Raw genomic sequence first — 576,716 nt, forward strand, 5'->3', positions numbered from 1 at the left:
TCGGCTCAGGTCATGATCCTGGAGTCCCGGGATCGAGTCCCGCATCGAGCTCCCTGCTCAGCAGGGAGTCTGCTTCTCCCTCTGACTCTCTTCCCTCTCGTGCTCTCTATCTCTCATTCTCTCAAATAAATAAATAAAATCTTAAAAAAAAAAAAAAGAATATTTGTGACTTTGGTATTTTCCAACTTTATGCTTGTTTAGTTGTTTCCGGGTTTATGCAATAGCACATCATTTATTGATAAGTTAATAAAGCAAACGCATCTCCATGATACTTCATTTACTTTATCTCCGAATCAATAGCAAGCAATGAGTTATTACTATAAGCACGAGCGCTACGCAGAGTATGGAATGAAGAGGTAAGACAAAATAAATAATTATACACCATTCTGCTCTTGAGAAAGATGCACACAACTAAATATAATAACCCAAAGAAAACCAGTGCTATAAGCTATTGTAGAGAGGTATAAAAAAAATCACATAAGAATAAGTAATTATGCCAAAGAGGGTTGAAGCCTTCAGGGCAGTGACAGTATTTGATCTATTTTGAATGCTCGGTAGACCTGGCCTCTCTGGCCCAAGATGTCTTGAATATTGAAGGAGATACTCTCCTCACACCCTTTTGCCGTTTGGCTTGGTGTAATGGTGTGATGTTCAAGAAGGTGGGTTTTAGATGGACTTAGATCTCCGTTCTGATTCAGTCACACTGGCTAAGTTGCCACATTGCCATAGTGGGTAAATCATTCAGTATCTCCAAGCCTCAGTATCTGATCATGTAAAGCAGGGGAAATTTATGAGTTTGAAATGAAATAAATATATGTAAAACAATAAATTGTGTGTGCCTGACACATTATAAGTGCTTCATGCTTGTTATTATGTTGTAAGCTACCAATCAGCAACTTTGAACAAAGAAACACAAAGATCACATTCCTGGAAATGAAGCAAAAAAATTTTTTTAAGGAACGAAAAAAGGCATTCACGACATAAAATCTTTGGGAACAAAACCCTCCCAACACCTAGGTGCATTCTGAAGACACAGCAGACTACATTTGCACATAGAAAGGGATGTAATAGGAGTGCAGTTCAATAGAGAGCAGATGATCACAACGGAGGTTGGTACATCTGCCATTGAATCAGCATCTATATCCTGGAGCTAGCCTGCCTATAAGTTCACAGACTGGTGTGGGACAGAGTGTAATGAATTATATTAATTTGAGTTCTGGCACTCTGGAAGCCCTTTGTATGTTAATTAGGAAGCCCTGTTGATATGAATAACAAAAGTGGCAGCTAACATTTTGCCATTTACTTGCTATGTGCCAGGCACACTACTAATATCTTAAAGGTATGATTGTTTGGATAACTGGGGTAGAAAGTTGAAGAAAGAAGCCTGGTAACAAGGAAGGTAAAAGTTGTCTGGCTGGGCCCTGGTCACCAGCATTGGTTCAGAGGTCAGTCAGGGGATTCTGCTGATCTCATTGAGCAGATGCGTTCCCTTTTCTACCCCTATGCCTCCTGAGGCTTCATATTTGGACAAAGTGACCTTCCTGGGTAGATGAAAATTGTTCTTAAGGTAGGAATAAAGATTTGAGCTCCCCTACTGGATCACCCCTAAAAGACTCAAGGATTTCAATGGTGGTGATAGAGAAGAAGACAATTTTATGATGCTTGCTGGGTGGAATAAACAACAGTGCAGAAGAATAAAGATGTGTGCAGAGTGTATTTGGGGAATTGTGAATGGTTGAGGTGCAAGCATATAAAGTGTCTGGTGTGACTATGGTGGGAGAGCAAACTGGGCAGGTAGATTGGGCTTCGTTGAAGGATCTTGCAGCCTGGATTTTACTGTGTTGGTTGTATAACACCAAGTATGATTTTAAAATAGGGGTGCTCCAAGACTGGACCTGAGTTCCAGTGAGATAATTTTTTGCAGCTGTGTGAAGGATGTTTTGGAGACTGGAAGTCCATATGGAGGCTATTAACAATAGCCCAGACAGTGACAGAGTTTTCACATTTTTTCCCTTGTTTTCAAAGTTATATAAGCTTATTGTAGAAAAAAATAGTGTACGGAAAAAATGAAGAGGGTAAAAGAAGCACACCCCAGAAGCAATAACTGTTAAACATTTTGGTGTATTTCATTCTAATCTGTCCTCTTACCGTTGAGATTTTACTGTAAAGTTAATTAACATTCTGATATTAACATGTATTTCTCATCTCAATTTTTAAAAATCCATCATAAACATAACTTTGATGGCTGCATAATATTCCACTATACAGGGTTCTCATAATTTACTTAAGCATTCCCCTCATTTATTTTTATTTTTATTTTTTGAGAGAGAGAGAGAGAGAGAGCACACATGCTGCACAGGGGTCAGGTGGGGGACAGGCAGAGGGCGAGGGACCGAGAGAATCTTAAGCAGGCTCCCTGCTCAGCATAGAGCTGGACTCGGGCTCGATCTCACGACCCCGAGTTCATGACCTGAGCGAAATCAAGAGTCAGATGCTTAACCAACTGTGGCACCCAGGTGCCCCTCATATTGAGCATTTGACGTGGTTCAGAGTAAACACCTGAGTTGGGGCCCGTAGAGCCTTTCTCTAGGATTTTTTTAAACTAGAATTGGGAAGCTCAAGTCACTCCCCCTCTGGAGGAAGTTGGCATGTTTTCTGCTGAATGAAGAAGCTGTTTTGTTGATAAGTCCTTATCTATCCTGGATATTAACCCCTTTATCAGATACATGACTTGCAATTATTTTCTCCCATTCTACAGGTTGCTTTTTCACTTTGTTTCTTTTGACGTGCGGAAGTTGTGAAGTTTGGAGTTGTCCCATTTTTTTTTTTTTTACTTTGTTGCCTGTGCTTTTGAAGAGTTGTCTGATTTAATAAAGCCACCAGTGTAATCTACCTTCTGAAAGGGATCCCAACCCCCATTCATCCACCCCTCCCATTGATTAGATTATGTTAGCAAAGTGCTGGAAGGAAGGGTACCCTGTATTAAGTGCTGTGGTGACCATCTGAGTCTTGTTCTGGAGTTTAATAGATGGTACCCTAGTAAGTGAGTTTTTCTTTCTTGACCATTACTGGACCTAAAAATACTTATAAAGCATACGGTGAAGATTTCAGATTGACATTGATTATAAATATGCCTCCAGAATCACTGTGACTATGTTTGATATAGGTAAAATTAAGTTCAACAGGTAAAATTATGGTGTAGCGCAAGTGTGTATTTCATTTCCTCACCCCAGCTTCTGTCCAGGTCCATCCATCTCTTCTTTGTAGGAGCCACCTTCCCAGTTAAGTGCCCAAGAGAAGCCTGAGTCTCGGTTCCACTGGGATAAGGATGACTCTTACTTCACGTTAATATCTATGTGTGGACTTTACCTTAATTTGGAGTTCTTTTTTTTTAAGATTTTATTTATTTGAGAGAGAGTGCTCGGGCACGAGTGGGGGGAGGGGCAGAGACTGAGGGAGAAGCAGACTCCCTGATGAGCAGAGAGCCAGACAGGATCCCAGGATCCTGAGATCATGACCTGAGCTGAAGGCAAACGTTTCACCAATTGAGTCACTCAGGCGCCCCTTAATTTGGAGTTTAAAGTTACTCTTGTAGCAGTAAAATTCCTTTCTTCTTTCAGGGAAAAGAGAACAGGGAAAAGTGAGAGGAGATACCATTTCTCCATGAACCCGTTAGCAGAGAAGCTTCTCCGCCCTGTTGTTCCTGCTCCTCACTGCTCTTCCCTCAGTCCCCACATTCCTGGAGCCATTGATCTGCAGGAATCAGTTCAGAGACTCTGCCCTGGGGAAGTCCAAATTCCATGGCAGCTAGGGGGTAGGTGGACAGGGGAAACGTGTTCTTGGCAACCCAGGAACACTTAAAGTCTTTGTCTAGCGAAATATGATTATCTGTGGTGGTTAATTCTTCAGGATTATACTACAGTACAACCGGGTAAGTGCATTGTTCTAGGAACCCGGGCACTATGTATTTTTTTCTTTGGGAAAAATTTCCAATCAATTAATAAGCACATTTTCGAACAAAGACTCTGTAAGTTGTGACTAACTTTTCTTGTAAATTGAGAGTTAAATTCATTTCCAAGCTAGGACACTATTTGACTTTTAAGGACACACGCATAAAAAAAATCCAGAACATTTGAAATAAATATTTAGAACACAGTCCATCAACTCACCTGCATGAAATAAGCTACTTATGGAACCTATATGAAATCATGGGAGAACCCCATGATTCATACATATTGTATATGTGTCAATATGCATACATACATCTTAAAATTACAATTTGCCAAAACGGTTCCCTTTTATATGGATAAAACAAAGCAACACTGAAGACAAAGCATGAATGCAAGAGAAGGAGGTAATAACTACCATTTTCACTAGTAGTACACCTCAGCTTTGACAATGAAAACATTAGGTACTTCCTGAAGATTGTTCAAAAGATAATGCTCAAAATGGGTTTTGTAAATCATTTATTATGATTGAAAGGGAAGAAAATGATAGGAGACAAATATTACAATTAAACATGTAACATTATTCTCTTGTAACCAATCATAATAACATACTTTGAATTTTTTAAATGGCTATATAAGTAATTTCCCAGAAAATAAAATTTTCACATCATGAGTTACAGAAAATTGATTTCTTTCCATCAAAATATTTTATCTCTGTTCTATCAAAAATAAATGCCAAGTATAAGGTACACCGTTTAAGCTAAGCCTTCACTACTTGTTCAAATGAGAAGATTTGGAGGGGGGTGTGCTTACCAGAGGGTGAGCTAACTACTACTTTAGAATAAAGCCCTCACACATATGTAAGTTGTGCCATGCCTCTGGCTCACCAACTAATGAGTATTGGACACTTTTCTGGGAACTAAGAAACTCTGCTGTATCCCAGCCAAAATACTGCTGAGAGTCATCCCAAACTGGTAACCAGTTTATTCTCAAAAACCAACTTGCTTATGCAGTGAGTGGTTGTGGCTCAAAAGATCTAGGGGAAACAGTAAATGGAAATCTACTTCTATGGGGTTTTTTGACCTTCTTTTGGTCATTACCAATAAAGCAAAATCTTAGGTAAGCACTGCATTTCTTGGCTTTGCCCTTTCTAAGGATGCTAATGTGAGATGGAATTATTTTTAAAAGGCTTAGCGTGACAACAGTACATTGCCATAGGGTGAAAGCAGCAAAGAAGAAAATATGAAGGCTCTGCCAACAAATTAATTTAGCAGCTAACTTTTTTTTTCAAATTGCTTAAAAAACGTACCACACACAGAGTGATAAATATATGTGCAAAAAATAAATACAAATATTCTATACATAAATAAAATTAAGTATACTCATGATTACTATTGCAATTAAACGATTTTACAATATAATTTTCATGTCTTATCACAGTTTCATTTTTATCATGAATACTAATTGCTCTGTTTTGTCACATACTGGAATGAACTGACCACTTGTGTAATCTAGCAAAGTAATACATTTCTAGACTCACTCAACTAAAATTTTACCTCCTTTGACAGAAGATTTCTCTTTTCTTTTAAAAAAAATATTTTGAGATTTATGTTAAAACTATAATGAAAAAGGCCTATATGAGGGCAAAATATAAGAATTGTCTTTGCTTTCAAAGATATTATTTAACAAAATAAGGTCAAGATGACCCAGCACCAAATGCAGTGAAATGTGGGCAATATTCCAGTGAACTCGGGCTATCCAGTAATAGCAAGAGATGTGGGGAATCACTGTCTTGTTTTAAACTTTACACTCCAGTGATCTGAAAAGGTGATGGAGTATACTTTCTAATACCACACAGGAGGTTCTGGTGACTTAACTCCCATTTTCTCACCATGATTCATAGTGCCAGATTTACTGCACTTGCTCTAAAAATTTACCCCTCAACAGCATCTTGCGGCTGTTTCTGACACTGTATTCTCTACTTCTTTCCAAACACCATATCATTAATTAAAAGCACATTTAATTACAGTACTCGATTTTTTGGCAGTGAGCATTTCCAAATAATCAACTGGTTTGCCAAATGAGGGTTTGGAATCTCCCTTGGCCAGAATATGTTTTTTAAAAAGACCAAAAAAAAAAAAAAAAGCCATATTGCATGATGTGTCTGCTGGCAAGGGACAAAGGAGGTGGGGGAAAATGATGAATTCGAACCCATTTAGTCTAAAAGAAAGTCAGCATGTGGGCACATTTTGTGCTTATGTTTTATTAGTCGTATTCATTTGAATATTTAAGAATCAAATAAAAGAAAGACACCCCGCATTTTTAAAAGTTTGGAATCCCAGTGTGTGGGATTATGCTGCCTGGGGGTAAATGAACTTATTTGCAGCTGATGCAGCCATCGCCCGGAGGATGGGAGTGAATGCTCAGGCTCCAGAGTTTTCAGAGTAAAGTGGGTCCTTTAGTCGGTCTGCTACTTAACAGAAGGGGCTGGCTTCCCACTGCCCTGGCTTCGAGTCCCCGCGTCTGGGCCGAGAGCAGCGCTGGAGCAGAGAGGTGGTGAAAGGTTGCCTTTTGCTGATGGAAGTTGTTTATGTAACTGGCGATCAAAAGAGTGATTTCAAGAATCTAAAACAAGGAAAACAGAATTGTTAGTGCTCCGGAGAAGTTCTCAGCACTTCCAGACCTGGCCACTGGTGGTCTCCATTTGCAAGTGCCCAGGCTTCCAGAATTCCCTTCTCTCTCCGGATCCGTGAAGTGATTACATGTTCAGCACCATCAAGGCACTGACATATTTTCCAGCTGCTTCAACCAGAAAAAAGAATGGGTCTTAAAAAACAATCAAATTTGGTGGCAAATATTAAAAAAAAAAATGTGACGATAGTGCAAGGCTATCAATTATCTTAAAGCCACATCTGTGTATAAATGAATTAAGAAATTCAGCACATCATATCAACTTTTTATTTAAACTAAACAAAGTCCTGAGTATGTCTCAGTCTTCTGCACTTACTGGTTAACTGCCTTCACTTGAATGTCTGCCATTTAAAAAGAAAGTTTCAGATTCTAAAAAGGTAGTCTTTTTTAGTTGACATTTTTAAGACAAAGTTTTAGGAAACTCAGTTTCTCATTCTTTTTACTAAAACTGGAATTACATTCTAAAATGTAGCCCTTGTATTTATTGTTTTTGCTTACAGACATTAAAACTACAAAGAACAAGTAACGTCTTAATTATAAAACCTTACTCTTCTCACTAATGAGTCCATAACCTGAATTACCCCACGTAAATAAGATAATGTGTATAAAGTACCTGACAACAACTTACACTAAGACCACTTATTTTGAACCTTCTGTATACCAGGCACTGGGCTAAAGCATTTAACAATTCCATCATTTAATTCTTAAGCCAAAAAAAGTAGGTAGCATTATATAATTTTTTAGGTGAAGAAACCAAAGTTTAGCAAGATCAGGTAAGCCAGAATTTGGACCTAGAACGGTTTGATTATAAGTAAATCTGTTTTCCCATCTGCAACTTAGTTTTTGCACAATAAATGTTTTAGCATGAAAAAAACTAGTATAAAAAAGTTAGTAGAAAGGCTTCTACTCACCTTGGGTTTTGCCATGGCAAAAAGTAATTTCTCTGTTGGTTTGTCCTTTGAATGTGTATTGTTAATGACTATCATAAAATCATCTTGATGACCTCCAAAGGTCATTAGACTCTTGTACACATAGCTGACTATTAACCTCTTCAAAAAGAAGAAAAAGTTAATATCTTACATACTTTTTCCTTTCAAAGAAAGATGAGAAATTATTAATAACATATTTCCATTAAAATGCTGATATTAATGAAACTAATGTAACATTACACGTTATCTATACTTCACTAAAAAAGAAAATGCTGTTATTAGTTATGTATAATAAAAAATTATTTTCTAATATAAAATCTTAAGGTTCAAAATAGATAGTAATGTACTAGTTTTATGTAGGCATCATTTACCTTTATAATTAAAGTACAGTTTGATTCTGATACTAATAACTCAATGTGGAAAAAAACAGAAAATACAAAAAGAAAATAAAAAGCACCTATATTCCAGCATCCAGTGGAAAACCACGGTTAATACTTTGTATGTGTCCTTTAAGACCTCTCTCTCTATATGTATCTGTATTAGGTTGAACCATATGAAACTGATCCTTTTTAAGGTAAAAAATGGTCAAATATTGGCAAATCCCTATGCTTCACCTTGCTATACAGATTTTGATATAAACATAAATAGTATCATGCATATTGTTTAGGATTCTGCTTCTTTTTAAATGTAATAACAAATCATGAATATCTTTTCATGATAACAAATGTCCTTGTATAACATCATTTTAAGTGATTTGATAGATAATCCTTTATTTAACCAATCTCCTATTGCTGGAGATTTAAGTCATTTTTTATTTGTTACTATCTTAAACAATACTTCCATGCATATTTTTGACACATTTCACAATACCCATACCTAATTATTTCTTTAGTTATAAATCTCAAATAACCGGAATTGCTACCTCAAAAAAGTAAGGACAATTTTGAGAATGTTTCCAACCTCTCCTCTGGAAAAGTTATACCCAGTTACATTCCCAGCACCGTCTTGCTAACACGAGATATAATCATTCTTTTAAATCTCTGCCAACCTGACTAGTGAAAAGTAGAATCTCACTGTTTTAAATTGAATGTATTTGATTACTAGTGAAATTAACATTTAAAAATACATTTATTGAACATTTGTATTTCTTCTATGAATTGCCTTGGCCCATTTGTCTATTGGTATGTTTATCATTCCCCTATTGTTTCGTAAGGATATCAACCCTTTGCCATACATGCAGCAACTTTCCCCCCTCTGTAACTAAAACAATTTTAAATATTAAAAAATGTACAGCCTATAGGTAAAGGAATCTGCATATCTAATGGTTAGCTTGCGAGACTTTGAGCAGGATTCTAGCACTCAATGCTCCACGAGCGGCAGCCCACCAGTGTCTATCTCCTGACCTCTATGTGCATCTCCCAGGATCTAGGAAACTGGCTTACTTACCTAAGGTGGTAACTCAGTACTGGTTTACAATTTTTTGTTGACTTTAGGTCATCGATTTTATAACCTATCTTCAAGTTACCCATTCAAGAACTTTAGCATTCGAGAACTATAAATCTCTTCAAAAAGGTTTTTTTTTTTTTTTTAGCAATTATAAGGAGAAACTACTGTAACACTAACAATTAGTTTGGTTTCCAAGAAATTCTCAGTGATCCCTGACTAGAGCCGGACATAAGAGAGCCCATTACATCTACCAGGAGAATTTAACAGTTCCTGTCTGCCAGGTTCAAAAACGAAACAAAGAAGAACACATGAAATATGATAGAAAAATAAAGCAAATTTCAGATCGATACATAAACATGTAGAAAGCACAGTTTGACGTTACATTTAATCATGTAAAAAGCTCTAAAATACCACATATGTACAAGTGAACTGGTAAGTAATATTACAGAAAGTTACAGAAATTGTTACAGAAGCCTTAGGGATATCGAACTTAAACTTTCCTAATTAAAGTTTCTACATTAATGTTACCTTAAAGGCTTTCATTTTACACAGGAAGCAATCTTCCTAACACTATAAATGACTATTCATTTTACATTGTTTTTGTTATTGTTATTCATTTTACAAATACAACTGTGGTTGGGGTGCCTGGGTGGCTCAGTTGGTTAAGCGTCCAACTCTTGGTTTTGGCTCAGGTCATGATCTCAGGGTCATGAGATCAAGCCTCGAGCTGGGCTCTACACTCAGCGTGGAGTGTGCTTGAAATTCTCTCTCTCCCTTTCCCTTTGCTCCTCACCCCCCAGCATGCTTTCTCTTTCTAAAACAAACAAATAAATAAATAAATAAAATCTTAAAAAAAAAAAACTCAAAAAAACAAAAACAAATACAACCGCAATTTAGTCATGGTATCTTAATATTTTCTTCATATGCAATATAAAACCTGTCCAATCTTGTTTTAAAAGATTAAATTATAATCACAGTTGTATTTGTAAAATGACTATTTGTTACACAGCATTAGGAAAAATGTTATTTACCTTCTGTGTACAGTACACTGAGCAATGTGAAACTTAATCTTACCATGGAGTTGTATTCTAAGATGCTTAAACCATCCTCATGGATAGCCAGCCACATGAAAGTACTTCCGAGTGCTGATGGAGTTACGGGCTGTGAAGAGGTGCAAATACACTGTATAATAAATGCTAAGCAAAATCACAGAAACATTTTTCCGTCAAAATACAATGCAACATTTACAACAACGACTTCATATTAAAAATCTTCTTGGGGCGGGGAGAAGAAAAGAAGAAAATAAAACTTATGGGGGAATAATCTCTCTTGGGGCAGAGGCAGGATCATGTAATGGAAAGAGCAGTGAATCTGATATCAGGAGATGTGGGTCTGAGTTCCAAATGTGCCATTTATTAGCTGTGCATTTGGACAAGCTACTGAATCTCTCTGAGGCTCAATTTTCTCATCTTTAGCATGGGGACAACAATGTTTAATCTTATTTTTCTTTTGTTTTAAGAGGCTAATAGGTAATAAGTTTGTAGGGTTTCTATGATGACCAAAATCCTAACGGAACAAAATACACTGATGTGTTTTCTAAGGTGTGTGTAGTGCTAGTACAAGGTAAAGGATTAGTATTATAAATGCACACTTTTTCTGAAAGTTTATTAAATCTGATATTCAATGACTAATAACAATAGAATAAAAAGAAAATACGAAACTGTGATGAATGGTAATGAGAAATACCAAAATTTCCACTAAATTCCTTATTGTAAAAAAGCAATGAAATTATATTAATAAACAGAATCTCACCACTAACCTCCAACTAAAACCCATGAATGTTTTCGAGCATTTTACAATGATTGCTTAACAATAACTGAATTTAATGAGAAATGAAATTCTAACAAAAACTTTTTTTTTTTTAAGATTTTATTCATTTGACAGAGAGAGCACCAGCAGAGGGAGAGAGAGGGAGAAGCAGGTTCCCTGCTGAGCAAGGAGCCCGATGTGGGTCTCGATCCCAGGACCCTGGGATCATGACCTGGGCCGAAGGCAGCTGCTTAACCAACTGAGCCACCCAGGCGTCCCTTCTAACAAAAACTTAACTACTTCTCTTAAACCTTATAAAAGAAGTTGAGATTATAGGGGCACCTGGGCAGCTCAGTTGGTTAAATGTCTGCCTTTGGCTTAGGTCCTGATCTCTGGGTCCTGAGATAGCCCCGCATTGGGCTCCCTGCTCAGCGGGGAATCTGCTTCTCCCTCTGCCTCTGTGCCTCCGCCCAGCCCCCCAACCGCTCTGGCTCTCTCATCTCTCTAATAAATAAAATCTTTAAAAAAAAGAGAGAAGTCGAGACTATACATAAGGAACTGGGATGAATCTATAGTATACATGCAAATCTATAGTATTTATACATACAGTATTTTTGTTTATAGTAAAACTTTTCAGAATCTCATGTATAAAAAAACCCCTAGGTTACTGCCTACTGAGGGCTGGTTTGCAAAGGATAGGCAAGCATTACAAAGGATGCCATTCAACCTACCAGCCCTTTGACAAAGCACTGTTTTTGTTGTTCTTCAGTGAAACAAAACATGATATATACATGCAGTGGAATACTATTTAGCTTTTAAAAAAAAAGGAAATTCTGACACATGCTACAACATGGATGAACCCTGCAGACATTGTGCAAAGGCAAATCAGCCAATCACAAAAGGACAAATATTGTACGATCCCTGTTACACGAGGCTTCTAGAGCAGTCAAATTCACAGAACAGGAAGTAGAATGGTGGTTATCTGGGCCTGGGGAGAACAGGGAATAGGAAGTACAGAGGTTTAATCTGGGAAGACGAAAAAGTGCTGGAGGTGGATGGTGGTGAGGGTAGCATAAGAATGTGAATGTACTTCATGTCATAAAAACGTACACTTAAAAATGGTTAAAATGGTATATTTGATGTATTATATATATTTATCCCCCCCAAAAGGATGTCATTAAGCAAAGGAGGTGTCTTCATAGTATAAAGGAAGAAAAGTGAGCAAAGAAAAGATGACACTCATGCAACATGCAGATGCTACATATCATTTAATAATATTTCTGTGCTAAAAGCACAGAACATATGATCAAAGATGGATATTTAATATTTCTTCCAGTGCTGAAATTAGAATTAAAATTCATTGTAAAATGCTGCTCTACGGTTCAAGTCTAGTCCTTATATTTTTAGAAAGCCTATGTTCAACTCCTTGCAAATATATTAATTTTAGAGATGTTTAAGCATACTGACTTTATCCACCCCTCTCTTAGTACACAGCTTCCAGTGCCGGTAGCAAAATAATTTCTTACCTCGCAATGATACAGTCACTCATGGAAGCAGAGTACAATAGCCTAGATTTTACTCTTCTAATCTAAGTTGTCATGTATAGATGGCAAAACTGAGGTCCAAAGAGGTTAGCTGACTTGCACAAAGTGGCACGGTGATTCAGCAAACATTTATTCAGTGATACTTATGTGCAAGGCAAAAACGGTGAGCACGAGAGAAGGATTTCAGGGTCAGTGAGTCTACACCCTCAAGATGTGTACCACTTATTAGTGAGGGCAGACCAAACATGCACACAGATCTAACACAAGACCAGAAGCATTTCAGGAGCCTGAGGGAGTATAAAGTGACACGGTTCAACAGAAAGAAGCAGAATTCAAAAGTACAGTTCTTCCTGGGGGCCTGGGCTGTCCCCTCCCCCGCAGCCCCCTGCCCCACCGTCAGGGTCTGCCTCTCCTTCCTCAATGTTCCCACAGCGCCCTGGCCCTGTCCCTCTTAACCCTGTTCACCCAAAGTGCTTGTTTTCCTGCCCTGTTGCAATACTAGATCAACTGTGAGTTCCTAGAAGTTTGGGTACAACCCGTCTGAAACCATGGGCTTCTGTATCCCTAGGTGCACAATGTTTGGCCAAGAGAAGTCACTAAATACTAAATACATGAGCAAATGAGTGACAGAGTGACTAACAAATGGGTGAGAGGCTGCGTGGCTGAAGAGAAGAAAGCAGAGTCCGGTGGTCGCCCTCAGTCTCCTGGCGAGCCTACGGAGTGCGAGTGACTTATGTGGGGGGCTGGAGGCGGGGCGGGGAGGGGGAAGTGGAGCAGAGGGCACAGATGAAGAAGGTGCTGACTCTCCTGCCCCTTCTTGGGTCCCTTCATTCTTTTCTTTCCATTGTTGGGAATCTCCTTATTTCCTTTTTAAAAGCCGAGTCTACTACACTTGGGGGGACTGTGGTCACTGTTCGACTTCACTGAACTGAAGAGAGAAGGTTTTCATTTGGCATCTCCCTCCCATCCTTTCTTACTTTCGCAAGAAACAACTTGGCACCAAAGAATGGCCACTTCCTGGCTACTGTCAAATAAATGCGCACACAATCAGCAGCGCTGTGTCCCCGGAGGGCCATCCATCTGGTTGACAGTCGCTGGCAGAGCTGCCTAAGAAGAGAACAAAAACGAAAAGGCCAAAGCAAAAGCAGAAACAGTGTACTGGCCTCCCAGGGCAAAGCTCTGCTTGAGCCAATTGCAGGCATGACCGGGACACCCGGGCGTCACCCAGGAGGAGCTGTTATTTTGTGATTCCCATCTCTCCACTGTCCACCCCTTGTCCTTCTAGAACCTTCCTCTCGCCAAATTCTCATACTATTAGTGCTCTCGGCATGACCTAGGTTCCCCACCTCCCACCCCCCCGTCACGCAAAGTTAATAAAAATCTGATAAACTAACATCAAACCTTAGAGTAAATTAGATTACAAAGGTAATTTCTCATGGGAATAACTTTCATTTTAAAAGAAAAGTACAAGATATTGAGACCAAAGAATGAATGCCTAACGGTGGAATTTTAGGTGCTACCTGGCTTGGAGAGATGCTGGCTATGGGGAAGATGCCTTAAATAAAATCACAAGGGCAACCACTTACTCTACATAAACAAAAGACTGACCTTAAATGTTTCCATTTTGGAAAACTCACGGTGAATTGGATTTGCCTCTCTTTTCAATCGAATCAGCCTTTCATTATATGTTCTCTAAAACCAAAATTCTAAACCAGTTGAATTTAATTAAAAATTTATATTAAAAAAATCTTGTGTAAGAAGATAGTTTGCTTTCACGCTAGTTTGTTTATAATGGAATACCCTAAGAGATAAAATGTGTTTGGTACACGAATCATAAAATTAAACACAGTACTGGCCATTTTTTCTCTTTTATTAGCAGGATTAATTTGGACCAGAATGAATAAGATCAAATGAAAAGTAGACCTTCTAAATTAAGGTAAAAAAATTTTCCTTAAAAAAACTGTAAATATAGATTCTCAAAATTCTAGGCCCATCTTAAATAAAAAGATCTATAACCTCTTGGGATTCAACAGTATTAAAAAATCTTAAGAAAATTGTCATGTATAACAATTTTCATCTTTAAAATTTGAACAGAAGAATATCACAAAAGGCCCAGCCTGAATCTACCCTTTGAAGAGTCATAAGTAGGGGTGCCTGGGTGGCTCAGTTGGTTAGGCGTCCGACTCTTGGTTTCGGCTCAGGTCATGATCTCAGGGTCGTGGAATAGGGCCCTGTGTCCAGCTCCCCGCTCAGTGGCGACTCTGCTTCTCTCTCTCTCCCTCTCCCTCTGTCCTTCCCCTGTTCTTGCTCTCTCTCTGAAATAAGTAATTAACCCTTTAAAAAAAATAAAGAGTCACAAGTAGTTCCTTACCTTAACTGCTCTTCAGAAGAGTCATCTCTATACCTTTTAGGATAAAATTTTTCTATGACTTGTTTTAGAGTTTGATTTGCTTTGCACTGATTAGTAACATGCCCTGCTGGAGTTGAAAAGGGTCTTTCAAAATCTCCAATCTCCACCTAATTGCAAATCCAAAGAGAAAATATAGGATATTGAAGAGTTTTTTAAAAATTAGTTTTATTCTTTCTAAACATTCTTTATAATAAATAATATATAAATCTATTTGTCATGATTGAGTGATTATGGAATTTATAATCATATATAAGTATTATTAATAAAATCTAAATTCCACTTGAAAAAAAATCTGTAATTGAAACATTTCCATTCCATTTCTATGCAAAAGACTCTTAGTTAATGTTGTCATCTAGCAGTATTTCCTAAGGGCCACTAATATTATTACCCATAACAGCACAGGATAATTTTTCATTTTCCAGGTACTATTTTAATTGCTAATAATAAGGCAAAATGGAGGCTAAAAATAAAAGACAAAAAAAGTTATAAAGCTATGAAAAGTCTCAAAAAAAGTATTATTTGCATTTCCTAAGGGTCGCTATTGAATATAATGGAACAAGAACTATATTCTCATTACTTTCTTTCTAGATTTTCTCCATAAATGGTTCTGCATCCATCCCCTTATTCTGTTATTCTGGAAACAGAGCCCCTCTATTCTTCTTTCTCTCTGAATGAAAGAATGTTCAATCATTATCTCTATTAACGAGGCTACACAGATGCCTTTCTCTACCTACCCATCCATCTCTCCATCCACTCACCCACCCACTCATTCAACCATACCTATGTTGAGTCTCCATTATATCTCAGGCACTGTACTAAGTGAGGTGAGATAAAAAAAAATAGCTGAGCACAGTTCCTACCCTCATGGAGTTTACTGTCTAGTAGAGGAGACTGAAGTATAAACAACTTGTTTATACTTGTAATGACTTGTGTCAAGTGCCTTATATAGGGTACCAAAGAGGGTGCAAGGAGTGAGATGGAGTGGGGACATTCAGATGAATGTCCTATTGAGCATTCAAATCCTTTTATACAGCATTCCTCAACAAGCAGATGGAGGGACCCATCCATACTGGGTGGGGTCTCCAACTCAAGAGGGCCCTCTGCCTCCAGGTAAGCCGTTAGCAGAACCAGCCTCTGAGATTCTGACCCCTGTGGCTTCTCTTTTCTAGTTCTTAGTCTGACCCACTGCTGTCTAAATTCCTCATCTGAACTTTGCCCTTACAGTGTATTCTACCTCTCTAGGTCTCTGCCCCAGTTTCTTATTGTTGGCTTCTTGGCTTGGCCCTGCTGTTCAGCTCTCATCCCCATCTCCTATCTCCTTCCCTGATTTCCTCACACCAAATACAAGTTGTCCCTACTAAAATCCTTCCCCCAAAGCAAGTTTTTTTTTTAATTTTTAAATTTTTTTATGCAAAGCAAGTTTTTTATTGTCCTCACCGACCACCAGGTCATACTCAGCACAGCTACCTGTGAAATGTAAGAGCAAAATTTTACCCCCAGGGAGATGGCAGTTGGACAAACAATAGTTACAAATACTGGCCATTCTGGGCAACCTTTCCTATTAGGAAACCCTATAGTGGGACCTCCAAGCTCAGGGTCCCCTCTCTGGCACCTGGCATACCGTGTGGCACAGAATGAGCACATACATGTTTGTAGAATAACTGAAAATCAGCTCAGAGGACTCCCAAAATGACTGCCATCTACATGACACCCTACCAGACACTATGTACAATGATGATTCACGGTTAGCTCCAAGAATTTCCTAAGATGGAGATTATCAACAAGGACCTACAGGTATTCACATCTACAACAGAAATAACCTTTCTTCTACAGATCTCAGATTAGTATAATTCACCTGTCTTCACAAAGACTACTCTGAGGAAAAGAGAGCAGAGGTATTATTTAACTTTCATGGATGGAGAAATTATACTTTTTAGTTAGTAACACGTTCAGAATTTTCTAGGTGTATGTATAGTCTTACCTCTCTACTCCTTCCTCGAATTCATCTAAAACATATTAGAAGTATACGTCTCTTTCAAAGTACATTATAATTTTTCTTGGAGAAACGGTCTGACTAAAAGTTGATATAGGAAGACTAACTTAAATTTTAGTAAAAATGAAAGTGATTTTAACAGAGACTCTGTGCCTTTAGAGCAAGAGAGACTAGGATGGCAAGTGATAGGAAATCATACCTAATCCTATCACCAAAAAAAAAAATATGTGATCTATTTGTCTTTTCCTTAGCTTTGTATCACTTGCAAAAAGAGAACCCTCAGTGTAGCATGAATGCTTTAAATTTTGGATGACCATAAAATTGTTATAAAAGTGAACTAAATGATCAATTATTTGTTCATCCAGTGGAGAATGGACTAGATGTAAGGCACTGTGCTAGGTACAAAGATGAACAGGGACAGCCCTTTCCCTCAGGGAGCCTACAGTCAGTGGGGCAGAGCCAAAACAAATCAATAATAATAAACAACTGAGGTAAAGCTAGTACTGTGCAGGACAGGACAAAAACCCCAAGACTTTAGGAAGGTTTCGTGGAATAAGTGACACCCAAGATGAGAATTAAAGGACACACTGAAATTAACAGGTGAAGGAGTTGGGGGTAGAGAGGTTCCAGGGCAGAACGGACAGACAGGTAGACATAAGACATAAGAAAAAGTGAGCCATATGCAAGGCAGGGAATTGTGCAGGGAACCACAGCTTACACTTTGTTGGAGCATAAAGCTCAAGGCAGGGAATATTAACAGATGACGCCGGAGAGATAGGCAGAGTTTAGATCACAGATGTCCTTCTGTGTAAACAAGGGGATGACACAGCTAGCTCAATTCATGTGTTTGCTAGATCTCCACCCCAGTTCCTAGTGCCGCCAAACAAACCACAGCACGGTTTCCAGGCCCAGGCCTTAAGAAAATGGCAGCCTCCACTTCTTGTTTCTCTTTCGGGACGTTGCTCTCCATCCAATCGCCATTCTGTGAGGAAGAACACGCAGCCACATGAAGAAGCCACGTGTAGGTGTTCTTGCTGACAGCCCCAACATAAGTCCCAACTAACAGCCAGCACCAGACACCAGTTGTGTACGTGGACGAGTCTTCAAATGATTCCAGCCTGCAGCCACAGAGTCACAGCCAGCCTTCGAGTGAGGCCAGCTGATGCCATATGCAGCAGAGACAAGCTGTCCTTACTCATCTCTGCCCAAATTATTATTTTCAGTGATAGAGTCTCGGAGTCATTGCTTATGTAGATAACTGAAACGATCACTCTAGTATCTGGGTGGAGGACAAATCTGGGGGGGATCAGACCAGAGAAAGGCTCACGAGTTAGAATTCGGCCGCAGGAGGGTTAGTAGGACATGACGGTGGTCCAAAGCATAGCGATGGTGGCCAACGTGCACACAAGTGAAGAGGAGCATGTATCTAAGAGTTAAAACGGGTGGGACATGGTGACCGGTGGGACCAGGTGAAAAGGAGGGCAGTCAGTGAGGATTCCTAGAAGCTCGCATGGGGGACTGCATGGAGACAGTAGCCGAGCAAAGACACAGAATGTGAAGGAAAAGGAGAGAAGACAATTAGTTCAGTTCTTACTATGTCGAATTTAAGGAGCCCATGAAAGAAGTGAACTGGAGAGAAAAGATATGGGACTCAGTGACAGGTGGTAGATAAAGAGATGTCCTGGGACGGTGTGCAGAGTGCAAGGACCAAAAACCTTGGGGAATCTAAGCCCTTGTCCTGATGACATATCATAAAGTTGCCTTAACATTTTTCTTTACTTAACCTGTGCACAGACTCAGGTGAGTTCTCTAATGACTATTCTCTCCCTCTTTCTGAGTAATAAAAACCTTGAATTTAGCGCTGCTCCTTGCCACCCAGCTAAGACTACATTTGCTAGTCTCCCTTGTAGGCTGGCAAGGCCGTATGACCAAATTTTGACCAAGGAGATATAAATGCAAGCGTTCTATGTAACTTCCAGAAAGTTTCTCAAAGAGGGGAAGGCATGCCCTGCTTCAGCCCTTCCTCCATCATGATGCCTGGAACACTGATGTAATAGCTGGAGCTCTGGCAGCTCTCCAGGACCATGAAGAGGACACGCGAGGGGAAGAAGGATGGAGAGCAAGATAAAGCCCATGCCTCTGATGACTGTAGGGGTGCCAGCATGTCTATCTCTCTAAGTGAGAGACAAACATACTTCTATTTGGATTAAGTCACTATTAATTTCTGAGTGTGTGTTTATAAAAGTCTGAACTTAATCCTACTGATAGAATAGGGAAGCCAAAGAAAGTGCTCTAGCCTTTTCAAAGACCGATTCCTATTAGATTACTGAATGATTTCAGCATGGCGCCCTTAGCCCTGCAGCTCTACACTCAAACTCCTTTATTAAATGCAGAGCCTAGAGGGATACTTTCGAGATAATTAAGAAATTAGGTTCCATGAGGAATACTGTCTCAGTTGACATTACTGTAGTCAGCAATTCTGAGTCAAACTGTAATTACAAAATTACAATGCCCATAAGTTTTAAGGTGTTAATCACAAGAATTACAAGATATACGGTTTTGCTACATTTAAATCAATATAGAAATTAGTATCTTACCTTTACTAAATATGACTCTATATAACACAGAAGTTACCTGAGCTAAAAGAGCTGCCATTTCTAATGCCAGGTCCTTGTTCAGAGGAAAAAGTCCATTTATTATTTGATCATTTGTCTGATACATTAACAGCAACTTTTCTCTATCAGTCTCTCCACGAGCTTGCATTGAGAAATATAGTCTAAAAAAAGACAAAATCTTCCATTAGATGGTATTCTTACAAAGGAAGAAAGTAAAGCGGAATCCAGAGGACTGATATGGGGTTATTCTAACATAGTTCCCCAAGTGATACAAACTTAGACCATTATTATTTGTCAGTGATCTCTGCGTCTGTTTCATATAACATTTTCAGCAGGGGAAAAGCTGTTTTGAGGTTGAGGAATGCTTCTATGCTATTTTTTATGCCCTAAAATACCAAATCCTTAAGTGCGACTGAGGAAGAACCTAAGGCACTGAGTGAAATTAAATATGCCCTCTCTTGGAAGGGATGCTGATGTAATCCTTCATTTCAATGGGCTGTATAAAAGCAATTCTCAAAACACTCATGATCTTTCCTAAATACCTTAGACATACAAGGGAATAGAAAATGAAGGTTTCAATTCTAAATCAACATCAAATGGGTGGGGATAGCAGTTTTCCCTGGGGGTCTAAAAGATCTTATTTATACATTTAAATGTTTTGACTTTTTTTTTTGCCGTATCCGGATAAGCAGCTTTAGGAGTTCAGAAATAGTCTACATGTTGCTATTATTACTTGTTGAAATAGGAGATATCTTTTGTTTGCCTAGGAGGCCTTCAGCAATTCAGTGACCTTCTTTATTTATTCATTTTGCCGCTTCACTATTCGGGAGAAATGGGGGCTCTGGCTTCAGGCTCCAGACCAGGCACGGGGTGCTGTCAATGCTGTAGATGTTACGACAGTGGGGTGGGTTAGCAATACCTTGCCATACTTTAAAGATTTATTTACCGATTTGAGAGAGAGAGTGATTGGGGTGGGGGACAGACAGAGGAAAGAATCCTCAAGCAGACTCTCCCCGTGAGCGCAGAGCCCAACCCATTTTCTATTCTTTCTGGCATGTCCAAAAGATGGAACCTGGAAAGGGGAAATGAAGCTCTATAGGCAGAAAGGGAAAAACAATTCCGGACACGTATATAAGAAGACAACATGGAGAATCGCTGACTCAAGCCCCTAATGAAAGAGTTTGGGCTCCAACAACTATATAGGGACTTGGACAGAATGTGGAGAGGAACCAGAGAGTCACAAAAATGATCAAGAGTCAGAAACTCAAATCCATGGTCTTGAAGAGACAAGGTGTCAGGGGAATGTGGTATGTCTCCAATATGACGAGCTTCTAGGCACTCCCCAGTCCTAAAGAGGCCTGCGGTAGAGGAAGTGGGCGTCTGTCATGCAGGCAGGGCCTGGGTCAGACAGCAGGGGTATTTGCAAATGTCCACCTCCTCACTTGACACCAGGAAGTGGAATGCTGTGGGATGGAAATGTCTTCACTACGAGGACCAGTTCTGCTACCTGGATGTGGCAGGGCTCCCAGCGCTGCTGGGGGACCCTTTGTTTGCCTCAGACTGCCTCCATATTTCATTCCCAGGAGCATTTATTTCCTGCTGTTGTCTTTCTCCTCCTCTCGTTCACTTACTTCCCTTCCCTATTCCTTCCACCATGGTCTACTGATGACACTCCTGAACTGCAGTCGTGACCCCCTTGCCTGCTGTCTCCACCTCAAGTCATCTGCTCAGAAGGCACCACTCTGCAAAGCCTTCTTCCATATTCCCACAACGTCTTGTACATACACATGTTATATTCATAGTGAGAGCCAATATGGCTGGGCATTTACTGTGTGGCTGGCTCCAGTTAGGATTTACATTTGCCAAACTTAGTCCTTCAGAAACCCTAGAAGTAGATACTGTTTGCATTTCCATTTTATGTAGAAGGTATCTGAGGCATAGAGATGGTAAGTGACTTGCTCAAGGCCACACAGTGAGGGGGACAGCCAGGATTATAACCCAGGCGGTGTCTCTCCAGAGCCCCCGTTCTTCGCTACTCTGCTCTACTGTTCCTGTTACAGGATTAATTACATTGCTAGGATTTCCTGTCTTTCTGTCCCTGTAAACTGGAAGATTCTAAAGGGTAGGGGAGGTCTTTTCACCTTTGAATCCCCAGGGCTTCGATGAGGCCTGGCACTGGTGCACACTGAACGGATGTTTACGGCATGAATGGGTAAATGAATGGTAGAATTGCTAAGTACAGGAATTATTCGCCAAAAAAGCCTGAAAAGTCCCCTTCTGTAGCCTTGGGTAAGTGACTTAACACACTAAAGCTTCAGTTTCCTCCTCTGTAAGATGGAGATAATAATAATAATACCCGTCTCACTGGGGTGTTGCTAGGATTATATCAGAAGATGCACACAAGGAGCTCAGCATAGGGCCTGGTGTGTGGTAAGTGGTCAATAAATGTTGGCTATTATTATTACTGTTAGTATTGTTATTAGGGTTCTTCTCTAGTGGTCTTTGGAATCACGAGAGTCTCTTCATTCTGGTTTTTTTTTTTAAGAATTTATTTATTTATTTGACAGAGAGAGACACAGCAAGAGAGGGAACACAAGCAGGGGGAGTGGGAGAGGGAGAAGCAGGCTTCCCGCCGAGCAGGGAGCCCGATGCGGGGCTTGAACCCAGGACCCTGGGACCATGACCTGAGCTGAAGGCAGAAGCCACCCAGGTGCCCCCGGATTTTTTTTAATAACAGTAAACCAATGACCTTTATTGTCTGTAACAGGAAGTGGAAGAAGAGGGGACATGAGAACCCCAGCTCCAGGGGCAGCTCCAAAGACCTACTCTGTCTTCATCCCCCCAGAAGCCAGGCATTCTGGGAACTTTTTTAGGTGAACACAGCTGGAAGAAACGGGGTAACCGAGATGAGCCGCCAAGATGCTTCTTGGCTTAGGAGCCAAAGGGTACAGGTGTTAAAGATGGCAGAGATGGGAATGTCCGTCTATGCCCCAGAAAACTAATAATCACAAAGGACCACTGAAAACAACCTTGTGTTTCACAGGGGGGATAGGAAGAGTTGTCTTCTTCAGGGAAGGACCCTTGCCAGTTTTGTTTTGTTAAAAACATGTCTTGACTTCTGTGGTTTCAAACACACAGTAAGAAACCAAATTGAATAAGCAGCTTAAACATAAACAGAATTTAAACATTAGTTTCCAAATGGTTGCCTACAAAAACAAGTTCAAATGCTATTAATTAGACCTTTAACCTCTAAATCTAAATAATTAAAATTCCATTAACTTACTAAATATAAATACAAATTCCACGATAGAGAGCTGGTGTGCAGTTTCGCTCATTACGGTGCTGCCTGACATGAAGAACCAAGTCCTCGGCCGCATGATAGGTCATGGCCAGTTCCCCTCCTCACTGTGTCACTGGAAATTAGGGCTCACTGTCTAAGCTATTTATACATACATGCAAAGCACGACCGTATATAGAAACATAGTACTTTCTCAGAGTTCTGGCTATCCAGCCATTTCAAACTTCTGTTAAAAATTAAACCTTTTGGTTGAGTTGCTTTTTTTGTCAAAGATATTGTCGTGGGCTTTTTTTTTTTTTTTTTTTGACAAGGCAATCTTTATTATGTGTTATTCACAACTCTCTTTATCCTTCCTAATGGCATTTGCTAGAGTTGGAGTATTATTCTTATTTGTGTTTCAAGACTACCTTTCTCCATTTCATCCAGATTTGACTTGGGTTCCAACCGTAGCCATCACAGACAGAATTAGCATGTATTAAGCATTCGGAAGGTATGCATTATTAGGAATCGTCTTAGACATGGAAATGATTCCATTTAGTTCCAAGAAAACCAAATGAGAATTCCTGAACCTCTCTGCATAAAGATAGATGGCAGGTCAGGTCCAAGAGTTGGCTCTCTTCCACAAAAGGTAAGATTAAGAGACAAGGCAGCAATGGGGACCTCCAGATCAGTGCTTCTCAAAAGTTAGCATGAGTAAGAATCGCCTGGAGAATTGTTAAAACACAGACTCCTTATGCCCAGAGATTCTATTTGACTCAATAGGTCTGAAGTGGGCCTAATAATTTGCATTTCTTTTTTTTTTTAAGATTTATCTATTTATTTATTTTAGAGAGAGAGAGAGAGAGAGAGGGAGAGCAGGGGGAGGAGCAGAGGGAGAGGGACAAGTAGACTCCAGGCTGAGCGCAGAGCCCCACGCCAGGCTTGATCCCACGACTCTGAGATCACGACCTGAGCCAAAATCAAGAGTCAGACACTTAACCCACTGAACCACCCAGGTGCCTCTAATTTGCACTTCTAATGTATTTCCATGGGATCCTGAAGCTGCAGGTCCAGGGCCTGCACCTTGCGAACCACCGCTCTAGCAATCACAGAACTAAAATAAAATCATCCGGAAGGTCCAAGTCTTCCACACTTGATGTTAGCCAAAAGGCCGAGCAAGTCTTCCAACCTGCTGTACTTGCCAGTCACCAAAGGACCACAGATAAAGGCTACCATCAGTGGCAAGAAGTTCCAAGTAATCCTGCTTATCTCCAGGAAGCATGATTTTTAAAACCTTAGATACCAAAGCTTAACAATCACCTTCCTGTTACTCAGAACTCTTGCAAATCACCACAGTTCATGAACCCCTGAATAGAGAAGCTCCTTCCAATGGCTACGATCAATGGCTCATGACTGCCATTTATTCGGATCAGAAGAAATCCGTTCAAACAGTGGGTGGCCTTCTGAGAGGAGATGCCAATATGAATGCACCATATTTATTCAACCATTCCCCTATTAATAAACATGTGAAGTCCCTCCCAACACTTAGTTTTCACTGTTACAAAACATATGGCAAAAGAAGATAAGATGCTGGGAGGTACTGGAATATTCTCATTCACATATGTGGGTATTTCTGTGGGACAGATCATTAGGAACAGAAATCCCTAACTGGATCAAAGGCTATCAAATTCTTTATGTTATATAGTGTCTTTACTTCTTCTTCTTCTTTTTTTTTTTTAAAGATTTTATTTATTCGACAGATAGAGAAAACAGCGAGAGAGGGAACACAAGCAGGGGGAGTGGGAGAGGGAGAAGCAGGCTTCCCACCGAGCGGGGAGCCTGATGCGGGGCTCGATCCCAGGACCCTGGGATCATGACCTGAGCCGAAGACAGATGCTTAACGACTGAGCCACCCAGGCGCCCCACTAGAGTCTTTACTTCTTACACTCCAATTTTAGGCCTACGAACATCTTCCAAAAGTTGGCCTCTGAAAGAAGTAACTATTAAATCAGTAATTCCACCAGTAATTCCCTGGTCTGATATTTTAGATTTCTTATCTTATGGGGTAGAAGATCCACATAAAATCAGCAAAATACCTTTTTATTTTTTTGACAGTTAATGTCACCTGGTCAGTGAACACTGTTTTTACTAAGTACTACCTTCTGCTAATACATGGAAGAAAAGATGTTTGAAAAAACAGAAATAAAGAAAATCTGGTTTCTGAACATATGCCAAAGTATATTAAAAATGTTACCTGTTGGGAAGACATGTGTTCCAGGCCCACTGGCTTTTTCCCAATTCCTGAGACCCTCTGAGCAGCTACCCTCTGAGGCTCTGGAACATCCTTTTCTACCCATTTCCACGGTCTACTTCCAACCCTCTTCTGACCCTGGCATAAACATCATTCCCTCAAAAAAGCCTCCCAATGCCTCAAGTCTAGGTCAGGCTTCTTCTATGTCCTATTACAGAACCAAACTCTTTTCTTTCAGAGAACTTAATATGTAATTATATATTCATTAGAATTATTTTATGATTAACAATGGTCTTCCTCACTAGCCTGTAAATTCAAAAGATCAGGGACTGTGTTTGTGTCTGCTTTTGTTACCATTTTATCCAGAGCATCTCGCTGAGTGCCTGGCTTATAGCTGAAGCTCAATAATTACAGAGAAAAAGAGAGACTATGAAAGAATGAGAATAAATGAATATGAATATGTGACTTCTAAAAGACTTGAATTATTTCTTTTCTTTTTTTAAGTTTTATTTTATTTAAAGTTTGTTTTATTTATTTATTTGACAGAGAGAGCGAGAGAGCACAAGCAGGGGGAACAGTAGAGGGAGAGGGAGAAGCAGGCTTCCTGCCAAGCAGGGAGCCCAATGCGGGGCTTGATCCCAGGACCCTGGGATCATGACCTGAGCTGAAGACAGGCGCTTAACCGACTGAGCCACCCAGGCACCCCATTATTTTATGAGAATTTATTTATTTATTTGACAGAGAGAGCGAGCGAGCACAAGCAGGGGGAGCGGCAGGCAGAGGGAGAGGGAGAAGCACGCTCCCCACGGAGCAGGGACCCTGGGATCACGACCTGAGCATAAGGCAGACACTAAACCGACTGTGCCACCCAGGCGCCCCAGATTTTGTTTATTTAAGTAATCTCTATGCCCAACATGGGGCTCAAACTCAAGACCCCGAGATCAAGAGTCATATGCTCTTCCGACTGAGCCAGCCAGGTAGGTGCCCCCAGAAATATTTCTTCCCACTACAGATCTTCAGTAGAGTATTTGAGTATTTAATCTTTATGAAAAATGTAATGCTAATTGTTGAAAGTGAAAAAAATTCACCCATGTAGCGACCACCTTAAGAAAGCAGCTATTCTTTCTTACAGTTCTTTCTTAATCTTTGTCCAAATGAATATTTTTTATAAAATATACCCATTCATGACTTGAAGAGACTAGAGCGAGAAACAAAATTTTATGTGACAGTTTCTTCCTAGAGAAGCAAAGTTTCCTTTTACAGAAAAACGAACACACAAATAAATGTTGTAACTAGCAAGGCTATTCAATGAGAAAGTGTTGGTGCATGATTTGAGCATAACGGTACACCCATACTTTGACATTTGGATACAGCATTACACACCTGTTTTTATAAGTTAGACGAACAGTTCTCGTACCTTCCCATTTCCCAGGCTGCTGTTCTTTGGAGGCCTGCTCCCACTTAGAAATAATGTCACATATCTAGAAGGGAAGTGGAAAACAGAGGTTTAGAGCAATTCTCAAATCAGCGTTTTTTGAAGACAAGCATGTCTGCAGACTGAAAAATTTCCAATTAACATGATCAAACCAAACGGACTGAAGCCTTTTGTTTTAAGCTTCTGTGCACTCCCGGTTTTAGATTTAATTATAAATTGCTCTTTGGTCCACTTATCCTCTTGGACACCCATTAACTTTGGACTGTGGCCATGAATTTTTTACTCAAAAAGGAATCTTAATGAAAGATTGCATGGGACTGGAAACAAGAAGATTCCAGGAATTTTTTCATAATTTACTCATTGAAGAAGCAACTTTTCCACCTTCTGAGTTTCTAAAGACTGGAATAACTGAAGTTATCTCAAAGAAACTTGAAATGTAATCTTAAGATTTTCTGGTTGGATAGAAAAAAAAAATTCTTCAGGTATCAAATAAATGTTTGCTTGCTTTTTTTAACAGGTCGTCTAGAGAATTATAAATAAAAGTTTTCAAAACTATGTGGTAAGCAGTAATTCAGCAAAGCCCCTAGCGTTTACTCAGCTCAAGTCAACCAAAAAGACCAGCTTATCTTCTTGACTAATTATTAACAACAGTGCTCTAGGAATGTGTCTCAAAAATTTACATTTGAATGTGCTGAACTGGATAGGATATAGCTGGAGCTGAGGAGAAAAAGACATTCCTTTATCTAGATTTCTCAGTATGCAGCCACATATGCAGGGGTGTGGGGAGGCGGGTAGCACATCCAACAAACCAACATTTCTAATGAACTAAGCATGAGTTTCAACAGTGTTCTGTGAAACCCCTTCGAGCCCCAACAGGCTGATCTGCAAGGGAAGTTGGGCTTCGGTAGTTTGAGGAAAAGTACTGACATTTCATGTCCTCTTAACCCGTGGGATCTATTACTTCTGATCCTATTTCTTCTCCTATTCTGCCTCAATTCTTTCATCTTCAAAGCACAGAAATACCTTCACCCTGCAACAAGGCGCTTATTCCCAAGAGCAATCAAGGGCCATATCACGTAAGGAAAGGACACAGACCCGGTTCTAGTTGTGCGATTGGGTGTAAATCGTTTAATGCTCTTGGGCTACAGCTTGCTCATTTGCAAATAAGAGGGCTATTCTTGTAAGGTTCTATGGTCCTGTATTCTATATTTCTGTTACCATTGCTAGATGGAAACTTTATTAAAGTCATTTTACTATGACCTAGAAGAGATCTTTTTAAAAAATCTTCCAGTTTTCCATCTTTGTTCATGATTTTCCTTATGTTTGCAATTCCCTCTTTATTTCCACAGGCCCATTTTCTACCCGTCCTTCAAAGTCCAGTTCAGCTCTTCCTGATTTTCCAGTGCTGAACTTAATCTCTGTGGAACATTCACAGGACTCTTAAATCATTTATCACTTTCAATTCTGACTTAAGTTTATTAGCATATAAGGCTGCTCTTCCCCAAGCAAATTATAAATTCACTGTGGACAGGGACTACTGGTCCTTCTTTGCATTGCCCAGAAGGTCCAGCCCAGCTCCAACAACAGGTAAATATTGCCTAGTGAATGAACACGATAAAAAGCTATTTTATTAGAGTTTCCATACCTCCTCTCTTATTACCCTACTAGTTAGGGTAGTATTGCTATTATTAATCTTTTCCTGTCTCAACAAGGAGCATGTGTGTGTGCAGACTGTGTTTAAGAATTCTACTTCAACAATTTTTTTATTGTGCAGATTAGATTATTTAAAATTTTTGAAACCTTCTGAACTAAATTTTTTGCAAATAGCAAAAAGTAGCGGGGTCTGCCTTCTTTAAAAGGAGTTGGCTTCACCTTTATGTTTCCTTGAAGACAATGCTCTAAATCCCTGCCAGAAGGATCGTCTGTGAATAATGCAAAGCCAGACTGTGTTGGCTTCCTCATTCCTGTATCTTGGTTCAAAGTGTTCAAAAATTCTTCCACTGTGGTAGATGCATCAAATCCAACTACCTAAGCAGAAATAACAAAGTTGTTCTCTTAATTAAAAACTACGTACATTTCAAACTTAAATTTCAAGAGGGATTTCAGGGGGGAGACAGGGCATATTTGATGCATGATTAATGATAACATATATTTATCTAGGTGCTTTAACTCCTCCCAAACCAAATCTCCACTGGAGAAAATTAATGTCATCTTAATTGCTAGGTTGCTGTAAGAATTCAGAAATCTTGGCTTCAGCCAACAGACATGAATTCCAAAATACAAAGATCATCTGACAGCCATAAACATCTTGCAGAGATATCATGCCCACCCATTAAAAGCAAACCAAGAACTACAGTACAATATGCAATCTTTAAGCTAATGGAAAAAAGTAAACAAGAAATGCACTTAAACAGTCACGGGGATGTAAAGTAGAGCATAGGGAATATAGTCAATAATCTTGTAATCACTTTGTATGGTGACAAATGGTAACTAGACTTATCTTTGTGATCATTTTGTAATGTATATAAATGTAGGATCACCACGTTGTACACCTGAAAGTAGTGTAACACTGTGTGCCAACACTTCAATAAAAAATGAATAAATAAAAATAAATAATGTTTGTTTCTTTAATATGCAGTTACATATCTGAACTCTGTGATAAAAAGCTATGGCTGCAAAGATTAGCTGCCGGCTTTGGAACATGTTTGCTTCAGTTAATAAGTAAACATCTAGGGGCACCTGGGTGGCTCAGTCAGTTAAGCGGCTGCCTTCGGCTCAGGTCATGATCTTGGGGTCCTAGGATGGAGCCCCATGTGGGGTTCCCTGCTCAGCGGGGAGCCTGCTACTCCCTCTCCATCTGCCCTTCTCTTCACTTGTGCTCTCTCTTGCTCGCTCTCTCTCATAAATAAATAAATAAATAAATAAATAAATAATAAAATCTATAAGAAAAAATAAGTGAACACCCAGATCTGAATGCTGGAAGGCCTGGAGGAGTTTTCCCAGATAATTCTTGAGATTCGGAGACTGAAAAAACTGTCTATACACACCCACTGTCAGTATTTATTTTCTCACCTAGCAAGTGCACTGGTTGGGAAAAGCCTCAACCAAAGTATTTTTGATTTTCTCTATCAGAATTATAAGAGCAGTAAAACTCCTCCCTTATTTGGCTCAATTTGGATTTCAGTGTGAATCCTTCTTAGCAAAACTGTTTCAAAACTCAGCTGTTCTGATAGAAGATGTAATATATTTGCACTTTTATAATCACTGCCAGCTGATGACAAAGGTAGGTAGACAGTCTCACTCCCCTATTCCACAGAAGCTACACGCAGGATTCACAAGGTTAAACAAGCATGCTTTCATCAGGGCAGAAAGTGTAACCCACCTGATATATCCCATTCATGAAATGCACAGGGATACTGAAGGGCAAAGAATGATGGTAAGGGTTTCGAAGAAGGGTTGAAAGAATTTCCATTCTTGAGGGTCTTGCTTCTCGATCTCCATTTTGTTGTGTTCTTTCTACACATCGCTGACAGTAAATGGCATATTTTCCAAATTCTGTCCTATAATACACAACTTAAGATAAAGCCTAGGAATAAATTTGAGACAACCTAATACATTATGTTGGTGTACATTACCATGTCTTATGCTAACTTTGACAGTAATTCTTCTTTTTGAACGATAATATTAAACTGCTATAACTTTTCTCAAATTCTAGTTTCTTTACTTTTGCAACTGACTGAATCAAACTTCCCCATAAAGCAGTCTTCCTCTTTATTGTATTATTGTAGTCACAAAATGAATTTAAAGTTACCAGTCATTATATGGCCAATAGACAGGAATTATATTAACAAATACAGAGGAAATAATTGTATGAAAATAGGGTAGGCTAACTTAAGAAACATGATGTAGCAGAGTTCTCTTTGGAGGAACATGGAGGTTAGTGCTTGACTGCTAAACTAGGTAAGAAAATACCTTCAAACAAAAAAATACAGGTATGTTCTTTCTTAACCCTATAAAACATGCACTTCTTAAAAAATCTTAAGCATTAAACAAAACCACTCGAGTAAATAATAGCAAAAACTGGATAGAGATCTTATTTGCCCTCATTTGTTATACATAATTTTTATAAAAGCAGACTGATAATACCTCCAAATATGTTTGTATTGTAAAGTGTCTTTTAGGCAGAGTTTAAAATGAAACCCTTTAGGGGTGTGCGACTCTTGATCTCAGGGGTGTGAGTTTGAACCCCACGTTAGCTGTAGAGATTACTTAAAAATGAAATTAAAATGCCTCCCTTTTGGGTGCCTGGGTGGTGCTGAGGGTTAAGCGTCCAACTCTTGGTTTTGGCTCAGGTCGTGATCTTAGGGTTGTGAGATCAAGCCCTGGTCGGGCTCTGCACTCTGCAAGGAGTCTGGTTAAGACTCTCCCTCTGCCGGGGCACCTGGGTGGCTCAGTCATTTAAGCGGCTGCCTTCGGCTCAGGTCATGATTCCAGGGTCCTGGGATCGAGCCCCACATCGGGCTCCCTGCTTGGCGGGAAGCCTGCTTCTCCCTCTCCCACGCCCCCTGCTTGTGTTCCCTCTCTTGCTGTGTCTCTCTCTGTCAAATAAATAAATAAAATATTAAAAAAAAAAAAGACTCTCCCACTCCCTTTACCTCTTCCCTCTCTGCACGTGCACACACTCTCTCTTTCCCTCTCTCTCTCTCAAATAAATAAATCTTAAAATGCCACCCTTTGTCTAGGGCCTCTTCAGTGACTACAACTAAAATCACGCGACCTTGGGGTGCCTGGCTGGCTCCATCAGGAGAGCATGGGACTATTTGATCTTGGGATCATGAGTTCAAGCCCCACATTGGGGTATAGAGATTACTTAAAAATATAAATAAATAAATAAATAAATAAATAAATAAATAAATAAAATCACATGACTTTGATCACAGAGTCCCCCAAATATAATATGAACTGGGGAGTATTTTATTTCTAAGTTGTTTTCTGTTTCATTGTGTTTGTTTTGTTTGTTTTAGAGCCAGAGTCTATTTAAGTCACATAACACGAGACTGTTGTGCAAAATGATCCTGATAACCCCTGGCTGGGTGCCCTGGGTCCCACTGTAAGAAAGCCATACTGATGGCCGGATTTTAAATGTCTTTTTGAAGGGAGTAAAAATTCTGAAGCAATTCAAATACACACAGGTAGAAAAGGAGAGAAGACCCTTAGGGAAGTTTTCCCACCTAAAAGAATTCAACGTAGAGAAAAATAGCTACAGGGAAAACGAAGGAAACAAAACAGTTGCTTTTACGGAATGAGCACCCACTCTTGCTAAGTCATCCACCCCTGAAATGTACAAAGACTTTTCACTTAAAAATATTCTTTGTCAGTTTTTCAAGCCTTTATTGCAGTCTTCTGTAAGAGATTTAGCACAACAAAGGAAATATTTTCCAAGCCTCACATAAAGGAGAACCAAGGGCTTCCTGTACCAACATTCGTTTCACACATTCTTCCGCAAATGTACCTGGCAGGTTACTAAATACTTATGACTTATTGTCGACTTTCAGAGCCACGTAAACCGTTCAGCTGGCTAGTTGTCTGCACACCTGGAATCTGCATTCCTCTTTAGGTGGAGCCTGAGGAGCCACAGGAAAGGATGGTGGGGAAGGAAGAGCCCAACACAGAGAGCCAAGAGCTGCCAGCCCTGGGCAAAGAGAAGCACCACAGGTTAGACACTACCTGGCAGGCAGAGACCCGAGTGAGAGCCAGTGTGACTGGCAGAGGCTGTGAGGAAAGGGATGATGATGATGGACCCTCTCAGCCCCCACAGGTTTTTGCTTCTTCCACATAAACATTATCTGCTTAGAGTACTTATAATACATACAAACATCCCACATTCCATAATCCATCTAATTGTATACCCTATTGTCTACAACTGAGGTACCCAAGGTCCTGTAGATATGGTAGTTCTTTTGACATCACTCTCAAAGAGTAGGGGCATTGTTTTTGTCCATTTATGTATTTACTCATTTGCTGAAATAGAAGTAATGGCTTTGAGGAAAGACAGACTGAAAACAGTAAAAAATCATATATCCCAAACCAAAACCAATCTACCCACACATACACACATATATACATATCTAAATAAGGGGCAAGTATAATAATATTAGCAGATAATATTAGTTATATATATATTAGCAATAGTTATATATATATATATATATTAGCAATAATATTAGTTAATAGGATTACATGTGATTTTTGTTTTTCCTTTGCTCTGTTCTGTATCTTCTATTTTTTTTTATTAAGCGAAAATAACTTCAATCATTTTGTAAATGTTATGTGAAAAAGAAGGAGGGGGAAAAAGGTACTGTCTCTGCTCTTGAGTTACCTACAGTCTAGGAGAGTTATATATTTTAACAGTAATTTACAATATAACATGGTTAATACCATGTCATAATCTTTTTTTTTTTTTTTTTTTAGTACAACCAACGGAGGGAATAATTAAGTGCTCTGGGAGTCAGGGAAGTATTCACAGGAGAGATGTTGCCTGGGTCAACTGTAAAGTCTACAGGTGGGAAGAGAGAAGGGGACCCAGGTAACAGGAAGAGCAGCAGGTGCAAGGTGAAGGATAATGTGAAGGCATGGTGTGCCTGAAGAATGGGGTGTGTTTACTCTTTCAGTGTATGCTGGATGCAGGATGCATAAAATTAAGTGGAGAAAGAGGAGGCTTCGGGAGCTAGATTATGAAGGACCCTCAATACAAACAAAGCTTAAGCTTCCGACATCGCTCATGCATGGGCCCTCCAAGGCCTGGGAACAGCCGTATCTACTGTGTTTCTATGATCCTGTGTTCTTTTAAAGTGTGTGAAAGTAACTTAAAAAAAACCCCACATTATTAGTATAAGCTTAAATTGTGTAAGCTTCAACTCCCATGAAACCTGAATCCCCTGAGAGCACTATTTGCTAGGGTAAGAACTTTCTAGTTTCCTCCTGCACTTAATAGGGAGTTAATAAGCAAAGATTAAAACAGGCATTCATTGAAGAGTAAACATCAGTGACCAAAAGCTACCTGAAAATAAACTCAGCTGCACTAATAAAGAAAGGCATCCTACATCACTAGTGAAATACCACTCTTTACCTGGAGAGAATTTAAAAGCAAAATGACACTGAACATTGTTGAAAATATGCGGAAATTCTAGAAATGGATTCAAAGAAATTCGCTGGACTTGTACTCAGAGTTTAGGTTTTGGAGATGTCTACTGTGGTGGTATTTATTATAAGAATAATGATTGGAAGAACCTAAATGTGTGGTGATTGATATTAATGCACCGTTAATGTTTTTGAAGAACGTTGAAGGATACAGGGGAAATGTTATGTTCTACAGTTTTAAAAAAGTAGTATGCACACTGCAGCTCTAGTGATGTGGAAACTGAGTGTGCATAACTACACACACATACACATTTATACAGAAACATAAATATATAAATAAACTGAAAGAATATACATCAAAATATTAATAGCTATTTTTTCTTTTCATACTTTTTGCACTTTTCAAATGTCTATATTGAGTATGTATCATGCTCACGGTGAGGAAAACAACATCATTTTAAATTGCACATATATGTATCAATACATACCTGCAGCGGTCCCGGTTGATTCTGCGGCTGTCTCCGTCTTGTCTGTTTAATGAGCTGACAGCAAATTTCATTCTGGAGCTCAGGATGTGTCAGACAGATTTGCAAAGCACTCTGGGCTAGAGATATATGATAATCAATCGCAGGGGAGTCAACTGCTGCATTTATAAAAAGCTGGCATGTCTGAATTAAAAAAGAAAAGATATACTCAAAGTGAGAAATGATTAGATTTATTCTGCATGAATTATATTGATTCTCTTCATAGCAATAGTTTTTGTTTAAAAGGATGGAAAAAGATATATTATGATAACACTAACCAAAGATATCTGGAGTGGCTACATTAAAATCAGACAAAGTAGATTTCAGAGCAAGGAATTCTGTGAGAGATAAAGAGGGTCATTTTATAATGACAATGGGGTCAGTTCTGCTAGAGGACATAATAATCCCAAATGTTTATGTACTTAATAACACAGCTTCCAAATATATGGAGCAAAACCTGATAGGATTGCAAGGAGAAACAGACAAATCCTCAATTATAGTTGGAGATTTCAATATCCTTTCGTAATAATTGAGAGAACAAGTAGACAGAAAATCATTAAGGATTTAGAAAACTTCAACAACACTATTAGCCAACTTCACCTAATTGACATTTATAGAACACTCCATCCAAGAGCAGAATATGCATTCATTTAAAAAGTATACAGAACATTAATGATCTGTCATCCACCAGACTATAAACTTCATATGAACAGTGACTACGTCTTATTTATCTTTGTATTCTCTACACAGCATAGAGTGACACAATAAATGTTTAATGAATTAATGCATTTAAAATCTGACTAAATGTAATATATATTAAGAAAGATTAAAGGGAAGTGTTCATAAACACAAATGGCTGGCTTTAACTACCACGTTGTTATATATAGTGGGTAGTCTTTACCTCTTCTGAGAACAGAATATAACCAAATAAATTGACTCTCTAATCTAAAGCACTGTGCCCAAGCATTACATGAAATGCTCAATGAAAAAAGATTTCTACCATTAAATTTCATCACGGTAAGGAAGTACCTATCATTATTTTATGAATGTTGAATTTGTTAAATGCCTTTTCAGCATCCATGGAGATGACTGTCTATGATAATAAATAATAGTAATAGACACCCTAATATTTAGCCATCCTTGGTTTCCTGGAATAATTCTCTTTTAGTCACCATTTGGTATTCTTTTAAAGTGATACTGGTTCCTCTTTACTAAGATTTTATTAGTTTTTGCATGAAATGCTCTGTTTTGTACAATCTTTTCTGGGGTTTGGTATCAAAGTAGTATTTCACAAAAAGAATCAGGTGATATGATGACTGAGAATTGCTTCAGAGTAATCCAATGTTGGGGAGCAATGGGAGTGGGGAGATGAAAACAAAACCGGCCATGTGCTAACAACTGTGAAGCTCGGTGACAAGTGCCTTGGAGCTCATGTTTTCTCAACTCTTACATAGGTTTGAAATTTTCCAAATTAAAAAGTAAAAGTAAAAGACAGAATTGAGGAAATGTCCTTCTTTTTCTATGCTTTGGGACATTTAAAGAGGATTAAAATGATCTATTCTTATAAAGTTTGGCAAATTCCCCTATTTATATTTCATTCTCCATTCAGTTTGGGCCATTTATACTTTATTATAATGTTCATTACTTCATTCAGATTTTCCAACGTAGTTGTATGGAGTCTTCCTTGCTTGGGGTATTTGTATGTTCTACAGGAGGATTTTTTATTTTTTTTTATTTTTATTTATTTTTTAAGATTGTATTTATTTATTTGACATAGAGAAAGAAGGAGAGAGAGAGGCAGGCAGAGGGAGAGGGAGAAGCAGGCTCCCTGCTGAGCAGAGAGCCCGACATGGGACCCTGGGATCATTACCTGAGCCGAAGGCAGACGCTTAACCGACTGAGCCACCCAGGTGCCCCCATTATGGTAATTTTAAAACACGAGCAAAAATAGAGAACGGTATAAGGATCACACATATACCCATTACCCAGTGTTAACAATCATCAGCATTTTGTCAAACTTGTTTCATTCAAACCCCCTTCCACTTTTTTCTGGAATATTTTAATGTACATCATGTTATTTTATCAATAAATAGTTCAGTATGGATCTCCAATTGATAAAGGTTTTAGTCCATAACCACTATATCATATACCGCCAAATTAATAATAATTTATGTTATCTAATAAACAGATGTTTTTTTGAGATGGGAGGAATGTAGGCAAGAAGAAGCCAAAAGAAAGACAAAAATTGAAAACTAGGGCAAAATGAAACACTAAGGTCCTGGTGTGGAGTGAAGACCTGAATCCACAGAAGGTACACAAGATTCTGAGGCTGGAGGAAAGGAAGAGAAAGAAAATAAATGAGAGAATGTCTGTCGGGGAGAGATATTTGAGGTGCTCATGTCTGATGCTCTCTAATTTTCTCGGTGAAGCAGAAGGTAAGTTTGTTGTGAAGAACATTATTGAATAGGGAGTTTGGGGGTGGGGTGTGACCAAAGACAAGCAAAAGAAGAGGCAGTCAGCCCTGAGGAATGAAGACCACGCATTTATATTGGCTCCAGTCCACACATGGTTGCATGATGTTCTCTAGCTATGTGCATTTGATCAACGTGGAAGTGGACAAGGCTGATCTATGTTGGGGCTTGGCTGAAGAATGCATGGAATTATGGGTCCCAAGGAACTGACTATTAATGAAAGCCATCTAGGCTGGCTAAAGAAGGAAGAAAAGCCAAGAAACAGTTACCATGCTCTCTCTTGATCTCAAAGAAAATAAATGACTCAAAACAAGGGTCTTAGGATGAAAAATGGAAGAATAAGAAAAGAAGAGAACTCATAGGCTAAGAGATTATGGTTATAGAAAGAGATACTAGAATTGAAGCTTGCAGAGGTGGTATACTTATAAGGAATGGTGGGGTCAGGAAAATGGGAAGGTGAAGCCGACTACAGGTGAAGCTTACTGGCATTAAGGTCAGGAATCCTAAGAACATGGCACTGGTGAGTGAAGTGAAAATAAAGTCATTCAACATAATGGCAAAATTTGAGGTTGAGGGCGCCTGGGTGGCTCAGTTGGTGAGGCGTCTGCCTTCGGCTCACGTCATGATCCCAGGGTCCTGGGATCGAGCCCTGCATCGGGCTCCCTGCTCAGCAGGGCAGCCTGCTTCTCCCTCTCCCTCTGCCTGCCGCTTCCCCTGCTTGTGCTCCCTCCCTCCCTCTCTGTTAAATGAATAAAAATCTTAAAAAAAAATTTGAGGTTGAAAGAGTGTGAATTGGGAGCCAAAATCCTTGATGAAAGTGGAAGAGTTACCAGAAAGTGACTGATGACAGAGATGAGGGGGAAAAGAGTGATATAGTTGAATGGCAAATGGCAAAACTTTCAAGTGATCAGGGATTTCTAATAGAAGTTGAGCAAGAAGGTTTACAGAATAGCAATGGAGAAGAAGGGTGTTGACCCCTCTCTTCCAACACTGAGGGAGGTGTGATGTGAGAAATCTCTCCTTCTGAGAGGCTGAAGGGAAAATGATTCTTCTGATATTAAGTGTTTTACACTGCCCAAACCATTCATAGTTTATTTAAGTAAATCCCAAGTCCTCACTCAGAAAGCATATTAAATTCACCTAATTTTATCTCAGTAGATTTTCTTAATAATAAAAATGATGATGCTGATCACGTTTTGAATTTTTTCGGAGAGAGCGAAACTTTACAACCTAAATTATTTACTTTTATTTTTTCCAATTAAAATTTTAACAATGTATAAGCCCATATAAAGTTTTACCTTAAATAATTTAATAGCTTCTGTCTGTAGAGCTTCAGAAGGTAGTGTTGTCAATGGGGAAATGATTCCTTCTTTGCTGTGACACAAAGTAGGGTGTCTCCATATCTGAGAAGCTAATACATAATAAAATGTGAACAGAAAACAGAAGAATCACTTATTTTGCCCTCCCATTAATTAGCCCTTTAGAAATTAGCTCATTCAGGCCTAGCTCACAACCTTGAGTCATATAGGTCACGAAAAACCTTTGGCAACATTATCTTATTTGTTTCCAGGCCATTGGGATTCTCATGTTTCTGTTTTGAATAAACTAAATCTAGGAAAGTTTGGTCCTAATATTCTAGGCTAAAACAAGTCTACCAGAGCACTATCACATTGCTGAAATGTGCTAAAGACTGGTGATCCAGGTAGGAGAGATGCCTCTGAGAAGGAACTGGTGAGAGACAGAGGAAGAGAATCCAAAGTAGAGGGAGATAAAAGATAAAGAGAAACTTGAAGTCTTTCCTAAAAATCAATATTTTTTAAATTCCTACGCTAGATACTGCAAATATGATCTCTGTATTATGTAAAGCATAGCATGGAATCTATACTTTCAATAGGGACACCTGAGCCATAAAAAAATAATTGTAATGCAAAGCAACAAATGTTATAAAAGAGTTAAATGCAGAGTGCTTTGGGACATACTTTTAACATTTATTAAGTACGTTCTATGAGCCAGATGCTAATGTGGAGTAGGCTTGCTGATGGGGGAAGCTCCTAAGGTAGGTAGGATTTTATCAGGTTAGTTAGAAATGTGAAGGAAGGGGGTAGTTTCAGGCAGAAGGAGTAGTGTGAGCAAAGGTAGAATGGTTACAGGACATGGCATTCAGGGACTGATGGTGTCCCTAGAGTCTAAGAGCCACAGTAAGAGAGTTGGCCTATGACAAGCAAAGCCAATGAAAAGATGGGTACATTGCAGGGAAACAGGAACTCACAAAGTAAAAACTCAGTTAGGCTAAGGGGGTTGGGTCCATTTCATACAGCCTTACATGCTGTGAACTTACAAGGCTCTCCTTCAATATTCAGCAGTTTGCAAACGAGTTGTTCAAATTCTGATCCAACATTTACAGTGTTACTTCCTGCTGCAACAGTCAGATGATAAAGCCAAGTGTCCTTCAAGTCAAAACACATTAACAGAGATGTTAACCAAGATATAATTTTTGATGACTTAAAGAAAAAACAACTTGTATAAACAGTAGAAAACTTTGACACTGAAAAAATTCTTTAATTTTTAAATAATAACCAAAAGCCACCTAGTCAAATAGTTCCAAAGCAGGTTCACCTGAACTATGCTCATAGTGCCTTTTCCCATTGTTCACATTTTTATTGTTTTCTATAGATGTCTCTTAGAAAACCACGATAAAATTAAGGAAGTTAATATGATGTTGAAAGACTAGAATAAATACAACCAATTCACATTCTTTTAAGAAACATAATAAAGTCTATCAAATTTAAAATCTGACTCCCAATACATATGAATAACACATACAAAATACTTGGGAAATCCAGAAAATATAAAGAAGAAAATAATACCCAGAAAGAACTTACCTCAACACAATAAAGGCCATATAAGAAAAGCCCACAGCTAATATCACACTCAATGGTAAAAAACAAAGCTTTTCCTTCAAGCTCTGGAACAAAGCAAGGATGCCCATTCTTGCTACTTCTATTCAATATAGCACTGGAAGTCCTAGCCAGAGCAATAGGGTAAGAAAAAGAAATAAAAGGCATCCAAATTGGGAAGGAAGAAGTAAAATTACCTCTTTGCAGATGACATGATCTTATACATAGAAAACCCTAAAGATGCCACAAAAACATTGTCAGAATAAATGAATTCAGCAAAGTTGCAGGATGCAAAATCAACATACATAAGTTAGTTGCATTTCTATACACTAACAATGAATTATCCAAAAGGGAAATGAAGAAAATAATCCCATTTACGAGGGAATCAAAAAGAATAAAATACTTAGGAATAGACCTAACAAACCAGGTGAAAGACTTATACACCAAAAACTATAAAATACGGATGAAATAAATTAAAGCAGATACAGATAAATGGAAAGACATTTAGTATTCATGCGTTGGTATAATTAATATTATTAACTACTAAAGCACCTCCAGATTCAGTGCAATTCCTATCAAAATCCCAGTGGAATTTTTAACAGAAATAGAAAAACCAATCCTAAGGAACCACAGAAGATCCTGAATAGCCAAAGCAATCTTGAGCAAGAAGAACAAAGCTGGAGGCATCACACTTCCTGATTCAAAATATATTACAAACTTACAATAATCAAAACAGCTTGGTATGGCATGAAAACACACATACAGGCCAATGGAATAGAACAGAGAGCCTGGAAAGAAACCCATGCATATATGGTCAACTTATCTGTGGCAAGACTGCCAAGAATACATTATGGGGAAAGGATAGTCTCCTTGATAAATGGTTTTGGAAAAACTGGATACCCACATGCAAAAGAATGAAATTGGACCCTTATCTTACACCACACATAAAAATCAACTCAAAAATGGAATAAAGACTTAAACATAAGACCTGAAACCACAAAAGTCCTAGAAGAAAACATAGGGACAAAGCTTCTGGGCAGTGACCTTGGTGATGATTGCTTAGATATGATACCAAAAGCACAGGCAACAAAAGTAAAAATAGACAAGTGTGATTATACTAAACAAAAAAGCTTCTGCACAGCAAAGGAAACAACAAAATGAAAAGGCAACCTATGAAATGGGAGAAAATACTGCAAACCATTTATCTAATAAAGGGTTCATATCCAAAATACATAAGGAACTCCTACAACTCAACAGTAAAAAAACAAATAACCCAATTAAAAAATGAGCAAAGGAAAAAGAAATGGGCAAAGGAACTGAATAGACATTTCTCTAAAGAAGACATACAAATGGCCAACAGACACATGAAAAGGTGTTCAACATCACTAATCATCAAGGAAATACCAATCAAAACCATAATAAGATATCACCTCACACTCACTAGAATGGCTTTTATCAGGGGTACCTGGCTCAGTTGGTTAAGCATCTGCCTTTGGCTCAGGTCATGATCCCAGTGCCCCCCCGCCCCAAATCGGGCTCCCTGCTCAGAGGGGAGGAGTCTGCTTCTCCCTCTGTCCTCTCCTGGCTCATGCTCATGCTCTCTCTCTCAAATAAATAAATAAAATCTTAAAAAAAAAAAAGAATGGCTTTTATAAAAAAAATAAGTAATAACAAATGCTGGCAAGGATGTGGAGAAAAGGGAACACTTATTCACTGCTAGTTGGAATGCAAACTGGTGCTGCGGCTATGGAAAACATGGAGGCTCCTCAAAAAAACTAAAAATAGAACTACCCTATGATCCAGCAATTGTACTTCTGGGTACATATCCAAACAAATTGAAACCAGGATCACAAAGAGATATCTGCACTCACATGTTTATTTGCAGCATTATTCACAATAGCCAACACATGGAAGCAGCCTAAATGTCCACTGACAGATGAATGGCTAAAGTAGATGTGGTATATACATACAATGCAATACTATGCCTTAAAAAGAAGGAATAATTTATAAAAGTTGTTTATATGTTAGAGATATAGTAGCCATCCATGAAATATTTTATTTTTTGTATTATCCTTTTGGTTCTGTTTGAGATTTTATTTGATACAGACAAGTATTTCAATTTTTAAAAAAATTTTTTTTCATTTGAGAGAGAGAGAGCACGAGCAGGGTGGAGGGTCAGAGAGAGAGGGAGAAGCAGGCTCTCTGCTGAGCAGGGAGCCCAATGTAGGGTTTGATCCCAGGACCCCGGGATCCTGACCTGAGCCAAAGGCAGATGTTTAACCAACTGAGCCACCCAGGCACCCCTCAATTTTTTGTAGTCAAATATATAACCCATGTCTTTTTTTTTTTTTTAAAGATTTTATGTATTTATTTGACAGAGAGAGATAGTGAGAGAGGGTACACAAGCAGGGGGGGAGTGGGAGAGGGAGAAGCAGGCTTCCCGCTGAGCAGGGAGCCCGACGCGGGGTTCGATCCCAGGACCCTGGGATCATGACCTGAGCTGAAGGCAGACACTTAACGACTGAACCACCCAGGCGCCCTATCACCCGTTTCTACTGTGATTTCTTACATTGCTTTTTCTTTTTAGAAAGTGCCTTCTATTCAGAGATCAGATAAAGGCTCTTTGAAAAAATAATTTCATTTAACTCTTTACATTCGTTTAGAACTATTTTGCTATATGTGTGAGATGAAAAACTAATGTTTTAATGTTCCTAAATAGCCAATTTCCTCAATATATAAAGAGCATACCATACTATGTATTGAATAATCCATTACCTCCCCCTTGATCTGTGATGCCTCTTTTATCACAAATTAGTTTTTATATATTTATTTTATATTATATTAACTTTAATATTGTTTACTTATTACACATACATATAATACATATAATGATTCATTTTCAACTGTATCTAAACCAAAATTTTGTTGAAAATGAGTCAAAAATATAAGAGGGAGGCCTTAGAGTCACCCAAAAATACTCAGTCTAAGAGATCCACATTTTGAACATAAGGTCCCTTTGTCTTCTGCCTTCATGTGCTCATTTCAGCCTTGAGGTCACTTTTAACGAGAGGATAGAAAAATGACACACGTGGGCGCCTGAGTGGCTCAGTTGGTTGGGCGACTGCCTTCGGCTCCGGTCATGATCCTGGAGTCCCGGGATCGAGTCCCGCATCGGGCTCCCTGCTCGGCGGGGAGTCTGCTTCACCCTCTGACCCTCCTCCCTCTTGTGCTCCTTCTCATTCTCTCTAAAACAAATGAATAAAATCTTTAAAAAAAAAAAGAAAGAAAGAAAAAGGACACATGTGAACAAGGCTAGCTTCCAGGGACATGAAGAATCTCTGAAAATAGAGTTGAAGGTCTTTAACAAAGTTCTTTTCTTCGTGTCCATAAAATTGATTTGATAATTATTACCAGTACTTAATGACCTCAGTGTACACCATTCAAAATCAACCAGTAAGTCCCTAGGTACCTTTTCATGCTTAGATCCAATCAGGAGGTAAGTCGGACCTTGGTCTTTCGGGTGGATCACGATGGTGTAATGTGTGGATAACAGACTTCTCCCACTGGCTTCATAATCTTCATCTGAATCACAGGATCTATCAACCTCTTCAACTTTAGCCTCCCTGAGTTTGATCTGACCTAAAGGAAACTAAAGTAAATGTTAGTGATTGTGAGGAAGGCACTTTCTAGGTCTTTTCCTACTAAAATTTTTCACAGTCCCTTTCATTCTTACCTTTATAAAGCATATCTTTTTTTAAATGAATGCCTAAAGTCAGTTGGGTTATCTACATTGTTACAAAAGTAGTAGCCACAACTGAAATGCCCAACTGTAATATAAAAGGACAGTTTGAATACTAGACAAGAAGCTACTTCTGTGCAGTGGTTCAGATTATTCATTACACTAAAATGATCCATTACCTAGCCAAGCAATTACATAATTCAGTCAAAATATTCATTTGACTTCCTCCTCCCTCCCCCCACCCCCAGAATTTATTTGATTAAGGTACTGGATCAAAAGGACAGTGTAGACAAAGTCTCAATACTATTCATATAAAAAGTGACAAGGTTAGGCAGCTGATACAAAGAAGTGTGATTAACTATCACCCTAAACCCCAGTGAGAAGTGTTTTGAGGGTATTCATTAACACATATATCACAGAACAATGCTATGATTTCTTCCATCTTATGTTGGGAGTAAGAAAAACTTCCTAAAACTGACTTACATTGAATTTTACCTACTTTTATTGACAAAAGCAATCCAATCTGTTGTGTTGAACAGTTAGCATATTTGTTTTAAAACTTTTGCTTTAATTAAGTACATTTATTCCATGGTCTGCTTTGAATTAACAGCTTCTAAAATATTTTATCAGGTTTGCATTTGCATTCTGAAAATGTTTGTTCTAACCTGAAGGATATTTACCATCATCCATTTTCATGCTCAGGCCCAGGGCTCAATGCTTGGATTTTTTTTTTCCCATTACACTCAGTCTCTGGGTGATCTCATCCAAGCTCATAGCTTTAATACTGACATAATTAGCTACTCTCATGTTTGTACCTCCAGACTCACTATCTCTGTTTAGCTGTCTAATAGCCTCTCAAACAACCCGCTCTGCCCAGTCTTCTCTATCCCTCAGTTATTGGCAACTTTATTTCTCGTTTATTCCCAACCTTGGCATCAGTACTAACGTTCTCACTATTCCTCAAACACACCAGGCACACTCCTGCCTCAGAGCCTTTGCACTTGCTGTTCCCTCTGCCTGGCATGCTATTGCCTGAAATATCCACATAGCTGCTCTTTTACTTCCTTCAGAACCTAATAAAAATGTCACCTTCTCAGTGAAGTCTTACCTGGATATCTTATCTAAGTTGAATTATTATCTGCCTAATAGCTGATTAATAGTACAGAATTAATTATTTTAACTAAATGTATTGTCTTGCATGGGAAACATGACTTTTCTCCATTAAATTAATAACCATTTTCTCAGTAGTCACTATGAGCAAAGCACTCTTCTGGGCACTGAAAGAAGAAAATTTACTTCTGAAGGAAAAAACCCACAAAATTACTTACCTACATGCTTTCAGAAAAAGAAAGGCAAGAAAACAAAAGCCAAATAAATAAAGAAAGAATAATATTTTTTACTTATTAAATAAATAAAATTTTATTTATGAATATGTTTATTATATATTTATAGTATTATATTTATAATAATAGATAGCAAGCTTCTAAAAATGGGATAAAGAAAACTAATTCTACTGTGATAATATATGACAATACTATCTTAATTATGTTTAGGCATATCCAATCATGAAAATCAAGAGTCCATCCACCCCAACATTTAAAGATGATATTCATTTTACCAAAGGATTCATCAATTCACTATTCCAAAAAAATAGTAAATAGACCTAGTGTTTTTACATGTTTTGACTGAATTAAAAAAGACACCGCTCCAGATTAAAAACAAATTGTTTCTGAAACAGCTATCGTATGCGATGAAGTAGGTCTACACAGACTCACCTGCATTCTCAATAGTTTTCCAGTGATTATAATGGATCTCTACTCATCCATCTGGATGGATAAAGGATTTGATGGCCTGGGACAGGACTGGATTCTTGTCCCTCCCCAGATTTTTCTTTCCTATCTTGCTGTCCCCTTCCTTCAACCTTACCTAGTCTGTCAGAACCTCGGAAAAATGAGAAATTGCAGTTGGGAGTGGGGAAGGCTTTTCTCTTTTAAGACCAAGATGCATTCCTTAAAAGTTGCTAAGACTTCTAATTAAGAATCAAGAACCCTGTAGGTATGTGATTACCTCAGTAATAAATTTTATGCAAGATTTCAACCTTATCAAAAATTCTAAAGTTTTAGCTAGCATGGAACTGTGAAAGAGAACACTTTAAGCCACAACCAACAAAAATTTCTCAATTAGTTTATTAAAAATATATACATACCTTATCTTCTTGACTACGAAAATAATATAATGTTTTTCCTATAAGAGTACACCAGACTCTCTTGGAGTAGCCATGCTTTACCTGAAATCATATTTCAAAGAATTACAAATGTAGCTCAGAACTCGGACACCCTGAAGTATAGCATATACACTCTACCTGAAACTCTGTATGTATCCAGTTTCTTCAAGGTACAAGTGATATTCCAACTAGATTGTCCAAATGCAGTTTAGGATTGACCTGTTACAGCAGTAGCAGGGCATGTCTGACTTTGATGTTCACCATTTAACACTTAAAAAATGTTTGCTGTATACTATTCCTAGGGTTGAGAATTCAAAGACGGATAAAACAAGATGCCTATTTTACAAGTAAGTGTATTTCATAGTTTCCGTGTTTCACAGATTTTCAATAACCTTGTGGCTCTCTGGGTTAACCCCCTAATAATGTTAGAAATGAGAAGATTAAAATCTAAAAAATTCTAGTGCTCTCCCAAATGTTAAAGATTCACTCATTCAAAACATTTGATGCCTCCTCCAGAAGGATTCATACAAAATAATAAAATAATATTAAATTCTATAATTACATACTGAATTCTGCCTATACATCAGAACTATGTTAAGTGAGTGGGACAGAATTTGAATCTAGCTCCTGAAATTGAATAGTCAGAGATTGCTCTAGGGTCTGGGAATAGGGATATGAATAAGACACAGGCTCCTTCCACAGGGAGCTCACAACCTTGAGAGGAAGACAACAAAACCAGCAGTATGCTATATACTGTCATTAAGAACACAAAAAGTTTACATTTATATCTGCTTCATGTGGAAGACATTTAATCAAAACTTTTACTGAATATTGTAGGTTTTTAATCATCTGGTGGCTTTATGAGGATCCTTGCTGGGAGTTCCTCCCTGCCCCAGTCCTGCCCAGGTACAGGCATCGAAGATCTTTGCCAGACAGTCCCGGCCACACTGTCAAGCCTAGAAAAAAACCAAGAACTCCATTCTCGCCAGTGGGTAAGATTTACAATAAGCCCTAGCGCTCCAGACCAAGAATGTGGCGTGCCTGGTGGCACTTGCCCTATAATCCTACTTCCCTGGCAGCCCTGTCAAGCCTTGAGGCTAGATTCTCTCCCGCAACAGAGTGGGCTTCAACCTGGAGAGGTCCACCTCCTAGAAACCAAGACACTGGCCAGTAAAACTAAAGCCTGACATGCGGCTGTCAGGCTTGCCCATGGTGATAAGAAGTAAGGAGAAAACTAATGCAGAAGACAAGGAAGTGCTTGGGGATAGGGGCGGGGGTGTGTTTTACAGTTTAGAAGAAGGGGCTCAGGAAGGCCTCCCTGACATTGAGTCAGGCCCTGAAGGAGGTGGATGAGCCATGCAGTCATCTGAGGGAAGAACACTCCGGACAAAGGGGGTAAGAGTTAAGGCCCGGAGATGGTGTGTCTGAGACCGAGCAGTGAGGGGAGAGGAGAGGTCATTGGGGAAGGGACATGAGGGGTGAGGGTGGGAGGCACGCATGTTTTGCAGGGCCCTTGGGATGACTTACATTGAAATGGCCTGTTCTGATAGTAATACACTGAGAAGAAGAAAAGTAACTGCCACAGTAGATTTTACTGGAGGCAAGTCACTACAGTAGAAAAAGGCCTGGTTTTTGAGGTCAAGGGGACCAATGCTTAAATTCCAGTTCTGCCTCATGCTAGATGGAGGTCCCCAGGTGACTGACTTAACCTCTCAGCCTTTTTGTCCATAACGTGGGATTATTGTATAACTTATTGGGCCGATGTGATGACCAAGGGAGAACATGCAAATAAAGGAAAATAGTAGTTACTCAATAAATGCTTCCTTCCTCACTATGAATAAGGAGAAATAAAACACGTGTCATTTAAACCCACACACGCAGCCAGCCTTTGGGCTTTCAAAGCTGTGGTTTAAGCAAACACCACGATCTAACAGTGTGATGGATTTAGAATCCTGCTTGAACAAAAACAAAAAAACATTTGGCAAGACATGTTTTAGTTTAATTAAATTTAGAAACATATTTACAGACAAATATCCTGGAAGTTTTAAATAGTTTGTGTCACCCAGGTTTGTTTGTTTGTTTTTGTTTGTTTGTTTGTTTCTTTTCTTCTTCTTTTAAACAAAATCCAGAAGGGCCTCTCATCAAAACTGGAGTATAATGCATCTGGCTGCAGAGAGCATACTTTTGAAATGATTTATCTTTAAAATAGAACAATGTGTACCTTTGAAGAACTACAAGTTAACAAAGACCTTTGCCAATTCACTGTAAAAGTTGTCTTAAAAGCACAATCTGTTTTTATGTGTACCTCTAATTATATTAGGATTTCTTAAAACTCTGACTTATTCTGAAAAATCCATAATAAAGCAAATTATGCTAGAAGAATCCTCATAAAAGTTTAAAAGACAACCTCAAATCCCAGGGCTTTGGCAAATGAAATAATTGAAATAATCATTTTTTTTTACCTTGAATCCATAACAAAGGTTCTGCCTGAACTTTGTTTTTTTTTTTTTAAAGATTTTATTTATTTATTTGAGAGAGAGAGAGAATGAGAGATAGAGAGCACGAGAGGGAAGAGGGTCAGAGGGAGAAGCAGACTCCCTGCTGAGCAGGGAGCCCGATGCGGGACTTGATCCCGGGACTCCAGGATCATGACCTGAGCCGAAGGCAGTCGCTTAACCAACTGAGCCACCCAGGTGCCCTTTTCTGCCTGAACTTTGAAGACACGGTGTATCATACCCTAATGATTAGCCTCTGTCATCACACAAAATACAAGCTCCCGTGGTCGTCTCTCCTCTCCTAAATTCTCATGCCTGTAGCGTTCCCCACCACAAATCCTGTCGCCCAGCCTTGCTGACTTCCATATCTAGGTGAAAATCTTGTGAGAATAATAGCTAGCATGTGGGGAGTGTTCATGATGTGCCAGGCACTGTTCTAAAGCACTTTATATGCTTAAATAATTCATTTCATCCTCCCAACACCCCGTGAGGTTGGCACTATGATTAACCCCCCACTTTACAGATGAGGACAGTAAGGCACAGAGCCTGCAGGTCGCCTATTCAAGGTCACGCACGGGCAAGTGGCAGAGCCAAGACTTGTGCCCATGCTCTTGCCCTAGCCTCTGCTTCACTCACTCTCTACATCCTGGACTCAGTTTCTTGCTCTTTTCCTTTCCGATGACCTTTGGTGTCCTTCCATGTTTGCCATCCATGGCAAACATGGATCCCCTCCACCACACCCTCAATTTTTTTTTCTTCACTGGAAACTGCTCTACTTCTGAAACTGACATTCTATTCTCTGATCTCAACCTTCCCCCACTCCTTCACTCCTTACTGGCACCACTCCTGTTCTTTGACCTCATTCCAAACTTTAAGTCCCCTGGTTCTTCCATTTTATTCCAGTTTATCAGCTCTCTCCCGGCCTCTCTTCCTTCTCTGCCAGCTTCGGGTCCTGAGTTTGGTCACAAAATAACTCTTGCTCCAAGGCCTGGGACTGTGTTATGTCCTCTGCTTCTAACATAACCACTCAAGAAAATTTCGTCTCCATTTGCTTTTAAGTCATCCAGTGGAGAGTGTGGGAAGAGGGAGGGAAGGTAATGAGGGGTTTCAGACATAACATTAGCCATAGTTAATAACTTAAAATTGGGTGATAAATATATGAGGATTCATTCTTTTTCTTTTTTTTTAAGATTTCATTTAGTTATTTGAGAGAGGGAGAGAGCACGAGCAGGGGAGAAGGGCAGAGGGAGAAGCAGACTCTCCACTGAGCAGGGAGCCCCATGCGGGGCTCAGTCCCAGGACCCTGGGACCACGACCTGAGCCGAAGGTGGACGCTTAACCGACTGAGCCACCCAGGTGCCCAAGGGTTCATTGTATTATTTCTTCTACTTTCACATGTTTGAAAATGCCCATAAGAAAACATTTACTTTAAATCGTCATCTTGATAGATATGTGTAAAGCAAGTAAAATGTTAATTGTAGAATCTAGGTGGTGGGAATATGGGTGTTCACTGTACAACGGTCTTCCAACTTCTCTGCATATTTGAAAATTTGCATAATAAAATGTTAGAAAAAAATGACTATTCCCACATCACTACAATGTAAGTTCTCTGCTCTTATTTCTGGGCATATGAAGATGTGAGAGAAAAATAACCAATATGAACTCAAATCACTAAAGTCAGGTGGGCCCTGATAACACTTAACATTTTTCTATCTACCCTTGAGTATTTCCATATGTCCCTGATTATTCTCAGTCCTTTCCCTCGTTCTCACTAAATAACTTTGTCTTGTGGAGTAATCTTCGTCAAGAAAACTGAGGATATCAGATGGGATCTTACTCAATGCCCCACAAACTTAGATATTTATCCTTCTTCGCCTTTCTGCCAGCCTGGCCCTTCCCCCATGCCCGCCCACCATGCTGTTCCACCATGCTGTTCCCCCATGCCCACCTACCATGCCCACCCACCCACTTCTTTTTTTTTTTTTGAGATTTTATTTATTTATTTAATTGACAGAGAGACAGCATGAGGGGGAACACAAGTAGGGGGAGTGGGAGAGGGAGAAGCAGGCCTCTGGCCGAGCAGGGAGCCCGATGCAGGGCCCGATCCCAGGACCCCAGGATCATGACCTGAGCCGAAGGCAGTCGCCTAACCAACTGAGCCACCCAGGCGCCCCACCACCCACCCACTTCTGAGCTTTGTTCTTCATCTCTCTCCTGGCTTCTTCCCCTCAGTTTGCAAACTCAAGGTATGCATTTGCTATCCTAAAAATGCTTCTCTCGACACGATGTTCCCTTCAGGTTCGTTCCTTCTAATGTGCTGGACTGTGCGATCAGTCCTCCAAACTCAAATACTGTACTTACTCATCTCCCCTTTACCTTTCAACATACTGCAATGTACCTTCCTTGGTGAGCACTCCACAGCATCTGATACTGCAGACCACTCCCTCCTGTCACACACTCCACTCCCCGGCCCCCATGACTTGCTTTCCAGGGTCTCTTCACACATCTCCTTTATGTGCTCTCAGCTTTTGTAAAATCCGGTGTTCCAGCAGCAGTCCCCTGCTCTGCCACAACACACATGTCCCTGGGTGACTTCTCTCACTGTCACGAATTCAACCACCAAATACATGCTGAGGATTCCCCGACTCCTTCTCTCCAGCCCAGCCCCCTCCTCCGATGTAGCCTGGTGTTGCCACTGCCTGCTGGACTTCTAAATTCTTAACTTAGGTATCCTCAAAGTTCTAAAAATTGGCATGGTCCAAAATAGCCTTTGAATCCACCTAAAACTGCTCCTCCTCTCTGAGCTCTCTTTTCATTTATTTTATTTTATTTTTTATTTTTAAACAGGCTCCACACCCAGTGCGGAGTCCAACAGAGGGCTCAAGCATGACCGTGAGATCAGGCCCTGAGCTGAAATCAAGAGCCGGACACTTAATCTAAGTGACTGAGCCACCCAGGGGCCCCACCCTGAGCTCTCTTATCTTTCACCCAGCCACTCTTCTCTTTCTCACTTCCTGACCCTGAATTCAAAAAATCGAATCAAAGATTTTACATCCTACCCTTATTTAAATTCACCCTCTCCTCTCTTTCCCTATGACCAGAGTCTCATCCTCTTCACAAGAACCACTTCTGCTAACTGGTCTTAGAACCTCCAGCTTGTCTCCGACAAATCCACCTTCCTCGCCACAGAGTGGCGAGATAACATGATAACAACATGAATATGCCCCTGCCCCAGTTTACCAACCTGAAGGGTTCCACACCACCTTCAGGGTGAAGCATAAAGTCCTTCACAAGACAAAAAAGCCCTCCATGATCAGGACCCTCCCAGCTTTTTCTCCAAAGGACTTGTTTTCAGTGGAGATGGCACTGCTTTGAGATACTCTGTCTTTGTCCTCCCTGTCTCCTAGCCTGGGAAACCTTCCTTGCCCATTTCCATTTGGTGTAACTATTCCTTCTCCTCCCTGAAGACTCAGCACAAATGAATCTTCTCCCAGAAGTTGTTCCTGATCCCACAGCCTAAATTAGATTTCTCTGTGACCGTACCATGCATCTCATAATTGCACTTGGTACATATCATTATAATATGCTATTTCCCTTTCTTTCCCAATATATGATGAGGTTCTCTGAGGGATGGGGCAGTGGCCTGTTTATCTTGATGTCCCTCACAGCCCATTGCCCGGCTCGTGGTAACTGCTCAATAAATTTTTGTTTTTTATTTTTTTAAAGATTTTTATTGATTTATTGAGAGAGAGAGAGAATAGTAGAGAGAGAGCATGAAAGGGAGGAAGGTCAGAGGGAGAAGCAGACTCCCTGCTGAGCAGGGAGCCCGATGCGGTACTCAATCCCGGGACTCCAGGATCATGACCTGAGCCGAAGGCACTCGCCTAACCAACTGAGCCACCCAGGCGCCCAAATTTTTGTTTTTTAAATAAATGACTTTTTAGACAGAAAATGTTCTTCCTAAGCATTAAAATAAAAGTCGTGAGAGTGACTATCCAGAATCAAATTAGTCAAGTTCTTAACATCTACCTACATATTTCTGTACTTAATAACAATGTGACAACCTGAAAAAATCTCCTCCCTTCCGAAGTATTCAAGTGCTGTTCTACAGTATCTTAAATTGTAGCCTGAATGTGGGCTCAGAACAAGTCACTCAGAATAACTGAGGGAAGTTTTTCTCTTATAAGGCTCTGAGGGTGAAAATATGGGGGTGGACATGAAAAATGGTAGGAAGGAAACCTAATAAGCATCCTGTCTACAAACCCAAATGGTTTAGTCATCTGATAATCACATCTACTTATCTTCATTTAAAATGCAATTGTGAAATGGGAGGCAGAGAATAGCAGAAATGTATCGTGCAGGAACTGACAATGCCATGTGGATAAAGAAAAAACAACTAAACAAACAGACTGTGGGAGAAGTAACAAACCCTTAGCCACAGGATCATATTAAAGTCTAAGGGTTTGATACACATGGTCCTTGAAATCAGAGGACAGCTAGTTATTATGAATTATAGTAAGAATATGATTTAAAGTAGCACTGTGTTCACTGGAAAAATATATATTTGCATAATACCAGGGAGTCTCTAAGTCACGGGTAACTGAAAAAACATTTTCATGGTAATGTAACATTTTGGAAAGAACACAGCACAATTCTTTGTTGAATGTATTGGTGAGTTTTTTCTCTTACTTTTGGTGTAGCTGGTCAATCTGTAAATATTACTGAGTAGCACCCATCTATGTTCCCACATCAATGCCAAGTATAAATTACATGGTGACATAGCTTGTCTAAATCTAAATTTTTAACTTCTTACATAAACAAAGCACATGAATGATGAGTGATTATTTAGAGGTTATTTTTGTGTGTGATATTTTATGTGTAAATATTTTATTGCATTTTTCTTAAAGTGACCAATAGGGTTTTTTAAATTGAAAAATAATATTTATCTTAGCATAAATCAATTCTTCCTCATTCTAAAAAAGTGAGAAAACAGAATTAAGCAACAATAAAATCAGAGTTACAATATATCTTGGTATATTTCATTTTCAGACATTTTTCTCTATATATATATAACAAAATGGGCTAATAACATAATACTGCTGTCTATTCTATCAACTAACAATGCATCATATTTCTAGAGCACTAAGTATTCTTTTACAATATTTAAATGGCTGCAAGTAAAGCATTATCTGATTATACATACTTGTTTAAACTATCCCCTACTTTACATTTAAGTTGATGCCAATTTTTCTTCATTATAAACTGTGCCAGGCAAGTAATCTTTCTGGGGCAATTGAAATGTTCTATATTGTGATAGAGTGATAGTAAATATTTGTCAAAACTCATCAGACTCTATACTTAAGATATGCATTTTCTTTATCCATTTTTTTTAAGTAAACTCCATGCCCAGTGTGGAGCCCAACGTGGGGCTTGAACTCACGACCCTGAGATCAAGACACGAGCTGAGATCAAAAGTCAAATGCTTAACTAACTGAGCTACCCAGGTGCCCTATGATCTGCATTTTAGTTATTATACCTCATTTTTTAAAAATAGGAAAAAAAAACAAACCATGCTGTGATGAACATTCTTACACGTAAATCTTTTGCAAACTAAGATCATTTCCCAAGTACAAATTTCTTGGACTGAGATTGCTGGATGAAAAGGTCTGTATAAATGTTTTTAAACATTTAATATTCATTCATTTCTTCATTCGAAAACATTCACTGAACTAACACTGTGGTCAAGATACTGCCAAATTGCCATCTTCTTCTTTTCTTTTTCCAAATTGCCTCTAAAGTAATATGCTCACTAGCAGATTTCTTAATTTGTGTCAATACTGTATTTCATAATTTTAAAAAGTATCCTCCCTTTGACCAGATTATTTTTTTTTAAGTACGCTCCATGCCCACAGTGGAGCCCAACATGGGGCTTGAACTCAGGACCCTGAGATCAAGACCTGAGCTGAAATCAGGAGTTGGACACTGAACCAACTGAGCCACCCAGGCACCCCTTGACCAGATTTTTAAAAATATCATTTGTATATTTCATGTCTACCAACTCTACTTCTTTCCCATTGTGTCCTTCGTTCTTTTCCCCCATTGATATTCATCCTTTCCTTACTGATCAGGAAAAGCTTGTTTTTCACATGTTTTAAACAACTTTCCTAAGCTTTTCAACTATCTTTTAAAAATTCTGGTTAGGGAATTTTTGATGGTAAGGACATTTGGTATCCTAAGTAAAATACCCTTCCTCTCCAAGGTAATTTAAATACTCAATACACATATTTTCTGACACCCACTTATGATCAGTGGGGCTAACACCCCAGTTGCCTAGGACACTTCTATGCACATAAAGGTCCTACCTTGGTGAGCAATCCCTTCACCGTTGGTTTGCCCTCAGGCTGCAGGAAAAGCGGGTTGGCAGCTTGTACTCGGAGAACATTCTGTAACACTTTAATCCATTCTTCCAATATATTGGGAGAATCTGCAGTCAGATAGTATGTGTGTTTTTCAGTGGTCAACTAGAATGGGATGAGAAAGAGATAGGAAAGGAAACTCTGACGATTTAGAATTATTAGCTTTTCCCTGTCTATCCTAAAAACATTATTAATTAACGTAGAAACAAACATGCCACATCTTGAATCCTAGGTGCTAAAAAATGACTCCATAAATAATTTAGAGTAGTCTAACCACTTTGTGAGAATTACAATAATTAACTTGGTGTTGAAATAATTTTTTCACTTTAGTTTACTTTGAAATTTTGCAGAGTATTACACTTTTGAGTCATGATTTTTTCTCTCGGTTACTCATTACCTTTTCTCTCTTAAATGTGCTATAGGCTCCTGGCTGTTGAAGTGAGCAGCAGCATGATTGGAGATTGTAATAAAATAATATATTTTTTGCAAATAAAGAGAAATAGAAATAGAAATAGAAAACAGATTTCTATTTGTTATAGAAATGAAGAAATCAATTATAAATAAAATAAGAAGACCTTGCTTAGAAGAGGAGAAATTCTTAGAACCTGTGATCAGCTATTATGAACCCACAATTTAGTCTTAAATTAACCACATTTCAAAACTTCCAAATATTTCAGAAGCTTGTAGATGATTCTTTTAAGATTTTATTTATTTATTTTAGAGAAAGAGGGAGAGAGAGAAAGGGAGAGAGAGTACAGGGAGGGGGAGGGGCAGAGGGAGAAGAGAATCTCAAGCCGACTCCACGCTGAGCTTGGAGCCCGACGTGGGGCTCAATCCCAGGACCCTGAGATCATGACCTGAGCTGAAACCAAGAGTTGGCCACTTAACTGACTGTGCCACTCGGGGGCCCCACTTATAGATGATTCTTATTGGCCATGCTTCAAGACAAAACTTTCCCTGATTCTCCCTTCTACATTTTTGGGCAGTTCTCAGGTATTATCTCCAGAAAACACTGATAATGAGCCTTATTCCTCTCCCCAAAGGAGCAAGATATGAAAATAATAATTATTGAAGGCATTTCAGAAATAAAGTGTCTGAATTTAAATCACATTTACCAAACTATCTCCAGAGTGTTTTACATTTAGTAGGCTTCTAGCAAGACTGGCCTTATTGTGTGGGTTAATGGCCAGCAGCTATGTCTAGGGTGTGACTTGGTGTGAAGTAGGACAGCCTTCTCCTCACCAATATTTTTCCCACTTAGACGCTATAGCAGCTGAAGTTCATAGAAGAAATGCCATTTTCTGGTTCTATATCAAAACGCAAGCTCTCCTGAATTTAGTAGTACATCAAACTAATAATATTGGGAATTCACTTCTCAGATAAGCCTTCCCTAAAATAGCTAGACAGTTGGAGAGCTGGAGAATAGCTGGGAGATCAAGTATAGGGAAAGATGAGTGTATGGGATAAAGAGCAAAGGAAGTGCTGTGGACAGTTACTCAACACAAACCTAGCTTATGTTGTACTTTTAACTGAGAAGGCCTGGGGTTTCACACGTTTTTGAGGCATCACACTTAACACAAAATGAATAAAGAAACAGTGAATCATCCAATCTCCTCTCTGTTAGCTTGGATAATTAAGAATTAGGTTTTGCATGATACAAAAAAGTAAAAAAAAAAAAAAAAAGTTAATATAAAGTACCTGAACTGTTTGTTTGTTATCTCCTCTTAAAATACCACAGGATGCACTAAGTTCAATATGGCCCTGGGGTTTTCTAATTACGTCACTCTGTAGGAAAGGAAGAAAACCGAAAGGTAAAGTGATTGATTACCTGTAACAGTAATAGTAAGAAATGTTTTGTATAATTAATTGCATTACAGGGAAGACAATCAATCAGAAGTTTGATTTATAGTTTGAGGAATTCAGCTGTAAACAGCAAGTGCTTCCCACTTACCGGAGATTTATAGTAAAGTAATTCACCACCTTTAAGAACAAACCACCTCCTCTTCCAAGTCTTGACTTTACCACTCATTTTTAATAAATAGCCAGATTTTTCCAGTGGTTCCTAATTAAAAAGAAATTTTAAAAATTTAAGTTTCCTTTTGGAGGCTCAAACTAACAAGATTCATTAATATTTTGTTTCTTTTTTTTTTTTTTAAACCTGATTCAGTGTTTACATTTTTCCCGTTATCACTGGATGATGAGCAAGTTTTAGGGAGCTTCTGTTCTGGCTGTGAGTACTCTGTGTCTGTGGAGTAAGCATCTGGGGGGATGGCATAATCACTTTCAGATGTCACTGAAGACAGAGACACACCTAGACGAATAAAGAAATAAATTAAGTCAATATTTAATAATCAGGTGGTCCAAATGCCAGCTGTGAGTTCTCCTAAGGAATACAGCTATTCCAAAATCATAAGCCTTCCTAGACTAGATTTGTTCTCATACTTTTTGCCAGAAAGAACTTTTAAAGCAGAAAACAGAACTAAAGGGTATGGATTATCATGCAAACCTCCAAGGAAGTCACAGAAATATAAATATGTTGGTATGATTACAAGCACAGCAAATTTTACAATATATATACACAAAATATATGCAAGGATACTAATGTATCTTTTATTAAGGACTAAAAACGTGTATTTACATATATATATATATATATATATAGGCAAACAAATGTGGGATTTTAATTTATCAAAATTTATACAATCACATTTTTTTTAAAGATTTTATTAATTTATTTTGACAGAGAGAGAGAGAGCACAAGCAGGGGAAGTGGGAGAGGGAGAAGTAGGCTCCCCACCAAGCAGGGAGCCTGATGCGGGGCTCAATCCCAGGACCCTGGGATCATGACCCGAGCCGAAGGCAGATGTTTAACTGACTGAGCCACCCAGGCGCCCCTACAATCGCATTTTAAACCACTTAGTTTTTGTAATCACTTTTAAAGTAATACACATCAAAAAGAACTTCACAATTCAGTAATATTTTTCATATAAATTGAATATACCAGTTTATAAATTTTTAAAATCTTTTTGTAAAAGAGAAGCAATAAGACTTAAAGATATAAACAGACTATTTCATTTGCCAGCAACTACAAAGTAAAATTCAAGGGAACATTTTCATGATAATTCACTTGCCTTTTTTTTAGAAAATGACTTACAAGTTGCAAGCCACATTTGCAGGGTTCCTACAATTGGAGATTTTCAATATAATAAAATCAAGGACTTACATTATTATTCATTGCAGTATCTGGCAATTTTTAAAAGTGTTTATTAACATTTAAGGGACTTGTCAGGACAATGTCACTATATCATTATTCTTGTTTATTTGACTAACACAAGTAAAAGTCACGACAATATTAATACCTTTATTTTTCACAGAATAACAGAATTTAGATTTATAAGGGAACTCAGAGATCATCTTGATTAATGCCTTCATTCTCTAAGGAGACTAACGTCCAGTGATTAAATTAAAACATTTGTCCAAAGTCAAATAGCTAGGCAGGAGCAATGGTGGAGTGCAAATCTCAGGCGCCCAGCCCCAGGGCCAGTGTGCTGGGAACTCCCCTGGGTGCCAGGGATAGCGCAGACAACAAAACAGAAAAATCTCTGCCTTCATAGAACATAGATTCTAGTCAGTGGAGACAGACAAAAAATAGGCAGTAAGTGCTAGGAAAAAATATAACATAGAGCACACCAGAGGGAATTAAAAGAGCTAGTAGTTGGAGAAGAGCAAGGAATTACAATTTGAATGGTGTGCTCAGGGTGGATCTCACTGAGAAGGCAGTGTTTGAGCAAAGCACTATAGTACGTGCCAGAGTTAGCCTGATAGACATGGCAGGGGGAAGAATACCAGGTAGAGGAAACAATTAGTGTGAAGGTCCTGAAATCAAAGCACGCCTGGCATGTTCTAGGAACAGCAAGAGGGTCAGTGTAGCCAGAGCTGAGCAAGGAACAGAAAGGAGATGAGATCAAAGACACAAGAGTCATGTAACACCTCCTAACTATTATGAGTCTTTGCAGTGTTTTGAGCAGAAGTGTAACGTAACCCGATCCTGGCTGTTGGGGGCCAAGGTAGGAGTAAAGAGGCTGGTGGAAGCCCAAAATACTAAGTCTATGAAAGTTGAACAGTTCCAGTTGAAGTTGAGGGGTTGAGGATTACCTAGGGGTTCCATGGAACATGGTTTGAAAACCAACAGAGCACACTGCATGACAGGCTTTCATAAAATACAGGTGCCATTTAGTGTGATTATGTCTCTCTGTCACCTCTACCTATGCCAAAAATTTCTTCACAATCCACTAAAACTCACAGACATGCCCAAAGTAAAGCTTTTGTTGGTTTCCATCTTAGTATCAGATTAACCACCAAGTTTTTAGGTGTATTTTCCACCACTTAGCAGCATAACAAATTTAGCTGAAATAAGACTATCCCATAAATTATCCAAAATGCCACAAACTAACTATAAAAGAGAAACTCTGTTTTGGCCAATTATTTCACTCTATTCCTGTAATAAAGTGATCTCTCTCTTATAGATAAGATAAGGTTAAACAAAACAAAACAAAAAAGATCGTGTGGTTTGGGTGGTATCACAAAAGAATTAAGAAGAGAATTAGGACTAGAATATAAGCATCTTAGTCCTGGCTAATTCTCGTTTTCGTTTCGTTCAAAGCAGGTACTTTGTTTTAAAAAGTCCTGTTATGGAGATAAAATTCCTATTAAATATCCTGAATTACGTGGAATTGTCTCGTATGCCTGAGACCTTCCCTCACCTCGTTTCATGGCTCTAGGGCTGCCTGGTCCACTCCGACTGCGCGTGTCTGACTCCGAAGTCCGTGAGCTGGATCTGGAACTATCTTCTTCCTCAGACCCAGAGGAGTCATCCAGGAATGGGCTGCTGCTTATTTGTGTTGCCTTCTAAAGAAAAGCACAACAGCTTATATGTGTCCATCTCTAAAGTCACCTCTCTTTTTAGATATGAAATGTTTTACCAAAAGTCATGGAATAAGATTTTTTTATTTTTTTTAAGATTTTATTTATTTATTTGAGAGAGAGAGAGTGAGAGAGAGCACGAGAGGGAAGAGGGTCAGAGGGAGAAGCAGACTCCCCGCTGAGCAGGGAGCCCGATGCGGGACTGGATCCCGGGACTCCAGGATCATGACCTGAGCCGAAGGCAGTCGCTTAACCAACTGAGCCACCCAGGCGCCCTTGAAATAAGAATTTTTTTTTAAAGGAATACAAGAACACACTTTGGCATTTTCTTTTCTTTTCTTTTTTAAAGATTTTATTTATTTATTTGACAGAGAGAGACATAGCGAGAGCAGGAACATAAGCAGGGGGAGCGGGAGAGGGAGAAGCAGACTTCCCGCAGAGCAGGGAGCCCGATGCGGGGCTCCAGCCCAGGATCCTGAGATCATGACCTGAGCCGAAGGCAGACGCTTAACGACTGAGCCACTGAGGCGCCCTACTTTGGCATTTTCAAAGTCATCTGTTAAATCCCAAATTCTCATTAGCAAGGCATTTGTCAAATATTAAAGATTCCTGAAAAACATAAGGCCGTTAATACTTGACAATACTTACTTTAATTAAGTACTTCAAGCAAGGGAAGGGAACCCTGGCAGTGACAGAAAAATCTTTCCAAATTAGGAGCCTTCCCTACATCATTAATAGGGATATTTCCTTTAAACAATTAACCACCATGGAGGGGGTGGAAAATCACATGGGGTATAATAAAAATGGGCCCAAACCTCTAATACTCTGAGAAGCAGAAATATCTTCTCTAGATCTTTCCATTTCTTCTCTTTTTATGATATATTAGTGTGAATGTCTACAATTTCCTATAAAGGGAGAGTCAGAGTAAAATGTCAAGAATGGAATCTGGAGCTTGAAGAAACACTTTTCCCGATCCACCATGAAGAGAGCTACATGCTTAGCAGTAATAGTAATGACTTACCCCCTTCAAAGTTGTATACACTGGGGTTGTCATATTCTTGTATATCAGAGAGGTATAGAGTCCTGATGTGGTATAGGACAACAGAGCAACAGAATCTGAAACAGAAAACAAAGTGATTTAAAAAAAACAAACAAACCAATAAACAAAACAAAACCCTTCTCTCTAGCACTTAGGTCTATTTCTTATGGACGTGAGCTAGCAAAATTTCCAATTAAAGAGAAGCTGGATTAACATGCATGACTGTTCTATCGTCTGCTGTAAGAATGATACACTCTCTTCCATGGCTCATTATTTCCTCCCATGTGCTACTTCCCCAACCAGACTGTAAGCTCTTTGAGAGTAAGGATCAAAGCTTTTATTTCTTCAGCAGGCATCTCTCCTGCTCAGGCTGGGCAGAAATAGCACAAGCACCTGCCGATTCAGTGAGCACTACCTTATGAAGATATTCTCCAGTTCTTCATAGCTCTATTAGTGATATGGTGTTAAAACACTGGCATGCTGAAGACTTTATCAGGTGAACTCATGCTGAAAACTTAGAATCTAATTTCCCAAACGGTAAGAACAGAAGATCGCTGAAATAGAACATCAATGGTTGCCTCGAAGATTTGAATTAGTGTTGGATAGGGAGGGAGCTAGGAGAAGGAACCACAGGAAAATTTCTCTTTTTATTCCAGACAGTTTGCTGTTGTTTGGTTTTACTTTTTATAATAGGAATGCATTTGCTTCTTCAAAATTTTTTTGAAGGAAGAAAGAAGGAATGTGTTTTAAACTCTGGAAAAAAGGACAGAGAGACTGATAATTTTGCAGCCTTAAACAGCTGAAACTCCACAGCTTCTTTGCTTTCTCCTGTTTTAGGTAAAAACAAAAAGAACTGAACATGGATGGATGTGCCCCTATATTGGGTAACAATGAATTTCAACTTTAAAATGTAAATCGGCAACCTTAGAAATCATTTTCTGCAAGTTTTACATAATTCTATTCCAATGACTTCAGACATTTAGGAAGCTGTTGGCTAGTGAACTGGGAATACAAAATCACTTATTTTTTTAAACATGTTTTATTGTAATAAGAAACACATGACATTAAATTTACCACCTAAACCATTTCTAAGTGTGCAGGTCAGTTAGTGTTAATTATAGGCACACTGTTGTGAATCGGGTCTCCAGAACTCCTTTATCTTGCAAATCTGAAACTCTATACCCATTAAGCAACAACTCCCCCGCCCGCCCTCCGCCCAGGCCCTAGTCACCACCATTCCATTTTCTGTTTCGGTGAATGTGAGCACTTTAGATACCTCATAGAAGTGGAATCATACAGTATTTATTAGTTCGTGACTGGCTTATTTCCTTTAGCATTATGTCCCCAACATCCATCTACATTGTAGCATACAAAATCACTTACTTTTATTAACATTCTCCATATTGAAGGCCTCAGACATTCGCATGCCTGATTTGGCTACAGCATAAATTCTGCTCTCCTGATGTAAAAGAGAGATTTAAACTGGATATTTAAAGCAAAGACATGATAACTTTCAATACACATGCTTTTCATTTGTTCTTCATTTAATATACAGCAGAGCGGGGCATTATTATAAAACTCTCAACAGTGCCAACTCAAATATGCCACTGCGGACAGCACGGCAGACCTTTTCCATCCATTAGTCATTCCATTATTTATCTTTGTTCCCAAGTTTTTGCTTGGTATTTTAAGTTCTTTTGAAGAGATAGGAAAAAAGTAAGAGAAAACTTATTCACGATCACTGCACATAAACACCACAGTCTTCTACCATTCTAGAACATGGGTAAAGAAAAAAAAAACCCAGAAAACTTCGAATGGCTGTAGTATGAGGTTAGAAACCATTCATAATCACTGACTACACATAAATATTACCTTTAATAGCCTACTATTCTAGAATATGGTGAGAGAAAGGAGAAAAATCTGGAAGTCAGAAATCACAGATAGAGTAGCATTAAGCGCTGTCCTCTCCTTATTTCAACGTACATTTCAATGAAATAGAAGGAACACCTGAGGCCAAATAAAAAATGAATTTGAGAATGGCAATGGAATTTATAATATTATCTTATTCCAAAAGCAGGTTGTTATTTGGCTTTCTCTTCTTTGAGAGAAATCTCTGAAATGGGTACTGGACAGGTTAATTAGCCCTGCCCTCTGTAAGGAAAGGGATTCCAGGCTGTTCTTAACGCATAATCACCATGTCCTGAATTCTGCACTGCATCTAACCTGGACACGGTCGCCTGGACCAGGGCATAGCAGGCAACTAAGGCAGTCCTCTTCAGGACTGTGCTAGCCAGTGGCCTGCTGGGTAACGGGCATGAGATCCCAACTGTCTGAGACGCTTTGGTTTGGAGAATGGCTGAGTGAATGAATCAGATGCGGTTTCTCTGAGAACAGGATTGTGAGATAGCGCACGCAGAGACGAAGAGCAGAGTGGGCAGAACACTGAGATGTGTAAACACAGGGCAGTGAGCAGGAGAGGAGAGGCAGCTGGAAGCGGGACAGAGTGGAGGAGAGGAGTTAGCAGTAGTGAGACAAGACGAGTCACTGCAGACGGGAGAGGTCAAGCTAAGCCACTGGTCCAGGGGCATCGGGTGTCACCTGTTTCTAAGGAATTGACGACTATTAGAGGTGCTGCTGAATCCTCACGTTTTCCCACTACAGTGACTATTGTATTTTGAAAGATATTCCAGTTCAGTAGGGATGGTCTATGCCTTCAAATAAACTCTTAAGAATCCTTAAAATAAACTCACATAAATTGAGGTAACTGGAATACATCTCTTTTCCTTGAAACCTGAAAATACCTAATAAACAACGAAATAAAACCTCAAACTTGGCCAGGCTGCTAGAAGCTTTTGAAAAGTGCTACTACTTTTTCAGGATTGAACAGCTTCAGAAGACAAATTGAAGCGAGAAAGGCAAAAGAGTAAGAAAATGGTTTGCCAAATAAAGCGAACATGAAAAGCCTAACCTAAATCTCTGAAAATCTCAACATAATAAAAGAAGCAAAAATTTCAAATCCTCACTGCCTAAAGGATAACATAATTGAAATTCCAGAGATTCACATGCCAATAATGCCTACTTTTTTGTGCTATCCAGAATTTAATAATGAACTGCAGACGTTTTCATGTAGGCACCACAAAGAAATGTTCTTTTGAAAGTAAGTAAGAGCAGATACATCTCAAGGTCCAAATTTACAGTAGGAAAACATGGCTGCCTTAATTTGCTTAAAATCACACTGGTCACTAAATAAAAAATAATAACCACAGAATATGACCCCCAAGCCCCAAAAATACTGCAACCCTGACGCTTCTCTGGAGGCCAAAGGTTAAACTATGTCAAAAAGTGAAGGAAAAGTTAAATCTACAAGACAGATAATTTGTTTCAAATATAAGAATAACTTTTTAAATCTAGTGATATAGATATTCCTATAAAGAATCACACAATGATGGGTTAACTACTGTATTAATGGTCAGTGTTTTCAATGGAAGAAATTTCAATGTACTCTAGATACACAGGAAGATACTTTTGGTTAAAGCAATGGATTTATAAGCTCATGAAGAGTAAAATTAAATTTCTCTTGAAGTCAATCAAGTAAATGATTAAGTTAAAAAACTGATGACCAATAAGAGTTAAGTGTCCTGGTTCCAAATTTGCCCAAAGTATTACACAGATAGGAGAAACCCTTCTTCCCACCTTTGATATTTCCTTCCATATGGAGGGAACTCCAGTAATATTCCAGATCCTTCTCCAACCATTCATTTCTCCCTCCCAAGAAGGAGGAACGGCTTAACATGACTGGCAGGCTTAGAAGGAGAACCTGGACAGGCACCTGTCTCTGTCCCTTCTCTTGAGAAGTAATGGCTCAGAAAACACCATTTGTTCTTTCTCTGGGCTGTAAGCTATTTTGGAGGGGCAAGCCTCTCCTGAGGAAGCCTCTGGAGGTCCAGCGCTACCTGGGACTGGGTTTATAAATCTAGAGAATTCCAAGTTCAGTGTCGGAAAGCTCATCTGCCCACCAATTCTCTAAACTCAGTTTTCTCAGTAATAAAGGCAATATTTTGATCTTCCACCTGTCTTCACCTTATTTCTCAACTGACTTACAACTAGTGGGAAAAGAGAAGGGAAAACGGCATTCTGAAAACAGATGTTTCAGAACAATCTGGATCCTAAAAGAAACAGGAAAAGAAGTAAAGTAAAACTTGAAAATGGGTGTTAGTTAAAAACCAGCGTGCACGCGTCGCACACAGCAGTATCATTTACCCAAGAGGGAAAGCGGTGCAGGGGCGGGGTGGGCGGTTTGCCACATGCCGGCTTCTTGGCCGAGTCACAGAGTTCCTGGTCGTCGGAGCACGGGGATTCCAGAGAGTCATAGGAAAACAATCCGTCATCACAACTGGTGTCCATATTCTCTAAAATTTCTGTACTGTCGTCATCAACTAGATCAAGGTCTGTTTCCTGAGGTCTGAGCGGCCGTATCATGCTTATGGCATTTCTGTTTGTACCAAACATCCTATCGGAACTTAACTGTGGCTGGCTTAAGTGCCTTTTGGCTAGTGCCACACTTATGCTGAACACATTAGGGATCCTTAACTTTGGGGGCGGCAGGTTTGACAAAGGCACTAACTGTGTACCTTTTCCAGGGAGCAAGTTAGGATGCTTGGGAGTCAAAGCTGGGGTCAAAATAGGGCTGGGGGTGTTGGCCTCACTCGACGACGATGAATAATCCAGTCTCTGAGACTGAAATTTTTTATTCAGTTCATCTGACGAACTATCGTGCTCCTTTTTACTTGATTCAGAATTTCCCTTTACGAGAGGACAATTCTGAGCTTTCCACTGTGCCTCCTGTTGCCAAGAATACAGCTTCTTGTGTTCTGGTCTCTTTATGCCAAAAGTCTCTTCTTCAAATATAGAACTGCTGTCATCAGACGCTGTCAGGTACGCCTCGCTGCCCATTCTGCTACACTGGACCCCTTCCTCTGACGTGTGACTGGAAAAAGTGGACGTGTACCTGCAATTGGATCTTCCTTTGCTCCCGTCCTCCTCATCAGAACTCCAGTCACTCCCTGGAGCCCCAGAATTCTGGGATGCGCCACCATCTGTTGCAAAGCTCGTTCTTGTTTTCCGATTCTGTTCCAGGACACAAGGGGTTTGATGCAATGTTCTCTGACCCCGGTTGTTTTCTTGAATTTGGTTCTCACCCGACTTTTCTGGAATTTCCATTTCTAGAAAAGTATACATCATATCGGCATGTTGCCTTTGATAATGTAATCTTTCTGTACATTTAGCTTTATGAAACTACATTGTAAAACTGGAATTTTCATATGACTAAAGTTAATTTACCTTATCCTTTTTTAGTTGTATGTCTTGTTTAAACCCAACTTTGAAAACTGTAAGCTTTAAGATAAAATAGGAGCCCTAACACTTCAATAGAAGAGTATCAAATTAAACTGCTTTTTACAAAGAAACATGTTGGGGGGGGGAAGGCAACTCTATCAAAGAAAGCAACCACCAAAAGACACCACTAATTCTATTTTAAAGCAAAGCAAAGGACAGCCCTCTTTCAACTAAATTTCAAAATTATCATAAGAAAATTTAAACATAATAGATATAAAGCTATAGTCTAAAAAAAGAAAAACAACCTTTGTTCCCAAGCTTCAATAAATGAAATATGCAAAGCCACGAAGAAACATTAACACAGAAAAGCTTTCCTGCCTCTACTTGGCTTATTCATATCTCCAAGAGTATTTTATAACAAGAATAATGCTCTTTAACAATGTCTTTCGATGAGGCTTACTTTTGTTTTGAATATAATTAATAGAATGAACCACTGGCTTCATAAACAGTGAACTAAACATTTGTGCAATTCATAAAGAGTACAAGAGGAACTTTTAAAAACATATACCTAACCTTCATAAGAAGGAACTAGAGGCTGAACAAATAAGCTTGATGATTTGGTATCAGGCAATTTGTTAAATTTGCAAGTGAGCAAGAGCTTCGGGACGGGCAACCTCGGCTGTACTAAGCTATACTCAACTGACTCTTAGAAAGTGGAAGGGAAATCAAAATGACTTCTCAAAAAAGAAAAAAAAAATTGCAAGCAACAGCATAAAAGCAAGTAGCAAAGGAGAATTCCGACTGGAAAAACATTATGCAGTTTTCAGGATTTCATAACCAAGTACAGAGACAGCTTTTAGGGCTACAGTTTTTCTCCTTTGGAGGAAGGAAGCGGGAGCTGAAAACAGAGACAGTGTCAATTCAAGCCTTTCTAAAATATCTGGGCAAAGTCACACTACAGGTAGCAAAGCCAGCAGCTGCAAAACAAAGCAAAATTTAAAGGGGCTTTACAAATAAAAGAAGGGTGGAAATCTGCACACAGGTCCAGGACTTAAACATCTATGCAAATATTTTCCTCTTTGAAGCAAAACGGGAAAGGGAAAATCAAAGCAAATATTTTCCTCTTTGAAGCAAAACGGGAAAGGGAAAATCAAAGCACTTACTAAATTGTCCCCTGGTGTTCTTTTTCTTTATAAGTTCGCTATGCCATATTTAACTTCGTATTTAATATCAGGTAATTTTTAAATATTTTAAGTAAATAATAGAAAGTTCATAGTTCTAATATGAAACTCAGCTAAAACAAGTACTTGTAGGTACACAACCGTGAACTTTTTAATTTTAAATATCACTGCTACCTACCGCAGGAAAAAGTATCAAGAGGGGAAAATCAGTCTCTTCTATGCATCCTTGTCAAAGACTCCCCAAAACACACACAAGATAAATAGCTATACAAATTAAAGGCTGGATTGCTCTTTAAAAATATTTTCATAAAACATCACCTTGTCAAGAAAAAAAAAACAAGGAAAATTAAGTTATATTTGGATGAATCTTAGTAAATTATTTTTCCTTTTTAAAAAACCGTCAAAGTAAATTCCTGTAGTCCATAAATACCTTCTATGTCCTTTCCCTCAGCGAACTCGGGTTCTTTAGATGATATCTTGCTCATTTCCTCAGATTTTACTACTTGAGGAGGACTCCTTGCTCGGGATAAAAAGCACCCAAAGGTCAAACTGCTTAGGCGCTGGCCTTCCAAAAGCTTTGGTGTGGAGACAGTGGATGACTTCTTCCCCTGAACTTCTGCAAGATCATTAATCAAAATCAAGATCTGAATTTTTTATGACAGTTTATTGAACACAGAACCAAAGCATATAAAAATCTGGACAAATCACTCCTTATGCCAGAAAAAAGCCTGAATTATTTATGTCTAGTAATATGGACCCCTCAATGTCTAGCATTACATGCTATTACTTAAATATGTTTATATATTTTGAATGTTCTAAATATTTTTTAACTGTAGCGAGAATATCCAATCCCTTTAAAAGTAGTTCTTAAACAAAAACGAAACCACAAACAAATAAAAAACAGATTGTAGACAAGGAGAGGGTTATAGCTTCTTGAAAAATCACGGTACTGGTAAACAGCAGTCAAGAACTGGTAAAATTTGAATGGGTAGTAATGCTACTAATGGTGAGGGAAGAGAGACTGAGGTCCTGGTTGCCAAGACAACCAAAGGAAATTCAGACTATCACTGGGGCAAATATCACATGATCACTGTAATAACTTTCACTATCTTAGTTCTCAGTTTGCTTCTCCCAAAAGAGCAGATGAAGGGGCTTGATCTACGATGTCCACAATATGGAGGGCCTTCATCACTTCTTTAGAGAAAAAAAGGGGGGAGGGGACAGTTTCTGGATAGAGAATTTAGATAGCTCAAGGAGTGATTAATCATGGGTTGCAACAACCCTGCTTGCAAGATTAAAAACATGGAGAGGGGTGCCTGGGTGGTGCAGTTGGTTAAGTGTCCAACTCTTCTTTTGGCTCAGGTCATGATCTGAGTCCTGGGATCGAGTCCCACATCAGGCAGACTTAAGATTCTCTCCCCTCTCCCTTTGCCCCCCCCACCACACTCTCTCTCTTTCTTTCTCTAAAATAAATAAATAAAATCTTTAAAAGCATACAGATCCTAGTGATAGTAAGAAAAGTTTCCCTCCAAAATTAAATTCTTAATTTACTCTGGAAGAACACCAAAGGGGTAAATTAAATAGCAGCTGATAACTGAGTAGGGCATAAGAAAAATATCTTTATATAGTGTATTCCTTTAGGTATATCTTTTATTATTTTCATGTTGATTATCTCTCACAGAACTAATCCGCAGTATTTTAATAACCATAGATATGCATATACATTTTTAAAGTACTATATCGTATCTACATACTTGTATCTATTCTTCTGCGGTCCAAGTCTAGGCTCCAAGGATTCATACCGCTTAGTGTAAAAGACCTAACAGGCTGCCAGTGAAGACTAGAATTGCAAGTTAAGAATATCAAATAAAATAACAGCCTTTTGAGAACTGGGCTTAGTACATTCAATCTATGTCAGTGATTCCATATTAAATATGGAATCCAGATCCATATGTATTCCATATGTAATCCTGGGTCCTGGGTTTTTAATCCATTTACATATGGATTCCACATGTAAATATGGAATTCCAGATCAACTATGTGGACACCAATTTTCCATCATATAGTTGGAGGAAGCATGTGATATAAGAACTACATATGTTGGTCTTCATCCATGGTTCCGGGCACACAGTAAAACCCTTGGAATTTCCTAAGTGGTAAGAGCGATAAAAGTATCTTTTGTTTTCATAACAAGCCCTTTCAACCACATCCGATTTTACGTTGATGAGGTGATTTTTGGAAAGCCCCTAGACAGCCTCAGGATGGGGGCTGATTGCCAGGGGAACCAACCATGTGATCAGAGGACTGGAACTTTCAGGCTCATTCTCCACCACCCTACCTCTGACCTCAGGGGAGGGGAGAGTTGAAAACTGACTTAATCACCAATGGCCAATGATTTAGTCAGTCAAGCCTACATAATGAAGTCTTCGTAAAAACCCAAAAGGATGGGCTTCCAGGTCGGTGAATGTGTGGAGGTGCTGGGAGGGTGGCGTGCTTGGAGGGAGCATGGAAGCTCTGTGCCCCTTCTCCGTACCTTGCCCTGTGCATCTCTTCCATCTCGGCTGTGCCCGAATTATATCCTTTGTAACAAACCAGTAGTATAGTAAGTAAACTGTTTGCCCTCGCAGTTCTGTGAGCTGCTCTAGCAAATTATCAAACCTAGGGAGGGTCATGGGAACCTCTGATTTATAGCCAGTGGGCCAGAAGCAGGGTTGAGAATTGATACTTACAATTGTGTTTGAAGTGGTGTATGAAGTGGTCGGGTGCGGGGGGGAGTTTTGTGGGACCAAGCCTGTAACCTGTGGGATCTGACGCTAACTTCAAGTAGATAATGTCAGAATTGAATTAAATTTGAAGGACAACCAGTCAGAGTCCCCTAGGAATTGGAGAATTGCTTTGCGTGCGAAAAACCTGCATACATCTGGTGTCAGAAGTATTGAGGGAAAAGGAAAACAGGAGCTTTTTCCTTTACAACATGACGGCAGTAAGTATGAACATGCAGTAGACAAAATGCTTTCATATGTCTTACAATCAACAAACTCCCATGAAACCAGGAAGGCACGACTACCATTACCATTTTACTGATGTAAAAGAAAAAAAATCCGGCAACATAACAGTTATTAAGTCATAGGGCATTAAGGTTGACTTCAAAGTCCATGCACTTGCTTCGGTGCCAGCATTTTTCCAGTGAATTCTGGGAACCCCCAGGGCTTTGTGGAAATGTCACAGTGGGTGTAAGAAGAGGCATGGGTAAAGCTGAGTCTGCAGGACTCTGGGCCCCTCACCCAACACCGCTTTCACCTGTTTTATCTCCTGAGAGTCTACAGAAAAAAATACTGCTTTAAAAGGAGTTCTGTTGCTAAATAAGCTTGAAAACCACTTTAGTAGGCCCCGATCTAATAACCCCGTGGATTCACCTTGTCCTCGGCTCAGTGCGCACTTGAGAGGTGCTCACCAGAACAATATATTAAGTAAATCTCTATCTCTAACTCTACCACCCATCTTGAAGCTTTGATGCTGAAAAGAAAGAAAGAACCCCTGGGGCGCGTGGGTGGCTCAGTCGTTAAGCATCTGCCTTCGGCTCAGGCATTGATCCCGGGGTCCTGGGATCGAGCCCTGCATCGGGCTCCCTGCTCGGCGAGAAGCCTGCTTCTCCCTCTCCCACTCCCCCTGCTTGTGTTCCCTCTCTCTCTGTGTCAAATAAATAAATAAAATCTTAAAAGAGAGAAAGAAAGAAAGAAAGAACCCCAAGCACTGGAAAATGCAAAGAGTTTATTATTCATATTATAAAATTCTGCTGAAAATATTCAGGCTGTAAGAATTTCACTCACTATTGATCACCACAGCACAAGTGAAAATAGAAAATAACTGATTTTTTAAAGCAAGCATACCTGAAATTAAATATTGAAATTAGTATTACCCCCTTTGAGTTATTTGCAATTGTCTAGCTGTGCTTTCTAATATGGACATGTGGGTATTTAAATTAAAATCCATTTAAATTAAATAAAACGTAAAATTCAGTTCCTTGGTTGTGCTAGGCATATTTCAACTGTTCAACAGTAAAATTCCATATAGCCTAGTAAGCCCAATTAAGCTATCTTAGTCAAAATACTCATACCTTGTAGTTTTGACTGTATTGTTCTTATCTCTTCGGTTTGGTTTTGGTTGATCAAACGAAGATTCTGATTTTCTAATTCCAGCTGAAAGGACACAATGGTATCCTTTTATACAAGAATAACATTTCTAAAATGTACTAGTAAATTATATTATTTTAAAATGTTAATACCTAATTACATGTAAGCAAAATACAAAAGAAATGATGAGCAAATATCAGATGAATTTATCAGCGTAACTATCAACCTAGATAATTATGGCTTTGGTATTTATTTTTGCCAGACTGAGAGTTTCAAATATTTTCACCCCAAGGCATTTTCATGCCTTTCGCACTGTAAAATTATTTAAAACCAAATTATTTCAGCATTTAATCTGCCATATAAACCAATGTGTACTTCTCAAGATACTGAACACATTAATTTTATGATATACACATATGATCTATAATTATTTAAAATTAACTAATTAGAACTAAAATCAGCTACCCAGAATGAGGCTACTTATACTGTTTATTAGGAGTCTATCAATATTTTTAATTTTAGAAATACATTGGACATAAAAATGAAAGCTACCTATCTCATGTTTACCAGAAGACAGCAGCACCACCAACTGATCAGAATTTTGTTTCATTCAAAATGATCAGATACTCTGATGACTTATCTATTCAAAGGAAGTAAAAGGTAAAGAAAAGGCAAAATATAGCGATAAATACCTCATTTAATTTAAGTGTTACCCATTCTTTGATCTTAGCTGCTTTCTCTTCTATTATTTTAGCTTCTTGTATCCTTATTTGTTTCTGAAATAACATTAGCAGTGTGTTTAGTTCAAACATAGGCTTACTGGTCTGGAAATGTTACATCATAAATATGAAGGACAAATCCACTTAAAACCTGTTTCCAAGTTAACATATCTACTTTCAAATCATCAAATAGAGTAAAAAATGAAAGCCATTGTCCAGCAGACATAATAATAAACCACAAAGGCATATGCAAATATTACTAGTTTTAACTGTTAATTCTCTTTCTCTGAAAGATCATATACTGAAATCCAAGCACTGAATTTATCAACAAAATAAATGATTTCTGGAAATGATGTAGGGTTTATAACAGTAGGAGAGGGGTGAACCAGGTCAGGGAGAGGAGAATCAGAATCTCTTCTGGAGCATGGTTTGTTTTCCCCTTAAATACAAGTTTCTGTTTTTCATATATTTTATTTTATTTTTACATGCAAGTTTTTAAAGATCCAGAAAAATGAAATAAAAAACTCTAGCTCACATTTACCAACCTTAAAATCTGGCTATGCTCACAAAACTATGAGAATGTGACTGTAATATAAATCACAGTGGGTGGGGGCTGGGGGGTGGTAAAAAGTTGGAAATCATTGACCTACAGAAATACTGATCCCCAGAGAAATGGAAAAAAAAATGCTGAAGATAAAAAACAATTTAGCATATTTAATAATTTCATAGTGGTCATACTTAAATGATGCTAAATGATGATTTAAGCAAATGACCTTAATGCAATTTTTTTCCTAATAAAATTTTAAAATAAACTAAAAACTGTACTTGATCTCGGTAAAGTGGTTTAAAAACAGTGTACACATTTTTAAACAGAAGGATTCACATCAAACATACCCTTAAAACACAATGTTCTATAAATATTTCCAACACCCTAAAAATCTAAAGCAAAGATCTATTTCAAACATTTTTAGACAGAAATGCTTGCTGATAACCAAGTGTTTTCAAGTTGAATACTACATTCAAACTCTAAAAAGTCTGAGCATTAAGGAGCACAGTCTCTTCCAAAAAAATGTTAGATATGGCCTTGGAATAACCCAGACTTAAAGGGAATGCCATTTTATTTGTACTTTCCACCAATAAATGTGATTAGACTCCATAAGTTGACCTTGTGAGATTTCTGACCCAAATTTAGAAGTGTAGGCTCTCTCTCTTTAACCTTTGTGATTATGCATAAATAAATGCATGTATTTAGACTGTGATGATAAAATTCTTCCAAACCTGTTCTTCAAGTTGCAGTTCCAAGTTTTGAATGATGTCATCTTTTTCTTGTATTAGGGTCTCTAGATCTTGACACTTTTTATACAGCCTTGTCTCTGATTCACTGGTTTGAATATTAGCTGCTTTTAATTTCTCTTCCATAACTTGTACCTAAATTCAGAGGTTAGAAAATTAATATTATGCATGTAATTAATTTATCATAGTATTAAATTTAGCATTTTACTTTAACATTAAATAGATTCCTAAAAGGTATCATCATAAAAACAAAATATGAACAGCATGTTTTAACAATATAACAATTATAAAGTCTGAAGACTAATATATTAACAATTATAAAGTCTGGAGACTATTTTGCCAAGTGGTGTTTACCTTTGAGGTACATAAGGTATGGTGATTAACATAACATAATAATAAAAAAAATTCTGAGTTAAAAAAAAGCCAGCATCACATGCTGAACAAACAAAAAAAAGATATTCTCAGAATTTTGCTATCAAAGTAATGCACATGTTTACTAGAACAATGATATGTGAAGTATTTCATGTGAGTATAGAATCAGAAAGTTTGCAGCCCTCATTTTTTCATATTTTCAATGAAGTAGGAATATAAAGTAAAGGTGAGTAGTGAGAAAAGATCAGATTGGATGACCTGGTATAAAAGCACATTTTGGGAAAAAAAATTGAACTTAGGTGAAAACAAACACATACACAATGGAAAGGAAAAGGAAAACAAAAGTTTTAAGGCCCAAAATGATGGAATCACAAAAAATAAAAAACTATGAGAATCAAGACATAGGTAGGAGAGTATGTTCAATGAGGGTTTATTGATTCATTCATTTAACATTCAGTGAATAGTTGCTAAATGCCAGGCCCTGGGAATCAGTGAATAAAACGGACCCAAAATCTCATAGAAATTACATTTTAGTGGGTAAGAGAGATCACAAATATAAGAAAGATGTAAAAATCATACAGTATGCTACACAAGGAGATAAAGGCAGTGGGAAAAAGTAGAGCAAGATAAAAGATACTGGTATGTGACCTGGGGCTGAGTGATGCTTTAATTTTAATATCTCAGATACACTGGCTCTGCTTGGATCTTTTAACATCTGGGCATATGAAGGAATGTGTGAGATGTTAATGATAATAAGAAAGAAAATAAAGTACTGGGCACTGTATATTAAGACTTCCATTCCATATACTCCATATACTCCAAATGGGTAAGAATGTAATTTTTGTAATGTTTTAGATTGTAGGGGGCAAAGAAGAAAAATATGCAAATGCATTGGAGAAATTAACAATGATAATTAAGATGAAAAATGTTAAACTGTTAAAAACACCTCTGAAAAATCATGATGAATCCACTTAAAATTCAAAAATACTTGACTAATGAGGGTTTCTGGAAGGAGGGTGTTAAGGTGAGTTTGGTTTTGTTTTTTTAACCATGAATACAAGGTGTCATCTGTGGGTTCACCGGAGAAATGTAAATTCAACTCAGATGCCAAAGTGTCCTACTGAAATACCACATAAATGTCTGAAAACTATAAAAATAAAAGTAGATTTTAAAAGTAGGAGAAAAATCCTGCATTCCATTATCCAAATGATAATTTTAAGTTATCTTAAGTTTTATATTTTTTAACATAATATAGTGGGTTTTCTGCAGGAATGGCAGACCAAGAAGTCAAGGACAAAGGTCTCCATCAGAAATACTACCATGAAAAATAGCCAGAGGAGGACAGAGGGCTGGACAATAAATACCAAGGATCATTCTTAAGATGGTTCAGCCAGTTCCACACAGGACATTCTACAGCTGTGGAAGCAGAGAAAGAAGGGCAGAGACCAAGTTCAAAATGGTAGTTCTTCAGGGACAGAGTAATAGATGACAGACCTGTAGGGGAGCAGACTGTGCCCCTCCAAAATATGCCACTTCGGCATACTGATTATTCTGAATTTACGTTACCTAAGAAACAGCTGGTGTAAGAACACTCTGACCCTCTTTTGTTCCCCTGAAACCTGGAAATAAATCCCCCTCCTGTACCAGGAAGGAAGAAGGCATCCTTATCACCAGAGATAGGGAATTTAGGGCTGAGAAGGCTATATAAACAAACCTTGTTACTTCTTCACTAATTTACTACCCCAAGCCCAAACCCCTTTTTCTTGTCAATTCTTCACAAATGTATTGTTTTTTTGTCTAAAAGGTATAAAAGTTGCTGCTGTCTAAAAGGTCAAAAGTTGTTGTTGTCTAAAAGGTATAAAAGTTGCTGCTAAGCCAGCCAGGTGCCCCTGATTTGGGAGTACTCTTATCCCCTTAAAAATATATTCCATTTAGGGGCACCTGGGTGGCTCAGTCGTTAAGCGTCTGCCTTTGGCTCAGGTCATGATCTCAGGGTCCTGGGATCGAGTTGTGCATCGGGATCCCTGCTCCGCGGGAAGCCTGCCTCTCCGTCCCCCACTCCCCGTGCTAGTGTTCCCTCTCTCACTGTGTTTCTCTCTGTCAAATAAATAAATAAATAAAATATTTAATATATATATATATTCCATTTAAAAGGTATTCTCATTTTATGAATGGATGCTACAGTCAGAGCTCCTTAGATGCATCTTTGCCATACACAATTATTTAATTTGACCATTACTTTTAGCTAAACAAAACTTCCCCAAGCAAGAAAAATACTGGCAAAAATGGCGAAATCTCTTAGGAAGAGAGATCACAAAGTAGTGACGGGCAATCTACTTGCCAATTGGTCCTGTTAGGACCAAGTCCACAGGATCCACCAGCCTTCCTTCGTAATTTGTATGAATAATAGGTCTACAGAAAAGATAAGAAACCTACAGAAACACCAAGCAGCCTTTAAAAATATCTCACTACAAGTACACAGAAAACAGCCCAGTTCTTTCTCCAGTCATTTAACCTGAACCTTATAAGAATTTCAGCTACTCAGAGACTGACCAATAACAAACACCTATGAATGCAAATTGCTCGTTAAAGAAACCCTTGTGCGATTACCTATATATGGACATCTTCTGGTGAAGAATGCTTTGCAACTTTTAGGTTACCTTTCTCCTTTTCTTCTAGGAGAGCCTCTGGTTGCATCCATGAATTAATCATTTCCCCAAAACCTTTACTGTTTCTGAGGTCCCTAAGCTATTCTGTAGTAAAGGATTAACTCAGCAGACTTGGGGTGCTCAAACCCTGCACATTCCAAAAAAAGAACTGGCATTTGTCTAGCTCCTGGAAAAAAATAACCTCTGAGCCCTTGTAATATCCCGCCTGATAAGACTCTATATACTTGAGATATTGGGCCACACCAGATAGCTAATGCCAATAATATGATTTATGGTGAATGCCTCTTTTTTTTTTTCCCATTCACCTAGGGTCCTGGTCCACATTGTATCAGTTTGACCTGTGCAAGCCTGGAGACTGAGTAGCTAAGGTCAGTCACAATGCATTCCATGCCCACAAGACTGACACCAACACCCCCAATCCCCCGCCAATAAAAATTCTGGACACCAAGGCTCAGGGGAACTTCCCTAGTTGGCAATACTTTGTATGTTGTCACATATCATTGATGGGAGAATTAAGTGCATCCCTGTGTAACTCCAGTGCAAGAGGACAACTAGAAGCTCATACCTGGTTTCTCCTGGACTCTGCTCTATGTGCATTTTTCCTTTGCTGATTTTAATCTGTAACCTTTCACTGTAATAAACCATAACCGTGAGTATAACAGCTTTTCTGAGTTCTGAGTCCTTCTGGGGAATCATCAAACCTTGAGGGTAGTCTTGGGGACTCTGACACAACTCCCAATGCTGTTTTCCATTTTCCTGCCCACACTGTTCCTATTTTTAACCTCATCCCTCACTACTCCTCTACAGGTAATTAAGATGTGATTACATTTTCAAGGGGGGGGGCTGTTTGAAAGTTTCTATTTCCTTATATATGTTGCAATGGCATGACAAAAATACCTGATCATTCCAAAATAGAATGAAGAAAGGAATTATAAGGGTATTCAAAATATCCTTTTGAATCCCAGACCATTTACCAGTTATTGGGCTCCTTGCTCAATGGGGAGCTTGCTTCTCCCTCTCCCTTTGGCCCTTCCCCTGCTTGTGTTCCCTCTCTTGTTGTCTCTCTGTCTGTCAAATAAATGAATAAAATCTTTGGAAAAAAGTACTAAAATAAAATTTACTGCAAATTAATTAATTATTCTATCACATCTTAAACAATTATTTTGGAAATAGTGCTCCAGAATTTATGCAGTAAGGCCAGAAGGATTCTCACTGAAGGTGAAAAGGAACAGCACTGGATAAAGTATGTTTCCATGTAATGAAGTAAATCATTACAAGGTCCTGGATAATAGCATGACTGAGTAGTTGTCACTTATTAAGAACCACAAGTGACTTGAAATCTAAGTACCAACTTCACAGAGATGGCAGATTAGTCCACATATTAGAATGGTCAGAGAGAACTTTAAAATCCTACCAAGTCTGCATCAAACACAGGCAAGGGACTGAGACAGAAGGACAGGATGAAAACACAAATTTCTATAGGGGAAATTATTGCACCCCTTTTTCGTTAGCATAAATTAAAGATTTTATTTATTTGTCAGAGAGAAAGAGAGAGAGAGAGAGAGCGAACAAGCAGTGGGAGTGGTAGGCAGAGGGAGAAGCAGGCTCCCTGCTGAGCAAGAAGCCTTATGCAGGACTCCATCCCAGGACCCTGGGATCATGACCTGAGCCAAGGCAGATGCTTAACCGACTGAGCCACCCAGTGTCCCTGGTTAGCATAAATTAGTGTAATAGATAGGAATATACACCTAGTCAGATACTTAAGAATGAATCCTGTGTATCAGTATCTCCCATGTGTGCAAATTGCTGTTTTTCTGTCTCACAGGAATACTCAAAAGTAATACAGGATTGATGTGCATGTACTGCTTTCCAAACTTTGAACAACTACAATAAAAATGTGCTACAGTATAATGATTGCCAAGATTTCTCTGGAAAAATGTATGATTTCTTTTCTACAGCCAACTTATTTAATGGTTGTACACGTAAGATGTTGCCACTCATTAAAAACAAGGGGAAAAATGAAGAAAGTTAAAGTGCAGAGTTGAGTTAGTTTCAGCTGACTACTGCTTTTAGTGGTGAGATGTTCCTTTTTGGTTAATATAAATACAGTTTGGTATTAGGATATGACTCAATGACAAAGGACATACTGAATTTAAACAACATAAACAGCAGATAGGGCACAGTCCCATGGAAACTGTTAAAGATAGCAAAGGATGTGGTTACTCTATGTTAATAACATTTACTTAGTCATGTGAAGGCCAAAAGAAGGTAATATAATTGGTACATGAGAATTCATTTGCTCTCTTTATATTTCCTGTAAACTTTTAGAATCATTATGTATGTAATAAGATGAATAATATATAATGTATATAATGTATAATATATAATGTATAATATGTATAATGTACAATAATATGATATATAATGTAATATAATGTATCATTATGTAAGGAAAAGAAATCCCTTCTGAGGCATAACAAAATAGGCACTGAATAAATTTAAAGTGTTGTGACAAAAACAAATACTTACCGATTTGCTAAATTATATAGAAATTTGGGGAGATTTGTAATTCTCACTCACTCTTTATGGGAGGAGGGTTTGATTTAAAGTCATTTAGCCAGTCATGGTATCTTTTTGCTTTAAAATGTAGCACACAGAATTAAATAACTTTATACCTGATATCCTCAAAGAACAACCTCAAATAAGAAATTCTTCCTGTTAACTTAACAAGATCAGTGGTAGGACCCTAACAGCTACAAATGGTCATGGCTTGCTTCCCTTGAACTGGGAATGGGGATTTTTTTTTTTTTTTTTTGCTCTTAAGATCTAGTGAATCACAGAAGAAAACCCTGAAAATCACAAATAAGAAACACATACTATTTAATTTTCAGAGCTAAACATAAGCTGCACATATAAAGAATTATAATTTAAGAAAAGGCAAAATAAAACCATCCTTAGTTTCTTTCTTTGTTTCCTATACTATGAGGTGTTAAAGGAAAGATGGGTAAGAACACAGAGAGAGATAACCATGGGTACAGAGGTAAAGAGAGATGTCACCGGGGAAGGCCAAAGTCAGAAAGGGAAGGATAAAGGGAGAGATAAGAGAGAGAGGTAGACAAACTGCTGAATGTGTGCTGCTAGGTATGGGACTAAAAAGGGACATACATACAGAGCCCACAATAGACAAAGACAAAGACATTTAGAATAGAATGGCAAAGAGGGACAAAAACATGGGAGTCTTTCTTTACCACTACTACTCGAACTTCTACCAATACCTAAATTTGAGGTTTTAAAGAATCACTGGTGTGATGACGATATTATAGTTATGATTTTTAAATCTTTATTTTCAGATTAGTTGCTGAAATACTCACGGGTGAAATGATACGATGTCTAGAATCTGTTTCAAAATAACCTGGTGTTGGGGTGGAGAAGAATAAAGTGGATGGAGGATTAGCCTTGAGTTGACTAACTGTTAAAGCTGGTGATGGGGGTTCATTATACTATTTTCTCTACTCTTGCACTGGTTGAAATTTGGCCTAATAAAATTTTAGGAATTTCTTTTAAGTATAATTAAGAAAATCAAGGATTTGGGGTGCCTGGGTGGCTCAGTAGTTAAGCGTCTGCCTTCGGCTCAGGTCATGCTGAGATCGAGCCCCGCATCGGGCTCCTTGCTTGGCGGGAAGACTGCTTCTCCCTCTCCCATTCCCCTTGCTTGTGTTCCCTCTCTCCCTGTCTCTCTCCCAAATAAATAAATGAAATCTTAAAAAAAAAAAAAAAAAGAAAATCAAGGATTAGGTTAGATTGGGTTTGTTTGTAAATTTATCAAGCCACTAAATCAATCTAATGTATAAGATTAAATCTATCAGGTGGAAACAAGATTTGGTAGTACTTAAGTTGAAGAGACGAAACATGACAAATTTAGAGCAAGTATAAGAAATTTAATATACAGTTCTTAAAAAAATGATAATTTGGAAAATCCTGACTTGCCTGAATCTGACAAAGATCTCTTCATAAAATGTGAAGCTATGGAATGAGGATCATTAAACAAACTTTAAGGCTGGTAGGCTCATCCAAAAACACTCATTTTAATGTTGGCAAGGCCCAGATTGAGTTAAGCGACTTATCAAAGCTTTGACTTTTCTCCCACATGCCTATTAATACTAAGTATAAGTTTTTGTATATAGTTTTCCTGATATAACTCCAAGCATTTTTCTATATTAGTATGTCTTTTGTAATAATGATTTTTAATGGTTGTTTAATATTTCATAGAATAAATATAGTTCACTTATTCATTCTCTTATAATATGGCATTCATATTATTTCCAACTCTTTATTTCTATGAAAGACACTGCTTTGAACATATTTATATTTAAAAATCATTATGGTTAGAATTGCCATAAAAATCATATTTGATTTTTTCAGAAGATAAAACCTTCTAATGGGAGCCTTTTCATCTTTTGGAAATCTGTTAAGGGCAAAATAAAGTTAGATTCTCCATTTTCTCTATGGATCCAGCTCACAGAATAGTCAAAGTGACAGGATGTACAGAAGAGTTGAAGACTATTTTGAGGATTGTTTTGGGCAAAACAAGGTTTATATTGGTAGAGAGAGAAAAAAGTTTTTAAGATTTTATTTATTTGAGAGAGAGAGCGAGCGAGCATGAGTGGGGGGAGGGGCGGAGGGAGAGGGAGAAGCAGACTCCTCGCCAAGTGCAGAGCCCCTCCTGGGGCTTGATCTCAGGACCCCAAGATCATGACCTGAGCAGGTCAGACCTTTAACCAACTGAGCCATCCAGGCACATGAGAAAAAAAATTTTTTAACCAGAATTATACTCTACCTGTTGAAAAGCTTTTTCTGCTTGACGTTCAGCATCAATAACTTGTCTCTCAAGCTGTTGCATCTGTAAAGTGAGGAAAAACAGAGAAAATATAAAAGTTCATATTTCACGTATGAAAACGCCTGAAAATTCTTGCAATGTCATCAAATTCTTTAAGGACATTTAAAGTAGTTTAATGGATATGAATTACCATTAAATTACCATTACCCAGGCGCCCCATAAAAACTCTGGGTAGTTTGAATTCGTATTATGCATTGTCGTAAAGTACAGAAGAGACTCTGATTTAACACACACTCGCACCTCCACAAATGCGTACGGCACAAAGAGTCAAAAAAGATCTCGGTTTTGGGTTTTTTTTTTAAGTTCTGTAGAGAATAAAAAGTTTGGAGATTTAAAGTAAAATACTAAAATGACGATTGTAAGTACAATGGGCGGCTGGGTGGCTCAGTCGTTAGGCGTCTGTCTTCGGCTCAGGTCATGATCCTAGGGTCCTGGGATCGAGCCCCGCATCGGGCTCCCTGCTCAGCGGAGAGCCTGCTTCTCCCTCTCCCACTCCCCCTGCTTGTGTTCCCTCTCTCGCTGTCTCTCTCTGTTAAAAAATAAATAAAATCTTAAAAAAAAAAAAAGAAAAGCTTTAAAAAGGACCCAATGTAAATTACATAAGAGATGTGTACCAGGTACTGAATACATTGTGATGTAAACCTCAATTCTAAATTCTTTTTTCTGAGTGTTGAAATATGGTCAGCCCCTAAGCCGTCAGTCGCCCGATCTTTGCTCATTTGCAGTTTCATTGCTGGTTATTGTTCCACAGCTTCCACCTCACCTTATACTCAAGAGCACCCCAACGGCTGACACACGCGGCTCCAGTCCCGCCCCCTTTTCGAAACCACAGAGAAGCGGCCTCCAGGGGCTAGAGCGGCCCAGCTGGGAGGGCGGCCATACCTCCGCACCGAGTGGGATGCAGAGACCCACTCCACGCAGCGTTTGATCAGCGCGCTGACCTAACACTTGATGGAGGGTTTCCCACCATGGTTGGTATTTTTTTTTTTTTTTTACCAGTATAGTGCTTGGGAGCATTTATTCTGTTTTGATAATTATGTGGCCAATTAACATTCAACAGAGGTTAACAACCATGATCCCTATCACCTTTGCCCGCCAAACAGAAAAGATTTCTTAAACATTCCAGGAGTGCGACGCACGGATCTTAATAACAGTCGCTATGCTGATTCTATCAGCCTTGGAGAATCCAAAATGAGCATTACTAGGCTGTGCGGAAAGAGACTTGGACCAAACACAGTGACAAAGCAGAGCCCTACAGTACTAAAAATCTGTGGTTACAGATGAGGACAACTTAGAAACATGTATTTGAAAAGCATGGCGAAAACTACAACTGGTTCTTTCTTGCACGTCCCACTACATTTGCTGTCATTGACAATTCAGTGTACCTGTTGTTTACTAGGGCTTTATCACAACCTTTCTATCTGGGCCACACTATAACATGGCAACCTCCCATACGTGACTGTGGAAAGAGAAATTGTCAAGTATAGAGTCTGAAAGACAGCCTTCTCTGCCAAGTCTGAGAAGTGTGCATATCGAAGTGTGGTTTGGAAGTTATCTGAAGACATTCAGCCGGCAATAGGCCTCAAACAAGCTGGAGTTCTAGCAGAAAATGCAGAGGAGTCTGAAGGAAGAGTTGTATTTAATTCAAAACCATTTGCACATCTTATTCAAGAGACAATGTATAATAATCCTAAGCAAGTAGTAGAAGGCTGCTGTTCAGGTATGGCTATTACTTTTAATGGACCAGCTCCCAGAAAGATGATAGTAATGGTGTGCACTGGTTCAGGGCATTCATTATTTCAACAGTACACTGGTTTTCTTACCTCCAAATGGTTCAGAAAATGACTGAAGGCTGAGGGATAATAGAATTGTGCTGTGCAAAAGCACTTGAAATGTGGATCCACTTGAAGTGTGAATTGAGATATGTAAGTGTAAAATACGTAATTCATTAATACATCTATTATTTGAATTAGCAATAATTGCGCCTCATTGGCTATGATACTGACACTGCACACAGCTTATTATTTGAAAACCTAATATGAAAAGTATAAACTCAGTAATTTTTATATTAACTCGCATTGAAATATTTTCAATATGTTGCATTAAATATAAAATTATTTTTCATTTTATTTTGTTTAATAGAAAATTTTAAGTTATATATGTGTCTCATATTATATTTCTATTGGATAACAAAAGTAAAACATTCCATTGCCACCATATATGGCAGTTTAACCGTCTGTCCACACAGCAACATTTTTAAGACCATTTATTGAAGGGATCTAGCTTCTAGAAGAGGTTTCAAATATTTGGGTGTATAAATAGATATTTCCTAGGTGTATTCTCTGGACCCCATATCATCTTTAATTTTTGTGAAAATATTTCAAATGTTTAATAAGCCAGTACTGTTGTCTAAAAGCATTTTATTGAGTTACTGTGTAGACTATGGCACTATGTAAAAGCCGTTGGACAAGCACTATCTCTCTCCTGTGTAGGATATTCTTTAAACCAAAAAAACCAACTGGCATGCACATGCCAGCACTACATTCTTCCACTACTGGCAATATGCTGATAATTGTCACCTCTACAATGTAACTACTTTATGTTATTAGGGAAAATTTTGCACTTGTGGAGCCTTAACCTCAATTTTGAATATTGTTGAGGTTGCCAGGAAAATCCACAAACAACTTGTTGATCTGTAAAATTTTGCTGGTCAAAAAAAAGACTACTGTCACACCTATTACAATGGCCAAAATCCAGAACATTGACAACACCAAATGCTGACGAGGACATGGAAAAACAGGAACTTTTCATTCATTGCTCATGGGAATGCAAAATGTTAACAGCAAGTTTGGAAGACAGTTTGGCAATTTCTTAAAAAACTAAACATACTCTTACCATATAATCTAGCAGTCACGCTCCTTGGTATTTATCCAAAGGAGCTGAAAACTTATGTCAACACAAAACTGCATCCAGATAGATGTTCACATCAGCTTTATTCATAATTGCCAAAACTTAGAAACAATCAAGATGACCTTCAGTGGGTGAATGGATAAATAAACCATGGTACATCCAGACAATGACATATTATTTGGCACTAAAAGGGAATGAGCTATGAAGCCATGAAAAGACATGGAGGAAACTTAAATGCATACTATTAAGTGAAAGAAGCCAACTGGAAAAGACTGCATATTGTATGATTCCAGCTGAGGTGGGGGATAAATAAACAGGGCACAGAAGCTTTTCAAGGCAGTGAAAATACTCTGTATGATATCATAATGATGGATACATGTCACTATACATTTGTCCAAATCCATGGAATGTAAACCAAGAGTGAAACTATGGACTTTGGGTTTTTATCATGTGTCAATGTAGATTCATCAGTTGTAACAAATGTACCACTCTAGTGGGGGATGTTGGTAATGAGGGAGGTTATGCATGTGTAGGGGCAGGGAATATATGAGAGATTTCTGTACCACCCACCTTTTTTTTTTTTTTTAGATTTTATTTCTTTATTTGACAGAGAGAGACACAGTGAGAGAGGGAACACAAGCAGGGGGAGTGGGAGAGGGAGAAGCACGGAGCAGGGAGCCCAATGTAGGGCTCGATCCCAGGACCCCGGAATCATGACCTGAGCCGAAGGCAGACGCTTAATGATTGAGCCACCCAGGCACCCTCCACCCAACTTTTTTGTGAACCCTAAACTGCTCTTAAAAAAATAAAGTCTTAAAAAAGACTGAACAGGGGTCGCCTGGGTGGCTCTGTCATTAAGCGTCTGCCTTTGGCTCAGGTCATGATCCCAGGATTCTGGGATCGAGCCCCGCATCGGGCTCCGAGGCCTGCTTCTCCCTCTCCCACTCTCCCTGCTTGTGTTCCCTCTCTCGCTGTGTCTCTCTCTGTCAAATAAATAAAATCTTAAAAAAAAAAAAAAGACTGAACAGTTTCTTAAGAAGATTGCTATGGTCTGCATGTTCGTGCGCGCCCCCCCCCCAACATTCACATTGGAATCTTAATGCCCAATGTGATGGTGATTAAGTCCTGAGGGTGGGACTCTCATGAATGGGATTAGTGCTTTTGATAATAGAGATCCTACAGAGCTCCCTAGCCTCTTCTGCCAAGTGAAAATACAAGAAGTCCAAGACCCAGAACCTGACCTTGCTGGCACCCTGATCTCAGACTTCCAGCCTCCAGAATTGTGAGAAATAATTTCTATTGTTCATAAGCTACACGGTCTGTCATATCTTGTTATAGCAGCACAAATGGACCAAGGCAGAAATTTGACACTGAGACTGGAGCGCCACTGTCACAAATACCTAAAAATGTGGAAGTGACTTTTGGAATTGAGTAATTGGTAGAAGCTGGAAGAATTTTGGGTGCACGGTAGAAAAAGCCTGCATTGCCATGAACAGACCATTTAAAGCAATTCTGGTGAGAACTCAGAAGGCAAACAGCAAAGAAAGCTATATAGGGAAAGCCTCAGTCTTCTCAGAGAATACCTAAGTGGTTGTGAACAGTGTTAGTAGAAATATGATGGATGGTAAAGGCCATTCTGATGAGGTCTCAGATGGACATGAGGAACATGTTATTGGAAATGAGAGGAAAGGTGATCCTTGTTATAAAGCAGCAAACGGCTTTGCTGAATTGGATTCTCCTCTTGGGGTTTTGTGGAAGGTAGAACTTGTGAGCAATGAAACTGGATATTTGCTGAGGAAATTGCTAAGCCAAGTGTTGAAGGAGTGGCCTAATTCTTCTTGAATGCTTAGAGTAAAATGTGAGAAGAGAAATGATTTAAGATAGTTAATCAAAGAGGAAGTGGAATCTAAAAATCTGGATACTTTCCAGCATATCCATATTGGAAGAAATGGGAAAAAGCCTGTTCAGGAGAGGACAGGGTGTGGCCAAACCACCTTTTGATTAAGGGGTCAGTATGGGTTTGAACCACAGAGTTAGGTAGCAACTGAAGAAGGAAAAGTCCGTGTGAACTGAAGAGGAAGGGATTGGGCTGGCTGTTGGACTTGGATTTTATAGGATGGGATCTTAGAGCTATATGGCTGTGACATTGGGCTATTCTTCAAGACAAGGAGAAAGGACCCCAGCTCATTAGAGCTGCCTCCTCAGTTTCACAAGGCCGGGACAGGACTTTCCTAAGTTTCAACAAGCCACACAACCTCTACCCAAACAAAAGTGGTGCTGCCCAAAGCCATGGGGGGCCAACCCCTGCCCAGGAGAGCCATGGGAGCATGGCTACCTCCACCTAGATTTGGAAAGATGAAGCCACCCAGAACTGTGGGTGTACAACCCAAGCACAGGGCCTCCTCTGGTGCAAGGCCACCAGAGAGCCCCAACCAGGGCAATTCCTAATGAAGCCGTGGGGGTGAGGCCACCCCTGCGATCCCAGACTGGTAGAACCATTGGCAGGCAACTTCAACCCATGAGAGCTGCCCTGCAAAGTCATGGGGCTGCCAATGCCCCTGAGGGCCCAGAAGGTGAGACCCTTCCTCCCCCCTCCGCCCCCCCGAGTTGGTCCAGAAGGTAGGACCTCCATCCCAGAGGGCTAAACATTTAGTTAAAATTATTCTCAAACCTTAAGATTTAACATTAGTTGCCTTGTGGCGTTTTGAACTTGCTTGGAACCTGTTACCCCTTCCTTCTCTCCTATGTCTCCCTTTTGGAATGAAAATATCTATCCTAGGTCTGTCCCACCATTGTATTTTAGAAACACGTAATTTGATTTCACAGATTCACAGCTGGCAGGATTTCCTTAGAATGAATCATACCTTAAGTCTCACCCATACCTGGTTTAGATGAGACTCTGCACTTTATAGACTTTTAGGGCTGTTGGGATGGAATGAATGTATTTTGTATGAGAGAAGGACATGAATTTGAGGAGCCAGGGATGGAATGCTACGGTCTGAATGTTTATATCCCCCCTAAAGTTCACATGTTGGAATCCTAACACCCACTGTGGTGGTGTTAGGAGGAGAGGTCTTTGGGAGGTGATGAGGTTATGGCGGGGGTGGGAGGGGGGCTCGTGAATGGGATTAGTGCCCTTATCAAAGAGATCCCACAATGCTCCCTAGCCCTTCCAATGTGTGAGGATACAATGAGAAGTCTGCAACTCCAAAGAGAGCCCTCACCTGACTTAGCTGGCACCTTGATCTCAGATTTCCAGCCTCCAGAACTATGATAAACTTCTGCTGTTTAGAAGTTACATAGTCTATAGCATTTAGTTATAGCAGAACAAACTAAGGCAAGGACTATACAAATATCTGGTCAGATTTCTCTTTCTGAAGTTTGGTTTCTAGTGTTAACAGGGCAGAAGCCTTGTCTCTTTGCCTCACTGTTACATACCCTATACAGGTCTTTATATGCAGTAAGTATTCAATATATTATACATTACTGAATGAAATTACATCTATAAAGCACTGTGCATATATGAATAGAATAGTATTTTTACCGCTGCCAAATAACTTTTCTTCTGCTCCTATGGCATTGACTCTCTACCTTCTACTATTTTCCCAACTATATTGCAAGTTGCTTGAAGACAGACTTCATGTGTGTGGACCCTTTATATCTTCCATAACACCTTGCACATGCCAGCCATACAGTCAAATTCTAAAAGCTCGGTAGCAAGCAATAACCTTATAAAAAAAAGTTTATTTCCATTATAAAAAGCATCACACCTAACACACACACACACATACACTATTTCACAAGACTTGGGATATAAGTTTATATATAAACAGGCTAAATGTGCTGAAGAAAACATTATATGTATATGACTTTGATTATAAGTTAAATAAAGCACCTATTCAAAAAGTCATCTTTGCTTTTTTATTTAAAAAAAAAAGTGTAGGGGCACCTGGATGGCACAGTCGGTTAAGCGTCTGACTCTTGGTTTTGGCTCAGGTCGTGATCTCGGGGTTGCGGGATCAAGCCTCCTGTTGGGCTCTGTGCTCAGTATGGAGTTTGGGATTCTCTCTCCCTCACCCTCTGCCCCTCCCCCCTGCTCTCTCTCTCTCTCTCTCAAATAAATCTTTTTTTATTTTTTTTTAAAGATTTTATTTATTTATTTGAGAGAGAGAGAATGAGAGATAGAGAGCATGAGAGGGAGGAGGGTCAGAGGGAGAAGCAGACTCCCTGCTGAGAGAGCCCGATGCGGGACTCGATCCTGGGACTCCAGGATCATGACCTGAGCCCAAAGGCAGTCGCTTAACCAACTGAGCCACCCAGGCGCCCTAAATCTTTTTTTTAAATAGTGGGTACCATCAGGAATCCCTGAGTTTTTTTTAAAGATTTTATTTATTTATTTGAGAGAGAGAGCACTAGAGAGAGAGAGCAAGCATGAGTTGGGGACAGAGGGAGAGGAAGAAGCAGACTCCCCGCTAAGCAGGGAGCCCAATGTGGGGCTCAATCCCAGGGTCCTGGGATCATGACCAGGGCTGAAGGCAGACGCTTAACCAATTGAGCCACCCAGGCGCCCCAATAAATAAATCTTTTCTTTTAAAGTGTAGCCCTTGAAATATCAATGTAGAGACAGGTGGAAAGAGTACTGATGTTGGAGGCAAGAAGACCAAAATCAGAATCCAGATTCCACTACTTATGAGCAATGTAATGATGAGTAAGTCATTTAACTTCTGAGTCTCCATTCCTCATTTGTAAAAGAGATTAACATTTATCTCACAGTATTTACATGAAGATTAAACAGGAGAGTGTTTAGCATTGTATCTAATACTTAATGGATGTTCAATGGATATTTATATAGCAGTGTATTTCTACCATACACATGTATTAGTTTTATGAATAACTTTAAGTTAGCAAGGTTTAGTTTAAAATGAACAGAGTAGATTCAAGAGATCTGGTTTATAATTCTTACTCTACTATTCAACAGCTTGACATTGCACTTTAAAATTCTTATGTATAAAATAGGGATAATATAACTGCTCTACCTACCTTACAGGAAATTGTGAGGATAAAAATAAGAAAACATGTCGGGCGCCTGGGTGGCTCAGTTGGTTAAGCGACTGCCTTCAGCTCAGGTCATGATCCTGGAGTCCCTGGATCGAGTCCCGCATTGGGCTCCCTGCTCAGCAGAGAGTCTGCTTCTCCCTCTGACCCTCCCCCCTCTCATGTGCTCCCTCTCTCATTCTGTCTCAAGTAAATAAATAAAATCTTTAAAAAAAAATAAGAAAACATGTCAAAGTGATGTGAAAAAACTTGGTATTTCATTTATTAAAAATATGTGGTAATGACTGCAGTGTTATAATTTTTTTTCAAGATTTTATTTATTTGACAGAGAGAGAGAGCACAAGCAAGGGGAGTGGCAGAGAGAGAGGGAGAAGCAGGCTCCCCACTGAGCAGGGAGCCAGATGTGGGACTCGATCCCAGGACGCTGAGATCATGACCTGAGCTGAAGGCAGATGCTTAACTGACTAAGCCACCCAGGTGCCCCTGCAGTGTTATAATTGAATGATAAAAATAAAAGCCACAAATGTCCAAAAACAGAATTGTCTAAATATATAAGCAGATACCATACAGTCATTAAAAATGTACATAGATGGATGAAATAATGTGCTTGGGATTTGCTTCAATATAAAGTAAGAAAGGAGAAGTGGATCAGGGTATAGATGAAACAGGATTGGTCCTGAGTTAATAATCATTAATGCTGGGTAATGTGTATATGGGGATCCATTATAATATTCTGCTTACTTTTGTATGTTTGAAAATTTCTTTAATAAAAAAATTAAATATAAGTAACACACTGTAAGATACACGTAAATGATATGTAGTATAAGTAATATATGTAAATATATGTAATTAGGCCATTGGAGACCTTTGTGAGATCAGCTGTAGTGGAGGGAAGCAAGGACATATGCTGGAATGCAAGAGTCTGAGTGAATTAAAGTAACTAGTTAGGCTTAGATAGCTACCAAAGATGGCCACCAATTCCTTCCCTCACTATATGCACATGCCACTTTTCCCATTGAGAGGTGAGGTCCATTGTCCTTCCCTTTGACTCTGGGATGACTTTGTGACTTGCTGTGACCCACAGAATGCAGTGGAAGGACACAGTGCCATTTTGGGTCTAGATTTCAAAACTGTATTTTTTCTTTTTATGAAAACACACCTATATTACGAATTAAAAGTCTACTGCTGTTGCAAAGTCATGGCAGACTAAGAAGTTGTTGAGGGCTAAATTATTCTCCAAAGTGAAAGATCTCCTTCAGTTACATTAATCATCCTATCCAAAATGTGATTTCAGCAAACCCTAATCCAGCCCATCCCCACACCACCTCAGGCTTTCTAAGTAGGTAATTTTGAGATAATGATGGACAAACTACTAGTTCTCTCTCTAGGACAAGATGGGACAATTGAAGTCTTTCTGGTTGCCTGACATTTTTCCATTCTATGGCTTCTAATGGATTTATACAACATTTAGCATCTCCTAGTGTCCATCAAAGCTGAATAATTACCTAAATTACAAGAGCTTGATTCAAAGTTTAAACTGAAGGTGTCATTTTTTGTTCTAGAAAATGTCCAGTTTCTAAAACTGTTCTCTAAAGAGGAATCAGTGCTGGCCATCCTAACAGTTTTGGCACTTGCTGTTTTTGATGCTCAGCTCTCATAGCTGCGGGTTTCCCATCCTTTCCCTCACCAACCCCCACCCCCACAATGCTCCCTTTTTTTGTGTGTGTGATATCACCAACTCCCTAACCTTTCCTTTCCCTAACCACATTCAGTTTTCAAGTTCTATTATTACAATATAAACTATGTGTACTGGCCTTTCTTTTCTTTTTCTTTTTTCTTTTAAGATTTTATTTATTTATTTTAGAGAGAGTGAGAGTGTGAGTAAGCATGAGCAGCAGGAGGAGCAGAGGGGGAGGGAGGAGAGAAATCTCCAAGCTCACTCTGTGCTGAGTGCGGAGCCTGATGTAGGGTTCGATCTCACAACCCTGAGATCGTGACCTGAGCCAAAACCAAAAGTTGGATGCTTAACCAACTGAGGCACCCAGGCGCCACACTGGCCTTTCTTTTTAAAAGGAGTTAAGGATAACCACTTGATAGAAATTCAGTCTATAGCTTCCAAAGCATCAGAGGGGGAAAAAAAGCTGGAACAGGGAAGACAAAGAGAACTTAACAACATGATATGTAGAAACAGAATGCATTTATTATGATTTCAGATATATTTAAAGAGATTATCTCACTAGTCGGATAAAGACATAAATCTTTCTATATTGTATTTAAAAGGGCATACTTAAAAAATGATGCTAAGAGGCTGAAAGTATTCCAAGCAAGTGCTACCTAAAAGAAATATCAAAATCAGACTAAAGAGACTTTAATGCCAAAAGTTTTATTAGCAAAAAGAGTGTCAATAATTATGAGACAATTCATAATTATAAATGGGACATGTAACAATCCTGATCCTGAATGCACCTAACTTTAAAATACATAACCCAGAACATAATGATTCTTTTGATATATCCTGAAAACTCAAAGTAGATTATTTTGTTTGGATGGTGATTTCCATGGAAACATCAAGATTTCCCCTCAAAAGACTGTATAAGTCCATTTACTTCACAATTTAACTTTTCTTTTGTTTTTATGTTTATCCAAGCCACAAATGCACATAAAGTACCAACTAGTTCCATAAGATTTACTAATAAAAATTATGTTAGCCAATTCTCTAAATATTTTACTTTCATGTTCTAAATAACATGCTTCCTTTTTGTTGACTTGTTTTTTAGTTTAGCGATTTCCTACTTACTTCCCTTATGGAGAATGAGTATTTAGCTCTTTGATCTCACCATCAACACAGATACACAGATATCTTCCCTTTGGTTAATTCACTATTCACTATTAGTATTACTGTGACTATGTATGATATTCAGAGATGAACCGCATAGTAAACCATGGTTACTTTTTTCCTTGCTCCATAACTTTTCCCCCTAGAGTTAAATGTCTTGTTCTTTTATTTATCCAGCTTTCTATGAACTCATCAATAATTCAACTCCAAATTAAATCTCTCAAGATGTTCATTCACACCTGATTTTCTACCAATTTCATCTTCTTGAAGCCACTCCCAGAGCTTCTGACCTGCACCCATCCGCACTGACTCCCCTCTTGCCAGGACACAGCTGTCTTTTTGGGAAGACCCTTCCACTTTTCCCCACATTGGAGCTCCTGTTTCCTGTATCCTATGTCTTTCTCTCTTGGTTTCTTTCTTCCTTTTAATGGAGCATGTCCTTTTGGAGATTCTTCCAAGAAGGTTACATGGGAACTTTCATGTCTTAAAAATCCATTCTAATTCCTGTTTGCATATAACCTGTTTGGGCTTTTTTTTTTCCTCTGAAAGCTTGCAGAATCTTTTCTTTGGTCTATAGTAAACTTTCATGATGATCTGCCTTTGGACGAAACTATTTTTATCTGTTGTGCTAGGTATTTGGTAGACCTTTCAATCAAGAATCTTGTGTCCTTCAATTCTGGGAAATTTTTGTGCCTTGTTTCATTGACTTTGTCCACTCCAGACCTCCTACCATCCTGATCTTGGACATGCTGGACTAGCCCTCTAAGTTTCTAATCTTTTCTCTCCTATCTTCCATCTTTTTAACATTTTTCTCTACTTCCAAGCCATTTAGCTTAAGTTTATACTACAACCCTTCTATTAAGTTTACTATTTCTTCTACCATTTTTTTAAAGATTTTATTTTTTTATTTGAGAGAGACAGTGGGAGCACACGAGTGGGGGAGAGGGGCAGAGGGAAAGGGGGAAGCAGACTCCCACTGGGCAGGGAGCCCGATGTGGGGCTCGATCCCAGGACTCTGGGATCATGGCCTGAGCCGAAGGCCCATGCTTAACCAACTGAGCCACCCAGGCACCCCTCTTCTACCATGTTTTTAATTTTCAAGAGTTCTTACTCATTCTCTGAATATTCCCTGTTTCAGGAAGACAATATCTTTTCTCTCTTGGGATATTAAATGGTAAGATTTTGCTTGTTCTGTTTTATTTCCTTTTCCCTGCATAGGCAATATTGTGTTTTGTTTTGTTTTGTTTTCTGCTTGTTCTCTATCTTTCATGTTAGAGGCTTTCCTCAGATGTCTGGTCATTCATGAGATGCCTACTTATGTTTAAGGTTAAGGGACTAAAAAGCTGCCTAGATGCTTTAGCACATATATGGGGCTTGTTGACCGTGAACTTTAACCTTAGGTGATCTGGCTGGACTTTCTGTTGGGGAACCACTGATTGTCAGCATTATTTCCTCTTTCCTGCTGGGCTGATAAGATTCCCCAGAGACTTTCAATCTCCCCCATGGGATAAACATTTGGCTGCCAGCATTTTAGAAGCCATGTAAGAGAGTAAAGTTGGAAGTGGGGAGACAAGCTCACCATTAAATGTGCTTGTATTCATTTAATCCCCTTGTTTTTGATGAAGCAGAAAGTATAGTCTAAGAATAAGGACTGGAGGGTCCTGGGCTTCTCCTGGGAGTTAATTTCCTCACAGAATCTTGTAAAGACCTAGAGCAAGAGTGAAGGGTGCGGGGTGAAAACAGTGGGTATTAATGGCAAATATGTAGCCCTTAGAGTCAACGAACTCCCTGAAACCTTCTCACTTATCCCCATGTGCCAAATGTCCAGCAGCTAAGCATTTACTTCCTGTTGAAAATGGAAATGTTCTTCTCTTACAAAACTGAATAAATTGTTTGGAGGGCACCAGTCCAACAACTGTGGCATTTATGGTTCATGGTGTAATAGGCAGTTCCCACCCACTCATCCTAAAACAAAGATTGACAGTTGACCAGCACTGACTATTTACACACAATTGCTGGTCAACTTTTCAGATGCCTCATTCTTATATATAAATGGACCACCAAAAATCATCAGAAATTTGAGAAAAGTTTACAACCTGAAAAAAAAACAAACAAACATAAAAGTGGGAAATAATCTCAGAGGAAAGAAAAATAATTCAGGGAATAGAAAAGAACTTAAAAAAAATTCTAGTTAATGTTTAAGAACCGGAAACTTTCCACTACACTGTTTCACAGCCACATCATAGGACAGAAGTTGTTATGCTCATCATGAAGATTAGGAAGTTGATGTTCAGAATGAGGATGCCTTGTATAAGCTTATGCTCCCAGCCAGTGACATGGCTGGGATTTGAGTCTTCATGTTCTGATTCCCTAGTGGTCTTTTAGTTGAACCAGAGCTGCTTTGGTATTTATAAACTCCACACAGCGTATAGTTACACAGAACCATATGAAAATAAGTTCCCAATACATGAAACCACAAAATTCTTAGTTGGAAAGCATTCATCTTTATTTCTATCCCATGGATGCTATTCTTTTAGCCTAGGCTAAAAGATTTTAGCCTAGGCTAAAATCTAGCCTAGCCAAGAAAAGATTTTCTTGGTAATGTAAAGTGATATTAACATTCATAGCAGGAACAATTTTAAGTCGCATGTTCTCAGGGAACATATCACAGAACGAAGCACGGGACGGAGGTATGACTAAGGCTAAATTTGGAATTTGAGATTCTAACATAATTCGACCACTAGATAGTAAATAAGCTAAGAAGTGTCCCCCCAGATTCTGCATGTAGTCTTTACTTACATAACAATGGTTGACGCAGGGTAATGAATACCACGTAACAGAAATTCAATAAATGTATGTTGAACAAATGAATGAATGGATGAAAGTTTCAACTCTTTCCAAAAAAATTATTTAAAAGCAAGTATAAACTTTGACAAAAGAAAATCACTACATTTGCACAATCTGTATTACAGACCATGAATACTAAGCACTTCACATTGCATAAAGTAAATATACATTAAGTACATCCAACCAAGTTTAGAACACTTTAATATGAGTTTAAACATAAGGGTAGTAGGATAGACAATACTTTGATTTTTTTTAAGACTTTATTTATTTATCTGACAGAGAGAGACAGCACAAGAGAGGGAACACAAGCAGGGGGGAATGGGAGAGGGAGAAGCAGGCTTCCCGCCGAGCAGGGAGCCCGATGCGGGGCTCGATCCCAGGACCCTGTGATCATGACCTGAGCCAAAGGCAGACACTTAACGACTGAGCCACCCAGGCACCCCAGCAATACTTTGGTTTTGAATGATGGTTTTTATACTCACTCAAGCTGGAAAATAACTTTGCAAAATACAAAAAAAAAAAAAAAAAAGCAATGTAGGATATATTCAAATAAGTTTTTACTTTCACAATGTATATATAATGTAAATCTTGGATCAAGTTCACAACCAGTCCATACCAAGTCACTAAAAGAAAGTTGAAATAATCTGCTACCCTATGTCAGGCTTTGGACAAAAATAGGTATTTTTACAAACAAGCTACTTACACAATAACAAAATGAAGTAGCAAATTCTAAACCTAGTGCTTTGATTTACTACCATAAAAGTGCCCTCTGTAGCCACAGTGAACATAGCAGTAAGTGACAGAAGGCAATATGCCACTGACCTTGGATCCTAACACCACCACATTTAATACTCGGTGTTCTAAGCACCGTATGCAAATAAACTTGGTGGGTTTTTTTGCACTGTAGTATATATTTCTTTCTTTTTTTATTTCAAGTTTTTATTCAAATTCCATTTAGTTAACACAGAGTGTAATACTGGTTTCAGATACAGAATTTGGTGATTCATCACTTAGTACAACACCCAGTGCTCATCACAAGTACCCTCCTTAATACCCACCACCCATTTGGTCCATCCCCCACCCATCTGCCCTCCCACAACCCTCAGTTTGTTCTCTATGGTTAAGAGTCTCTTATGGTTTGCTTCCCTCTCTCTCTTTTTTTTCCCTTTCCCCATGTTCATCTGTTTTGTTTCTTAAATTCCACATATGAGTGAAGTCATATGGTATTTGTCTTTCTCTAATTGATTTCATTTACCATTATACCCTCTAGGTACATTCACATCATTGCAAATGGCAAGATTTCATTCTTTTTGATGACTGAATAATATTCCTCTGTGTGTGTGTGTGTGTGTGTGTGTGTGTACACAGATTGGTTGCTTTAAGACCTTCACAATTGTTTAAAGATTTGTTACTTTAAGATCTTCACACTCACTGATGTGGCCAGCAATTCCCCACCAAGTTATCTCTTCCTGATTTTCCCCAACAGAACCCATGAAAGACTAACACCATTTTTACTTATTTTGTTATAATAAATAATATCTTCAGTCAGTTGCCCAAAAACAAACATTTAAATTAGCCTGCAAAGTCTCATTGTGAGTATATGTATAATTCCCATCAGATACTGAGAAATATTAAGTGAGGCAACAAAGTGACTGAGGGGATGTGTAATTTAAATAGGGTGGTCATGATGTTGTACTGGACCATTATATGAAGGCAAATACTATGCTGTCCAGGGACTCCTCATTCCGATGAGAGAATCCTAGACCACCTGAGGGGAATCATATTCACTAAGGAAGGTCAAGTGGCAGGAAATCCCAGACAGTGATATTGTATCAGATAACGGCAGCATTACTTCACATGGGCCATGCTGATGCCCAAAGGGAAATTCTTCATATTTTCATCCTCTTTTTTTTTTAACTGAAAACCTAACCCATAGGAAACAGCATTCATTTCAACTTAAAAAGAAACCTTCCCCTTTCCCTCTGTGACTGAGAACACTAACTAGTAATACTGTAAAGTAGGAAAACTACTTAAATCTCAGCTTCACTGAAGAGTTTATATTTGGCATACTAGAGATATTTCCAACACCATTCCTTAAATTCCTCTAAAGACCTCTCCCACTTATAGCAGTATTTGCCCAAGACTTCAATAAGGCCTTTTTCTTCACAAGCGTCAATATTCAAAGTTACTTGGAAATTGTGATGGAAAAAAAATGGAGCAAAAATAGTTCTTTTAAAAAAATCTCATTTATTCTCCAATTCCATCTCCAAAAAACATAAAGTATATATAACTGAAATCCATCTTTAATTATCAAAACACTCTGAGATCATCTCATACATTTTTCCTAAAAAAAAAAAAATTGAGAAAGGGTGTCTCCTATTAATTGGTAATTACATTTGTTAAGTCATCTCCTTGTACATTTAACCAGTGTGACCCTTCAAAAAGATACAGGAAAATAATGAGTTACTTCTATGTGCCAGGCACTCTATTAGCTGCATCACAAAAAGTATAAAAGATCTAAGGTTTAATGCCCATTCTGTTACTCATTAGCTGTATGATATTGGGCATACTACTCAAATACTCTCAATCTTAATGTCAACATCTTGACATTTGGTATAATAATAGTCCCCTCATAGGGTTACTGTAGGGTTTAAAGCAGCTAATGGTTGTTGTAGCAAAGTCTTAGGATCCATAGTTGGCACCTAGCGTTAGCTGCCTATAGCCAGTGCCAATAAAACAGAACTAAGAACCAAACCTGTTGCAGGAAAGAAAAGTTGGCCAGAATTCCTGGCAAAGAGCTGAAGAATCAAATTAGTATTCTCTCAAGAATCTTCAGCCTTGGGCCTGCATCCATTTGGGGGGAAGGTCTGGAGAACTATTCGGGAGAAGCCTTGGGGCAGACTGGTCCTAACACAAACCAAAGGTTATGGATCGGACCAGACTGGCCTCTGGAATGCAACATTTGACTCAAGTTGGCATGCAGAAGCAATGCAATAGGGTTTTCTTTAAAAATATGTAGTGCTAGGTAAATTGTTATTACTACATACATAACACACACAGATACCTGCTCTCAAGCAGAGATGGATTTAAATGTTGCATGGCTGAGGAGAAGACAGAATAGATGAGTGGCTAACTATATCAGAGAAAGCAAGGAATATGGTGATAAAACTAGATTAGAGAAGCCATAGAGGGTGATAGCTAAGCATTCAGGCTCTAAAAGCAGAATGCTCAGTTTCAATTCTTGTCTCTATCACTCACTCTTTAGCATAAACTCAGGCAAGTTAAGGAACTTTTATGTACCTAAGTTTCTTCCTGGATAAAAAAGAGTAATATTAGTACCTACCCTCATAGGGTTGTTATAAGAATTAAAAAGTTGATATATATAAAGCACTTTATATATTACATAAATATCTATTTCTATACATATAACATATAAATAGATTTTGTGTGTGTGTATTAGTATGTGTATATATAAACTTTTTTTATGTATATAAAGCGCTAACAATGTATATATAAAGAAGATTGCCTGGCACATAGTAAGCATCAGTGTCCCAATCTGTAAAATGGGAACAATAAAATGTCTTACTTTACAGCTTGTTATAAGAATTAAATAAATTATGTCTATAAAATGCTTAGCACATAATAAATCAACTCATATTTGGTATTTTTATTAGAACATGGGTGGGTACCAAAAATAGTTTTAATCCAGGGAAAAATATTTCGTAATGGAATATAACAGAAAATATCATGAAAAACATTCTCATTTTAGTGTTGAATATATTTACTAGGAAACCATGAGTAACTTGGCATACTTGTCCACTTCCCACTTTATAAAACACATTTGAATAATTCCATCTCTTAGATCTGTCACAGGATCTAAGTCACAGATAAAAAAATACAGAAGATGAAGAAGACAAAGAAGGGAAGAAAGAAACCACAACTACAATAGCAATTTTTTTAAAAGATTTTATTTATTTATTTGGCAGAGAGAGAGAGAGTGCGCGTACACAAACAGGGGGAGCGGCAGGCAGAGGAAGAAGGAGAAGCAGGCTGGGATGATCCCAGGACCCTGGGATCATGACCTGAGCTGAAGGCAGATGCCTAATCGACTGAGCCACCCAGGCGCCCCTACAATAGCAATTTTGAAATAATATTCCTCTCGATATTCATTCCCCAGCAAAGAAAAAAAACTAATAACATAAACTAACAATCAAAAAGCTTATTTATAAATATACTTATAGAGAAAATATCACTTTTAAATTCTGAAAAATGGGCACTCATAAAGAAATTTGTTGAAACATGCCTTCTAAAGAACAAATGTTGCCAGAAAATTTAGAACTTAAAGGTCAATTCACTGAAACCCAAATAAGCATAACTCCTATTTAGTCCACAAAGAAACCCAGAGAGTACAGAAGTCAAGGAACCAAGAAAATCTTAAGGAGGCTGTGGCCAACAGTGTACTAACTGCTAAAAGGCTAAGGCAACACCTGGTAAGTGTCCATGAGGTACAGCAGCAAGCATATAATTGATGATCTTAATAAAATCATTGTATGGACTGGCTGCGATTGTGGAAAATACTAGATAAATCAGCACAGTCTGGGAAATGATTTTTATAGAGAGAGGAGCAAAAGACTAAGCATGAGTCACTAACTTTGAGTTAGAATAAGCTTCCTCAATTTAGGAGATATTCAAACTGGGATTTTTTTTTTCAAATCATAACTTTTATTCTAATGGTGATAAACAAAAGCCAATTGATATTGGGGATTTATTCCACAAAGCTTATTACTAGGTCATCCTTTGACCCAAAGTGAATAGAATAATTTTAATCTTTCCACCTAAAAGATGTTATAGCACAAAAATTTAAGATGATATATATGAAAGTTTAAACTGAATGATGTTTAGGGCCCCTGGGTGGCTCAGTTGGTTAAGCGTCTGACTCTTGATCTCCATTCAGATCTTGATCTCAGGGTCATGAGTTCAAGCCCTGCATTGGAACCTCCTTAAAAAAAATTTTTAATTTTAAAAAATAAACTGAATGATGTTTTCCTGGATTTTATTAGAATACTTCTGTACTAAGAGATTCTCAGCTAGCAGGACACCTGGCTGGCTCAGTCCATGGAACATGGGACTCTTGATCTTGGGGTTGTCAGTTTGAGCCCCATATTGGGTATAGAGATTACTTAAAAATAAAATCTTTAAAAAAGAGAGAGAGTCTCACTTATCAATGGAAGATTAAAAATCTTTTTTGAAGATGTGATGTGTGTACCAGTCTCCATCCCAAAGGATTATGCAGACAAGTGCTGGAGAAACCACCTGTAACTTCTTCTGATCAGTTATGAATGACAATACCATTTATCTATCCATCTAGACAGCACTGTCCAATAGAAATATAATGCGAGTCATCCTGTCAGTATGGCTAAAACCAAAATCATAAGAAACAAGTGTTGGCAAGGATGGGGAGAAAAAGGAATCCTCATGCACTGTTGATGGAAATGCAACTGGTATGACCACTGTGGAAAACAGAATGGAGGTTCCTCAAAGAATTAAAAATAGAATGAGCCTCTGATCCTGTAACTGCACTACTGGGTATTTACCCAAAGAATATGAAAACACTAATTCGAAGGGATATATGAATCCCTATGTTTGCTGCAGCATTATAGCCAAACTATGGAAGCAGCTGAAGTATGGATAAAGAAGATGTGATTTATATATATACATTCCATATATAATGGAATATTATTCAACCATAAAAAGAATGAAATCTTGCCATTTGCAACAACCTGGATGGATCTAGAGAGAATAATGCTAAGTGAAATAAGCCAGAGAAAAACAAATACCATATGATCTCACTCATATGTGGAATTTAAGAAACAAGACAAATGAACAAAGAAAAAAAAGAGACAAACGAAAAACCAACTCTTAACCATAGAGAACAAACAGATGTTTGTTTGGGGGATGGTGAAATAGGTCAAGGGGATTAGGAGTGCACTTTTCTTTTTTTTTTTTAATATTTTATTTATTTATTTGACAGAGAGAGAGACAGCAAGAGAAGGAACACAAGCAGGTGGAGTGGGAGAGGGAGAAGCAGGCTCCCCGCTGAGCAGGGCGCCCGATGTGGGGCTTGATCCCAGGACCCTGGGATCATGACCTGAGCCTAAGGCAGCTGCTTAACCGACTGAGCCACCCAGGCGCCCCAGGAGTGCACTTTTCTTTGATGAGCACTAACATGTGGAACTGTTGGATCACTATATTGTACACCTGAAACTAATATAGCACTGTATGTTAACTACCCTGAAATTAAAATTTTTAAATATTTTTTTAAAAATTAAATAAATAAATAATTCTTTTAAAAAAGAAATACAGTGTGAGTTACATATGTAATTTAAAATTTTCTAGTAACCATATTTAAAAAGTAAAAAGAAATAGATGTAATTAATCTTAGTATTTTTTTTTTAAGATTTTATATTTATTTGACAGAGAGAGATAGCAAGAGAGAGCACAAGTGGGGAGGAGAGGGAGAAGGAGGATGTGGGGCTTGATCCCAGAACCCTGGGATCATGACCTAGGCTGAAGGCAGCAGCTTAACCGACTAAGCCACCCAGGCACCCCAGTATTTTCTATTTAATCTAATATCCAAAATGTTATTTCAGCATGTGATCAACATGAAAATTATTGCTAAGATATTTTACATTCTTTTTTTCATACTAAATCTTTGAAATTGAGGTGTATTTTACATTTGCAACATATCTCAATTTGTACTAGTCTCATTTCAAATGCTCAATAGTCGCTTGTGGCTAGTGTTTGCTATATTGGACAGTACAGGTCTAGAATCCAGGTTCCCTGCTAACAGGAGTATGGGTTTTCTTGTTCACAGATATAACTGTAGCATTAAGAAGAGTGGCACAAAGTAAGCCCTCAGGGAATATTTGTTGAATGAATGAACAAATGAATGAATTAATCCATGGGTTTTACACACATATATGAAAAAAATTCCTATGACATAGATGAAATTTTAATTATATGACTAGAACTATTAAGAGAAGCATATAATTATATTAAACTCAATTCTAGCCCAGACTATAGTTTAGTGATACACAGTTAGTCAATACAAATTCCTAAATAGATGCATACTTTCAAAAACAGTATAAACATGTTTTACTATCAATAGGGAATATTCTTCTATAATCACTTTAAACATGATTTTCCCAAACATTTAGTAAATTAATATGCTGTCACACACCTCTAGTAAAATCAAATAAACCATAGCTTTTCTCTCTGGAATGAATGAACTCTACATTTATCAAATACACACAATTCTTACATATTCCACTAGCATTGGCAAAGAAATGCTATTCACTCTAAAATTGGCAAAAGAGTATGCCAAAAATAGCTTCAAAGACCTGACAAAAAGTTACATTATGTTCTTGATTTTAAAAATGTTTACCCCCAAAAGTACTGAGATTACTTAATGTAAGTGAAATATGCCCCAAACAGCTGATGTTTGATAACAAAGGTTGGAAAGAAAAGCTTACCTTCTCTGCTAAGAGCTCTCTTATCTTGCTTGCTTGAACTCTAAATTTCATGAGCTGGGACTCCAGAGCTACACATCGTTCTTTCCAATCTACTGGTCCTTCTGTCTCAGAAAGCTCTGCCATATTTATTCTAGAAAAGAAAGCATTCAAACAACATAATACCCATCAGCATTCAAGATAATTCATTACATCATCCCATGTACACATTCTAGTTACCATCTAATGCTATCCACATACAAATTTTATAAATTCTCAGATAAATTTCAGAACTGGCTGAATAGCTCATGGAAAAAACTTAGTGGGAGACAGGAGGCCAGGGTTGGAGGCCCAATGTGTTTATTATTCATCCTTTCTGTACCACGTATCCTTTCCATGTCTCAGTTTACCCAATCTTGAAAAAGCAGGACACTGATTATAACAAACCATCATTCCTCCTGAGTATATTGTGAGGAACAAATTAAATACTGCTATTTTTAACAGCACTTTGGACAGAATAATAGCACCACCCAAACAGAGACTACTGGTATTATTTTAGCTCTGCCCAACAGATAAAACATTTTTTTAAACTTTCAGTTCATAATTTTACTACACTCCTAAATTTACAAGACTATCTAAATTTGATTCAGTTGGTAGCATGATAGAATAACCTAAGAAACTTCATTACTAGACCTACAATTTTAAGTTAGATTTACATTATAATTATTACTTACCATCACCCTAAATTTGTTTTGGTCCAAGCTCTCTTTCAAGCTAAAAATCCTTCGGCATATTTAACTGGGCAAAGTATTATGACATTGGACATATTTGTATAATTTATTTTCTGTTGCAAGAAAAGATATAAATATAAAATTTGGAATCACCTACATTAAGTAAATCGGTGTTTCCCATGACATTAATGTTTCCTTTTGGAGGAGATAAATCTCAGGGAAAAGCCCTGTTAAGAGGGAAGCCAGGAGGCAGGGGAACTGGTTTTGAAATTCTGAAGTGCAAAAAACTATAACTTCATTGTTTCTGGTTCTGGGATTCATAAACGTTGTTTTAAATGTTAATGTTTCATTGTGCCATTTGAATAAATGACTTGATGATATATATCCGAATTGCCCTAGCTTTGAACAGATAAAATTTGCATTACGAATGGATTTCCATAAGGAGCTAAGCCCTGGTCTCGGCATATATGTGACAGCAAAACTCTGAGAACCCCAGGATAGATCTGCAGCTGAAGTGTATCATTCTTTTGTTTTCCAAAAATATGTGTCCCTCACATATTAACCAAGTTGATTTTCTCAGTATTTAGTGTAATATAGCCCTTCCTAAACCTATACAAGTTTTTAAAAAACTTGGTGTTGCTAAAAACCCACGAAAGATTATTTTCCTAGTATAAATATTGTTTTGTGCTTAAACCAATTTTCACATTAATACTGACATTATCATTCAAAAATTTAGAAATAAATAAAAGTAGAGTTGTTCTACAAAGGCTACAACTTTATTAAGACCACCAACCATCTCAAAGCCTCCAGATGCTCCTAAATTCTAGCCATAATTTCAGGGAAACTTATAAGGGTAAAACTGGAAATCATTCTCTTTTCATTTTTTTGGATTTATAGAAGGTTCACACCATTGTATTCTGAGTCTCTTCTAAGGATATCAGCCTTAGCAGGCTTAATGACTTTTATCATTCCTCACATTTAGGAATAGATAATGCACAAACTGTCAGTCACAAACTTTTTCTCAATTCCGTGACTTCATTTCTTTCCTCCTTAGCTTTCGAGTGGACACAGAAAGAAAATATGAATGAAATATTATAAAATAAAAATCGGTCCTGAAAGAGATGTCATTAAGTCTTGAATTGTTTGAGGGGCGCCTGGGTGGCTCAGTCAGTTAAGTGTCTGTCTTCAGCTCAGATCATGATCCCAGGGTTCTGGGATCAAGTCCCACATTGGGCTCCCTGCTCAGTGGGGAGTCTGCTTCTCCCTCTCCCTCTGCCTGATGCTCTGCCTGCTTGTGTGCTCTCTCTCTGTGTCAAATAAATAAATAAAATCTTAAAAAAAAGTCTTGAATCATTTGTATCTTTGCACAGAAATGTACTGATACTGTTAAACAAGAGTTTAATTCATGTTGGTGAATTTTTGCTCTCCATTCTACTGTAAAATCTCTACAGTTTAAAAAAATAACATAAAGGCAGATATTTTTCAACAAATGAAAATCAATCAATACAGTGAACCATATTAATATAATAGTAGACAAAAACTACATAATCATTTCATTCAATGCAGAGAAAAACATTTGACAAAATTCAACACCCTTTCAGGATAAAACAGTCCATAAGCTAGTAATAGAAGGGAACTTCTTCAGCCTGACAAAAAGCACCTATAAAAAGCCCACAGCTAACGTCAAACTTAATGATAAATGACTGATCTGCCAAAGACCAGGAATAAGACAAGGATGTCTGCTTTTGACATTTCTAGCCAACATCATACTAGAGGTTCTAGCCAGGGCCAGAAAATAAAATAAAAAGAATCCAGTTGGAAAACTAAATCTATCTCTGGGCCTGGCATATACTAGATAGTCAATTAAAAAAAAGAAAAAGAAAGAAAAAGAAAACTAAATTATTTCTTTCAGATGTCATGATCTTGTACATAGAACATTCTAAGGAATTCACAAAAAAGCTATTAGAACTACTTGAGTTCAGCAAGGTTTCAGGAAGCCAGATCAAAATACAATCAATTATATCAATTGTTTTTCTATGCATTACCAAGAAAAAAATTCAAAAATGAAATCAAGAATATATTCCACATACAACAGCATCAAAAATAACTAAATAGGAATAAATTTAACAAAAGAAGTGTTAAGACTTGTACTCTGAAAACTACAAAACATCATTGAAAGAAATTAAAGAAGACCTAAGTAAATGAAAGATATCCACGTTCATGGATTGGAATACTTAATATTGTGCAGATGCCAATACTTGCAAATGTACACATACATTCAATTCAATCCCTCTCAAAATTCCAATGGCATTTTTTGGTAAAAATTGGCAGGTTGATCCGAAATTCTGATGGAAATTCAAGGAATCCAAAATAGTCAAAACAATATTGAGACTCGTATGTCCCAATTTCAAAAATTACTACAAAGCTATAGTAGTTAAAACTGTATGGTATTGCCATAAAGATAGACATATGATCAACAGAATAAAAGCAAGAGTCCAAAAATAAGACCTCACATTTATAGTCAATTGATTTTTGACAAGGGTGCCAAAAATGTTCAATGGGAAAAGGATAATCTTTTCAACATTGGTGCTAGACAACTGGATATCCACATGCAAGAGAATGAATTTGGACCCCCTCCATCACAACAGATACAAAAACTAACTCAAAATGGATCAAAGAACTAAATGTAAGAACCAAAGCTCCAAAAACTCTTAGAACAAAAGACAGGGGTAAATCTTTGTGACCTTAGATTAGGCAACAGTTTCTTGGATTTGACATCCAAAGCATAAGTAATCAAAAAGAAAATAGATAAATTGGACTTAATCAAAATTAAGAACTTTTGTTTCAAAGGACACCATCAAGAAAATGGAAAGATACACACTGAAGGGAGAAAAATATTTGCAAATCATATATCTAAGAAACTTTTAACCAGAATATATAAAGAACTCTTACAATCAACAATAAAAAACAAAATAATTAAAAAGTAGGCAAAGGATCTAAATAGACATTTCTCTAAGGAAGATATACAAATGGCCAATAGCATGTGAAAAGATGCTCAACATCATTAGCTATAAGGGAAAAGGCAAATTAAAATCATGACAATTACTGCACACCAAACAGGATGATTATGATAAGAAAGACATGTAATAACAAGTGTGGGTGAGGATGTGGAGAAATTAGAAGCCTCATAATTTGCTACTGGGAATGTAAAAATGGTATAGCTGCTTTGGAAAATAGATTAACAGTTCCTCAAAAGTTTTAACATAAAGTTACCATATGACCCAGCAACTCCAATGCTAACTATATACTCAAGAGAATGGAATACGTAAGTCTACACCAAAACTTGTACATAAATTGTTCATAAAAACATTTTTCAAATAGCCAAAAAGTGGAAACAATCCAAGTGTCCGTCATCAGATGAATGGATAAATAAAATGTGGTATATCGGTATGTTGGAATATTATTCAACCACAAAAAAAGAATAAAGTACTAATACATGCGTGACAATTATCCTAGATGCCAAATAAAAGAAGCCTGACATAAAAGGCCACATATAGTATGATTCCATTTACATGAAATAGGTAAATCAAAGAGACAAAGTAAGTTAGTGGCTGCCAAGGCTGTGAAGAGAGGGCAATGGTGATCAACAGCTAATGAGTTTGGGGTTTCTTTTTAGAATGATCAAAATTATTCCAGAATTAGATAGTGCTGATGGTTGCACAACCTCGTGAATATACTAACAGCCACTGATCTGTAAACTTTAAAGGGTAAATTTTATGGTTCGTGAATTATACCTCAATTTTAAAAAGAGCATTTATTTACAAATGAGTCAAGAAAAAGTAACAGTTGTATAGAACTGCAGAACCACTATGGTGTACACCTGAAACTAATGTAACATTGTGCGTCAACTATACTCAAATAAAAATAAATAATTTTTTTAAAAAGTAATGCAGAGACAAATATTCTTCTCACACATTTATTTACACAATTGTTCCCCACATATCTGTTGTCTTTTAAAACTTGTTTGTGATATATACAAAGAACAAATTTTATTTAAATATGTGGTAAAGTGTAACAATCATTTTCTTCATGGACTCTGGGCTTTGTTTTATACTTTAGAAAGATCTTCCCCACTCCAAAATTAAAAAATAAAAAAAATTTTTTTAAAGAAAGTAACAGTTTACATGGATGTATAGTAGGTCAATATTTACAAATTTAATGATCCATTGTTGGTAGTTATCCCTGCCAAGAATTCCACCATTAACTCAAATGATTTAGAGGGAAATGTTTTAACCTCAAATATGGCAAGTTCATACATATATCTTACCAAGACTACTTTGCTATGAAAACGACACAATAAATAAACCCTAAGTTAAACATACCTATTCATATCTTTAGTTATGCTCATTATTTATTTTACAATGAAGTAGAAAAACCTTAAGAATATTATTAAATTGGCCTCTAATGTCTGCATTCCCTATTAATAGGGTCATAACCTTAAAAAATTCAAAACTACAGATTGGTTGGCTCATGGTCCCCCAGAGGTCTAGACACCTGATTTCCTCATTTCATTCCGTAATTTCGGTTAGTATAAAGTAACTGTTGTGTTAATACACCATCTTGAGTAAAGATTCTAACTTTGAACAACATCCACTATCATCTTCCATTACCACTGATTTTATAGAACATAACTGTATGGCTTTGGGAGTTATAACCATTTGCTAAATAAATATCATTTCTAGATTTTGAATTTGAAAGTAATGTGTCTTCACTGCAGTGGAGAGGAAAAGTCTTGGTTTACCAAATACCCCCCCCCCCCCAATGACTTTGGGAAATATTTACTGACACAAAATAAACTGTTTACAATTATGGAGTGAATGCTCCTTTCTCCGAATCTCTGACTTCCTGTTTCTCTTCCAAATCCCAAAAGAGAAAGAAAAAGAAAAAAAAATCATCTATTTAGGCTTATCCTGATGAAGCTCAGTGTTAGCCACTCACATTCTTTAATTCTCTCCTCTTACGGCACGGGTTAACTTGGCCAGGTAAGTGTGTATTTCTTTCCTAAATCAGAAAGGATCTCTTTCTTGACCACACTGAGGCATGCCTTGTTTAAGAAGCCTCCTGACCACCAACCAGCCCCACTTGGACTAAGCCCGCCCTTCGGTGGCACTGCCCCGAGCAGCCGTGCTCCCCACTCCACAGCTCCTCGGGGACACACACACACCGCTGTGCGGTCGAGGTTTGCGACAGGCATTTTCACAAAGAAAGTAGTGACCTGCAGGTAGCACAGCACCAAAGCTTTTACGCGTAAATCGTTCGACTTGCTCTTTCCACAGTTTCGCACATCAAAATCGATGGCTCAAATGTTCCGTCTTTTTAAAAAGTCGTCTAATAACCTCAGGGCCAGGGCAGTCTCACGGTATGTCACCTAAGGGCACTTTGACATTCCGGCAACTCGAGGGGCAGAAAATGGTTCTTTCAAGTTTTGAGAAGTTTCACCGCCGAGATCACAGCGCGGCTCCCAGGAAGCCGAGGCCGAGCCACAGCATCCCTAGCTGCGCTGGCCACCGGGCGCGGGAACGCGGGACTGCCGTCTGCTCCCCCCCAGGACCGCCTGCGCCGCGCCACACACCCGGGGCCCGCATTTTCAAACAAAATGTCACCGGAGAGCAAGGGGCGAGAAGCCGCCGGCCACCGCCTCCGGCCGAGACCCCAGACCTGGGGGCAGCGAGTGGGGCGACACCGAGTATCGGAGCTGCGGCCGGAGGCGCGGGGGCGAGTCCCGCTCCATCCCGCGCCAACGCGCTCCACCGTCCCGGTCCCCGCCCGCCGGCTCTGCCCTCCGCCCCCAACCTCCGCTCGGCGAGCCCCCCGGGACGGCGCGCTCTCGAGGGGGCGGGGATCCCGGCATCTGAGCGGCTGGGATCGCCCCTCAGCTCCGGGCCCTCTCCATCTGCCTACCTCTGCTGCGGGCCCCCGGCTGCAGCGCCCGAGGTCCTGGCCGCGCTTGCCGCGGGGTTCTCGGGATTCTCCGCCGGCGCCAGCCCAGCTCCGAGCCGGGAGCGGGCGGGGGGCAGGGCACCGCCTTCTCCTAGGACTGGCGGTCGGAATAGCCAATCGGAAGCGCAGCCGACCGTCTGGCGTCACCTAAGGGTGTGGCTATGACTTGGACTCCTCCCAGGCCCTACCTCGAGGGAGTTCTGTCCTGGACTGTCCGCCCCTAGCCTTCGCCATACCTACAGCTCAGAGGGTATCTTAACGGTCACCTCCTATCCATTCTCTCTAACTCGGCTCAGCCCCCACCTGTTTGGTCTCCCAGACTGAAGTCTCTCCTCTTGCCAATCCATCATTTACCCTCTTGCCAGGTTAACTGTCCTGAGATGCACTTTTGATGTACGCCCTGCCAAACACTTCGTTGGCTTTCTTTTGCTTAAATTATCAAGGATAGACTCCCTAGGCTAGTATTCGAGGCCTCCGTCCTACTTTTGCAGGTGTATTTTTTTACAGCTGCCCTTCACACACCCCCGGGAAGTCCATTTGGCACGTTTACCTGCTATTTTCTACATCCCCTTTAAAAAGTCTAACTGTCCTCTAAGACACAGCTCAATTAATCTTTTCCATGTAACCATTCCAGTCAGCCCTCCTAGCAATAATCTCTCCTCTTGTTTTTACTCCTCTTGGCACTTAGTTCATTCTGCCTCATGTACTGCTTCTTATCTGTCCATTAGATTGTGAGCTCTTTGAAACCAGGGATTCATTTTCTTTCTTTGCCGCCTCCTCAGCACCCAGCACAGAGCACTGCATAAGTAGATGAGTGATCATTTTAATCTAATTGGATTTTACATCCCAAGACAGGGTCTGGCAAGGACAGTCTCAAGGGGGAAAAATTAGAATTCTGAATATCATGGGTAATCCTTCTGTAGGTCATAAAGCTAGGTCAGACAAATTACTCTCTTTGGTTCACAGTTGGCCAGTAAAGGATGTCAGAAGGCTTTTTCTATTACCATCTTTTTTTTTAAGCTTATCTCACCTTATATAGAAAATGCATAGAAGAGATAAAGATTTACAAAGTTCCTTACAGGGAAGGCAGTAAGTGAGTACAACTAAAAGGCCAGTGAGCAAGTATCAGGCTTCCATATTTCTTCCAGATGAGCACTAATTTTGGACTGGATCCCAGACTACCCCCACACATCAAATTCCTTTTGCCTTCTGTGGGAGCTGATGATGCATATCATATGAAAAATTGTCTCCAAACAGCTTTGGCAAACAAGCAGGCTGGACTGGGCTTATTTTACAGAGCACGCAGGAGTTAAATAAACAGAGTTTAAGTAACTTGCATAATTTAACGCAGCAAGTCAGTAGAGACCAAAGAACTAAGTGCAGGAGAAAGAGAGAAAGAATGCCAAAATAGAATCACTTCCGTTTGTGAGTCAGAATACTAAACAGACTAAGAGACTTGAGTGAATAAAGTCACTCATGAAAAGAAGCTTTCTAAACACGGCTGCCACCCTTGTAAATCTCAGCCAACATTTACTTACAGTCACCTTTTTCTAGAAACATGACAAACTGAATTTCTTTGGCTATGGCAAATACAGTGGAATGACATCCTGTTTCTGGCTGTGCTAAGAAAAATACATGGTACAAGGGAATATTATTTAGCAATAAAAAGAAATGAGGTACTTATAAATGCTACAGCATGAATTTTGAAAGTTTTATGCTAAGTGAAAGAAGCGAGTCACAAAAGATCATATTTTATATGATCTTATTTACATGAAATGTCCAGAATTGACAAATTTATAGAGCTAGGAAACAGATTAGTAGTGATGAGGGGCTGGGGAAGATGGGAGGGATGGCTAAGGGGAGAGGGGTTTCTTAGGGGAAATGAAAACATTCTAAAATTTGTAGTGATGATTGTACAACTCTATGAATATGCTAGACACCATTGACAGGTATAGTTTAAATGAATGAATCATATGTTATGTGAATTAAGCCTCAATAAAGCTATTCTAAAAAGGAACATACATGTTGAATTTTATGTTTTTTATATTGAATAGAAGCAGTTGTAAAATATCTCTGACCAGCCTTCCTGAACGTTCATGGCATTCTGTACCTTTGCTTCATAGTATTTACCTCAGTTGTAAAGTTATATTTATTTGTGATTATTTGATTGTTTCCCCCCACTAGACCTTAATGAGAGCAGAAACTGTGTGGTTTTCCTTTTTAATATACAACCAGCATCTAGAGGATGACATACAGTAGGTATACAATAAATATCTGTTATGTGAATGAACAAAGGCAGCAATACATGTATTTTATTAAGTACTTGTAATATTCCAGGCACTGTACTAGATTCTGAGGAATACAAAGATGAGCAAAACAAACATGGGTATCTATCTTCATAGAGTTGTGGTCTAGGGAGAGAGATGCGCATTCATTAAATATCCATGCAAATAAAGACACAGTTACAAATTGCTTTGGGTGTTCTAAAAGAAAAGCACAAGATGCTATGCAACTGAATAATAAGGGGATCTGGCCTGGTCTTAGGAGTCAGGAAGGCCTTCTTTGAGAAAATAACAGTTGAGCTGAAGCCTGAAGGAACTAGCCAGGCAAAAGCAAAAGGATAATGGGAAGAGCATCCCAGGTTGCCGGAAGCATAGGTACCAGGCCCTATGGTGAGGAGGAGCCTGAGACATTGGAGGGACCTACTGGAGGCCAGAGAGACAGGAACACAGTGAGACTCAGTGAGCAAGGGGAGAAGTATAGCAGGAGGAGGCTGTTGAAGAAAGAAGACCAGACCACCTGGGGCCTCAAAGAACAGGGCTTCTCAAACTTTAATGGAGGAGATCTTGTTAAAATGCAAATTCAGATGCACTAGGTCTGGGATGGGAACCAAGATTCTGCATTTCTAACAAGCTTCAGGGTCTAACAAGCTTTGAGTAGCAAGGCTGTGGCTACCATTATTCCAGGAGCACTGGGAATCCACTGAAGTGTTTTAAACAGGGACGTGACGGGATCAGATGTGACAAGAGTATGGAGGTGGTTAGAAAAGACACAAGGAGATTCAATGAGACCAGCTGGGGAACTATTTCCATCATCCTGGTGAGAGATGGTGGCAGCTGGGTAGCGGAGGTGATGGAGAAAAGCAATGGGTGACCAAAGCCATGCTTTAGGAAGCTCTATCCAGCATGCAGCAAGAGCAGCTAGGAGAGGGAAGAACAGTTAGGACCTAAGGGACTAGTTCTGTGAAGAGATGAACTAGGGTGCTCAGGGCGAGAATGAAATGAAGGTCATGGTGGAATCGAAGGTTCTGGGGGGGAATAGATAAAAATAGTAGATGGGTGACACAATGCGCCCGGCATTCTTCCAAGTGCTTTAGCGTATATGATCTCATGGCAATTTTGTGATGTAGGGACAGTTGTTTTTCCCATCTGACAGATGGGACAACTGAGGCACAGAGAGGTTCTATCACTGTCCTCAGGTTACCCAGATATTATGTAGTGGAACTGGGAATTTTGTTGTCACAGTAACCACTACTCTATACTGCATCTCAACTTCTTTCAAGAAATTGAATCTACAAGTTCGAACAACTGATTTGAAGGTTGGGAACATGAGGGACTGGGAGGCTTTGTGTGACTGGGAAATGATTAACTAAAGTAGAGAAGCAAGGAAAAGAGGAATTAGTTAGCTGGAAGAAGAATGATATTTGGCTTAGATGTGTCAAGCACAACCTGCAAGAAGTGCCAGCAGAAGATGAGTCAGGCTGAGTTGGGGAGAAAGGTCTGGGTTTGGGTATCATTTCAAGGTAATCTGCATAGAGGGGAGATTCTTGTGAATTCCAGAATGATTGCTGACCACACAGCCACTTGGTGTACAGGGAGCAAGGACAGAGAGATTGGAGGGAGCTGGGTAAATACTTGGGAAGACAGGTCTGGCTCTTTAATCTGATCACACATATAATCCAATAGAAAGAGGAGACAGTGACCCCCACCTAGAAGGAGCATGTGGCTGGGGTAGAGAGAGTGGAAACCCCAATTCAGACCCTAGAATTCCCAGCACCTGGGGAAATATATCAGAGACAAGGGGAAGAAGATTGGAAAAAAGAAATAAGGCTGGCAGGAACAAGCTCTCCTCAGCTGACTGGGATAAAGTCTGGGGTATAGGCTGGGACACCCCAAGATGTTTACCTGCAACCCAGGAATCTAGCAAACTCTGGGCACCAAGGAAGCTGGCTCTCCTAGTGAAGGTGGCCCAGGGATATGGCTGACCTGCTGGTGTGTCCCCAGTGCCCAACTTGTAATGGCCTGCTCAATCCTTTGGGTCTGCAATGAAGGTAGGACCCTCTTCAACCTCACCTCACTGCAGCAGGTGAGCTTGGCCCCCACTATCACAGCCTGCTATGGGGAGCAGCTCACAGATGGGGCCAGGTCAAGGCCAAGACTGGTGGAGGTAAGAGTTTTATGGGCATTGGTAAGACCACAGAGAAAGAACAAGTGTGTACAAAGGAAAAAGACAAACCCTGGGGCAGAGCTCTGCAGATCACTTATTTTAGGGCAAATGAAAGGAAGAGAACCATTGAAGCAGATTGAGGGTAATCAGCCACGGCTTGGTCAGGACCCATGAAGTTAAAAACAAAGACACCACACATGAGAGTCACACAGGGAGACAGTGACCCAGACAGTATAAAAAAGTGTTAAATGTGAACAGATGATTTATTCTGTTTGGGGTCAGTACCTACCAGGCAGAGGCAGTCATTCTGGTACAGATCCGTATCACAGCTAGTAACTAAAAATCTTCCCTCTCTCTTTTTATACTGCACAAAGGAACAGCTTAAGTCAGAACTAAAGGAACAACAACAAACACACAGCAAAACTGACCACAATGTCCCCGGACACTGACAATTAGAGAGAAGACACATTATAAGGACATTATTATGTGCTAGGTAATAATTGTTTAATGAAAAAGGGTCTTCAAAAGGCTGTGGAAAAAGCAGAGGTGAACAGGAGGGTAGCAAGTAGAGAACACTTAGTGAGGAGGTGGGGCTTGAGCAGGGAAAGATTTGGTGCATCAGAAAGAACTGGTTACTTCTTTGGCGGGGTGGAGGTGGGTGAACTGCTTGAGCCCAGGAGGAAATAGCCTGTATGTGAATGAATGAATGAAGGAAGGAAGGTGGTATCCATGAGGTAGGTTAAACCAGCCTGCCCAGCTGGAAGGAAAGAGGTTTGGCATCAGCTGACAGTGCAATTGTAACAGTTGACCTTGAGGTGTTGAGGAGCAAGACCCACCACAACATGATCCAAAGTGCCTGTCCCAGGTTTATTTCTATCATTGCCTATGGGATGTAGCATGGCTGTTTCAGAAAACCTGGCAGGGCCGTGCAAGAGGTATTTGATTGGCACTGAACTGAATCAAGTACAACGCTAGAACACACAAGCTATTGTAAGCTTGCCTGACGCATTTATGTGAAGGATAGCAGATACACAGCAGGAAAGTCCTGAATGGAAGTGAGGAGAAGTGGGGTGATGAAGTTAGAGAAATGTACAAATGAGAGGGCTATAGGGAGGGAGAGAAGAGGGTCAATGTCGTGTTGAACTCAAGAGCTGGGTTTGCTCTGAGACTCGATGGAGTAATGTGAGATGACTTGGCAGCAGCGTTTCAAACTAACAATTGAAATGAAAAAGTAATTACTTGCATCCTTGTTTTCAGTAGTCTGTGCCTTCACTTAACCAAATTCACATGGTGACCCTATACTTTGAACTTTAGTGCTATGTTACCCTGTTATATGCTCAAATCAACATAAAAACATGTTTTTAGTTCCCCATAGCCATTTTTGTTTTACAACATTTTGTTTCCTGATTATAAAAGCAATATAAATTCATTTTCATTGGAAAATATAACGAGAGAGAACAAAGAAGAAAATTGAAATTACCCACAATCCATCATTCATAAACACTATTATGCTGTTGTCTTTCCATTTGGTGTTTATTTCTATACACTGTTTACTTTAACGAGATTTCCTTAGAAGATTATGCTGAATTCACACGTTTTGTCTTGCTTTTACACTTAAGATTCTACTGTGAGCATTTTCTTTGTCATTAAGTATTATTTGAAACCATTTTTAATGACTAGCTCATATTCCACCATAGGATTGTACCCTAATGTATTTAACCATTCTCTTGTTAATGTACAATTAGGTTGTTTCCAGTTTTTCACGAGTATAAAAACAACAAAACCATTTCAATGCTTTTGTATTTTCCAAATATAATAGTCTTTTGGGAGACTTTTTTCATGAAAGCTTTATTGAGATATAACTCACACACTATACAACTCAGCTATTTAAAGTGTACAATTCTATGGTTTTTAGTATAGTCACAGATTTGCACTGTTTAATTTCGTCTGCACTAAATCGGGAGATTCTGTTCAGCTCTGGATTAGCAACAATTGGCCTTTGGCCCAGCTCCAGATTCACAAAACTAGCCAAGCCTTATTCTTATGGACCATTCCATCCCCAGGGGTTTTTCTCAATATAAAACTGCGCCTCTTCCAAGCGACACACCTGTTGCCTTCGTGTTTTCTCTTTACACGCTAACTTGTACACTTAACTTTCTACCTGGCACAATTTCACCAGGGACAGTTTGGAATGCAGTGGCCAATTTGGGGAAATTTTGACATGAACGAGGTTGTTCATTTGAGAAGTGCCTTAGAACAAAAAGAAGAAAGAACCTTCTTGAGGAGATGGACTAGATTGTTTAAAATTCTGTTTAACCATAGAAACATCCCTTTCTTTGTTTTCGTACTTCAGGCATTAATGAGACCTCACGTTTTAATTTATGGCTTGATAAAGTTGTCAAGGAGTCAAGTTTCATCCAAACCAACTACACATCACTCTCTTTTGTGTGTATATATCTAAAATTTATTTTTTCTCTATCTAAACTTTCTTTCCCCTCCTTGCAGGGGAACATAATTAGCTTTTTACGAGAACAATTTCATATTTGTCTGAAGCTGCTTCACTCACGTTTTTTCTGTTTCTTTTCTTCTCTTGGGAGACTTTAAAGATTAATTAATTTTAAAGAAGCATTCAGTGGTTATGTGCTCACTCGAAGAAAACAGTCCAGATAAGCAGTCAAAAGTATCTAAAAGAAAGAAAAAAATTATTAAACTCTGTTTCTTCATGTTGACACTAAAAAGTATGTTTACACACTCGCCTACATAACAGCTATGAGATAAAAAGAAAGGCCTTTAATTTTAAGATGAAAGAATAATTTTTGTCATGTTTGAGAGGCTTTAAAAATTAGTTTACTATATAAAAATGTCAGCCCAACAGTTTGGTTTGTTCAAGACCAGGGTTAAATTTCTTGTGATTCAAACTTCTTAAATTTTTTATCCTGATTTTATGAATTAAGTTAATTACCACCATTTCCACAACTTGCCTTAAGTGAAAAGTTATATTATAAAATTGCACTCAACTAAAAGGAATGATAATGAATGTCTGTTCAAAAGGTTTAATTTTATGAAATTCTTACAATACTACAGATGATAGGGATTTAATGTGTTAACTATGTTATCATTTCCAGATTTTTAACTAACTTTAAAATCTTAGGCAAATCATTAATTTAATTAATAAATAATCTTTGGATGAACAGGTAGTTTCTAAAAGATGAAACAGATAGCGGTGGCTGGGTGGCTCAGTTGGTTAAGCCTCTGACTTCAGCTCAGGTCATGATCTCAGGGTCCTGGGATTGAACCCCCCTCACTGGGCTTCCTGCTCAGTGGGGAGTCTACTTGTCCCTCTCCCTCTGCCCTTCCCTCTGCTTGTGCTCTCTCTCTCTCAAATAAATAAAATATTTTTAAAAAGTAAAAAAATAAAAGAAGAAATACATACAAAACATCGGTCACTAAACATAATATTAAGTTACCTTTATTGCTTAAATTGATAATGGATTAACAAAATATGCAAATACTTTTAGATGATACAGACATACACAATTTATTTTTGCCTCCTCAAATTTGTTAAAATTATATGAAATACTGAAGGAGAAAAAAATAGCTAAACAGCATTTGGTTTTCAATTCTCTACTTTTCTTTTGTGTCTGAAGAAAAGAAAAGTTGGTTACTTTGGTTAAATGTGACAATATAAATATTTAATTACACTAGATACAATAATATTTTAAAATATAAATAGACACAATGATAACGCATATGCTTTTCTGTTTTTTAAGGAAGTTATAGTTTATTTAGATGGTAAATTTACTATGATATACTTACTTTATTACTAAGTTAATTATATTTTAAAACTATAGTTAAATGCTTCACATCAATACCTATTTGCATATTTATATATTTGTATATGAATGTGGGAATGAATACATATAAACATGTATCAATAAGTCCTTTACTGCAGACTGTTATGTGAAAAATATACAAAAGGAGTAATATCAGAATTTGGATTTTTCTTCTATAAAATGGGTACATTGTTTTATATACAGATCAGTAGAGGTCATCAAATTATTCTGCTCACCCTTGGTGCTTCCTGACATAGTCTTAAATCATTTTTTGAGTCCCTACTTTTGGGGTGCCTGGTTGACTCAGTCAGTAGAGCATGTGACTCTTGATCTTAAGGTTGTAAGTTCAAGCCGCATGTTGGGTACAGAGTCTACTTGAAACTGAAAGCTTAAAAAAAAAAAAAGAGTCCTTACTTCTAAAAAAAGCTAAATTCCTAGGAATTGTTTATTGCGGTGTTTTTACAACTTTGCTGCAAATTGTTAGCCTTCAGATATTTATTAATCTGTCTCTTTTAATCATTCTTGATGTTGCCTTTTCTAAATTCAAGCCTCAAATTCTGAATATAAAACTGTTAAGATGCCTTTTATGACAAACTATCTTTCAGGCTCCTAACTAACTACTAGGTAAGAGAAAGAGTTGCTCCATCGCGCTATAAAAGAAAGGAAAATAGTAATAAACAGGTTTGCCTAAAATTCTCCAAATTGTACTTAATTCAAAACCTGTATGAGATTTTTTTTTTTTGACAAATTTAGGATGGAAAAGAAAAACCTGGCAATAAAAAGAGAGTTTATCTTCTTGGGCAAATTATACTTCAGTAAAATATCTTTCTTAAATACAAATATGTATAATTGTGTACTTTCTAGGATTGTATACTTTTCAAGTTTTTATTACAAAGACTAGGTATAATATCTATCGAAATGTGTTTGGGGCGCCTGGGTGGCTCAGTCGTTAAGCGTCTGCCTTCGGCTTGGGTCATGGTCCCAGAGTCCTGGTGTCGAGCCCTGCATCCGGCTCCCTGCTCAGCAGGAAGCCTGCTTCTCCCTCTCCCTCTCCCACTCCCCCTGCTTGTGTTCCTTCTCTCGCTGTGTCTCTCTCGGTCAAATAAATGAATAAAATCTTAAAAAAAAAAAAAAAGAAACGTGTTTTCCAGGATTCCAGATTCACAATTTGTATTTCCCTTTTTGTTGATGCAAAGTCTAAATAAACACTAGCAGTATTAATTCAAATACCTGGTAATCTTCAGAGACCTATTGCTTATTTCAGCATTTCACAGAGTAACCAAAACATAGCCACCTTGTCTGAAAATGTGACAGCAATAGCAAAATGTGTAAAAACTTCATTTGATTTTGTTTTAAGGTCTCCACTAAACATAATGGTTCCCATGCTATTCAGACTCTTCTTTTTTTTTTTCCAGACTCTCCTATTGCTAGAAAATGCTCATCACATTTCAGCTAGTCACCACCTAATTTTTGTACAAAATTGTATTGCGCTTTCCATATCATTGCAACATTAACATAGCCACTGTCCTTCCTTCCCATGAAAAAAGAGAACCCCGTGATGACTTACCCCCTAGCACGGAACTCTCCTTGTCCCTTACAGACCTTGTAGAGACTTCCTTGTGTATCCCTGATATAATTTTGTAATTGTTTATACTTAACTAAAAATTGCCAAACAGGCGAGGCTATCACAGACTTGAATTTACCCTGGAAATTTAAGCTTCTCACAGAAATTAAATCAGTTCAGTGGCCATATTAGTTGCTCTTGCCCAAGCCTGTCAACAAACAAACCGTAAAATATTTGAACCGATAGTAAGCATTGTTTGGGGGTGCCTGGGTGACTCAGTCGTTAAGCATCTGCCTTCGGCTCAGGTCATGATCCCCGGGGTCCTGGGATCGAGCCCCACATCGGGCTCCCTGCTCCGCGGGAAGCCTGCTTCTCCCTCTCCCACTCCCCCTGCTTGTGTTCCCTCCCTCGCTGTGTCTCTCTCTGTCAAATAAAGAAAATCTTTTAAAAAATAAAACAAACAAAACAAAACAAAACAAAAAACATTGTTTGGGTTAGTCTATGATTTCAAAATGCCTTAGAAACAAAGAGATCTCCTGACCACTACAGGAACCCTTATAAAATGGACTGTGAAAGAAAGAACCTTGAGATGTTTTGGTAGAACCTAAAGAGATAGCCACAATAAAAGGCAGAATTTAACAAAAATCCTTCATGGCATTATTCACAATAGCTGAGAGAAATTAGCCATGGTATAGAGCCAGAATTAGTGGGGTGATTTTAAGAAGTATTATGAATGTTTCTGATGTATGTTCTATTTGTTAAATATTTATAGCTCATTCTTTTTTTTTTTAAGATTTTATTTATTTATTTGAGAGAGAGCACGAGAGGGGAGAGGGTCAGAGGGAGGAGCAGACTCCCCGCCTAGCAGGGAGCCCGATGCGGGACTCGGTCCCGGGACTCCAGGATCATGACCTGAGCCGAAGGCAGTCGCATAACCAACTGAGCCACCCAGGCGCCCTTTATAGCTCATTCTTTCATTTCCTTTGGGACTTTGCTCAAATATAACCTCATGAGTGAGGTCTTCCCTGACTACCTTATATGAAATAAAAACCTTCTCCTTCACCATCCTGCTTTGTATTACTTTATAGCAGTTTGTCTATTGCTTGTTTTTTGCAGTAGAATGTAAGCTCTGAGAGGCTCTTTGTTCTATTTAGTCTCATTCTTTTCAGTGCCTAGAGATGTCTAGTACATAATGGGCACTGAAAAAGTGTTTATTAAATAAAATATACCTTCCTAACTCTATTGCACTTAGCATCTTTCATTTAGTCATTCAACAAATGGTACCTTTTCTCTTTTAGGCACTATACTGAGATCTGATGATGAACAGTGAGTAACCTCTGCCTTTAGGGAGGTTAAAGTCTAGTCAGAGGCAAATGAGAAGTAAGTTGGCCGTTAAAGCACAGTATAATAAAGGCTGTGATAAGTGGAAGTCCTGGACATTACGGGACCATATAGCAGACTCATGTGGCCCAGTCTCAAGGAAAGGAAGACCTCCTGGAGGAAGTACTGTTCTAACAAAGACATAAAAGACAAGGAGTTAATTTGGGTGGGAAATTAGGAGAGTCAAAAGTGTTTCCTTCTTGGAAAAGTGTGAACAGTGAGAGAGTGTGTTGTCAGACTAAAGACTCACCCTCCCCAAAGGCACTGCTATGTCTCATGTGTTCAAGTCTTTGGGTGTGTTGTTCCCTCTGCTGGGAATGGCTGGAATGCCACCTATTTACCACACAGGCACTTCTACATCCTGAAAAACTTTGGCTGTGTGGCTTCTCTTGCCTCACATAAGCCAAAATAATCACTTTCTTCTTTGTCCCATCTCTATAATCAGTGAGTGTTTCCTCTGTTCCAGCCCTTGGCAATGTTTTTCTTCCGTGCTAGATGGAATTCCTTAGAGAACAGAAAACATGTCTCATATACTTTGTATCATTCGGCACTAGGCACCTAAAGGGCCTGGCAGAGAGTAAGGCACTCACCAAATATTTGTCGAATGAATGAATGAGTGAATAATTAGTTCTGCTTCTGAATGTCATTTCCTGATTCTATTACTTTGAGGAGTAATGACTGGAAAATCCCATGACCATCCTACAAAAAGAATGACAGCAGAGTGAAAACTAATATAAATATAGACATAGATCTATTGGTATATCTATTTTGCCTATCTATCTACCCATCCATCCATCTACCAATGTTCTAGCTCTTGCTTAATTAGTAAAAGAGGTGAAGAACCACAAATATGTCTTATTCCATAAACCTGTTAATATATGCCTTCTATCAGTTCCATGAAAACATCTGTGTTCTGTGAGATGGGGCTTATATTCAGGATATTTATTAGGGACCACTTTTTTTTAAAAAGGATTTTATTTATTTGAGAGAGAGGGAGAGAGTGGGGGGGGCAGTGGGAGATGCAGACTCTTCGATGAGCAGGGAGCCCCACACAGGGCTCCATCCCAGGACCCTGAGATCATGACTTGAGCCGAAGGCAGACACTTAACTGACTGAGCCACCCAGGAGCCCCAGGGACCACCTTTCTGTTAGGTGAGGATGCAGGATTGGAGAGAGAACTGTGATGTAGACTCTCCAAAGCTTCAGGAAGTGCCACAGGGAGTCCTGGAGCACTAAGACCTCAATCGGAGCTGTCCCACAGGGACCTGAAATATACCAAGAATGCTATCAGTTTATCAATAGTTGGATGGAAGTGTGTGTTCTTGGACATGGCAAGAGTTTAGGGAAACCCTGATAGGAGTGACAGCTGGTCACTAAATTATGAGCAGCCTGGGCAGCAAGTCCTTCCCTGAAGACCTCTGTGTCCACTGCAGTATTATTCCGTAAACACAATTTCAGTCACAATTTCAGATGAGGTAGTGTATATTCAAATTTCCCTAACAGGAATGTGTCTATTTAAAAAGGTACGGAAAGCAACAAAGATGTATGACGGAAATCAGTATCTTGCAAATATACTACAAACACATTTTTCTCAGAGACATTATTGGAAAGTATTGCCATGTAATTTCCTTTCTTAAAGTTTGATGGGCAATACTTTTATCCTGGAATTTTGGTTTACTTTGTCTCAAAAGACATCTAACATTTTCCATGGTAGATTGCAGATCACTCTCTCCTTTGAGGTACTGTGAATTTCAAATTTTCCATCCCTTTTCCATGACATCAGGAGCCAAGTATCCAAACAAATTTCACTTAAACTGATTCATATGGTGGCTCTGTACTTTGAAGTTTAGTGTTAATCTTTCATATTATAAAATAATTCTTCAAACCTATTTTAAAGCAATGAAACCAACTGGTCTCTTGAAACTTTTTCAATATAATAGACATTACTGAAGAATTTTAACATTTTAAGAATTACCTCTTAGTGGAAAAAAAAACACTTTCCCTCTGACTATAAGAACTTTTTCTTTTGTACTCTGTTTTTCTACCTGTGTCATCCTAGACAATTCTGTTCTAGTGTTGCTTTTTCTTCCTGGCTGCATTTCTTACTGGTTCTAACCACTACTTTACATTTTTTTCTTTCTTAGCTGTTTTCTTTCATGGCTTATATGGAGATTGCTATCAATGGGTTCTAGAGGTCATCAGTAACACAGTAAGGGTCAATTCTGCATTAAAAAGCATTAGACTCTTACAGACAACTGAAAAACTGTCTGCCAGATCCTTAAGCTTCAAGACTCTTGAGACTCAGCTGTGTTCCCCTTATGCACTTACATCCTGAGCTGTCATTCAAGATTGTATTCTTTTTTTCTGTTTTTACTGCACCATAACAGAGTGGTGTTCAGGTCAGTTCAGCTCAGTTCATTAGATGCTATTGGAGCACTTATTTGTCCCAGAGGGTAGACAATGACTAGAAGAATAAAGAAAACCCCTACAGGATCCTGCTATCTGATGGAGGTAGACATTCACACAAACAGATCGTTTCAGTAAAAAGTTAAATGCTAACAGAGGGGTATATTCAATGGGCAGTGGGAGGACAAAGAAAAGGCACTTAGCTCAATCTAGAGGCTTTAGTAAGGTTTTGGGGGATGATGACAGATGATTTGAGTCAGAGTCATTCGGTCCCATAGTACTAGAGCACCATGTGGGGGGAGGGGGCACAGAAGGGACTGGAAAGGTGGCCTCTGGGGTAATGCCTGCCATGCCAAGGAGCATCTACTGTATTCTATAGGCCATGGGGACCCATGAAGAGTTAAGCAGTGAAGTGCCTTGTATTTTGGAAATGTCATTGTCACTGGCACATGCAGGATGGCTTGAAAGCAGTGGTTCTCAATGGGCCCTGGACTAGCAGCTTCAACATTATCTGGGCACTTGTTAGAAATGCAAATCCTCAGGCCACACCCCAGACCTACTGAATCAGAAACCAGGACTGGGGCCCACCTGTCTGTGTCTTAACAAGCTCCCCAGGTGATTTTGATACTGGCCACAGTTTGAGAACCACTCCTCTAAATCAGCAGGGAACATTTGACAAAGTCTCAGATTAGGGTGCAGCAAGTAAGGAACTCTACAAAGGTGCAAAATTTAAGAGGGTGCCGAAATCCTCAGTAATCAACGAGTGCCTTGGTAGCTCAGTCGGTTAAGTTTCTGACTCTTGGTTTCCACTCAGGTCCTGATCTCAGGGTTATAAGCTCAGGGCTGTGAGATCGAGCCTTACGTGGGGCTCTGCACTCCGTGGGGAATCTGCTTGAGATTCTCCATCTGCCTCTCCCCCCTCCTCAAATAAATAAATATTTTAAAAAAATCCTCAGTAATCAAGATAAATATTTTAATACAATATTCTTTTAAAATCAAAACTAATGCCAAAAATTCACGATGCTGTTTGTTCTAGGATGCTGTGTTATTGTGCAATGGGAACAGTTGTTTCTAATCAACTTGGGGTTCCTAGGACCCACATAGCTGTCACATTCCCCATCAGGCAGATTGGGTAACATGGGGTTCAGGGTGAGCTTCATGGGTATGAGAACTGTGCAGCCGAACAGGACCCCACACTTAGAAAGGCCCCACACTTGGTTTAACATTCTTCTGTCACTGTTTTGAAATTCTTCATCAGTTTTGAAGAAGGAGCCCTGTATTTTCATTTTGTACTGGGCCCTGCAAAGTTTCTTCTCTAATGGTTTCTGGATGTCTTTTGTTCATTTGTTTGTTTTTTCCCCTTTAAATTTTACATTAGCATAGAGTGAATTCAGCCTTTCTGTTGTTGTTGCAAAACTTTCATGAACTTTTTATACTTGGTTCAAACTATGAGAGGACATTTTAATAAGTGTACATAGGGCACACATTTTTCCTTTGGCCCGGTAGTGGTCTGAAGACATTGTTGATTACCACGACTAAGGGTTGCTACTGACATCTAGTGGGTAGAGGCCAGGGATGCGGCTCAACATCCTCTAATGCAGACGACAGTTCCACAACAAGGAATGATCCGATCTCAAATGTCACTAGTGCTGAGGTTAAGAAACTCTGCTCCACAGGGACAAGTAAGGAGGTTGTTAGCAGTGTCTTGAATTGGGCCAGTGACCGCAACTGTGCAACTATCTAGAACCTGATGATTAATCAGCTGGGAGGGAGAGGGGCTTGAGGGCAAGAACGACTTCCCCAGTTCTTGCTTCCCTAGGGCACGAGCTGACAGAGTTCAGAAGGAGGAGCTAGTTAGGTAGAAGTGAGGCAAACAGAGAGAGGAGTTTGTGGCAGGACATCAAACAGGGCTGTTTGAAGGCCAGCACCTGAAGCTCTGAAGAGACGTTCTAGAATTGTCAGCGGTACCCATTTTGGTCCTCTATTTCACCCAAACCTCTGAGACAATTCCATCCCTCTTGCCTCAGAGAATGACTACCACAACCAAACCAGGGGACAAGGAAGGCAATTTTTGGGTTTGTAAGTCTCATGTGATTTCTCTGAAACTCATGGTGGAGAAAGAGTTCTGTGCATTTCAAATATTGAAGCCCTAACAAGCTCAAGGTATAGAGGGTATTGTCATGCTATATATAGCAGCTTGGGGTAGCAGCTTGGGATAACAGGCAAGTCCAAGTACTTTTTGTCTGAGATGAAATAAAGATGCCACAAGTGGGGAAGAGGAAGGACAAGGGGGATGTGGAGGAGGAAGAGACGGCCAGGACAACAGTATTGGTGGGGGGGGATACCCAATGGACAGGAGCAGAATCAGCCTCAGTACTGCCCTGGCTCCACCTAAGCAGGCACCAAGGAGCTGCCTTTCCTGATTGTACCAAGATGCTGGGTCTGGGGAGAACCACCCCAAATCAGCAGCAAGCATACCCCTCAGGAATGACATCCACCTATGGGCAGCCTTCTTACCAACAGCTCAGAACACTTGCAGGTCCCAGCATAGAGGGAAAACCCCATCACCTGTTCTTGGGTAGAGCTGGAGGGAATCCACAGTCCATTACAGAAGAATGCCAAAGTGATCTCCCACTGCTCCAGTTGCATTTCATAGGCAAGTTTCTCTCGAGCTGTTTTTGGACAAACTTTTTCCATCATCTTCAATTTTTACATCATCAGAGTGAATTCACTTTTCATCCTAAATATTTTCAATTGTCTTTATTGCCATCAATAAAAAGCAAAGATTTTTCTTTGTTGTTTACTTAAGCTTATGGGATACATTTTCTAGCTACAAGATAATTTTCTAGTTCCTGTTTTTTAAAACATTCGTTGGGGCACCTGGGTGGCTCAGTTGGTTAAGCAGCTGCCTTTGGCTCCGGTCATGATCCCAGGGTCCTGGGATCAAGTCCCAAGTCAGGCTCCCTGCTCAGTGGGGAATCTGCTCCTCCCTCTGCCTCTGTCCCTCTTCCCCACTCATGTTCATTCTCTCTCGTGCGCAAATAAACAAAATCTTTCAAAAAATATTTATCTGTTTATTTATTAACTCTGCACCCCTGGGTGCCTTTGAAGGCAGAGATGTTGTTTTGTTCAATATCACATCTCTAGACCATGGCACAGTGCCCAGGATGTAGTAGGGGTCTGTAGTGGATGGGGTGGTGTGTTTCCTGGATCCCCCTTTTAGGACCATGGCCCTCATTCCCCTAGATGTGGTTAATGTTAGCTGATTCAACTCTCTGATCAAATAACTGGTTGATGCAGAAGGACAGAGGCTCCATCCCTTGCCAAACCAACTCCAGAGCTCCCGGTAGGATTGGCTAAGTCCTCTGTGGCAAATTCAACCCCGTTCAACCCTTCCTGACCAGTTCGGTTTCCATCAAGCCTTCTCAGGGGTTGTTCTCAAGAGTACTCCCCAGAAACATTCTCTTCCCCAAACCTCTGCCTAGAATCTATTTCCTGGGAAACAGACTTAAGACAATGTTTAATAAATATTTGTTGAATACACGGATGAATGGGCTCTTCCACTGTAAACTGTGAGGTTCCTTATCCTGAGTGGAGATTATTGTGGAAAACCTCTGACCCTTATTTGTATATTTAACATTTTACTTTGTCATCTCAGGCCCTAGAAGTCAGAGTCTGCACTCAAATCATTCACCCAGCCTCAGGGGCATGCTTGGCTTCTTTGTGATGATAATATCAATACCCACTTGCTTTAGTTATATTGTCATATGACCAGCAGATGGCAGAAGTGACACTTGGAAAGGCACTCTTTCTGGACCTAGGTCACATACTCCAGAATTTAACGTTAAACCCAAATTACCCATTTAATACCACCAATTCGCAAGCCTTCGTAATTATGGCATTGTTTCATTTTGTAGGAAAGGGTCACGGACACAATTGGCCTCATTTGCATATAAAAAGGAGCATTCGGAATATAACGGAAAGAGCCCTGAACTAAGTAAGCATCAGAACCACTGCACACTGGCCATTTGCTCCATTTGAACTGTTTCTTCATCAGTACAATGAGAACGGAGGTTCACAGGTCTGTTGTGGGAAATACATGAAATATACTGGGGCTGATCGAAGGGACTGCAAGTATTCCTCCCTAGCCCAGGAGAGTAGCTCTGGGTGTGCGGCCCCGGGATGGAGGTGTAGCGGGAGGGACTGTACCTGGCTCCCAGAGTGAGGGGCTGGAGTTAGTGATGCCCTTGAAGGAGGCCCTGGCTCCTGATACACGCACTCCAGTCTGAGGCAGGCTCCTGCGCGTAGCAGAGCAGCTACTCCTCGGCTTGTGCGCCCCTCTGACGGTTCTTCCCTTCCTACACACTGGGATTCTGACAGTCTGAGACTGGTGTTACTTCTTCCAAGAATCCCCAACTTCTGCCCTTGCTGATGTGTGTGCCGTGAGACCAAGAAAGGAGGGCGGAGTTTGGCCGAACTGTTCACAGTTTCTGGGACGGTCACCTCACTGCCTGGATTCACCCATTCCCGCACCAGTGGCCGGCTTGGGGAAGAGGCCAGGGCCAGCCAAGCCGGGGCACTTTGTGCCAGGCTTAGAATCACGTGCCACCGAAAGGCGGGGATCAGAGAGGCAGACGTGGCCCGAGATGCCACCGGACTCCTGGAGACTGCCACTCAGGGGCCGGAGAAGTACCACCTAGAGGAGGGCACTGCCCCGAGGGAAGGAGCTTCGACAGTCATGCGACCACGAACCCACCCACTTCCGCTGCTTCCACCTGGGCCACGTGGTCCTTCTCCAGTTCAAATCTGGTTCAAAGAGTGGACTGCGCCAGGGATCCAGTGATCCCCTTCCAAAACAAGGACTGCCGCCTAAATTCTGAAGACTTAGCCGTGCCAAAGGAACACCTCCATCTTTGAAACTTTATTGTGATGTTTGTACCAAGTGTTCTCTGTACCAGTTTGCTGTGGTTATAAAACAACGAGCAGAATAGCCTGCATTTGTATTTGTTTTCTCTTTTACTCTTCTCGGTCCCATGTTTCTTCTCTCCTCAAAATCTAACCCTTAAATTAAAAAAAAAAAAATCTTTGGGAGAGAAAAACCCAAAACTCAAAAACCCCAGCTGCATGGGTTTAGTTTCAGCAGCCCTGAGGCTGCCTGAGCTAAGGGGTTGGGGACAGTCAGCCAGGTGAATACCCCAGCACCCGGCTGGCTTGGACACTGCGGCCAATGGCTGTGTGCAGCCTGGCATCCACTCTCTCATTTTTCAGTTAGGGAATGTATTAATTTCTTATTGCAGCTGTAACAAACTGGTGGGTCAGCTCCAGTCCTCCAGGCTGAGAGAACATGTCCAGAGCTTCTCATTACAGACACAGAAAATGAGAATATGGAATAGCACACAGATGGATGGATAGATGGTATGTGTAGGGGTCCCTAGCCGTTCTCTGGCTGATCTGAAGGCTGAGGGATCATGATCTTAGCGTATCATTGACCATTTGTAACACGACCAGTCTGCTAAGCATACCATTTGGAAAGTTCGGATCTAGTTCATTTCTTCTGTGGCTGGGTCACACTCGGATTTGAGATAGACCGATACCTGGCTGTTAGGAGTGAGTTCTGGGTTCTCTTGCCTGTCTACCGAGAAGCACAGTCTTTACTTCCATTGGGCTACTGCTTTATGCGCCTAGATTCCTGCCCTGAAGCCCTGCCTGCCATTCACTTGGCACACTCTTCACCCCAGTGGCCAGGTTCTCTTCCCTATACACCCAGGTGCTGGCTGAGAGCCTGCTGTGAATGGAAAGCCCAGCATGAGGTTGCTCATGCCCACTTGGTAGTACGGCCACTGGAATTCTTCTGTCCCTAACATCATCTATATGCATTAAACCCAAATCACCAATATTGGATTAGCCAGCTACCCGCATGGGTGTCTTGCTCATACCTCAGGGAAAAAGAAAGGTTTAGGGCAGCTCCTAGATTGCAACAGTGTAGATGTTCGAAAAATAATATTCCAGGGGCGCCTGGGTGGCTCAGGTCATGATCCCAGGGTCCTGGGATCGAGCCCCACGTCTGGCGTCTGGCTCCTGGCTCCTGGCTCCGCGGGGAGCCTGCTTCTCCCTCACCCTCTGCCTCTCCCCTGCTCATGCTCTCTCTCTCTGTATCTGTCTCAAATGAATAAATAAAATCTTTTAAAAAAAAAGAAAAATAATATTCCATTCACTTGTAGGCAAGATTGGAAGGAGCAGGACTGAGGTGAACTTTATGGGTTACCTTTACTGAGTTAAGGAATTAGTGGTATCAAGCCAGGATCGGAACACACCTTTATGTTTCTTATATAAAGCTTTGTGAATTACAAACAACAACAACAACAACAACAAAACAGCACAGCACAGAACTTACATATCCAAATGAGAAAAGATCCCATCAGAGAAATCACCTTGGGAGGCCATACACTTGGAGGCCCAAGAAACACCTGTTTCTTCAAAGATTAGTATAGCCCATAATATTTTTGGAAATCTTTTTGGATGTTCTTTTTAGAACATTCTTTTCAGGATCTCCAATAGTATAGAAATCTTTATCCCTTGGAACTGGATTTGACTTTTGGGAACCATCAAAAGTAAGACATCCCAGGTATGATCAAGGAGAGTGCTCAGTTGATCAAATGGCCAAAAGCAAAGTTAGGCCATAAACAGCAAGCCTGATTTTCTTGTGCAGTCAAAATAACACAAAAGGAATGATAGGAGTTTCAGAAATTTTAAGTAATTGCAGCAAGACTGAAATAAAAGTGAAAGGTCTCACCAACTTAGACATACAAGTTTTGGGATGTTCTAACCAGTCTGTGGAACAATAGAGAAAATATTTTTTTATCTTTTTGTACAGTTAGTGCTTTCTAAGCAAATTTTACTGGGGACTTAGACTAAAATCAAGCCTTGGAAGGTTAATTTATGACTGATTAGTGAGAGAACTCTGTGACACATGCAGAAGAGATTTACCATACACACATAAGATTTACACATACCTTTACTCTGTAACACTTACAGGAGGTAAATCACAGAGATTTATCTACTGGATGTGTTTGTGTTTATATTTCTAAGGGAGGAATGAGAGTTGTATTGTAGAGGCATCTCTGGGTAGTAAAGCTGGAGACACCAGGTTTATCTTTCCCCTGGAAAAATTTATTTATATTCCAAAGGGTTAAGAGTAAGAGCCCAGGATCCCTCCTACTGTGTCTCCAAGGAAACTCTCCAAAAAGAGGGGAGAGGTACAGCTGCCTCTCCCTTCTATATAAGTGACCAGCTTCATTTTGGGGGGGGGGTTCCTCACCTATAATATGCATTACTTCATATGGTGAGTTTTATTCAACCAGTTCTCAGGTCGTCCCAGGCATAAGAATTTGGGCACTGGGGAACCATGTGGTTGTTGTTTGTTGGAAGAAAATAATAGTTATCTTCTCTGCTGCAGAAACCTAAGTTGGGGTAATATTAATAAACATGGGTATCAAAAACCCAACACAATCTTACCTTTTCCAATAAATTAGAACTATATTTTACAAACTCTTTTCTCCCCTTGCAGTACCCAGTAGAGTGGAGACCTACTCTCTAAAAGTTAATATCAAACTTTCCATCTCTTCCTGTCCCAGGTTTGTTCAGATGTCCCAAAGAAATGATGGTAGGCATCTACTAGCCCCTTTCATGGGGAGGGCTGAGAATTGGGACTGTTATAATGACCAGGTGATGCAAAACTTCCTCATTTGTCTTTCTAGATAAAGTCCATACATGGGCTCCCAAATGATGTCTGGTTTTAGGTGGCAGAATAATGTGGGGGAAATGAGATTGCTTTTTAAAACAAGAATGAAAAACATTTATTTTATTTTCAAAAGCATTTTAATCAAGGACGGTGCTACGTATTTAAAATTTTTATGTTTTTCCATCTGTGCCCTACACAACTGTTGCCTTTTTTTAAAATGACAGTTACAGGATGCCTGGGTGGCTTAGTCAGTTGACTCTTGATTTCAGCTCAGGTCATGATCTCAGGGTTGTGAGATGCAGCCCCATGTCAGGGTCCACACTTAGTGCAGAGTCCGCTTGTCCCTCTCCCTCCCCTCTGCTCCACCCCCTCTGCCCACTTCTTGGCACACATGCGCGCGCTCTCTCCCTCTCTCAAATAAAATAAAATAAAATAAAATGACAGTAACATAATTCAGATAGTAAAAAATGTTAACTTTTTGGTGATTACAAAAACAGGCCTTAAAAGAAAAGTTTATTAACCCAGTGCTACATTAAAGACAGTTTAAGAAAAAATGTTCACTCAGTCTAACCAGCCTGATAAACTACTTTTCCAAACACATTCTCTTCCAACCCTTATTCATAGTATCTGTATTTTTATGAAGTTGTAAACATACTGTATACATAATTCTCTGTTCCAATATTTTCAGGTCATATTATTTTATAACTATTTTTCCTTATTACTTAATTTTTGAATTACTTAAATTTTCTTTTAAAGATTTGATTTTCTGATGTAAAAAGTATAAGCAGCAATAATGCTGAATTTTAAAAACACAACGTTGAAAACAATCCCATTTACAACTGTACCAAAAATAATAAAATACCTAGGAATAAACTTAACCAAGGAAAGACCTGTACTCTGAACACTATAAAACACTGATGAAAGAAACTGAAGAGGACACGAATAAATAGATATTCCATGCTCATGGATTGGATGAACCAATATTATTAAGATGTCCATACTAATCCAAAGCAATCTACAGATTTAATGCAATCCCTATCAAAATACCAACATTTTTCATAGAGTTAGAATAATAATGAACAAAACACACATACATACAATATTGAGCAATTTTCATAATCTTCTATTTGCATGTTGTATTTAATAGCATATTAACAAGTTATTCCAACATATTTTTGGGTAGGAAGTTAAGAAGTTAAACTTTTTTATAAATGTTTTTTGTGCTTTTCTCTATGAATGCTATATTCCACATGAAAAAACATGCTATTATTCAAACAATGCAGAAATAGCATGGAAAATGGGGGCCTCCTGTTAATTCCACTCCCCCCAAAAAAACCACTGACTACAATTTGCTGAATATTCATCCTGGCTAAACTCCTTACTCAGAGGAGGAAATAATTCCGTAGTTTGCTGCCACATAGTGGTAAAATAAGCAGCACTGCCCATTAACACTGTGAAGAACTTGATAGCCATTACCCTAACCCAACAAATATTTGCTGAGCTACTTATGCTCAGCGCTGCGCTAGGCACTAGGCATCTGAAGATGGTCCCTGTCTTGGAAGGACTTGGAGGAAGGCTGACAAGCATACAAATAACTGACTAAATGACAATGTTATAACCGAGACAAAAATTTAAGTATGGCAGAACAGGGATTTCTCGCCAGGTTTCACCGAGGAGGTGACATTTGAGATGGGTTCTTCAAGTGTGCTGAAATGTCCACAGGTGGGAATAAGAAAGACCATCCCAGCAGAGAGCACAGCACAGCACATGAAAGGACAGTGCTTTCAGGGACTACTGAGAAGGTCACTCAACTTGGAGCCTGGTGTATGGAGAAGGAAGAGTGGAGTGTCACACAGAAGACAAGCCACTGTGTGCTCTTAAGTAGGGAAGGGATCAGAATGGCTTAAAAAGACAAAGTCTGAAGAACATCTAAAATGCTCCTTCCTCACAATAAATCTAGTTTTATGTTTAAATTCCGTGGCATCTTCTATGAAAATGTATGCCATTAAAGGCAAATAACTTTATAAGAAAACATGAGCATTAATGTTTCCTTTAAGGTATACTGTGGAAATCATATTCACACCACTCTTAAATAAATCATTCTGTAGTTGTGATTCCTTTGCTAGTACATTTTAAGCCTCGAGGAACACCCAGCAGATGTGCTATAGTACTGGGGTAGCTAGCCTCCAAAATGGCACTCCCCAATAATATTGACCTCCTGATAGTCACACTTCTGTGTCATCCCTTCTCACAATGAATAAAGCTAACCTTTGTGACTAATAGAATGTTGTTGAAATGGTGTGTAACTTCTGTGGCTGGGCCATCAAAGTCATCAAAGCTTCTATTTGGGGCTCCTGGGTGGCTCAGTCATTAGGCATCTGTCTTTGGCTCAGATCATGATCCTAGGGTCCTGGGATCGAGCCCTGCATCGGGCTCCCTGCTCGGCGGGAAGCCTGCTTCTCCCTCTCCCACTCCCCCTGCTTGTGTTTCCTTTCTCACTGTGTCTCTGTCAAATAAACAAAATCTTAAAAAAAAAAAAAGCTTCTACTTGGCTGTCTCATGTGCTCATTCTGGGGAAGGACTACCACCATGCTGTGAGGAATGTTTAAGTAGCCTGGGGAGAAGCCCACATGGAAGGAATTGAGGCCTCTTGTCAACAACCAGAGCCTCTGGGTTAAGCCATCTTGGAAGTGGTTCCTCCCACCTCAGCCAGATATTCCAATGACTGCAGGCTCATGAGAGACTCCTGGCCAAAAGCACTCAGCCACATACAAGGCTGCTAAATTTCCGACCCATAGGAACTGTGAGAGAGTAAAAATGTAGTGTTTTAATACATTAAGTTTTGGGGTTAATTTATTATGCAGCAAGATAAATAACAAGAACTTTGCTTTCTTTTCACTGACTGGGGGGGCCAACATATTTAACAAATAAATTTATTAACAAGTAATAAAATTTCATCTTATATTTAAAAAATGACACAATGTTCATATTCATAGCTCTAGTATATGCTTTTGGACTTCATTTATTTTAAGATTTTATTTATTTATTTGACAGAGAGAGCACAAGCAGGCAAAACAGCAGGTAGAGGGAGAGGGAGAAGTAGACAGAAGTAGACTCTCTGCCGAGCAGGGAGCCCGATGCGGGGCTCGATCCCAGGACCCTGAGACCATGACCTGAGCCAAAGGCAGTCGCTTAACCGACTGATCCACCCAGGCGCCCTTGGACTTCATCTTAGACATGAAACTATGAAATAAGGCTTTTTTATGAGGGATTCTTTAATTATGTAAATCATCATGTATTGCTGGCAGATTACCACATCCTGTATTTTTTTTAGGAGGTTATGGGACTATAAAACTGACAGACTATACCATGCTTTTCGGTTATGCAAAACAATACTTACAGGAGAAACTTACCCTGGATCAGTACGAAGTTTGGCTTGTATAGAGACTTTTATGAACAAGTATTAAATGAGTAGGCAATTAAAGTCCTTTTTTGTGATTTTCAGAGATCAAATTTTAATTATTCAAATGTCCTTCCAAATGTCAAAGATTCTAAAATCATTATGTATGAAAATGTGTCATTAAATAAGTATTAAAAAATCCATTCCCTAATTGAGGGGAAAATGCTGCTTCAACAGGTACATATTTCCAGAGCTAAACTATACTGAACAAAACATGGATATATTGATTATTTTTCATGATTTTATGTAGTCCACTTTTACAGTAAGATGTCATTTAAGTGTTTTTACACTTTTATATACTAAGGATTACAGATTCTTTAAAAATTCCCTTGAATGCATTTTTACAAATAAAATAAATAGCTACTTAAAAAAAAGTTCATGGCCCAAATTTATGGTGTGTTCTAGAAAACCTCAAGCAGAGAATTTAAAGTGGTTTCAAGCTGGTAGGGCCAGGTGCTTACAAAAACAAAAAGATATCTTCTCTAAACATGTTACTATTCGAATCTTTAAAACCCAAACCTTCATTGCCTCTACTTCCCAAAGAGTTACTGCTCCATTTATTTGACCCTGTATAATGGAAGTACTAGATCTGTTTCTACTTGATCTTGCCATTTCCTCTCCCAGTCTGTTTTAAACCCATTCAAATCCACTCCAAAATTTTTAAATTTTTTTAAGATTTTATTTATTTATTTGACAGAGAGAGAATGAGAGATAGAGAGCACGAGAGGGAAGAGGGTCAGAGGGAGAAGCGGACTCCCTGCTGAGCAGGGAGCCCGATGTGGGACTCGATCCCGGGACTCCAGGATCATGACCTGAGCCGAAGGCAGTCGCTTAACCAACTGAGCCACCCAGGCGCCCCTCCACTCCAAATTTTTGCCCCATCACTATAAATGGCAATTTTATCTTCCCCCCTTGCTTAAGCCAGAAATCTTGGGATCATCTTTGACTCCTCTTTCTTCATACCCCGTATCTTTTCCTTCAGAAAAACCTGTTAGCTTACTTCCAGATCATAATCCAGAACCTGTCCATTCCTCACACTTTCTTTCCATTGCTACCACCCTGGGCATCTTGCTAGCCTAGTTTACAAGAATAGCTTCCTCACTCACTGGTCTTCCAGCTTCCACTACAAAGTATCTCCAGTGATTCTTTTGAAATGTAAATAACCCTATTACTCTTCTGCTCAAAATGACTCCCCATGTCAGAATAAAAGTCCTTATAATGAGCAATCGGGCTTTACATCATCTAACTCCCCTTGTCCCATTCCCTACATCCTACCCTCTTAACTCACTTGGCTCCAGCCACTATGTCCGGATCTTTCCACCCTCCCCACCACCCCACCCCACGTCTCAGCTCTTAGCGTAGTGTTCGGCACCTAGGTATTTTATTTTTCTAAAGGAATGAATCATCTGACGATTTTTATTTTCTGCGCAAAATACATATCCCAAATGGGGGATAACTTTCAAGGCCACCGGCTGGCAACGCTCGGACAGTTAGCACTCATGAACTATTTGCTGAACGAACAAACGCACTCGGGCATACGTTCGTTCATTTCGGCGTTTATTTTAGTTAAAACTCCTAGCGTGGCTTCGGCTTAATGCCCCCAATGACCCCATCTCGCAGGCTCTACGGTCGCTGGTTCCCGCAGCCCGGAGGCAATTTTCTCCCCTTCTCTGCGCTGGGTAAACTGCGTGGGAGAAGGGTGGAATGTTTGGATTGAGGCAAAGGTGCTTCCCAGGTACTCCAGGTCTAGACTTCCCTGAGGGGAATGAAGCGGGTAAGCTCGCACGCGGCTGGGTTCACCCGTGCGCTGTAAGCTGAGCACCCCACACACTTTTAAAGTCTACCCAAATCCACTAGCTAACACCCGCTCCCGGTGACATCACCGCCGCTCCGAACTCCTTATTGGAAGAGCTCAGTCGCTCAATTCTCGCGATGACTCCTGTTCCAGGTCCCCTTGTCTCCCTCCCATCGCCCCGACCCGGTAGTCAACAGACCACGTTGCGAGCCTTGGAGACATCGTAGAACTAGACCAGCTCCGGTACTCGTCTAGACGGCTGCGACTCTTCGTAGACGCTCACGGGCACGAGGTTTGGCTCCCACGCGTCCTGTCTGCTAGACCCGCGCTACCGCGCGACTCTGTTCGGCTCCGCTACTTTGCTAGGGCAGCTGGGCGATTCGCACCAATTCTCGTCCTTTGCTATCGCGAGAATTTGGCGGTTGCTACCGATTTCCGGTCGCTTAGGTCTCCACGGAGACAGCACTTTCGCCACTTTTTTTCGGTCACCTGTGGCTCGCCGCACTCCATGTGGTTCGGAAATTTCCCAGAGAATGTTTGTGGGAGTCAGCCAGAAAGGTGTAGGTGGGAGTGAAGCAGCGGTCAAAAGGGAAACAGCCAGTGGGATTTAGGAGTACAACTTGCTGAGCATCTTCTGGCCACTTCTGGATCGTTGTTGTAGGGTGGGGACGAGATATTCCCCTATTGGGGAGGCCCAGTTCATTAAGACAAATGTTTAGGCATCCGTTGAGCACGCATAAACACCGAACCATTTTTTGTGTAGTGTTGAGGGTTCCACGATCAAATCCTGCTGTAAACTTACTCACCGTTCACCAGAGAATAGTCTCCCTAGTTATCCGGCTCTATCCCTTCCTAAGTTTGTGTATTGGTCACTCTCCTAGGAAGTGATCCCCAATTATTACCCTAGATCTAAGCATGTCACTTTTCAAATTCTTCCCTTTTCTTGCCATTATACCTGTGTCCATTTTTATTACCATTTTCTGTTAAGTGGTTTTTCACATTCCATCGCTGTATCGATTTCTTACTTTGCAGATAGGCCATAGGTTCTTAGTGTCAGGACCAGCTTGTCACTTAGATATGGAATATACATACCAGGTAGTAAACTTTTCTGTTGTTAAAGGCATACATTTCTGACAGTGTTTGTTAATTTATTCATTTGTTTATTCATCCACGTGTTAAACATCCTACAATGCATAGAATGACACCGCAATAGCAAAAAATTATCTGGTCCCAAATGCCAGGAGTGCTGAGGTTCAGAAATCCTGAATTCGACAATGCTTTAAACTCTTCTTTTTTGCAGTGGCTGCTATTAATTCTATTTAAAATGGGTGTAAAGAAGAAGAAAGAAATGCAAGTAACTGCGCTGACCATTTGCCATCAAGACCTTGAAACTTTGAGATGTAAGTGATTTCTGACATAATTTGTTTGCTTCTTTTCAGGGTTGCAGAGTATTTGTATCTCTGAAACTCACTATCACATGATGTTCAAACTCTTACTATTTAATTTTTCCATGTTCATTATATTCAGTTTTGCATGTAAAATGGTTTCCTAAAAATTCTGTCTTCAGACTAAGTTCTGCCTGCTTTTTTTTTTTTTTTGGTTTATAAATACTTAGATTTTTCATAATGCATAACAAAGGCAAAGGCAAACTCTATCCATACATTTTGTTAAATCCTTAAAGAAATCTGTGTGTGTGTGTTATCTAGCTTTGGCTGATGTGGAAGGAAAGAATCTAGCTTCTTTGCTGTTACATTGTGTACAGCTCACGGATGGAGTGTCACAAATCCATTATGTTAAACAGGTAAGACTACATTGATACTAGGGTGCCTGGGTGGCTCAGTTGGTTAAGACTACATTGATATTCATGGATACATCTTGAAGATTGGATGTTTAAAATTAACTGACAGTTTTTGGCTCCCAATTATTTAATATCAATGTATCATTAAAGAATAGGGTTTTTTTTTTCCTTTTCTGTTCGTTATATAATCTCATTTTATTCAGAGTATTGGTAGAAGCCATATTCAGGCCTCCGCCACCATTGGAGCTCTAAAGAGATAGGACAGTGAGCCAACTGTGCATACCTTTTTTGTGGACATAAATTTTAAGAAATTATTTCTATTAATTTGAACCCTTACAACTTTTTAGCAGATACATTTAAAAGTTAATTTAAAATGTAAAGATTGTCCTTACTAGTATTTCAGTATTAGGATTTACCATTTGAACTTGCATAATTTTTTTAGAAAGCAATTAAATATATTATTGATTTTTCAGTAGTGCTACAGAATTTCTATACCTTAAGCCATTAACAAGTCTAATTCTTAATAGAGGTGGGTCTGGAGGGTAAACTGAGATTTGGGGATATGATTTAAAAAGATTAAAAAATACTAAAATAGGTGTTTAAATTGGTATCCATAACAATGCAGTGTAGAAAATATTACACGTTATAATTGAGACTTTAAAGAGTATTTGAAACTGTGTTACTTTGCTGTATATACTTGATATTAGAAAAAATTACAATGATTGAATTTTTTGGATTGTAGATTGTGCCTTTATTGGAGAAGGCAGATAAAAATGGCGCATGTGATCCCACTATTCGAAGTTGTTTGGATATTTTAGCAGGCATTTATCTTTCTTTGAGTGTAAAGAATCCCTTGAAGAAGGTCTTGGCAAGGTAAGGGAAAAAAGGAAAGGAAGTTAAGTATTATAAATGTTCAATTTGACCAAAAGTAACCAGTATTTAAAGTTCTCCTGGTTTGGTAAAACTGAACTGAAATGCGTCACTAACAATTTCATTTATATGGTCTCTGCTTTGTTTACTTATGTCAACTTTTTAAAAATGTTGAATGACTTTTTAGGTCACAGCCCTTAATAAAACCAGCTATAGGTTGTAGTTTGCTGACTCCTGGTCTAGTCCATTTACATTAATGCAGTTATTGGTTAAGTTTAATTTGTCATCTTGCTGTTTCTTTTTCCTCTGTTTTCTCCATTTGCTCTTAGTTTAAACCTATTTTTAATTACACAGGTAATACCAGAATATATGCTTGATGTAAAGACTTCAAGCAATATAGAAGTGAACAAAATAAGTGAGCCTTCTGTTTCACTCTTTCTGGCTTATCTTACTTTTTTTAGTAAAGGTCATCACTTAACATTTTTGTATCTGTTTTTAGACCTTTCCTTTGGGTTTAGTGTGTGTATCATATTGTATTTTAGTTTTGATTTTTTTACATAAATGGGACTATACTTATTGCTCTGTAGCTTGTTTTTTCACTAAAGAATGTCTTAGAGATACTTTCATGTCAGCATAGTCCTTAATCTTTTTTTTTAATTGTGTGAAAAAACACACAACATAAAATTTGCCATCTTAACCATTTTTGAGTGTTCAGTATATTTACATTGTTGTGCAGTGGATCTCCAGAGCTTCTTCATCTTGTAAAACTGAAACTCTATAAATATTAAGCAGTAAATCCCCATTTCTTCCTCTCCCTAGCCCCTGGCTACCACAATTCTACTTTCTGTTTCTATGAATTTGATTACTTTAGTTACCTCATATAAGTGGAATATTTGTATTTATCTTTTTTGGATTGGCTTATTTTACTTAGCATAATATTCTCAGGGCTCATCCATGTGGTAGCATGTGGCAGGATTTTTGTCCTTTTTAAGGCTGAATTACATTCCATTGTCCATATGTACCACATTGTATTCATTCATTCATCTGCTGATAAGACATCTGGGTTGCTTCCTCCCCTTCACTGTTGTGAACAGTGCTGCTATGAACATGCGTCCGTAAATATCTCTTTGAGATCCTGCTTTCAGTTCTTCTGCATATATACCCAGAAGTGGGATTACTGGATCATATGGTAATTCTATTTTTAATTTCCCGAGGAACCTCCATATTGTTTTTCATAGTGTCTGCACTATTTTATGTTCCCACCAGAAGTCCTTATATTTTCCTACAGTTATAAATATTCCCATAATGTGGATATACCAAAATTTTTATGGACTCCGTTACATATTACTTAATTACTTTTCCACTGATATTTAGTTTGTTTTGTTTTCATTATTCCAACAATGATGCAGTGATATTCTTAATTACATATATGATTGTTATGTGTATTTCCCTGAGATAAATTCCTATAAGTGGAATTTCTTGACCAAAACTATTGCTAAACTGTACTCCCCCAAAGCTATTTCGGTTGATACTCCTGCTAATGTGAATGAGAGTGCCAGTGTCTTCATATCTTTCAAACACTGGATAATCTTTAAACCATTTAAAATCTAATGGGTAAAAAAATAATACTAGGTTTTACTTTTTATTTCCTAGATTACTAGTGAGATTGAACATTTTTTAATATGTGGAGTTTTACTATTTGTGATTATATATCTTTTGTATGTTTCCTTGTTAGAGTGTCCTTTCTTTTTCTTATTTAAGTAAATTTATTTAATGTGTCAAAAAGCAAGTGATCAGATACTGGCCAGTTCTAGGATTTTGGGAAGTAGTCAACAATGTCATTAAAGATCTTGATGTTTTCCATTTTTCTCCCATTTGTTGGCCATATCTTCTTTCAGAATTACAAAGGGGCTGTAGCAGTTACAGGCACCTTATACAGGCATGATAGCATCCAGAAAAAAAGAAAAGGAAATTTTTTCTTTTCTATCTCTTTTTATTGGAGAGAAAAAACATTTTGCAGAATGTCCCAGGAAACTTCCTATCACTTTTTGTTGTCAAGATTGGGTCATATACCCTCCTGTTTGTAAGAATAGCAGGGAAGCAATACTCTCACACCTTTAGCCTCTCTTATACCCATGCCAATAAAGAAAGGCATGGGTATAAGGGCTATATATAGATTATGTACCAAATATTCCTTTGTTTTATTACTGGTCTTTAAACTTTCTTTGTGGTGTGTTTGCTTTATAAAAATTACAAAATTTTTCTTGGTAATCAAACTCACTAGTATTTCTCTTTATATAGTTTTCTGAGTTTCATGCCTTCCTTATGGATGCTTTCTCTACTATAAAAGCGCATAAAATTACTTGCTTGTCTTTTCTTAAAATACTTCATCTGGAACTAAGTTTTGAGTGGAGTGTAAGTTAGAGATCCAATTTAGTTTTCTTTTCCATAATGGGGAACCACCTATCCCCAAACTTTTGAATAGTCCATCTTTCCTATGTATGTGGAATGCCATTTTATTATGTTCTGTGTTTCTGTATAAACATAGATTTGGTTTTAGACTTGGGTCTGTTTGTTTACTCACCAACATCACTCTTTTATTTACTATAGTTTGATAATGTAGTTTAATTGTATGCTGGAGCAAGTCACCCCTCTGGTGACTTTTCTTTTTCAGACTATTCCTATTTCTAAATTCTTTTTCTTCCAGAAGAGTGTTAGAACTGTTCAGTCAAATTTTTTAAAGAACACTTGCTGGTTTTCATTTAGATTAATTGAAGTAAAATTGACGCTAATTGAATTTATCTATTAAGTAAATGTTTATTGACCATCTAACTATATGTCAAGTAAGTGTTCTAGGCATTGAGGATACAGTGAATAAAACAGTTTAGAATAGAGGTTACATTTTTCTTTTTTTAAGATTTATTTATTTGAGAGAGAGAGTGAGAGCGCGGGGTGGGGGGAGGAGGGGCAGAGGGAGAGGGAGAGAGAATCTCAAGCACAGGGGCGCCTGGGTGGCTCAGTCGTTAAGCATCTGCCTTTGGCTCAGGTCATGATCCCGGGATCCTGGGATCAAGCCCTGCATCAGGCTCCCTGCTCTGCGGGAAGCCTGCTTCTCCCTCCCCCACTCCCCCTGCTTGTGTTCCCTCTCTCACTGTGTCTCTCTCTGTCAAATAAATAAATAAAATCTTAAAAAAAAAAAAAAAGAATCTCAAGCAGACTCCCTACGAAGAGCCTGGTGCGGGGCTTGACCCCGTGACCCTGAGATCATGACCTGAGCCAAAATTAAGAATCGGACACTTGACCAATTGAGCCACCCAGGCACCCCTGAAAGTTACATTCTAAGACCAAAATTGAAAATAGTCAAAATAAACTAGGATATATAATATCCTAATAAATAGTAGATTAGGATTAGATGAAATAGATGCTATGGAGAAAAATAAGACAGTGAGTGGGGGATGGCAGCACCAAGGACGAGGTGAAGGTTACAGTTTATCTCCATAAACTTCAGATGTCTTTGCTCAAATGTCACTGATAAGGTGATATTTGAGATTGACCTGAAAGGGATGAGGGAATGGTTATTGGGTCTGTTTGAGGGAAGCATGTCAGATGGAGTAAATAGCAAGAGCAAAGGCTTTGGTATATCATCGCAACAAGGGAGGCCATGTAGTTAGAGCTAAGTGAACACGGATTAAGATGATGAGGCTGGAGAGATAACGGTGGCGGTAGAGTGTGTAGTCTTGTAAATCATTGTCAGCACTATGGCATCTAATTTGAGAGGGACATTGTTGGATGATTTTAGGCAAAAGACTGACTGACATGGTGTTTTTATAATATCACTCTGGCTACTCTATTGAGGTGGGGGAACAAGATGGAGGTAAGGAGTTCCAACGATTGTGGCATGAAGTTAAAATTTTCTGGCTGTATTTTGAAGGTGTAGGTCAGTAGTCCCTCATTTGTATGATTCCCTCCCCACTTCATATATCCACTTGCTACATGGTTGTCAGATATTTAATACTTGGTTCTTTTTCTAGCTCACTAGATGGCCTACCTGAATTTTTTCTAACTGAGGCTATACAAAGTTTTACTTCTCGTCTTCAGGAAGAATTGAATACTACTCATCTATATTCTTATAGGAAAGTAACTGACAATATATCTTCTTGTATGGAAAACTTTGACTTGGGTAAGCCAGCTCTTGTGTAGTATTTTTTCTATCATTACATCATTGTTTTTAAATGATGTTAATTTTGGTCCTGGGGCTCCTTACCAGTGTTAATTTTTTTATCCCCATAGGTAGAGCAGGAGTTAATAATCTTCTTAAAAATGGTAAGTCCTGTTATTTTATTTTATTCTGAGGGGGTAACTGTTTGTGTGAGTCATTTTAGAACTGGTTCTTTTTCACTTTCTTGGCAATGGGTAGAGTCTTGCAGATTACTAAGGTACATCATGCCCCTTCCTTTTAAATTTCTACTTCTATACCATGATATCATTATAGGTAACACTAACTTAAAATATTTTCTTATACTGACATTAAAGTTTACAGTTTTAGGTTCTGCTTTGTCATTATGTGTTCTTTTTGTTTCAGTGCTTCATTTTCTGCAGAAGAGTTTAATTGAAATCTCAGAAGAAAATAGGCAAGTATTATGTGTTTGCATGCTTGTGGGTATGTGCCTGTACACTTGAGGTTGTGTGTTGTCTTTGTACAAAGGAAATTAAAAAAAAAGGTTCCATAATGTGCTTCATTCCATCCCTCTCTGTTAATATTAGACCTGATTATTGAAATTTATTCTTTAGAGGTTTGATATTTCATTTAAAAAATCAAATAAATTCTTAGGAGAATGTGGGAATGAGCTCCTTTCTCCCTGAGTGTTCCTTACTTATAGCATCCTGTTCTTATTTTATGAATGAAATATGAAATACCTTATCTTTCTGAGGATATTAGTGTAGTATTTTTTTTTATAGTTTCTTATCTTTACATAGTCCTATTTCTTTTAAGTTGCTTTTTTTCTGTTTGATGCTTTCAGTCACTATATTTGTTGCTAGAAGCTTTTGTCAGAAGTCTGGTGATTTTTGGCCAAGCGCTCATATTTAAGGATGCGGGCACTGAGAGTTGATTTGAATCTGTGCATATGGGTGGGGTTGATTGCAGGTTTTATTATAGACTAGTTTAGCTAGGCTATTTCTTTGGAAAACCTCTGATATCAATATCATCAGGTCTTTTTGCATGGGTAACAGATTCACCATGGAATCAAACCATTGGCTTAATATTCTGGTTGCTGAGGGAGTGAAGAAAGCTGAGGTTATGGCATTTGGCATTCATTGTTCATATATTTACCTACTTCTCTTGTTTGCAATATGGTGTTCCTGCCTTACCTGTGCATGTTGTTTTACCTTCTCTAGAGGTAAGCCAGCTATTTGCTGGTTCTTACTCTGCAACAGACTTGTAGCCAGTCTTCCTATTTTCTGCTGTGTTGAGAATAGACTGAGGGGGGGCGGGGCAAGGATAGAATCTGGGAGACCAGTTAGGAGGCCATTGCAGTAATCCAAGGGAGAGATGAGAGTGACTTAAGCCAGGAGTAGCAGTGGAGTTGGTCTGATTCTGGATATATTTTGAAAGTAGGGCCAACAGGATTTTCTTACAGATAGAGTTGGGAAGAGGGAAGTCAAGGGTGATGACAATTTTTGTAGAGTAGAGATCCCAACAGGTGGAGCAGGTTTGGAGTTGAAGATGAGTTCATGTAGTTTGAGATGTCTGTTAGACATCCAAGTGAAGATATTGAGTAGGAAGTTGCATATACAAGTCTGGGATTAGCAAGAGATGTTCAGGCTGGAGATACAAATTTGGGAATTATCAGCATATATAGATTATAATTTAAAGTTTATGAGCTAGATGAGATCAGCATCAAGGGAACAAAGTAGCTGGACCAAAGAGGGAGAGTAAAGACTGAGCTGTGGAGAGCTGTAACATAAAGAGGTTGGGGAGAAGAGGATGAATTAGCCAAGGTGTCTAGGAAGGAGTGATGGTGAAGTAGGAGAAAATGGAGGAGAGCCTGGTGTCTTGGAAGCCAAGTGAAGAAAGCGTATCAAGGTTGAGAGAGTGTTCAAGTTTAGAAATTGTGGCATTCTTGGGACACCTGGGTGGCTCAGTCGGTTAAGTGTCTGCCTTTGGCTCAGGTCATGATCCCAGGGTCCTGGGATCGAGTCCTGCATCAGGCTCCCTGCTCAGCGGGAGCCTGCTTCTCCCTCTGTCGCTCCCCTTGCTTGTGTGCTCTCTCTCTCTGTGATAAATAGATAAAGTCTTAAAGAAAGAAAAAGAAATTGTGGCATTCTTTCTTGATCTTTTATTTTTACTCTAAAAAAAGTGAAGTAAGGTTAGTCATTAGCTGAGAAGGAGGAAAATGTTGAGATCAGAGGGTTGAAAGTTTGCAGTAAATGTCCCCATAATTGGAATGTTTATGGGAATGGAAGAGAGAGGCATAAATGTCTAGTATAATCTAAAATGAATTTTGGCCCTTTGAGGAATGTTTCTTTTGCAGAGAGATAGAAATGGGGACAATTTTATGTGACTTTTCTTTTGTAATAACGTCTTTTCTTCATTATAGAAAATTTGCTGGAAATCATATAGTTCAAACGCAGTTGATGAATGACTTGTTGGTAGGCACTAGAGTTTCAGTGATGTTAGTGCAGAAAATACAAGACTTTCAGAGAATTCATTTGAAGACTTCCGGTTCTCCCACATGGCAAAGTATGTGTGGATTGCTGAGTATTTTCACCAAGTTTTTAAGCGATGGTAAGTGTAAAACCATAAAAATGATGATTATAATTGAGTGTCATTCAGCTTTTGCTAATAATAGTATGAAATGTTTGATATGTAGCTGAGATGTAGAACTTCTTCTCCCCCAGCCCCTTAAAATGGGGAAAGGCCCTAGATTATGAGGTTTTAATGCTTTTTCTTTCAAATGTGCCAATTCTGCAAGGGCTAATGTTGAAGAACTTTTCTAAATGTGGATGTGTGTATTGTAAAGAAGAAAACCTAACAGTCTTAGTGTTGAAAAGCTACAGACTTTTAAGTGGCAAAAGAAAATTCTTGATAAGAGATTTCCAAATTTGAATGGAAGATCTGGAAAGGTGAATGTAACCCATACATTTCTCCTTAGCAGCAGGCATTTCTTCAAGTAACGACAGTGGTCCTTGTGGGGTGGTCATTGTCCCCCCTATATCTCTCATATGTTGCTTCTATCCAGATGAACTATGTTACTGGGAAGCCAAATAGTTAATAAGAGGAAGTCTCTCTTCATAAAAGCCTTCTGGGCTGGGTGCCTGAGTTCGATTTCTCACCCTGGATACTGGGTACAAGGGTGTTCACCTTCAAATAATTCATTAAGCTGTACACTTGTTTTGGGTGTTTTCTATATCAGTCAATATTATATTACAGTAAGGTTAACAAAAAAATGACACTGAACACATAAGTATTTATAAAAAGTTAATTACCTTTTTACCCTTTACTTCATGTTCTGTATGGTCATGCATGCATAGTATTATTAACTTACTAAAAGATTATTGGGATTGGTTTAGAGTTTTTGTTTGTAAAGAGCAGTAACTGACTCTGGTTTTGCTAGGCTAATGGGGAAAAAATAATACCTCATTGTTTACTTGTTTTGAATCCTGGTAACTAGTGAAAGTGCTAGCTATTTTGTCCAGATAGTTTATTTATTTATTTATTTATTTATTTATTTAGGCTAGGATCTCAGGTAGTTATTAAAAGGAAAGGAAATTTAGTTTGAGACACAATTTACAGACATCTTTTCAGAGAATATTTGCTTTTTAAAAGAGACTTTGTTATTTAAAAAAAAAAAAAGACTGGTGAAATGTAGGGAAGACCTGATTTTAATACAAGGCAGCCTCTTTTTTGAGCGGTTGATGGGGCCATCCAGTGCCATTCTGCCCCAGGGTTTTAAAGCTTCACGTATCAGTCAAGTGTTTGGCTACAGGTAACAGAAAACTAAATTTCAGGGACTTCAGCAAATGTGCCTCCCTATGCTCCCACAGAACGTGAAGTTCAGAGGCAGGTGATCCCGAATGGCTGTTTGCGGGCCAGGACCCAGACATTTCTGCCTTTCTGCTCTGCTGTCTTCAGCATGTTGAATCTCACGCCCACATTTGTTGCCTCATGGTTGCCATTTGACTGCTGTAGCTCCAGACATTATGTCTGTGTGTAAGGCAGGAAGGAAGGCCAGTTGCATCCTTACCTTTAATCAGGAAAAACAAAAGTACCCAAGTACCTGCTTACATCCCATTGGCCTGAACGCTCATGGCTACCTTTAGTTGCAAGGAAGATAGAGGAAGCAAGTATCCTGCCTTTGGCTGAGTACATGGATGTGCCAGTCAAAGCCACAGTTCTGTTAGCAGGGATAAAGGACAGAATGGATGTTTATTAGGTAGTTTATGGTAGGTATTTATGATTCTTAGCCCAGGTTGAATAATTCACCATATTTAGGAAACTTTCTCACAAAACAGAGGCTGATAGAAAACAAGGAGGAAATAGCAAGCCAAGATTGGTTACATTGGGTACAGTGCCAGTAATAGCAAAGTTTGCAGTTAGCACTGATGCAGGCTTTTTATACAAGCTCTGAAATCACGTTAAGAAGTAATATAGAGCCCGAGGAAGAAGGCGGCGGCGGTGGTGGTGACTGAGCGGAGCCCAGTGGCAGAATGTTGATGTTGGTATTAGGAGACCTGCACATCCCACACTGGTGCAACAGTTTGCCAGCTAAATTAAAAAAACTGCTGGTGCCAGGAAAGATTCAGCACATTCTCTGTACTGGAAACCTTTGCACCAAAGAGAGTTATGACTATCTCAAGGCTCTGGCCGGTGATGTTCATACTGTGAGAGGAGACTTCGATGAGAATCTGAATTATCCAGAACAGAAGGTTGTGACTGTTGGGCAGTTCAAAATTGGTTTGATCCATGAGCATCAAGTTATTCCATGGGGAGATATGGCCAGCTTAGCCCTGTTGCAGAGGCAGTTTGATGTGGACATTCTTATCTCGGGACACACACACAAATTTGAAGCATTTGAGCATGAAAATAAATTCTACATTAACCCAGGTTCTGCCACTGGAACATATAATGCCTTGGAAACAAATATTATTCCTTCATTTGTGTTAATGGACATCCAGGCTTCTACAGTTGTCACTTACGTGTATCAGCTAATTGGAGATTATGTGAACGTAGAACGAATTGAATATAAAAAGTCTTAAAAGCCAGGCCTGTCTTGCTGGGTTTTTTTTTCATTCCCGTTCAAGTCAAGTAATTAAACATTTATGGGCTACAAAATTGTATCACTTTTATAATATTTTGCAGTAAAATATATCATCTTCTGTTAACACAATGTTCTAAGCTTCTTGTAAACTATAAGAATATGTTCCGTTTCCATATATGATTTCTCTGAGGAAATGTCCATCATACAGTAAATGGTCCCATGCTAAGAAAAATGTACCCTTGTAAATATCTTCAAAGTTGATATCTGGAACTTTATTACAAAAGTAGTGCATGAGGAAAAAGAATCTAGACTTTCTTGTATACACTTTTCTCTCCAATAATAAACAGTTACTTTTCATTTATAAAAAAAAAAAGTAATATATGTGGGGGTTGGGATGGCGCGGCATCAGTGCAGGAGAGACAAGTGGTATTGCTGCTACATGTGCTGGGGGGAGAGGAAGAGAGAGTGGGGGTTAGAGGAGAGAGGAAGGAATCACATCTATGAAGCATTTATGTGCTGGGCATAAAAACTTTGTGTTAATTATGCATTTAAACCTTATAATAACTGTCAAATAGGAGTTACATTTTCTCATTTTACAGAAGAGAATGCTGGGTGCCTGAGAGGTTAAATAACTTGCCCAGGGTCTGTTCAACCTAGGAAGTGGTCGTGCTAGAAATTGCACCCAGGACTGTCTGACCCTGCACCATGTACTTTTTCCCTTGGACCAAAGTATCTGTTGTCATTTAATACATGCTCTCTACTTTTTTGTCAAATAGATGACCTCTTACAGACAATTCAGAGTACGTCTGGATTAGCTGTTATTCTTTTTATTAAGGCTATGTTTCATCCCCCTGAAAAGATTCCTGATTTGGTGAGTGCATCTCCTTTGTAGAATTGTACTTTATTGATAATTAGACACGTGTTTGGTTTTGTTGGTTTTTTTTAAGATTTTATTTATTTATTTGACAGAGACACAGCAAGAGAGGGAACACAAGCAGGGGGAGTGGGAGAGGGAGAAGCAGGCTCCCTGCTGAGCAGAGAGCCTGAGGTGGGGCTCGATCCCAGGACCCTGGAATCATGACCTGAGCTGAAGGCAGATGCTTAACGACTGAGCCACACAGGCGCCCCCTAGACATGTTTTATAAAAATATTTTTAAAGAAGTTAATTAAAAATTTCTTTCTGCATAGTCAGAATCTTTCTGGTGATCTTTTTCTCTTACAATAAGAAACAGCCCAAAAATGCAGAAGAAGCAGAAAGAAGACAATAGCAGTCACCTATAAATCCATCTTGCAAAGATAATCACTATCAACATTTTTTTGGGTATATCCTTCTAGTTTGTTTCTAGTACTGTTTGTTCTGTTCCATCTCTCAGTATTATAAGAGATACAATATTAAAAGTATGCAGAGGTTAATGTATAGATACATGAAGTCATTACTTTTTGATAAATATGTCCTTTTTATTAAGAATAACCCAGGGGAGCCTGGGTGGCTCAGTTGCTTAAGCGTCCAACTCTTAATTTCAGCTCAGGCCTTGATCTCAGGGTTGTGAATTTGGCGTGGAGCCCACTTAAAAAAAAAAAGAATAACCCAAATGTTGTACTTTTATTTATTTATTCATTTATAAAAGATTTATTTATTTGAGAGAGAGCAAGAGAGCGAGCATGAGCAGGAGGAGCAGAGGGAGAGGGAGAGAGAATCCCAAGCGGACTCAGCACTGAGTGCAGAGCCCAATGCAGGGCTGGATCCCACGACCCTGAGATTATAACCTGAGCTGAAACAAGGAGTCGGATGCTCAACCGACCATGCCACCCAGGCGCTGCCCAAATGTTTTACTTTAGATGGGAAGCATGTTAAAATCAATTTTTCAGTGTATTTGGTCAGATGGAAAGTATAATTGATAATTTGGACTATAATTCTTATATTCAGTACTAGCAGGTTTTTTCTTCCTTAGTATATTATCTAGAAACTTATTTTAGCTATTTACCTGACTTTTTGCCAAATAGATGTGTACTCTTCTGTGAGATCACACAAAGTATCACTGGGTAAAATTTAGCGATTTGATTTCTAAAATCACCTCTGAAAAGCATTAGTTAAGCTCATCCACCTGCAGGTGGCGATATGTTTTGCTCTACTAGTACCTTCAAACCAGCAAAAATGGTTCATGTATTTAGATTTAATTTTTTTCCCTTTTGATATAATAATTTCAACATTTGTGGCTTCTCATCTTTAGTTTGCTAGGATGTTTCAAGGGAAAGGGAATTTTGGATTTACATTTTGAAATATCTGAAAAGTTTTCGAGGCTTTATAACATGTTGGCTCTGTTATGTTCTTCCAGATTAGTAGTTTGCTTCTCCGTTCAGTGGACTGCACCAGCATCCCCGACTGGTTTTTGAACTGCTGCAGGAGCCTCTGTTGTACTGATGTCTCGCAGTCAACTCTCTTATTCCTGTGTCAGGGGACACTCACCATGTTGGACTGGCAGAATGGGAATATGGGCCTGAGTGGGGAGGCCCTGCTCTTGAATATTGTGCATGTCTTGTTCACCTTGAGTTCACAGTGAGTTTTCATGCTACTGTCTCCTATTCTGTTTTGCTTGTCAGACATTTCAAAAATGGCAACTGAACTAGTATACTTAGTAATTCCGTGAAAAGTGCTCAGGATAATCCTGAATTAAAAGGAAGATAACAGGGACGCCTGGGTGGCTCTGTCAGTTAAGTGTCTTCCTTTGGCACAGGTCAGGATCTCAGGGTACTGGGATTGAGTCCCACATTGGGCTCCTTGGTCAGCGGGGAGCCTGCTTCTCCCTCGGCCTGCTACTCCCCTGCTTGTGCATGCCCTCTCTCCCTCTGTCAAATAAATAAATAAAATCTTAAAAAAAAAAAAGGAAGATAACATATAGGCAGTGAAATGGGTGTGAAAGTAGAACAAGAGAAGATGAAATGATGAGGGGAGGGAGAGAGTTACAGATATTATTGGTGCAGGTTAACCTGTACTGAACATTTTTAATGTTAATGTTAACATTTAGTCTCTAATGCTGCATTTTAGTTTATAAACAATGTCAACATAGGTAATTCAGTATGAGCCTCACATGTCTGATAGATAGGATAGGACATCTAATGTGTTGAGTAGGTAAAGTGAAGTTAGAAAAGTAAATGCTAAAACTTAAGAGTATATTGCTAATAAGCCCCTGAGCCAGAACTGTAACCAGCTCTTTTGACTTCATTGGATTGTGTTTTATGGTTTATTTTAGTGTTTTTTTCATAATGCCTGAAAGTGATTGTGTGCTTAAAATGTCAAACCATAGATACAACTTAATAGTAATGAACATGTAGGTAAAGGAAGAAAAGTACTGTGTTCTAAAATAATTTTTACATGTTTTTCAGCTTATGTATATGTGAAAATTGTACATATTTTAAAGGAATGTAAAAATTATTATTTCTTTAGAGAAGGATTGGTGGGGAGGGGCAAAGGGACAGGGAGAGAGAGAGTCTTAAGCAGGCTTCACGCCCAGTGCAGAGCCTGATGCGGAGCTTGATCTCATGATCCTGAGATATGACCTGAGCCAAAATCAAGTGTCAGTCACTTAATCAACTGAGCCACCCAGGCACCCCTCTCAGTATGTTTTAAAACACCTGTGAAACCATGGGGCACCTGGGTGGCTCAGTTGGTTAAGCGACTGCCTTCGGCTCAGGTCATGATCCCAGGGTCCTGGGATCGAGCCCCACATCGGGCTCCCTGCTCCGCCAGAAGCCTGCTTCTCTCTCTCCCACTCCCCCTGCTTGTGTTCCCTCTCACGCTGTCTCTCTCTCTCTCTCTGTCAATTAAATAAATAAATAAAATATTTTAAAAAAATAAAAAAATAAATTTATAAAAAAAAAAAACACCTGTGAAACCATTATCAAAATCAAAATAATAAACATTTCCATCACTCCCAAAAGTTTTCTTGTGTCCCTTTTTGGATTATTTCTATAAGATGAAAAGATTCATTTATAAATTTGAGATCTATTTTGGCCTGTTTGTAATTTTTTGTCATTGTAAATTTAATAATTATTGAATTTTCTGATCATTCTTTTTTATATTTTTAAAATCTAGATGATTATAAAATGAAATTTCTGTTACTAGTCAGTTTATAATAACATGGTTCATTTCTCTTCAGGATCAAGGAATCAACTCTGGAATTGTTTCTGTCTAGAATTTTGGCATCCTGGACTAATTCAGCCATACATGTCCTTGAATCAAGTTCCCCAAGCCTAAAGGACAGTCTGAATGGAAATTCAAGTGTAGTTGGGAGACTTTTAGAATACGTCTATACCCACTGGGAACATCCACTGGATGCTTTGAGACACCAAACCAAAATTATATTCAGAAATATTCTCCAAATGCACCAGCTCACTAAAGAAAAGTCAGACTCCGAAGCATCAGGTTTGGCTGCGGATCGTTTCATCTGTGATCTGACTGAAAGTCTTCTGCGATTGGAATGGCATGTGAAAGGGAAATATGCATGCCTTGGTTGTTTAGTAGATTACATAGGAATTGGACATATTTTGGCACTAGCTAAAACTATTCCATCACAAATCTTAGAGGTGATGGGAGACCAGTCCTTGGTACCTTATGCAAGTGACCTCTTGGAAACCATGTTCAGAAATCATAAGAGTCATTTGAAGTCCCAGGCTGTCGACAGTACTTGGATTGATGAGTGGCATGAGACTTGGGTTTCTCCTCTCCTTTTTATACTGTGTGAAGGAAATCTGGATCAGAAATCTTATGTGATTGATTATTACTTGCCAAAATTATTGAACTGCAGCCCTGAAAGCTTAAGCTACATGGTAAAGATTCTTCAAACTTCTGCTGATGCTAAAACTGGTAAGAAAAGGAATCGTTCTTTCAGTAATTTCTGGTTAAGATGTTTAAGCGTAGGTAGCTTGGCAGCTGTGGACCATATTCAGATTTAAATATTACAACTTCTGTAAATAGTAAAAGAGGGTATTGACGATAGAAATTTCAGATTGAGACTAATGTTCCTCTCCAGAGTAGAGTGGAGTTTTTTTTGGCTTAAGTCATTTCTACAGGCTAAGGATTGATTCCAGTTATTCTAAGGTTCCCTTTCTTACTAGTTTTAATTCATTTTACCAAGTTCTTATTTGTTAGGTTGTTAGACTGGAATGAAAGTTTGAGTGTTTTATATAAGTTGCTTATTCTAGTGATTGAAACAGTAATTAAACATTGTTTTCGGCGAGGATCAAGACAGGTAAACTGGCAGCAGCAAGTTTTTGTCTCTAGGGAAGAGACAAAAAAATGTAGATGTGTGACCTCACGAAACAACTCTCTGTAGTCATTTAGAATAGGGGGTAAACATTCCACTGAAACTCAGTAACCCTGAACGAATCTCTGCATTAAAGCATAGTTCAGTAATTAATATATAAATGATGACCATGACTTATCATGTGAATCTTAAAATTACTGTATTCTGCTTAACAAAGCAGAAATATGGCACTCTACATCGTAGTTTAAGAATATTTATAACAAGGGATGCCTGGGTGGGTCATTTGGCTAAGCATTCAAGTCTTTTTTTTTTTTAATTTTATGTATTTATTTGAGAATGCTAGAGAGAGAGAGAGAGAGAGAACAAGTAGGGGGAGGGGTAGAGGGAGAGGGAGAAGCAGACTCCCGGCTGACCTGAGCTGAAGGCAGATGCTTAACCGACTGAGCCACCCAGGTACCCCAGCATCCAACTCTTGATTTCAGCTCAGGTCATGATCTCAGGGTCGTGAGATCAAGCCCTGCATTGGGTACTGTGCTGAGCATGGAGACTGCTTAAGATTCTATTTGTCTCCCTCTGCCCCCCCCCCCCCGCGGTGCACAGGCACTCTCTCTAAAAAAAAAAAAGTATTTACAACGAAAAATAATTGGAAGCTTTCAAAGAGTAACCATGAGATAGCTGGAAAAATCTGATTCCTATACACAAAAATAAGCCATTATTTGTAGTTGGGTTTTTTTCCATTATTTGCAGTTTTTAACAACAATTGTTCTTACCTTTCTGAGAAGCCATCTAAAGTTCAAGATTCATGAATCTGCTCTGAAGTAAGGCCATCTCTTTTTTTTTTTATCAATGTTCCCATTGAGCCAGGGTTCCCTGTCCTGTTAGTAATGACTGATGTCCCAGCCTCCAAAAGCGTCAGGCTCCTTGTAATCCTCCTTTTATCTTTTTTACTAGGGAGAAATAGTAACTCCAAAATATGTAGAGAGGTTTAGTGTTTGTTTTTAGAGAAATAATGATATTTAGCCATTAAAGTGTTTTCCCTAATTTTGGCTGAAAGTCATTTTAGTTATTGTTTTAAATATATCTCCATCTGATTTTTTTCCCCTGAATCACTTCCTGGTTCATTTCTAAGTGTCAAGGAAAAGGTAAAAACAGCAAAAAATAATGATTTCTTTAAGTTAACATAAGGGGATTATGCTTACTTGAAATGATTGACACAAGAACTGTCAAATCCCTTTCAATAATGATTATTTTATCCTAGGGATTTTAATTCATGTTAGAATTTAAACTGTGATTTTTATTTCTTGAAATACAATGTTAATTGCAAAATGAAAATTGTGACAGTTGTTGCATAGCACAGTAGTTATCTTTGTTATTTTGTGCTTTTGAGACAAGAACAATCTTTTCCATCCTTAGGGTCTTACAATAGTAGAGGGGCTCTGGGAGCTTTGATGGCATGTCTGCGAACAGCTAGAGCTCATGGACATCTTCAGTCTGCAACTGATGCTTGGAGGAACCTTGTGTCCAGTGCAAGAATGAAACAAGGCTTAATTCATCAGCACTGCCAAGTAAGTAAACAGAATATCTGGGAATTTCATACATACAATAGATCCCTGATTTATTCAGTTAGCAGTCCAATATAGAGGCCTCTGTGTTGAGCCCAGCACTGTTTTAAGGGATCTGCAAGGAGGATGAATTGAAAGTGAAAAGTGTAGGAGCGCCTGCAGGGTCCTGGGATTGAGCCCTGCGTTGGGGAGGGGGGGGCGGGTCCTGTTCAGTGGGGAGCCTGCTTCTCTCTCTGTCTGCCACTCCCCCTGCTTGTGCTTTCTCTCTCACTCTCTCTCCCTCTCAAATAAATCAATAAAATCTTAAAAAAAAAAGAAGTGAAAAGTGTAGACTTTTCGGGCTATTTAAATTTTAGTTGAAGGAAGAAGAAAACCTGTGTAAAACAACTGGAAACTCTTAGAAGACAATACAGATATAAGTATGGGGCGACTGGGTGGCTTGGTCATTAAGTGTCTGCCTTCGGCTCAGGTCATGATCCCGGAGTCCTGGGATCAAGCCCCACATCAGGCTCCCTGCTCCGCGGGAAGCCTGCTTCTCCCTCTCCCACTCCGCCCTGCTTGTGTTCCCTCTCTCACTGTGCCTCTCTCTGTCAAATAAATAAATAAAATTGTAAAAAAAAAATACAGATATAAGTGCTCCTTTATGCATAAGGACTTGGGGGGCTTAGAACAGAATAGGTAGTGTTGATTAGGAACACGTTAAATGTGATTAAAGGAGAGGAAGCATTGGAGCAACACACAAAATGGGAGAACACTAGAATGATAAATGAGTTCAGTAAAGTCACAGGGTAGAAAATCAATGTACAGAAGTCTGTTGCATTCCTATACACTAATAATGAAGCAGCAGAAAGTGAAATTAAGAAAGCAATCCTATTTATAGTTGCATCAAAACCAATAAAATAGGAATTAATTTAACCAAAGAGGTGAAAGACCTGTACTCGGAAAGCTATAAAACATTGATGAAAGGAATTCAAGACAAATGCAAAGAAACAGAAAGACATTTCATGCTCATGGATTGGAAGAACAAATATTGTTAAAATGTCTATACTACCCAAAGCCATCTGCGCGTTTAATGCAGTCCCTATCAAAATACCAATGGCTTTTCTCATAGAACTAGAACAAACAATCCTAAAATTTGTATGGGGCCCACAAAAGACCTCAAATAGCCAAAGCAATCTTTTTTTTAAGATTTTATTTATTTTAGAGAGAGGGAGAGCAAGAGACAGAACACACAAGCATGAGTGGGAGGTGAGGGGGCGGTGCAGAGGAAGAAGCAGACTTGAGCTCGATGTGGGGCTTGATCCCAGGACTCTGGGATCATGACCTGAGCCAAAGGCAGATCCTTAACCAAATGAGCAGCCAGGTGCCCCTAGCCAAAGCAATCTTGAAAAAGAAAAATAAAACTGGAGGTACCACAATTCTACGTTTCAAGTTATATTACAGAGTGGTAGTAATTAAATAGTATGGTGCTGGCATGAAAATAGACACAGAGATCAGTGGAATAGAACAGAAAACCCAGAAATAAACCCACAGTTATATGGTCAATTAATTTTTGACAAAGGAGGGATGAATATACAATAGGAAAAAGACAGTGTCTTCAACAATGGTGCTGGGAAAACTGGACAGCCACATGTAAAGGAATGAAACTGGACCACTTTCTTTCACCATACACAAAAATAAACTGAAAATGGATTAAAGACCTAAATGTGAGACCTAAAACCATAAAAATCCTTGAAGCGAGCACAGGCAGTAATCTCTCTGACATTGGCCATAGCAACATTTTTCTAGATATGTCTCTTGAGGCAAGAGAAGCAAAAGCAAAAATAAACTATTGGGACTTCATCAAAATAAAAAGCTTTTGCACAGCAAAGGAAACAGTCAAGAAAACTAAAAGGCAACCTACTAAATGATAGAAGATACTTGCAAATGACATAATCCAATAAAGGGTTAGTATCCAAAATAAATAAATAACTGATACAATTTAATACCCAAAGAACAAATCCAATTAAATGAGTGGAAGATATGAAAAGACATTTCTCTAAGGAACACATCTAGATGGCCAATGGACATATGAAAAGATGCTCAACATCACTCATCATCAGGGAAATGTAAATCAAAACTACAATGAGATAACACCTCATGCCTGTCAGAATGGCTAAAATCAAAACCATAAGAAACAACAAGTGTTGGCAAGGATGTGGAGAAAAAGGAGCCCTTGTGAGCTATTAGTGGGAATGAAAACTACTGCAGCCACTGTGGAAAACAGTATGGAGGTTCCTCAAAAAATTAAAAATAGAACTACCCTATGATCCAGTAATCACACTACTGGGTTTTTACCCCAAAAATCTAAAAACACTAATTCGAAGGGATACATACAACATTATTTACAATAGCTAAACTATGGAAGCAGCTGTAGGGTCTACGGATAGATGAATGGATAAAGAGGAGGTCACACACACACACACACACACAATGGAATTACTCAGCCATAAAAAAGAATGAAATCTTGCCATTTGCAACAACATGGATAGAGCTAGAGAGTATAATGCTAAGCAAAATAAGTCAGTCAGAGAAAGACAAATACAATGTGATCTCACTCATATGTGGAATTTAAGAAACAAACACGCAAAGGAAAGAAAAAAAAAGACAACTATAGAGAACAAAAAGATGGTTACCAGAGGGGAGTTGGTTGGGGGGATGGAGTAAATAGGGGGTAGGAATTAAAGAGTACACTTATTATGATGAAGAAAAAAAATGATTAAAAAAAACCCCACAAAACAAATACCAAAATGGGAGAATACAAAACAAGGCCTGGAGGATGATTTAGGATGTTGTTTGGCAGGAGTAGAGTGTTTGGTCCATTTTATTGAGGAACCAGAGCCATTCTGCCTCTAGCAAGGAAGTAGAATTAATGGCAACAGAGATGAGTTTCCAGTGTGAGAGCAAAAAGAATCCAGGAGCCTGGTTAGATGTGCATGACAGTAATCTAAGAGTGACTGATGAGGGGGGCGCCTGGGTGGCTCAGTTGTTAAGCATCTGCCTTTGGCTCAGGTCATGATCCCAGTGTCCTGGGATAGAGCCCCACATCGGGCTCCCTGCTCTGCGGGAAGCCTGCTTCTCCCTCTCCCACTCCCCTGCTTGTGTTTCCTCTCTTGCTGTCTCTCTCTGTCAAATAAATAAAATAAAATCTTAAAAAAAAAAAAAAAAAGGAGTGATGAGGTCCTGGGGTAAAGTAGAGAAAAAAGAATGAAGTTGAGCATTACCATGGAATAAGAATCTTTAAGACTGTTGGCTTACAAATACCCAATTTACGCATTTAATAAAGTGATTTTATATGAGTTATAACCCTAGGATCTTTGGGATGAGGGAACCTTACTGAAGTATACGTGGGTAAACTGGGGTTTATTGTTTTTTTTTTCCCTTTGGTAGCTTATATAAATAAACATGTCAAGTAGTTTACTATTTGCTTATTTCATTGAAAAATTAACATTTTATTGCTTGATGTGTTTTAGGTACGGATAGATACATTAGGCTTGCTTTGTGAAAGTAATCGAAGCACAGAAATCGTTTCCATGGAAGAAATGCAGTGGATTCAATTCTTTATCACATACAATCTAAACAGTCAGTCCCCAGGAGTGCGACAGCAGATTTGTTCTCTTCTTAAAAAGGTAGAATTTTTCATCAGAAAGTACAGGAAAGTTGTGGATTCTGCTCTGCAAATCATTTTTGTAAAGAGCTCTGATTTTGGGAGTATGTGGGAATAATGGTCATGGGTTCGGACTGCCACATCCCTTCATGGCCCATCTGTGAACCATTCTGTGATTCCATAGAGTTTACATTTGAGATTCAAGTCCAGTGTGTAAAAGCCCTTTCATTTTGGTGTAAAATAAATCAAACTTGAGTTCTTTTTTTTTTTGGAAAGAAAAAAAATGTAGTGATGGATCTTTCAGGGTGAAAGGTATTTTAAGAAAACTTTGGTGAGAGGAAGAAAGATGCCCTTGTAGTTCTACCATTTAAGGGCCTCATGAAATGGTCATTGTTGACTGATTCAACTTGACTTAATCACATGCCTCATTTATGGGATGAAGAATTGGTAGAGTATAGAAGTGAGTATATCTTTAGTTTCATGCCAACCTAAAGGAAATAGAACTACCATTTAATGACTGTATTCTGGTTTGCAGTAGTAGTTTGTTTTTGGTTTTAAAAAATATGTGTTAATTTTCTGTCAGAAACACTAAATATTAAGAGTTTAGAGATCAGTACTCTCTTTGCTTGAAGTTTTAGTCTAAAGAATTTAGAAAATTTGTCCTTTTCCTTTTTTTAGACTGACATTTAAGATTAAAAATGGCTTACATATGCTCCATTTTTCTTTTTCTCAAAAGTTGTTTTGTAGGATACAGGAAAGTTCTCAGGTGCTTTATAAACTGGAGCAAAGTAGATCCAAACATGAATCAGATAATGAGTTACCCAAACAGCACCCTTCTGTTTCTTTACAGCAATATAAGGTAGGTGATCTTTTTCTAGACATATGGGTATTTAAGAAACATAGAACAATTATGAATAAACATTAAAGGGAAATAAATGGAAGTCTCATGGTGAATGGTGTTGTTTTTGTGTTTCTTTCCTTCAAGCTAGTTTTACATACTCCTTCCGGTGCTTTGATACTTCTCTTAAGGTACCCTGAGTCTTGGAACCAGTGCTGGGACTTGAGGCCTCTTACAGAATAACAGTAATGGGTTAACCTCAATCCTTTACAGCTTAATGTGGGCTACATGAATTTGGTACTTTAAGAAAAAGGTAATTGCTAGCCCAGAAGTCCTCCATCTCTCTCCAGAGTAGAAGATTGCTGTATCTGGTCCTGTAAGTCCTATTTAGACTAATAGGACTTACAGTGGCTTGATATTGGTGCCTCCTGGTCTGTGGTCCAGCTGTGGAGGTTCCTGTCCATCCCATTTTGGAGGGAGCGTGAAGAGTAGGGCTAGGTTTCGGGTCACTGTGTTAATGGGATGGATGCTGGAACCCCAGATATAGCAGCTCCAGTCTGGGCCAGAGCTTAGCTTGACAACCTTACATGTCTGTCCATCAGAACAGAATGAGTTTTTCACTGGTTTCTCACTCCAAATATAGCCTCTCAGAAGCAGAAATCTTACTGTCTTCTAAGACCCAGATAGAGAACAGAGCTCATCTGTTGTATTTCATGTAGGGAAACAATTGTAATAAATTAATGATACATTGGAGCCATGATACACTTGCTACCTACTCTAAGCATTAGTATGGATGGCCCTTAGTTTTCAGTTTTAAACTTGAAAGGTAAAAAATCATCTAAAGAAGAATATTCCTATACCAAGGATGAAGTCAGCTTCATCCTTGTAAAAATTCCAACAGTGAAGATTGGAAAGTGACAACCTAAACTTGAAGGACATGTGTTTAGTCCCATTTCTGCCACTGATTAGTTGGCTTACTTGATGAGTCTGTTTGACTGTAAGTGGGATGAGTAACCTCTCTGAAAAGGCTGGTTTTGAGGATTAAATGAGAAAGCTGTTTGTAAATTCTAAATCACCCTAAAAAGCCTCGCTGGTAGTCATTAAAAGTGACTAGAGTGTATTCTGAGCACTTGCTTTGTGTGTGGACAAATTATTTTTTAGCCTTTCTTAGATCATTGCTAGACGTTCTAAGAAAACAGTTCTTTTGCTTCTTTTTTTAAGGGGTAAAATGACATTTGTGAAAACTGAGTTAAGTACTTAAAACACAAAACCTGTGTTGTGGATTGACATTCTGAATTTTCACGTATGCATGGTTTCTTAGTTTGACCTTGTGAATATATGTTTTTGAAAACTAGCCCTTTAGAGTCTTAATCTGAGTCAATCTCATGGTTCTGATATTTCCTCCCAACTATAGTCATCTGTGGCTTTTGGAGATTGTGACTTTGGCACTAAATTACTTATCATCTTTATAATAGTGGGTGTCATGCATGGTGTGTGGTAGGCTTGGTGCCAATCAATAGACTAAGTCCTGGGGGAGAAGAGGAGGCTGTTAGTTGGAAAAGATGTCTTCTAGTTTAGTGAAGGAGATTATTTCATGCCTAAATAACTGATATTATTAGCTTGAGTACTTTTAAATTTATAAAATGCTTTGTACCCTCATTCTCATTTAAATCTTTAATAACAAAGCTGTGAGATAGGCATTATTATCCTCACTTAACAAATGTGAAAACTAGGGCGCCTGGCTGGCTCAGTAGGTGGAGCGTGCAACTCTTGATCTCAGGGTTGTGAATTTGAGCCCCACATTGGGTATAGAGCTTACTTAAAAAGAAAATGAGAAACTAAAGCTTGGAAAAGTTGAGTAACCTGCCCAAGGTCCCTCAGCTACTAAGTGCTAGTCAGACCCCTGTGTACATCTGCTCCCGCTTCTAAAATCTGAATAGTTTTTTTCCCTAGTCCCTGCTTAATTGAAAGCTTGGAGGTAAGAAAGTACAGGGAGAATTTGGGGAACGGTGAATTCACTGTTGTGAATGAATGACACCTAAGATGCTTGGAGCAACAAAAGAGATGTAACAGGAAATGAGTTTGAAAGTCAAGTTGGGGCTGCATATTGGATGTTTTTTGTTGTTTTCGCTAATAATCAAAACAGAGCTTGACTAACGTGTGTGTATGTACAAATAAATAAAGTTTCTTTGTTTCCCTAGGAATACAAGTAAAGTATTTTTATTTTTATCTATAAGGAAGCTGCTGTGGAGGTTCAGGAATTTCATATTGTAGTTACACAGCTAACAAGTGACAAAGCTGGAAGTACAAATCAATTTCATATCTGTAGTTGAGTTCCCTCAACTAACAATTGTTGTAGTTTCAAGGAAACAATGAAATTGTTTCATTTCCTGTGCTTGACAATGTAGCAGAATAGAATTAAGTATTGTATGGGTATTTGCAATTTGAAATCTATCACTTTTAATAATTGTAATGTCACATTTCAATAGCTTTAGCTATATAACGCAGCAAAAAACCTTAAAGGCAAATAGAGAAGCTGCCTGAGTAATCTAAAGAGATTTTGAGTGCTAGGCTAAAGTATTTGGAAGCCTCACTAGGAGCTGTTAAAAGTGACAAGAGCATATATTGAGCCCGTTCTGTATGTTCAGGATAATATGCTTAGGATGGGGATATATAAATGTATAAACTGTGGTCCATGCCTCCACTATGGTTACAATGTGGCTGAAGGAAAGAACTATTTCTAAAAGTATAAATGGTACTACAGTTAGGATAAGATCATTCCCATAGGATGAACTTGTTGCCCTTTAACATGAATACTGTATTACTCATTTATAATTAAAATAAGTTTAGGATATTCTCAATAACTACCCTATTCCCTTGAAACCCAATAGATTTAATAAACTAACAAACTCTTACTTAGGTCTTGTAAGGGCCTATAGGATAAATCCCCAAGACTGTATGTCACTGACCAAAGAAATGAATGCTGAGATCTTTTCTGGAATCAGTTGGGACTAAAACTGCTTATGTGCTGCTCAGTTACAAATACACATTGTTAGGGCATAGCGGTGTATGTGCGCTGCTTGAGAATCACAGCTTTTCCTTATAAGTTTTCTGGTTTTCTGTTCCGTCGTATCCAGAAATAGTAATAATAATTATTAACTAGAGAAAGAAGACTTTATCTTGGATAAACTATTTCCCATTCTTTTTTTAAATTGCGTTTTACTAAAAGTTTGCATTTTTTTATTATTTATATAAACAGTGGTAGAGGAGGGGCGCCTGGGTGGCTCAGTTGGTTAAGCGACTGCCTTCGGCTCAGGTCATGATCCCAGGCTCCTGGGATCGAGTCCTGCATCAGGCTCCCTGCTCAGCAAGGAGTCTGCTTCTCCCTCTGACCCTACCCCCTCTTATGCTTTCTCTATCTCATTCTCTCTCTCAAATAAATAAATAAAATATTTTTAAAAAAAGTTTAAACAATAGTAGAGGAGCAAGAGTATCAAAGGGGAATATAGAAGACAATGGAATAGTTGGATCTTTATGAATTGTGTCATTATAGCCACATTTATCAAGTATTGTACTTATTATATTTATCAAGTAGTCTGTATTGGATTTTTTTTGGTTATTTAAAAACTTAAAAAAAATATACATACCTTTGATGCCTGAACATCTCTGGTGAAGAAAACCAATATTCATATACCTTTAGCACAGATCTTGCTTTCACCAAAAATGGGTGCTGAGTATTGGATTTTCTTGTGTGGACGACAATAGGAATTGTACTTCTTGTCAACCCTACAAAGGTAGGGTTCATTGAAGTCATGATATAGCTTATGGTCAGGGGTACCAGTCTGAATTGTCAAGCAAAGTAAATAACTAGTATTGTTTTTAAAAATCTTTTCCCTGTTAGTTAAAAAAGAACCCCACTCTTAAAGATGTTACTTTGAAAATAATCTATGATGAGTTAAAGATTATACTTACTGTAATTTTTTTTTTTTTTTTTTAGAATTTCATGTCATCCATTTGCAACCGTCTTTTTGAAGCACTGTTTCCTGGGTCTTCCTACCCAACTAGATTTTCAGCTTTAACCATTTTAGGCTCAATAGCTGAAGTTTTTCCTGTCCCAGAAGGTAAGCTTTCAATAATGTTTGGGGAAAGTAAGAATATATACTTTTTCAACATTTTGTTTTACTTTAAGTTTTAGTTTTGTTGTCTTTTGTTTAGGTTCTTATGGGAGGTTTTATTCTCAGTATGTAATTCTTACTTAGACATAATTAAACTTGTTAGTAAAAGATGTAAGCCTGAGAAGTTGTTTTCAGTGATCATTATTTCCCAACCCAAAACTCCAGTTTTCATGGATTATGCTTACTATGAGAAGAGTTGCTTCTCTCAACCCCCAATTCATGTGTTGCTATTTGAAGATAGTGTACAATCTGTTTTTAAGTTTTAAAAATTAAAAAAATAATAGTTTATGTATAGCATTCCTCAGTGAGTCTTTGTGGTTAAAATGTGGTTTCCCTTTTATGCTGTTAGTTTCATAAGCCTCAATCTGGTTTCAGAAAGACAACATGAGGATGTCATTTCCAGGCATTCTGGTTTAGTGATACCCTTTATTTCTCCTGTGGGTTACTCAAGAGGATGAACAGTTAGCTTCCTTCTGAGTCTGTTTTTTCCCTTTTTGACAACAAATAGTTCTTTTTATCTCTGTACTTGAGTGTGTACATTTTGATGTGGATTTCTTGTTTGTGCTCAGTTTTCCTGACTGTGGTCAAATAGAAAAATATCCTGCTATTGGAGAGGATGACCAGAGGACCAGGGAGCTTTACACTATAGCTGCCTTATTATTATTTTTTTTTTTTTTAGTTTAAATTTGTAGGCAAAGTATAAATTTTTGGCAGGGAGGAGGACAGTTTTTTGCTGTTAATACAGCCTTGCTTCATTTAAGAACACCATTTTTTTTTTCAAGTTTTTATTTTGAAAAGATTCAAACCAACAACAGCAAAGTTTCAAGAATAGTTCATGAACAGCCATGTACCCTCTACCTTAATTCATCAGTTATTAATATTTTGCTATATTTGGTTTATCTCCATTTCATTAATTTTCTAACCATGACACAATGATCAAATTCAGGATATTTAATGTTGACATGATGCTGTTATCTAATATATAATCCATAACAAAATTTGCCAGTTGTCCCAATAAGTGGCCTTTTTTAGAAAAGGGAGATTTGTACTGTGATCTGGGAACCAATCCAAGATTACACAGTGCATTTCGTTGTTATGCCTCTTTAGCCTCCTTTAATCTGGAAAATTTTTTATTTCATGACATTAACATTTTGCGAGAATGTGTCTTCATTTGGGTTTGCCTTATCGTTTCCTCATGATTGATTCAGGTTGGGCATTTTGGGCAGGAATATAGCAGAGGTAATGTGTTCTTCTCTGGGCATCTTATCAGGAGGTACATGAGTTTGGGTTGTCCTGTTATTCATGATGATAAATTTGATCACCCGATTAAGATAATAAGTGTGGTAGGCCGAAAAGCAACCTACAAAGGATATCACCAAATCCTTAGAACCCGTGAATGTGAACCTTATGTAGAAAGGAGGTCTTTGTAGATATGACTAAATTAAGAATCTTTTTTTTTATTTTAATATGTTTTTAAATGTTTTATTTATTCATGAGAGTCAGAGGGAGAGAGAGAGAGAGAGAGAGGCATAGGCAGAGGGAGAAGCAGGCTCCCCGCCGAGCAGGGAGCCCGATGCGGGACTCGATCCCAGGACCCTGGGATCATGGCCTGAGCCGAAGGCAGACGCTTAACCATCTGAGCCACCCAGGCGCCCCTAAATTAAGAATCTTAAAATGAGATAATCCTGGAATTTCTGGGTGGGCCTAAATGCCACCACAGCTGTTGTTGTTAGAGGAACAGAGGGAGATATGACACACAGAACAGGAGGAGTCACTGTGACAGTGGATGTGGAGATTGGAGTGATATGGCCTCAAGCCATAGAATGCTGGCAGCCTCCAGAAGTGGGACAAGGCAAAGAATGAGTTTTCCCTTAGAGCCTCTAGAGTGCACATGGCCCCACCAGCACCTTCATATCGGACTGATTGGACGTTAGTCAAAATGGCTTCCAGTATGGTGAAAAAGTAGATTTCTGTGGTTTTAAGCCCCCAGGTTTATGGTAATTTGTTACAGCATGCACAGAAGATGAATACAGTGGTATCCGGCAGTTAAAGGAATTTCAGTTTTACTGGAACTGAATTTAGAAAATAAGGTTTTACCTGAGAATGATTGATTATCCATTTAACAAAAATTTTTCTGTATGTTTAATATAGTTATGGTTGCACCTAGGTGTATGGGAAATAACACTAGCCTGAACCCGGGGCACCTGGGTGGCTCAGTCGTTAAGCGTCTGCCTTCAGCTCAGGTCATGATCCCAGGGTCCTGGTGTCGAGCCCCGCATCAGGCTCCCTGTTCTGCGGGAAGCCTGCTTCTTCCTCTCCCACTCCCCCTGCTTGTGTTCCCTCTCTTGCTGTGTCTCTGTCAAATAAATAAATAAAATCTTTATAAAAAAAAATAACACTAGCCTGAATTGTACTGGTCATTTTTTAATTGAGAGAGTAGTTTAATATATTTAAGTGTATTTTAAAAAGTGAATAACTCGGGCGCCTGGGTGGCTCAGTCGTTTAAGCGACTGCCTTTGGCTCAGGTCATGATCCTGGAGTCCCTGGATCGAGTCCCGCATTGGACTCCCTGCTCGGCAGGGCGTCTCCTTCTCCCTCTGACCCTCCCCCCTCTCATGTACTCTCTCTCTCTCATTCTCTCTCTCAAATAAATAAATAAAATCTTTAAAAAATAAAAATAAAAAAATAAACATAAAAAGCGAATAACCTGAGTCATCTTCCTAATGAATGAGTCACATATAATTGGGCAGTGACTGATATCACAGTAATTATGTTAATTAAACAACTGGGAGTTAATGCAAATGGAGCAAGCCATCCTTTACCCATTAACTTTATTTATTTATTAGTTTTCAGAGAAGGAGAGGGGGTTGGAAGGGGTAGAAGGAGAGAGAGAGAGAGAAAGAGATAGAGAATCTTAAGCAGGCTCCATGCCCAGAGCAGAGCCTGATGCAGGACTGGATCTCATGACCTGAACTGAAATCATCTAGGCACCCCTTTAGCCATGAGCTTTAAATGAGGCTAAAGAGGCATGACCATGAATTACAGGATGGAAAACATAAATTCATTCTTTACCTTTATCTCAAGAACTTGAATGTGGGTTTTTATGTTATTTTTTGAAGGACTCTGATTTGGGATTAGTCAAAATGGTTTCTGCCTTTCCTCAAGTATATCCTAGTTCAAGAAGAATAAGCCACGTGTACCTTTTTCACTTAGAATAAATGTCACAGTGTTCATGGTGAAAAATTGGATTCCACAATTTTATTAAAAGGGTTTGCCTAGCAAATGTTTATTTAATGCTTATTATATGTCAAGCAGCTAACAATATGCAGTGTATAAAACAAAATGCTTATTTTTGAGCTTAGATATTTTAGTGAAGGGAGACAGACAATAAATTAACAAGTAATACATAGAATATCAGATGGAGATAAGTATTATGAAAAAATATTTCAGGAAGGAAAGTGGGGGGAATATAGAGTGTCTAGGAGGATGGGGAGCTGTTTCATACAGTGGTGTCAGAGAAGGTTTCAGATTTGAGCAGAGCTCCTAAACAACCAGTGGGTCAAAGAAGAAATCACAAAGGAAATTAGAAAATACTTTGAGAGGAATGAAAACAAGAGCATAATTTACCAGAACTTACGGGATGAAGTGAAAGCAGTGCTCAAAGGGAGCTTTAGAGCTGTAAATCCCTAATTAAAAAGGAGAAAAGATCTCAAATCAATAAGCTACTTTACACCTCAAGGAATGAGAAAAAGAAGAGCAAACCTAACCCAAATCTAGCAGAAGGAAGGAAATAAAGATTAGAACAGAGATAAATGAAATGGGGAATAGGAAAACATTATAGAGAAATCAATGAAAACAAAAGTTGGTTTTTCTAAAAGGTCAGCAAAATTGTAGCTATACTAAGAATAAAACAAAAGAAGGTGCAAATAACTAAGATCAGAAATACAAGCAGGGACATTTCTACTGGCATTACAGAAATAAAAAGGATTGTACTTTCAATGAATTAGGTAACTTAAATGAAATGGACAGATTCCTAGAAACATACAAATTACTGACTTAACAAATAGAAAATTTGTTATCTGTAACAAATAAGAGGTGGGGGTCAGTAGTCAAAAGCCTCTCAGCAAAGGAAAGTCCAGAGGAAGTGGCTTCACTGGTGAATTCTACCAAACATTTAAAGAATTAACGTTAACAAACTTGTAAAAATTGGACAGGAGGGAACATTTCCAAACTCATTCTGTGAAGCCAGCATCACTGTGGTACCAAAGCCAGACAAAGCCACCACAAGAAAAGAAAACTATAGGCCAGTATTCCTTATGAACATAAATGCAAAAATTCTTAACAGAATACAAGCAAACCAAAGCCAACACCATATTAAAAGTATTATACCCATGACTAAGTGGAATTTATCCCAGGAATGCAAGGGTGTTCAATGTAAGAAAAAAATAGTCAATGTAATATACCACATTAAAATGAAGGGGAAAAAACCCATGATAATCTCAATTGATGCAGAAAAGCTGTTGACAAAATTCAGCATCCTGATATGATAAACACTCAAGAAACTAGGAATAGTAGGGAGCTTCCTCAATAGGATAAAGGACATTCATGAAGAACCCACACTTGACACCAAACTCAATGGTAAAAGACTGAAAGTCTTTCCTCTGTGATCAGAAACAAGACACAGAAGCTCACTTTGACCACTCCTGATCACCATTATATACTGAAAACTTTAGCCGGAGCAGTAAGGCAAGAAAAAGGAATGAGAAGCATCTGAGTTGGAAAAGAAGCAAGTTTAAGCAGAGGTGTGAACGAAGTGATAAAAAGTCCATTTACTTGCTCTAGGAATTTCACGGGTTGCACTAACTTGTGAGTTAAGATTAAATAAGAAATGCATATTATATTGAACATCATTCTTCAAATTAGCATAGGCATGTTTTCAGGTGTTATCAGAGTGGTTAATTTGTTAAATGTTGTTAAATGTTCTTTACATTCTGCCGTGAAACCCATTATTGCCACAATTGTTTAGTCTTAAATCTCGGAGTTAAATGGATTTGGTGACTGCCATCATTCTTTTGTGATAGTTTTTCTGTTCATTTCTTCATTGGCTGAAATTCATCTTCATTTTGAGAAGAGTTTTTGGGGAGATATAGTTCTTAATTTCTCACACATTCAAAAATGCTTCTATTGACATTGTACTTGATGCTGGAGTAGGATTTTTTAAATATTTATTTATTTACTATTCAAGAGAGAGAGAGGGCATGCAGGGGAAGAGGCAGAGGGGGAGAGAGAATCCTCAAGCAGACTCTCCCCTGAGCGTGGAGCCCAACGCAGGGCTGGGTCTCGCGACATTGAGATCATGACCTGAGCCAAGATCAAGAGTTGGATGCTTAACCGACTGAGCCACCCAGGTGCCCCTAGAGTAGGATTTTGATGTCTAATTTTTCACCATACCTTTCCCTGAGGATGTTGCTCCACTGTCTTCTAGCACTACATGTTGCTAAGGTAAAGAGTAAAGCCAGCCTAACGTTTTCCCATCTCCCAATTCATTTTGGAGATGAATTGAACTTTGTGCCTGAATAGCCAGAAGACTCTTTCTTTATCTTTGATGCCCAGTAATTCTAGGATACATCATCATATCAATTATTCTGTGTCGGTTTAACTAAGACATGGTAGGACTTTGGATTCTAGGTTAAGACATTTTACAAAGATTTTTTAAAAGACATATTCCTAAATTTATTTCATTTTATTTGAAAGCTAACTTAGGAATCTTTTATATACAATATAACCTTTTGAAAGAGAATGAAGTGGTTTTAAACAAAATTTTAAGAAGTACTTTTTATTTAGGGAGCTTTAATATTTATTTTATCATTTTAGGAAATAAATTAAGGAAAAATTATTCTTTTATGCTAATGTGGGTAAACTGTGAAGTGTGAATCTTTGTGCCAGTTTTCTATAAATTTGCTCAGATAACTTCCACATGTTGATTTCCCTTTTTTATTAATTATTAAAATAATTCATTTTTAATTATTTTAAGGAGGCTCCATGCCCAACGTGGGTCTTGAACTTGCGAGTCTGAGATCAAGAGTCACATGCTGTATCAACTGAGCCAGCCAGGCCCCCCTCTTGTATTCACTTTTAAATCTTTTTCTATTTTTAGGTCAAGTCCAAACAGTGTATCAACTGAGTCATGATATTGATGTAGGTCGTTTCCAAACACTAATGGAATGTTTTACCAGCACTTTTGAAGAAGTGAAGATTTTAGCGTTTGATCTTCTAATGAAGTTACCAAAAACAGTTGTACAATTTCAGGTATTTGGACTTTTTCTTTGGAAATGCAAATGTGGTGTATGCATGCAAACTTTCTATTTTAGCAGCAAATAAAACAGTCTGTAGATTGTGCAGGCTTTTTGCATCTGCCTTCTTATATCTTCTGTTTCAGTTATCATTAATACTTTTACTGTTGCAGGATGGTAGGTTGGAGGAGGTAGGGATGGATGGTGTGGAAGGAGGAAATATAAGAGAAAAAAACCTCCAAATTCATGAGCTTTGCTTCTTTTATTGTTTTGATAAAAAGGAAGGTGTAAGAAGCAGTAGGTTTTATTGCTCACAAGAGTATTGGTAGATTTCAGTTAACTGCGGTCTCCCAAGTTCCCGTGGACATGTTAATATTCTGTCAAAACACATCACTTACAGTAATGTGTGTTTTTTGAGATAACATCCTTGCTAAGTTGACTGGGAAGCTGAGTGTAAGTGAGGCAGAGACTGTGTTTCTGATCTTCCAACAAGCAATAGCTAAACTGAGACTGAAACTCAGAGTACTTGAGGTTAACAGCAGTTTTCTATCCTGGCCTTCTACCCCATCCCTAGCCCCCACTCTCTTCCTGACAGCAGGCACTGCCAACCATGTGGTAGGAAGCAAAGGTGGGCTCGGGAGTGTGGGCACAGCATGGGGATGGGTCTGCAGGGGACCCCCTAGCCTAAGTGCTTGGCTCTGCCCTTGAAGTATGTTCTGGGGCTGTGAGGTCACCAGCAGCTGTGGGTTTACTATTCTAGAGCTTTGCTATGGCTTTCTGTTAGAGCTGTATAGAGGCCGAAGGCACCTACAGGGGCTGCCACTGAGCCATGGTCTGTTCTCTGGCTGTTAGGCTCTTTTTAGGGCAGGATAGCTTGTAGATGCAGTGGGATTCTTTTTTTTTTTTTTTTTTAAGATTTTATTTATTTATTTATTTATTAGAGAAAGAGCATAAGAGCAGGGGGGAGGGGTAGAGAGAGAGGGAGAAGCAGGTTCCCCACTGAGTAGGGAGCCCAATGCCGGGCTTGATCCCAGGACCCCGGGATCATGACCAGAGCCAAAGGCAGACGGCTAACTGACTGAGCCACCCAGGTGCCCCGAGATGCAGTGGGATTCTGTAGGAGCACATGTCAGAGGACACAAGGTATCTGTTTCCATGGCTTCCAGATGGCATTGCAGGATCTTCTCTAACTTGGGTCCGTATTGGGAGTTGTTCTCCAGTGTCCATTTATCTTTGTGGTCTTTCAGATGCTTTGGTAAGCAAAAGCTTCTTTTGGTGCTTAGGCTTCTAACTTTTGTAAAATATAGTTTTTAAAGGAGATGCTTTCTCTTCCTTTCTTCTCTCCCACCTTCCCATCCTCCTTGCCCCTTACCATTCATCACACTGAAGCCTTGTATCATATATATAACTGTGACTCATTCCTGGCAAATATTTTGTGAATATCTTGGGGGGGGGGTATATTACAGCACCTATATGAAAGACTTGGTCCTTTGAGATAACTTTATTTTTTGTTTTTTTATTTATTTTATTTTTTTAAAGATTTTATTTATTTATTTGATAGAGAGTGACACAGCGAGAGAGGAAACACAAGCAGGGAGAGTGGGAGAGGGAGAAGCAGGCTTCCCGCTGAGAGGGAGAAGCAGGCTTCCCAGGAGCCCGATGCGGGGCTCGATCCCAGGACTCTGGGATCATGACCTGAGCCGAAGGCAGACGCTTAACGACTGAGCCACCCAGGCGCCCTGGTCCTTTGAGATAACTTTAAAACGTTTTTGAAACTTAAGTAATATAAGGACCTGTGTGTATATATACTTTTTATTTTATTTTTAAAGATTTTATTCATTTGAGACACAGAGATATATATAGAGAGAGAGCATGAGCAGGGGAAGAGGCAGAGGGAGAGGGAGAAGCAGGCTCCCCGCTGAGCCAGGAGCCTGATGTGGAGCTCGATCCCAGGACTCTGGGATCATGACCTGAGCAGAAGGCAGACGCTTAACCACCTGAGCCACACAAGTGCCCCTGTGTATATATATTTTTGATGACATATCTTTGTAGTACATGACTTTATTACTCACATTGTCTGTTACCCTTTTTTCTTGTGGACCTACATATCCAAGGTCTTTATATTATATTTTTACTGACCTCAGATGATCGAAGAAAGATATTTTATTTATTTATTTATTTATTTATGTATTTTTAAGATTTTATTTATTTGAGAGAGAGCAAGTGACTGAGAGAGCACAAGCAGCGGGAGGAGCAGAGGGAGAGGGAGAAGCAGACTCCCTGCTGAGCAGGGAGCCCAACGTGGGGCTTGATCCCAGGACCCTGGGATCATAACCTGAGCTGAAGGCAGATGCTTAACTGACTGAGCCACCCAGGTGCCCCAGAACAAAGATATTTTAGACTCCAAAGGCTATTTATTGTGTTTCTTACTAATTGTCAGTTAAGCAGTTCAGGGACTTAACTGTCAGTTACCAAAAAAATGGCTTAGATGCTTAATTGGTTCTTTCTAATATTTATTTCGATTTGAGCTTTTGGCCACTGTCTTTTTTAGGTCACAGAAAATTAAACATATCAAATGGCAAAGAATTTAAACTGAAAGAAGTTGATATTTGAATCAGTATTTTTTTTTAAAGATTTTATTTATTTATTTGACAGAGAGATAGCGAGAGCAGGAACACAAGCAGGGGGCGAAGGAGAGGGAGAAGCAGGCTTCCCACTGAGCAGGGAGCCCGATGCTGAATTCAATCCCAGGACCCTGGGATCATGACCTGAGCTGAAGGCAGACACTTAACGACTGAGCCACCCAGGTGCCCCATAAGCTTAATTTTTAATTTGGCTATAGGTATACCAATATTTACTTTAATTGGAAATCTATTTCCAATAGTTATCAAACATACTGATTCAAGGGGCGCCTGGGTGGCTCAGTCGTTAAGCGTCTGCCTTCGGCTCAGGTCATGATCCCAGGGTCCTGGGATTGAATTCAGCATCGGTCTCCCTGCTCAGTGGGGAACCTGCTTCTCCCTCTGCCTTTTCCTGCCCCTCCCCCTACTTGTGCTCGCGCTTTCTGTCAAATAAATAAATAAAATCTTTAAAAAAAATTAAGCTTATAATGATTTTCCCCTTGTATTAGACAATTTTGGAGTAATCCTAGTAGAATTAATATTATTGAGCAGTGAAATCCTGAGACCCAGTGTATTGAACATGTTATTTGCCAACCATGGAGTTGGGATGAGGACCCACGTCTCTTGACCTCAGCCCAGGGCCTTTCCATACACGTTACAGTGAACTGTCCTTTGTTCTGTCTTCTTTAGGACATGCATGTGAGTGGATGTTTCTATGACATACAGGTGTGGGAGCTCTGATGCAGAATTTCTGAGGCTGATATGATCACTTTATTTTCTGCACACATATGGATCTTTGCCAGGAATAGCCTGATGGATTTGTACTTTTGTGTGAATTTGTATTTTTTTCCATTGAATTCGCTGAATGGAGAGGGGGATGGGGGAAGTGCAGTAGTATGCTGCCCAGGTAAAAGAAACTTCAGTGTACAAAAAAACTCTGGTCCATGTGGACATAAGAAAGATGATCTGGCCAGTCATAGCAGAAGTTCTACAGGAAAAAGCATACTTCTGCTGGAGAAAGAGGTACTGAAAAAAAAAAACTTTATCAGTGTCGAATTTCCCAATTGACATTATTTTCAAGATCCTCATCACTAGAGCTGAGTAATAATGATAATCAGTAATTACTATAATAAAGTCTAACCTGTATTCTGGGAAGAAGGGAATTGAAGTAATGTTTATATCAAGTTTCAGTTATGTGCAGGCTCTATTTTTAAATTCCTTCAAATTAGGGGCACCTGGGTGGCTCAGTAGTTAAGCGGCTGCCTTCGGCTCAGGTCATGATCCCACGGTCTTGGGATCGAGCCCTGCATCGGGCTCCCTGCTCAGCGGGAAGCCTTCTTCTCCCTCTCCCACTCCCCCTGCTTGTGTTCCTTCTCTCGCTGTGTCTCTCTGTCAAATAAATAACATCTTTAAAAAAAAAATAAATTCCTTCAAATTAAAGAAATGTTTCAGTGACAGTTACTGAGTCTGTGCTTTATTCTAGGATTCAGAGAAACTGCAAGGCTTATTCCAAGCAGCATTGGAGCTCAGCTCAAGCACTAAACCATACGACTGTGTGACAGCTTCCTACCTGTTGAATTTCTTAATCTGGCAGGATGCCCTGCCCTCATCTCTGTCTGCCTCCTTACAAACTCAGCAAGCTGCATGTGGAGATGGAGATAAGTCTGCTATTGTGGTGGAGAGGAACACATTAATGGGTTTGTATTGAATAAATGACCTTTTGCTGTTGCTTACCCAAACCAGTGTCTTACTCCCTCGCTATTCATTTAGTTAGCATAGCTAGTGGTTAAACATTTGTTTTGTGTTTTTTAAATTTTTTTAATTTTTTAAAAGATTTTCATTTATTTGAGAGAGTGAGATTGAGAGTACAAGCAGGGGGAGTGGCAGAGGGAGAGGGAGAAGCAGGCTACCAGCTGAGCAGGGAGCCCGATTTGGGGCTTAATCTCAGGACCCTGGGATTATGACCTGAGCCGAAGGCGACGCTTAACCAACTGAGCCACCCAGGCGCCCCTATTTTGTGTTTTTTTTTTAATTGAAGAGTTTACTAGCATATAAGAATACTGTGAATTTCTCTTTTGCAAGTAAATAGCTTACTCAGCTATAACACTGTTTCTAAACAGAGGGTTCATGTTAAATAAGTAGATTACACAAATGTACATTATTAAAGCTCTTATTTAAATAGGACGTCTTGGGACACTTGGGTGGCTCAGTTGATTAAATGTTTGCCTTCAGCTCGGGTCATGATTCCAGGGTCCTGGGATCGAGTCCCACATCCAGCTCCTTGCTCAGCAGGGAGCCTTCTTCTCCCTCTGTCTGCTGCTCCCCCCTGTTTGTGCTCTCTCTCTACTTCTCTCTCTCTCTCTGACAAATAAATAAAATCTTAATAAATAAATAAATAAACAGGACGTCTTTCTCTACCAAAAATGTACTTTTGGGGGAGGCAGAAATTTTACTATGACTATAGCTAGATGATCTTTGCTATTTCTATAAAGAGCAGAGTTCCTTTGTCTATCAGATTTGTGTTTTAACTGACTGTCACACCCCTGCCTTTTACTCTTCCCATATAGCCAGTTCTAAAACCTAGTTGGTTGGTTTAGGTCTAGTGATGTCCAGCAAGTATTTCTTGGGGATTCATGTGCTTAATTTTGTGCTGGTAAATATTCACTTTGGAGTTGTATTATAATAAGGACAGATATGGATTTTTATTTAAAAAAAAAAGAGAGAGAGAAAGAGAGGTCAGATGTAGGAAGAGTGTTAAAAACTGTTCTCTCCAAGATGGTAAAAAATGCCCCGAGAAAGAGAACTAATAATGGGAGAAAATTAGGAGGCCATGGGTAGTTCTGGTAGAAATGGGGATAAGGAGGGGACAGTGCCATGGAAGATGGCACTTGTCCACTCTAGTTGCTTCAGGGCTGGGCTCAAAAGGAGACCCTGATACGTGACAGGAAGAGGTTTGTATTTGGGGTAAACTGTTCATGTACAGGCTTTCAAATTCGAGTCATTTAAAAACTCCATGAGATATTTCAAGCATACAAAAATAATTTAAATATAGATATAGAATTTAAATAATAATAGTATAAAAATGTCACAAGTTTTATTCCCAAGCTAGGTTATAACACCCAACTTAAGAAATACAATAACACCCATACCTTTAAAGCTTCTCTTCTATCCTAGCTCCCTCCCCCTGCCATATAATTACTCTCATATGGTTAATGTCAGACTTTCATCTTATTTTTACCACCCATGTATATATCATTAAATAATATTTTACTTACTTTTACATGACTTTGAATTTTATATAAATAGTACCATATGTATTATACGAATTTACTGCATTTTATTAATACATTCTCCTGTTGAGGGACTTCTTTTTTCTAAATAAATAATGCTGATGTTAACATTCTCGTATATATCTCTTCTAATGGACGTGTCTAAGAGTTTATGGTAAACAAAAAAGTAGAATAGCCTAGTCATAAAGTATGTGCATCTTCAACTTAACTAGATGATGCCAAATTATAAATTTTGAGAGTTGTGGTGTATTACATCATCACTATAACTTGCTATTGTCAGATTTTAAAGGTTTACGGGATATGAAGTAGCTGTCTTGTGGTTTCATCTTGCGTTTTTCTTGTTGTTAATGTAATTGAGCATCTTTTTACATGTTTGTAAGCACTTCACTTCTCCCCTTCTGTATGCCTGTTCATGTTCTTCATTTAGTTTTCTGTAGGGCTGTTTATCTTTTTCCTATTGATTTTTAGGACTTCTTTGTATATTTTAAATGTTAATAATTTACTGGTTATACACAGTTCTAATTAAACTATAACTCTTGAGTGGTGAGAGGTGACATCGACTATGCTGGGATAACTGGATAGTTACCTGCAAAAGAATGAAGTTGAACCCACTTCTTCATACCATATACAAAAATTAATTTAAAATGGATCAAAGACCTAAATGCAAAAGCTAAAAACAATAAAACTCTTAGAGGAAAACATGAGTGTAAATCTTTGTGATCTTAGGTTAGGTAGTGGTTTCTTAGATTTGACACCCACAGCACAAGCAAAGAAAAAATAGATAAATTGGACTTAATGAAAATTTGAAACATGTGTGTCAAGGATGTCATTAAGAAAGTGAAAGGACAACCTGTAGAATGGGAAACATACTTGCGACTCCTTTATCTGATAAGGGACTTATATCTAGAATATATAAAGAATTTTTACAACTCCCTAGTAAAAGGATATAACCAAATTTAAAAATGGACAAAGAATCTGAATAGACATTTCTCCTAAAGGATAAATGTGAAAAATAATCACATGAAAAGATGGTCAGCATATTAGCCAGTAGGGAAATGCAAATCCAAATTACAGTGAGGAAGCACTTCACACCCAGTAGGGTGGCTATAAATAAGAAAATAGATAATAACAGATGTTGAGGGGATGTGGAAAAAGCAAAGCCCTCACACACTGCCGGCAGGAATGTAAAACGGTGCAGCTGCATTGGAAAACAGTCTGGCAGTTCCCTGGAAAGTTAAACATGGCGTTACCATATGATCCTACAGTTCCACACTCAGGCTGCTGTAACAAGATACCATCGCCTGGGCGGCTTAAACAACAAACATCTCTCTCTCACAGTTCTGGAGGCTGGGAAGTTCCAGATTAAGGTGGGAGCAATTTCAGTTCCTGGTGAGAACCCTTTCCCTGGCTTCAGATAGTACCCTTCTTGCTCTATGCTCACATGGAGGGGATATCGGTTCTGGTCTCTCTTCCTCTTCTTATAAGGACTCTAATCCTGTCATTGGGCGAAGGGGGGAGTCCCACTCTCACAACCTCATCTAAACCTAATTTCTTCCTAAAGACTCCATTTTCAAATATGGGGCTTGGGGCTTCAAATAGGAATTTTGGGAAGGACATAAACATTTAGTCTATACTGGGCATATATTAAGAGAAATGAAAAGTATGCCCAAACAGAAACTTGTATGTGAATGTTCACAGCAGAATTATACTTAATAGCCAAAACATGGAAATAACTCCCATGTCCATTAACTGATAAATAGATAAATAAAATGTGGTATGTTCATACAGTGGACTGTTACTCAGCCATAAAAAGGAATGGAATAGTGATGCATGCTACAACATGGATGAACTTTGAAAACGCTGTGCTAAGTGAAAGAAGCCACATGTTTTATGATTCTGTTTATGTATGTCCAGAATATGCAAATCTATAGAAAATAGATAAATTTTTTCTTAGGGCTGGGGAAGGGGAGAGGTGCAGGGAGGGGACTGACTGATAATGGGTAAGGGTTTTTTGCGGGGGAGGATTAAAATGTTCTAAAATTCATGATGATTGCATATATCTATGAATATACTAAAAACCATTGACTTATATACTTTAAATGTATAAATTGTGTGGTATGTGAATTATATCTCAATAAAGCCATTATTTAAAAAAACCACAAAACAACAACTGTTCAAATAGCACATGGCACATGGGCCTGGGGTCTGATTCCCCAGATAGAGGATATCTAGGAGGAACGATTCAGAGTGAATGCTGAAAATGGATCCAGGAAGTTAGGGAAAGACACAGTTCTGCCTTCTTGACTGGAAGTGTATAGCAGGCTGGATAACTTTGAAAAATCTCTTTTTTAATATAAAACCTCTAACAAAGTTTAGTGAGTTGGATTTTTTTTGTGGGGACTGCTTAGCTATTCACAAATTTATAAATGTGTTTTTAAGCTGGCATTACTTTGGTTTTTTGTTTGCTTTTTCTAGTTATCAAATGCTTGTTGGAAAATCTTGAGGAAGAAGTATCTCAGGCTGAAAATTCTCTCCTTCAGGCAGCAGCATCATTTCCACTGTATGGGCGAGTTCACTGTATAACGGGCGCTTTGCAGAGGTTATCTCTAAAGTACGTGTACCACAGCTGTCTCCTGAGCATGCTTTTCTGAGCTTTAAACCCTTACTGCAATGTGTCCTGGGAAAGGAATATATTGCCTTAAAGATAATTAAAAATTAGATTTAAAAATTTACCTATGTATACGTATTTTTATATCTTAAATATTTCATAGATCGCACAATTTTGAAGCAGATTCAACCTTTTATGTAGTAATTTTCTTTAAAAATGTTTGAATTTTGCTTTTAGTATAAATTTCCGTACTGTCCTTGTTGCAGCAGCCTACGGTTGGTGAGCGAATGGAGACCTGTGGTAGAGAAGCTCCTTTTGATGTCTTACAGGCTTTCTGCTGTGGTGTCTCCGGTCATTCAGAGCTCCTCCCCAGAAGGCCTCATCCCAATGGACACTGATTCAGGTCAGCAAATGAAAAAAGCTAGAATTCCTATATTTTTTGCTCATTACACCTCTCCCCGCCAAATCATTTCTTTGGGAAGATACAGAAGCTAAGTAGGTGGGTCAAGAAGCTATTTATTATGATTAGTGATATTTCTGCCACTGTAGTAATGTTTTTAACTCTTAAAAAATAACCAAAACAAATAAATAAACCAGGTGATGAGCAAGGTACTTCCTCTTCTGGGGTAAATTGGATTTCCTAATACTGTCATTTCAGAGCATCACCTACCAGGTAGCTGCTGGGGCTGGGAGAGTGAGCAATATAAATCAGGGAGGTGGGGTTTAGTCAGAGATGGCAGCTTATTAGGAATCAGGAATTTAATTAAAACAAAAAATGGGAGGAGATACTCAAAATGCCCCATTGAACTCACGAACTTTCATCTGCCTTTTCCCTACCAACTCGTGTCTTTGCAAATGGCCCTACCAAAGATCTGTTTGTGCAAGTCAAGAGCCTGGGAGTGCTTGACATCTCTCTTCTGTTCTTACATCTTGCCTGTCCTCATGTTCTTTCAGTGGTGCCCCTTAAATATCTCTCAAACGTGTTTTCTTTTTATCTGCCATCTTCTTACCTTACTCCAGGCTTTTGTCTCTCTTGTTTGTGTAACTCTAGGGCCCTCCCATTTGGTTTCCCCGCATATACTCTTGGCTCCTTCCATTTTCTTTTATAGTGTATCCACAGCAGTCTTTTCTACTCATGTAATTCATCATGTTACGCATAATCTCTACTTAACTCTTGTGCTCTGCCCCACCCCATTTGTTTAAAATACTTGAGTGACCTCAGACTAGGTCCTCTAATAGTTGGACTCCTGCAAACTTGCCAGTCTTATCTCTTTTTCTTTCCAAAGTGTTCTTCATGGAGTTGTTGCGATTTAAGAGGGATTTTATTGATACTTTCCTCCGTTGTCCTTGGCAAGTGCCTGGTAGAAATAGGCATACAATAAATACTTGTTATAATGAATAAATCAATGAATGAGCAATTCCAGAAAGGATAGGAACTAAACCCAGTGTGTGGGACACTGTAGGTGGCGTATATATATATATATATATATATATATATATATATACCTGTACTATAACAGCCAGAAGGGATTTGGCTGTGAACGGTGTACATTTGGTGTTGAAGTAGTTTGTGAATGCAAGTAAAGTTTGAGGAGTGCAAATGAGAGGCTTGTATTAAAAACACACTGAGCATATCATAAATACCCAATTAAAGTAACTTGGTGTTGTGTGTTTGCATAGAAAATGTTAGGTTTTGTTCTCTACTAAAAATGAATTGGCAGATTGGTCATGATTCATGAGTAAGACACAGTTATTTGTTTATTTTGTTTATTTTGTCTGGTATACCAAAATTTGATGTTTTAGTTTTCCTACTTAAACAATACGTGGGAATAAGAAACATCCAATCTTAAAGCTAGTATTTGGATCAGGCAAGTACCAGTATATTCTGGATGAGAAATCTTGAATATTTTTCACCTATGGTGGGTGGGGCCTATAAAGTACGCTAAAATTCTGTTATTAAGTTTTAAAATGTCCGTTGGTCTCAAGAACAGTCTGTGGCCCACAGACTTTTCCTTGATTTTGCCTTTTCTTTTTTCCTCGGGTTGTCTCTATTATTCCTGTTTCTGTTCCACATTATCTACCATGCATTCTGAATTCCTTGAAAACGTTTCCTCTGAAAGCCATAAAAACGAATGGGTAAAATTTTATTCTGATCATCCTTTTTTTCTTAGTCTTTCCATGGTTTCTATTTGGAACCAGTGTTACATTTTCATGGCTGTCAAAATTTGTTTTGGCAATATTTCATGGAAGCCACAAGTGAACATAAGATGTTGGTTGAATCATCCTGATAGCCCTTTGTGTCTTTGTATCTCCTATAAGACCTAAAATGTAAGTGTATCTAGGGACACCTGGGTGGCTCAGTTGGTTGAGCATCTGCCTTCGGCTCGGGTCATGATCATGGAGTCCTGGGATCAAGTCCTGTGTCGGGCTCCTTGCTCAGCTAGGAGCCTGCTCCTCTCTCTGCCTGTCGCTCCCCCTGCTTGTGCATGTTGTCTCTCTCTCTGACAAATAAATAACTAAAATCTTTAAAAAAAAGTAAGTGTGTCTAATAGGTATATAAAATACCTGTTCTTTGATTTGTTAATTGGTTTCAGGTGACTAGCTGTTTTTTTTTTTTCTTAAAGTATCTGAGCCTGCCTAGCTCTTCATTACCTCATCATCTGTTCATTCCCTTAGCCCATTGTTACTGAACCTCTGCCATGAGCCAGTTTCTGTTATAGGTGCTGGTGACTCAGCAGTGAACAAAGTGTTGCATTTGTGGAGCTTACATTTCCTAATCCATTGAGTGCTTAAGGAATAAAAATGAAGTTCAATACAATACTAGGGCTGTAAATCATACTTAGAAAGCAGTATATTACCTAATGCATTTCAAAGTCAAATACAAAGTCTTTATCATATTCCTGAGCTCTAAAAGATTTTTTTCTTTATTTTTAATTAAAGTACAGTTGACAATACAGTATTGTATTAAAGATTGTTTTTGTTGTGGTGGTTTCTTACCTCTTAAAACCAAATTGCCTGAAGTTTAGTGCTCTTTTTTCACATGATTGAGCACCATATTTGAGATTCTTAGACAACACTAAGAAAAGCAATGTAAAAGAAAGAAAGAAAAGCAGTGTAAATGAGATGATGGTCTTTGTCTTGTGGAGAGTTTCTGTTGTGTTGTTTTGTCCTGTCTTCAACCAATTTAAAATTTTGGCCATATTTTAAAAGCACACTCAAGTGTCATGAAGACCTTAATAAGTAATTTTCACATTATCTACCCCATGAGTCCCTTCTAATAGAGCTGATTATCAAGTGTTAAAAATTATAAAATTCGGGGCACCTGGGTGGCTCAGTCAGTTAAGCATAGGACTCTTGATTTTGGATCATGTCATGATCTCAGGGTCCTGAGATCAAGCCCTGCGTGGGGCTCCCTGCTGAGCATGGAGCCTGCTTAAGAGTCTCTCTCTCCCTGTCCCTCTGCTCCTTCCCCCTCCCACCCTGCTTGGCGAGCTCTCTCTCTCCAAAAAAAAAAAAAAAAAATTACAAAATTGAGGGCAAATACTCCCAAGGGAAATCGCATGGGCTGTAGAACTGTGATTTATGCACTCCCTTCTCTCTCCCTCAGAGTCAGCAAGCCGCTTACAGACGATTCTGAGTGAGATTCAACCACGAGATACTAATGATTACTTCACTCAAGCCAAAATACTCAAAGAACGTGATAGCTTTGATTTGGAGGACTTGAATGCCAGTGTGCCAAATATTGGTGCTTCAGCAGAGATCAAAGGTAGCATGTATAAAATCAACATTGTAGTATTGTAATTGGTGTTTCAGTGACATAATGTACAAAATGTTTTTTATATAGTAAATCAGGCTGCAGATGTTTGCAGAACATTTCTAGAAAATAAAGTCTTTGAGCTTATCAGTGATTTATTTTGGGGAATGTGTAAATGGTGCACCCCAGTGCAGTATGTAAGGTGCTACAACAGAAAGCTTTGAGTGCTAACACCTGTCTTGGCAGCCAGGTGGTGCTCCGTCAACTTGGGTTTGGGCCACAGTCGGCTTCTAGTGATGTGGTTCACTGTCTGTAGTGAGAATCCTTACAGTCAAGCAGCCTTTTAAGAGAAATCAGCCTTATTACTCAGTGAAGTGTGAGCTGCTCGGGTGTATCAAGCCTCCAGAAGTTGTGTTCTTACTGCTTGTTTTCTCATTAGTTGTTATTTTATCATTTTCTGTAATTCTATAAAAAGTCATCAGCAGTAATCTTAGTGACTTATTATGTATTCTACATTCTCCACTAGATGGAGATATTGTCTCATTAAAATTTCTATGATTTTTTTAAATTACACAACATAACATCTAAGTATATGCTTATTGTAATAGTTTCAAGCAATACAGAGGTAAATTTGAATTAAAAACAACTTAAAGGCTTAATTAAAATTTCAATTCAGTGTTTACATTTTACCTTAAAAAAAAAAGAACAAAAAACGGAATTAAAGTTCTTAATTGACTCCCCGTCCCACTTCTTCTCTTCTGAGTGTATGTGCTTTTAGCTCTATTCTATATATTGATGTGTGTCTACATTTACTCTTTTAGTTTAGTGGGCTTTTAAGAAACACAAGTGGGTTGCTTTGTTAACTTGCCTTTTAAATTGTCTTGGATTTTTTTTTAATGTTAATACTAAAATATTCTAAAAGCTAGAAAAAGAGAGTAAGCATAATTGGTGCTTATTGGCTGTGGAATTTAAATATATTCTGAAAGAGAATTTATATTTTCCTTTGATTTTAAAAGTTTTATCCTGCCCCTCTACTGATATAACAGCAATCTCACCAAGATGAATAATGAAATATATTTATTATAGTCGTAATTTATGGAGGACTTTAGAGGCAGAAAGGGTTTGTTTCACTAATGTCTGAGAGTTAGACTTAGTTTTTGAAACGGTATTGTGTTTTATTTTAAAATTTATTTTGAAAATAGTATATTAAAAAAATACTTAGCATGATTCTTACTTAGAGCACATGCTCAACAAATGTTACTTGTTTTATCATGAATAAATATAACAATTGGTTTGTTCAAGTGGATTGTTCTTGGGGAAATTATGAATAATCTTATTCTAAGAAACCTGGGATGTGAGTAATCAAGTGTCTAGTGTTGCAATAGATTTTTTTTTTTTTAAGGTAAAGAAAGAAAAACATGTGATGTCACTGCTCAGATGGTGCTGGTATGTTGTTGGCGAAGTATGAAGGAAGTTGCTTTACTTTTAGGCACACTGTGCCAGCTTCTTCCCATGCAGTCCATGCCAGAATCTTCCAATGGCTTACTGACAGTGGAGCAGGTAGGGGAGCTGTTTATTCCACCTGGTATAATTTCTGGTCATGTGACTCAACTCAAACAAACATGAGTTTTGAATTTTTCTTGAATAAAATCCTACAGATGTCAACTGAAGGAAATTCACGGTAGTATAGAAATTAGACCTTGCACTACATTTCAAAACTATGGCACTTTTAGAAATAGTTTTATTTTTCTAAGTTATAAATAACTGTAGATTTTACCTTCTAACTTCAATATTGTCATTTTAATGTTTATTTTTCCACTTTCCACTTAAACTGTACATTTAAATGAAATTGTTTAGAAAAACTCCGCAAACTGGGGCACCTGGGTGGCTCAGTCATTAAGCGTCTGCCTTCCGTTCAGGTCATGATCCCACGATCCTGGGATCGAGCCCCACATCGGGCTCCCTGCTCAGCAGGGAGCCTGCTTCTCCCTCTCCCACTCCCCCTGCTTGTGTTCCCTCTCGCTGTGTCTCTATCAAATAAATAAATAAAATCTTTAATAATAAAAAAAAAACTCCACAAACCTCTTAAATTTTGTGAAGGAAAAAAAGTAATATATTGGTTGATTATGGATCTCTTGTTTCCCACTACATTGATAATAAAGTGTAGTCCCTTTGGTTTTTTGGCTGACTTTTATTTTAAGACCACAAAGTCCATTCGCCATCTGGGACTGTTCAAGTGACTTGAGTGCAGTGTTTACAAGAAATTAGCTTACCACAAGCATTTCATTTGGAAATATTTTAGATTTATTAGATTTCTGTTTTTAATTGATTCCCTCTTCCTTTCCATATGGTTTCAACAAATCTCTTTCCCACCATTTTCCAGCAAAGATCTATAACACATACTTTCATTTTTAACCTTTTTCAAATAAAGATAATTTTTCCCCAAGGGTGTTACAACATTTAAGAACAAAACAAATATTGTAGTACGCTAAATGCTGATTATTTCTATAATAACCATGTGACTAGTTCCATGGAAATAATGCTAATATTTTTATTCTCACACTCTGTGGCCATGTGCTTGCATCTGGTTAACAGCTGGGCCTGTGATGTTGCAAGGCCCTGAGATGGAGACCAGCCGAGGGGAACAGTACACTGCCGGCATCATTGTGTTCCTTATTCTCTTCCAAATCAAATAGGCGTCAGTGTTCTAGAGTTACTTGCAGTCATTGCTGGTGACCAGCTGGAGTGCCAATGCCAACATCTTTGCTGAGGAACCCAGCTATGATTAATGATTACTTCACTGATGTTCACCGTCTTACTAAGAAGTAAACATGTGCTAGAGTCTCTTCACTGTTCAACTCTTCTTTTCAAGGACAAGTTAAAACATCTAGTTTTTGGGGATTTGTTGGATAGTGTTTAAAAAAAACAGGGAAACAGATTTTGCTTTTACTGTAGTTGAGAAAGACCTGAAAGCTTCCTGTGAAAACCATCTGGCCTTGACATCTTTTCCATAGCACCCAAATCTTTTGAATTTAATTTATGTGGGAGAACCATGTTGGAATTGAGAATTTATATAAAATAAAAAAGATGTTTGTAAAAAAAAAACCCCCAAAACCCCCCAAAAAACAACAGCAACAATAACAGAGAGGCTCTTATAAAGCAAAGAACTCTTCTAATGACTGTTTTCTTGAATAAAAAATGAGTCTTGTTTTTCTGTAAAATATTAATTTCTATTCTAGTGAGATTCAGTCATTTTTCCATGTCACTGTTCACGTGGTGGTATCACATTTTTGGTTTGAGAAGAAATTAACTACTGAATGAGTAATCAAGAATGTACGGGATAACGCTGTTCCAACCTTGAAACCCTGCCACTTGTGGAAGACTTTATTCTTGATCCTGGTGTCTTTAACTAGAAGAAATGCCTCAGTTTAGGAACATTTAGTCAATGAAAATCAAAGTCATCAAGAAATTAGTGTTATTCATATTGCTAGAGGATTCCTACTTTTATTTATTTATTTATTTATTTTTAAAGATTTTATTTATTTGACAGAGAGAGACACAGCAAGAGAGGGAACACAAGCAGGGGGTGTGGGAGAGGGAGAAGCAGGCTTCCCGCCGAGCAGGGAGCCCAATATGGGGCTTGATCCCAGGACCCTGGGATCATGACCTGAGCCGAAGGCAAACGCTTAACGACCGAGCCACCCAGGCGCCCCAAGGATTCCAACTTTTAAACAAAACTTTCCTCCATGAAATTCTTCTAAATTAAAAATACAAACATGTACTTAAAACTTTTGAGAGTTAAAAATATGTACATGATAGAGAAGAAGGTAATTTCCACTGCAGTGGCTGGGCCATGCCTAAGGTCCACCTTCCTTCCAAGGACACAGTCACCATAACAAAACAACATCTTTTGTGCACCTATCAGCAAAACTAAGAATTTAAGAGTCAGTACCTTAGGTGAGGGTGACCATAACAGACGTGCATGGACAGAGGCAGCAAAGTGATTTGTAGGCAGGAGTCATTCTCAAGAGTAATAATAACAATGCTCTGCTTTTTTCTCAGTGGATGAAGGAGGCCGTTCTATACAACCTAAAATATTGACACTCAACCCAGTGTTTCTTTTACTCTCCATTTGCCCTTTACTCTTGAAAAAGCAGGATGATTCTAATTTAAAATTTGATGTCTCAAATGCAGACAACAGGGAGGATTTCTTTTGTAGCCCGGTGCCTTTAATCCCATCCTAGATTTTGGGCCATTTGTTGAAGGGGTGACCCCTGAAATCCTGCATACATGAGGGTGGTTTCTAACCAGCTGGCAGACTGTGAGATCATTTTGAAGATTACAGTTTCCTGCGGAATGAGAAGGACTGGTTCTCGTTTGTGACTGAGTATTCAGTGCTGTATTCACAGACTATTAGAGCTGGAAGGGTCACAGGGATGATAGGATCCAGCCCACTTGTACAAGGGCAAACTGAAGCCCTCAGGTGTTACCTGGTTTGCCCAAGATCACAGAGCTGGCTTGTGGCAGTTGCGGGAGAGGAACCCAGTTCTCCTTTCCAGCCTGCGTTCAGACACAGCACAGTGCTGCCTTTGTTCTGAACTGCTCATTTAACTTTTCTTTAAATTTAATCTTCCCTACTTCCCCTGCCCAACCAGACTTTTACAAGCAACAGGACAGTAAGGCAACTTGCTACTGAGCTTTTTAGCAAATGATTCATTTCCCTAAATCACTTCTTGCAAAGCAGTGTGTCCTCCACGGCTTCAGCAAGAGGAAAATGTGTTCATTCAGAGGCAAGTCTGACTTTCCTCCTGCAAGGCAATCACCTAATGAAAGGTTCTTTCATAATGTCCCTGTACAAGAAGCAGAGATAAAACCAACTTTGAGGGATGTAAGTCGAGACCCTTAAAGAGTGGGCAGTACATGCAACCTTATCTCCCAACTTCCTAGCTGGTGTGTGTCTAGGTTTCAAGCTGGATGTTTTGCTGATGTAGAGCTTTTGCTTGATACATTTTGTTGGTCCTCTTTCCAAGGGTTATTGGATACCCAGTGCCTGCTTATTTTTTTTAAACAACTTCCTCTATCTGGAGTATCAATTCATATATTTATATATTTTCTCTAGTATTCCTAAAAAGAAGCTTTAGGGTCGATTTTTCCTACCTGCTTTCCCCTTCCTAGTAATTATCGCCACAGAAATCGCCTGAACAAGAATAATTACCAACAGTTAAATTACCTATTTTTAAAAATTCCTACTGTAGATTCTGTTGTAATTTTTAGGATGTACATGGCTAAATGGGTTTACACATTTTTCTCAGTGTCTTTTGTTACTGTGTTAGGTTTTCCGTAATGGACAAAAGGGGATGTATGTTTATTAGCATCTATAAGTCTTAAAGAAATTGCCTTTTGTATTTTGCCAGAGTTTATTTTTTAGAAATTATGAATAAGTATTCATTGAATTGTACTGAATGCAGGTTACCATTTTTAAGCTATGAAATGGAATTAAACATATCTTTTAGTCATCTGTTTATTGACTGCCGTACTACAAGGGTGTTGTGGGAACATAAAGAAATGTAATATGTGGTTCTCTGACCTTGAAGGGCTTAGAAATGTAATAAGGGATGCAAGACAAATTCATTTTAAAAAGTTAGACTAAAGGACACCAGTTAAAATGGCACATGGTTAAGAATTTGCTAGAAAGCAAAGAATAAACTGCTGGTAAGAAGATGTCTAAATACCAGAAAACTATTTTTTTTAAAGATTTTATTTACTTGAGCGAGAGAGCGTGCGCGCGCATGCGCGCACAAGCACGAGTGGGAGGGGGGTGGGGAGGAAGAGGGAGAAGCAGACTCCCCACTGAGCAGGGAGCCCGATGATCCCAGGACCCTGGGATCATGACCTGAGCCGAAGGCGGTTGCTTAACCGACTGAGCCCCCCAGGGCCCCTAAATACCAGAAAACTCTTATTTTTGTTGTTATTATGTAAGGGAGCAATGTTTAGGCTTTGAAGAATCCCCACTGTTAGTAAGAAATCCCTATAGTAGAAAATGTACAGTTTAAAACATTAATTATCTTACTGTCATCTAAACTTTTATAAACTGTTCTATTTAACCAAAGTGAAATTAATGACATTCCTAAGGTTATACAAAGTAGCTGTGTCCTAAAGTCAAAATTAAAATTAAGGGATTAAGTCTCAATACTGATGATACAAAATAAAAACAAAAACAGACATTTACTGTTTGCTAGTCTGCCAGGTGCTCTGCTAAATGCTTGTATTTTTAATCTGACTTATTTCTCAGAATAATCCTATGAAGTAGGTTCTAGTTTTACACCCATTTCACAGGTGAAGGAACTGGCTTAATTAGCTTATATTAGTAAGGAGGCTGAGTAGGGTTCCTGAACTCAGCCCTCCTGGCTCCAGAGTATCATAGCTTAACCACCACATATGCTTTTGTAGAAACGTTCCACCAATACTTAAATCCTCTTGGGTTTATCTACTTTGAGTGGAATTAGCCTTGATTTTTCAGCTGTATTTCTATCGATAAAGGACAAATTTTTAAAAATGTATTTAAATTTGCCCTTTGTGGGTTTTAGGCTCTAGATGAGCATTTAGCTCCCCTAATTTGTCCACTGGTGAGTTATAGATGCCTAAAGACAGGGCATGTAGCTATTTTCTCCTATGGAAATTTATACCCTGTAAATCTAGAAAGCATGTTAATTGGCCTGTAGAAATGGGTTTTATGAAAATTTAGAACCAGGATCTGCTAAATTTAAAAAGATAGTGACTGGACTTTAATTTTAAGAATAAAAATCAGGGGCGCCTGGGTGGCTCAGTTGTTAAGCGTCTGCCTTCATCTCAGGTCATGATCCCGGGGTCCTGGGATTGAGCCCCGCATCAGGCTCCCTGCTCCGCATTCAAGCCTGCTTCTCCCTCTTGCACTCCCCCTGCTTGTGTTCCCTCTCCCACTATGTCTCTCTCTGTCAAATGAATAAATAAAAATCTTTAATTAAAAAAAAAAGAAATCAGTGCCCCCTTTTTTTACCTTTTTACCTTTATTCCCTTTTAAAAATCTTGAGATGTATGTTACTCCTTAAGAAAATATTTTGTGAAGACATCATCCATGTTTTTGTGAACTTTAGATAGGACTTCAGTAGCATCTAATAAAAAGGCAATTGGTTCAGAGCTTTCAGAGGACTTTTGCATTTTAAAAATAAATTTAAAAATCCTATTTCTGGGGGCACCTGGGTGACTCAGTCAGTTGAGCCTTTGGCTTGGGTCGTGATCTCAGAGTCCTGGGATCGAGCCCAGCATTGAGCTCCCTGCCTCAGCAGGGAGTCTGCTTCTCCCTCTCCCTCTGCCCCCCTGCAGTCGTGCTTGCTCTCTCTGTCTCTCAAATAAAAAAAAAAAGTCTTTAAAAAAAATGCTAGGGCGCCTGGGTGGCTCAGTCGGTTAAACGACTGCCTTCGGCTCAGGTCATGATCTTGGAGTCCCGGGATCGAGTCCCACATCGGGCTCCCTGCTCGGCAGGGAGTCTGCTTCTCCCTCTGACCCTCTTCCCTCTCGTGCTCTCTATCTCTCATTCTCTCTCTCAAATAAATAAATAAAACCTTTAAAAAAATAAATAAAAAATAAAAAAATTCTATTTCTTGTTCTGTTGTCATTAATTTTCTAAGTTGTTTGGGTCAGATCTGTTTCTTGTAGCCTGATTATCCAATGGGAGGTGTCAGCATGGCCCTTTTCCCTGTCCAGCTGCCACACTGCCCTGCTGACTCCTCCTACCCTTGGTAATGGGGTCCATGTCCAACTTGCATCCCTGTCTTCCACTGTTTTCTAGTATGAAACCTTAAGGTCATTCAGCCAGGTCTGCTAACGTGTTCATTCATATAGAAAGATCCAGTAGTGTCTGGGAGGTAGCAGAGACTTAATAAATGCTCATTCCTTCTAGCCACCCAGCCTCTTCCCATATTTGTTACCCTCTTCCATTTTGGTCCACCCAAGTATATCCAGTTCAAGGTCTAAACATGAAGTTTCTTGTAATAATTTATTCTAGGGCAGAAGGATCTTTCATTTCTTGGAGCTGTTAGGCATCTGATGGGTACCATTCAGCATATTGATTTTGTCTGAACTGAAAGCCTCTTGAGGACAGATGTCTTGTTTTGTTCCTCCCTGTCTACCCTAGCACTAAGCTGCTAAACATTTGGCTGGGTGCTAAAGAAATATTTACTGATTGTCAGACATTGTATACTCTCTTCAAAGGCAAAAATTCATAGTATTACCTAGGTGAGTTTGTTGGGAGATTATGTTCAGAATGAAATGAGGGAAAACTGTCTACTTCTCACTTGTATCCTTAGAACCTCATTCTGTTTCCTGAGGCCAGGATTACCTAAAATTGAGGTCCATCCTTGAGAAGACCATGTACTGGTCACACTTCTGAGATCTTTAATTTTATGATATGCTTTTTGGTTTAGGTTCCTTTAAACGGGATAAAGGAAGCTGAACATCAAATCTTTGCTTAAGAACTAGATGGTGAACCATTTTAAGTTCACAGAGAAGCACTTTAACAGTTAATTAACATTTGTGTTTTCCTGAAGTATGTTTTACTATCTGTAACATTTTAGAAAAAAAAATTAAGGAAGTTAGACCCCATCTTTATGACTTCCTGTTTTTATTTTCTGTGGCTTAAAATACCTATTCTTAGAAATCTTCTTTTGTTTCTCTAATAATAGAAATGATAGCTGAATGAAGTTTCTTCTGGTCCCCATTTTGTAGGATTATTGAGTTTTAGATCTATCTTGGGGGTTAAATTCAGATTAAAGGCTTGATAATTCTGGTCAAAATATGCTCTGAAATTACAGTATTGAAGAGAAAATGATAAAGCTTACCGGACGGTGGTTTTGATAGCTAGTTGTATGTGGCTCTTAAAATATATTAAAAATTAGGAGTGTCGTAAGATCTTTACCTGAAAACTTTAGCAAAAGAACATGACGCGTCACTCTTGGGTTATTAAAGTGTTAGAATTTTAAAAATCCTATTATATACTGCTTTTCTGGTTCTTTGTTGTTTTATATCTGTTTCTTATTTCTCTAAATGTATCGCTTATTACCTCTCTATAATCCGATATATTTTGAGTATGGAGTACGTCTTTACTTTTCCTCTATTTGGAAACCCAGAACTGAATTGGATTATAGATTATGGGCCTGTTCTGCACTTTCAGGTTTATTAACTTATTTTAATATACAATCTTTGAGGCAAGTACTATTGTTAGACCCAGTTTATAGATGAGGAGACTGGGACACTTGCTCACGGTCAAATGTTTACACCTTGTACTGTTTATTATCTCTCATGTGTGCAGGGCACTGACATAGTCACTGTGCTGAGATAGAAGGTGTTTTAGGTAAGCATGTCTGAGCTATCTTGGGATAGCTTGCCTTTCCACCGTACTGTGATCTGCTGGGGAGACTTGGATCAAGAGAGGCAATTACAGCTTTGGTCCTGAGCTTTATACAAAATTTGGATTTTCTAAAGTTAATAACCACCACCAAATCTTCCTAGTATAAAAGTACAGTTAGCCCAGTTTACCAGTTAATTCTGTACAAAACCTCATCAACAACTAATTGTTAGTCTTGCCTTCTTTAAAATAAATTGTCATATTTGTTATTTGTCTAAACTTGCAGGCAGAAAGGCAATATGTAGGAAAGTGATCAGGTAGCATTGTGGAAAACTCCATGGTTCTGACTCAGCATGAAGCCTGTCAATTTTCAATTTTCAGGACTCCCTTTGCACAAGTCTTGCATTGCCATTAATAATTGTTTATCTCTAAACAGTAATTATTGGAGTTATTGTCCAGTGGACTGGAGTTTCAGTTTGGGAAGGTGAAAAAGTTCTGTAGATGGGTGGTGCTGATGGTTACACAACAATATGAATAGACAGAGTACCATGGAACTGTATATATTAAAAACGGTAAATTTTAGGGGCTCCTGGGTGACTCAGTCGGTTAAGCATCTGCCCTTGGCTTAGGTCATAATCTCAGGGTCCTGGGATCGAGTCCTATGTCGGACTCCCTGCTCAGCGGGGCGTCTGCTTCTCCTTCTCCCTCTGCCCCTCCCTGATTAGTGCTCTCTCTCTCTCAAATAAATAAATAAAATCTTTTTAAAAAATGGTACATTTTATGTTATGTATATTTTAACCACAGTAGAAAAAAGATTTTTGAACCGAAAAAGCTAATTATTTCACCCAGGCTTGGGTGTGTAAGGCTTGTCACTTTGTATGACTTGCTGTTGGTGTTGAGTGGTACAAGCTAACAGAGAACACAGCGAGGTTTGTGAAGCGGTGTAGGGAGGCAGTTCTAGTCTAGCAGTTACAGATGCTGACTGGAGCCAGACTGCCTGCATTTATGTCCTGGCTCTACTACTGACTTGCTGTGTGACCCTCAATAAGTTACTTGGCCTTTCTGGGCCTCGTCCCTATTGAAAAGTAGAGATGATAATAGCACTTATTTCATGGAATTTACCATGAGGATTAAATGTGATACAAAAACACTTAAAATACTACCTGTCACAAAGTCAGTGCTAACTGGATAAAGATCTAGTTCTGAGTTCTCAGTGATATTACTGATATAAATGTATCTGTAACTGTAAGTAAGCATAAATCACACATTTATTTTTTATTTTGTTTTAAAGGTAAAAGAAATAGGAGATTACTTTAAACAACACCTCTTACAGTCCAGGCACAGAGGAGCGTTTGAACTGGCTTACACTGGCTTTGTGAAACTTACTGAAATACTAAACAGGTAAACAAAACAAATATCCTTTTGTGTACATTTTTAAAAGACTAAATGCACAAACCATGCGCTCGAAGTAAAATTTACTTGTGTCTTTTGATGTTTAAAAGAATAAGACCTAATTGGCTTCAGACTCATGGAAGAAATTGTTTTCTTAGGTTTCGTTGTATGAGTTACTGCAGATGATTGAGTGACATGTCCAAACCAAGTTGTTCTCCCATTGAAAGGTGATTTGAAGCAAACTCAAAGATTTCGCTAAAAATAGCTTTGAAGTTACCATTTCTTTTCATTGAATGAAATGACTGTTTTGTCTGTTTGAAAATTACTTGGCATTTGGAATAAAATAAGCCTTCCAGTTTTTTGGATTTGTGTATATTACAGAGAAACACTTAAGGATTTTGTGTTTTTCTTTATAATTTTATTTTATAGAAAAATTTTAAAGAACAGTAAATGACCACAAAGTATCAAAGATTTTTCCCCTTTACCTGGAAAAATACTTAGGTAGATTTCATATATTTAGCCAAATGTATTTTTTTGACATTATAGGTGCTGATAATTTCATTCATTCATATAATAGATTTCCTCCAAAGAGCTTGTAAGGAAACCTTAAATTACTTAATGACTAAGTGTTCATGGCAAGTGTTCTCTAAATAAAAGGTAGTATTTTCCAGGAAAACATTTCCATTGCCTGGAAACTTTTTGAAATGAAGCAAAGTTCTGCCAGTCTTGGAGCCTCAGCAAACATTTTATTTTGGGCTGGTAAGACATCTACTCCTTGAATATTTTTGAAACACTTTTTTCACACTCCTGGTAAAAACATTTATAGAACATTTTGCAGTTATGGGCTGCACAGAATATCTTTAAATGATACATTATAAAATGTCCCTGACATTAAAATGCTGATCTTGAAAACATTTTATTATCTTTTCAAGTCTGTCTTTCCAGTGTAGACATGACTTAGGGATATTTTTTTCTCATAACACAACACACTTTACTCCCTTCAAATCAGTTATCAAATATATATTGAACACTAGTTGTGTGCTTAGTACTGTGTTTGGATTGGAGTTTATAGTACTTCTTTATAAGACAAGGGTCCTGTTCTTAAAGAGCTTATTGTTTAGTGTAGGAAATAAGCAGGGATGAAATTCAAAATATTTAACAGATGGTATGTCATGAGTACTGACTGGTCAGAACAGACACTGGCTGTAAGCGCTCAACATTGCTGTATGTATGGATGTGTGTTAGCTGAGTACCAGCCTGGAAAGTGAGACCAACACACTTAAGCAAGATAAACAATCCAATGTAATTGTCAGATTTTGGGTGAAATTTACAAATGCTCTAGGAATAACAGAGAGAAAGCAACAGAGATAGGCTGGTAGGACTTAATGGAGAGGAGGTGGTATTTATGCTAATGCATGAGCAAGGTTTAAGTAGATAGGAGAAAGGAGGAAACTTTGTGAGCAGATGTTCAGAGGCTAGAATCAGCATGGTATATTGTTAGGTAAGTAAATAAGTAATCCTTATTGTAGCGGTGGTGGTGGTGATGGTGGTGATGGTGGTGGTAGTGGTGATGGTGGTGGTGTTAGTAGGCAATACCAAACAACTGGACAGATTGAGACCAAATTAAGGATATTTAGAAAGTAGGTTTGCTGTAGTGGGGATGGAGAAAGCCATTGAACATTTTTGATCTGAGATAAATGATAGGATGCATTGTAGAACAGAGAAATAGCAGTGAACTTTGACATAGCCTCTTAGTTCTGTTTATATTCACTCCATTTATTGACAGTGAGATTATACAAAAGTTAATCTCCTTAACTCTTATCTCTTCATCCCTAAAGTAAGGAAAAGAATATTTGCCCTATTGACAGATCTCTGGCTGATATTGTATAGATCAAGTTTGCATTATAAAACTTTCTACAAATGGAAAACATCAACGAGACTGGTATTGATTGTAGTGTTGGTATGCAAAAGAGGTTTTCCGGTTGGAACTATTAGGTTAGATAGATTGTAATGGCAGATTACAGTGAGGAGGGCCTGGAACCAGTTATAATGATCTAGATCTAAGGTGATGAGAGCTTCTTCTTCTGTGATGATGGCCCTGGGAATGGAGGGAAAGAAGTGACACGTCAGTTAACATTCAGCCCCACAGAGTAACAACTCCACTTGCAACGTATTGAATGCTTAGAAGGAAGCTCTGTATTTTATTATATTTACATAATATATTTATATAATATATTTCATGATTTTATGTGTCAAGATTTAGGGCAAGGCTCAGCTGGGTGATTCTTCTCAGTGTATTTACTAAGTACAATTGGTGGCATTGAGCTGACAGATGAACTGGTCGAGAGGATCCAGGAGGCTTTATTCATATTATGGCAACTTAGTGGGATAGCTGGAAGATTGGGCCAGGTTGGGACTACATGTTGTCTCTTTGCATGGCAATCTTAAGGTAGTTGACATTCATGTATGGCAGCTGGCTTCCACCAGAAAGAGTTCTGAGAGAACCAGGCAGGAGCTTCATGGTCTTTTCTTTTTCTTTCCTTCCTTCCTTCCTTCCTTCCTTCCTTCCTTCCTTCCTCATGGTCTTTTCTGACCTAGCTTCCGAAGTCTCATAGCATTGCCTTGGTCACATTCTTCTGGTTGAGTTATAGGCTAGTCCAGATTCAAGGAGAGAGGAATTAGACTCCATTATGTGTTGGATGGTGAAGTGGTAAGATCATGCTGTAGAAATGCATGTGGGATGGGAGATACTGTGTTGGCCATCTTTGAAAAATGGGATCTGCCACATGAACCAACTGAATGTGAGTGATGGAGGGCACCAGGGAGTCCACAATTGTTCCTGTGGTTTAATTCTTGGTGAACAGAACAATGGGACTAATGTTAACAGAGGCAGGGAAACTGAAAGTTTGATAAAGGTGAATAATTTGTTTTGTATGTGTTGTGTCTGAGATGATGATGGTATATACTGGTGGAAATATATAAGTCAGAACTTGGAGATAGAGGATTAAGTTTGGGAGATATAACAGAAACAGAGATGTAGGTTTAGGAGTTGTCATCATAACCATTGTAGTTAGTAGGATTGCAGTCTTCAGGGGATAGCATAAAAGGCGAAAAGAACAGAGGACCAAGGACAGAGGCTTTTGAACAGCTGTAGTGGGTGGTTGAACGGTACAGTTGAAGACATTGAAGTAAATGAAACAGGGAGACTAGGCAAGCTCCAGTGTCTGGTATCTCAGCCACTCCTAATCTGCTTTAAAAATCTCATGGTTGTAACTGTTGGCTTTTAACCAACCTGTTATGAGTTCTCAACTGTTGCTTCCAAACCAAGTGGTTCTTGGTCCCTTTGGAGACATTTCAGATCTGCTGAACAGAATGTTTTGCAGAGAACATCTTTACAATGTGTGTGGCTTCCTTTTGTTTGGTTTTTATTTTTAAAAGAAAATGTGTTTCTTTTGGATCCTTTGGAAAGCTTGTTATAAGCTCTTAAGTTATGAAAAAGTTATTTTTCATACAACTTTTAAAAAGTTTGCAGAAAGAAATCTGGGCTTTCATGAAACTCCACTGAAATGGAGGCCAACTGCTGGCCACCTCTTGAACTACAGCTGTGTTAGGGAAGGAAGCACTTAAAGAGATTAATGGATAAATAACTGAAGAGTTAAACATGAGCCACATTGTTTGAATTGGTTTTTTAAAAGATTATTCAAAATGTCTTCAAATGTAAACTGACTTCGCTATTAAACAATCACCTAAGAATAAATAGGAACGGGAGATGCTATTCTTTTTTTCTGGGAATTTTTTGGTGAAAGTGACACTTGCACACGTACACACACACATAAATAGTATGTTGAATTAATTTTCTAAAATATGATTTTCTTATATGGTGCTTTCTGTTTAGAATTTGATGAAACATGCATATACTCTCTTCAAAAAACATAAGTATGTGCCTAAGCATTTGATTGGAGTGGTTAGGTGCATGCGAATCATTGCTCTAAACTCAAGTTTCTGATGAAATTTACATTTGCTTGTTTACCCTTTATAACCTTAGTATTTTAAGTTGTTCTTTCAGTGAAAATGAACAGAATCTTAAAGTCGGGTGTTAGGCCAGGGACTCTAGCTTTCATTTGTACAACCATAAATTAATCTTAACTATAAGGGGACTAAATTGTTGACTGCAATTCTAAATGTAGAAGGGACATTCATGAATCCTTAATATTGTCTTATTCTGCATATATTTGAATTGTTCTGCTTATTGAGATATAGCTTAACCTACAACTATTTATTGCAATAATTACAGTCATTTTCAATTATTGGCCTGAAAAAAAATGAACAACTGACATTTAGCAGTTTTTGTCATAAAATGCTAATGATAACTCATGGACCAACAATGATAGGTAGACAGAAGTAATTTAAATATGTATTTAAAATTTCATCAGTTAATTACAGCTACTACAATTTAAATTCAATAGAAGACTTCTTATGAACAATTGAATTATAATAATGAAAAAATAATTTCCTCTACTTTACTGGAGAATGAAAGACCAAGTCTCTAAAGAATATGCGATTGAGCAAGAAATAAGTGTAGAATGTAATGTATGAGATTTGGGGAAAAAGTCATTCAAGTGTTAATAAGATAAAATACAATCTTGTCTAAACCTTTATTCACATCTGCTTTGGCAAATGTGTCTAAATAAGACACTTTTTTATTTCTGAGTGTCCTATGAATTTTATTTAAAACATTAATAAATAAGGAATAACTAAGTGATAATCCACTCTGGGAAGCCATATTTTTTCTTTATATAAAGAGGAAATCCTTTCAATTTCCCAGTTCTGTAGCAGATTGAAAGGATTTGTCAAAAATTAGGATGTTTTAATATTTAAATTCTAAATCTTGGTGTCTTTGGTTTTTGGCCCCTGAATTTTTATTTTTAAGCCCACTCCATAGTTGAGTCAGGTATTACCTTCTTTATGGAACTTCGAATACTTGTTTTTAAAGTTCTCATAGTAATCATAGTAATACTGAGTCATTTAGACGTAATAACAGAGGACTCTTGTTCTCAGTGAGTAACCTCTATCTCAGCTCTGTTAGTAAAGTCCCAAAGTTTTCAATATTAATTTTTTTCCTTGATCACAGGGAATGGTTATATTAAATATTAAGAGAACCGACAATCTAATCTGCCCTTCTAACCACTTTTTTAAATCCACTGTATCTTGCCCTTTCCCTATGGCCTTCTTATTGGTAATTCAATTTAGATTTGGTCATTGTTCTTACTGCCTGTGCCTGCAGCTCAGGCTTCAAAATAGCCCCCTGATGTTTAAGCCGGCAGTAAACTTCAACAATATTTGATGGTGGTGAGGGAGGTTAAGATGACTTCTGTTGATATGTAGCTTTCTCACTGGATCTCATTTGGGCAAATCATTTTTCAGGCTTAAAATTTCTCCATGCTTCAGGGTTATGTTACCTTTTTAAAATGTGCATGCACATGCACACAGTCTTCATGCACATCTGTCACTGTTTAGTTTAATTGAAATAATAAACATGAACCTTGAAATAATAAACATAATACTTGAGCAGAGAATGAATGGAGTGGAGGCTGTAGCTTATGAAATAGTTGGAGATTGGGAAAATCTCTAAGTTAGGAAAAATAACCATACTGAAAGAGTTTGAGGAAATGAAGATAACATTTCTCAATTAACAATAATAATAAAACTAATCAGAACTCAACAAAAAATGGCTCTGGGTTACCATACTTAGGTGGATGGATGAAGCCATTGGAAAGCCACTTTGTAGTCAGGGAACCTGATTTACTGGCACAGAATAGTCTAATGACCAATTAGTTGGGTATACAGCATATGTAATTTGATTTCAGTCTGCGGGTTTTTTGCTTATCTTAGAATACTTATCCACTATGAGTGAGATAGCTTTGTGGATAGAAAATGGACTAATCTGCTTATGGAACAGTAATTTGCTCAAGACAACACAACGGCCTAAACAGCAGTGATGGTCTGCCCTGTTTATTTCTGTTACTTTTAGTAGAGGTTCAGGCCATAGCATTTAACATAGGACAAACAAAAGCCAAAAAACATCCCCCAGCCATGTCAGCTTTTTTTTTTTTTTTTTTTTGACACTGTTGAGCAGGAGAATCAGAATGGTCTGATTCCTCCCACTCCACACCCTCAACCACCACCTCCCTCAGTGTTTAGAGGCAAGGATACCGAGTTATGAATTAGAGCTGAGTTCCATCTACCGGCCTTACGGACAAGAGGAAAGCCATTTAACCTCTCTAGGAGGAAGTGAGAGGGTTCAGCTTTCTCAGGCCTCTTTCAGCTCTGAGCGTCCTACTCATTGTATACTGCTGCTTTTTTATTTCTGATTAGGAAAATCTGGGGATTGGGTGCATGAAAGATAGAGGGAAGCTGGATCATTTTTAGTAAACTTCCTTTAGAACTGATAAACCATCTCTTAGGAGTATTTTGTAGATTATTAACTTTCAGTGAGAGTTTCTTATGAAGAACCTTGAATCCCTTGTCAGAAAGTTATAATTTGTATGATGTACTCAGGAGGCTAAAGACACTGTGTATTTTGTATTAAGTTGACATGGGAGTGATATAAAACAAACAATCCTTCAGACAAGGAGGAGGTCTGCTCTTTTAGTGGAAAGGCCCTTGCTAGCAAAACCAGGATTGGAATTCCCCACAGCCGTGGTTGGTGATTGCAAAGAGTTGGCACCGAAAACCAAGAACTGCTTCACTCAGGAACCTTTCCCTTTTCCTTGCTGACCTCTGGATGGTGTGATGAGGAACCAAAACAAACAACCAGAGTTGTTGCATTGTTCTTGGGAGCCTTGCATGGTTCCATTTTTACCTCTCAGTTCCTTCATTATCATAAGGACTAGCAACTCAGGAGTTTTGAAATCACTTCCTTATAAAGTAATCTTTCCTTGCTGGGGAGTAGACAGAAGGTTCATTGACTAGTCAAAACTCTGGATTAGGCTATTGTGTTTTTATAGGCACAATGCTTCACCATTGAGAAGCCTTACAGTTCCAGCCCTCGTTTTCTACACCCGTTGTTTGTTGTGTTTTGTTTTTTTCCAATTATCTGCCTAACTGAAGGCACAGCTAATGTGCAGCTCCTGGCACCCACACCAATTGTCCCTGTTTAATCATTCAATAAAAGTCTTCTTGAACATCTTCTGTGGGCCAGATGCTGTGTTAGAAACTCTGTTTGACCATTGAGAGTATGATATGATAGGCCAGAGAGTTGCTGTGAACCTAGAGAAAATTACTAGGATCTGAATTTGAAACATTTAACTCTGTAGAACTAAGAGGGGCATGTGAGGACCTGAACAAAGGACGAAGGCCATGATGGGCTCAGTGTTTTGGGGGACATTCTTATCAGGAGCTTTGGGTACTTATGTAATTTAGGGTCTTTACTTTCTTTATTTGGAACAGCAACCCAGGTAATAATGTCTCATTGAATTTCAAAGCAATTTTGTAATTATTTTATTTTCGCTCTTAAGCACTAAGAAATCAAGTGCTTGGTCCATAGCCACACAACTAGTTAGTAACCGAACTAGCACTAGAATCCAATGTTTTTTGAAACTGCTTCAGAGATTAGCAGTTCAACAAAAGCTTATCCATTACCTGTTAATATAAGAAATTGTGATGGGTAGGCCTCCTAGAAAAAATACTGGTAAGACTTGGTTCTTGTTCTTAGAGGAACTTCGAGCCCAGCATTCTAATCTTTGGGATTAGAGAAGTAAACTAGATAATTTTCAAGGCAGAAATGAAAGGACCAAGAAAACATTCCACTTACTGAGCTTTGCTGTCCCAGGTGATGGGAAGAAAAATTAATGCCACCTGCTGGCTCTAATGGTGTGGCACCTGTTGTCATTGGAAAGCACTTTCGTTCGTACTTTCTTTTCCAGTTACCATACCCCTCTTTGTCAAGCTGGTTTTTTAGAATGGCACTCTTAACAGAGTTGCCGAGTTATGGGTTGTTCATTTATTCAACAGGTATTTGTTGAGTCCCTGATTGGGTGCCAGGCCCTGTTACAAGGTGCTGGGAAGAGAGAAGTGGATAGGACAGAAAGCGTACCTGTATCATGGAGTTTATGTAACTCCATGTTTATAAAGGACATTTAGAGAATAATAAGAAACTATCAGATAGTAATATGTGATTTGATGTGATAAAGTTTGGTGGTAAGGAAAAATCTCTCTTTCCTTTATGCTAAAGTGAGCCACGGCTTGAAGGACAATCAGCAGCAGCTTTCTGGGAAGAGCTTTCCAAGCAGTAAGATGAAGTTGAAGGAGTTTGTCCGAATATGTAGGACTTCGAGAGTCCCAGGATAAGATTCTGGATTTTCTACTCCCTGAAGAGAGAGATATATATATATATATTTTTTTTTTTTTTTCTTTTCTGAGCGTCTCCAACCAAATGGATATAAAAATTAGTATGTATGGATCCCAGTAGGTAGCTTTAAGATCATCGACAAATAAGGTACATATGTGTGTGTTATGGAGTTGTATAGAAGAGGGTAGAGGAGCTAGATAGGACATCTGAGCAACTACATGAATGTGTAAAATAAATGGATATAAAGTTTTTGTTCCCAGAAAGTGTACTATATCTCTCCACGCTCTTTTTTATTCTCCTCTTGACTCTTTTCTTTTTTTTTTTAAAGATTTTATTTATTCAGCAGAGAGAGGCACAGCGAGAGGGAACACAAGCAGGGGGAGTGGGAGAGGGAGAAGCAGGCTCCCCGCCGAGCAGGGAGCCCGGTGCGGGGCTCGATCCCAGGACCCTGGGACCATGACCTGAGCCGAAGGCAGATGCTTAACCGACTGAACCACCCAGGCACCCCACTCTTGACTCTTTTCTTACTGGTACTTGGAATCTTAGATCCATTTGCCCAGTATCATCAGTGGATGATTTTCGGCTAGTGCATGGAATATTTAAAGCATGTAGCTTGTGAAAGCAAAACCTTCTTTCTACACTGTGGGTAATTTTTCTCTTCTAAACCAAAACAGTATGCTGCACCATGGGGTAGGGGTGTAGCCCCCCCACTCCGTCCCACTCCAGTTCAAAGTCAAATCTGACTTGTTTTTTATGTTGTAGGCAGCTAAAGGTTTGCTTGACAAAACTTTGAACTTGGGTGACTTGAGAAAACTGGAATTCCTCATAACAGCATTAATATGGTAGACGTTTAGAGATGATACTTAAATTATCAGATTATCTTTCTTCTACCTTCCCTCACTTTTGTTTGTTTGGTTCTTTGTTTTAATGTAACTAGGTACATGTTTTTCAGTTTCCTGTTTTCATCTGTATGAAGGAACCAAAGTCTTTGTTTTGGATATCAGACCAGTCCCAATTATTCCCCTCTGGTTGCTTGTGTGTCACTTACTCTGATATGGGATGCACTGTTCTAGGGTTCTAAGTGTCCTGTTCTCAATAGCCAGGCTCAGAGTGTTATTTTTCGAAATTATTGTTCATGGCTGTTTTCACTCAGATGTTGATGATGATGACTGATGATGTTGAGTTTGAGGAAACATGCATCATTGGCTTTGTATCAGGATTGGGGACAAATTCTGGTTTTGACCCCCAAAACAAATTCTTTTTTTTTTTTTTTTGCATTATTTAGAATTATTTAAATTATTAGCGAATGAAAAATAAGGAAGGTGAAATAAGGAACATGGTAGGGTAAAAGCTTATTAACAGTCAGTGAATAAATAGCTTTATTTTCATTGATACTCATTTTTCTCAAGCCAGTAACTTACTTAGTTGAATGAATTTTCATTTGGAGTTGCTCTTACACCTGGCAAAATGAAAGTCTGTGTTTATGGGAAAAGAAAATGATTTTCTTCCTTCTTGTGCCCTTAGTGATAACAGCTTGGTAAATAAATTATTATTTGGGAAATGAGGATATTGTCAAAGGCTTAACCTTTACTCAGTTGAGGTTACACATAGTTTCCTGGCCATTGAGTCTTGATAATTTTCTGGGAATTGTGTTTTGTGTATTGGATTTTAAATGTACTTTGCACTTAAAATGTGAAATTAGGGCACCTGGGTGACTCAGTGGTTAAGCATCTGCCTTCAGCTCAGGTCATGATCCGGGGGTCCTGGGCTCGAGCCCCACATCAGGCTTCCTGCTCCGCGGGGAGCCTGCTTCTTCTTCTCCCTTTGCCTGCCGCTCTCCCTGCTTGTGCTTTTTTGCTCTCTGCCAAATAAATAAGTAAAGTAAAGTAAAATAAAATAAAATAAAATGTGAAATAAGTTGCTTTGTGTTTCCAGTGAAATAATTTCTTTAGGCCAGTGGTGAGTCATTCAGTTAATGTAGGAAAGTTTATTAACTTTCATAAATGTTCCTAATGTTCCCAATTGGCCAAGGGAATTGGAATACTTCCAGAATGAGTGAGACACAGTTCACATCAAGTCAGTTACAAGTAGATAGTTATCCTCTGAGTGGTTTTTCTGTGGGATGTTTTAATTCTCCAGCTAGCCTTCCATCCATATCACTCAGTTTGTTTAAAAGCTACTCTAACCCCTACCCTGATGGTATTTGTTCAGGGATTGAAATCAATCTGAAGGATAACCTGAATAAAATGATTAGGAAGGTGAATTTCTTAAAACCAATATACTCTGGTAATACATTCCCAAGCCACAGGAACATGCTTTCTGAATTATGTGTAATTTGGAATTTTTATTCTATTCTCCCTTTCCTAGGGCACAGCCTAGTGCCAAGCAAACTACTAGATACTTAATATATCTTTTTTCCAAATGAATGAATGAAATGCACTGAAGCAAAGAATAGAGAGTTGATAGTATATCTGTCATGAGCAGATTGGGCCAAATGTGAAACAGAATCTAGGACAAGCACTTTTAAGTAATGCCTTTTTATTAAGCAAAAGCTTTGGAGCCAGTCTGCATTTTAATTCTCCCTCTGTCACTCACAAGCTTTATAATATTGGGGAAATTATTTAATTTCCCTTTTTTTAAACTTGATTTTAAAAAGTTATCATTAAAGATTTGAACATATTGGTAAGTCTAGTGAACACTATAATCAACAGTTATATTGCTGGAGTAGGACTTTTCCAGGTGGAGAGAAGGTCAGGTTCCAAAGTCTGGAGAGGCATGGACTTAGGGTATTTAAGGAAGAGCTGGTAAACCATTTGTGACCAGAGTGGAATAAGGAAAGGAGTTGTAGAAGATAAGATCAGAGAGGTAATGAGGACTAGATACTATAAGATGTAGTAAAGACTTTGGCTTTTATTCTGAGTAAAACAGGAAGCCACTGGAGGGTTTGTGAAAAGAGGAGTATTATGATCTGGCCTTTTAAAAGGATTACTTTAGGGGCACCTGGGTGATTCAGTCTGTTAAGCGGTTAAGCGTCTTGCCTTTGGCTCAGGTCTTGATCCTGGGATTGAGCCCCACATCGGGCTCCCTGCTCAGTGGGGAGCCTGCTTCTCCTTCTCTCTGCTGCTCCTGCTCTCTCTCTCTGTCAAATAAATAGATAAAATCTTGAAAAAAAAAAAAAGGATTACTTTGCTGTGTTGAAAGTAGATTATAATAGTAAAAGCAGACAGACCAGTTAGGAGGTTACAATATTATTGTAATTCAGGAAAGAGATGATGATGGCTTGAAGAGTGGTGGAGATAGTAAACAGTGATCTGAATCTGGATGTAATTTGAAGGTAGAACAGACAGGATATATTGACTGATTGGATTTGGTATTTGAGAGAAAGTATAATTCAAAAATTTTTGGCCTAAGATATATCTGTCATATGCTATGATGGGAGAAGACTGGGCAGAGTAGATTTTTAGAGGAAGGCCATCAGTTTAGTCTGGGGTATGTTGAGTTTGAGGTGTCTAATAGACAGCACATTGAGACTGTGGTCTGGGTCTACTTAACTTTGCAAAAGCATGTTCTTTAGAATTTATTTTTGTGAGGATCTCTGGGAGGCCGACTTATTGTTTGTCTCAAATTGTCTTTATCTTACCTCCACTTTTGAATGTAGTTTAACTGGGTATAGAATTCTGGTTAATAGTTATTTTCTTTCAGTGCTTTGAAGATACGATGTCTTTTATTATTGCCAGTGAGAAACTTATCTTTGGTATAAATGGTTTACTTTGTAAGGTATCCTATTTTTTCTTTCATCTCCTATGTCTTCTAAGGTTTTCTCTTAATCAGAATTTCATTGTGATATGTCTAGGTATGGATTTATTTACTTGGAGTGGATACTTGGAATATACTTTGAATCTGAGGCCTTGTGACTTTGTTCAATTCTGGAAATTTTCTGGATATTTCTTTGAGGTTTTTCTCCTAGACATTTTATTCCTGCTTTCTGTAACTCCTCTTAGATTATATTGGTTTCTCTCAAGTTATCGTATGTATATATGTACACACATACACACACATATACATGTGTGCACATATATATTTTGTATTTTTGTCTTCTTTCTCTGTATTGTTTTGGGTATGTTTCCCAGAAAGCTCTGTCTGAGATGCTAATTCCCTAGAATTCATCTTATATGTTACTTTTTTTTAATTTTGAAAGTACATTTTTATTTCCAGTGTTGCCAATATCTTTCTTTTCTTTTTTTTTTTAGAGATTTTATTTATTTAGAGAGATAGAGCATGCACGTGCAAATGTGAGCTGGGGGAGGGGCAGAGGGAGAGGGAGAGAGAATCTCAAGCAGACTCTGCACTGAGGCTGACTCCAGGCTCCATCTCACGACCCTGAGATCATTACCTGAGCTGAAATCAAGAGTCAGATGCTTAACCAGCCAAGCCACCCAGGCCCCCCCAACCCTGTTTTTCATAATTTGTTTCTCTTTTTAAATAGAAGTTATTCCTTATCTCTTGAGTATTGTAAACAGTTATTTTAAGGTCTTTGTCAGACTGCTCCATAAAATTAAGTTTCATATGGAGTGACTTTATATTCAAATTATTGCTTTTTAAGATAGTTTTTCTTAATATAAAACATCTCTGTGTTTTGAATTTTGATTTGCTGAGTATATGATTAGGAGTCTTTTTGGTTTCTATTTATTCTCCTCTGGCTCATTCCCTCTATCAGAGAAACTAGATTAGATAGTGGCATTTTGGGTCCCAAAGTAAAACTGGGGATATTACAGATCTGGTCACCAACCTAGTAGTCAGCCTGGTTTGCGGCCTCCCTGGGCACATGACTTTTCCTACTGCTGCTGCTCTGGGAGTAGCCCTTTTCCAACTTCCTTTCATGGGAGAGGAAGCCCCTGAAATTTCCCATTTCCTGGGAGTGAGGTAAGTTACCCTTCAGGAACTGACTTCCTGGACATCATTGCTGCTTCTAGAGCTGTAACCCAGCAGATACGTGGTATCAGCATTCTTGTTTTACCCAGATAATTATCTTGTTTTTGAGCTCAGTTGGCTTTAGGGTTCTATTTACATAGTTTGGTTATTATTAATATGTGTTGGGGCATGGCTTGTCAAAATGTAAACCAACTGGGGCACCTGGGTGGCTCAGTCGGTTAAGCGGCTGCCTTCGGCTCAGGTCATGATCCCAGGGTCTTGGGATCGAGCCCCACATTGGGCTCCCTGCTCGGCGGAGAGCCTGCTTCTCCCTCTCCCTCTGCCTGCCGCTCTGCCTACTTGTGCTCTCTCTCTCTCTCTCTCTGTTAAATAAATAAATAAAAATCTTAAAAAAAAAAAGTAAACCAACTATTCTATCTTCATCAGTTCAATTGAAACTCTTTAAAGCTTGCTTTTCTCATAATAATAGATAATTTTTTTATGTTTTTAAGATTTTATTTCTTTAAGTAATCTCTATATCCAAAGTGGGGCTCAAACTTACAACACCAAGATCAAGAGTCGCATGCTCCGCTGACTGAGCCAGCCAGGCACCCCAGTAATAATAATTTTAGAAAACAACCTGATAAGAACGTATTAAACACTTCATCAAGATAAACTCATTTAATCCTCCCCCAAACTTTGATTTTATAGAAGAGGAAAGTGAGAAATGGGGAGGTTTCGTGACTTGTCCTGGATCACACCACTAATAGATAACAGAGCAAGGATTCTAAACAAAATAACTTGGCTCTGTAGTCTATCCTCCTAACCACTATCATGTACTCTTCCACCTATCAGTTGGGGAAAATCATACCTTTTCAGACTTGTTTGTTGCAAAGTAAGATAAGATGTGAAAAGTCTAGTGTTGTATCTGATGCATAATAGACATTCAGTGAATGTTTCTTTTTCTTTCCTTAGTGGCAGACGAATATATTTTCAGTATGATAATTTAAACAAAACCTGTAAGTTTATTTTGTTTAAAATATAGCATGTTTCATTTTAGTAAGAAGGGTAGGAATTCTATTATTGGACTAATTTTCTTGTGTGGCTATGGGGGCAGGACTGGCCTGGGAGAGATGCAAAACTAGGAAGCTAGGAAATCAGAGAAATAGGGTCCAGTGCAAAGTCCAAATTGAAAACTAGACAACTGGGGCACCTGGGTGGCTCAGTCGATAAGCGTCTGCCTTCGGCTCAGGTCATGATCCCAGGGTCCAGGGATCCAGCCCTACACTGGGCTCCCTGCTCAGCGGGAAACCTGCTTCTCCCTCTCCTACTCACCCTGTTGTGTTCCCTCTCTCGCTGTGTCTCTCTCTGTCAAATAAATAAATAAAATCTTAAAAAAAACAAAGAAAGAAAACAGACAACTGAAAGGTTCTGCAGAAAAGCCCTCTGCAGAATTCAGAGCAGAGGACCATGTGGACTAGATGGGAGGAGCTGGTGCCTTGACGGTTTCCCAGAGCTCCTGAGGTTCCTGGATCCTTGGCAGTGGGCCAGAGAGGGCTCTGGCGAGGGCACTTTGCCAGCCTTTTCCTTATTGAGTACTCTCTAACCTTTGTTTTCAAATTCCCCAAATTAACAAGGAGCATTTAGTCTTAGTATGTAACACTTAAGGGAATAAATAGGTCTGGTTAACTATTTATAATTACAATAGCCAAAAATCTAAATTAGGGAATTGCCTCTGGGTCCTTAAACTGTTTCCTCAGTCCTCTCATCTCCTGCGCCCTCAAGACCACACTTGTGGGCCCTCCACCATTCTGCCTGCGCATCCTCCAAGTCCAGTCCAGAGTCCACCCTGTCCATGGCACCGTACTGACCCCCTGTACACCTTGTGCCTAGTAGTTCCTTGAAGTACATTAGAGGCTATGAGAAAGGAAAGGTCCTTGTGAGATGTAATATTTGGAGGCAGTTTTACTAATTTGTTTGAATAGGGTTAAGTGCGGAGATCATAAATGCTTAGTTGGGAATATGGAGAGAGTGTGTGTGTGTGCGTGTGTGTGTGGCGCGTGTGTTAGAATGAGAACCAGCGAAGTGCACAACTTACTATAACAGTCTGTAGAAATGTGGAAAAAATTTTAAGGTTAGAATCAAGCTGGAATATTTGATTAAGATGGAAAAGGAATTAGATCAAGATTTGTTAACAGTCACGAGCCCTTGTAAGTTCAGGCAAGGAAGGATGATGCGTGGTGAGGTCTCAGACCTGCCTGCCCTTTTCAAGATTGGTTGGTTTTGCTAGAACCTCTGTGTGCCAGGTCAGGGAGGCTCAGGAGAGGCTCACAGACAGTGTTGAGGAGCATTACTGAGCTAGTATTTATTGTACTCGTGTTTCAGTGCACTTGAAAGGAAAATACCTCTTATCTCTTACAGTTCCTTTTTCTCCTTAGTTTTTCTATGTAGTGAATCCCTACAGGAGACTTGACCTTAGACTAGCGTTTTCTATAAGCCAGTCCTACATTGCCAATGGTTCTGTGGTGGGGAGGAGAATAGGTAAATGAAATCTACATGTAATCTTAGATCAAGTAGTTTTTACTTTATTCACTTCTGTGACTCCAGTTTTTTTTGGATGATTAGATCACAAAAGATGACTTTTGCTTTGATTTTCTTTTTTTTTTCTTTCCCCTGCTCACCCACTGTGGAGTACATTAACCCTGACATACTTAAAAGACTGTGAAGAATGAGCAAAGGAAGACCATAATCTGTAACTGTATCATCTGCACTTAACAGCTCTGGGAAATTTGGATTTCAGTTTTTGATTGGGTAACTGTGGGAGGATTATACCAAACTGGCAATGTTAATAATAAACTAGAAAATGATTCCATGAAATTCAATGCATTTATCTTAATTTTTTTTTTTTAAGATTTTATTTATTTGACAGAGAGAAAGCGAGAGAGGGAACACAAGCAGGGGGAGTGTGAGAGGGAGAAGCAGACTTCCCGCTGGGCAGGGAGCCTGATGCGGGGCTTGATCCCAGGACCCTGAGATCAGGACCTGAGCCAAAGGCAGATGCTTAACGACTGAGCCATCCAGGCGCCCCTATCTTAATTTTTAAAAGATATAAATCCAGTGATGGAAGTGACTTCAGTTCTTATAAAAGTACGGGAGGATTGCTTTTATTATGAAAATTTCACACATTACACGAATGGATTATTTTTATTATGAGGAGTTTCAAATGTAAATTTTAAACATATAATATATTGACATATAAAGCATATAAAAATTTCAAACATATATGTATATAAAAGTAGAGAGAATAATGAAATGAACCGCCTTACGCATCACTCAGATCCAACATTTATCAGAGTTTTGCCACTCTTTCTTCATCTGTACCTTTCATTATGGCTTACTGAAGTGTTATAAAGTACATTTCTGATTTGTAATTTTCACTCCTGTGCGCTTCAGTGTGCATCTCTAAACAATATGGACATTGCTTCCATGTTCGTAATGCCCCTGACACATCCTATAAATAATTCCTTGGTATCCTATAATCTATAGTACATTTTTAGACCCATGTCAAACTTTTAAAAACTTCTGCTTTAGAGTAGTAGTATTTACATATATTTTGTTTTATGCAAGACATAAACAACTAAATTGTTTGTTGCTGTTTGAAATATTTAATTAGAAACTGAAGTTGTCTGTCTGATATCAAACTAGAATAAAGAAAAAAAATCCCACATGTGTTTCTAAGAGGTCTAATTCTCACTGCAAATTAGAAATCAGTTATCTTAAAAAAAAAAAGAAAAGAAATCAGTTATCTTGGGGAATCTGGGTGGCTCAGTCGGTGAAGTGTCTACCTTCAGCTCAGGTCATGATCCTGGGGTCCTCCTTCTTCCTCTCCTCCCCGCTCTTGCTCTCTCTCTCACTATCTTTCTCTCTCAAATAAATAAATACAATCTTTGGGGAAAAAATCAGTTATCTTTCTATAGAATATCTTCCTCAACGTAAAAAAAATTTTTTTTCTTTGGACTTTATCCCTTTATTTTCATGTATTTTTAGTTAAATCCAACTATGATCCTCCTAAAATAATTGTCTGTCTACCACTAAATATACTATTTCTTAAGATAATGTTATATAATCGGATAAGGCATAAGGTTAAAAAATTTGGGGGGCACCTGGGTGGCTCAAGTCAATTAAGCATCTGACTTCAGCTCAGATCATGATCTCAGGGTCCTGGGATCAAGCCCTGCATCGGGCTCCCTGCTCAGTGGGGAATCTGCTTCTCCCTCTGCCTCTCCCCCTGCTTGTGTGTTCTTTTTCTGTCTCTGAAATGAATAAGTAAGATCTTTAAAAAAATTTTTTTTTAGATAAAATGTTCTTAAGGACTCTAGAATAACAGTGTAATAGAGCAGAATCTCGCTAACAGCAGTGTCCAAATAACCTCAAAATATTTGTTCCAACTTGCTTAATTAATTCTCCATAGGATCTGGTTGAAAATTTTGTGGTGGGCCACATTTTGAAAAACATGAAAATTATTATTAAAATGTATCTTAAAAAATATACTTTAATATGCATTTTCTCTGAATGTAAATAATCTTTATAAAAGGAGAACATAAGTTATATTAAACTTATATTCTCTTTGTTGGAAGTCTTGAGTTTTGCAGTATAGATTATCTGTAAGAGTTTCATTAACATCAGAAGATCAGAACATTTTGACTGTGGGTGTAAGCCATGGTATTAAAGCTTATTTTGTAGACAAGACACATGCTTTATATGCTTTTGTAAGAAGTGGAATCTTTAATAGCTTCAAATCTTAAGACCCATAATAAAGAGGAAAATAAGTGAAAAGTAGAAAGGGAGACAATTTTTAGTTTCCCTCCTTCCAAATGTAAGAATATTTATTCTTTTCTAACAATGTTGATGTGTATCAATAGTTTGCACTTTTATCTTTAGGTGCCTGATTATTCCACATATTTGCTTTATATATGCCTTTTAGGTGCCCCAGTGTGAGTCTGCAAAAGCTACCAGAGCAGTGGTTATGGGATGTTTTAGAGGAAATTAAATGCAGTGATCCTTCATCTAAACTCTGTGCTACAAGGCGCAGTGCTGGAATTCCTTTCTACATACAGGTACTAATCCATGGGACATAGCTGTTTGTCTTTTGATAATTTGTTTTATTTGTCTTGTGACAATCCCCTTGACATGTGAGTAAGCATACTGCATATGGGACAGTTCTGTCTTTTAAGTACCATAGCATTTGTGGCTTTGTTGTACGTGTGGACGGTGTGTTCCCGTGACAGATGTGTTCTTGGAACAAACCCTCCATGAGGTCAGTCTTGTAATGTGAACAGAGGGTGGTATAGATTTCCGCCTGGGTATTACGTAGGCAGACATCACTGTGGCACATTCACTGCTCACTTCTAGAAAGTGTACATGTTACCTTTTTCTTTTTGAATTAGAAAAAATAGTCTTCCTGTTACTTCAAGACCCTTAAGACTCTTCTCTGTAAGCAACCAGTAGTAACAGTTTCTTTGAATCCTTCCATGAAATGTGTGCACAAAATAATTTTAATCTATTCTAATAGTAGCTAACATTTGTAAGTAGTTATTTCACATATATTATCTTATTTAATCCGTCCTGAAGCCCTATGAGATGCGTCCTGTGATCATCTGTATATTGTAGATGTAGAAACTGAGGCTTAGGAAAGTCAAGTAACTTGCCGAAAGCCCCAGAGATTGTGTGAGCAGAGCTGACTTGAAGCTCAGACAGCCTGACTGAATGTGTTTTTTTTAATACAGAAGAAAGCATATTATACATACTGTTTTTCCCTTGCTTTTTTTTCACTTAACATTATACCTTAAAGATCACTACATATCAGCACACCCAGATATTGCTAGTTGATAGGCAAATATTTTATTTCCACAGTGTTGAAATTAAGAGGCGGTCACCCTCATGAATGCAATGAATAAAAACCAAAGTCCTCACAATACTAAATCAGACCCCGATCTGGAAGGTCTTTATTTAATATTCAGTAAGATATAGTCCAGGAATGGGGGTGGTATAATAAAAGCAATGAAAATAAGTGAAATGACGTCTTTTTTTTAGTGCCCCTACCTGCATTTTTTCCTTCTTTCTCATTCCTTCCCCAAATTTCCAAGGTCATCATTGTGTAATGACAGTGGGCACCACTTGCAGAGGTTGTTGATTTGATGAAGAGATCATCGAGGTAGTTCTGCTAGATGACCTTCAGAAATGAACTCTCTGATCTGACCCATTCCACATCAGTTTGGTTCATCTCCTGCCTGTAATTCATTCTGACCTAGCGTGTTTTTGCCTCATTCGTCTGTCTGAGGACAAATGTTAACATGATAACAAGGTCTAGTTGCAGGTTTGTGCCGTGTGCTTATTGCACTTCTGGTTCCCATCCATTACTAAATATTGGTCATAGTGACAGAACAATGAGGACGTGTACTTTCTTAGCCCATCCTTGGGAAGAGTATCATAACTATGCCCATAGCTCTTGATGGAACAAAAGCCATGGTTCCAAGGAGACATTTCAGTAATTGCATGTAACTTTCTTATTTATGTTAGTTGAGTAAAATCTAAATTGTTAGAAAAATCTGCTCAGAGATATCCCATTCCTCATAGCATAACTTACCAATAAGCTATGTTCTCATGGAAGCCTTTCCTTAGTGTTAACTATGGAGGAAAAACTGCCCTACTTAGTTTATGAACTTACCTTTTGTGCAGACAGATATGAAAGTTTTTTGAGTGGTCATTAGAAAAATAGTATATATGTTTTTTGAGCATAAATACACTATGGTAAATTTTTCTTTTAAACTTACCTATTTTGGGTGTTCCTCTTTCATGGATTATAAAAGCTTCTGAAGAACTGAGTAGCTTGAAACTTGCATTCTTGGGAGCTAGTAGCTATGTACAAATGAAATAATCCCTGCTACTCCTAGTTCTACACAACCACTAATCTATTTTCTGTTTCTATAGATTTGCCTATTCTGGACATTTCATATAAATGGAATCATATAATGTGCAGCCTTCGTGTCTGGCTTCTTTCACTTAGCATGTTTCAAAATCCATCCATGTTGTAGCACATATCAGTACTTCATTCCTTTTTATTGCCTCAGGTAGTTTGATATCCTATTTTTATGTTTATTGTGTATTAGCAAAATGTTAGACACCAAGTAAATGAGCAGCTCTTGAAAACCCAAATATAGGCTGGAGTTTGTAGTATTTTCTTTTGCTCCGTGGAGTTTCCAGTGCTACAATTTGATAGTCCTCCAGGTAGAGACTCTTTAGTAAAGAACTAAATAACTGATCAGTCTCTAGGGAGTTTCCAAATCCTTGCTAGAAATTTAATCCACAGGTTTTTTGTTTTTTAAGTAGAGAGAATTTTCTTGTTGGTAAATTTGTTATAAAAACTGACTTGCTTATTGTATCTGAGACCTGCCACCTAGTTATGGTCCTAAAAGAGTTGTCAACAAGAGCCATCTCTCAACCTCTTAGAATTCTATAGTTAACAAGCAAACCTGGAAATGACTAGAGGTTCCATGATATCACCATCACCAGATTTTTCAGATGAAGAATCCCAGGGATAGTGAGGTTAAGCTACTTGCCCAGGGCCACATGGCTTAATTAACTTACTTGATACCACATGTTTTTATAGGGGGATTTTTGCATTTTGGGATTGATTCTGGGAAGTAGCAAATAGGTATATGTAAAATCAGAGCCCCGTTGATTTTTGCCTTGTTTTTCTATAGGCGCTATTGGCATCTGAACCTAAGAAAGGCAAAATGGATTTGTTGAAAATAACAATGAAAGAGTTAATCACATTGGCTGGGCCTACAGATGACTCACGGAGCACAGTCTCCCAGGTAATAATGGAAATATACAAAGCCTGCTAGGAAGGCAGTGATTTTAAATCTTTGCTGTACCAAAAAGATACGGAATTCTTGAAAATAGGGCAGGTATTTGAAGCTTGATCTGGATATTTTGTTTCTTTTGTTTTGTTGGCCTTTCCTGTCCATAAATCATTGCTTTAGTTGATATGTATTAACCAGAATGAACTATTTTTAAACTCTTGTGAAAACATCCAATTTAGATATTTTATAATACTGCTCTTGCACCTAAAATTTTTTAAATGAGTGTGCACTTTAAAATTTCATGTGTGCTTCTTTGAGTTGATACACATTTGTAATTCAGTAGCTGATCTTTCCCTAAAATGAAGTGTCTAACTTTTGGTATATTCATTTTTTAATTTTAGCTAATACTTAAGTCTCTTTTAGTCACTGCTGCACCTGGGTTAAGTGCGTGTGAGTGTGTGTGTGTGTTTGTGTATGAGTGAGAAGTTGGGGTAAGTAGTCCTCATAGCTCCACTCCACTCCATAATAGTAAATACTTTCAAGTACATTTTGTCTAGGCTTTCTCAGTAAATGCTTTATAGTAGGACTTTCCTGCCCAACTATAGGACGCCCAGGCTAGGTCAGGGAACAGAAGAGCTGACGCATCAATCAAGTACCATACAAACATACATGGTTTTATTTCAGAGCCTGTGGGAGGTGTCAAAGGGGAGCCTCCATGGGCCAGAGTGTAACTAGTGGAAAAGGATGGGGTTTATTAGCATACGGCACGTTCTGGCTTGTGACTATAATATGTGAAGTTTCCTTATTTATCTCAAACTTTTAAAGTGTCACTAATCACCTTTCAGAAATGATCAGTTTTAGATTTTATTCCAGCAAAATATGAAAAATATAATTTGGTTCCATTTTCCTAGACTCTTACTTAAAGTTCCAATTTTTTTTTATTAAAGATTTTATTTATTTGACAGAGACACAGCGAGAGAGGGAACACAAGCAAGGGGGAGTGGGAGAGGAAGAAGCAGGCTTCCCGCTGAACAGGGAGCCCGATGTGGGGCTTGATCCCAGGGCCCCAGGATCATGACCTGAGCCGAAGGCAGACGCTTAACGACTGAGCCACCCAGGCGCCCCTTAAAGTGCTATTTTTTATGAGAACATCTAAAAATAATGAAGTTTGATTTTAGAGTGTTGGATAATTATTGTTCTACTCTGCTTCAAGATCATTCATGGCATTTTAGTGATCATTTTTATTAAATTGGTAAAATTTAAAATTTTGTCTCTGACCAGTCTTCTAGGCATTAGTTGATAATTTGTTTTCCTTCTCCCCTTTTGTGGGATATTTCTTATTATTTTTATTAGGTATCTGTGAAACATTTCAGCATATAAAAATGTACAGTGAACGATGAACATCTGTGAAACCAATTCCAACCTAAAGAAGTAAAACATTGCTGATAGAATTATAAGCCCACTGTGGGCTCCTTTGCATCCTGTGCCCCTTTCTTCCCCCTCAGCTATAATCACTAATCCAAGTTTTTCTGTGCACATTTTTCATTCTGTTATGACTTTTTTTTTAAACATAAATGGTATTATCCATACATCTTTTTATAGTTTGGGTGTTTACAATAAACATTATTTTCAAGATGAGTGAGCTTAAGGGTTTTTTTTAAGATTGATTTATTTATCTATCTATTTATTAATTTATTTATTTTAGAGAGAGTGTGAGCAGGGAGAGAGGGACGTGGGGGAGGGAGAGGGAAAGGGAGAGAGAATCTGAGGCTGACTCTGTGCTGAGCATGGAGCCTGTTGCGGGGCTTGATCCCACGACCACAGATCATGACCTGAGCCAAAAGCAAAAGTCAGACATTTGACTGAGCCACCCAGGTGCCCCAAGTTCATTGTAATTTCTGAATGGTGTTTCATTGTACATGGTTTCTGCCTTTTTGCTTCACGTGAAATGGCACTTCCCAGTTTTATTTCACATTACATTTTTTCATGTTTCATTTTTAGTCTTCTGGATTACTTCTATGAATTGCCCATTTAAAGACTTTTCAGCTGCCTTTAACTTGGTTGTCTTTGTCTTGTGGGAGTTGGGGTTTTTGCTGTTTTAAAATGATTTTCCTGGGGCACCTGGGTGGCTCAGTTGGTTGAGCATCTGCCTTTGGCTCAGGTCATGATTTCAGGGTCCTAAGATCAAGCCCTGCATCGGGCTCCCTGCGCAGGGGGACATCTGCTTCTCCATCTCCCTCTGAACCCCCATCCCCCGCTCCTGCTCTGTCTCTCAAATAAATAAATTTTAAAAATCTTTAAAAAAATGATTTTCCTGATAACAATATTCCTTTTTGGTTATTTGAATTACACATACCTTCTCCCAATCTGTAGTTTCTCCTTTCACTTTGCTTTTGCATGGAAGTTTTACATTTTAATCAAGTGGAGTATGTCAGCTTTTTTTTTTATGGTTTGTGGATTTGGATCTTGTTTAAAATACTCCAAGGTCAGAACGATATTTTATATTTTCTTTTTAAAGTTTTAGAGTTTTACTTCTCACATTTCTGTCTCTACACCAGCTGTAATTTGTGTGTAAAATAAGAAAAAAATATTATTTTCCATTTGGATAATTAATATACAAGCATTTTTGATATAGGCTGTCCTTTCCCCTTGATTTATGATACCCTTCTATCTTTCATGTACTGTTTGTGTGCTCTATTTTATTGGTCTGTTAGTCTACCCTGAGCCAAAGTCACTGTTTTAATTACTATCTTTTTAGTAAGTTTTGGTATCTGGTAGGGTGAATCTCCCTTTTCTTCCTTTGGAATTATCTTGGCCATATTTATTCCATTGCATTTCCATATAAGTTATAGAATCAGCCTGTTAAGTTCAACAAAACTCCTTTTTGAATTTTGGTGGGAATTTAAATTTATTGCTTTGTTTGGGAAAAATGACTTTGCGCTGAATATAAGCACAACAATAACCAAAAAAATTAATTGCATTTATACACACTAGCAACATACAGTATAATCTTTAAAATACCATTTACAATCGCTAGAAAAACTATAAAATATGTAGAATTAAATTTCACAAAAGATCTATAGGACTTTTATAGAAAATTATTCTTAAAAATAATGAAAGACATACAAGAAGATCTGAATAAATGGAGAAAAAAGCCATGCTCTGGACTGGAAGATTCAATATAAAAAAAGAAGTCATGTCAACAATTGCTATACTACAAGTAATGACTTATATGTGAATTCTTTTGGATTTTCTTTATGGATAATCATATGTTCAGTGAATAATGCTAAATATGTTTTACCTTTCTAATTCTTATTCATAGAACATTTTTCTTATTCTGCTGGCTGGAACTTGTAGTATGGTTTGTATAGAAATGCAGATAGCAGGTGGTCTTGTGCTGTTTCTGATATTTGCTGTAGGTTTAAATCTATTTTATATCTCATTGAGGACATCAAATTTTATTGAAGGCTTTCAAGTCTCTTTTGAGATGTTTCTTTTTAGAATTTGCAAATATGAGTATATTGATTTCTTATACAGTACCATCTTTGCATACAGACCAAAGCCACAACTTTGACATGTTGAAATTTTTTTTACACATTGCTAGATTCACTTAAAAAGTTTTTTAAAAACATTTTTTACATATTTTCACTGGATTCGTAAGTGAGATTGGCCTGTGGTTTTCCTTTTTCATGCTGTACCTGTCCTTATTTTTTATGTAAAATTTTTATTGAATTGTAACACTACAAAGACATATGTAAATCATATGTGCACCATAGTAAAGTTTCACGAGGTGAACACACTTGTGTATACAAGAGAAAGAACATTTTAGTACCTGAACGCCTCCTCATGCTTCCTTCTCATCAGTACCTTTTCCCTAAGGGTAACCACTAGCCTAACTTTAACACCTTAGTTTTAGTTTTACCTGTTTTTTAAAAAATTTTAAATAAATGAAACCATACATTATATACCCTTTTGATATGGTTTATTTTGACCAATGTTATGTTTATGGTATCCATCCAAATTGTGGTTTATTCATTTTCATTGCTGTATAATATTATATAACTTCTTCATTCTTCTGTTGATGAACATTTGGGTAGTTTTTTAATTTGGGTTATTAAGAATAGTACTTTTACAAACATTCTGGTACATGCCTAATGGTGAACATATATGTACATTTCTTTTCAGTAAATACCTAGGAGTGGTTATTGGGTATGTTGTATATTAGGCTTTAGTAGAGTTTACCATTTTCCCAAAGTAGTTGTCCTTACCTTATATTTATAGCCAGGCTATTGCTAGACTGATAAAATAAATTTGGAAGTCTTTTCTTCTCTAAATAGTTTATGTAAATTGGGATTATCTATTCTTTGAATATTTGGTAGCATTCATACATAAAATCATGTGCGTCTATTTTTTTGGTAATTGTTGTAGTTATTAGGTTGAGTTTTTTTGTTTTTGTTTTTGGTCTCTGGGTAGGATTTTTATCTATTGATTTCCTTTGTGTAATGCTAACATCTATCTAGCTTTTTAATTTCGCTTTGGATTTGTTTGATAAATTCTGTTTCCTGGGAAATTGTTCATTTTTACTTAATTTTTCAAATTGATTAGGGTAGTATTGTTCATAGTAGTATTTTTGCTTTATTCTCTGGTGTATCTGTAGTAATGTCATACTCATGATACTGCTTATTTTCTTCTCTCTTTCCTTGGTTAGTCAGAGGTTTGTTTCTATTTCAAAGTATCAACCCTGGGTTTTGTTAATGGTCTTGTTTATGTCATTGCTTTTTTCAAATTTTCTGCTCTTTTAAATTTTCTTTCTCTGTTTTGAATTTATTGTTCTTTCTCTGTTATCTTAATTGGACACTTAGCATATCTTTTTAGTCTTTTTTTTTAATAGAAGCATGTAAGGCATGCATTTTTTTAAGTTCTACTTACAGTGCATCTCACAAATGTTGGTGTGTAGCATCTTGGTTGTTATTCAGCTCTAAATATTAAAAAAATTTTTTCTTTGACCAGTGTTTTTAAAAAGCATCAGTTTTAAACATATTTAAAGAAATCAGTTTCTAACTTAATTCCACTGTAATCAGAGCATAGTCTGTAAGATTTTAATTATTCGGTATTTGTTGAGATTTTATTTGTGGCTAGGTTTGAAGTCATTTTTAAAAATAAATGTTTCATGTGTACTCGAAAAGAACACGTTGTCTCTACTTGTTAGGTGCAGGATTCTGCTTATGTCCATTGGATCAAGCTTTTTTTATTGCATTGTTCAAATCTTACTTTAAAATAAATTGATTTATCAGATAGTTATTTTATTAAAATCTGCTCTTTCATTTGTGGATTGTCTATTCTTGTAATTCAGTAATTTTTTTTTTTATTTTGAGATTAACTACAAGATCTGTACAGATTTAGAATTACCATGGTCTTCAACCCACAACTAATTTTCAGATTTTTATTCTAGGTTCATGCTTTAAATATCCTTAGAGCCTTGTTCAGAGATACACGTCTGGGAGAAAATATTATTCCGTATGTTGCTGATGGAGCTAAAGCTGCGATTCTAGGCTTTACATCACCAGTCTGGGCAGTAAGTGCTTTTGCCATTTTTATTCATTGACTTAATTATACATCTGAGTAGGTTTTAATAAACTACTTTTTACCTTTTTTGTTGGCTTTTTAGCCATACCTCTTTGTTTTCTTATTTAAGTGATTGCTTTAGAGGTTTTAGCATATATCTTTAGCATCACAGTCAACCCTCAAGTGGTATTATATCTCTTCAGTTGAAGTATAAGACTTTATAAGAACCTAACAATATATACTTCCATTTCTCTCCTCCCAATCTTTGTGTTTTTTTTTAAAGATTTTATTTATTTATCTGAGAGAGAGAGAGATCACAAGCAGGCGGGAGGGGTAGAGGGAGAAGCAGACTCCCCACTGAGCAGGGAGCCTGGGACTTGATCCCAGGACCCCAGCTGAAGACAGATACTTAGTGACTGAGCCCCCCAGGCGCCCCAATCTTTGTGCTTTTATTACACATTTTACTTTTATGTGCATTATAAACCCATACTACATTGTTAATTATTTTTGTTTAAACTGTCATTTATTTCTTTTTTAAAATTTACCATTTTAACCATTTGAAAATGTATAGTTCAGGGGCATGAAGTACATCTGCAGTGTTGTGCGGTCATCCCCACTATCCGTTTTCAGAGCTTCTTCATCATTCTAAACATGAGCTCTGTATCTGTTGAGCAGTTACTCCTCCTCTCTCTCTTCCCTCTGCGCATGGTAACCTCTGTTCTACTTTCCAGACTCTGTGAATTTGCCTATTGTAGCTACCTCGTAAGTGAAATCATAGGACGTTAGGCTTTTTGTATCTGATTATTTCACTTAATATAGTGTTTTCAAGATAGTGTGTGTCATAATTCCATTCCTTTTTAAGGCTGAATGATACTCCATTGTGTGTATGTTTGACATTCTATTTACCCATTCATCTGTTGATAGGCATTTAGATTGTTTCTTTTTGGCTTCTGTGAATAATGCTGTAATGAACATTGTTTTACGGTTACTGAGTTTCTGATTTCAATTCTTTTGTGTATATCATATGGTAAATCTATGTTTAACATCTTGAGAAACAGCCAAACTGTATTCCGCAGTGGCAGTGCCATTTTATACTTTTATCAGCAATGCACAAGAGTTCCATTTTCCTTACGTCCTTGCCAACACTTGTTATTTTCTCTTCCGTTTTTTGTTTTGTTTTTTGATGATAAAAGCCATCCTAATGGGTGTGAAGTAGTATCTCATTCTGGCTTTGATTTGCATTTCCTTGCTGGTCAATGATGTTGAGCTAGAAGCAGAACAACTCTTAGTATTTTAATATGTCTTTCTTTTGGATGCTGTGGGCTCTGGGTATCAGAGTGTTGAGTAAGTGCTGTAAATACACTCTGTCACGAGGTTAAAAAAGAAACAACAAAAACAGAGGTGCCTGGGTGGCTCAGTTGGTTAAGCATCTGCCTTTGGCTCAGATCATGATCCTAGGGTCCTGGAATTGAGTCCCACATCAGGCTCCCTGCTCAGTGGGGAGTCTGCTTCTCCCTCTGCCTCTACCCCCCACCCGCCCTCACTTGTGCTCTGTCTCACTCACTCTCTCAAATGAATAAATAAAATCTTAAAAAAAAGATAAAAAACCAAGTTAAAAAACCCAAAGTATTAAAATGGAGGAGGTTAAATATTGAGTCGCCTTTTTTTTTTTTTTTTTTTGGCAATATGATCACTGTCCAGAAACTTTTGGACTCAGAACACTAAAGATAGTGGACAGTACCCAGGATAGTACTTGTTGGACTTAAGAAGGTTAGCTTTCATGATTCTTGGGAGAAGCACCATGATTTTATCGTTTACCTTCCGGAATAAAGGAGACTAACCTGTGACTTGTGAGTGCTTGACATGTGGTTTAAAAAAAAAAAAAAAGACTGGCAATGGGAGAAGAGGAAAGAAGCTAGACCTTAATACATTGCCTGTAGAATGGAGAATTTGCTAGAAAGGCAGGCGTTCCATTCAGTGATCTGCACAAACCATTTTATAACTCTATGATAAGCCTCTAATTGAGGGTCAATATATGGTAGTATAGCTAAAGGCACAGACTTCCAGTGTAAAGAGAAATCCTCAAGGTTGCCAACTTCTGCCTGGAAAATTGTGCATCTTCCTGTAAGAAAGACAAATGTCTAAAATCCTGTCTAGGAGCATTGCCTAACTACTCCCGAGGACACAGTGTTTACCTTCTGCATTTACAGGAAGCAGAGCAATACCTGTGTACCTTTGGTAGAGTCATAGAGGTAGGAATGTGGCTTGACCATCCGGAAAACTAGAGATCATAAAACTGATTGCCAGAAATATCAATATTGTTTTCTTTAAGTCATAAATTCAAGATGAACAAAGAAATGCTTTCAGAGAATGAAACCTGGTGACTTCCAACATTTTAGCAAAACTGAAAGTATCAAAAATGAGTGGACTCATTTTTTAAAAAAATCTTTTTGAGACCTTTAAAACAGTAACACGTACACTGCAGAAATTTTGAAAATAAAAGCATAAAAAGAAAAGTGAAAGTCGCCTGTTTAACTACCATATAGATATAATCATTATTAGCATTCTGATGTATTTTCTGCCTTTCTTTTAATGTGGGTTCTGTATGTGTGTAGTACTCAGATACATATATCCACAAAAGACTGCATAAATATATATAAATACTCATGTGTAGTTTTATTTTCGGGAATCTTCCATATTGACACTGGTTTTGAAGGAATCTTTTTGGTTCTTTTCAGTTTGCTGTACTAGAGGAAATAAACATCATAGCTCTAATGATCAATCCTATGACTTTAATATATTGATTGTTATGTTTTTTTCCTTATAAAAACTTAATCTGAGATATGCCAAAATTATAAATCAACATAATCAGTGAATGTGAAGAGGGCTTCATTTTAAAACAATTAAAATTTATGGGGCGCCTGGGTGGCTCAGTCGTTAAGCATCTGCCTTCGGCTCAGGTCATGATCCCAGGGTCCTGGGATCAAGCCCCGCTTCGCTTCGGGCTCCCTGCTCAGCGGGAAGCCTGCTTCTCCCTCTCCCACTCTCCCTGCTTGTGTTCCCTCTCTTGCTGTCTCTCTGTCAAATAAATAAATAAAATCTTTAAAAAAAAAACAATTAAAATTTACAACAGTTTAAAGCAGCTTACCACAGGATTCTCTGTTGAGGTCATTTTAAGAGTGATTTTTCCTGAACGTGTGTGAAGTGTGGGTTAATTTACAGAAACCTAATTTGTGTACATCTTCTCAGGAATGGATCTTGTGCCTAAAGGTCACTACATCTGTACTTTTTTTTTTTTTAAGATTTTATTTATTTATTTGACAGAGAGAGACAACAGCGAGAGAGGGAACACAAGCAGGGGGAGTGGGAGAGGGAGAAGCAGGCTTCCCGCCGAGCAGGGAGCCCGATGCAGGGCTTGATGCCAGGACCCTGGGATCATGACCTGAGCCGAAGGCAGACGCTTAACCGACTGAGCCACCCAGGCGCCCCATTACATCTATACTTCTCACTTAACTGTTTCTCCATGCTGGAGAGGAAAAAAAACACACACACAAATAAAATTAACTTAATTTTAATTTTGCAGTAAAGGAACATTTTTCCAACAAGCATCCATGTATAATTTTATTTGTTTCCTCAGTCTTTTGTATTGAGACCCTATACGTTTTTCTGTCTTTGCCACCTGTTGGACGTTTTTAAAATATAGGGGTAAGGTATTGTTGTAAACAGATTAGGCATTAGGAACACCTACTGTGTTGCAGATGATATATTAAACACTAGAAATACATGGATAAATAAGACATAATCATAATAATGGCTGTCTTGTTGAAGATTTTCTGAGTGCGCCTGGCATCATTTATTTTGATAATCTCAGTTAATGCTCAGAACAGCCTTGTAGAGTAGATTCTATTATTATAATCCTCATTTGCAGATAAGGAAGATAAGCCTCAGAGAGGCAAAATAACTTTGTCTAAGGACATACAGCTATTATCTGTCTGACTCCAGAATCAATTTATTATAGCGGAAAGGTTTTGGTGTTATAGGAATACAGAGAAGGTGTGTTTTACCTACCTTGTAGGGTTTTGGCCCTGTTCCTTAGGAAACAGAACTGGAAGTATAATCTGGGTGCTAAGGTTTTATTGAATGGTACAAACCCACAGCAGCAAGAATGAAGGAGAAAAGAGAAGAGGTGAGACAAGGAAAGAGGAAAGGCATTACTGAACAGGTCTTGACCTTGCAGGAAAACTGAACTAGTTGTCTGGTCGTGTGATAGATCTTCTAGCCAGGCCATGTGAAACTACCACCTCTTGAACAGTCCCATATCCTTTTTCTTACTGTCAAGGGTTAACACTTGGGGCATTAACACAACTTGGGCAGGGGTTGATACAACCCTTGGGCAGCTGCGGGAGAAGGCAGTTCCCATGCCCTGTGATGTAGTATCTCATCTGAGTCTGGAAATGGCTGGATGAGCCACAGCCTCCATGGGTATAGTTGGGACAGACCCGGGGTTTTAAACTATGGCTCCCACTGCTGTAGAAAAACCCTTCATGACAGAGTTTCTCAGTAAGGGAGTGATGGCATCTGATCAATGTAGTTAAAAAATGGAAACTCAATTGTAAGGTGGCAAGACTTAAAGGGAAGGAGGAAGACTAATCAGGAAGCTATTGTAGTAGTTCTGCCAAGAGATGATGATGGCTCAGAATGGAAAAATATTAGTAAAAATGGTGACACGTGATGATCTTTGATATGTATTTTAGAGATGAAGCTAGTTAAGTTAAAGAGACTGAGTGGCTCAGTCAGTTAAATGTCTGCCTTGGGCTCAGGTCATTATCCCGGAGTCCTGGGATTGAGCACCAGATTGGGCTCCCTGCTTAGCGTGGAGTCTGCTTCTCCCTCTGCCCCTGCCCCTTACTCGTGCTCTCTTTCTCAAATAAATAAATAAAATCTTAAAAAAAAATTTAGGTAAGGGTAATTTACAGGTACATATATGGGAACCAAGGCATTTCTGGGCAGTCCCCTTTTTTTTGTTCAGTGACTGGAAAACCTGATCTTTCCTTGCATCCTCATTGCAGGGCAGCTAACTCATCTTCCCAGCTTGCCCATAAACTCCACTGAGTATGCCATTTTAACATCCTACTAAGACCCACACTGGGCTTATATTTCTATCTGGTATATCCTTAGTTGCCTCCCTCAGGCCAGCTCTGGTCTACAGTATGCAGTGGGTTTCAGAGGAGGAAAAGGAACCTTTCAGATATTCCCAGTAGCGCTGCCGTACTCTGTGCTCTGTTGGCCTCAGCATGTCCAGGGTCTCTGATAGCTGTGAGTTTGCCACAAGGGTGCCAGGCTGAAGGCTTTGTGGTGCTTAAATCTAGCCATGCTCTACTCATTACACTACATGCCTTGGCATGGGGCTCTACTCACAGGAAAGATACTTTTGAAAAAACTCATGCATAGGTGGGGTATGGGCTGGTGGACGCTCTGTCTCTTCGTCTCACTATTTTGGAAGGAGGTCACCTCATTGAACTCCAGAACGTGGCTGGCCCTCCCCTTAATCACAGGCCCAGAAATCCCAATATAGCGCTGCTGCATTACGGATAAGGGACTTAGGACCTAAAGTTTTAAGTGTCTTTTTCAAGGTCACATGGCTAAGAAGTGATGAAAGGCAAATTAGAATCGAAATCTCATTTAATTGTTTCAGAAAGTATTTCTTTCTACTGTAAAGTGGCACCATGTACACTAGACAAAATATTTTCTATTACACACAGATCCCGTTCTCAGGGATGTGACCATCTATTAAGGGTGAAGGTGTATGGTGTATAAATGACTATACCACATAGTGATTGCACATGAGAGGCTCTGCATTTATATTTTAAAACGATTTGTCAAGAGAGCATTTATGTTATATAAGAAAAGCCATACATAAGAAAAATGTATTATCTACACAGATACATATATACATGCATACACACTTTTACACACACACACACACACACACACACACTGCTTCGTGAAACCTAATTTCTTTTCCTTTACCAAATCTTTCTATATTTTACATAAGTCTATGTGGTTAGCTTTTTCATGCTAGAAAGGAAAGAAAAAGTATATGTACTTAGTGAATAGAAGGGAAAAATTGATAGCAATTGTAGCTGAATATCAAGTCCTTATCAACGATATGTTGGGGGCTTGATGGAAGAGGTAAGAAAACAGGAAGGTTTTCTGGTATTTTCCTTAGGGTAAGGATTAATTATAGCCGAAGTTATTTAGCAGCCGTTCTATTCTGTCCATTTTTAACTTTACTATTACTTTTTTCTATTGTTATTCTCCTTTTTACTTGTATTCTCCTTGATCCATCCTTCCCAAATAGGACATGTTTTCGTTGTCATTACTGTGATGAGTTTTTCAAAATATACTAGTGCTGATAATGACCTTTTTCATTACCCACATTGATATGATATCGGTGATTCATATTAGCATTTACTATCAGTGATTTAGGAGTTGGTAATGCAGTTTGTCAGTCAGTTTTAACCTCTCTCTCAATTGTATTTCTATGTAATTTCCTTCCTTAATTAGCTTTATAGTGGATAGGGACAGAAAATATGGATGAAATATTAGAAAATAAAAAGGAGTGCCTTAACTGGATGTCCTGGAACCATTTATACTATTGCAGCGAAACATAGGGACTCTCTCCTATCTTAAGTAACAGGTAGTGTCTTCCATGCTAGTTATTTACTCTATATTTACATTAATGTTTTTAATGTTATACTATATAACTTCTACACATTTAAAATATCAAGTATATATTTCAACATATGAAAATCAATATAATACACCATATGAATAGACTAAAGGACAAAACCACATGATCACCTAAGCAGATGCAGAAATCCAAACACCATTTCATGTTGTAAATGCTCAATAAACTAGGAATGGAAGGGGACTTTCTCAACCTGACAAAGGGTATCAATGGAAAACCTGTAGCTCATACTAATGGTGAGAGACTGAAAGCTTTCTTACTAAGATCAGAAATAGGACAAGGATATCAACTCTTTTTTTTTTTAAGATTTTATTTATTTGAGAGAGAGAGAATGAGAGATAGAGAGCACGAGAGGGAAGAGAGTCAGAGGGAGAAGCAGACTCCCTGCTGAGCAAGGAGCCCGATGTGGGACTCGATCCCGGGACTCCAGGATCATGACCTGAGCCGAAGGCAGTCGCTTAACCAACTGAGCCACCCAGGCGCCCCAAGGATATCAACTCTTGCCATATCTATTCAACATTGTAGGTAGGTCAATTAGGCAAGAATAAGAAATAAAAATAAGAAATAAAAATCAACCAAATTGGAAAGGAAGATGCAAAGCTTATCTATTTTTAAATGACAGTCTCCTTATAGAAACTCTTGAAGAACACACATACACTCACACACATACAAAACCATTAAATAATTAATCATTAACAAACAAATTCATCAAGGTCGTACGATATAAGATTAATATATAAAAATCAATTGTATTTTTATACACTAGCAATGAACAATCCACAAGTGAAATTAAGAAAACAATTCCATTTATAATAGCATCAAAAGGAATAAAATACTTAGGAATACATTTAACAAAAGAAATGTAGGACTTGTATGCTGAAAATTACAGAATATTTTTGGAAGGAATTGAAGAACGCTTAATTAAGTGGAAAGATACTTCATGTTCATGGACTGGAAGACTTCATTAATACTGTTAAGATGGCAATACTCCCCAAAGTGATCTACAGATTCAATATAATGTCTATTAAAATCCCATCTGAATTTTTTATAGAAATTGACAAAGTGATTGTAAAATTCAGATGAAAATGCAAGGGACTCAGAATAGCCAAAACAATCTTGAAAACAAAAAGAGGATTCACATGCTCAGATTTCAAAACTTGCAGCAAAGGCAACAGTAATCAAGATAGCGTGGTACTGGCATTAGGATAGACATTTATAAATCAATGGAATAGAATTAAGTGTCCAGAAATAAAACCTAACATTTAGTAAAAAAAGACAATTCAGTGGGGGAAAGAATAGTCTGTTCAGCAAATGGTACAGGGACAACTGGATATACTACATGCAGAAGAATCAATTTGCTTCCTGTCTTACACCATATTAAAAAATTCACTCAAAATGGATCAGACTCCTAAATGTAAAAGCTAAAGTGGTAAAACTTTTAGAAGAAGATATTAACTGTCAATCTTTGTGACCTTGGATTAGGTAACAGTTTCTTAGATATGACACCTAGAGCACAAGCAGCAAAAGAAAAATGATAAATTAGACTTGATCAAAATTTAAAATGTCTGTGTTTCAAAGGATACCATCAAGAAAATGAAAATACAACTGATAGAATGGGGGAAAATATTTGCAAATCATGTATCTGATATTTGGTTAGTATATAAAATATATAAAGAACTCTTTTTCTTTTTTTTAAGTAGTCTCCATTGCTGGGGGCTTGAACTCAGGACCCTGAGATCAAGACCTGAGCTGATGAGATCAAGAGTTGGATGCCCAACCAACTAAGCCACCCAGATGCCCCAGAATATATAAAGAATTCTTAAAATAGTGAGAAAAATTATGGCAACCCGGTTAAAAAATGGACAAAGAACTTGAAATTATTTCTGCAGAAAAGATATGTGAATGTACAATAAGCACATGAAAAAATGCTTAACGTCATTAATCAGTAGGGAAATGCAAATCAAAACCATAATGAGATACTGTTTCACATCCATTTAGAATAGTTATAATCAAAAAGATGGACAATAACAATTATTGGGGAGCATTTAGAGAATTGGTGAAATCGGAACCCTCATATATTGCTTGTGCAAATGTAAAATGGTACCACCACTTTGGCAGGTCCTCAAAAGGTTAATGTACAGTTGCTGTTACCAATGGGAGAGTCTGCATTGTGTAAATGGAGGTCTTGGTTCTTGGATTCCCCATGAAAGATTTGTGTGAGGATCCACACTCAAATCAAGGCGGCCGGAAGGAAAGTAGCAGGCACAAAGCAGTTTATGAAGGACAATTACACTCTCAAGGTGGGCAAGTGGGCAGGCCCAGAGGTGGCAACTGTACCGGGGTTAGGGGGTATCTTTTCTTTCTATGTTTGCATAGGTTGTGGGTCATAACTAGGGCAGTCTTCGACTTACATTGTTTCTAATCATCTAAGGGACTCCTACTGGTTGGGAGGTGGAGTTTTTGACCCAGAACTGTCATGGCCATCTTCTGCCATGGGGATAAGTCAGGGGTGGGTTGAAGAAACCACAATGTGAATATATTATAATGAAGCTATAGGTTACCCTGGGGGCAGAGATTGAAGAGGAGCGTGCATGTTCTGTACCTGTGACTCTTGGTCTGTCAGTGTTGGAAGCCGTGAGGCCAGGATGTTAAAAGCCACAAAGTCAGGATGTCATGCCCCAGGCTTCTAATGTGTCACCTATTTATCACCACCTTTGCCTCCAGCTCATGTCTGACTGCCTACTCTATCATTACCATATGACCCAGCAATACCATTTCTACCTATATACCCAAAAGAAATGAAAACACATTCACACAAAAACTTGTATGTGAGTGTTCATAGCATCATTATCCATACTAGCCCCCAAATGGAAATAACCCAGATGTCCATCAAATGATGAGTAGATTTTAAAAATGTGGTATATCCATGCAATGGCATATTATTTGGCCATGAAAGGGAATGTCATACTGATACATGCTACAACATGGGTGCACCTTGAGAACAGCTAAGTGAAGGAAGCCAGACAAAAAAGGCTGCATATTGCATGATCCCAGGAATATGAAATGTCCAGAATAGGCAAGTCCATAGAGACAAAAAGTAGATTAGTGCTTGCCTAGTGGGAGAGGATGTGTAATGACTAGTAATGTGTATAGGGTTTCATTTTGGAGTGATGAAAATATTGTGGCATTAGGTAGTGGTGGTAGTTTCCGAATTTGTGAATATAGTAAAAACCACTGAATAGTACCCTTTAACATGGCAGATTTTATGGTGTGTGAATTTTATCTCAAGAAAAGGAAAATTAATTTTCTTTAATGTCTTAAAAGATCATTATTTGGTGATCTTTGGGGGCTGCTGTGGCATTAACTCATTATTCTGCAAACTGGTAAATTTATGGAAATGATTCTGTAGTAATCCAGTAACAGGGTAACCAAAGAGTGGATGAGGGAAAACTTTACTTTCTGAAAATTGTAACTAATTAATGGTAGAATATCACCATGTTGCTACACCTACTAGAATAGGCAGTGATGATTCTTGGCAGCTAGTGAGGGAACGTGATACTGAATGGATCAGACTACTACTATTGGAACCCTCAGATCTATCTTAATATTACTGAAAGACTGTCTCCTGCCTCCAGCTTATTGAATCAGACAAGGGATTTTCTCCCTGGGGGTTCTCATTCACTTCGTCTCCCGGAACTCCTATTTTAGCTTGACTGCATCTGGCAGCCTTTGTTAGAAAGTTTGGTTTAGGGCAGGATGGGATTTGTGCTTCTATTTTTCTTTTTTGGTTTTCGTGTGATTCCTGAGAGGACACCGGGTTTTATGACTTTACCAAGTCATCTTTTTTTTTTTTTAAGATTTTATTTATTTATTTGACAGAGAGAGACACAGAGAGAGAGGGAACACAAGCAAGGGGAGTGGGAGAGGGAGAAGCAGGCTTCCCGCTGAGCAGGGAGCCCGATGTGGGGCTCGATCCCAGGACTCTGGGATCATGACCTGAGCCGAAGGCAGACGCTTAACGACTGAGCCACCCAGGTGCCCTTTACCAAGTCATCTTAAACCCAAGAGTCTTTGGGCACTAAGTCAGTAGACCAGGTGAGAGATAATCAAGATCTGAGCTAGGGCAGAGGCCGTGTTGACAGTTTTAACAGGACAGATTGATTTGTTGCCTGGGGATATTAGTCAGGGCATATAGTAGGGGCTTCATTAATGTTTGTTGACTGTGGAATGAACATAAGTGAATTTGTCCAATTTTAGGGTTTCATTGCAATATTGGTATGAATTATGCCACTTTGGTATGAATTGTAGCCCACACCTAAAGTTCCAGTGCATGAGTTGAGCTTCTGGAGGAGAAGTTGCAAACTGGTGGCTGATAGGTCAAATCTAGCCTGCAACTGTGTTTTATTTGGCCTTGATGTTTTGTTTTGTTTTTTTTTTTCCTTTAATTTGTTGCCAATGTTAACAAATAGTAAGATTTCACATAAAAACTGGGTTTTCTGGCTTCTCTCGAGAAGGCAGATCTGGCAGCACTGGGCTTACCTTCCCTTGTGCAACTCAGCTGAAGCTGAATAGTGACTGCATTAGACCCAGGCTGGCGCTGCCCCTGCCACTCACTGCCCTCTGTGGGCATTTGAGTTTGTGACCCGTGCTGCCGTGGTTTCAGGCGGCTGTTTTATAAATCTTACATTGTTACTTTTAATTACCTTTCTTCCTATATTAATAGCTATTTAAACATACCATGTGATTATGACACCTGTCTCATTAGAAAATAAGTTCTGTGTTGGCCATAAGTGTGTCTTCTAGATATTCTCCATGGTGCTGGTATCATGCCTTACACACTGTAGGGAAGTATTTATACATCTCTGCTCTGATTTGGCAAGGTAATCGAGGAAGCCCAGTCGGTATACCATGGCACTCAAGACATTTTTATGATCCAACAAAACATCTTGACACATTGGTTTGGACATAGGTATCTCTGTTATTACCATTTTTAAAAAAAAGATTTTATTTATTTATTTGTCAGAGAGAGAGAGCATGAGCAGGGGGAGAGGCAGAGGGAGAAGGAGAAGCAGGCTCCCCACTGAGCAAGGATCCTAATGCGGGACTTGATCCCAGGACCCCGGATCATGACATGAGCTGAAGGCAGACACTTAAGGGACTGAGCCACCCAGGTGTCCCTGTTATTATCATTTTGAAGAAATGACTTGTGTTTACTAAAGATAATTCCTTCCTCTTATTTTTTGTTTTTTAAAGATTTTATTTATTTGACAGAGAGAGAGTGAGAGCAGGAACACAAGCAGGGGGAGTGGGAGAGGGAGAAGCAGGCTTCCTGCTGAGCAGGGAGCCCAATGCTGGGATCATGACCTGAGCTGAAGGCAGACACCTAACAACTGAGCCACCCAGGCGCCCCTCCCTCCTCTTATTTTTATTAACCAGTTGTCTCAGACGATTATAGGGTTCAAATTTATTAAATTATTCCATTGTGGGGTTAATAAACAACATTTTGGATAATAAGTATTTTCTTGACCATATTAATTAATGTGGACTGAGTTATGTCTTATAAATATTTCCCATAGGTAAATGCTTACAGAAAATAAGTGGAAAGAGCTGAGCTCTTTACTGGGTTAGTCCTTGTCAGAAACGATATAGGAAAATGAATTAAATATATATGTTATTTGATGATACAAGTACAAAGAAATAAAATAATTGGTGGTAATTTTAGAAGTATAGGAAAGAGCTGTGTTGTGTGCATGTGGTTGAATTATAGAGCTTGGTGTAAGAGGAAGTCATTGAGTCAGTTACTATACAGTTTTTGAAAATTATTTCATGAACACAAACCATATTTGCTTTAGCCCCACATTAGCCAATTGGGTAAGGACTTTGAATGTCAAGTTTGAACATTGTAAATGTTGGTTTCATGCCATGTGTATTTCTTAACCCTTATTGTGCGTTTATTTTTACATTAGGTGAGAAATTCATCCACACTTCTTTTTAGTACCTTGATCACAAGAATATTTGGAGTTAAAAGAGGAAAGGATGAACTCTCCAAAAAAAATAGGTAAGCTTCATCTAATGCTAACTTTACTTTTTACAAAATATTGTCCTGGCCAAAAATAATTTTTGGAAATTTGCTTACTTTTATGGATTCATCTAGAGCATAAAACTATTAAAATGCTATAGTAAATTAACGTAGGCTGCCAAATTCTAAGCTCTTCAGCAAAAATACCTACTGTTTAATAAGTGGACCTTTCAAAGCAACAAAAATACAGCAAGGTAGCAAGGGCTGAAATATTGAGCTTGTTTCTCAGTGCAACAGCTGAAGTTTTTTTTTTTCTTTGCATCTTCAGGTATTCCTGAAATGTCTAAGTTGCTTTTTCTTGATGTGTTAACCAAGTACTAGCTTGTGTAGTATCTTTGCTTTTTTGCATTAAACTCTGTAGCCAAGGGGAGCAGTTACAGATAGATGTTGGCCACATGGAATAAACAATGCTTGTTTACTTTTAGGTCTTTAGTGTTACGGTTTTTCTTTAAAATGTTTTCCTTTTAAGATTTTTTTTCATGTCTGGAAGGAAACTTATTGAAACAGTTTAATTATGGGTAATTTTTAGATATAATGCACAAGTTCCGTTTGTTGGTTTTTAAAGAAAAGTTTTGAATAGTTGTTTCTTCAGCACTTGGGAGGATTTGATGGTAGTCCAGTGGCCAAGTGCTGACACTAGATGTCACTGTCGCTGCATGTTTAATTACTTTCTTTACTTCATTTAGGATCCAATTAGGCCCAGTACTTCTCTTAATGATCTATAGATAACTAAGGCCCCTGTTCCTCTCCTACCTAAAAAGGCTGATTATCACAATTTTTAATTTAGGTTTTAAGCTGTTACTTGTTAAAATATTTTCTTGCGATGGAAGTGAGTTTTAGGAATTAGAAAATGTCATGGAACAATTTTATGATGCACTGTTGATAATTCGAATGAAACCTACTGATAGTTCTGAATTGTCATTTAAATTGCTACTTATCACCCTGTGAAATTCAAATATTTAAAAAGAAAGTAACTGGCTATAAGTGTGAATACCCTGAGTGTATTCAGGAAATACTGGAGAGTTGTTGTTGTTGTTTTAATCAAGTTGTATTTTTAAAATAATGCTACCATTAGTTTGAAAGGATGATTACGATTTTTACTATTAGCCATTTTCTAAAGAAGTTCTTCCTCTCCGTAGTTTGAAATCACTAATATTTGTTTCTCCTTAGCTTTCTTTATTTTGTTAGTAATTCTAAGAAGTATTAAGGTTTAAAACAGTTTGGTCATGTTATAAGGCCATGATAAATAATGGCATAAATAAAATATGAGATAATTAACAGTGAAATTAATGTTTAAAACTGAACATGACAGTGAAGAAATGCTCTTTTCCCTTTTACTTTTTATAAAGTGAGTGATTCTCAGATGTGTATACAGATTTTACTATGTATAGGAGAAAATCATCAGATTCATTCCATTTAGGTTATGTCTGAAGGAGGGCGGAAGAATAACACAATGAAACCACCCTGCTTTTAATCATTTTGCCAAAGGCATGCTGATGGGAGCCACCATAATAAATTCATTCTTCTTAAATAGGGAAGGTTACAAAATATGTAACGTTCCTAGAAAGAGGGAAATGGAATATTCATATAATTGTTTTAAGTAAACGTGAAAGGTGAAATGAAGGAATTAAGAAATTAATAATTTTTTTAAATGTGATGAACATTCTTGGTAGGAAAGAGTCTTTATTTTAATAATCTGAAGATTGGTCTAAATCAGTATGTATACAAGGCTTCTGTTCTCTGTAAGACTATATTTCCTGAAGCATCCACTAGATTTGCTGTGCAAAACCTTTAGTGTCTTAAATTAGCCATTATTTGTAGTGGTTATTCTAGTTGTAGTTTGTTTAATTATGTCACTTTTTGTTGAAATGTTTATAACCCTGTTCCCTACAATATTAACTCCCTGAGGGCAGAACCTTTCCCATCTATTCTGTATATGTATAATGGGCACTTTAAGAATGCTAGTAATAGTGATGTCTCGTTGGTTGGTTACTCAACCATCGAATAACAACACTCAGCTGATGAGACCTCACAGGCCAGTTAAGTCTACTTTCGTAGCCACAGATTGTTCTGCACACCGTCTTGCAAATGTGTGCTCTTGGTCAGAAGGGAACTGGTCATAAAAAGAACATCTGCCTTTTCCCATCTAGTGGGGAAAAAATGGCTATCCTGGAGTAAACAGACTTGGTTTCTAGGCATTTTGCTGCTGCTAGAGATGACCTTAATAGACTCCCTTATCCTCTTTGTACTTCAATTTCTCCATCTATGTAACAGGCGTAATAAAATCCGTGCTCTGTTCTCGTAGGGCTATGGTGGGGATAAAACAAATGATTAACTGTTCATTTTCTTTTAAAATGTTGGAAGTCACGGTCCTGGCTGTCAGTTAAGTGTCCGACTCTTGATTTCAGTTCAGGTCATGATCTCAGGGTCCTGAAATCGAGCCCCGGGTGGGGCTCCGAGCTCAGCATGGAGTCTGCTCGTCCCTCTCCCTCTGCTCCTCCCCTGCTGCACACGGGCTCGCTCTCAAATAAATAAATAAAATCTTGAAAAATAAATAAATAAAATGTTGGAAGTCCTACACAATTAGAGTTTGCTTTTTTTCTGTTACCACTTCTGTTAAGGTGCTCATCCCATCATCTTAGAGTTACACTGAAATTTTTGAGGACAGAGTCAGTGTCTAACCCATTTGTATACCTGGTACCTACCGTACGTGTGGCATAAAATAGGCACAAAGAAATAGTTACTGAAAGAGCAAGTAAATTTTGTTACTAGAGGAGAGATAAGAAATCTGGTTTCTATTCCCTGCCTTTGTTGCCATATAGCCACGATAACCAACTGAGACAAATTAGTTAACCTCTCTGGGCCTTGGTTTTCTCCTCTAAGATAAGAGATTTGGACCATCCTGGAGGTCTCTTATTTTTGCAAAATACTAAGCTAAGGCTTTATGTAATTGTTACTAAAATTGTGGGTTTGGTAAACCGCTCTATTCCCAGTTCCTAAAACAGTACCTGCCTTGTAGTATGGACAAGAAGTTCCCTTTTCATATGTAAAGAAGGGAGCAGGAGGTTCTGCATCCCCATTTATAAGTATGTAGAGTGCTGCACTGGTAATTGTTGGACTCTAGAGCTCCTTAGTCTTGTTCTAGATGTGTTTCTTGGATTATGAAGAATGAGAAAACTTAAGTTTCACTTGGTTTTTTGAAATAATGTTACAATATTTTAATTTGCTAAATCTCTTTTCCTTTCCCTTTATTACCCCCTGGCTGACTTGGCCTGACAGAATGAATCTTTGATCTCACGTAGAGGCAGAGCCTGCACAGCTCTGTGATCTGGGGAGTGTGCTGGGCTTTCCAAAATGGCCTCCATCTGCAGTGTTGTGAGTGGGCGCCCCTTGATAGTTCCTCGTTCCTTATAGGACAGGAGCTAAACCAGTGTGATCTTTAACTCTAGGTCTTTCTCTTTAGCCCCTGTGGGTATTAACCTTCAACTATTCTAGTTTCAGGTAAATGACAAATGTCAATATATAGCAGTCTGAGAACTTTATTTTAGATTTTGCCAAAGCTTCATTTTCGTCCTCAGTATAGAGAGTATTCTATAGCTCTTGCTTTCTCTTATTTTATTTTATTTTGTTTTGCTTTGTTTTATTGTATTTATTTATTTATTTGAGAGTGAGAGAGTATGTGCACACATGCATGCGAGTGGGAGAAGGGGCAGAGGGAGAGAGAGATGTTTTTTTAATTCTTTTTTTTTTTTTTAAGATTTTATTCATTTGACAGAGAGAGCACAAGCAGAGGGAGAGAGAGGGAGAAGCAGGTTCCCTGCTGAGCAAGGATCCCAGTGCGCGACTTGATCCCAGGACCCTGGGATCATGACGTGGGCCGAAGGCAGCCGCTTAACAGCCTGAGCCACCCAGGCGTCCCAAGAGAGAGATTCTTAAGCAGGCTCTGTGCCCAGCACAGAGCCGGACACAGGGCTCCATCTCAGGACCCTGAGTTCATGACCTAAGCCAAATTCAAGAGTTAGACACTTAACCAATTGAGCTACCCAGGTGCCCCTCTCTCTTCATTTTAAATCAATTAGTCAGCCAATGAGAATTTGTAAGCATGTGTCATGAACTCATTATTGACACAATAGAGGAGTACACGAGAAATATAAAACTCGGACCTCGCTCAAGGAGCTTACATTATAGCTAAGGGAACAAAAATTGTTATTTGCAAAAGATACGAGTAGAAGACAATTTATAATAAGTGGCTGCATAGTGTGCCATGAGTAATAGATGCACTAGAAAATCATTAATGGGAGAGTTGCATGGACTATTTGGGGGAAGTAGTGTTTCTTATAAAGCTTTAGGAATGAGTAAATTTGGGGTACATGGAAACAGGTAGGTTGAAAGATGGAACAATAGAATAATCTTGTTTTTTGTGTTGTTAAGTTATAATAATCTCTGTTCTGTCTTGCTAGAGAAAGCTCATATTTAAATTGATAGCTTGGGATGGTTTAGCACAATTTAAGAAAAATATGCCTGTAAAAGCATCACCAGGTCCAAGTAAAATTATTTCTAATGACTGCATTAAGAGATGTTGAACTGTATTTATTTTACTTTCCTGGGTGTAAACTACAGATAATTATTTTAGTTATTTCTCCCAGTGTCTTAGTTGTATAGGCCTAGAAGGATCCTCCGAGGGGCATCTGATCTGGTCCAGCCTCTGCTTATAGATAGAATTTGAAGCCGTTTCCAGACAAACTGGCTTCTCTCCTGTTCTTCATGTTTTCTAGGAAAAGAGATTCCACAAGTTTCTGTGGTTACCCACTCCATTGTTTAGGAAATAATTGGATTCTCAAAACTGAAATTGAGAGCTGTAGGGCAATTGGGTTTTTATATTTTAGAGAATGTAATTATTAGAATTCAGAATAGCTTATTTGCTTTGAACTATATAATAGTTTGCAGCAAGCACTTATTTGGCCAAACTGAAAATCAGAATTTTCTTTGACTGTGGCCAGGATAATCTTAACATCCTCAGACCCAAAGGATTTTCATTTTCTCAATTTAAAAAGCGTTTATTGTGTGTTTACTCTGGGCCAGGCCCTCTGCTGGGCACTGAGATCCAAAGATGAATCAGACTTGTGCTTGGCGCTGGGGAAACCCGACAGTCTCATGAAGAATACCTGCGGTTATCTGCTGCACTGCAGTTTCTGTTCCACGGGTGCAGAAGGAAGGGGGTAGCATATCTTCAGTGCCTGTTTGTGTGTTGGCATAGCTAGACCCTCCTTTGTGCATGTCTAAGTTAGCCTCCACAATAGCCCTGCAAAGTGGATAGTAATCCACATTTCACAGAGAAGTAAACTAAGGTTAGTTGGTTAGATGTAGTTATTTGCCCGAGGCCAGCCAGCCAAAAAGTGGCAGAACTAGAACACAAGTCAAGTCATTTGCAGAGTGCATACGGATTTACACACCAATGCACATAGCCCTTCATGATCAGTGAGTCACCTTTTTAGAGTCTGGCTTTAGGTTTTACATTGTCATTGTGGGAAATGAGCCACTTCACCTAAGGTCTCAGTGTAGAGTAAGAATCTCCCATCTCCTATCTGGCTGGTTGATTTTAAGAGGAAAGGTGGGAGAGGACCAATGAAGAAGTTTGTTTTGAGGTGACTATGAGACCCTTTCTGTGGATGGTGGAAGACTTTGTGTGCCTTGGTCCCATGGATATTCTCTTCCTAGGGAACTTCATACTCTGTTTTCATGCAGACAGAGGTGAGGGAGGAGCAGGTCACAAGGCTTCTAATGTCCTACTATAGCATCAGGAATGTAGAAATCTTAGTTTTCTGGTTGGCAAGTAGGGGATGAATTAAATTACCTCAATAGGATATCCGTGTGGCCAGTAAGACATTTACCACCTGTGTTTGATGATAGTTTAGTGCTGTAGGGAGAAGATTTGGGGGTTTTGTGGTGATGATTCTTGTCTAAGGTATGATGTCTTCTAGGCTTAACCTAATGTTTTACAAGTCTGTGCTTATATTTTTCATTCATATCTTTAACAAAAATGATAGGGGCGCCTGGGTAGCTCAGTTGGTTAAGTGTCTGCCTTTGGCTATGCTGGGTTGGGCAACCTGCTCTGTGCGAAGTCTTCTCTCTCTGCCTCTGCCCCTCCCCGCTGCCCCCCCCCCCCCCCCCGGGCTCAAGCTAGCTTGCTCTCTCTCATGCGCTCTCTCAAATAAGTAAATAAATAAAATCTTTAAAAAAATGATAGCTGTTACTAGTTTTTATCTTTGAGAGGACTTAAGGTGAAAATTGAGGTGTGGAAAAGTTGAGCGATTTGCTGAAGGTCACACAGGTAGTGCCAGAAATGAATTTAATGATTACTTTTAGCTCACAGTAAGCTCAACTAGAACATTTTTTAAAAACCAGCTGATTATTTATAAGTGGAGTTTCTATTGGCAACAGTAATACTAGTTGGGATTCAAGTAATTTGAAATTAAATTAAGAGCCCCAGTGTTTTGATATGGTCTGGAGGTGTCATTCATGCATTTTCCACAGTTGTTCAAGAACATTCAGTCTGGTTCTTTAGGCCGAGTTGATAAATGAGTATTTTTGGAGACTGAGAAGTAAAGTACAAGTCTTGTGTAACCCTTGTTGAGAAGTCCTTAAAATCAGAATTAAGTCTATACCGACACTTTGGCCTACTGCAGAGTTTCAGGTTTCAAGTTTTTGTTCATTCTTAGGTTCATGGATCATAGGTAGGAAAACCACAAATAAAAATTTTAACCAAAAAGGAGCTCTTAAAAAGAAATATGTTCATGAACTTGAAGTGGAATTAGTCATTGTGTTCTTAAATATTGACTCTTGCGTGGACCAAGTAATCTTTGTTCCTAAGTACTGCCTCAGGCCATTGCCTTCTTTAATAACTAAGGCATTGTTGCTTTAGTTTGAGCATGTTCTATGGAATTTTGGCAATGCATGCATCCTCTCTCTGCATCTTAGCAAAAGCATGAGTAAATATTTTTTCTTAGCTTTGGTATTTTTGTAGCTTACATTTTATATGAACCAGACTAATATAATATAATACCAGGATTACATAATTTAAGACGTCAGGATTGCTTCCAGGACTATGAGATAAAGTCTTCCTTTATCAGGGGGTTTACAAGCAGTATTTGTTACTCATTCAATACCTGTAGAGAAATACCACAGAGCTATTTTCCAAATGAGAAAATGGAGTCAAAGAGGTTAAAGCCAGAGGGGATAGTTTTCTTTAGAACTTGGATAACATTTTTTCCTTATTCAGAGCTTGGTCTTTATAACTGCTGATTTTAGTAATGTATAGGTTTAGAAATCCCAGGAATTTCCAGTTACTCTTGTCACACACCAAATTTTTTAATATAATGAATAAAATTTTTTCATTGAATACTTATTGTACCTTGGCACTCTAATATATACAGAAGTAGTTTATAACACAGTCTCAGACTCCAGGGAGTTCATCATTTATTGAGAGATAAGACCAATGTGAACTAATTTAGGAAAAATGAGTATCAAACTCTCTAGTACTATCTGGGGGTAGGGGATCAGAGGGGGATGAGGTTGGGCTCCACCGAGGAATCAGGGCTTAATCTACACTTGAAAGAATGGGCAAGATTTGGACAGGTGGAGAGAAGGATATGATGGAAATATTCATTCCATTCTTGGAGCAAGGATTCATTGGCCACCTATTCTGTTGTAAGCATTAATACTAGGTTTTGGGGCTATATCAATGAGTATAACAGATATGCCAGGGAGGCTAGTTTGAATTATACATAACATTAGGAATCATTTAGAAGTTTTTGTATTGTAGTATCCCATAATAAAAGCATTGTTTTTGGAATCATTTGAGAAGAGATTACATTCTGTGTCCCTGGCAGGTGGGATTGGAGAATATGATGCAAAACCCTGGAAGAGAGTTACTTAAAAATAACTTGTAGTCTCTTGTAGATTGTTAAAGCATAGTTCTAGCTTGGTGTGGTTATTTTGGCATTTATTCTTTTTGTTATTTCTCACATAACAAAAAACTCACTAAATGAGTAGTGGCCATATTAGAAGGGAACATATCTTATGTTTTAAAGATTACTAATTTCCTCAAGACACTGAAAGATATTTAGTGAAAAATAGATTCTAGAATCAAGTAACTTTCAGAAACATTGAATTAAATAAAAATTTCTTTATGACAGAATTTCTCAGGACAGTTCATATGCTATATTTTATAAATCTTCAAAAGTGTGATATAACATGCAGTATTTCCCCAAATTATTTGACCATGGAAAACTCTCTCTGTCTTTTTAAAAAGATTTAATTTTTTTTATTTGAGAGAGGGGTTGGGCAGAAGGAGAGGGAGAGAGAATCTCAAGTGACTCCGAGCTGAGCTTGGAGCCCAACAGAGGGCTTGATCTCATGATCCCAAGATCATGACCTGAGCCAAAGCCAAGAGTCAGACGCTTAACCCACTGAGCCACCCAGGTGTCCCTCTCTCTATTTTAAAGAACATCTATTACCATCTTGTGTTCCATCCGACATAGTTAAGGGTGACTGCTGTGGGGTTACTGATAAAGGCAGGTGGAAGGCATGTTTCTGATCGTTAGGAGCAGCACCATCTGTGAAAAAGGAAGATACTCATTTCAGATATATCTCGGCAGAAACAGAAAAAATCAGTTTCAGTTGCAGTTAGATATACTATAAATTATCCCAAGTTATCAAATAAAAATTCAAAGTAGCATCCTAACATATAGTAGGTAGTGAATAAATATGAATGAATGAAAAAAAATTTTTTTTAAGATTTTATTTATTTATTTGACAGAGAGAGAATGAGAGATAGCATGAGAGGGAAGAGGGTCAGAGGGAGAAGCAGACTCCCTGCTGAGCAGGGAGCCTGATGCGGGACTCGATCCCAGGACTCCAGGATCATGACCTGAGCCGAAGGCAGTCGCTTAACCAACTGAGCCACCCAGGTGCCCTGAATGAAAATTTCATAATCTTAGACTCTTTCAAGTCTTACGATATTTAAAGTGCCTCTTCGGGAGAAAGAACTTTATATTATACATGAGAATCTTCTACCATTTTGTCAGAAGATGTCCATTTTCCCAAATCATTGGTGTGGGGATGAGGTCAATTCCAAACCATTGGAGTATGATTGTGTGTGTGTGTGTGTGTGTGTGTGTGTGTGTGTGTGTGTGTGTGTGTGTGTGTGTGTGTACGGAGGGCAGATAGGGAGAGGGGAACAGAATAGTAACCAGCTTTGAAATATAATAGGTGAGGCTTTAGGATCTATTCATGTAATTGAGTTTTCTACCTTTGGACTGTATGTCTTTCTAGTAAATTAAGCAGCATATTCTGTTGTCCTTCATCTCCCAAATTATAGATCCATTTGTTAATATTTAAACAGAGACTTAAAATAATTCAGACTTGTAGCAGTTAGAATGCTTTTGACTGCAAGTAACAGAAAACTGGAATCAAAATTTAAAGAATAAAGAGAAGTTATTATTTCACATATAACCAAGAAGTTTTAAGGGGGATTGATTCATTCTAGGTTGATAACATCATCAAAGACCCGGGTTGGTTTTTTTTTTTTTTTTCCATTTTTCTGCTGTGTCATCCTTGATGTGATGACATTGGCCTCAGGCAAGCTTCCTTCATGGTTGCACGATGGCTGCAGTTCCAGCCATCACATCTAGATGCAACAGTGTCTAGGCACAATATCCAGTGGCCTTGTGCCTCTCTGTTTTTAAATGTGACAACACCACCTCCTATATGTTCACATGCTCTCAATCCCACACCCTGCAGACTTTCCTTTACATCTTTTTGGCCAGAGTTAACATCATAGTATGCCCCAACTTATCCCTGACAAGGGAAATGGTACACCATAATTATCTTAGACTAATCAGGATTCTCCAGTTGGGTTTGGGGTTGGTGCCAGTCTTCCCTGAAGCATATCAGAACATATTCAGCATACTCAGAGAAGGGTATATACCAGACCAAACTCAAATACTGTTAAAAGGAAGGATGGGGTGGGGAAATGAATTTTTAGTAGGCAACTAATGAAGTCCGCTGCTACATTCTTCTAGACTATTTCAAAAGCTTTGAAAATGTTTTCATTAAGAACAATGGCTTAATAGGAAGATAAGTAGTGTATGTAGTATTTCGCCCAATAGGAAAATGTGGTTTTTTTTCCTTTACTTATGCAATTCCTTCATATAATTTTAAAAAGATATGAAGTAGTACAAGTGTGTCTGGCTATGTGGTTATATATAATTCATCACTGTAAACAAGCTTGCATTATAAAAATTTTACTCAAGAACAAGGTATATGTCTTTACACATGAAAAAAGTTTTGTAGAGCATTAGAATAGAGATTCCAAATAAAATATAACAACTTCTAAGTCAGAAAATGCTACTCTGCAATGTGAAATGTCTCCCTGGTTCATGGCTAATCTCTTAACAAGCTGACAGAATGCTAACACTGTTTTTTATTAGGAACTCGAATTCATTTTGGAATTTGACCTCTATATTACAGCATTGATGTTGTTGTTGTGAGGCCAAATGGAGTGAAGTCAAATGATCTTTCTAAATTTATTGGAATTGGTACTTAATTATTTTCATTTATTAACCAAAAATCCCTATTTCATTTAAATCACGTGTTATATTTTGATGTACTGTTTTGGCCTCTGAAATCAAATTAGGCTGTTTGTTTTGAACAGTCTCGCTTTCTCTCTCTGCCAAGTTTCTTTCTTTTCTCTCCTCCAAACTGTTAACTGTTTTGCTCTGTACAAACTGCCTCTGTAGGAGTGGACCATGAGGCTGTCTGGGTCAGGGCAAACCAGTTGGGCTGGACAGAAGATGGAGTCAGACCAGCTACGTTTGATGAGGATCATTAAGTCTAATCTTGGAGGTCTAGAGTTTTCTACTTTTTAAGCAAAATTCTAGAGCCATCCATTGCTTTGAGTACATCATTGTCTTGTATTTATCTCTGTGATCCCTCAAGCTATGGACAACTGATCTAGATACATATAAGTGGTCAGTTATACACTTCCTCCCCTTATTCACCCACTTGATCCTCTCTTTCACCCTCTGCAAAGTCCTTCTCAGCCATTGGTTCTGGCTATAATTGGTGGCCTGTTTTGGTGACCCAACAGTTTTTTTTTTCTTCATTATTTATTCAACAAAAATGCTTACTAGGTTCAAGGCTCTGAGCACTGAGAGGAGTACAGACATTCATAAAATATCTAAATATTTGAAGAACGGTCAAAGAGATAAGACTCAACTGAACTGTAATGCAAGGTGAAAAGCCTTAAATACTGTTAACTCCCTTCCCCTCTCTCAGGGAGGAGCCTGTCTGCTCCACTCCTCCGCAGCCTCACTTCCTTGCCACTGTGTGATGGCACCTCTGCGAGCTCTTCCTCATCCTCTTCAAACACACGGCCCCTATATTCCCCTTCCCCTCCCCTTCTCGGTTCCTCTGCCATTTAGGCAGGAACATCTCACCTGACTACTTCTTTATCTTGCTGCCTTCTTTTGTCCTATCTATATGACAACCAGTGATTCAGATCACCACATTTAAACATCAAAGCGATATTGATGATCTGCCTCCCCTGTCTGTATTCGGAAACGAAATTCTGTGTGCCAAAAAAAAAAAAACAAAACAGTGTCACTGACATAAAGGTGGTGAGTACCCAGTGTTCCCCAGGCACACAGCCGAGGTCATCATCTCTTTTTCCTTTATGCTTTCATTAAACCAACTTTTCCATTAACTTCAACACGTTAGGGCAATAAAGGAGAATTTCTGAGTGGCGTGTGTGCTCTCATTTTGATTAGTTACAAATATTGCAACAGCAGAGGCTTCAGTTTTTTTATCATTGTGAAAGCATAATATTTCAGTGGGGAAAAATAAATTTATGTCTTGGGAAGAATGTATTTCAGTTGGCATACGATCATTTATCAGTTGTGGCCTTTCCACAGATAGACATACCATTCTTAAATACTTGCTTGTGGGTGCCTGGGTGGCTCAGTTGGTTAAGCGACTGCCTTCGGCTCAGGTCATGATCCTGGAGTCCCGGGATCAAGTCCCGCGTCGGGCTCCCTGCTCGGTGGGGAGTCTGCTTCTCCCTCTGACCCTCTTCCCTCTCGTGTTCTCTATCTCCCATTCTCTCTCTCTTGAATAAATAAATAAAAATCTTTTTTAAAAAATTAAATAAATAAATAAATACTTGCTTGTTTTCAGCCCCAGTTGCCTTCAGAATTGTGCTGCTGTGCCCTGCCAAACTGAATGGCTCACCCATGAAATCTGACTTCCATGGGATCCATGGCATTTGCTGTGGAGGTTTCTTTCTCTAGAAATCTATTCCTGTTCCTACCCCTCACTAAATTGAAATGTAATCATTTTTCATGGTTTTGTGTGTAATGTCAATCAAAGTAACATTCCTTTAATGGATAAACCATAGTTTACTTAGTCTTCCTCTTATTATTAAATGTATAGTTTCCCCGCTAGGTTTTATATATATATGTATTATATATATATATATATAATATATATTATTAATAATGGTGTGGTGAGTATCTTTATTTACAAAGTGTTTTAATATGTAAGATTATTTCTTGCAGATAGATTCACCTAGGTGTAATTTCTTGGTATTAGGGTATAAGTAGTCTTCAGATTCTATTTGTGTGTTTTCACATTTCTTGGTAAACTGATATTCTTGAAAAACATTTCCCATTTCACCTTCCTGCTCAGGAATTTTCGCTAGCTCTCGGTTGCCTCTGATCTAAAGCCCATATCCGTTTAATTGGCCTTCCCCATTTTGTTAAAACTTTTCCTTTTTGTTTTAACCAACTGCCTAACACTGAGCATTTACATTCCATCTAATTTTTCCACATTATAAAAAGTGGTGCAGGGAATATCCTCATGCATTTTAGCTTTGCTTGTGTTTTTGGATTAATTCTTTGGGATGAGTGATCAGAAATGGAAATAGTGGGTTCAAGAATGTAAACATTCCTGAAAACTCATAGCCAGGCTTCTTTTAAATAAGAAGATACAATTTATAAATTCATTAGCATGTGTAATTGTCTTGGTAGTGGGTATTATTAATTTCTAATGCAAATTTAAGAGAATGTGGGGGGGGAAATTACCATGTTGTTTCAATTTCTGCTTTTATTAGTAGTGAGGTTAAACATTTGCCCACATAATTTGTTGGTTAATTGTATTTTCTTCAGCTTAGCTTTCAAGGCCCTATGTAACTTGGACTTGCCCTTTTCACCTTATCTCCTATTATTCAAACCCACAAATATTTATTAAACTCCTACAAACTACCAACAAGTACATATCCTCCAACCAAGCTAATCTCCCTACTATTCCTTTGAATATGTTATGATTTTCCTTTTTGTTGCTTTTGTTCCTGCTTTTTCTGCTCCAAAAGTGCCTGTCCCTTCTCTTCTACTTACAGTCTGCTGGTTTTTCCCATCCTGTGGGGTTCAACCTGAATCTTTTTTCCTCCAAGAAGTCTTCCGAAGTCTTTCTGACCTGACTGTGGCTTCCTTGAGAGCAGGGCCTGTTACTGATGAATCTTTTTGCCCCGGTGCCTTGTAAAGGGTCTGCCTTACGTCGGGAGCAAAGAAGTGATAGATTGACATCACTCAGAAAATGCATGTCAAGTTAGACAGGTCTAGGTTGAACTTGGGGCTCAGACTTTGGGTTAGTTACTTAGTCCCTCGAGGCTCAGTTTCTTTATCTCAGCATCATCATAAATTGGGGATAGTAACAGGACTTGTCTCCAGAGTTGTTACTAGGAGTAAATGTCACAATGCTTATAAAGGGCCTAGTGCAGTAATTGCTTGGGGAGCATTTAGTGAGAATTGTCTTTAAATTAGTTTAATGGTATAAATGGGTGATCATTGTGGTCCCTTTCCTTAGGACTCTCCCTGGTGTACCACAGATGGTGAGTACTCTCTTTCTTGTGTTGCTCTTGCTTCTTGTGAATTAGTTATGGACTCTGAACTCAAATCCAAGTTCTGAAGAAGAGGGCTTGTGTTTTAAGTTTATTGCATGTCCTGAAGCACCAAGTAAATACTGATGTGTTGAGTATGGTTGAATAGCTTTGGTAGCAGTGATGATCACCTCTTTTGCCATCTTTAAATAGAAACTTTACTGGACCTTTACTAGGAGAAATTACTTTCTCCTAGGGCCTTTTAGGAAATGTTTAGTGTTGTTGCTTGTTCAGCCGAATGGAGTTAGTTATTCGGTAGAAAATGGTAAAACTATCCAAATAATACCACCGGATTTCACTTTTCCATATAGTGTCTCAAAGTGTTGCATTCATTAGTATTTGTGAGAAACCTATGGTTAATACCACAAGAAATCATAAACTAAACCACATTTTTCCCCTTTTTAACTTTTACATGACTTGGATTAACAACAGTGTTAGTCCCTAATTTACACCTGGGATTGCCAAACCTTCTCAAAAAGCTATAACAGTTATTCATATTTAGTCACCATGTGACTGGGTTATTTTCATTTATTGAAAACATAAACAACAAAAAAATAGCCTGGATAAAGATCTCCATGTATTTTAACTAGTGACAGATGCTATGATCAGAATTTCTACTTAAGTCAGGCATTTTTGACATACACCTCAAGCCTCGCAATTAAGCTTTATGCCTTTCCAAACATAACAGTTAACCAATAAACCAAAATATCAGCCTGGTCTGGCTTAGCTCAGCGGTCTTTTGATTTCTTCCAGTCTGTTTGATGTGGAGGCTTATTGAGATTTATCTACTGAGCTGTTCATGGTTTGTAGGGCTGAGAGTACTGGCTATATTATATAAGATTCTGTTAATGACAGGAGAGTGTAGACAGTCTCTACGGTATAGATAATTTAGTCAGTTGTGCTGGTCGTGGTTTTGTTGAAAATTTTAAGACTTTTGTCAAGTTTTTTTTATTAATACTCAATGATTTTTCCTTATTTCCAAGTTTATACTGTGAGCCTCAAAACAGATGTAGTTCAATTGGTTCAATTTAGTAGAAAGTTTTTTAACTTTCAGTAGGAATCTCCATGTAGATTTGAAAGCTTTTCCAATTATTTGGACCAGTTTGTGCATAAGGAACATAAAAACAGAAATATATAGTAACCAACTATAATTACTTGCTAGTGGGGGGTGGTCAGATATCATTCCATTGTATTGTTCGTGATAGTAATAATATCAGTATTCCCAACTTTATAACCTAAAGGCTGCAAAGGACTTTCATACACCTACCTCATGTAAATCTGGTAGGAATACTCAATAAGGTAAGTATAACTGTCCTCATTTTAAGTAACACAGTTGGAATTTAGATTATTAATTTTCTGTGTGTCTCAAAGCTTCTAATAGGAAACAGAGCTCGTGTTCAAATTCAGATAAGACTCCTAATTCCAGTTTTTTTCCCATTACACTAAAGCTTTTTGTTCTATAACATACAGTATTTCTAAAAGTAACAAAGTTCTGCCAAACAGCTTTCCATTGGTTTAATCACATCCTCTTTCCTAAGAAGTGGGGTAAAATTACTCATGTTTATGCTGCTGGAGATGAGAAAATAAGATCGTATTGGAGGAATAATGAAACATATTCACTCCTCCTGCCTCGGTTGCCCCATGTGTCAAATGGGGAAGATAGTAGCACTTAACCTTGTAGGGTCTTTGGGTAGGTCAAGTGAGTTAATATATGCAAGGAGATTAGCAGATGGCCTGGCACAGCGTAGATGATAATATATTTAGGTATTGTTAGCATTCATTTACTCAGTAGGGTTTATTAGTTCACTGCCACGCGCCAAGTAACATGCTGGACTTTGGAGGGTAAGTCAGTCAGAGTCTTTGCCATCAAGGGTCTCACAACCAAGTGCAGGAGACATATTCCAGACTGCCTGCCATTAGCATGAAGGTTCTGTATAGAGGCATACAAGGGGAGATGTGGAAGCACAAAATAGAGATGAGTATCTACTCTTGGGGGCCTTCCTGTAGGAGGCAGGGCCTGAGCTTGAAGGATAAAGAGGAGTTAGCCAAGTGAAGAAAAGCAGTCGGGGAAAGGGAGCCAGGGGAAGTGGTGATGGTGGTGAAAGGTCACTATGAACATGTTTCTTCAGGCCAGGGGTTCTCGAAGACTTTAATATGCTGGTATGTACTATGACTCTGCAGTCACAGTGGAGTCACTCATTGAAAATACTGAGTCATAGAATTCTCTTTTATGGAGTATCTTAGCAAGGCTATGTTTTAAAGAACACACTTGAAACTGTGGATGGGCTGGATGGTGAGAAATGAGTTCAGGTCAGAAATGGGGTGGGCAAGGAGGACGGAGCGTGGGACATTGTGATTAGAGTTATTAAGACAATAGATTTGACAGGACTTGATGAAAAACGAGGGGGCTGGGGAAGAGGAAAGATGGTGGGATGGTTGGGCTGATTTTTGGCTTGGGGCAGTGTCTGGGGCTGATGGTGCCATATGCAGAGGTGAAGATTTAGAAGAAGCATTTTGCGGGGTGTAGGGGGAGGTTGGTGCATACCGAGTTCGGTTTTGGATCTGTGTTTCAAGATGCCTAAGGGACATCCAATGGAACATATTCATGAAACAGTTCAGTATACTGGGTCTGGAGCATAGGAGCAAGTCCTGAGCTGGATGCAGGAGTCATCCGTGTATAGATGGTATTTTATGCCTGGAGAGTGAATGAAATAACCCAGGGGGTGAGGTGGACTCCTAGGGGCATCACTGTTTAGGTGACCTGTGCAGGAAGAGGATCTCTCAGCAGAGACTGAGTATTTCAACAATCTGGTATTCTTTGGGACACACTTGTCTGTTCCCCTGTGAGCCATGAGTGTTTTGTTTTGTTTTTTTGGAAAGTGCCCGACTCCACCCATGCAGGAAATCTTACTCTGTGGGCTACCCCTTCTCCCAAGAATCTGGGTAGTTGCAGAAAGAGGCACTTCACCCACACCCTAAGCTCTCTGAGGAGAGCTGTGTGGTATCCTGCCCAACCCTTCTGAGCTCAGTGGGGGGAGGTGGGGCCATCTTGCATTGTTAAGTTTTTGAGTGTGTTAGGTCCTTAAATGTAACTGGAGAAATAATGAAAGAGAAGTATTCCACTGGGATTAAACAAGTTCAGTGGATTTTAATTTTCCTGATAAGCTATTATTAAGAAATTGTTTTGGAGATTTACTCTCTGAGTAGGATTAGCTAACCTACATTTTTCATTTGGTTAAGTAGTTCTTTAATTAGCAACCAAGATTTAGGGAATAGTTTCCCATTGCTTTCTATAGTGTAGGGAAGGTATGTGAAACTGCCAAATGAAGGTTTTCCTCATGATAGTGAGGAGCAGGGAAAACAAGAGGAGATTATAATATGTTAAGGGAAAGGATTCTGTTCATCCAGTGTGCCTGCTTTTATCTTCAGTTCTGGAAGTCTCTGCCGGCAGGGTTTTCTTTTTTTTTTTTTCCTTCCCTATTCTTGTCATGCCAGAAGTTGCATATTTCTGGCAAAATGTTCATTACTGGCAAGGGGTGAGCAAGAAATCCTTTGCCAGAGAATTAAGCAAGCAGAAGTCTGTCAAAACAAATATTCTAGTTTGAAAATACAGTCCTGCGGGGGAAAGGGGAGGGGTGGATAGTGGAGGAGGCCAGGGCATGTTCTAAGGCTGTGTACTTATTTCATAAGAACTGTGTTCTGAAAGACTGTTGCTTGTAGGAATGATAGAGGAAGCAGGATTCTGGTACATTAAATGTATTGATGAGGAAGGATGGGTTTTCTGGGGATTTTTGGTTTGGTTTTGTGTTTGGTGTTCAGCTCATATGATGACAGCCTTTGCTAAGAGTGAAACATTTTAATAAGAAAGAAGCTTTTTAATTTAATTCAAGAGATATTTAACAAAACTTATGTTTACATGGAAAAACTCTCAAACTGAGGATATTAAACATGTATAAACAGCCATGCACATAAACACACGGTCCACTTCATAATCATTTATTTGACTGGAAAATGCTAACTTTATATAATTTCAGTCTTAAAAGTATTGGCTGATTGATTCAGAAAAGCAAAACTTGGTTTTTTGTTTTTTCCCTCCTAACTTTTCCTTCTACTTCTTCCTTGTTACCTTAAAAAATTCATTTTATGGAAGAGTAAAATTATAGATTGGAAAATGCAAGGTTTTTAGATTTCTTTGCTATATAGTTGCTTAAAGCTGCTATTATAGAAGTTGCTCTTCAAGCTGGAGAAACATAGGCTGGCGTTTTTACTTTCCACTGGGATGGGGGTGGGTGCTAACCATATTAAACCTCAAGAATGAAAACCGTTGCATGCAAAAGTGGATTTTGAGGATTTCCTGACCACATATCTGTATGCAACTGACATAATTTTTTTGAGAGAATTTTTAAAACAAAATATATTGCATTGTGTAATGTTGAAGTAAATGATCATCCATAATAGGATGTATTAGTAATAAAGAAAATAATAGTAATTAAATACAAACCAGTTTATTCTTATCTCCTTTTGGCAAATTTTAGACTTGCTGCCATAAGCAATTCAAGGAACACATGCCTTCTTCCGGAGCAGTGGGAGGAAACCTTCCTGTTCTTTGATCCTCCGATTTGATATACTTTAGTTACTGGAAGAGACATTAATTAATGTAAAATTTCTTTAATTTTAGTAATTCAAAAGAATAAAATGTTTTTGAGGGGTTGAAAAGATCATGGTGCACCATTGGAATTTGCCTTTTAGTAAATGTAACATTTGTTTTCTAAAGAATTATAACAACATACTTAAATTCCAGAACAGTAAGCAAAATAGCTTAAGTTCACTGACTTGAAAAAACATTCTTTTATACTGCACGGTTCTAAAATAAATACTTAAAAGAAACAGAGAGCAGGCCATTCTATCTTGGATTTCATTTTCCTTCAGATAGAACAGCTAGAACAAACATTCTTGCTAGTTAACATTGCCTGTGTTTTTATGCAGTTAATAACTGACCTGTCAATCACGCCCTATATAAATACGGTAGTTGAATGCTTTCTGCTTTAGAAGCACTTTTATTTACAAGAGCTGCCAGCCAAGATTTCCAAAGGACTCCACGGGCTGTTTGCTTTGATCTGTTTTGAGGGCTGGTCTCTTTATACCTGTTGGTTTGCTATTTATGATACCTTTGTGTAATCAGGTATGGGGAGAGCAGATGTGCAGAATAAACATGTCTTAAGGAAACCAAGGCTCAAGAGAAATCATGTAATTATGCACCAACAACTTTAAAAAGAGAGAGAGAATATTTTCTTGAATCAACTTAGTTGCTGTTATGACAAGAAAACAGATGTTATGGTATTCGCCCCAGAGAAGGAAAAGATTCTCTCTTAAATCTGTTCATAATGAATGGAGGTGGTGTGTGTATCCCCACCCTTCAAAGGGTACTCTCCTTTAAATTTGTAAATTGCTGAGATGTTGCAGCTCTTCTCGGTGGACTTTACCTTTGACCTTTTTTCATTTGCTTCTTCCCTAGGAAATGTTTACCACATGTCTCTATCCAAATAATCGTCTCTCTTTGGGAATAGTTACCTTTGCATTTTCAATTGCAAATGCCTTTTAATGTTTAAGACAGGTTTCAAAAAAAAGGATGGCTTTTTGTTGTGTGTTTTTATGATTTTGATTTGGGGTTCCTGCTCCCCCACCCCGCCCCTGGACTGTGGGGAACTGAAAGCCAAATTTATCTTTGTATCCCCACAATGCCAGACATAGTGCCTCTAATAGCAAAAGGGTTCAGTGAATGAAAGAATGGCAGAAATTAAGAGAGACCAAAGTCCCTTTGGTCTTGTTTCCAAAACGATCTACTGAGTTTAGTTTCTTTCATCTTTTGATTAAATGTTGCCCTAATAATATTACATGTATTATGTTTACATACTGCTTTTCTCCAGGAATCCGAATGTTTGAATAGACTGGTGGAGGTTGTTAACTTAATTTTGCTTTGAAATTAAAAAGCTTCCTCTACCTTTTCTGGACTAAAAATTTTGCCAGCACTCTATAGTGCTTTTGGGGGAACTGACTTAGAGGTTTTCGGGCACTTGGAGTTGTTCACCCTACTGTGTTGGGAAATTCTGTTTATACTTTTCATATTGATTGTACTGACGTTTTGGGGTCAGCGACTTTCCCTTTTGTGACACTGGTATGAATGTTAGGTTTTCTGTGGAAGGGTGCCTGAACACGTCTCAAGGTTTAGAAAGCGGGTCTTCTGTTAACCAGAGTTTTCTCCTTGCTTTGTTGTTGCTCAGAAAACTTTGAACATCCAGGGTCTGTAACTGGGACGATTGCTATTTGGTTCTTTGTTTATAATTTTTAAATGCTAGTATCTCTAGGATAATTGTTGTAGTGTAAAGTGTAAAGTATAAAATGTAGCCCCAAATACCTTGGGTTCAGCAGTCTTTCCCAGATATCGCTTGCCAGAGTAAAATCATTTCATAAACCTTCAGGTAGATTAAACCTTGGCTTTAAACTCTGTGTTGCCTTTACACAGCTTCTGGGGGTCAAAGGTGGTAAAGGCCTGGGGTTGCCTGGAGCCAGCACAAAGCGAGCACAGTCATGCTGCCTTCGTTGAGGCAGGAGCCTCTACGAGCTATGAAACTGCCAAAATTACATTTGAGCACCTTCGGGCCTTTGATTGCAGAACCTCCGTTGGAAACTGAGTGGTACGGGGCAGCCCAAGAGCAGGCCAGAGAAGCACGTAGGAGTAAACTCAGGTCGGCCGTGCCCCAGACACCAGGGCAGAAACTGCCTCGCCAGTGATGAACACAGGGACAGTTTTGAAAGTCCGCCATCCTGCTTAGCTGGCAGATGAGCAGAGAGAAAGTCCCCTCCAATATTTTTATTTTACATTCATCCAAGGCTCAAACCTGTAATTAAAATTTCTGAACAAAGACCCTATTAACGTTCACCATCCAGATTGATGATTAACAGCTCTTCCTTCCAGGTACATAAGGAAATCTGTAACACGTAAAGCAAAATAAAGACCCTAGTCAGGTTTGGGGGAGGGTGAAATAAGGGAGTGGGCGTAGTTAGGAATGGGTTAGCCTTTCAAAGTCAGTTTTCGGTGCTGTTTAAAATGGACCTTTCAGTGGTTGCTGCATTTTCTCAAGTATATGTGATTTACTGAATGATCTAAAACTTAGTCACAGTGATATGATTTTACTTAAATATCCAGGAAAATATGCTGTTTTCTAAACTTTCAAACATTGTTTAGAAGAATTCTCTTTTTAATTCTTTTGTGTGGGCAGTGTAGATTTATGTGAAAATGTTTAGGACGGACCCAAACACAATTCATCATGTTACTCATTTGCCAAAACTTCAAGCCACTTTCCAGTATTTGAGAAATACGGTTTAAATTCACTAGCTTGGCATTCAGGGCCTTCCACACACCAGCCCGTTCTCTTCCAGAGGAGACTTTTTGTTCCAGCCCTTTCCACTGCCCCAGGCGGGCCTTACACACCCCTGCCTCAGCAGTGTCCTCATGCTGTCCCCTTCTCCTGCACACGTTCTCCCTCCTCCCCAGGAACAGTGAATCCTGACCATCCTGAAAGGCCACAGTTCACTCAGACTAGTTTAGGACCTCTCTTCCGCTGCTTTTCTAAATCTCTCAGCCCCCTGGCTGCCTCACTTCTTGTGAAACTAGCTCTCCCTGAACCTCCCTCTGTAGGTTCTCCCTTCTTCTTTGGTCTCCACAGCGAGGTTATGCCACTTCTTTGGCTCCTACCACGCCAGTCCTTCAATCATAGTTTGTTTTTGTTTTTCCATCCATTTCTGTTGTGTTTTTTAAACTTGATTTTTTAAGTTCCGTGAGGCTTAGAATTTAACTTATATGTGCTAATGTCCTGCAGAGCACTTAGCCCAGTACTTACTGCGTGTTTGTCAGTGGCTTGATTGATGGATGCATGTCACGGGCCCAGGGCTTGACATATTTGCAGTCTATAAAGACAGCAGGCTCTTTTCAGAACCGCTGGGTACCTTTGTACCAGGTTTATTTCTTGGCTCTTGCTTGGTACTGGAGATGTTAGGCCTAGTTCTGTCCAGAAAAATCTATTTTCCAAATCTTTGCATCAACGGAATGGTGTTATAGTCACACCCTGGAGCAGTCTGACCCGGGTGTTGCCAACTCCTTCTTATACTGACTAGCTGACCCTGTTGAGTGTTCCTCAGATCTCATTTCAGCTTTCTGGGTTACCTTTTATTTTTAATTAAAGGAAAGCTTATTTCTAAGCCCTTTCTTGAACCAAAGGCAAGTGAATATTCATTAAATGTTTACTTTCTTGACTTTAATTCACTTTAGCAAGTGATAACTCAGGTGGGATTATGTCCTGACAGTGATTTGACAGGGTCCTCGTTCGTGGTAGTTATTGACTTTTCCAGTATTAACCTTTTAGATAGAGCATGAAGCCAGCATCCTGGTGTCTGAACCATATAAGGAACTGGCTTTCTTTTAATTTTGTGTTTGGAGCTTGAGGAAGATGCACGCTCTGCCAAGTTGAGACTTTCGAGACTTCAGTGCTTAACTCATTTGATCTGAAAATTACTGGTAAAATTACTACTTTTGCCAAGTATAAAACCAAGTCTTAGAATAGTGAGGGCCCTGGTGTGACTGACACAGCAGGCTCGGAGCCTTCTAAAAGCTCGGACCAGACTTGGAGAAGAGATTTTAAAAATGCCAGCAGGAACCCATGCACACAGTGGTCAGTCCTTCACGTTTGGGTAGCGCTTTTTGACACTCTTACAGCTTACTCATTGACAAATATCTTCTGAGCGTTAGCTAGGAGCCGGGTATTGTGCTGGGTCTGTAGGATATGACGATGAGCAGTGACCAGATATTTTACTTCTCTGTTATTTTGAATTTTAATTTCTAGTCTGTTTCCTCTGACTAGCATGTCAGCTCCTTGGGGATGGGTCTTCGTCTATTCACTGCTGTGTCTCCAGCATGTACAGCTGTGCCTGACACATAGCAGAAGCCCAGTAAATAGTTATTGGTGTATGGATGAAGTTCTACAACGAGGGAAGTAAGGGTTGCTGTAAGAGCACATGGAGGATACGTGTAACCGGGGCCTGGGGGAATCAAGGAAGACACCCCAGAGCAAGAAAGATAATGGTCAAGCAGAAGGTTGTGCAGTATTTATCTGGGAAAGAGGTGAGGTAGGGGGGAAACTGCTCTGGTGCAGAAATCTGGGGGTGACATCACAAAACACGATTGCTGTGCAGAGTACAAGGGAAGGGGGCAGGAGGTGAGGTAGGGACCTTGTCAGCGAACTTGAGGACATGGGAGCAAGGAAAGCATTTTAAGCACAGGTATGACAGGACTAGATTTGTTTCAGTTTGACCATTTTCACTGCTGTGTAGAGAACACACTGTAGTAGCTGGATTGGCAATAAAAGCTGAGGACTGGGAGATCAGTTTGTTGGAATAGTTTTGTTTGTTAGGATAATGGAGATTTGTGGTACCCAGACTTTGGGATTTCATGAACCAGCAAAAAAATTTTTTTAAATATTGAGGCTCGACATCATAGAGTTGCTGACCTTTTCATTTTGTTAAGTAAAGACATTAAACAAACAAACAACCAAAAACCACGTATCAGAATCATTTCATAAAATAAAGGACATCTTAATGTATATATCCACAAATACACACACACACTACACACACCGGAGAATCTCAAATAAATGTTAGCTATTTATATTTTTAAAGATTTTATTTATTTATTTGACAGAGAGAGAGAGAAAGCACAAGCAGGAGGAGGGGCAGAGGGAGAAGCAGGCTCCCTGATGAGCAGGAGCCCAGTGCGGGACTCGATCCTGGGACCCTGGGATCATGACCTGAACCAAAGGCAGATGCTGAACCGACTGAGCCACCCAGGCGTCCCAATGTTAGCTATTTAAATGGAATACATTTAGCTTTATGAAAAATTTACTACATGGCTCTGTTTTGTCCCCACCCCCTTTTTTCCATTTTCCTCATGATTGGGCACATATGTGATCTGATATTTGTAAACCAGTGATCTAGCCTAGGAAAACATTTTGGAGGTCTGTGTTAGAATAACAGCAATGGTGATTGGAAGAAGGGACCACAGTTGAGAGGAAGTAGAGTCGGTAGAACTTGGTGATTTCAAAGTGCTTTCAGAGCTCTTACCTCATTTGATCCTAATGGTAACCACGTGATGTGGTTAGGTATTTTTATCCCCACTTCACAGATGAGGAAACTGAGACTCAGAAGTTCAGTGACTTACTTAAATCACATCTGATAACAGCCCATTGAAGTGGGACTCTAGATGTGTGGCTCCTCCACGCTGCCCTTTTTGGTTGGCTCAAATTTCAGGGAAGAAAGGAGAAGGAATCATGGGCTCTCTGTGAGTCATGTCTTTTAGGACAAAACATATGATACAGTCCATCCTTAGAATAAAACAATATTTCAGTGATGACTCTTTGATTCATCCTCGTTTCGCAACATCATCCATTACCGATCCATGAACTTGAGTAACCCTATTTAAATTAGGCCATAGGAGACTAAGAGGCTTCTTTGGCCGTATTTTCATTTTTATCCTGTGTTACCCTTTGTCCTTTCTATAAATAAGCCTTGGCCACCCTATTTATGGGATTTTGTGGAGGGGGGGATGGTGAGGAGGTGACGTTCTGTGTGTATGTAAGGGTATTTATCTCCTACGACCTTGTTTTTTCCCCTTTTCTTCCTCTGTATACTTGCAGATTAAAGTAATTCGGTGCTATCTAAATTCCAAAAAGACTGGAATAGACTTTATAGGGGACTGCCTCTTGTTGAAGGGCAAAGAAAGGAAGTGGAAATAAATAAAAAGAACAAAATTGGGCTTAAAGGAGGGAAAAATGGAGCAATAACAATTTGAATTGGACAAAAGGAAAAAATGTATTAGAAAATATTTGTGGGTATTTCCCCGTAAATGGCTTTTTATAAACAACATTTTTGGTGTACAGTCATAAAATCCTCTGACCTATGAAACACCAATTTAATGGAATTAATTAAAAAGAAGATGGAATGCCAAAATTTACATATGAAAACTATCATCAACTGTTCCTTCAATTAGTTGTTTTTATTTAGGCTTTATATCAATCATTTTGTAGGCTCCCTGGTTTCTGGCAAATTTGGAGACTTTCTGGAAAGCTATTAGAGTGACTTTAAATTATTTCCGTACAGACTCAACTGCTAACCAGTCTATTGTAATCACAAATGATTATATGAGAAACATGGTTTTCTTTTCCGAGGATGAAATATACTTTTTTATGAAGCATCTGCAGCTATTTCTGTTATATTCGGTTATGGAAGTGTCTATTTTTGCTACTAGAATGGATATATCAAAAACAAATAGTGTTTTCTTCTAATGTGTGAGTGGAAGAGTGTGAGAACTGTCATTGTCTCACATCCTTTGTGTGGGGGGGGGCGTGGGTGAGTGTGTGGGTGTGTGTGTATGAGAGAGAGAGAGAATGTTTATGTTTAGACACCTGAACCATGTTTTTTCTACCCATATGGATTCATCCATCTCATTTTATAGCTTTCTTCCTGGCCTTTGGCTCTTGTAGATAATTGTAGTATGATTACTGCAAAATATAGATGTTAACATATTCAAAATCCTGTGTAAATTTTTTTTATGTGAAACCCAAATTTCACCCGTATTTTCCAATGCCCCCACTTAATGTATTTTTAAAGGCTATTTGTATAGCAAGAATGAAAATGACCTATGTTCTCTGGTACTCTTGGATCCTAGAATCTCAGCGTGTGTTGACCTTAATGGTAATTTATACTGATCTCCTCTCTGTTCCTTTCATCTCTCTTTAAAGTGGGGAGAGAAACAAAGAGGCGAGGTAGCAAGAGCCAAGGCCAAAGAACAATGTGCTTATAATTTGTTGAGAAGGTACAGTGTTAGATTTGCCCATGTATTGTCTCATTTCTCACAGTAACTGCACAGAGTAGGAACTATTACTCCCAGTTTATTGAAAACAAAACAAGGTTACCCTGCTATAAGTAGTACTGCTCTGGTCTGGCTGATTCCAAACCTTTGCTTTTTCTGTATACTGTGTTTCCTCATTCCCACTTCACCACAGAGTAAATAATAAATGGGACATGGTTTCAAATTTTAGTCTATGATGTAGTAGCAGCCTTTTCTAAAATACTATGCTGTGCATATTATTTAAAAAAATGTTGCCATTGGAAATAGGCTTAATTTAGGCAGATAAAAAATATTTGAATTGGGGTACCTGGGTGGTTCAGTCAGTTAAGTGGCTTCTTGATTTTGGCTCAGGTCATGATCTCAGGGTCGTGGCATCCAGCCCCGCGCTCGGCGCTCAGCAAGGAGTCTACTTGAGGTTCTATCTCTCTCCCTCTCCCTCTGCCTCCCCCTTTCCCATGCTCTCTCTCTTTCTCTTTCTAAAATAAATAAATAAATCTTAAAGAAAAAAGAATATTTGAACTGCCTTAGTTGATGTGGCATATCATTACCTTTGTTAGAACTCATGGCATTATTTTATTTTATTTTTTAAGAATTTATTTATTTATTTGAGAGACAGAGCAAGAGAGCACAAGCGGGGGAGCAGCAAAGGGAGAGTGAGAAGCAGACTCCCCATTGAGCAAGGAGCCTGACGTGGGGCTTGATCTCAGGACCCTGAGATCATGACCTGAGCCGAAGGCAGCCTCTTAACCAACTGAGCCACCCAGACGCCCCGGCATTATTTTACTTTAAATGTGATTATATAATTGAATGGGTATTTGGCTCAGCACTGGGGAGTTATACACATTTTTAAGACTTTTATTTGGAGGTATTTATATACTTCAAATATTTACTGGGAAGTATCTTTGCAAGGTTAGTTAAAACATTTTCCCAAACTCCCAGTTTCAACGAGTCTCTGTTGGGAAAGATTAAATAGCACTGTAGAGTAGTCTTTTGGCATTCAAGCAGTTCCTCTGCTCAAATAACAGTGAATATAATTGATGGTCTTAGTAATAAGGTCATAAAGTCAAAAAGAGTTACCACAGTGTGGTCAACATTTTGACCATAAGGAACAGTATGTAAAAGTTGGTTAGCTGAAAGGATTTCCTGCCTCCTTAATAACTATTGTGTCTCAATTTCTTTAGAGTCATAGCTGAACTGGAAAGAAGGGGAAAACCTTTTAAGTAGAGCATTTTGTATTTAGAATTGGTGTTCCTTAGATTCATATGATGAAAAGCTTCTGTGGATGAGTGCAAACCAGACCTACCCTTTGAATAGAAATACCTTCCTGCTATGTTGCTTATTCAGAGTGGTCTTCATTTGTGCCTTCCTCTTGTTGACCTGTCTGTAACCCTTGTTTGACACATTACAGAATTTCATGATTCTGTTTTTAACTGGTAGAATTACTCGTTGCATTGGAGTACGTGTGTGTACGTGTGTATTTGTGTGACAGGGAGAGAAGCACTACAGTCATTCCAAGAAACAGCTGCCATCTAAAATTACAATCAGTATTAGAAAAAGAATAGAGCTTTAAAAAAAAAGAAAAGGAATGAGATAAAAGCAGACATAATATAGGAGCCAGAAGAAAACTTTTAAAAAGAGTTAATATTCTCAGAGAAACAAGATGAAATTGATTACGTGAACTAAGAACAGGATGGTGTCTTTAAAGGAGCAACCAGAGAATAAGAGCTCCAGAAATGTAAAAAAATATGATAACCCAAGTAAAAATTTCAGTACACAGGATGGAAGACGGAGTAAAATAATTCTTTCAGAGGTAAAACGAAAGCGAGCAACAGGAATGGAATGTGGGAGGGGAAAAAAATAAGAAAATTAGAAGATTATTTCAAGTGGTTCAACATCCAGCTTATAGAAGAGCTAAGAAAATTCAGGGCAGGAAATTGTCAAAGAAATAATAGCACAGGAAAATTTCCTAGAAGTAAAGGACGTGAGTTCCAGTACAGTGAATGGAAAATAATCCACACCAAGACACATTCATCATGCAATCTCTTAAATTTTGTAGAGAGGAAAAAACCCCAAAATGTTAACATATAGAGAATTAAGAATCAAAATGGCAATGGACTTAGAAGATAGATGTTAATGGAGCATTACCTTCAAAATTCTGATGGCATGTGATTTCCTTCTTCTTACTCTGTATTCAGCCAGACTATTAATCCAATGTGTAGATAAAATCATTACAATGTACTTTTTTTTTAAAGATTTATTTATTTATTTTTGAGAGAGTGAGAGTGAGAGAGAAAGAGTACATGAGAGTGGGGAGGGTTAGAGGGAGAAGCAGGCCCCTCACCAAGGAGGGAGCCCGATGCGGGACTCGATCCTGGGACTCCAGGATCATGACCTGAGCCGAAGGCAGTTGCTTAACCAACTGAGCCACCCAGACGCCCCTACAATGTACTTTTATTCAAAACATTTTTTAAAATTAAGGATAAGGAAAATTAGATTTTTTCCTTTCTACTTCCAGATAATAAATGAGTGAAGGCACCTAAATATTTTGTAAAGAGCAAGTTCCTGAACATTTGTTCAACACACCAGTGTCCGCCACTCCTCCAGAACAACTGTGTATCTTGAATGTATAATTTTAACGTTTTTAGATGTGTATAGGAAAGGTCCAGAATGGGGCAGGGTGAAATTTCTTTTACTACTTACTCTGTGTATTGTCTGATTTTTTTTTTTAAATGAGTATACATTAATTGTAGTCAATAGAATATAACTTAAAAGAGGGGGGAAAAGAGACATGACTTATTCCTTCATTTATTTTTTAAAATATAGGAAGTGCATGCTATGTCTGTCTTCTCTACTAGGTGCTGTAGGAGATACAGTTGAAGTAGAGAACACAGCCTCAGCCTTTGAAGGATTTTGGGTCTGGCTGTAAAGGGGAAATACGCATGGAAGGGAATGGCTCCCAGCCGTGTTGAAAGTCTGCCTCTGTGTGATCTCAATGTACAGGCTACTCTCAGGGCCAAGCAGATGGCTTTCCAGGGTCTGCAAAGAGATGGCAGCCCACTTACTTCAGAGTACTTTAAAACCCAGCGTTCGTGAGAACACCAAACACAGTACACTGATCTTGGAATGTCTAATTTAATAACTTTCATTTGCATTTCTACAGAAACCAACATGCTTCCTGCTGCCAACCCCAGGAGCCAGAGGTTAGGGTTTTTAATAATAATAACAATAATGAGTTATACTTATTCCAGATTAATTTTCTGGCCCTCCAAAAAACAAATGGCTAAGATGTCCAAAATGTTCCTTTCACAACTCTGCCAAGTGCTGGCTTCTCTTCTCTGTCTGGAGATCCAGCCAATCTGTTGAAAATTATCCCTTTTTTTTTTTGAGTACTTCCAGGCAGTTGTTCAGAGAGAAGACTAAATCCTGCAGTCTGAGATGGACAGCCACAAATGGAGACTCTTTTCCATACTACTGCAGCAGAAGAAAATGACACTTTGTGTTCTGAGTCTTACTTCATTTCTTCTAGGCATGAATTTGGGAAAATGTACACTGGACCTAACATCATACCTAGTTGTGGACAACATTGTGTATTAATTGGGAGTGTAACATTTGCTTGGTGACTGCTTGATTTTTTTGTTTTCGTTTTTTTCCTTGTAAATAGCCTTGGCCTAAGTGTTCACAAACTTATGGAAAACATGGGTTCACTGGGGGAAAAGAAGCATTGAGCCTAAATAAGAATTAGTCCATACCCTCTTTTCTGGTTTGATTTGCATGGGAGTTAGGGGTTTTTTTGTTTTTATTTTTGTTTTTGTTTTGGGGGTTGTGTGGAGGGTAGTTAGAGGTACTATAATGAGTTAGTAAGATTCTTTTAATTGGAATACAGAAGAGACTTAAAACTTATTTGACCCAATGGAAGAATCTGTGGTTCTGTGATCTCCAAAAGTACTTTATAAGAGCAAATGGATAGATTTTTAAAGATTAGTTTGGCTGGCAGTTTGCCTGCTCATCTACTCCCCTTAAAGTCAGTGGGTGGGCCTGGCTCGGTGCATGGGAGTGGGAGCTCAGGGTGGGAACCTTAATCTAACTTGAGCAGGCTGATTGGCAGTAGTGGAGAAATGGCTATCCGACCCAATCGTGGGGCACGCACTCCTTTGAAAACTGGCCTGTCGGGGCTACAGTGTCCTTTGCTCATTACGTGGATGCCTCGCACAGGGATGCTTGGGTTCCCTGTGTAATAGAAACCCTGAAACCCTGGTGGCTAGATTGGGGAACAAGAGAATTGTGTTCTAGGCCTGTACTTTCCCCCAACTTGTATTTTGATCTTAGGAGACTCCCTTAATTCCTCTGGGCATCAGTTTCCTCATCTGTGAGATTAAATTATCAGAGTAGTAGACTTCTCTGAAAGTCCTTCTAGTTCAAATATGTTCCTTGAAGGCTGAGACTCTATTGTCACCTTTCCTTTGCTTTGATAATACAAACTGGCAAATAAAAATTAGTCTTAGTGAAAATGTCTATAAGGTTTGGAGTAGGATCCTGGAAGAGTTAATTGAACAAAAGTATTACAGGAATAGAAACAAAAAAAAAACTTATTTTGAAATATTGGACCTTATTTTAAATTAATTTCTTTTTGATGCATAAAAGAAATTTCTAGGTGATTTTTTGCTAGTGTTTTGGATGAGGCAGGTGTAGCACTGTTTGAACTCTTTGTATGTTTAGTGCATGTGATTGACTAGGGTTTTAATACTTACACGATGCTCTTTAGAATTACCAAATAAGAATTTGTAAAGTAATATCCTTATAGAGTCAGGCTGTTGGGGATAGGACCCCTGTGGTTTGAAAAGAGGATAGCCCATCATTAATTGGGGCAAGATTTGTGGAGGGAGTTCTGAGAAAAACATTGAGAACGCAGCAGGTATTTATGGTGCCCCTCCTAGGTGCTCGCACCATTCTGGGTGTTGGGGTTGGAGCCGAAACAAGACAGCTTTCGGTTTCAGGGAGCAGCTTCCTAGTGAGAGGAGACAGACTTGAAACATGTTTAATAAAACAACAGTTATTGTAGGGAATGGTGAGCAGTGGTGGATGGAGTGTGCTTCTTTAGCTAGAGAGGTTGGAACAATGGGAATAATAGGAAGGACGGAGGTGAGGAATGTGGACTTTGTCTTTCAAAGCCTTCAGACTCTAATGTGTGCCTCTTGAGTTTATGGAGGTGTATCAGGGCCTGTGCTTGCTAAGATGAAGGGGGCGGCCGAGTGATGATAACTCACCTCAACCTCAACCCTGCTTCAACCAGAACAGTTCTGGCTTTCTTTTGTTTTGTTTTAAATATTGGGACTATTTTTGAAAGAAAGTTGTCCATTGCTTTAAAGATTTACAGAACAACTGCCTTGGAATAAACCAATTATGTTCATTCTTGCCCATAGTGCCTTAGCTCTTATGTTTTGACAGTTGAGATAGATAGGCAGAATAATCCCTCCTCCCCCCCACCAGACATGAGATCCTAATCCCTGCAACCTATAAATGTTACCTTGGAAAGATAAGAGGTCTGCGTTGATGTGATTAAATTAAGGATTTTGCAGTGGGGTGATTATCTTGGATTGTTTGGGTATGACCACAGAGGCAGAGACTAGAGCCACATAGCTATAGGCCAAGGAAGGCCAGCAGCCCCCAGAAGCTAGAAGAGGCGAGAATTAGATTCTCCTCCAGAGCCTCTGGAGGTGCCCTGCTGGCACTTTGATTTTGGACCATTGTTTTTTTTTTTTTTCTTTTTAATAACTTTTTAAGACTTTGTTTGCTTGTTTATTTATTTATTAGAGAGCAGGGAGGGGCTGAGGGAGAGAGAGAGAATCAATCCCAAGTGCTCCACACCCATTGTGGAGCCCGACACAGGGCTCGATCCCACAACCCTGAGACCATGACCTGAACCAATATCAAGAGTTGAACACTTAACTGACTGAGCCACCCAGACGCCCCAAGACTTGGTTATTAAGTAATCTATACACCCAACGTGGGGCTTGAATTTACAACCCCGAGATTAAGAGTCACACACTCTACCGACTGAGCCAGCCAGACACCCCTGGACCATTGATAATGATGTAGATTTCTGGCTTCCAGAGCTGTGAGAGAATAATATAGTAGTTAGGTTAGATTGTATGTTCCTTGATACCAGCATCCCTTTTATTTAGTATTACTTTTCCCCAGAGTCTAACTCGGTTCCTTAAATATTATGACTGTGTTTTAGTTATCTGCTGCTGCATAACAAATACCCTAATATTTAGTGGTTTAAAGTAACAACTCATTATTTCTCACAGTTCTGTGGGTTGACCGGGTTCAGCTGGTTCATCTTCACCACATGATGTCTTCTGGGATCACTCAGGTGGTTGCAATATCTGAGACCTCAGCTGGGACTGAATGACCAAGACGGTTTCACATTCCCATGTCTGGAACCTCAACTGGGAGCATAAGTGACAGAGGTGGGGGTGGGCTCATGGGACCTCTCTCTAGCAGAGTCATCAAGTCTCGAAGACTGAATCCAGAAGCTGCCATGCCTCTTGAAGCCTAAGGCAGAACTGGTACAGCATCACTTCTGCCACCTTCTGTGGATCAAAGAAGTCACAGGCTAGACCAGAGTCAGGGGAGAGGAAATAGACCCTGCCTCTTGAAGGGAGGGAGGCTTGTACATATAGCGAGGGTAGTAGGAATTATTGTTGGCCATCTTTGCAGTCTACCACAAACTGTTTAGAAAATTACTATCGAATTAACTGTTGGAGATGGACTGATTCTGAGATTTTTATAGATGACAAGATTTAGAAAGACATTCTCTAAGAAATAAATTTCTGGTGTAAAAAAATCCATAGAAGCTGTCCGGATGGGACCTTGAACACACGAAGAATTCAGGAGATGTATGTTTACTGGCCATCTGGCTGTGGAATGAGTAGGAATGTATTTCCAGGCCCACCCTTGGGCTAGTAATTTCTATAAGGGGAATGGCAGGGTACTTCCAGAACCGAGAGTTTCCACTTCCCTCCATGGGTGGAGTATAGTGATGGCAGATTTTGTGATTTGAGAGATTCTCTACCAGAAAACAGCTTCCAAAGGGAAGGATTAGGAAAACATTCAGTAAGTCCAAGAATGTTATGGCTTTCCATGGAGGATTGGAAGGGAGATGAGATTGGCAGGAGACCTGGTCAGAGTCCGTGCCCTTAGAAGAGAGGCCCTGAAGAAGATGCCCTTCCTTTAACAGGCCCTGGGTGGCAGGGGGGGACCATGGCCACGATCACAAGTGCTTGCTGAGTGTGAGATTCTGGCCCTGGGGCCTCTGACATCTGTTTAGTCCAGTCACTCATTCTTTTTAAATTACCGCTACTCAAGAGAGAAATGCTGGTGTCAGGCCCACTCAGAGGTGGGGAGAGGATTCTAGGAACAGAGTCAGAGATGGATGATCCTCCTGGTGGGGTTCCAAACCCAGATTTCTTTTTTATTAGTTGTTTCTGTTTTATTAGTTTTCATTTGCTCTTCCTTTTAAGTGTGTGTGTGTGTGTGTGTGTGTGTGTGTGTGTGCGCGCGCGCGCGCGCGCGCACGTGCGCGTGCGCTTTGTCTTCTTTGTAGGTTTATTTCTATTTCGGGGTACTGCTTTTCTTAAGATGTCCTTGCTCTTTTTATCAGCAGTCACTGTGGCAAGGAGACACAGGCCCTTTCCTGATTTCTCTCCTCTAGAGTAGTTTTATAGGCCAGAATCTGGGGATAGCTAAGTTTTAATAGTTTATTGGGTTCCCATTTGAAAAACCAACTGGAAAACCTCCAGGCTTTTGCCTTCAGCGTTTGTTTTCATCTGATGAAACCAGGTTTGCGGTGTTTGCTCCATGGCCTGTGACTAAGTCCTGGGTTTTGTTGTTGTGGTGGTGGTGGTTGTTCTTAAAGCAGGCACAAGCTATGCCTTTGCTGCTGTTTACTATGGAGTTCCTTTTTCTGCGTGTTTTTGCTTGCCTTTGCAAGCTTTCTCTCTTTATATCTTAGTACATTACTCTCTTGATACCTGTTCCTGAGATGATTCAGAATGATAGGGGATCTGTATGTAGGAATTGGGGGGTGTGGATACCTTATTTTTACTTGTGATATGGTTCACTGAAGGCTTCTTTTCATTGTGCCATGGGTTTTTATCAGGATGCTCAGAAGCATTTGCTTTCGGCATTTCAATTTCAATATGTGTGGCAGATCTTGGGACAGGGTCTCTAAGAGAAACAGAAGCTTGATTCAAGTGAAGATTTTCCTAGGCTGGTAGATGGCAGGTGGGATTCAAAGATGAAAGCTCAGATGCTCTCAAACACTAGAGCATTACCATTACCTCGGCATTACCAAGATTAGATGTGGAATGTGCAGACCAAGGGAAGCTCCGAGCGTCCGAGCGTGGCTGGGGTAGGGACTGCCTTCCACGCATGGCTTAGCCAGGATGGGGATGAGGCGTTCTGGGCTGGTGTCAGGGCTAGGGCCCCAGACATTATGTTCAAATGTAGGAGAGGTACAGAGAGTGTACCACCCTGAGGCTACTGCATTCAAACGGGTCCAGATTGATAGGGAACAGTGTTCTTGATACAGTGTTAAATGTACAAAGCAGATAATAAAAGAATATATAAGGAGGAGAAAGGTGTAGATGGACAGACATCAGAGCAGACTAGTGGCCATCTTTAGGTGGTGGGTTTGTGGTGGTTTTGAGATTTTTATTTGCAGTGTCCTTTATTATCTAATTTTTCCTCAGTAAACAAGTAGTGCTAGAATAGTTTTTAAAAAGCTTTTAAAATAAAACAAAACAGTGCTGGGCAGGCATTTTCATTCATTCAGTCAACCTCTGTTGCCTGCCAACTTTGTTCATGGCTTTGGCTGGGCTCTGGGGGAGCCCACCCCTGAATGGATCAGGCAGAGGAGTGCCTTGCGGGGGACTCAGCCACTGTCCGCTCCTGGTGCCAGGCAAGTGGATTTCTTCAGGGAGGTTCTGTGTTTCCCCAAGGGCCTCTCCATGGGTTGTGCCTGCATAGTTCTTGCCTGACAGGATGGGGAATAACTCACCTTTTGTAGAGTCTGACAGTCCCAAGGTTAAAGCTGCTTTATTCTCATTCTCTGTCCTGGCTTGTTTGTTTTCACCTTTGTCTGTCTGTTTTATCCCATTCACAATATTTGGTGGTCTCCTTTTGTCTTCCTAGAAGCTTGAATTTACAGAGATTCCGTTTTTCCTTTTTGGTTATCACTTCTTTTGTTTCCATAAAGTTGCAGGGCTAGTTTTTGGCCACATAGATAAACAAGTTTGAAATGCCTGTCACTGGAGAATTTACCCTCAGGGCTTGCTATATTTGTGGAGGTGACATATCAGCCTGTTTGCTTATATGGGTGAACTAGAATTGAACTGTTTATAAATCAGTCAGACAAGCTTTATATATTTGTGTTTAAGAAATTTCAAGTCCTGGCAGGATACTCAGTTTATTAATTCACATCAGAATTTTGAATGTCCTTAGATACAGCTAATGAGTCACTTTAAGAAATTTTTAATTTGTTACCATCTTAGTCATAATTCCTTTTCTTCTTGATTAAGAGAAATTGTGTTGAAGCTGGATGGGTGGTTAGGTGTCATTTGGGTAGGAACCAGTCACTGAGGAAAGATAAAAGGCATAAGGCATAGGCTGAGGTCATCTATAGTAGAATGTTTTTCTTCTCTGGCTAATCTTACTTATTCATTCATGGTGAGAATATTTACCAGTCAGCCAGCGTTTATGTAGGATCGTGGTTTGTATCAAGAGTGATACAGGGGTACCTGGGTGGCTCAGTCGATTGGGTGTCTGCCTTCAGCTCAGGTCATGGTCCCAGGGTCCTGGGATCGAGCCTCACGTTAGATCGAGCCTCACGTTAGGTTCTCTTGCTCAGCGGAGAGCCTGCTTCTCCCTCTCCCTCTGCCTGCTGCTCTGCCTGCTTGTGCTCTCTCTCTCTGTCAAATAAATAAATAAAATAAAATAAAGTGATACAAGGAAGTATGACTGTGGTCCCTTACCTGGTTGATGTGAGAAGGTACATTCAGTGAACGTCCATTGGGTCACCGCGTTTCACCCTCTCTCTAGTCTGGTCCATCTGCTCTTGGCACATCTCTCTGCTGTTCAGAAACTTCCAGTGCCTATAGACGCAGGCTGAGCTGTTTAGTCTGGCATTTGAAATTTCTAAAAACTTGTATGCCATCTTGCCTTTTCTGTCTTGTCTTGTCATGAAGCCCTCTTTTCATCCAGCCAGTTTATCTACCCAGTTGGTTTCTGTAACTACCCACCCTCTCCATGCTATTTTCTCTCCCTTTTAATCCATTCTTACCCAATTTTTCAAAACTCGTCTCTTGGTTTCCATGTTTCCCACAAGCTGTTCCCTAACCTCTCCAGCTGCCAATGATATCTTTCCCAACTCCACTGTTACTGGAAGCTTTAGTTATTTGACCCTTAAAGCAGTTTGTCTTCCCTAGTTATAGTCTATGCATGTGCCTTGTGTTCCTAACCAGATCTTAAGCCCAAGGGGCACCTGGGTGGCTCAGTTTGTTAAGCGACTGCCTTCATCTCAGATCATGATCCCGGAGTCCTGGGATCGAGTCCCGTATCCCGCATCGGGCTCCCTGCTTGGCGGGGAGTCTGCTTCTCCCTCTGACCCTCCCCCCTCTCATGTGCTCTCTCTCAAATAAATAAATAAAATCTTTAAAAATAAATAAATAAATAAAAAGTCCACATGTGAAGCACATATTAACTGATAACATTCAGGGTCCAAGAAAATAAAAAAAAAAGAGCAGTGACTATTTCATATTGTTAGTGTCTTCCATGGGACCTAGCACAGTGCTCAACATGAAGTATGTAGGTATTCAAAATATTTGCTGCTTTCCTGAGAAAACTATGATCATGCTATAGTTTTGACTAAGTAGAAATGACAGGTAAGACTCACATGTTCCAGGATTCACATATGGACTAAAATGGTCCCATGATCTTGGCCTTTAAAAATAAAGCTATAGATTATAGACCTATACGGGCAGCTGAAAACCTATGAGCAGCCTATGAACTGTAGACCTTTTGCTGTAGTTGAGAATCAGGAGTGAGTGAAGTTTGAATAAGCCCCCTTAGATAATTCTGATATCCTCCTATGCCTTACCTCTTGAGGCTCTGTTTTATAATATGCAAGAATTGTTAATATTGAATATCCTTCAGGCAGCACTCCGTACACATTTAGCCAAGTCTTTTAGTAGCCCTTGGCTGATGCAGATTTGAGATGATGCTAACCCAAGCAAGTACTCAGCTCTTCGCCATTTGCAGTGAATTGGAGCCCTGGCCAGAAATAGACTTGATATTTTCTTTTTTTTCTTTTTCTTTTTTTTTTTTAAATTTCAAGTTTTTATTTAAATTCTAGCTCATTAACATATATGGTAAAATTGGTTTCAGGTGTAGAATTTAGTGATTGATCACTCGATGATCACCAGTGCTCATCACAAGTGCCTTCCTTAATACCCATCACCCATTTAACCCATCTCCCATCGTCCTGCCTCCATCAACCCTCAGTTTGTTCTCTATAGTTAAGAGGCTCTTAGAGGGCGCCGGGTGGCTCAGTTGGTTAAGCGACTGCCTTCGGCTCAGGTCATGATCGTGGAGTCCTGGGATCGAGTCCCGCATGAGGCTCCCTGCTCGGCAGGGAGTCTGCTTCTCCCTCTGACCCTGCCCCCCTCATGTGCTCTCTCTCTCTCATTCTCTCTCTCTCAAATAAATAAATTCTTTAAAAAAAAAAAAAGAGGCTCTTAGAGTTGACATTTTCTTAACAGTATCGAGGAGCCTGAGAATGCTAGAATAGAAAGGCAACTCCTGTGTGCTCAGAGTACCTAAGCAAGGTCAAAATTCTCCTTAGAAAATAATTTTGGTTTTCCTTAAACCCTGGCAGATGCGCAGTTGATGCTTCAAAGTCCTACACCACCAAGCATGGACACAATAATTTTAACAGAATATTTGTTTTAAAGATGTAGTCAAAACCCACCAAATTATTAAGAACAAAACAATTACTTAAAACATTCACCAAATGTTTAACTTTGAGTAACGTACCTTCTTCATATATTCTGCAACATAAACTAGTTGGTAAATATCTAGTAAGGTAAACTGAATGAGGTAACTCACTGTTTGGGACAATTAGTTTTAATTCAATTAAGACAATGACTTTAATTTGAGAATAGTAGCTCTACAGCCCTTTCCTCTGGCAGTATTTGTGGTCAGCAGAGCCCGTTATTTATCAAGGCAATTTCCAGATCATGGTAATGCAATCATATGGTCTGCTTACACGAGAATACTTATCTCTCTTGACACCACCAAGAGATATTGGACCATTGAGGAGTGACTTACTCCCCTGGAAATACTGTTTACCAGGTTTTGTGGTGTAGATGGAGAGACTCTATATGGGCAAGTATACACAGGGATTTCAGTATTGAATTCATATACAGTTTTAAGTGACTCCACTAAAAATGGAAACTGATGTTCTTGACCAGTTTTGCTTAGTGATACTAAAGAATGTAACAATGGCCTGTAGTGGAATGGTTTTGTGGTCTCCCTGTGTAAAGCACTGAACCTGCAAAACCTAGGTTTGCCGTTTATTAACAAGGAAATTTACATATCATTGTTTGTAACAGTAAGGTAACGACCAAAAGGCCTAACGTTTGGGATTAAATCAATTACAGTCGACATTCAATGGATTACTCTGCAGCCATTAAGTGGAAAGAAATAGAATGGTGTGCCTGATATTGAATGATTTCTCAGATATAGTTCAAATGAAAAATAAAATCAAGGGGCACAACTGTATGTATAATATGCATATTTGTGGGGAAAAAGGAGGTAAACTAAAAGTACGTACTTGTATAAACAAATTTTTTAAAAGGAAAGCTGAGATGCTTTTGCATAGTTGTCTATGTGGAGGGGCACTGGGAAATCTAGTATGTGGGTTTTTTTAACACTTGCATTTGTTATTTTTTCCACAAAAATATCTACTAATTAAAAAAGGAAATGAGCACATTTTTGCATAAATGTTCAATAGATCTGTAACTTAAAAGAAAGTAAGGACTTTCTCTTTAAAAAAAAATTGGTTTGACTGAATGTGAAATAGGTACAAAAGAAAATTTATATACTGTGTGTAAGGTATAAAGAGTAACTATGCAACAAACACTTCTAGATCCACAACCTGGTTAAATAACGGAACATTTCTTTTGAAGCCCCTTATATAATCCTTCCTAATTCCATCTCCTTTCTTTTCCCCCTGGAGAAGTGATTGATTACTTTTGCCAATTTTGTTTTTATTTATTCCTTTGCTTTTCATTTTTTTATCACTTAAATTTGTTTCTCTAAGCGAAGTATTATTTAGTGGTGCTTTATTGTAAACTTTGCATAGAAGGATCATATTACGTGTGTTCTTTAACTCACTTTTTTCACTTAACATTATGTCCCTGAGATACATCTGTCTTTATACATCTGTAGTTCATTCAGGTTTACTGCTCTACAGTATTCCCTTGTGTGAGTGTACAGTTGATTCACTCTACTCTTTTTTTTTAAGATTTATTTATTTATTTGACAGAGAGAGAGAGAGAGAGAGAGACACAGTGAGAGAGGGAAAACAGCAGTGGGAGTGGGAGAGGGAGAAGCAGGCTTCCTGTGGAGCAGGGAGCCCGATGCAGGGCTCGATCCTGAGCCGAAGGCAGACGCTTAATGACTGAGCCACACAGGTGCCCTGATTCACTCTACTCTTGATGGACATATGGCTGCTGTGCATATGATCCTACAAGCCTTCTGGTGCCCATGTCCAAGAGTTTATTAGGCCATTTACCTCGAAATAGCATTTGTGAATCACAGGCTAAACACATCTGTGGCTTTCAAGAAAATGCCAGATTATTTTTAAAATTGTTGTAGTAATTTTTGTTTCCATCAACAGTGTCTAAGAGTTCCAATACTTGTTATTATCAGACTTTTCAATCTTTGCCAGTTGATATAAAATAGTCTCTCAGTACGATTGAGCATCTTATGTTTATTGGTCACTAATGTTTATTTTCTGTGGATTATATTTTATTAGGTTTTATCCATTTTTATATTCAGTTGTTTGTCTTTTAACTTATTGATTTCACTGGAGTTCTTCATGTATTCTTGTACTAATTATGCAATTCTCAGTTATACACATTACACATTTCCTCCCCATTTGTGGCTTGGCAATAAAAACATTTACTTCCATCATTTTAAAACTTTTTTGTTATGGGAATTTTTAACATATGTAAGAATGAAGAGAATAATATAACTAACCCCTGCATATCCATCACTCAACTTCAAGAATTACCAACATTTTGCCAATCATATTTTGTCCATTTCTTGTCCTCCCGAGGTCACAGGCATCATGTCATTTTTCCCGTAAATACTTCAGGATGCATGACTGATTTGATAAGAGAGTTTAAAAAGAAATACATCATGCTATTATCGTGTGTAACAAAGTTAATAATTCTTTAACCTTCAACTTTTCCCAGTTGTCTTAGGAATGTCTTTTTATAATTGGCTTCTTAGAATCAGGATCCAAACAGGGTCCACATGTGGTTAGTCTTTTTTGGCCTCATAAGTCTGCTAAGTCTCTTAGTCTCTTTTTTTCATAATGTTTGATACTCCTCCTCTGCCAAAAATACTTTGTACGTGTATTATTTTGTGTTTTTATGTGTGCTTTTTGTGTGTGTGTAAAAATTTTTTAAAAAATATTAATTGATGTAGTTGAATATATAAATTATTATTTTTATTGGAATTGCATTGTATTTGGTGAGAATTTCCTCTTTATAATATTGAATCTTCTTATCCATGAACCTGGCACATCTCTCCTATTTAAGGCCTATCTTTTCTTACAGCATCTCCCTATAAAAAGTATGATACACCAATGTAGAAGAAAAAGAATCTTGCACCTGAAACTAATGCAACATCGTATGTCAACTATACTTCAATTAAAAAAAAATTTTTTTAAAGAAAAAGACAACATTTGCCTCTACCTCACACCATACACAAAAATTAATTTGAGATGGATCATGGACCTCACAATAAAAGCTGGAACTATAAAACTCCTAGAAGGAAACAGAGTATCTTTGTGATTTGGGGGTAGGCAAAGATTTCTTAAGCCACAGAAAACATGAATCATTAAAAAAAAAAAAAGGACCCAGTTATTGGACTGAAAACTTCTTTTTTTTTTAAAGATTTTATTTATTTATTCATGAGAGAGAGGCGAGGGAGAAGAAGTTTCCCAAAGAGCAGGGAGCCTGATGCGGGACTCGATCCCAGGACCCTGGGATCATGACGTGAGCCGAAGGCAGATGCTTAACCATCTGAGCCACCGAGGCGCCCTGGACTGAAAACTTCTGCTCATCAGAAGACATTATTAGGAAAATAAATTGGCAAGCCACAGACTAAGAAGGTACATGTAATGCACATGTTTGGCAAAGGAAGCAAGCAACCTAATGTGAAAACAGGCAAATATTTTGAATTGATACTTCACAAAAGGCCATATCAATAACCAAAGCACAAAAAGAGTGTTTACTATCATCATTAGTCATCAAGAAAATGCAAATCAAAACCACAGGAATCTACCACTAGGAGGGCTAAAGTAGATAAAGAGAAAGACAACAGCAAATGTTGGATAGGACACAGAGCCACTAGAACTCTAGTTTATTGTTGGGGGGAGTATAAAATGCTCTAATTATTTTGGGAAACTGTCAGTTTCCTAAAATGTTAAACATACTGGAATTTTATTCTCTGATACTTATTCAAGAGAAATGAAAACATGTACACAAAAACCTTGTATAAGAATGTTTCTAGCAGCTTTATTCATAATAACCTACCAATGGATACAGCCCATATCTGTCAAGAGGAGAATGGATAAACAAACTTGTATATTCACACAATGGAATACTACTCAACAAAAAAAGAATCAAACTATTGATACATAAAGTAACATGGATAAACTATGCTGAGTGAAAAAAGCCAGACACAAAAAATTATGTAAGATATTATTACATTTATATGAAATTCTAGAATAGACAAAACCAAATTGTAACAGAAATAAACTCAGTGGTTGCTCTGAGTATTGAGAGTTGACCAGGAAGGGGTACAAGGAAACTTTCTGGGATGATGGAAATTTTCTGAGTCTTCATAGGAGTGGGTTACATGAGTATAAGCATTTGTGAAAACTGAATGGATCTTGTCAGAATTCAAGAGTAGTGTTTATAAAGACGGAAAGTTAATCCTCACAGGTGTCAGCTGAGATTGGATGTCCAGAACCGTATGCACGAAATCTGTGCCTCTGATAACCATACTCCAGACCAGTGGTTTTCCACTGGGGACCATTTTATCCCTCGGGATACATTTGGCAATGTCCAGAGACATTGTTGTTTCCAGAGACATTTTTGATTGTCATGACTTGAAGGGGGAGGGATATTACTGGCATTTGATGGGTAGAAGCAACAGAGGCTGCTAAATATCCTACAGTCACATGACAGTCCCCCACAACAAAAAATTATCTGGTCCAAAATATCATTGGTGCCAGCTTGGAGAAACCTGTTCTAGACCTGCTTTTCTTACAGAAGCTGTCAGCCTTAGCCAACCAGATGTTGATTATATTCATGGTCCAAATCAGTTGTGGAAACTTGGCATTTGCAATTTCTTCCCCAATAGAATTTAATATCAAATATTTGTAAATATACATAACCTTAAATTTTGAGATAAAATTCCATGTGTCAAGAGCACTTCCAAAATCAAAATTAAATGTTTTGTTTTGATTGTTAAATTTTTAAGATGAGGTTTGTTCTTAACTTTTTTTCATTAAATATTCAAGCGAATGACCTTGGCTCTCTTCCTTTAAATAAAGTAAAATAAAAAGGCTTTATTATTAGATCAGAGGAAATAAAAGATAGTAATTTGTTTTTCTTCCCTTTACAGAATGACAGGAAGTGAATTCTTTTCTCGTTTCCCGGAACTCTATCCCTTTCTTCTCCAACAGCTGGAAGCTGTAGCTAATTCTGTGGACAGGTAAGAAGAGAATAGGGTGGGACACAGTGAAATCGGAAGTGAATTACTTCATTAATCGAGATTTTTTCCTCCAGGCAACAGTTTTTAATCAACTCCTTCCTTGTAACTTAGATGGATTTTTTTTTTAAGTGCTTCTTTATTATATCCTGTTGCGTGACTCTACAGTAGATTTGTACCTGAAAAGTTGTATAAAATCCTGTTTTGTTTTTGTTTAGAGTTGGGGGGAGCGAGAGGGAGAGAGAGAATCTTAAGCAGGCTCCAAGCCCAGCACAGAGCCAGACACAGGGCTCTTATGACTCTGAGATCATGACCTGAGCCAAAATCAGGAGTCAGACCCTTAACTGACTGAGCCACCCAGGCGCCCCTAATATCCTGTTTTTATAATATGTTTTATATTTTTAAAATCCTGTTTTATACTGTTTTTTCAAATTCTGTTTTCAGTGAACATATTTCAGAAACCAGCTTCTTAGAAACACAGCTTCTAAAAAGATTTTCTTCCCATGATATTTAAAAATCTCTGTGTTTGCATACTGAGTTTGCTGTCACTAACACCAGCCATTTTTTCTTACTGGCCTGTTGCAGTTGACCATTGTGAGAGTAAACAAATAGCTGGCTGGTCTGGTCACCTGTGACCAGAAATGGTACTGGCATGCCTGACCCTAGAAACAGAAAATAAAACCGTTCAGAGGACTTCGCGTCCGATGAGGGCACATAGAAAAGTTTATCATTGTCCTTTCAATCACATCCTGTACCGACAGTGGAATTTTTAGAATGGTGTCTTAGAACATGTGCTTTTTTATTCTTCTAGCCATATTTGCACTTGATATGAATTTATACTCATTATCTGTAATGGGGAAGTAAAATAACATCAATGAATTTTACTTCTGTTTATGATACATTTCCTCACATTAGTAATTTGTACAGACAGACTTTTCTGGCCCCAGTAAGTGACCGTTCAAGCTTTCATAAATACATTTGGCTGTTGAAAGTTTCACATTTCATACTGTGGAACTCCTCTCTGCTGTATGAACAGCTCAAATCAAAACACAGACACGAATTAACAATTAGCTTTGAGAAGAGAATCGTGGGCTGGAGCCCAACCCATGGCTTTGCCAGTAGCTCTTCCTTATTTGCACATTAGGAATATATGAAACGAATGGAGGGGAAAAAAATGAAAAAAGGGAAATGATCTTCTGATCATAGAGAGTCTCACTTTATATTCATAATCATTTAATGAGAAAAATGTTTGAAGGTAGTGTCTCACCTCTTAAATTTTAAATCTTTTATGTACAATCACTTGTTTTTCAGTGATACAGGAGAACTCAACCGTCATCCAAGCATGTTTCTCTTACTTTTGGTGTTGGGAAGACTCTACCCTTCCCCGATGGACGGCACCTATTCTGCTCTCAGCATGGCGCCTTTCATTCCGTTCATTATGAGGTAGTGTGTGCTTTGTGGAAATAATGGGGTGGGTATGGGGGCAGTATGAGGTATTTTAACTTGTTCATATTTCAGAAAGTGTAGTTGGTTTTTTATTATTTCTTGTTTTTTTACTTTGGGAGGGGTCCTGTGAAAGCAGGGGCCTGGGGGCTATTGCCATTGCCCGCAACTGGTCTCCAGTGTTTCAGAGGAAAGTGCTTCTATCGTGGGTGCAGAAGCCCATAGCCATAGCCAATGTTTAAGTAATGTTCCCTTGGCACTCTGCCTGCTAGTGGATGTATGGTGTTGATAGGAGCTGCCTGCTTTTGAAAACATAGCCTGGGTATTTGCATTATCCCTGTGTTGAGCCTAGCCAGCATGAGGCAGGCTTGGTCCTGGCATTATATCCCCTGTCCTACGGTTGAAAATGACATTTGCCTCCTGTCTCTGGAGGAGTTTGCTAGTGGGTGCAGGGGGTATCATCTAGCTGTCCATATGTGGCACAAGTTCACTTCCTACTCAGCTTCTCTTTCAAGACTGGAGCACCTGAGAAAAAGCATGGAATTATACATGGAATCAGATGGTAACAGGCTTTTCTGCTCCAGAGCCTATTGCCTCTTCCTCTGTTACAGTTTTTGAGGTGTATTTGCCAGCTTCTTCTGATCACCTTTTTCATTTTCAGATCAAAGTCCTCAATAAATAGGCCTCCAAAAAGTCTTAAAAATTTTCTTAGGGAACATTTCAGAAGCCCAGTCATATTAGTTAGCTTTTGCCTTTCTGCGTACAACTCGATAAAGCAGCACTTTCATTTTTATTTAGGTACCAGAAATTGAGATAGAGCAGAACGTTAAGATACACCAAACTCAAGAGAATGTGTTTGTTATTTATGTGGTGTCCTGGGTTCCACTTCCTGGTTTCACAGAGCTGACTGATGCATTTCAATGTGAGAAACCATGAAGCGCGAGATGCCTGCCTGTGATTGCTGCAGCCATTTGTTTGCACCAAGCTCTGGCGGTGGCTCTGTTATCTCCGATCACAGAGATGACTCACTCAGATGGGGTTTTTGTTTCCTGATACACAAAGTTACCAGTCTCTTGGATCCAGCATTTGGTGATTCATTTTAGGAATTTGGGTTGTAAATTTTACTTTCAGGAGCATTTAAAAATTGTACTTTCACATATAACTGGAAAGAACTGAAAAATGTTTCAGAAGGTTGATGGGGTGGGGGAGGAAAGGCACATGCTCAGAATCACAGAAGGACATGCTCTAGAACTTTGTCATTGTGTGTTGAGAACATTCCATTTGTGGAAGCTTATTACTAATCAATCTGTTATGTGTTGCATCCTAGAAACCAGAAATTACTACATTGAAAATATCCTTCCTGTTATTTAGAGTCTACATATAATCAGAATGCTCGTATTACTAATTATATTCAGAGCACTTATTATATAACAAAGATTGCATTAATGTAGAAGATTTAAATATTGCCATAAAGCCAGTGTCCTTAGTGTATTGGTTTTTGTTGTTGTTGTTGTTGTTGTTGTTTTAACTCAAAAGGCACAAAGGGTCCATTCCACTGTCCTTCCAGGGAAAATGTCTTGGTCAGTAGTTGCTTTCTATCCGAATAAGCATTCATAGAATGCCACCAACAGCCCAAGTGCCACAATTGATTCCTTAGAGTGTCAGTAGGCTCTGTTTATTGAATGTCCATTTGTAGTATAGAACAGTGTTTCTCAGACTTTAAGAGGTAAACCTATCACTTGGGGAATCTCATAAATTCGGATTCAGTAGGTATGGAATGGAGCCCAAGGGTCTGCATTTCAAACAGACTTCCAGGTAATGCTGATGCTGCTGGTCTGTAGATCACACTTTGAGTACCAGGATTAAATCTGGAATTTTAAACATTATCAGATCCCCTGCCCTGTCCCCCACTACACATGATTTTGACAGTAGTAGGGTCATACTTGGTACTTGGTTAGGCTATTCCGGGGGTTTATAAGAAGTAGATTTTGACCCGGGAATACAGAGAACAAACAAGAAAGTACTCTGAGCAGAGATGTTAGTAGAAAGTACACCGTTTGTTGAGCTTTGACTATTTGCCCAACACTGAACCGGCTATCTTACTTACAACGACTCAGAGAGGAGGTGTTATCACCCCCACTTTCGTATTGAGGAAATTGAGGTTCAGAGAGCAAGTCAGTTATAGAGCTAGAATATGAACCCAAGAGTATAGGGCTATCAAGAATGTTGAGTGTATTCTTTCCATTACACCAAAATAACCTTTAATGCAGCCGAGAGCAGTGGCTACACTGAGCAGGCCCATGGGCCCTGAAATTGATGCAATTCAGAGTGAGGAGGAGCCTATCTCCAGAGCTGGTGGACCAGAGTGCTGTTTTCAGGATATAAAAGTCATGTCCCCCCCAGCAGTGGGATCTGCTCCTTGCTTTGCTTTTCCAGTAGTGAGGATGGCTTGATTGAATACAGCCATTCTCTTGGGCTCATCTCTGCAGGATCATTGCCCGAGGTATCAGGGTTGGTCTGCGACCAGGTATGGAGGAAGGCTGGCTTAACTGCCCTGACCATCTTCTGTGATACAATGGAAGGATCTTAGACTTGAAGTTCAGTCAAAACCCCAGTTCGGGGTTTCATCAACCTAGTACAGGAGCAACCCTGTGCTACCCTAAAATGTTCACAATCACCTGGGCAGATAAACCATAAAAATAGTGAATTTGGTAAAACTGTACACATTTGATTTAAATTACTTCTGAGAAAATTCTTCATGAAGGAAGTGAAAGATTGGTCATAAAACCTGTCATTCCAGGCAATATTTGCGGTACTGGTGATGGTAAAGATTGGGCTGTTTAGACTTGGGGTAATAGCTGAAAAGATGGGTGCATGCATGAGTGGGTGGGTGGTGCTTTATTTTTGTAGCATTGCCAGTGTTAATTTATGTACTTGGAAGAGTCTAATCAGGCTCTTGGATATTCTGAGTTTGGCTAAATAGAAATTTTTCAGCTAGTGGGAGTAGCACGAGGGTTGCTCTGACCAAGCTGAAGTGAATTGCACAACCAGAAGATTAAAAGCCCCAATGGCAGCTTTTTATTTCCCTTTGATTTATGTATACTTCACCTGCCATTTCCTTCCTCTCTGTAAGATGTTTGTAAGCATAGTTTGTATTTTTGTTCTTTATCCAACATTTGGGAGTATAAACTTATATCTCTATTGATCTTCTTTGTTGACTGTAATCTTAGAAGTCCTGATTTGGGTTCTCCAGAGTTATGCGTGTGTGCAGTTGCATCATCTTGGAACAGAAATGATAGTGTTAATCACAATGTTTTGTTTTCAAATTTTTTTAAATCCAGTGTGTTTTATGTGCCCGATGCTGTGCTGGATCCAGATTCACGGCCCTTTACCATGCAGATGTGATGCCTTCAGTTTAAGACCATTTACCCTTCAGTTCAAATACCACCAAGCAGAGTGACTCATGCTTTAAAAGGGACCCCAACTGGCTCCCTGAAAATACACGTTCCTTGTCTAGGGCTTTCTAAAGACCGGAATATCTCTCTACATGTACCTTTGAATTCCCTTTTACAAGGGAGTTTCAAGTTTGAATTGAAGAACTACAGGAGACCAAATATGCCCCAAACCTGGGTTTAAGAGACCTGGTTCTGTCTAAGCTCTGCCACTCACTGACTAGCTGTGACGCTTGGACAAGGCTCTCTACCCTCTCAGAAACCAGTGTGGTACCTGTGTGTGTGGGGGGGTAATCCACTGAGACAGAAAGCCCCTGCTGTTGCTGACAACAGATCTCAGCAGTGGATTACTGCCTGTGGGAGAAATCCCTCCACTGCCTTTTCATCATTTTTGGGGTGCTTTTAAAAGGATCTCCCTACCCCTTTGGAGGCTTATTTTCATTGCAAATGACTTTCAGTATGTCTTTCCTCAAATCATTTCACTGTTCACCTTAGATAACTTTTCAGTGAGGTCTGCTGTTCTTTTCTCTGAAAAATATTGAGGTGCTAATAACAATACAATCTTAGGTATGTGGCAGTGGAAATCACCCCTAGGGACCTGTGCTGTGGACACTTTTATAGTTGAGATATTGAAAAATCCAGCCAAAAATTTTAAAAAATGGAAAATACATGTTTTGTACATTTAAAAAACATTTCATGGGACCTTTGGATTGTACCAGTCTTAAAAAGGGAAGCAGGGTAGGAGGTATGAAAACTGAGTTAGGCCTTTCAAGCCTGTGCTATTGAGAAGTAATATTGGCCCTTGTTTTCTTGTCCTTGAAAGTTACATAATTCAAGGATCACCACATTACTCCTTGCCCAGGTTGTGGAGTTGAAGGACCTGGTTTTCCATGGTGTAGAGTTGGGGCTTTTGCAGTAGGCGATGGATGGCTTCGACCTTCGTTTGTGATTTTAATACCAGGAATTCCCCTTCAAGGCTGCATGGCACATTTCTGTCTGCTCTGTCTTCCCAGAATGCTTGCAGAAAAGTAGGTCGGCTTTGCCGTACAGAGAGAGAAACAGGCAGAGAGCAGGTGGAACACTGCGGGGAAGGAAGAAGACAGGTCCTCCTCCCTTTCTCTTCGCTTCAGCCCCAGCTCATGTCTCCCTCTGAAAGGCTGTAGCAGTTGTTACCTTAGCCGCCTGTCCTACCATCCATCGCTACTGCATCATAAATAACTGTGCTTAGTATGCTCAGTGCTATTCTCTCCAAATAAATCTTAACCTCTTTCCATGCAGAAGCCACTCTGGGTTTTTTTGGTTTGTTTTTGTTCTTTGGTCCCCTTCTCTGCCTCACCCAGGTTTGGGCACAGAGACTGAAGTATTAACCTAGAAATGAAAGTAACTGCAAATTGAGACATTTGGTCTCTTAGCAGATCTGTGTATCTGTGAAGTACTAGGGACTCCTAGTCCTACGGTATTGGAGCCACATTTCATATTCCACTGCTTACCGGTTACGTAGAAGGGAAGCTCAGCTGGGTCTTGTGTTTTACCTGGCCTTTGAGGAGCCTTGTGTTCCAGTATGAGCTCTGACATTTACCTTTATTTTAACTTCACCTCACTGACCCTCTGTTTCCTTATTTATCAGATTAAAGTATTGAATATTGCCTAGGTCCTCTCTGGCTTCATGGGCCTGTGAGGTGAGTCCTTCCTTGCCTCTGAACCCCTTTGCCCTGACTGCTGTCCAGCAAGCTGTTCTGGAGGCCCACCTCACAGCTACCCTGTTGCAGGCTTTAGCAAAATGAGAGGAGCCTGGATTGATAAGAATGGAAGAAGGAGGGAAGGAGAGAGATGTCATTTTTCTGCTCAGAGTCATAGAACTATCTATATGCAAGCCTTCCAGATTATTATGGCATGAATCGGAGGACCCCTGGGTGCTTCAGCTATCAATCTGTGTAATGGGGCTAATACTGCTTACAAAACAGCAGATAAAAGGCTCTTTGGTTTGTTTTTTAAGAAAAATTCTATAGAGAAGGAAGGGGTTGATGGTGATAGAAAGAGGGCAGACTTTTTAAACTCCTGCTTTGGCTTGTCCCAACCAGTTAACTGGAAGGAAGGCCCTGAAGCCAGAGGTAGGGGAGCAGATTAAAAAAAAAAAAAAAAAAAGAGAGAGAGAGAGCACTGTGTTGTCCTGTTGATGAAGGCAAATCCCTGGACCCAGTAACTTAGAGCCTTGGGTACATGTGAGCCTAGAACTATGTCAGTAATTTGGGGGAAATGTGGGATGGCAGTGTTCTGCTGGGAGCTTGCAGAAGGATTTTCAAAAGAGAAGGGAAAAGGCGTATTTTACCAGTGACCAAACAGTTGTGTTGATACTGATTGTTTTAGACTGGATCATTCAGTGTATTACTTGCAAAAGCTTTACACTTTGTTCGCTGAGGTCGAGTAAGGATTCCCTAAGAATAAGTCATGCCTGAGTCACCTCACTGTTTTGATGGGATTACCAGTCTGATAGATGATGACAATGCTGCTTTATTCAACATTTGAATTACTTACTTGAACACAGACTAGATTGCATGCTTATCAGGTTTGTATATAACATAAATATAAGTGGTGATGGGATCAAAATTCAAAATAGTCTTTAAGCATGGGAGTGACAAACAAAAATTCAGGCTGGTGGCCATTATTTCTGTGTGACTGGGGAAGAAGGGGATACAATTGAGGAAGCATATACTTGGAGCTTCAGTTTTATTTGTGATGTGTTCTTAAGCTAGATTTTGGGCAAGTCGTTGATTGTCATATTATTCTGTGTACCCTTTGTTATATGATATGTCTGACATTGTCCATAATTTAAAAATAAGATTCAGAATAGCCTTGGAAGCCTGGATTGATGGGCTGAGATTATCAAGATATCTTTTAATAGAGATATGTGTCATATTCTGATTTTCTAAAGAAAAGTCAAAATTATGTACATACAGGATGAGAGCTGTCTGGCTCCCTAGCAGTTTTTATGAAAAAAAAATCTTGGGAAATGGCATTTCCTGGTGAGTCCTGAGGAAGCAATGTGACACAGTTGCTGTTACCAGATAGTGAAGACTATAGTCCCCCTGAACTCTGCTGGTCAGATTAAACCTACATCATTGTGCTTATTCTGTTATTCTGCTCTGGGCTTCCCATTTTAGGAGGGTCACTGATAAACTAATATTTATCCAGAGGAGATAACCAAGATGAGGAGGAAGCTAAACATCTGGAAATAGTTAGACTGGAAAAGATTTAGTCAGAGGCAACATGGTAATGGTCTTTACATACTTGAGAAGCTGCCATATGGCAGAAGGCACATAATTTCTTTCTTGTGTTCCCAAGGGGAAAGTAAGAGATAGATTTCAGATTTTAATATAAAGAAGAATTTTGTGAAAGTTAGCATTCTCCATCAGGGGAATGAACAGATTTCCATAACACTGAGCTGCAGGTCATTGAAAATATTCAAGGAAAACTGATCACATGCAGTACATCTGAGGTTGAGCGAGATGACCAGCAGGGCATCTTTTTGAGATGTCTTATTTTGGAACAGCTGAACAACCTAGGTGTATATTCCAAATGTGCAGTGAAGGAAACGATAAGCCTGCCTCTGAATCTGTAACATGTTATTTGTACCTTTTTATTTATGGGCTACTCTGTCTCCCAAAGAAAAGAAGTTGGGGTGCCATTCTTAGCATGGCCCACAGGGTCACAGTGGTCTGCTCCTACATGGTGCCCTCCAGCAGTTAATTCACTTAAATTTAGCTTCTGAGTAACTTCTGTAACTTCGTTCTGGAGAGTTCTGAAAACACTTTTTTGGCCTATGGGATGTTATGTCTGAAAAGCATTCCTTATTAATTTAATTATCTTTTTTTGTGGTTGCTATATTTTTCTCCATTCCAGATGTTGGCTGAAACCACATTTGTTTTCTGACAAGTACAGGGAACATCTGAGTCTTTGAGAAAAGTCAAGAGAGATGCTTTTCTGAAAAGTGGTTAAAATAGGTAACTCTTTGTTGTCCAAACTTCCTGAAGGCTCTTCTTTGAACAGAGATGCCTATAGAGAGAGAATATGAGAGTCCCCAAGCCTAGCCCATGACAAGAAGAGACAACTGAGAATAGGTCTTTGCCGGTGCTGTTAATGTAGGACTTGTTCCCACCTGTCCCTCCTAGAAGTCCAGAACTCCACCCCTCCTATGGTTACTGCTGAATTCCGTGAGCCTTTGAGATTGGGACTAAAGGTTAGGAATGTCCCTATACTGTCCTGATCTGCCAGCTATGGTTGGATGAAGGAAGGGAACTGCCATCCCATCAGTGTGTGAAAACTCTGACCTCTGGCTTTCCTAGTGTGACTCTGATACCAGGTCAGGCTCTGGGTAAGATCGTCAAGGTGCACATGTTCAGTCCTGCTCAGGGGTTTTCCAGCTGCTCCATTTTCCTCTTTGCCTACAAGCCAAAAACGTGTGCCAACTCCTTCCTTTCATACAGATGCGTAAATGACCCTGGTCATTACCTTCCTTGGGGCTATTTGTTGTATTACGGAGACATACATTTTGAAATACAGCAATGAAAGTTGGTTTTGGAGTTTGGGGCCTTACACAGGGGAGGACCTAAAAGCAGAGATGGAAAGGTTGTTTCCTAATGCTGGTGAAATCACAGTTCAGGCAGCTACCTACTCCATCTCCTGTCTACCGTGGCCCTGCCTACTTAGTGCTTTATGGGGAGCGTTGTGCTCACGGCCTTCTGAAATTCTGAATTTTACCCAAGGGTAACTGAGGTTCAGCATGTGGAATGAAGTCATGTTTCCTGCATTGTGTGGCTTTTTTGCAAAGAGTACTGGTATAAAAGGATATTCTGTCATCTGTCACTGATTTTTATCTCTTAGTTCCTAGAGAGGGGCCTGGCCACCTTCATCTCTGGTGCCAGATCTCTTTAAGACCATTTTCTAAATATGTTTTTGAGCAAAAGGAATGAGGAGTTCACCTCTTATGGAATGCATTGACAAAGCAAGCTAAAAAAACAAAACTTGTACGGACCAGCTTTTCTTCAGTGTTATCTGTTACTTCAACAGGCCAATTCAGGTCATGTTAGAACAAGTGATTTGATCTGCAAACGGCTTCATTCTTAGGTGAAATTTTTGACAATGATGATAATCCATGGCCAGTTGCTGCCATTCACTCTAAAAGTTAGAATCCAGTCAGTTAATAGATTGATGAAATAGTTGTTAAACATCCATCGCATACCTACCTAGTGTTAGGTCTTGGGAAAGATGCAAAGTAAAGAAAGAAGGTCTTCATCCTTGAAGAACTTGCAATCTAGCTAGTGAGATAAAACACATTGAATTTTAACCACTGAATAATGTGACAAATACACTAAGGACCAAGGGCCTATAAACAAGGGAAGAGCACCAGTACTCGTGGAGAAGTTCAGAAAGCTTTCCCAAGTAGCAGGGCAGGAAAAGAATAAGGGAATTCAGTCTGCTATCTTGAGGACCTTTAGAAATCCCCCATGGTGATTAGCAGCTCACATAAGACAAGAGAAAAGTCAGGCTGTCTACTCTGTAGATGGTTGGATCTAACAAGAGAAAGAGAGTTTTATGATTCATAACTTAGAAGTCATCATAAAGAGCTTTGCTTTCACTTGAATCAAGGGTGACCCAGGAAATTTACAAAATACATGGTTTGCTGCCTAACAAGAGAAACTGATAGACACTTTTTGCTAATTTTAAATAAAGGACAGTATTTGCTCCAACTTATACATTTAAGGCATATGGAAATAATAGTAGTAGGAAAACTATTACAAATATAGTAATATTTAAATTTTAAGATATTTTAATGATATCTTTCCCTAAGGAGCTTTTATTTCCTTGGTCTTAATTACTTTCTCGAGAACTATAGCCAAGGTGCTCAGCAGGCATTTTTAATGCTGAATTGAAGGCTTTGACAGTAGCAAGCCCCAAATGCCAACTTAGGCAGTCATCTTATCCTACATAGTAGGGAACATTTTAAGATAAAAAAAAATGTATGTCTTTCTCTTTAGGCAGCAAATACGAATTAGGGAATAGAGTAGGAAGGCAAAGATGAATTACAGTAGGCTTAAAATGAGGACAGGGAAAAATAATGACCCAGCGTGTTTGGAATATCTTTCCCTGACTGGCACAGTTTTTTTTCCTCCCTCTCCCCTGGGCCTTGACCCTTAGCAGTCTATTTATAATCTAGTTAAGACAAGCTGCATTAGTCACATCAGCTGCACAACATGCATTCACCCCCATATCCTTTTACTTTTTCCTTCGTATTTTATTTTCCTCACTCACCTTGAGCATTGAGACTCTTTTTTTTTTAAGATTTTATTTTATTTATTTGAGAGAGTGAGTGAGAACGAGAGAGAGAGAGAGCATGAGAGGGGGAAGGGTCAGAAGGAGAAGCAGGCTCCCCGCTGAACAGGGAGCCCTATGTGGGGCTCGATCCTGGGACTCTGGGATCATGACCTGAGCCGGAGGCAGTCGCTTAAGCAACTGAGCCACCCAGGCGCCCCAAGCATTGAGACTCTTGACTGCTCATCTTGCCTCCTCCTCCACACCAGTTACAGATATTCCCTTCTTCGCCATTTATTCTTGTCTTCTACCTTATTTTGCGAGTGCTCTTCGTCACTAGTTCAACTGTCCCTTAAAATATTTGCCGAGGGCCTACTTTGTGTTGTTGCCCAAACCCAATGCCCTTATTTTCATCACCTCCCATTTGCAAGAGAAAATAGAGGCCAACAGGCCTAGACTCTCCATAGAGGCGCCCACTCTACCTCCCACCATAGTTCTGTAGTTTTATAGCCAGACATTTGGAAAAGTTTTCTGTGTTTACAGGCTCCACTCCCTCCCCTCTTATTCATTCGTTAAACTACTGGATGCTTCTTCCACCACCTCATTGCAGCTGCCCCTGCAAAGATGCAATAGAAGTGACCTAGGCCCAGAAGCCACTGGATGCTTTACAATGCTCATCTTTCTTTACCTTTCTCTGGAATTTGACACTATTGCATACTCCCTTCTTCGTGACACTCTTTCCTCTGTGGCCTTCTTTGGCCATTACATCTCTGGCAGAACCCCTTCCTCCTGCTGCCTCCCAAATATTGGTGTGCCTCTTTGCCTTACCCTCTGCTCTCTTCATTTTCACTTAGCATGCAGTGTCTGGGGTTGCTCCTCACATACAGTAATGTCCTAGATCTAGGACTTGTCCAGAATCATAGATTCATTGTTCTATTGGCCAACTCCTTCTGCCTGTTCCATAGACACCTGAAAGTCAGCAATTTCAAAACAAGCCCCCAGGTAATTCCTCTGCACCCTAAAAACTTAGACAGCCATCTCTTAGAGCCTAGCACAACATCTAACATCACATTCCACCTGGCCAGCTGTAGTCAGAGGACCTTTTGAAAGGAAACATGTTTGAATCAGGACTCAGGCTATCACGAGGATCCTCCTGATGTCATTGACTATGTTCATGCATACTCAGTAATGAAGAAACATTGGTTTAAAAAGTCATTGACTTTTGATATCCCTCCAGTAAGTTTGGAATGATTTGCTTTTTTTCTCATATTGATGATCATCAGTTTGAGATAGCAAGTGACAGGTGTTGGTACCTTTCTTTGGAGACGGAAAAGTCAAGGCCCAGAAGGAGTAAGCATCATATGTCCACAATAAAAATGTGATTCGTTAAGGAGTCAGTCTATGAGGATTGATTCATGTATTCATTTACTCAACAGATATTTACTGCAAACATCGGTTGTATGTCGGGCACAATAGAAATACAGTGGAGCACCAGACAGATAAGATTTTTGGCATAATGGGGTATCCCTTGTGGTATGCTGCTTCTTGGTCCCTGCCTTTGCTCTGATGATTTTTTCCATCAAATTAGTGATAAATGATAATAATTAGCAAATGTTTAACTCTGGGCCAGGCACTGTTTTAGGACTTGATACATACTGACTCATTTAGTCATCGTGATGACACTGTGAGGTCTATAACATTATTATCCCCATCCTACAGAGAGGACAGGTTGGGCCATAGAAAGTTTAGAAATGTGCCCTAGGTCAATCTGCTAGGAAGTGATAAGGCAGGGATTTGAACCAGGCAGCCTTGCTCTAGCACCCAGGCTCTTTGCCACTGCCTGGCTACACTAGTACTTAACATCACAATATGGCTCTCTACCCATCTGTTTATGATGTTCCATGACATGGCAAAATTCACCTGCAATTTTAAAGAACAAATATTTGGACTTACTGTGCTTTCTTGAGATCGCCTCCCTCCACCCACCTTGGGCATTGCCTTGGCGGTGGTCGCATTTTCTAATCTGAAATCAGTAGAAAAGGAAGAAAAAGCTCGCAGTTAAGCCCAAGTGGTTTTGACAGGTTGCTAAATAAAACTGGTTCAACTGAAGTTCTGAGATTCTTGAGAAATACTGAGAATTTCTTACAAAAGATATTTTCCTTATAATAGGAAATCGGGGTCATTGCACAGCTGTTAGTGTCTTAGCAAAGAGAAAATGTGTCTTGAGGCCCAAGAAGCATAAAGTCTTAATGAGATTATTTGTAGGCTGCTCCTTCTGCATAACTTTTAAACTGTTAGAGAATATATTTTTCATCTGTCTCTACCATCTTACATTTTCACGGGCAAAACTTTACAGAACTTTGCAAACCTTCAGAGTTGTTGAAAGAAAAAGAAAAAAATTACAGCAACAAACATTTACATAAGACACACAGTAGCTTACTTGATCATCCTCTTCTTTATTCTCTTAGAAAGAAGACAGAATCACAAGGCTATCAGTACATGTTGAAATTTTTTTAAATTGTCAACGTTTTCTTATGTGGTAATCCTAAACTTCTCTGGAAAAATGGCCAGTCAGAATCAGTGAAGTGTTCAGACTACAGCCTATTATGAAATGAAAGTTTCATTACTCTAAACTGCATATAGTAACTTCGGGGAACTGCTCCAGTGGGTGGATACCAGTCTCATCTGGTTACTGTATAGTAGTTGATAACCCACAGCACAAGGCCTCTGAGGTAGGTTGAAATCTGCTGCCCCCCTGCCTTTCTTTCTCACTTTTGCATTTTTCGCAGGCACAGTCCCACCTTCCTCCTATACCAACCAAAGACTCCTAGCCAAAACCCACTGGGAGGCACTCTGAGAGCTAGATGTGCCCCCTGGGTGGTTTTTTTCTTTTGTAGCAGATAATTTCTGGCCTGGGATGTTCATATCCTGGCCACCAGTCCCCAAGAGATGGCCATATTTCTCCTAACTCTAAATGAAAACTCTCAGTCCCAAATGTAAACTTTGGCTCGGCTTCAGTCTAAATAATCACAAAATCAAAATTAGGTGGGCCCACGTGAATGAGATTTTTCTCTTCGATCTCTAGAATGTCCAGAGAATTAACAAAAATATATATTTGTATGAAGGGTGATGCTATGTAAATAAGCATCTCCTTTTTGATTATTACAGTAGTACAGGAAAAGTCTATCTGTTTGGGTAGAAACTATGGAAATATATCTAGGTAGCCAAGGAAAAGCTGAATTGTTACTGAAGGTTGTGTCACACAGACAAGAAAATAATTCACAAAGCAGTGGGTAGAAAATATTTTCGAACACTAAACAAGTGAGTCCCTAAGGCTGTCCTTTCGGGTGATGGGTAAGTAATGTGGGTTTTTTGCTTAACTCTTTATTCTTTTTTTTTTCCCCCAAAGAATCTTTTTCCTATAAAGCCAGAGTTTAAGGCTCAGCTTCTTTTCAGCTTGGTTGAAATGAAAAGTGAAATTCATTTAATACTAATTATAACCTGCATAAGTCTAGTGAAGAGAAACTTAAGAAATGTAATTCTTGTTTTCTAGCTGAGCTTCAGTGCTATATAATTAATATAATTCAATCACTTTTTGCCTGCTTTTTTTTTTCTGCATGATTTAAGACATCAGAATTTAATTCATAGCCAGAATAAAAACCGGACTTAGGGAAAACTTGAAAAGACTAGAGGGGGATTTGCCCTTCTGCCGCATGGTTGAACACGTCCCGAAAGTAGCAGCTTTGGAATGCCATGTCCTGATAGAATTCCCTGTTGAACGCTGGCGAGCAGAGAGGCTTCCTAGCACCGTCCCCTTGTCTGCAGTATGTGAACTGTCTGTCATGAGGGCCCTGAATAGAACCAAGGGCCTCCACAGGATTGCCTCACGGCCTGACAGAAGGGCAGCAGTATCACAAGGCAAGCTGTGTGCTGGCTTTATAAGCCCCAGGCTGTGGGTTTTGGAACTCACCAGCCACCCTGGCTCAACCCTAGATAAATATTCCCAGTTCTAAGTAGGTTGGGGAATTCAAAGGCCTGCTTTTCCCAAGCCCTTCCACAACCAATCCATGACATGTTATGAGGTCTAAGTGGAATGGCCGTGTGTGGAGGGAAAATAAGGGAATGCTTTCTACTACTAATTAATATGAACTCCCTGGCAGTCCCTTTTCCCCTTAGGAATGCAGCTAGTCACAGGGCCGGATTCTAACCCCACTGTAGTCATTCACCCGGACCCGCTTTACTCCTAGGGTAGTTGAAACCTATCTGCAATGATTTCAGAAGTCTTAAGCGGTGCCTTCTACCCACCCAGTTTTCTCAGATGCCTTCTCCATTTTGAGCTGAACTTGGAAATTTCACAGGTAGATTTTCATTTTTAAGTATATGGTTTCGATCCCTTCTAAAATGGAATTCCCACTGTGAGGCATATTACTTTTAAGTGATTATTAGTTATACCACAGTATGATTTAGTTTAAGTTTCTTGGGTTTTGACAGGAAGAGAAATAGAAGGCATTAGTTGGGTGACGTGTTGGGGATGCGCTAAGGCTGGTGGAGAGAGAGGATGCAGAACTTGGAACAAAGGCAGAAAGCAAGTTGCCACCCTCACACATGTGGCCTGGGTGAGGACTGCAGTGACTTCTTCCCTACCAGGATTTGTTTTTGTGCTTTCAGTGAAAGGGGGCATCCTCTTTTCTATTTACCTCTCCCTTCTGGCCAGGAAAGACTTAGAGGGATTTTTTGTTGTTGTTGTTGATTTTTTACAGCTTTGCCTCTTCCTTATCCCTTCTAGATGTGGTTCCATTTCCTTTCCAAGATGAAAGCTTGTCTTTGTCCCTTCCCAGAATAGTTCCAGGCAGCAGAACACAGTGAATCCTTCCAGATAAAAGACCCTGCTGATAAAATGCCAGATTGTTATCAGAGAAGTGAAGTGAGGGGAGTCAAGGCCCTACCATTAATTACCTAGTTACGGCTCTGTTTATATCCTGTTCGTTTGGGGGCATGTTTTCCTTGGACAGTTTCTTGTCTGTGTTCTGAACTGCAGTCTGATGTTTGTAAAAATCCCAAAGGTCAGGGAATAGTGGGTTCCTTATTTTCCGAAAGGCAAGGAAGAGAATATCAGAGTTTCTATCTTCCATCTGGAAGGAAATGGACAAATGGGTTTGGTGGTTCATTCTTCACCTCAAGCATGCAAACCCTAGTGTGTTGAATGAACTCTGACTTTGAATACTTAGCCAAGAAGTTACCTGGAAATAGAATGACATTTATCTCTGTGAAGCCATGAGTATCAACCAGTGAATAACTGAGTATCTAGACATTGAGGCCAGAGTCTAAAATGTCCTAAAACTGCCTGGAAAATGTACTTAATGCTACTGAACTGTGTACACTTAAGAATGTGTAAATTTTATGCTATCTATATTTTATCACAATAAAGATAAATAAATGAATGAATGAATAATGCTTGCTTCCTGGCAGCTCCAGTACTTGGTCTCAGTCGGAAATACCAGAGGGTTGGGTTACATGGTCTGCTTTATTTTGAATGGAATTGTTGTTGCATGTAAGGCATTATTCACCCTGTTAAGAGCTGTGAGTCTATGAGCACCGAGCACTGAGCACCTTGATGAACACAAGGTAAAGAAACTGTTTTGCCACCATCATCTGGATGTACTGGGACCTTTGGGGACTGGAAGAGCCCTATCTTGAAAATGATTGATATTAAACCACTATAGCCACTCTCCTTTCACAAATGTAACAAAAGAGGGGAATAAGATCTCTTGATGGCTAGAATAGTAGGTAGCATCTATCGCTCTGATGCTCAAAGAGTGGTGCTGAAATTCTCCATGACCAGAAGGGGTGTTAGGTGACTTAACCTCCTTTGTGGCACCTGGCAGTCATTAAGTGGTCAAGCACATGTTTCTTCACCGAATTAAACTCGCACCTGACCTTGTGCTGTCCTGTCAGGTTCTGTCCTCGGCCCAACCCATTTTTGTTATAAGGCACTTGACCTGTGACTCAGCAGTTCTTTCAGCTTTATTGGTGATGGGGTTCTTTTTGAAGACTGCACTGTTATTTTTTTTTTTTTTTAACTAGACCAAGAAACTTCTTAAGCCCTGCAAACATATTCCCTGGTGACCTAGCTGCAGCATGAATTTCAGGGTAGAAAAAAAGAAAGAAATATGAATATAACCCTATTCCAAATCTGAAACTTTCTTTCTCATTAGCCCTGGAAGTCCTGAACTCAGAACCCTGACTAAAAGGTGCTTCTTTTTACCCTGTGTAAGTAAGTGTGTGCTTATGCACTTGTTCCTACCATCCTTTGAAGAAGTTGTGAGACATTCATCATGGTTTCAGCAATACTTTTCTCAAATTTAGTATTTTCTGTAGAAAAGGCAAGAAAATATAGGAACCTAGGAAGAAGCTAAAGTAAATTTAAAATATATAAAACTTGGGGCGCCTGGGCGGCTCAGTTGTTAGGCATCTGCCTTCGGCTTGGGTCGTGGTCCCAGGGTCCTGGGATCGAGCTGCGCATTGGGCTCCCTGCCTGGCGGGAAGCCTGCTTCTCCCTCTCCCACTCCCCCTGCTTGTGTTCCCTCTCTTGCTGTCTCTCTTTCTGTCAAATAAATAAATAAATAAATCTTAAAAAAAATAAAATATATAAAACTCATTTTGAGTGAAACCAGTAAAAATAAGCCCTGACCTTTTCTTATAGGTAAGAAAAATTAGAATTTTTTTAAAAAGTATTCTTTTAGGAAATAAAAGATTTTGCCAGAAATAGCATGGGTGATTAAAGCAGTCTGGTGTGAAAGATATATCTTTAAAAATCTCCACTTTAAAGAAATAAAATTTCTTTGCTCTCTTCTTGACTAATGGTTTTGTCAGAATAATCATTTAAATAATAAATGAAATGCTTTGAAGTATATAGGGGAGTGGAGAACTTTTCGGTGCCTTGTACGAGCTGGTGATACAGATTATAAACTGAACGATGGCAAATTCCACCAGTTTACCTAGGATCCAAATATTAGCAAATGTCACCACAGCCATAGAAATCTACTGATGAAATCATGACGATGAATGGAAGTGATCCAGATTGTTTAATTTTCCTTTGAAATGTTGTATTTATTAGATCTTAACACCCAAAAGTTAAACAGTATTGAATTTCACACATAGCACTGTATTTTTTATCTTAGGTTGAAGGTTATATCCTTGGCTTGATTGAAGAATGACTCATGTAATTTGCACTGACTTTTTTTCTTTCTTTTTTTCTTTTTTTGATGGGCAAGGAGGGAAGCTGGGAAGTAAGATGATACTGAATTGAGGCTAAGTTTTTTAATTCAAATGGAAATAAATAAATGTCAATAATTTTCTTGTTTCTTTTTATATTCATGTATATACCTTCTATAAAGATTCCTTGGAATGCTACTTTTGCTTGAAATGCAATATAAAATATCTCTTGGCCACTAAAATTAGCAGTGGGAATTAGTGATTTTTTTTTTCCAGTAAATGTATCAAACTGTGTCACAGCCCAATCCTTCAGTTACATGTACTTGTTGGAGGATGTGGCCAGAATTCTTTATTGACATGTTCCCCATCTTAAAATACAATCACCATGAAATTAATGTATTAAGCCTTAGTCACAATCCAGGGAAGAACTTAAAGGTAATGTGATTCTCCTTATAATTAGTAACCTAATTAAACGCTGGAGAGTTTCAGTCGTAAAGCAGTGTACCTTGCTTCCGAACAAAGATAACACCACCACTGAAACTGTATAGTTGTAACACTAGTATATTTTTAATTAGTGGTAGGGTATGTGTATGTGTGTGTGATCAGTTTTGTTTCATCTTTAAACTTTGCACAGTGGTCTCCATTGTGTATTCATTTGGACTATATTAAATAACAGTGTACTAACTGGGCTTCTGTTTTCTCAGTATTTGGCATGATTCAAACTGGGATGAGTTGAAATTTGCCTTTTTGCTATGGAATAAGCAAAAATAAAAGATATTAGGAAGCAGGTTTAATCTACTCAAGATGGGGAAAAATATCTTTTTAACCTTAATAACCCATGGAAAATCCTACTGCTAAATGCAGATGTGTTTATTAAAGCTGGCCCAACAAATCTGGCCTTGCTCAGTTGAATGGTTTGAGTTGTCAAGTGTACGTAAGTGTAACAAAATTGAATTTCTTTTAACATGTGTTACTGCTGTTCAATCCTATGGTGGTTAAAAATGTCTCATAGTTGAGGCACACTGGTTTTTGCAACTAGCACAGGCAATCGAGGCAGACAGACCTAACTTTGAATCCCAGCTTGTTCATTCACTCCCGTTTTGAGCTTGGGCAAGTCACTTAATCTCTCTCAGCCTGTCCTAGAACAGCATGTTGATTGGGAATAATTGTCCCAGAAAAAAAAAAAGTTTTTGTGTTTTCATTCTTATATGATTAATCGTTAGGATTTCAGTGTTTATTGATTTGATTATTTAAGAGGGCACCAGGAAAAGTTCATTCTGGTCATAAAAGTTCAAAGGAAATAGCTGGGCCTGTTTGATCTTAGGAAGGGAAGACTTGGGATGTTGTACGGGTGGGGCTGGAGGCAGAGAAGGGAAAACCAGACCGGCTGTGGATAGCAGAATAACTTTTCTAAAGTACATGGAAGGTTATTCTTTAAAGCTAGCCTTATGGAGATTTAATTGGTATAAAGTAAAGTGCACATTTAATGTGTACTATTTGATAAGTTTATGCCCCCATAAAACCATCACCCCTGTCAAGATAGTGAACACATCATCACCTATGAAAGTTTCCTCATGCCTCTTTGCAATCTCCTCCAGCCACCCTGCTCCCGTTGCCTCGCAACAGCTATTCTGTGTTCTATCACCATAAATTAATTTGCATTCATATAATTTCCATTCATATAGATGGAATCCTACATTATGTGTTCCATTTTGTCTGTCTTTATACCTCAGCATTATTAATTTTGATGTAATAACATCCATGTTATTATGTGTATCTGTTCCCTCTTATCACTGAGTAGTATTTCATCGTACTGATGTACCACAAGTTTTTTACAGACGCACCTGTTGCTGGACATTCGTGCTGTGTCTAGTGTTGACTATTTCAAATAAAGGTGCTAGGAATATTCATGTACAAGTCTTTGCCTTGACCTATGTTTTCATTTCTCTAGAAATTTCACCTAGGAGTGGAATGAGTAGGTTGTGTGGATGGCGTATGTTAGCTTATTATGTCAAATGTTTTCCACAATGATTGTACCCTTTTACATTCCCACCAGCAAAGAATGAGAGTTCCAGTTGTTCCATATCCCAGTCAACTCTTGGTATGCTCTACCTTTAATTTTAGTCTTTCTAGTGAGTGTGTATCTCATTGTGGTTTTAATTTTAACTTCCCTAATGACAAAGGATGCTGAGCATCTTTACATGTGTTTGTTTGCCATCCATATATCTTCTTTGTTGACATTTGAATTCAGAGTTTGACCCAGTTTTTTTTTTAAATTGGGTTGTTTGTTTTCTTATTATTTAGAATATATTCTGGACACAAGTCAAAAAGTTATGCTTTTCTACACAGATTCATTTATTTCCCTGGCATATAGAATCGGCAAAAAGAAATTAAGTTGCAGCAGGAAAGAGTATAATTATACCTAAGTACTTTTTGATTGTGATACTAACATGGGCACTGGGGCAACCAAAGGAGGATATAAAACTTTTCCCTGAGGTATTTAAAAATACGGTTGGCGTTTGAATGCTGTAGGCTTGCTGATGTATGACTCAGTTTACCTAATTGCAGTCTTCATTTGAGGAGAGAATCTTTCCTAGGGTGAGTCTGTTGCTAACATCTCAATATTTCTTACTCTTTTGTGCTCTTTTTTCAGGCCAAATATATGCAATTTCTTGGAATTTTTCAAAACTTTCCATGTACTTTATGGTTTTTTAAAATTCATTCTCTCTGATTTTTATCTTGAAATGTTGCTATGAAACAGAGGAGGGTCATTCAGGGGCATTAATTGGCTTTAGCGAAAACAAATTGCAATCTCTGGAGAGTAATCAAATCCAAAGAAATGTTCAAACTTCTCTTATCCAGCGGTAGCACAAAGCATTGTTTTAGCTGATAGTATTGGGAAGATTCATTTAACTCTTTGTAGAGGCAAAATAATTAACTAGATTCTAGAGAAGAGGTTCTACGTGATTAATGAAGTCGGGTGGTTTTTAGCTTGTGGAAGGGAAGAGCAAGGGGTGATTTAATGACAGGATTCCAATACAGTTAATGAAGGGTTTTCCTGTGTGTCGAAAACACTGGTCATTTGTTCTCCAACTCCAGAGAGGCTCAAACTAGAGAAAATTGGCTCCAAGTATAGAAAGATTGAGTCTGAGTAGTGTTAGACATAAAACTTTTATTATTGGCATCAATATTATTATGAGATTAAGCAATGGAACAAGTCAAGAGAGGTCATAAAGATATTTTAAAATAAAAAAGATAGCTATCTGCCTGGGATGTTTAAATGTCCATTGAATTATAGGATTTGGTTATTGAAGGGGACCTTAGAGATCACTTATTCTAATCTCCTTTTGCAGATGAGGCTGTGAAAAGACATTATGTAATTTGCCCGTGGCCATATTGCTAGATGCTAATATTTTACTCTGAGGATGTTTTAAAAGAAGCCTCACTCCAGAGACACCAAGGGTCTCTTGTGAGGGTTTCTACTTCACAGCAGCTTTCACTCCACCAAAATAGTCACTTGCCAATGAAGAGCCAATGTACTGACCTGTATGTGTCTCTTCTTGTCATTAAAAATGGTAAGGATTTGTCTTCTTGAACATTTTGAACTTATCTCTAAATAAATGCTATACCTTAAATGACTGTAGATGATTTGAGCAGAGGTGATCAGTATCAATTGAGGTCAGCAAAGGACACCGCCACAACCTTTGGGGAGCCTGTCCCAGTCTGATACAGGGTTCCTCATTAACTCTGGTTGATGGCTGTGCAACAAAGAGTATAATTTGGTGGATGACTTTGGGTCAGCTATTATGTCCTGGTGACTAATTTGCCTTTCTTAAAGATAATATATTATAGGGGTGCCTGGGTGGCTCAGTCGGTTAAACATCTCCCTTTGGCTCAGGTCATGATCCCAGGGTCCTGGGATCGAGCCCTGTATCAGGCTCCTTGCTCAGTGGGGAGCCTGCTTCTCCCTCTCCCTCTGCCTGCCGTTCCCCCTGCTTGTGCTCGCTCTCTCTCTCTGTCAAATAAATAAATAAAAATCTTTTTTAAAAAAGATATTATAGAGCTTTAGGTTTCGTTTTGGAAAACACTGGTTAGAGCAGTTGGAAACATTTCTAGGCCACCAGTTCATTATGTATAGGGTCTGCAAATATGAGTTCTAACCATTGGAATTAAGTAGGATAAATGGCTTACAAAGGATTACACATCCATTACCATAAATGAAAGAAGTTGGCACAATGCAATTTATTTGATTGTGATTACATTTTATTTGGTAACTCATTCTGTACATGTTCCCACTAGACCATCTAGAGCAAAAACCTACATATGTTTATATTGTATTATATAGTTATTTTAAAGGGTTTATATGAGTACTAAAAATGTGATAAAATATTCAAAAATACCTAACATCTTGGCTGATCTAGTAGGCACACAGTGAATGATCCTACCTTCCCTTCTTTTTTCCTTTCTTGAGTTTCAGTCTTGGGTACTGGAATCTTTCAGAAACCTAACAAATTCTTGTCAAAAGGGAAGTTTGTTCACATTTAAAAGTGTTTATTTAAAAATTATCATCAGTGTATGCTGAGCACTCACTTGACTCAAAGGATGTTTAGATTTTATGAGATTTTAATATCTTTTCAGATACAGTCACCTGAAGAGTTAGGTTCTGTTGGTTCAGGAAAGATTTACTCAGCACCTATGATTTGCTCAGTCAGTCTTGGGCTAGATTGAGGATGCTTTGAATGCCAGAATGAGAAATTTGTATTTAATGTGGCAGTAAAGAGCTATCATGGGTTCTGAAAAGAACCGTACTGGAAACCATACTGGAAAGCTAAAAACAAAACTTTTTCAACTGGACCAAAAACATTCCTTCCTGAACCTTCCCCCTATATATATTAGATTAAAAAGAAGAAGGTAAATTCTCTATATACCTTTGTGTAGTCCGTTGAGTTGACCACCCAGTCCTGTGTTTGTGAACTGGAAACCACTCATGGTAAATATGGAACCACACACTGTAAAGTTTAATGGAGTGACTTTCGGCTCTATGAAATTGCTTTGAGAACTTGGCCTTTGAGCAAGTGACCATCATCCCAAGGAGATCCTTGGGACTGTTCAGAACTGTTTTCTCTGAGCCACACACTACCTGCAAGGAAAGAAGGAAGACATGCTATTATGTTCTGTCCCTTTAGAGAATCACTGGCTGCCTGATTGTGCTCATCTCTCAGCCTTTTGTGGAGCCAGAGTAGAAACAATGTGGGGGCTTTTGCTATTGAGAAGAATGTGAAGCTCTTTCACTCAGTCTGCATGAGGGGCCGCCTCAGCTCCTGCCCTGCACACAGCTTATCCCAACCCGGGAGCCCTGAGGGTAGATCCAGAGTGCTTTTCCAGCTGTCCACGAGGAGGCCAGTAGACCAGTATGCGGCTTACTGATTCAGGGTCAGAGAGAACACCCACTCATGCACAGGGAGGGAAGACTATGCCAAAATTTCCAACTAAATCTACTGATTATTTTCATTGTTTAGGCAAGTTTTATATGATATCTGTATTTTTTCCCTTTATAATACTCCATTTTATTTTGGGTAAAGACTGAAATTAATGATTCCCTTTTAATCTCTAGGGCTTCCAAAGTCTTCGTATTTATGTTGCTATAAAGTCTTTTTCATGTTTTTCCCAGAGTCAGGAAAGAATCATTGTTAAGGTACACCACATTTCATTGCTCCAGAGAGTAAAACCCCTTCTTTCCAACTGTCTAGACCATTTGGTTGGAATCTGAAAAATTCAGTTTCAAATTGAATTTATCTAGGAAAAAAATAATGAAAGAATGAAATGAAATTTCAGATGAAATATAATTTTCATACTTCGTCTGTATATTTTGATATCAACAAGTAACCTGGGATTCGCATTCAGCAGTCATGCATCCTTTCATTTATTTAAGACATGTTTGTAATTCTAAATAATTAAAGAGCATTATTCAAAGAGCTTTTTGAAGTGAGTACCATGCTAGAAAACTTCCTCCGTCCCTGTTGGAAAATTCCCTCGCTGTATTCCCTAGCACCAAAAGGAATGGTATGGATGCAAGTAGCCATTGTCAGTGTACCTGTGCCCCTGTGTTTTTGCCACATATGTGGCTTAGTGCTGTGCCCAGTGTTCACAAGGGCAAGTGGAGGGGTGTCACTGTGATGGAGGCTAATTCCCAGTTCCCAGAGATGATCTTCGGAGAATGTGTCTTCTATGGCTTAACTCTGTGGTTGGGCTGTCCCAGGTGGTTACACACTGCCGTTTTCAGATGTTCTCTTGTGGTTTATTATTGTCAGCATTTCTTCATAAAAACATTTTTTAAAAAAGGTTCTGCTGTGTTGTTTGGAGTTAATTTGCAAAGAGCAGTTACTGCTTTGAGCTGCCCAGTAGATAAACATTTAAACAAAGCGTTCTGCCTGCAGATACATACATATTTTTTCTGTCCATGAGAGTTGGCAATGTGCAATTTCTAGTTTAGCTGCTGTCTGCTGTTCTTATTTCTCTCTCACTACCCAAACCAAGGATTTTAAAAAATCAGACTTCAAAAGTCCTGAACCCATTATCCTTCCAAGAAATATATTTGAATAAAGAAATCCATGAGCTGTGCAGAGGGCAAGATTACAGTAAATGCAACTTTTAAGTGCTAGCGGTTGGAGTTGCAGGAAAAGGAACACGGAGTTCAGGTAGTGGTAGGGCCTTTGATGAACTGAAAATTGGTATAGGAAGGACAAGTAGAGAATTTGGCAACCTTGATGGGCACTGAACTCACCTGAGAATGTGGGAGAAGGGCTTCAGGAATGCCACATTTATAACAAAAACATATGTAATAGTCACAGGATGCACCGAAACGTCTGTGTTTTCAAACTCACTGGTACAGACTTTTTTTTTAGTGGTTTCTCTCTTTTGTGCACACACACGTACCCACACACGTACATGTTTCCTGAAAGCAAGATTTGAAACTAGGAACCTATACACAAATGGAAAGGAAAAAGAACTCTTTGGTGAAACAGCATTAGAAACAGGATTGGAATAAAATTTGGGCCCTGGACCTGAAGAATGAAGGCAGTAGGCCTCACATAAACCAGCCAGTTGCCCCAAAGAAACTCAATCTTCCATCTGTCTTTTCCAGCTCCTTTTGTGGGGAAGGGGAAGGGTAGCCTTTGTGAGCCCTTGAAGCGCGTTTGATACAAGCAAGGCTCTGTGTCCTCAGCCAGTGGTTGAGATAGAGAACACTAAAGAGTTTGTATATGTGTGGATAAAGCTTTTAAGTTTGAAAGGTATTCCACCTTTTTTGCTCTAATAATAGCTACTGCTTACCAATCACTAACTTGTAGGCATTGCATCTTATATGCTTTATCTCATTTAGGCTTCACAACAGGGCCATGAGGTCATTTCTCTTGCCCATTTTTGTAAAAGATAAAAATTTAGGAGGTTCACTGACCTGTCCAAGGTCACACATTAGTCAGCGGCAGGACCTGGATTTAAATGAAGGTCTTCTGGATTCCGGAACATGTTCTTAGCTCCTGTCCTATGTGCTGTATTATTCAGAACTATGAAGACCCTGTTTCTGTTAACTATACTGGAATTAAAAAAATAAATAAATAAAGACCTGTTTCTACTCTCCAGATCATTTTGATTCAGCCAATATGACACTTGAGGCTGTTGTGGGGAAGGCAGATAAGATGTGCCCCGAGCTCTGACAGATTTAAATATGCAGTTGCAGGGACAGGGAATGGGAAAGGAAGTGATTGCTTCTGACCAGAGGAGGTACAGTAAGATTTTGTAAAAGAAGTGATACCTGAGCAGAGTTCAGAAGAAGAGGAGTTCCCCAAGTGTAGAGAGTGAAAGGACATTCATTCATTCATTCCAGTGAGAGTGAGTTGTATGGGCAGAGGTGCTAAGGATGAAACAATAGTTGGTTTGACAGAACATATGCAGTTGGCTCTTGGACAACTCGGGGGTTAGGGGCGCTGACCTACCCCATACAGTTGAAAATCTCCATATGACTTTTGACTCCGCCAAAGCTTAACTGATAGCCTCCTGTTGGCTGGAAGCTTTGTACTGATAACAAACAGTTGATTGACACATATTTTGTATGTTATATGTGTTGTATGCTTCATTCTTACAATAATGCCTAACTTCTTAATTTTTTCTGTATTTCTAGGCTACATAGTTCCTCTGTGAGTTTTTCAAATTGACACAAATCTCCCCCCAATTTTTTCCAATGTATTTACTGAAAAAAATCTGCATATAAGTGGACCCGTACAGTCCAAACCCATGTTATTCAAGGGTCAACTTTATAGCAAGATTTTTCTTTTAAAATAGTATAGCCTGGGGTCTCAGCCTCTTCATTCTCAGGCAGCCTGCAGAGATAACCTGCAAGGTAGGGTTATCACACCTTTTATCACTAGATGACCATTCCCTGACAGCAGACGGCCCTGCTGTAAGAAACACCATCATGGCAAAGCATTCTTGAGTAAATCTGGTGAGGGACTTGGGAGTAAGTCACACATAGCTTCTTTAAACTCGGCCCAGCTCCCAAGATGCCAACCCCTTAGTCAGGTAGGGGCATCTAGAGAAGGCGGGTGACCATCTTTATCAGCAGGAGAAGTTTGGGGGCTTCTGTTTTGTACAAGGTACCGCCTGACCTCTGGCAAGTGAGGAAAGGACTGGAGGTGGGTCTGCGAATGCAGAGGAACCGGGGGAGCATTGGTTATGTCAGTAAGGGAGAATGGAAGGGGGTATTAGCTGGATTGTGAAGTCATTCTGAGACTTCTCTGAAGACTTGCACTCTGATTCTTGTGAAATGAGGGATTCACACAAGGTCGCTGGACCTTATGAAGTCCTTTCAAAAATACCTCCCTCGCATTGCCTCAAAATGTTCTCTCAGCCATTCTGCCTTGTTGTGAGGATTAAATGATGTAATACATGCAAAGATTTTAACACTAAGTCTGGCCCTCTATAGCTGCTCAGGAAGTGTTAGTTGTTATCAGCATCATCTTTATTGTTGTTGCTTCACCTTCTACCAATTAGAGACTTAATGACTCAGTAAGCCACTCACACTTCAGCGTGACTAGGTTGAACTTTTCCAAAGGTTTTCCAAGACTGAGGATTTTGAGGCAGCTGCATTGTCAAGTCTTAGAAAGACTGGATTTTGGCTGGGAGCCTGGGTGGCTCAGTTGGTTAAGTGTCTGCCTTTGGCTCAGGTCATGATCCCAGGGTCCTGGGATCAAGTCCTGCTTTGGGCTCCCAGCTCAGCAGGGAGGCTGCTTCTCCCTCTAGCTCTGCTGTTCCCCCTGCTTGTGCTCTCTGTCAAATAAATAAGTAAAATCTTAAAAAAAAAAAAAAAAAAAGACTGGACTTTGCAGATGGATAGACCCTAATTGGAATGCAGGATCTGCCACTTACTAGTTTTATGATCTGAAGTATGTTGGGAAACCTCACTTTCCTCAACTTAAAATAGGAATGATGATAAGGACATTGTACTGAAGATGTATATGGGAAATTGTGTGTCTATGTTTGTAAATCCGTTGTGTCTTTTGAGAGAGTCCATAGTGTACATGAGATCCTGAAATGTTTTCATGATCCTGCAAATATTAAAAACAAAACCAAAAAACACACTCATTTTGAGATTTCCTACATACTTGTAAAGCTTGTGTTTTTATTAGCTGGGAGATATGTTTATGCTCCCTCGATTTCCAGGTGTGAGCTACAGCTTGGAAGAGCCCACAAGCTCCATCTTGGAGCCATGGGATGGTGGTTCTGGCCTGGGTGCTACTGCTTATGTATCCTGGAGGGTCCACTTAGCTTTTCTGAGCTTTGTTTTACGTTTCATTTATTAACTTAGGTTTATAATGCCTTCATGTCCTGCAGGAATGTTGCATGATAAATATGGGTGTGCAGGTGTTTATTTTAAACTGCCAAGGCTATATAATTGCAGGATGCAGGTATTACAATGACAGGTGTGCTGAGAGCACAGTAGGCACTCAGTAAAGATGAGATTAAAATGAACGTGGAAAGGGTTCATTGGAGTGAAAGGAAAGGTCTCAAGTTTCGGGTGTCTGCATGTCCAGCACATCCTGTGGAAGGACCTAGTGTTCAGACCTAGAACACAGCTGGGGTGACTGAGGACATGGTTTCAAACAATAGTAAAAGGAGAAATGACCTTTGAGATCCCAAATCCATTTGCTTTATTTTCCAGAAGAAATTGAGGCTTAGAGAGACAGGAGCAGTCCCACTTCTTTTTAGAAGGACTTGAGGTTCCTCCTCATCACTCTTAATGGAGGCTTTAAACAAACAAACAAAAAGCCCCAAACCAAAACAAAACTCATTGCCTTCATATCATCAGTTTGTTGTCTTACCTTCTTAAAAATGGTTCAGTATTCACACCACAGTCTTAATTCTCTCATTGAAGCCATTTAGAGGCCTGCAATTCTTAGAAAATGCTGATCTTGTACTGGACACAGGCACATTGCACTATGGAAACTTTCTGTCTCCAAAGCATCTTTCCCCTTGGAATGTTCTCATAGACATCAGGTGAGAACACCATGTATAGATTATTGCTACCACCGTCAGCTCAGCTGAGACCCAGAGAGGTTACTGTGACTTGTCCAGGTCATAAAACAGTGTCCAAAAGCAGGATGGAGATCCAGGTGTTCTGATTTTCCATCCTTTCTAGCCCCTAGACTCTATTGCCAGAGAGCATCTCTGCTTGATTTTGGCACATTTACTGAATCAAACTAGGAGACTCTATCCAAGGGAAAGATAGATTTTAGCTTCAAATATATTTTGCTCAGGGCTAGAAACACTGTGTTTATATCCTCTCACACTCCAGGCCATATAGACCTGGAGAAAAGCTAAATCTCATAAGACCCCTCCCTGCCCCCAGTAACTGACAAAACAGTAACTTGGAAATGTTTTTTGCTTAATGGTTGTGTGTGTGTGTGTGTGTGTGTGTGTGTGTGTGTGTGTGTGTGTGTGTTGACTATAATCTATCCTTCCATTTTAACAATGTGCAATAGAGAGGAGTTTGAAATTACTTTTAATCGTTGTTTCACAATGAGTAATAATTAAATATTACTTTTAAAGTAAGCTTCTCTTTTTCTGTAATTGCATTACTTTCTTGAGGGGAGATTTTGTTTTGCTCTTTAACCTGATTGTGTGCATTTGGAAAGTACCCTAGCACAGGGTATCCGAAAACAGAAAATTCTGGCACTTTTCCCACTTTCCATTCTTTCTCCTGTATGGATGCCAGATTCCTTTGGGAAATCATCATTTACTGAAGGTCAGGAGCAAAAGGAGGGGCATTCTTTAGTGTACAGTTACTGCTAATTAGAAACTAAACATCTGTAACCATGTCAGAGTTATTTGTATTTGAAAAGAAACATTTATATACAAGAGCCCAGTTCGGTAACATAAAACACACTCTAACACAAAGTGTGTGTGTTGGAGGGGTAGGGGACAGACAGATGAGGAAGCTTCCGACAAATGACTGGGCTGAGTGAGGTCATTTGCTAATTAAGTCTCAAAGCATTTTCAGGGTATTTTCTTTTCTCTGTCAAGTGAAGTTTTCTCACCCCCCCCCCACCATGAGCCAAAGCAAACATTTTACTGTATTTGCCAATTAAAGATTAAACATTTAATCATTTTAAAAGAAAAATACGTAGGAAATGGGTGATTTGGCAGAACCTAGTCAAAGACCGCTGGGAAATCTCTAGCTACCTACTGTAACATTAGCCCTCAGTGTCTTCCCATAGTACAGGTAAGGTGAGCTCTTCTCCATCCATAAAATAAGTGCTGATTGGCCTATTTCACAGACCTACACTTGTAGGGGGAAAAAATGACACAGTGCTTGACTTACCACTCCCCATGATGAAATTCTGTTTGGATCATTCCAAACAGAAATTGTATAGAAATTGTGTCTGTTCTTTTATTGTCATGTTAAGATAAATGTCAGTGATACCTCTGGGGTATTAGAAATGTTTCAGTCATAGGGCTTTGTCCCTCCACATGCTAAGCCTACATGGCCCAGATCTTACCAGTAATTCCTTTTGGAACACTAAGTAATTTTGAAAACAAAGCAAGAGACTATCTCTTTCCTCCACAGTCTACTGTCTTCTAATCTTCCCTATCCTTGTCTTGGCATCTGAGATATTTCTCTAAGTTGAGTTACTTTTTAAATTGGATAAAAAGATCATGGAGTCTTGAGAGTTCTAGATAACAACTTATTTAAGCCAACACCTATCATATTGGGCCTTCCTCTCAAATAACACTATCTCTTTGAAGGCTCTCAAGTGCACAGTTTCAACAAAATGGTTGTGGACTCTCAGGTTCTGAGTGTTTACAAAGTCAAGAGGCCCTTAGATGACCTGTGTTTCCAATGACCTTTGTAGAATCTCAAAATACCACTTGTCCGTGACTTTCACTGATTTAAGAACTGGCTTTTATTCAAGCTCTTGGGTGTGAGTCAGCCTAGAGGCAAAGGTTCAGTGACTTGAGGGTCCAACTCTTGTTCTCTTAACAATAAGTTCAAGATCATGTAGTCTGCCCTTTGTGGCACTACCCAGTCTGGCCGGACCCACTTCTCAGCCTGAAGTTCCACTGTTATTTCTGAGCCTCTACTTTAGGCAGACACATCTACCTGTACCTTGAGCATTTTTACCCTTGCTTTATCCCACTGTTTCTGGTTGAAACAACTTCCTGGTTTCGGCCTTCTTAGAATCATGCTTGCTTTCCTGAGTTCTATCCTTCTTGATACCACCACCTACAGTCTTATCCTCATGTAGCCATAACATGATAATCACTTGCTTATTGCTTTTCCAAGACTGTCTTGTGCTTTTAGTCATCTTCTCAAATGTACTGCTCATCTTGCCACCAGAGTAGAGGCTCCCCAGAGACCAAAATGACTTTTATTTCTCATGGCACTTATCATTTGTTCATTTTGAGTGCCCAATGAATAGTTGTTTGATGGTTGAGGAGGAAGCTATTTTTGCTACTACCTATTTATTGAATCATTCCCAAAGCCGATCTGCATTTATCCCTATTATAAAACCATAGCTATTGGGGCATCTGGGTGGCTCACTCGTTAAGTGTCTGCCTTCAGCTCAAGTCATGATCCCAGGATGGGATCGAGCCCCACATCAGGCTCCCTGCTCAGCGGGAAGCCTGGTTCTCCCTCTCCCACTCCCCCTACTTGTGTTCCTGCTCTTGTCTCTCTCTCTGTCATATAAATAAACAAAATCTTTATATTTGCAAATGACATACCAGATAAAGGGCTAGTATCCAAAATCTGTAAAGAACTTATCAAACTCAACACCCAAAGAACAAATAATCTAGTCAAGAAATGGGCAGAAGACATGAACAGACATTTCTGCGTAGAAGACATCCAAATGGCCAACAGACACATGAAAAAGTGCTCAACATCACTTGGCGTCAGGGAAATCCAAATCAAAACCTCAATGAGCTACCACCTCACACCAGTCAGAATAGCTAAAATTAACAAGTCAGAAAACGACAGATGTTGGCGAGGATGCGGAGAAAGGGGAACCCTCCTACACTGTCGGTGGGAATGCAAGCTGGTGCAGCCACTCTGGAAAACAGTATGGACGTTCCTCAAAAAGTTGAAAATAGAGCTACTGTACGACTCAGCAATTGCACTACTGGGTATTTACCCCAAAGATATAAATGTAGTGATCCGAAGGGGTACATGCACCCCAATGTTTATAGCAGCAATGTCCACAGTAGCCAAACTATGGAAAGAGCCTAGATATCCATCAACAGATGAATGGATAAAGAAGATGGGTGTGTGTGTACACACAACACACACACACACACACACACACACACACACACACACACACACACACACTGGAATATTATGCAGCCATCAAAAAAATGAAATCTTGCCATTTGCAACACCATGGATGGAACTAGAAGGTATTATGCTAAGTGAAATAAGTCAATCCGAGAAAGACAAGTATCATATGATCTCATTGATAGGAGGAATTTGAGAAACAAGACAGAGGATCATAGGGGAAGGGAGGAAAAGATGAAACCAGAGAGGGAGACAAACCATAAGAGACTCTTAATCTCAGGAAACAAACTAAGGGGTGCTGGAGTGGAGAGGGGTAGGAGGGATGGGGTGGCTGTGATGGACATTGGGGAGGGTATGTGCTATGGTGAGTTCTGTGAATTGTGTAAGACTGATGAATCACAGACCTGTACCCCTGAAACAAATAATACTTTATGTGCTAATAAAAAAAAAACCATAGATATTAATGATACTTATATGAAAAGGAAAATCACCTGTAGAGCTAACACTACTACACACACAATCATTGGAATAAGGGAAGTATAAAAAAAAATTTGGAATAAGGAGGAACTCCTGTCTCCCCCAACTCGGATGTCTCCGCTGGAGCTAGATAGAACATTAGCATATACAAAGGCATGTATGTGGAAATGAGTATTGAATGGTCTTGTGTTTTTGTCTCCCCAGATGTGGTCGCTCACCTGTCTACCGCTCCCGTGAAATGGCAGCTCGTGCCTTGGTTCCATTTGTTATGGTAGATGAAATCCCCGCTACCATCCGAACTCTGTTGGCCAAACTCCCCAACTGCACTGACCAGTGTTTCCGGCAAAACCATATTCATGGGACACTTCTCCAGGTAAATACAGTTACTTTGTGTCAAATAGCACAGGATAAACTTTGGTTTCTCATGTACTGTTGGCAGGTAAAGATTTGATACACAAGCTTTTAACTTTATCTATGGAACTTTTTTCTATTGCTGAAAGAATAGGTATTTCCTAGGTGTGCTTTTTTTCATTACAAACATAAGTACAGCATCACACTGTGATTCAGTCAGATCGTCTTTTGCATTAAATCCTGTTTCAGGTGCGCCTGGGTGGCTCAGATGGTTGAGCATCTGCCTTCAGCTCAGGTCATGATCCCGGGGTCCTGAGATCAAGCCCCGCATCGGGCTCCCTGCTTGGTGGGGAGTCTGCTTCTCTCTCTCCCTCTACTGTTCCCCTGCTTGTGCTCTCTCGCTCTCTCTGTCAAATAAATAAATAAAATCTTAAAAAAAAAAAAAAAACCTGTGTCATACAGCATTTGGACTTACCTCTCTGAACCATTTAGAGTTTTGTCTTTTCCATCAAGTACCTGCAGAATATTCTGGGCCACTCTCTGTTCAGGGTGAAGTTGTGAGCTTTCCTTGAAAAAGAGGTTAGCACCAGACACAGAAGGAGAGTTATACACATCAGGGAGAGTTTGCCTCGCAGCGTTAACACCATAGTACGTGGAAAGGTCAATCCCTACTTTCCTGTTTTCTCTGTGCTACAAAAGAGACTTTTTATTTTTAATAAATATACAAATACACTTATCGCCTTTTTTAAAAAAAATATTATTTGTTTATTTATTTGACAGAGAGAGACATAGCGAGAGAGGGAACACAAGCAGGGGGAGAGGGAGAGGGAGAAGCAGGCTTCCCGCCGAACCAGGAGCCCGATGCGGGGCTCGATCCCAGGACCCTGGGACCATGACCTGAGCCGAAGGCAAACACTTAATGACTGAGCCACCCAGGCACCCCATACTTATCACTTTTAACTTACCATTTCCTCTAGAAAGGACTGAAGTACAACAAATGAATGAGAAATAGACTTCTTACTGAAAATGTCTTTTTTAAGCCCTACCTATCACCTAGGGAGCAGATGGTAATGGTGAGATCTGTTCATGTGTCTGCTGGGGTCACTCATGGTGGGTCGGTATTGCAGGGGGATTTAAATATCAAATCATGTGTCTGATTTGTGAGCAGAGTTGAGAGGTGGCCTTGCGATCTCAAGATATGATAAGCTTGAGGTCTACCCTGCCAACACGAGAGGCTGCATATAGAGTAGTTAACGGCATGGGACTCTGGAGCCAGACGGGCTCAGTGTCCATCTCAGATCTACTACTCAATACCTGCACTTCTCTCTTTTCATTGTTTTTATTAAGTTTTTTATTTTAATTAGTGTACAGTTAACATACAGTGTTGTGTCTTCATTTTTGAAATAAGGATAATAGTAATGTATACCTGCTAGGGGTTATGTGAAGATTAAATGAATTAATGCATATCAAGTGCTTAGAATAGTATCGGGTACATAATATGATATATAGTTACTATTGTTATTATTATCATAGCTTTGGTGAGCTTGTACCATAATGAACACTAGTATTTTTAGTAACTGATTCCCTCTAGGTGAGAATGAATGCAAGAGACACCTATCTTCTTGCCTTCCTTCCTTGGTCGCTGTATATATATTCAGCAAGTAGTTATGGAATGCCTCCTACCTACAACTGTGTCCTTCACAACAGTTGTTGCATTGAAGGAGTCAAAGCCCCCCAAAAAAAGGCCTAACGTGGGCAATCACAGTGTAGTGTGCTACATGCTAGGGGAGCCCACAGCAGGCCACCTGACTGGTTTTGGGCAAGTCAAGGAAAGCTTCCCAGAGAAAACGACATCTAAGTAAAGAGCAGAAAAAGTTAGCCAAGCAGAGGAGGGAGGGGGAGTCTCCCACAAAGAGAGAACAGCACAAAGCAAGGCTCAGGGTGGGTGAGAAGTTGCCCCGTCTAGGCGCTACAAGCTTCGGTGGGACCAAGCTCCAGGTTGGCTGGTCTCACACTGGTCTCAGGACCTCTTTAACCTTAAGGAAGTTATTGAGAATTCCAAAGAGCTTTTGTCTATCGATACTTAATTAGACTCTGAAACAGAGAATCTTAAAGCACAAGAACCCACAAGCACACATTCCATTAGTCATGATGAGAGTGATGACACCCCCACACACCTTGTAGCTGACTCCACTGTGCGCTGCACGAGGAGAGTAAAGGAGGGGAGGAGTGGCCTAGTGGCATTTTGAAAATAGTTTGATCTTGCAGATCTCCTGAAAAGAGTGTGGCGACCCCCAAGGGCCCCAGAGCAGACCTCTGGTCTGTGTTGTATATACTGCAGGTCTTTTCGTGGTCTCTTCAGTGGAGGCCCTCAAGCGCTCGTCTCCCTTGGTCCTCACTATATCTCGGTGATGAAGACAGGACTGGAGGGCATTATCTGGGTTTTCAGTGTGGGACCCTGAGGCACACACAAGTTAGATGGTTTGATTCTGTCAGACTCTGCTGCTTTGAAGGGAAGGAGCCGGCAATGATGAGTAACAGAGAACAGGCTTTTCAAAGACGTCTAGATTCTGCAGCTGAATTAGAAGAGGGGCTCAGATCATCAAGGGAGAGGGGGGATCAGCCATCAGATTTTCTCTCCTGCAGATCCGCTCTTGGCTAATTTTGTCAGAAGTGGTGAGGCTGGATTTGCTTCTTTGGCTGTCTCGCCACTTGTACAAATGGGCCTCCCAGCCTCGTTTCCCGCACACAGCACTGACAGGTCTGGCTTGTGTCTCACCGCTCTGCCCAGCAACAAAGCATGGTCTTCTGCTCTGTCTCTGGGCTGCCTCTGATATCTCAAATTTACTTTTCCTGTGACCTAAAGTGTGAAACTCCGTGGAAAGGGAAAAAGCCCGTAACTCCAGGTTGGTTATGGCTGTCGCCTTTGTTCCTGAGTGTTGGAAGATGAGGGGCTTGTTGAAAACGAAACAGAACAGTATGGGTGTTGGGTGTTGGGTATCGTGTTCATGTTTGTCAAACGGATTCCTGTCTTTACCAAGATTGGTTTGTACCCTGGGTGAAAAAAAGGAAGTCAAAGGCATGTGAATATCTTTCCGTCGTGTCCATTTGGGTGTCTCATCTGTGTTGTAATAGCTCGGTTTCACTCTCTTGTTCTTTGTGAGGAAAGCATAAGGGGTTAAGATGGGGAGGGCTCTTTTTCTCTTTCCTTTCTACGGCTTTTGGATTCCTTCTCCACATAAAGCTACCTTTGAAACCTGTAAGAGGCCTGCACCTGGAAAAGAGGTGTTGGGATTGAAAGGCATGAGAATCTCCATGGAACTTTCAGAGCCAGCTAAGTAAATATAAAATTGCTATTTTTTTTTTCAAAAGGAGGAAATCATTTTGTAATCAGAAAACAAATTCTTTCACAGAATGTTTTCTTGAATTACACATTTTGGCTTCTTTGAAAAATATTTACATAAATATATCAAACCTCAGAGTATTTCTATAAGATACCTTGGAAATGAGAAATATGCTGATCTCTGAATTTTCTGGAATGATGGAAGAAAGACTCAAATTATAGGACATGCATAAAAAGAAAACATGTGAGAATCAGTTTCTTAATCATTTTAAAAACCAGAGGTTTCTAATTGCAATGTTGAGACGGATGGAAGTAATGCACATGAGAAAAGGTGAGATTATGCAGCCGGTTCGTAAGAGCCAGTGGTAAATGACATTAAATCTCCATAAAGGCTAGATAAGAGCCATGGACATTACTTCATTTGGGAACAACACTGGCTGGCAGGGCTACCCGGTCTTTTAAGTAGAATTAACCGTCTGTTTTTGTTGCCAAAATTCTTCATGTTGGGGCCTTAACATTATTACTAGGTTACTTATCACTCCCGAGAAATCATATTGGCATTCAAAATGTTTTCTTGTGTTGAGGAAGCGTTTTGGCCAACAATTACGAGGCAAGATTTATTCTGATTCTTGGGTACTTAACTCACATTTTGGTGTTTCATAAGGAAATATATACCATTTGAAATAGAAACTTGAATTTTGAGTTTTTTTCATTTTCTGTTTTTGTTCTCTTTCTCATGATACAAACATATGGTAGGTGGTCCCTGCTCTTTCTTTACTTAAACTCTCTTATATGAGTAAAGTGGACAGTTGAGGTAATTCAGCTTCTGCTGAAGCAGGAAAACCCACTTTTGCATTGATGTGAACATTCTAGGCAAAGGTGTTCTTTTTTCACCGGTTAATCCACATAATACCCACAGTTCTAAACATCCCTTTGCTGGTATTAAATTTTCTCAGTTTTTGCTAGCATAATCTGTTGAACACCTTGTTTAATTCTCTTATTCCTCCACCCCTTCCCCTACCACCCAAATTTGGAGCCTTGATTTTTGCACTTGGAGAATTCTGAGTCACTTTTCTGGCTGTAGAGCTGAGCAGCAGTATTGCACGCTTGGGTTGACATGAAATATTAGCTGGGGATGGACTTTAGGCAGCCTAGGCCCATGCATTTGGTGAGTTTGCCATAAAAGAAGTAAAATGAACGTTTTTGAGCGCCTCCTGCAGTATGTAAATTACATATGTGATTTCATTAATACTCTCAGCAATCCTGCCAGGTGTTTAGAAAGCGCCTCCTGATAGTTGATGTGAATAACAACTTTTTCTGCCTAGGGAAACCAAACAAAGAATCCATCTTCGCTCTTTTTAATCTCTTGTTCCTCAGTTCTGAAAATCTGATTTGATGCTGGAAACAAAGTAAATCCATCGGTGTTATAAAGACAGAGGGACAGAGGAAGTCAGTGAAGCCCTAAGAGGCTACAACTAGTAAAAGACTTTTTGTTTTTTTAGTATAGTTGACACACCATGTCACATTAGTCTCAGGTGTACAACATAGTGATTTACCAACTCTACACATGATGCTGTGCTCACCACAGGTGTAGCTCCCGTCTGTCCCATTACATCGCTATTACGGTATCATTGACTGTATTCCCTATGCTGGGGCTTTCATCCCCGTGACTTATTCATTCCATAACTGGAAGCCTGGATCTCCCACTCCCCTTCACCCATTGCGCCCATCCCTCCACCCTCTCCCCTCTGGCAGCCATCAGTCTGTTCTCTGTATTTATCGGTCTGATTCTGCTTTTGGTTTGTTTATTCCTTTGTGTTTTTGTTTTTTAGATTCCACTTACAAGTGAAATTATATAGCATTGCACCTTCCTTCCCTCCGCTCATCACTTTCTCATCATTTCTGTTTGGTCTCTCATTTAATAGTCTGAACCTAAAAATACAGGCTCCTCCGTTGGGACCTAGGTTGTAGCCAAGCTCGAAGTTGCCATACCTCTGTCATCCTTAAGGGTGTGACAAAACCTCTCAAACTTGGACAGCCGTAGGAATTGTGAGTTCTAGGCCTGGGAGCTGCTGGGAACATGAAAAAGAAGTCAAGATGGAATTCAATTCAGCAGACTCAGTGGAGGGCTTACCCAGTTCTAGGTACAGGTGAAGACACGAGTTTGCCTTTAAGGCTTTTACCTCCCAGTGTGGGGAGATGTGGGTTAGAAGCCTAGTGAGCCCCCCCCCCCAACCCTTGGGGACAGGGAGCATTTGAATAACAGAAACGAAGACAAGGCAAAAGATAGAGCTTCCAGATAGGGCATCAGGCATGAAAGGAAACGGAGACTAAGATAACATTCTGCTTTAGTCTAGAACACTCTGTGTCAGGCCTAGAGTTAGGATCTTTATGGGGGTGGGAACAGCTGTGCTGGGCTGGGCAGGACAGCAGCAGGACAAAAATAGAGGCAGATCTTGGCATTACCTTTGTGGAAAAGAAAAGCAGAAAACCAGGAAAGAAAGAAAGGTAGGTCAATTCAGCCAGCTACTTTTCTGAAGGAAAAATTTCTTGAAGTTCAGGAAACAGGAATAAGACCAGCCATCGTTAACTCTCTGCTGCAGAGAGAAGTAGTGGAAACAAAAAGAAAATCAGTGATAGAGGTAGTCTTAAGTATTCTGTCAGCATTTTCTAAATATCAGGAAATGAATGTTTTTAGAAAAAGTGTATGTTTTACTAGGTGTTACACCAAAACTTACAATTAAATTTAAAGGAATGATCAGTTCCATCCTTTAAAAAAGTGACCATGTAAGACAGCACCTTATGCTTGAAAAATTATATCTTTCTCACATTTCTTAAAAGTACAAAATTGTGAAACAAAGTAGTATGCTCAAGCTGCCCAGAAATAGAACATTACTTGATAGATTCCATTTGGTGACTTAAGGTTGGCCTGTGTCCATTGTTTATTTTATACACAGAAAATAAAATTTCAGAATGGAAAGTAGAAACAAAAGCCTGAAATTATGCTGATGTTGTAAGTTATAAATGGATTGTTGGTCAGTGTGCTTTTTTTCTGGAGTGAGTCATAAAGAAAATGCTCGCTCTGGTCACTAGTGGCCAGATTCCTTCTCTCTCTTTCTTTCTTTTCTTTTTCTTTCTTTCTTTCTTTCTTTCTTTCTTTCTTTCTTTCTTTCTTTCTTTCTTTCTTTCTCTTTCTTAATTTCTTATTTCTTTCTTAATTTCTTCCTTCCTCCCTTCCTTTCTTTCTTTCTTTCTTTCTTTCTTTCTGAGGCCTGGTGTTCACGTGAAAGGAGAAAAATCTAAGTTGCTAGGAGGGTCTCCCGTCCAAGAAGGGCTAAGGCAGAGATTCTCCAGTGGTGTGCTTGTACATGTGCCAAGTATTTATTGATTCCTTCAGCTCTCAGCAGTCTGAGTGGGGCCTAGTGGGACTGGAGGCTCCAGGCAGTCACCCGCAGCCGGGAGAAGCAGCATCTGTTTGTCCCAGAGTGCCAAAGGAAGATTATTTTCTGTGTGTGCCCTGACGTGAAAAGGATTGGGAAGCACTTTAATTTAAAAAAAAAAAAAATTAAAGAAAGAACTAAACCTTGTTAAATCTTACCTTTTGGCAATATATTCCTTTCTGGATATAAGCCCAGAAAAGTCATTTTTAATTAAAATGCTACTTCTGAAGATGAATTAATCCTTTCCTTATAAATATCGAAAGGCTTTTATTTGGTATGTGTTACTCAGGGAGCTTTCTCTGGGTGTAGGAGACAGCTCTGAGCTGCTAGCTCCGGATCATTGACTCTACTGCACTGTCCTTGTCGCCAGCCAAAAGTGCTACTGCTTTTTGTAGTGCTCTGAACTCCTGGGACGTAGAGTTTATAGATTTATCAGAAGATGTGTCCCCAGGCTTTTGTTACTGTTTGGGATTACAGTGGGGGAAGTAATGATGAAAAAATACATATATATATATATATATATATATATATATATATATACATACATACACACACACACACACGCCAGTTACTGAGTCCATATGTATTGGGGGGGGGGGCAGGGGTGTGTGTGTATTGAGTGCCTATGGAGGCTCTTCTGAGTGATGGGTATTACTCCCATTGTACTGATGAGAAAACTGAGGGCGGGAAGGGTTATGAGATTTGACTAAAGTTATACAGGGATAAATTAGCAAAAGCAGAGCTGGGATTCAAAGCTTTCAAGCTTGTGTGGTTAACGGCAATACTCTGCCACTTCTCAGGATGAGGGAAAGAACATTCTAAGGCTAGAGTGACTCTCTCTGAGGCCTTCAAGGTGTGGAGTGAAAGGGAAGTTGACATCGTCTACTTACTTGTGCGTTCTGTTGACTGAATACCAACCACATGCCAAACCCTGTTCTAGACACTTGGAATACATCAGAGAACAAAGGAGACAGATCCTTGCTTGCAAAGATCTCTACTCTTACAGACTTTGCATTTGAGAGGCAGGGAGACAGATAAGAGTAAATGATATTATAATAGAATTTATTCTAATTTATTATAATAAATTATATCATTTATTAGAAGGTAATAATTTCTGTGAACAAAAAAAGAACAAGCAGAGTAGGGTAAGGTGAATCAGGAGTTGGTTAGAAAGGAGGGCAGATGGCGGTATTAAGTGAAGTGTCAGAATAGTCATTGTTGAAAAGGTAACATTTGAGCAAATCTCATTAAGAGACAAGGAAAAAAAAATTTTTTTTAATAAAACATAAACCTCCTCTTTTCTCCTGAAATTGGGTTTGTTACACATGTCTGTACATTCAAGATTACCTTTAACTATGAAGAGGTGCTATCAGAGTAGGCAGTGAGTAGTGGATAAACAAGGCCAGGAAGGATGCTTTTACTTTAGAAACTGGAACGTTCTACAAAATCCCCGTGCTATACATGCAGTTTACTGAGGACTCTGAAGTCATTTCCCAATACAAGCAAGTCAGTCTGTCTTGGTGCCCATGAGCTTAGGCAAAGAGGAAAGCATCTAGTCATATCTCCTGTTTTCCAGGATGATCTTTCCTTTAACTCTCTGGACTTGGGCCTTAGAGATGTGGAATAAATACAGAGAATGTTTACTTGCTCTTTTATTTAGCAGATACTTACTGAGTGCTAATTAAGTGCATAATAGTATGCCAGGTGCCATAGAAGATTCAAAGAAAAGGTAATATGTAGCATGTTCTCTGCCCTCAAGAGGCTTGTGAGCTGAGGCGGAGAACAAGTCATCCACACCACAAACTACCCAGAAATACATGGCTATGGTGTGGGCCAGGCACGTGGCTGAGAATACACAGCTGAGAGGAGAGCTCAGAGAAAGCTTCGTGGGGACATTGGGTCTGGGATAAGGCTTTAAACAATTTTCTGTTGTTGACATAGGGACTTGATGTGAACCAAGGCTCGGAGAGGGGGATGCAGAAGGTGTTTGCAGGGGACAGTGGGTAAGCCCGTCAGTCCTGGAGTGTGTTGGGGAGGTGGACAGTGTGACGGTAAGGTGGGCACAGGTCAGCATTTGAGAGCCCAGCAACGCCAGGCCAAGCCATTTGCCATGTAGGCCCCATGGCCTTCAAAGTGAGGTGTGCAAGACAGTAATGTGTGTGGAAGAATAGTTTGGCATGTTATTTGTCTCTCTCATCCTTTTGACTACTTTTTTATATCAGATGTTTAATAATGTGCGTATCAATAGAGTAGTATCTAATTTCTAAATGAGTAAGTATATAAAAGCTGCAAGCACGTTCTCGCATAAGTAGGAGCATGGCCTCTTGGAGCCAGCTTGTCTCCATGCAGATCCTAGCTCCACTGCTTGCTCTCTGTGTTATTTTGGGTGAGCTGATTTCTGTGCCTCCACATCTTCCTCAGTAAATGGGAAGATAGCACTGTCTCATAGGTTGGTTGTGGGGGTTAACAGAATTAAGAGCTGAGCAGTGCCCGGCATGGTCTCTGGCATATGGTAGGCAGTCAGTGACCGTTAGTTGTTACTGTTCCTACTTGGTGCTGCCACCATCACAACCGGCCCCCAGAGGGGTCGATGATCCCAAAAGGCGAAGGCCACTGATGTAGTTGGCGAGTGAAAGATGTTGCCCTCAGAAAAGCTGTGTTCTAGAAAAATGAATACTGTACGTTGAAGTAATGCTGAGGATTCCTACTGATATGTGAGTGTGTGCATAAGAGAGAAATAAGTCGATCTTCAGCAGTCTTGACTGAATGTGTGAGCATGCTTCACAGAGAGGTTCCTTGGGTCAGTCAGTGTTCTCTACCTTCCTGTAGATCATAGTAAAGACTCTAAGAGCTAAGATTAGTTCTGATTTTTAAGGGTCCAGTTCCTACCTATGGAGTTGTTATTCCTTGCACCTGTTTTGTTTTGAATTACAGCCCTGCCCTCAGACCCCATCACAAAGCTTGATGAGTCAGGAAAGGAACACCGTCACACTGTCCCAGACAAAGGAGGCTTTCATCATTCACAGGGGGATATTTGAAGTTCAGAGACTGAAAGGGGGATATAGGATCCTCCTAGATAGATTAATCTAGCACTTTTCCAAGTTCATTTTTCACCTTGGAAGACACACTTTCCATCCTCGCCTACCGTTATTGTTTGGGACTTTTTATGACTGAAGATAATTCTTTAAAAACACAACGCAACAAGACATCACATTGCAGGCACACTAGCAGGCTTCTGTCGTTTCCCAGAATTCCTATAAAATATCTGATGATATGTGATTCTCCCATTATGTGATACGATTTGCTTGGTGGGTCTCTGTCCCATGAAAATAGCATTATTTGTTGTTTGCTTTCAGCTATGCCATTCAAACAGGAATACCTTATTGCTTTTATTGGGGAAGCATTTTTAAGATTGCAGAGCATATGTACTTGTTGCATTGCCCTGGGATTTATTTAGAGCACCCAATATATTTCAGTTACTGAGGACTAAGTTAGTTGGCTGTTGAAAAGCACTGTGGCTGAGTATAGCCAGGCAGTTTGGCAGCCACCCCAGAGGGCTCAAGTAAAATCAGCTCAGGGGCCTAAAGGAAAGTATAAATAAGTAATAAAACTCTTTCTATTTTAAGCCATATTATTGTTCACAACATTCTTCTATTTCTCTGTACTATGTACCTCCATCCTCTCTACCCTGTCCTTCCGTGGCAGATTTCTCAATGTCATGGGAATTCTTTGTTGTGGGGACTGTGCCGTGCATTGTAATGTTTGGTAAGCATCTCCCCAGTAGATTGCCCATAGTACCCACCCTCCCAGCTGTGACAGCAAAAATGTCTGCAAACATTTCCACCTGTTCCCTGGAGGGAGCAAAATCACCCATGGTTGAGAACCTTTTCTGCACAGTACCTGTGGATTTTTGCCATCGTCCTGTGTGGACAGGGTGTGCTGCAGCTCCTTTAAATGCCAGTGGTCATGGAAGAAACCATTCCTGACCCATGAACAAATTGTTGCCCCAGAGACTACAGTGAGCTGTGCGTGGGAATAAGAGGAGGGGAGGGACAATATAGAAATCTCAAAGGAAGCACCTTTCTTCTCTTGGTCTCTCTCTCTCTCTGCTGGAAAGGTGCTATGAATGTGTAAGCCAACTCGCTTTCAGGATCCTAGTTTTGTATAGTTCGCTTCATGTCCCAGTCCCAACGTGCCTCTGATCCACTTGCAAAACGTGTAGTTGGAACTTATTTCTGCCCTCCCCAGACTCAGGGAGCATAACAAAATTCTAGGCTCTATTTACCTAGGGGAGCTTTGGAAAATAACACATAATTAGAATTTTCTCACTTCTGTTTTTTGAAATGCTAGAGTATCTTTATTACTGAGTACACTTGTTGTCTATTTCATTGAGCCTCTCTTGGGCTGGAGGCAACAGGCTGTGTGGAAAGATCTTCTCTAGGAACAGAGGTTCTGCTGAAAACTAAACCTAGGACATCAAAATTTTAATTTTGAGTTAAACAGAAAGCTTTCTCCAGATTCCCAAATTCAGACCTCAAAAAGGAAAACTGGAGGATAAATCTACATGAGGGTGCTAAAAATACATAGTGATTATATTTGCTTTATTTTCAAAAAGCTCTTAAAAATTATGTGTGCCTCAGATATGTAAATGAGTAGTAAGTTTGTGACTTGACTCTCAAAACTGTTACAATATATAAAAAATAAGAATTTTAAAAGCACATCCTTAATACCTCTTTTAGAAATTGTCAGAATTCTTATGTGTGCTTCTTTGTCTAAAAGTATAGCTACAGGGGCACCCGGGTGGCTCAGTTGGTTAAGCGTCTGCCTTTGGCTCAGGTCATGATCTCAGGGTCCTGGGGTCTAGTCCCACATTGGGCTCCCTGCTCAGCGGGAAGCCTTCTTCTCCTTCTGCCTGCCGCTCCCCCTGCTGGTATTCTTTTTTTTTTTTTTTTAAAGATTTTATTTATTCATTTGAGACAGAGAGATACAGAGAGCGAGAGCATGAGCAGGGGAGAGGCAGAGGGTGAGGGAGAAGCAGGCTCCCCGCCGAGCCAGGAGCCAGACGTGGGGTTCGATCCCAGGACCCTGGGATCATTACCTGAGCTGAAGGCAGACGCTTAACCATCTGAGCCACCCAGACGTGCCACCCCCACCCCCTCCCCGCTTGTATTCTTAAGCTCTCTTGCTCTCTCTCTCTCTCTCTGGCAAATAAATAAAATCTAATAAATAAATAAATAAAGTATAGCTGCAGGGGCCTGGGTGGCTCAGTCACTTAAACGTCTGACTCCTGATTTCAGCTCAGGTCATGATTTCAGGCTGGTGGGATTGAGCCCTTTGTCAGGCTCCATGCTGGGCAAGGAGCCTGCTTAAGAAAGATTCTCTGTCCCTCTCCTTCTGCCCCCCCACCCCTCTCTCTCCCTCTCTTAAAAAAAAAAAAAAAAAGAGGCTAGCTACAGATATTAAAATGAAGCCTTACTTTCTGTTTTTATTAAAGGCAATTGTTGAAAAAATAAGCAAATTAAATCTTAACCGAATTTCTCTTGCTACTGTCAATAACAAGAACTTTCTGTGCCTTCTCTTCACATCAAGAGAATGTGAATATTCTGAATGTTTTGGTAAATCTTTTTTTTCTTCTAACTTTTGCATAATTTTTCAGTCACCCTATTAAGTTAATTATACATCAAAATATAAAGAATTTTTAAGAATACAGAATCAAGCTCATGATACTCCTTAGAGCAAACATATGGGCAACAGTATTCTTTTCCCTGTTTTATTAAGAAACCCATTCACTGCTGTTGAATTCCTGATTCTATTGAAATACACATTCACTAACATCCATTTCCCATATGTCTTATGATTCTGGAAAACTACCTTTGGAGAGTGAATTCCACCAAAGTTATCCACAGAGTTTTTCCTGTCTAAATTGGTAAGAAGAAAAAGTCCATCTCTTATATACGTGCTTTTTTTCCCAGCTTTATTAAGATACAATTGACATATAACATTGTATAAGTTTGTGTACAACGTAGTAGTTTGACATATGTATATATTGCAAAATAATTACCACATTAAGGTTAGTTAGCACATCGTCACCTCACATAATTACAATTTTGTTTTTGTGGTGAGAACTTTTAAGTTCTACTCTCTTAGCAACTTTTAAATATACAATACGATACAGTATTGTTAACTATAGTCACCATGCTCTCACATCTCCAGACCATATTCGTATTATAACTGGAAGTTTGTACCCTTTGACCACCTTTACCTATTCCCCCCCCATCCTGCAACCACCACTCTGCTCTCTATTTCCGTGAGTTTGGGTTTTTTTAGATTCCACATATGAGTGAGGTAATACAATATTTGCCTTTCCCTGTCTGAGTTATCTTACTTCTCTTAATGCCCTCAAGGTCCATCCATGTTGTTGCAAATGGCAGAGTTTTCTTCTTTTCTGTGGCTGAATAATATTCGTGTGTGTACATGTGCATGTGTATATGGCACATTTTCTTTATCCATTCCTCCGTTGGTGGACACTTAGGTTGTTTCCATGTCTTAGCTATTGTAAATAATGCTGCAGTGAACATGAGAGGGCAGGTATGTGTTCAAGATAGTGTTTGCATTTCCTTCAGATATATTCCCAGAAGCGGAATTTCTAGAATATAGTTCTATTTTTAATTTTAATTTAATTTTTTTAAGTAATCTCTATACCCAGCATAGGGCTTGAAGTCACCACCCTGAGATCAAGAGAAGCACACTCTACTGACTGAACCAGCCAGGCTTATTTTTAATTGTTTTATTAAGATTATTTATATATTTAGGGACGTCCGTTCATCCTCGGTGTAGGGATTACTTAGTGCCGGCCCTTCGACGTTTGGTTTTTTCTTCTCCTGGACAGGAGGCCTCTGCAGCAACCATGTTACGCCAGATCATCGGTCAGGCCAAGAAGCATCCGAGCTTGATCCCCCTCTTCATATTTATTGGGGCAGGAGGTACTGGAGCAGCGCTGTATGTCTTGCGCCTGGCATTGTTCAATCCAGATGTCAGTTGGGATAGGAAGAACAACCCAGAACCCTGGAACAAACTGGGTCCCAATGATCAATACAAGTTCTACTCAGTGAATGTAGATTACAGCAAACTGAAGAAAGAAGGTCCAGACTTCTAAATGAAATGTTTCACTATAAAGCTGCTTAGGATGAAGGTCTTCCAGAAGCCATCTGCACAATTTTCCACTTATCCAGGAAATATTTCCCCTCTAAATGCACGAAATCATGTTGGTGTATTGTGTTGGGGTTTACACTGAATAATAAATACCTGAAACTTGGAAAAAAAAAAGATTATTTATATATTTATTTGACAGAGAGAGACACAGCAAGAGAGGGAGCACAAGCAGGGGGAGGGGGAGGCAGGCAGAGGGAGAAGCAGTCTCCCCACCGAGCAGGGAGCCCGATGCAGGGCTCAATCCCAGGACCCTGGGACCATGACCTGAGCTGAAGTCAGACGCCCAACGACTGAGCTGCCCAGGCGCCCCTGTACCATACTGTTTTGATTACTATAGCTTTGTAATAGGTGTGATATCTACAGCTTTGCTCTTCTTTCTCAGGATTGCTTTGACTATTCAGGGTCTTTTGTGGCTCTACAAATTTTAGGATTATTTTTTCTATTTCTATTTCTATTAGAATCTTGAGGGATTGTGTTGAATCTATAGATGGCTTTGGGCTTTTAACAAAATTAATTAATGACTTTTAACAATATTAATTCTTCCAATCTATGAACACTGGATATCTTTCCATCCGTTTGTGTCCTCTTCCATTTCTTTCATCCGTGTCTTATAGTTTTCAGTGTATAGACCTTTTGTCTCTTTAGTTAAGTTTATTCTTAAGCATTTTTATTGTTCTTGATGCTCTTGTAAAGAGGGTCGTTCTCTTTATTTCTTTTTCAGATAATTCATTGTAAGTGGATAGAAATCCAACCAATTTTTGTATGTTGATCTTGTATCTTGAAACTTTACTGGATTCATTTTAAGTTCTAGTATTTTTTTTAGCAAAATCTTTAGGATTGTCTATGCATAAGATATGTCATCTGCAAATAGAGACAATTTTACTTCTTTTCCAATTCAGATGCCTTTTATTTCTTTTTCTTGCCTGATTGCTCTAGCTGGGACTTCTAGTACTACATTGAATAGGAGTGCTAAGTTGGCACCCTTGTCTTATTCCTAATCTTAAAGGAAAAACTTTTCAACCTTTTACATTGTGCATGATGTTAGCTATGGGCTTGTCATATGTGGGCTTTTTGATGTTGAGATATGTTCATTCTGAATCCAGTTTGTTGAGCATTTTTTGTCATGAATGGATATTGAATTTTGTCCGATGTTTTTTCCTATGTCTATCAAGATGATCATATGATTTTTATCTTCCATTCTATTAATGTGATGTAGCATATTGATGATTTGCATATATTGAGCCATCCTTGCATCTGAGGGATGAATCCCCCTGGATTATGGTGTAAATCTTTTTAATGTGCTGTTGAATTTGGCTTGCTAGTATTTTGTTGAATAATTTTACATCTATACCAGGGATGTTGGCCTGTAGTTTTCTTGTAGTGTTCTTATCTAGCTTTGGTATCAGAGTAATGCTGACCTTGTAAAATGAGTTTGGTAGTGTTTCCTCTTCTTCAATTTTTGGGAAGAGTTTGGGAAGGATTGGCATTAATTCTTTTTTAAATATTTGGTAGAATTCACCAGTAAAACTATCTGTCCTGGACTTTTCTTTGTTGGGAGGTTTTTTGATTACTTATTCAATCTCCTTACTCATTATTGATCTTTTCAGATTTTCTGCTTCCTGATTCGGTCTTGGTGGATTTCTAGGCATGTTTCTAGGAATTTATCCATTTCTTCTAGGTTGTCCAATTTGTTGCCATATAGTTGTTCATATAAATACCTTTATTTCTTTGCTTTGTTTATTCCTGTGCTCCACTAGACCCTCAGATAATATGCATTTATTCAATAAAATCATGTATGCATCCAACTCCTAGTAGAGTGCTGACCATTCTGACTCCCTGGCTACCCCGAACCTCTTCCTCCATGTCCCATATGTGAACTTTTGCTCTTCGATTAGTACGTTTAATCTTTGCTCTTGTGCTTCATTTGTCTTTCCTTTCCAAATTAGTAGTTCTTTTTAATGTAATAGTCATTGAGGGAGAAGGCTCTGGAGTTAAAATTATCTGGGTTCAAGTCCCAGTTCCACTGACAGCTTAGATTTCTCAGCCTTTGTTTTCTCCTCTGTAAAATGGAGAAACAAATAGTTTTGGGGGGATAGTTGTAAAAACTAAAAGTGAGATAAAATGGAGTGACTCTAATGGCCAGATCTTCTGTCTCCAGGAGAGAGAAGGGAAGAATGTTTTTTAGGGCAAGAAGGGGGTCTTCTGAAACTGTTCTAAAAGTCTCCTTAGTCCTAGCCTCTGTGTGCAGATGAGTTCTGGGATCTCTCTTGAGTGTAGTCTGCTGCTGTCTGCTGCTAGATTCCTAGCAAGTCTAAATCAACATGTATGGTTTTTGTTTGTTTGTTTAGCTAAATGAGGTAGACTGTTGTCTTCCTGCTTTATCCTCCACTTTTTTTCTTTATTAATGAAGGGGATGTATGTTATATACTTGAATTAATGGCACTCTGGAGGAGTTGTTAGGTATATACAGGTATCAGATTTTAATTTGTACCCATGTTCATAACTGAATAGGTAATCCTCTATTTTCTTTAGGATCTTGGTCAGTCTCCTATTTGAGATGCCTTGTTAATCTTAAAGTAAACTTTCTGGTGAGGGGAATATCTTTAATTAACTTTCTGAGAATTACCTTTCCAAAAAAAGCTCTAAAGTTGTTTAGTTATTTTTTTATATCAGATGGATTTAATGGGTTTTTTAAATTGTGACTTTGAAGAATTTATAAGTGCCAGAAAATTCCATCACCTTTGTTAATCTTCAAAGAAATCAGTATAATTAACATCTTAAATGTGCTTTTTGACTTTTTTTCCTTATTCACTACTTAAGCCTTTAAAAAGTATCTTTATTTCATGTAGATGGTAAGACAGGTTTTATTCACAAGTTTAAGTCAGTTTATAGCAAATAGACTTTATGCCTTTCCTTTCTTCTATTACAAGATATATAGTAATTTTTATATCTAACACATTGTTTCTGAAATGCAATTTCTCACTTTATAATTGATTTTTTTCAAGTATGTGAGACACTTCCTAGTCCAATTAGCAAACTATTCTTTTCATACTGAGAAGCAATATTCATTGATCATTGATCAATCTATTTGAGAGAAAATTCAGCCTTCAGGTTTGATTTTCAGATGTGTATTTAGAGAACAGAGATGCAAGGCAGTAATTTGTTTTAAAATTTATGATTGAACATATGCTCATATGTGTGTGTGTGTGTATGCATTCAGAATTAAGGTGCTAGAAATTCTAGTCCATGTTCTTCAAAGGAAACCCTGATAGTGAATTACAGATGTCATATAATCCATGGCCACTGAATCAAAAGGTACCAGGAGGCAGATTTCTGAAGAAAATTAATACCAGTGCCCTTCACTGTATAATCTCTAAGCAGTGCTGAGGCTCTTGCTCATGTGCCCCACTCCTCCAGACTCCTCAGCCTTATTAGAGAAAGAAGGAGGACCATGCTGTTTTGCAAATGTGTCTTAAAGGCTCCCTTCATCTGTTTAGGGTGAATGTATGATTTACTTTGTTAATCTCCCTTTGTCCTAGCTTTTCCTTCTTTGTGGTTTCTCTAATGTTTACTTCTTTTCCCTCCTGAAGGAGAGCAGAGTAGAGATGCACAGCTCCCAGGTGCCTGTCCATTTCAGAAGTTAAATCTCAGCTATCACCACATCGGTCACAGGAAGTCTAGTCATTTTTAAATTCATACAGAGAAGGTAGAAGTGGCCTCTGTGTGTGTGTGTGTGTGTGAGTGTGTGTGTGTGTGTGTATGTAGTGGAGGCCTAAAAACATCTACAATTTAGTGTAAAACAAAAACAAAAAGAACACCAAAAAGTCCGCCTCAGAGTTGGTATTGAAATGAATAATTTTCGTTGTTTGGGTATAGATTTGAGGACTGACACATTTTCATTTTACTTTTTCATCCCTGGTTGAACTTTCAAAGGTGGAACAGGGTGCTGTGGAGTGTGGTGAGCACTCATTCCCCGAGGTCAAGCCCAGGCTAGAGAGCCTTGTCATTCAAGGGTAGCGCCAGATGCGCCGCATGGGCGTGGCCAAGCCCCAGACCAGGCCGAATCAGAATCCGCGTTTTCAGGAGATCCCCACTTCAACTCATATGCTCATTAAAGTTTAAGAAGGACTAGTTCAAATGAGGGTTTTCCAGGATTTTGTAGTGGGCCTATAACCCAAAGTGTAAAATAAATATCCATAACTGATACAAATAAATAAATGGGGGAGAAGAGACAAATCTCCCATGCAGAAGGATTCCAAATAATTTTATGTAACTGCTCTCCCCACAACCCCTCCTCCGGAAGTGAAGCTTAACTTCCCTTCCCTCATCCCTTGAGTGTGGGCTGTACGCTGTGACTTGCTTCCACAGACAGAAAGAGGGAAATGAGGAAAATAATTCCACGGTGGAGAAATCTAGCAAACACCACCTCTAAGCTATGTATTCAAGGCTAACTTCAACAGTGATAAGTCATGTTGATTGCGTGTAATGTGCCCTTGTATGATGTGAGGAGAAAGGCATGTTACCCATGTGGTCTTCCTCCCAAAAACCTGTAATCCTCGTCTAATCCAAGAAAAAAAAATTGAGGACTTTTTATAAAATACCTGATCAGTACTCCTCAAAACTGTTCAGATCATCAAAAACAAGGAAAAAGTCTGAGAAGCTGCTACAGACCAGAGGAGCCTAAGGAGATATGTGGTAACCTGGATGGGATCCTGGAACAAAAAGGGGACATAAGCTGTAGACTAGTGAAATCTGAATAAAGTGTGTGGAGTTTAGTTAACAGTAATATACCACTTACTTTCTTAGTTGTGACAAATGTACCATGGTAATGTAAGATGGTGACAATGGGGGAATTGGGTGAGGATGGACAGGAATTTTGTTCCATCTAAAACACACTGTTGGGGCACCTGGGTGGCTCAGTCGGTTAAGCGTCTGCCTTTGGCTCACTCAGGTCATGATCCCAGGGTCCTGGGATCGAGTCCCACATCGGGCTCCCTGCTCATTGGGGAGCCTTCTTCTCCCTCTTCCACTCCCCCTGCTTGTGCTCACTCTCTCTGTCAAATAAATAAAATCTTTAAAAAGAAATAAAACTCACTGTAGTACACCCCCTTTCCAGTCCTCTCACTTGGAAGAACAGCTTTTCTCACAGAGCATAGTGATGGGTAGAGGTAAGCATGCTGTGTGCATCTAGATCGCCAGAGCCTCTGTGCTAGATGTCAATAATTATTGACATCAGACTTCACTGGAGTGTGGTATTTGGGCCTCGGTCAGAATCCTCACTGTTGACTCCAAGCAGGTGTTAGTTATTCTGCTTCTAAGTGGGATAGAATTAGGCTTCATTAATTTAACATGTAACTGAGACTGAATGTTTAGAGATGGATCTTTGTCATTGACTGGGGGCATCCTAGTAAATCCTAACACCAAATTCATTTTGGGGAAAGGGACATTAGTTCTGTGTGTATTCATTCAGCTGTAGAATCATAGACAGCTTTGAAAATGAATTGAGCTAACTGGAGACCGTTTTTGAAGATGAGGTGGTTTTCATTAAAAAAAGAAAAAAAAAGTTGGCTCAACTGTTTCCGCTGTGTGTAGAAAACAAACCATCATCAGAAGGATCTTTTTTTAAAAGGTGGGGGTCTTCAGGAGTGTCCGCAGCAGGGTCTGTGTCCCTGAGAGTCTAAACAGAAGCTCTGCACTCCCTGAACTGTATCTTTACACACAGCAAGTAAAGCAGAAGAGAACATTGCTGGTTATGTGTAGAGTCCTCGGAGAGGACAGGCTGAGCGAAGGGCTGTTCTGTTTTCTGCAAGTACAACTTTAACTCTGCTGTAAATACTGGCTCTGGGAGTTTCACAACGTCCATCCAGCGTCAGGGGCCCCTTTGAGTCTGAAATGGCTTGCAGTTGGGTGGTGTTTCTCTTGTTGGGTTGTGAACACTGACACCAATTTCACAAAACTCTTGCAAAATGCTTTTGCTTGCTTGTGCTTTGTTTCATCCTTGTTCTTGGAGACCTTCCTGGCACAGGCCCTGTGCCGATTTTCCTTTGCTGTCTTACTGCCGTCAGCAGTTCTGTAACAGGATTAAAGGGATACCTCAATTCCCAAAAATAGACAGAAGTTCAAGAGGTTTACTGCCCAGCAGAGGGAAGTCAAAATAACCAGCGTTATATTCTTTTGGCATACAGATTTCCAGTTTCCCACACTGGGACCTGGTACATAGAAAACGAAAACAGTCACAACATTTTCCTCAGTGTCAGATTCTGTTGACGCTCATTCTAGCTTCACTTTAACTCTCTTCTTTATCGGAAAGAATGAGCTATATGGTGGATTCACCTTGGATGTCTTCCAGTGACTGAAGTGCCAGGTGACCATGACAGAGGATAAATAGACACAGACCCCAGTGTGTTTACCATCTTAAAATTAAAAAGCATAAAGAGAAGATACTGTTTTCTCTTAGTTACTTCATTCCTAGTTGGTATGTAGAGTTGTAATCTCGTGCGTTTTTTTTTTTTTTATTAAGTAGGCTCCATGCCCAGCATAGAGCCCAACATGGTGCTTGAACTCATGACCCTGAGATCAAGGCCTGAGTTGAGATGAAGAGTCAGATGCTTAGCCGACCTAGCCACCCCAGATGCCCCATGCACTATTTTTATTGCCCGGTTCTTAGAGTCTCATTGACATACTGGATTATTTTGTGGAGAGAGGATGGTATATGGAAGGAGGTTTTGGATCTAGGTAGACCTGGGTTTAACATACTCTCTCCCCCATTTTCTAGATATTTGGCCTTGGGCAAATCACTTAAATTCTAAACTGAAGCTTAACCATTGGTTAAAATAATGATAACACATAATTTGCAAGGTTGGCATAAAGAGTAGAGATGTTATATGTACAAAATCCCAGTATAGTGGCTGTCATGATATAGTTTCTTAATAAATGGTATCATTTATAACTATAAGTTTAAAAATACTGTTATACAAATTACTTAATGTCACTGAGGAGAATAAAAAAATAAATGAAGAGCTATTGTACGGGGTTTTGTTTTGGTTCGGTTTTTTGGTTTTTTTGGTTTGGTTTTTATTTGTTAAAAAGTACATCTTATCTCTCCTGACAGAAAAGCTTTGTCATATGCTAAATTTCAGGATGCAGCTGCTTTTATTTTCTAGATTTTTAGTCTGTTCCATTGAACAGTTTGTCCCCTTATGCATCAGGTGCCCATAGTAGCTCTATATAAAATGTCTTACAGTTTGTTGGAGACTAATTCCCATTCATTACTTTTTCAGTACCCTGTGAACTTTAAGTCAGCTTGTCTAATTCCCCCATCTTCCATTCTGTTGATTATTTTTATTTTTTACTGGGATCACATTAGATTTATACATCACATTATTAACTATACATACATCTTTATTATGCTACTGTCCTGTTTCACAACACGGCATGCCTTTCCATTCTTTTGTCTTTTATGTTCCTCACTAGCATCATATTTTAAAGCTTTTTTCATGTAGAGTTTATGTTCTATTCTTATATTTCTTATGATTGTTACCTTGAGTACTTTTCTTATGTTTTATCTTCTGACTTGTGCTGTTTTTACTTTTGAAAGTGATTGATTTCCACATATGCACTTTGTAATAATACTGTCTGGCATCACTTATATTGTACTTAGTCTGTATCAAACACTGTTTTATGTACTTACATATATTTATTAAATCCTCATAACGATCCTAGAAAGTGAGTGCTCTTTTACAATGAGAAACTGAAGCTCAGAGAAGTTAAGTAACTTATTCAGGATCACACTGCTAGCAAGTGGCAGATCCTAGGTTTTTCAGAGCTGATACTTCCGTAGGTTCTGTACTAAACTATACTCAGTCACCTACCTCTCATTTGTAATATCATTTGTAGGGACGCCTGGGTGGCTCAGTCGTTAAGCATCTGCCTTCGGCTCAGGTTATGATCCCAGGGTCCTGGGATCGAGCCCCGCATCAGGCTCCCTGCTCAGCGGGAAGCCTGCTTCTCCCTCTCCCACTCCCCCTGCTTGTGTTCCCTCTCTTGCTATGTCTCTCTCTGTCAAATAAATAAATAAAATCTTTAAAAATAATAATAATATAATTTGTAAAGATCCTTTGTTAATATCTTTTCTGTTGAATCTCTTGAGTTTTCCCCAAGGATATTGTATATATTTGATAGGACTGAATATCACAGAGATGTTAGTTTTCTCCAAATTCAAACATAGGTTTAATGTATTTCCAATAACATTTTCACTTGATAATATAATTAAATTCATATGAAAGACCAAATAGTAAGAGAATAGACAAAATGCTTTTTGATTACATTGAATTTTTAGATTCATTGAATCTTTAGAGCAACTTAAGGGAGAATTGACATTGTTAAAGTATAATTTTCATGAAGGTAAAATCATCACTTGCAGGCAAATATAAAATAATCATGTGTAAAATATATTATTTAACTCATTAATTAATCAGGGGACCAGAAAGATATATAATCAGTTCAAAGAGCATCTGACAAACTAGGGCATTTATAGGCAATTTAACAGAGTGTTAGGATAAGATTGCTAAATTAGATATAAGACAGTTTAATGTCCGGCAGATCATAAATCTCTGGGGTCATCTGTTCCACTAGAGAGAAATTATTATTATCTTTTTTTAAAGTAGGCTGCATGCCCAGTGTGGGCCTTGCACTCACGACCCTGAGCTCAAGACTCAGATGCTCTACCAACTGAGCCAGCCAGGTGCCCCAGAGAGAAATTATTTTTGTCTACACCCCACAAAAGCCTACAAGTTCACAAGTAACTTCACTAAGTCTGGGACCTTTAATCAGTAGCAAAAAAGGAGAAATCCATCCTGCCTCCTATTCTGTAAATAAACCCATGCCCATTGGTTTACATATTTTCTATGGTTGGCTTTATAGTGTAATGCCAGAGTTGAGTGGTTACAACAGAGACCGTATGACCCATAAAGCCTGTTATATTTACTCTCTGGCCCCTTACAGAAAAGTTTACTAAATACAGGCCTGCACAATATTTGGATAATGCATCTTACACATATTTTCTGAGGTTTATCCCAAGATATTTCATGTTTTTGATACTATTAAAAATGATAACTTTTGAAAATTTCAAATTCTAAGTGTTCATTGCTGGCCTTTAGAAAATATAATTTTCATATATTGACCTCATATTCTGAGACCTTGCTAAACCTGCTAGTTTTATATCTCTTTAAAATAGATTCTTTGGTGTTTTACTACATTGATAATCATGTCATCTGTGAATAAGATAATTTTATTTCTTTTCAGTTGGCATGCTTTATATTTTTTTTGCCTTATTGAATTGGCTAGGACCTCCAGTATAATGTTGAGTAGAAGTAGTGAGAATGGACATTCTTACTTTTTCCCAACCAAGGGGGGAAAGTATTCAGCCTATCATCATCGCATAGGATATTAGCTCTAGGTTTTTCCTAGATGTGCTTTATCAAGTTAAGGAATTTCCTTTTGTTTCTACTTTACCGGGAATTTTTATCAGGACTAGATGTTGAACTTTGTCAAATGCTTTTACTGCATCCGTTGAGAGAATCAGATTTTTTTTAATGGGTTGATATGGCAAATAACAATGATTTTCAAATGTTGAACCAACCTTGCATTGCCGAGATAAACCCCATTTCTTCTTGATGTATTATCCTTTTTGTTAATTATTGGATTTGATTTGCTAACATTTTATTGAGGAATTTTGTGTCTAGAAAAAAAATTTTTTTAAAAAGATCAACTTGCACATCAAATCCCTAAAACACAATATAAAGGTACATTAATATTTATAATCATTCTACATTAATGAAAAGTATGGTACTAACTCATCATTAGAAAGAAAGATCAGAGGACAAAATGGAGAAACAGACATATGAAAGGTATATTGTAAAGGTTCTATTAGCATTGTAAAGGTCACAGTTTTCATAGGGATACTGAAAATGTTGGGCTTTTTGTTTTAATCTTTGAATCACTGTCTGTGATTTAAACTATACATTGTATAATGTACTTTATTTTTTTTTAAGATTTTTTATTTTTTATTAGAGAGTACAAGCAGGGGGAGTGGCAGGCAGAGGGAGAGGGAGAAGCAGGCTCCCCGCCGAGCAAAGAGCCTGATGTGGGACTCGATCCCAGGACCCTGGGATCATGACCTGAGCTGAAGGCAGACACCCAACCATCTGAGCCACCCAGGCGCCCTGTATAATGTACTTTAAATAACCATGCAAACATGTCATGGTTATCTCATACACTTCCATTGCATTTGACCTTAAACCCTCAATAAAGGTTTGTTGAATAAATGAACTAGATTAATGTTGTTTTTCCAAAAATCCAAAGGGTAGGATAGTGTTTTCTCTTTTCCTCTATATTTTCCTACCGGTAGCATTGGAAACAAGTGTTTCTGGGATAATCTAAAGATTTTAAATGCTCTACTTTCATCAGATTGTCACCTTGGAGGCTGAACTTTCTACGACTTTGAGGTAGAGTTTGGATGGCCTTTTTTTGTTGGTGATATGGAACATAGAAATGCTGTACAGCAGAACAAGGAAGCTTCCCTCTGTCAGCTGTATTGATTTGGTGGAGATTGAGGACCTTCACACCTGCAATGCAAAGTTCTCAGAGAGGTTAGAAACTCCTGACTTTGGAACTCCAGGTTTAGTGGCCACACCAACTTTCATGATATTCATTAAAAAGATTGAGACTTTTCTGGATTATAGAGGAAATCTCATTAATTTGGATTTTACTATTGTAAAGTTTTGTTTTTTGTAATTCTGACATGAAGACTGCACACAAATTTACTTTTCTCCGTGAATGTCCAATACAAATTAATCTTCTGAATTTATTTATTCAGGTTCAGCTTAACAGATATACTACTTGACAGTTATTTGTGTTTAGTGTAGTTCATGTTACTGACCATAGTAAATAATAGACCAGCAGCTCTTTAAAAACTGTTGTTGCTTTCAAAGATTTCTCCCTCTTTCAGACTGGTCTTTTCCCAGTTACTTTGTATCCAGAAAGTGTTGCTATTTCTTAGATATTTGCCACTGATAAGTACACTTTTGTTTAACTGAACAGTCACCGTTGTAGCCTACCAAGGAAGAAGTTTTTATCATGAGGAGGTGACAACAGGCAGTTAAAAGATGGGAGAGTGTGTTTGGATGAATGGTGACAAAAACCTAACACCTAGGGACGAGTTATCTCAACCATCAGAAATCCAGGATGAGTTGTATATCCTGGGCCTGGGTTTTATAATCCATCACTAGCTTGGGTGGTAGATATTTCATCAATGAGGAGAGTTAGCACATAAACATAGCTGCTAAAATGACAAGTGATTTCTTAGTGTACCAGGAAAGGGAATGATAGTGGACCTTTTTAGCAATTAAGTGACCAAAAAATTATGGAGGTTTGGAAAACAGACTGAAGTGACTTGGTCCAGAGTCAGTAAAACAGTTTTAGTTGGAAAAACTGTGAAGGTTTAATTCATTGTGTTTACTGAAGGGTTGATGTGTTCAGGGTTGAGTTAAAAAAAGAATCAGAGAGTTTGAAAATCAGAGTCAATGATATTTCTCCTTTGTAGAAAAAGGTACATATTTTGGTTTTTCTTTTTTTGTCTACATTTTTGTAAGACCATTTTTTACTGTATATTTTTTAACATAAAGAGGCAAATTATTTACACTTCTAAAGGTTCTCCCCTCCCTCCACAAAAAGTGAGTGCTGCTATTTGTTGTATTATGAACACTCAGTATCTGCTCTTAACATTTAATTCAGTGTGGGAGGTGGGAATTCTACCACTTAACCACCAATGCAAAGGAATGTTATAAGGGACTTTTTAGAACAAATGTGATAATTTATAATAATCTTATATAATGAATCATTTGTTGAGTTATGTTATTATAAGTAAAAACTATAATTAAGTAGATATAAAAATTTATTAAACTTTACACTTCAGACTTGGCACTTTTAAGTTATATTTCAGTTAAAAAAAAAAACCTTAATTAGGAATAGTGGTCAGAGTTTAGGAATTGTGTGTGATAATTTGGGGAAGTTATACACTTTATAATTTTATGGAGAGGATGTTCTTCATTTTAAAAAGTTTCTCAGGGACTGAAGCTTGTGGTTCATTACAAATAGGGAGAATATTTATAAACTCTGCCTTCAAATCTCCATTTAGACGAGTAGGCACAATTGAAGTCCAGCTGCTGAAAAAAGAGTATGTTAAGGGCATGAATTTCAGTGTTCACTTCAAAGCAGAGATGCAGTATTCATTAATCTTACTCTTTGATTGTGATGTTAGCTCTTTTGTTACTGTCGAGTTTACCTTGGCCCGAGTGCTGGCAATCAAGTGGTACAGTGAAGATGACTGGAAAACATTAACTTGTTATTGTTAGTTGACATCGTGCTGAGGTTGATGGGAAGTTGAGTTTATAAATAGCCTGGTCTATGCACTGATTTAGAAATCTGCTCAGTTTCACGGATAGATCTCATCATACGGACCGTTCATTGTTTACCTTTGAAGCTTTTTATTGAACAGAGAATGGATTCATCCTTTTGAAAAATGTAATACCGAACATAGCTGTGATAACGTCCCCACTGAAACTTGTTTTCAGTATTAACTTCTTGACTAAGTTGGCTTCATATTGTTCATTCAACTTTATTTTTCTGGGTATCATATAAATGGTAATCTTGCACTTTTTAGAAAGGGCCCTACATTCTTTTATTTGATATAATTCATTTATATTTTAATCTAGAATGGCCTTCATGTTTTGAAGACATATGTTTTGAAATAAGCACCCCTCAATGTTTGCAGTGTTTAGCATGAAACTTCTGTTAATTTCTGAGAAGTGTTCCTGTGTGTCCTTGCCTGAAAGTAGGCCTGCTACTCGAATTTTTATGCTGCACTATCAGATGCAAATCATTAACTCTGAGATCTCCCCAGCATGACGGTGGAAAGAACACAGGGTCAAAGCAGTAATCCTGAAAGGAAGTTGACTCTATTATGAGAAATCTAGGCAGTCAGACAAGGCATAACAATAGTTTCTAGAAATCTGGCCAAATCGCTAAATAATTGCCTTCCTCTTTCAAGGCCAAGAGGCAAACCCTAAGTTTGCATTCTCATTCTCATTAACCTGATGGTGAGGGAAGGATTCAGTGCTACTCAGGTAGGCTCTAAGATATGGAGTTTTTAGGGTTTTGTTTTGTTTTTCTTTGAGTTGGGTGGTGCCTTTACTGATCAATCAGTAAAGTTATAATTAAATTCCAATTAAATGCTTCATAGTGTACTAATTAAGCATTGAGTGACTATGAAACAGTATAACTTCATCCCCAGAATCTTGCAGTATGACCAGAGAGATACAACCAACAAATCTGAATCTGAAAATTTGGCATGCAGAATCATATAGTATTTAATTTTAAGTCAAATTATCAGCATGGGTGGAGTAGGTAGAGTCTTCATAACTAAACTCTTAATAATTTAGGTCATCTGGCTACTGTGTCTTCTGACCTCTGGCTGTTAGGACACTGACAAAAAAAAAAACAAAACAGGAAGATCTGACAGGCTGTCAGACGTTTCTCAATTTTACCTGACACAAGAGTTACTGAGGGGGGCACTGTTTAAAATACAGTTTCCCGGTCTCCTGTCATGAAAACTTAAAGTGTGTAGATCTGAGAAAGGACCCCAGAATCTGCCTTGTTAACGTGCCACACACATGATTCTTATGATAAGGCAAGTTTGGAAACCATTGGGTTGGGAGTGGAAGAAGAGGGATTCAATGTCCAAAGCTGAATTAATATAAGAGATGAGTGATTCTTCTGTCGAGTCAAGGAGATAACAGAGATTTATGTTGGCAGTGATGGCTATTAGATGTCACTGAGGCATTTGCCACTGAGATTGAAGGACCATGTAGAGCAGTAAGAAAATCTTGAAATTTCTAAGCTCAACTATTTAATGGGCCAAAAGTGTTCTGGATTTCATTGCATCACTTATTTGTACCCCAGACCAGTTCAGCTCTAGGAAGGGTGCTCCTCCCAGTCATTCATGTGGAGAGCAGGCAAGCAGACATGAGTAAGGAGGAAGCATTTGAAATAGTAGCTTGGCAGATGCCAGGAGAGACCCTTCCAGGCTTAAAGGGCAGCTGGCAAGACTGCCCAAAGGCAGGAATGGAGGAAGCAGGAGACCGAGTGAGCTGTGTAGTAACACAGTGTTTATTGGTCAAGATCAAGGGGCATGAAGTAAGGGTTATGGGAAACCAGGACAGAGATAACACTAATAACTGTGCATGACACATCTTCTAAGTATCAAGGAAGTTAGCCATGCACACTAACCCTGGGTCTTCATGGTGTCCTCACAGTGCCCTCACCCAGAGCAATAGAGGGAGGTTGGTTGTATTGTTTCAGTTTTACATCTAGCGCCCTGGTGGTGTTGGGAGAGGTGTCTTCGTCCCAGATTGTGAACTAGAGAAGAAAGTAAGAACCAGAGCCAATAGGTTTTCTGACCTGTGGTGTTGGGTTGGGTAAGAGTTGGGGGGATGGAGAAGAGCAGGAAAAGACAGTCTTGATGTTGAGTTGAGTAGCTGGTGAGTTTGTGAAGTTCTAAACAGATTTCAGCATTGGTAAATGAAAAAAAAAGTTATCAACAGGTTAAAAAAAGTGGTGTGCAGGGCGCCTGGGTGGCTCAGTTGGTTAAGCGACTGCCTTCGGCTCAGGTCATGATCCCGGAGTCCCGGGATCGAGTCCCACATCGGGCTCCCTGCTCGGCAGGGAGTCTGCTCCTCCCTCTGACCCTCTTCCCTCTCGTGCTCTCTATCTCTCATTCTCTCTCTCTCAAATAAATAAATAAAATCTTTAAAAAAAAAAAAGTGGTGTGCAGTGGGGGTACTGAAAGGGGGCTGAAAATGTTGGGAAGGTTTTCAGCTGTGAGCAGCGAAAGGAACTATTGAATGAGAAGCAGAGGTGATGGTTCACAAGTGTGTGAACATAAAACAAATGTTTGTGCCTCCTTCAGATGACATAGGTGGCTTACTATACTGACCATCTTACTAGTCTCAACCACCAACCACATTTTCCCTGGTAAGCATAATACTTTAAAAATAGTCTGCAATGGAGAAAGTTTTTAAAAATTAAACTTTGTTTCAGAATTTAGTCTGTGGTGGTGATTTTTTTCCTTCTTCATAGTAGTAGAGAGACTGGAAAAAGATCATACCCTAGAAACTAAGCAGCCAGACAACATATCTTGACTGTCTGCTCATACGTTCCGGTGTCTCACTGTTCCTTGAGAATCATTCCTTTGCAGTTAGTATAACCTTATAGCTCACCACGAAGAATAGATTTGGCTATTTTTAATTAGCCCCTGATGCTAATTCTTTTACAGAATACAAGAAATCAAAATGTGGTTCTAAGAGCATCTAATTAATGCGAGCTCACAATACCAATTGGTACTCAAAAGTAAATGTGTAGTTCACCCAACAAGGCTTTTTAACAGATGAGGAACTCTCTAATCAGAGAATTTATAACATATCCCAGAAATAACATAAATACAATATTATAGTATTGAATATCAGTGACTTGAATGTAGGGAATTTTTTAAAAATTTATTTCTTAAGTTTTTGTGATAATATACACATAGAGTTTACCATCTTGACCATTTTTAAGTGTTCAGTTCAGTAATGTTAAGTCTATTCACACTTTGTGCAAGTAACCTCCAGATCTTTTTCATTTTGCAAAAATTGAAGCTTCATACCCAGTAAACAGCTCCCTACTTCTTCCTTCCCCCAACCCCTGGCAACTATCATTCTACTTTCTATCTCTGTGAGTTTGACTACTCTTGATACCTCATATAAGTGAAATCATATGCTATTTGTTTTTTTGTGACTGGCTTATTTATCTTTGCATAGTGTCCTCAGTATTCATCCATGTTATAGCCTGAGTCAGGATTTCCTTCCTTTTTAAGGTTGAGTAATATTCCATTGTGTATCTATACATCCATTATCCATCCATCAGCCATTGAACACTTGGCCTCCTTCCACCTTTTGTTGTGAATAATGCTACTGTGAACATGGGTGCTCAAATATCTCTTTGAGACCTTCCTTTCAGTTCTTTTAAATATATACCCAAGAAGTAGAATTTGCCAGATCATGTATTTTAAAAAATTCAATGTTTAGTTTTTTTTGAGGTACTACAGTACTTTTTTTTCCCCACAGAAATGTACAGAATGTTAATTTCTGGTTTTATTTTTTTTTTAAAGATTTTATTTATTTATTCAGAAGAGACAGAGAGAGACAGGCAGAAGGAGAAGCAGGCTCCCCGCTGAGCAGGGAGCCTGATGCGGGACTTGATCCCAGGCCCCTGGGATCATGACCTGAGCCGAAGGCAGACACTTAACGACTGAGCCACCCAGGCGCCCTAATTTCTGGTTTTAGTTAGACAGTAAGGAACTTCATTGGGTACCTTGATGGTCTGTTTGTTTCTGGGCCTCATTTTCCTCTAATATTAAGAACTATTGGGCATAAACTTAATGCTTTCTCATTGGCATTCCTCCAGTGTGTCGCGGGTACCTTCCCTCCCTGCCCACCTGTGTACCCCAGTTCTGTTGAAACAATTAAATCATCTGCTTTTCACTGAAATTTTTTGGAGACCTGAGGAAATAGGAAGACCCAGGTGGTCACGGAGGGTAACTACCAATTATATGGATGCAATTCCAAATCTCTTTATCTGTGGCTTTCTCTTTATTGAAACCTCATGTTCTTCAGAAAATGAGCCTCTGCTTCACCCCACCTTACTTAGATCTTTTATTAACTGAACCCTATGTGTTTATAGATTACTAGACCGTAGTTTTCATTTGTTGGTATTTTGCTTTTTAAGTGAAATTCATTTTATCTTTTATTTAATAAAGTTGCACAGAACCCACCTAACTTACTAAATCTGTATGAAGCTAAGAAATAAAAGAGAGTAAAAAACTGAAGATTGCTTATTAAATATTGCCTTTTCTTTCGGTGAGCATGTGTCCTGGAGTGAACAGTGAGATGTGAGTTGGAAATGTATGATCTCTTTAGTGTCTCTGGCTGTGCTGAATACAATTCAAGGCAATTTTTACTGTACACCATGTTCACCTTAGCCGCTGGCTTTAGACCCTACTCCCACCAAGGATGTGACGATATTATACTTGTATGCTGTCTCCTCAAATAAATCAGACCCCTAGGGAGTAGAACTTACCATAACTTGTACCCCTTTGGGGCCAGAAGACAGTGCCTTTTCATCTGAGCAAATGTGAATTCTCTTCCATCCCCTGACCAAGCCACAAGCCTGGCCCTCTGCTGATCTTCACGTTCTCAGCAAATGGCACTACCATTGACTCAGTTTTTCAAGATGAAATCTGGGGATCGAGTTTGGATTCCTGACTTTTCTTTGGCTTGGCATCTCATCCACCAGTATCATCGGCTTCTCTACGCTTCATCTCTACACCACTACCCTTGTCCAAGCCACCCTCATCTTTTGCTTAGACAATGGCATTTGCCTCTCTACTTATATTCTTGCCCCCTTCAACCTCTTTTTTATGTAGGGCAGAAGGACCTTTTAAAAACACAGATGAGATTAACTTAATTCCCTGCTTAAAACCCATTAGTCATTTTCCATCACACTTTAAATAAATCCAGACTTCTTACAATTGTTTATAAGCACCAAAATGACCTGACCAGCCCTGCTTCTCCAGCCTCATCTTAGGCTGCTTTCCTTCTTTCATTCAACCCTAACCTCGTGAACCTTCCTCTAATAGCCCCACCTTGTCCTGCCCCAGGGCCTTGGTACATTCTCTTCACTCTACCTGAGGAGACTAAGCAGGTTTTCAATAAACATTATATTTACTGAGTGAATGAATGAGTCAGGAGCTTCTTAAGGAAATAGATTATACTAAGTACCACCTCTTAAAAGTAGATATGATACATGGTGTAAGTTTATAGATTAGAATGCCTAGTGCAGGGGTTCTCAGTTGGGAGCTATTTTCCTCCACAGGCAACATTTGGCAAGGTCTGAAGATAACTGGTTGGTTTTCATAACTGGTAGTATGTCATCAGCCTCTAGTGGGTAGAGGCCAGAGATACCAGTAAACATCCTATAATGCACAGGACAGGACCCAGAACAAAGAATGACCCATCACCAAATGTCAGTAGTGCTGAGGTTGGAAAACCTTACTTTAGACTAATGTATTTGAGTTAGGAGATGTCAGTTTTAGTAGCTCTGTTGGGCCTTTAAGTCTATCACATTTTATAAATAGCCTATTTAAATAATATTAGGAAAACGAATCTCCTTGGTTAAAGACTGTCCCTCCTCAGGGACTGTATATTATAAACCATAAGCGCAATGCCCCTAGTCCACAAACTTATGAATTAAGATCCCCCTATTGGTGAGCATCTTGCTCAACTTCCTCATAATACTAACATGAGCTCAGCCTTTCCGTTCGTTCTTCTAATGATAAAATGACCACTAATCTCCAAAGTTAAAGGCATCCCTCTGGATTAGGTGAGAACTCTTCCTCCTCTCCCATTTCAAAGGTTTCTGAGTAAACATCTTTTTCATGATAGCTAAGATTCTGCCAGTTATGGAGACATGATTTATTCTACTAAGAGTTCACCATTAATTTCAAGAAGATTGCAACTAACCACTATATTAGCCTTTAAAAAAAAATCAGGAATCTATAGAATTTTATTTTTTATTATTTTTTTAAAGATTTTATTTATTTATTTGACAGAGAGGGAACACAAGCAGGGGGAGTGGGAGAGGGAGAAGCAGGCTTCCCACTGAGCAAGGAGCCCGACGTGGGGCTCGATCCCAGGACCCCGGGACCATGACCTGAGCCCAAAGCTGATGGTCAACGACTGAGCCACCCAGGCACCCCAGGAATTTATAGAATTTTAAATACATGCAGGCATAGGCATACACAAATAAGACTACAATGTAAGACTATAGGCTTTGCTGTATAAATGTCCAGATATCCATTTTGTGAGACAAATAGACACAGGAAAGGTGCTTTGCTTCCTTTGAATAAACTGAAAGCAGACTGGCCAGATTCACCCAGGAAATGAGTTGGGTGAAAGCTAAAGTATTTGTTAAAATGTTACCTCATTTGGGTCATTCAGGAAATACTTAGGAAAATAAGAATGTGCTAACTTAGCTTATTTTCAAGTGTGTGCCTCTCTGAGGCAGGACAAAGGAGCTGGAAATTGTTTCTCTGGATATGTGAATTTATGGAGCGTGCTCTGTTGGAAAAAAGTATCAAGGATAAGCCTCTTGAGGATCATAACTAATAGAGCTAATATCTTCAAGGGTCACCAAATTATTCTTCTGAGACACTGAATGGCACAACTTACTCTTAGATATAAATCACAAATGTGGAAAATGTAGCATATGACAAAAAGGGCAAACTTGATAATATAAGTACTATACTTATACTTCTCAAATAATTACCCTGAGGGATGATCATTAATTCATCTTTGCCATACTCTTGGTCATTATTATGAGCTGTGGTAAGATGATTAGTCAGAAAGCACTGTTTCTGGGGAAATCATCAGAGACCACTAAGAAAAGTATTGCTGAGGAATAATACTGCACGAGACAGAAGTCCAGTGGCCAAGCAAAAACAACTGCCAAATAAAAAGAATATAAGCAAGTACCACAGAGGAATTAAGAGAGCGACTTAATAATGCAGAGCTGGGAGAATGTGGACATCCCAGATGGTTGGAGAGGGCTGAGGTGAGTTCTCTTTCTACAGCAACACCTAGCAATGCCTGAAGGGCACAGCGAAATTAAAATCACACATGGGCATGTTATCCATTAATGAGAATACCTTGTTGGGCTCCGGGGTGGCTCAGTCGGTTAAGCGACTGCCTTCAGCTCAGGTCATGATCCCAGGGCCCTGGGATCGAGCCCCACGTCAGGCTCCCTGCTCAGCAGAGAGCCTGCTTCTCCCTCTCCCTCTGCCTGCCGTTGTGACTATCTGTGCTCTCTCTGTCAAATAAATAAATAAAATCGTTAAAAAAAATAAGAATACCTCGTTTTTTAAGGCGTAATTACAAAGTACTTTTCACATCAGTTATCTTTTAGACTTCACAAGAGCCTCATGAGATGAGGTGTATTATTAGCTCCATTTTTATAGATGAGGAAACAAAGGCCTAGAGAGGTTAAATCATTTTCCCCGAGGTCACCTGCTGGGTCTTGACTGGCTGTGAAGCCTGTGCTCACAGCAGGCCAGTGTTTCTCGACCTCAGCACTACTGACATTTGGGGCTGAATGATTCCTTGTCTTGGGGGACTATCCTTTGTGCACTGTAGGATGTTTAGCAGCATCTCTCACCTCTACTCACGCCCCCTTTCAGTCATGGCAACCAAAAAATGTTTCTAGACATTGCCAAATGTCTCACAGGGGCAAAATCACCCCACATTTAGAACCACTGGCCTAAAGACTCAAGTTCCTCAATAGGAACCTAGTGGGCACCAAGAGGAATGTCCTGTCACAATCAGCTTCGTATCTGGCCAAGAAGGCTTGTTTATGGTGGAAAATGCATAACAACGTCTCCTGAATTTGGTTCTCACACCCTTCCAGCAATAAAGGGAAAGGGGACTGGCCAAAATGGATTATGGATGGTGACTTAGAAAGAGCTGTTGTCTCGTTCAGCCAGTTATTCAGCAAATAAACGTAACCATTCCTGGGAGAATGGTTTCGTAGAGGCACCAGTGTTTGAGCTGAAGTAGGTTGAGAGGGAAGATCACAAGTTTCCTGGAGATGAGCTTGGAGGGTTGAGGAATTCATGTAGATAACACCACTGGTTGGTAGGCTAGGAATAGTGAGCGGGCTGATGGCCCAGGCCACAAACATATTCTGCCTGGAGGACTTGCATTCATTGGTCATTTTACTTTGTAAGCCAGCCTATTTGCAAGCAGTCTTGGTGTTTACTTTCACTATGGAGTTAACTATTGCCTTGAAAGTACTGTTTATCTCAACCCACATGGTAATTGCCTTAAATTTAAAATCAAATCAACAAACTTTTGCATTCCAGTAAGGCTCTGTAGGAGATAAAATGACATGGTTTACACAAAAAGATAAATAGCAATCAAGGCAACATATCTTAGGTGCCAAATGAGTGGTTCAGATAAATACTATGGAATGAGAGGCTGGAGAGATTGCACTACCTAGAATTGTCAGGGAGGACTTCACCAAGGGGCCCAATGAACTGAGCCTTAATGGATAAGTGGAAATAATATGAAATCTGTATAATGGACTGGGGAATCACACAGCACACACCACCCCCCGCCAGTACATTTTAGATGCTTGTCTTAATACCATCTAGTCTCATTATTTTGGAATATGTCTAATAGCAGATATGAAATCCATTTAGAGACTCGTCCATGATAATTGTCCACAGTTCATTGTCAGGAAAACTCATAAGCAAAAAGGGTTTTTTGAGGAAGTTCGTAAGGATTGGTTTCACTGACCCCTTTGTTCCCGTTAGACTCACAGAATCACCCTTCTCTGAAGAAAGTTGCCCTCATTGGAAACTGGGCTCAAGATTTGGAGAGACCTTACTGCAGCCTGTGTGTATGGCTTTGCGCATTTCACATACTCAGCTGGGTGATGGGAGGCCGTTATCAACAAGGAAGACAGAGGCTTTTGCTTCTCGAGACACTGCCTGGATTATTCCATGAATCCCCAGCCATCCAGGAGACTTTTATAAAGTCTTTTATGAGACTTTATGCAAAAAATGCATAAAATGGACACAGCAGATGTTCCTGTATTCACTGCAGGAGGTGTTGAGTGGCAAATGAACAAACAAACGGGGTGGGAGGGAGCCACCCAAATCTCCGTTCCTAGGGGCTTAGAGGAATCCTTTTTCTCCTTCCTCCATGTGAAAATATAAACAGTTGTCACTTTTTGACTTATAAAGATTCACAGTCTTTTCCTTTTGTTTACTTTGATGACCTTTGAAATAAGCTGCAACCCAAAGACTCAAAAAAAATTTTTTTCCATCTTCATTTTTCATAAAGAGGAGTCTCTGTTACCACAGTGTGCTGGAAGCCAACAGACTCGCGAGACTGGCTCTCACCCAGGCCCAGCTTGCAAGGCCTTCTGCCCCAAATCCCCTCACTGGGTAGCTAGCTCAGAGTAATGTGCATTAGCAGCCTGAGAGCATGCTAAAGGCCTGTTTTCTATGGGTCAGCTCTTTTTATAAGGCAAATTTTACAGCTGCTCTAAAATCTGGGAAATGCAAATTAATATAATAACTTTGTATTTCCTTTCCCTGCCGGGGAGCCAGCCCTGGAGATAGGACTGCCGCTCTCAGGTATGCTGTTGCCCCCCAAGCTCTACCCCCGCAACCCCCTGTGGCCAGCCTTCTCTACCCTCAGTGAGTCTCTCCTTTGAGCTGCTCTGCACCCACACTGGGCACAGATCTGAAGTCCGAGGAGGGCAGGAGCAGCCTTGGGAAAGTCGTAACGTCTTCTCTTTCATGCTTTGAAAAGTTCCTTTTCTTGGTGAGAAATGCCACCCAGCCACCTGCGCCAGTAATGTAGCGTGTGAATTTTCATACTGAGTATGGAGTTGAGGGATACATGATAAAAAGAGTATTGTTTAGCTTATATTGTTTCTGACTCCAAAAATAATGCATTCTTCCTTTGTGGTCCTAGGACAGTCCTGTATCTTCGTTGTGGTGGTAGTTACACAAATCTGTGCATGGGGTGAAACTGCCCCCACACACACACGTATGAATACATGTCAGAACTGGCAGATCATTAATAGCAGTGCCAATGTCCATGTTCTGGCTTTGAGACGGTACTACAGTCATATAAGATGTCACAGGGGAAGCTGAGTGAAAGGCACACCAGCTCTATCATTTTTGCAGTTGTTATGAGGCTCTAATTACTTCAAAATGGAAGGTCAAAAAGAAGTAATGCATTCTTATTGTAAAATATTCTAAATTACAGAAATATGTGATATTGAATATAAAAATTCTACCCCCACTGTTAACAATTTGGCATCAATGAAAATAGGATCGTGCTATTTTTGCAGCTTGCTTTTTCACTTATCAGTACGTCTTGGAGGTAATTTCATGTCAGTCCAAATAAATTTATAACTTATTTTTAATACCTCTATAGCTTGAGCATATATGATGGGATACTTGAAGTAATACCCCATAATTTTTTCAACTGGTCCTGTACTGGCTGTTTCTAAATTTTCCTGTTCTAGTCAGTGCTGCTGAGGATCATCCTTGGGCATCTCTATCTTTGCCCATACCTCTAAGTGTTTCTATGAAATAAATTCCTAAAAGTGAGGATTGCAGGACTGAAGAAGTGCCTATTTTCCACTTTGATAGCAACCGCCAGACTTCCACGTTGCTGGTTTGTCCAACTCCGGGGGTTACCATTTGTACAGAATACATCATATGTGCAACAAAATGGCCCTGCTGATTACTCCCCAAAAAGACTGTGATGATTTATACTCCCACCAATGATGAAAGAGAGTGTCTGTTGTTTTACCCAGTAATGAATTGGGTCCTACCCTTAAAAGAAAAAAATTCAGTGCAAATCAATTTAAAAATATATATATATTGCTTTAATTGCACTTCCTTAACCATTAATGAAATTAAACATTTCTTCATGTGTTTATTGGCTATTTGTATTTCATCTGTGAATTGCTTGTTTATATTCGTTGCTGAATATTTGCAGTTCCCAAAGTGTGTGCCAAAGCGCTGTAGGATATTTTAAATTTTTGAGAGCAGCACAATGACACTTGCCACCTGTGAGATACTGTGTGAACCACTAGCTTGAAATAACTTACAGTTATCAACATTAGCTCACGCCATACATCTTTGCAAAGTTGAGTATTTGAAAGTTGCTGTGGTAAAAATCAAGTACCATGGGAAAATCAATGGGGAACAGGAATGAGGGTGGTGGAGGCTTGGGAAGTTCTCAAGTATCCAACAGGCACACACATCTCATTAGTAAATAATTGTGGTTATTAAAGAATGAAATCAAAATATTTTTTCTTTCAACTTATGTGTATTATTTTTTTGAACAATTTCTAAGTTGTTATGGCATAAATACTTATTAGGTTGTTTGGACCTAACTACTTAATAAATGGAACAATTAGGTTATATATTTTGGCCTAGAGACACCATGAAAAAATTATTGCGGTGTAAGGGTGCTATGAATGGAGAAAGCTTGTAATTCCCTGTCATATTTCATTCTATTACTTTCATTTTTGTTATCGATTTGCAAGAGGTTTGTTCCATAGAGGAATTAGCAAATGTTTTACCCCTTGTTTTTTACTTTTGAATATTCCTATTAATTTTTGCTATACAAAAGATTTCAGTTGTTATGTTGACATACATCTTTTTTGTGTGTGGCTTTGTTTCATTTCTTAGAAAGCCCATTTTTACCTTAAGATTATAAAATATTTTCCTGTTTTCTTCTAGCACATTTTTTAAAATTTTATTTTATTATGTTAATCACCATACGTTACATCATTAGTTTTTGATGTAGTGTTCCATGATTCATTGTTTGCGTATAACACCCAGTGCTCCATGCAAAATGTGTCCTCCTTAATACCCGTCACCAGGCTAACCCATCCCCCCACCTCCCTCCCCTCTAAAACCCTCAGTTTATTTCTCAGAGTCCATAGTCCCTCATGGTTCGTCCTCCCCTCCGATTTCCCCCCCTTCATTTTTCCCTTCCTACTATGTTCTTTTTTTTTTTCTTAACATACAATGTATTATTTGTTTCAGAGGTACAGGTCTGTGATTCATCAGTCTTACACAATTCACGGCACTCACCATAGCACATTCCCTCTCCAATGTCCATCACCCAGCCACCCCTTCCCTCCCACCCACCACCACTCCAGCAACCCTCAGTTTGTTTCCTGAGATTAAGAGTCTCTTATGGTTTGTCTGCCTCTCTGGTTTCATCTTGTTTCATTTTTTCCTCCCTTCCCCTATGCTCCTCTGTCTTGTTTCTTAAATTCCTCAAATCAGTGAGATCATAGGATACTTGTCTTTCTCTGATTGACTTATTTTGCTTAGCATAATACCCTCTAGTTCCATCCACGTAATTGCAAATGGCAAGAGTTCATGTTTTTTGATGGCTGCATAATATTCCATTGTATATATATACCACATCTTCTTTATCCATTCATCTGTTGATGGATATCTTGATTCTTTCCATAGTTTGGCTATTGTGGACATCACTGCTATAAACATTGGGATGCATGTACCCCTTTGGATCACTACATTTGTATCTTTGGAGTAAATACCCAGTAGTGGCAATTGCTGGGTCGTAGGATAGCTCTGTTTTCAACTTTTTGAGGAACCTCCATACTGTTTTCCAGAGTGGCTGCACCAGCTTGCATTCCCGCCAACGTGTAGAAGGGTTCCCCTTTCTCCGCATCCTCGCCAACATCTGTCGTTTCCTGACTTGTTAATTTTAGCCATTCTGACTGGTGTGAGGTGGTATCTCATTGAGGTTTTGATTTGAATTTCCTTGATGCCGAGTGATGTTGAGCACTTTTTCATGTGTCTGTTGGCCATTTGGATGTCTTCTTTGCAGAAATGTCTGTTCGCGTCTTCTGCCCATTTCTTGATTGGATTATTTGTTCTTTGGATGTTGAGTTTGTTAAGTTCTTTATAGATTTTGGATACTAGCCCTTTATCTGATAGTCATTTGCAAATATCTTCTCCCATTCTGTCGGTTGTCTTTTGGTTTTGTTGACTATTTCCTTTGCTGTGCAAAAGCTTTTTATCTTGATGAAGTCCCAGTAGTTCATTTTTGCCCTTGTTTCCCTTGCCTTTGGCGATGTGTCTAGGAAGAAGTTGATGGGGCCGAGGTCGAAGAGGTTGCTGCCTGTGTTCTCCTCAATTCCTGTCTCATATTTAGGTCTTTCATCCATTTTTGTGTGTGGTGTAAGGAAATGGTCCAATGTTTTCTCCTAACACTTTTATAGTTTCTTTTTTTATGTAAAATAAATTTTACATCTAAAATTTATTTCAGTGCAAGACTTTGGGTAGGGACCCATTTGTATTATTTCCCTAAGACCTAGTTGGTTGTCTTAATACCTTTTGTTGAATAAGTTGGTCTCTTCACTACTATGTAAATGTCACTTTTACCATCCTCTGAATTTCCAGCAAACTTATTTCTGGACTCTTGATTCTCTCCCTTACAGTACTTGGTGTTCTATCTTGGATTTTATGCATTTTATTTATTTATGTACATAACTTACCCCTGTTCTACATCATAAGCGTTTTATGCATATTGAATCTCTGTGGCCTAGAGCTGTTTTCTCTTCTCTCTCCCTCCTTCCCTCCTAAAGCCTTTTTCCAAAACTTTTATTACAGAAAAATTTAAATATACACAAATATAGGCAGAATAATATAATGAATCTCATGTACCCATCACTCAGCTTCAACAGTTACTGATTTATAACTATTATTGTTTCATTTATTCCACCACCAGCTTCCTTCCTCCTGTATTGCTAAAGTTAACTGTCTAGACTGAACAAATTATCCGTGTTATTTTTCAGTAAGTTTTGGTACCTCAAAGAGATCCTTATTGATCTCAGTATTGTCTTTAAGGACTCAATAGTTGAAGATCCAGATAGATAGAAAAGATAAACTAGCAAGTATAATAAAGCTTCCCCTAAATAAGTTAAACTGGGATTTATTTTACAAATAAGTAGTTTGTAATTTAAAACATTTTATACATAGCTTTACAGAAATATATTTGTGTTCCAAAGTTAGGAACTCTTTGGTTAGAACAGATATTAACATCAGTGTGTAGTCAATTGTTTTTGTGTTTTTAAAGATTTTATTTTGGGGGTGCCTGGTTGGCTCAGTCAGTTAAGCATCTTTTTGGCTCGGGTCATGATCCCAGAGTCCTGGGATCGAGCCCCATGTCGGGCTCCCTCCTCAGTAGGGAGTCTGCTTCTCCCTCTGCCTCTCCCCCAGCTTGTGCGCACTCTCTCTTTCTCTCTCTCTCTTCCCCCCACTCTCTCTCTCAAATAAAATCTTAAAAAAAAAGATTTTATTTTTAAGTAATCTCTGCACCCAGTGTGGGGCTCAAACTCAGAACCCTGAGATCAAGAATTACATGCTCCACTGACTGAACCAGGCTGGTGCCCTAGTAAATTGTTAATTCTTTACGTGCAAGCCTTTGTTGATATGTTGGGTTAACACTGAATACCTTTGACATCACTTTCTAAACTTCACTCTTACCCAGTAGCTTGGGGCCCTTGATGCTTCTTCTGCATGAGGGGATTCCTAATTGCATGGTAAAATTTGTAGCACCAGGCCAGCGATGATCTAAGACAAATGAATACTCACTGTCTCATTAACACTGTGTGGTTCTCCCAGCCCCTTTGCATGGGGACCATGCAGAGAGGTCACCTTTAGCACCCTGGGTGCTGCTGTGAACATAGGTTCTGCCCCTGCCACCCCTGGCAAGGAGGCATGGTACAGTTCCAAATCAGTAAATACTCCATTCATGGAGCCCCTCTCTCCACCAGACAAAGCTACCTATCCTTGGGACCCCAGGGACTGTAAAGAACAGAACATAGTCCTTGCCTTCAAAGAGCTGTACTTCAGGAAGGGAAATTGTAGATTGATAACCATGATGACAGGATTTAAAAAAAATTTTTTTAAATCAAATGAAATGAGCTGTTGGGCACTGAGTAAGAAAAGAGTATGTGTTGGTGGCGGGGAGGGGGGATGGCAGTTGATGAAAGAAGAGGAAGGTTTTATGGAGGAGGTGGTGTTAGCTGGGCCTTACAGTATGAATAGAATTTGAATAGGCAGAGTTGGAGGGGGTGGTGGCAGGAGAAATAGAAGGAACATCCTGGACAGAAAAGCATTTATAAGTTATCAGGAATGGGAAATTGTCCCATTTAGCCACAAAATAGATATGTGAAGTAGAGGAAGAAGGAGGTAAAACGAGAAAGGTAGGTCAAGACTTCAGTGCCCAGCGAAGTCTTTAGGCGGTTGGGAGTCATTGAAGGATTTTGAACTTGGGAGTGATACAGTGAGGGCTTTAAGGAAGTTTCTCTGCAGCCATGTGCAAAATAAGCTTTGGCGGCGGAGACCAGTGAGTTGTTTTCATCTTCTAGGCATAAGATCTTTGGTTCCTGAACTAGAACAAGGGGAGTATTAATAGGAAGGAGGGAATGCATTGACACACAAAGTGACTTTTAAGGGCCTTACACACTTTGTGTTTGCGTACATTTTAGTCCTTAAAGAGATTCATGGGCCTATTTCCTGCAATTCTCTTTCCCAAGCCAGTGTCAGCTAGGAAGTAATTACACTTCATAATTAGCACCCTTTTCCTGGCAGTGACAACACAACACAGCCAAGTGTCACCTTTTGGGAACTTACCAAGACCTTCCTGAGGATGTGTTCTCATCTGATTAACAGGTTGAGGTTTGGAGGAGTAACCACTTGAAATGCTTCCCCACCTGCCCTCTAGCATTGGTACATGTGAGTGGCACATGCCCACCAAGCCCTTTCTAGTAGGGATGACCAGGTTGAGTAGCTGAATCCCAGGGTCATGCCTCCTGTCCACAGGGTTGTCGATAAAAAAAGAAAAATATGCTGAGCTCTCTGCACAGATGACATAGGCAGCTACATATACCCAATGAAGACCATTGCCTGCAATATAGAAGTCAGAGGCTGGGGGGGGCGGTGCCCTGAAAAGCCTGTGGTCTGGTTGGGGATAAGATTAATGGGCCTGAAGCAGAAAACAATTAAATCCTAACCCTCATTGTAATGATTAGGAAGGATATATAAGTTAGAGAACTCTTCTGTCTCTCACTTCCATCTCCTACCCCCTCACATACACACTTACCCTGTACACACATACAAACGCAGTCTACCTTTTAAATATTTTTTGCTGTATGTCTTTCTCCACATTTATATGATTAAGCATGTTTCTGTGAATTAGAAAGTTTAGATTCCTCCCTCAGTCATCCCCCTTCTCACACCCCCTCCTTTCAGCCTGACTTAAAGCCATAAAATACTTCTGCCTGCCTGCCTTTCGTTCTGTTTGTATGAATTAAGTCGACAGGATAAATATTCACATTCCCAACTACAGGCTGAAACAATGTTTGCCTGTTCTGCCCAGTGAGTCGAGAGAAAAAGGGGGCCTGACATCACCCTATACTGTACATTCCCGGCATAGATCATTTATTTAAGTCCCTGAAAAAATACAGATGTTTTACCAGCCGAAATAAAATCCTGTGTAAACACTGGGCTTGGAAAAATGTGGCTCTGACTTAGCTGTGGGGGTTGGAGCAATGCAGAGAGAAGCCTAGGCAAAATGGCAGATACAGAAATTTTATACTCGGCTGAATGTGATAGGGGCAAAAGCGTTCTCCCAAAGTCTGCATGCTGCAAAAGAAGAAGAAGGGGATTTGTTTATAAGAAAATACAGTTGCAAAAAGTGGATAGATTCCTTGATCTTCAGAGTTTGGGATTTTTAATTATTACGATACGTGGAGCTCATTTTCTATCTGACCTCTGAAATGGGCATCTTTTTTCTCTTTGGAGTTGTCCTTTTTCACAGCCTGCCTAACCTGGGCCTGTTATTGCTGGATCCTGCTGTTGCTGGAGCTCAGCTGCTGTTGATTTTATAAGGGGGAAAATTGCCTGGAAGCCATGCTTGGTGAAGAGGAAAACCCATCTCAGCGTTGCATTCCCAAACAGCCATATATCATCTTGATCTTGTCTAACACAGGTCACTATTTTCGTCTAGCAGCATAAACCAGACATATTTTACTGGTGCAGTGCAAGTTTTTTCAGGGATCTGCCTCATGACTCTTTTTCGGCCTGTGGCATTTATTCAAAGAGCATTACATTTGCTCTTGTGGAGTCACTTTTAAGATTCAAAGCTGCCCAAATGGACCCCGTGCTTTACACAGATGCTCGGGGGCTCCCCTGAGTCTCTGTGTTTATTTTTTTTTTTTTAAGATTTTATTTATTTATTTGACAGAGAGAGAGAGAGACAGCAAGAGCGGGAACACAAGCAAGGAGAGTGAGAGAGGGAGAAGCAGCCTTTCCCCAAGCAGGAAGACCGATGCGGGGCTCGATCCCAGGACCCCGGGATCATGACCTGAGCCGAAGGCAGACGCTTAATGACTGAGCCACCCAGGCGCCCCGAGTCTCTGTGTTTAGAGTGGGGCTGGGGGTGGGCAAAGAGTAACTGCTTCCCGGTTCTCTAGACTTTCCTTCGGTCCTCCGTGAGATTCATCAGGGCTTGCATCTCAGGGGCAAGAACACTGACCCACTCCCCACTGCTGCCTGGCCTCCCCTGCTGAGGGCCTCTCCTAGTGGTCCCATTGCCTGTGATAGTCCTGGGCGGTGCTGCTGGTGTGCACTTGACGGTTGGCATGTGCTTTCTTTCTGACCGGGTCACAACCGTCTTAAGTCAGCAAAGCTTTCTGCTGCTTTTTTTGCCAAAGACACCTCTGAGTCCACTCTGGTCTTTCTCTTAAGGGCCTGTAGAAGCTAGAGGCAACCCACTGCCCTGCTTCCTCCCATGGTGGTCATTCATAGAGCTCCTTTTCACTCCCAAAAGAATTCTTGCTATGCAAGATAAATTACCCCTGACTAGAGCAGTCATCACGCGGATGTTCCTAACCAAACTCCTGAGGTCCCCTTCCCTCATTCCCAAACCTGCATATTCCCTTGTGGTCACTGTCTTGGACGATGGCTTTCCATCACCAGCTGCCTGAGTGAAGAGGCTCTTTTCTGACCTTCAACTCCACGTCTAAACGCCAAGTTGCCAAATCCTGCTTCTTCAGCTTCTAAAATGTCTCTCAAGTGTATCCTTTCCCTCTCCATTCCACTCCTTTTACCATCTAGATTGGGGCTCTCACAAAATCAGAGTCCTACCAGCGCCGGGCAGATGAGTGACTGAAGGGGAACTGTTAGAAACACACAGCCCTCCCTCTTGGTCCAATCCTTTGTTTCTAAACTTTTGATAGAGATTTGGGTTCAGTAAACACTTCGTTTTCCTCTTGATTCTCCAAAAGTTTAAAAAAAAAAAAAGGCAAGAAAGCAGTGATAAATGACGCTGACACTCCACCTTAGCCCCATGGTGAACCTGTCCCCGCAGGTGCCTGTTGCCCCGCAGGAGTGCGGGCCCGCAGTCCCCAGGTCTTCTGATTTTTCAAAAGAAGTTGGAAATCAGGATGATTTTGGTGTGAAATCTCCCAATTCGTAAGTGACAGGTTGAAAAATACTGTGCAGGTCAAAGAAAACATCTGCAGCCACTTTGGGCCCACCGCCATCCTTGGCTTTCAGCTTCTGGCTTCGACCCTGACCACCTGTAGTCTAGACCGATAGCAGTCTTGGTCATCCTGCCCCCTCTTATCCAGCCTCCACACTGTCTTGGCCTTTCCTTTCCACATTACAGATCTGATTATGTGAGCGCTGATCCTCCTCATTCCAACCCAGCCTCTCTTTGCAGCTGTGTCTCTTACCACCCTGCACACACCCTGGCTGTGCTGTCGCCACACACAGCTACTTGCTGTCCCCTGAGCAGTCCTAATATTTTCTTTCCATTCATAGGATTTTTTAAGAACAATCACAGATTTACAGAAAAACTGAGCAGGTAGTACAGAGAGTTCCCATATATTCCTTTCCTCCCCAGTTTTCTCCTGTTATTAATATCTTGCATTAGAGTGGTATGCTTGTTACAATTAATGAACCAGTATTGACACATCATTATTAACTAAACTCCATAGTTTACATTAAGGTTTATTCTTTTTGTTGGCAATACTGTTGCCATTTTTAACATTTAACATTTTTTTATAATTCAGTTTCTTCTCTGCTTGCATGGTCTTCCCCAGATTCTGACCAGATTTGTTTAAGGGTTAAATAGGAATATTACTTTTTTCTGCAAAGCCTTCCTGAATGTTTATTTTTGGAATGGGGGCTAAAGGGAGGGGGCAGACAGAAAAAGGAAGAGAACTAACATTTTTATCAGGTGCCTAATGGGTGCCAAGTACTATATAGTCCTTTAAATCTCTCTACAGTCCTATAAGCCAGAGACTGTTATATACTGTTTACCGTGAGGAAGCAGAGGTTAAATAAGTTGCCCCAAGCCCCATAGCTAGTAACTGGGTTTACACCCATACGCACCTGGCTCCCAAGCGTGCACCCCTCCCACAGGGCTGCATCCCCTCCACTGACCTGGCCTCTCCCTGCTGCAGGGAGGAGTGCGGTGCTGTTCAGCTGTGTCCCCACTCCTTACCTGGGGTTGCGGGAGCTCCCCAAACCCAAGGGCATGTGTCCTACAGGCAGAGTCAGTATAGGAAGAGGCACCACACAGCAAAATCAATTCAGCAAATGCTCGTTGCATTCCGGCTGTGTGCTGGGCTTGGTCAAGGGTGAGGTCAAGCATAAGAGGACAGGGATGGCAATGCCACCACGCAGGTTCTAAATCGAGACCAGGCAGGGGCAGGGAAGCTGTGGATTTTCCACTTATCCGTGACTAGAGTGTAAGCTGCGGGGAGCAGGCGCTCCTGTGTTCTGTGCCACGGCTCCTAGGACAGCGCCTGGTAGTAATTGTTGTTTAGTAAGTATTTGTGGACTGAATATTTGAATCCTATTGCAAATCTGGGAGACCTAAAGTAACACTTCACTTCTCGGAGCTCTCCCATGCGTTCTGTTGGTCACGCAGCTTCGGTTTCTGTTTGGTTCAGTGCAGTCCTGTATTACAGGCTGTTTGCAAATTATCCCAGGCCTGGCCTAGACCACACTCCTAGCCCAGAGGTTCTCCTGGACCAGAACTTTCTCGGAGAAGGGGGAAAGGAGGAGGAACTGCCTTGTCCCCCGCCGTCTTTTCCAAGCTGATGGACAAATGACCCTTCCTGGAAGCTGGCTGCCTGGTGCTCCTGGACCTGACCTTGGATCGTAGTTCCAGAGGCCTGGCCCCACCTCTGGACTTCACACCAAAGGATGGCCTCATTTTTCTTGGACAAATTAAAACAGACCCTCTAAATGTCATGGGAAGGTAGCCGTGTATTCAAATATAGTCATTAATTTTCTCAAAAAAGAAATAATCTCAAACACACTCACTTGTTTCAGACATGGGCTTACAAAACTTTTCTTTCCTCCCCCCCACCCCTGTCTTTTCCCCTTCCTCCCCTTCCCTGCCCGGTTTTCCCTTGCCTTCTGTGACCCTGTCTTTCACGTCTCTCTCTCTGTCTCTCCTCCATGTTTCTTTCCACCATGGTTCTCATAAGTGTACCTCCCTCTGCAGTTGTCCCATGTAAATAGATCGCTCTCTGTTCCTGGTGAATAACCAGGATCACAATTGTTGTCTGGGTTGTGCCCAAGGTGACAGAATTGATGGACCTGGAGGTTGATTTTCATAAACCAGAGCTACCAAGCGTTTCAAAAACAGCCTTGTTTTTGCCAAGTAAGGTGAGCAAATATAGGACTAAGTTTAAACATCCATCAGGACTTATTTTTGAGGTGATTGCTTCTAAATGAGAGGCATTTGAAAATCTCACAGCTTTCTTTACAAGTAAATTCCACGCTCATGTATTTTGCTGGTGTCTGCTGATTAATTACCATCCTGTGACACCATGAAAAGCCCTGGTGGTTGGTTTTTTGCAGCTGTGGAGAGAAGTAAAGCAATGCCCAGTGACTTTGACAACTCTTTCAGGGTATCGGGGATTCAAGGAGAGGGAGGTGTGTTTTTTCACTCTGGCAGTCACCACATAAGAACAGAAGCCCCAGCCAGACCCATTTCTCCAGACTTCACGACCTGTGGTGTGGGTCCCTGCAGGGGTGTGGTGAAGTAGTGATACTTGATCTGTTGCCTCTGAAATAACAGATCCATTATTAGAGAAAGCATTTTCAGTCTCCACATCGGGACTTGCGTGCAGTCTTCTATACCATTACGTCTGTTTAGACCCCTCCCAAAATTAAATAAATAATAATAATAACAGTTACATATAATAATCACAATTTTTTTTTTAATTCTCTAAACAGAGGTGCTCCAGATATATTTGTTGTTGGTAACTGCAGATGTCTGACCCAGGAAAACTGCTAGCTCATTCCCGTTCAGGCTCTCATGATTCTGGGTCTCTCTTATCTTGGCCTCCTGCTTTTTTTTGTCCTTATTCGCTTCCCTATTTAACTCTCACTTAGGCTCCTCATCGGCAGGAGAGGAAGAGAGGAAAAAGTTGAATCTTGTCGCTTTGAAAGAGTCACCTGTAGCTCTGGCGAAGGATACAGTAGGGGAGGGAACCAAACATTATTAAAATGGACTTTCCAAGTTCTCGGTGTGTTTATGCGTACCAGCTTTGCTCCGCCTACCGTCTCCCCCTGATTGAGATGAGACTGCAGGAGCTCTCTGCCATGCCTCTTTGTACTCCTTGGCACCGGCTAAGGTCAGAGGATCTCATCTGTGCCTTAGTCCTCTCTCTCCGCTGCAGGTTTATACTCCTCACAGAGTGTTGTTGGTGTCATCACGGAGTGTGAATCCACGACATGCTCACATGAGCCGCACACACGCGCACGCACACACACACACACACACACACAGGCACGCGCGTGTGTCTGCTGGATCTGTGGCCTTCATTCTAAATAGAGGCAACTAGAGGATTTGTCTTTCTCTGCTCAATTCTCATACATAATGTCATGTCAGCATGAGAATAGGTTGTATCCATTTGGCTGCTTCCGCACGTCTCAGTGGGGAACTGCGAAAAAAATTGAGATCGTTTACAAATATCACTGTCCTGTGTTTGCAAAGGCAGGCATCTTCGTGGCCTGCTGCTTTGGCCAAGACGGTTCTGACAAACCCAACACACAAACCAATTTGGACTCTTGAGACAGCTGATTTTTCCTCTGCAGTAAGACTTTGACTTGAAAAGGTACATTTTTTTTTCATGTGAGACTGCTCACCTAGAGCAAGATGTTTGCCTTTCTTTGCTAAAATCATTTTCTTGGCTGTTGTAACGAATAAGCTCTTGTATCAAATGAGTGTTCAGTCACTGAGTAGTCAGTCACTCTTGTTTGGAATTGCGCAGGGGACCCAGAGCAGAGGTAGGGATCAAGGGCACAGGTTTCTTGTCCCTTGCTGCGTCCTCCCAAAACCAGCTTGCTTCCTGCGTGGAGACCAGAGCCACATTCTACAGGTGTCTGTTTTCTTTGAGGGGAATATTTTGAGGAAACCTAACAGGGAGGAACTGAACATTGGGAAAAATATATTTTCACAGCAGGATATTGCTTTTTTCTCTTTTCTGGTTTAGGTTTTTCATTTGTTACAAGCCTGCACAGACTCCAAATACAGACTGAATGCATACTTTCAGCAGCTGCTGGCTGACGTTGCTGTTTGTACCAGAGCCAAACTCTGGCTGGCCGAGAGGTATGTTAAAACCCCACATGAGCAAAGAGTTATCAGGGGTTAGGAATACATTGGAGAATGGCTGTTTCTAGTTGTGGGAGTTTTAAAAGTCATTGGCATGCATTTTCTAAACTTATTGGAGTATTTATCTTTTTAGAACTTTGGATTGTGGTAAGAAAGAAAAATATTTTCTTGACAATTTTTCTGAAACTGCTGCATGGCTAGGGGGCATGTAATATGGCTTTTTATCGGTCCACTAGTCAGCTTGTTTTTATTAATACCTGCCATGTGCCCAGCCCTGTGTCAGATGTGGTACAAACTCTTAGGTGCCACACGGCAATTAGAGATTGGGGTAAGACGTGAACAGGCACAGAGAGACTGGTAGGGTGTGAATAAGAAAGAGAGGTGCAAGTTGCTCCCTTTTTAGGTAGGCAGTAGAATAGCTTGAATAATGAAAGCACAGGAGGGTGGATACATTTATTTTTTCATTCTGGCCATTGTTCACTTATTCTAGAACTTAGGACATTTGCTATGTGAACAATGCTATGGAATAAAAAGAAGCTCTCATTCAGTACACAGGGAGTCCTCTCTGTTACAATGTGTTCAAAATCCATGTTGCAAGTCTATGATATTGGTAGGACAGTATTACTGCAAGGGCCCCCCAGTCTGTCCTCTGTAAGTTCCAGCACAAGAGGTCCAGTAGAAGCCCACAGGCTACCACATTCCATGCCAGAGTATCTTGCGTTCGATTAGAAATCAGTGTATGGGTTTCCTAACATAGCAGCCTTTTCGTTCGTCAAAAAAATGTACTTGCGTTCACTTTTGTTGGTTCTCCACCTCACGTAGGAAGGCAGGAAATGGGCAGTACAGGCCCGCAAGTCACTGTAATACAACAAAGTCTTGTTGAACAAAGCTGACCTTTGTGTTAGGAGGTGGAAGGGATTCAAAGATAGAGATAGAGCTCTGGCTTCAAGGAACTCATATCCAGGAGGTGAGAAAGATGTGTGAAAAGGTAATTTCCACCGCATATGGCAAGGGAAATAACAAATGTGTGTAGTAAGCACAGGAGTAGCCCAGAGGAGGGGCAGGGAAGAGCCATCAAGAGATGAGTAGCATTTCGGGGCACCTGGGTGGCTCAGTCGTTAAGCATCTGCCTTCGGCTCAGGTCATGATCCCAGGGTCCTGGGATCGAGCCCCACATTGAGCTCCCTGCTCGACAGGAAACCTGCTTCTCCCTCTTCCACTCCCACTGCTTGTGTTCCCTCTCTCGCTGTCTGTGTCTCTCTGTCAAATAAATAAATAAAATCTTTAAAAAAGAGAGAGAGAGAGAGAGACAGAGAGATGAGTAGCATTTCAGCGAGCAGCCAGGGCAGGGAGAGCATTCTGGGCGCTGGTCATGTCAGTGGCAAGGACATGGCTGTGAAATGGCTTGGCAAGTATGGAGAGCGGTAAAGAAGTTAGCTCTTCTGGAACCTTGTAGAAGGTACATGAGGCTGTGGAAATCCAAGGAGGCTACACAGTGAAAGCTCCTCAAGGAAACCTCTTGGTGAAAGGGAGCCATTGAAGGATTTCTCGGTGTGTGGATGTGTGAGTCTCCATGTCTTGTCTAAGCACCTCTGGCTCTGGGCAGGGATACTGATGGGGAAATTCTCTTATGTCTGAAATGCCAGTAAAGTGATGGTTAACTCTCATTTTTAGACCAGTTTGTGTTTTCTCTCTCTTACGTAGAGAGCAGGAGTTGATTGACCATAAACTGCTTCTCTGAGCCTAGTATCATTTGCCTTCTGTGTGGCTTTTAGATAACTCCCCTAAGCTGCCTTTCTTGGGAGAATAGGGAATTGTGGTCACACGTGTGCTCTCATCTGTTTGTCAGTAGCAGGCCAGGTCTTCCCAGCTGATGTGTCTAGGGATCAGGAAGTCAGGACTCTCCAGGAACCATCCTATTGAAATTTCTGCTTCCAGCCAGGCCCGCCCCAAGACAGAATCCTAAATTTCCTGTTCTGCAAAGTGCTGTAAAGGTGTTTCTGCCCTCTTAGCCTGCTGCCCTTTCATGGGTTTCAGAGAAAGTCATCATCTGCCGGCTTCCTGAGCCCACTCCTTCTTGTTGGATGGAAAGGAGGAGATGGTGTCACAGCCAGCCGTCTGAATGGACCTTCATGCTCTGCAGTCAGTGCCTAAAGATGGATGACCAAGTGCCATCAGCCTCTTCTTCAGCTGGAGAGGTCCTCCTGTCCTCTTTTAACTTTCCTTCTGGTCCCTATTGCAACTTTTCAATTAGGCTTTCAGCATCATCACCACCCCCCACACACACACACACACGTTCTCTGATTTTTCTCCGTGATTTTTCAGCCCTAGAAAACAAAAGCATGAATCACTGCAATTCACTGTGTTTCCACCTTCCTTGCCGAGAGTCCAGGAAAGCCATTTTTATGTTTCCAGTACAGTCGACTCTTTATGATCCAAGTGTGAACTTTATACTTTGTGGGTGGTCTATAGGTGGTTCCTAACACCAGGCTTCCTCTTGCTCCCAAGGCACTTTTACTATATTAATCAGGATGTGTTCAGAGCCTGAAATAAAGTTTGGGAGGAAAACACACTGCTGGAGGGCCATCATTCCAAAGCCACATATTAGTTTTTCTCTATTATCCACATCATTGACATGATAACCTTGAGGTTCCTGAATAGGAAAGGAAAGCACTGAATATAAATGATGAAGCTTCAACCTGTCCTGTGAGACACACCTGCCTGGTTCCTGAGGTCCTTTGAGGTTGTTGCCCTGGGAGGTGAGTGTCTCCACTAATACCTCCATGCTCACATGAGCCCATTCTGGGTCCTAATGGGCCCTTCTCGAAGCCGACCGCTGTGTTCACATTATCACCTACCTTTCCCATGAAAGACATTGCAATGTGGAGTACTCCCAGTTCCACTGCTCAAGAGGCTCTTTTATGTCCCTAGCAATTTACATATGAAAGACAAATAAATGTTCCTTTGTGCCTACTAAGGATTTTCTGTATCTTTTGAGTATAAGCTATGAAACATTAATGTTACTGCCAAAAAAAAAAAGGTAGTTTAAATTTTAGCACCGACACCTTTTTTCTTCTACAATTTATTTGATCATTAGCCTGAGTTCATTCAGTCCAATAAGTACATACACATTAGTGAAGTGTGTCACTTATTTGTCTTTTTATTCGCAAACAAGGTTTAAAAAAAAAAATGTTCATTGGAGCCACTGGATAACCAATTTGGTTTTGTAAATTTTGACCCTGAAGTTGAGGGCACATAAAATAAAGACATTTGTCATATATTTATGTTTTGACTTTGCAAGATTAATTGGGATTTATATGAGGTGGTTAAGCAATAGCCATGGAACTGTTGGGGAATTTTTGGTGATGAACAGCCAGCTGGCAACATGGCCTGAGTAGAGGCCTGGGCTTCTGCTCTATACAGGCCGCTTTTCATTCCAAGATGTCAAAGCCTTTATGGAAATCAGCTCGTTAATCCTTCACGTTCCTTCCTTCCCCTTTTGCCTCCATCCCTCCCTCCTCGGTCCAGGTCAGTGTCTTCTCTCATGGTGTGAGGACAGCTCAGCAGCTACTGAAGGAAAACGAAGCCGACCCAGGCCACAAGTGGAGCGCACATGAGGCAGGTGGTGGGTGTGGAGAGGTTGGCCTCAGGCACCCCACGAGGGCACTCAGCAGCACCCCGGCTCCCCGGCTGACGGCCGGTTCCAGCTCTGCTGCCCCAACTGGACCACAGGCCCTGCCTAAATGGGAAGGACTTTTTGAAAGCCCTGTCAAGGAGCCCTCAGGGGAGAAAAGACTTATTATTTTGATCGAGAGTTGGAATTATTATTATATTGGGCTTAAAATTTTTCAGAAATCAATTTGGTTATAAAAGGAAGAAGTGCGTGTGTGTGTTTTCCTTCAGATAAAGGCAGTGAGCGCAGTGAACCATCAGGCCAAGTGCAATGGATGATGTGATGACCAGGAAGAAAAATGTGCCCTACTAAATTTTTTTTCACTTTTTTTTTCCTCAGTCGTCAGCGTAGCGTATGCCTATCATAGAAAGTTAGGCAAGTATGAAATTTGGAAAAGAAGAGAATGTCAGTCTCATCCAGTCTCATCCACATCCAGTGGAAGCCACTTGTTAGTTCACAGTTTTCTGTATATACTCACTTCATCTTTTCTCCTGTGCCTTTTTTTTTTTAACATTGTTGCAGCTTTACCATATATATGTTAGAGCTTACTTTTTTCACTTAACAGTATCATGAAAGTATTGGCTATTATTGTTAAAAACTATGTTATAGCCACTATAGAAAATAGTATGGCGTTTCCTCAAAAAATTAAAAATAGCAATACCTTATGACCTAGCAATTCTACTTCTGGGTCTAGACCCAAATGAATTGAAAGCAGAGTCTTGAAGAGATATCTCTACACCCCTGTTCATAGCTGCATTTATTCACAACAGCCAAAAGGTAGAAGTAACCTAAGTGTCCGTTGATGGATGAAGGGGTCAACAGTGTGGTATATATGGACAACATATGATTCATCCTTAAAAAGGAAGGAAACCCTGATACAGGCTACAACATGGATGGACCTTGAGGACATCATGCTAAGTGAAATAAGCCAGTCACAAAAAGACAATTACTGTGTGATTCCACTTCTGTCAGGTACTGAGAGTGGTCCCATTCATAGAGACAGAAAATAGAATGGTGGTTGCTGGGGGCTGGGGGAAAGGGGACGAGGAGATAGTGTTTAATGGGCATAGAGTTGTACTTTTACAAGCTGGAAAGGGTTCTGGAGTTTATGACTCCGGGTATTGGCATTTATTAAGTGCCCAGATTGGCTGATGGTGAGTTTTTACTCCAGACAGCAGTTCTTAATGCTGATGGCTGCATATTAGAGTCATCTGGAGAGGTCTTCAAACCTGATGCCAGGTCCCACCTCCAGAATGTCTGATTTTTTTTTGGTTGAGGGTGTGACCCAAGAACTGGTAGTTTCAAAACTCTCCAGGAGATTCTAAAATGCAGTTGGATTGAGAACTACTGATATGTCCTTGTGCTTCCTTGTGTCTCCCATCTCCTTGAGAGAAGATGAAGGATGAGCATTGAGTGAAATAGCCCATGTTAGAGGGCACTTGGATTTTTCTTCGGAGGCCACAGACTCATTCAAGAAAGATGGAATGACCATCCCTCCAGCCTGCTACCCAGGAGATACAGTCATTAACACTTTCGATTCGACAGGTGGGCCAGAATGAGGGGCCACGCCACTGTGTAGTTTCATACACGAGTGAACTTCCGAGATAGATTACTTAAAAGCTGCCTTAGCAAGATAGATATTTTAAGTTATGCCAGTTGCCCTGAAAAGTGCCAGTTAGACCTGACACTCTGGTGTGGTCTACTGTCCTGGAAGCTTATGGCTCATTTTTGTTTTTTGAGGGGCAGCTTGAAGAGAATAGGCTCATATCCGTATCACCTCACTCAACAAATACTTATTGAGCCCTGCTATATGCCAAGCTGTATTAAATACTGCAACTATCTACTAAAACCAAACTTCAGTGTAGAGAGGGCGACAAAGCAGAGTCTTGTCAAATTGAATCATAGACCCCGAACTTTAGAACTAGAAGGAATCCTGAAGTTTCTTGCAGTCCACTCCCATCCCCGTGCATATGGGAAAATGCCACCCAGAGCGGTTGGGGAATTTGTTTGGGCAAGGGTAAGATGCTATGTGATAACAATTAACATTTGTTGAGGACTTAGTTCCCTGCTCCTTGTGGGGCTCTTTCTGCTGGAGCCCCCTTGCCGCCATCTGTCCAGTGTTTTTGTCAAGGCTTTTGAATGACAACGCTTAAGCATTGTCGAGAACCGTGCTCCTCAGACCTTCATGTGCACGTGAATCACTTGGGGATCTCCTTAAAATGAAGACTCTCATTCAGTAGGTCTGGACTGGTGCCTAAGATCCTGCGTTTCTGACGAGTTCTCATGTAGTTCTGATGCTGCTGGTTTGGGGACACAGTACATATTTTGAGGGCCAGGGGTCACTGTGGTCATTCAGACCGTGCCTCTTTGAAATACTCCCACCTTTACACCCTCATTGTCAAAGGCCAGAGCTTGGGGACACAGGAAAAGGCTAAGACCACTGAAGGGGTCGGCCCCGAATTCTTTCCCCATCCACCTGGGATGCCCTGCACAGAGGGGCTGTATGGCCCCAGCACTTTCTATGGGGAGCCCACACTCCTTTGTCCAGTCAGCCATCCCAGTGGCCTCAGTGCCTAGGGTAGGACCAATGCTTGTTGGCATGCAGAGAGTATTAATCATTTTGAAAATAACAGTCTGATATTCTGGTGAGAGAAACAGGCTCTCAGGAATATAAGAACATGTCCCAAGGTTACAAGGAAAGCAACCTGGGGCAATAAATTTTTGAGTAAAACCATCCTGATGGGGAGAAGAAATGGTGGAGGGCGCTAATGTTTGTTGAAGACCACTCTTTGCACTAGACCTAATGATTTGTTACCCCAAGTTGATTCTCATTTGCAAAAAATATTAGCTCTATGATCCTCCCGATACAGCTTCCCCATCAGTGCTCCTGACACCCCCTGTTCCCTCCTCCATGGACTCCTCATCCACACCTCCATCTCTCCAATACATACCTCCAGCCACTTGTGCATCTCCTTCCCTGTCCACCCCCTTGTCCATACTCTCATCGTTCTCCCCATTTTCTTAGTTCCTGGGCCCAACTAAGAGGAGTGGTAAGCTCCTTGAAGGCCTTGGACTTAAATGTGTGAGGAAAATATGCTTATAGAGACAGAGCTGGGTCTGGCTTTTGTGCAGCAATCCCAGTCCTTCCCCAGGGGGGTCTTTGGCCAGCTGCAGAAGCTCTGGTTTGGGATTCTGTTTTGCTTCACAGCTGAAGACAGCATCTGTGTTCTAACCGCCAGATTGATCCCCACAAGAGCCTGTACCTCCCCGGGGAGAAATACTGGGTTTAGGTCTCACTCCGTTTTCCCACTGTTCCTTCGCCCTTCGCAAACCCCTCGCACCTCCTGGGCCGCTCCCCTCCTGAAGGAAGAGGTCCTCCTTTCACAACTGCTCGAAATGAAGAGAGGCCTCAGCCCTTTGCCACAGCTGCAGGTTGCTGTTTCACTCCCATGCATCCAGTTGAAATGTTGAAATGCATCCAGTCAAGAAGGATTGTTAAAATATTCTGATGCTCATGTGGTGTTTTAAGGCTATCATTTGTGGTCCCTGCCAAAACTGTAAGGGAAGCAAGTCTGAACAGGGGTGGTTAGTTACATAGCAAGTTTCCGGGCATTACTGGGGGTTGGGTTTTTGCTTTTTTGGTTTGTTTCTTCTTTTCTTTCTTCCTTTCTTTCTTTCTTTCTTTCTTTTTCTTTCTTTCTTTCTTTCTTTCTTCTTTCTTTCTTTCTTTCATTCTTTCTCTCTCTCTTTCTCTCTCCCTCCCTCCCTCCCTCCCTCCCTTCCTTCCTTCCTTTTCTTTCTTTCTTTCTTTCTTTTCTTTCCTTCCTTTTCTTTTTCCAAATTAAAAGTTTTCCCAGTACTCCCCTCCCACCCCCTCTTTTTTAACATTGCTTTTCTTTCAACCCCCAGATTTTATGGGGGAGGGAGATTCCCATTAGGACCACTCTGAGTCCTTTAGCTTGGCCTACTTCAAGTCTCCTTGTACCTCATGCATATTTGAAAGATGAGAGAAATGAAGTTGGTGTATTTCAGACTCAAGCTTGTTGACATTTGTTCGCTTCTCTTTCAGACTGCTCAGAAATTTAAGGTCAAGTTATCTCAGGATGAGATCCTGTTTGTATTTTTTAAAAACAGAACCATTCAGTTAGTGCATTTCAACCCAAACCAATGGACAGGGTGTAAAACATTTTCTTCATTAGATATTCCTTTTAAAAATATGTCAAGACTTGAAGGAATAAGGTGTCTGAGAAGAAGTGAAGCTTGAGAATATATGAGGTATTTCTTGTTGACAGGCTGAGCGTATGGAAACTAGTCAGGTAAAAGTAGTCACAAGAGATCAATATACTAAACTGAGCCTTTGAGCAAGTTGCCCAAGATGAAAGCTTCTTCATATTGCAGTGAGAAATAAGAATAGTCCTTTCATGCAACTACACATCAAGAATTCTGCTGCCAACTGCTGATGCTTCCTACTTTTTAAATATAGAAATCTGCAGACCTAACCTGGAAATGGCAATTAATTTGATAAAGGACTCAGAAATATCTGTTTTGCTCCACTTGTAGCTGTTGGCTTATGGGAGGTATTGCTGTTGGAAGATTTGGGCGATGTTGTCATTGCCCAGCTTGCAAAGAAGCGCAGGCTTTTAAGTGTCCTCAACACATTTTCATAATATTGTGTAAAACACTAACATAGTGGCTTATTTTTTTTCCTTTAACATGTAACATGTTCCATCTTTTGGATAAATCAACACATGGAACCATTCCTGATGAATCGGAGCCAGTTTAGATTCACAAATAGCACAAAGCAGCGTAGTAGACACAGTGGGGAATATAGAGATGAATGATATGGTCCCTGTTTCAAAAACCCTGTAAATAAGACAGGTATGGATTTAATTAATTGTAAACAAGTAAGAATCTGGTAGTTCTGAAATGAGGTCAGAGTGTGTTACAGGAGCCGGCTTGTGGGGTCGGGGTGCCAAGGAAATCTTCTAGGAGGAGAGAAATGTCTTTAAAGGCTGGGTGAGATGTAATTACTAGATAAGGTTAATTTTCTTAGATTGGAGAATGAGTGAGTTTAGACAGACAGAGAGCCTGTGTTGCTAAATAAATTGTGAAGGTCTCATTGCCCAAGTACAAAGGAAGGAAACTTAGCACGGTGCTCAGCATTGTGGGAACCACTTTAGGCATTTATAGTGGAGTCTCTATTGTCAGAGTTTAGTGATGGTTCCGTCTAGTTGAAGAGAGAGCTTATCCATGTGAAACAACCAATGGTGATGTGCATAAGGAAGTTCTAATTCTGTAATACATAGAATAAGTACAAGAATTCAGAGAAGAATGTAGACTGGAATAGTAGGGGAAGGCTTTGGTTTCTCGGGGAGTTAGGTATTCGAGATGGGTCCTAGAGCGTTGGTGTGATTGGGAAACATCAAACGTGGTGGGAAAAGAGTGTGTCAAGACGGTAGACAGCATGTGCAAGGACACACCGAAGAGAATCCATGGGATATACTGTGTGCCAGTGAGGCAGAGAGCTGCAAGGAGACACGCTGTGTTTGGGAGAGTGGTACAAGATTTGATAAGAGACCAGTTGTGGCAGGCCTTAAATGTCAGCCAGAGGAATTTGGATTTGATCCAAGAGTTAAAAGGAAGTCAGTAAGCTCAAGCTTACACTGGTAAGTACACTGCTGTCTCCATGCACATGAGATACACTGAGGAGTGTATTAAATCTTTGCAGCCCCTCCCAGTGATCAACACAATTTCTAGCCCCTCCTGGTGGTGAGCAAAAGCTCACCAATGACCACCCACCAGCTCTCTTGTCTGTCCCTCGGAAGCCCCTGTTGCCTGCCTGGGCAGCTGGTGAGGGGAGTAGAGACGCTGCTTGTGTGCCTTTTAGACTGCCTGCCTGTTGTCTTCTCAACAGTGCCAAGAGGACCATTGAGCCACGGAATTTACCACAGGAAGGGAATTTAGAGATCATCTAGTCCAGTGGAACCCTTTCTTCAAATAGAAGCTTAAGAGGAAGTTCAAGATGTTGAAGATAGTAGAGCTTACACATGAGGTGCAGGCTGGGATGGGGGCCTGGAGACCCCCCCGCACGGCCCCTCCCCCATTGGGGGCCCCGAAAGGGACTAAGAGGAGCATCCTGACTTCCTGTTTCAAAATAGGAATCTAATCCAAACCAGTATTTGTAGATGAGGAATTAGGCACAAGAGGGCAGGTGACTTCTTCCTACTTGACAGATGTGGCTGACTCTGGAGGTGGCCCAAGTTGGGCATAAATAGCAAATTTGCTTTTTGCCTCTTGATCCATTTCCTTTTTCTACTGTGGCCTGAACATCCTCGTAGCAAACCCTGCGACCCCATGCCCCTGGCTGTCCTGGCACCCTCTCTCGGGAGCTGCCCTCCTTGGACAGGGACCCATGCTCTAGACCTTCCTGCCATCAAACATTTAGCTATTCAAGGTCCTCTTTGCTTAGAAATCTATTCTCAGCTAGTTGACTGCCACTGCCACTTGATCTGACCGACGAATCATGCTAATATGTTACTGAGTTCTAACATGTAAACCAAGTTAATTCTCCTGGATCATACAGCTGTTTTTCAGTAGTGATCTTTGGAGACAGTACCCTTAACTGAAGTCAGCAACTCTGAAGGTGGGCTCTCCGGCAACACACAGACCTGGCCGGAGTGCTTCTTTACACCTCGCTTGATCTCCTGCTTCTCTGCCCTCATATTGAGCTGACTCAGCCATGGTACGTTTGTTCCGTGTGGCCAGACTTCAGGCCGCCTCCAGGAGGGCTTTTGGGGTGCGTGGACTGGTCTTACGTGAATGGACCGAAGGAGCGGCTTTAAGAGAAACCCTCCAGAGCTTTGCTCTCCTTCCTTCCTCCCTCTCAGCTGCCAGTGATACCCAGGCTTCCTTGGTGATAGGATTGGCCTACACACCTCTGGAAATACTTTCCCGTGCGGTATTGGTATTTTACTCCAGGGCTCCCCTCCTGAGCCCAAAGGTCCTCTGTTTCTGGGTGACCAGAGGAGGGGGCACTTTGAGAGGGACTTGGCAGATGGAAAAGCCTCTGACCTGTGTATGTGTCCTGCTGGAGTTGAGGAGAGACAGAGTCCACTCAAGTTTAGCAGGTCTGGGTTCTGGGGTCCCTGTTCAGCTCTAGCCAACCCTGTGGGGCCAGTCATTTCTTTGGGACTCCATTTTTATCTGTAAAGTGGGAACCTGTAAAATGACGATGGGAAACCGATGTGGGCAAGGAAGGACGTGGTGTGTAATGAGTGTGAAAGTATAGAAGAGCTAAGCAAATAGAGGAAATATCCATTGTCAGATGATTAAGTCTTTATCAACATCATCAGCCATGTTGAAAACAGGCCTGTATGTTGGCCCTCGGGGGAACAGCTGTGCTTGGAGCCTTGCTTTTCACCAGACCGGCTACAGGACACAACACCACAGCATGTGGCTGCAAACCAAAATACTCTCATTGTTTGGCATGGCGTCTCACTTTGCATCTGATTGTGTTTAGGACACATAGATACAATTCGTCAAGAAAACCTTGATTCTCTTCTTGGTTTTTGCCCTAATCTTGGGTAGTTCACTTGAACTACATGAGCTACTTTGTTGATTTGTAAAACATGGGAATAATAATGCCTATTTTTCTTCCCTCTTAAGAATTTTATGAAGATAAGGTAGGAATATTTTTTGAAGACAAAACTTTTCATAAAAGGCAGTTGACATTATTATTATCAGTATTACTATTATTGCCAGGGCTAATTTCCAAGTGTATGCTTTGCCAAGTTCACATTAGCACAGTTCTGTTGACTGTGGCTGTTGGAAATTCTCACCTTGTGATCTACATACAGACTTCTCATGCAGCTTCCAGAAGTTTTCATTCGCCTCACTTCTTTATCCTTTTTTATAATCCTGGGGAGAAAGTAGGGCTTGAAAAGAAAGGGGACTTCTGTTAGCATTTTATATAATAACTGAAGCTATATATCCTCCAAGCCCCAAACTACAATAAAAGTTTTCTTGGATACTACTTTTCTCCCATAATTCCAGGCACATAGCTTATTAAGTTATTAACCAGCAATTTCTCTGGCAGCATATTAAACTTTACTTTTAAACAAGTCACAGAGGGGGGGAAACATGCATCTCTCATAAAAGGAATAAAAAACATACACCCTCTAAAACGATTTCCCCAGGCTTTGAACAAATCCCAAGCCCCACACAAGGTCTCTTTTTCCTCATTCTCTGCACATAACTTGAGTGTTAGTACATTAATGAGAAAAAGATGCCTAATAGAAAGATGGAAAAATATGAGGGCCTCTGGGGGGTGTGGGAGGCTCCCTGGGGGTCCTTTGAAAAGGCAGGTGAGCCTTAATGGAAGGAAAAGGCAAAGCCTTGGCCTTGAGGTTGTGGGTTTCCTCTTGAGCAGCGGTTTTGCCAGGGGAGTCAAGGCGGCTGTGGCCTGGACCCTGACCTGCGAAGTGCCCTGGTGTCTTCTACAGACTGCCTGGGCCTTGCCGAGTGCCTACCCAGAACCCTGGTAAGGCGGTTGGGGCCCTGTTTGCACAGATGCCATTCCCCAGAACAAAAGCTGCTTTTCCAGGGGAAGCCCCATGTGCTCTGTAGCCATGGCTGGGACGTTTGGTCCCTTTCTGGACAGACTCACAGCTCCTGGTCTCCTGCTTTGGGCATCGGCGACTCAGTCAGTTCCCTATAAATGACCTGGTCACCACCAGAGCAGGGCACAAAGATGGCTTCACTTTAAAAGGAAAATTCAAGTAGGAGGGCCACAGGGCAGCTTCTGCGTGTGGGTGTGAGTATAAACACTTGCAAAGCTCCAGACCAAGGAAGGCTGGGTGGAAGTTGGAGCATACCATAAAAATGCAGCTCTGCCGTCACACACCCTCAGGGGAGGGCAAGGTAAACGAGCAGTCCTGGGGAGCCAGCCAGACCCCGCACGCTGCTGCCAGCCGGCCCCAAGTGCAGAGCGAGATTCTGGATGTTACAGTGGGGGGAAAATCACTTGTTTAAAAATATATATGCTGCAATTCATGACCGTTTGGCATCTTGGTTTAAACAAATCCCCTGTTGTTGTTCCAAGAATGCCATGTGATGGGGCTGTGGTAAAAATGGAAATCAGAAGGGAGAGAGGGGTTCTTTTTTATTTAATTTACACTTCCACATTTATATAGCTTAATGTGGACTGCATCAAAGGAGTACCTCCTGGCCCCCAACCCACGACAGCTCTTCCTTTTATATCCAGATGTAAAGAGAGGCAACTCTGGTTCTGTGGGCAGCTACCATTGCAGAGATGCGCACTGCCTAGGTTTGCAAAGATGGCCTTCGGGATCTCTGGGAGACCAAAGGAAGGTCAACAAAATACCAGCGGTTCCGATTGTCCTCGGAGACTGTTTTCTGATGGTTAGTCAGGGAAGGTTTTCCTAGAGGACAGGCTTTGAAGGGAACTTTCAATAAAGGACATGGTGTGGCTGGACATGTGTCAAGTCTGGGGTTCATGGTAAGATATGGGAGCATGTTCTAGACTTTTCCCCACTTTCCCTCTCCCACCACCTTCCCTCTCTCATTATTCTTCTCTTGCCCCTTCCCCCACTTCTTACCTGGCTTCTCTCCCCTTGCTCCCCACCTACGTTCCTTCTCTTTTTCTGGTTTTCTTCTTTCCAACCTGTTCTGGGCCCGATGGTAGTCCCCGGGATATCGCTTTATTAACTCCATTGCTGGCTCCCTGGTAAGAGGCTGCCAGTGCTTTTTGGTTGTCGTCGTGGTTGAGAACGGAAGTGGTCTGAGTAGGAGTGAGCCTGGGTAGGGGCCAGGATTAGAGCCCGCAATGGGCTGTGATGAGCCCCTGCTAGGGCTCGAGCTCCCCAGTCATTCTAAGCCATCAAGCTCGTGAGCTGCACCTGTTTGATTTTCTGGTATTCATTTGTCCCTGCATATGGCAAGCTTGTTCTCGCCATTGTATCTGCTTTCGTGAGCTCTCCTGCCTGGATTCCCTCTTTTCCTTCACCGGCCAGATCCTTCGGTGTCTCCAGACCCCTCCTCCATGACATTCCCTCTCCCAGTTTTTTGTACATTTTGTTTTTCTCCATATACACCCTCCAACACACACACACACACACACACACACACACACACACACACACACACACACACACACACACACACACACACACACACACACACACACACACACACACACACACACACACACACACACACACACACACACACACACCACCCTGCAAGGCCAGAACATCTTCCTCTTCCTCCCTTTCTGTCCCAAGTAGGATATACCCTGTGGTGCTCAGTAAATATTTCTAGATTAATAAAGTTAGGCCATGAGTCTAATTAGGCTTCTGGGGGAGTAGTTCCCTGGGGATTAGAGTGACCTCAGACCCTGACTCTGTTGAAGTCCAGGTACAGTGTCTTGACTTAGAGACCATAACAGACACTAGCAGCCTAAAGCCATAACAGCTGTTTCCAGCCATCTGAAGATGGCAGTGAATGCTTCTGGAAGAATATAGTGTGTCCAGAATGAACTGTCTGTCCCTTCTAGGGAGCCCACCAAAGCTTCACACTAGTGAATGGGGATCCTAGCTTTCCTGTATGGATTGGGCTGGTGGGGTCCCCCTGGTGGCTTCAACCCTTTGGAGCTTTGATCTCTTAAAGGTCACTCCTAAGCTCTCCCTTTGGGTGTTTCACTCATCCTCTGTCATTTCCTGTTGTCCTTCCCCTCCTATGTCCCCTTTGCACTTCTCATTATTTTCCAAGTGTGTCATGTGCCCTGCTCCTTGGACATGTTGCTTCTTCTGCTGGGGTCACTCTGCCCGTGTTCTGTATCCCAGACTCCTCATTCTCTAGCTCTTTGCCAAGTCACTTCCTAACTCACCCAGGAGGACTGGGCAGGTCCCTCTTCAACCATCCTTAATTTTTACTCTGTCAGACCCCTCTTTTGGGCCACCCCTCATACTCTAGTATGATTGGTTGCATGTTTCTTCTGCTAAACTGGTGGCTTTCAAGATTTTTTGACAGCCACTCAAAACAAATATTTTACATATGACCTAATGTGTATGTGTGCCGTATGTGTCTGTGTGTATAAATATGTACACACGTGAAATCTTGCGCAGTTTGGAATTGTGATAATATCTGTATAAGATATGAAGAGTCTATAAGAAAAAAATGCATAGGGGAATTTACTCAAGTTGTAGCACATTTAATTTCAGGAATGTTTGCTTTCAACATATCCACCATCACTTTGGATACCAGGCATAACCCTGTTGATACCATTCAGTATAATGCAGGGTGGCTTATTACCTGGAAAAGAAAAAGAAAGGAGTTAGAACAAATCAACCAATGTTTTAACTTAAAATTATTGCATTTCATAAATTATTTACCTCTAACACCTAAGATAATTTATTAAAAATTGATCCTGGGCAAGGACTTTATAGCAACAAGTGAAGGAAACCATGCTTCCCTTTATGCTTTGATGAACTCTGACTATATTTTCCTCCTCCTGCCCTCCTTCCCTTCCTCTCTTCCTCTCTCTGCCTCTCTTTTCCTCCTCCGCTCCCTCCCTCCTTTGTGGCCCCAGATCCTCTGTGTTCCCCCCTACCTCCCTCCTCCCCACATTCCCCTCCATTCCTTTTTCTCTCTTTTACACTGATTGATTTCATAGTCAACAAAATGGGTCACAACCTACAGTTTGAAAAACACCATTCAGGACTCGAAGTTCCTTGAGGGCAGTGACTATGTCACTGAATCATTTTATCTTCATATTTCCAAACCCTGGCACTAATCCTAGCTCTCAGTAGCCTCCCAGTAAATGTTTTCCAAATGAATGGGCCTCAGTTAAGAAGCTCTACAGCCACTGGGATTCCGGAAGGGACGGGGGAAGTGAATAATTTATCACAGACTTCCCAGGAACTCCTGCTGTCCTCCAGACACTAGGGCCATTGTGGATGTGTCTGGGAAGCCCTGCTCTCCCTGCCCTGCCTTCTCCCTCCCCCCAGTTTCCAGGAGAGAGGGCAGGAGGTTTAATGAAGTTCAGAGATTTCCCAAGGCAGAAGTGGATTCATCAGGTTCTCAGGTGGATATTTGTCAAGGGGCAGATGTTTAAAAAAAATGTAAGAAAGCGAGATTCTCAACAAGCCCTCTGTTTGATTTTATATATGTAAACTTTGTCCTCCTAGTACCTGGATCCTTGCTGCTCCTTCTACGGCCGCGGCTCTGCCGTTTTTCAGCCCATCTGTTAGACCCTGACCACTTCTGACTCTTTTTTTTTTTTTAGAACACTCTAAATCTCTATTATACTGTGCCCCATGCCAGGATTTTTCCATGTGGGGGTAGAAAAAAAAATCCCCAAGCCCACCAAAACCCTGTGGGTTGCTTTCCTGTCCAGCTGGCTTGCTGTTCCCTAGGATTTTATTCCCATCATCAAAGTGGCTTGACAGACCAAGAACAAACCTCTGGCTCACCCTGAACTCACAGTGTACCATTTCCAAGTCAGAACAAACATCAAGTAACAGTGAGAGAGAAAGAGAACAAAATGATTTTCCTGACCTAGAAGCCAGTTCAGAGTGAGGCCCAGCTGTGACTCCAGACAGGGATGTCATGTGGCTGTGGCCGTGGCTCTGGTTGTGGCCGTCCTTGGGTGTGGAGGCATGAACAGTGGACTCCAAGCCAGAATTTCTGTCTCAGTGGGTCTCAAAGGAGAAGCCATGGATGGACTCCTTTATGGCCCCAGATCCTCTGTTTCCGGGAATCAAGAGCAGCAGCATTCGAGGGAACATCCCACAATCTCGATGAGTGCATCAGACTTGGCCCAGAGCCTCTCCATTATGGGGGCAGTCACAGTGGTCCCCGGAGTGTCCCAGGAGGCCAGCAAGGTCACCAGCCCGTGCTAGGTCCAAAAAAAGATGCAGAACACTTCAGCCAGGTAGGCAGGGGGGCTCTAAAGATTGCCAACCTTTTCTCCATTCATTTAGAAATCCTAAAAAATATATTAACTTAGCTAAAAATCTCATGGAAACTAGGCTCCTCATCAGAGTTGAAAGTCAAACCAGTTTCCCCAAAATTTCCCTCTATTGTTCTGTATGGCTCTACCAACAGAAAAACATCCAGGGTGAGAGGCTATGACTCTGAGGCCACCTGGGAGCAGGCAATGCATTTTTACACTAAGAAGCACCCAGTTAGCATGAGGCATCCCATCTCCTGAAGGCCTGGCCTACATTCTCCTTGTTCCTGCTTTTCAACACATTCTCACATCTTCCCTTCCTGATCTCCCCAGGTCTGTAGACAGGCCAGACTAATTACTTCCCATATCTATTGCCCCCTCTCAAAATGCCCTTCCCCATCAACTTTGTCTAGCTAAAATCTTCCCAGCGTTCACAGCCCAGTTGGAATTACATCTTTATAAACGTTTCCCGTTGCTCCAGTCCACCCTGATGTTCTTTCTCTTCACTCCTTACATCCTGTCCCAAAGTTTGCCCTTATTTTTGCCTCCGTAAGTGGACAGAATTCTCTGAGGTCAGAAATCATCCCCTGTACGTCACTTCCCAGCACTTAGCTCAAAGCTGGGTGCTCAGGGAATTCCATCTGCTCTCCGCAGGCCGCTTACTCAGCCCTGTACTAGATATCTGATGATTCATTAACCCCCAGCGTTGGCTTTTCTCGCTTTTGTTCTTGAGTGGCCCTTTCTTTGGCAGAGGAAAGTCCTACCTGTTAAACAGTGGAAGTGCCAGAATTGCAAATTATACCATTAAAGAAGTTTTTTCATAAACTGTGGGTCTTTCATAGGGAGTAGAGGAATCAGGACAAGGAGTTAGGATTGAGAGACCTGGAGAAAACGAGATAGAAACAAAAGACGGGGCAGGATTGGGGAGAAAAAAATCCAAATAGATAAAAGTTTTAAGCAACAACAACAAAAAATGGAACTGTGAAGTACTACAAGAAAATATGGGGAAATTCTAAATTATAGATATTAAATTATCTATCTATATAATCTTAAAGAAGGTTTAGACTTTGTAAGCCTGCTATAAAACCCGGGAGACACAAATAAAAATACCAATATATTTGGCTGCATAGAACTAAACATTTTTGACTTGTAAAAAATTTATGAAGTTGAAAGACAAATGATAAACTGTAAAAATATTTGTAGCACGTGACAAAGAGTAGATTTCCTTAATACACAGAGAGTTCCCACAAATCAACAAGAAGAAGACCAACAACGTAATGGACAGAGAAAGTGAATACATTTCACAGAACAGGAAATTCAGGTATCTTTTTTGAAAAGCATGTGAAGTGATGATCAGCCTCACTTATAACAAAATAATTGCAACATAAAAATGATGAGATACTGGGGCGCCTGGGTGGCTCAGTCGTTAAGCCTCTGCCTTCGGCTCAGGTCGTGATCCCAGGGTCCTGGGATCGAGCCCCACGTCCCCGGCGGGAGGCCTGCCTCTCCCTCTCCCACTCCCCCTGCTTGTGTTCCCTCTCTCGCTGTGTCTCTCTCCGTCAAATAAATAAATAAAAATCTTAAAAAAAAAATGATGAGATACTGTTTTTCACTTATCATCTTGGTAAAAGTCAAAAAGTTTAATAGTGCACTGTGTTAGGTTGTGGGAGACTAGAATTCTGACATGCTGTTGGTGAAAGTGTAAATTGGTACAGTCTCTTTGGAGAGCATCTTATTAAAAGCAATCATAGTTTTAAATGTGCAAATATCTTGATCCATCCATTCAGCTTCTAGGAATTTCTCCCCTGAGTACTCATTGATATGCACAAAACTGATGTATATATACATTCCTTATTGTTTTTAGCAAAATATCTTAAACAATCTGAATTCTTTCAAAAGGGGATTGGTACCTCCATGGCATGGAGCAGTCTACAACCATTGAAAAATGAGGCAGATCTCTGTTTTTATTTTATTTTTTTAAAGATTTTATTTATTTGTCAGAGAGAGAGAGTGCATGCACAAGCAGGGAGAGCAACAGGCAGAGAGAGCGCATGCACAAGCAGGGAGAGCAACAGGCAGAGGGAGAAGCAGGCTCCCCGCCGAGCAAGGTGCCCGATGCGAGATGCGAGACTCAGTCCCAGGATGCCGGGATCATGACCCGAGCCAAAGGCAGAAGCTTAACCAAATGAGCCAGCCAAGTGTCCCCAGATCTCTGTTTTAATGGCATGATGTCGAAAAATATATAAGTGAGAAAAAGTAATGCCTAGAACTTGGTATATAGTAAACTATTTGTGTAAAAATAAAGAAGTGGGTAGCTATAGGTAGATGCTCGTAAATGAACAGAATGAGCCTGGCAGGACATACTGAGAAGTAGTAATAGTGGTTGCCACGGGGGAACAGAGGTGAGTAGAGGGCAGTGGGTGGAAGAGAACTTCGTTTTCACCGCATGCCCTTTTGTACTGACTTATTTTTATACCATGTACACATGTTACCTATTTTTTAAAGCTGATTTTTTTAAAAATATCTAGGTGCAGGTATGAAATTAGGCCAAACGTGAGGTATGCATATAAACTAGGAGTTATGGTAGGGTAGGAGCGGAAGCAAGCAGATAACTGTAGAGGAAGCAAGTCAGTAGCACAGAAACGAGGCAGGTCAGCCACAGAGAGACCTGGACACAAGACAGTTTTAAGTCAAAAGGACCTGATTTGCTTTTCATGCGAGAGCATATGCCAGCCCTAGATGTGGGCAGTTCAGGATAGAGTAGGAATAAACTTTAGGGAAATGGTAAGACTGTTCAAATGCAGGGAATGGGGAGGATGGGTTTAGGGGTCAGGTAAATAGAATTTCACTAGCCAGAACACTTGTACCATTCCCTACTCTTAGGCTGGAAGCAGAGAAGGCAGGGAGCGAACACCGATGGAGCGTCTGTCGTGGCCCGGCAGCGAGGCGGAAATTCCGGTTGCCGCGCCACACCGGAAGTCACGGTGACTCACCATGCAGTGATTAGGGTTTCCATTGTACCAGTCAGGAATATGACTCAGGTCACAGAAATAAGTGGCAAAGCCAAGTTTCAAACCCAGAGCTGTCCCTTCTCTTTTTACTACCTGTACTGAATTATTAGTACACCAGGGAGGCCCTTTTCATGGTCAGTCTGAGCCGGGGCTCAGAGCCAGGTGACCTTCAGCACTGTTCTCAAAAGAAAGTCTTCATTCTTCCTTTTTTATCCAGACCCCTAAATCCAAGCCCACTTACTTTTTCCAGCGTGTGGTTCAAAGAGTAAAGTGAACTCCATTTACTGAAAGAAGAACTTTCCATTCATTGGGAAAGGAATGTCTGTCGCAGGGTTTGTTAGTGCTTCCGTGTGTTTGTTTTTCAGCTGGTTATTTTAAGTCCGTAGGTATGGTTTGTCCTATGGCAGTGAGTTCTCCTTCTCCAAAATGCTCAGTCAGTGACACTCATAACCAATGATTCCCTCCCCGCCCCATATATCCACTAAAGCGGAAAAATAATAGAATCTAATTCCCCCTGCCAATCTCCTTGTTTTCAAATAACCGGGAGAGGATACCGGGTTTTGTTTGTTTTCAGTTTGTTTTATTTGGAACCAGAGCATAGAGTTTTATCTGTTTTGTGCATGCGTATCCCCAACCTCCACCATATGCTCTAGGATTTCATTTCCTCATTTGACTTACGTGTTTCTACAATTGGCGATTATCTGTCTTTTTTAGCATTTGCCGTAACTCCCTAAGCCTCATGATGTGCCTGTCAGAAAATACCTTTTTCTCTTCTGTGACCCAGACCTCAGGGAGAGAAAATACCAATTTATCTCCTGTTCTTTACCTTTCTAGGCAAAATCCATGTTTGGTGACCAGAGCTGTATATATTGACATTCTCTTCCTGTTGACTCGCTGCCTTGACAAACCCACGAAAGGCACAGAGCCAGGTATGACTCATAGTTATATCATTATTTTGGAATGATTATGGATCTTTGAAATACAGGTGGGGCTTTGAATGGTTCTACCACACACTGCCCCCCAGCTTCTACTTTTGTAAAACTAACCACAATCAATATGGGGCATGGTGTCATATGGTTCCCTCATAGAAGCTTCTCTAGGAAACTTGCCCTTGTTTAGTTAGAAGTTTGCCATTTATTTTCTATTTGGAGTTTGGACTCTACTCAGATACCCTCTGTGTTTCAGAGACCTTGGTTTTTTCTTCTTCCATGCATCATTTTCTTTGAAATTCATCATTTTCAATAACGGAGAGTCCATTCTGCTCCATCCCGTGGAGCTAACTTAGCTGGGTTCATTTGATCCTGGAGTCTGGATACCTGAGACTCAGTCCCAAATCCACCCTTCGCTGCCTTAAGCTCTGACTTGAGATGTGTTCCGTGGTTATATATGTTTCCTGGTATGGGGCACCAGATCCATATACAATTGTTCTATTTTAATCATGATTCACAGAGTGGTTTTCTTAAAATGGAGAAGGGCGACTCCAAATTAAAAAAAAAAATTTTTTTTTGATGTGTTTATATAAGAGGCTGCAGGAAGTGCTGTACATGAGCTCCAGGCCACAGACTGAAACTGATTTTCATCAACACAAACTGGAATGCAGGGTAATGAGCCTGCAACTGGTTAAAATCAGCCTCTTCTAATTGATTAGGCCTGTCTAAAGGAGGCTACAATTACAAAGTCACATTCTGAGTACAAGCAGGCCAGGCCTTTCCTCTGTTACATTTAGTCTGTCAATGATTTGTTGTCTTCAGTAAATATATTCAGGCTGTCAGAGTCCAGCTCTGTCCATATGGAACCCTGTTCCCAAATTCAAACCAATTTAAGGTGCTTTGAGGGGGAGGTGCGAAACCACCTCACCCAGATCAATGTATATTAGCCCACAAAGCCCCTGTGGCCATGCAGAGGTAAGAAGAACACGCCTGGACTTTCATCAGCTCCATAGCCCTGCAGAGGGGCAGCTATTGTATCCGTTTAATAGAATAGGATCATATAGTTTTATAGCTGTAAAACAGCCCTAGTTTATGCCTCTTGTCCCAGTGTAATTATTAATAGTGCCTCCCCTTTACCCTTGAAAGTGTCCAGGTTTGCACCATATATTATAGATCACCCCCACTGTAAGGGACCTCAGGGTTGCGCCACCTTATTTTACACTTGAACTAACTGGGGTGCGGGGATTATAGATCAGATGTTACCAAGTAAGTTGGTTCGGGTTTCCTCTATTTTTGTATTTCAGTTCCAAATTCCATATATCTTGACAGTACTTCTCTGCTTAGTAGCTAAAGGACTTTGGCCTTGAAAGAGTTGCTCACAACTAACGAGTCCAGACTTTGGGATCCTCTCAGAGTTGTGTGGTTGACTGTAATCATCAGTTTATTTGAACTAAGTTTCTCTTAACGTATTAGTACCTTTATTCCTTGTCTGGAGGGATTAACCCTTGAATGTTGTGGGCAAAATCCATGTTTGGTGGATTCTCTATTCTCTATTCTCCAACCAGGTTTGCCCATCATATAACATTATATAATGTTATATAATCATATAATATACATCCACACAAACAGTGGTAATAAAGTTTCCTCCTTTGAGGATGGAACTAGATTTTTAGAACTGACCAAATGTGAAATACGATGGCGATTAAGATGGACGGCACTGTTTAAGAAAAAAATAAACTGTGAACCTAGAGAAATGAAATCTGTTCTTATGTGTTTCATAAATTATTTCCAAAGGCAGCTTGAGCAAGAGCTAAATATGTTACCAAACAAGGCGTTCACTTACTTAGATATGTAGACTTCAATATGATTTTGAAATGTCATGACATTACAGTGTTACCCTGCAAGTACCTTGAAAGAATGGATCATGCCTTAGATTCTTCATCCCTCAGCTAAGCACATAGCAGGCCCTCGTTAAATGAGTTGGTTATTAACTGATTGAAATGCAGAGTTTTCCTCAGTTTTTAGAATAGTAACAGTTGTCATCAAGATACGAAGTCTTATTTAAATTCATGCATCAGTCAGTTGTAAATTCATTTTCTGAATTCAGATATTATGTTTATATCATGTGTTGTCATGTTCATTTCATGTCTGTAAATGTGTACATATCTACCTCCATTATTAGCTCACAAAGCTCAGAGTAGGGAGTATATCGTTTAGGTTCTAAAGCCATAGCCCTGGGTTTGAGTCCCAGATCTCCTGGTTAGCTCTGTGACCTTAGGCAAGTCATTGAACCTCTTGGGAGACAATTTTTCTCAACTGTAATTGGGGGTGATGACAGGATCTATATCTTATTCGTGGATGTTGACGAATTTATGTAAATTCCTATGTAAGGTATGTGCTTTGCATCACACAGAATAAGTGCTCAATAAATATTAGCTACTGTTAATATTATGATCCTCATTATCATTAGCTAGAAACCATGCATCTATCTAGTCCCCTGCAGCCCCTTACATTCACAACTCTCCTCTTACTTTAAACATCTTCAGGAAAGAAGAAATGTCTGCTTTCCTGGGAAAATACTGAAAGATGGCATAGCCGTCGTAGAATGTCAGGAAATCCACTTGATTAAGGCTGCTCCTGCCCCCTTGGATTCCAAAAAAGGATCATTTTTGTTGTTCATGTATTTTTTCATCAGAAATGACATGCTAACATCAGACACGTTGAGCACTATAGCTAGAGACACACATACATGGGTTTTGGGCTTATAAGTAGGGGCAATAAGAGATTACAGGTGCTGTAAAGGAAATGTTTATGGGATACTTTGGAGGCACCAAAGACTGGAGGCACCAAATGACTGAAGGTCATTTCTACTTGGGAAGACAGGAAGGCTTCATAGAGGAGAAGGTGGTTGAGAAGAGTTTTGAGGGTGAGTAGAGATTCACCACATGGGCAAGGTGAAGGTGGGCATTATAGATAGAGGGAGGAGCATGGCCAGAGCCACAGAGGCACAAGTCAGCACAGCCTTCAAAGAGCGAGGGCAGTGACCAGAGTGTTGGGTTCAAGCCCAGGCAGGTGTGACTGGAAGTCACAGAGGCAGGAACTCAATCATGAAGGACCTCATAGGCCAATCTGAGGAGCTTGTAGTTGACCTTGTAGACAAAGGAGATTATTGAAGGATGTAAGACAGAGACTCACACCAGGTGGTTTTTAAGACAAGGTGACATTTCCTTCTATGCCCTCATCCTCCTAGAATTCTTAGAACCTTATGAACTAAGTTCCTGTTGTTGCCAAAAAAGAATGTAACTGAAAATCCATTCATGGATTGTCAGGGGGATTTGTCCAGACATTGTGATCGTCAGCACTGGGGGTCTGGAGGTGGGAGTGGGGAACTGAGAACCAGACTGAAGGTAAAGGCTGCAGCGTGCTAAAAATAGCTGTCTTCGAATGGTGCCATCATGGCGGAATTCCTCCTCTTATTTCCATTGTACAGATCTTAAACACCATAATTCTGCTTTATTCATATGAGAGTACGTATTTGTATATCAACAGTAAATGTATCTAACTATGACTCTTGAAGGCGATTAATTATTCCAAAAGAAATGAAGTAGTATCCATCTCAGGGACACATTTTTGGTTGGAGGAGGATCTGTCCATCTCCTCTCACTGTTCTGTACGTGACCTTAGAAGGCTATTTCCACCTCTAAACTGTCTCAGAACCAGGTTGAGGGGCTGGGGCATAAACAAGGAGAAAAACAGTGAAGGGGAAAGGCAGGGAAGACGATTAGAAAAGCTTAAGATAATGATGTGTTTTGTGTGATTCAGACTTTTATCTTAGTGCTTCACCACCCTTTGAGGTTTCCTCAGCCATTAACTAGGTTTTAAAAATTCCAGATCTGGGGGTTTTGTTTTGAGTTCCAAAGTGATTTAAACCCACAGGACTCTCTGTCCCTTGTATTCTTTTTCCTCTTCTGAATCCAGCTGTCATCATTCGTATACATCAGTTTCCTGCTAGAAAGAAAATTATAGTCTCCGGGTGGAGTCGGGGGATGAGGAAGAGGAGGCCTGATTGCACAAGCACTCGGGGCTGCCTTGTAGGCCTGGGCAGGGATGCGGAGACTGAGAGCTTTCACTGTCATTGGAGACCCACCTCCCATTTGTCCTCTCAGCTGAGACACTCTCCATCCCACTCCACCGCGTAGAAGCGATCTCAAAAGGCTGTTTCCCTGCCCCTGAAATGTATATAGGATGCCCAGCATACTCTCGTCCTCAGGGAACATTTTCAATACCTTCTTCCTTGTGGGGATCACAACAACTATGACCAGCAGTTACTGAGCACCTAACTCCAGGCCAAGCATCATGCCAAGCATCTTGCATGCATCAGTGAGGGAGGTACTAGTGGTTCCTCATGTCAGACATGAGGAAACCCAAGGCGAAGAGACAGCCGGCCAAGTGTCACGTGCGTAGCAGGAGGGCAGAGCCTGACCTCTCGGGGCACTTACCCCATGGCTCCACAGCACAATCAGGACCAGAATCAGGACCACCACTGCCTCGGGGAGGGTGCCCTAGAACCCTCTTGATTGTTCCAACTTCCCAGTCCTCTTCCTCTACTGTAGAACCCCCAGGCCTCAGAGAGGGATCCCCTTCATAGAAGCTTCTGGATCACATGCTCGAATGGGCACTTTCTTGCCCGCATTTCTGTCTCCCGTGCCGGCAGTATGTGGAACACCATGAGGGTGTACCTGGGACAGAAGCAGTTACTAGAAAGAGAGAGCTTGACCACTCCCAGGCAGCCCCCTGCCCCTTCTCTCTTTGCAAGTGGACCCACGGCCACCGCATAAAACACTTCCCAGTACCAGGCTGCTGGTGGCTGCATTTTGTGGTTTCTTTGTTAGTTGGGATTTATAGCTCAGATCTCATCATTCTGCCAAGTGCAATAAACATTTTGTTTTACTGGAATGTAACTTTTATTATTGTAATTATTTTTCTTCTCAATGCCTGAAAAGTGACCAGCTTGAGAGTGTGAAGTCAGAATCCCTAAATAGTCTGAATGCCAAGTCAGTGTGCTCTGTAGATCAGTTTAAGATTAGAAGACGGGCTCTCATTTATTACCACTTGTATTTATATAATGGAAGTTAGGTAATGTAAGCGCTCCCAAAGGCCAGCTCAGAAGTTGATGATGGTTAAACGGTAAAACCTGTGACAAGTATCCAACAATGCCTTGTATTCGTACTGCCTTGAACATGAATAATATATGTGTGACATGAATAAATATAAGGTCAATGATTTTTATGACATACTAACTTCCTTTACCTAAGTTCCTGGGAAATATAGCCAAACAATTACAGAGAATGAAAACATTGGCAACTTACAAACACCTGCTTTGATTATTTGGTCTAATTAGGTTAAATTTAACCAATCCCAACTGAACAAATTGAAAACAATTCTTATCTGTTCCCTTGGTCATGTACTTTTATCGGTGTTGGATGCAGATGTGTTTAATATGACACAGTTGGTGCTATTCTCTCAGCTCTGGGTGGGAGATAAAAGGGAATTGAGAACATATTTTTAGAGTCTTCTGGGGACTTTTTATTTCTGGGCCTGCAGCTATGAAATTTCAAGGAAAAAAAACAGGCTTTGTTGTCAATAAATTAGTTGCTTTTCTCCAAAACACTGAGACTGTCATCTGAACAGTTGCTTTTGCCAAAAGTATCTTTCCCAGGGAACAGTGAGCTCCCAAAATAAGCAGATGATTCTAGCTGCCTTTCAGAAGTCAGAATAATATAGGATGTGTTATTAGATTGCTAGGTTCATGTGGTGTTTACCTCTCGTTAATTCCAAGCCTGGTGCTGAGGACATAGGCCCACAGTTCTTAGAATTTTAGAGTTTAGAGACCATTTAATCAGTAGGTAGAATGGAAATGATAGCAATTAAGTGACTTGCCCAAGGTCACACAGCTGGTTGGTGAAATAGTCAAGCTTCCTTGGCTCCTGGTCCGCTGCCTATTTCCATGACCAAAATTAAGAACCTCTAGTAGCATGAGTTGGGCTGCGTATCTGGATCTGTCATGGAACCATGTCATGACACTGTCTTACCTACATTTCCACCCCAGGAGTAAAATACTGTTCATATGAGCAACCTCAGAACAGTTGTGATTTCAGTTTTTCTCTGTGCTCTTGTCTTGCCCCACTCCAGCAGCCCTGGATAATCTGAAACTAGTTTCAGATAATCTGAAACTAGTTACCTGTGTCAAGTAAATTAGTTAAGCAAGCTGTTTTTGAAAGCTTATTCTAGATATCTCAAATAAATGGAATCATACAACATGTGGCCTTTTGTGTCTGGCTTCTTTCACTTAACAGTGTTTTCAAGGTTCATCCATGTTGTACCATGAATCAACACTATTCTTTTTTATGGCAGAATAGTATTCCATTGGGTCAGTATACCACATTTTGCTTATTCATCAGTTGATGGACATTTGGGTTGTTTCTACTTTTTGGCTGATTATGAATAATACTATTATAGGGATTCATGGACAAGTGTTTGTGGGGATGTGTTTTGAGTTCCCTCGGGTACTGACCTAGGAGTAGAATTGCTGGGCATATGCCAACCCTAAGTTGAACTTTTTGAGGAATTGGCAAACTGTTTCCAAAGAGACTACATCATTTTACATTCCTGCCAGCAGTGTATGAGGGTTCCAATTTCTCCACATCCTTGACAGCACTTGTTATTGTCCATCTTTTTTTATTATTGCCATCCTGGTAGGCATGAAGCAGTATTGCATTGTGCTTTTTGATTTGCATTTCCCTTATGGCTAGTGATGTCAAACATCTGTTCTACTGCTGACTGGCCCTTTGTATAACATTTTTAGGGAATTGTCTGTTCAGATCCTTTGCCCATTTTTAAATTGGGTTATTTGTCTTTTTATTCTTGAGTTATAAGAGTTCTTTATATATTCTGGATATTAATCCCTTATCAGATATATATGATACACAACTATTCTCTCCCATTCTGTGGGTTGTCTTTTCATCTTCTTGATAATGTCCTTTGATGTAGAGGAGTCTTTAGGTTTGATGACATCCAGTTTATCTATTTTTCTTTTGTTGCCTATGCTTTTGACATCAAATCTAAGAAGCCATTGCCTAATCCAAGGTCATGATGATTTGTACGCATGTTTTCTTTTAAAGACTTTTATAGTTTTATCTCTTAACATTAGGTTTCTGATCCATTTTTTCTCAGATTTATTTATTTTAGAGAAAGAGAGAGTGAGTGAGCGGTGGGAAGGGGCAGAGGGAGAGAGACTCAAGCAGACTCCATGTTGAGCACAGAGCCTGCTGCGGGGCTTAATCTCACAACCTGGGCCAAAATCAAGTGTTGGACGTTCAACTGACTCTACCACCCCGGTGCCCCAGTTTCTGATCCATTTTGAGTGAATTTTTGTAATTGGTGTGAGGTACAGAACCAACCGCATCCTTTTGCATGTGGCTATGCATTTATTCCAGCACTATTTGTTGAAAAGACTTATTATCCTTTCCTCATTGAATTGTCTTAGTACCCTGGTCAAATATCAATTGACCATAAATATATGGATTTATTTCTGGACTCTCAATTCTATTCCATTGACCTATATGTCTGTCCTTATGCCAGAACCATACTGTCTTGACTATCACTGCTTTCTAGTAACTTTTGAAATTAAGGTGTAAACCCTCCAACTTTGTTCTGTTTCGAGATTGTTTTGGCTGGGTCACTTACATTGTCAAACAAATCTTAGGAACAGTTTGTCAACTTCTGCAAAAAGGAAAGAAAAACCAGCTAGGATCTTGATAGGTATTGTGTTAAATCTGTAGGTCAATTTGAGGAGTATTGTCATTATAACAATATTATGTCTTGAGGACTTCAGATCAGAACACAGGATGTCCTTCCATTTATTTAGATCTTCTTTCAGTGATGTTTTGTAGTTTTCAGTGTATGCATCATGAACATCTTTTGTTAAATAATTTATTCCTATTTTATTCTTTCTGATGCTGTTGTAAATGAAATTATTTTCTTAATTTCAATTTTGGATGGTTTGTTGCTACTGTATAGAAGTACAATTGATATTTGTCTATTAATCTATCTACAACCTTACTGAAGTCATTTATTAGGGGTTTTTTTATGGATTCCTTGGGATTTTCTATAAACGAGATCATGTTATGTGCAACATAGTTTGTACTTCTTCCTTTCCAATCTGGCTGCCTTTTATTTATTTTTCTAATTGCCTAATTGAATGTTAAATAAAAATGGCAAGAGCAGACATTCTTGTCTTTTTCTTGATCTTGTGGGGAGAGAGCTTTCCATCTTTCACCATCGAGCATGTTGTCAGCTGTGGGTTTTTCATAGATATACTTTATCAGGTCGAAGAAGTGCCCTTATTTCTAGTTTGTTGAGTGTTTTTACTATGAAACGGTGTTGGATTTTATCATACTCTTTTTCTATATCTATTGAGATGATCATGTGATTTTTTTTTTACCTTTATTAATATGATGTGACCCATTACTTTTTATTGCTGAGTAGTGTTCCATTATATGCATGGTTTGTTTATATTAACTCATCAGTTGAAATACATTTGAGCATTTCTACCTTTTGGAGATTGTGAATAATGTGGCCCTGAGCATTCATGTGGTCATGTTTTTATTTCTCTTAAGTAAAACCTAGGAAAGTGATCGCTGGGTCATATGATAAGGATTACAAGAAACTGCCAAACTTATTTTCCAAAGGGGCTTACCACTTTGCATCCCTACCAGCTCTGTATGAGAGGTCTGGTTGTTCTATATCCTCACCTAGACTTGGTATTGTCCCCCTAGTAGCTATTTGAGTGAGTGTAGGGTATCTCATTGTAATTTTAATTTGCATTTCCCAATGACGAGTTATTTTGAACATCTTATATATTTTTGGTAAAGTGTCTATTCAAATCTCTTTCACATTTCTTTTTTAAATTGAGTTGTTGGGGCACCCGGGTGGCTCAGTCAGTTAAGCATCTGCCTTTGGCTCACGTCATGATCACAGGGTCCTGGGATCTAGCCCCATATCAGGCTCCCTGCTCAGCTGGAAGTCTGCTTCTCCCTCTCCCTCTCCCTCTGCCCCTCCCTGCCGCTCGCGTGTTCTCTCTGTCTCTCTCAAATAAATAAATAAAATCTTTAAAAAAAAAATAGAGTTGTTTATTTTATTGTTGAGTCTTATTATTGAAAGTTCTTTATTCTGGATATAAGTCCTTTATACAAAGAAATACTTTGCAGATATTTTCTACCTATTGTTTATCTTTTCATTTTCTTAACAATGTCTTTTGAAGAGCAAACATTTTTAATTTTGATGAAGTCCAATTTCTTTGTTTTATGCTTTTTGTGCCCTAGTAAAGAAGCCTTTGCCTATCCCAGGGTCACAAAGATGTTCACTCATGTTTTCTTCTACAATTTTATATTTAAGGTTTTACATTTATATCTTTGATTGACATCAAGCTAATTTTCATGTTATCTCCTAAGGTTGAAGTTCTCTTTTTAATTTTTTGCATACAAATAACCAATTATTCCAGCCCCAGTATTTCTTCAAGTACTTTTTTTTTTAAGATTTTATTTGTTTATTTAATTGACAGAGAGAGAGAGAGCGCGCGCGAGAGAGGGAACACAAGCAGGGGGAGTGGGAGAGGGAGAAGCCGGCTTCCCACAGAGCAGGGAGCCCGATGCGGGGCTCGATCCCAGGACCCTGGGATCATGACCCAAGCGGAAGGCAGCCGCCCAACCAACTGAGCCACCCAGGTACCCCTCAAATATTTTTTCCAGCCCTTTCCCTTTTTCCTCCCTTTCTGGGGTTCCACTATATATATATTAGGTCACTGGAAGTTGTCCCACACATCACTGATGTTCTAGGGGTTTTTTTCTGTGTTTCATTTTTGATAGCTTCTAATTTATGTCTCTGAATTCACTTATCTTTTGCAGTGTCTAATCTGCTAATCCCATCTAGTGTGTTTATTTATTTCAGGTGTTACCTTGTTCATCTCTGTAAAGTTTGTGTCCCTTTAATATGTTTCGTATTTCTCTTCGTCATGTTCCATTTTCCTTTAGATTCTTGACCAAATGTAGCATGTTTATAGTAGCCGTTATCATATCCTTGTCTCTACTTCCCATTATTATTGTAACTTGGGGGTCTCTTTATTAGAGGATCGTATTTCCCCTTTTTTGCATGCTGATTATTAGGTACCAGACATGTTGTTGAGCATTGGATTTATTTTATTCCTTTTAAGTGTTGGACTCTAGGGGCGCCTGGCTGGCTCAGTCAGTAGAAAATCACTTCCATCACTGTTTTGAAGCCTCTCGATTCCTCAGCTGTAAAATAGGGATAATGCCCTCTGAAGACTGGGGTGATGGTCACAAAAAAATATGGGGGGCACCTGGGTATCGCAAGTCGGTTAAGCTGCCTTTGGCTCAGGCCATGATTTAGGGGTCCTGGGATCTAGTCTCACGAGGGGCTCCCTGCTCGGCAGGGAGTCTGCTTTTCCCTCTGGCCCTCCCTACCCCCTGACTTGTGTTTTCTCTCAAATAAACCAATAAAATTTTTTTAAAAAATGAAACTTGAAAAGTCACGTTCCAAGATAGGAACAATCCACCGTTGGAAGAAAAGCAGCTGTAGCAAAAACAAAGAAGTGAGTGGTCATCTCATCCAGAGCAGGAGACAGAGCTCCTGCTGGTCCCACGGACAGGTACACTTACTTCCAGGCTCACGTGCTGTGCTCACCCGGCAGAAGGTACTTAACTCCTCCCTCCACGTTGGGGCTGGATTTCACAAGAAATAGCATTCCCCAGACTCTGTGGGGTTGGCCAGCTGCAAACTGTACCTCACAGCATCATTCCTACAGGTGTTAGTGTGCAGTCCAGTAGTGCCAGAACTTCTGCAACCTTACAGTCAGTTTCTCTCGGAACTGTAACCTGTAGCACAGGCAGGGACAGAGGTGGGTGCTCCTCGCTTCTTTCTTATCACAGGAGATGTGACAGAGTTAAGCACCAGTTATTTAAAGGAACCTTCCCAGCCAGCTACCTCCTCTCAAGTTGGTTTCACTCTGTTTCTCATCGCCTTAGGGCTTTTCTTGGGGGTGGGGGAGGCAAACCTAAGCAGGGATGTCTAAGGTGTGGTGCTAGGGAAATTCCTGATTTCCCAATCTTGTCCCAAGTAGCCTCTCACTGACAAAGAACCAGAAACAGTGTTTGCTTGGAAGTAATTTTATGTTTGTGTCTTTGGGTTGTCATGTGTTTATCCACAAGCATTTCCTGACTTCCCCCCTGTGTTGGGCCGAGGCAGGGATGGGATGGTGGGTGGAGTCCAGAAGTAAAAGTTGGTCCCACCCGGTGCCTGATGAGCTCATGTTTAGCCGGCCCAAATCCTTTCAGAGCTCCCGCCCAGAGCAGGCTCCCAAGCCCAAGGATTATGTTATTTCTCGGGGTGACAAGATGGTTTTCAGATGGTCTTCTTGGAAGCTCATCGTCCTTCCCCAGCAGCGGTTAAGGAATTCTGTGCTTGAAAAATACATGCCTTTGAAAATATACTGGGGGCAAGGGAAGGAGGGAATATTTTCAAAGGGATGTGTGTCAGGGCCACACCCGTGTCAGCAGGGCCTGAAGGGGTTCAGAACCCTGGAAACGAGGCAAGAATTAAGCAGCCAGCACCAGCTCAGCGTGCTTCTCAAGACAGTCTCCTGATCCTTCCGCCTGGTCACCCTACCCGTTTGTTGTTGGAGGGGCCCCGGGGGTCAGGATTACAGTGTATTGGGAGGGACCGAAGAGTAAATAGAAGAATGGAATTTCCCTTCGATAAGGAGAAGTCAACATTTATTAAATCAGTTGATTTGTTGTTGTTGTTATTGTTGAAGTTCCTATGGTTTCCTTTGCTTCCCAGATATATTTTTTTAATGACAAATTGCATAACAGGACATTAACATTCACAGAGTGAACAAATTACCATCCGTGATTATTTTTAGAACCAGTTTATCAACTGTTTGAGGTAAGAACTTTTGTTGGATCTGATTACAGATCTCTTGGACCAGAGCTACACTTCTTTGAAATAGAAAAAACTGGCCACCTTGCTCTGCATTAAAGGTGAAATCTGTTTTATATTTTCTCACCTCCTACTTTTTTAAGGAGGGTAGAGGTTCTGGAACTTTTCTTGACCTACTGGTGTCAGACAGTTCAGAGCCTTTTCAATATGTGAAAGAGAAATGCAGCCATTCATTCATTCATTCATTCACTCATTCAGTTGAGGCAGAGGGAGCATGTGCAAGGTCAGGCAGAATGGAGAAACTCAGGCTGATTCTCATGGCAAGTGAGCATGAGCGATCTCATTGCCATTTACACAGTAGTATCCCAGTTAAGTGACTTATTCCATAGCAGGGAAACTCTTTTTTTCTGTTTGGCTGGCCTTTTCAATCCTGGGAAGGATCCTTCCCTCCTCATGGGTGCCCATTGCTACTTAGAAGTAGAACAACTTCATGGTGATGACTGGGGCTTTGGCTTCCCCTATAGCCATCACTGCGGAGTAAAGGAAATGCTGTCTTTGGGCCCGCACACTTATTCCCTCTTGCCCATTTTACTTTGGCCAGTTCAGCACAAAATCAGGCTGTCTGGATTCATGACTTAATGGTAAAGGCCAGGAGATTTTGGCTGAACACTAGACAAAGAGGTTGACTTAATGATTAGGGGCCGCGGTGTACAGAAACAAACACTGCCAAACACTAGAGTCACACACTTTCCACACGGCAAGGTGTTTACACCACAAGGAGCACAGATGAGCTCAGATGAGCTCGGGTGGTTTTTAAAATGGAGTTCCTGGTAGGTGACGGTTGAGACTTCGCTGCCAAGCTGGGAACCGGGGAGATGGCCGAGAATGATCCCAAGACAGTGCGGGATCTCAACTTGGTGGTGCAGACACTCCTGCAACAGATGCAAGATAAATTTCAGAGCATGTCCGACCAGATCATTGGAAGAATTAATGACATGAGCAGTCGCATTGACGACCTGGAGAAAAACATTGCACACCTCATGACACAGGCTGGGGTGGAAGAGCTGGTGGGTGAAAACAAAGGTCCCTGCCACACCAAAGAGTTGAAGCAGGTGTCTAATTCCCCCCCTGAAGTCCAGAACACCATTTTCACAAGCTGAGAGAAGACCAAATGGCTTTTTGAAGCAACTGCTGTGTGTAGACAGGTTTTCTACCCTAAAGTGTGCGTTCTTCTTACCACGTACTATATAGTCTGTAGAGTGATTCTCCCCCCAGTTTCTTGAACACGGTAACACATCTTGGACCTTGGTCAGTCATGCTGTTAAATCTTAAACACTAAAACTTGGGCGGTTCCTGCATAATTAATTAATTAATTAATTAATTAAATGGAGTTCCTGCATAGCAGCATTAGCATCACCTGGGAATTTGCTAGAAATGCCATCGGGGGGCCCTGCCCCAGACCTACTGAATCAGGACCTCTGCAAGAGAGCACACTAAAATCTTAGTACCTCTGGTCTGAGGTAGCAGTACAACTGCCCTTCTGGAAATATGCTCAGGGACGAGAGTGCCAGGTGAAACTACCCTCTTATAATTGTTATTTTCCAATCTCTCTCTCTGCTGAGTACTTCGAGTTAAATTCACCTAAATTAAATGCTCTTATGGTGAAACTCCACTGTATCCATAATTATGTGGCAATGATATCATCCCACGTTTTTTCCCAGAATGTCCTTATTAAGGCTATTTAGATTAACATGCATCTTTTAAGATTATGTTGATTTTTTTTTTTTAAAGAAATTTTAACCAATCTATATGAGTAGCTCAGAAAATCAAAGATGAATGACCCACAGGCCTGCCCTTCGAGGCTATGTTCCTCCTCTGGGGAGAAGACAGACTTCCCTAAATAATAAAACAGGATTGTGACATATGACGCTGTCCCTGCTCAAAATATGTGCTGCTTTTAAATCCTTTTTCAGCAGCCGGCTTGATGTTCGCACCCTACCTGGGTTGGTTAGGGAGTGGCGGCTTTGAAATTCAGTTACTTAAGCAATCACCCTTCAGGTTGCGGACACAACACTGAAATCTGCAACTTGCCAAAGAATCAAGAACTGCTAAAATAACTCATCTGAGATTACCAGAGGCGATCTGCTCGCTGCCCTGAGGGACTCAGTGGAGTCCCTGTGCTTCCTCTGTAGGAGACCTCTGTTCAGGGTAGTCAGGCTGTCCAAACAGATCACACTCAGGAAACTGTCACCAGCTTCTCCAAAACTGCAGTTCCCTTATGCCGGTCCCTGGCAAAGCTTTCACAATCAGACTATAACCAAAGGATACAATGGCAGATTTTTCTTAACGCTGGATGTCTTTAAAGAACTACCCTTTTAGGATGACACTATGGATTTACTACCTTTTTTGGTGTTAAGATAGCTTTTCTTTCATGAAAATGATAATTGATGGTGGGTTTTTAACATCCTTCCTTGACACGATAAAAAGTTGGCAACATGTACCAGTCTGTCACAATGTTTTTTTTTTTTTTAAGATTTTATTTATTTATTCATGAGAGACAGAGAGAGAGGGAGAATGGCAGAGGCAGAGGGAGAAGCAGACTCCCCGCAGAGCAAGGAGCCCGATGTGGGACTCAATCCCAGGACCCCAGGATCATGACCTGAGCCGAAGGCAGGCCCTTAACAACTGAGCCACCCAGGCGCCCTTTTCTCTTTTTATTTATTTATTCATGAGAGAGAGAGAGCGAGAATTGTCACAATGCTTTTGACATTTTCTTGGTCCTTAGATTCCAGACTTGGGAATTATTTCTCCATTGAACGAGGACTTAACACAGCAGGAGGTATTGTCCTTCCGAGTGAATCCAGCCATTAAGCCATTCCTTTGAAGGCTAGAAACATGCTTGCTGTAAAGAAACAAAAAGTTAATTTCAAAAATGAAATCAAATTTAATGTTTAAAATCAGTCATACATAGGGCACCTGGGTGGCTCCGTTGGTTAAGCAACTGCCTTTGGCTCAGGTCATGATCCTGGAGTCCCGGGATCGAGTCCCACATCGGGCTCCCTGCTCAGCAGGGAGTCTGCTTCTCCCTCTGACCCTCTTCCCTCTCATGCTCTCTCTCTCTCATTCTCTCTCTCTCAAATAAATAAAATCTTTAAAATAAATAAATAAAATCAGTCATGCATACTTGGGTGACTAAAATGACCACACTGATGAGAAAGTCCAAAGACTTGCCATACAAGGATGACTGGAAGAAACTCCAATCAGTAAGTTTGCAAAAATCGTCTAATTTCTGAAAAATAAGATGGGGCCGTTAAAAAGAAGGGACTTGATTCTTTTCATCGGAACCCTTGGCTTTCCAAGAAAGATCGGAAAGAAGAAACCCAAAGCAACCAAAATGGAAATTGCAAATAGAAATGTTATCTTCCAAAGAAGAGAGGGGCTAAACCTCAGACTGGGGAATCCCATCGAAGAACTGATCTCAGTTTTTTGCGGGCTGTGGACAACAGTTACTGAGGGAAATGGAAGGAAACACCCCATGTTGATCTAGACTTTGGAAATTGCATTTGGTAGGATAGGACACAAAACGGTGTTTGGCCAGGAAGAAGTCCTGGTTGTGAAACAACTTGGTGAACTCTGTCTACCAGCTGTGGGGTGCAGAGCTGGTAAAGCAGGGGCAGCCAAGCCTGGGAGAATCACCCCAGATTCACCCGGTCCTTTATAACCACTTGCCCCACACAAGCTGTCAAGTGTCCCCTGCCACGGTGATTCTTCTAGAACTCTAGTCACTGCAGCTGCTTATGTGACAGTATTGTTAGCTCTAACTCCAGCCTCCGGTTCCAGCTCAAGAGCCCCTCGGTGTAGGCACAGGGGGTGGTCTGGGGGCCTCACCTACATGGCAACGCCATGAGAACAGAGCCTGGTCTGTTTCACTGCGAAATCCTAGACTGAGAACAGAGCCTGCACCTAGTGAGCGGGCATTGAGGACTGCCTGCCTGCCAGGGGCCTTTATTCTAGTGCTTAGTCATTCTTCTGAATTCTTGGTGGTTTTCCCTCCTTTGATGTTTTTATTTGTAAGAGAAAGGGGGTGTGGGGGAATTTTCTAGTCCTTCACTCTAGCAAACCACTGGGCTGGAGTCAGCTGTGCTCTGCTTGGGACTGCAAACCCCTACCTCCCTACCCAGAAATCCAACAGGCCCCTATGAAGGTCGAGTCTTAGGAGCATGGTTCTCAGCTGGGGTACAGAGCAGAATTAGCCGTTGGCTTCTTAAGACTCCAGGTGTCTGTGCCCACCTCAAGCCAGCTGACTCCGAGTATGCAAGCGTGGGATTCAGGTACGTGTGGTTTTAATAAGCTTTGGTTACGAAACATCACTTGAGGGCAGTGGTTTTCAAGCACCTGGCCCAGCAGCAGCAGCAGCATCACCTGGGAGCCTATTAGAAATGCAAACTCAGCCTCCTTTACAGACCTCCCGAATCTGACACTTGGAGGGTGAGGCCTTGGCAGCGGTCTATGGGTTAGCAAGCCCTCCAGGTGATTCTGAGGCTTACTCCAGTTCTCCAGTTGAAGAAACTCTGCTTTAGATCATCTCTTTGGGTCTGAGTGCACAACAAAGTTTTTGTTTTTGTTTTTTGTTTGCTTGTTTGTTTGTTTCCTAAGCAGCTAGGAGAAAGTGTCTAAATGAATGTCATTCGGTTATTTCCTAGCTTGTAGCCCTGACCTGACAGTTCCTCTGCTGACACATCAATTCAGCAGACCTATTCACAGGTCACTCTTTGTCTTGCTCTCTCTCTCTTTTTTTTTTTAAGATTTTATTTATTTAAGAGAGCGCGAGAGAGACCTCGAGCAGGGGAGAGAGGCAGAAGCGGGGCTCGATCCCAGGACCCTGAGATCATGACCTGAGCTGAAGGTAGATGCTTAACCACCTGAGCCACCCAGGCGCCCCAGTCTTTGTCTCTTAACTTCCCCTAGAGCATTTGCCCTTTCCTCCCCCAGTCAGGCACCACTGGGCAGCCTGCAGGGCCCATCTTAAATTGTATTCCCTCCTGAAATCTTTTATTTTGTCTTTTCCCATAGAAAATAAGTGCCTGTCACATTTATTTTGGTCTTTCTTATGGCTCATATATTCTCTTTACCTCCCGTCCCGGGCAACCTTGGGCAAGTAACTTAACCTCTCTTGTTTCCTCATCTGTAAAATGGAAATAATACTAGCACCTACTGGGTGCCTGGGTGGCTCAGTTGGTTAAGCAACTGCCTTCGGCTCAGGTCATGATCCTGGAGTCCCGGGATCGAGTCCTGCATCGGGCTCCCTGCTCAGCAGGGAGTCTGCTTCTCCCTCTGACCCTCTTCCCTCTCATGCTCTCTCTTGTGCTCTCTCTCTCAAATAAATAAATAAAATCTTTATAAAAAAAATACTAGCCCCTACTTCTTCAAATGAGTTAATACTTGTTGAGGTGCTTAGAATAGTACTCAAGTGTCAATTCTAAAAGTAATTATTCCTAGCATTGAATAATGGGTATATAACATTCGGTAGTGCATGGCACATAAATCTAGCTTTTCTCACTAACAATTTTAGGGCACTAAGCATTTTGTACTTTTTGTAGCTGTCTTTATCCTCCCAAAAAGCTTAGTTGTAAAGCTTTTTGATAGCAAGTAATTTTTCTTTCTCAACTCTGAATCTCCCTCTCCCAAAGTACCTAATATATGCTCAGTGAATGCTTATGACATTGCACTGAACTCCACAGGCAGTGTAGGCTAAGAAGTCCCAAAGGAGCCCTTCCTAAGCCTGTCCCCCATCTTTCCTGTGTTTGGGCCAGTGCCTTCAGTCCCTGGGTTCTTGATGGTGTCATCCTTCCTCAAGGCCCTAGAGGAAGAAAATGGGTCTGCGTGCCTGGCTCTTGAGTCCAGTGAACAATGCACTCTGCCTGGAATATCTCTCGTTCAGATAACAGGTTCCTCTGAAAATTATCCAGAATGGCCTAGACAGTTCTTCCTGTTTTTAATTACATTTTAAAGAGCAGAATCTGAGCCATGTTTCTGACTCCTTGCCAAACAAATGAAATTTTTAAGACAGTGTTGTCCTGAGGCAGCAGTAGGTGGGAAGGGTAGGGACGTGGTACCTGGAGACCATATGGTGTGGTGGTGTCATTACTAAATTGTACTGGGATAGGTTTTTAGGCATTGAAAATAGAGATGGTGACACAGAGGTTGAAGATCCCAGCTACCTGGGGCTTTCTTGCCGCTTTATAAAGATGGCTGCCCTCCTACTTGAACTTGGACTTCCGCAGACTCTGAGTTAAGAGCAGAAGTGTGTCTGCAACCACAGTTGGCAGATGGTGGATGGTGTCCCCCAGGAGGCCCAGTCATACTGGAGCTTGAGCCCCCACCTTGCCTCTTGGGGCAAACTTCTTTTTGTAACAATTTGATGTGTAACATGAACACTCTATGTTTTTAATTCCTGAATTATTGCAAGCCTATGAGATTTTGCAATTTCAAGTAAATGTTTTTTTTATTACCGTAATCTTTTATGTTTCTATTATTGTTTATGATAGTTTTCTAGAAGTCAGTAGTGTTCACCAAGTTAAGAGATACCTAAATTTCAGCCAGGCCCCTGATGAAGTCTATCCCGATGTTCTTGTAGATGGAATTCCGTACACAGGATGGTCAAGTTAGGAGGATTGATAACTGGTAATGAATTGGTGAGAGTTTGGAGTAGGCGGGGGACGGGGCAGGGAGCTACTTCTAACACTCACCGATGCCCTCTGCCTTCCACACTGGTCCAGTCCACAGTTTCAGTAAGTATTTGATTGCAGGCTTTTATGGCATGCTTGTCACGTTGAGGTTTATACAACTATTGGATGATGAATGTGTTGTATGGAGCATCGGGGTTCTGGGACGTACCGAAGACTCCTCCCACAGTTAGTCACCCAGTGCTGCCCATTTTACTCCCTCACTGGCTTCTCAAATACATCTTCTCCTCCCTATCCCTTCCTTCCTTCATCATTTCTCTCCTAGACTACTGCCTGACCTTGTTGCTTGAAGTAACCCCCCAGTGGCATTCCCTTGCCTCCAGAAGAATGTCCAGGCTCCTTCGCATGGCCTAGGAGGTTCTGAATGTCTTGGCCACGATACTTCTCTAGCCTTATCTCTTGCTGTTCCCCACCTTGAACTCCATGCTGTAGTGATATCAGACTGCCTGTTGTTCCCTACATGGTCCATTCTGGTTCATGCCTTTGGACCTTTGCTCTGCCTTCAATGCGCCAATACATTCTCCCCTCCCTTCCCCTTGAAGACTCAGATTATCATTTACACCACTGTATTGGAATTACCTGGTCATTCATTTCTCGCTCTCAAACTAGACTAGAAACTCCTTAAGGTGTTCTTATTTTATTTAGCACCCAGCACATAGTAAGCAGGCAATGAGTGTTTTTTTGATCAGAAGTGAGAATACAAAAAGATCTTGGCAATCTAAAAGGGAGACCATAAAACTTAACAGGGAGATAAAATTTAACAGTGGTTCTACTTGGGTTTAAAACAAACAAACAAAGAAAACAAGTCCCGATTAAGGACTGAGTACAAGGTGGGAGAAAGATGATTCACCACGCTCAGTAGACCATGTAAAAAAAGAAAGGCTGTGGTTTCAGTTGACTTTAAGCTCCATGAGTCAACAGTGTGATGCAACTCCAGTAACCTGGTGTCAGAACAGGGAAAGTCATCGTCCTGTGGTCATACCACATGGGAGAGTCATGTTCCATTCTACGGCACCAGACCTTAAGAGGGGTGAAGCATGTCCAGAGGAGGGCAGCTAGACTATTAAGAGAAGACGAACCCCACCATATGGGGAGTAGTTGAAGGAAGTAGGGGTGTTTCATCTGGAGAAGATGGGGGCTATCATGCCCGAAGGGTTCACTGAGAACCTCAAAAATGCAGAATTAGGCCAGTGAGTAGAAAGCCTCAAAAGAACTTGGTGATACTTAGCTCTCCTAACAATGGAATAGGAGGTCTGTCTTGTGAGCTCCGAGTCACTGTAGGGGTGGATCAGGAGCCTCCGAAGAAAGGTGCTATAGGGGGATCTGAGCCCCTAAAGGAAGTTTGGACTAGATGTCCTGCTCAACTCTAAGGCTTAGTGAGTCGGGAGGTCCCTGAGTTCATACCTATTAAGTGTTGGGGAGGGGTGCCAGGAGCACATTTTCTGATAGCAATGCCTTTTGTCCCTCTAGGGGAAACATTATGAATTACCTAAACAGAAATTGCCTCTGGGCAAATGTAATAAGTGACTAACCACTTAGGTTCAGACTTCTGGTTCATGCCTTCAGACTTCTGAACCTAAGTGGGCTAGTCTCTTATCACATCATTCGTGTGAAATCTATTCAAGAAAGGCATATGGTAGGGCGCCTGGGTGGCTCAGTCGTTGGGCGTCTGCCTTCGGCTCAGGTCATGATGCCAGGGTCCTGGGATCGAGTCCCACGTCGGGCTCCCTGCTCAGCGGGAGGCCTGCTTCTCCCTCTCCCACTCCCCCTGCTTGTGTTCCTGCTCTCGCTGTCTCTCTCTGTCCAATAAATAAATAAAATCTTAAAAAAAAAAAAAAAAAAAGAAAGGCATATGGTAGTCCCACCCCATGTACCCAGCGCCTTGCATTCTCCACTGAACTTTTGTGGAACTTTGAATAAAGTAATTACCTCTTTCCCTTCACTTTTTTGCTTTTTTAGCTGCGGAGCATCTTAGCTTCTGGGAGGACGTCAGAAGGATCATCTCAGGATCAGAGCTGATAACGGGATTCCCCTATACCTTCACAGTGCCAGGCCTGCCCCAGTACCTCCAGAGCCTCACCAAACTAGCCATCGCCACAGCATGGGCTGTGGCGGCCCAAGCTGGAGAGCAGGCAGGGACCATTCCCATCTTCTTCTCTCAGCTGTTGGAGTCTTCTTTCCCTGAAGTGCGCCTGCTGACATTAGATGCCCTGCTGGAAAGGTTCTCGACAGCAGCCTCTGGATTAGGAGAGAAGGGACTGCCACCCTTGCTGTGGAATATGGGAGGGACATTCTTGATGTTGGCTATGAAGGAAAATCACCCAGAGTGCTTCTGCAAGGTAAAGTCTCTGGTGTACTGACCATTTTCCCTTCTGCGCCCCTTGCTTTTTGGCAAGCTCGCTGTAACAAGATCACGTAGGCAGGACTGGGTTGGGCTTCCCCAGGAGCAATAGGAAGGAGATGCCACATCCAGTGGGCAAGGACTCTCTTTGTATAGTGCTTGTCATGGCTTCGTGCATGGAAGGGCACTAAAAAAAGTGATGACAATGGTAATGATGATGGCAATAAGCCAAGATAGAGGTTGGGAGTAAGCCATCAGCGCTCTAAGAAATGCAGCCCTGAAAATTGGCTGTAGAATGTGGTAGAGGGTCGTCTTTGTCAACATGGCTGTTTGGGGACAGATGGCCACCTAGAAAGCATCATCAAAAGGAAAGAGCACTAGCCTAGGAATCAGGGCATCTAGACTCTGATCCCAGGTCACTAAGGTCCCCTGGGTGTGTCACTGCTCCACCCTGTCTTGGTCTCCCAAAAATATTAAGGCGGAAATAAGAAGTCAGTGATGCTTTTTGAAAGCTAGACCCCTTTATTGGTACAGGTGATGATTATTTGGCTTCTGGAGACTTTTTCCTGAGTATTTTTTTTCCCATGGATCTGATACACACAGATACTGAAGATTCTCCATTGCATGGACCCCAGCGAGTGGCTTCCCCAGACGGAGGACTGTATTCACCTCACCCCAAAGGAGTTCCTGATCTGGACAATGGATATTGCTTCCAATGAAAGGTTTGCCCCCAGTGCTCCCCGTGCAACCCCAGCATGATGTAGGGTCTGTCCCAGCAGTCAGTCACGTAGTGAATCCGGGCACGGTCCTTGCCGAAGGGCTTAGGTCCTGTGTTTCCTTCTAAATCTCAGCCTAGGAGCATGTTCTAAGCTCAAGCCATAGAATGATGTCAGAGTTTTCACATTAATAACCAAAAGGTAATCACTTCTGATGGCATTTGTATGGCCCTGAGGTGAGCATGTCCACCATTCACAATGGCATAGATTACAGACTATTGACAAAAACCCATCTGTATACAAAGTACATTTGGTTTTATTTCTGTGTTTTTGGCTGACTTTTTCTAGGTCTGAAATTCAAAGTGTAGCTCTGAGACTTGCCTCCAGAGTGATCGCCCACCACCTGCAGACGTGTGAGGAGGTAAGGCTGACTGGGCCTGTGGCCTAGGGTCTGGGTCTTCGTGCTCTTATTTACCAGGAAGGCGTCAGTGAAAGTGAACTGTCTCAGCAAAGCAGAATCACTGGGGCATGTATGTGTCGCCGCTACAAAAATGTTATTCATGTGGGTGTTTCACTTTGGGTGTAACTTCTGTAGAATTTTCTGAGCACCACCATCAGCATTTCTTTTCTCTTGTCCTGGGCATGCTTGATTTGAGTCCATAAGGGTAACACAACCTCCTCTCATACAACACACACACACACACACACACACACACACACACACACCAAACCCTTTGTTTTTTTTGTCCTAGTTTTCTAGCTAGACTCTTTTTTCAAAGAGCGAGTGAGCAAGTCCCTGGGATTGCACCCTGGCCAACTAAGTATGAAAATACATCCCTAAGGCTTAACTATTCCCCCAGAATATGGCCCCAGCTGGCTTTGTATGGAGGCCTGGATGTGCCCCCTCTGTCTCACATGTCCTTTGGGGGAAAGATGGAACCAAAGTAACCAAAACAGCTTCCTGGGAAGATGCCTTAAGACAAATACATGTATACTTAGGGGCATAAGAAAGGTGTCCCTATCAGAGTATTATTATAAGTAGAAGGCAGTCGATACTACAGTAATATTACCTGAAGCTCCTGGTTACACGTGACCACACTGTGATGGTGGCAGCTAACATCACGGGTTCCAGTTCCTTACGGTAAAGCAGCACAGCCAGAGGTGCGGGAGATCGGGAGATGAACAAGGATGGAGGGACAGTGTCATAAGCAAGGAGGAGTATTAGATCGTGACATTAAATGCCCTGCTAGGGAGGAGGCCGGAGGAATCCAGAGGAGGAAGGGAGTGCAGGGCTGCTAAGGAGAAGACTTCACAGAGAAGGTGGTTGTATTCAGAGAGTGGTGACTGGGCAGAGGGGACAGAGGGTGAGAGCTAAGCAGATCCACTGTTAATGTGGGGCATTCAGAGGCAGGCCAGGGGGCCAAAGCTGGCTGGTCACCAGGAAGGACAAAGAGCCAAAAAAAAGTCAGTAGTGTGTGTTGGGGGTTTGAAGGGGAGAGGTTTGTAGGAAGGGAGAGGATTTGCTGAAAAAAAACTATAGCCCAGAGGGAAAAAAACAAGTTCTAAGAAAGCAGTCACAGGGCAGCCTGTCCCATCTGCCAAAAGACCTCGTTCTCATCCACAGACATTTTTAACGAGTATTCATGTGCATCTTAGAGGCACTGCTTGGTACTTGAATGAAGCAGTATTTGGTAAAAATTGGGAGTTTTCCAGGGAGAGAAAAATTAACAAAACCGTAGAGAAATGCATAAAAGAAGTTCCCAGGAAGACCTGGGTTTCTTTGTACATTGGGAGTCGGCCTCTTCCTCAAGGTCTAAGATGCTCATCAGTTTAGTTCCACAGAGGCCCACCGATGGTAATTTTGAACAATTAAAGAGGCTTCTTTGATACGGGAAGTAAAGTACATTTGGAACAATAATCCCCTTTCTAGAATACGTAGAAAACCAGGGTTTAAAAGACGGAAACAATCCAGATGTCCATCAACTGATGAATGGGTAAACAAAATGTGGTATGTCCACTCAAAACAATATTATTCAGTCACAAAAAATAAAGTGCTGATACATCTATAACGTGGATGAACCTTAAAAATATGCTAAATGAAAGAAGCCTGTCACAAAAGACCACGTATTCTATGGTTCAGTTTATATGGAATGTCCAGAATAGACAAATCCATAGGGACAGAAAGTAGATTAGTGGTTTAGGGCTGGGAGCTGACAGGATGACAGGGTGGGGGAGGTTAACTAGGGATTTCTCTTTTTGGTGATGAAAATGTTCTAAAATTGACTGTGGTAATGGTTGTACAAACCTGTGAGTATACTAAGAACTCAACTATATACTTTAAATGGGTGAATTGTATGGCATGTGAATTGTATCTCAATAAAAAAAAAGCTGTTACTATAGAAGAATAGAGCTTTGTTTAAACAATAATGTTAGTTAGGATGCTGCTTTAAATGTTATAGCAGAAACTCATAAATACAGTGGCTTAAACCAGATCACAGCAGTCAAAGCAGATATGGTGGCATGACAGTATTGGGTCCCCAGACCCTTGTAGCTTATTCTGCTGTTTTCAACATGGCTTCCATCTTATGGTCCCAAATGGTTGCTCCAGCTTCCACCATCTTGTCCTTGTTCAGCTAGCAGGAAAGAGAAACCTGGGAAGTAAAGGTCACATCTGTTTCCTAAGGCATGACCTAAAAATAATACACCGTTAGTCAGAACTTAATCATATATTACTCCCAAGTGAAAGGGGGTCTGGGAAATGTAGTCTTTATGCCCAGCCCAAAATTTGAGGTTCTGTTACTAAAGATAGAAGGAGCATCTTGCTATGGGAGACAACAGTATTATCTGCTACCACAGTCTTTCCCCAGAAGGCTTGTCTTTACCGAAGCTATCAAATACGCCAATGTTCTGATACCTTGATTTGCATCAGAAAGACTCCAGGAACTTTCTTGCTAGTTCTAGTGACTCAGTATTACTGAAAGACAAGTCACATTTTCTTCCCTGGGCTTGTTTATTTCTCCCTAGTTGGGTTGGAAAAACAACTAGAAAACTTTTCTTCCCCTGCGGTAAGAGCTAATTTGCACATCCAGTGTGGTGTATGTGGCTCAGACCTAATTCCATGTCAGCCCCTAACTGCCCCTGCGGACCTGCCATACGCTTTGTGCTTTCAGACCAGGGACTCGGTGGCCCCCACACTGAAGTCGTGGGTTCAGTTGGTCGCCTTCTCCTGTGGAGAACACCTTCCCACAGAGTCCAGGCTGGCTGCTGCTGAAGCCCTCACCCGCACCACACCGTTCTTGCTCACCAGCCTCCATCCCGTTCTTGGTAAGTGCACCAGGCCGGGCGGTGGGGGATCTGAGGTCCGAGGTCCAGTGTACCAAAGAGCTAAAAGCACTAATAGGTACTCCAGGATAAAAAAGGAGGGAAGATGAAAACCGACTGTGTGCACTGTACCTTTGCATCTCTCAAATGTGTTCCCCCTACCCTCCGAATTCCCCATTTTTCACCAACAGCCTCTTAACTGGCCTCCTTTCTTTCCATCTTACCCCCAAAGCCATTCTCCTTATACTTCCAAAAACTCGTGCGGTCTTTCTGAAATACAGAACTGATCATTTCACTCCGCTACTTAAAGCCTTTGAGTGGGTTCCGATTGCCTTCAGGATAAAATCTAAACACCCTATCCCGTGGCTCTGTGCCCTGGCCAGCCCTCCCTGCTCATCGGCCACCACTCCCCAGCACAGGCTCTGTGCATCATCGGTAGGGAACTCACGTCTTGGTATGACTAGCGCACTGGTGTCTCTGGTACGAGGTTCCCTGCGGGCAGACAAGGGAGAGCGTAGTCGAAGGAGAGTTCTTAGGACAGGGCAGGTCCCCCATTGAAAGGCTAGGGGTGATGAGTGGTGGTCCCCTGTGGGTCTCCTGTTGTGACCCTGCCCAAGCCTGGGCCTACCCCCTAGACAACACACTTCCTTTCTGTGAGGCCCTGCCCACCTGTCGCCTCCCTCATGAAGTCTGCCTCCGGCACACCGGTCCACCGTGATTTTTCCCTGCTGTGAGGCACAGCCGGCCATTTCCATCCCTGACTTCTCCTTGCCTTGTGTCCTTGACTTGATGCTCCTTCCGTCGCTCAGGGGCACGTACTGTCTTTTCCTGCCCCGTTGTCCCCAGCAGCGCCTAGCACAGGGACCACACAGAGCTCCTGCCCAAGGGCAGTGGTGGTCAGAGAGTGGGCCCCACATGGACCTGGCACTGGCTATCCTCTGTGGTTCCCTCCCCTTTTCAGTGCTTACCCCCCCCAAAGTATAATCTTGCTTTCAGAATTTATAAGCTCAGGCAGTCACTCAAATCAACACTGGGCTTGTTTCCCCCAAAGCATTCTTAATGCATACAGTTTCATTCCTAAGAATCGTGAATCATTGTGGACAGCTGGGCCCAGGGCCTTAGTCAGCTGGGCCACACCTTCCGGGGGCCTTGCCTAGGGCTGCTTGCCTCCAGAAGCCTTCCCCCCAAAAAGACAGATATTTCCAAACCTGCCCCCAAAGGCCCTCTCTCTTCCACTGTTAATCTGACTGCCAAGTCTTCCTTTCTTGAAATACCCAGGAAGAAAGGCATGACTGTTGCTCATTTAAAGACTACTCTCTTCCACCGTGGATTTATTTATTTATTTTTAAAGATTTTATTTATTTATTTGAGAAAGAACATGGGCAGGGGGGAGGGTCAGATGGAGAGGGAGAAGCAGACGCCCCACTGAGCAGGGAGCCCGATGCAGGACTCAGTCCCAGGACCCTGAGATCATGACCTGAGCCGAAGGCAGATGCTTAACCAGCTGAGCCACTGAGGCGCGCCCCACCACCACCACCATGGATTTAAAGCAGTATTTGTACCTGCTTGTAAATTGAACCGTAGGTAATTTGAATTCCTTTTGGTCTTCTTAGGATTGCAGGATACACTTGCTCTCTGGAGATGTGTCCTCACCCTCCTGCAGAGTGAGGAGCAAGCCGTCCGAGATGCAGCCACGGGAACTGTAGTGACTGCCATGTCACAAGGAAATACCTACCAATCAACAGGTACCTCATTCTTACCCCTCAGCAGTGCCTTATTGTTCTCGGACAGAGTTGGTACACTTTTTCTGTAAACAGCCAGAGAGTGAATATTTTAACCGTTCTTGGCCATTCGGTTTCTGTCTCCACTCTGCTGTGTTAGTGGGAAAGCAGCCCTAAACAGTAGGTAAACATGTGGGCATGACTGTGTTCCAATAAAGCTTTATGTACAAAAACAGGCAGCTGTCCAGATTTGATCTGCTAGCCATAGTTTGCTGACCCCTGATATCTAGGACATCATAGAGAAAAATCATCTTCAAAGAGAAATCTAATCAACAGTGCTGTTAGCTAGTTACGTTGTCATCCTTTTTAAAATAAGGCTAAGTCATGATTATCTGTGTGGTTACATAACCCGGGAATCATAGACCTATCATTTTGTACTTCTCTTAGTTTTCACATGTGACAGAAACAGATGAGTGTGAGTCAGGTTAGCTAGGAGTAGAAGCAGGGTCACACCTCTGGAGAGGTGGCCAGCTGGGAGGATGTCTGCTCTGGTGGACTTGCATTCCCTGCACTCGGGTTGTCAGGAAGGATCTCTGGGTCTGCCATCCCGAGGAGAAGCAGGAACAGCATTTGGAGGCAAGAGGTCACAGGCTGAGCAGAATGGACAGCAGAATGGGAGTGGGAGTGGCCACACAGGGTTTGTAACTGAGTCGGGGCTCCTTGTCCCAGTGGCTGGGGATCCTGGAGGCTTCCCTTGGAATATGAACGTCCGCATTCTAGAGTCCTCTGTTGTCATGGCATATGTGGGAGAAGCTGGTTTTTGAATAATCTTTTGGTGATGCTGCTCCAGAGCAGGTTTGGTCGGGACCTGCTTTGCCTCTCAGTGGGAAGACATGCAGTTTGATTCTGGGAGTGATCTGCAAGAAGCCCTCTCCCCACCAGCTTCCTGGCCCGTCCGAGTTCCTGGATCTGTAATTCCACCGTTAGTGATTCATTCCTTTTTCTGAATACGTGTTTCCCTTAGAAGGACACACAGAGCACCCAGCAAGTGCTCAGTAAATATTTGGTGGAATACAATACTCACAAGATTTCTCTAGTACCCTCTCCACCAAAAATGGGAAAGGTTATGGCATACTGGAATTATCAGTGGACTTATCCCCTCCTGATCCTGATAGTTGTTACCCGACTACTTCTATTTCTTTCAGAATTTCCCCAAGTTCACCTGTAGTAAAAGTGTATTGCCATGATCTTCCTCCTTGTAGCTTAAATTTTTTCCTCAAGAAATACAAACCAATAATTAAATATTGAGTGCCTTTCTCGTGTAAAAATCCATGTGTAAAAGCCTCTTAGGGAAATAAATGTAAAAGGCTACCTATTTTTGTATTCCTCACCTTGGCCTATAAAAAGAGGATCTAAGGTATGAAAAAGACAAGGATTCTATAACAATGAAATGTAGTGTGTTACCCTGGACTAGATCCTGTGCTAGAGGGATGAAAAGCCGTATAGGAAATTTCTAGAACAACTGACAATATTGAAATATTGTCTGTAGATTAATCAATTTTAAATTTCCTGAATTTGATAACTGTACTGTGGTTTTGTAAGATACTATTTTGTTCTTAGGACACACACAACTGAAATATTAAGGGGTCAAAGAGGCACGCCACCTGTTACATACCCTCAGATGGTTCAGGAAAAATAATTATGTGTGTGTGTAAATAGTAAACACAGATATGGAGTTACTATACTTGCATCTTTTCTGTATATTTGAAATTATTTCAGAATAAAATGTTTTAAAAATCCAGTTCCACAACTTGAAAACACCCAACACAGCCTATATTGCTAGACCATCTGACTGGTTTCCCAACAATTCAGCCCCCTCTGTGACTCCTTTCCCCTAAGTTATTTGAAAATATCCTGCCAACCCCCCCCTTTTTTTTAACTCATTTTGAGTCAATTTTTACATCCCCAAAAAAATCAAACCCAAGCCAGATTCCTCAAAGGTCACAGCAATGTAATGTCACTATGTGGGGACAGTCTCTCAGGACTTCCTCATGTGTTCCTTGTTCAGCCTGGTGGCAATGCTTAGACAGAACTCCGTAATACAGCTTGATTTTCTCAAGCAAAAAATATACATCTTCCTGTCTGGGACTGAAAAGTAGCTGAAGGCTGAGGAACACTCCTGATTTTTTGCTTTAGTCAGAAGTTCAGCCAGCTGACACGCAAGAACAATATTGTCTTGTTTTGACATTTCTTGAGGATATCAAGTGGCTGATGGTAACTTTTCTCATTCCTTCAGCATGCAGGGATTTTTGTAGACTATACTACTAATGGTTTGCTCTGCGGTGTTCAGAGTTAATTATCACTTTTGAGTCTTGAATAGCTTGAAAATACATGTCCTTAATTTTGTCCCCAAATCAATGGTCTAATGAACGCCATAGTAAAATATTATTATTAAATCATGGTAATATTTAATGTCTTCTTTGAGAAGGCTAAATATTGTTAAAAAAAATTCTCACTTTTCCTCCTAAGAATAAAACACAAGGACTCCCTGCCTCTGAGACCCCATCCTATCAGTGAGGGCTGGATGTGGACAGAGAGCTTTGCATGTACATTGTCTGATAGTGTGCTGGGGGCACAGGGACGTGCAAGGTGCATCTTGATTGTGTGGTCTAGGTGGATAATCTGACCGCCCCCCCCAACCCCCCGAGAGTGGGGCTGGCCCAAAAGACCGGGTAAATGGGACACAGACGGGAGCATTTCAACGCAGAAGAAGAAGCTAGAGCCAGAACTTGGAGTTGGGGAGAACTTGGGAGCTGACTGGGGGGCACGGTGGCCAGAACACAGGCTGAGGCCAGGGGAGTGGGGTGGGAGATAAAGCCGGAAAGGCAGGGGCACGCACTCTTGGGGTGACTCTGAACACCAAGTGAAGGACCTCCTTCTGTAGGTAATGCGGGGCTAGAGAGGGCATTCAGTGGGGGAGCAGTGTTGCCAGCATCTTGTCTGGGGTGCTCTTTCCAGCAGCAGTATGCGTGACGGCCTGGAGGGAGACCTTTGGCCGGGAGACAAGCCAGGAGCGGGTCGCGAGCCGCTGTCGGTGGGGACGGGGTGGGAGAGCATGGCAGATGGACTGCTGGTGCTGGTGGGAGATGGGAGACAAGGGAAAGCAGAGGGGCCTTCACAGCCTCAAACCCATGAGGTATCTCTGAAGAAACGCCTAGACGTGCCTCTGGCACCGATGTAAGCAGTTAAGCCATCACCTTCTAGGAAGTGAAACTACCAGGGATCAGGAAGGGTGCTTAGAGGCCACAAGGCACTGTGATCTGGGACAGAGGATTCCCTAGACCTTGGGGAAATGGGTGCTGGAAACTGAGAGGGCAAAAGGGGGCCTTTATCTGCTGTGGGAACAGAATGAACTGCCCTGCCCAGCACACTGCCCGGTTCTCCTGGGAGCCCTGGCACAGGTACTCGATACTACAGAAGAGCCAAGCATTAAACCCGTCGTTCAGACTGCATCCCTAGCATGTCCCCTTGCGCACGGCTGGCTTCAGGTATAGATTTGTGGTGTCCATTGGTTAATGATTCTGGGAGGCCTGGGGAAAATAACCCCTTGCTTAGATAGCCCTCATGTGAGAGGGGATTTATTGTTCACCTTTTTTGCCTGCTGACCTCGTGCATGTGCTCCTTCCCACCTGGTCACCTGGAAGGTGAAACCCACAGCCCGTCAACACTGCTCTGAGCACCCCCAAGGCTCCCTCAGCTTTGCAAGCACAACCCGCCCCACCTCCCTACTCCTAGATCAGCCACAGAGTACCGAGAGGGACAGCAGAAATGGCATTTCTGGACTCAGGAATAGGGGATTGAAATTTGCAGCTAGGACAAGAAAGGGTACAGGCAGGGCTCCAGGTGAGGCTCCACCTACTCCTTTCCCTGCTCTAACCTTACTTCCAGCCTTGAAATGCTCTGGAAAGAGCTGTCATTTCCAGAGCAGGAGACACTCAAAGCCATCAGCTCGGTGATTCCTGCTTCCCTGGGCTCCTGATTCTCGCCCGAGCAACTCACTCATGTCTGTTCCGTTCACATCAGGATTTCATGTTGGGTTCCACTCGAACAAGGACTTCCACTGGGTGTGGGGGCGAGGGGAGGGGGTGGTACCAACCTGGACAGTCTGTACATTTAACTCACTAAGTTTGTGTGATTCTCAAGTTAGGCAGACAGACTTCTGGGTAAAAGCAGCAGGGGAGAAATTAGAGGGCCTCCAGACCCCGTACCCATTGTCAGTGTTTAGGTTCAAGAAGGATGACTTCTTGGTAGCAACTTCTCGTGTAAAAAGTATAAAGGACTTTTTTTTTTTTAAGATTTTATTTATTTATTTGACAGAGAGATAGCAAGAGAGGGAACACAAGCTGGGGGAGTGGGAGAGGGAGAAGCAGGCTTCCCGCTGAGCAGAGAGCGCGATGTGGGGCTCGATCCCAGGACTCTGGGATCATGACCTGAGCCGAAGGCAGACGCTTAACGACTGAACCACCCAGGTGCCCCAGAAAGTATAAAGGACTTTTAAGAAAGAGAGACAGGCGCATACACACACACACATGCACGCACGCACACATGCAGGGGAAGAGAAGCACCAGGCCTCCTATCCACAAAAAATCATGTAAAGCTTCTGCCCATCCTGTCAGATAGAAATCTTTTGTGGTGACACATTCAATCCCACCTCCACCACCCCAGCTTCCCAGGATCTCCCCTTCTCTGAACCCCTGCTGTATTTGTCTCACCCCACCTCGCCCTTCATGGTCTACTGTCTTCATGTAGCTTTGTCTTCCAACTAGCCCAAGAGCTAGACCCTCTCCCAATTAGGTATACTGTGGGTGCTCAATCTGTGTTGATGGACTGCTCTTTGACCAGGGTAGGCTGCCTAACAGTCAGTAACTGTCTGGTCTGCCCCAAGTTCCTAAGGAGATTAGAGTGCCCTCTGAACCAAGGAAGTGCCCCAGAACAGGCAGCCTGGCCCTCCGTGCAAGAATGAGCTCCAGGGGCAACCGGAGCGGCAGGCCTGAGTGACCCACCATCCGGGTCTTGCAGGCGAAGAGTTGGCAGCCCTTCCTCACCCTTACCGCTCAGGTCTGGGTCTCAGACTGCGGGGCCAGGGAGCCAGCCCGGGACTGCAGGGACCACAGCCCTGGGTCACCCGGGAGACATAGCAAGAGTCTCTGTGCTCGGCATGAGGACCCCCAGAGACACCAGAGTCACAGCGGAGCTTACCAGGAAGGCAAAAGAGCAGGCCAGGAGCAGAAGGTAGAAAAACTGAGACTCAGAGGTTAGAGGACAGGGCCTTGGCAGTTAGCTTGGTGGGCAGAATTGCAGGTCATCTGGCCTAGGGCACAGTGGAGAAGAAAAGACCTAACGTCTGCCCAGGTTCCCCCAAACCATGTTCCTCCCCCAGCACCCGCGCCCCTGCCCCCTCGCACACGTGCACCATACACAGCTGCCACCCACGCAGAGCCCGGGAGACGGCATGACAGCGCCAACACTTCTCACAGGCTCCGAGCCTTAAGCAGGCCGGGAGGGAGGCCGGGTCACTTTGACATTACACAGCGGCCCCGCGGTGACGCCTGGTCAGCAAAGCCCCGGAGCTGTGGGGCCTCGGCTGACTCACAGGCAGCTCCACCCCCGGAACTTCCAGGACTGTGAGCCAAGGCCTCCTGCCCACCCAGCCCCACGCCCGGGGGGAGGCCCTGTGCTGTTGGCGATTCCCAGGTGGTCCTGGAGCCCTCAGAGCATGGCCTCCCTCCTCCTTCTGCCTCCCTAACCTGCTCACCGGCACCATCCCCACTGTCTCTTCCATGCTTGGGTGTCAGGGCCCGGCCCCAGACTCAGATTTAGAGGGCTTTCTGCTCCCTGAGCATAACCTGATGGGTATATAGCAAGTATATTTTTCTGGAGAAGAATGACCCAAATAAGATAACCACTACAGGAGAATGAACCTTCACACCTGTCTCCAGGCCTGACCGGCCTCTATCATTTCTTTTTTGCCTGTTTTTAAATTCTGAATTGTTTTCTCAATCCCCCTTTCATGCCTGCCTAGATGGTCCACAGCTTTTTCTCTAAGTACAAGGCCAAAAGTGGTGACATCGAGCATATTCGTTTAAGAAATAGTTACAAATTGCCTGTCCACCAGGCTTATTTCATGCGCTGGTACAAGCCACCATCATCTCTCTCCTGGACTTCTGCAAAAACCTCCCGCTAGGTCTTCCTGCCTCTGCGCTTACCTACCTGCCGTTCCTCGTCCATGAGGCCAGTAATGGGCTCTTTTTACAGAGTAGATCAGATGACGTTGCCGTCCTGCTGAGAGCTCTCCCTTGGCTTCCCTTCTTTCTCAGGATAAAAGCCAACTCCTAAAGTAACATATAAAGCTGTACCCGGCCTCACCCCTGCCTCTCCCCAACCCCATTTGCTGTCCTTGCTCCCTTTCTTTCTCTGCTCCACCCACTCCCACCTCTCTCGGGGTTCTTTAACTTGCCAGGCTCATGCCAGCCATAGGCCCTTTGCACTAGCCACTTCCTCTGCTTGGAATGGTCTTCCCTGGTCCCACACAGCTAACTAACCTCCTTTCTGTCATTTCAATGTCTGCTTCAGTGTCATCTCCCCAGCAGCCTGCCTTGACCACCCAGTTTAGAGTAGCCACCCATTCGTCTGCTGGTTTCACTCTCTGCGTAGTCCTTTCACTGTCTTATTTTACCGTTTCCTTCCTTTGTTCTTTGTCTCCCTCTACCAGAATAAAAGTTCCAAGAGGACAAGATTTTTTTCTCTTCTGCTTGCCCCTGTATTCCCACAACCTGGCACATAACAGATGCTCAGCAAAAAAATCACTGTTGGATGATCAGTTGAATGAAGGAATGGAGGAATGTGTCCTTCACAGTAGTTAAACACAGTAAAGAGATCAGTGTTTTTAGCTACAACCTAAGGCAAGGGAGGTGTAGAGCTCTTTGGATTCTCTCTCTTTTTTTAAAGATTTTATTTATTTATTTGAGAGAGCGAGGACGAGCAAGAGAGCATGAGCAGGGAGAGTGGGAGAGGGAGAAGCAGACTCCCCACTGAGCAGGGAGCCCGATGCGGGACTCAGTCCCAGGATGCTGGGATCTTGACCTGAGCCGAAGGCAGATGCTCAACCGACTGAGCCACCCAGGCACCCCTGGATTCTCCTTGTTATGAAATTGCCTCAAGGTGGCAGGTCCTTGTTGCTGCAGACTCAGCTACCTTAGGCCCCGCGTCTTCCCAGAGACAGTAATTCAACAAGGAACAGAAGGGGCATCTGCTAAGGCAAGGCCATGGTGGCAGAGCCTGGACTAGCTGTACCCCTCCCTTGCCATTTCATTTCTGGCTCACACTAGGTGGAATTTCTTGAGCAAGAATTCTATCTATAGTGGCCCACTGGGCTGGGATGTGACCAGCCAGGGGAGAGTTCCAGTTGATCCTCAGGCCCTGGTCAGCAGACCCAGGCCAATGCCAAATGGATCCATCTGGGAGACCTAGAGTTGGTGGCAGTGGCTCTGAGGATGGAGACCCCTTCCTCCTGGGGCCTCTTCTGGTGGTCTCCTCCCCACTCTGAGTCCGCCAGTGGCAGGGGTAGGGAGATGGAGAACATCACCCAGCAGGCACTCTTGGCTTCTTCCAATTCTCACAGCCACTCTGAGATATTTTACTTTTGCCTCCATTTTAAGTACAAATCAGCTGAAGGTCAGGGAGTTGAAGCAGTGGACCCTGGGCCCTGTGGAAGAGAAATATTGAGCAGCGATGGAGCTCAGGGTCCAGAGGGACAAAGGCCTTGCACATTCAGTACTTCCTCTGACACACGAAGGGGACTCGAAACCCAGCCCTCTAGGTTTGGAGCCGAGGAGTTAACCAAAGAGGGATGCTGAAGGTCTTCTAAACTCACTGTTGTGTTCAAAAGGAAGACACTAGAATCAGCCCAGGAAAATGGCTTGGGGACCCAGGAGCTCAGAGACAGAGCTTGTCTTGGGGAAGGCAGTGGAAGTTGGGGCAGTGAGGGTGGGTGGCTGCAGTGGGAGGTGGCAGGAGGTCCTACATCAAGGCTTTTGTCCCCCCTTCCAAGGATCCTAAAGGAAGGGGATCATGGGACTTGAGGGTTTTAGATGTGGAAACCGAAGGCCAGGGAAGGTAAATGATTTCCCCAGTGTCACATAATTAGTGGGGAAAAGGTCTAAAACACAGGCCCACTGAGACACAGAGCAGCGCTTCTCTCTACTGCTCCCCAGGCCTCGGCTTCTAGAAGTGACAGAAATGTAGGGGCACTCCTGAGAATCTGGACTCCTGGGATGGGGTCAAGGGGTGAAGTAGGAGCTGTGCAGTAGGGGCAGAGGAGAGGGAACACTGCCTTGGAGAGAGGGCCTGGAGGAACTCCAGCATCACAGGGGTGGGAAGAACAGAGTGTTCTACGAAACCAGGCATCTCCCAGCAATGAAACCACACCCTGCAGTGAGCCCTGACACTGCAGCCTTGCTCTCTCCTGGGCCTCGCTCTCGGGGCCTCTGGGTGTTCATCCGTATTGTCAGTAGGGTCCAGGGGAGGAAACACAAGGCGGGAATTGTGATTCTAGCTCCCAGGTGGACCTCTGGCACCTCGCCGGCAGAGGGTGAAGGGAAACAGGGAAACAGCTGTTGAAGGAGGGACGCGGTTAGGAGCTGATTCTCTCTTCTCCCAGTGCAGCCCCACTCACCATGCACCAGATTGCCTTGCCCATCACCGTGTCCCTAGAAGCTGGGCCGTGACGTTCACCTGCATCCTGACGAATGCGTTCCTGGCAGCTGGCCCCATGATGTGCAAAAGCAGATGGTAACTATGCTCCTGTCTTAAATCTGGGAGCAGGTTGCCACTGTTGCTGACTACCCTGGCTGGGCCTGGTTGCTGGGGTGATGGGATTGTTTCCATGGCCTCTCCGTGACTAAGCCCCACAGAGACAACAGTGGGCTCCTCTCGAGGAAATGAGGGTCAGTTTTGCATCATTTTGCCTCCACTGTTGCTGCTCCTAAAAGCCAAGCTCCCTGGGCCCAAGGTGACTGACCCCTGAGGGTGATGATAAGCCCACAGTCTGGGGCTTAGGCTCTCTGGCACTGACGTGCTTAGTCAGGACAAGCCCAGAGCCCAGTGATCCTCATTTTCCTGCTCTGGCCTCAGCTCTGATCTCTGTGCTTTCCTTTCCCCAACTCAGGAGGCTAAATTTTCCTCAGTTAGGCTGCACCAGGACACAGGATTCCTCTTTGACTATTGCGAAGAGTCTTCCTTTTGGAACTTAAGCCAGTCTCAGGAGTTAGGATCGCCTGTCAGGGTGACCAGATGGATCCCCATCTTCACTCATCCCCCGACTGGCTGGCTGCACCCCCCTCCCACCCCCAACTCCTCAGCGAGTGCCCTTCCTGAGCCCTCCCTCCACACCTTTCATCCACACCTACCTGGGCACGTGACCCCTTTTCCCACCCAAGTCCGTTCACCTGCAGACTGGCCAGAGGATGACCTTCCTTCTTCCTCCAGTCCCCAAATCCAAATGAGTGTCAAAACAGACTGTCATAACATAACTGGGCACTATAATAGCCCCTCATTCTTCAGCATCCCATTGTGATCCCAAGAGGTGTGAAGAGTAACATCAGAGCCTAGAAAGCCCTCATCCTGCCCATGAAATGCCCAGGTTTTGTTCTCAAGTCTCTGAGGCTGATCGCCAGGCTTCCTTGCTCCAACGGCTCTCCTCTGACCCCAGGAGGCTCTGCTCTGACCACAGTAATCCACAGGGCAGAAGCTCTTGTAGGCAGAACAGAGTAGGAGGTGGCTCTGGTGGTGATGGGGCTCCACAGGGAGTATTCTTACCTGCACGTGTGGAGTGTGTGTACGTGTGTACATTTGGATACACGTATAGGCTGGTGTGTTGTCAATCTGGACGCCTTTCAGGGTGGCTCTCTGTAAAGACGACACAGAAGCAGTTTGGACATGAACACATACACTGATGCTGTGAGGAGAATGGGATTGTAAGGAGATATGCTTGGGCCAGGTCACTCAGACATCATCTAAATGAGTGGGAGATCCTCGTGTAGCTCAGTAATCCAGATTTTCAAAAGTGGTTTCCTGTGAAGCTGGTCTACAGGAGCAAAGGCGGAGAGCATCACGAGAGAATCAGAAACAAAGGTTGGCCTTGACGGCGGCTTGCCTCCCCTACACCCCCCGCCCCATTTTCCTCTCCATTCAGCCCCACCTCCAGCAGAAGTACTCAAGTTGGTAGAGTACAACCAAGGATCTTACTTTGGGGCCGATCTTGAGACAGACATTCTGAAGTATTTTCTTGGGATCTCAAGCATGAAGCCACTGGTGTTTAGTCAGGGTATAGATTTGGCACCTGTAACAGAGACCCAAGTTAAAAGTGGCTTAAACGAGGTAGCAGCTTATTTCACCCTCCACACATAAAAGGCTCATGGGGCACCTGGGTGGTTCCGTCACGTCAGTTAAGCATGGGACTCTTGGTTGCAGCTCAGGTCATGATCTCAGGGTCGTGAGATCGAGCCCCGCATCAGGCTCCACACTCAGCTTGGAAGCTGCTTAAGATTCTCTCCTTCTCCCTCTGCCCCCCTTCAAGCCCCTTCCCCCACTCTCATGTGCAGGTGCTCTCTCTCTCTCTCTGAAAAAAAAAAAGGCTCGGTGTACGGCTGTGATGGTCCATGATCACCAAAGAACCCCCCCTTCTTTCTTGGTGCTTTGCCGTTTTCAGGAGGCACCGTCCCGCTCATGATCCAAGGGGGCAGTTGTCATTCCTACAGGCATAGCCACAATCCAGTGAGCGGGGAGGAGGGAAGGGAACGCCCACCTGAGCGTAATAATCCAGTGGGCGGGGAGGAGGGAAGGGAACGCCCACCTGAACGTTATAGACACCACTTCCAAGGGTGTCTTATCACCTAGGACTTAGTCACACGCCACATGGCTCAGCAAAGGAAGCTCAACAGATGTGAGCTAAGTGGACATGTGTATGGCTGAAAGGTCTATTTTCTGTGTAAGGAAGGAAGAATGGATTTGGGGAGATAGAACCTTCACTTCTCGCCATTTCCCATCTTCTTATTTTCACACAGGCACTAATTACTGAGTGTCTGGAAAGTTCTGGCCGCTTGCTAACAGCTGGGGACACAAATCAGATAGAGCCTCTGGCCTTAACTGTTGGGCCTCTGCCCTCTCAGGTATTATTCCACATAAGTCAACAGGCATCCGAATTATTGGCATCCATATTTTTTTTAGTAACTCCCAGGACCATTTTATAAGAAAAGACAGTAATTGGTAATCAACAGTAAGAATTTTCATCTCCATTTGTTCACCACCTTGACAGATATAGTTGCTTATCCCCATTACATTTCTTCAGACCACACACATCACCCAAAATGAAAAAAAAAAAATCCAAAAAACGAAAAGACTTTGTTAGAAAACAAGACAGCAGGCTTTCAATTGCATTACTCACAGCCAGAATTTACTAGAAAGATATCTCTTTAATGGGGAGGTGGCAGAGAACAGGAACATGGAAGAGAGAGCCCAGGAGCCATCTCTTCGCACACACCCTGTGCCTTCCCTCTCTGTGCCTTCACCCATATTGGCTTGTGCCTAATGTGTCATCGACCTACAGAAATGTTGCTGGTTCCAAAGGCCCAGCCCCCAGGCCCTCCTTTCTCACAAAGCCTCCAGGCCTTTGTCTATCTATCTTTTGGTCAGATCCACACTGTTTAGCTCTTCTATTGTTTCTTGGTTAGGATCCCGCCCACACTGTAAGCTTTTTAAGGGCTGGATCTCCATCACAGTGAAGCTGGGTGTGTTAAATTCTCAACATAGCATGGTTTTTGGGAGTGAATGTGCGCATGGGGTTTGAGGTGAGTAGCTACCTTTGGGTGAGAGGCCCCTGCCCAGCCTCATGGTGAGCCCCCAAAGTGCCCAGTGATCCAGCACTGGGCCTTCAGGGTCAGGCTAAATTGGGATGGGTTGGGGGTGCCTGGGTGGCTCAGTCGGTTAAGCGTCGGACTTTTTTTTTTTTTAAAGATTTTATTTATTTATTTGACAGAGAGAGACATAGCGAGAGAGGGAACACAAGCAGGGGGAGTGGGAGAGGGAGAAGCAGGTCTCCCGCGGAGCAGGGAGCCCGATGCGGGGCTCGATCCCAGGACCCTGAGATGATGACCTGAGCCAAAGGCAGACACTTAACGACTGAGCCACCCAGGCGCCCCCGCAAGCGTTGGACTCTTGATTTCAGCTTAGGTCTTGACCTCAGGGTTGTGAGTTCAAGACCTGTGTGGGGCTCCACGCTGGGCATTGAGCCTACTTTTTAAAAAAATAATTAATTAATTAGGATGGGTTGGCAGGGGCTCCCCATGCAATGCAGTCCCATTATACCAGAAAATGAAATTCGCCTCTTCTTTTAAAAGCCAGTCACAGAGCATAGTGGTTCTGCCTCAAAGTCTCAAGTGTGTCAATTTGTTTCAAAAGTAAAAGCAAAAAAAAATAATATTCTTGCCCCCTCCTCCTTAATCTGTTCCAAATGAGAGCTTTGAGAAGGAAAACTCCCCAGGACTTACTCTGTTGAGTAAATTGATTTCTGCTGTGGAGAGGAGCTGGGATGGGACTGGAGGTAGGAAAATATATGGAACCTGACATAAAAGATTGGGGTTTTGTTTGGAGAAGGATTCAGGTTGTTTTCAGGTTTTGAATTACGGCTTGGGTGTGTTTGAAGAAGCAGAAGTGAGCAGCACCTCGACCCCCAGCCTTTGTGGGCTTTTCATTCAACTCCTCTTGCCTGGGCTGGTCCCTATGCAAGAGGCCTTGCTTGGCAGCCTGGCCAGGAAACCTTGCTTCATAAATAACTCCCCGGGGGAGACAGGAGTGATAACAGACGCTTTAAGTGGGAGCCGAGCTGCCCTCAGCACTTAGGAGAGTGTGCGCAAGTCTGGCTCTGGAATTCTCTTTGCCAAGGCAAGTGAGCCCTCTTCAAGTTTTCAGTTTGGTTACTCTCATTTTATTATTTCTCTAACCTCTCTCTAACCAGCGGGGTGGCTGAGGCTCTGCTTGTGAGTTCTGTTTTTATTTTTCACACTCTATTTTTATACTTTGAAACTGCGGTTATAAAATATACACTCAAAAATGTTGGCTCTGCACCCACAAGACACAGGAGGCTGTCCTGATGCACAGTGTGGGGACTGCTCCCAGGATGGCCCTGCCCCCACCCTTGGCCTCTCGTGGAGGGACGGGAGGGACGGGGGAACAGCAGTTGCTGTAAGAGACTGGTCCAGCGAGGAGCAGAATTCTGGCCAAGATTTGTAGATTTGACCCTGAGAAACTGTCAGGACTATTTTTCTGGTGGCTTCCCAAGCACACCATAAGAGGTCAGAACCCTTAGAAGCAGAATTCCCAGGTTCCTGTAAAGGGGTCATTCATCTCCATTTGTACAATTGTCCCGGCCCCCGTCTTCCCTCACCATCCATGTAGAAATGTAAAAACAATGCCAGCAAAGCAGTCTCATTTGTTTCGTTCACCATCGTTTGTTGGAAATGGTTGTCATGTTCATGTTACTGTAGAACTTACAAAATGGGCATAAGAAATATTCCCAAGTGCTGACCTCCCGGCCAATTCCAACCCCTCCTGGTATCTTTTTTCCTTCTTTTCCCCCAGGCTCCCCTCTGTCCTTCCCTTCCTCCAACCGGAATAGATCTAGGAATCTCCTGACGTTTCCACCTTGGCTACAAGCAGTGCTGGGTCTTTTTGAACATACTTGTCATAAATCTTAGATTGTTTCTCATCTTTGAAAAAGCCGCTTCTATCAGCAAGTCATTATTCACATGTACAGGGCAGGGGAAAGTTCACCAAATTTCAAACTTCAATTTCTTTTCACTCCTTTTTACAATATCTACTCCCCAGAAACCACAGAAATTTAAAAATACCAGTCCCAATAGGCAAAGTGCCCCCTGACATAGCTTGCAAGAACCAGGACTGGCCACCTGGGGATGGGAGAGGGAGGCGAGGTTGGCCTAGACCGGAGCTGGCTGGCTTGAACCCACGGGGGAAAATAATTTCCAAGTCTCAGAGGACTAAAACCCACTGTTCTCATTCTAGAGTAGCTGGATTTGGTGGGCAGGGAGATTTGGGAAGATGGGTGATATTTATAAGGAAAGGCTTAATGTAGCTGTTACTATAAGTTAAAAATAAGGAATACAGTATAATATAGCTAATGGGCTAAAATATACTTTAATTCCATGTGATACCGGCTAGAGGAGAGCTGAAGGAAGGGTCAGTTTGGAGCAAATGAGAAAGGAGGTGAGGAGGGTGGAGACAGAGCATCAGATTCCCAGTCAAAGGCCCGGCTCTTTTTGTCTTTCTATTTTGTCATCCTCAAACATGTTGGCTTTTGACCTCATGCTTGTTCTCATGGTTACAAGATTGCCGTTGCACCTTCAGCCGGTACCCCAACATTCTAGGTAGGAAGAAGGAGGAAGAACATACAGTTCTCTTATCTCAAGGTAATTTTCATCCAGGAAGAAAAAAATGCCCTCTAAAGCCCCCCTCTGTTTGTCTCCTTGGCCAGGTCTAGGTACGTGGCTGTCTTAGCTACAAAGGTATCAGAAGGGGCTAGACGTCCCCTGCAAGTGCACACTTGGCCCCCAGAACAACATTGGACTTGTGTTAGCAGGGAGGGGGGGGCTACTGGTGGGCTACTGGGAGAGGGCGAAGTATGTGCCCAGGGAGGGCCGCGACACACCTAAGGAACTGCAGAAGTTGCCCTCGGAAGGAGTGGGGAAGGGGGGTGGGATGCAGGAAAAACGAGAGTGAAACCGGAGAGGTGAGGGCCAGCCACTTCAAGGGCCAAGAGTGCCTGCTGAGGACTTAGGAATCCAGGAGATCACTACACATTCCCCGGAGGAGGGGAGGGGACACCAGTGCCCCCTGAAGCAGTGGTTCCACACTCCAGTACACAAGGTCATCTGAGGATCTTGTGACATGAGCTTTGGATTCAGTAGGTTTAGAGAGGGCACAAGATTCCACATTTCTCACCAACTCCCAGGTGATGTTGATGCAGTTGGTCAAGGGACCCGACCCAGAGTAGCAAGACCCTGAAGGAAATCTCTTCAGAAATAAATGCCCAGAGGTGCCTGGCTGGCTCAGTCAGAGGAGCACGTGACTCTTGATCTCAGGGTTGTGAGTTCAAGCCCCATGTTGGGTGTAGAGATTATGTAAGGATAAAGTCTTTAAAAAAAAGAAAGAGAGGAAGACAGAGAAATGCCCAAATGTGTTTGTTAAGCATTTTAATGTAATGACTACTATCACTGTAATAGGAATTGAGATTCAAATATTTAAGGAAAAATTACAGTAACTCTTTTTTTTTTTAAGATTTTATTTATTTATTTGCCAGAGAGAGAGTGACGGAGAGAGAGAGAGAGCACAAGCAGGGGGAGAAGCAGTCAGAGGAAGAGCAGGGAGCCCGATGGGGGACTCGATCCCAGGACTCAGGGATCATGACCTGAGCCAAAGGCAGACGCTTAACTGACTGAGCCACCCAGGCACCCCAACGATAACTCTTAAATTGAGCTTTTCCCAGAAAGGGTGGGGAGCAAAATCTGATGTATCTTTTGGGAGTCTTGATGTCTACAGGTAGCAGAAAAGCCAAAACAGTGGAAGTTTCTCTCTCTCAAGTTTATGTAGTCCATAAGGAGGAGTCCAGGCTGATCAGCGGCTCTCAGTCATTAGGCCTCAGGCCCAGGCTTCCTGTGAATTTCTGCTTCACTGTCCTGACATGTGGTTTCTATTCTCAGGGACACCTCCTGATCCCAGATGGCTGCCAGAAGCATTAGCCATCCCATCCTCACTGCAGATGAGGAGAAGGGGAAGAAAAGAGAGCAGTGAAGGGCTCCAACCCTCTCCCTTTGAAGGGGCCCTCCCAAACTCCCACAATACACTTCTGGGTACCTGTCCCTGGCTACAACTTAGTAACAAGGTCCTATTTAGCTGCAAGATGTGCAAAGAAATGTATTCTTTTGGCCTGGGCACATCACTCAGAGTTCTCTTACTAAGGTAGAAAGGAGCACATTTAGCTATGTGCCACATTGATACAAGAGTTACATCTAAAATGACATTGGATGGTTGAAAATGGTTGAAAACAGAGGGATGAACAAAACTCTGCCAGGCGAATGACAACAAAAGGAAAGGGATGGTAGTAGTCATAATAGGCAAAATTTCGGACAAAGAAGTAGAAAAGCTGTTCAGGAAGGGGGGTATTGGACAATGATAGTGATTAAAGGGTCTGAGCCACAAAGAACATGAACCTTTATAAACCTCAGGTAAAAGAGCATCCAAACCTACCCCCCACCTCCAAAAAACACTGTGAGAAATATTAGGGAAAAATTGTTAACATTACAGCTGTAGTAGGATACTTTAACCTACCTTTCTCAGATTTATGAGGCCAAGCAGACCAAACATAAATAAGGTTATATAGGACTTAAAAGCTTAAATGTGTATAAACCATGTACTCTGCGGACAGAAAATAAGCATCCGTTTCAAATAGGTACAAACCAAGTGCAAAAACTGATTATATTTCGGGCCCCTAAGAAAAATCTCAATTCCATAAGGTAGGAATCTTTCTAGGCCACATTCTAACCAAACTTCAAGCAAACCAGACATTTAAAATAAAAATATAACAACAAAAGCGCCACTTGGATATTTCTACACAATCTCAGTAAGTTCTGCCAATGACAAAACAAAAATCAGACTCCTTTCAGACCCAAACAGATGAAAAGCCTATCAGTGTTTGAGCAGATGAACCTGTCCTCAGAGGAAGTCCTTGCATGTCGTAGGCAAGTAAAGTGTTCTCTATAATATACAGGCACTTCTCTCAAAATCAATTAAGTGAAGATAATGGAAGTAGAGCCAAGAGATAAAAACCCAGCACTTTGTGGAATTAAACACAGCCGAGAATGGTACACATAGGACAGAACACATTCATCCTGGCTAATGATAAAGACATGCTGACCAACAACAGCGCTGTGTCGTTTTCCCCAGATCTGACTGGTGCGGCCATAAATCGGTGCATTTTTGGAGGGAGCTGAATGATATCTTGAGAGATTTTAAATGTTTTTGCCAATTGATTCAGGTAATTCCAGAGGAATTTATCCTCCAGAAATATGCGCACATGGGCAAAGATACACATACAACTCAAAGGATCGAGAGACCTTGATAAATGCACATACCATGAGGCGGTTAAAAATAATGGAGTAGATCTGTATGAACCGGGCGCCTGGGTGGCTCAGTTGGTTAAGCGACTGCCTTCGGCTCAGGTCATGATCCTGGAGTCCCGGGATCGAGTCCCGCATCGGGCTCCCTGCTCAGCAGGGAGTCTGCTTCTCCCTCTGACCCTCTTCCCTCTCGTGCTTGCTATCTCTCATTCTCTCTCTCTAATAAATAAAATCTTTAAAAAAAAAAAAAATAGATCTGTATGAACCGACGTGCAAAGGGACCCATGGCATATCATTACCTGAAAAAATAATTGTTATTCTTATAAATAAATATGTAATTTTTATAAGTTTAGAAGGCCATATATTATGACTTGCTGTCTCTGGTGCCCACAGGGACCTGGCACAGGGCGTAAGCGGGTGAACCGGCTGGGTATGCAGTCTCAGTAAAGAGCAGGGGCAGTAGTGAGCAGAAGAGCAGGTGCCTTCTCGGTTGTGATTTGTAGCCTTGTCAGCTCCTGCCCAGAGTCCATGGATCAGGACTCAGGCTTGGCAACTCTTTCTGCTTCAGCCCTAAGATGACCTCTTGGCCCCTTTGCAAGGGCAACAGGGCTAGCCTCTGCCAACATCACCCTGTGTCCTCTTAACAAGCATTGCGTGAACCTGGAACTTCTGGTCAAGGACAGTCTCATTGCCCCTGTCCTGTGAGCCTAGTAGCATAGGCTCAGTCCTGTCACTAGGAAAGTTATAGTGACTAAAATTGAGCTTGAGATTTTATTTTTAGGGGGCCCCTGGGTGGCTCCGTCAGTTAAGCATCCCACTCTTGATCTCAGCTCAGGTCCTAAGAGGGTTGTGAGTTCAAGCCCTGCATGGGGCTCCTACTGGGTATGGAGCCTACTTTAAAAAAAAAAAAAAAAGACTGTGGTTTTTTTTTTTCTTTTAACACCGTAGAACTTATGGACTATATTTTGTTTTGGTTTTACTTGTTCCTTAGTGTTCTGCAAACTTGCTCTCCACCTAAGGACCTCCAGAATCTTCCAGAAGCTCTAGAAGTCCCCACGCTGGCCACGTTACCCACAACCCCAACGTAGCCCTATGTAGAGTTACTCTTTTCAGTCTCTGTAACCCTTGGCAGGGAGAGGGGCCAACAGCCTCAGCTGTACTGGAGAGGAATAGCAGGAAATAAACAGCTCAAGGAGGAGAAACTCAAGGATTGCAATCTTCCAGTTGCCGGTTTCTATCCTGCTAGCAAAACCTCTATGCTGCTTCACTCCTCATTTTTAGAAGTGACCCTCAACTTGATTTCCCCTCCACACACACCCCCACCCCCACCCTCAGTGTAAATACAAGCCTGGCCAATGGGGCTTTGGTCCAAAGAATGGTTTGACCTCCCGTGTAGGGTTGCCAGATTTACCAGATAAGTATTCAAATTTATAAATCTGAATTTAAGATGGACCACGAATACGACTTTCTGTGTAAATATGCCCCGTGCAATATTCGGGACATACTTAATGCTGAAAAGTTACCCATTGTTTATGTAAAACTCAAATTTAACTGGGTGTCCCCTGTTGCATCCAGCAATTCTACTCCAGTGGGCTTCTGTGGCTCCCGCATTCCAAGAGGGGGCATCTGCAAGTTTAAGGATAAAGATCAGCAGGAGTTTAAGTAATCGCTACCCACAAGTCACCTCACCAGAACCTCCTGCATGGCCCCATCCCCCTTTTTGTGCCTCCCCCTCCTCTCATTTGCTGCCCTGCTTCTGAGCTTCACCTCACTTCCTGCCTCTTGTCTTCCTCTTTTAGTCTGTGGCTTTCCCCTGCCCTCGCTTCTCCTCCTTTTTCCTCATTTTGCTCTCGCTGGTCCGTAACATGTCATTAAAGTTTACGTATTTGAGTGTTGGTTATAATTACTAAATAAGGTTTTATGTTCCTTGCTATAATTTAAATAGCAGGGGAACTTAACTTTGTGTGTGTGTTTCATTTTCCTTTTAGTGATAGGTGGCCTTAAGTTCATTTTTAGCTGTGTGAGTCATTGACCTTCATTCACCTTGAGTGAGAAAAAAGGTCTCCCATTTCCAGAAGGAATTCACATGCATCTTCCTAAGATGGATGCCAGCGGGGAAGGTGGGAGTGGGAGAGATGGAAGTGGGGGACAAGGGGGGATCCTGCTAAGTTGACCCATTCAGGGGAGAAGGGGCTCAGAAGCCTCTTGCACTGGCCTAAAGCCTAGCCTTTGGCATTGGGCCCAGCTGCCTGGAGCGGAGTACGGCTCTCTCCTCCTTGTGACTGATCACTGGACTCCTTCCCAGCAAGAAGCCTCCCCTGATAGACAGCGAAGAGCATGGTTTGCCGCTAATAACTAGGGCCCCGGTGGCCTTCTCTTTCCATTCCCTGCCTCTCCCGATGAAGCAGACTCTTGAGGGCAACTTTATTCTGGCTTCCTCCCCAAAACAGGTGGGAGCAGGGCAATTCTCCAAGCTCCCCCGAATCAGAACCTGTTTTCTGGTTGCTGCCCTCAGCTACTCTGACGTCTATATTAATCCCATTCTCTCCCTGCCCTTGTTTCTCCATCCCTGCTCTCCCCCACCCCTGCTTTCCCCTCAGCATGACCCAGAAGGTACCTTCCCATCTGGGAAGCAGACCTGTGAATGGCAGTGCCATTTGGGAGAGAGAATAGTGATCTGGGAGTCGGAGAGTGGCCTCTGTCCTGAACTAGTTGCTTCTACTCACTTGGCCTCAGTTTTGTCATCTGTAAAATGGAAGTGATCACGTGTCTTGCGGAAAAGCTGTATTAAAATATGAATAAAAACAAGTGTCAAAAAGTGAACAAGGTTCCATCCCGAATCCAAATGCTGAATGATATATATTTTTTTAATGCTGGAAAGCCAGTAACTTGCTGTTGGTTATAGAATCCTTTTTATTCATTCGATTAGAGAACCTCTGCACTTTATTTGGAAGGTGTCTTTTTATTCCTTCTGTCGTGGACTCATAAACATCTGGGTGTCCTTTCCTATCTCTCCTTTCAGGCAGGGGAAAATTTAAAAGAAGCTAAAGGAATAGATCTGTGCCCCTTGCCATTTCATCATATATTTCAGTAGAAAGGAGTCTGGCTCTTTGAAAAGTTTGCCCTAACGGTTCAAGGCCGAGTGGAGGTGTCCTCCCCTGTCTGTGGAGGAGGTAGATAGGCGAGTTGGAGGTCGACACTGACCAAATGGCAGTGCAAAGAATTTTGGATCAGATCTCTCCACTTTGATGGGAATAAAATAACAAAGCCTCACCCACCCGAGGCCTGTTGCCTTTTGCTGAGCAAAGTCATGTCAGCCGTCTAGTTCGGAGGCTTTATCCCAGCTGGAAACCCGGTAATGAGGGAGGCTGAAGAATCTGGGCTTCCCAGAATGTGTGGGAAACTGAACAGTAGAGTCCACAGCATTCCAACTCTGATACTTGGCCAGAGCTTGTGCATTCCCTTGGTTACAGCCATTTGGGGCTCCGAAAGGCACAGAGATTTAGCCAGAGCCTCGTCTCAGTTGCTGTGGGGCCCAAGCCGCCCCCCCACCCCCAGCCCCAGTCACCTGGGAGTTCTGTGTAGTCCTCACCTTCGAAGCTCACTGCCCCATAGCAGTGAGCAACAATACAAATAAGCCACGCCCGTGGAAATGGGGTCAGGGAAGGAAGGCAGGAGCAGGATCAAAGCCTCTTGTAATGCAAGAATTCCTCAGCAGCTCGAGTCCCTTAACGATTATGGTTTGGAGATTTTCCAGAAAGCAAAACCACTTAGCATGCCATATTTAACAATGAAGAGTTTTCTGTTCATAATAGTCACTGTGCAGAGCAAATAGGCACCTTGAACAAAGGATAGGATATTTATATGTGTATATAAAATAACCCGCACAGTCTTAAACCCCGAAGCTTGTCTGCGGGGAAGAAAGTGGCCCTGCCTTCTGCCCTGGGGTACCTGTTTCACCAGCAAAGTTGGAGAAAAGTCTACATGCCCTGCCTCGTCCCCACCACTGCATCTCAAACAAACAACCAACCAACCAAAAAAAACCACCTTCGTTTAACCCAGAATTTTCCAAACTTATTCAATAACCAAATCTTTTGTTTTAACCTTTGGTTGGTTTTGGAGTTTGGAATTTTTCCATTTCGTTTCGTTTTGTTTTAAATATCTCTTAGGCATTCTAAAAAGTCAGTTTCTCAAGGAAAATGTTTGGGCAAAGGATAGGCCAAGGAGGGTCGGAAGCAGGGATTTTAGACCAGGGGGGTGATGGAGAAAGCAAATCCCAGGCCCTGAGGGATGATGGACGTGATTGCTGGAACCCAGCTCTGTACATCAGTTTGGAGCACCCGACCCCCGCTGGGCCCTATTCGTGTTATTTTGTGTTCATTTGGTTGTATATTCAAAAACATTTGTCATTGGGGGAAATTGGAGAAGAATGGCCGCTTGGAGGAAGCTTCATTAAAGTGAACCTTAAAGGGTGGGTATGATTTCAGTGAGGAAAGATGGGGAGCATTCCAGAAAGACAGGGGCAGCCAAGTGTGAGGGCTGCTCAGAAAAAGAAAAATTAGTATAGTACAGGCCTCAAGTGCACAAGTAGGGTGGGGTCAGATGGAGGCAGGGATGCAGTGCAGGACCCCTGGGATCAAGCAAGATTCTTTCACATGCAAAGGTCACAGAGTCTGACCCAACCCCCTTCAGCACACAGGGGCATTTTGGGTCATATAAGTGAGAATCCTGGAGCTAGGACGGGATTCAGATGTGCCATCATTCAGGGGTTCAAACAATGTCCCAAGGACCTGGTTTCTTGCCACCTCTCCCCTCTGTTCTTTGGTTGGTTCTGCTTTCAGATAAGCTCTCACTGCCCTTGGACTTGTAAGATGGCTGCAGCAGCTCTCGCCTTTACATCATCGTTTATTTAAGGCCTGTGTCGATAACAGTCCCTTTGCTTTTAAATGCTTTCTTAATGACTGTCAGTTGGGTTCTAGGCACATCCTTGAATTAATCTCTGAGTCAGGGAACATGGTACCCTGATTGGCTTAAACCTGGGGCAGGTGCCCAGGCCTGGAGTTGAGAGTAGGGCTGGCCCCACCGAAACCACATGGTCTAAAAGATACGGAGGGGCTGGCTCTAGGGGTCCAGCTATCCAGAGAAGATGAATGGAAGCTAGGCCACGAAACGGCAGATGCCCACTAAAACTTGGAGCACCAGGCCAAAGAATCCAGATATCGTTTGCAAGAGAGAACCAGTAAAAACTTCTGAATAAATAGTGACTAGAACTATGCATTAAGATTAATTCAGCTACAGTTTCATAATGGCCATGTGCTTGGCACATGGTAGGGGCTCAATAAATCTGCATTGAATGAGGGAGATAAATGGATGGATTGGAGGTGGGGAGAGAGAGAAATGCCATTGTAGGAGGCTATTGTAATAGTTTCAGAGGGGAGCCAGCCAAGGAAGTAATGAAGACTTCTCAAGAAAATCAAGAGGTTCCATTGTCATGAAAGCCACAGAAGGAAAAAACCATCAAGAGGACAGGGTTGGTGAGTCATGCCAAACACTGTCAAAAGGCCAGGGCAAGGAGGGTAGGGACTGAGAAAATATCAGAAGGGAGAATCGGAAGAGAAGGTCCAGTAGGACAGTCAGAAGCCAACTTCAAGGAGTTCAGAAGTAAGTAGGAGGCTACCCTGAAACATCATCTGTCTTCCCTTCCCCACCCCTTTCCAGCTCCAAACTCAGCCAAAAAAAAAAGCTCCTTCACCTCCACACAGTCTTTGCAAAGCACCTGATGCCATCCCCGTGACCTTTATCCAGCCATGATGTCCTTTTCTCTCATGTGTCTTTAGGCTCTCCTCCCTCTCCAGGGCTATCTCTCATATAAATATTGACATTACTCTCTTGTTCTAAGATGACATTTCTTAGGCCCTGTTCTGCCTTAAGTTAATGTTTCAAAAGAATCATTAGAGAAATTTTGAAGTTGGGGAGGACAGAAGTTTGAGCTTAGGTTGAATATCCTTTGTGGAAGACAAGATTATCTGTAAGAATGAGTAACGGTCAGGGAGTGGGATGGAGGGTCAGGGAGAGGGTTGGAATAGTTCATTTAAGGTTCAGTTAGGGGTCACCAAAAAATGAATGAAAGAATTGCCAGGGGCCAGTGGGAGGCCAGCTGAGATTGAATAGCTTAAATTTATGGAGAGCCTAATCAGCATACTGCCTCTCTTTGGCAGGAAACGGTGGCCCCGAGTAGAGCAGTGGATTGGGTTTGAGGAAAGATGGTTATGGAGCACTGTTGATCCTGGGCACAGGTCAAGTTGACATGGGGGCTGGAGGTTAGAAGAGGATGGAGGACCCAGGGACCCCAGGGTATGTAAAGAAAAGCAAGTGATAGCCTGAGAGAAGAGGCAGGGTCAAAGATGTGGTCAGGATTCATGTGAGGGGGTTGTCTCAGTGGAAGAAGTAGAAAGGCTAAACAGTTAGGTTGGGGATATTAGGCCATATGGTGCATGATATGGTGAATAGACTACATGGTTTAAATCCTATATCTTAACCTGTGTCTCCACTTACCTTGTTTATAAAATGAGGCTCATAAAACCTTCAAAAAGTCATTGTAATTAATACATATGAGATACTTACGATAGTGCTTGTGTGTAATAAGTGCTCGGTGAATTTTGGCGATGGGGATGTTCGTTTAAAAGCGATGAAAAGGGGGGCACCTGGGTGGCTCAGTCCGTTAAGCGTCCGACTCTTGATCTCAGCTCAGGCCTTGATCTCAAGGTCGCGAATTCAAGCCCCTCATTGGGCTCCATGCTGTGCGTGGAGCCTACTTTAAAAAACAAAACAGGGGCTCCTGGGTGGGTGAGTCAGTTGAGTGTCTGACTCTTGGTTTTGGCTCAGGTCATGGTCTCATGGATCATGAGATCAACCTTGAGTCTGCTCGAAGCTCCTCTCTCCCTCTGCTCCAACCCCCACTTGTGCACTCTCTCACTCTCTCAAATAATAAGTCTTAAAAAAAAATACAAAACAAACAAAAAGTGATGAGAGGTCTTGGAACTTGAGCTCTTGAGGGGCACCTGGGTGCTCAGGTGGTTAAGCATCTGCCTTTGGCTCAAGTCATGATCTCAGGGTCCTGGGATCGAGCCCCGAGTCAGGCTCCCTGCTCAGTGGAGAGTCGGCTTCTCCCTCTGCCCCTCCCCTACTGCTCGTGCACTCGCTTGCTCTCTCAAATAAATAATCTTTAAAAAAAAAAAAGAACTTGAGATCTTGAAGTTGAAACAATTCTGAGTGATGCCAGTTCTCAGATGCCATCATGCTTGTGAGTGGAGTGAAACTGGAGATGGAAAGTAGTGGAGTTGAGGAGGAGGAAGAGTGGTGCGCCCAAATTCTAGGAGGGACACGTTTACGGATGTGGAGGTCACCAGTGGGCTGGCAACAACTCTGTGTCACTGAGAAAGGCCGGGTGTCTAGCTGAAGTTAACAGAAATAGGGAGGTAGCTACGGTGGGTTTCAAGGGAGACAGATTGTTGAGAGAGGAGGAGAGAGGTGTGGAAGGAGGTGCTGATCTGTCTGAGTCAGAGACCAAGGGAAAGCAGTAACAGCCTCTACTGGAAAGTGAGGAGTAATCTGCCAGGAGGAGGAAGAAATGAGCCAAGGATGAAAAAAGTGGAGAGTTTGCTCACAGTAGAACAGATTTTGATTGAGAAGAGATGTTTTTTATAATAGCTTTTAAGAAAAATCCATTCCCCAAGCCTGAGGACAAATCTGAAGGAGGCTTGAGTGTAAGGGAGGAAGTGGGCAAGAGCTTTTAGAGTAGATTACTGGAAAAGCCAGTAAATGGGGGCTCTGATCCCTCACCTTGATTGTAGGATGTGCAGCATTAGACACAATGACTCGATGTGCTGGGCATGCCCCAACCGGCCACCCCCTGCCCGCCCGCCCACTTCTCCAGCTCCGTGGGTATGCAGTGCTCAGTGCATTTCCCGCATCGGTGCTGCTGGGTTCTCTGAGGGTAGAGGGACCGGGAGAGCTGGGATTGAGGGCTTCTGCTTTTAGAGAGCAGACAAATGGCTTTAAAGGGAAGGGAACAGGACACCAGCAAGCTTTGTGGCTGAGTTCTCTTCCAAAAGCACCGCTCAGTAATATAATTGTATTCGGACAATTTTTTTGCATGACGTCAGGGAATAGCCTTCCTTAAAAGCTCTCATGAAAAAGCACAACTATAAAACAGACTCAGGCAATGAAATGGAAACCAGGCAAGTGGGTCTGTGTAATTTGGGTAAAGAGATTTCTCCTTACGGCTTTGTGATCTGATCCCTGCTGTCTGCATAAAACTGTTTCACGGGATCCGCTTACATAGGAGTCTTACCTTGCAGGTGCTTTTAGACGTAATATGTCTTGCTTTATTACCAAATGAGCAGGAAAGCAAGGGTTCCCTCCTCAGTGGCTGTTCAGACCACCTTCCTAGACTTGCCACCTTCCTAGTCCTCCAGGTCCTAAATCTCTCATCTTTGTATGAGCCCGGCCCCAGCAGTGGGGAGGGAGGGCTAGTCCCATGTACACCTCACTTAACCCCTATGTGTGCCTTTATCCATCTCCCCCTCACACCCCTGCTCAGGGTCAGTCTTGGGGAAGTGTGTGCCAGGGAGCACTACTCACTGAGCAGGTCCTTTCTTACCCACCCCATTTTCCTAAAGCCACAGGAGCACCGAATTTAATTATCTGCCATCCTGTGTTCTTGGCACACTCTCTGGCTCCATTCCCAAGGAGATCCTTTCTTTTTTGTATTTTTGTTTTTTATTGAGGTGGAATTCACGTAACATAAAATTAACCATCTTAAGTATAAATTCAGTGGCAATTGGTATATTCATAATATTGTGCAACAGTCCCCTCCATCTAGATCCAGAGCATTTCCATCATGCTCCCTCACCCCGCAAAAACACCCGTGTCCATTAAGGAGCCACTCTCTGCCCTTCCTTTCCCTCCCAGCCCCCGGCAACCACCAGTCTGCTTTCTGTCTCTGACTCTTCCCATTCTGTACATTTCATGTAAATGGGATCATATAATATTTGTGTGCCTGGCTTTTTCACTAGGCATAATGTTCACAAGGTTCATCCATGTGGTATGTGGTAACCTGTATCAGTACTTCACTTATGCCTGAGTAATATTCTGTTATATGGATGTACCATATTTTGTTCATCCAGTCATCTATTGATAGGCATTTGGGTTGTTTCCACCTTTTGGCTGTTGTGAGTAGTGCTGCTGTGAACATGGGTGTACAGGTTTTTGTTTGAGTACCTGGTTTCAGTTCTTCTGGGTATATACCTAGGAGTAAAATTGCTGGATTATATGGTAATTCTATGTTTAACTTTTTGAGGAACTGGAGGTCCCTTCTTTTTTTTTTTTTTTTTTTAAGTAAGCTTTCTGCCCAGTGTGGGGCTTGAACTCATGACCCCCAGATCAAGAGTCACATGCTGTACTGACAGCCAGGTGCCCCTGGAGGTCCCTTCTCAATGGACATTCTCCTAGGTCCACTCTGTCAAGGAATAGTAGACATATACCACCCCAGCCCTAGCCCCCAAGACATGTTGACCTCATTCTGCTAAATCTGGAAAGAAACTGAAGGAATAAGACTGAGGAGCCCGGAGTCTCTCTGGAAGTGCATAAGGTCACCAAAGAGAGGCTGGTAATCAGAAGAAAGACAGTCTGGGGAAGGGATTGGGTGCTAAGGGGCTTGGGGGCCAGTAGAAGCTTGGACTAAGGCAGGGGGAAATTTAGGGAGAAAGGAACTCAGTTACCCAGAATAAAGGAAGGCGTGAACCTAAAACCCCCGTGGCCGGTACGGCCATTCCCCTGGTGATGGAGGAGTGATGGAGGGGAGCTATAGACTGATTTATCCCTCTAGCGATGGGGCAGGGGATAGGTAGAAAGAGCGCTTCAGGCTGAGGAATTAGGACAGTCAGCCTTGAGGAGCCATTGAGGGCTTTTATAAAAGGAGGCTTTAGAAAGATAACCCTGACTACAGGGTGGAGGGCAGCTTGGAGGAGAAGACAAAACCAGAAGCAAGGAGGCTGGTCAGAAGGTTACCATTGCTCTTAAAGGAAGACCAGTGAGGGTGGTGCTAGGAGCGGCAGTGGGGAGGGAGAGGCGGGGCGCCGTCATCAGGACAGCTACCTGCATGCAGAGGTGATGACGGAGGACAAGATGCCCCTGAGAAGACAGGGCAGCCAGTAGCAGGGGGGAGGGCTGTGGAGAGGCCGAGGGGCTCCAGAGCACCACTCCCACTGCCAGAGTCCAGTCAGGTGAGAGGCGGGAGGGGGGAGTCTAGGAACAGGGAGGTTGGGGAAGCAGGCTACTCCTTCTTGACGGACGACTAAAGTCCGAAATTCTAGCTAAATACACAGTTTTCATCTGGATTATACCAACACCGATTAATTTTCATCAAGAAATTCTTTGTAACTCTGTCAAGCTAATTTAATTCCTTGATCAATTTTCTACACAGAGCAGTTAAACCATTTCTGAAGTTCTCCCTTATTTTCTTAGGTATCAGCTCTTTTAGGTATAAATTTAGCAATAAAGACTTGACTTTTTGGTCAGAAATTTTAGTCAATAAAAAGCGTTTTAGGGATGCCTGGGTGGCTCAGTCGGTTAAGCATCTGCCTTCGGCTCAGGTCATGATCCTGGGGTTTTGGGATCAAGCCCCGCATTGGGCTCCGTGCTCAGTGGGGCTTCTCCCTCTGCCCTTCCCCCTGCTTGTGCTCGCTGTCTGTTTCTTTCTCTCTCTCTGACAAATAAAATCTTTTTAAAAAATTAATAAATAAAAATAAAAAGCGTTTTATCATACCTGCGTTTTAGATTTTGGCAGTTGTATTTTTTCTGTTGCTGTTGTTATTATCTGTGTTTTTAGTGTTACTAACAAAATGACTTCTTTGGTCAGTTGTGGATTTTGCCATGTGCTGCTTAGCCATTGTCCGTTCAGTTATGTTGATTATTTTCAGCAGTAACATTCACGGCTAGATCAAAACATCCTCCAGGTCAAACACAACCCACTTCTTGCCAGAGTTCCTCTTCCTTCTCACCCCCACCCCTACCCTTCCCACCAAAGACTGGTCCCAAGAGGAAAGGAGCAGTGGACTCTTCTGGGCAGTGGGTTCTGGAGCCTCAGAACACCTAGGCACTCTTCCTAGCAACTAATTTAAATCCACTCTACCACAGTTTCACCTTTTCTCCTTTTTTCAGTTGGCTGAAACCCCAACTCATTCATTGCCCTGTATTCTCTGACTTGTCATCTCTTCCTAGGCTTGTTGTTGAAGAGAGGTTTCCTGTGGCCTCTCCATTCCTCTCCCTCACCCCAGCCTTCTCCAGCCTCAGCCACCCCACTCCCATCAGCCCAGGACCATGGCCAGCAGATGGTTTCCGATGCCTTTGGGAGGTGGGCAGCAATTCAAGGGAGTCCTGGCCACAAAGGACTGATAGGAAAGGCCCTTGGAAACCTGGGAGTGAACTCAATTTCAAGATACAAAGTTTCCAGAAACTTTGAAATCACAGGTACTTAACATTTTGAGCGCTGTTTATAAATCTTAAAATTACCTTGTGAGTTTAGGGATCATTTATACCTTGATGAACTTGCTCTATTACCTTGGACTGTTCTTGTTCTGCGTAGAGCTGTAAAAGCCTGAGAGGGAGGAGGGGGTACCTATATAGGAACTTTCTGGATTCTGGGTAAGGCTGGGAGATGGTAGTGGTCATATCCTCAGGAAACAAAAATTATCTTCCTGAATTTTTCTCATTTCCAATTTCTAGCCTTCAGTTACACTTCAGGACCATCTGTACCACTATCTTCCATGGTCCACTAGTGTGTCGGGGGACCTGGGCAAACCCCCATCTTGTGCTCTGTGCCCTGTGTCCCATGCCTAGACTGGACGGGGAGTTCTGGCTCCTGGCTGGCACAGCGCCTCATGCTCATGACAGCTTTGCTGAAATGAATCAGTCATTTGGTTTCTTCCTCTCTCCCACCACAAGCCCCGAATAAGCTGAAAGGGTTGAGAATGGGAGCAGGGGACCAGGGGGTAGTAAGGGAGGTGGGTAGTCGCACTGAGGGTCAGAGAAGCTTAGGAAGAACTCAGAAGGAGTAGTCAGTCTTCAGAGCTCAGACTGAGAAGAAATTTCCTTTAAGAGAAAGAAGTGAAATAAACAAAAGAAAACTGGAATGACTTCAAGGAGAGGGAAAAGAGAAATGGTGAGATCCAAGCTGGTCACTGAGGAATGTACGTGTCCTCAGAGCCCTTGACCTCTGCCCAGGCAGAGGAAGAGGAGGCTGATGGCAGAAGGAGACTTCAGGTTGCCTAGGCCCCCCTCCAGGAGGGCTTCTCAGTCTGTAGGCATCTTCATTGTACCCCGCCTCTTCACTGGCTCATCGGGCAGCGTCAGGGAAATGGGGAGAAGGGCTCAGATTGCCCCTTCCAGGAAGAGTGCTTTGGGTGAGTGTCCTAGCAAAAAGGAATAAGTACAAGGTGCTTACCTTCCACAAAGAGGTGGAGGTGATTGAACACTTTGGGAGGCTCAGCAGAGCGAAATCACCAAGGAGCAGGCAGAGCGCAGGGGAGGTGCTGCTGGAGAGGGTGGGGCTCATCTGGGGGGAGGGCCTGACTTTGCACCTTGCACAAGGGCATGAGGTGTGGGCCAGATGCTGTTGTCCAGAGGATCTCTGGTCCGGACCCAACTCATTCCTTACCCTGTGACCCTGTCACACACCAGGCCTTCATTAGCCTGCTCTGGAGCGGCCATGGACAAAGCTCACGTGCACCTTACTCTTTCCCGCTGGGCTTCAGAGGTAGCCACAAGGAACAGGACAGTGAGTTGCACACAAAACGGGGTACAACTGAGTACCCTGAAAGGTTTAAGCAGGTGGGTGTTGCTCCCCTTCTCCCTAGGCTAGGTGCCCCTAGGGAAACCCAGTTTTTTTCACAGCCATTGTTGCCTGAGAATGACGTTGGTTTAATCCATTCCTCATTCTTTGGTGTGGTTGGAAGTGAACAATGGCAAGCATTTTTATAAGCTTTGAGCTGAGTGTGCTATTCATCAGCTGTAATTTATTTTATCAACCCCTTTTCAGTGAAGTATGGCCCTCCCAAGTAAGAAGTGCGCGCTTTTAACTCCTATGAAATGCTTATTTGTTTTTATTCATGTTGGCTGTATCCATTTTTAAAATTAGGGGAAAATCTACATCTATTTACCCAGTGATTTGAGGTGGGCCCACATTTTTTAAATTATAGCTTTTTTAACTTTAAAAATAACGTTTTTTCAAAAATATATCTTTTCTTTAAAATGAAAACAAAAGCTCTGCCGGATGTTTTCTGGTTTTGTGATGGGTCACCAGGAAAACATTTACGTCGGACGTCTGACTGCATGTGGGGGGGTCTTGGTCTTGGGGAGCTGGGTCTACAGGAACTTTGGGGAATCCAGGCCATTTGTTCCCTATGGAAAGGGCTAGAAAATTAAGAAAAAGCAAATTACTAATATTTGAAAGGTTTTTCCCCCAACTATTTTTAGAATTTCAAGTGGTGTTTTTATCCTTTCCCTTCTGACCTGGAAAATGTTTGCGCCTCCAGACAGAAAGGGCTCTGTGGTCAGCTGTTCAGATGATTTTTACCTCTTGCCACCTCTCTGCCCAGAGAGCTGATGAGGAAGCGGGGAGCTAGGGATTGCCTTGCAGAAAAAATATGAAAGGAGATGAGCTTCTTCTCATCTGCCTGGAATAGAGACGTAGGCCCCTGTTGCCTGATGAGCTGAACAGTTCCATCCATCCACCCACCGAACTGTTGACGTGGAGAGACTTCACCACAGGGACTTTTTACAGTTGTGTAAGGTTGCAGACTATTCCAGGGGTAAGGCTGGGCTCCTCAACCTCAGCCCTGTTGACATTTGGGGGAGGTATCATGTGCCTCGTAGGGTGGTTCGCAGCATCCCTGGCCTCCACCCACTCCATTCCAGCAGCCCCATCTCCCCTGACTTGTGACAACCAGAACTGTGTCCGGACATTAACAGATGTCTCCTGCAGGGCAATATCATCTCTGGTTGAGGTTGAGAACCACCAGATGGAGGGAAGCCATAAGTGATGTTGCGGCCCCAGAGACTAGGTGAGAGCGGAGGGAATGGGGTTTCCTGAGCCCAAGGAGAGCTGAACGGGACAGTGCAGCCACAGCCAGAACCTTGGTGACTCACGGGGGAAGTTGCAGGAAAGAAGTACCCAGCTTCTCTCTCTTTCTCTTTCTACCCTCCAGATTCTCAGCATCCCCTCCCCATTAGATGAATCCCGCCAGAAGCCAGGTGGTTGGGAACCTGTGTTGCGCAGTCCATAAAGGTCAGCCCGTGGGGGCACTGAATGGGGTGCAGAGGGACAAAGAACAGATGGGGGCACAAACAAAAGAATCAGTCTACTCATCCATCCATATAGTCATTCAACATGTATAGGCAGCTTAGCACAATGGTCAAGAACACAGGCTTATATGTGGCCCCTACCATCTCACCTGTGTGATCCTGATCAAGTGACTTCTGTAACCCTCAGTAACCTCAGGCACAGAATGGCAGCAATAATTCTGTCTACATGTATGATCTGAGTCTTGCAATCTTGGAGGTTTCCTGTTGGGGAAACACAAGTCCTAAGTAAATTGTTCAGTACATGGCTGTAATCAAGTACCAAGTGGATGGTATCTGCTGTGTGCCCAGTGCTGTTTTATGGATGATCCTAGGAAAAGCAAAGACATAGGGCTCGGCCACAGAAGGCCCTCTCTCACCGTCTGTCAGCACACTGAGTGCTGTTCAGATCTATGAGCAGAGAAAGGTCACAGGGGGCTGGAAAAATCTAGACCACAGGACCTGAATTGGGTCCTGAGGGATGAGTAGGCTAAGTCAGGATGAGAGAGGATCTATCAGACAGTGGGGATGGTGAGCAAACCAGAGCCATAAGAGTTGGAGGGAAGGAGAAGACCCAGAGAGCTCCGGGGGGAGACTGGTGATTGGACAGCTTTGATAGAAGGTCTCGGTGCTTCTGTCTGTGAAGATGAGGGGCTGGCTCAGGACCCATCGCCTTCCTCAGTAGTCGGATGTAGGAGTCATAAACTCACGGCTAGGGGCGCCTGGGTGGCTCAGTCGTGGGGCGTCTGCCTTCGGCTCAGGTCATGGTCCCAGGGTCCTGGGATCAAGCCCCGCATCGGGCTCCCTGCTCAGCGGGAGGCCGGCTTCTCCCTCTCCCACTCCCCCTGCTTGTGTTCCCTCTCTCGCTGTGTCTCTCTGTCAAATTAATAAAAAATAAAAAAAAAAGAAATGTTTAAAAAAAATAAAAATAAAAATAAAAAATAAACTCATGGCTACAGGAGTGAGGTGGGAGGCGGTAGGACACACCGATGCCTCCTATAGGGCATGGCCATTGCTCTGCTCCAGGCACCTATTACCACGTTAAAATGCAGGCCGGGGACACCATGTGCTAATTAATTCTCTGAATTTTCAAAAGATGCTAGAAATTTGGATTTTTATGAGAAATCTCCTGGCTTTTAAAAAAACCATGTAAGCCATACCAGACTTGTGTGAAGACCAAACAGTCCATTTGCACCCCTGTCCAGATTTCTGACGGGCCCTTTGGGGCCTTAGAACCCTTGAGCTGTGTGTTTGGTTGGGTTCAGCCTCCTGTGTACTGTCTTTTAAGCTATAGCTCCCAGGGCTTGAAAAAGAAAAGAAAAAGAAGTAGGAAGAAGAGGGGTCCACCTGGGCCAGGTGAAGTCAGAGTTCCCCTCCAGACCACCATGGCAGGTTGGGAGTAGGAGGGACGGGCTGGCTGTAGCCTGGAGGCACCGGCTTGGAGCACCGAGTGGGTGGGCTGGAGTCTCAGTGCTGCCCGCGCTCCTAGCACTTGACCCAGCGTCCGCCGAGGCTGGGGCTGGAGCTGCCCTTGAGAGCACTGACCAGCACATTTGGTTCTTGGATGAAATTTTTTAAATACTCAGATAAAGTACAGAGACTAATATCGCGAATACCCATGTTCCCACATGCAGCCTTCCTGCTGGGTTCTTCAAAACTAGAGATGCTGCCCCTTTTCTTTCCTTAGGACACAGACCTTCCTCTGGGCCATTTGCCTCGGGTAAGGGTCGTCTGGGAGCTCTGTCTAGTGGTAAAGGCTGACACAGTGACCTCTGGGAAAGCCCTGAAGTCCTGTCACTGATTGCCATGCCAGGAAATCGCACCTCTGAGTCCTGGCTCTGCGGGCCCTGAGGAGCAGAGAGCCACGGGCTCCAGGGTAGAGGGCCGGGAGAGGCCGGGGGGCAGAGGGGCCCTGGCAGCCTCAGGAAGAGGCGAACCGCAGAGTCAGCAGTCGAACCAAGTGGTGGTCCACACTTGTTTCTCATGACTAAGTAAAATACAGGCTCTTGCTCTGCTGAGGGGAAGTGAAGAAGTCTGTGGAGAAGACCAGAAATAATGACGTTGTCTGGAAACAGCCTAGTGCATCCTTAAAATATTTTCCTCAGAAAAAAGAAGATGCAGTAATACTCCCTTACTCCAACACTGCCGTTGCCTCCCCGGGCCTGCTCCAGACAGGCTCTCCAGCTTCGCCTCAAGTTCCACTGGCAGGCGCCCCTCCTCGGGGTCAGACCTGTGCTACCCGCTCCTCCCTTCCGCCCCAGCTGTGCGTGGCCCCTTATCCTCAGCCTGCCCAGTTTTCCCTCCATGAAGCTCCCTCCTCCCACTCCCCACACTTTTTTTCTTTTCTGTTCTTTCATTACTGCTACTAATGATATCATCAGTCCCTGTCATACACCATCTTGGACTATTTCCTGACCCTTCATGTGTCAGCTCACTGCTGACTACACTCCTCTCTCAGAGAGAAGGGACTGGGGTTTTCCTCATGTTCCTCATAGTGCCCCTCCCACACATACACACACAGCAGGTGACAATAAGTACTATGGGCAGATAGAAGCTTGAATTGATGGGTGAATGGGTGGACGGAAAGATGGTTGGATGGCAAGGTTGAGGGAGTTCCATGAATGCCTGGAACAGGATGCTCCAGAGCTAGGGGCAGGGAACACTCAACCCATCTCCATTTACTCAGCATTTACTGTGCTGACTTGGCCTCTCTTGGGAAGGAGACTTGACCAATGGCCTTAGTCTAGAAGGCATCTCCCCCCATGATAACTTTAGAATTAGACAGTGCACTTTCAATCCACGGTCTCAAGCTCAAGGTTGGCACCTGGAACAAGTCGACGTTGGCATTTTCATTTTCATCAGTGTGGTTGAGTCCCAAGCCTGGGACTTGAAGTGTATCCAGCACTGTGTGAAGCCTGCCTCTAGCTGCCAGCCCCAAGGCGGGCCTCATCACAGGAGTGGGAAAGAACATGGGCAGCAGGGCTGTGGGACTCCCCATGCTTGCCTCAGGAGTCTCAGCAAGTAAGGTCTTCGGTTAGCCAGGTGTCTGCCTTGACAGAAGAGCCCCATGTGGTGGGGGCAGTAGCAAGAGGATGTCCACACTGCATCAGCCCAGAAGCTGGACCACCCAAGTTAATCATTCACAAGGGTAGAAGGCAAGGATTAACTAGTTCTTTTTTTTTTTTTTAAGATTTCATTTATTTATTTGAGAGAGACTGAGAGATAGAGAGCACGAGAGGGAAGAGGGTCAGAGGGAGAAGCAGACTCCCTGCTGAGCAGGGAGCCCGATGTGGGACTCGATCCCGGGACTCCAGGATCATGACCTGAGCCGAAGGCAGTCGCTTAACCAACTGAGCCACCCAGGCGCCCAAGGATTAACTAGTTCTAAATGCTGATTAGTTGGGTTTCCAACTCACTTCCAAATGACTGAATGCTAATCCCTCTTGTGTAGTAGGCCTACCACAGCCTAGAGCATGTACCTGCGTACCTCACCCACTTGAAGCCCTCCCGCAGGGGTCTAGGGCATATTTCACTCTCACCTTAGCTGTGTAGCCACTGGGGGGGGGGGGCGATGATTTATTCGCTTACACTGACTTCTTCCCTCACCTGATTCCTGCAACTCTTAGAATCCAGACCACTCCATTGAGCACCAGATGTCTCATTGCTGCCTGAGTTTTAGCTTTTCCTCCCCTCCCAGACCACCACTTTCTTGAGGACAGGAGATGTCAGCTCCTTGCCTTGCGTTCCCACAGTACTCAGCACAGTGCTGGCCACAGAGAAGACCCTAGGCACCTACTTTTTGACTCGTGAAGGGCCAGGCAGAGGCCTATCTCCTCCAGGAAGCCTTCTCAGGTGCCCTCCCAGCCACTGAGCAGCCGTGCACCTCTGCAGAGTCCTCCAGCACCTGAGGCCCGGGCCCTACAAGCAAGCATGAGGGCTCTAAGTGTTGGTCTAGGCTCAAGTGTTCTGCGAGCTCTTTCAGGGCACACAGTGTGCCCAGCGATCGGAACAAACTTGTACACATAGCAGATTTTTCAACTTCACAGTTTTACTGAGATATGCCATACACACACCACACAAGTCACCCCCTGGTTGTAGCTTATTTGTAGAGTTGTGCAACCATCGCCACAGTGTATTTCAGGCAGGCCCTTTTCATCACTGTGAGAAAGAACCCATGCTTCTCCCTGTATTCGTTTCCTGAGGCTGTGGTCACATAGCAAATTACCATAAACTTGGTGACCTAAAATAACAGCAATTTATGGCCTCATGAGGCCAGAAGTCCAAAATTAAGATGTCGGCAGGGCCACACTTCCTCTGGAGGCTCTAGGGAAGAATCTGGCTCTAAGGAATTCCTTGCCTCTTCCAGCCTCCAGAGGCCACATCCCTCCAGTCTTCTGGCTTCACATCACCTTCTCCTCTGTGTGTCGGGTGTCTTTCTGCTCTCTCTTATTAGGACATTGGCGATGGCATTTAAGGGCCGCCCAGATCATCTAAGATTATTTCCTCATCTCAGTACCTTTAACTAAATCACATCTGCAAAGACCCTTTTTCCAAGTAAGGTAACATTCACAGGTTCTGGGGGCCGGAAGCCATTTTTCAGCCTGCCACATTCCCCCTGCCCCCTGGCCCAACATAATTCACATACCACAAAATTCACCAAGTGAAAGCCTATGGATATATACGTTTTAGTATATTCACAAGGTTGTGTAACCGTCACCACTGTATAATTCCAGAACATTTTCATCATCAACCCAAAAAAGAAACACTGTTTCTATCAGGAGTCATTCCTCAATCTCCCCATTCTCCAACCTGTGGCAACCATTAATCCAGTTTTTGTCTCTGTGATTTGCCTATTCTGGATATTTCACATAAACGGAATTATATAATACATGGTCTTTTTGTCTGGCTTCTTTCACTAAGCATCTTTTCAAGGTTCATCTGTGGTGTAGCCTGTATCAGTATTTCATTCCTTTTTATGACTAAATAATATTCCATTGTATGGATATACATTTTATTTATCCATCCCTTGGTTGATGGACATTTTGATTTTTTTCTGGATATTGGCTAGTATGAACATTCACAAGTACAAGTTTTTGTGCGGACGTATGGTTTTTGTTTCCCTTAAGTCTATGCCTAGGAGTGAGCAAAACTTCAAGACTATTTTCCAACGCAGACATCCCCACCAGCGGTGTCTGAGAGTTCCAACTTCTCCACATTTTCACTAAAACTTATTATCTGCCTTTTTTATTATAATTCTCCTAATGGTTGTGAAGTGGTATCTCACTGTGGTTTTGATTTGCATTTGCCTATTGGTTACTGATGCTGAGCATCTTTTCCTGTGCTTATTGGTCATTTGTGGATCTTCTCTGGAGAAATGTCTATTCAGATCCTTTGCACATGTGTTCATTGGGTTATCTTTTTTTTTCGTTTTTTTTTTTTTGTAAACTGCCCAGTTTATTATTATTATCATTATTTTTAGATGGCTACAAAGACAGCATGAGACCTCACACCTAGACTAGCTTTCCTGGTGGAAGGGCTTGGGTACAGACAGACAGCAGGGCTTCGGTTGTTTTTTTTTTTTTGTCTTGTATTTTTTTTTTTTTTTTAAAGAAGAAAGCAAAGAGGTTGACTGGGGTGGGCTGGGGGGGGCTTGCTAGAAGCTTCCATTTTTAAAAATTTTCCCCCTGAAAACAAATTAAAAAATCCCAATAACGGTAAAACCCCAAACAAACAAACAAAAAAAACAACAAAAAAGTGTCACGTACATAAAAGGTCCTTTTGGGAATGGGCAAGGGGTGGGATTTTTCTGGTCACTGACTTGAAATATATTTTTATTTTGAGTTTTGTCCTTCATGTTTTATGGAATAAAAAGTTCGGCCTTTTTATTGCATGAAACTAAAACTGGGACAGGTGGGGCGCTGAGGGGGAGCAGGGAGACGCCCCTCCCCCAGCTCCTGGGTAATGACACCTCACTTCTTGCATAACTTCTGGCATCTTCCCGCCTGAAATGCCGGCTCTCTCAGCATCTCGGAGAAGAGGAGGGGATCACATGCTCATCGTCATGCTTGGAGAATAATTGTCATTCTGGAAGGAGTGGAGGAAGTTCCCTCCTAGCTCACCGTCGTCCCGAGGGGTGCCTGGAGGGTTGCTAATGCCACTTATGTTGTTAGGAGAATTCTAACGATCCATTCATGTGGTGTGGCTCCATGCCGCCCATGCCTCCCCTCTTTTTATTTCATTTCAAGAGTGCTTTGTGTATTCTAAATATACGTCCCTTGTCAGATATGGGATTTGCAGATGTATGCTCCATCACTGTGAGTTGTCTTCACTTTATTAATGATATCCTTTGGGGCACAAAAGTTTGCAATTCTGATGAAGTCTAACCTTTCTTTTTGTTGCTTGGGCTTTTGATGTCTTACTTAAGAAACCATTGCCTAATCCAAGATCACAAAGCTTCACTTCTGTATTTTCTTCTGTGTGTTTCATAGTTTTAGCTCTTAAATGTAGGCCTTTGATCCATTTTGAGTCCATTTTTGTATATGCTCTGGGGTAGGTCCAACTTCATTCTTTTGCCTGTGGATGGATACCCAGGTGTCCCAGCTCTACTAGTTGAAAAAACTGTTTTTTCCCTATCATTGTTTTGGCACTCTTGTCACAAAAAAAAAAAACAAAAACAAAAACAAAAAAACACAATGGAATGTAAGTGTGAAGGTTTATTTCTGGAATCTCAGTTCTATTCCATTCATCTGTATACCTGTCCTTTTGCCAGCACCACACTGTCTTGATTACTGTAGCTTTGTAATAAGTTTTAAAACCAGGAAGTGTGAGTTCCAGTTCTGTGTGTTTTCCCAGATTTTTCAGCTGTTCTGGACATGCAGCAGATTCTTCAGAGGCACTGATTGCTTGGTCACTTGCTTTCTTGTTTCATTGATGGACTGGTGAACCTGTGAGAGCCTGGCTGTCTTGCATCGTTAGCTAAAAAAGTCCTCTCCCACTCTCTGCCTCCCTTCACAAGGCATTTGGCCAGTAGCGATCTGGGTTGTTCTGGCCAAGCCGTCCTAGTTCAGGGCAAAGTGATAAAAGAGGAGACTTGGTGGGGTACATCTGGCCCCTCAAGCAGATTTAAATCCAGCTAATTCTCTCCCCTCCCACATTCAGCTTCTTTCCCCTTCCTTCTTCATCTGGCAGAGTCAGTATTTGGACAGCTCTCATTTTCTCTGGATCCACTTATAGCCAAATTACACCAACACTCCCCTGTGCCTCTGTCATGCCCATCACTCTCCTGCCACTTCCTAAGCACGATTCATGACAAAATGGTACAGGATGGGGGACATCTGTCCTGTCAGGTGGGGCAAGTGCAGCAGGCCTTCCTGGTGGCATCATGAATAAAAGTGATAAAGCCAAGTGTGACTTCCGCATCTCCGTGGGCTGTTTCTCCATGGCCTCTCTGCAGGGAAGGGGCAGCTTCTGGGCTGAGGCAGACTGAGCTCACTGCCACCACTTCTCACTATACAAACTTGGATCCGTTCCCCATGAGCATAGCTTCCTCATTGGTTAAATAAGGATACCTCCCTGCTCATGTGGGAGCAGTAAGGGTTAGAAAGGCCAGTGTTCATTATTATCACCAGTAACCCTAGTTAACCATTTAGTGAATGCTTTCTTTGTGGCAGTCCCTGTGTTAGTGTTCAAACTGAATAAAGATGGGGGCAAAAGAAAAGATTTCATGACTTCTGGAGCCACACACAAGCTCAGCAGATGTGCTGAGCATCTGCTATGTGTTTAATCCTATGCTGGTCTTCATGTATATTTTCATTTCTTTGAGGTATGAGGTATGAAAGATGCTAATTAATTGTACCACCTCCCCATACAGATTCTAAACCATCTGAGAACTACACAGAGGAGTCAGGTAGAGATAAAAATAGAGATTATATTGTAGGTAAAGGCTGGACCAACACATGTCCAAGACCTACAGCCAAAAGACACACTTGCTTGCTTCTTCTCTCCCATCCCCGTCTTCTTTTTCTGTTGCCTGGGTTAAATCCTGGTTCCAGGGAGCAGAGGCACCAAGGGGCAGGGGTCCTGGGGGGTTGATTTGGGGATGGTGACATCAGTCTTGGGGCTGCTTCCATGATTCTAAGCTCTGCTGGGTGGGCTCCAGGTAGTAATACTGGCTCTGCTTCAGGGTCACCAGCCCTGCTTATCTCACTGAGAAGACCTATATGTCTGGAATGTTGGTGCTAATTCTCCAAATCTGTGCTCTGCAGGCACCATGAAACATTTTGCCCATTCTGACTATTTATATCTACTTAAAGCATTGTGACTATATACAAGTAGCTTAATCTGAGCCCAGGGTTCCTCACCTGTGAAGTAGGGATGGCAATACCCAACCCATAAGATGTCAAAGGAGTGAACAGAACGTACTTGGTTAGGGCCTGGCAATTAATAGGCCTGGGGGGCAGAGGGGGCATCCTACTTGGCCCAGTTCAGTACCCTGAGAACTCAAGCTTTCAGTCCAGACTCTGAGCCTTCTCCCTGTGTGCTGAGCAGGTCTCTGTGGGGGCCAGCAGTCAGGGCCAGATCTATGTGCTCGAGTTGGAGTTGGGGATTAGGGAACGATGAGGCCTCAACAGAAGTGGGTCATCAAAAGGCCCTGGTGCATGGAGGGACCCAAAGAGGTTCATTTTGTGGAAGTATTGCAGTCCTGTGTCTCAGACCTCCTCCAGGTTGGGAGTGGGAGGCCTCGGGTTGTTAGCAGAAGTGTCAACACCCAGAGCCTCTCTTCAAACCCATATTTAGGACTGTCTAAGGCAAAATCATAAAGTAAGCAATGGTTTCCCCAAGGCACCTGCTTCCTCTTTCTGCACCCCATTCTACTCTTTCCACACCCTTTTCCAGCCAGCGAGAAAGACGACGGTCTGAAAAACAAATTCGAAGACAGAGGGCAGCAAAATATGAGTCAAATCCAGTTTGCCACCTGCTGTTGTACAGCCTATGAACTACAAGTGGTCATTATGTTTGTAAATGGTTGGGAAAAAAAATCAAAAGAAGAATATTTTATGACATGTGAAAACTCTATGAAATTCAAATTTTATTGGAACATAAATAAAGTTTCCATATTGTCCGTGGCTGCTTTCAGCAGAGTTGAGGGGTTGTGACAGAGACTTGAAGACCCCCAGGGTCTAAAATATTTATTCTCTGACCTTTTAAGAAAAAGTTTGCTGATGCCCTGCTCTAAAATGGTAAGAGGTTTAGGTGTCATGTGGCCATCAGGATTTGCCTTGAGAGGGAGGGGCAAACAAGTGGAGCTCAGGCATTGTGGCAGGCCTGCAGAGGAGACACTGGGTCTTTCCTGAGATCCTTCCAGTTACACTAGATGGGCTGACGGGAGCTAAATGTCTCATCTTGCAGGTGGGCTTGCTTCTGACCACACAGGGATGGGGGGCATGAAATGGTGCTGTTTGGGCCTCTGACTCCTTCCAGCAGAATGAAATGAATTAATAACCTCTGAGGAGCCTATCCCAGCAGCCTCCCTGCAGGCTGGTGGCCATGATTTGACCTGAGCACCTTCCCATTGCCAGAGTCCTACAGAGCCTCCCTGGGCTGGCCCTGAGCAGCACATTCACCGCTCGCCTCTCTCTCGTTTCCACAGAATTTGCCTTCTGCCAGGTGGACGCTTCAATTGCACTGCCTCTGGCCCTGGCTGTGCTGTGTGACCTGCTGCAGCAGTGGGACCAGCTGGCCCCTGGACTCCCAGTCCTGCTGGGATGGCTGCTGGGAGAGGGTGATGATTTCGTGGTCCGCGTGGAAAGCATGCATCAGGTAATCCTAGGGTCTCAGGGCAGTGGCGGTGGAATCAGATTGGTGGCCTGAACCCACTAGATGCAGCTCATCAGGCTTACGTAGGCTTCACATGCCCGCTGAAAGTGTCCTTTGGATGCTCACATACAGATCAATAACCAATTAGGAAAGTCTCCAAATGACCACAGCAGCCTGCTAGATGCTGCTGGGGGATGCTGGGGCAGCTCTCAAGCTGACTTCTGGGGTTCCAGTGGGGTTCCAGTCTTCAGATCACCAGGGGAGAGGACTTTGAAAGAGCCTCCTGGGTTTCTGAAGCTGGTGGGCATTCCCTACCCCCTACACTCTCTGACGGCCCAGCTAAAGCCAGCAACCATGGCTGCTCCACACCCAGGACACCCCTTGATTGCCTGGCCCTAGTGGCCAAGGGAGCTGGCATCTTGAACTCCACAGGAAGGTAGTGATCAGGAAGACAGTTCTTGGCAGTCTGCCACCCCCAGGGCACTGCACAGACAGCAGACTGAAACACAACCCCAGTCTTCATGGGAAAAAAGGCTGTTTGTATAGCCTGGAACTTCAGCCTGAGGGACAGGCTTCAGGTTTCCCACACATTTAGAGGCTCAGAAGGCGTTCCTAGGGAACACAATCAGGAAGTGACATCCTTGCATGCCCCCTTGGCCTTGCTAAAGCTCCATGAGACTTCCCGGAAAAAAGCTAATATATTCATCTGGAGCCCCAATTTTTGCAACAGTTGCCCAGGGGACACCTCTACATCTCCTGGTCTGGAGGCCAGCAAGGATTACAATTGCCATCCCACAGTACTATATATATTTTAAAAGCTGCTGCCAAAGGGTCTGGCTTCCAGTCAGCCTGAAAGCAGGTGCTAAATGAGATTCCTCCCCTTGGAACACTGACCGGTCTTGGCACACCCTCAACAATGGGGACATAATAAAAATAAATCAGGCGGTTTAGACAATCAGAAAGGTTCAAGAGACAACCAAGAACTAGAGCAAGGTTGAAGGAGAAATTTCATCACCCACAAGGCCACCCACTCCTTCAAGACTGAGAGAGGTGGCTGCTTTGCCTAATACATAGAAGCAAACAGAGTCAAGCAAAATGAGGAAACAGAAATATGTTCCAAATGGAAGAAAAGACAAAACCTCAGAAAAAGACCTTAGTGATGTGGAGATAAGGAATCTACCTGGTAAAGAATTCAAAGTAATGGCATAAAGAAGCTCACTGGGATGTCTGTGTGCCTCAGCCGGTTAAGCGTCTGCCTTCAGCTCAGGTCATGATCTCAGGGTCCTGGTATCGAGTCCCACATCGGGCTCCCTGCTCAGGGCAGAGTCTGCTTCTCCCTCTTACTCTCCCTTTGTGCTCTCCCCCCTTTCTCTCTCTCAAATAAATCGATAAAAATCTTAAAAAAAAAAAAAAAAGAAGAAGAAGAAGCTCACTGAGCTTGGGAGAAGAAACGATGAACACAGTGAGAGCTTCAACAAGGAGAAAATATAAGAAAGTGCCAAATAGAAGGCACAGAGCCAAAGAATACAATAACTGGCTGAGAAACACTAGAAGGGCTCAACAGCAGACTAGATGAAACAGAAGAATGGATCAGCGAGCTGGAAGACAAAGCAATGGAGCTCATCCAGACAGAGCAGCAAAAAGGAAAGCAAATTTTAAAAATGAAGATAACTTAAGAGAGCTATGGGACAGCATCAGGTGGAATGACATTCACACCATAGGGATCTGAGAAGGAGAAGAGAGAAAGGGACAGAAAACTAATTTGAAGAAACAATGGCTGAAAACTTCCCTAGCTGGAAAAGGAAACAGAAATCCAGGCCCAGGGAAGCCCAAAGAATTCCAAAGAAGATGAACCTAAAGAGATCTACACCAAGACACATCATATTTAAAATGTCAGAAATTAAAGAGAGAATCTTAAAAGCAGCAAGAGAAAAACAAATTATTACATACAAGGGAAACCCCGTAAGGCTGTTGGCAGATTTCTCAGCAGTAATTTTGCAGGCCAGAAGGGAGGGGCATGACATACTCAAAACCTTCCAACCAAGAATACTGTACCTGGCAAGGTTATCATTCAGAATGGAAGGAGAGATAAAGAGTTTCCCAGACAAGCAAAAACTAAAGGAGTTCGTCACCACTAACCTGGGCTTAGAAATGTTAAAGGACTCCTTTAAGTTGAAAAGAAATGGCACTAATTAAGATGGGATGAAAGGAACCCTGACTGCCGCCCCATCCAACGCCCCTGACCAACAGGAAGTAGCTATGATCGGTCGTCACCCTTCTTCCTAACAGGAGTTAGGGTTACCTCTTCAGAGAGGGGAATGATGAAGGATAGCTGGAAGGCAGACAGGCAGGGACAAGCAACACACACCCACCCCCCCGCCCAGCCCTAAGGAAATCACCCTTAAAAGGATTTTACACCACCCTGGAAGGAACCCTCTACCTTTTCCCATATGATAGATAGGTGACAAAAATCTGACTGGATGACAGGTGCAGGGAGGGTTAATCAGATTAAAACAGCCTGCCAACAAGCCCATAAATAAACCCCTAAACTTAGAAACTCCAGTGGCCACTCCCTCAGGTCCCCTCCCACCTTGGGAGCTTTGTACTATCTCTTTGCTATCGCTCAATAAACCTTGCTTTGCTGCCCACCCAAAAAAAAAAAAAAAAAAAAAGCAAGCGAGAAATGGCACTAATTAATAAGAAGAAAACATATGAAAGTAAAAATCTATATTAGGTAACTATATAGTAAAGATAGTAGATTAATCACTTCCAAAGCTACTTTGAAGGTTAAAAGAAAAAATGAACTAAAACTACAATAATTAAGGGAAACATAAAAAGATGTAAAATGTGACATCAAAAACATAAAATGGAGTAAAAATGTAGAGCTCTGGGATATGTTCAAATTTAAGTTGCTATCAACTTAAAATAGACTGTTATAGGATGACATGTGAACCTCACAGCAAACACAAAGAATATGTATGTATGTAATATGTATGTAAATGCACAATGAAAATGAGAAAGGAATCTAAACACTAAAGAAAGTCATCGAACCACAAGAGAAGAAGAAAGGAACATACAGGACCTACAAAACAGCCAGCAAATAGTTAACAAAAGGTCAATAAGCAGATACCTATCAATAATTACTTTAAATGTAAATGGACTAATTCTCCAATCAAAAGACATAAGAGTGGCTAAATGGATTTTAAAAAAAAAGATACATCTGTATACTGCCTGCAAGAGACTTCATAAGTAAGGACACATGCAGCCCAAAAGTGAAGGGATGGAGAATTACATCCCATGCAGATGGAAACAAAAAGAAAGCTGGTATAGCGATACTCATATCAGACAAAATAGACTTTAGAAGGAAGACTGTAATAAAAGAGAAAGAGGGCCACCATATTAATAAAAGGGTCAATCCAGCAAGAATATATAACATTTATAAATATTATACAGCCAAAATAGGAGCACCAAAATATATAGAGCAAATAATAACAGACCTAAAGGGAGAAATTACGAGTAATGCAATAATAGTAGGGGACTTTAACATCCCACTTACATCAGTGGATAGGTCATCCAAACAAAATTAATAAGGAAATGTTGGCCTTAAACAATACATTAGACCACACAGACTTTAATAGGTATATACAGAACATCCCATCCAAAGCAGGAGAATACACGTTCTTCTCAAATGCACATGGAACATTCTACCGTATAGATCACATGTTAGGCCACAAAACAAGTCTCAATAAATACAAGATAAAAATCATGTCAAGCGTCTTTTCTGACCACAATAGTATAAAACTAGAAATCAATTACAAGAAGAAAACTGGAAAAACTACAAATACATGGAAATTAAACAACATGTTAACAATTGTTGGGTCATAGAAGAAATCAAAGGAGAAATTAAAACACCTAGAAACAAATGAAAACAGAAACACAATATAACAAAATCTATAGGATGTAGAAAAAGGGGTTCTAAGAGGGAAGTTCAAGTGATAAATGCCTATTATCAAGAAACAAGAGGGGCGCCTGGGTGGCTCAGTCGTTAAGCGTCTGCCTTTGGCTCAGGTCATGATCCCAGGGTCTTGGGATCGAGCGCCACATCAGGCTCCCTGCTCCGCGGGAAGCCTGCTTCTCCCTCTCCCACTCCCCCTGCTTGTGTTCCCTCTCTCGCTGTCTTTCTCTCTCTGTCAAATAAATAAATAAAATATTAAAAAAAAAAAAGAGAGAAACAAGAAAGATCTCAAATAAACAACCTAACTTTATACCTTAAGGGACCAGAAAAAGAAGAACAAACAAAACCCAAAATTAGGAGGAGGAAGGAAATAATAAAGATAAGAGTGGAAATAAATGAAATAGAGACTAAAAAGACAATAGAAAACATCAATGAAACTAAAAGCTGGTTCTTTGAAAAGATAAACAAAATAGACAAACCTTTAGCTAGACTGACCAAGAAAAAGAGAGGGCTCAAATAAAAATCAGAAAGGAAAGAGGAGAGGTTACAACTGATACCACAGAAATACAAAGGATCATAAGAGACTGTTGTGAATTGGATGTGCTAAGGATGTGTCTTGGGGCAGGTGGAAGGGAGATGAGAGGTATATGTAGGAAGACAGGGAAGCACTTCCCTCTCACTCTGTACTTCTGAAACAAACATTTCACTAAATAATACTTTATAATACATGGTGCTGATGTTTCTGAACCATTGTATCTTACTATTTTTAACTGGTTGCAATCCATATTGATTTCATGACCTCTTTTTTTTTAAGATTTTATATATTTGACAGAGACACAGCGAGAGAGGGAACACAAGCGGGGGGGTGGGAGAGGGAGAAGCAGGCTTCCCGCTGAGCAGGGAGCCCAATGTAGGACTCGATCCCAGGACCCTGGGACCAGGATCTGAGCCAAAGGCAGACGCTTAATGACTGAGCCACCCAGGCGCCCTGATTTCATGACCTCTTAAACATTACAACTTGCAGTATGAAAACCACTCTTCCATAGACCTACCCACTTGGTCATTGAATGCAGTTGACTAGCAACTATTGTGCATTTTTGTGTAAAGGTTATGGAGAAACACCTTTTTAAAAAATAATATGATTCTAAAAACTGGTTCATAAAACTGAAGCTTTAGGGGAATTTCTTTACATTTTCTCCTCTGTTAAATTGAGCCTTGAGATGACAGGGGCTGTTTATTCATTTATCATTGTGTTGCCAATACTTAACACAGTGCTTTGCTCATGGTGGATACTTAATAAATAATGAGTGAATGAATGGTTTGATGAACGTTAGTACAGTACTCTTGTTCGAATCATTTTTCTGAAATACTGCAAGGTATTTCTAAGATAATTCTTGTTTATAATGAATTTAGAGAGAAATAAATTTGTGAAGGATAAAAAAAAGAGACTACTGTGAGCAATTATATGCCAACAAACTGGACAACTGAAAAGGAATGAATAAATTCCTAAAAACTTGCAATCTTCCAAGACTGAATCATAAAGAAATAGAAAATCTGAATAGACCAGTGAAGAAAAAATAAATAAAAAATAAAAGGGGGGGAAGCCCCCCCGCAAACAGAAATCCAAGACCAGACGGCTTCACCAGTAAATTCTACCAAACATTCAAGGATTTAATACCTACCCTTTCAAACTCTTCCAAAAAATTGAAAAGGAGGGACTGCTTCCAAACTCATTTTACAAGGCCAGCACTACCCTGATACCAAAACCAGATAAGGACACAACAACAACAAAAAAAAGAATGAAAGAAAATTATAGGCCAATATCCCTGATGAACATAGATGCAAAATCCTCAACTATTAGCAAATGGAGTTCAACAACACTTTAAAAGTATCATATACCATAATCCAGCGGGCTTTATTCCAGGGATGCAAGGGTAATTCAACATCTACAAATCAGTCAATGTGATACACAATATTAACAAAATAAAAGATAACAATCATGATCATTTCAATAGATGCAGAAAAGCATTTGACAAAATTCAACATCCATTTATGGTAAAAACAAAACAAAACCCTCAACAAAGTGGGTACAGAAGGTACATATCTTAATATAATGAAAACCATATATGACAAACCCAATGGATAAAAGCTGAAAATACTCAGTGGATAAAAGCTGAAAGCCTTTCCTCTAAGATCAGGAACAAGACAAAGATGCCTACTCTCACCACTTTTATGCAGCAGAGTCCTGGAAATGCTAGCCACAGCAATTACACAAGAAAAAGAAATAAAAGGCATATAAATTGGAAAGGAAGAAGTAAAATTGTCACCGTTTGCAGATGACATGACACTATATATAGAAAACCCTAAAGACTCTACCAAAAAAACTTTTAGAATTAGTAAATGAATTCAGTAAAGTTGTAGGATACAAAATCAATGTACAAAAATCTGTTGCATTTCTATACACTAATAACAAACTATCAGAGAAATCAAGAAAACAGTCCCATCTACAATTGCATAATACACACACACACACACACACACACACACACACACACACACACACACACCCCTAGGAATACATTTAACGAAGGAGGTAAAAGACCTTATTAAACCATAAGATATTGATGAAAGAAATTAAAGAAGACACAAACAAATGGAAAGATATTCCATGCTCTTGGATTGGAAGAATTAATATTGTTAAAATATCCATCTGCCCAAAGCAGTCTACAGATTCAATGCAAACCCCATCAAAATTCCAGTGGTGGGTGCCTGGGTGGCTCAGTCATTAAGCATCTGCCTTCAGCTCAGGTCGTGATCCCAGAGTCCTGGGATCGAGTCTCACATCAGGCTCCCTGCTCAGCGGGAAGCCTGCTTCTCCCTCTCCCACTCCCCTTGCTTGTGTTCCTGCTCTTGCTGTGTCTCTCTCTGTAAAATAAATAAATAAAATCTTTTTAAAAAAAAATTCCAATGGTATTTTTAACAGAACTAGAACATGTATTCTAAAATTTATAGGGAACAACCAAAGACCCCAAACAGCCAGAACAGTCTTGAGAAAGAAGAACAAAGCCAGAGGTATTATGTGCCTTGACTTCAAACTATACTACAAAGCTATGGTAATCAAAACAGTATGGCACTGGCACAAAAACAGACATACAGATCAGTGGGACAGAACAGAGAGCCCAGAAATAAACCCATGTATATGTATATGGTCAATTAATTTTTGACAAAGGAGGCAACAATATACAATGAGGAATGGATAGTCTCTTCAATAAATGATATTGGGAAAACCGGACAGCTACATGCAAAAGAATGAAACTGGACCACTTTCTTACACCATATACAAAAATTAACTCAAAATGAATTAAAGGCCTGAATGTAAGACCTGAAACTATAAAACTTCTAAAAGAAAACACAGATGGTAAGCTCCTTGACATCAGTCTTAGTGATGTTTTTGTGAATCTGACTCCAAAGGCAAGGGAAATAAAGCAAAAGTAAACAACTGGGACTAAGTCAAACTAAAAAGCTTCTGCGCAGTGAAGGAAACCATCAGCAAAATGAAAATAGAACCTACTGAATGGGAGAAGATATTTGCATATGATTTATATATCCAATAAGGGGTTAATATCCAAAAAAATACAAAGAACTCATACAACTCATTAAAAACAAAGAAATCTGATTAAAAAATGGGCAGAGAAAAAAAAGGGGCAGAGGATCTGAATAAACATTTTCCCAAAGTAGACATACAGGTGGCCAACAGGTACCTGAAAAGATGCTCGACATCACTAATCATCAGGGAAATGCAAATCAAAGCCACAATGAGTTATCACCTAACACCAGTCAGAATGTCTAGTATCAAAAAGACAAGAAATAAGTGTTGGTGAGGATGTGGGGGAAGGAGAACTCTCAAGCCCTGTTGGTGGGAAGGTAAACCTGTGCAGCCACTATGGAAAACATTATGGAGGTTCCCACAAAATTAAAAATAGAACTACCACATGATCTAGCAATTTCACTGCTCAGTATCTATCCAAAGAAAATGGAAACACTAATTTGAAAAGATACAGTGCACCACTGTGTTCACTGCAGCATTATTTACAATAGCCACGATATGGAAACAACCTAAACATGTCCTTCAATGGATGAATAGATAAGGGTGTGTGTGTGTGTGTGTACACATGCATGCATTGTGTTATATTACGTGTTTTATATATATAACGTGTTTTTATATATATAATGTGTTTTATACACACACACACACACACACACACACACACACACACACACGGGAATATTACTCAGCCATGAAAAAGAATGTAATGGTGCCATTTGAGACAACACAGAACTCGAGGGTATTATACTAAGAGAAATAAGTCAGAGAAAGACAAATACCACCTCATTTCACTTAATATGTGGAGTCTAAAAAACAAACAAGCAAAACAAACATACAGAGAACAGATTGGCAGTTGGTGGAGGGGAGGGGGGTTAAGGTGGTGTGAAATGGGTAAAGGGGATCAAGAAGTACAGACTCCCAGTTATAAGATGAATAAGTTATGGGGATTAATGTATAGCATGTGGAATATAGTCAATAAGATTATATTAACTTTGTAGGGTGACAGATGGTAACTAGACTTAGTGTGGTGATCATTTCACAACGGATGCAAATGTTGTACACCTGAGACTAGTATAATATTGTATGTCAATTATACCTCAATAGAAAAAAAAATAAGAAAGGAAGACGCCCCTTGGAAGTTGAGGGTTTAATTATGGAGAATGCTTATTAGTCCACATTGGAAGAGCTAGGGCCTCCCCGTGGTTATGTCTGAGGTGAAACATTCCCAGAGAATCAGGATCCTTCCAGGGTATTTGCTGCTTAGAGAAAACTATTAGCCCCCTCCAGGTGAGCCAACAGACAGGGAAGGTGAGGACCAAGACCAGCAGCAAAAGCATCTTGTCAACTGAAATTTGTATCCATCCACCAGTGTCTGACTCAGCTGGCCCTCTTGACATACCCAGCAGGCCAAGAGTTCAGAAAGCAGCCTGTTTATGGGAAATTTGGAGACAAGATAAAGTGTCTGTGATAAAATAACCTTGAAAATCCCCAGCATTATAGAAATTTGGTTTCATACTGAGAGAGTAGGGTCTCGTGTTTGGTAATCCTTTGCTCTTTGTTCTGCTGCTGAGATTTCTCTTCCTCCCTGCTCACACCCTCTGATTTCTAGATGCACCTTTGGGTCTAGGGGGCCACTCCCATGTTGAGGTTCCCTTTCAACAGCAGGCCCCCAAAATATCTTGGCTTGGAACCACAAACACATCTTTATCAAAGGTCATGTTAAGTCTGGGAAAGAAAATTCCTGCCGGGTAGAGAAGTACAGCAAATGAAAATAGAAGGTGACCTTCCAGGCTGCAAGTGGCAAGTGTATGTGGGTGCTGACAGGCAGGAGTGGGCCCTCCCTCGGGAGGGGGAGGGGGACACACGTCCTCCACGTCTGGCAGGACTCTGGTCTGGATGGGAGCTTGTCAGCATCCCCTGTCATGTTGACGTTGGGCCTTGTCATTTGATTTAGGTGGAAGACTACCTGTTTGAAAAAGCAGAGGTCAACTTTTGGGCTGAGACCCTAATCTTTGTGAAATACCTCTCTGAGCACCTCTTCCGGCTCCTCTCCAAGTCCAGCTGCAATGCCCTCAGCCCCCAAAGCCTCCACCATCTTCACAGAACAGCGTCAGAGCAGGGCCACCTCCTCTCCCAGCTCTTCAGAGAGCTGCCACCAGCTGCTGAATTTTTGAAGACAGTGGAATTCACGAGACTGCGCATTCAGGAGGAGAGGACTTCGGCTTGCCTGAGGCTGCTGGCCCTTTTGGCAGGAAAGGAAAGGGAAGACACCCCCATTCTCGGTGCTTCCGACTCTCCTGCAGAAACGAATCAGTTCACTCTCGTAAGAAAAGAAACGGCTTGTTGAAGAAAGAAGACTTTTGGGGGTGGGGTGGGGATGGACTCTTCCCCCATTCCCATCTGCAGGGAACGTGTTGAACATAAATTCAAATATCGTCTTCCCTTTGTGAGTCTAGTCTTCTGTCCCTTCCTACAGAGGAATTTTTCTTCAGTTCACCCATTCAGGGCAGCCTGGTTTATTGCAGCTACTGTAGGAAGTGAGGCTACCACATTGAATATTGACTCTGTTCCCAGGTGCAGGCCACCTGCAGACCTGAATTCGCCTTTTTCTTCCTCCACAACCTCCAACGTCCGGCCATAGCCAGCCAGCATTTTCTGTGAACTGACTGTACAAAACTGGATTGTAACACATGATTTTCTCTTTTTTCCACTGGATAGAAGAGCTGGATTAGTTGGCAAACAGCCCACTGACTGGATCAGAATTCCAAATTTTATTCCATTTTAGCTAAAGCAAAAGTAGGTTCCGAATGTTGGATCCTGGGAGAATTAGAGATCAACTGCATAGAAATAGTTTTGTTTCCACTATCTACGTGTGCGAGCCCGTGACGACCTGCACATGCCATCTGAATTATTAAAAGAGCTCCTAGCCACCAAAAGTGTTTGGGCTAATGCTAGGAAACCTGATTTTGCCACCCACTGAAAGCATAGACCCTTGGCTGTTAGAAGGAAGCCCGGAGAAGGGAAAGCCAGAATAAATGACTTATTCGATTCCTACAATATTTTGCTGTCATTTTCTTGGTGGCAATAACAAGATTCTCATTTAAGATGTCAGAAAACACATTTATTCACGTTAGTGTTTGAATCTAGACACCCGACGGGTTTCCTGCCTTTTCGAAGCCCGGCCCAGCCCTCTTCCTCTGATACCCAGCAGGCGTCGCTCTTGCACACATTTTGCTGCTGGCCCTGCCTTTCCTTGGCTTGCCATTTTCTACTTACAATTTCAGAATAAGCGTTACCTGCAGACAGCTATTTTGAAATTCATAGTTTGGATTGGTCATAGTCTCATCTATATTCGTTTTTCATCCTGATTATCAGAAAAAGCCATTTTGGTAGTAATATGTAGAGTTGGTCCAGCTTTTAGGGTCTGTAAATATTTTTAAATACTTCTCTGGTGAGCAGTCACTTTGGAATTATGTTAAAGGGGCAGTTTAGAGGAGAGAGGGTTTGATAAAATTTCTTACTGCAGAAAGGTTCGTGTTTCAAATTTGCTTCTCTTTAAAAGAAAACCACCTACCACTAAAAACACAACCATACTGGAAGTATAGAGAAAGGATCCATAGGAAAAGGCAGGGAATGAAGTGAACTTACTAAAGAGAACAGGAAATTCCCTGGGTAGTTTTGCACTATTCAGCTCAAAATGTGGTAGGTTTTTGTTTTTTGTGATCCTGAATTAATTACCTGGTTGGGCATCTATGTAGCCCACACATGATGGAAAGTTGCCAGTCTAACATTTCTTTTTGTTATGAGCAGACCTGACTGGGTGAGAAGTCAGGGAATCGTTGGCATGATACAGTGATGACCATGGTTCAGTAACTATGAAACTGGCCTCAGCAAAGCCCAACTCACTGGAAAAGACCAGCATTCCTTTTTTCTCCACTTAAGATGAAATAAAAGCCATTACATAACAATAAAAATACTTTCTACCAGTGGGTACTCTGTACCAAAGCATGTCGCATAGCATATTTATTACGTTATCTCCAGGATCCTTCTACCCAGCCTACAAAGTGGGTGTTCTCATGGCTGCTGACTGGTAATTACCCCAGATTCTGATGTTGGCTGGCTGTGGCCAGCCTGGGAGGACAGGAGGGACAGATGTTTCTCCTGGTTTTGAATCTGAAATCTTATTACTGACCTACAATAGCAGTGGCTAAGGAAATGGCTGTTTCACACTTGCCTGATGCACTTCCAGGGGAATCTTAGAATACTGCTGTCAGGGCTACCCTCAAACTCCTGTGTTTGGGGTCGTTTCAACAAAGAACAAAACAGAACAGTTGGGGTTCTTGGGTATTGCAGGCTGTGTCAGCCACCATTGTCTGGCGCTGCCTGGGGGTCAGTGTAGGGCTGGGTGGTGCAATCACCGGGAGCAAAAGAGTCACCTCTCCTGAGGTCCCTGCCCTTGGCTCCAAGCCAGAGGGTCTAAGATTTGGTGCCCCTCAGGTCTGCAGCCATGATTCTGTGGATCTCTACCCATCTGGCCACAGCGCAGAGACCTGGCTGTGTCCGTTTTTATGGTTTGTCAACTTGTTTTAATAATAAGGCTTATACTTGTTCATCTTTTATACACCTTAACAGATAACTCATTTGCGCCTTGACAAAGGTGAGAGACGAGTAAAGCGGGAATTATCAGTTTTACAAGGAAACGCAAGTACCAAAGAGATCGTGATTTGCCCAGGGTCACATGGCTTGGAAGGGGCAGGGCCTGAACTCCAGCCCTGTGTTTCTGATCCTCAAGTCCTTGCAACCCTATGCAGACTCCCGCTCTTTGGGTGGATGCGTGGAGAGTTTCAGCAGGGGGAACTGCATGCAAACTGAGCTCAGGAGTCAGTTCCACGAGTGACAGGCCTGGCTCATCCTTTCCAGGGTAACGAATGGAAATGACCACGAAAAAACAGCAAGAAATAAGATCGATTTTGGAAAGGGGCTGTGGGTTGTCAACTTCCCTAGAGGGAACTGGGCCTTCCAACTGAGGCACAATTGCAGCCTAGGCTGCCAGGTGTGCGGGATCACGGACCCGCTCCAGCTTTTTGGCATCATGTGTTTAAACGCGGAGTGATAAGTGTCCTGGACCAGACCCCAGATCTGCCCGAACCGGGGTGTCAGCCGCTTTAGCCTAACTGGGCGCTAGGGGGGGGTGTCTGCCCCATACCCGGAGGGCGCCCGTTGGCGAAGGCATTTCCCAGCGCAGGCTTTTTGGGGTGTGGGACTGGCGAGGGCGGGAGGGGGCGAGCCCACCTTGAGCGTCCTCGGTGCCCAGCCCTACCTGGCCGCTGGCCGGCCTCAGCCACAGCCTGCGGCCCACAACGAACTAAAGCAGGGCGCGGCGCCTCCAACGGCCGGCGAGAGAAGGGGCCTGAAGGGCGCGCCGGGCGGCGATCCTCAGCCGGCAGCTGCACCCCATCCCCCGGGAGGGATGGGGAAGGCCGGGCGGATCAGCGGAAGAACGGGGTGGCGGGAAGTCGCCTCCATGCTTGCGCAGCTCTCCCGGCCTTCCCTCCCGTCCTCCCAGCCCGCTACCCCGCCCGGGATGCTCCGCGCCACTCCGCGCCTTTGGCCCTGGCTCAAGGTCTTGTGATGTGATTAGCAAAGCCAGCGCCTTGTCCTCAGACACTCAGCCCAGCCCGGCAGGCCCCAGCGCTGAAACCCTGTTTACTGCAGCCTGGGCGGGGAGGGGGGCGGAGAAACGGGCCCAGGCTCCTCCGGGCGAGACTGCCGCGGCCGCGTGGCCACTCCCGCCCCCACCCCCACCCCCACCGCGTCTCCACGTGCAGTCGCGATGGAGCCGCCACCCACCGGACGCAGGCCCTGAGCCCCCGCCCCCCGGCCGGAGCACACTTTGCAAGCCAGCCGGACCGCGCGGACGATTGCAATATTCTCGCATTTTGCAATTCCCGCGCCCAGTCTAAAGCCGAGAGTGGGAGATTAAAGCTCCGCAATTTCTCCTAGCAGGATCGGACGGGGAGAGACACGTCCAGAGCTGCAGAACCCTGGCCGCTTTAAACGTGCAGGGGATTTCCAACAGTGCAACCCCAAAGGAGAGGAGCCTTATCTTCCCGCCGCCACCCGGCAGCACCCAACAGGAACGAACTCTCCACGCCGCCGCAGGCGCTCCGGCAGCCGGCCCCGCCCCAAGGCCTCCCGCCCCCTCCCCCGGATGAAAAAAAAAATTGGCGGCGGCCAATGGGAGGCCACGAAGGCGCTTGACGTCCGCGAGCCGGCGGGCGGCGTTGCCTGGAGACCCCGGCGGGGTCAGTGTTCTGTCCCCTCCCCCGGCACGCCCGCCCCGCCGCTGCCGCGCTCCCGGACTCTATATAGGGCGCGCGCTCGCGGGCCGCGGAGTTCCAGCAGTCCGCGAGCTGTCGTCGGCTCCGCGCGGGGGGGGGGCGGGCCGGGCACCCCGGGGCGCGGAGGCGCGCTCTCTGCTTCTCTCTCCTTTTTCCCCCCCACTCCGCACTCCCGGGCACCCTCAAACCAGTCCACGCTGCTTCCCTCTCCCTCTAGTCTCGTCCCCCGGCAAACTTTCGGTCCCTCCCCCGCCGGTCACCCGTTATTCGTCGTGGCTCGAGCCCGGCCGTGCCGCCCCGAGGGCTCCTCCGGACCTCCCTGCCTGCAACTCCGACCATTACAGGATCTAGAAACATGTCGACCACACTTCTGTCCGCCTTCTACGATATCGACTTCTTGTGCAAGGTACGCGAGGGACCAAGGAGGGGAGGAAGGCGGGCAGGCAGGAAGCCCCTCGAGTTTTCAGACTTTGCTTCTGTCCTCCGCTTTGGGGGCACCCCTCCCCACTTTGACTTTGGGGTCGGGAAAAGTTCTGGAGTTTTACTGTAGTGTGTGCTCGTGCCTTGTGGGCGGGGAGAAGGAGCAGGCAGTAAGGGCAGGAGGGAGCCGCTGTCGTTGTTTCTCCCGCGCCGACCGCGGCCACGCTGCCTGGGGCTTCCCGGATGGGGTTTGCGCCGCCCAGGGTGGCGGCCCACGGGCTGAGGATCACATGTCGAAACCGAGCGCGGCCTGGGGTGGGAGTCGGCTCCTCCCAACGCGAACTTGATTCTTTTGCGCGTGTACGGGTGGAGGGTGGGGGCCGAATCGAAATCTGCAAAAAGGAAGAAGAAACAGAAGGCTGAAGTTCCTCTGCAACTCGCCCCAACTCATTCCTCCCTTTCCATATTTCATCCCGTCCTCGCCCCCCTCCTTTTGGCAGACGGAGAAATCCCTGGCCAACCTCAATCTGAACATGCTGGACAAGAAGGCAGTGGGGACGCCCGTGGCCGCCGCCCCTAGCTCGGGCTTCACGCCGGGCTTTCTCCGACGGCACTCGGCCAGCAACCTGCACGCACTCGCCCACCCCGCGCCTAGCCCCGGCAGCTGCTCGCCCAAGTTCCCGGGCGCGGCTAACGGCAGCAGCTGCGGCAGCGGGGCGGCGGGCGGCCCGGCCTCCTACGGCACCCTCAAGGAGCCGTCAGGGGGCGGCGGCACAGCCCTGCTGAACAAGGAGAACAAATTCCGGGACCGCTCGTTCAGCGAGAACGGCGAGCGCAGCCAGCACCTCTTACACCTGCAGCAGCAACAGCAGCAGCAGCAGAAGGGGGGCGGAGGCTCCCAGATCAACTCGACGCGCTACAAGACTGAGCTGTGCCGGCCTTTTGAGGAGAGCGGCACGTGCAAGTACGGCGAGAAGTGTCAGTTCGCTCACGGCTTCCACGAGCTGCGCAGCCTGACCCGGCACCCCAAATACAAGACGGAGCTGTGCCGCACCTTCCACACCATCGGCTTCTGTCCCTACGGGCCGCGCTGCCACTTCATCCACAACGCCGACGAGCGGCGGCCCGCGCCGTCGGGGGGCGCCTCCGGGGACCTGCGCGCCTTCAGCGCGCGGGACGCGCTGCACCTGGGCTTCCCCCGGGAGCCGCGGCCCAAGCTGCATCACAGCCTCAGCTTCTCGGGCTTCCCTTCGGGCCACCACCAGCCCCCGGGGGGCCTGGAGTCGCCGCTGCTGCTCGACAGCCCCACGTCGCGCACGCCGCCGCCGCCGCCCTCTTGTTCCTCGGCCTCGTCCTGCTCCTCGTCCGCTTCGTCCTGCTCGTCGGCCTCCGCGGCCTCCACGCCCTCGGGCGCCCCGACGTGCTGTGCTTCGGCAGCGGCTGCGGCCGCTGCGGCCCTGCTGTATGGCACCGGGGGCGCCGAGGACCTGCTGGCGCCGGGCGCCCAGTGCGCTGCCTGTTCGTCGGCTTCGTGCGCCAACAACGCCTTTGCGTTCGGCCCGGAGCTGAGCAGCCTCATCACGCCGCTCGCCATCCAGACCCACAACTTCGCCGCCGTGGCCGCCGCGTACTATCGCAGTCAGCAGCAGCAGGGCCTGGTGCCCCCCGCGCAGCCCCCGGCGCCGCCCAGCGCGCCCCTCCCTGCCAGTGCCGCCGCGCCGCCCTCGCCGCCCTTCAGCTTCCAGCTGCCGCGCCGCTTGTCCGAGTCGCCCGTGTTCGACGCGCCCCCTAGCCCCCCGGACTCGCTGTCGGACCGCGACAGCTACTTGAGCGGCTCCCTGAGTTCGGGCAGCCTCAGCGGCTCCGAGTCCCCCAGCCTCGACCCGGGCCGCCGCCTGCCCATCTTCAGCCGCCTGTCCATCTCCGACGACTGAGGCGACAAGAGGGCGCCAGCGCGGAGGAGGAAGGGAAGGCCGTTCTGGGGGTGTTGGCGGGCGCCCCTGACATCTGGAGTCCTGTTAGGGGCAGGGAGGGGCACGGGAGTCGGGCGGGGGGAGGGAGACAGGCCACGACCAGACTGCGGGCCGCACCGAGCACTTGGACTCGAACTTGTGTGCCGGGAGGGGCCCCCACCCCTCCCCTTTCGGTTTCCTCTTTTTTGTTTTTTTTTTTTTTAATTATTTTTATTATTATTAACGAAGTTTCATTCTTGTTGAGCAAAAAAAGCCAACGAACTTTTGTATTGATGAACAAAATTTTCACAACAGGGCAGTTGTGATGCGAACAGAACAAAAAAAAAACCAAACACTTAAAACTTTTTTAGGTCTCCTAGGAGTTTGGGACTTTAGGAAAAAAAAAATCAACCCAGCACCAGCAGCTACCAACCACCATTCCATATCTTCACTTGAAAAGCATTAGTTACAGTCCAGATGTGGGAACTCTTATCTTGAGAGAAGTTCCTAATTGTTTGTCTCAGACCAGTGTAAACAAACCAGCCAGCCACCACCGTGCTAAACCTCTTAAGCTTCTGGAATCCAATATTGTACCAGGAATATGCCTTGATTGTAGTCCTCAGCTCCATAGGTTTTTGTTTGACACAAAGTTCTTTACGTCTGGAAAACAACAACAAAAAAACCACCTGCATTCCAAAGTTTCCTACTGGTTACTGGTGTCATTGCCACCACTTAGTGGATGTTTAATTTTAGAACCATTTTGTCTGCTCTTTTCTGGAAGCCTTGGGCAGAGCTTAGTTCCTTAATCGTTGGGGGGAATAACTGCTGAATTTTTAGCTGTTTTGAGTTGATTTCGCACCACTGCACCACAACTCAATATGAAAAAACTATTTAACTTATTTATTATCTTGTGAAAAGTATACATTGAAATTTTTGTTCATACTGTATTTATCAAGTATGAAAAGCAATAGATATATATTCTTTTATTATGTTAAATTATGATTGCCATTATTAATCGGCAAAATGTGGAGTGTATGTTCTTTTCACAGTAATATATGCCTTTTGTAACTTCACTTGGTTATTTTATTGTAAATGAGTAAAAAAAATCTTAATTTAAGAGATTGTATGTAATATTTATTTCATTAATTTCTTTCCTTGTTTACGTAAATTTTGAAAGATTGCATGATTTCTTTACAGAAATCTATCCTGATGCTGTGGAAGTAGTTTGAGGAATATCTTAATGAGTTTTCTTAGAATGTATAATGGTTGTAGCCCATCCAACTTTAATGAAAAAAAGTTGACCACATACTTTGCAATCAGGCTTCAATGTGGCATGCTTTTCTCATTCCAACTTTTTTTTTAAATTAGCAAGGAAAAGCTTGCTTATTCCACCGATTCTGTGACCTACTCTGCGTATAAAGACAAATGTAGCAATAATGGGGTGGGGGGTTAGTCTCACAGTGCCTTTGGAAGGGCCAGAACTTGCCTTAAATCTTCCTCAACCAAATAAGTATTTTTCTATTAGTCCTTGAGAGAATTTGAATGTAGGATGGGTTCAACTGCACAAAAGGAAAAGATACTTACCACTTTTTTATATAGATCTAAAGTGAAGCCACCTCGTAGTGCTAAAAAATGGTATGTAGTACATGAATATGCCTTGTTTCATTACAGAAAATTCCAAAACTTGTACCTTTTTTTTTTTTGCGTGTGTAGAAAGGCAGGAATGCTTTCCTGGACAGCGGATGAATGAGCAGTAGCTTTAGTTTGTACGTAGGTACAGTTGGAGCACTATGTACTCTGGACTACTTTGACAGAAGTAGGATTTTGAATGTAACAAGATAAGTCAACTTGAGTTGTAATATATTTTGGGGAATCAGTTCACTACAAATTGTGACTGTAAACGTTGTACTGTAAATGTTTTGTAGTTTTCCCCCAATAAAATTTTTGGGAAAAAAGGTATTAATGTGTAAGATCGCGCTTTTTTTTTTTCCAAACTGGAACATGCGAGCGTTTCTGCTTACCCCACCACCTTGTCAGGCATCGCCCAGGCCTCGGAGGGGTTGGGGGCTGAGATTTTGGGAGCTGGCACAGGCCGGGTTCAGAAGGGCCTGCCCCTATGTGTTCTATAGCAAGTTCTTCAGCTGAAAGTAATTATTTGGACTGTCAAGGGCATTAGTTAGCTGTTCCCCTTGGTAATAAGATGCATCCCTGTGTTGGCTGGCTGGCTGGTTGCAGGCCCTGGCTGAAGGCCTGAAGGGGTGTGGCCCGCCTGTGAGTCACCAAGTGGGTCACGTGTCTGCGGTGGCAGCTGAAGGTCCGATTTTTTTCTTTCTTTTTTTTTTTTTTTTTTTTGCTGGGACACTCGGAACGGAGCGGCCTGGGCTAGGGTGGGGAATGTGGGAGGGTATGGCCAGCCCCGGGCCTGCAGGCCCCTAGAGTGCTCCACTGCAGAAGAGGAGGCAGTGGGGTGAGGCCCAGCCTCTCTCGGGCTGGGGAAGCAGAGTTTTGCCTGCACTTTGGGAAGCCTGGTTGTGTCCTTGTCCGAAGAGGAAGGAAAGAGGGGGAGGATGGAACAGGTCAAACTTAAATCGGGGTAATGTTTGTTTATGCGGACAGCTTCCTCTGGGAGTGAGTGCACACGTTATTTAATGCAAAAGGATTAGTGTCTGCTTCAGGCGACTGTAAGTGGAAGCAAATTTCAGCCCAATCTCTAGAAGAAGGAAGAAAAAAAACGGCACCAATCTGCCGATTCGCACACAATTGAACAAAACCTTGGTACGGTTTTTTGGTTCTTGGTTTTGCTTTTTGTTTTCTTCCTGCCATCACTTTCAAGACTTCAAAGTCAGGTTCATAAATCAATTCCTGTTTTTCCCTTCTCCCTCCTCCCCGCCTCCCTACCCCCACCTCCCACCCCCCAGTTCAGACACTTTTTCCAAAGTAGGTAAAAGATTTAGCAATAGTTTGTTTTCTTATCTACCACAGCTGGGCCCTATCATCCACTGCTTGCACCCCTCTGCTGGGTCTCCTGCGTCTCCCAGCTGAGCCGGGCGGGCGGGCCGGTGGGGGGGGGGGTCGGTCTGGAGCCTGCGGGGCCTCGGGCAGCTGTTTCACGTTAGCCGTGATTGCGCTGGTGTTAACTGGAGCGTTTTGGTGCTTGGCTGCCAAAGGGGATGGGCAACAGTTTCAGAGTTCTCCCAGATGCCGGGCCCCTGGCTAAGGGCCTCGGCTGTGGGGGAGGGGAAACCTGCCCCCCAGGAGGGCTCGTTGGGCAGGACCTTGTGGGCTCCCTGGCCTCTCCACCATAAAGAATGTGCAGTGGGGAGGAAAAGTCTGAAATGCGGTGCTATTTAGGCCAAGCTGCGTTTCAGAGGCCTTGTTTCCACCTCATTCCAAAACTTATTTTTTCTAAACAAGTACTTTTGATCGGCTGGAATGTCAGACTTGTTGGGGTAAGCCACATTCATTTTTTTAAAAATTGGTTTGTTTGAAAGCCCAACTGCTAGGATCTGATGTTTTGTGTTTGAGGCCCAGTGGAGCATGGCAAGCTGTGGGGGGGGGGATCATTCAGAAATTTCCTCTTGCTGCAGATCAATGGAGGGTATATAGGTCATTGTCTTTCTGCAGCGGCTGGAATGAACAGCAAACAAAACTCTGTGCTAAAGTATTCTTGTAAATGAAGGGGACTAGAAGTAAAAATTGCAAGTAAGGACAAGCCGGGATTCCTGTCACAGGCTGGGGAGTGGAACTGGAGCTCCCTGGGTCCAAGACTGTGTTACACTCAAGATAAAATTCTTTTGCAGCCAGTTGTGAAAATGAGCCCAGGATGGGAGGGAGTTGAGCATGTCTTTTTTCTTTTTCTTTTTTTTAGATTTTATTTATTTATTTGAGTGAGAGAGAGCACAAGGCTGGGCGGGGAGGCAAAGGGAGGAGACTCCCTGCTGAGCAGGGAGCCCGACATGGGACTCCATCCCAAGACCCTGGGATCATGACCTGAGCCGAAGGCAGACGCTTAACCCACTGAGCCATCCAGGCGTCCTGAGAACGTCTTAATAGTGGGGGCGCCTGGGGCGCCTGGGTGGCTCAGTGGGTTAAGCGACTGCCTTCGGCTCAGGTCATGATCCTGGAGTTCCGGGATCGAGTCCCACATCGGGCTCCCTGCTCAGCGGGGGTCTGCTTCTCCCTCTGACCCTCTTCCCTCTCGTGCTCTCTATCTCTCATTCTCTCTTTCTCAAATAAATAAATAAATAAATAATCTTTAAAAAAAAATAGTGGGGGCGCCTAGATGGCTCAGTCGGTTAAGCGTCTGCCTTCTGCTCAGGTCATGATCCTGGTGTCATCCAGCCCTGCGTTGGGCTCCCTGTTCAGCAGGGAGTCTGCTTCTCCCTCTACCCTTCCCCCCTGCTCATGACCTCTGTCTCAGTCTCTCTCTCTCTCTCAAATAAATAAATAAATTCTTTAAAAAAAAAAAGAATGTTTTAACAGTGGTATTGCCACTGGCTGTTTGAAAACGAAGATTTTTTTTTAAGCAGCCCAATTAGTATGTGCCACCTTCTAGATTATTTCAGAGGGGGGATTTGTACATGGACATATTTGCCGCCCCTCACTCTGTCTGAATCTACTGCTGAGTATATAAAAGGGAAAAACAATAACAACAACAACACACACACCAAAAAAAGATTGAAAAGGCCAAAGTCCAGCACCCGCCCATGGGAAGAGACTGGGAGTGGTAGGGATTGCGAGCCCCAGCGGCTCAGGAGCCTGGATGAAAGGGCCAGGCCTGGGAGGGCCCAGAGAAGGAAGGACAGACAGGCACAGCTCTTGGCCCCAGGTCTGGCCCAGCAAGAGGATGCTGGGTATTAAAATCTGCTTGGGGTCTGACAACCCCCCCACCCCACTCCCAGGCTGGGCTTGTTTGAGGAGGAAGCCCTAGAGAGCATTTGAACTGGGAGGGAACCATCCCCAAGCACTTGCTCCCCCCCCAGTTTTGGCGATGGTGACGAGAGCAAAGAGAGGTGACTCTAGCCAAGTCCTTGGCCTGGTGACTTGGGGCAGCCGAGGGAGCCACAGCCAGGTTCCCCTTCCGTCGGAGGACCGGAGCCACCCTCCGTTGTTGTTACCCCATTTCGTTGTGTTTGGTTTCTGTTGTGCACACTGGAGGTTGTGCAGACCTGTGGCCATCCAGGGCAGTTCCAGTTCCCCGCAGCTGGAGGAAGGGAGGAAAAGCGGGAGGGCCGGGGCCGAGGCGGCCCAGGAGGTGGGTGAGCCCCCGCCCCCAGCAGCAGGAAGCCCATAGCCCCTCCAGGGCCCGCCCCCCTGCCTAGGGGGCTTCTCCAACCTTTCCTGACGTTGCTAAACCTGGAAAGCATCTGAGTGTTGCTGTGTCTAAGGGTGTGTCTGTGTGTGGAGAGAGGTCTGTGGGGGGTGTCCATATGGAGGGGGGTGTGTGTGCGTGTCTCTGTGTCCTTGCATGGCCAGCTGGGTGTGCACATGTTCGAGGGTATCCTTCTGTATGAAGGTGTTCAGGGGTCTGTGTACTGTTGCCGCCTGGGAGTACTGGTGTGTGGGGTTGTTGATATGTGTGTGGGGTACGTGTGTCTGTAGAGTCTGAGAGTGTGAGTGTGGGTTTGGGTGTGTTTGTTGCTGTGGGGGGTGTGTGCAAGGGCCTGTGGGTGAGTAGGGGTCTGGGTTTGGTGTGTCTGTTGCTGTGTGGAGGTGTGTGTGGGTGTGTCTGTTGCTGTGGGGGGGTGTGGGTGTGTGGGGGGTGTGGGTGTGTCTTGCTGTGTATGTGTGGGTGTGTCTTGCTGTGGGGGTTGTGTGTGGGGGTGTGAGTGTGTCTGTTGCTGTGGGGGGCATGGGGGTGTGTGGGGTGTGTATCTGTTGCTGTGGGTGTGTGTGTATGTGTGGGTGTGTCTGTTGCTGTGTGTGTGGGTGTGTGGGTGTGTGGGTGTATGTAGGTGTGGGTGGGTATATGTGTGGGTGTGTATGTGTCGGGGTGTGGGTGTGTGTGTGTCTTGCTCTGGGGGGGTGTGTATGTGTGGGTGTGTCTGTTGCTGTGTGGGTGTGGGTGTATGTGTGGGTGTGTGTTGCTGTGGGGGAGTGTATCTGCATAGCTATTGCTGTGTGGGTAGGTGTGTGGCCCTGTGGGGTGTGAGGAAGGTTCTGTGGGTGTTCTGTGTTTGGGTCTGGATGTGTCTGTGTGGGGGTGAGGGTGTTAACAACACCTACAGAGGAAAGCAGCCCTTTTTAGCAGGCCTCTTTTCAAGTTGAGAACTGCTTTCAAAACCCGGAAATGGTGGGCAGAACAGGGCTGAGTGGGAGGCTGGCAGACAGGCCTCAGGCCTGCAGGGACCCCAAAACCACCTTACTGCCGGGCACACCTGCCAAGGACAGGCCGCCTGAGCCTGACTGCAGGGACATATTTAGAAACAATTCATTCTCTGGGTGGAGGGGGAGGGGACCCCTTTATTTTCCTCGTACAGAAATAGCTCTCATCAGATAGGAGTTCTTGAGCTGGCTGGGGTGAGAGGCAGCTCTGAAATAGAAGGAAAGATATTAAGGATTTTAGACAGACAAGAAAACTCCTGAGCTCGCTGAAACCGAGTTTAAAATATTTCTCTAAAAATAAGCTTTGTTTTTCTTGTGGATTCCTCTGGCAATCGGACCCTCGTGTCAGGGTGCTTAGTTGGCCTGTGAAGCCAGGCGGAATTTTTAAAAAAGCAAGTGTTTCCCAGCCATGGCCTTGGAAAGTTCTCTGTTTTCCATTTATTAAACTCCTAGTTTCCAGCTAATTAAAGTTATTTTCAAATAAAACTCCATAGCCCAGCAATATTTGGTGAAACAGAATTCCCAGTGACCCCTCTGCAAGAGGTCGGGCTGGGCTGTGGGATGGCCTGGGACCCACCTCCCCTGGGCCAGTTTTATGGGGAGAGGGACCCTTCAAAATGCAGGTCCAGGGCCTTATGTTACCAAATCCCAGCACCCTCGCAGGGACAGGTGAGGGGCTGCTTGCAAGGCTGTCTCTGAGCCCTGCACCACTTGAGAAGGGGTTGTGGGGTCACTGGGAAACTGCTGTTTGTCAGCCTGCACCACGGAGCACGGGAGGGGTACACTGCTGGGGTGGGGGGTCACTGGACTGATGTATGTGGCAGGTGATCCTGTGCTACCTGGTGGCCTCTTCCTGGCCTGGCTGGTGATGAAGCTTCAGGTCTGGTCAAGCCAGTGTGCCAGGACTTTATTGAGCACCTACAGGATGCCCAGACTCCCAAGACAGCATGTTGTGAAGCAGAAAGCAGAGACGCGGCCGGGCAGGAGGTTCATGTCACCAAGGGCCAGACCTGGTGACAGGTCTGTTCCCTCACTGCCCTGAGATCCAGTACAGACATCAAAGGGAGGGCACGCTGGGGCTGCTGGCCGGGACCCTTCAACTGTCCCACAGATGGTTCTTGCTTGTCTAGTAAATGCCTGCACTGGGGTAATGGAGGCGGGCTGACCGATGTCATCCCCTGCCTTTATGGAGTGTTCCCATCTTCCAGGTTCATTCATGATGTAGCATGAATCAGCTGTCATTCCTTTGTAGAGCAGGATAATATTCCATTATATGGCTACACCACATTTGGTTTATCCACTCCTCAGTTGATAGACTTTTGAGTTGTTCCAGCTTCTTGGCTCTTGGTGAGTAATGCTGCTATAGTCATCCGTGTACAAGTTTTTTGTGTGTGTGAACATGTTTTCAGTTCTTTGGGTTATATACCTAGAAGTAGAATTGCTGGATCAAATAGTAACTCTATGTTTAACTTTTTGAGGGACTGTCTTACTATTTTCCAAAGTGATACATTGGTTTTCAGAACTGGTTTTTTTTTAAGATTTTTATTTATTTTTTTAAAGATTTATATTTATTTACTAGAGAGAGAGAGCGTGCGCAAATAGGGGGTGGGGGACAGAGGCAGAGGGAGAAGCAGGCTCCCCACTGAGCAGGGAGCCCGATGCGGGGCTTGATCCCTGGACCCTGAGATCATGACCTGAGCCGAAGGCAGACGCTTAATGACTGAGCCACCCAGGCGCCCCCAGAACTGTTTTTTTGTTAGTTTCCCCCTGTCAACCTCATGCAGGCTTCATGATGTCCACATAAAAAAACTTGTACACTGTTCACAATAGCCAGAAAGTGGAAACAACCCAAATGTCCATCAATAGATGAATAAGTCAACAAAATATGGCCTATCCTTAGAATAGTATTTAGTTATAGAAAGGAATGAAGTACTGACACATGGAAGCACCTTAGAAACAACAAGGGTGCCTGGGTGGCTCAGTCAGTTAAGCATCTGCCTTCAGCTCACGTCATGATCCCAGGGTCCTGGGATCGAGTACAGCTTCGGGCTCCCTGCTCAGCTGAGAATCTGCTTCTCCCTCTCCCTCTGCCCCTCCTCACTGCTCATTCTCTCTCTCTCTCTCTCTCTCTCTCTCTCTCTCTCTCAAATAAATAAAATCTTTAAAAAAACAAAAACATAATGTTAAGTGAAAGAAGCCAGACAGAAAAGGCCATATGTTGTATGTTTCCACTTACATGATATGTTCAGAATATGTAAATCCGTAGAGACAGAAAGTAGACTGGCGGTGGCCAGGAGCTAGGGGACCAATGAGGAATGACTGCTGATAGATGTGTTTCTTTTGGGGTTGATGGAGATACTCTGGAATTAGATAATGATGATGGTTGCACAGCCTTGTGAACATACTAGAATTTGTACATTTGTATACTTTAAACTGGTGAGTTTTATCGTGTGTAAATGATATCTTTCCTTTTAGAAAATGTATACGCACAAGCTGAAATCCAGGCTGCAAAAGGAAATGACAGGGAGAAAGCCTCTATCAGGGAAACCAACCTCACTTAGGGTCCCGGAAGCCCTTACGAATGTAGGAAGGGCAAATGGTAAGTAACAATAAGATAAAGGGCCAGCGAAAGAGTTTTCAAGTAAAAGGAGCTAGTGCAAAGGCCCTGTGGTTAGAGGGAGCATGGTTCCAGAGAGGGAAGGTAAGAAGGATATGGTGGCAGAGCCAGGTGGCCCGGGATGGGGCTGGGGCAGTGGGCTCAGCCCTCAGACGATCTCGCCTGCCTTCTGCTTCCCACCAGTTCCTCTCTTAGAACATCGTGTTTTTGGTTCAGTGATTTCTACACTCTTGTTTTCTCATAGTATCCTAATGCTACTTCACAATGCCTACATCATTCACCTCAGTTCATCTCATCACGGAGGCGTTTTATCATCTCACATCACAACAGGGCTGAGGGCAGTACAGGAAGATACCTTGAGAGACCACATTCGTGCAATTTTCATTATAGTATGGTGTTAAAATTGTTCTATTTTATTAGTAGTAATTGTCTATCTCTTAGTGTGCCTAATTCATAAGTGAAACTTTATCATAGGCATATATGTATATATAGGAAAAAGCATAGTATATGAAGGGTGTGACGCTGTGTACGGTTTCAGGCATTCCCTGGGGGTCTTGAAACATAGCCCCTACAATAAGGGGGGCCCACCATATTACCATTGTGCTTCAGCACCTGCTTTCCCTCCTCCCCAGCTCATGCCCACAGGGCTCCTGGTAGGAATGCCTTAAAGATTCTAATAATAGTTACTATTTATGGAGCTTCCATCATATACTAAAGCTTTACGTATGTTAAGGATGGTCCTTTATATCCACCCAAGACTGAGGTACTGTTACTATCCCCATTTCACAGATGAGGAAACTGAGCTCAGAGGAGTCATCATATGCCTGAAACTGGAAAAGCTGGAGCAGAATTCAAAAGAATCTAAACTGTTGCTCCTTCAAATCTGACTCAAACTCAAAATCAAACTCTTGACTCCTCTCTACCTGGTCTGTCTTTCTCACACTGTCTATAAACCTGTATTTCCAAGAAGACTTCCAGGGTTCCCTTCCAGGGTAGACTGTATCCTGCCTCATCTGTGCTTTGAATTGTGTTCAATTTTTACAATCTTTAATTGTGTTCACTTGGCTAAGTCACACTTCAGCTCAAAATCCTCACACAGAATAAAACCTAAAATATCGACGAGCCCTACAAGGTCCTCTATTATCTCTCCCTCTCCACCAGCTCCCTCCTTTACCTTCTGGCCTTGACTCTACCTTCCCCTCATCCTGCACCAACCACATAGGCCCCCTGGCTGGTCCTCTGTCTGTCTGCGCCTGCTCACTGTCTCAGGGCCTTTGCACTTGCTATTCCCCCCATGCTCTTCCACATGACCCATTTCCTTTAGTTTCCTGCTGTCACCTCTTCAGGGGACCGCCCAGACCACCCTCTCTAAAACAACACCCCCATCTGATGGCATTCCTCTCATCTGGTTTTATGTTTTCCCTAGCATTTGTCATCCTTTAACATTTTTTAAATGCCTTTGTTTATGTACCTACTGTCCTTCCTTCTCAGACCTTAAGCTTCATGAGGGCAGGCGCTGTCCCCAGAGCAGGGGAAACCACTGAAGGATTTTAAGCTGGGGAGTAAGAGAACCACATTTACATCTCTTAAAGTTCATTTATTTATACTCTCTACACCAAACGTGGGGCATAAACTCACAACCCCGAAATCAAGAGCCGCAATCTCTACCAACTGAGCCAGCCAGGCGCCCCAACCACATTTACATTTTTAAAGCATTTCGGGTTCCCGGGTGGCTCAGTTGGTTAAACGTCTGCCTTCTGCTCAAGTCGTGATCCCAGAGTCCCCAGATCGAGCCCCACTTCGGGCTCTCTGCTCAGAGGGGAGTCAACTTCTCCCTCTCCCTCTGCTCCCCCCCCACCCCCTGCTCATGCTCGCTCGCTCTCTCTCATAGATAAATAAAATCTTAAAAAATAAAGAATTTCAGTTGTGTGAAGAGTAGACTGGGGAAAAAAAGTATTCTTTATAAAAACAATTGTAATGCAAAAAGGGTTTAAAACTCATGACCTAGTGTATCCCTTTCATTTCACAGATGAGAAAACTAAGGCTTAGAGAGGGTGGGGGGGACCCCTCTGGAGACTTTCCAATTTCTGGCTTTCTACAAGAGCCTGGGAAAAGAGACCACCCAGGACACTGTCCTCCCTAGGTATGATCTGTACCAGTAGGGCTGTTGGTAAAAATGGAAATACCAACTCTCACCAAAGCAGACCTAAATTCCTCTGGGCTGAGAGGCTGGGAGCAGCTGGTTTCGGGATGTTCTGTCCCTCCAGCCTCTCAGAGAGGGCCTGGAGGGTCCACGGGGTGGCCGTGGCCAGGAGCTTACAAAGCACAACCCTGTGAGCCCAGAGCTGCCGCAGGGGCTGGGGCAAGGGAGGGCTCCAGGCAGGTGTCACCACCACTGTGTCACACAGGGTTACAAGCAGAGGCTCCCATAGACCTCCATTCAAACCTCATCCCACGGCCACTCCCTCCCTGTGTAATCCTGAGCAGACCTCTGAGCCTCGGTCTCCTCACCTGTGAAATGGGGATGGTGGTACAGTTCCTACGGTGCAAAACCCCCACGAGGGTCAAATATGATGCCGCGTGTGAAGTGTCTAGGAGCGGGCCTGGTTCAGGGTCCCCCCGAGGAAACTGTGCAGACGAGCAGAGTGGTCAGCAACCTGGGCTGCCTGAGACCACAGACCAGCTGCTGAGGCTTTCTGTGCCTTGATGTCCTCATCTACAAAATACCGGGCCTATTCCCTAGGGCTCTCATGAAGCTTAAATGAGTCAACTCATGTAGTGAGAAGAGAACCTGGCACACCAAAAGCGTGACATAGGGGAGGGGGGTGGGGGAGGGGGCACAATGGGTGAAGGGAAGTGGGAGTTCCAGGCTTCCAGTTATGGACTGAGTAAGTCACGGCACAAAAGGGTGGAGTATTGTCAACGGTACTGCAACAGTGTTTTGTGGTGACATACGGTAGCCACACTTGTGAACAGAGTATAACATCTGGACATCACTGTTGTACACCTGAAACTAATGTAGCATTGTGTGTCAACTAGGCTTCTAAATACACAAATGAGGACATACATACTGTATATGTACATATATACATACATAAATGTAACAATTTGTTATTGAGTCTCTTGGTTTTTTCCACACTGAAACAACAGGCACCAAATCTGAGGGGTTTCAGGAAGGCCTCCTTGTCTGCCTCTGCCAAAACTCCCCCAACCACACGAGCCTGAAGATACAGCAACTGCCTTTCTTTTTTTTTTTTTTAAAAGATTTTATTTATTTATTTGAGAGAGAGCACGAGAGGGAAGAGAGTCAGAGGGAGAAGCAGACTCCCCGCTGAGCAGGGAGCCCGATGTGGGACTCGATCCCGGCACTCCAGGATCATGACCTGAGCCGAAGGCAGTCGCTTAATCAACTGAGCCAGCCAGGTGCCCCGGCAACTGCCTTTCTTTAGAAATTCTAGATAGATCTGCCCTGTCCAAAATGGCAGGCACTAGCCACATGTGACTACTTAAATTTAATTTCTATTAATCAAAATTTAAAACTCACTTCCTCAGTTGCCTAGCCACATTTCTAGTGCCCGACAGCCACAGGCACTGAACAGCACAACTATTCTAGAGTGTTCTATAAAATGCAAATAGCTATAAGGAAGGAAGCCTCTAGCATCTAACCCTTGAAGGGCTGTCCTTTTCCAAAGCCAGTCCCGGAACATACCCATGATGCCCTTGATGGCTCTCCCTCCCTCCCTCAGCCAAGAGAGTCCGAAATATTCCAAAACCACCCCTCTGTCCAGTAGACTACCAGTGCCAGTGGAGGAGAAACGAAGGGACCACTCACCGCATGGTGGCACCTCACAGCCCTGTCTAGCAGCCTGGGACCTGCCTCCTCTCAGACACCCCAGAGACACGGACCCCTCCCATGGTCCCTGTCTCCACAGTGGTGATACCACATCCATCCAAGTCACTGATGCCAGAACCTCATGTCCTCCTGGGGTCTCTCTCCAGTTCCCTCCACCCCTTCCCTCGTAGGCTGCCTGAACCTCATGACTCTGCTCTCTCACCATGCCCAGACACTGCTCCCTCTCTCTTGTCTTTACTGCCTCGGCAACTCAGGCTCCTCCTCTCCCTGACCCGGTGAGGAAGCGGGAGCCCCCAGCTGCTCCTCCTCCTGGCCACCGTTCATCATTCTGAGCCAGCTTCGAAAACACTTAGGCAGCGGTACCTGGGTGGCACAGTCAGTTAAGCATCTGACTCCTGGTTTTGGCTCGGGTCGCGATCTCAGGGTCTTGGGATTGAGCCTCGCTTGGGGCTCCGTGCTCAACACAGTCGGCTTGAGACTCTCTCTCCCTTTGCTCCTCTCTCTCTCTCTCTCTCTCAAATAAATATTTTAAAATAAAATAAAACACTTAGGCAATCGTGCCCCTCCTGCCCTAAGTCCCTGCAGGGTGCCCTCACCCCCAGCTCAAGGCCGAATTTCCAAACATGCTCGGTGAGGCTCTGCCTTGCCCCGGCTGCCCCTCACCTGCCCTGGAGTGCTGGTGGCTGATGATTCCTAATGGACCCCTGCTCTCCCCATGCCCCTGCCTGGAACATGCCACAACGACCCCCTGCTTCGTCTGCCTCCGCTGAATCTCAGCCTCGGATCTGGCCCCTCCACCATCCCTCCCAGCTCCCCAGGGCCCCGCCAAGACCTTTGCAGGAGCACAGAGCACATTATCTTATACCAGCTGGTGAGGGCTCTATGGACTCTCTAGCCTGGAAGTTCCTTCCGAGTGAGAGCGTCATCCTGTTCCTCCTTGCACGTTCCAGCCTGGCTCCTAGAAAGGCCTCAGTAACTGCGGCACAGGCTGAGCCCCCTGTGAGAGCGGTGCTGTTCTCTCCCACCTGACAGATGAGAAGAACGCAGCTCGGGGAAAGGAAGACACTCGCTCCAGGTCTGCCAGCTCATGAATGGTGGGGCCATGACGCCCCTCCCACCCCTCCCCCACGGGTGCCCCAGCCCTTCAGAAGGGGGACGCCAGGTTCTGGCATCTGGAAGTGTCCCTCCTCACCTTCCTCCTCAGTCCCACTCAGCAAAGCTGACTGCTCTGTACAGTGTTTATGTGAGGAACCCCAGAGATTTGGTTGTGAGGCTATACACACATGCTCACGTACTGTGTCAGTTCACAGAACCAGGTCATGCTGGGCCTCCTGGCCACTGGCCCGTTCTCCACACTCAGGGTGCCAGCACCTTCTCTCAGTGGTGACATGGTACTCCACAGCACGAGGGCCCTTGCCGTGGCCGCCAAGCTTCCGCACTAGTGCAGTTCTGTGGACAAGGGCCGCACACGCATCCTTCTGTTCAGACCCTCGCGTGAGTCCTTCCATCAGGTGAACCCCGAAGGGCAGCACAACTGAGTTACGGAGCAGCTCACGTGTTTTCTGTGGAGGGAACGGTGCATGGACACCTGCCCTCCTAGTAGCCCTCCACACATACCTCCCATCCCACTGTGCCTCGGAGGCCATTTCTACCCGTTTGCTCCCTGTATGCCTGTTCTGAATTTCTGGAGTCTGCATAACAGAGGCTGCCGCCTGGGGTCTCATCTTTCTCTGTCTCCTTGTCCTGTTCTCAAACCCCCTTGTGGCCCAGCCCCACCTCCCCACACCCCGAGCTCTTAGAGGGCAGCCTGTGGTTGTGCCACAGGCTGGTGCCAAAGAGTAAGGCTGCCCTCTGGGAGCCCCAGAGCAGGCCGGGGTCAGTCTCACTGGGGCTTGAGGGCCAGGAGGCGGGAAAACTCTCCCCCTGAAGCCAGGGATGGGGGTAGGCCCCCACCTGGGGGACTATTGGTGGGGGCGGCAGAAAGGGCCCTGAGACAACAGTCTTGCCAACTAAGGGTGTGAGACTGTGCAGGTGTATCTCTTCGAGAGCGTGTGGGTGAGTGTGTGTGTATGCCTGATCCCATGCCAGTGTGCGTGTGTGTTTTAGGGGCGGTTGTGTGAGGCGTTATGTAATGGAGGCACTCCCTGGGGCCAACAAACCGCAGTGGTGTAACCGCCGGCCGGCCAGGCCACCAGAAGGAAAGGAGGGAAAATGTAAACACCATTCTGGGCCTTTCCCTTGCCTGCCACAAACAGACCCTGGACAGAGCGGCTCTTCCGGTCCTCCATTCCTGCTGCCTTAGCCCTGTGGGCTGGCCTGGGAGGGTGTGATAATGGAGGCCAAGGAGCCTAGGCCAGGGGTCAAAGAACTCTCCAGAGTGAACATCACAGGCTCTTGATCTCAGCCCAAGGGGCGGGACAGAGAGGAGAGCCCATTGGGGTCTACCTGGGCTTCTCCTGGGTCTGCCACGGGCCATGCGTCCCCCACAAATTAGGCATGCTGCCTTCCTCACTCCCAGAGTTGCTTTCTCTTTAAAGCCTTTGGAGGCTCCCTGTGCCCCAGAGGCCTCTCCCCAGCCCCTGGTCCTGCAGTGAGCCAGTGCAGACTCACGAGCGGACTCACCACTCATGTGCGTGCTCACACTCTCGGGGTGGCCTCTGAGCCAGCTGTCTCTGCCTCTCTGTCTCTCAGGGACACCCAAAGGTGCATCCCTCCCTGCCTCCGACACCTCATCCCAGGCCAGCCGCCTGCCTTCCAGCTGGCTCCCAGCAGCTCAGCCCTTCTGCACCGAACCAAGCCTCCCTCTTCCAGGAAGCCTCCCCTACCTGCTCCCGGCCATGGTCCCCTCTTCCTGCTCTGAGCTCCCGAGGAGCCTCTGGACACACAAGCTGACATCCGGCCGTGCACAATCATCCCTTGTTCTCCAGTTGTTCGCCTTAATAATAATGGCCACAATTTGTGCGGCACGCTCTCTGCCAAACCCGGGCCCTTAAGGTACCCTTGGTATGATGATGTCACCCTCACGGCAGCCCTAGGGCCTTTTGCTCCAAGATCAACCCAGCCAGGTCTGTGGCAGGAGAGCACACGGTTGAAGGAGGTATCTTGTAACCTGGGTGGGCTGGTCAGCTCCAGGAGAGCCAGCCTCTGACTCAGAGACCCCACAGCCCAGGCTCACCCAGTGGGCTTCCAGTGGCCTAGGAGGTTCAGGGTTCTCCTGACCTTGGGCTTCTTCCCTGAGAACCCTTTGGACAAGTTGTCACCAAGCAGGCTGTGTGTGTCCTCGTGAATGCACAGGAGGGAGGGGAGAGAGAAAATTCTCTTCACTAAGGTAGAAACCCACACCAGGGGGCCAGGTGAGTAAAAACAGGAAAGCTAGAAAGCAAAGATGACTCGGGAGACAGCGATGATCCTGGCCAAAGTGAAAGACAGGGCAGGGCACCAGGAAGGAAGGGGAAGCCCAGGCGAAAGGGAGAGGTGGCCTACATAGGGCTGGCCCTGTGGTCACCCCCCACCCCCCGACCCACAGAGGAAACCTCCTGCTCACTCACCCTGGCCCTGGAGAGCCCAGGATCACCTCCCCTGCTTCTGTCTGCCCCCCTAGTGTGCTGAGCCCATGCAGTCACCCACCCTTGGGGGGGCAGGATTGTCCATGGCCCAGCAGTAAAATTGTCTGTTGTACAAGAATTAAACACATAAAATATACCACACCTGGCACACAATGACACTAAATAATGTCAGGGCCTCCTCTCAGCCCTCCTTGGGCACCGTCCCTGCAAGCCTTCCCGTGGTCACTCCTTTTAGCAAGTCGAAGTTCACAGAGAGACCCCTGGCATTGGGCTGGCATTGGGGTACCATGGAGGAGGCATGCAGAGGTGTTTGAGAACCCCCTCACCCTGCCCTGGGATGGAGGTGGGTGACCTCACCCACCTTGTCCAGTTTAGAAGGTCCCTTTGTCTCCCTTGGCCTCTATTTACCTCACGCTGCTTCTCTGTCCAGCTTCCGTCCAGCTGTCCAGCCCCCGGACACTCCAACATGGTCATGCCCTCCCAAAGCAATCGCTGTTCACCTGCTATTCCCGAGCACAGCCTCTGGAGCCAGACTGACTCTCCCCAACCGTTTTCCCTCTTACCAGCTGTGTGACCTGGGGCAAGTCCCTCAATCCCTCTGTGCCTCTGTTTCCTCGTCTGTTATTCTCCTGTCCCCTGGAGGTCCTAGGGGAAGTTTTGTCTCATCAAATAGCGCCCATATTCCAGAAGGGCCTATACGAAGCCCATTCTTCAGACCATACCACCTTTTAAAAATCTCCACCTCCACTTTAAGAGAGGGTCACCCCATGTTAGAGAGACAAAAATTGAGGTTCACAGAAAGCACATGCCTTTCCCAGGGCCATTTGGCCTCCCTGTCTCCAGGAGCTTCTCTGCCTCCATTGGGTTCATTGCAACTCTGATTTCTGGGTTCTGAGACGGGCCACAGAGGTTCTGGCCCAGGGGTGATTAGGAAAGAGGTGAGTGAACATTCCAGATGCGCTAACAAGAAACTGGACACTGCATAGAGGCCTATTCACAGGGGAACTCCCCCCTACCCCCAGCTCATCTGTGGGGTGGTAAATTCCACATGGCCCAAGGATATGCCTGGTCTGCGAGTGCTGATCAGAGATGTTGAGCTGTGAAGTTAAGTTAAAAGAGCAAGTGAAGATCTGTGTTGACAGCTCAACCTTCTTTCCTGTACGTTCTCTTTAACGGACACACATGCTTATATGTGCTAGTGTGCACGTAACATTTTCATCTGTTACCTGGTTGCTATCAGACAGAGGTTGGGGAAAGGATGAAGGGAGGGCATGTTTTATTTTAAGTGTTTCTCTTTTGTTTGACTTTCCTACCATGTGCATATATTATTTTTTTAATTAGTTTTTTTAATTCAACAGATGCTTTCGGAGCACTTGGGATATGAGCCATTCTGCTCTTTTTCTGTAGTGTCAAAAAAAAATATGTAATTAAAGTTGGGAGAGGGGGTAGAGTTGTATGGGGTCTTGCTGTTGAGGGCAGGGCCTGGCTGGGAGCAAGAGGCTGAAGGGCCCATGGACCCCAGAAAGAGTAGGGGGGAGGGAGTTCTGCTTAGTGATTCTCCCTCCCCAATCCCAACTGGCTCAGGAGGACTTTGAGGGGCCCAGGCCAGCGCTTGAGGCTTTGGAGCCCTCTCTCCCATTGTTTGAGCTAAAGCTTGCAGAGCATAGGCTCCTTTTCCATGGGGACAAGAACCAGGACCTCTGTCTGTTTGCCTGAGTTTTTCCTGCAATTTGCATGACACACCACTGCCCGTCCTGCTTTCTGAACCTCTGCTCCTAGTTCCCCCACGCCGACCCCACCCCGAAGTTGCAGGGAGCATAGCCAGTGCAGAGTGCTCTGTGGCCAGGGGCTCTCTGTCGAGCCCCGCCCTCCTGTGTTCTTGCTGGGAGCCTCCTAGGGCCCTGCTGCAGATGCCCCTGACTCCTCAGTCCTGGCCTGCAGGCCACCCTAGTTTGCAGTCACATTTGGCTCAGCACCTGGCTTCCCTCACCACTGACCACCATGCCAAGCCATTACCCACATCCTAGCGGACAGAGACCCCCCCCCCATACCTCCCTCAAGTGGGAAGAGTGCTGTGAGCTCCGTTTCATAGCCTGAGAAACTGAGGTCCAGGTTGGTAAGTGACTTTCCAAGGCCGATGGCAAGCTAGTGACATAACAGAGCCTGGGATTCAGGCCTGTCTCCAGTCCTGGTGCTCGACCCTTTAGGGTGAGCTGATAAAAAAATGAATTTAGGGGCGCCTGGGTGGCTCACTTGTTAAGCGGCTGCCTTCAGCTCAGGTCATGATCCCAGGGTCCTGGGATCGAGCCCCACATCGGGCTCCCTGCTCAGCGGGAAGCCTGCTTCTCCCTCTCCCACTCCCCCTGCTTGTGTTCCCTCTCTCGCTGTCTCTCTCTCTCAAATAAATAAATAAAATCTTTAAAAAAAATGAATTTAGTATGAGCTCAGGATTATTTTTAAAAAAACCCATCTTCGGGGCGCCTGGGTGGCTCAATCGTTAAGCGTCTGCCTTCGGCTCAGGTCATGATCCCGGCGTCCTGGGATCGAGCCCCGCATTGGGCTCCCTGCTCCACGGGAAGCCTGCTTCTCCCTCTCCTGCTCCCCCTGCTTGTGTGCCCTCTCTCTCTATGTCTCTCTGTGTCAAATAAATAAAATCTTTAAAACAACAACAAAAAAAAAAACCCATCTTTAAAGTAACCCATCTCAACATCGTATGTCATTAGAGAATTGTGGATTAAAACAAGACATCACTGCACACCTGTTAGAAGGGGGAAAATCCAAAATACTGACAATACCAAATGCTGGCGAGGATATAGAGAAACAATAACTCTCATTCATTGCTGGTGGGAATGCAAAATGGTACAGCCACTTTGGAACGCAGTTTGGCCGCTTTTTACCAAACTAAACAAACACACTGTTTATGATCTAGCAGTTGCATTCCTTGGTATTTACCCAAATGAGTTGAAAACTTATGTCCACACAAAAATCTGCACATGGATGTTTATAGCAGCTTGCCGCAACTTGGAAGCAACCGAGATGTCCTTCAGTAGGTGAATGGATAAATAAACTGTGGTACATCTAGACAATGACATATTTAGCCCTTAAAAGAAGATCTATCAAGCCATAAAAGGCATGGAGGAACCTTAAATGCATATTACTAAGTGACAGAAGCCCATCTGAAAAGCCCACATACCATTTAATTCCAACTATATGACATTCTGGAAAAGGCAAAACTATGGCAACAGTAAAAAAATCAGTGGTTGCCTGGGTATAAGGAAGACAGAAAGATGACTAGGCAGAGCACAGAGGATTTTGGGGGGGGCAGCAAAACTACTCTGTATGACACTATTGTAGTGGATACATGTCATTATACATTTTTCCAAACAGATAGAATGTACAACACCAAGAATGAGCACTCATGTGTACTATGGACTCCGGGTGATAATGATGTGTCAGTCAGTGTGCGTTCATGCCTTGTAACAAATGTACCACTCTGGTGGGGGATACTGATAGTGGGGGAGGCAGGGGTAGATGGGAAATCTCTGTACTTTCTGCTCAACTTTGCTGTGAACGTAAGACTGCTCTAAAAAAGTCTAGGGATGCCTGGGTGGCTCAGTAGGGTAAGCGTCTGCCTTCAGCTCAGGTCATGATCCCAGGGTCCTGGGATCGAGTCCCGCGGTGGGCTCCTTCCTCAGTGGGGAGTCTGCTTCTCCCTCTCCCTCTGCCGCTCCCCCTGCTTGTGCACGCTCTCTCTCTCTCTCTCTCTCTGACAAATAAATAAATAAAATATTTAAAAAATAATAAAAAATAAAGTCTATTAAAAAAGGAAAAAAGTGACCCAGGAGTGAGAGGTGCAAAAGACCCTCTGCACAGTGTCTCCCATAAGAGGATACTGAGGCAGGTGGATTGGGGGTGCTCAGGGCCTGTGGGGGGGCTCCAGCGCCAGGCTGTGGGGTGAGCTGGCCTGTCTCTGCCCCTCCCCCCTCCCCACATGTTTCCTGGAGGAGCCTCAGAGATCCCCGGCCGTTGGCCCTCTTCTCCTCAGCTTCCTGTTTGGGTTCCAGAGAGACGTTTGGGCCGTTTGTGCAGCTGAACTGGGAGCTGGTTGGGCTGGTGGGAGGGAAGACATTTGTCTTTTGTCTTGCCAGGGTGCAGGTCAGGGGGCGGCAGGTTCTGGGTGGGGTGCTGCGTCGGTTGGAGCCTCAGCCTGTGGTCCCTTGGATACTAAAATCGTGACCCCAAGGCCCTTGAGAGGTCAATTAGTTCAGCCCCCTGCCTTGGTACAGGACATATCTGGGCGAGACAGCTGAGGTCTCCAACATCACTGGGTCCAAATCCAGCCCACGCAGGCCGACCTTCTCACCGTGTGACTCAAGCAGGCCACTTACCTAGACGAGCCCCACCTTCGTCACCTGTGAATGCCTACTCCGCAGGTACATTCGTTCAGAAGTTGCAACGCCCACGTTGGAAGGGAATAAATCCCACTTTGTCCCAAGCTCCCACCTGCCCCTCACCTTCTGCCCCAGGCTGGCTGCCCTGCCACATTCGTGAGCGTGACTTCAGCGGCAGACCTGCCGGAGGCCACAGCCCTGTCCCCAGGAAGCCACCCACCCCCCCGCCCAGCAGGTCAAGCTAGAGGCAAGTACTTTCTGAGAGAACAGCATGGGAAAGACCAGGGGATCCTGTGGGTCAGGGATCCTGCGGTTTCCTGGGGAAAGACGCTCGAGAGCCGGATGTTCAAGGATGAATGGAGTTGCCAAGCAAAGAAAGGCGGGAAGGTGTTCCACGAGCAGAGGCCCAGATGCAGGCAGCTACCTGATGTGGGCAAGGCTGTGATTGAAGATGGTGCTGGGAGGAGAGGCCAGAGCCCACTCATGCCACCTCCCCTCCTCCAGTCTCTGGGGCCTAGGACTGCAGGGCCCACCTGCAAGGGCCCGGTGGCCCCACCTCCACATACATGACAATCAGGCTCCTCCTGGCCCTGCTGGGGGTGGGGGGGCCCAGGGTGGGGATGGGGCTTGACTCTTAAAGCCCTGGGGAGGTCAGACCACAGGTCCTTAGGCCAGGGAGAGGGAGCAGGGAGGACTGCCGGTCTAGGCCCCTTCAGCCAGAGGGTCCTGCCCACCCCATTCAGTGAGACTGCAGACGGAAAAGGCACAGCCCCAGGCCCCTCAGTGTAGGTAGAGGCTTCTCTTTGGAGATGCAAGGAGAGATGCCTTTGGAGAGGGAGCTCTGCAGGGTGGGGCCTGGGGGCCTGGGGGGCCTTTGACCAGAGGAGAAGATGGGCACCCCTCTACCCCCCGAAGCATCCCACATCTCCTCCTCTCTTGTTCCCAGCAAGGGTCGAAAAAGTGAGATTCAAAATGTGGGCTTGCCCCACCCCCACTCTGCCCTGACAACCAGCTCCCCGGTGAGATTAAGGTCTTCCTGAGCCAGAGGCTTGGGCTTCCCCATCAGATTAGGGCCTTCTGAAATAGAAACCAGGTTTCCTTCTAAAACAGAGCCAGGGGCTCTGCCTCTTTCTGGTCTCTATGCTCCCTGCCAGTTCCTGAGCCACCTTCCCAGGCGACATAAGGCCTGGGCCCGTGAAGTGCCAAGGGTCTCCTCTGCTTCCTCAGGAGCCAGCAGTTCCCCCCATCAGAGGCCAGACCTTCTCCAGGGTCAGAGAGGGCTCCCTAGAAAGGCAGGATGGAGGAGGGGCCGGTGAGAGCACAGGAGGGCAGGGCCGGGTACATCATCTGGGAAACCCAGTGTAGAACGAAAATTCAGAGCTCCCTGCTTAAATGTTTAAGTTTCAGGATGGCATTGACAGAGCATTCAAGCCCCCAAGCACGGGGCCCTTCTAAGTGCAGGGTCTTGCCCTGGACAGAACGTGTGTCCATGAAGCCGGCCTATGGGAGGACCGGATGTTCCAGGAGGGGGCATTTCGTGGGGAAAGGACAGGAGGCTGGAGCAAGCATCCAAGGGACAGGGAGGAACTGGGCCTGCTGGTGTGCTGAAAAACAGGGAAAGAGGAGGCTGATTAGATGAGATGGTCCCAGATCAGATCAAGAGGAGGCTGATTAGATGAGATAGTACCAGATCCAGAAGGATCCTGAATACTCGAATTTGAACTTGGTCCTAGAGGTAGATGTTTCCTGAGCCGCAGGGAACCAGGAGAGGCTGGGCCAGGGTGGAAGAGAATATTAGACCTGGGTGGGTCCCTGGAAATCATCTGCTCATGGATGACTTACTGAAGAGGAAAACTAAAGCCCAGAGAGGAACGGAGGCTCGCCCAAGGTCACCCAGCCAGGGTTGCAGAGTCAGCCCAGAACTCTGGCTCACCTAGAACCTTGTCTTGGGTTCCGTGGGGAGTACATCTGATGTGCAGGGTGGAAGGGCAGATCGTGGCAGGCCACCAAGGTCTGTTTCACCTAAAAGGCAGGACCCACCTTCCCCAACACCCTCCGTCCTGGGGCCATACTCTCCTGGGTACCCTTTTCCTCTGGTCCTGCCTCAGTATCTCTTACATACTTCCCCACTCTCAGGGCCCGTCCTCTCGTTTCCCCACTACCTACCATATCTGGCCCCCCAGAGTAGGCCTCACCACGCACGTGGACTTTTGTAAAACTCATACCTGCTACCCCCAGCCTGGCCAAGCAGCGCCTGCAAGTGGAAGGATGCACGGGGCGGGGAGGGGGTCCCCCGCCACAGGAAAGCAGCCAAGGCCCATGAGGTCTTCTAGGCCCCCACCCCACAGCTGCTGCTTCTCCCCTACTGCCTCTACGCTGCCCTCCCCCCACTCAACTCAGTGCTCTGCCCTCTCTCTACTCCCCTGCACTCAGGACCCAAACCCTGAGACCCACCCAAGGCATTTGGGAACCTCACTGAGGCCTTTGTGCTCCCTGGGCCCACAAATCCGTTACTTTTCTGTGTTCATTGGGAAAATGGAGACCTTCCAAAGCAGCCCATGCAAATATGTGCAAAAGAGATGCAAATAAAAATGGGGTGCCGCCCCCTTTAACACCAGGGTGGGCACTGGGTTCTGCTGGCCTCCTCCCTGCACTGCCTGATAGTCTACGTTTGTGAGTGTGTGTCTGTGATGGGGCTGTGTAGGTGAGAGAGAGAGTCAGAATGCAGAGCCAAAAGGCATTGTGGGAGGCGCAGCCTGGGGACCATGGGCTGGGGATCTGTGTCTCTGAGCCTGAGTGAAGGTGCAAGGCCTGGACTACACTCCCCTCCCCACAGGGAGGCCTGGATCAAAGGGTGGGTTTTTTTTATGGCTACGATGTGCATGTTCCCCGGGCTTCTGAGCCTTTGGGAAAACCTCAGGGTCACTGTCAAAGGTAGAGGAAGGCAGACTCTGAGGAGCAGTGGCCTAGGGAGGGGCACTACGGCAAAGGGGAAGAGCTTGCAGCTGCGGGGTGAGCCGGGGGTGGTTCTGCTCTGAGCCTAAGACAGAGGCTGCTGCCCCCAAAGGAAACCTCCCAGGTGTTGGCCTGCAAGTCCCCACTGGTGCAAACTTGAGGCCATCCCGGCATTCAGCACCACCACTGTCCTGAGGAACTCATGTGAGAGCCACACGGCCAACAAGGCACTTGACCTCTGGGGGCCTGGGTTTCCTCATCTGTAAACACCAGTGATGGGGTGAGGAAACCATTGTGCAATGCTGATTCTAAGCAGTCCGGGTCTGGTAAGATGATTTATAACCTGCAGAAAGAAGGCAGGCTGTGGGTCCTTCTAGAAGTCTCTGTGAGAAGCATTAACAAAACATCTTAAAGGGGTGAGCCCCGTTTTAGAACGGACTTGTAAATCCCCATCCAGAGCTCCTGAGTCCCCATGTGGAGGCTCCTTGGGCCACATCCTCAACACTGAGGAGCCCAGGAGCCCCTTTGCTTGGGAGAGTCCCACACAGAAGTGTCCCTGTGAGATTAAGAATACGAGTATTGATGTAGGTGAGAGAAAGTTAAAAGGAGAAAGGAAACACACCATCCGTAAATGGTTTGAAGAGCTGAATATGGGGTTCTGGCAGCTGTGAGAAGAGCAGCGTGTCAGGTTCTGTTAAATTTTATTTGGCTTTGGAGTCATGCAGGCCAGCCTCTGCCATTTTCTGGCGGTCTGAGCCTGGCCGAGTTGCTTCACCTTACCTGGCCTCAGTTTGGCCATCTGTATGTAAAATGGGGATGATAATGCCTGTCCCCACGCTTGCAGTCAGAAAGCAGTTCCGCAGGACACACAGGGAGGGTAGTTCAAGCCCATGTGGGTGCTTGGCAGGCATGCTCGCTCAGGGCTTCCCCGTGAGCAGAAACTGAGAGCTTTTCAGTAGAGTTGTTACTTAAACCAAGAATTCAGTTTTTCTAGAAGACTGAGTGAGCTGTGTGTCATAGGTCTGTGGTTCTTGCAGTGGGGAAGCTGACCACGGGCTTGCTCACCAGAGGGCAGGCCTCAGGCTTGGGTGTGATAGAGCTGTCCCTGCCCCCAGCCCTGGGAGGGCCACACGGGCTACACGTTGAACTTCAAAGGATCGTTCTAACAGATGCAGCCAGCTTCCTGCAGCTGTGTAACAGCCCACACCAGTCTGAATCACCCAGGGCTGAGGGAAGCTAGCTCCAGGAGCAGGGCTGGGCAGTGCTTAGGGCCAGGTTAGTCTGAGAGGCTTCCTGGAGGCGGCACCCAGATCCTGACGGCTCAGAGAAAAAAAAAATGGGTTGGCTGGGGAAGGTGCCACTCCTTTGTGATTCTTCCGTGAACTAAATCCCTGTAGCCCCGGGTGTTGGGGCCTGGTATCTGTAGATCCAGAGAAGTCTTTAGGTGGAGGAAGGAGTTGGGAGAGGAGATAAGAACACTGATAAACTAGATCACCTGTAGGAATGTAAACTACTGACCCAGGCCGTCCTCCAAGCCCCAGGAACACACAGCAGTTAGTGGCAGGCAGATCTTCCTCCTCCAGAAAGCCCACCAGGAGTGCTCCCAGTGGTGTGGTTTGCAGATGCCAAGCTACAGAAAAACTTCTTGGGTCCGTGCCGTGGGTATGGGAGGGTGTAATCGGGTGGGCATGGGTGGGGAAAAGGCGGGCCGGGGCCCAGGCAGGGGGCCGGGGCAGGGGTGGGTGCACGGGGAAGTGGAGGCCAGAAGCAAGGGGCTTAGAGGCCTGCGCGGGGCTGGCCCACAGCAGGTGGGAGGTATTTTTAGGCTGGCTCCGGTGCAGACAGAGACATTACGCCATGGCCCGACAGGTGGTTAATATTTAATCCCTTCCTTAATCATTAACTCCGCGACTGGCTGAGGAGGAACGAGACTGTTGTCAAATCAGTAACCATGGGCCGGGAACAATGTCCACAGATCTCCTGGCCTCCCCTCTGCTGGGAGTGCTGGCTGGGTGGGGTCACCCCTGGCCCTGGGGGCCCTGGTTCATCTCGTGCCCATGGTGACCTCAGGACACGGAAAGGGTATGAGAAGGTCAGGAGGAAGAACCCCCTCCGGCCCAGAGCGCCCCCGGACCCTGAAGGCGCTTCCTGGTGGGGGGCGGTGTGCATTCGTGCGTGAGGGTGGCAGGCCCCGCGTCCCGGCTGTGTGACCTTGAGTGCATCATGCCGCCTCGCTGAGCCTCAGTTTCCTCATCTGTGCCAGGAGGCAAAGTATTCTTATCTTGAAAAGATTAGAATGAGATACGGGTAGACAGGGAAGTGTTTTATAAGGGGAAGATTGGGACCGCGAACAAATTAGGAAAGTACAGGCAGAAAGACATAGAGTAAAAGAATTTAAAGGTGGGACCCTGGGTGGCTCAGTCCAGTAAGCGTCTGCCTCGGTCCTGGGATCGAGCCCCGCCTCGGACTCCCTGCTCAATGGGGAGCCTGCTTCTCCCTCTCCCTCTGCCTCTCCCCACCACCCATGCTCTCTCTTTCTCGCTCACACACTCTCTCTCAAATAAATAATAAGATCTTTAAAAAAATTTTTTAAAGATGACAGTGCTGTGGCTTCCGTGCACTTAAATGCATCTCCTTTCACCGCAGTGGTTTTAATCCAGGTCAGTGAATGTGTATCGGCAAAGCCTGGGGCCTCAGTCCCAACCTGGGCTGCTGGGGTGATTTGAAGAAGGAGTTAGCCTTGCCCTCAGGGAGCTAGGGTGACCAAACTCCAGGCCTGAACCAGAACAAGATGGGGAGTGTTTGCGATGTAGGTCAGCAGGTCAGGGTTGCAGGGCGCGCAGGGAGGGGCTGGGGAGAGGACAGTATGAGCTGGAGGGCCAGAGCAGGCTTTAGGAGTGAGGCAGGGCAGGGAGCACCCTGAGAGATGAGCAAGAGCCAGGGTTGCTGGGGGAGGGGGCGCCACTGCGTGGGTGCTCGCACGTAGCCAGGAGCGTTCAAGCACATTAGCAGACTGTGGGAGGGTGTACCTGAATCCCACTCATGCACACGTGCTCACACATGCATGCACAGTCCCCCACGGGCACGGGGACACGCACATGCGTGCACCCTTGGGCCGGAATGTGCCTCCTCTGCCCGCCCCAGCCCTGAGCCCAACTGACACCCAGCTCGTCAAGAAGCCAGTGGGTCCTCTCCAAAGCAGAGCTGCTTTTCCCTGTTCCCTCCTTCAGTGGAGGCGCAGCGGGAGCCCCGTGTGTGTGTGTGTGGGGGGGGTCGGCATGGGCATCTAGACGCTTCCCCCAGAGGGACAGGAAACAGGCGGGAAGGGGACAGAAGGGCCTGGGAGCAGGCAGGGCTTCTTAGGCGGGTGGGAATGGAGCTGGCCTTCAGAAGCGAGGGACTAGAGGGGTAGAGAGAGGTCCTGGGGGGGTCTCCCAGCACCCCCTCTGGCTGCCCCACCGTATCCCACACTCAGGCTGGGCCCAGGCCCCTGGAGCCAAAAATAAACCAGGCAGAGACTCCTGAGAAATTAGGCTGAGAGTTAACAGAAAGGGAATTCTGTCCATCCTTGTGCTTCTCCCGGAGCGGCCGCTAGGGCTGGGTAGGGGCCTGAGGTAAGGGTCCTATGTGCTCTCTAAGCACATAGTAAGACTTCCATAGGAAGCCAATCCTCATCCATGGTCTCTGCCCCAGTGTAGCTGGAACAGGACATAAAAGACTCCGTTACCACCCTGTGTATGAGGGAACCCTAATGGAGGTACAAACACCACTAGGGGCAAGCCATTGGTGGTGTAGAGCTCAGGCTGTGTATCCAAACCGCCACATCCTGCCTCTGTCCTTTTCCAGCTGTGTGACCTTGGGCCTGTTACCCAACCTCTCTGTGCCTCAGCTCCTTGTCTATGGCAGGGGGATAATAATAGTAAAGTACTTGCTGCTTGTTGTTGGGAGGGTTAAGTGAGACAGGGCCCGGTACAGTGGCTGGCACAGGGTAAACACTAAAGCCATTTGAAGAAGGAGAATGTGTTTTTGACTCACACGTTCAGGGAAGCTTCCTGGAGGAGGAGACAGGTAAGCAGGCTCTTGAAGGACCAGCTTCCACAGATCCAGGTGAAGGAGAGGTGTACGTTCCCCGCGGAGGCAAACATGCTTGGGGACTTCCACGTGGAAGGAATTCCATGTGGCCCCAGCCACTGTCTGAGGAGGGAAATGGGGGTTGGGGTCCGGGAGTAGTGGGGGAAGGTTTGGAACGTCAGGACGCCGTGGAATAATGGGAACCGCTACACCAAGGCTGAGCTTTGTCAGGAAAGAGCTGGTCTCGGTGGTGAGGGAAGCCCAGGCAGAGGGCCTTCTGAGGGACAGGGGCCCTGTGGGAGGCAGGGCCCCGGACCCTGGGCTTGGATGGTCTGGGAGGCCGGCCTGAGGCCGGCCGGGAAGTAGAAGTGCTAAATCTTCATTCGCGGGTCTTCCCCCGGAAGAGACTCGAAACACAGCCTCCATGGGGTTGTAGCACAGGAGGCTTTGGGCATGCTCTCTGAGGCCTCTCCCAACTCTTACATTCTGTGGGTCTGGCCCAGAGACCTTGCGCAGGTCACTTCATTTCTCTTGCCACCATTTTTTGTTCATCTGCAAGTGAGCCTGGGAACTCGTGCCCATGATAGAGTATGTGACCCCAAGGAGAGGCCTGCTGCTCTTCTGGCCAAGGTTAGGCCACAGATCAGGCAGGGAGGCTGGGCAGGGAAGGACCCAGGCCACGGCTTCACCTCTGTCTTTCTGGGGTGGCCCCTCGGTTTATCTGAGGCAGGGCAGGGCAGGGGTGGGCGAGGAGGAGATACTCCTTCAGTGTCCAGATAGTGTGAGGGAGTGATAGAGGGTGCAAGGCCAGCAACTGGCTTAGAGAGGGTGGGACAAGCAAGGCTGTCACTCGCCTGCCCTCTTGTCTCACCCCCATTGCCCCCTCCGGTCCAGTTGGGTTTGGCCCCAGCCTTCTGCCATCCCTACCACCACCCCAGTGGGGCGAGAGGAGGGAGGAGAGGACACAGGAACTGGCGTTTGAAGGTCGGCGGTGGCCTTTGTACATGTTTCATGGGACTGATGGGGACAGAGGGCAGGCTGTGGGGGGCGGGGGACAAGGTCGGGTGACTAACTTGTCCGGTCTGCCCAGGGCCTTTCCGGTGTTAGCACTGAAAGCCTGTCCTGGGAAATCCCTCAGTCTGGATGGTTTGCCTGGGACTGTCTTAAACTGAAAGTTCCTTATTCCGGGAAACCCCTGAGTCCCAGGGGCACCCTGGGAGAGAATGAGTGAGTCAGGTGAGTGGCTAGGATGGGAGAGCAGACAGCTCTTTCCCCGGTTCCCAGAGGCCTGTTTCTGAGCCGCGTCTCCTCATCCTCAGCACGCACCCCTGTGAGGACGCCGCTCGGGTTGGGCCTTGAGTCCACGAATCTGGAAGTTCAGGACCGCTTCACCTGACAGCTTCTTTGCCCGGCCGAGGGTGAACTGGGAAGAGAGTTCACAGGACAGTCTTTGAGGTCTGTGGCTCTGCCAGGAGCTTCAGAGGTGGAGGCAGGGCTCGGAATGGGCTCTGGGCCCCACCACTCACTGCTCAGTTACTGAGCTGGTACAGGCGTCGGGTTTCTGAGATCAGAAATTGCTGAAAACCAAAGACGGTGCACCTGCCTGGTTTCGGGGTCCAATTCGAAGGCTCTGCTCAGAGCCTCGGCCCTCTCCCTGCCCCGCCCCCCTTAGTGCCCCTGCTAACTTGGCCTGCCCTGCATGGGCTTCCGAGGGACAGAGCACATTCTGGGCCCAGGACAGGAAAACTGTCAGGTGTGGGGGGAATAGTTAGAGACACTCCCCCACAGAGAGGTTTCAAAGCAGGACAGGGATATCCCGAAAGCATGCAGTTCAGGCCTAGGCCTCCCTGCCTCCTAGCCTCTGGGCTTGGTTTTATCCCACACTCACCCTGGAAAAAGGAAGAACTTTCCTCACCTGGGATATGGAAATCCCAAAGAACCTTAGGCCCAGCATTCCTGTCCTCAGAAGGGCTCTGGCCAGTCAAAATGGAAATGAGAGCAGAGCCTGGGGGGATGAAACAGAGCACCCTGAAGGGAAAGGCCTTGGACCTTGGGGGATGGGCCTAAAGGAGTAAGAGAGGAAAATGGCATACAAAGCATCCCTTAACACAGCTCCCTAAAAGTTGACTCAGCCAAAGAAGGTAATTGGGAGACTCCACTGGACTCCGGGGAAGTGTCTGTACCAGATGCCCACAGAGCAACTATTTCTAGACTTGAAGGAAAGTCTACCCCGCTTCCCCTTTCAAGGACCACTGGGTTGGTTGTGGGGCAAAGTCTGTTGGTGGAACCAGCTGTGTTCTCGCGATTAACATCAGGGTAAATGGGCTAAATCAGCTGACCACGTTCTAACTCTAGGCTCCTTGCTTCTGGAGTCCTCCCTGCCTCATTTTACCTCATATCACGCCAGATCGCTTTGGATGTTCACTTATGCAGTGCCCCCCCCCCCCCGCACTGCATCCCTGTCGTGGTCCCTGTCTGTTCACCTCTAAACCACCGATGCTTCCCAGGTAGCACACTGGGCAGATGTCTGGAAGATGAATGTGTGGTAGGCCCGGGAAACCCCCAACGGTGACAGTGAAGTTCCAGACAGGCGGGGGCCCTGGGGAGAGGGGCTGGTGAGGGAGCTCGAGGAGGGGCCCAGAAGCCAGTCTAGGTGTCCCAGGGGGAGAGACAGCAACGGTACACCGAGTGGGCCGATTCGGAGCCCTTTGTGTCTCTTAACTCAGCCCTCCCCACCCTCCCACATCAGACTCAGCCACGAGACCAAACTGTGTGAGCAAATGGTGCTGATGGTCCCGGGGCTGGGACGGAATCTTCCCAGACAGGCTGGCCAAAGGGGCCAGTCGCTGACTTGCCAGGTCTGCAGGGAGCCACAGGGAAGTGTGGGGCCGAGGCGGGGGAGGGAAGAGGCTGGGGCAGGGCTACCATGAGGGGGCGTGGCCAAGGGGAAAGGTGCTGAGGGCAGGGGAGCCAGGCCTGGTTGGCCTTTGAAGGGCAGGTCTTCCTGGGGAGGACACTTTAATCGCCCCCAATTAAACCATTGCCGGAAGCTTTTAACAGCCCCATACGGCCTTTCAAGGACCGCCCTTTTGTTAGGCAGCCAAGCTGTTATGCAAAAAGAGAGGGGGCTGGGGCCTCTGACCACTCACCCCAGGCCCCAAGGCCAGCCAGCCCCAAACTCCAGTCAGCCTCCAAAGAGGCTGCTTGTTTGCGAATCAAAGGCTGGAGAACCTGCTTTGATCTGGGGAAACTCAGCCCTTCCCGGCCTCCTCAGTTTCAGTCCCCCCGCTGAGGGTGTGGGGCCTTCAGTCCCACTTTCCAGATCTTTGGCTAGCCGAGCTGATCCCTGGGGTCCTGGGAGCCTGCCCTTGCCTCTCACTTCCAGAAGCAGGTCTGCTGGGATGGTAGAAACTCTCACTGCTCCCACTGCGCCCTTGGAGCAAAGAAACCTTGGCTCCACCTTTGCAGGATGCTCTAGGGTCTTCTAGGCCCTAGTGACAGAGTGTAGTCCCCAGATGGGCATCATCTGGGAGCTCGTTAGAGCTGCAGACTCTCGGGCCCCATCCCAGACCTACTGGATCAGAACCTGCTCTTTAACCTCCCAGGTGAAGTTTGAGAAGAACTGCTCTAGTATCTTCTCCTTTTCGGATCTCCCCTCCCCCCCAAAAAGCAAGATAAAGTGTAGAAATGATATTAACCATGGTAGCTTCTGGGCAATATAGCCCTCTGCTTTCCAAACTTTATACAACATACAATTTCTAAAAACGTCAACAAACAAAGCCCCTTCTGTAAATAGCAGCTTCTAGAGGACCCCAAATGGCAGGTTTCCATTTGGTCATTTGGTTAACATCAAAACCCTCCACCCTTGATTTCCACATCTGCTCCCTCATTTCATCCTCAGAATTGCCAGGGGAAGACAGGACAAGCATCCTCATTATACAAAAGAGGAAACTGAAGCCCAGGAGGGTTTGTGGAGGTAGTGACCACAGTTATGGGCGGAGGAGGAGGAATTCAGGAAACTCCATTCAGGGCCTCCCTACTCTAGGTCCGGCAGGGCTGTCACAGACAGTTGCAAAATATGTGCACTGCATAAAGGCACCTGGCCTGAGGTGGGAGTGAGGGCTGAAGTGTAGCTCACTCCACTCACCAAGGGTGTCCTGGTGTGGGCAGAGCCCCATGCGCTGGAGGAAGGGGAGCCTTTTTCTAATTTACATGAAAGCCCCACACAGGACAGCAAAAGCTGGAAGCTTCCAGAATTCCCCATTTCCCTCCTCCTCCTCCTCCTCCTCACAAGAGCTGCAGATCATCAAGCACATGCCAGCCTTCAGGGTTAGTGGTTTCTTTCGTGATCCCACTTAGTCCCCAGGACAACTCTTGGACTCATTCTTCTGGATAAGACCCATTCCTTCTGCTTCTTTCCTTGAAGCTGGTTCCTTGAAAATCAAACAAGACCAGAGCATACTCCAGATGAGTCAGATCCTGTCGGAACAAAGGTCTCCTGCGGCCCACCCAGGGATAGACAGCCTGGCTCAGCCAGGGGGATACCAGTAGAGGTTCAATGAGGGGGATTTTCTGGATGTTCTCAGGTCTTGAAACTTGAATCCCATCTGGGGCAAGTCTTGGGTGCCTGGGGGTAGAGAGAGGGCTAAAACCCACCTTGTTTTCCCTCCAAGATTCCACTGCAGGCTCAACCTTACAGAAAGACGACAACCCCTAGAGGCAGGCAGGGTATTTAGGACTCCTGGAGCTGTAAGGTAAGGCAGGCTGATGGTGCCTTTTAGGGCAGGGGTCGGCAAAACTTCTGCCAAGGGCCAAATAGTAAAAATTTTAGGCTGGTCTCGTTCACAGCTACTCAGCTCTGCAACTGCCGCAAGAAAACAGCCATAGACTGCTGTCTCCCCTAAACAAATGGGTGTGACAGTGTTCCAATAAAACTTTATTAATGGATGATGAAATTTTAATTTCGTGTGGTTTTCCCACGTGCCCAAATTTTCCCCTCTTCTTATTTTTTTTTCCCCAGCCATGTAAAAACCATCGTAGCCCTGGGGCTGCACAAAAGCAGACGGTTGGCAGAATTTGACCGGCGGGGGCCACAAGGTTGCTGGCCCCCGGTGTAGAGCAAAGGTTTTGAGGTGGGTCATCAGTGAGAGTCAAACCCTGGTTATCTCTCCAACCAACGGTGTAATTCGGGGCAAGTCACTGAATCTGGCTGAGCCTGCTTCCTCTGTATAACGGGGGTGGTGGTGCCTGTCATTCAGGGAGGAAGCGTGATGAAGCATCTAAGAGCACTTCCTAATCTCAGTGACTGGCAGGCGGCAGGCACTCTTGAAATGTCAGCAGTGAACACTGCAATAGGCCCTTGGAGGTCAGTGGGAGGGGGCACGAGGCTGGAGAGGTCAGGGACCCTTCCTGGAGGAGGTCTGGCATTAGCTGGGCCTTGGCTGATCCAAGAAATGTGGTCATAGAAGGAGGGGAAAGGTTGAGAGGTCAGGCCTGGGAAACTGGCCCCAATCCTAGGGTCCAGGATGGCCACTGAAGGCTCTAAAGAGGGGACCCCTCAAAGTGGGGTGGTCCACCTGCAAGGCCTGCCTAACTTGGGGGGGACCTGTGGGCAAACACCTGGGCATGGGAGGCATGTGATGAGGTGACTGGTGAGTGGGTGTGGAGTGTGGGTGTGGGCAGGGAGAGGGGTGCTTATCAAGGGAATGTCAGATCAATAGGTGGAAACATAGCCAGGTGTTGTGTTTTGTTTTTAATCACCTGTAGGAATCAAATTAGCCCCTTTCTTTTTCTTTTTTTTTAAGCTTTTATTTATTTGAGAGAGAGAGAGAGAGAGAGAGAGCACAAGCAGGGGGAGGGGCAGAGGGAGAGGGAGAAGCACACTCCCTGCCGAGCAGGGAGCCTGACATGGCGCTTGATCCAAGGACCCCAAAATCATGACCCGAGCCAAAGGCAGACGCTTAATCGACTGAGCCACCAGGTGCCCCCAATTAGTCCCTTTCTTGACTCCAAGTCCATTTCCAGGTTAATTTGAGGGGGCGACCTACTGATTTGCTGGTAGCAGGCCCCCCCCATACGGCCCCCTCATATCACTGTAGGTGCCAGTCCTTTGCTGCCTCATGCTGAGTGGTGCAGGGAGGTTCCCCAACAAAGCTGAGCAGCTGAGGGCTCTCCCCTGAGATGCTGTTAACTTGGGATCACAGAGAAGATGAGTAAGTCCCTCTGTGGTGGAGGGAACATCTGGACGTGGGGCGCAGAGCTGTGTCCCCTGTCACGTCGGGGAAGTCAGAGGATCCGTGAAAAAAGAAGTTATCTTAACAGGAAGCCGAGAGGAGAGGCTCAGTGAGTCCCCCAAAGGACTGCATCCTGGGCTTTTGTGCGGGGCTGAGGGCGGGGTGGGGTGGCTCGGAGATTCCCTTCTTCCTCTGATCGTCGGAGATATCCTGAATCCTTTTGAATAAACTCCTCTTTTTCTAAGCCTGGTCTGAGTTTCTATCACTTGCAAATGAAGAAAATCGCCACTGAATGTGTCCTCACAGCTTTCCCACCCATCATTTATTGTGCGCTTACTGTGTGCGGGTGCTGGCTGTAAGCGCGGCCATCCATTGCTTATTATAATCCTCAGCCCCGCTGCGAGCCACGGCCGCTGTTAACTCCATGTTGGAAGTGATAAAACTGAGTTTCCCCTGACACTTAAATGGGGTGGTCCTCAGGCCTTGGGCTTGGTCCTCTTTGATTAGCATAGACAGATTCCTCTCCCCTAGGCAATCCTGTCCATTCCTGTGTTGGAATGATTCCATGTCCACAACTTCCAATTCTCAGTCTAGACCTCTTTTTGGAACTTAAGACTGACATATCCAGCTGCCTACTGGATATCGATATTTCTATTTTTTCTTTTTTTTTAAGTAATCTCTACACCCAACGTGGGGCTCGAATTCATAACCCCGAGTTTAAGAGTCGCACGTTCTACTGACTGACTCAGTCAGGCGCCTCTTTTAAAAATATTTTACATTTAGGGGTGCCTGGGTGGTTCCGTTGGTTAAGCATTTGACCTTGGCTCAAGTCATGATCTCAGGATCCTGGGATAGATGGAGCCCAGTGTCGGGCTCCCCTCAGCAAGGAGTCTGCTTCTCCCTCTCCCTCTGCCCTTACCCCCACTCATGCTCGCGTGCTCTCTCTCTCAAATAAATAAAAACTTAAAAATCTTAAAAAAAGTTTTTAATTAAAAAAAACTTTAAATGTATTTTAGACATAGATGTCTAAAATTAAACTCCTGCTATCTTCCCTCCCATCAAATCTGCCTCTCCCCTGGGGTCTCCTCTCTCTGGAACTAGCCCTATCCTCCACCCAGCTTCCCACAGCAGAAACCTGAGTGTCCTTTTTGACACATTTTCCTTCAACCTCCACACCTCCCCTATCACCAATTCCTTTTCCTACCTACTCCGTAAGCATGGGCTGTGCCCCCTTCTCTCCGCCTCTGCTGTCTCTCATGCAGCTCTTCCTTGAAAGACAGCCTCCTCCTTGATCTCCCAGAATCCACCCCAGCCATTATCCATTCAGCTGCTGGAGACATTTTTGAAGGAGCTCTTACCACATTCCCCCACTCCTTAAAACTACTCAGTGGTTCTAGTCCAAAACCTTCCCCAAGGTCTATGTGGTCCCATCAGACCTGGTTGTTTCTACCCTCCAACCTCAGCTTGAGTCTCTCTTTTGCTCACTCACTAGACTCCTTTCAGGTACCAAAGTCTTGTGACCTCAGGGCCTTTGTATGTGCTATTTGTTGTCTACACTGTTCCCTCCCTCTACTTCCCCAGCTCTTTTCATTCTCAGGTATCCTTCATGTCCTGGCTTAAATCTCAGGAATACCTTCTCTTGAGCCCTCCAGAAAATATTAGCTCATAGCGCCTTTCACTCTCTATAGCACTCAATAAGTATGTTTGGGATATACATTTAATAGTTGTCTCCCTTGCTAGACTATGGCTCTCTATTCCATTAACTGTTATACCTGTGGCACCCTCTACAGTGTCAGGCACAGAGCAGGTGCTCAGGGGTATTTGCCGAGTGAGTGACCGAACGACAGAGGCTTGGAGAAGACCCATGACTTGTGACCAAGGGTCCTAGTGCTGGTGAGGGAGGAGAGTGGACGTCAGCCCCAATCTCTTGGGCACTATTAACACTGTGCAACATTGGCAGCGCTGGGGAACCAGGAAGGAAGAGGCTGAGAAGCCAGCCCCAGGCCCTCAGACTCATGGGAAAGGATGCAGGAAGCAGGGTGGGGTCGAGGGTGGAGATGGGCATCCACTGCCAAATGGAGTCAGGCTGGAGGTGAGGAGATTCCCAGGTCCCAGAGAAGGACAGGGGTGGGTTACAGGTCCTCCACTGATGGGGCCCTGGTCCTGCACCCAGGCACCTCACTATGAGCTTGGCCTGTGTTGCCTGGTTCGACCCTGCTGGCTATACAAGGCGGGATCATTATCTCTTGTTATAGACAAGGAAATGAAGCTTTAGAGAGAGGAAGTAACTTGTCCAGTCTCCCAGCTAGTAAGTGTCAGAATCAAGATCTGAATCTGGAACCTGAGCCTAAGAAGTCAGCTCTTGGGGAAAATCAGCCCAGAAAAGAAAATGCCAGGACAAATCCCACTGCTGGATTTCAGGGAGAGCTTGCAGCCCTGCCCCCCACCCCCATCGCTTCACCCCTGTGGGCTCTCCATCCTGGCAGGTATCTTTATGAAATTCCAAAAGCTCTTGCAGGAAGCCAAAAAGCCTCTCTGTGCAACCCCTCAGGTGGTCAGACCCTCCCAGGCTGGCGCCTACCTCCCTCGAGGATTTCCACCCCCGCACAACTTCCATTTGAAAAGGAGCTTGGGGCCTCAGTGCCTATCCTGCTGGGGCCCATCAATGCCCTCAGCTCAGGGATGCAGAGCGAAGGAAGTGGGGCTGGGGTTGGGAAATTCCCTCAGAGCCTGGCCTTGGGTGTTGGGCTTATTTTATGTAACATTACTTATAGATTACCCCCCAACCCATTTAACACTTCTTATATATAACTCTCAAAAAATTAACATTATTTCATATATATGAACTCATCAGTGCTCACAACTCTATGAGGTAGATGCTATTATCCCGTCATTTTGCAGATAGGGAGGTGGAGGCAGATAGGGTTGGTGTCCAAGGTCACCAGCAGTTAAGTGGCGGGGCTGGGATTTGAGCCCAGGCACTGGGCTCTAGATGTCGTGCTCTGAAGCCCCTCCCCTCCACTGGGGAGCTTCTCTGGGGATGGGGTATCTCTAAGAGTCCTGCTCTGAAGCCCGCCAGGACTCCGTGGCCTCAGGAGATAAACGGGTGCCTCCTTTTCGCACTTGCCCAGACTTTGTTTACCTTGGGGGAGCAAGTGGCCGCCCCCAAACAAAGGGGATGCGGGCGGAGATAACCCAATCGTTTTGGCCCGGCTGGGCCGTTGGGAGGGCCGGGATTGAACCCAGCCTGGACTTCGAGAAACTGCCAGGGCTTGGCTGCCTGCTGTTTGTTGCAAAACAATGAGTCAGCCCTGCGGGGAGGAGAGTGGGAGGGTGGGGGAATGGGGGTGAGGGGCCTCTCCCCCTCCAGGCCTGCCTCCGGCCTTTCCCATCGTGGGTTCTGCCCACCCCCACTCTCCCAGCCCTTAGAAGACTCACCAATTTCCTTTTTTGTTGTTTGGCTGTGATAGGAAAAGTATTGAAAAATAGAAAGTGCCGTAGACAGGAAAACACTCTGAAAGCTGAAACCTGAAACCCGCCGGCCTGGGCCAACACCCCAGTGCAGGGTGGTCAGCCAGCCAGGATTCCATCCGTGGGCTTCTTCCCAGGCACCTGGCCTTGGTGGTACCTTAAGCCCTGGTGGGTAGAGAGGAGAACTTGAAAGACCAGGGGGGAGTGGTGACCGATTCAAGGTCACAGCTGGTGTGGACGGCCAGGAGGGTGGGACGACGGATCCTGTGGGAAGGCTCGGGAACCAGGTTACCTGATGGGAAGAGCTTGGAGACACAGAACTCTTTTTCAAAATGGGCTCTGCCAAGGGACCACGCCCTTCCACGCACCCCCACGTGGGAAGATTCCCCCCTCACCCGGGGCACATCTGGGTGTGGGGCCATTCTCTGCCTTGGCTCTCACTGGAGGAGCCCCTTTCCGATTCCATCTGGCCATGGTGGGTGTCACAAGCCACTCCATTCTCTCCCAGGCCCTGCCTGGCCCTCCTCCACCTCCAGACACTTCCTCCCACTTACCCAAGACAGTGTTTTCCCCTTGTTAGAATGGGACAGAGGGAATTTGCTCAAGGTCACAGAGCAAATTCATTAATTCATTCATCAAAATCTTGCTGGGCTGCTGTTGAGCCAGACTCCACAGAGACCCCGGGAAGGGGGGTGCATTCTCCTGGGAGCGGGTTGCCGAAACCGGAAATGGCTCTATAATAGCACATGGATCCAGACTTAGGTGCCATGCATGCAGCAGGGTGGCGGAGGGGTCTGACCTATGCTCAGTGACGGGGAAGGCAGATAGAGTAGGTCTTAGAGACAGTAAAATTGTGCTGGGGCTGGGGATGGCAGAGGAGGGTGCTGGGCTGGGGAGAAACCAAATCCATCGGCGCTGGTCTGCGAGCATTACTGAGCTCCCCCAGTGGCACAACTGCTGACCTCGGACCTGGGAGAGGATGCAGGGCAGCTATCACATGTGCCCGCCCTCGAGAAGCTTCCTGGGCCAGTGAGAAGACAAACCTATCATCATCATAATGCTGAGGAAAGCCAGCAAGTGTTGTGCATCCCTACGCACGATGCACCTCATTTAACCCGCGCCAAACCTGCTCATCCAACAGCCGCCAACTGAACACCTACTAAGTGCAGGACCTGTTGACCCTGGGTTACAAGGGGGAGCCCAGAGGCGCAGGAATCCCCAGTCAGCAACATCGCCCCTGCATTTCTCCCTCTGACTTCCTGCAGCTCCAAGAAGGGAGGAGTTCCCATTTAGAGTCTCCTGTAAATGTTTAGAACAATCCTCTGCCATCACCATCTCTCCCAGGTCCCTGGGAGACTCTGAGACTCATCTGTCTTCACACATCCCCCCCAGGACCAGGTAGGTACTGAGTACATGACAAGGTACTCACTTAGTATTTGCTGAGAGTGGTCTCCATGGTTTCTCCCCAGCTACAGTCAGACCTTGAACCTAGACCACAAATTCCTTAATCTACCCAGGCAGTGTTCCCAAGGTCCTGTGGGCTCGAGTCCTTGTGCAAGTGTGAGGCCGGCTGACGGGCCGCTTCTGTGAGGCCAAAGCCTGTTACGGCAAGGCCTGTTACTGATGCATTGCTGAGCCTTTAAGGCCGCGCAGGGGGCGGATCTCTGAAGCTGTCAGTCACCCCACGTGAGCCAATCAGCACAAGACATCTGGAACTGTAATCTGCGCTAGGCGGTGAATGGGAGGGCCCTCGGTCAGGGTCGGGGTGGGCATCCTGCAGGACCTCCAACCCCAGACTACTCCCGATTTTGACTGTTGTGGCTGCCAAGGTACAGAGGATCCTGACTCTGGGAAGGGAGGGACCCCATGAGGCTAACACCGCTTCAGTGGGGACTGCCGGGCAGGTAGCTCAGGAGGGGGAAATGGGGCAGGGCCTGGGGGCCCTACATGGGAACTGACCGTGGGAGTCGACAGTGCCAGTGGGCACTCTGGGAGCTGTTTTTTATTTCTTGGACTTGTGTGTTTTTATTTCCTCTTTGTCCTTCCTTGGGATTTACTGAAGCCCTCTGGAAAGTTTCAGCTGCCTCAGCTGTGTGTGTCAGAATGGGGTGGTGAGGCCACGGGTGGGGAAGGGGTGTAGGGGTGAGGCAGAGGCGCGCCGAGCAGGACCAGGAGGTGGGGACGCTGAAGCTTTTAGTTTCTCGAGGGGTGGGGGCTCTCTTTTCCCCTTCCAGGCCCTGTCCTAGCAACAGGGCTGCCCAGAGCATGACTGGGACTGTTTCTTCCTTTTATTTCTGGCAAAAGCTACAGGAGGGGAGTTCCCCTTCTCTGTTTGTTTTGATTCTGTTGTTTTCTTAAAGAGAGGAAGGAAAACCATCATCACTTTTTCGGTTTTGTGAACAAAGGCGGCAGAGAGGATGTTCGCGGGGGCCGGAACTGTGGGGGCCGGGCCTCACCCCCCTTCCTCCGCCCCCCCAAGTCCTCTCTGCAGCAGCTCTGAGCCCCTAGAACCACGTGGGGTCAAGTTTAGGTGCTGGCTCTGCCTTTTAATAGCCTTTAACCTCTTTGAAGTGCAACTGTAGAAATGGGAGTTGTCAGATCCGCTTTACAGGATTGTTGAGATTAAAAACAAAAGAAAAATACTAACGTGCAAAAACACAGTGCCAGGCACACGGTAAATGCCCCGGAAATGTCTTTCCTTTGCTTCCTTCCACAGTGGCAGTTGGAGGGGTCTTTCCCTTTGGCCCGGTTGTGTGGAAAACTGGGACCTTCCCCACTGAAAAAGGCCCCCCATCTTCCTGCTTGTCCATACATAGCTGGCTTCTTCCCCAGCCCATGTGCAAATGTGAGAAGCAAATGACTGGTAAGGCTGGGGCTCTTTCCACATTGCTGGGAGACGGGAGCCGCCTGAGTTTCTCCTACCCCTTAGTCCCCCAAGCCTGGTGGCCTCACTGCGTTGGATCCTTAGGGTCCCACCCCTGCAGCCCTGGGTCAGCCCCCCTTCTCTGATGAGATGTGGGGGGCTGCCTTGACCAGATAAAAGGAGAGCCTCACCGCACTTAGTAGGGCCCTGGGCCCCAGCTTGCTCTGAAACTTACTTGCCCAGGATGTGCCACCTCTCAGGGCACTGGTGTCTTAGTCTGAAAAGTGGTTTCTAAACTTTTTGAACACAAGCGTTCTTTCACAGAATTGAAACATTCTGCAGACCCGCTCCCTGCTCCCCGTGACGGCAGGGGTACTTTTAAAATCCTCGGACTGAGGAAAAAAAGTATAAATGACCAGGAGCAAGTATACATTCAGTCACGCTTTTAAATGAATGTGGGTTTTAGTCAACAGCTTCTACACACATTCAAAAACGTGGCCCCCTATGTGGGACATGTCAGCATACAGATGATGCTGACATCTAAGGGAGCTTGAGGCTCTAGTGTGTGAGGGTACAGACAGCCCCAGGATTGAATGCTTCCTCCTTGGCCCTCTTGAGGCTGACCCAGGGACTCCGGGACACCTAGCAGGCAGTCCCAGGCCCAGATACAAAAGCCCAACAGTGTCCGACAAGAAGGCCCATAGTGTAGTGGCTTTTCTTCAACACACGGATGCTGCCTGGGCTTGAATCCTCCCTCTGCCACTAGCCAGCTCTGTGACTTGGGCACATGTTCCTTCACCTCTCTGGGCCCCAGTGAGTCACTTGTAAAATGGGGGTGATGGTACTGGTGAGTTTCTGTGAGAATGAAATGAGATCATCACGTCGCAGGGCTTCCTTAGCCCCGGACACAATTGGTGCTGAAGGAATGTTCCATTTAAAAACAAAGAAAAACAAAGCCCACAAGTACCCCTGCTCACCTTCTTGCCACTGTTTGGGCTGGTGCTGTCCCCTTCGGGGATGGTCTCCCTGTCCTCTCCGGGGACCCCTCCTGGCTCTGGCAGCTGCCTTGCCCACCTCCCTACCCGCCCCCCGCCCCATTCAGGACAGAGCTCATCCCTCCTGTGTTGTTGCCTGGCCAGGCCTCGTCCGAGGCAAGAATCCCGGCCTCCCCTTGGGTTGCTTTGCCAGGCGCAGGCCCCGAGGCCAGCCCCAGCCCCCTCCAGCCCAGGCCGGGCCTCCGCTCTGGGGACGGGGAGCGTTGGTTCCCGACCACATGAAGGAGGGCGCGCGGAAAAGCCATAAACCCGAAGCCTGAGAGGGATGTTTGTTAAAGCCGGACAGGTCTGTGGCCAGGGACGTGGAGGGGGTGTACAGAGACTGAGCGGAAGCGGGCGTTTCTGGGGAGAGGGATGAGCACCGAGGAGCTGGCATGGGCCGGGCAGGAAGGAGGCCCATTAACACTTCCTCCGGCACCTCGGCCAGGGTGCACACAGGCGCGTTTGTCCCGCTTTCACTGTGGGGCTGTGTTCGAAGCAGCCCCTGGCCCCCAACCCCAGGTGGGCGGTGTAGCCTGGGCACAAATGCCCTTTATGGGATGGGCAGTGCTAGAGGAAGACAGCACCTCCTTGGACCCGGACCACCCCCCAGAGTTCAGAATTGACCCTGGAGCCGCCTCCCTCCTGCTGAGGCAGGCACGCGGGGAGCCTGGTCACAGAGGACAGAGGGGCATGGCTTTGGTGGGGGGACATCCCAGGAGAAGGCAGCCAGGTTTGGAAGGCCAGGGTCCCCCAGGGACGCTTCCCTCCAGGGCCCATCCTGGGGGACGGTCCCCTCCCCTCCTGCCTGCTGCTGAAGTAAGGGATTTCCATCTCCTTGAGGGGCTCTAGAGGGAGAGTGTGCCCTGGGGAGGCCTGCAGAGGAGAGGGAAAGCAGGCACACCCCAGTTATCCCTCATTACCATCCCTCCTCCATCCCAGGAGGAGCGGGGACTTCCATCAAGCGTCCAAGGACAACCTGGCCACCCCCTCCAAAGAGCCCAGTCCATGTGAGCCTGGGATCAAATTCTCCGAGGTGCCCTGGTGCTCTTCCTACCGCCAGTGGGTAACAGAAGTCACACATCCCACAGACAAACCCTTCTGTCAGGCCCCACTGAACTTCTGTCCCCCATTCACGCAGCTCCCCAAACCCCCTCCCCTGGCCTGCCCAGTCTTTTTTGCTCATTTAATCCACTGACAGGTGCAGGCACGTGCTGCCTGCCTGTCAGCGCCCCCTAGAGACGGCCCAGGGATCTTCACACCCGCCCCATGCCCCCATCCCAGGGGAGGATCCAACTGAACTTTCTCCCAGGGTAGGAGATGTGACAAGGGAGCATGGATGCTGAGCTCTATTTCCTGTGGCCACAACTCCAGGCTCACCTGGGGTGCAGATAACCCTTTCCGTAGATACCGTTGTCCCTCTTTTATGCATGGGGGCCCTGTGGGGTTTGAGGTCGGCTTGGGAGCAGGGTCAGATGGGAGGGACTCCTAGGTGGGGGGCAGAGCCGCATGCCGGTGGAGGGGCACCCGAGCTGAGTCCTGCCTGCTGGTGGCCGGTGGACCCTGTGCTCCTGGTGCCCCTTCTCCCTGGCTGGGCTCTGCATCTAAGGGAGACATCTAAGGGAGCCTGAGGCTCTAGTGTGTGAGGGTACTAGTGTGGGTGGACTCAGGTGAGGCACGGCCAGAGGGAGTGAGGGGGCAAGGCCCTGCCTTCCCTCTTCTAGGCCGAGTGCTCAGGCTGATGAGCTTCCTTCCCCCCCTGAGCACCCCCTGTGAATGTGACCTCGCCATCACCATGGCCACCAGGGCTGACTTGGGTTTATCTCTGGCCCTCTGGCCCGGCTGAGGGAAATGTAACTGAAGGATGTGACACCAGCCTCAGTCACAAACCCAAGTCCTAAAGTCCTTTCATGTCCTGCAGAGCCAGAGGCAAGGCAGGCTGTCCCAGCCAGACACCCTCAACGCCCACACAAACACAGAGACAGAAACACTTCCTCCACGCCTAGCACCCACCTCTTCACAACACGGATATCCATGCGGACACACCTCGGGCACAAATACACTCTTACCACCCACGTCCTACCCCTCGGTGGTAGAGACCTACAACACACACACCTGTGCCCGGCCCACAGCCCAGGAGCGCAGAGTCCTGCCCCCATGGAAATTTCCTCCAACCGCAACCTCACAGACACAGGTATGCTGTGTTCTCTCACAGATACCCCTTCCTGACCTCAACCACACAGACAAGCTCACAAATACAGACACCCGGCGCATCAGAGTCTCCGCAACACCTGTGCGCTCACACACCCAGGCACGTGCTCTGTAGATAGACGTGGACCGGAACCCTGAGCCAAGCCCCTCACCTCCCCCAGCGCTGGAGCGCTGGATCGAGGGGTTTGTGCAGATGGACACCTTACTTATAGTTCATGGGTTTTGAAAGGTGTGTGTGTGTGCGAGAGAAAGAGAGAGAATGCACAAGGTGTCGGGCGAGCCAAGTGGAGAGGAAGAGAAGGAAGGAAAAACTCTGTGACTCACTTCCAGCCTAACAATGCCACATCTCAGCCCCTCTGGTCAGGGGGGAGGGCCCGTTTGTCAACCCAGGCTGGGCCTGGCTGTGGGGCAGCAAAGTGAGGGCCTGTCCCTTTGGACAGAGGAAGTGGGAACCCCATCCAGAGAGACTTGCTCTTCCTCTGTCTGCACCTGGGGGGCGGGGCATGAACTTAGCATCCCACATCCCCAACCAACAGCCTGGTCTACTGCTCCTGTCACTAGGATCCCGCCTTCGCCACCCAACTGCACCCCACGAGCCCCTCCAGACCTTTCTTCCAGGTGTGTCTGCTGCCTGCCATGCCCCTCCGTGCCCCCATACTCATCCCTTCCATCCTTGAGGCTCCAGATCCTTCCCTGATGCTGCCTCCTGGCCCCGAGCTCTTCTGCCCCAAACCATGGGTTCTAGTCCTCATTCTCTGGGTAGTGAGCCACCTCCTCCTCCCAGTTAGGTTATGAGTTCCTAAAGATCAGGCTCCGGAATTTCTTCTTCTGCCTCCAGAACCCTGCCCCCCCACCCCCACCCTCACCAGCAGGGCCCTGGACAGCAGCAGGGGGCCAGGGAGGCCTTGAGGGATGACAGTAAGGGGTGGAAGAAGGGTTGAAACACAAGGACCTCTATTTACCACAAGGTAAATAGTTTCCCTCTGGACTTGATTCTCCTGGCCAGGGCTCCATTCTGCTGGGACAGTGAGGGAGGGAGAATTTCTCACTGGGTACCCCCCCCCCCCCCCACTGAGGGCCCAGAGAGCAGGGCAGGGCCTCATCTGCAGACCTATTTAGCACTCTGTGACATGGGGGCTCTCATTAGCCTCAGTTAATTGAGGCTTCTAGGGGCTGGGGAGTTGCCCAGGCCACCCAGCTGGTAAACAGCAGAGCCCTAGAGCCTCTGCAACCGCCCCCCCTCACAATACCATCCTGCCCCTCAGCAGTCCCGCCTCTGTCCCCAGTTTGCCCTCTGAATGTTACCGGTCTCTGACCTTGAACTTTTGCTCTGCTTTGTCTTCCTGAAACTCTGCCTGTTTCTGCCCTTATCTTTCCCCTGAGCCCCCACCCCTTCGCCTGAGTGCATCTCCTTTAACTTGCCTGGGGCAGAGTGAAGTCCGCCCGAGGTTGAGGGCATTTCTTTACGATCGCATAGGGAGCCGGGCTTATGACACACTTTTCATTGAGGAAGGCTTTTCTGAAGCTAGACAGAGACCTGTCCTTTCTCGCCACCAGCAGGGATCGTGCTCATAAGAGACGCGCCTTGTCTGCTTGTAGCTTCCTTTCTGGCTTGCCGTCTTGCGCACACACACACACACACACACACACACACACACACACACACACACACACACACACACACACCATAGCAGACTTGCCTCCCCAGAGCCTACACAATCCCTGTTGCAAATGATGTTGGAAAAAAACAGGTTATGGGCTCTGGGAAATGCATGGGACTGACTCCTTATGGCACAAACTCAAGTGTGTGATCGCAGCCCGCAGATAGCATGTAATTATTTGGTAAGAAATTGAATTCCAACCCCAAGCCAACAGCTGTCCCTGTGTTTTTTCCCCCTCTCTCCTGTGCTGCTTGCCAGACCCACAGTGCCTCAGTATCAGACGTGAAATGTGGTTGTGATTTTCGTGCCTAACCAAAGTCAAAGCTGATTCCTCAATGAGTTCACTTTAGCTGGAACATAAAGACTGACCCAGATTCTTGTGTGTTGATGTTATGGGGAGGGGGGTGGGGGTTCCAGAGTAGAGGGGAGGTGGATAGTCTTTGGATGAGGTGGATAGTCTTTGGATGGGGGGATCGACTCTGCCACAAGGGGGCTTTGAGTCACCCTGTTGGGAGTGGCTGTTAGCACAGCTAGGGATGGACATGACCCGCCTATGTGGCCTTCGGTGACACAGAATTGGGAACAGGCCTGGCAGGATTGCACTTCGCTAACCCCTGGGGGTGGGTGTGGCTGCCTGACTTGCTCTGGCCAATGAAATGTGAGTAGAATTGACATGACGCCCGCCACTTCCGGGGGACAACAATGAAAGCTAAGGTGTGAACTCTCCTATCCCTTTCTCACCCGCCGTGGTTAACGGCGAATAGCGAATAGCAGTGTTGCCGGGTGGCAGGGAGCTTCCTTCAGCCTGGGTCCTGAAGTGAGGAAAACGTACTAAAGAACGCCTCAGGTGACCTGCAGTGCTCATCTGGCGGGACAGAGAAATAAATCTTTATTGTTTTAAACCACTGAAATGTTGGGATGTTGGTTACTGCAGCACAAACCAGCCTATCCCACCTGATACCCCTGCCTTATGGGGTCGATGAGGGGATTCAGAAGATAATGCTCACCAGGAGCTTAGCAGAGTGCTCCTCAACCTGCTACCTCCTCCTCTTCCTCTTCCGTGTTATTTCACTTTTTATGCTTTGAACCAAGTCACAGCAATTTACCCAGGCCCACTATGTGTCTGGTACAGGGGGTGACAGATGTATATGCAGGTAACTGTCACTTGATGGGCTAATGCTGCATTGCCAGTATGTGTCCAGAGCTAGGTGAGTGCAAGGGAGGGAGTAGTAAGTTTACCAGGGTTCTCAAAAGTAAAGTCTAGACTAGATTCTGGGGTGGGGGGTGTTGGTTTGACTTCTTTGGGCAGAGCAAAGGGAATGGTGGGTTCTGATGAGAGGAGCTGCCCTTTCTTGAGCATCTGTGACGCACCAGACACTGAATCAGGCACGCCGGCCTTACTGGCAGAGTGACAATAACATCCATGGTGTGTGTGCTAGTATATTTCCATTTTACAGATTAGAAAATCAAGGCCCGCGAGGGTGCCCAAGTCACCCCAAGTTGGGCAGAGTATGTGCAAAGATAAAGAGGTGTGGCAACTCTTAACTGGCCTTCAGTCTAGTGCCTCTCAAAGGGCCACATGCTGCAACTCCAAGGACAGCTTCTAAGAATGTAATCCATACTCCACCCTGTGGCCTGGGAGACATTTCCAAAACACGGCTCTGGCAAAGTCACATTGCTGCTCATGAACCCACTGTGGCTCCCTACTGCCTTCTACACAAGGGCTGGCGGTGTGGCCAGCTGCTTCGAGCCCCTCCTGACCTTTCCAGCATTGTCTCTGGCTATCCCCATTCACGTTCCCAGAGTTCTTCTCTGGGTCCAAACACTTCCTGCCATTTTCTGCCTCTTGGATTTTGCTCAAGCATTAGTCTGGAGTGTCCTTCCCTTAATATATTCGCCTGCCCGAGGCCTACTTTTCTTTTCCAGTTCAGCCCACTCCCCACCTTCTCTCTCTGCCCCAGGGGCTCTTGCTAGAATCAAGCCTTGGAGAGCATCCCTGAAGTTGACTGGATCTGGTTTGAATGATAGGATGAGAAAAGGTTGTTCCATTCGGGTGCAGGCATTTGCTACTATTTAACATGTAGATTTTTAGTAGTACATGTATACGATGTACGGATGTGTATAAATATCTCAGAGGTGTGTGCTTAGAGTTGTTTTTTACTCATAGCAGTAGGCGCTCAAACAGGCCTGGAGACCACTGCCGCAGAGGCTATGAGAAATTGTGGAGGTTTGCCATGTACCTGCTGTGTGACTTAGGAAAGTTACTTGACTTCTCTGAGCCCAAGTGATCCTGTCTATAAGATGGGGATTATCTCTGTTCCTACCCTATGGGGTTGAGGAGGGCTCCATGAAATAAAACCTGTAGAGGAAATAAGGCCTCCCAGCTGAGTCCTGAATTCTTAGCCTGGGGAGGGGGTGCCCCCAGGCTGCTGCTGGCTGCATCCAAGCTGTTGGTGGGTCCTGATAGGGAGAGGTGGAGGAGGGAGGGGTGGGGGGGGTCACCCCTGTTGATGGTGACTGTGGTGTAGGCAGGATGGGCCGAGACAATCCCAGTGGTGTTTGATAAAAGGCGGAGGCTCTTCTCTGGCCAAGTAAATGTTGTAAGAAAAGGCCGTCTCCAGGGAAGGGCTCCCTCCCGTTCCTCGCTTAAGGGCCAAAGTCCCCAGAGGCCAGTCTGGAGGCTCCTTTTATGTGACTGTAAAGTAATCCAGGGCCTGGCAGGGTCGAGCCTGGGCGGACACTGACGCGCAGGGCGGCATTGATGTGGTCAATGATTACCTTTTATGCCTGGCCATAAAGGCAACCGCCCAGCCCCCGGACAATGCCCCCTCCAGACAATGCCCGGGGAGCGTGGTTGTACACACACACACACCCCTGCTGGGCAGGCACCTGTCTCTGCCTGAGATCTCTGTGGACGTCCATGCGGGGCATCTTCATCTTCCCTGGGTAGTCTTTGGAGACTTGGCCCAATAGCAAAAGGGGTTTGGGTGGCCGTAAGTGGGGCCCAGTGAGCTTCACGACACCAAAGAGCTGCCTTCAGGGCCTTGGGGCTTGTTCCAGGTGGGTGTATGCAAGAGGGGTGGTGTGGTCAGACTTAGGGGCCAGGTGCCGGTGGGAATGAGGGTATTCTAGGACAGATTAAAGTCCATTACCATTTCACAGGTATTGCAGTTGAAGTCTGGGTGTGCAGTGCCTTGCCCTTGGTCCTGAGGAAGGAGACAGCAGCTGAGTCGGGGGTAGGACCTAGGTCGTCTCTGCCATCACCAGACCAAGGGGTTACAGGTGTGAATGTCAGGTGTCAGAAAAGAATTGGGGTCACTTCTCAGAGAAGATATCTCCCCTGAGGCCAAGGATGAGCCCTTCCAGGGGCCGTGCAGGGCCTGCTGTCCTGGTGGGTACACACCCCCACCCACCTGGATGGGGAGGCCAGCTGTGAGGGGGCAGGGCTAGAGCATAGGTGGCCAGATTAACATTCTGCCTCTTGGGCTGATAAGGCTCAGGAACTTTGTCCCAGCAAGAGAGGCTGGAGGGGAAGGGGTTTCGGCCTCTGGTAGGGGTTTCTGGCACGGTCAGGTGGCTGGGGCATCTCTGCAGGTGCCTGAGGCTGGAGATCTGGAGGTCTGGGTTCCTGGGGCCTTCCTCGTCCTTCCTCGCTTGGCCGAGGGGAGGACCCTGCACTGTCTTCTTGGTGGGCATGGTAGAGATCAAACCAAGATTCCAGAGGGCAGCTCTCAGACAAGCTGACATTTGGGTTGCTATCTGGAGGAAAAAGGGCTGTTATTCCTAACAGTGGTCATAAATGCTTTGTGGAATCAGAGTGGAGTTGCTTTGAGCCCTAGCCAGAATGCTCCAATCAACCTTTGGCTCTGATAAAGATAAGCAGACCCAAGGTGATAACACACAAACCAGAAACTGTCAACAGGTGCTAATTAGGGCGCTGGGAGCTGAGCCACACCCACTACACCTGACGCGGGGAGAAAGCTCAGGTAGGGGAGCTCCATCTGGGTCAGGGAGGATATGGGCCCCCTGCCTGTACCTCAGCCTAATTCCCTTTTTTGTCACCTCCTCCTTCCAACGACTCCCCATTCCCACCCCTGCTTACATGACATTACATAACATAACACAAAAGAACAAAATCTATTCGAACATTGTGCAATATAACATGATCAGCATGATGTAACAGTGGACAGAGTCTTGAATTGGGAGCTAAGAGACCTAATCCAAGCCTTGCTCTGCATACGCTTGAGTGTCTTTTTTTTTTTTAAGATTTTATTTTTTAAAGTAATCTCGGGGTGCCTGGGTGGTTCAGTCGGTTGAGCATCCAACTCTTGATTTCAGCTCAGGTCATGATCTTAGAGTCGTGAGATAGAGACTGGCGCTGGGCTCCGTGCTGGGCTTGAAGCCTGCCTGAGATTCTATCTCTCCCTCTCCCCCTACCCTCCTGCCACTTGTTCTCTTTCTCAAAAAAAAATTTTTTAGGGCGACTGGGTGGCTCAGTTGGTTAGGCAACTGCCTTCGGCTCAGGTCATGATCCTGGAGTCCCGGGATCGAGTCCCACATCAGGCTCCCTGCTCAGCGGGGGTCTGCTTCTCCCTCTGACCCTCCTCCCTCTCATGCTCTCTGTCTCTCATTCTCTCTCTCGCAAATAAATAAAATCTTAAAAAAAATTTTTTTTAATAAAATAAAATAATCTCTATACCCAACATAGGGTTTGAACTCACAACGCTGAGGCCAAGAGTCACACTCTCTATCGACTGAGTCAGCCAGGTGCCCCGAGTGTCATTTCTCTTGAAACTTCAGTCAGTCCCCTCTGTTAAAATGGCGAGTATGAAGGGGGCAGCTATCCAGTAATCCCCCGCTGGGGTCCCCTCTTGGTCTAAAGTTCATTCTCTTCTGCTACAAACACTGTAATCTGCAAAGCGCACAAAACGTCACCGGTGCCACCCAGCAACGCCCGGGTGTGCGTGACACTTGACAGAATCGCAAATCCATCTGCAGGCCGGGGAGTCGTGCGGAGGGCTGCAAGTTGTGGACAGTTCTCAGGGCTCCTGGAATCCCTCTCCCTATCGGAGCCAGAGGTCAGCGTGCCTGCTGCCTGTGCTGGGGGCACGTGGGGTCTATTTTTAACTTGGTGCCCCTTAAATAAATGTGGCATTGGGCCCAATGCTTCATTTCACTCCCTCCCCTCCCCTCATAGTGCGCGCGCGCACACACACACAAACACACACACACACACACACACACACACACACACACACGGAAGTGGCCAGCCGGAGATAACACGGGGTGCTGAGCTCGCCTCCAGCTGGGGCAGTTGCGGGGGTCCCACCGCTCTCCCAGGCTCAGCCCAGCACAGGTTCTACTTTCTGCTTTTCTTCTGCTTTCCCACCAGCAAAGCCCAGCCTGAGAGTGGGGCAGGAACGCGCCATCTTCTCTAGAAACCAGTGGGAGAGGTGCAGACGGGGTTGCACAGGGAAAGATGCAGGGGTGAGGGGAGAGGGAGGACAGTGGCTGTGGAATGGGTGAGTTGGAGGGAGATGAGAAGGGGGATGGGTCCTGACCCTCCGTCCTCAGGCCCACTTCTCCAGGAAGAGAAGAGTTGCCCGTGCTCGTCAGGCTCAGTGCTGGGCGGCGAGGCAGGGGGCTGACTGAGACCCTCACCGAGACCCAGGGCAGAGGAGAAGGGCACACATCAACGCCTGGGGGGCTAAAATAACAGCCCCCCACAGAAGTCAGCGTAGGGGCAGTGGCTCTCGGCTGGGAGCGGCTTCTCCTGCCCTGGGCTGTGGTAAGGAGGACCGGGGAAGTTACCCAAGGTGAACCTTGAAAGGTGGGTGGGAATGCAGTATTCCTCAACCTCTCTCAGCCTCAGTTTTCTCATTTGAACAATGGGTATAACTAATGGCACTGTGGCACTGTCTTGTGAGCGTCAAGTAAATGAACGGACAGGAAGCTCTTACAACAGGGCCTGACTAGTACTTAAGTGTTGACTGCTGACTTTATGGTCAGGAGGGTAAGCAGGGAGGGCATGTGGGGCATGGACACGGGGGCAAAAACAAAAGAGAACAAAAGGCCCAGAGCCCAAGCAACCCAGCAGTTCTGGGAGGCTGTATGGAGCTGCACACGGACCTCTGTGTGCTGGGGCAGGAGTGGGCACAGAGAGGTCGTGGGGCCGGCCACTGCAGCAATTGCTTTAGTCCAGCCAGGGGACAGTGGGGCCCAAAGGGGCAGACCCAGAAGGGGAAATCCCCAGAGACTGGACCACCAGGCCTGGTCTCAGCTTCCAGGGCTTGAGTCAGGGGCCCATGGCTTTGTGGGGCTTGGATACTCTCTCTTTGAGGCTAGGTTTGCAGAGGAGGAGGAAGGGAGAGAGAGAGAGAGGTAGAGCTGTAGGGTTGGGGGCATATGCTATGGAGCAAGGCCCCCAGGCAGCAAGAATCTGTGCCCATACTGGGGAGGGATCAAGAAGCGCGGGCCTCTCTCCCGTGCTGGGCCGCTTGGCTCTCCAGTACCAGGAGGTGCTCAGGCCTCTGCTGTGCTGGCCTAGCCCAGTGCTCACTGGCCTGCCTTGGCCTCACACCTCACTTTTCACCTTCGGTCACAGTGTGGCTGAGTGTGTGTGCGCATGTGTGCGTGTGTGTGTGCATGTGGGATTTCTCAGTCAAAGAATGCTTAGAAGGTCCTGCTAAAAGGTCAGGTCAGTGAGGATTGAGGGCCTGGCCCATCTCCTCAGACCTTGGCATCCAGGCAGCTCCTTCCCACCCAAATCGGCTGGGCCTTGGGGGCAGCCTGAGCTGACAGGCCTCTGACTCAGGCTGGCGAGGAGGAGGGGCTGGGAGCGCTGGGCCGAGGAAGAGCCGGTGTAGTCATATGCTGAGTGGCAGGCCCCATGCAGCCCCAGGCTGGGGACAGCATTCTCGGGCTTTCCTGCCCCTGAAACAATAGGCAGGGCTGAGGGCTGGGGCCAGGGGTCAGGACACAGGCTAGGACATGATCCAGGGGGGCCCTGAGCAGCAGCAGGATGTCCTGGAAGTGAATCCGAGGCTGACGGCCGACCGTGTTGCTGACTGCGCATGGGAAGGCTGTGGCTGCCCATCAGCGGCAGGCTCCACAGCACCCCGGCCCCGGGCTGGGCGCACAGTAGCACACTCTCTGCTAATGGGGTGAGACCGAGTAGAGTTAGTGAATACAAAGTGCTGGAGGCCCGAGCTCCTCTGAGAGTCCAAAAGAGCAAGCCCAGTAGACACACAGGGACGGGGAGGGCACTCTGTATCTCACATCTGCTGAAGCCCCTGCCCCAGGGATGGAATGAAGAGTAGCCCTGATGCGCCAGGGCCACTCCAAGCTTTCTGGCCCTAAGATGCAGCCTCTGTCGGCTGCGGGTGGGCCCCTTCTCAGCTTATCCCAATTGCAGCCGCAGAAGCCCCATGGAAAAATCTCCCCTGAAAGAAGCAGTCTTGGAGCTTTCCAGGAATGCTGGCCTGGGGTGGAACTGGGGTGGCGGGGAGGAGGAGGGGCGTGGGGTGGTATGTTCCAGAATAGACTTGGACCCAAACCCAAGAGCATAGTGTTCTCACGGGCCTGAAGCCTGGCCATGGAGGAAACAGGAGGTCAACAGGGATGTGCCTGGTGGCCCCAGGACAAGGCAGGCTGTGTGTGTGTGTGTGTGTGTGTGTGTGGAGGGGAGGGGGAAAGGGGAGAGAGAGAAAGATAGACAGGGCTGGGAATGACCTGGAATGTCCCATGTTCATGCCCCTAATGCCAAAGGCAGCCTGGACCAAGTAATCTCATCTTTTTTCTTTTTAAAAAAAATTTATTTTATTTATTTTTTTAAGTAAATTCTACCCCCAATGTAGGGCTCAAACTCATGACTCCGAGATCAAGAGCTCCATGCTCTACTGACTGAGTCAGCCAGGCACCCCATCATCTCTTATTTTTTACTTATTTATTTTTTAAAAGATTTTATTTATTTATTTGACCCACAGAGAGAGTACAAGCAGGGGGAGCAGCAAAGGGAGAGGGAGAAGCAGACTCCCCGCTCAGCGGGAAGCCCAGTGCAGATGCGGGACTTGATCCCAGGACCCTGGGATCACAACTTGAGCTGAAGGCAGATGCTTAATTGACTGAGCCCAGGCGCCCCTCATCTTTTATTTTTTAAAAATAAGTTTAGGGGCACCTGGGTGGCTCAGTCGTTAAATGTCTGCCTTCAGCTCAGTTCATGATCCCGGGGTCCTGGGATCGAGCCCCGCATCGGGCTCCCTGCTCGGCGGGAAGCCTGCTTCTCCCTCTCCCACTCCCCCTGCTTGTGTTCCCTCTCTTGCTGTGTCTCTCTCTGTCAAGTGAATAAATAAAATCTTTAATAATAATAATAATAACAATAAATGCTTTTAAAAGGAGACATAGTATAGCACAGTGGTGAAAAGCGTGGCCTGGGCTACTCTAGGGGTTTGAACCTGGACTACTCTACCCACTCTGAGCTGCTGTGACTTCAGGTAAGTTGGTTTATCCACCTCTGTGCCTCTGTTTCCACAACTGTAAAATGGGTGTCTGAATTATAGCTTACCCCAGAGGGTCATTGAGAGATGAAGTGAGCAAATATCAATAAAGTGCTTAGAAATGGGCCTTATACAGAGTGCACACGTACCCAGGTTTGGTCCTTGCCTAGGGAGTGAAACCCCATGCCGATCCATCAATGCCAGGCCCAGACCCAGGCCAGGGCTGAGCTCTGACCAGCTGGACCCACACAGGGTGGGGCAGGGCTGTCGGCGTCAGCACATCCAAAGTCCCTAGCCCTGCTGAGCCGGCAGAGAGCCCGCCCTGACACTCCCCGGCCCTGAAGAAAGACCTAGAAAAGCGCCTGGGCTTCTCAAGGTGTCAGTGGGTAGAGGGGACAGAGGACTGAGTCCTGACCTTGGCTGAAGACTCCTTCCATGGATTGCCGACCTGTCGTGGCCTCGCTGTAGGGTTGGGCCTCCAGGACGGGTCAGTCGTGCGTCTCGTCTACGGGACAGAGGAGGTCCAAGGGTTCAGAACTCACTCCATGGGGGCTCTGGTGACAAATATGTGCTTAGAGGGGCTCACAGCCCTCCAGCCCCTGGGTGCTCCCCTGCTCTGACTGGAATTCCATACCAGCAAGTCCACAGCAGCCCATCTGGCAATTATTCTTAGCTGCCTTATATTCCTGATGATTTCATCCAGCTACTCAGTTGGGCCGTCCACCAACAACACTTACCAGGACCCTCTTGTGTGTCACATAGTAAACTTCAGGGATACAGATATCTCTGTCTTGGATGCTAGGACCTGTACGTGGGGTCCAGGATTGAGTGGGGAAGGGGGTTCCCAGTTGCGGGAGTAGTGTGGACCGAGGTATATGGGAAGGAGAGAGCCCACCTGAGGTGTGCAGTGTGGCTGCAGGGAGGGCAAAGGGGAGGAGGCGGCAGCAGGCTGGGTGGAGGGGGAGAACAGGAAGGGGCCTGGGGTCCCTGCTGTCTCTGGAAAGAGCCGTCGAAGGTGAGACTTCAAATGTCTGGAGGGTGAGGAGATGTTCCTGACATCGCCCCCAAGGTTGGGTCCGGGAGCTGTTCAAGGAGCCTTTGTGGGTTAACGACACTGTAGCATCGGGGTGTAAGGGAGGGTCCAGGTTGCCCTGCTTGTTGTAGACCACATGAGTGGCTCATTCCGGAGTTGTGCAATGCAGTGGCCCTGTGACATTTGGGGGCCTGGTGTTTGGGTGTCAGCGAATGGGTGCTCACCTGTGTAGCAGTGTGTATCTGTGGGATGTGATATAGCCAGTGGCAGTGTGTGTGTGTGTGTGTGTGTGTGTGTGTGTCTGTGTGTGCGCCATGATTGGGGCACTATCCAGCAGCTGGGGGGCTCTTTTTGGAGGTGTTAACCGGTAGATATGGCCTCCACCCCCACCTCATTATGCACACCTGCTCAGGTGAGAACACCTGGAGGTGATCCCACATCTGGGCTTGAGCCTGGCTGGAAGGTGTGTCTCTGGGCATCAAGCCAAGCAGGTGTTGGCCTGCCTAAGAGCCTGGCCTGGGGAGGAGCTAGGGAAGGGGGCAATGGGGTGGGGGGGGGGTCTGGGGTGGGAGTAGCTGGGTCTTCAGACTGTTTGGGGGCTTCAGAGAGAGACTGAGTGAGAGATGTCCAGTGGCCACCTGCCCATTGCTGTCTTTCCATTAGTCCATCAGTCCTCCCGTGTCTTTCAGTCCATCAGCTAAGCTGTCCATTTGTCCATCCATTGGCCACTGGTGTGTTCTTGGTTCTCCCCTCAAATTGGCCTGCCTCCCTCAGTCACCTCATTCTCAATTCCTCTGATGCAGGCAAGCCTCGCCTTGACCTTTGCTAGCTCATGAGTTCACAGCACACCCTCCTCACCCCGGGTGCGCAGCTTGCTCAGTTGGCCTCCACTTCACCCCGTGGGTGTCACGAGGTCCCAGCACAGACGTGGCACTCCCTCACCAGTCCTAGAATCAAAGATGCACAGACGCCCCCTCCAGCCCTCTTCCCAGAAGGTTCTCCCGTCTCTGGCCCATACAAGCCTCCTCTCCTCCAGGGAGTCTTCCTTGCATACCCTGCTCTGCTCCTGGTTCCTCAAGCCTCCCTCTGCTACAGCCATGTGCAGGCCGTGGGAAGCCTGGCTGGAGCCCTGCGGGAGCAGAGCCGAGCGCTCCCAGGTCGAGAGGGGTCACCTAAAATGGGGAGCTCCCTTGGAGCAGGGGGCCAGGGGAGGGCCATGGGGCAGGTCACATGTCCCCGCCCCAGGGATTTCCCTGGATGTGGTTTAGCCAGTCCTTCCCCCACCCAGAACCCCAGCACAGTGCTAGGGCTCCCCCAGGGAGGTCTTGCCTGTAGAAAATGGGGACTCTCACACCCTCTCCCTAAACGGGGGCTTTAGACTGCTGCTTCCCTGGTTCCACCGCCCCCCTCAGCCCTGAGCTCTCCCCCTGGCCTGGACTGTGGCTGAGGGACATTGGCCAGACCTGGGAAGGACCAGCTGCTAGGTGCTGCTCTCTCCAGGACCTTAGTAGAACTAGAACACTGGAGGAGGGTGGGGTGAAGGCGGGGTTTATCCGTTATAGAATGTGTGTGTGTTTGTGTGTGTGTGTGTGTGTGTGTGTGTGCGCACGCGCGCACATTCATAGAGAGCAAACGTTCCCTGGGCTCCTGGTGTGTGCTGGCCTCTGTTGCAGGCATTGAAGAAAGAGCTGTGGACAAGACCAACAGGGGCACTGCCCTCAGGAGGCTGGTGTTCTAGAAGGGGAGACCCCGGGGCTGCCGGGGGGGTGTCAGAGAGTGCTGGGGCTGTGATTGTGGCGAGAGTGTGTGTGTGGCTAAGGGGCCTATATGGGACCGGGGTCAGGCCCAAGCAAGTACGTGTGTGAACTTGAGTGTGTGCCTTTGGGGGGATCCATGGGGCCCCTGGGGTCTGGGCTAGGCAGCTGGCATGTGTCCATGCACGCCCGGAACTGGCGTGCACATGCACACCAGCCAGCCTGGGAGGCTCTGTGGCAGCCACACCTGGCTGACTCCTGGGCTGCAGGGCTCTAATTTTTCAAGTGACAGCCTATAGATCCCTCTCCACACCTGCTCAGGTGCCCAGCCGCTGGGGAGGGCCCCGCTGGCCTGCTGGGGAGTGAACCTGTCTCAGCCAGCACCGCCGGCTCTCTGCCACACTGGCCCACGCTTCAAACTGAGCAGCCTCTAGCCTCTAGTTCAACACGCTGGGCTGGGCCTAGGGCCCTGACAATCGATGGGGAATGGCATCCCCCAAGCCCTACACCTGCGGCCCCACTTCCCAGCTCCCAGGAACGCCCCACCCCTGCCCCCCTTTGCAGGAGGCCCCAGCTCTGGAACCCTTCAGGACGCTGCTGGCCCATCACGCCCTGCCCAGTCACCCTGAGAGGTGGGCCAGGCTGGGCTGGACGTGGCGGGGGGAGGAGGGAAGTCAGCTGGGCCCCTCTAACACCTCTTCCTCCAAGGGGCTTCTTTCCTGGCTGCAGGTGGAAGGTCCAGAGAGGCAGAGCTGGTCGGCCTCTGTGCCCCTCCCCCTGCCTCCGACTACTCTTCATTCTCCCCTTGGTGCCACCTCCCATGCATGCGCTGGGCCCTCCCCTGCTGCAGAACCTTCAGTGGCTCCCTACAGGCATTTACCAGGGCAAGCTCGAAGTTTCTCAGCCTGGTGTGCTGTCTTTCCCACACTACGACCATCTCTGACTCCCCAGCAATACCCTCTCAACTAGGCTCCTGCTCTGCCTCGGCGTCTGTGCCTGCTGCTTTCCCTCCAGGGCAGCTAAAGGGCCTGAAGGAAAAGGCCATGTCCAGCACTAAGTGCCTTACTGACTTCATTTCATCCCATCTGCGTAACGTCCCTGCGAACTAGGTTTTCCTGTGCTCTTTGTACGAAGGAGGACATGGAGCTCAGAGGGGGGCAGCTCTTTGCTCAAGGCCACAGAGCAGGCAGAGAGCTCTGTGGGATTCACAACTGCTCATCTGTCCCCACTGGGCTGGATGGGCTGGATGGAAGAGATGGATCCTCACTGAGTGTAGCAGCACGGAACCCTGGGCCAGCAACTGGAGGTAGTATCAGGGGAGGGGTACACACAAACACACACACACACGGTGCAGACGGGGAGGAGGGGAAAGGTGTTGAATTGCTCACCTCCCAGTCTTCAAACCTTCACACCTGTGACTTAGACCCCCAGTTGGTCCCTTTCAAGGAATGAGCTCTATTTCCCTTTAAAAGGGGCAAGAGTACAAAAGAGAAAAACACATTTTGTTCTGATGTCTCAAGATGTCATTTGGGGACAATTTGTCCTTTTTTCTCCCCATCTCTGTCCCCCCATTCCTCCACCCCCCACCCCAGGCTGGTCCTGGGACCACAGATAGCATTGCCTTCATCCCTGTCGTTCCCTCCCCGAGTCCACTGCACCCTAAGGTTTCTAAAATCCCCGGTCTAGTGCTGAGCCCCTAGACTGGGGGCGGGGGTGACCAGGAGATAGTTTCTTTGGGACAGTCAGGGATTTGGGGGAGAGGCCAGGGGATTTTAGCTAGCCCAAGACTCAGATCTGATCCCCTCTACTGTCTCTGATTTTTGCTGAGAAGTCCAGCTTGTTCTTGCACCATAGGCTCTGTGAGGACAGAGACTTTGTCTAGTTCACAGGCTTACAGGCTTTTTAAATAACAAACCACCATCGCTTACTTCTGGAGACCCCACCCAATTCACAGGAAACATATTAAGACTCACTCTGATCCCACACCAAACGTCATTTTATGGGCATTTTTAAAAAAGATTTTATTTATTTGAGAGAGAGAGGGTTGGGGAGAGCAAGAGAGAGAAAGCAAAAGCAGGGGGAGCAGCAGGCGGAGGGAGAGGGAGAAGCAGTCTCCCCACTGAGCTGGGAGCCCGATGCAGGACTCCATCCCAGGACCCTGGGATCATGACCTGAGCCAAAGGCAGACACTTAAATGACTGAGCCACCCAGGCGCCCTATGGGCATTTTTTAAAAAAGGATATTCAAATAATTACAGTTGTGAAATTATCCAACCAGAGTTAATGCATTTAATTTAAAACCGACTCTAATTTCTTCAAAAGTATCACGCATACTTGGAAATACTTTGTCATGAGAACATCTAAACCAACGAATTGCTTTCAAATGTCATGAAATGTTCCTGTGTTCCCAGGTTTTCCAACTAATGAGCTTGCCGTAAGATTTTGTTTGGGTGACATTAAATAATATCATTAGAGTTTCCGTTTTCTTGCCTTTTTAAAAAAAACTGTCTTGAAGCCAGGCGCCTGGGTGGCTCAGTCAGTTAAGCGTCTGCCTTCAGCTCAGGTCATGATCCGGGAGTCCCAGGATGGAGTCCTGCACTGGGCTCCCTGCTTAGCGGGGGGTCTGCTTCTCCCTCTGACCCTTCCCCGTCTTGTGCTTTCTCTCTCTCACATAAATAAATAAAATCATAAAAAAAAAATACTTTAAAGCCAATACATGCCCCCACCCCGGATCTCAGATCTTTTTGTAGGCCCTTAAATATTTAGGTCCAGGCACTTTGCTTATGTGACTGCAAGGATGGGCAGTCTGGTGCACATTGGCTCCTTAAATACCTTTGGAGAGAAGTAAGAGGAAGGAATACAATGGTTTGGAAACATAATGAAGACAGCAAATTAAATAGAGATACTATTGGGTGCCTGGGTGGCTCAGCTGGTGCTATCTCTCATTCTCTCTCTCTCAAATAAATGAATAAAATCTTAAAAAAAAAAAAGAGAGACATACTATTTTCATCTTTCAGATTGGCACAGACCAAAAAGCAGTGTTTTGTTTTGTTTTTAAGATTTTATTTTTAAGTAATCTCTATACCCAACGTGGGGCTTAAACCTACAACCCTGAGATCAAGAGCCAGCTAGGCACCCCATCAACAAGTGTTTTTTTTTTTAAGATTTTATTTATATACTTGACAGAGACAGAGCACAAGGAGGCAGAGAGGCAGGCAGAGGGAGAGGGAGAAGCAGGCTCCCCGCTGAGCAGGGAACCCTACGTGGGGCTCGATCCCAGGACCCTGAGATCATGACCTGAGCAGAAGGCAGACGCCCAACCAACTAAGCCCCCAGGCATCCCGGAAAAAAGTGTTTATTTGTGTCTCTGAGAAGGGAACTGGGAGGACGGAGGGAGAATTGTTTTCCGATTTTGCTAGGTTTATTTATTTATTTATTTATTTTTAAGATTTTATTTATTTATTTGACAGAGACACAGCAAGAGAGGGAACACAAGCAGGGGGAGTGGGAGAGGGAGAAGCAGGCTTCCCGCTGAGCAGGGAGCCCGATGTGGGGCTCGATCCCAGGACCCTGGGACCATGACCTGAGCCGAAGGCAAACGCTTGTTTTAACGACTGAGCCACCCAGGCGCCCCTCAATATTTTTTAAAATAATCGGTACATATTTCTTTTTTTTTTCATTAAAATAAATCTCATTTACAGACAAATGCCTGTGGAATAAATGAAGTAAAACAAACAAATGCATGAATGAATCAATTCTAGGTCACGTGGAGGAAGGAATTGCACTGCAGCCTGGAGCCCAAGGGGCTTTGGCCACCCAGTGGAGGGAATCCACAGAAAAGGCAGAAAGCCCCAGTCTATTCTGCGGAGGGAGGTGGGGGAGGGGAGGGGTCTGGAGATTTCTTCCAGGAGGGCCTGAAGCATGGAGAAGGTTAGACAGATGATGGGGAGGAGGTGGGGGTAGGTTGGCTCTTGTCCTGGGAGGGCTGCCTCTCCATCCCTGTCACTCCCCCCAGCTCCTCCCTAGAGAGTACATCTGTTTCAAGCTTGGAAGTCCCAGCCCTTAGCATGATGCCTGGCATGTAATCTGTGGCAATAAATAGTGGTTAACTGAATGGATGGAATCACTCTTTGGTTAATCTCTAGACTACAGTGTTAGTCATTCCTGTCTCTTCCCCAAACACCTCTTTGCCGCCAAACAACAACAACAAAAGCAAATGACTCTCTCAGGGCTGCCGTGTACAGCTGTGCAGGGTGTCTACTGCACAACTCCAGGAGGAGCCATTTTCATAGACTGGCATGTGAGTAATACCTTCTGAAGTTGTAGGACAGGGCATACCTGCAAAACACTTTCTTTTTTCAAACTCAGGGGAACTGAAACCACGCTGAGAAGAGAGGAGAGATGGGGCCTCTTCTAATCGGACCCTACAGGGTTTCCTCCTCCTTTTCCCCCTCCAATTCTTAAGGCCCCTCCCTTCCTTTGTTCCTCTCTTCTTTGAGTTTAAGGTGATTTAGCTAAATCTGGCCAATTACTCTCTCCCTCAACTACAGAGTAATTAAGCCAGATCAGTGAGTGTCAAAATGCTAGACGGAGTCTGTCATGGCCTTTCCTTTTTCTCTTTAATTTCTGTCATTTGTGTTTTATTCTTTCTGATAGCAAACATCACATGTTTCACGCAAGTTCAAACAGTACCAAAAGAGGTAATGCACCAAGAGAAACCAATGCTTCTGGAAAATCACTGCTAACTTTTTTTTGGGGGGGGGGGCGCTTTTAATTCTGAAAATTTCAAATGTATAAATAGTCACAAGAAGAGCACAAAGATTCTGGTAGACCTTTTGCTCAGATTTATCACTTGTTTACATTTTATCCCTTTATTGCTCTTTCTCTGAATCCCTGCGTTGTGTGTGTGCGTGTGTGTGTCTACAATTTTTTCCCAAACTATATGAGAGAAAAGTGTAAGCCTTATGCTCTTTTACCTCTCAAGGTTTCAGGGTGTATTTCCCAAGAACAAGGACGCTCTCTACCAGTGTAGGACGTACATATCCCCTGCAGTTAACAAAATCAAGAAACTCAGCATTGATAAACATGGCTCTCCTCATCCACGCGGTCCATGTTCAAACTCAGTTGTGTCAGATCTTTTCATTTGTGTCCAGCCAAGCTAGAAAAATCTGGACCAGTTTTTCTTAAAGCCAACATGTATTTAGCTTTAAGGATTATGCTTAACTCTAAAATCAGGCTCTCCTCTGCCGTTTTGTTTTTACTGGTGCTTAGACTGTCCCCTTTGAATGATGGTGACAGCAGAGAGTAGGTTGTTATTTGCTTTTGAGATTCTTACTTGGCAAAATAAGAAGTGGGCGATCTTCCGCTAGTCCTTCAACTGCTTTTGCAGGGATCCCAAGGTGTGGTTCCCCCATCAAGGCTAACGGTCCCTGGTTCCAGGTGGGTCAGATCACCAGAGACGTCCCCTGAAGCCCAGCGGATAGCACAGCCACTCCCAACGCTGGGAACGGGCGTGGCATAGGCAGCCACAGGCCCTGTCCCTCTGGAGCAAACGGTCGCTCACCCAGCAGAGTGCACCTTTACCCTTTCTGTGGCTCTCCAGCATCTGTTTGGAGTATCTCCTACCTTGGGAGCCTCCTGCGGACGTAGAGCCCTCCTCCCAACCCAGAAACCAGACCTCGCCCTCCCAGCCTCCTTTGCGGCTGCACTGCAGGCATGTGACCTGGCTCAGCCAATCAGATACACCCTCCCATGAATTCTGACTCCCGAGCAGGTGGTGCCAAGCAGCGGAGATGGGATGTATCTGACAGAATTGGGGGCAAGAGCGGCAGCAGGAAGAGTTTTCAGGGGGCAGTGGAGCCGCAGAGCCTTGTGGTCCTCCCTGCTCTGGCCTGGAGCTGTGATTTGGGCTGAGGTTCTGGCTGCAGTCCGGTCCTCCCGGGCTCCTGCACCTGGCTCTGCAGTGGGCTCGAGGAGTCCGTGAGCTTTCCGTTGCTTGCAGCCTGGAGCCCCTGACCAGTAAATACAGAGAAGTCGTATCATGGGAACGGAGAGGCGCTGGGGCTTGGAGTGTGGACACATCGGGACTTGGGCCGTGATTCCGTGTTGGTGGGCAGCCGCGGAGGAATCCAGTTTCCTGATCAGGAATGTGGACGGGACACCCCATTTAGGTATCAGGTCCGGCAGCCCAGGCAGGAAGTGCCGTGGGTGAGGGGCAGTAGGGATGTGAGAGCAGAGAGCCCGGAGCCTGAGGGTGGGGCTGGGAGGAGGGAGATGAGCTCAAGGAGGGAGGGGGTGCCTTTGTAGGAGGAGGCAGGCCAAGCTGGGTCACATGGTTCCATCTGCCCACAATATTTTTTTACCTTCTTGGATATGTCACACAGTGTATTGGTTAGTAAGACAGTCTGGGGGTGGCTATTGTTTTCCTGATTGTACATATAGAGAACGATGAAGTAATTGGTATAAGATCAGAAAAGCAGAAGGGGACAGGGCCAGAATTTATACCTGGGCCTAACTCCAACAATGAGGCCCTTAACCTAAAGAGATGCTCAGATGAGGGACCCATGTCCCCGCCTCGATCCCTGAGTTTTTATATGCTTCTGGTGTGTACTTTAAGTGACATAGACTCCTTGTAAGTACTTTGTGAGGCAGTTTGGTCAAGCAATAGAATCTGGGGCGGCCTGGCTCACTTTGTAAATACCGATCCTCCCCTCCTCCCACACCAGGAAAAAAAATTCAGGTCCAAATACATGAGCTGCAGCTCTCAGGCTTGGTTGCGGTTGCCTCCCCACTGGCCCTTCTCCCACTACCCCTCCCCTCAGGACCTGCTGAGCTCCGGTTTGTTCTAGGTGTTTGTCCATCTCCTTCTGGACTCAGGATTGGTACTGTGGAACTAATAGTGGAAATATCCCCCTTGCTTGGGATAGATTCAGGCATGGGATATGGCTCAATTCTGGTCAATGAGCAGTGAGGAACAGTCTCTTAGGAGCTTCAGGGAAAAATTTTCCTTGATCTTAAAAGGGGACACAGGATGAGGTGTTTCCTGGGTTTGTTTGTTTGTTTTGTTTTACTGTTATGGACATTGTTGTGTAGCAATGTGATGTCTGGGGTAGCAGCAGCCATCTTGTGACCATGAAGAGAGCTAGCGAAGGACAAGGCAATATGCTGAGAATGGCAGAGGGGAAGGAAAAGAGGAAATAGCCTGAGTCCTTGATGATGATGGTGAACTGCAGGATTAACCTCTGCCGAAGCTACCCTTCCTCTGGACTTTTTGTTCTGTGAGATAATACACTTCCCTTATTGTCTAAGCCAACTGAATAGAAATTCTGTGTTTCTGGCCACTGAAACACAGAATTTTTTTTTAAAAAAGATTTATTTATTTATTTGACAGAGACAGAGAGAGCAGGAACACGAGCAGGGGAGTGGGAGAGGGAGATGCAGGCCCCTCGCCGAGCAGAGAGCCCAACGCCGGGCTCGATCCCAGGATCCTGGGATCACGACCTGAGCCGAAGGCAGACGCCCAATGACTGAGCCACCCAGGCGCCCCTGAAAACATCTTTACTAGCGCAGGAACCATGGGATCAAAAGATAAACACCTGACATAATAATCTGATATGCTAATAGCTGACAGCAGGGACAATAGCCATTGGTTAAATGAGGAAAATCTGATTCCTTAACCACAAGAGGCCCTAAGAATTTCTTTCTTTCTCTGCAACATGAATTGCATGGGCCCTACATTCTGCATCTTGTCCAGGCATGTGGGAGGGCTTCTATCAGAGGAGAGGTCCATTCCTGGCCAGCTGAACTTCTGACTCCCATTTCCTGTAGGGTCAGCAGAGGAAAGCAGCTTTATTTACTGAATCAGGATGGAAAACAGATGTCCAAACACCCCACTGGGCCCAGGCTCACTCTGGACAGAGGCTGGGCCTGTTCTCAGTCCTGACCCACTCACCAGTCCCCTGTTCCCCATATCGAGTCCAGATGTGGCTTCTTCCAAGCTCTAATAATAATTTTGATTTGTTGCGGTTAAGTAACCTTTGCCCCCAGCTCAACCCTAAACTCTCCAAGGAGAAAAATAGGACTTATATTATGAAACTTTTGTAAGCAAGCCTGGGTGGGACACAGAGGAATATGCACTTGAGAAGCAAACCAACGTGGGTTCAACCACAGCGTGGTCTCACCCTAATGGTGTGATCTCAACTATTGTATCAGTCAACAGCAGCTGTGTAACAAGCCACCGCAAAACTCAGTGGCTTAAAACGGTAACTGTTCATTTGCTCATAGTTCCAAATTTGGGCTGGGCTTGGTAGGACAGTTCATTTGTTCTCCACATAGTGTTGTGTTTTGGAAGTGAAGTCAGATGGGACGTTGGAGCATGTGCACGAGCTGAGGAGACCTGTACAGTTCATCTGCCCTGTTCTTTGCTTCCCTGTCCCTATGTAGACCCTTTTCCTTTTGGTCCTTCCTTACTCCTCAGCAAGCTGAAGGTAGAAAATGTTGGTAGCATGTGTGCTGCCACGAAGAGAAGCTCTTCCCATCAGCAGCCCGAGGTGATCTCTGAAAATGGTTCGCTATTCACTTGACCCAGAAAACCCCATGACATCACTTAAATGGAGAAAGTCAAATCCTCGTGTTCCCTTTAAGAATACCCAAGAAACTGCCCAGGCCATCCTGGATATTCATTTGTGAAAAGTCATCAAGTCTATGAAAGATGGCACCTACAGAAACAGTGTGTTTCTGTTCCGCAAATAAATGGTGGAGCCTTGCTCACGCCAAACAGTGGGGGCTGGGTATGCGGTCAGGAGCCCAAAAAAGAGTACTAAATTTTTGCTGCATGTGCTTAAAAATGTCAAGTGTAATGCTGACCTTAAGGGTTTAGCTGTAGATTTTTCTGGTCAGGGAGCACATCCAAGCGAACAAAGCCCCCGACCTTATAGAGCTCATGGGCAGACAAACCCCTAACGTGAGCTCTCCTTGCCACATTGAGATGACCCTTACTGAAAATGAGCAGGTTCTTCCCAAAGTAGGAGAGGAGGTTGCACAGGAGAAAAAGCTATCCCAGAAGAAACTGAAGAAACAGAGACTTATGACTGAGAATGAATTCAGCATAAAATAAATGCAAATAAAAGTAAAGACATAGGGTGCCTGGGTGGCTCAGTCTTTAGACGTCTGCCTTCGGCTCAGGTCATGATCCCGGGGTCCTGGGATCGAGCCCCGCATCGGGCCCCTGTTCATCGGGAAGGCTGTTTCTCCCTCTCCCGCTCCCCCTGCTTGTGCTCTGTCTCTCTGTCAAATAAATAAATAAAATCTTTGAGAGACACAGAGAGAGAGGGAACACAAGCAGGGGGAGTGGAAGAGGGAGAAGCAGGTTTCCAGTGGAGCAGGGAGCCCGATGCGGGGCTCGATCCCAGGACCCGGGATCATGACCTGAGCCAAAGGCAGACGTTTAACGACTGAGCCACCCAGGCGTCCAAAATCTTAAAAAAAAAAAAAGACAAGACAAGACATAAAAAAAAAGCAGAAATAAAACTGAGTTAGTTTTGTGCAGTGTTTCCACTGTTCTTGTAACAATGAAGTACATATGCATATATGAGCTATGGAATATTAATTGCATAATTTTCGTGAGTCCACATACGTGGTAAATGCTCTCATTTGAAACTGACAGTAATGTAAAGCTGAACAGTAAAATTCACGCTAGTATTTAAATTAAAAATTTTTTTCTTACTTAGAACAACATTAAGTAGCAAATAAAAAACACCATGATGTTGGGAGGGGGTGGGGGGCTGGGCTAACAGGGTGATTGGCATTAAGGAGGGCACGTGATGTAATGAGCACCGGGTGTTTTATAAGACTGATGAATCACTGACCTCTATCTCTGAAAGTAATAGTATACTACATATTAATTAAATTGAATTTAAATAAAAAATTTTATTTATTTATTTTTAAGATTTTATTTATTTGACAGAGAGAGCACAAGCAGAGGGAGAGAGAGGGAGAGGCAGGCTCCCTGCTGAGCAAGGAGCCCCATGTGGGACTCGATCCCAGGACCCTGGGATCATGACCTGGGCCGAGGGCAGCTGCTTAACCGACTGAGCCACCAAGGCGCCCCTTAAATTAAAAATTTTAAAAAACACAGCACGATGACTTGAGAGAGAGACTATGGAAGAAAGGAGAGCTTTATAGTTTAGTATCTTTAATGACTTTTTTTTTTAACTTTTTCAACAAGGAGCCCCCCATTTTCATTTTCTCTGGATTCTGCAAGTGTAACTGACCCAGGGGGCCAGGTCTCTTAAGTTAAGGCAGGCTTAGGTCTTCACTTTGGTCACATTCTATTGGCCAAAGTAAATCACAAGGCCAGTTCAGAGTCAAGGGGGTGGGGGAGGGAAACAGACACTGAGGTTTTTTTTTTGTTTTTTTTTTTTTAGTTTAAGTAATGTCTACTCCCGGCATGGAGCTCAAACGCACAGCAGTGAGATCCAGAGTCACATGTTCCACCGACTGAGCCTGCCAATCAGGCACCCCCAGACTCCAAGTCTTGAAGGAAGCATTTGATACAGCGATGAGAGGAACTGTTGGTGGTCATCTTTGAGGGCAGTATTCAACAACCATTGGTCAAAACTTCTCTCCTCCTCAGGCTTCTGATCTGTAATACAGGAATAATTCTGTTTACTTCCCAGGGTCATTTGAGAACAAAAGCATATTGTGGTTGCAATTCTCGGAACATGGCGGACAGCACATTCAGGATTGGCTGCTCCCCTTTAACCTTGCTTTTTTAAATGCTTACCTATTTGCTATCTCATTCCATCCATCCATCCATTCATTCAGTATCTCTTGAGCCCTATGACCCAGGTACTGCCCTAGATGCAGAGAATACAACAGACAAAAGTCCCTGTCCCCACGGAGTTTACATTTTGATAAGAGAGACAGGCAAAAGTTATCCTCAACTATGTGGTGTTCAGATGGTGAGCGATGCTAAGAAGAAAAAGCCAGAGAAGGGGCTAGAGAGTGCTGAGGAGGGGCTGCACTGTGTGGCCAGGTCCTCTGAGTCAATCCTGAAGGCAGAGCCATGAGGATATTCCGGGCAGAGGGAAGGGCCAGCGCAAAGGCTCGGGGAGAGGGGATGGCCGGGGTGTTTGGGGAAGAGTCAGGGGCCCGGGGTGCCTGGAGCTGAGAGCCACAGGAGAGAGAGGGCAGCTCTTTGCGAGCCACTGGCAGGATTTTGCTTTTTACTGTGGAGGAGATAAAAACACAGGGGCAGGTTTGGAGGAGGGGTTAGTGGTTGCAGTGGGGAGCAAAGAAGGGGGCGGGAGGCCAGTGAGATGGTGGCCTGGCCAAGGGTGGCCATGGTGGAGGTGGGAGAAGTGGCCGGATTCTGAATGGTTTCTTGGAGGTCAGCAGGCGGGATTTACCCATCAGCTCTCAGTAAATCAATCTGGTATGGAAAGCAGGTATTATTAAGTTCTCATTTTATAGAAGAGGACATCTGGGTGATTTGCGCAATGCCATACAGCTTCCAAGTGGTGTCCCTGGGCAGGCAGGAAGGCTATGGGATCTGTCTGAGGCTGACTCGTGATGGGATGTGGGTGGTCTGCATGTGGCTGTGTCTATGACATGCCTTCTCTGGGTCATCTTTTTTTTAAAGAGAGAAAGAGAGCACATTAGGGCATGAGAGGGGGGCGGGGCAGAAGGCGAGGGAGAGAGAGAATTTTATTTATTTATTTATTCATGAGAGACAGAGAGAGAGAGAGGCAGAGGGAGAAGCAGGCTCCCCACTGAGCAGGGAGCCTGATGTGGGACTCGATCCCAGGACCCTGGGATCATGACCTGAGCCGAAGGCAAACGCTTAACCATCTGAGCCACCCAGGCGCCAGAGAGAGAGAATTTTAAAGATTTTATTTATTTATTTGACAGAGAGGGAGAGTTAGAGCAGGAACACAAGCAGGGGGAGTGGGAGAGGGAGAGGCAGGCTTCCTGCCGAGCAGGGAGCCTGACACGGGACTCGATCTCACGACCCTGGGATCATGACCTGAGCCGAAGAGTCGATCTCTTAACCAACTGAGCCACCCAGGCGCCCCTCTCTGAGTCTTACTTGTCCCCTGATCTCCATCTGTGACCAACTTCCACCTTCTCTCCTCTTTCCCCTCCTGTCTTGTAGACACAAATTCGTCCTGCCCCCCAGGCCCATTTCCAAAGGGCCTATGTACTTCCGGTGCCCAGGGGAACCAAGCTGTGTCAATGAGAGTGTTTAAGTTTGTGCGTGACTCCTGTCATGCTCCCGTGCCTTAGGTGAGTGTGCATGTCCCCCGTGTCTGAGTGTTACTTTGGCCATGTGAGGGTGTCCATGCATGTCCCTAGTTCTGAGAACCTGCGTGTGTGGGGGCTTCAGGACCCGAGTGTGTGTGTGAGCCTGTGCGGTGTGCCTGTGTGTGCAAATGCGTGAGTGCATGGAGGTGTTCTCTCTCCCCTCCACCCACTCAGATTTGCTCCCATCCTAAAACACGCAGTCCAAGCCTACCTCTTCCCCTTTCCGATTCCTGACCTTCCACTGCCCCATCCGTCAGAACCACACAGGCTAGCCTCCCGTCCTTCGCTGGTGGTCCGGCTGGTTTAGAGGGGAATCCATTTCCTAGACTGCAGGGCAAGGTGGGCCTGCGGGCACACCCCACCCTTGGTCAACCTTCAGCTACATCTCTTGAGGTCAATGGCCCCTCCCTCCGCCTCCCCTGCGGGTTTCTTTAATGGAGGGAGGGACACTGACCTCAGAAGGGTCTGGCAGGCGGGTCTGGTGGCCTCCAGCAGGCTGAGGCAGGTGGGCCAGAAAGTGGTTGCACCCCGGGCTTCCTTCCTCCCTCAGGGTGGCCAGGAGACTCTCCAGGCGGCAGGCTGGAAGTCCACACCACATTGTCTCAGTGAGCTCCCAGGGGCCCGTTGTCGGGGCCTTGGGGCCCCAGAGACTTGTCCCCACTTAGGGAGGCCTGTGGGTCCCAGGGCAGCTTGGCCCCACTCTTTGCCTCCTTGCCCCACTCTCCCTCTAGGAGGCCTCAGGCCTCCTCCCCAGCTCTAGCACCAGAGCATTCCACGTGCTCCTTCTGGTCTAAACCCTTTTCCTTCTCTGTCCCCTTCTTCTCCAGACATTGGTTCCTCTGAGAACCCGTTGGCCTCTCCTACAGGTACCAGAGGATCCTTTTTCTTTAACTCACTGGACATTGGACCCTTGCTTGGAGCAAGGTGAGGAGGTGCCTGGAGGCATGGGGTCACTTCAGTCCATCCTCCAGGTCAGCCTGCCCTTCCCTCAGTCCTGACCATGCACACTCGAGCCTCAGGGCCTTTGTTCTAGTCCTTTCCTCTGTCTGGAATGTTCTTCCCCAGACCCTGCTTGGCTTCTCCCTCTCCAAGCGTTTGTCAACCTATCATCTTGCCAATGGAGCCTACTTGGTCTGCCCAATTTAATACTGTGGCCTGACTGCATGCACACACCCCTCGCACCCTCCTGCCCATCTCCTGGCCCTGGCTCCGCCTCCCTGATGTCTCATTACATCCACCATCTCCTTACATACAACAGAGTGTGTTCTGTCTACTGTGTCGTCCCTCTGAGAGCGTTGGCCCCAGGAGGGCAGGGATCTCTCTGGCACTCCCCAATATTTCCCAGGTGCCTGGAACCGTGTGGGGCCATTTGAGCTGCTCCAGAGACATTTGTTGTGGTTGTTGGCACGGCTGCTGAGAGAAGAGAGAACCTGTGGGAGAAATGGCTGTTCCTTCCCCTGGCCTGTGGTCAGAGGGCTGGACTCTGTGCCCACCTGGCGGGGGAGGTCCGGCTCCCTCTACCCCATCCGCCTTCCTGGGGCGGGGGGCGGACACCGGGCCAGGGAGCCACACCCCCCGTGCTGGCCCCGCACATGCATGTTGGCATACACCTGCGCACCCGGCCTCTGTGGCCCCACCACCCACCACCTGCTGACGTGGCTGTGGTTTTGAGGCCCCAGAGGTGCAGATTAGAGACAGAGTGTCCTGTTTTCTGCGGCTGCAGAGGCAGGTGGGGGTGGCGGACGGGCTCCCCTGCAAACAAGCACACGCAGAGGCCCCTTGGCCTCCCCTTCTTATACGCCCATGCACACGCAGTTACGCACACACAGACAGACAGCCGGGTGGCCCAGCAGACATGCTGCTCTTAGGTCTCAGCACAGGAGCTGTGCCCCTGTCTGTACCAGGCCCCGCTGCAGCTGGGGAGAGGGGGCAGAGGAAGAGGCTGCGAGCTCCCTCCCCTGCACTGGAGCTGCCACCTTCAGTGCTTCATGCCCACCCAGCGTGGCCACATAGCTACATTCGCCAGTTCTTTCCTCTGGGGGAAGCAGTGCCCTCTTTTGCCTTCTCCTGTCAAAACCACATCCCCGGAGGAGGGGGCCTGCATTCAGCCCTTGGTGGGATGTCGCTCCTGCGCTCCATGGTGCCCATGGTGGCTGGCTGGACTGCCACGCAACCCCCTCCCCCGCCCGCCCCAGGTGCCTGCCAGGTCCAGCCTGACCCCCTGTGCCCGTGCCTTCGCTGCTCCAGGAATCCCCGCTTGGAGGGGAGATGAGTGTGGCCCCCGGAACCAGGCCTCCTGGGTTGAATGTCAGCTCTGCATGACCTTAGGCAAGTCACTTCACCTCTCTGTGACCCAGTTTCCTCCCTGGCAGAGCTGTTGTAAAGAAGAAATAGGTTCATATATGCCAAGTGCTTAGCCCAGCACGTGCTGTGCAGGGAGGTTGTCAGTAAATGTGAGCTGTTGCTATGATGGTTTCCTGCCTCAGAGCCAGGAGGAGCTGAGAAATGGCCTGGGTTGGGGCTTGCGGCCCACGGCTGGCCTCCCAGACCGAGCCAGCAGGTTCCAGACCCACCAGGAGCTTGTTGGAGACTCAAGAGGGCCAGGCAGCAGGTGGGCCTGGGGCAGGGGCTCACACCTCAGCCTGCAGCCACCTGTAAGACAGGAATCCCCCAATCTCCCAGCCTCAGGCTTGTCCCCGGCAGCCTCCCCGTTCTCCACGCCCCCCGGGCCTTGCAAGGCACCCCTCAGGCCATCTCCCGCAGTAGGAATGCCAGTCGACCCTGCTTCCTGAGCACACACAGTTCCTACTTCCCAGGGCCTCAGGCTCCTCAAGTAGGAGAGGGAATAAAGGTTCCTACATCACAGGATTAATGTCAGGGGAGGTCATGGATGAAAAGTGTACGGCCCTGGCAGCCAGTCATGGCCACCTCCCATGACCGCCTGCACCCCAAGGCTGGCGGGTCCTGCTTGCTGCTCCAGGGCTCCCAGCGGTGTCCAGGAACCCAGACTCATGGCAGGCCTCGAGATACAGCTCTTGCTGATGGGGGACTGGAAAGAACTGGGAGTCCTGGGAGCTGACAAGGGGGCGTGATGACTGAAGCTTGAGGGTAGACAGTGCTCACCCCAAACAGAGCTCGAATGAAGGAGGAAGGAAGAGAGGACCAGCTGAGCACACCCTGGGCCCCAGAGGAAGTTGAAAGCTGGCCCTGGCGGTGTGACAGTTCAAGGGACCGCACCACACCACAGCTCCCCACCCTGCCCTGCCTCGCCTGCTGACTGACGTCAATGGGGAGTGCATGACCCTGCCTGCCCCCCGCTCCCCGTCAGCCCCTGGCTCTGTGAGGTGGGGTCCCAGCCCAGGGGCTCCCACAGCTACTCTCCACACAGCGGGGCAGCCAGCAGAGCCTTGTGTCTTTGTGTCCGCATTGCCCTCTCCAGGTTCCTTTAATGAAAGGCACCCAGTCAACAGCACCTCTTTACTTCCCCACACCGCCTCCCATCTCTCAGGTGTGGCCCTGGAAGGTATCTATTAAGCACCCACTATATACAAGGTGGTTTCGTATCCATGAGCTCATTTAATCCTTCACAATAGCCTGAAGTGAATATTTTAAGGATAAGGGAAACAGCTCAGAGAGGCTAAGTAAACTGCTTGAGGTCACACAGCTTGTAGGTGACCAAGCTGGCCTTCCAAGGCAGGCTCCTGTCATGAAGTTTGTTATGCCTACAGGTGAGTGACTTCATGCTGGAGGAGCCCTTGGAGAGTCAGTGCAGCTAGGCCTCTTGTTTGTCAAGGAGGAAATGGACACCCAGTGCTGGGAAGTGAGTGCCCTAGGCGGTGCCGAAGGCCGCTGTCAGAACCAGGCAGGATTAGGGAACTTTCTTCTGGCATTGGGTGCCTGGCAGGAGGGGCTCTGCCAGGAAGCCTTCTTCCTTCACTGCCTCCAGCTCTCCACTCAGAGGCCAACTCCTCAGAGAAGTCCTTCTGGCTAGTCCTAGCTGAAGTAGGGTTCTATCATCCTCCACCTCCTGGCCTGGCTTTATTTTTCTTCATGGCACTTACTGTCCCTTGAAGTTTTATGCATCATGTTATTTATTTCTTGTTCCCTCACCCCTACCCCAGTTAGAATGTGAGCTCCATGAGCTCGGGGCAGATCTATCTTGTTACCTGGCACAAACTCAACAATTTTTGTGTGGAATGAATGAATGAATGGAGTCAGATGGTCAAGAAAGAAACTTATGCTTTATGGGGGAAAGTTTGGTGTGAAGGTGAACTTATTAAGGGCAAACTAAATAGATAATTCTAGGTGGAAGAGGGGAGTGAGAAGTAATTTAGAAAAGAGAAGGGGCAGGGCCAGCATGTACAGACATGAGGTCTGGCACACAGACTGTAAAGTGGTAAGCCCCCCCACTTGTTCAGTTCTCAACTTGGACAACCATACATGACCACCCTGGGGGTGGGAAGAACACAGCAGTTTTGGCCCCCTCAGCAGACCCAAGGGTGTGAGGGAGTGATGAATCGAGGCAGCTCTACAGGTGCCTGCAGCAGGAGGAACCGGCTGTACCCACCATGAGGACACCACGTGGTCTGGCCGTGGTTAGCAGTTTGCCATCCGGTGGCATTGTCTCTGCAGAAGGTCATCCAGCCTGGGAGGCGAGGGGAGCAACTGTTCTGCCATAAGCAATCTCTAGTACCTGGAGGGATGCGGGTGGGGAAATCACCCCAACACACCCCACACACACCAAATGCTGTGGACAGAGATGATCACAACAGCGCAGCGGGGAGGGCTGTTTCCTGAGCCAGCAGTGAACTTTGAAAGCGGAGGACACTGTGTTCTGAGACTTCTCCACTGAGCAGAGGACTCGGTGAAGAACCTGTCCCGGCCTCCTCCTTCCTCCCCAGTCCTTCAGACTGGGCACAAAAACAATCACCCTGTGATTGTGGGGCCTGTCTCCGATGAGTCACCTTGCCCACAGCAAGCCTTTCGGGGTGATGTTATCGGCCCCTCTGCTTACTTAATTCCCTGGTTGACATCACCACCGCCTGGTCTCCTTCTCGGCACTGCAGCCTGCAGGCTGGCATATCCTGGAAGGGAAGGTGGTGTAGGCCTCTTGCCAGAAGCCACCAGGGCGGGTAAATTGGGACCCTCAGTCACGTGGCCGTTAGCCTCAAGGTGCTTGGCCTAGTTTCTTGACTTGCTGGACAGAGGTCTCCGTTTACCTCCCAGCAAATGCTCTCTGGAGTCTGCATTCTTGGGGTGCAGTCCCCAAGTCCAGTCTTCTGCTGGCTCAGGCATGTGTTTCTAAGTTCTGTCTCATGCAGGCCTATCTGCCTCCAAGCCTCTGTGATGGGCCTTTGGGTTCCCAGGCTCTCCCAGGCTCAGACTGGGCTGCCCTGCCGGCCTTCTCCCCGCCTCCCTGTCCAGCCAATTTTCCCCGGGGACCCAGCTCCCTCGGAGGCCCCAGCTCCTTCCTTGCTGCTGCCCTAGCCCCAACCTGGAGGGCTGCCTCCTGGGAGCCGAAGCCTGTCCTCCTCCCCACCTTCCCCCTCCGCCGCCACCTAGCATTCCCTCTGGCCGCCCTTCTCAGTGCCGCCCTGTGGTCAGCGGCACATGGTAGGGGCCATGGAGTCAGCGGAGCAGGGATGACCAGAGACACATGCCGTTCCACGTCAGCCTCAGCCCGGTCTCTTCTGCGGCCAGGTGCCATGAGGAGGGAAGGGTTCGGTCCCCCGCCCACCATCTAAGGTGGATAGCAGAGGGGGGAGGCTGGGAGGTGCACGAGGCCCTCCGCTCAGGCCACAGGGGCAGGACCTCAGTCCTTGATGGGAGGCTGCCCAGGCTTGGCAAGTCAGGGAGGCCCTGAAGGGAAGTGGGTGGGGCCAGGCAGGGAGAAGAGCCAACCCTTTGAACAGCCCAAGCAGCATCCTCTGTGGCCCCTGGAGACAGCACCTCAAATGTCACTCCCTGAGGCCAGGGCAGGGGGAGGGGGAGGTTGCTCAACACCATTCACGATGAAATGAACTGTTCTTAGAAGGAAAAAGAAAAAACAAACAGAAAACCCCCAAACCCACCACTGAGGTCCCTCCTCTTACCCCCAGCAGCTCCTGAGCGGCTCCTGAGAGCAGATAGCATACCTGGGCCATGGTTAGCTCTCCCCAACTCACCCTCGTGGCCAGAAGGCCATCAATTGGCCTGGCCACTCTGCACCCAAACACTGGCTGCCTCAGCATCCTGGAACGTCGTCGAATGCTGTTCCAAGTAAGACGGGGGTGAGTCCAGAGAGAGGCATGGAGGAGCAAGCCTGGGCTCAGCCCTACACACCCCAGTCTTTTTGAGCTTCTCTTTCTCCACCTGTCAAATGGAGGAAACCATCGAGGACTCAGTGAGATAATAAATGTGGAAGTGCTTAGCAGTGTTCACTAGCCAGCCAGGAGGCGGGGGTGGGGGAGGGAGGTCCTGCAGAAAAGGGAAAAGGGAGTCAGGAAGAGTTTCAAAGACGAGGCCATACCTCAATGATTTAAGAACTTTAAATCAGTTGACTCCATCTGCTCTGGAATCTTTTAGCTTCCCTTTAAGCCCTGAGTTGAGTTCTTATTCATGCTGTCAGGGAGGTGCACACCTTGAGAGTGATGGGCACCACTGCTGAACTTAGCTTGTGGTCAGCTCAGACCCCTGGATCCCTTTTCAAGTTTGAGAACACAGGATCCTCAGGGTAGTCTAGTGGGTGTTCTACTGTAGTACTTCCCTTCTAGGCCACAGACTGAGCTCAAATTCTAGTCAACCCAGACTGCTTTACCTCAGTGAGTATAGCCTGATTCTGGCTGTAGCTTGAGCCTGTATCCCTCTTTAATCCTGAGCCCAAAGCTCACCTCCACTTACATAGCTAGGCCCCACATACCTCAAACTCATTTATTCCAGACAACTTGTCTTTCTCAGTAGCCCCTCCCTCCGCTTGGGTGCTAGATTGTAGTTCATGGTTAAGACTCGCCATCACGCAAGCCAGAGGCTGAGTCATCCTTGACCACTGCCTTCTGTCCATCACATCTGATTAGCCATCTCATTTAGTGGATTCTAACACTTTGGTATTTTGAGTTTTTACCCTCCCCCTCTCCCTGCCCCCATTTCTGTAATAGTTTAGATACTCATCTCTTTCCTTAAGAACAGTAGAACCAATCTCACCTCCTGGTCCATCCTCCATATAGCTGCGGGGGGGTGTGTGTCTCTGCTGATGCAATGAAACCCTCCCCTTCCTGTAGCTCCTGCCAGCCCCCCTTCCCCACCGCCCCCCCTACCCCCCCCCACCCCGGCCTCAGGCCCCAGCACTGTAGGACACGGACAGGCCATGTGCATGTTGGGAAAAGCTGGGCTGAAACTGCTCGCTTAGGTTTGCTCAGGCTGCTGAGAATGCCCTTCCCCTCCTTGTCAGCCTAGAGAGTAGTAACCTCCTCCTCCAGGAAGCCTCCCAGACTGCATATGTATGTGTGGGTTGCTCCTTCCCCAGTGCCCTGGCTGTACTCTGTTCATTGCATAGTGAGTGCGCACTGCCCTGTGGTGCCTCCCCGGCTGTAGACTCATCTTTATTCTCTCTCCTCCTGGACCCTGATTCCACCAAGAGAGCAGTGGGCGTGTGCCAGGCAGGCCTGGGGGGTATTCAGCTTTGCCCCCTTCCCACTGGGGACTTCAGACAGTTATCTCCGAACTTTCCTTCCCTTGTCTATCAAATGGGTTAATACCATTACCTGCTTCTCAGGATGGGTCACTGAGTCAGTCAAATGCTTGGCACAGAGCCTGGCACACCACAACCGTGGTAGCAAATGGCACCGACGGTTTCCACTGTTGTTACTAATTACCAGGACCTGGGAAAAAGTGCTGACACCTCAGCCCCCCTGTCCCTTCCCTAGAGCTCTCCTTCAGCTCAGCCCCTTTGGTCTCTCTGCCTCTGCTCCTCCGCTTTCTGGTTGTCTGCTCTCCCCACCTGGACAAGGTTTTGGGCAAGGTTGCCTGTTCCCCTTTTACACACTGTTCCTCCCAGGACAGGCCCTCCCCCCACCCTCACCCCCGCCCCCAGCCCAGTGCTGTCCACACAGGGCTGCAATACTCAGTGTCAGACTATTCTCAGCTGGGGCTCAGTTTGGGCTGCCTCGCTTACCTCCCATACTGCATTTGAGGTGGTTTGTTCAACAAAGCCCCGAAGTGTGCCCCCAGTCACACAGGGAATGCAATGCCGAACCCGCAGGCTAGTACACCGGGTCTTCTGAGGCTCCAAAGCCAAGACTCTGTCCACTCTGCCCTGCCGCCATCCCTTCCAGTCTTTTTTGCATCTATATAGCTCAGCCTCCTCATCTGCAAAATGGGCATAATAGTTCCTTCTCCTTCTTCCTCATCCGGAGGAAGGGAGAACAATGGGGTCAGTCTGCGAAGATGTGAGGAGCTGGAGACCCTGCCGTGTTCAAGGCGGGGAAGTCTGGCTGAGGTATGTGGGGGGTGGGGCACAGAACAGGACAGAACAGGCGGTGAGGGAGGCTAGTCCTGCCTGCACCCGCCCAGCGGCCCAAGCCCTGTGCCTGAGTCCACAGTGCCCCCTGCTGGTGAGTCGTCCCTGAAGCTCCCTGTGGGCAGCACCAGCTCCACGCTTCACTTTTCCCCAAGGTGACCACCGGGAAGGCGTGGCCCCTGCCCTCAGGGAGCTCGGTCTGAGGGTGGACGTGCACCCATGGCTCAGGAAGCCCAGACTGGGGGTAGAGAGCCAGCGCCTCTGTCTGAGAAGGAAGCTTCTTAGGCCAGTGAATTCACCATTCTTCTCCCATAAATCCACTGAAATCAGTGGTTCTCAGCCGGGCATGGTTTTGCCCCCAGGGAACATTTGGCAATGTCGAGATAATTCTGGTTGTCGTGACTAGAGGAGGTGCCACTGGTGCCTGGCAGGTAGAGATCAGGGATGCGGCAAACCATCCTACAATGCAGCCCCATGACAAAGAAATACCCAGCCTAAAATGTCAATAGTGTCAAGGTTGAGAAACCCTGATTTAAATGAATTCACAGATTGGGTGTTAAAATAGTGGCCGGGAAGGGGGTAATGGCTCATGCAGGGGATGGGGACAGAGCAGCCTCCCCTCCATGTGGCCTTTTCAACCTCCCGTGCCTCACCCACGGCTGCCCGGTCAAGCCTTATGTAAGTGGAGGCTGATTTTAGCCAGAGGAGGAGGAACAGGGCCTCTCTAGAGGACCCATGGGGAAGTGGGTGCTGTGTGGGGGAACCCTCTGGGAGCAGGGGCTAGCTTGGCCTCAGCTTAGTCGTCTGTAAAATGGGGATGGGTGTTCCCTTCCAGTCCCAATGGTCAAAGGCCCTAAACTGTGACTCTCTGCGTGCACGGGTCCTTTTCCCCCCATGCTGCGGGGCGGGAGACCTCCCTCAGGGCTGAGGGTGGAGTGCCAGCCATCAGCCCCTTAAACAGATGCAGGGGGTGGGGGGGTATTGTGACTTTAATTGCCCTCCCAGGAAACAGCTGTAAGCACAAGAATGCTTTGATAGGCTTCATCAAAGCTGCTCCATGTCCCCTGGGGACTGACTGGGTGGGGGGCATGCAGAGTCTTCAGCTGGGAACAGCTGTTCGCCAGGCCCTCATGCAGAGGTGGAGGCTGTGAAGGGTGCCCCCCCACTTTGGCTGGGGTTAAGAATGTCCCAAGACTGGTTACCCTGAGACAGGCCTCTCTAGGGGCTCTTTGGGGTCCTTCTCTGCACCCTTCCTGGGTGGGCTTGGGTGACTCAGGGCCCTTGGCAGTTGAGCAGAGGCAGCTTGCCTTTTGTGAAGAGATTTTTCATGGGGAGCAGTCTGACTCCGATTCCCTGGGGCAGGGGTCCGCAGGGCGGGGGGCGGGCGAAATCAGCCCTTCCAGCCCCCTTAACCCCACAGGGCCTCTGGGTCTCTGGTTAGTGGGGAGAGAGGGCCCCTGAGCGTGTCTCACCGCAGAGCTCACAGATCTGCCTCAGAGGGATCCAAACCTGTCAGGAAAAGCCTTGGTCTTTGAGGAGAACAAGCAGGAACCAAAACTAATTTTGAAGCCTCTCTGCCAGACAGCACCCCTTCAGGACTTTCCACGATGAAAGTGTTGCACTCAGCACCCACCTGGCACCCCCATCCAGCGTATACATAACACCCAACTGAGTGCGAATCATGCACACGGGCGGAAGGCAGTGGGCGTGCAGCCAATTTCAGCTGCATCCCCAGCTGTGCTATATCTGGGTGCTCATCCTGAACCCCAAATGTCCAAGGCAGTTCTGCTAAAACCTTCTCCCAACTGTGCCTCCTCCCGCCGCTGAAAAAACCCAAAAACAACCCTGAGCATGTTCCCAAAGACTTCTGTTTTTCACATCTGGCTAACACAAGAGATTACCCAACGGCTGGATTCAGGAAAGCTGTTACCCCAAGGGTGATGGTCACGACGGTGGTGGTAGTGACAGCCGGAGTCGCCGGCACTGAGTGAGCACTAGCTGTCCCCCAGGCACGGTGCGATGTGCTTTGCTGACATCACCTCATTCAACCCTCGCCGCCACCCATCAGGTAGCAACTGTTATTATGCCCATTTACAGGTCAGAAAACTGAGGCGCCGAGGAGCTTAAGGAACGTCTGCTGAGACGCCGGTGTGAGAACCGGGGAGAAAGCAGGTGGAAACGTGACGGGCAACGTGGGGCTGTGGGTCAGTGCGTGGGTGGTCTGGGTCTAACATGGGACCCCTTGGGAAGACCCCCCCGAGCGTGCTCCCACCCACACTGCCTGAGCCACCTTGTAGTTCTTGGGTTAAGTATTACCCTCTGACGTCCTTCTCTGCTAGCGTGGAGTGTGTCAGACCCCGGGGCCGGGGGGCCTGGGTTTTGGAGAGAAGGTCCTGAGGGGAGGTCTGCAGGCAGAGCTGGGGACCGGTGAGCTGGAGGCCCTGGTTTGTTTGTTTGTTTTTAAGTGTGGGAAGGACTCACCCAATACAAACACAAACGCAGATGTGAAGGTACATAAGCAACTTGATAAGAGTATTGTCACAGGAATTAGGACATGATCATGAGGACAGTTTGGAATTCATAAATAAGGCCTTCTTAGAGGATATCAACTCTAGCCCCAGTTTGACTGATTGTTAAAGCATAAGGCTGAGCTAATCCAGAATATCTGCATTCCAAATATTTGACACTAGAATTAACCCTGAACACCCTGTGAATCAACGCTTTCATTTTTTTATTTTTCTTTTTCCCAGTTTGAGTGAGATAGAATTGTATTAGTTTCACACTGGGTAAGTTTAACATGCCCACCGTGATTGGATATATGGATGTATTGCAAAATGACTATGACAATAGGTTTAGTTAATATCCATCACCTTGTATAGCTGCATATTTATTTTCTTGTGGTGAGAACTTTCGAGTTACTCCCTTACTAACTTTCAAATACACAATTGGGTCGTAGTAACTGCAGTTACCATGCTGTACATTATATCCCCAAGGCTTATTTATTTTATAACTGGAAGTTTGCCCCTTTTGACCACCTTCGCCCAAACCTCCCCTGACCCCACCCCAGCCTCTGGTACCCACGATCTTTCCCATGTTTCTATGAGTTCTGTTTTTTCTCTCTTTCTTTCCTATTTTCCCCCCAGATTCCACCTATAAGTGAGACCATGCAGTATTTGTCTTTCTCTGTGTGACTTTCTCCACTGGGCCCTAGTTCTGAGAGGAGCTGTGGGCAACTTTGGAGTGAGGCCGGGAAGGAGGAGGGTGTATCCAAGCCAGAGCCGGGTTTTTTCTTAGATTGGGTAGGAGTGCATAGGAAAAAAATGCAGGGGTGGTGGAGGGGGAAGCATGAGGAACTTTCTGGAAATCTGTGCCTTTTGCCTTCTTTCTGAACTTCCCTTCTCCTCCCGTCACCCCTCCTCCCACCCAGAACCAGGATCTAATTTCCTCTTTTTTCAAAATACAACTCAAAACAGATTTAATCTCTGGGGATTGTTCTGAGAAGGAAACCTGTAGGGGCAAGTTGTCTCTGAACTTGCAAGAGAAATATATGTATCTCAAGAGTCTGAAAATAACAAGTCCATTTAGCATGTGAAGCCACTTGACTCTCTGGCTGCTGGCCCCCTGTGTCCTGCTTGCAGGAGACATCAGCGAGGGCCCTATCTCGGGGTTGGTGGATCTCTCTTGCCCCCACCCCATGGGGACTTTTCAGAAAAAGCCACAGGGCAACTCTAAATCTGGTGAGGGACCAGCCCCTGTGACCCCTGGTGGAGGCTAAGATTACAGATTCCTGGGCCTCCTTCCAGCACAATATGCTGGAATCTTCTAGAAGCCCCTGGGTATTCTGCTGCAGACAACCAGAGCAAGTCCTCTCTGAGCAACCTTGGTCTGCTAGCCAGTGGCCCTGCTCGCTCTGGTCCGTGCTGGGGGCCTCTCTTACATACTACTTCAGAGACCGGCCTCTGCTATGGAACTTTTGAGCTCTTGAGAACTGCCACCTGATCACGTTTCAGTCATTCTGAAGTGAGGACACATGTGATGGGATGGGTGTTGTTCAGTGTGTGAAACATGTGACTCCCTCTGGTGCCAGGTGTAGTGAGGGCACAGGGTGACACAGTAGGACATCCTGGGGTCACATGATATGTGTTGTCCCAGCCCGTACTTGAGTGGTATGGGAATGATGCTCCCTGAACTCTTTCCTCCCATCCCTAATGGCACAGATGTGAAACAGATGGTCCCCACAGAAAACCTGGGCCTTCTAGCCCTCTGGGACACACCGTCTCCAATCCACCATGGGCCCCCTACCTGTGTCTGTGGGCCACCCTACTAGAAGTCACCAGGCCGGTATTTCCAAAACTGTCTTCTAGCAACATTAGTATGTCAAGGAATGTAATAGAGCATCCTCCCACAAACATACAAAACTAGCAATATTTTCTTTTAAGATGTATTTGGAAAAAAATATGCCTATGAAGAGTGATAAAATTATGAATGCACTTATCATCATATGATACTGACCAGTACATTGGGGTGCTCTCACCAGAGCACTGATGCATTGACCAGTACAAAATGGGGTACTCTACTCAGAGATGCCGGGAACTCACACTGGGGCTTGCTCATCACAATACGCTGTGCTGGATGGGGAGACCTCTGAGGACAAGAGTCAGGATGGGCGTCCTCTCCAATGTTGGTGGACTGTTACATTGCCCGCCCGCCCCACATGGAATTGGGCATGTGGCTGGCTTTGGCCCATGTGACATTAGAAACATGATGCAAACATAGATCTGACCAGTGTTTGCTTCTCCTCTTGGGGCTTGTTCTCTTGGAACACTCTTGGGGAAGCTAGCCACCCAGTTGTAAAGAAGTGTGGGTAGACAGGTGAATGATAGGACAGCACTTGGAAAGAGAGTAGCCTCGTGGAGAAGCTAAGGCACCAGATGCTTTCGTAGGTCTTCTTGAATTTTCCAGCCTAGCCCAGCTGAGAAGAACCACCCCACTGAGCCCGGCCCAAATTCCTGACCCACAGAATCATGAGAAATAAATAAACTGTCGCGGTTTTAAGCCACTAAGTTTTGGGGTAGTTTGTTACATGGCAATAGATAACTGAGATGCTTATAGTAGGTGTGTAATAAATGGGTATGGAATGAGTGAATGGCAGATCACAGTGTTGGCTCTGGGGCTAATCCCTTACGCTGGTCCCCCTCATGAAACCTGGATCACACGTACCATCTGGTGCGATTCCTGGGATGATTAATTATATGTGTCAACTTGACCGGGGGGCCATGGAGTCCCCCGATGGTTGGTCAAACGTTATTCTGGGTGTTTCTGTGAAAGTATTTTTGAATGAAATGAACATTTAAATTGGTAGACCAGTAAAGTAGATTGCCCTCCATAGTGTGGGGGTGGGCCTCATCCAATCAGTGGAAGACCTGCAGAGAACCAAAAGCTGACTTTCCCCAGAGGAGGAGAGAATTCTGCCTGACAGCTTTGGAACTGGGACATTGGCTTTTCCTGCTTCTACACCAGCCTGCCGGCCTTCAGACTTGAACTAGGACATCAGCTCTGCAGATTCTGGACTTGCTAGTCTCTCTATAAGTGGATTCCTTATAATAAATCTCTTTATCTATCTATCTATCTATAGCCTATTGGTTTTGGGTTTTTTTGGAGAATCGTGAAAAGTACAGATGATGGTAGCAAGAAAGGTTTTGCTGCTATAACAAATAGCTAAACATGTGGACATGGCTTTGGGACTGGATAATAAGGAGAGGCTGAGTTTTGAGGTGCATGCTAGAAAAATCCTAATCACCTTGAAGGGACTTTTGGTGGGAATATGGACATCAAAGGCCGTACTGGCGAGGGCTTAGGAAGGGGAAAAACTGCAGAGAACACAGCATTGTGGTAACTAGCATGTTGGTGGAATATGAATAGCAGAGGTGCTTCCAGTAGGATCTCAAGTGGGAATGACCAAGGTGCTATGGGAAGTGGAAGGAAAGGCAATCCTTGTTATAAAGTAGCAAAGGATTTGGCTGACTTGTGTTCTAGTGTTTTGTAGAAGGCAGATCTTGTGAGTGTCAGCGTTGGCTATTTAGCAGAGCATTTTTTCTAAGCAAAGTGTTAGAAGGGCGGCCTGGTCCCTCTTTATTGCTTATAGTAAAATGTGAGAGATGAGAGCTGGGGAGTGGGGGGGCACGGTGGAGGAATTGAAAGAATTTTTTCAGCGAAAGGAAACCAGAACTTGAAAATTTGGAAAATCCTCGTATTTCAAAACACAAAAAAAGTGTGTTCTGGAGAAAACACCAAGAATGTGGCTGGATGGTCATTCTGTAAAGATGACCTATGAATTAATCAGCCTCCCCTGAAGCCAGGAATAGAGTTGGGACTATAGCAGCAGAGGCACCACCAGTGGGGACCGAAGGGACCAGAGAAAATGGAATGAAGGAAGCCTCTCGGATTTCTGGATCTACAGGTCAGGGCACTAGAGGATCCAGCTTCAAACATGGTTGTCCTTCAAGAAGAGGGAAAAGTGAGCACGAAGGTGATTCAGAGATCCTCAGAGCTGTCACTCCCACCATAGGCTCAGGGGATGCCACTGTCTCTCCTGGCCCCTCCTCAGGGTCAGGGGGCCAGGATGCCAGCCCAGAGCTGAGGGGGCAGGGCCACTGTGGAGGGTCATGGGGGTGATCCTGCCGCTCCAGTGGGCACAGAGGGCAGAACACTGAGCTAAACAAGATTGACCTGGAGCCTTTGGATCAAATGGAATTTGCCTTGTTGTTTCGGACTTGCTTGGAAATCTTACCCCTTCCTTCTTCCCAATTTCTCCCTTCTGGATGGGAACGTCTGTCTACTACGCTCATCCCGCCATTGTGATCTGGAAGCACGGAACATGTCTGGTCTCACAGGCCTGCCGCTGGAGAGGAATTCTGCTTCAGGATGAATCATACCTCTAGCCTCACCCATACCTGATTTAAATGACATTCAGGGGGACTTTGGACTTGATGATGGATGGGTTGACTTTGGGGCTGTTGGAATGGGGTGAATGTATTTTGCCTGTGAGAATGATGTGAATTTGGGGGGCTAGATGGCAGAATGTTATGGACCGAATTGTGTCCCCCTAAATGTTGAAGACTTAACTGACCATGGGACTGTATCTGAGATGGGGCCTTGAAGGAGGTAATTAAGGTTAAACGGGGTCACAAGGGTGGGCCTTCTCTAACAGTACTGGTGTCTTTATAAGAAAAGGCAACAGAGTTCTTCCTCTATCCTTGGGTGCACACAGACAAGGCCACGTGAGGGCCCAGCAAGAAGGTGCGTCTGCAAGCCAAGGAGATAGGTCTCACCAGAAACCATAACTTCCGGCACCTTGACTTGGGCCTTCCAGCCTCTAGAACTACGACAAAATACATTTCTGTTGGCTAAGCCACCCAGTCTGCGGTCTTTCGCTATGGCAGTCTGAGCAAATGAATACAATTCCTCACAACGTCGGTGAGCGAGGAGCACACCAATCCAAGGCACACTTGGATTTCAAGTTCAGCTTTCACGGATTGACTCACTGGGCCAATATTGAAGTTCTACTATGGGTCAGGCACGGTGCAGGCACCGGTTTCAATGGTGAGCAAAATGGTGACAGTTCCTGTCCTCATGGAGCATAAGTCATGGAAGGGAGACCCATGTTCACCAAATAACGACTCAAATGGACAGAAAATAATAACGTTGTTGAGGGCTATAGGGGGATGTCATCTTGTCAAGGAGGTCAGGGACAAGTTTTCAAAGAAGTGACACCAGACCTGAGATATGAAGGGTGATCAGGAGTAAACTAGGTGAAGTGGGGAAGGAAGGGTGTTGCATGCAGAAGGAACAGCATGTGCAAAGGTGGCTCCCCCCAAGGAGGGAGTTGGTGAGCGTTGTGGGAACTAGGACAAGTCTGCCCTGACTGGAATGGAGAGGAGATGGGCAGGGGGATGGTGTTCAAGATGAGGCTGGATCTCTCAAGCTCGCTGGACCATGGCAAGGCTTTGTCATAAGAGCAGGAGGCAGCCACTGAGCTCTCTTAACCTGGGATTTGGCCTGGTCAGATTTGCATTTCGAGAAGATGCCGGTGGCTGCCCCGTGGAGGATGAGCTGCATGGAGACCACTGAGGGGGTTAACGCAGGAGTCCAGGAGAGGCATGCAGAGGTCTTGGACCAGACTGGTGGCTGCAGACACGGAGGGAAGGGCTGGACTGGGCAGCTCTCTAGAGGGGGTAACATAACGGGGCTTTGGGAGATGTGGGCGAGGGAAGAGTCAGCCAGGACCTGAGTTCTCGGAGTTGAGCTCCTCGGTGAGTAGTGCTGCTACCCACGAGGGAGAGAAGATGGGGAGGACCAAGCCAGGAGTGGGGGCAACCACCTAACTAATCGGGTGAACTTGGGGAGGTTACTTTGAAACCTCTGCATGCCTCAGTTTCCCTGCTTCAGTACTAAACGTGAGGTGATGTATGTAGAACCAGCTCAGAGTAGCTGCTCCTGCGGATCAGGGCTTCCCGCCTTTTCCTCTGTGAGGTGGCATGGCCAGATGCTATTGTTCCCATTCTAAGGATGCGGGAGCTGAATCTCTGTAAGGCTGGAGTCTCGCCCAAAGTCACACACCGTTGGAACCAGGCTCACAGAGAGGTCATGGGAAGAGCCTTCCCTCTGCCAGCCTGCCTTTACCAGGAGGGCGCAGATCCCCAGAGCAGAAGGCGTTCACTCCCCAGCCACTCAGTCATCACTGGAGGCCTGGGACTAAGTTCAGGTGGGAAATGCCATGGGGGGTGGGGACAAGGGAGCGCTGGCATGAGGGCAGGCCCCCGGTCCCTAGAGAGACAGGCAGTTAAACACTAAATTCATACAGGAGCCAACTTCTAACACGCAGGATGTTCACAAGGTTTAGTTTTTAATCACATAAAGTCCAAGATGGGTGCTCTGATTGGCAGGCAGCCTCAGTCCAAGGGGAAATCTGGGCACCCAGCCTCCTTCTAATCCCAGGGCTCTGCCATCTCCTAGGCCACGTGGTCACGGCAGCAGGGGAAAGAGGTGGGTGAGGCACATCTGCTTCTTACTGTCCTCAGCCCAGAAGAGAGACACATTGCTTCTGCTCACACTCATTGGCCACCCTTGATGACAAAGGAGGTGGAAATGTAGTGCAGCTGGATGCCCAGGAAGAGGAGGAGATGAGTTTGGTGATCAGCTACTCAGGCCTGTGATAGTAGGTCAGGGCTAAGCTTGGTCGGGAGCACCCAGGCTCTGCTGGAATTTCCCCCCACAGGACAGGAGAGGACCGGCCCCGGGGGTAAGTAAGTTGAAGGAGCCAGGCTTGATCCGAGTGCACTGGCTGACCGTTGGCAAGGTCAAGGGCTATGGAAACGGCCTCTAGCCAAGGCCAATGGGAAACTTGTCCTGAGTGCCTCAGGAGAGCAGGCTGTGAAGAGTTAGTGAACAAAACCCCCTGGACTGCACAGGGCGTTTGCACCACAACATTTGTGGGCTGGAAGAGAGAGGAGCGTTGTGAACTTTAATTGGGTGGCCTAGATGAGGGGGAAGCCTCCCTGAGAAGGGACATTTGGGCAAAGACACAAAAATGCTGAATCAAAAGGACACCTGTAGGAGGGCAACGGGAGCACCAAGTCCCAAAGCCCTGTGGTAGGAACAGGCCTGCGGTGTTGAGGACCCCGCTGCAACAATCTAGGCCCGAGATGATGGTGGTGACAGGGAGCGCGGGCAAGGGGAGAAGTGGTTAGATTCTTGATCTATTTTGTGTGTTTATCCCTCCTTACCTCACTTCCTTCCTTTTTTAGTTTTCTCATGAAGACACACTGAGGTGTTTCTACATCTGTGCCCTCTTCTAGACTGTAAACCCTTTGAGGGCAAGGCCTGGGCCTGGCCTCTCTCCTTACCCTCACACCTGGCCCGGGGACGGCCCCCCGGCAGCTCCTGGCAAACAAGTCTATGGAGAGACTGCACGTCCTCCTGAGTCATCAGATTTCATGGGGCTGAGCTGAAGTCCTGCTTGTCAGCATATTGCTCACTGATGTGGAAAGCTTTCCTGTGGTCTAGACACTCCTGACTCCAGTCTAAAGAGACCTTCTAAAGAAGGTCAGTGTATCGAATGGAAGGAGATGGGGCTTTCCTTCCTCCTGAGCTCATAGGGCTACCTGCTGGGAAGACAGCTTCACAGGTTCTGTTTGGTCCTGGATGTTCCCTCCTGCTGGTTTCCCAGGAAGTGACAGGATGCACAGAGGGCTGTGCCCAGCAGGGATCCCGGGCCCCAAGCAGCCTGGCCCTGTGCTTCCATACTGCTGGGCTCTGCACCACTCGCTCACTGGCTTGCAGGTGGGGTATCCAGCAGCTTTTGGGGGGGGTGCCTCGAGCTTGGTCGTGGGGTGCTCTTTTCTCACTGCCCCGCAGGCTTTGTTTAAGCTGGGCCCTTCTCTGCAACACCCCTGGCCCTCCCAACTTGTACAGGAATCTGGGTATAACTGATGTTAATAACCCAGCAGGCTTCCAGAAGCCCTACGGCCTGAAATTCAGCGTGTTGCTGCAGGCTTCCGGCTTTCTCCAGAATTGCATTCTGGGAGTCATGTGTTTCCTGTGCTCTCATGCCACAAATTAACTGCCCTTTCACTTTTTCCACAGGTTTCACCTCTCATCCTGTGTGGCAGGGGATCATGGTGTAGCGGTTACAAAACCTGTGAGCTCCGGGACCAGACAGACTCGAGTGGGCATCATAGCTTCTGCTCTTCCTAGCAAAGCCCTCTGAGCCTCAGTTTATTCATCTGTAAAATGAGCACCATCACGGTATCTCCCCAGGAGCTCGGCTGTGAAGATTAACTGGGGTAGTGACCTAATGCCTAGACCCATGATACATGCAAGCTATAATCATAACTCAAAGTGAGGCAGGGCTCAGGGCTGGCCAGCATCCCCGCTGGCTCCGAATCTTGCTCCTCTTTCCACCAGCCTCTTGGTCCAGTTCCACGTCAGGCCAGAGCAAACTGAGAAAGCCGTGCATGTCCTGGGCCTTCGGGGGAGTCTATGAATAGCCGAACCTGTGAATGATGCCTCTGCAGGTGCCAGAACCCCACAGGCCCCACCCTCGCCCCACGCCAGAGCGCTGCCTGCCAGACCCTTGTCAGCGGTTACAACCAACAACTGCCTCCCGCTGCCCGAGTTTTATCAAAAGCTCAGTTGAGAGACGTAAAGTTCATGGGGGTTATTTAAAGGCCATGCATTCCATCCATTCTTCCAGATGAGACTTATCCCTGAAGCGAGTCGGGCTCTCAGGAAGCTGAGCTGCTCTTGGACCACATGATTTAGCCGCCACAAAATCTTTATTCCGTCCCTCCCTGATGATGGGGCTTTAAGGAAAAATGGCTGGAGGAGGCCGGCTGTCAAATTTATTTCAGGATGCTGCTATTGTTAGTGCTTGCTGCCCCGGGCAGTGCTCTCTGTAAGACCTAGAGGGAAATATATTTTAGGCTCCAGTTCCTGGCAAAGTGCCGCATCCTCAGAGGAATCAGTGGGCTTCTGACCTCTGGGCAACGGGACTCGTGAAACTGACCCCCATTCTCATTTTACTTGCGCTGCCAGGAAGCTCAGATTCGGGGCTCAGCTTGAAGAACCCTTGCGAATCTCTTGACCCGTGACACAACGGAGATGACTTCTTTCCAGATGCTGAGTTCTAACAGACAGGATGGTTAGGAGTTATGATTATTATTTTGTATGTATCTCGTCAATTGCATCAGGGCTCCGGTGGGACTGGGGTGGGAGTTTCTATTCTGGAAAGCAACGGATGGAGAGCTGGCCGGGGTGGGTGGGAGAAGCACCAGGGAGGAGGACACAAAGGGGAGGGAATGGCACAAGGTTGGCGGCGGGGGGGTGAGGGGGGAACGTGTCCCTTTCTAGGCCACCGTGGAGGTGAGGGAGGTCTGGCCTCCCTGAACCAGAGGGTTAGTAGAGAGATTTTTCCATGACTTTAAGAAGAGAACTGCAGCCCTTGCTCAATTTGAACTTCTCCCTGCGGCCCGCTCTGGCTTTCTGGGTATTTTTGTGATGTTGTGAAACAACGAAACTTGCAGTGTCTCCTTTCTCTTCCTCTCCTCCCCCCCCCCCACCCCGCACCCCAGGCCCTGCCACCGTCTTTTCCCTTTCCCTTCCTCGCCCCCTCCAGCGACCACTGCCCTCCGTCCCTCCGGTCCCTCCCATCCCTCTGCGAGCCCTATTGTGGCTGAGCTGCAGGAGCAAACAGAGGAGGTGAGGACTTCGTTCGGACCCCTGCAGGAAGGTGAACACTAACTGAATGCTCTGCTCTGAGCCACACATTTAGGAACCAATGTGACCGCCATTTATCTGATTTATGTTCCCGGGTCCTGTGCCACAGCCGCTGGTGGCACATTTCCCACGCTGTCCTGGCCAGGCCCCCTCACCACCCGTTTGTCTGTCTACCTGGGGCAGGCTTCTCAGCTCCCGCACTATTGATATTGGGGGGCCAGGCACTTCTTTGCTGTGGGGCCTGTCCTGTGCCTTGTAGGGCAGTTTGAAGCATCCTTGGCTTCTACCCGCTGGATGCCAGGAGCACCCCCCACCCCGTGACAATCAAAAAGGTCTCCAGACATTGCCAACTGTCCCCTGGTGGAGGTGTCGGGGCACCATCCCCGGGTTGGGAACGGCTGTCCCTTTCGCCGTTCCTCACTGACATCAGTCCTGAACAGAAACCTGTCTGGCGTCGGAACCGGGTCTCCAGTTTGTGTTTCTTCTTGCAGCTCTGTTCACCGCCTGCTCACCTTCCGTGCCCGCTTTTCTCTTGGGGCTACCATCTGCTTCCGACTAGCGGAGGGCAGTCCTCGTGCATTCTAGATGATCAGTGCCATGTTGGTTTGGGCTTGTGCGGCCTTCTCCTTTTCTGTCGGCCGTCACCGAGCAGGTGAGGACTCGCAGGCCCAGAGTGTATGATGCTAGTGTGTGGCAGAGCCAGGACACTAGCCCAGGCCTCTGGCCCCAGTGCCCAGGCTCTCGACCCCTGGCCTCTGGCCATAACCCTTCCTTCTAAATATGCCTCTGCAGGAAGGCAGACAAGATCGGGCACTAAATCCCAGCGAGGGGAGGGAGGTGGCTCCCTGGAGGTCACGCAGCACCACCTGGATCACTTTGATGGGATGCCGGGTGTCTTGGGAGTTGGATTTGGCCTTTATTCTCATCTAGAAATGGCCAAGTGATGTTGCTTAAACGTCTGGCAGGAGCCCCTGGCTCTGGTGAGTGGAGGAGGCGCAGAGAGGGCTCTTTGCTAGCCCTGCCCGGGGAGAGGATGTGCAGGGCTCACAGACTCGGAACGGGCCGATTTCTGGCTGTGCACTTTCTGTCCCGGGCCTCTATGGACAGTGATGCCCTCCGTGCCCTGGGCGCTGGCGGAAGAGCGCTTCTTACCAGGCTCAGCGGATGATTGATGAAGGGGGAACAGGGGGCACTATGGAGGGGCTTTGTTCCCTAAAATGCCATTCACATGACTCTCTGACCTCAGGGCTCTTCCCCTTTCTCTTGTCTTTTTCTCCTTCACTGCATTCGGCTCTGCTACAGTTTCCCTTCTCTGTTTTTCTTTTCTCGATCCACACAAAGCCCTCAGAGGGCTGGAGCGGCCCCCCAGGCCTCCTGCCTCTGGCTGAGGTTGGTTTCCAGTTCCTGGGCTGCGGTCCTGGGGCCGTGTGCCCTGGAGTGCGTGGGGAGGCCTCGCAGGCCTGGGAGGGAGACGGCAGGCACTTCTGGCTGAGAGCTTCGTCTTCAGTTTCTAGAAGACTTGTCCGCAAGGGTTCTAAAGTCTGACTGCTCAGTCAGAATCACCTGGGTAACTTTCCAAACAGATGCATAACCAGGCCCCGACCTGAGATTCTGATCTTGTTGTTTTGGAGTGCGGCCTGGGGATTGATGGGATGTAAAATCTCCCCAGACGATTCTGACACGAATCAGAGTGGCCAGGAGTGAAAGCCAGCCACTGTTTTACTGAGGGCCGAGTGTCACAGAGAGAACAGGGGATGCAGTTTAGAGGAGCTGGGTCCGGGTCAGACAGCCCTCGGCTAGCGGTGTGTCCCTGGGCAAAGCCCCTTCTCTCTAGGGCAGGAGCACCCCAAGGAGAGATGACAGATCGGTGGAATTTTAGACTCTGAAGGGTCCTGGAAAACCGGCCAATCCATCCTTTCGTTCTAGAGACCTGAAGCCTGTGTGTGTGGCCGTGTGTGGGCGGTGTGTAAGTAGACAGCCCGGGGTCCCACAGGGCTCTGCAGGGTCAGGCCTGCAGGCCAGGCTTTGGGCTGTCTCCTCCTCTCTAGATTAGACTGTTGGGGAAATTGTGTCCCTGGGAGCAAGTACCAGGGGGTCTCCCCACTGTTTACTGGGGGAGGAGGCTGGCCTTCCAGAGCCTGGGAGGGGGGAAGCTATGGCTAGAGCCAAAGGGTGTTACTCTCAGTCTGGATCTGCAAGAGAACTTTTGCAGAGCTGCTGACTTCTTGCAGCTGTTTTACAGGGCCTGTGGACTGAAAGGGGAAGTTTGGCTGCATTTAGAAAGTTGTCCACAAAGAGGAATGGCGGGGGTGGGGGTGAGGAGGGTGGCTGGGTTGCAGAGCACGAGGAGGAGGAAGGTGGGTGATCCGGGAGGGATGCCAGCAGGGGCCTGAAGACAAGGGTTTGATTTGGGCCCACATGTTGTCACTTTGGAAGCTCTTGGGGTTGGAGGGGGTTCGGGGTAAAGCGAAGGAGACAGGAAAAGAAAAGAAAAGAAAAGAAAAGGAGGGGGCGGGGAGAATGAGTTCCCAGCCTGGCTCTTTCTTGGATTGGAAGCAAACACTGAGTGTGCTGGGAGCATGGCCAGTCCTGCCCCAAAGGCCCAGCGAGTGGTTTCCTCTAAAGGGGTGCAAGGAGATGGTGAGAGGTACAGAGACTGAAGGAGAAGCTTTGTCAAGATGGCCCAGCCCCACGGTGGGGGATGTTGAAGGAAGATCTCCCCACTCGCCCCACGGTGCACAGATCTCTCTGGGCAGCTTGAGCCATTCTGTCCCTAAGGCCAGGAATGTATCTAACCCTTCCCTGGACTGACCTGGGGCTCAGGCCCCGGGGTAGCAGCAGGAACAATACTGCACAAGGCTCCTAGCCGTGGGGTTGGACTTCTGGAAGGGTTCCACAGACCCGGTTGAAGATGCCCATGCCTCAGTTTTCTGTTCCTGCTAGCAGTCCCACTGCCCCGTAACAAGTGTCCTGGCCCCAGGTACCAGGGAGAAAAATGGAGCTCCTGCGACCATTCTGGTCACACTCTCTCTGCCCCCACCAAGCCCGCTGTTCCCCCTCACTCTCTGGGTGAGCACCAGGAGCTACACTCTGCTGCCCCCGTACTGAGCCTTGTCCATATGTGTATGTGAGGATGGAGTCAGGGGGAGGGGGTGGGAGGGCAACCACTTTGGTCCCAAGATCTCTTACAGAAGGTCGTGCCCCCTTTGGAAATGTGCTGAGCAAAGCTTCTTGTCCCAAGTGACTCCACCCAACGGGACCATGAGAGAGGACTCAGCAGCAGAGACTAACTGTCCTAACACTGACCGTGTCACACGGGCCACAGAGATGGTGCCACTGCCTTTCTCAGGGACATGGTAGAGTCAGCAACCAGAGGGACCTGCTCTGAGGATGGGCAGAGAGGGGAGCCGTTGGGGGCTGCCTAGGTCACAGGGTCCCCCGGGGAAACTCTGCTGCCCTGACAGTGAGCCTCCGAGGCCAGAAGTACAATTCTCAAAAGAGCTTGCTCAGGATGCCCTTGGCACAGCAGGCAACTCGACTCAGCTCAACAAGACTCTGTGTTTAGTGAGTGTTTAATGGGTGTCTACTGAGCACCAAATTTGGGCCATCCGCTGTGCTAAGTGCTGGGGATGTAGGAGAGTGCAAACCAGACATGATCCCTGGCACAGGCACCTGAGATGGGCCCATGTGGGTCTGTGTTCCTGCTAAGCCCATGAGGGTACCCATGGGGGGAAGGGGGAGGAGGCCGGCCCTTCCCCCTGCGATCTCAGTGGAGAGAAGAGACAAGATTCACCTACATGAAACACTCAGGGAACCAGGCACCATTTACACAGATACATTCCTGGCTCTGCTAACCACACGTTGAAGTGGACATGGCCAGGTTCAGGCCGTGTAGGTCTGTAAGTGCTCTGAGTGGACCCTACAAGGAGCCCCACCGGGGCTGAGGCACTTTCCAAGCTTTGTGGAAGGATGGAAGAACCTGATTAGGGCGGCCTGACTGCTAACCTTGGAAAAAAATCACATGAGTGTGCCAGCCTGGGAAGTCTGTATGGACTCGACCATCTTTCCTGGTTCCTTCTTTCCACTGGCCAGCCCCTCTCTTTCTCCTTCTCCCATTTCACTCGAGCTAGAAGCCTTCCATGATAAATGGGCGGACGCCAGGTTTGGTTGAATGCTTACGGTTCACAAAGCACGGTGCTAGCTGCAGTAGGATTATAAACAGCACAGGCCTTACCCTTAAGGACTTTTCAAACCAACTTGGATTCACAAACTGCTATAACAGAAGATAGCGAAGGCTGCTTGTAATGCACCTGCGTGGGAGGAGGGGCCCACAGGAGACTTGACACCCAGCCCTGGGTGTAGAATTTGGAACGTGGACACTGTGCTGTGTGGGCACACGCACATGCCTGCATGCACTTCCTGTTGCTTGTTTTTAAGTCTCAAACTTCAGAGAAATTATAAGAATATTACAAGTAATTTCTGTAAGCCTTTTCTAAGATTCACCAATTATTTACATTTTGTGGAATCATTTGAGAACAAGTTAGAGACATTTTTGCTCCTTTGCCCTTAAATACTTCAGTGTGTATTTGAAGGACACTGACGTCACGTGGTTCCCTTATGGCTGAGCCTTCTTCTTATTTCCAGACCCCATCGGATCACTCTATACCCTAAATAAAGCTTACTTAATGGCAGACAGCTAGCCTCTTTTTCTGCTTGATGCCCTGTTGGCCGTCTGGCCGGTGGGGGCCACCTTGGTCACAGGGTCCCCCACGGAAGCCCTACTGTGGCTTTGGTGGCCATCCCTGAGTCGAGCTGCAACCAGACAGCTGATCTGTCCCCTTAGAGGCCTGGCCAGGCCTTGGCTGAACGGCTCTCTTCCCCTTCACTTTGTTTTTGAGTTTTCTGTACATTCTCCCGCCCACAGATATGAATGTTGCAGGACACTGGCTTTCTAGTGTGCAGCACGGCCTGGTGGAAGCGGAGAGAGCTTGGCTGGGCACCCTCCCGGGGCCTTGGGTGCGCTCCTGGGCTCCTCTGCAAATCCAGGGAGGCTTCCTTTCCCTCATTCGCTGGAGGAGGCTCTACGGCCTGGTCTGGCTCTGAGGCCCGAGGCCCTGCTCAAGACTGGCAGTCTCAGGCTGAGGGAACATTTTCCAGAGTACAGCCGAGGGACAGAACGTCTCCATGAGATGGGCTAGGATGGGCAGGGCTCTGGAAAGGCCCCTGCTTGTTCTGGGAGCTGTTCAGGATGCTGAGGTTTTGGAAATCCACGGTGGCTCTTCATGACTGTTCCTAGCTTCGGGAGGAGGAATGAACGGGGGCCCATTTCTTGGGGTTTGGTGGCAAAGGTGAAGCTCAGCACTGCTGAGCCAGGACCAGGCCCTCTGCGGGGCCTGAGGAGGGCACTGAGCTTTGGAGGGGAACACAGCCTAAGGGACTGGCCCCTGGAGTCATGAGAAGCTGCTCACATCCAGTGAGCCTTGGCTGGAGCTCTACCGGCCCTGGGCCTGGACACAAAATCAATGTGATCTCTGGACCTGCACTCAAGCGTGCCTCTGATGGAGCGGGTCGGAGAAACCCTAGTGAACCCACGAAACAGAACATGCTAGAGGCATTTAATGAGGCAGATCAGTCCCACGCAAGGAGAGGCCGGGGAAGGGAGAGAACAGAACGGGCCTGCTCAGTCAAGAACCGCTCTGGGGAGGAGGGGAAGCCTCCCTTTCCAGCTGCCTCTCCCTTCTGTTCCGCTTTTGCACACAACCAGCACGCCCAGTCCCAGCTCTGTTCTGTCATCGCGGGCAAGCCAGTTTGCCTCCTTGGGCCTGTTTCCTCCTCTTTGCAGTGGGAAATGGGGCCCTTGCACCCTCTCGCTGGGGCATGCTGAGAGGGGACCCAGTGTGGGTGGGCTTCAGAGGGGCTGGGAGACTTAGGAAAAGAAGCCCCCCCCCCGACCCCCCAGACTTTGAGAGCCTGCTTCTGCATAGGTGTTGTTTGGAATAAGCTCCCCAGTGGTCCTTGGAGCAGAAGCCAGGTGACTATGGGGTCTTCACATCCCCCCAGTCGCTGACTTCACCCCAGGCTCCGCAGACGGAGACCCAGGCCTTTATTCGTTGACTCATTTTGCCTGTTGTCCCAGTAGGCCTGGTACAGGTGGGGGCACCCTGGCTTCCCACCCGCCCCCCCCACCCCGCCAGCCACCGGCCCCTCCCACTAGGGAGATGTGCCATGCTCAGGGGGGGCCTGAATGCACCCCCTTTCTCCTTCCCTAAGAACTAGCCTCAATGCGCCCATTACCATTTCCATGGCACTCTCCTCCAGGGCCCCATGGAAATCACAACGCTTTCTGAGGACTTGTGCAGACTGCAGAAAAGACCCCGGGCCCCCTGCCCACCCCGAGGCTCGCTGGCCGCCTCTAATCCCGCTCGCTCGCTCGGGGCGCAGAGACAGAGCTCCCTCTCTCCTCTCGTCCTGGCCGCTCACTCTCCCACAGAGCTGACGTTTCTCTGCGGCCCAGCTGGCTGCAGTTTCTAGAAATAACAATATCCCCGGGGTGGGGGGGAGGAGCGGCGGGGTGAATGGGCGCCTTTGTCCGGGGCCCTGTGAAGCCCCATTAATTATGCGCTGCGGAGCGCGGGCAGCGCGGAGGCCCGGCCCCCGGCGGCTCAAAGGCCCGGGCTTGGGAGCGCGGCCCCGGCTCCGCGCCGCCGCACAAAGGGCCGAGAATGAGAAAACCGCCAATTACCCCGCATTTTGTATTTGCCCTTGTTTCGCTGACACTGTGGACGGCCCTCCCCGGGCGGCTGCACTTTGAGGGTTTTCAAGCCCTTTCTTGGTTACCAGGGGCGACTGGGCAGAGGGCTGGGGGCTTGGGGAGAGCGGGAGACTTGGGTGGGATCGTGGGCGTCTGGGGACGCCTGCGGCGGGGGGGGAAGTCGCCCCTGGAGACATGGGTCTCCAATCTAACGCTCTCGCCAAACCTGGAGGCTGTGGAGAATGCAGATTCCCGGGCCCCGCTCCAGAGGACTCCCTGACTCAGTCGGTCTGGGGTACCCAGGCTGCATTTTAACAGGCAGTGTAGATGATCTGGTTTTTTAAAAAATTAAAGTAAACCGTGAAGTGCCCAGATCTTACGCGTGCGGGTTCATGAGTTTTGACAAACGTATACTGTGTAGCCTACATCCTATGAAGATAGCAATTCTATCATTCGAGAAATTTCCACGGATCCACTTGCCGGCCACCTCCCCCACCTCCCCCACCTCCCCCACCTCCCCCACCTCCCCCACCTCCCCCACCTCCCCCACCTCCCCCGCACCAGTCCCAGGCCCCAAGGGACCACTCTTCTGACTTTTTTCTTTTTTAAAGATTTTGTTTATTTGACAGAGAGAGACAGCGAGAGAGGGAACACAGGCAGGGGGAGTGGGAGAGGGAGAGGCAGCTTCCCGCTGAGCAGGGAGCCTGATGCGGGGCTCGATCCTAGGACCCTGGGATCATGACCTGAGCCGAAGGCAGACGCTTAATGACTGAGCCACTCAGGCGCCCCTACTGTTTTGACTTTTATCTCCATGTTAAGTTCCACCTGTTTGGAGACTGTGCTAGGTGGAGTCATATGGCATTCACTCTTGTTTCTGACTTCTCACTCAGCCTAAATGTTTTTGACGTCCCCCCATGTTGCCTGTATCAGTAGTTTGGTTTCTTTGTATTTATCTGTTCACCTGTTGATGGACTGCTTCCAATCTGGGGTTGTTATAAATAAAGCTGCTATGATCATTTTGTACCAGTCAAGTCCCTTTTGCGGACATATGTTTTCTGTCTTTGGGGTAAATCTCTAGGAGTGGAATTGGGGTCATAGGGAAGGGATTTAGCTTTAGTGGATACTACCAAACCGCTTTCTAAAGTGGGTATACAATTTTGCACCCCCACCAACAAAGTCTGAGAGCTCCAGTTGCTCTCCTTCCGAGTCAGCACTTGGTGTTGCCTATCTTTTTCATCTGGGCCCTTCTAGTGAGTGTGTGGTGATAGCTCATGGTAGTTTTCAAGCCAGGTGATTTTAATTGCCGATCTCCAGCGACCACACTTGGGGAAAACTCCTGTCTAAGTGCAATGCTAGCCCTTGCCTGCAAGTTCCGGCAGGGTAAATGACCTCCCCCAAGGCCCATTGCTCCTTGGACAGAGACTGGATGATTACATGGGACTCCTGACTACCAAACAAGCGCTTTCTCCTTGATATGATGCTGTCCCATTGGCTTACACCTAGTGGGCCTGTGCACATGTGTTTCTGCATGTGTGTGTGTGTGAAGTGTGGGTCTTGCTCTGCCCAGGACCATTCAGAATGGATCTGGAAAGGGATGGACCTGGAAGGGGATTTCTTTTCTTTCTTTTCTTTTTCTCTTTTTCTTCTTTTTTTTTCTTTCTTTCTTTCTTTCTTTCTTTCTTTCTTTCTTTCTTTCTTTCTTTCTTTCTTTCTTTCTTTTCTTTCTTTTCTTTCTTTCTTTCTTTCTTCTTTCTCTTTCTTTCTTTCTTCTTTCTCTTTCTTTCTTTCTTTCTTTCTTTCTTTCTTTCTTTCTTTCTTTCTTTCTTTTTTTTCTTTCTTCTTTCTCTTTCTCAGGTTTATTTATTTTTTAGTAATCTCTACACCCAATGTGGGGCTCGAACTCGCAAGCACGAGATCAAGAGTCCATGCTCAGGGCGCCTGGGTGGCTCAGTCTTTAAGCATCTGCCTTCGGCTCAGGTCATGATCTCAGGGTCCTGGGATCGAGCCCCACATCGAGCTCCCTGCTCAGCGGGAAGCCTGCTTCTCCCTCTCCCACTCCCCCTGCTTGTGTTCCCTCTCTCACTGTCTCTCTTCAAATAAATAAAATATTTAAAAAAAAAAAAGAATCCCATGCTCCTCTGACTGAGCCCACCAGGTGTCCCCGGAAGGGCATTTCTGAAGAGTCTCTGCTACCCAAGCAGCAGCATCCATAGGACTCTGGAGCCAAGAGACTGGGCTTGGCCACGTAGGTGTGGACACATGTACACACAGGCACAGGGGTAGGGGCTGGTGTCTAGCTGTCGTTGACACTTACTTCAAGGGTGCAGACCAATCCTGAGACCCCCTTTGCTTTAGTCACCCATAGAGAGCCTTAGATATTTTCTGATCAAGCAAAGAGGAGGTGCTGGGTGATGGGAATGAGGGAGCAGGAGTCCTGGGCTTTCAAAATGCTCCTTTGTCTGTAAGCATTCTCCTAAGCATGGTTTTAAGACCCTCCAGCACCTGGCCTGACCTAGCCTTGTAGCCTTGTATCTGGCTGCCTCCATCTCACATATTATACTTCAGTGATATTGGATGCCTACCTGTCCACTGTTCACCCTCCACCTTATCAATACGTACCATGGTGATGGTATTCTCCAAAGGTAGCTGCACCAAAATGTATATCCCATCCCACATGCTCTTCTTGCAGGACGATTGACTTTCCTCTCACTGAGCCAGGGAGAGGGGGTCTGTTTCCTCTCATTGAATCTGGGCCAGGCGGTTGTGACTGCTCTGGCCAATAGACTATGGTAGAAAGGATGCTTTGGGATGCTGAGTCATATAACTTCCACCTGGCTCTCTCTCTTTTTGGGGATGCTCACTCCAGGAACCCAGCCACCATGCTATATAAGAAGCCCACACCAGCCCGTCCGGAGAGACCAGTGGGAAAACCACATGGAGAGGCACTGAGGACCCAACCTGCAGTCAGCACCAGCCACCAGATTTGTGAGTGAATGAGCCTTCAGTGATTCCAAAGCCCTGCCATGGATGCTTCCAGCTGAGGCCCCAGACGACCTAGGGCAGAGACAAGCTCTTCCTGCTGTGTCCTGTCCGGATTCCTGACCCGGAGACTCTGCAAACATAATAAAGTGGTTGTTTGATGTATAACCACGATAACTGGAAGCAGGCAGTACTGGTATTCCTTGTACCCTCTCGATCTTATTTCATAATCCCCTCGCCCAGCTCCCGATTCTCAATTTACCTCTTTTCTTTCAGTGGGAGACAGCTTGGATGTCACCTCATCTAGGAGCCCCCTGGCCTCCCCTTGAGCTGCGCTGGGATTTCCTCCTTGGCACTCCAAGTGTCTGCTTGTCTTTGTCTCCTCCGCACCATCCTATGACTCCATGTCTGGGTGTCTGCATCCCCCATAAATAGCTTCCTAAGAGCTGGAACAGCATGTATTTTCTCTCTGGACTTCTAAGAGCCTGGCACCGAAGCGTTTGCTCAAAGATGACATGTCCCTGAAACAGAGGGAGCGGGACCTGAATTAAGGAAATCGCTATTCTGCTTCCCACTCCCTGCCCTCCTTTCTTCAGGACCAGGCCTTGAGCAAGAGAGACGAAAAAGACAAGAGACGGTCCTTTCCTTCCAGAGGATGTCAACTTAATGAGGGAGAGAGTAATAGAAAGACTTGAAGAGACTAGTGTATGATTAGATGAGATTCATAGTTCTCAGAATGGGGAGAGACCTGCATGGAATGGGGTGGTCAGGGCAGGCTTCCTGGAGGGGGCAAGGCCTTGGATGTAAGGGCAGAGCTCTGAAATGAGTCCTCCTTTGCTAGGACTCTCGGCTGGCTTTCCCCCACCTCCACTCGCCGGGGCCCCTGCTGAAGTGGGGTGTGTATGTACGTGTGTGTATGTGTGTGTGTACCTGCGTGCACACGTGCATTGACACTTCCCTCTCCGGGGATAACGTCTTGAGGACAAGCCCGGTCCTAACCACTTCCTCAGTTTGCTCCTCTCTCCTCCACCTCACCGGAGGAATGGGATAAGTCTAAAGGGGTGAATGCCCCTGCAGCTAGATGAACACCCGACGATATGCCTGGACCTTAAAAGCGTAGTGCTGGCTGAGAAAGCCAAAAACAGAATAAAATCTCCGGCACCGTGTCATTTATGTGAACTGAAAATACACAGTGCCTGTTTGGGGGGGGGGAGGGTGCGTCACTTGCCGGAAGAGCCGTGGAGGTGGGTGACTGTGGCCTCTGGGCTCCGAAGAGGTGGGGGAGCCGGGCTGGAGCCATGGCCAGTCCAGCCGTAGAAGCTGCAGGATTTGCAAGCTGTTCTGTTTCACAAGCCATGGGGCACGTGGAGCCTCAAGCAAAACACATCTCTCAAAATCTACCAAAATCTGCCATCAGCGGTGGCTATTACAGAGGTGGGTTTGAACCCCGAATCGCAGAATGGGAAGCAGCATTAGTACTAAGCATAAGCAGCATTAATACTGAGCATAACCCTACTGGCAATAAAGGAAAAATGTGATGCTCATTGACAAATGATGCTTTTAAATTTAAATGAGTCCCCCAGACAAGGGAGGATCTCTTTAGATACCAGCCCCAATCAATAAAGCTACAGATCTACTAGAAGGTCAAGCTAAAAAATGAAGTAAATGTATGATGACTTTTAAGTTCTTATTCGTTTTATGGATATGAGTACCAGCCTTTTATAATAAAGTGCCTCAAAGTTAAAACAACAACAACAACAACAACAACAACAACCCTAAACTAAAAATACATGTACACAGAACGGCAATGTATGCTTTAGAGGAACTCGTACAAACACATTACTGTGGTTGCCTTAAGGGGTGGGGTGCACTGGGGTAGTGAGCAAGGATCAGAGGGTTAAAATAAAACAAGAGAGGGCCTTTGTGCAGAAGGAACAGTGATGAGAGTATGCCGTTGAGAGAATGATCTCTCAACTTGTGCACCTGAGGTCCAGACAGAAAGAAAGGTCAAAGCCAAAATCACTGTTGGAAATGATAACCCAACTTTAGGATGGCACTCATATCTGCCCGGGCAGGAGGGAGCAGGAATATAGGCAAGGATTTAGTTGTAGCTGTAATGTGTTATTTCTTTAAAAAAGATAAGGAAATCTGAAGCAAAAGAGCAAACCATTTACATCTGTTGAAACTGGGGAGTGGCTACGTGGGTTTCTGTTCAATTCTTCTTCTTCTTATTATTATTTTAAGTCAGCGCTGCGCTCAAGGTGGGGCTTGAACTCATGACACCCCGAGATCAAGAGTCCCATGCTCTAATGACTGAGCCAGCCAGTACCACTCCATTTGATTTCATGTATGTATGTATGTATGTAGGCTCCATGCCCAACATGGGGCCCAACACGGGGCTTGAACTCACAACCCTGAGATCAAGACCTGAGCTGAGATCAGGAGTCAGACGCTTACTGAACCACCCAGGCACCCCCATTCGATTATCTTTAAATGTGTGATAAGTAAAAAAAAAAATTTTTAAGAGGTTGTTGAGCAAGACACTGCAAGATAATTCTGTGACTTTTGCCTAGACTGGCCTCTGAATAGTTTTATAATGCTGAATAGCTGCTCTGGTCTGCCAGTGACCCAAGTCCCAATAAGGAGAAGAACATGAAGAACTGACTTGAGAAGCTAAAAGCACTCATAAATAAGATCTTTAGTGAATGGAGAAGGTCATTGCCTGCTATGTAGGGAGTGAATGGCCACAGGAATTTTTTTTCTGAATGGTTGGATTGATCAGCCATTGACTGCCGTGGGGATGGCAAATCCTAGCTAGTCATTGTACAGAACTTCTACAAGTGACTCTGGGAGGGCTGCCTGGCTCAAAGTTAAGAGCCTGGGCTCTGGGAACCCCCTAATACAGTGAGGAGCTCAGCAACTCAGTCTATGGTATAGACTATACTCAATGATTCTTCCCACCCCCGGCCACAGCTGATGGGTATGGAGGGAACAGCTAAATCCAGCTGGATCAATCAGATTCTTTCTGTCAAGATTCTGGGATTTTGAACCAAGAGGTAGAGACTGGCCACTGTGGGGATGGGGCTGCTTTAATGGAAGTGTTCTAAGGAGGTGGTTCATTGACTCCAGATGCTTAGGTCCTTGGAACTGTCCTGCCTCTGGCCTTTCCTGAGGCTAAGTTGTTCAATCCTTTCTTGAAATGTAATAAATTTATTATTATTATTTGCCAGGGTTGATTTCTATTACTTGTCCTGTGGAGTAGGTTAATATAATATTTTATTATATCTTCCAGCTGTCCCCTAGTTCTGCTTCTAATACATATGGTATCTTTGTTACGTTAGAAAAAGGTGCCCCTCTGGACAGACAAATTAGAAAAAGCTGTTGTTTCCTCCAGGCAGATACAGTCCCTCACCAGGGTGAAATGTTTGGCCAGTGGAATGTGGGGCTGGGTAACAAGGCCCCTTGGTGCAGTGCACAGACTACATCACCATTCATGGCAGCCCTACCTGCCCACCATTTGTATCCGGGCTGATTTGTCCTCTGCACCAAGGTGTCATTCAGAATATAAAGCATTACTTCAGATAAGATTTATTGGGAATGTGGGTTGATCATGCAAGCCCTATTTAGGACTTTAATGCTCATGACCAAAAATATAATTTTTAATCTTTGTGTGTTGAAATCTGTAGAAAGTCAAGCCTTAAAGGAAACTTCAGAAAACTCTGTGGGCTGGTAAAGTCAACAGAAGCCTCATCTTCTTTGATGAGTGATCTGCAGGCTTTCCACCAAACAGCCGGGCAGACATTCTTGAAATGTCAAGGGGCACTCCTCTTTCCCCCATGGGAACACACTTAGCAAGATCAAGTGCATAAGAGTGAGTAGACAAGGAGGTGTCTAGAGCTGTGGTGAGGGTGACATGGGAACCACACCAAGGCACCGGTGGCCACGGGGAAGGCAGCCATCACAGGGAGGAGAAAATGCCTTGAAAAGAGGCTGCTCCAGCTCTGATTCGTTCATTCATTTTACATCCGGCAGCCCCTGTATCTAATATGAGTCCCACTCCCCTTCTGAGAGCAAGCTGAGTATAGAGAAGCAAGTCAGGAACTTTCCCAGGACAGAGCACCTACCCACTCCTGGAACCTGCACCATCAGCTGCCATGTCTACCAGTACGGCAGGCGGTGTAGACTAGTTAAGGATGTGAGTCTGGAATCAGAATGCCTGGGTTCAAACCTCAACTCTTTCACTTTCCAGCCGTGTGAACTTAGACATGTTACTCAGCCTTTTGATGATGGTTTCAAAACATGTCCACAATCCTTTGATTCTCCTCCCCTCGCTCCCATCACTGGAGTCTATGTCCCTGCCCCTTGAACCTAGGTAGAGATTTGGGAGCACCTCGACAAACAGACTGCAGCAAAAGTGACATGTGTGATTTCCAGGGCTAGGTAAGAAAAGAGCATGCAGCTTCTGATGGCTCCTTTTGGGACACTCATGCTGGGAGCCTTCAGGGACCATAAGCGAAATCCAGCCATCCTGAGGTTGCTCGTGGAAAGACTTCATGCACACAGAGAGATGCTCGAGGAGCCCCAGAAGTGCCTGAAAACTCATGGAGAGGTCCTGAGCGAGAGCTGCCTGGCTTATTTTCAGTCAACCCCCAAATTCATGAGCAAAATAAATGCTTGTTATTAGTTTGGGGTCGTTGTTTTGGGATGGTTTGTTATAAGGCAGTAGAGAGCAGATCCAGGCTTTTCATGACGTGGAGGTAGACAGCTGCCATAAGGGAACCTAAATCTCTGGCTTAGGACTGGGAGGTGGGCAGAAACTGTAAGCGTTTTGAAGACATTGGAAGGGGAAGCCTGATGGCCCCCAAAGAGGCTGCTGGTGAGGAAGATGTTGTTGGAAGCAGGAGCCAAGGGGACCCTTATGATGCAGTGGAGGGAAATTTAGCAACATTGTCACTTGAAGTGATGTAGACAACAGAGAAGGTACCTGATGACCTAATGGTTTGGACTGAGGAGATTTTTAAGCAGAATGTCAAAAATCCAGTTGGATTATTTTAGCTGCATATGATAAAGATAGAGAAAGATGAGTTAAAAAGGAGAGTTTAGGGGCCCCTGGGTGGCTCAGTTGGTTGAGTGTCCGACTCTTGATTGCAGCTCAGGTCATGATCTCAGGGTCGTGAGATCGATCCCCAAGTCGGGCTCATTTGCTGGATGTGGAGCCTGCTTAAGATTCTTTCTCTCTCTCTCCCTCTCCCTCTGCCCCTCCCCCCACTCACACTTGAGCTCTCTCTCTGAAAAAAGAAATACATTTTTTTAAAAAGGAAAGTTTACTTTTCAAGCAATTCTATAGATTGTATATAAAATATTGTATAGACATTATTAAAATTGTATAGAAAATATTAGAAAGCCAGGGATTTTCTGGGTTTGAAAGCAAATGTGGTTTCTCATTCTCAGCCTCCCTAGATGGCAAAAAATTCTCAAAGTCTGAAAGGGCCTCAAGACAAAGATAAAGTCCAGGGTGGGACTATACGAAACTTTGTTAAAACCTCAGAAAGATCAAATGCTTCATAAAATCTTTCAGATAGACAAAGGCCTCCTGAGTATTTCAAGAGCATGCCTCCCAGTCTGTTTATTAAATAACCGGACTTCTAAGAATTTTAAGAGGATTGGGGCGCCTGGGTGGCTCAGCCGGTTAGGTGTCTGCCTCCGGCTCAGGTCATGGTCCCAGGTCCAGGGATCGAGCCCCACGTCGGGAATCCCTGCTCAGCGGGGAGCCTGCTTCTCCCTCTCCCTCTGCTGCTCCCCCTGCTTGTGCTCTCTCTCTGTCAAATAAATAAATAAAATCTTAAAAAAAAAAAAGAATGTTAAGAGGATTGTCCCTCAACAACCTCATGAAAGACTCAAGGTAGAGAAGAGCTGATCTTGATGAGATTTTTACTATAGCTTTTGGTTAATGGAGTGAAGTGCAATAGGATCCATAGGAAACCCACAAAGTCTTAAAATAAATTGTATTGTCAGAAGCACCATCAGCTCGGACTGAAAGGTACAGAGTAGAACAAAATGAAAAAGCTCCATAAATTTTTTGGACTTTGGGCCCCCCAGAAGGAAGCAAGCTGAGAAAGCTACTCAGTTGTAAACACCAGCAGGTTTTTATAGTGAAGGAAGGGTGATTCAGAAGGTGGAACCGAGAGCCCAGAAAACAGAGCCATTGGGAAACATTCCCAGGCAGTAGGACTGACCCCTAACCAAGAAATGCGCAATATGTGCCTGTTTGGATTTCACAATGACTATGGACCAGTGACTGCTGTGTGCTTCCCCCATGCCATTTGAATGGGAATGTTTATAGTGATTATCCTAGGTCCTGTCCCATCATTGTGTGTTGGGTGTGTATGGAGCAGATAACTTTCTTCTCAGTTCATAAGTCTTTAAATAAAGAGAAATAGTGCTCCAGCAGCTGTGTCTGAGACATTGCATTTGAGGAACCTCCTCTATAACTGGTTTAGATGATGGGATCCCAGTCCTCTAGCTTAAACCTGATGCCATCACAGATGAGACTTTTGGGGATCATTGGAAGAGAGTGAGTGTATTTTGCATGTGAAAAGAATGCCTGTACTGGTACACCATCACTTTGGCCATGTTCTACTGGTTAGGGTGAGTCCCAGACCAGATTCAGCATGGGAGGGCACTCTGCAAGGGAATGAGTAACAAGAGGCATGGTTTCCCAGGGCCATCATTAGAGACTAGCTACCACCAAAAAAGTCCTTTTTCTTTTTCATGTATTCAACAATATTCTCTGTCAAGCACATGGTTCCTTCTTGAACAGAGTATACTTAAACTAAATGTCACTTTTGTTTGATTCAGGATAACAGCCACTGAGAAGCTCTGTGAAGGATAAGCAACATTCAAAAAGTGTTTACTATACGGGGCGCCTGGCTGGCTCGGTCGGTGGAGCGTGTGACTCTTGATCTTGGAGTTGTGGGTTTGAGCCCCATGTTGGGTGTAGAGATGACTTAAGGATAAAAATCTTTAAATAAATAAGTAAGTAAGTAATTCACTGCATACCTGACCGCAAGCTTGGGGTCTCGTGAGGTTGTAGTCAGGCCATGACTGAGGTAAAGTCTTCTGTCACTCACCTATCTGGCACCTGGGCAGGGAGGACTCAAACAAGGGAGGCTGGAACACCTGGGGTTCCTCAGACATCTCTGTCTCTCTGTGGCCTCTCCACATGAGATCTGCCACATGGCAGCTTCAGGGCAGCCAGAAACTCAGGATCATCCCCCAGCAACTCAGGGATCTAAAGGCACATGTCCTGAGAGAGAGCAAGTTGGAGGCTATGTCATCTTTTCTAACCCAGCCTTGGAAGTCACGCCATGTAATTTCTACGATACTCTATTTGTTAAGGCAGTTACAAAGGCTTACCCAGGGACAGAAGAGGGGGCATCCCTTCCATTTCTCGATAGGAAATATGTCAACAAATTTGATCCATGTTTAAAACCAGCACAGTGTATCGCTTGGGGCTGTCCCCTTGAGGTGGTGGGCACTGCCATGCTTGGCCTGGGGCTGATTCCAGGATGGGACTGGTCTGGAGACCGTGCCAACCTCCTGCTCGGGAGAGGGCAGAGTGGCTGGGCTGTGAGGTTCTACAAGCCCTCGGGGGCTGGTGAGTGGGAAGGGGGTCTTTCAAACCCCGCCCCCCCCACAAAGAATCTGGGACTTTAGGTGGGCCACGGGGTTTTCAGAAAAAGTGAGCAAGAGGAGCACGTTCTTGGCACGATGGGTCTGGTTCCTGGAAGGAGAGGGGGAGAGGGTTGGTGCCGAGGGCATCCGAGCTGGGCCGAAATAGAGAGCTTGTTCTGCTCACAAGCCTGCTATTTGAGGACCTGGAGCCATGACGTCCCTCCGAGTTTCCATTCTCTGTGCCGCAGCTGCTGGTTACGTGGTTCATTCAAAATGCTTTGCAGGAAGCAGCAGGCTCCACATTCCAGGGCTTTTAGTCATTTTTTCTCTCAGAGCTCTGGGGCTGGGATTAGAACGTTCTTCAAACCACACTGTCCTCGGCTGGAATCCCAAGAGGAAGTGGGTGGGTCCCTGGGGGATGAGAACACAGGCCCAAATTCAGGGGCAGGATGAAAAAAGATTAAGTAAACTCCTAGAGAGATCACTGAGCTAAGGCCCAGGTTTGGCGAGGGCTGGAAGCCTGTGGGAGGTGACTCTTGACCTGCCAGCCATGGGCCAAGGGGGATGCTGAGTTTCTGGTGTGTGCGTGCGTGCATGTGTCTGTGCGCGCATACGTGCATGCGTGTGATAGAACAGGATTGGTGGTGGCATTTCATTCTGAGGTCCCCACATGCTCAGCCCCTGACTTTGGTCACTGCCCTTGGGCTGAGGGAGAGTGTGACATGGGGCTTCATTTGCTGCAGGAGTGAATGTTTGGGTTTGGGACAGGGAAAGCAGCACTTTAGCAAATGGACCCCACAGATACTTGAACCCGGAAAAACCACAACAAATGTTTGCTGAGGGTCTGTTAGGCTTCTGGCATTGGGCTGGGCGTTGGGAATACGAAGGGTATAGAACAGACTCCCTCCTGTCCTTGCAATAAGACCTGGGAAATAGGGCCTGGAAGGTGTCCACTGGGGTAAGGGAGAGAGGGCAGATGAAGGGGGTGGGGAGTGGTAGACCTCAGATTCTGGTGGGCAGAGAGGAGGCAAGTATAGATGCCACCATAGATCACGCAGATGGCTGAAGCTCTGGAAGGGAGGAAGTGATGGACACCAGCAAACTCCCAGGGGTCCTGAGGCAGGAATCCCTCCTCAAATCTTGAAAAGCCCCAGAGGCTGGCCCAAGAGGAGGAAGGGGGATGGGCCACCCAGCCCAGTGCCACTCTTTCCTCTGAGGGCGGAGGCAGAAGGTGGGAAACCCTGCCGTGAGTCTCGTCCGGCTGGTAGACAAAAAAAACGCCAACGTGCTTTTGCTCCTGTGGTAGGGAGAACTACAAATATGCCCCCCACCCCGGCTTCCCACCCTAATCCCTGAGCATGATGAAATATCAAGCGCCTGATTCTGTAACATTATATGGCAAAGGGATTTGAAGACCTAATTAAGGTTCTCAATCACTTGACTTGGGGTTAATCAAAAGGGAGATTATCTGGGAGTGGTGGTGGACCTAATCTAATCATGCGAGCCCTTTAGAAGGGGAGAGTTTTCTCTGGCTGGTGGCAGGAGAGGGGATTCTGTGTACCACTGATGACTTGAAGACGCAGGGGAGCACGTGCAAGGGAAGGGCTCAGGGGAGCGGCTTCTAGGAGCTGAGAGGGGCCCGGGGCACAAGCAGCAGAGAGACAGCTCCTCTGTCCTCCCCCTGCAGGAGCAGAGTTCTGCTAGAACCGGAATGAGCTCGGGAGCACAGATGCTTTCTCAGGGCTTCTAGAAGCGGGCCTTGGTTTTGGCCTTGTGAGGCCCTGAGCAGAGGATCCAGCTGAGCCCACCTAGACTTCCAATCCTCAGAACGGTGAGAGAATAAACAGGGGCTGTTTTAAGCTGCTGACTTTGTGCTAATTTGTTATGAAGCAAGAGGGAATGAATACACTCTCCCTTTCTCGGTTCATCCAAGAAAGTCCAGGAGGAGGGTACAATGAGTCGCCTTTTGCAGACGGAGCCGGCTGGGTGTCCAGCCCGGAGCTCAGGTCTGAGCCCCACCGGACCTCAGCCTTGGCTCACAGGGTCTCCTCCTCCCACTCAGGGCAGAGGAGGAGGGTTGCGTCTTGCGCTTCTGTTTAGGAAGATTACCCCGCAGCCCCTTCCAGCGCACAGCCTGCAGGCTGCCATGCCGGCCCAGCCCCGCATTCCCTGCAGAAGAGCGGAGCTCTGGGCAGAAACAAGAGAAGGGCAGTGACCTCCCCTTCCCCCTGCTTCTCAGATGACAAGTCTGGCCTCTGTCAAGGCAAGAGACAGGGGCTGGGATGCAAGAAGCCATAAAGTTTGGCTGCGCCCTTCCCCACCCCCATAAGAAGCATTTTCTGACTGGTTGGTGTGGGGATTTTTACATTTTATACTTCCTTTCTTAATCATTTGTTGGACCCATAATCGGGTACCTCCGGGAGTCCAGTAATATTTGCAAGGAGGAAGGTTATGTTTCTGCTTTATTAATTAAAAAGCCCTAATGAAGGTTTTGTCATTTCCACATGAGGCCTTTTTTTGAAAAATCTCCGATTCTTCCCAGATGGTGTCTAGCTCCTTCCCCACAGCCACTGGTGGGGTGGGGCTTTGAAAGTAGGGGGTTTTGTGTCTGGCCAGCTTGGGATTTCAGTTCTGTCACCTCCCCCCTGAGGAGAAGGCGGGGGGGGGGGGGCAGAAAACCTCCCAGGCCTCGGTTTCTTCAGATAGACCGTTTCTGAGATGCAGTGGGCCAGCAAATACACACAAGAAGGAAGGAGTCAACATTGCTTTCCTTATCTGTCTGCCTCACCACAACACGACAGCTAGCCTTGGAAATATTTTCTGACAAGGAGAAAATATTTTTTATTCTGATGACCGTCAGGCCTGGCCGGCCAGCAGCAAAAACCTTCCGTCAGCAAAGTTTGCCTGTGTGCCCCGCCTTCTCAAAGCCCCTTCCTCAATCCGTATCCCGTTTCCTTCTTTGGGGCTCTGCCTGGCCAGATCCCAGGGCCCTGGGGGTGGACACGCTGGGAGGCCTTTGAAAAACTCTCACAGTTAAGTATTCGAGAGGGAGGGCAATCCCTCACCTTGCGGGATCCGGCTCATGATGGAACCCCAGGCGCGGGGGCAGACAGGCAGCGAGGGGGACACTTTGGTGCGGGTTGGAGGTGTTGCCAGGTACCTCCAGATGTCTCTCGGGTGGGGGCTATGAGAAGTGGTTAGGCAAGGCTTCCTCCTGCTTGGTTTCTCTCAACTGCATGTTCGGAGTTGGGAGATTGGATCTAAATCCTCTTAGATGTAGGTTTTGCTGTTAAGGAATCTCCGGGGGGAAAATCTGCTCAATTGAGAACTTTTCAAAGTTTCCATCGTGAGGGCTGAGCAGGTCCTGAGAACAGAGCACGGGGTCATGATGTGTTTGGGAGGGGGCGAGAGGTAAGAGGGCCTTCGGGGTCTGGGCCCGGGACCCTTGGCCCCCACGGCAGGGAGGAAGATAAAGGGATGAAGGAGTGGGCTGACGTTGTTCATTCTGTCCTGCTGAGGATGTGCCAGGTGGGCCTCGGCGAAGTGGGGCCCGTTGCCCGGGCCGGGATGCCGAGGCTGGGGCCAGGCACTGCCCTCAGCTGCCTCCGCCCTCCTCCCCTGGGGGCTGTGGGCTCAAAGCTGAGCCAAGCATAAAACAGACCAGCCTCTCTCCGCCTCTCTGTTCCCACCCCCAGCCTGACAGAGTCTGGTTTTCATCACCCATTAATCACCAAAGCTTCCCACAGCCTGTGTCTGTCTGTCCACACTCACCAGCCCCCTGGGCCCTGGGGGGATGGATAGACAGACAGGCAGATGGTCTCTGACTTGGGGAAATTTAGGGTCACATCTCTGTCTCTGGGCCGGGGAGAGGCTCGCTTCCTGAGCTTGTTAGGTCATCCCCACCCCCAGCCCAGCCTGAAGCTGCCAGGCCGTCCCACCTCACCCTGGCAGCTCGCGACAGGGACCATTAGCTGTCCCGTTCACCAGGAAGGAAATGGGTTGGAGGGCTGAGGAATTCTAATTAAGCTTCCCCAGCTGGCAGGCCGGCTGGCGGATGAGAACTGGCACCTCCAGCCCTGCTAGAGTTGGCGCCAGCCCTGTTCGGCCTGGCCCGCTGGATGCCCACCTGCCGCTGTGGGAACCCCGGCTTTGGGCTGCCTTGCAAGCCCCCTGAAGCTCGCCGTTGCTGGCCAAGCCTCGCTCTCTCTGGCCCTGTCCACATTCTCTCCTTCTCCTTCAGCCTCCTGGCCACGACTCACCTGAAGGAGGTGGCCCTCTGGGGTTGGGTTGCCACGGGGGACCCCACCCAGGCAGACTGTCCTTGCACTCCACCCCCACCCCCACTCAAGAGACCTGGGTTCTGATCTGGTTCTGCCCCGACCCACTGTGTGGCTTGGGTAACTCACAACCTCTCTGGGCCCGGGCTCCCTTGACTGTGACAGTCATAGTCACAGGGCCTGGCCAGAGAAGGTGCCCATCCATCAACGTTGGGAAGCCCCTAGATGCCCCAGTTGCCCTGGCCTGCCAACTCACTTGGGGTATGGGCTGAGGGTTGGTGGGCAGCCCAGTGTAGGGCTGGGAGTGGCGGTGGCAAGTGGCAGACAGCCAGGGGCTCCCCAGTGGTGGTCATGGCAGAGAGCTGGGACAGTTTGAAAACCTGGAAGTGACACCAAGTTAGTCCTTCCTTCCTGGCCCGGCCCTCTGAGCTCCCCCAGAGCTATGTCCACAGATGCCAGGGATGCCCAGCTCTGGCTACACTTCCAGCCCTTTCCCAGGGCAGGCCTCTGCTGTTATGCACCCCACACCGGCCAGGTTGCCCTGGTGGGTGCTTGCAGCCCCCCAGCTGGTTTCTACCGGTGCTGGAGACTCACGGAGGTCCGCTCCCGGGTGTTGCCACACAAGATCACCAGCAGACACAGCGTCCCTGGGATGGCAGAGCCCACCAGAACCAGGATTCTGAAGCTATGGGACTCCTTCCCACAAATCCAACACGCACATCTGCATGTCATTGCAGAATGATTTGCATTCATTTGCATCGCAGTCCCCAGTCACCCTACCCCATACTGTTTCCTTTTCCACCTCTAGTTTGACTAGATATTTAACCAGCAGCTCCAAGGTTGTAGTGTCTACACCCTCAACCCAATTCCATCCATTTCAAGTGTGTTTTGAGGACCTGGTGTCTGCACAGGACTGTATCTGAGCTGTCAGGGGATGGAAGTTGGGGAAAATAGAGTCCTTGCCGTTGGGCTGTTCACAGACTAGCTGGGGAAACAGCAGGTCTCTGTTGTTACACACCCCACACCGGCCAGGTTGCCCTGGTGGGTGCTTGCAGCTCCCCAGCTGGTTTCCACTGGTGCTGGAGACATCCAGACGGCTGAGTTTTCTTACCGAGCCCTGGGCTCCATGGCTGTCTTGGGAGCAGGCCATACAAATGGTTGCCTTGAATTGTACCATGCCCTGCTCTTGGCCTGGACAGATTGGATGGAGTGTGGGGCCAGAGCCAAAGACAGCCTTCGGGGAGGTAGCTGACGCCAGAGGACAGGGCTGAGAGAATCAAAGTACAGAGGGGTGAGGTAACATGCTCTAGAGTCCCCCCGGGATGAGGAAGAGCTGGGACATGAACCGGGTGGCCAGATTCCTGGGCCTGTGTCCTCCACCACCACCCTCTACCGCCTCTTGTAAAGGGATGAATTGGACTGGGCTCCTGGGAGGAGTTAACAGTCAGGGCTTAGTCGGGCTGGGCTCTGGAGTCTGACTGCCTGGGTTCAAATCCCGGCTCCACCCATTACCAGCTGCGTGACTTCAGGGAAGCCACTTGACTTCTCACCAGAGGTTTTCTCCTCTGTGGAGTGAGCCTAGTGACACCCCATACCTCATGGGCACCCGACTCACTTTGCACAGCGCCGAGAGCTCTGCACTAAGTGTGTGCCACATGTGGCCATCAGGTGGGGATTGAGGAGGAGGAATGGGGACAGCTTGCTGTGGGCTATGTGAGCAGTTCAGCCTGACTGGCGCAGGCACTGTCCAGGAAAGGAGAAGGGGACAAGGCTGGGCCTGGGGGAGGGGAGCCCCAGTGCTTGGGGCCATTGGTCCCTGGTGTCCTCCGTCATTCTAGGGAGCCCGATGTGGCATACGTGTCCAGAGCTGTCCAAGGTTTGGCAGGCTGTCTTTACTGAAACTCCAGGTCACGCATGCGGATGCTGGGGCTCCAGGGGTAGGAAGGTGCCATGCCCTTTGATTCCCAGGTCCTGAAAATGCCGCCAGCTGCCCGTGGTCAACCTTCAAGGCCCACAGCGTGATGAGATTCTGAGTTGCCTGTCATGGTGCTTGAAAGCAGTGCCTTAAAGTTAAGGTTTGCCTTCTCTGGGTTCCTTTAAATAAGGTCCATGGAGGACAAGGACTTAGCTTCTCCATATCACTGTGAAAAGATAATCAGCTGTCCATTGTCAGGGCACGAAGCCTAGGGTATCCATAAGGAGGGGCAGGGGATGCTGAACAGGAGCAAGAGAGCAGAATGAGGAGGGGCTGGGGTCTACGAAGGTAAAACCAGAGGACTCTCTTACAAGGAATCACAACATGCAGAGGCAGACACATACGTAGACGCACATTCCTGCCAACTCACAGACCCACAGACCAGCATCAAGAGGCTTATGGGGTGGCAGGTCAGCATGCAGTTTTCTGGAATGCTTGTTAAAAGAGATTCTGTCTAGGAGTTTAGCTTATGATAAAGCAAGGCAGAACGAGTTAGCTCTCTCCTTACACCTTTTATCTAAGCACATCCGGGAGATTCATCCATACTATTAACTGGGACTAAAATGTAGGCTTGGTGCTCAGTCCCTTCTTTGCCCCAAAGCTGTGGGAAGAGCAGAAACGTGGGGAAGATAGATAATCTGAGGTTGGCCTCCACCTTGAGTCCCAAGCCAAGCGCATGGGCATTAGCCCTGTGCAGACACCCATGGAAAGGTACCCTGACCTGGTCTGGCACATTTGCGGTCAGCTGGAGGCTCAGGTCCCTACCAGCTCATTGATGGCAACCCACCCTCGGTCAAGTCACTCAGTTTCTCTGGGGAGAATGCTCTAAGCCTTTTCCACTATGGGCTTCATGCTATTCCTGTTCCCTGACCTTCCTCTTGTAAACTCTGTGAGCTCCCTTCAGAACTCCTCCTTCTAGTGTGGCTCAGACCCTTTATGACTTGGGTCACTGCCCTAGTATAACTGACCTACAGTAGAGTCAAGAGAGCTTAGGTGAACAGCTCTTTGGAATGTCACATACGTGCCGTGCTTGTGAAACCACCATATCGAGATAGTCAACGTTCCATCTCCACGGAAGGTCTCTCGTGCCCCTCCTCAGTACATACCACCCCTAGAGGGGACTAGTAGTCTACTTTCTATCCCTATAGATAGGGGTAGAAAG

The 576,716-nt window shown here is 43.2% G+C and overlaps 5 protein-coding genes, 3 long non-coding RNA genes and 2 pseudogenes across 18 annotated transcripts; 8 read left to right on the forward strand and 2 right to left on the reverse strand.

The window, feature by feature from the left end:
* Positions 1 to 6,386: 6,386 nt before the first annotated feature.
* PLEKHH2 (pleckstrin homology, MyTH4 and FERM domain containing H2) lies at positions 6,387 to 102,116 on the reverse strand. The gene is made up of 29 exons (XM_028104047.2): positions 101,994 to 102,116; positions 80,754 to 80,816; positions 72,861 to 73,010; positions 71,556 to 71,639; positions 70,848 to 70,929; positions 67,161 to 67,346; positions 64,476 to 65,437; positions 61,599 to 61,674; positions 60,198 to 60,292; positions 59,017 to 59,161; positions 56,428 to 56,564; positions 56,205 to 56,315; positions 55,952 to 56,038; positions 54,200 to 54,358; positions 45,325 to 45,405; positions 42,849 to 43,028; positions 38,821 to 38,929; positions 37,781 to 37,893; positions 33,976 to 34,155; positions 31,942 to 32,039; positions 29,730 to 29,907; positions 28,220 to 28,375; positions 26,296 to 26,393; positions 19,404 to 19,545; positions 14,738 to 14,883; positions 13,344 to 13,473; positions 10,088 to 10,174; positions 7,550 to 7,687; positions 6,387 to 6,572 (listed from the first exon to the last, which is right to left on the reverse strand). The coding sequence occupies exons 1-29, from the start codon at positions 102,114 to 102,116 to the stop codon at positions 6,387 to 6,389; spliced, it is 4,482 nt and encodes a 1,493-aa protein (XP_027959848.2).
* On the forward strand, positions 81,420 to 82,662 carry C1GALT1C1L (C1GALT1 specific chaperone 1 like). Its single transcript, XM_028103838.1, is given in 6 exon segments — positions 81,420 to 81,430; positions 81,813 to 81,874; positions 81,877 to 81,999; positions 82,002 to 82,248; positions 82,250 to 82,585; positions 82,587 to 82,662. Coding segments are annotated over 6 exon segments (855 nt in total).
* A 33,371-nt stretch (positions 102,117 to 135,487) lies between the features above and the next one.
* On the forward strand, positions 135,488 to 457,586 carry THADA (THADA armadillo repeat containing). Of its 5 annotated transcripts, none has more exons than XM_028103861.2 (39): positions 135,488 to 135,617; positions 136,626 to 136,725; positions 137,032 to 137,126; positions 137,866 to 137,996; positions 142,025 to 142,173; positions 142,284 to 142,316; positions 142,576 to 142,624; positions 144,593 to 144,780; positions 148,030 to 148,124; positions 149,590 to 149,810; positions 151,411 to 152,117; positions 153,931 to 154,082; positions 157,592 to 157,747; positions 158,462 to 158,584; positions 162,561 to 162,684; positions 168,896 to 169,047; positions 173,136 to 173,349; positions 177,418 to 177,553; positions 177,817 to 177,953; positions 181,158 to 181,316; positions 182,707 to 182,864; positions 191,978 to 192,087; positions 210,324 to 210,456; positions 213,103 to 213,216; positions 218,657 to 218,779; positions 231,487 to 231,578; positions 274,535 to 274,624; positions 275,933 to 276,064; positions 307,550 to 307,718; positions 356,996 to 357,111; positions 377,603 to 377,697; positions 398,418 to 398,797; positions 399,403 to 399,521; positions 399,864 to 399,936; positions 402,686 to 402,839; positions 404,450 to 404,581; positions 433,087 to 433,335; positions 445,853 to 446,022; positions 455,536 to 457,586. In XM_028103861.2, the coding sequence occupies exons 2-39, from the start codon at positions 136,650 to 136,652 to the stop codon at positions 455,926 to 455,928; spliced, it is 6,099 nt and encodes a 2,032-aa protein (XP_027959662.1). In that variant the 5' UTR covers positions 135,488 to 135,617; positions 136,626 to 136,649; the 3' UTR covers positions 455,929 to 457,586. The 5 variants fall into 5 exon arrangements, with proteins under 5 accessions (XP_027959662.1, XP_087882673.1, XP_087882675.1 ...); XM_088026547.1 differs by having other exon boundaries at positions 177,820 to 177,953; XM_088026549.1 differs by lacking the exon at positions 433,087 to 433,335.
* LOC114209739 (vacuolar protein sorting-associated protein 29 pseudogene) lies at positions 146,671 to 147,289 on the forward strand (annotated as a pseudogene).
* Positions 321,301 to 321,797, forward strand: LOC114209740 (cytochrome c oxidase subunit FA4). The gene has a single exon (XM_028103867.2). The coding sequence runs from the start codon at positions 321,387 to 321,389 to the stop codon at positions 321,633 to 321,635; it is 249 nt and encodes an 82-aa protein (XP_027959668.1). The 5' UTR covers positions 321,301 to 321,386; the 3' UTR covers positions 321,636 to 321,797.
* Positions 457,587 to 459,965: 2,379 nt separating the features above from the next.
* ZFP36L2 (ZFP36 like 2 zinc finger CCCH-type) lies at positions 459,966 to 464,253 on the forward strand. Its single transcript, XM_028103942.2, has 2 exons — positions 459,966 to 460,328; positions 460,843 to 464,253. The coding sequence occupies exons 1-2, from the start codon at positions 460,278 to 460,280 to the stop codon at positions 462,274 to 462,276; spliced, it is 1,485 nt and encodes a 494-aa protein (XP_027959743.1). The 5' UTR covers positions 459,966 to 460,277; the 3' UTR covers positions 462,277 to 464,253.
* Positions 464,254 to 467,217: 2,964 nt separating this feature from the next.
* On the forward strand, positions 467,218 to 474,041 carry LOC114209668 (uncharacterized). The gene is made up of 3 exons (XR_015768965.1): positions 467,218 to 467,548; positions 469,871 to 471,217; positions 472,025 to 474,041. It is a non-coding gene; the product is annotated as an uncharacterized LOC114209668 (long non-coding RNA).
* Positions 474,042 to 528,792: 54,751 nt separating this feature from the next.
* Positions 528,793 to 539,585, reverse strand: LOC114209832 (uncharacterized). 7 transcript variants are annotated; one of them, XR_003609426.2, is made up of 5 exons: positions 539,278 to 539,585; positions 537,293 to 537,479; positions 532,378 to 536,212; positions 531,583 to 531,707; positions 528,793 to 529,467 (listed from the first exon to the last, which is right to left on the reverse strand). It is a non-coding gene; the product is annotated as an uncharacterized LOC114209832 (long non-coding RNA). The 7 variants fall into 7 exon arrangements; XR_003609428.2 differs by lacking the exon at positions 539,278 to 539,585 and having other exon boundaries at positions 532,378 to 536,038; positions 536,143 to 536,212; positions 537,293 to 537,499; XR_003609425.2 differs by lacking the exon at positions 539,278 to 539,585 and having other exon boundaries at positions 537,293 to 537,499.
* A 9,849-nt stretch (positions 539,586 to 549,434) lies between these two features.
* Positions 549,435 to 561,805, forward strand: LOC114209812 (uncharacterized). Its single transcript, XR_015768966.1, has 3 exons — positions 549,435 to 549,726; positions 550,267 to 551,347; positions 561,516 to 561,805. It is a non-coding gene; the product is annotated as an uncharacterized LOC114209812 (long non-coding RNA).
* A 1,102-nt stretch (positions 561,806 to 562,907) lies between these two features.
* LOC114209672 (mitochondrial import inner membrane translocase subunit TIM14 pseudogene) lies at positions 562,908 to 563,447 on the forward strand (annotated as a pseudogene).
* Positions 563,448 to 576,716: the final 13,269 nt, after the last annotated feature.

The sequence above is a fragment of the Eumetopias jubatus genome, unplaced genomic scaffold (genome assembly GCF_037043125.1).
Source record: "Eumetopias jubatus isolate StellerSeaLion01/CBP00866 unplaced genomic scaffold, mEumJub1_p1.0 scaffold_9, whole genome shotgun sequence".
NCBI lineage: Eukaryota > Metazoa > Chordata > Mammalia > Carnivora > Otariidae > Eumetopias > Eumetopias jubatus.

What these genes read in the sequence shown, in the direction of transcription:
- ZFP36L2 (XM_028103942.2), top strand. Translation starts at nt 460,278, where the DNA reads ATGTCGACCACACTTCTGTCCGCCTTCTACGATATCGACTTCTTGTGC. An exon ending in ATATCGACTTCTTGTGCAAG is followed by an intron (nt 460,329 to 460,842) that starts GTACGCGAGGGA and finishes TCCTTTTGGCAG; the next exon opens with ACGGAGAAATCCCTGGCCAA.
- LOC114209740 (XM_028103867.2), top strand. Translation starts at nt 321,387, where the DNA reads ATGTTACGCCAGATCATCGGTCAGGCCAAGAAGCATCCGAGCTTGATC.
- THADA (XM_028103861.2), top strand. Translation starts at nt 136,650, where the DNA reads ATGGGTGTAAAGAAGAAGAAAGAAATGCAAGTAACTGCGCTGACCATT. An exon ending in CACCAAGTTTTTAAGCGATG is followed by an intron (nt 144,781 to 148,029) that starts GTAAGTGTAAAA and finishes TTTGTCAAATAG; the next exon opens with ATGACCTCTTACAGACAATT. An exon ending in CTTACTGAAATACTAAACAG is followed by an intron (nt 192,088 to 210,323) that starts GTAAACAAAACA and finishes TATGCCTTTTAG; the next exon opens with GTGCCCCAGTGTGAGTCTGC.
- PLEKHH2 (XM_028104047.2), bottom strand. Translation starts at nt 102,116, where the DNA reads ATGGCAGAGCTTTCTGAGACAGAAGGACCAGTAGATTGGAAAGAACGA. An exon ending in CAGAAAAAGCTTTTCAACAG is followed by an intron (nt 73,011 to 80,753) that starts GTAGAGTATAAT and finishes CTCTGAATTTAG; the next exon opens with GTACAAGTTATGGAAGAGAA. An exon ending in TGTATACAACTTTGAAGGGG is followed by an intron (nt 59,162 to 60,197) that starts GTAAGTCATTAC and finishes GCTTTTCTTTAG; the next exon opens with AAGGCAACACAAATAAGCAG.